The sequence below is a fragment of the Melopsittacus undulatus genome, chromosome Z (genome assembly GCF_012275295.1).
Source record: "Melopsittacus undulatus isolate bMelUnd1 chromosome Z, bMelUnd1.mat.Z, whole genome shotgun sequence".
NCBI classification, from domain to species: Eukaryota; Metazoa; Chordata; class Aves; order Psittaciformes; family Psittaculidae; genus Melopsittacus; species Melopsittacus undulatus.
The window spans coordinates 1,975,656-2,542,390 of NC_047557.1; the positions used below are offsets into that span (position 1 = coordinate 1,975,656).

The 566,735-nt window shown below is 44.9% G+C and overlaps 6 protein-coding genes and 3 non-coding genes across 15 annotated transcripts; 7 read left to right on the forward strand and 2 right to left on the reverse strand.

Annotated features, from left to right (window-relative positions):
- Positions 1-20,081: 20,081 nt before the first annotated feature.
- On the reverse strand, positions 20,082-30,063 carry LIPG (lipase G, endothelial type). Its single transcript, XM_005145402.3, has 10 exons — positions 29,903-30,063; positions 29,638-29,819; positions 28,660-28,839; positions 27,578-27,689; positions 26,237-26,461; positions 25,540-25,782; positions 24,929-25,049; positions 24,152-24,370; positions 23,171-23,263; positions 20,082-21,604 (listed from the first exon to the last, which is right to left on the reverse strand). Exons 1-10 carry the CDS (start codon positions 29,976-29,978, stop codon positions 21,583-21,585), a joined length of 1,473 nt encoding a protein of 490 aa, XP_005145459.1. The 5' UTR covers positions 29,979-30,063; the 3' UTR covers positions 20,082-21,582.
- A 16,080-nt stretch (positions 30,064-46,143) lies between these two features.
- On the forward strand, positions 46,144-49,740 carry RPL17 (ribosomal protein L17). The gene is made up of 7 exons (XM_005145376.4): positions 46,144-46,237; positions 46,600-46,652; positions 46,744-46,784; positions 47,723-47,857; positions 48,358-48,456; positions 48,967-49,158; positions 49,650-49,740. The coding sequence occupies exons 2-7, from the start codon at positions 46,613-46,615 to the stop codon at positions 49,695-49,697; spliced, it is 555 nt and encodes a 184-aa protein (XP_005145433.1). The 5' UTR covers positions 46,144-46,237; positions 46,600-46,612; the 3' UTR covers positions 49,698-49,740.
- On the forward strand, positions 46,450-46,519 carry LOC115945892 (small nucleolar RNA SNORD58). The gene has a single exon (XR_004080081.2). It is a non-coding gene; the product is annotated as a small nucleolar RNA SNORD58 (small nucleolar RNA).
- On the forward strand, positions 48,618-48,691 carry LOC115945891 (small nucleolar RNA SNORD58). Its single transcript, XR_004080080.1, has one exon. It is a non-coding gene; the product is annotated as a small nucleolar RNA SNORD58 (small nucleolar RNA).
- On the forward strand, positions 49,232-49,305 carry LOC115945893 (small nucleolar RNA SNORD58). Its single transcript, XR_004080082.2, has one exon. It is a non-coding gene; the product is annotated as a small nucleolar RNA SNORD58 (small nucleolar RNA).
- Positions 49,741-50,042: 302 nt separating the features above from the next.
- On the forward strand, positions 50,043-53,899 carry CZH18orf32 (chromosome Z C18orf32 homolog). Its single transcript, XM_005145375.3, has 4 exons — positions 50,043-50,114; positions 50,706-50,808; positions 52,214-52,465; positions 53,096-53,899. Exons 3-4 carry the CDS (start codon positions 52,238-52,240, stop codon positions 53,168-53,170), a joined length of 303 nt encoding a protein of 100 aa, XP_005145432.1. The 5' UTR covers positions 50,043-50,114; positions 50,706-50,808; positions 52,214-52,237; the 3' UTR covers positions 53,171-53,899.
- A 4,516-nt stretch (positions 53,900-58,415) lies between these two features.
- DYM (dymeclin) lies at positions 58,416-283,775 on the forward strand. The gene is made up of 18 exons (XM_031045692.2): positions 58,416-58,436; positions 61,968-62,081; positions 70,811-70,991; positions 83,503-83,555; positions 84,195-84,288; positions 85,574-85,707; positions 93,781-93,853; positions 107,267-107,392; positions 109,023-109,165; positions 149,813-149,995; positions 154,246-154,424; positions 160,299-160,424; positions 171,555-171,668; positions 172,975-173,069; positions 217,831-217,933; positions 241,734-241,916; positions 252,242-252,355; positions 282,093-283,775. Exons 3-18 carry the CDS (start codon positions 70,852-70,854, stop codon positions 282,240-282,242), a joined length of 2,010 nt encoding a protein of 669 aa, XP_030901552.2. The 5' UTR covers positions 58,416-58,436; positions 61,968-62,081; positions 70,811-70,851; the 3' UTR covers positions 282,243-283,775.
- A 43,483-nt stretch (positions 283,776-327,258) lies between these two features.
- On the forward strand, positions 327,259-353,505 carry SMAD7 (SMAD family member 7). Its single transcript, XM_031045697.2, has 4 exons — positions 327,259-327,981; positions 328,551-328,604; positions 333,298-333,369; positions 351,631-353,505. The coding sequence occupies exons 1-4, from the start codon at positions 327,486-327,488 to the stop codon at positions 352,167-352,169; spliced, it is 1,161 nt and encodes a 386-aa protein (XP_030901557.1). The 5' UTR covers positions 327,259-327,485; the 3' UTR covers positions 352,170-353,505.
- A 22,681-nt stretch (positions 353,506-376,186) lies between these two features.
- CTIF (cap binding complex dependent translation initiation factor) lies at positions 376,187-527,979 on the reverse strand. 7 transcript variants are annotated; one of them, XM_034072858.1, is made up of 12 exons: positions 527,877-527,979; positions 498,784-498,996; positions 492,934-493,017; positions 477,422-477,495; positions 476,428-476,532; positions 473,161-473,236; positions 444,029-444,105; positions 418,545-418,986; positions 416,476-416,775; positions 396,814-396,969; positions 382,492-382,545; positions 376,187-380,733 (listed from the first exon to the last, which is right to left on the reverse strand). In XM_034072858.1, the coding sequence occupies exons 2-12, from the start codon at positions 498,961-498,963 to the stop codon at positions 380,518-380,520; spliced, it is 1,764 nt and encodes a 587-aa protein (XP_033928749.1). In that variant the 5' UTR covers positions 498,964-498,996; positions 527,877-527,979; the 3' UTR covers positions 376,187-380,517. The 7 variants fall into 7 exon arrangements, with proteins under 7 accessions (XP_033928749.1, XP_033928748.1, XP_030901540.2 ...); XM_034072857.1 differs by having other exon boundaries at positions 416,476-416,805; XM_031045680.2 differs by lacking the exon at positions 527,877-527,979 and adding an exon at positions 522,787-522,890 and having other exon boundaries at positions 416,476-416,805.
- Between the last annotated feature and the right edge of the window lie 38,756 nt (positions 527,980-566,735).

The window sequence follows — 566,735 nt, forward strand, 5'->3', positions numbered from 1 at the left end:
CCTTTGTTTCACCTCTGTTGGTAGCTGTAAAAGTGTAATGGAGATGTAGAGAGGGCAAAGATCTTGTCAGTCTCCTAATCTCTCTGATCCTTGTATGATCCAGTTCTCTTGCTGAAGCAAGAGATCAAGACTCATGCATTGTTTCATCACAATGTCTGTGCCGTATGGAAAATCCATGTCATGTAAAGACCAGTGACTCCTCAGTACATGAGAGGGGCTTGGGAGCTATTCCTTACACAACCCTCTTACCTGCAAGTATTGGTATTGTTAATTCACAAAATACATGGGGAATATATTGTTACTCATAACTAGAGCATGATGAACTGTGGAGTCCTGCCAACCTTAGGTGTGTGCAGTTGGCAAGGATTCTCTATGGTGCAAAATGGAATGTGCAAGATTTTCCAGGGAATGTCTGGGAAGTGATTGGAGGTTTGACTAAGGCTGCATGCACCTGAGGTCCCCTTGCATCTGCTTAGAGTGAGTCATTCCAGCCTTACAGACCCAGAGAAGAATTTCACCAAGTTCCTTCAGATGAACTCACCCCCTGCAGTGAGACTTTTATCCTGGATAAATGGGAAGTGAATCTCCATATCATGCCCGAATTTTGAAACTGAAAAAGGTACCAACTTGTTCTTGTCTGACTTCCTTGGCACTTCTGCTCTGCTTCAGAAAACAAAACTTCTGGACTGCCTGGTTAAATTTTGTCTTGTATTGAACAATAAAAATGCTGTACTTTAACATTCTGAATACTTGCTTTTTGTGTTGTTTGTCTGGAAGCACTTTCAGAATGGGAAATTTGTTGCACTTGGTGTACATAGATTTTTTCTTTAAAGAACTGATTTAGAGATCCAGATTTGGCACAGTGTTCCAGAGCTGACTAAAATGGACTGTATTTGGGGAAATTCCTATATACAGTGAATGGACTGACAACTTCATTCTGCACACATTCTGACTGGTTAAATGTCCATCTGCTGAAATGTAAAGGTCACCCTCTGGCTTCACATGGGCCATCATGTCCTTCTACAGGACACTTGCCAAAAGCACATATACCCATTCTGGCCAATTTCGATGCTGAAGCTTGAAGAAGCACCTTTAAGAAAAAGCTTTAGGCCTTAAAGTGATTAAAACCAACAATTAATTGCCATCTTTCTATGAAACTGGTACTCTGTTGGGGATGAGGAGGATTAACAGCTCTACAGTGAACCTCCTTTTCTCCTGCTCTTTGATCTCAGCCTCAGTGCATTTCTGAAGGTTATTCTTTGGACAAATGTAAGGTTTTGGCCCTGGTACAGGATGATTCGATGGCTGGGTCTTTCCAGAGCAGCCTCCAAAGTGTATGCACTTCAGCTGCATGTTTGGATGTCATCCACTATAGCAGTAACAGCCATACACAGAGATCTGCTCTAAGTTTAAACTTTCTGATAGCATTCAGAGGATTTCACAGGGATTCTCAGTTGGGGGTTGAAGTACAGGGATAAAATACACACATGAGCTCTGCAGCCAGATGAATAGGATCCTAGCAGGGAATGCCCATCATGATATAAACACATATGCTCCTTAGCATCTAGAAGCTCACTGGGGCTCTTTATGTCTGCTTCATCATTTATGCAATCCCTAAAACATTCTGGAAAAGCAAGAGCTGTGAAGCAGAGATGCCTGGTGAACCTGGCTCAACATTGCCTGCAGTAGTCTCAGAAAGCTAAGAATTTGGTGAAAGAGAGAGGCTTTCAGATGATGGAGGATGGATGGAGGAGGATCTGTTACCATTGCTCTGATGCAGTGAGGACTAACAGAAGTTACTGCTCCTGTTTATGTATGTACTTCATGTGTATAATTTAAACCCATAACTCTCCACAAGTTAATTTTTTTACATTTGTCTTGAGTGTTTTGACTGTTTCTAGATGGTCAAAACACAGTTCCTTAGGGATGAGTCTTTGTTGTTATTGCCTGTAGAGAACTCGATGCTCAGTCCTGCTGGGCCAATTCCAACGTACACCAAAAAGAGAGTCTCTGTCCCAGATGACTTGCAGTCTGAGCACAAGGAAAAGAAAACAGACATATTGGAAGCGCTAAAAAAGTGAAGATCAACTTCCAGCCACAACAATAATGAGGAATCCACATCTGCCAATTCCTAAATTTCATTTAGCAAAGTTTTCTGCTTAGCAGCTGTATCTGAAAATTTTATCAATCCAAGTTCTTTCCCTTCCTCTCATGGAAACATAATGATTTTATCTCTTTTGTGTCCTGAAGTTTTACTGACTTTTTTTCTCCTGCTCTTTTGATAGTTACTATTTTGGTTGTTCTTCCTTCTGCTCCCAGCCCATTTTTCCCCAATGTTTTGAGTATCCAGATTGCAACTTCTTAAACTACAGAGATGGCCAGATGAAAAGACGAGCTCCCACCACTAATTCCTCAGAGTCTTGTGTAATCTGAGTCCCCAGGGCAGATCCTGGATAACAAATGCTTTGAGGTGATGCTGTCTGACTCAGGCATCACCCATGTCAGCATAGCAAGTGTTTTAGCTGACCTGTAAGTAATGGCAGCACACACACTGGATGATAATTACAATAATCAGTGAGGATGTGCATATTCCAGTTAGTGTTTACTGAACTCCTAGGCTGTATAGAGACTGTATTTTGCAGTATGGACCCATTCCAAGCAGAATCAGAGAATACCAGTGGCACACAGAGCGAGGCTCTGCTCTTGCCCAGTTTTGCAGGTTCATGACATTTGGAGCACACAGGGTCTCAGATGCTGATCCAGCCCATAAGACACAGTCACTGTGGGGTGCATTCAGGCAATGTTTTTCGCATGTTGAGAATATACAATGAGGGCCAGACTTAGAAGAAGCTCACGTTGCATTTAAGAAGTCGGATAAATCTAAGCAGCTCCTTTTAGGGTGAATGAGTTGCAGAATTGGATGTTCCACCATATGAGAAGGGGTTTTATTTCCCCAGGGTTTGAGCTACCAAAGGGTAACAGCTATTGATATATCACCCCAACCAGTGCAGTGTTGACCTGAAAGAAGCAGCTAGACATGGGAAACCTGTGTCTCTATGCCAGAAGGACCAGATGGATATTAAACAGCCAGACTCCCCCAACCATGTGTAACTGATAATGTTCCAAATTCTTGTTCCAGGTAGAAAGTCCACAAGCAAACAGACCATTTAATTAATTTATGGGGTTTTTAAGTTCAGGCAAGTGGTCTCTGTGCATGATGTGCTGCTGGCTGGGCTCTGGGACTGGATATATCAGGTTCCTGCCTGTGCATTTGCACATGGGTTTAGATTTAGGAGGAGAAGCCCTTCCTCCTGTAACATAGCTGCAGCCTGTGCTGGACTTTCAGCTGCCCAAGCACTGCATGCTGGAATGGATTTTAAAAAGCATGGGTCACGTTTAGACTGCTAAGCAAAGGCAAATTCAGTTTTGATCCTTGTGGCCAGTTTTTATGAACCCCTTGGTGTTGTATTCCTTCAAGATTGAAGACTTCCCTTTGGTGGGATGCTTACTTAACTTTCTTTGCAGCTGAATTTCATATCAGAGGTCATTTTTCCAAGTGCCTGCAGATCTGATGATTCAATGACTCTCCTTCTCCAGTATCTATCTCTAATTTCAGTCATTTGTCATCCAAAACAACTGCTTTGTGTTTCCACGTGTTGAGGGTTCACCCTGTTGAACTGACCTTCCTGGCTGTTTGGCTGAGCTTGACTCGTTTCCATCACCCAGGAGACTGGTGCAAGGACAGATCTGAGTCAGCATAAATATGTTTAGGAAGCTGATCAAGCTTTATTTTGAAACGCTCTCACTCCCTCCCTTGTTACATTCCCCGTTAGTGCTGAGGTTTTCCATGCGTGTCAATCACATCCAGCGTCTGCCCTTGTCCTCAATCAACCCCTCTTTTCTGGTAACCTCGGGTCACGTCTTGCTGGCACTGTTTTATTGCCCTATTTGATCACTTTCCCCCTGGTCAGCTCCTGGAGGCTGAGGCTGGTGGTGTTTCTGAACCAAGACTCAAAACACCCTGGCTCCTACCACATGCTGGCTTCCTTCTGTGTTTGTTTTTTGACATTTACATCTGTTCTAGCCTTTTCTGACTATCTTTTTGGCAGGGAGTTTAGCCCTCTTTCTTAGAGTGTCGCTTTGCCTCTTCTGCTCCACCTTGGCTTCTCCAGGCCTTGCTCTTCTTTACCTTCACCAAGTTAATGAGGCCATCAGTGCCAGTGCAAAAAGCCTCTTGGCTTCAAATTAAGTTGTTTTTTTTCCTCCTTTTTGTCTGCTGGTTAGCATGTTTCAGTGCATGTGGTTACCACAAACCGCATCACATTTGAAAATGAATTAAACATCCCTGAAGGTATTTAAAAGGCATGATGCTCAGGGATATGGTTTAGTGGTGGACTTGGAAGTGCTGGGTTAACAGTTGGACTTGATGATCTTTTAAAGGTCTTTTCCAACCTGGTTGATTCTGTGATTAAAGGAGCTTGCAGCATTACTGTAGGTGCCTTTGGATGGGGAACCAAAATCCTCGTCCTTACACAGGTGGTACCAGAAGAGTAGTCACGTATTGATGAGAGGCTCTATGTCCCTGGGAAGGGGACCACCATCTTTTCCCTAAGTTCAAAATGTCTCTTCTCAGTAGGACACCTGCAGTTTGTACACACAGAAGTTACAAGCCTAAAAATACAAGGTTAATCTTTCATTCTCAGCTGCTTTTCAGTTGCAGTCCTTGCTTTCCTGCTGAACCCCAATGGTTTCTTTCACCCAGCAGACCTGGCATTGGTTTTGTGACAATCCTTCACACACACACATTCTTGGTAAGCTTATTGTCATATCTTCACGAGCTTTTGTTGCTTTGTGTGACTTGGTGACTGAGAGTTTGGGCATGTAAGTTGCAGACACGCTGAAGTTGCTATTTCTCCAGCCAAAGAAACCATGCAACACTGATTATAGTTTAAAAATCTCTAGAGAAGACATCATATACAGCATGTGGTCTGTGCTAGAAGAACAAGAATACTGTAGCAGGTACATATTGCGTACATTACATCTAAGATTGCAAGCATAAGGACAGTGATCTTCCCAGTATTTGTTCCAGCTTTCAAAATTGGCCAACATAATGAGTATTTTACAGTTGTTCCTGGGGTAAGAACTCTGATTTTTTAACTTTGTTAAAGTACTTAATAATAGGTGAAGAGTAAGTGAGTTCAAGACCTACCCAGGTTGTTAGTTGGTCCATGTTCTGGTCAAGTAAGTAGAAGAAAATCACAGAATCCTAGAATGGTTTTGATTGGAATGGACCTTAAAACTCATCCAGTTCCAACCCCTGCCATGAGCAGGGACACCTTCCAATAGAGCAGCTTGCTCCAAGCCCCTGTGTCCAGCCTGGCCTTGAACACTGCCAGGGATGGGGCAGCCACAGATTTGCTATCATACACTTTTTGTCTCAGCTGTGTTTGGGGTAGCTACAGAGAAACTGAGAAACAGGGACTATGTGTTTTAGACAACAAGGGCGTAACTAATGCCAAAAGATCAAGGTCAGACCTGAGAGCTGCATGCTCACTCAGAAGCAGCTGATCCTCTTGTGACCTGTAGCACAACCACTCTCTAGAAGCACAAAAGCATGTGGGCACCCAGCTGCCCATACTTAGAGATGAGCAAGCTCCTGTATAAATAGCATATTTACTTTGACAGAGTGTTATCTTAAAAAATGCCAAAACTGCTCAAGAAAGTCTTCAGCTTTAGAGAAGATAACCAGGCTCTCAGGGTGGGAAGTCCTAAGGAGCCCATGCTTCCACGCAAGCCTGCAGCCACTGTCTTTCCATGTGGCCTCTGAAACTGAGGGCACGCAGGGCTGATGTCCTCAGAGATGCTGGTGAATATGGAGCTGCCAGTGTGTGCCAAATCCTGCGGTAAATAAAGCTGAACTGCCCCTCTGCTAAGCCATGCATCAAGTAAACCTCCTGGGAATGGGATCAGCGACTCGCTTCACATGCAAATCACCATTCATGCCTGGCAGAAGCACGGATTCACATGCACACACCACCATTCTTCCAGCCCTGGAAGCCAAACAAGACTTAAATGAGTAATAAAGCACCTAATTGGACTTTGACCGCCAGCTGCAGTGAGTGTGGACATGTACACGTGTGTGTACGTGTGTCTTGCCCTCCTCGGCCGGGTTCTTCCCTTGGGTAGCTGTGCTGTCTAAATGGTGTGGGTCTGTCTGACACCATCTGCTGCCTCTTGGCTGGGTTCCACCTGGCAGCCTTTTGGCTAAGCCTTTCAAACAGAATAGCTCCTCTGTAGGCTCTTTCTTACTTTGGGGCTGGGAGCAGCCAGCGAGGACCTTGGGACCACAGTGCTACAGCAGCAGTGAGAGCAGGAGTGGTTTGCATCATCACACATGGGGCGTTGTGAGCATGGGGCTATCTCATTGCAGTTCTCTGACAACATGCAGCCCTTGTCATGAGAAAAAGGCATTTGGAGGCATAGTGAATCCCATAGATGGACATACTTTGGTTAAGAAATACCTTGATTCATCTAGGAAGAGAAGTAAATTGGGTTAGAGATGGCACCAGTGCTGGATTGTTTCTGAAGTTGGGTTTTTTGTTGATTTTTGTTTGGTTTTTGGGTGGTTGGTTTGTGTGTGTGTGTGTGGTTTTCTTGGGGTTATTTTTGTTTGTTTGTTTGTTTGTTTTTCTTAGGGTAAGAAACTTTTTTTTTGTTTACAAAAATTCTGTATCAATTTTCACATAGTACAAAAAGACCTTTCCAAAGTCAGTCTTACATTGATACATTGCCCTCACCTAACAATACCATAATCTTCCCAATGAATAAATAAGGTTGTTTTGATAACATCTGCCACATGGAGCAGGGAGCCCACCATGCACTGTATGTTGTCTAAAAACCCATAGAGATCTGGGGAAAGCAAGTTCTCATCAAATGCATTCCTCCTGTTATCCATCCATCCATTGGAGAGACATCTGAAAGAAAGATGGCACCATCTCTGCCCCTTCAGGTGAAAGCAGATGTTGGCAGATGTTCAACCTCTGCAGACCCCAATGTTTCAGACACACCAGAAACCTGTTTGTAAGCAGAGCAGCATGAAGAACTGCATGTTTCATGCATAGTGTTTATCGCCTGATCTCTGCAGCAAGTACTGCATGCCATTAAGGCATAAGGACGAGGCTGATTTGGTGCTTCGAACTGAAAGGAGGTTCTCCTAATAATTTATAATATTTCTAAGGAATATTGTGTCCTGAACAGCAGCCCTGTGTGGGATTTTACTCTTGAGCAGACCTCAAGCTTTTAAGAGCTGGGAGGGCATGGGAGGAAGACCACACTTTCCTGGGGACATAATTTAACCTGTGCTTGTGTGCATAGGTATTTAGTAGGTACCAAAGGGGGCAGAGAGCTATTTATGAGGGCTGTGAGCTGGTGGAGTCACCTCACTTTTTCTGTGCCTTAATTTCATAGAACCACAGAGTGGATTGGATTGGAAGGGACCTTAAAGCTCATCCAGCTCCAACCCCTGACACAGGCAGGGACCCCTTCCATTGGAGCAGCTGCTCCAAGCCCCTGTGTCCAACCTGGCCTTGAACACTGACACCAATGGGGCAGCCACAGCTTCTCTGGGCACCCTGTGCCAGTGCCTCAGCACCCTCACAGGGAGCAGCTTCTGCCTCAGAGCTCAGCTCAGTCTCCCCTGTTCTGGCAGGTTCAAGCCATTCCCCTTGGCCTGTCCCTACAGGCCCTTGTCCCAAGCCCCTCTCCAGCTTTCCTGCAGCCCCTTTAGGCACTGGAGCTGCTCTCAGGTCTCCCCTTCAGGAGCCTTCTCTTGTCCAGGCTGCCCCAGCCCAGCTCTCTCAGCCTGGCTCCAGAGCAGAGCTGCTCCAGCCCTTGCAGGATCTCCATGGACTTCGTTGAGCAGGTTCACGTTCCTCTTGTACTGGGAGCCCCAGTTTTCCATCCCACACTTCATATTGCTTCTTTATCAATGTGACCCCTGAGGAGCTGACTCTTTATTTAATGTTTACCTGCAAAGAACCTGGAAAAATGTGATTTTGATCCATTTTGAGGCCTCCAAGATCTACTGTCTTTCCCATACCAACGTAATTCCCTGAAAAATGTTCTGCTTTATTATATAAGGTAGTTTACAGCCATCTCTTTATCTTCTCTTTAGGCTGAGCAGCACAGCTAAAGAAAAACAGAGGGAAAACAAATAAGCCCTGCTAGAGCCAAAGGGACTTCATATGGAGTTAATTCTTGTTTTGCTGTTGCACGCACTGCAGTGATTTTTGCCCTCCTTTAATTCATCTCTCTCCCAACCAGCACAGGCTTGCACAGATGCAGCTGAAAGTGGAATGAGGCCCATGGTCCATAAACACTTCAGCCAAGATTAAAGGTACTCCATAAATGCAGTGTATGTTGTTATAAGGTGTTTCCAGATGAGAGAAAAAGGGATTATCCTTCAACTCAGTCAAGAAAAATATCGTATTGCAGAGCCAGCCCCTGGAAACCTGGTTTGAAATAAAGCAAAACTGGCTTATGAGAGACAAGGAAAAAATATGTTATCTTCTTCTCCTTGGTAGCAAATAGTGTTCAGATGCTACAGTGTCTGACACAATTACTTCAAGTTTTCTTCTCTTTTTTTCTTACCATCTAGTAGTGATGATTTTACTAGCTAATTCCTTGTTTGCTTCCCTTCTGTTTTAAATACGGAAAAGCAGTAGTTTTCTTCCCAATCCCAGTGTTTTGCCAGCGTAGACCCCTTCACCTGCTTAGTGAAGGGCTGATCATATCCACAGGTGACAAATCACCAGCAAACAGCAGTGGGTAAACTGGCTAAGTAAAGATAACAGACAACAGAGCCTTTGGGAAAGTTTCCTGTGTTAAAATGCAGAGCAAGGATTTGGCACTATTAAAGGGTGGGTTCCTCACTTCATGTAGCAGACTTTTGTCAAAACAACCCTATTTATTCCTCGGGGAGATTATGGTTTCGGTAGGTAAGGGCAATATATCGATATAAGACTGACTTTGGAAAGGAGCTTTTGTACTATGTAGAAACTGACAGTTTCAGTGCTGTTCTCATTACTCATAAAGAAGATTTTTAAGTGGGATGTAATCTGGGTGTGATGGAGGAGCCTTGATTAAATTCCAGAAAGACAGCGTTACATCCTCCTCTTGTGTTTAAGTTGGACCTAAAATTTTACCTTAGGCGTTTAAGTTGGATCTAAAATTTTGCTGTTGTAACAGCTGAAGAGTTAAACTGATTTTTTTTTAATTTTTTGATGAAAAAAGACCTCAATATAGAATTTGCAGCAGAGTTACCAGGGGTAACAATTTTTTTATCATTGTGTATATCAACAGCTAGATGGATATTTCACCTCCACAGACCAGACTCCACAGGATACAGGCACACACCTTTTCCCCTTCTTTCATCCTGGGACCTGAGCAAACATGACCCACGCAGCCTTCAAAACTCATCCCAACATGTGCTGCTGTCTCTCTTTTATTCTTCCAGCCTGGTTTGTGTACCTGTCAGTGGGGTCTAAGGGCAAGAAAGAGAGAATATGTGTTTCTTTAAGTAGTTTTTGGTTGGTTGGGTAGCTCCTTCAGGCATTTATGGTCTGTCCTATGCCTAGAGAGAGCTCTGGCCAAGGGCAGGACCCCTTTGTGGTGGGAGGATGACAAGTATGTGGTAGGAAGCACTCCCCACCTTATGAGGCCCTTGGAACAAAAAGCAGGGTTTTAATAATCTGAACTTGATGATTTTCACATCAAAGGCAGGGCTCCCAGGAGTTTGAGATCAGCTCCGGTGTCCTCTCACTTTACGTGGGCCAGTAAGGAGGTACAACAGTGAGGTCAAGGAAGGGTTGATATAGTCCAGGCCCTGTGCAGCAGGTCAGCCTAGACATGAGGATTTATCTACAGATCTAGAAATGTGGGGTGCTCCAAGACTGAAATTCCTGCCTGTGTAGAAACTCCTGTGCAAAACCTGTGTTTCTGGTCTCTTGACAAGTGAAAGCATCACCATTGAGTCCATAAAATGCCAGGTTCTGGCAGGAGCACTTGCAAACATGCTGGAGAACTGGTCTGGGGCCTTGGGTTTAGGTATGGTATGGTGTGGTCTTCCCTGCTGTAGGGCTGTTTTTGCAGGGAACATTACCACCTTAGACTCAGTATATGAGTGTTCTGAAGAGCAGGGGACACGATAACAGCAGATGGTGAACACAAAGGGGAGGTCAGCAAGGGACAGGCATCTAGGCTGCATCCTCTGCATGCTTAGGTGCATCCTTTGAATACTGCCCTTCAGAAGAGCCTGCTCTGCTCCTATCTGCTTTCATTGGCATCTGAGCACCTTAGAAATATTCAGCTGGGTTATTTTAGGACTCTGAACTGGAGGCCAACATGGCTAAGACCAGATGAGCTGTAACAGGCAGATAAAAGTGCGTTATCCGTGGTCCAACAGCATAAGTTCTTCTTTCAGGTTTGTGTGTGTGTGTGCCTTTGTCCTCTCTGGACTCTCTGCGTGGTAATAAAGTGGTTGAGCAGGAAAAAAAGATTAAATCCATTTTCCTAACTCTTCCTCACTTGCTTTGCAATGCCAGCTCTAGTCAGAGGGCAGCCCAGGAGTGGTCTATAGAAAGTTACTCCATCCCTAATCAGAGTATCACCTCTTCAGCTTAGGCTTGCAACCTAACAGCAAATGGTCCCTCCAGTTTGATGTCCCCCCATCCTGAACACCCTCAAAGTGGAGGTCCTTGGGGAACACATCCCTTGGCTGTTACCCAACAGGTCTGATCATGGATGAGTGGATTAAGTTGGTTTTATTCCTGTAAGTGGTAGGAGGTTGTCCTACAGCATTACAGTATTAACAACGGAGCTCAGCAGCAACGTTGTCTGCTCATTTGGTCACCCAACATCAGCAACTATTCTACAGAATTCAATTAGGTAGGAGCTCTGATAACATTCTCCTACTGTTTAACAGGCTGTAGTTGCCAAAACAAGCGTGTCCTTTGTTTCACCCTTGGTCAGCATTGGTCCTTGACGTCATGCATGGGGTTGAGAGGGACTGTGTCTTTCTGCTTATTCTAACCTGTGCTTACACAGAGCTGTGTACAGGATTGCCACATGGATAGCAGGGGTCACACTTGGCACGTCGTAAGACGTCCCTTGGTAGTCTTCATACCCACTGCAACATAGTCTTGCTTTTGCTGTGCATCTGCAATGCCAGTGTCTTAAGCCATCAGACTCTCAGAAAGAAACCACAAGCTCAAGACAAGGCCAGCATAAATGTTTGTCTTAAAAGATTTCACCCTTGAAAATCACCCTCAACTGGGCTGGGCTGCTGGCAATGTCTTTTCGCACCTCTCAAGCCTCTACAAGTAGCTCATGTCTAGACCTCAAGCAGCTTCACCTGTAAGTGTGGAGTGTGTTAAAAACAATGAGTTATGGGCATGTTGTTGAGGGATTTCTGGGCTCAAGACCCTGATACCTGCATAGGCTTCAAGCATCGTCCAAGAACTGAGACCAGCAAACTCACAGTCTGTTTTCAGCAGTTTGGCAAGGGTTTTGTATCATATTTGGGATGTCTGGGCTAGTCTGTGACCTTGAGGTTGTCCTTAAGGATCAGTGTTGATGACCAACCTTGGATCTACTTAGCTGTTCTGTATAACCAGAGACCCTTTCTGTGGTCAGCCAGCCAGTCAAAATATAACTGTGATTGCTTCAGCATCATCTCCAGAGACTCTGGATAGTCAGTCCAGTAGCAAGGAGGGAGATGCGTGGTGTGCATTTTGCAATAGGTCAGCTCTAGTTCCAATGGGTACAGAGACCATCTGTGTTTAACAAGTGCTGTGAGATTTTTGTTGGTTCCTGTGACCTTCCCTGAACCTTTTTGCCACGGGGTGATGGATCCATTCACAGCAAAATTCAAGTTAACAACTCCTAAAATCTGCAGCCTGCTGGGCCCCAAATGCTCCATGTTAACATTTATCATTATTATTATTTTCCCCAAAAGCAGGATGAAAAGGCAGGATGAAACATCAGTATCTGCCCAAGCCCACACTCAGTCCTTTGCTTTGTTTCTTAAGCTCAGCCCTATTAAAGCTATGGGATGAGATGTCCTAAGCAGAGCAGTTTGGGTAAGCTGGCACAAACAGCCTCCTGGCTTGCTGGAGCGACAAAATGCTGTTGAAGCTGGGTAAGGAGGTAACTCAGTGGGATTAGGAAAACAGATTTTGCTTTTTTCTTAAATGCAAATGTTTTTTAAATGGGAGTTAAAAACTGAATCAGCAAAACTGGAAGAAAACAACACAGCGGGAATATAAGAACAGTTTCTGTTTGTCAGCCGGGGCAGAACAATGGGCATCTTTGTTTGAAGCATGGATTATGCAGGAATAAAATAATAAAAGGCCTGCTGAATGGGGCTGACATAGCATGCTTTCTGAGGGATACTGAATTAATAAGAGGAATAAATCATCCTCTGTTTACAAACAAATGCGCCTGCTCGTGTGCCCATCTCCTAAGGTGTAAATCAGCCCAGGCTTGCCCCTGAGAGCCAGCAGCTGTCTCAGTTCCCTGGGCCAGGATTGGAGCTGCTGTAAAGCAGGTGCTGCAGGTGGCTTAGTCCTGGTTTAAAAAACAATAGTAATGAAATTGGTAGAGTGAGCAGAGAGCAAAGCTCTGCTGTTGCACAATCACCATGGGTCAGACAGGAGGGAGGACACGGTCCTTTCACTTGAATTTCCAAACTGTCCACAAATCTAGGTAAGGAAGGTCTGGATATGATAGTATGATCATCAGCTGGTGATAACTTAAATGCACATGGGAGGAGAGTTCTCATCCCATACATCCTCCCTAGTTGTTGCTGAGAACAAAGCGCAGGAGCAAGTTTATCCCAGGGAGTTCCCAGGAAAGGCTGGTCTTGCTGTGAATAGTAGCTGTTTCTTCTGGATGCTCAAGCCAGGATCCATAAAGATATCAAGGAGGAAGTTTTTGACCTTTGGGGTGTGCTGTTTGGCTCCTGTAGCATCTTCCAGCAAGGAGAGGCTGAGATGTGGCAAACAGGCTTGTCCTTTGGTAGCCTCCACCATGGCTGGGTGCACCACGACTGCTGCTGTTATCACAGCTCATGGTGGGTACTGGAATTGGCTTTACAAGGTGGCCAAAGTGGCCAGAAGCAGCATGACTCAGACAAGAGGGATGGGGCCCAACAATGCATGTGTGGCTTCCACCTCTCTGCAGAAGCCTGGCAGAGTTTTGCCTTTATAAGATACAGGAGAGGAGGGGCTCCTGGTTGGGCATCCCCTAAGAAGCCCTAGGTCCTCTCCTAGGTTGAGGTTCCTGCATGTTAAGGAAACCTAGCTCCAAGTGCCTCTGCACAAGCACAGCTGAGGGCTGCATCTCTTCCAGCCTCTCCAGCGCCCAAAGGGTTATGGCAGGGAGCAAGTGGTGACCTGGCTGGGACAAACTCTCCTCTATCCCTGTTTATGGACAAACCTCATACAATCACTTCCTTGATCTCAGCTGCTTTGATGCGTGGCTCTTGGAGGGACAGGAGAACACTGTCTGCTTACTAAGGCAATATCATTGCTCATCTTACCCTGCGTGTTACTGGGACCATGAGTGGGGTTTCTGCTCCAGGGTGGGAGCAACATATCCTCAGGTACTTCAAGGCTTGCCCCCGATACTCTTCTATACCTTGCCATTTCTCAGCTAAGGAAGAGTATAGTGCTCGAAGTCTTCCAGGAGCCATTTCTTGGAAGGCTGAGCACATAGGAGGAAGATGAGGAGAAGCTCAAAATGTTGTCTGAGCTTCAGAGAGTGTTGAAATGTAGGTTGAGGCTGAGCTCTGTGCTGTGAGGTTGTATCTCAGGAGTGGTGGTGGGAAGAACCTCCTGGGTAATGACATGTCAGTGGATGGGGTGGAAATGATGTGCTGAGGCAGATGGATGGAGCAGAACTTCATGGGAGAGAGGAGTTAGCAGTGGGTAAGTAATGGGAAGAGGAGAAGGTGGAAGGAGAAGATTGAGAAAGAGGTAGTGTTGGAGGTTGGAGGAGGAGATGTCCTCTGCTAAAGCACTGCTGGTGGGATTGCACCATCAGTCCTGGGTTTTTTACTTCTAACATTTGGGTGTAGATACTGAGCCTTTGGAAGACAATCATGGGTTTACTATTTCTCCAAATATAGTCAGGGGTAGAAGGGACCAATTTCTCTAAGGCTTGGCAGAAAAAGCACGAAGGAACATGGATATGAATCTACTGGAATGAGACAGTGGTTCGAGGGTGGGAGCCTACCCCAGAATGTAGCTGCAAAAACACGGGTGCAGGTTGGCTTTCACATGCTGCAAGGTGAGAGGAGTTGTGATTTTGCAGAATTAACTAGAACAGTTGCCTTCTTATGGCTTCTGGAAACTAACGATGAACAGCAGAGATTGACTTTAGCTCCAGTGGCCTGTAGAGGATGTGATTTGAGTTAACATCGTCTTTATCAAAATGTTGTTGGCTTTTAATTTTGGGGGTTTTCACTCACAATTTTAGTGTAAGTGGAAGAGTGGAAAAAAAATTCTAGTTACTTTTTCCTGTTCCAGTTATTTCCAATATTAGTGATTATTATCTTAAGGAGATAGTATCTATTTAAATAAGTCTGTTTGATTTTGTCCGCAGCTCCCCAGCCCACTACTTAATAACTTGGAATAAGACTAGAAGAAAAGTAAACACTTGTGGATTGGAGTTTTTACTCATTTTTTTTTTCCTTTTTCTTTTCCATAATCACTTGACAGCATTCCATTTATACAATCAGGTTCTTTGCTTATCCTGTGCAGCTGGCAGGTTTTCTTTACTTGTTTCTCAAGGTCTTCTAGTTAGGAAGGGGAAACAACTTTTAAGAACACTGAAATCCTGTTACACAGCAGCAAAAGCTGATTGAGGGTCTTTGGATCAAAATGAAAAACTGGAGCTTCTTTTGGCTCATCTTTGTAAAGATACACTAGATATAAAGTTCATTGTGTCCTGTTAATATGCAGTTGGTCAGAATGCAGAGTGGTGAAGGTCAGGGCTTTGATGTTGTTACTGGAGCTGGCTTGGAGGCAGCGTGTTGCCTGGACTTCAGACAGGAATTCAGGTCAGTTACTGAGGATGATGGGAAGAAGAAACAGGACAAAACTGTGTATGAAGCTTATTTTTCATTAAATTCATGCCTTTGGTATCCAAAATTGAAAAGCACAGAGCATGCTCCTCACCTGGGCATTCAGCACTGGGTCAGCTTCCACCACTGTCCTGGACCAGCATCTCTCCATGGGCTAAAACCCAAGAAAGCTCTATTGAATTCTGAGAAACACTGCAGATTTCAAAGGGAACCCAGCAGGAAAACTCTTGCATGTGCTTGTTTGTGCTCTCTGTGCATGTCCTATGGAGCAGTGCCCCAGCGGGTCAATCTGAGCTTGTGTGGGAGCAGCTGGTCAAAGCTCTTCAGATGAGGACTGTGGAGCAACTTACTTCTTAGGCAGGAAGAAGCTTCACAGACTGGCCTCACAGAAAAGCCAACCTGCCCTGCTTTTGCAGCTCTGGCTTTGCTTACAGAAATCATTAAGGCAAGTATGTGTAGTGTGTAAACGTGCTGCTTCTGTCCTGAGATGACCTACCATAGTAGCCCCTTGGAGTGTCCTTCTCTCCCTTTAGATTTGTGCTTTCATACACCTTAATCATGGAATCCCAGACTGGTCTGGGTTGGAAGGGAGCTTGGAGCTCATCCAGCTCCAACCCCTGCCATGGGCAGGGACACCTTCCACTGGAGCAGCTGCTCCAAGCCCCTGTGTCCAACCTGGCCTTGAACACTGACACCAATGGGGCAGCCACAGCTTCTCTGGGCACCCTGTGCCAGCGCCTCAGCACCCTCCCAGGGAAGAGCTTCTGCCTCAGAGCTCAGCTCAGTCTCCCCTGTTCTGTCAGGTTCAAGCCATTCCCCTTGGCCTGTCCCTACAGGCCCTTATCCCAAGCCCCTCTCCAGCTTTCCTGCAGCCCCTTTAGGTCTCCCCTTCAGGAGCCTTCTGGTATATTATATGAAAATGGGGATGTAGATCATATTAGGCAATTCCGAACAAGTAGAAGAAAAGTTCAGTAAGCAAAAGAAAATCTTCATCTGTTTTTCTGTGCATGAAAACTGCTTGGAAGAGAACCCTGCAGCCTTTTGGTGCAGTGCTGAGCAGTTATCCAAGGTCAAGCCATCTGGGCTTTGTCCCTGTCACTGACTTGTGGAGCATATTTAAAGCAGACCTGCTAATCTTCTTGTGTTATTGGTTGATTTTGTTGTGTTTGCAGGGATTCATGTCCCTCAACAATAAAATCAATGCTAATAAACTCTTTGTAGAGAGAGCAGCAAGCATTTATTAACCTTAATCATCTGTAAACCAGCCAGATCCGCTGTTCTGAGGTTTAGAGAAAATCTCAAGCTTGCTTATCGAACTGATGATTTGAGATCTGTCATTGGAAGTTCCCTCTGTTTCAATGCATGAATAATATAGAATCTAGCTTTTCCATGGATGTTTCTTTAATGTGTTATTCAAAGAACTGACAGATTTGGCTGTTTCAAAGATCTGCAGTGCAATAATCTTCTCATTAACATCTGAAGATTTTATGGCATGGGAGTAAGATTGTTTCTGTACTCTTCCTTAGCAGCAGCTAAGCTGAATGTGGCCTTTCTCTTCATAATTTGGTAGGATACATCTGTTTTCAGCCCAAAACAGGATATGGAAAGCCATATGGAAAGGAGGAGACAAAAAACCAATCAGATTTGCCTTAAGCTTTGGTCCAAGTCTTGTGTCATTTCTTACTTTGTCTGAGCTGGTTTGCCTGTTAGCAGTAATAGGGACAGCCGGCCAGGAGAGGTGAAACAGCACGGCCCAGAAAACCTTATTTTATCAGTCTCTTTTCCTCAGTTTTTGATCTTATTAGAAGTCAGGTCTGAAGAAAAGGATTCTGAACATTTGCACATTGTGTCTTCTTCATAGGGCTTGTCATAAACATCCTAAACTTTGTGAAACAGCTGCAAAACCACCTTGGGCAGAGATAGGAAAAAACAGTAATCGAGTAATAAAAAGCGATCTGATTTTCAGTTTTACACCTGGGTCAGCTCTGGGTCAAGCTGCTTTACCCATCCCTCTGGGCAGCGTGAGGTCTCCCCATGCTTTTGCATGGCTGTGCAGAAGTTGCCAGATCCTTTGTGTTTGCTGCTGGGCTGGACAGGATTGCTGGGAAGGCAATGAGCTGTATAATTTATGTTGGAATGTCAGCATCTGAACAGGCGTAAAATTACACCTTGTTATCACGGGCTGAGGGGCAAGATCTTGGGTTTCTTGGACGGTCGTGGTCGTCTTTCAGTGAGGCTGCTCTTGGGGACACCTGGAAAGCTTTACCTGGTGGAATGGGGCTGTTATTTCAACACAAGAAGCCAGCAAGGAATGTGCTGTCCTTGCTGTCCTTGTTCCCAAAAGGACTGGCTAGTCTTTCACTTCCTAAACACAGCTGTTGTGTTGGATTTATTCTGCCCATCTTGGAAACTGTCTGTGTGAGACAGCCAGCACTTCTCATGACAGGGAATTCGGCTGATCCATCTTCCAGCTCCAGCTGAAGGGATGGTGTTACACTGGGAAACGGGGGAGAAACAATTCCAGGCAGACTTTGTGTTCAACTGCCCTTCAAAAGCAGGGATGTACTTGGTGAAACAGCACCCAATTGCTGCTGCTTATGGTAGCTGGTGCTCACACTGGGATGCGGGAGCTGGTGCTGGGATGCAGGAGCTGGTGTTGGGATGCAGGAGCCAGTGCTGGGATGCAGGATCTTGTGCTTGCACTGGGATGTGGGAGCTGGTGATTGCACTGGGATGCAGGAGCTCGTGCTGGGATGTAGGATATGGTGCTCACACTGGGATGTGGGAGCTGGTGCTGGGATGCCGGAGCCTGCAGTCAGATGCTGGAGCAGGACAGCCCCATGTGGGGGTGTGGAGGGTTGTAAAGCATTCACTTTGCTGGGCACATTGTTCCTCTGGAGGCACAGCCTGACCTTTGCTGGGACCCACCTCGGGGGGCTGAATGGAGTGGCTGTGAAATAGCATCCAAATTAAAACTGGGAGAGGGGGAATGATACCAAGGGTCTGCAGGCACAGGGGTCAGGCCCACAGCAGGTCCATCCTGCAGCCTCAGCCCTGCCTGGCACACGTTTGGGATGCGCCTGCTGTGCTGATCCTAGATTCATTGGAGACTGTAAATAAACCTGTTCCACCCCCTTTGTCTAATGCACATCCAAATTCCTAACTAGGGGAGCTGTGCAGAGATGCATGTTGATGTGCCAGGAGGTGTGGAGTTAGCTTCAACATGTGCAGTGTGATGCATTTGGGAGCGTACATTTGCTATAGATGCCCACAGGGGATGCCCATGGATCCTGTTCCTCCTGTTGTGTGAGCTTATATTCTTTCCACTTTTCCATATAGAGAGTAGCTGGATGTGAAAACATCACCATTTTTCTTGTATAGGGAAAGGGACCAGACCCTGCTTGTCTTTGCAGGAGAATCACCCTGCAAGAGGCACCAGCCCTTGTGCTGCAGTCATATCCAAGGGGCAAAAATGAGTCCCAGATATCTGGAATGACTTCTGGGATTAGAGTTCTCCCTCCTTTGCACTGGGTGAAGGTAAACCCACAGGAACACATCAGAAGAAACCTCCAGCTCTGGGGTGCAGAATAACTGGGGGTCCTACAGGTATCAAACAGCCTCCCCCTCGCTCTGCCATATCTACAAAGGTTGTTTTCCTCACTGTGACCCATTGCTGGGCTAACTAAATAATTTCATGTAAATCTTGCACAGCTTGGAGGTATTTACTTTGTTTGCAAAGTCCTTCTGTTGCTGCTGGATTTGTGCCACCAGTTTATGTCAGGCATAGGCAGAGCACTGTGAGAGGTTTCCTTAAATTTAATGGTGTGGCTCCTAGAAAAAGCAAGGAAAACCCAGTTAGTGATGAGATTTGGGTAAGTTTTCTTTAAAGTATTCACCAGTGGGCTGGCTACTGAAGCCAGGCAAAGGAGAAGCATTTCAGGGTGGGAAAAATGACATATGATAAAGCAGGAAGGGGAAGCATTGACGCAGGAAATCGACAAAGGAGGAGTTTGTCCCTGCTTGCCCTGGCTGGCCTGCCACAGCAGCAATGGTCTTTGCAGAGTCCCTTATGTTCCCTGCAGCAGCCATAGAGTGTAAGTAAGGCAACATCTCATTTTCCCCCAGCCAAAAGCAGCAGTGGTATTGCTGTGGCTGAAAGGAAACAGGGTGGGAAGGAATGGTTAACACCTTTAGTAGACTTCCCCTGCTGAACATGTCTTACAGGCATGGTGTGGAAGGGGCAAACAGAATCCCAGACTGGACTGGGTTGGAAGGGACCTTAAAGCTCCTCCAGCTCCAACCCCTGCCACGGGCAGGGACCCCTTCCACTGGAGCAGCTGCTCCAAGCCCCTGTGTCCAACCTGGCCTTGAGCACTGCCAGGGATGGGGCAGCCACAGCTTCTCTGGGCACCCTGTGCCAGCACCTCAGCACCCTCACAGGGAAGAGCTTCTGCCTCAGAGCTCAGCTCAGCATCCTTAGAAAGCCCTTGTGATGCTACCCAGGGAGGGATTTTTATCTTGTGACATTCCCTACGCCAAAAAACAGATGACACCTGGGGCACTGGTGAAATCATGTCCTTGCTACTAGGCTAAAGCTCAAAGTAAACCTCCAATGTTGTATGACGGACAGCTCAGGAGCTACAGACAACATGGGAGTAGGTATGTAGTGACTTCACTCCTGAAGGCACATTGTAGTGTATGGATGGAGGGAACAAGCCTACTTTGGCCACACATCCTGGAGAGGATGTGGAAGGAGAGTGCTGGATAAGGGCACGTACTTGCCAGCACCTACCTGGCTGTTGCTCTGCCATTGAGTTCTCATTCCTGCAGGAGAGGGACAAGGTGGCCAGGGGCTCTTGTTCTGGCAAGGCATATGTAAGCTTGTGGTAGATCAATAATGATATTTCACAGATTTTTATGAAGCCCTTTATTTTTTGTCTTAAGGCTTAATAAAAACTGTTACTCGAAACTAAAACTTTACATATATACAATAAAAGAAATAAATTATGTTTTAAGTCATACAAAAACCACAATATACAAACAGGGCTTTAAAATCATTCTAAACATGGCACGGTGACAAGTCACAGATACCAAAGGCTTCAGTTATCGAAGCCTTTGCACAATATCATGGAAAAAAAAAACAAAACCCACGAAGAAAAACAAAACCAAAACAAAAAAAAAAAAACAAAACAAAACAACCCAATCAACCAAAAAAAAAATGGAAAAGAAAAAGAAAGAAACAGAAAAAGAAATATCTCCAATGTGCTTGCTTTGGTTGGATTGAAGCTCTACAAAATCTTGGAGAATTGCAGGCCTCAGAAGGACTTGTTAAGTCTTCGGAACTCAGCGCACCATCTGGCAACACCACTCTTTGCATTTCTGCACACCGAAATTCAAGAGTCTTTACACCGAGTCTCCTTCCCAAAAGCAGATAACAATGTAGTTCACCTCTGACAAGGTCCACTCTGCTGCAGCAAGCAGGACAGCTTCAGTCTGTCCAGCTCAGAGCAAAGCCGAGTTCACCTGGCACCAGGGAATCCAACTGGGATTTGCCATTAGGCAATGGGGATAGGATGTTGTCTGGTTGGTTCACTTGAGTAATTCCGCAAACGATAAGGTCTTAACTGTGCACTGGTACCAGAGCAGCACCAGGACAGAGGTGAAGGCATTCTCAGTAGTTAAAGGGACTGGTGCAAAGCTCTTCTGAAGCTATCACGGTTCATTACCTTCCTCCTCCCTCACAGTCAGTGGTGAGGCAGCTGCTTTTTGCCTCTTACAAAGAGATCAACATGTGGGACTGGGCAGTCTCACAGCAGACACTGACCCAGAGCAAGGAGCAGCTGCCAACACCATCATCTGCCATCTGCAACGTGTTCTGCCCTAGGTACTGTGAGGACGGAGTACCACCTTCTGATAAGGTAAAATACAGAGATTTAAATATCAGCCAGACAGAGAACAGATTATTTTTAAGGCAAGCAAAGGACAAATTGTAAGTGGCATTGTGCTTATCCCCATATTCCTCCCCTGAATATCCCCAAACACTTGACCTGTGCTGATCTCATCTTTCCGTAACCCACAGTGCTATTGGACCCACATTAACTTCTATGCTAGATCCTAATCTGTTTCTGACAGCTCTGTTGCCAACAGCGTGATGGGCAGTTAGCACTGTTATCTTCTCAACTCCACTGGTTGGCAGCCCAGTAGATCATTGCTGAGCTCTAGATTTGTGAAGATCTCATCCATAGTTCTAGTTAATGGGAAATGCAGGGCAGGAAATGCAGTGTGTAACAGGCCAGGGCAAGGTTAAATGCACAAACCAGGCTTCTTGGGGAAGGCAGAACATCAGTTTAGTTATTCTAGATCCAAGCCAGAGTTTTGCCAGAGGATCTTGCCATCTCTGTAGCCATCTAGGTTGCCCAGCAGTGTCTTTAAAGAAGTCTTCAGAGCACATTTGAGACAGATCTAGGATAAGGAGAGAGGGAAAAAAATGCAGTTAAATGCAGAATATAGGAGGAGTAATAAAGAATTTCTAAGAAACTCTGGGACACTAAGAACAGGTTTGGACAGTACAGGTTGGTATTTTACTCTGACAAAGTAGCACTTTGCCCAGTAGCTGCTCAATGAGAGCCTGAAGCAGACATAATGCACACAAGTAGGCTGCAAAGAGAAATTACAGGTCTTGATGCTAGACTCTGCCTGTTCAGATCCATCCAGGGTGAACAGATGTGTGCAGACGCAGTCACCAAGTAGGGAACTATAATCATGCAGTGACTTGGCAGGAATGGAGAGCAAAGAGCAAGTAACTGCTCGTGATCTCTGGGAAGGACCATTTCCTAGAAAACACAATGTATTGGAGCTCTTATCTGCCTCATATAAAAGCTGTACTCCACGAGGAAGCAGGAAGGGCACATCTGCCATCAATTCTGCTTTATGGGGGTTACTGAGAGGCGTATCAAACCAGCCTTTTATTGTACCTGCAGGAATGTTTACTTGATCTTTCACAGCTCTGTGGCAGAGCAACAAGTTTTTGCACAGAGGCTTCATTCGCAGAATTGCTTGTTACTGTACGTAGCACAGCTTGATGGGTTTTGCCAAACCTGGAACCAGTTTGCTTTCCTGAGCTGAGCTCTGTTGCCTGAGAGGGCTGTGCAAAGCATGACTTCCACAGTGCTTTGCTAGCCCTAACATGCACTTTATCTCTGGATTAGAAGTGACAAAGCTTTAAGTTTACAAATTGGAATGTAAAAGAGAGCAAAAGGCTGAGTTTCATCTGAAGGAGACTAACGTTTGGTTAAGTGAGCAGGGATTCATTCAGAACATGACTAGTAGCAGTCTGAAGCAATCAAGCTATACTGCTAGGACCAGATTTACTATTAGTCAAGCTCTGAGGACTGATCCTAAGTGTCTGAAAAGTCCCCCAGAGGTTAAGCAGGGCTGAGATGCTCTGTCGGTGGCTGAGTTTGCACTCTTCCAAACCAGAAGAGACTAGCACAGACGGAGATGAAGCAGTAAAAGTCATTACTGTAATGCCAGAACAAGACCTCAGCTGTGTCTTGCTCATGCAGTTGAGTTCAAACTTTAATCAAAGAGATTTCTTGGCAGCTCAAGGTCTTCTACTATGCTGAAAAGATCTGTGGGGCAATGCTCTGCACTCCCACCTTTCTTCTGTTTTACAGGATAGTTAATACATGCTCCTAATTAGCTCTGCACTATTGCAAGTGGTAGCACCTCATTTTGAACATCTATCATAACAGCAAGCAGATGGGTTCTCTGGGCCTAAGGATTGTGTTATACTCACTTGGTGGTAAGCATGTAAAGGTACAAGAATATCACCTAGTTAGTGATAGTTGAAGGCACAAATTGAAGTTAACTCTAATAGCTGTGAATCTTGGGATCAAATTGATTAACTTTCTTCTGAAAGAAGAAGTTCCAGGAATCTAAACCCAGAAAACCCTAAAAATCTGGCTCCACTCATCCAGCACAGCCACATACACAAGACAGGAGTTCTCTTAGCTCATTTTTTCCTACCTTTTTTGCCATTCTTCTGTGCACTTCACAAACCAGAGCTCCTTACCAGGAGTTATACTGGTTAGCTGGGCATCCTCCACACAGAAAGCAAACCTAAGAGGCAGAATCAGAAGTCAAGAAAAGGTACCTTTTGTCTCCATGATTAGCAAATAATATGTAATGTGGATTGCAGCTAATTTTAGGACAAGTTGTTTGATCTGACATTCTTCCTGTGGAGCATCCTGATACACCATTAGCCTGTTGAACGGCTGTTTTATTTCCTACTTTATTTTTTATTTGAGGATCCTTGCTTCTACTACCCCTATGTTTCATAAACTGTAGAAACTGGGATGCAGAAATACCTTACAGATGATAGATGTTTTAGAAAGCTTTGAGAAATGTGGAAAATTGTCAGTATCAACTGCTGTTCTTTGATAGATCTGGATTACCTTGAGAACAATATTAACATGAGATTTGGGACTGCAGGCTACATGCTTGGCAGCTTTTTGTTGGCTGTTCAGGTAGCTTTCCAGTTATAGACATCTCGGAAACACTAAGGAGTTGTTGCAGATTTAGATCTGGTTTGTGCCAAATCAGCACATTATGGGTGTAAATAATAACCATGCCTATCTATGTTTCAGTATTTTTGGTGCTGTCCCATTTTTTTGTGCTTTAACCCTTTTGGTATGACCTAAACCATCTTAAAGTAGGCTAACTTAGCCCCAGAGGGCAGGCACGACAGCGTCCTAAATAAAGCAAAAGAATATCCCAGATCTGACATACGGTGACTAGTTTGGCTTAAAGCCTAGTTTGCAACCTCATGCTGGAAAGTAACCTACTCTCCTACACCATGAGGGAGCATTACCTTGTATACTGAAAACAAAAGACAGTTCATAATACCAACCAAGTTCAAACCCCCAACTTTTCCTGCTAGATTATGAGCATTTCTCCTTTGAATCAAGGTTTCCAGTCAAATCCCATGCAGTCTAACACAGTCATTACCTCTGTTGCGTCTCCCCAGATTTCACACGGATACGTCGGATATGCAGCTCCTGGGAAAGCTTTGCTGGCCGATACCAGTAGCTCTTCAGCTCTTTCCATAGGTCATACCATGACTGAGATGTTCCCTCCCAGGTGAGCTTTATTTTCAGAAGTTCACCCATGTCCTTTTCAGTGTACACCAGGAAGGTGTTAGTAGCGTTTAGACCAATTTGATCAAGCCTGAAAGATAAGCAGGGACTTGACATCTCTTCCTTATGGAAGCATGCAAGACGCTTATTCATTCCATGCAAGCAGTTAAACAGAGCCCTCTGAAGCTTATCAAGTGCTCCACGTTCCACTGTCACCAGTTAATCACTGATTACACTAAAGAAAGTAAGCTTAGATACCTGGCTCAATATAATGCAACATGCATTTGGCTCAGCCATCCTTCCGTAGCTTAAAGGTGAAATTTATGCCTTGTGTTTCTTCTGGGAGAGGCTAAAGGAGATCAACAGTGCCTCCAGATATCTGGGTGATTTCAGAGTCCATCCAAATGGTAGGGGGAAAAGCAAAACAAAGTACCTCAACAATGAGCCATAAAGGCTAATATGTAGAGGACTGGGCACATCACAGCAATAAGTTATAATTAAATTACTGAATAAAAAGTGTTTTGAATGGTGATGAAGCGTGGTTGCCAGGCTCAGATGCAAGGTTAATGTTACCTGAGGGAAAAGAATAATGCCACCTTGCCTACTCCCACTACATCCTTAGCTAAACACCACAGGCCAGCTTACTTACATTTCTAAAGAGAGAGGTTCAGAGTCTCCATTGGTGCCATAAAGGGTGACAGAGAAAGTGGGATCAGCCTCTCCCAAGCCCTGGTAGCTGAAGACATGCATTTTCATCTGATAATGATAGACTGGAAAGAAACAAGGAGAGCACAGATGGAACCAACTTTAAGAGACAACATTGCTCAGCATCACTCTTCGTGAAATAGTGTTGGCTGGCAAAGGCTAGACCCTTTCTTTATCATCAGTTGCTTTTTCTTGCCCTTACTGTTTACAGAGTTGATATTTACACCACAACAGCAGCAGGTCCACCCTGGGGAAAGCTCCCTAAACCTTACAGTGCTCTAAGGCTGGGGTGGTCTTGCAACCATGACACGTGCAAACTGCAAAGAGCAGTTCAGCTCTTTTGAGCATCCTCATGGCCAGAGTCCTGTTGATTTTCCATGGAGGAAGGATCACTGTAATGCCACAGGACAGCAATGCAGCCAGGTAACAGCAAAAGACTAACACCTGGTGCTGTGCTGCTTTAAGGTGATGCTACTCTTCCACATCTTTCCCAACATTGACTTTAGAGCCTGCTCTTAGAGAGGAGACTGTGCTCTTTCTAAGAAGGAAGCACACCTTTGAAGGGCATGTCAGCTCTTGTTTTCAAGTACATCTTGCTGTTCCTTTTGTTCCGTGTTTTCCTGGCATTGTAGCCAATGCCGTTGCAGCGGTTCTTCCGGCAGCTCAGGCAGATGCCCTTCTTGAAGCGGCTGGAGTCGGTGCATTGGAATGCAAAGCTCTGTTTGTCCTGGTTCACGAGGGAGTCCACAAAGAGGTGCACAGACCGCTCATGCTCACATTTAACCACTTCACCGATTGCTATAGAGGCAGAGTTGCAAGGGAAACATTTTGTTTAGGCACTTGCCACCCCAGAAGCTGGTAAGGTACAGTGAGCTATGCATTTTGTAGCCCAACATGAGCTGAACGTTGCCAAATGTGAACATTAGTCAAACAGCAGCAATTCAAGAGGTTAGCGGGAGACACATGAAGAAGACCATTCATTTTGTCTCTACTATGAAGAAAGCTTTAAATAGGATTTTAGACCCAGCATAAAATGACCATAGCTCATGATCAAGTGTTAGAGTCAGAACATGCTACTTCAGAATTAAAAGCAGGTCTAGTTTCTAGCAACTACCTCCAGCAGTACAGGCAGTTTAGAAGGAAAAATTAGTTTTCTGTGCTCTTGTAAACCAGATCATCCCCCAGCATCAACCCAAGTCTATTTGTGAGGAGTCTGCACTGACCAGAGGCAAAGTAAGTAATGATAACTTACTCCCATAGGCAATTGCTCCCAAGACGTCACTTAAACCACAGCCAGGCTGGAAGTCTCCCCCATTGGGGTAGATGTCAACATGGCCTACAGGCATCTGGATCCCAATGCTAACACCTAGTGTTTCCCTTGTGTAGGTGTGAAGGACATCCACAAAGTTAGCATCATCAGGGGAGAGGCGCTTGCTAGGGTCCACTCCTTCAAACATAGGGCCAGCAGGATCCAAACCTGGTGTTAGAGACAGTATACAAGATGCCAGGTAAGAAATTGGGTTATTTCATACAGAAAACAGCCAGGAGCCTGCTGCTAGCAGTCCTGCTAACACAGACAGTCCCTGCCTCATAGCTGATGCTGTCCCCCAAGATCTCTTCACCATGGGCTCACTGAGGGAACAAACGAAGATGTCCCATGCCACTTTTGGTGCAGTCTGCTCTACAGCAGTGGTTTCAGAATGCCTGTCAGAAGCAACAAGTTTTCACTAGGTCACAGTGAAGAACACCAGAAGAGGTCTAGCACCACACAGAGACCAGTAGTAGCCAAAGCTGCCTTGGCTTTGTCTATTTTCAGACTGGACATATCGAGTGACTAAAACCCATTTAAGCAGCAGCCAGGTAATCCCTGCGTTTGACATCCCATGAAGGGTTTGGGAGGTTCTGTCAACCTCTGAGCCTCACTGCCACCTGAAGCTGTGCTCCTGAGCCATTCCAAAACTTGATTGTTCAGTGATTTTTCTTTTCATCTACTTAACTAAATACATGTATTTATTGCTAGGTTCTGAGGAATTCTCACTGCCAGTGTTGCATCTGAGTGCTTAATGCAACCTCTTGTACCATGCTTTAAGTTCTCTCATGTTGAAATCAGCTTTCCTCTGGGGTCAGAAGCATTCTCTTCAAGATATTGTCAGAATGAGGGGTTGGGGTTGGTGATTTTGGGGTTTTTTTGACCAAACATCCCACAGGACAAACAGCACCCAATAGTTCTCACTTCCACTAGTTTTGAGCTATGATTATAAAACCCAGTAACACTTAGAGGCTTAGGATTTGGACAGTAAGAGTTTGATTTGGACTTATTTGAAGTATATTTGAAGTTAAATGAGGGTTCACGATCAGGTTATGCTCTGCAAGGTTTTTCATTGACCCCACACACACACATTTCAGGGTTCAAAATGAAGACACTTTCTCATGTGAAAGGACCCGTGCTCCCCACTGCTGCCACAGGTAGGAAACTTGTCATTTCTGAATGTGCAAGCCCAAAACAGCATCACAGCAACACAGGAAATGAGCCTCTTCGGGGAAACACAGTGCTGCTAAGGGAAGGTAAGAGGCCGCTTAAAAAGGCACTTGCCTGTAATCCTGCCTATAGTCCCATGGACATGGTTACCAGCAAAGCCAGCGACGTGAGCACCCAGGCTGTACCCAATCAGGTGGACATTCTCGAGCTGGAAGAGCGGGTTCTCCTGCGTGGAAAAAGAGGTGTGATAGTTTTCTCCCCTGTCTTTCAGGGCATATGCAGGACTACAAAGTCCAGTTCTAAGAAGTGATTGGAGGGAGGGTGAAGACAAGCATGCTTCATTCTTATTCCATCAAGACACACTGAAGGATTTAGATGGCATTTGTCATTTGCCCCCAGCCACAGTACCCAGCTTCCAACCCCAATTAGGATACTCTTTCTTTGAGCAGCAGACCTCTGTACTGGCCACAGAATCCATGGTGCTACACCATGGGCCTTTTCCCTTTTCCAACCTCTTGCCAAGCCAAGGTTGACTTTGAATGCTCAACTCCTGACTTGCTCAAACAGGACTCCCAAATGGAACTGCTGGAGCAAGCACAGAGGAGGCAATGAGAAAGATCAGGGCCTGAAGCACCTCTCAACAGGCTGAGAACATTGGGGCTGTTCAAGCTGGAGAAGAGGAGGATGCGTGGAGACCTCAGAGCAGCTTTCCAGTATCTGAAGGGGGCTACAACAATAATGGAGAGAGACCTTCACCGGGGACTGTAGTGACAGGACAAGTGGTGTTGGGCTCAAACTGAGACTGGGGAAGTTCAGAATAGATATAAGGAAGATGTTCTTCCCTGTGAGGGTGCTGAGGCGCTGGCACAGGGTGCCCAGAGAAGCTGTGACTGCCCCATCCCTGGCAGTGCTCAAGGCCAGGTCGGACACAGGGGCTTGCAACAAGCTGCTCTAGGGGAAGGTATCTTTCCTGTGGAAGTCCCCCTCAACACCACCAATCCAAGTGCGCCAGAAGGCAGCGTCTCCAGGAACGCACAGGGCTGAGCACACACCTCAGCTCTGAGCCATGGCCCTGCCAAGCCTCGGGGTTGGGATTACACCAGCTCGTGAGCGCTGGAGCTGGTGAATGCTCCGTTCCCTTGTGCAACATTCCCCCATAGAGCATTACAACAGAGGCTGTTCTTAACTTGCGTTACCTGTAACCAGTCAAGCAGCCTTGCTATGCTTTTTCCAACAATCTGCGTGTTGTTCACGGCATCGGTGTAGAGCTGGTGGGCGAGGGAAAGCCAATCCACCACCACCACGTTGGCATCCTTCTCCCTGTTCTGGAGAGCGGATACCAAGTTGCCCAGCCAGGTTTCGAACATGCCACTCATCTAGAAGGAGATCCAGGTGTTAGTTTCCATCTCACAGGACCCAGATTACATATTCACAGTTGGGTTATTTGCACACTGTTTACATATCCTGCTCTAGCTGCATGCTGGTCCTCTGCAAACCCCACTACTTCTCAGCATTGCACTAATGGTATAAGAAAAACAGGTTTTGAGAGATTCTGGGTCTTGCTGGTTAAGGCAGGAGTGAGAGGCATGTGTTACATGCCACCTTATCTCCCTTTTTCCCAAGGGTTTCAGAAGTTCTGATGGATTGCAAAACGATTTTCCAGCCCTGGCACTGTATAAGCTCTGGCAGAGTTAAGTCCCCTCGTGCCACATGCTCAGCCACATTAAGTTCGGAAGAAGAAAGCTTGGTAAAGTCTATCAGCCCTCTGTTTCTTTACCAAGGAGACCTGGGAGCTGAAGTCAAGGCTGCAGACTGACAGCTACAATTACAGAAAGGCTACACATGTGTGTCGAGACATGTGCCACCTGCACAGGGGTCGATTAGTTGGGTTTTAGGGAAAAAAAATCTCAAAGCTCCCTTTACCATGTTCATGTTATACAGGTATGACGTGGTCTTAGCAGTTGTAAGTTGGGTGATTTCACAGAGCTATCGAATGCAACTTAAATTAAATGATCCAGGGACCTCGGGAGCAGACACTGAGACCAGAGTGCTTAAAACACGAAAAGCTGTCCCAAATCCCACAGATTCTGGAGCCCCAGAGCAATTACAGCACATTTCACACTCTGTAAGCAGACAGACTGAGGACTGAGCATCCCGCGATGCTCCGTACTTACGGTCCACCCGTGTATGATGAAGAAGGTCGTGGCTGTCACGTTAAACCTGCAGTCCTCCAGGCACTTGCTCTGCCCGACGGCGATCGCGCAACCCTCCTCCTCGGCGTGCGACGCGGAGCGGAGCAAGAACTTCACCCGCGGCTTGGCTGCCGTCGGCGCAGGCTGCTCGGCGACGGTGGCATCTGCAAACCGGAACGGAGCAAGGGGTCATGCCGGGGAGAGAGAGGGACCCGTGCTCCGCAGGGAAGGGATCGCGTTCACCCACCTCGGGCCGGCAGCGCAGACGGCGCCGCGGTGCAGCAGATGACGGCGGCGCAGAGCAGGAGGGCGACCCCCTGCATGGCTCGGGATGGATGGAGGGATGGATGGATGGAGGGATGGATGGATGGAGGGATGAATGAACGGACGGACGGACGCACCGACCGACGGACAGGCAGCAGCAGCGCTGCTCCGCTGGCGGCGGGGCCCTTTAAGGCCCCGCGTGGGGCGGTGCTCGTGGCACGATGGGCGGTCCCTGCCGGAGCCGGCCCGCAGCGGCGCTCTCATTGGTCACGCCCTCCGTGACGTAGCGGGGAATTATGAATGAAGGGCCGCGCGCCGTCGGGGGGAGGTGGTCACGTGTGGGGAGCCCAGTGTGAGGGGGACACGGGAAACTGGGGAAGAGGGATTGTGTTTATATGTATATGTGTGTGTACATGTGCGTGTATATGTATGTGTACATAGAGGTACGTACCTAAGTATGTGTGTGTACATGTGCGTGTATATGTATGTGTACATAGAGGTACGTACCTATGTATGTGTGTGTACATGTGCGTGTATATGTATGTGTACATAGAGGTACGTGCCTATGTATGTGTGTGTACATGTGCGTGTATATGTATGTGTACATAGAGGTACGTACCTATGTATGTGTGTGTACATGTGCGTGTATATGTATGTATACATAGAGGTACGTACCTATGTATGTGTGTGTACATGTGCGTGTATATGTATGTATACATAGAGGTACATACCTATGTATGTGTGTGTACATGTGCGTGTATATGTATGTATACATAGAGGTACGTACCTATGTATGTGTGTGTACATGTGCGTGTATATGTGTGTGTACATGTGCGTGTATATGTATGTGTACATAGAGGTACGTGCCTATGTATGTGTGTGTACATGTGCGTGTATATGTATGTGTGCATACAGGTACGTGCCTATGTATGTGTGTGTACATGTGCGTGTATATGTATGTGTGCATACAGGTACGTGCCTATGTGTGTGTACATGTGCGTGTATATGTATGTGTGCATACAGGTACGTGCCTATGTATGTGTTTTTACATGTGCATGTATATGTACATACAGCATGTGTACATGTATGTGTGTGTACATGTGTGCGTGTGTATGCATGTGTACATACAGGTACGTCCCTATGTATGTGTGTGTACACGTACATACATATAAACATAGAATCATAGAACCAACTCAGTTGGAAAAGACGTTCAAGATCACCAAGTCCAACCATTCCCCAGCACTGCCATGGCCACCACTAACCCATGGCACTGAGGGCCTGATCTATGCCGGTTGTGAACACTCAGAGGGACAGTGACTCCACCACCGTTACCCCAGGAGGCAGTGGGGACAGGCAGCTCCTCCACATCTGGTTTCTCTGATGAGTAAAGCAAAGCACCACAAAGGGCTGTGTGAGCCATCAACACGCCTGTGTTGCGCCCACTGCCCACCCCAGGTGCTAGCATGGGTCTGAGGCTTTCAGATCCACATGCAATCATGTACACTCTGGATTCTATAGACCCAACAGGTATCAGATGCTCCCCATGGGGCAACCCCACTTGGCTGTCTACCGGCTTCCAGAGTTGGGTTAGTGATGCCATAAATAGCTTTGAACACTCTGTTGTGAAAAGCTCTTTATTCCCATTTTTTATTGTCTGATCTATAAGCTAATGATCTATAAGATCACATTTTATTTTCTGCTGCTGTCTCATTGCACAAAGTGTAAGAAGGAGATGCCCTAGGACATGATCCCTTTCCTTTTCCTCCAAACCCACAACAGAAGGCAAGGAAGAGGCTCTAGGGTCTGAGGTGTATGAACCCAGCAAGGCAGAGGCAGGGGAGAGGTGCAGCAAATGATGGGCAGAGATGAGGATGAAGAGATGGAGGCCTAAACCCAGTCAATAGCAAGGGAACTATGGGAAATCAGACACAGGAATTGCTTCAGCCCTCACTGGTAGGTATCAATGGCAGAACTGATCTGATTTTCCAGCAGTGTTTTCATGGAGAGCTGAGTTCATATGCTGCAGGCCTGCGAGCATTGTTCAGCCCAGCTGCCTCCTGACTCCACATGGGCTGGCAGTTGGTCTAGGTGACCATCAGAGGCCCAACTGAAATATTCCATTCTATATCCAAGGTTGGATGGGGCTTGGAGCAACCTGCTCTAGTGGAAGGTGTCCCTGAGCATGGCAGGTGGCTGAAACTGGATGAGCTTTAAGACCCCTTCCAACACAAACCAGTCTGGGATTCTTTGGTCTTCGTAATAATAAATCACAGACGCCATGAAGTTGGAAATGACCTTTAAGATAATCAAGTCCAACCTCTAGCCCAGCACTTCCAAGGCCACCACTAGATACTGTGATTTATTTTGTGTTCCAGTTAGTTCACTGATGGACAGAAATTACATCTCTTACACCAGGAAATTTCTGCAGTTTTAGGGATGTGACAAAATGTGGCAGAGGATTGGAGCTGGATGATCTTTATGATCCCTTCCAACCCTAACTACCCTAAGAGCCTATTCTAGTCTAGTCTAGTCTATCCTATCCTTCGCTTCTATTTTATTCTATTTTATGCTATTTTATTTTATTTTATTCTGTTCTGTTCTCTGTTCTACTCTGTTCTTCTCTGTTCTGTTCCGTCCTGTCCTGTTCTGTTCTGTCCTGTCCTGTTCTGTCCTGTCCTGTCCTGTCCTGTTCTGTTCTGTCCTGTCCTGTTCTGTTTTCTATTCTGTTCCATTCCATTCCTAAAGGTTTCCTCCTAGCTTTTGTACAGCAGGTTGTGGCAGGGGACTGCTGCTCTTCTCCTTTTGGGGATCATTCCTGAACCTCTTCATTTCTGACTTGCCAGAGTGAATACACATTCTGGGAGCTATTTGAGCACCTCCTGTTTCAGGAGGCTGCAGATGACGCTAACTGCATCTCCCTAGGGAGCATGGCTTTGAGCTGCCTCTCCCACAGCTGTGTGGTCCATGGAGGATCAGCATCCCCACAGCGGTGGCCTAAAAAAGAAAGGACAGAGGTTTCTCAGCTTCTGGCCCACAACCGGCCTTACTCCTGCAGGAAATGAATCAACTAAGCCTCATCACCAAACGCTTCATCATTTAAAGACATTCCTGGTGCCAACAAAGCCCTGCCAGACCATCGGCCACTCTGACGTCTTCTCATTCTTCCTTCTGTGCTTTTGCATTCAGCTGCTGCCTCTTGCCATTGTAAAGCTGTGATGGGTGGAGACGTGTCCTCCTTTTGTCTGTGCAGTGTCCTGCTCTTTGCCTCCGGCTTCCACAAATGACAGTAGGAGTGAGAATAACTTAGCAACAGTGAGGAAGAAGCACATCAAATAATTCCTGGCTGCTTCAGCCAAAAGGTCCAGGGAGATGCTCAGGAACTGTTGTGATGGGCATCGTGTCAATGCAAAGAGTATGGCTCTGTACTGACCTCTCTGTAACCCCAATGGCCTTGGGGGTAAAAGGCTCCCACCCAGAGCTGCCTGGAAAATAACAGTTCATTAAGCACAATAATTTTAAGGAGAAATTCCTAGGTTTGATTAGTTTTTCACTGGGGGAGATTTCATGGTTCCCAGATGGAATTCCTGGATATTGTAATAAGTAATAAATAATAAACCAGGGTAAAATGGATAATAATCCACTTTAAAGGAGCTGGAAGCTCAGTATTTGCAGCAGTTGTAGGGATGTTGGAGGCTTTATCCCAGCAGCTGCTGTGAGCTGGGCAATGCCTGGGGAGATGGTGGCTGTCCTTGGAGGCGTCTTTCTGGCTCCCTTCTCTCTTCCCAGCTCCATTCCCACTGTGATCTCCTGGAGACCTAAGTTCAGGGAAAGATAAAATGCATTTTTCAGCAGCATTCAATTTGGAAGGTTTCCATGTCCATGCATCCATCAGTGAGATCCCTTCAATGTTGTTTCCACGTGAGCAGAACATCTCTGTCCTGCTTTACGATCAGTGTCTTCTGCAGGAGCTCTGCATCTCGATAGAACGTGTCTGTCACCGTCCTGCTCAAGGAGACTGACATCAGGAGCCTTTTGCAAAATAATGGTCTTTAACACTTCTATCTCTCTGTCTTTAAAATCAGTCAAAAACCTCTTTTCCTTGCAGAAATCACAGCAAGAAATGTAAATGCACTGCATCATCAAAGACCCAAGCATTAAGGAGAGAGGGAAAACCATTCAGCATCACACAACCTCTTTAAAGACTTGCAGAGGCAGAGTAATTCTGGTGTGAGCAGTTCTGGAGATCACAAGGAGAACAAACAGCAACCTCTTGTATGAATGGGGCTAGCAATACTGCATCTCTCATTCTCTCAGGGATGTCCTGCCACCGAAAGAGCAGTGGTGAGAATGTTTAGCTGCCCAGGACAAGGTATGATCACCTCAGTGAGTGGCTGCAGGATGGATTTGCATGGTACTCCAATGGCTAAGATTGCATCCCATCACATTCACATCACCAGGAAGGTGAAAATGGAGCAGTTGTCTCAAGTGACCCCTCTTGATGGAAAAAAACAGTGGCTCTTGGATTCGTGGATGCTTGTTACTGAAAGCAATGGCACATCAACAAGAGACAAAGATGTTGCTAATAAGGATTGCTCATTTGCACAAGCCAAAGATTAATTTAATTGCCTTAGGTCAGATTCTCGGCATGAGGGAGTGATTATTCCTATTCTTCAAATTTTTAATTCCACATTTAGAAAACTGTGAATGTTTTACACACCCTCCATTCTTCCTGCCTGGATTTTCTCTATTTTCATTCTTTCTCTCCAGTGGAAGAGGAAGTAGGGTTTTAGTATTTTCAGGATCGGAGAAGGAGGGGAGAGAAAGGGATTGTTCTTTTTCTTTTTTTTTGTTATAAAACAGTTTTTCTTTTCAATTATAAAACACAGTCCAAGCAATAGAATTTAATGGGATTGGTGCTAGCTCCTCTCTTGGCTCCATCTGCCTAATTTGTTGCTGAGATGATGGGGATAAGGGGTAGAGATGGGGCTGCATAAGAAACTGAGGAGGGAAGTGCTGTTTGGGCAGCTTTGCGGTGCACTGAGCTGGGGCCATGGAGGAACCCCCATCAGAGAGGTATGCAGAGCTGATAGCACCTCAAAGGGTCTGTGGTCCTGGAGAGGCAGCTCTGTGGTGAAATAACACCCTGGGTTAATCCTTGCATCACCCTGTGCCTGCTCAGCCCAGGTCCTCTTGGTTTGTCATCATCCCATCATGCCACTAATTCTTTATAATGAGTGCTTACTGCAGAGGGGGGAGATAAGACTTACGTGGCACAGTTTCTGCCGTCAGTATTTTTGCTCTGTGAGCATCAAACTGAGGTGAAAAAAAGGCCATGGTGTCTTTGTTTCACATCCATTCCCCAACCCACAAAGTCTCTCCTCCTCTCCTCAGCCTTTCCTATACACCCCGTCTATGAACATGCTTATACCCCTTGATAGCTTGCTTACAGAGAAGGCTAATCTCCATTAGGTTATGAAATCAGCTCACATGCTTCAGTGGCATTACCCACTATTGATATCCCCATTCGATCCCTGTTGAGCTTTCTTTGTTGGAGGTAACCCCTTCTCCTCCTTCTTAGCTGATTTCTTAGGCCACATCATTCAAGTCCCACATCCCCATGGTATTTAGATGTAGTAAAAATGACTGATGGGGAAAATAAATGGCAACTAAACTGTCTGACTATTAATGGTCCCGTTAGTTGCAAATTTACTTTACCACAAAGCCCCCAGCATGTAATCCTTAGATGAATGCCTTTGATTGTGAGGGAATATTTACAGCTGACCCTGCTGGCAGTCTGCAAACCTGCAATGGGCCTCCTGTCCCACATTAAATCCGCTAGCATCTGTTCCTGGGTTCTTACCAAGCACATGCTCTGTCGGTGCAGTGTTCGGGCTGCAGCACTGGCGGATACAGTGGGCCTTGAAGAATAAATCCCTGCATTCCTGAGAAATGCTAATTCTTGTGAACGTTGTCACACAGGGAGGAACGTTACAGTTTGTACCTGCCTCCGGGCATCCCCATCCACAGGGAGGGTCTCAGAAGGCTTTGATCCCTGCTGGCTGCCCTCTTCCCATAGCAGCACCCTGGTCCTGCTGCTGGACCACCCTTCACCAAGGACAAGCTTCTTCCCGGCCACTCTTTGTTGTGCCATTTTCCCAGACATGCCTAAGCAACGTGAAGTGATTTTTAGGGCGATTTTAATCTCTTTGCACCCCTGCCCATGCCTTGAAGTAGTTGCCAGGTTGCTCTGACTGAGAGTGTGCTGCTCTTGGAGAGACCCGCAGGTGATCTCACACCACCCTGGGACACAGCAGAGCTGTGCAGAGGCACAGCCTGGATGCCAGTGAGAGCTCAGTGCGTCCTGATGCCTATTCCCTGTGTCCAAGCAGACAAGTGCTAATTCAGTGCCTTGTCATTCCCAGCACGTGCCGAGGTACGTGAGATGGATCCAGACCGCTTGGCTGCTTTGTGTCAGACAGAAGACCCAGTGGTGGGTGGTGAGCCTGCTCCATCCACTCTGATGACAAGGATGCCTTTAGGTCTGTGCCGAGGAATGACACCTATTTTCTCTCTTTCTACACATATGCCCAAACCCCACTCTTTTCTATCCAAGCTGTATGAACGCTGAGCATGTTTGGACTTGAACAGGGACTTGGAGCCAAGCCCATTGGCAGTGCACAAGTGCTGTGGGTACCCGGGGGATGTTTGTCTCTCCTCTTTTCTGTCCTAAGTGGGGGACTGGAGAAGCATCACAGTTCATGACCACTTGACTCTTCATATTGTGGTGGATGGTGAGCTCCCAGCAGCTCTCCTGCTTTAACTCTCCTGCATCCAGCAAAGGGAAAGGTTAAAAAAAAACAACAAAAGACTAACACTGGTCCCCTGCCTTTTCTGTAAGTGGGGGCTGGAGCTGTTAGAAAGTCCAGAGAAGAATTTGGAGGCAGTTGTTTGGTTTAAGGAGTTTTTTAGAGCACATATCCTTATCCGCATGTTTTTCTTCAGATCTGCAGAAATACCTGTCCCAAGTCTGGATGTGGTAGCAACATCAGTGTGATGTATTTGACACTCAGGACTGCAGCTTAAGGGGAGACCATAAGAGCTGTCAGAGCAGGCAGCAGCTCTCCTGTGTGCTTAGCTCAGTCTGTCAGATCAGGTCACAGGCTCTGTCTTTGGGCTCATTTCTAAAAGATATTGCAAGATGGCATTTGGGGAGAATAATCGGTAAGCTGACATCTCCTCCTTTTCCAAAAACTTCCCAGACTAAACCCAAAAGCAACCATCTAAATCATCATTTTCAGCACTCTTAAATCCACTCTAAATTGATCTCAGTGGCACTCAGGCTTTCAAAATGGATCCCATAAATCTTGATGGACACAAAAATAAGGAAACTCTGAGCATGCCACTCAACATCCCAGTGCCTACAGAAAAGAAAAAGTGGTATTTATTAAAACCAATGAATTTGTTACTTACAAAGCAAAGCCCTATAAAGAAATGTAATGTTTGTTCTCTCCATTATTGCTAATTTGCACCTAAGGTTTATGGTTGCAAATCTCAGATTATTCTTTATTCAGCTGTTGCTGGGTCAGACAGCTAATGCATGTTCTTCCTCTCTTCATGGTACCTACTGCTGATCTGGTTGGTGTTTAGGAGATCCTTCAGCAGTATTTGATTCTGATTCTCATTACAGGAGAATGGCATTTTAAACCACACGTTTTCTGGGGTTTTGTCAGAAAAATGTGGCAAACACTTTAGGGCACAGAAATAAGCAGCACAAGATCGTGTTGTGTACCATCAAAGTTAATATTGTTTGTACTCCAGCACCCTGTTTTTAATTTCCTCTCTTCTTTTAATCTTTGTCCTTCACAAATCGCAGCAGGGTGTAGCCTGGGATCTGCTGGAGACAGGGGAAAGCCTTGAGCCATCCTTGGAGATAAGTAGTCTTCTGCTTTCCTCAGATGTTGGCTTTAATTAATAATATATAGCAATGAAATAAATTTATTATTGTTTATAATATAGAAATATATTATATATAACATTATAAACATTAATGTATAACTATATTGTTATGTTAATAATATTAACCAACAATATTAGTAATTGAATTTTTCACCAGCTTGCACATGTTGCTTTGAGAACCTGACTATTATCTCCTGCCTACATCCAGGCTCAATCCTCACTGTCTCAATGAAAGGACATCGAGCACATTCATTTACAGCATATGCAGTATGACAATGAGGAAGAACAAGATGTCCCTGAGGATGCTGCTTACATGCTCTGCTTCACCTTCTGAGCACTTATTCCTAATTGCCTACCTTCTCATATTTATTGTGTGTGTTGAGTGTGCAGATATTATTAGGAACAGGCAATGGCTCTAATTAATTAAGAAAAGCATAGGACACTTCTTGGTACTTTGTACTCATGTTTCTGCCTGTAATGTACAGACACTGCTGATGTTCATCACAGGAACTGCCAGTACAAGGACAAGCAGGCCAACTAAGATCATGTCACAGGAAAAACAGAACTTTTCTGTACAGTCACTCAAATCAGAGACTGCACCCCAGAGCGTGAGCAGCAGGTTGAGAGAGGTGATCCTGCCCCTCTGCTGTGCTCTGGGGAGACCCCCTCCTGCAGCCCTGATCCAGCTCTGGGGCAGCAGCACAAGAGGGACCTGGAGCTGTTGGAGTGAGGCCAGAGGAGGCCATGGAGCTGCTGTGAGGGCTGGTGCAGCTCTGCTCTGGAGCCAGGCTGAGAGAGCTGGGCTGGGGCAGCCTGGACAAGAGAAGGCTCCTCAAGGGGACACCTGAGAGCAGCTCCAGTGCCTAAAGGGGCTGCAGGAAAGCTGGAGAGGGGCTGGGGACAAGGGCCTGTAGGGACAGGCCAAGGGGAATGGCTTGAACCTGCCAGAACAGGGGAGACTGAGCTGAGCTCTTAGGCAGAAGCTGTTCCCTGTGAGGGTGCTGAGGCGCTGGTACAGGGTGCCCAGAGAAGCTGTGGCTGCCCCATCCCTGGCAGTGCTCAAGGCCAGGTTGGACACAGGGGCTTGGAGCAACACCCCATGGCAGGGGTGTTGGACTAGATGACCTTTAAGGGTCTCTTACAACCCAGATCCTTTGAAGGTTCTATTCTATGATTCTATGATATGCTGTAGAGAGCAAGGGTGGTATTTTCTAAGCAGACAGCAATGTAGGAAGTGTGATCAAGAGTCCTGCCAGGCAGGCAGGTCAGGGGAGCAATATCAGCAGACCTGCCCAGTATGAGCCATTGGTGCAGGACTCAGCCTGCCAACCACCTCCTGTGTGATGCTCCTTCCTTGCATCTGCAGTGCAGTTCCACACCTTCAGCTCCCATCCATGCCCAGCACCGTGTTTCTGCACACTGCAGGTCCAGCATCTGATGGAGTCATGGGGTAGCAGTGGCCATGGGAAGGGAGCTGGAGGTGTGCTACCCACCGGGGCCCCACGTTCAGCAGATGCCTGCCGCAGCCTTGCCCAGTGGTCCCTAGTCATCATATGACTTCCTGAGCAATGGCATGTGATGGGACCATGCATGCTGGAAAACAGTGGAGAGGAGAGGCTGGAGAGGGGGAGGGCAGCTCTAATAGGGGATTAGTAAGCATGGACAGATAAGGAAGGCTTTGAAAGAGGGGGCTTGTGTCAGAGATGTTGTAATAGCAAAGGAGGACGTAGCTGGATGGCTGGGAAAGGGAGGGGAGAGCCAGGAGGGAGGGATGACCTCAGAGGTGACATTTGGGATCAAAGCAGGGAAGTCATTGTCTTATAGAGAGGACGATGCTGTAATCAACACAGCAGGGGACAGCAGGAACTTGGGGAAATCTCTGATGATAGGAATAGGAAAGAATGAACACAAAACCCACACATTAAGGTGATCAATGAAGATGCTGGAAATGTCGCTGCAGAGATGAAGTTTAGATGAGCAGACACTCAGGGCTGAAGCTTCTTGCCATGCCTTGAACAGAACCCTGTCTGCTGGCTGGAATCTTTGCACTGGTTGTGTTAATAGGCATCATCCAACTTCACTTCCAAGGCTCACCGTGGATCTCTGCCTTCTTCCTTGCTCAAGTCTCTGTGTTGTGCCTACTAGCAGTGAGCTGCAGGTGCAGAAGCTCCTAGAAGAACAGGTTTGTTTGTGCTTTATCCGCTGATTCTGAGTAGCTCTTCATCAGACCAGATGAAGATGCAGATGTGCCAGGCACAGAAAAAAACGTTGAAGCCTCTTCATCTCATAGAGGAGAGGAAATGGCTTCAACCATCCCCAGAGGAAAACAAAAAATATTTTATATTTAAACAGAATTCCCCATATTTTAATCTGTTGCTAAACTGTGGATGCAAACTGTGGGCAATATCCCCAATTCCAGGGATATTTTTGGTTTCATTAACCAAAAGCATATTTAAAGCAGTACTTCTTGGTTATGAGCTATACAGATTAGAGCAAACAAGAGCCCAGGATTTCATTTAGCTCAAATAGAATTTATGATCAGGCACTTACATGATATTTTTATTTACTGCCTTACTTATCAAGTCGATTGGCTGGTCCATTTCTGGCAATGAAATCCACAAACGAGCAGTGACAGAGCTGCAGAAGTTATGTAAATAGTTTGCTGGCTGAAATACACTGAATAAACACAAGCCCCAGCCACAGGGTTATTTGATCACACGTGAGATGCATTCCACTGGTGATTCCCTCATAGGTGGGCGTGCAGGGGGCGGGTGAACTCACAGCTCTAGGATAGTATGTCAAAAATGCTGAGTATTGAGACACTATCAACAATTGCTGTGGTTTCTTGTTTTGACAATGTTGCTGGCTGGCTGGACACCAGCAGCATGGAGGAGCTGTGTCTACTGCGTCATGCTTCAGCAGTGGTGACGGTAAGAACAGAAAGATGGATGTCATGACTCTAAGCTCCCTTGGGTGTTTCCCTAACCCTGAACTGAGTACAGTATATATAACAGAAACAGACTGTGTAGCTAACCTCTTCTTGTAAAGAACTGCCTGTGGCTTAGGAGGATTCACAAGGAATCAAAAGCGTCCTGGTTGTTCACATATTTTAGATGACACGCTTGTGATGACTTATATGCGTACACATATATACAGATACATACATATAAAGATATGAATATCAATAACTTTGTTATATATCTGCTTAAGTAAGGAACTTTTGAGCCCCTATGGAACCATGTCTTCTTAAAAATTACAAAGAGGAATATAGAACATAATCGAGCTCTTCAAGTGACCAACACTGATGCAGAGCAAAACTCCTATAGTGTCTCATTTTGCTGGTGTTAGTCAGTCTACCTTATCAAATAATAGAATCCCAGACTGGTTTCGGTTGGAAGGGACCTTAGAGCTCATCCCATTCCAATCCCTGCCATGGGAAGGGACACCTTCCACTGGAGCAGCTTGCTCCAAGCCCCTGTGTCCAACCTGGCCTTGAGCACTGCCAGAGATGGGGCAGCCACAGCTTCTCTGGGCACCCTGTGCCAGCGCCTCAGCACCTTCACAGCGAAGAGCTTCTGCCTAAGAGCTCAGCTCAGTCTCCCCTGTTCTGGCAGGTTCAAGTCATTCCCCTTGGCCTGTCCCTACAGGCCCTTGTCCCAAAGCCCCTCTCCAGCTTTCTTGCAGCCCCTTTAGGCACTGGAGCTGCTCTCAGGTCTCCCCTTCAGGAGCCTTCTCTTGTCCAGGCTGCCCCAGCCCAGCCCTCTCAGCCTGGCTCCAGAGCAGAGCTGCTCCAGCCCTTGCAGGATCTCTGTGGCCTCCTCTGGACTCACTCCAACAGCTTCATGACCTTCTTATGTTGGGTAACTTATGCTGAGGAAATGCATCTTCTGGAGATGCATTTTCTCGTTTTCCAAGCCAACAGGTCTTCCTCTGGGAGTTGCTGGCTGGGTCAGTGCATTTTAGGACACTGTTGTGGAGAGTGGCTTAGCTGGAGAATTCACCCCATGTACACATGCTGTTGGAGGAAAAGAGAAACAATGGAAGCAAAGTGCTCCTCTGGAGAAGCCCCACATCTGGGAGGAGGAGTGCAGGATTCCGTAGGCTGGTCAGGAGAGACGATTTCAGGGAAAGGAGGTGCAGGCAGCTGTCTGAAGGCTGGAAAACTTCAGTGTTTCAGCATTCAAGCTGGTTTCAATTTAAAGCATCTTTTCCTTCAAAATTTTCTGCTTAAGCATTAGGACAAGCAACCCATTTGTATATAATTTTGTGAATGACAGTTAATATCCCTACATAACCCTTGGACTCCAAAAACCATATAAGATAAATGCCAAGAAATCTACAAAAATGCTTGAGGAATTGGCTTTCATCCCCGTGCAAGGAACAGGTCAACCCCCCTTCTACAGTGCAGGGAATACATGATGTGTTTTAGCAAGGCAGAGTTAAGCTTGGTCAATCAGGCCCGTTGGATCTGTCACAGGGATTTTAGTATGGACCCTCCTGTTGCTCTACCTGCCCCTCTGTTAGCAATTACTGCCTCCAAGCAAGAGCAGAGGCAGATATGTGTCTGAGCTCACAGTCAGACACTTGAGCTGCAATGGAGTAGGTGATAAAGTATTGCCTTCTGGCAAGTACCAGAAGAGGTTTGCTTCTGCCACATCTGCTGTGGCACTGGTGGAACTGCAGAGCTGTGGGAATGTCCTGCAGATGGAAGTGAGCTCTCTTAGATCCAGACCTGCTGTGAAAACCCCTAACTAGTTTCAGAACTCACCTCTCCCTCCCCTAAGGGATGATGGCTATGCAGGGTGTTGACCGACTGACACTTAGAGTGACATTTGGCTTGGCAACTACAGCAGGACCGATAACGCTGCTTGTTTACTCACTGTGCATTCACAAAAGGACTTGTGTGATGCAGCATTCCTGCACCAGTACACTTCACTCCACCTGCTGGGCTCTTCCAGGGCAGGTTAATGGGTGCAGCTCCCTTTCAGCCCACAGAGCATATCGAGAGGTGTGAAGCTAATGCACTGCAGACTTCTCATCAGAAAATCTGCATTAGGCAGGATGGGAGCATCTCTGCCACAGAACAGCCTCTGTCCTTGTGGTTAGGATGTGGCTTTGAAACTGCTCAAGGAAAGAAAACTGAAAGTGGGTCTTCCACGCTGCTGGGTCAAGATGGGCACTATCCCATTCTGCAGGTTTCTGTCTCAGGAGATGGTAGAAACCTTTGCTGCCCTTGTGATGAGCCCTTCATGGGAGGATGCTTCCAGCAGGAGCTTCCAGAGCAGAGGAATGGTTCAGGTATGAGCACAGTTGGATCTTTGCTTTCAGTGCCTGACAAGAGTGTGAGCTCTTCCTGGACATGCATGGCACAATCACCAGGGCTAGGTGGTGTGGACAGGGGAGCTGAGAGGGACGGCACCAGGGTAGTTTAAGGTAAAGTCCTGCAGAGATTCCAGTAGGACTAGGAGGCAGTTGCCTCCTATGCAGGAGTCTTCAGGAGCATGATTTGGGACTTCGGTGCCTAAATTTTCTGCTTAGGATCCAAAAGCTCTTTTCAAGTCAGCTCATGCAAGCTAAAATATCCATGGTAGCTGGTGCACTGGGGGAATAATCTGCATAAGTCTCAACAGGGCACATGCTCAACTGCTTCAGCCCTGATCTCAGCTTCAGTTCTGTGTTAGGCCGCCTCTGAGAGCAGCTGTTAACCTCCCAACAAGGATGAGAACATGCATCTCATTTCCTGACACTATCCGCAGAAGCCCTTACCTCTACACTTGCACCACTGCAAGCCTTCAGCAGCTGATGATAAACACTTCCACATGTGGGGAAACATAAAACATAAGTAACAGAAAACATGCCTTCTTTGTTTCAGATGTGATGAACACAACGACCAGATGATAATGCCCACCATGTGTCAACTGCTTATATTTCACACCTCTCTTCCACATTTCTCTGAACATCTTGCTGCTCCTGTTCTTTGCTGCTAAGAAGCAGCTGTATGTGAAGGTGCTTCCCATGGAAAGGCCATTTTCCTTCACTGGCAATACATGGAGGCATGTGCCAAGGGCACAATGACAGAGGAGAGTTGCATTCACACACACTGTGAGAGGAGATCCCACAGGATGGTGGAGAAGGCTTTGGAAGTGTTTGAGTACCTCAGCTTTTGCTAGCTTTAGTTTACTGCATCTGGAAAGTTAACACTCTTGGAATACTGTTCTTGTTCCGTAGGAAGGAGAACTGAAACACTAAGAAAGCGCTGGGAGTCATCACTGAGATCTCTTTTTACATATTTACTGTTTCCTTGAAGCTGTGGGACCCCAGAGGGGACACCTTTTTTATGTTTCTTTCGTAATGCTTCACTTACAAAGGCTATTGTGCATGTGTTTTGGCAGTGCTGATCCTTCTTCACATTACCACTGCTCTGAGATGGTTGTGTGCACTGAGGTGCTCAGTGGCTTCTAATCCCACAGACAATGGCGGAAGTGCTAAATGGTGAAAATACACCTTAATTATCCCAAAATAAGGATTTCTGACTGAAAGGTAGTGTGCGTTCTTGTATGTGCCCCTGATTTTCTTTCTTTTTCACAAAAAAAAGTATATAAAAAGAAGAAATAATACTTGCCCACATCCCAGCAGGTTTTCCTGCATTGAGATCAGTGCTTCGAAGTTACCTGGAGAATTTGCAGAAAGCTTCCCCTTGGAAAGCAAACTAGAAGTCAGATTTTAGGCAGGGAAAAGGAAAGCTGCAGCCACATTTAGCACTCTACAAGTTTCCAGCCATGTAAATATTTGTGATAATTTAAACATTTTCCTCTTTCCATCTGGGTGAAATCCAACTTTCAAAGCTTTGGGCTGAAGGTTTATCCTAAACAAGAGATCTGAAAATAGCCTCCTGGTCAGAGCATTTACACGGACAGTGTGTTCTTGCTCTCATTGTTTCTAAATGCAGAGTTGAATAGGACTCGCTCATGGCAGGGAGGTGACACCAGACTAATGGCTGCTCTAGAAGATGGTTTGATTTTTACCCACTGTGTCAAATTGTTCTTGATGAGCCTTTTGCTGGAGATGGGTATAACTGTCAGGAAATGTTTTGGTTTAATTGAACTGCTGCTTTGTCACATTTCCCAAGCAGTTCTAGCTGCAAACACTCCTAAATTGAAAAAAAAAAATCTTTTCTTTTAAGGAGCAATTATAATTTTTTATAATGATTAAATAAATAACAGTTGCTAATTATAAACTTGACTCTCTTTGGTCTCATCTCTTGTATATTGTTAGATATAAAATATTATATATAGATGTGGATAATAAATGGATGTAAAGTATTCTTGGATACTGTGGAGCTGTTGGAGCAAGGCCAGAGGAGGCCATGGAGCTGCTGCGAGGGCTGGAGCAGCTCTGCTCTGGAGCCAGGCTGAGAGAGCTGGGCTGGGGCAGCCTGGACAAGAGAAGGCTCCTCAAGGGGACACCTGAGAGCAGCTCCAGTGCCTAAAGGGGCTGCAGGAAAGCTGGAGAGGGGCTTGGGACAAGGGCCTGTAGGGACAGGCCAGGGGGAATGGCTTGAACCTGCCAGAACAGGGGAGACTGAGATGAGCTCTTAGGCAGAAGCTGTTCCCTGTGAGGGTGCTGAGGCGTTGGCACAGAGTGCCCAGAGAAGCTGTGGCTGCCCCATTGGTGTCAGTGTTCAAGGCCAGGTTGGACACAGGGGCTTGGAGCAGATGCTCCAGTGGAAGGTGTCCCTGCCCATGGCAGGGGCTGGAACTGGAGGAGCTTTAACTTCGCTTTAACCCCATCCCCTCTGTGACTGTAATTCCATGACGCCTCTGTTAAGCGAGGCGCTCCTCTATTCTCATCCTGAACTGCCATCTAGCGGCATCCCTCCGCCTTGCTCCTCGGCCTGGGGTAAGCAGCCCTGCCCGAGCTCACGCTTACCAACACCTCGCCTTGGCTCCACTGAGACCTTTCCCGATAGAAGCGCTCTGCTCCCCGGCCAGCGAGGGCTCTGGAGGCAGCTCCTGAGGCACGGACCCGCTGCCATCTTGCGGGGTTAGACCTGGTGCTGTGGGGAGCAAGACACAGGCGGGACTCAGCTCTCGCATTCCTGCACATGGACACAAAGTCACTGGCTGCTGTCCCCACATTCCAGAGCTTAGGATCAACAGCGGGGATGTGCCGGAACGTCCTCTCGCTCCCATCCGCTGCCGTGCATTTATCGACCATCCCTCAGCGCCCTTCACCCCGCGCTGGCAACGCACCTCAGCGACGCTCCGTGGCCGAGATCGCGCCCGACCTCTCGCGAGAGCTTGCGCGTCTTCCCGGCTCCCGGCGGCCTCTGCGCTTCCTCTTTCCCGGCCGCAGCCTTGAGGTAAGGGAGTCATGGCGGCCGCGGAGCGCCCTCAATCCGGTCCCATCGTGGGCCCATCCGTCCCGGGGAGCCCCGGGGAGGCCATGGGGGCACACGGGGTCTGTGTTCCTCGTCGGATGGCCGCGGTATTTGCGGGGAGGGGCGGATGGAGGTGGCGGAGCCGGGGGGTGTCTGATGGCGAAATGTAAGCAGGCCTATGGGGGAGGCCGCAGCTGCGGTGATGATTTTCTTAGGACACCTTCTGACTTAACTGTGAAGAGTTAAGCGTAGTTCCTGAGCAGCTCTTTGGCATAAGGGGAACATTCTGCATATCTGCGTTATAAGCTTAATACGGGTTATTTATAATTATTACTGTTTTGCAGTTGAGCAGCAAAGATGGTGCGCTACTCTCTGGACCCGGAAAACCCCACGAAATGTGAGTTGTTGAGGTTTTGTGAATGTTTGCGGGGGGCCTTACTGAATCCATTAAGGTTTTAATTACAAACAATGGTTTTATTTCTCCGCAGCATGCAAATCACGGGGGTCCAACCTGCGAGTGCATTTCAAGGTAGGCAGCATTCGCATAGTAAAAAATGCAATGTTTGAGGGGTGTTTTTTTTGGTCATTTTGTCGTTTGTTTTTTTTTTAAGTACATGTCTTTTACTCTCTTATATCTTTATGTGGTTACGTAGGGGTGGTAGCATAGGTTAGGGCCTGTGTTTGGTTTGACTGCGTGTAATGCTCTTCATCTGTAGGATCGAATGTAAGATGGTATGCCCTAAATAGCTTTGGATCTTATAGATAAAACACAGTAGGGACACATCTGCAGGGAATTTAGCAGGAGAAATTGGGCTACTGAAACGTCCAAGTTAAGCTCAAAACTGGAGCTGAGTAGATGCTTTTCTACTTAGTGTTACACAGGAGGAAATGGATTTTGCTCTTCTGGTACTACCAAGTGGGAGTGTAGCTACTTTCTGATGGTCTTATTCAGTGCTCTCTGAAGCACTGATGCTTTGACTTGATTTTTCTTTCTGGACCTTCTCTCCTTTTAATAATCCTCTACACAGACAACTGTGTAATTTGGTGTTTCTTTGCATAGTTTGTCATCACATCCCTGAGGTGTCCTGTTTGATATTTTAATATCCTTCTGGTGCTTTCTTTACTTTTGGGGATTAGTGGGAAAAGAGTAGTTAAGAAAAGCATAAATACTAAAACTCTGTTTTTTTCTTCTTGGAAAGATGGAGGTACAGGGTAAAAACCAATAAAGATGTCTCCAGAGCTGTAAGTTCAGAAGTGAAACTCATAACAAGGGGTAGCAGAGCAGGTAGCAAAAATAGTAAATATAGTGTTGTTGGTTATTTTACGTTAATTTGTATGTGCTTGGTGCTTTTAAACTGTGATTGTAGCAAAAATAAGATCTGGGAAGAAGTTAAGGAGTGCTTTTACTCACTTTCTAACTTGGAAAGATGGCATTAAAGTGAAGTTTGCTGTGCTTTGTGTTGTCAGAACACTCGTGAGACAGCCCAGGCCATTAAGGGCATGCACATCCGCAAGGCCACCAAGTACCTGAAAGATGTCACCCTGAAGAAGCAGTGCGTTCCTTTCCGCCGCTACAACGGGGGTGTCGGTAGATGCGCCCAGGTGAGAGGTTGGGTGAAACCAGAGGAGGACGTGGTGGCTTGATGGGAGGGAAAGACAGTGTGAGGAGCAGTGTGGTGGTGTTAGTGGTGGTGGTTGTATTAAAATACAAAGTAGCTTAATTACGTTGGTTGATGGTACCTCAAAGCTTACCCAGTTTCAGCCCCCTGGCATGGGCCGGGACACTTTCACTAGCCCATGTTGCTCAAGAGAGAAAGATTCACTCATTTACTTACTTCTAGTACAGTAAGTGTTGCACGTACTTGCAGTGTCAAGTAATTGATGAAATTTAATTATTTTGGTATCCCTTTAAGGCAATGTAATGGTAAGTTAACAGTGCATAAAGGGCAGGTAGTCTTGTACTGGGACGAAGGTCCTGCCCCTTTCATCTTCCCCCTCCTCCCCCTTACTCTTCCTTTTTCCCTCCTTATTCCCCCCCTCCTTTTTTTTCCGTTTTTTTTCTCCTTCTCTGTTTCCCTTTCTTACTCTTCCTTTTCCTCCAGGCCAAGCAGTGGGGCTGGACTCAGGGTCGCTGGCCAAAGAAAAGCGCAGAGTTCTTGCTGCACATGCTCAAAAACGCAGAGAGCAACGCTGAGCTCAAGGTGGGTGTTACAGATACATAACACTTGTGTCAGGCCTTGTGGCTGTGCTCCCCAACAAGGTGGCTCTGGAGCGAGTGTGGTTTAGTGCTCCTATAAACTGCAAACCAAAGCAAAATCTTGGGGCAGTTTGTACCTTTCTGACATTAATTTGGGAAGTTTGATGGCGGTGATGACGTATCTTAGGACACCTTTGGAGTACCTGTGAAAAAATGCTAAGTTTTTTTTTCTGAGCCATCAGCATATTTTTTTTAGATGTTCCATATCTCTGTATTTGTTTTCTGGTTATATTTGTGTGTATTCTCTCCTAAATCTGTTGCGGCACATGGTAATGCAGTCTGGTTTTCTGACTTAGTTTGTGCTTCTTTAGCAAACAACCAGTATTGTGGCATTACCAGGTTCATTTGCCAGCATCAACATGCATGGAGGGGTGGTTATTTCCATTTTTCATGCAGAGATGATGGTTGTGAAGAGGAAAACCCAGTGACAGATTTAATTTCTTCCTCTGCCCAGGGTCTTGATGTGGATTCTCTGGTCATCGAGCACATCCAAGTCAACAAGGCCCCCAAGATGCGCCGGCGCACCTACAGAGCGCATGGCAGGATCAACCCCTACATGAGCTCCCCCTGCCACATTGAGATGATCCTCACTGAGAAGGAGCAGATTGTCCCCAAGCCGGAGGAGGAGGTTGCTCAAAAGAAAAAGGTACCAAGCATCATATCCTTGTCACCATCCAGGGATGGGAGGGTTGGTGCACTGTCACTTGCAGCGGAAGGGGTTGCTGTGATGATGATCTTAGGACACCTTTTGAACAACTATGAAAAGAAAAACTCCATGCCAATTCTGAGTGACCTCACTGCTTACTGTAAACACAATGCTGAGAAGGAAGGAGATGGCTTTGCTGAGGTCTCTATTACAGGAATGGTTTGTGCTACTTTGCTGGAGCAGTGTGGTGGTGAAATTGTAAGTTGACATTGTCTAGGCAAATTAGTACTTGTCAGGACACTTATTTAACAGTATGCTAAATACTGTTAAACATGACTGCAGGTATGATAATGGGTGATTTTGTGAACAGGGGAAGGAATCTCTTGCAACTCCAAAAACTGTGCAAGGGGTGGCTGTGAGCTCACAGGGTATTTGAGAGGGGAACTGTAGGCTCCTATGCTCACTGTCTCCGTTCCCTCTTTGTTTTCCAGATCTCCCAGAAGAAGCTGAAGAAGCAGAAGCTCATGGCTCGGGAGTAAGCGTGCTGCTGCAGATGTACAGGAATAAATACTATAAACTCCAGTGCTTTGGCTCTGTGTGTCTCAGCCTTTGTGGGGCAGGGTGTGGGGGGGTGCTGCCTGTCTGCCGTGGGAGCGTCCCTTAGCCCTGCCCTTATCGTATTCCTTCAGCCGGGAAGATGATGGTGCCGTGCAGGCGTTATTCACCCATAAACCGAGTTAATTAACCGGGATAATTAACGGGGAAAGCGTGCATCCGATTATACCGCTATCAGTGTGCAGCGCAGCGCGCATGCGCTTCTCACAGGCAGGGAGGGCACCATGTGACGTAACGCCGCCACCTCCCATTGGCTGTTGCGTCAGCCGGAAGCGAGGGGGCCGATTCCGGTGCGGCGGCGGAGGCTGAGGCGGGCGGTAGCGGTGCTCGGGTCCGCTGAGGTGAGTGCGGGCCCTACCGGACACCGCCGGGGCTGCGGCCGCTGCCCCGCTGGGGCCTTCGTGCTGTGCCTCCCTCCACACACAGCGAAAGGGGGTTCGCTGCTCCTCTGCGTTAACCGGGTGTTTCCCGGCATGCCCAGCTCTCGGTGAGGTGTGCAGCGCTTCGGTCTGAACGCTCGCCTGAGGGGCTTCACCGGGTTGGGAAGGCCCCGGTCTCCAGGCGTTACATGAACGGGGATGGGGGGAAGCTACTGCACGGAGCGGGAGGGCTGAGCTGGCCGCCGGGGCTGCAGAACCGGAACGTGTTGTGTGAATCGGCCCTTCTGGACAGCTCATCTGTGGAAAAAGGACAAACACGACCTTTTGTCTGTGCACCCTTGCGTTGTTTCCATAATAGTTAATTAACAACCGAGTTAAACATGCAAAACAAAGACCGTTTGAATTTGCCATGTCACGCATGTTCTTTCTGCTGATCCTAATGTGTATTTGTGGTGCAAAAGCTTGTATCACAAAGAAATAAGCCAGCTATTAAAATGTGACCATTTGCCTATTATTCTTTTTTTTTCCCCCTAAAAATTGCCTGCTAACCAGGCCACAGAGCACCACTAAACCGCAGAAGAACCTCATGAACGGAACTGTGCTATCTTAGGACCAGTGTTACACTTCCAGAGGCTTCCTTTTCCATCTGGCACAGGTATGATGTACTTTTCAGCTGGTATCTTGACATGAAGTGGCTCCACAGAAGCTTGCTGTTGCCTCGAGTGCAGGCTGAGGTGTTCCCTACAGGCATATTTGTCAGCTGGTGGATATACCTGCAATACCCTGCTGGAAATTTGGTATCTGGCACAAGGAGTAGCTGAAATGTCTTTCTTAATGGCTTTAATGGATGAGTTCATCCACATTGTTTTGTATTCCTGGTTTTGGGAGAGGGAGAATGATTTATTGTCTGATAGTTCATCTGATGGTACAGAACTAGTGTGGGATAAAAGGGATTCCACCAAGTGCAAGGTCCTGCCCCTGGGTTGAGGCAGTCCCAAGCACAATCACAGGCTGGGGAAGACTGGATGGAGCAGCCCTGAGAAACACTTGGAGATGTTGGGTGAGCAGAAGCTCCCCATGACCTGACGTCATTGAGTGCTTGAGCCCAGAACCCCTCCATGTGCTGGGCTGCACCCCCAGAGTGTGAGCAGCAGCTCAGGGAGGGGATCCTGCCCCTCTGCTGTGCTCTGGGGAGACCCCCCCTGCAGCCCTGATCCAGCTCTGGGGCAGCAGCACAGAGAGCTGGGCTGGGGCAGCCTGGAGGAGAGAAGGCTCCTGAAGGGGAGACCTTAAAGGAGCTCCAGTGCCTAAAGGGGCTGCAGGAAAGCTGGAGAGGGGCTTGGGACAAGGGCCTGTAGGGACAGGCCAAGGGGAATGGCTTGAACCTGACACAACAGGGGAGACTGAGATGAGCTCTTAGGCAGAAGCTGTTCCCTGTGAGGGTGCTGAGGCGCTGGCACAGGGTGCCCAGAGAAGCTGTGGCTGCCCCATCCCTGGCAGTGTTCAAGGCCAGGTTGGACACAGGGGCTTGGAGCAGCTGCTCCAGTGGAAGGGGTCCCTGCCCGTTGTAGGGGTTGGAGCTGGAGGAGCTTTAAGGTCCCTTCTGACCCAAAAGATTCCATGATTCTATGATACCGTCCTTTTCTCAAGTCCTGACTAGGATCCTGTTGCAGTTTCCCACCCATCTGTCCTTCAGTAGCAGCACACTGTTTGATGGACCAGATTCCTGCCATTTAATTTCACCTTTGGTTTTGTGTGGTTTAAGCAAAAGCTTTTATTTTCTGTATTTTTTTTCTAAGTTCCTGCTATGGGACTGATGAATTAATAACGAGCTTTTATTTTTCGTAATGCTGAGAATGTCTTGTTCAGAACTTTATAACATTGTAACACACAGCATTTTTGAATCCAGAACAATAATTAAATAAGGTTAAACAATTCTATATCTAAAGTGTCTTTCATACATTAATATCAGCTACAGTCTTTATTCTTTAAAGACTATTTTCTTATCTCACAGCATACAGCCTTGTCATCCTAAGTTGTTTTTCTTTTCCCCTCTCCAGCTTTGTCACAAACAAGAGGAAGCCATGGTGTGCATTCCCTGTATTGTCATTCCTGTTCTCCTCTGGGTCTACAAGAAATTCCTTGAGCCCTATATCTATCCTGTCATCGCACCGTTCGTGAAGCGTGTATGGCCCAAGAAAGCTGTGCAAGAAACAACAGCCACAAAAGAAGGTCAAGGAGGCAGCACTGGGAATCCAAGGGCACCTTCAGCCATGAAAAGAGATCAGGAGGATGACTCTGGAATTTATAAAGTAAGATTAATGCATTCAGCTAGCTGGGGATTAAAAGTGCCTGGCGATAGTTCAGGGTGGGCACCATGGAAGGGTAAATGGTTGTTGTTTAAGTGTTTTTATGGCTAGTTTCTTAGCAAAGGGAGGTAGTGGCAGGAATACAGCTAGGAATAGTTGCTTCAGCTATTTGGTAGGTCTTGAAAGGACAGGAAATGCACCTGTTTTGTGAAACAGCTTAGTTAGTTTATTACTATTTTAAATGACTGACTATTCTTTGAGCGAAGGAGGAAGTCAAATAACAAGTACATCACACCAGATACATGAAGCAGAACTAAAAAAACCCTCCTCAGCCAGCTCTTTTACTTGCAATATGGGAAAATGTTTGGTGTGTGTAAATTGTGCATTTATTATTTATCTTCTCTAACAAAATGCAAAGATTTGCATCTGTTACTTCTGCCTTTTTTCCTCCCTCCTGAAGCAGTAATGATATGTAAATCTAAAGAGAAACCTCTGTTCCAGTTCTTGCTGCAGATTTCTTCAGGATCTCCTCTGCCCTTGCTCCTGAAAGCCATTTCCATTACCAGCTGTTACTGTTCCAGGTGCAAAGTCCCTTTTTGACATCCCATTAATGATGCTTTCTTTTATTTGCAGTTTGAAAGTAATGGCGTTGCAAATGGAATCGCTGCAAAAAGATCCACAGAAGTTTCCGACAAGAAAGCGGATTAGAGGAATTAATTCATAATTTATTCGCTTGTGTCCAATATGAACTGGTAATATTGCTCCCACTTTGAGACATTTTTCTTTGCACGTTTTAGCTGAATAAACTTCCCTTAGCACTCACAGAAGATCTCTTTCGCCACTCAAATGGCAGCTAGCACATTTCTTAACTGAAAACGTTTAAAAACTGAAGTTCTTTGTTTTCCTTGCTGGAACTACTTTTTATCTATAATTGATTTGGTGTGATTAGAGTTTAGATTCAGTAACTTATGACTAAGTCAAGCTTGGAAGATAAATTTATCGTAACATCTTAGTTTCTTTCACTGCTAGTGCAGTACTTAAGGCTTTCACCTTGAAAAGTAGACCTGCTCTTGCTTGCTAAAGAGCCATGAATTGCATTGTGGCAGAAGCATCATCTTTAATCAGAGTTCAGATTTTTCATGTTAAATCTGTGGATGAGCTAAAGGAATTATGCTACACGCAGAGTTTACTTAGCTTGCTAAAAGCAGAAAGTCTTGATTTCATACTTCCATTAATTGTTTTCCTTGAAACAGTGTGCCTTTCTTTCCTGAAGGGGATCAGCAGGGGCATGATGAAGGAAGTTGTGGCATTGTATTCTGTTGCAGTGGTTTAAAATGGTGCAGTTCTATCTTAAAAGAACCTAAACAAGCAAACATCCAATTAAAATCTCTTCAGTGTGCTTGTGGAAGTTGAATGATAATAAACCAGGATTGTATTTGAAAGTAGGTTACTTCACACAGTTGTTCTTAGGCTTCTGAGCTACAAATATCTAAAGTGGTAGCAAAATCTTCGAAAACTTGGAGACAGGCTGCAGGCTGAAGGAGATCATAAAACTACTGACTTTGGGATAGAGAAAGTGAACTAGCGAGGTCCAGCTTTGCCTCTTCCTGGGAAGATGTGTTTTGTAACAGACCTGCCTCCCAGCATGGTACTGTAGCTGTGAAGTGGTTTAGATGCCCCTGTGCTCAGTAAGGAAATGATAGTTCTTGCTTTGTCCTCTCTGCTAAACCAGAGCATTCCCTGGAATCATAGAATCATAGAATAGTTAGGGTTGGAAAGGACCTCAAGATCATCCCGTTCCAATTTCCCTGCCATGGGCAGGGACACCTCACACTAAACCGTATCACCCAAGGCTTCATCCAACCTGGTCTTGAACACTGCTAGGGATGGAGCATTCACTACCTCCCTGGGCAACCCATTCCAGTACCTCTCCACCCTAACAGTAAAGAATTTCTTCCTTATATCCACTCTAAACCTCTGCTGTTTAAGTTTCAACCCGTTACCCCTTGTCCTGTCACTACAGTCCCTAATGAACAGTCCCTCACCAGCATCCCTGTAGGCACCTACAAAACCATTTTGGCCATTCTGGTTTTACCATTTTCCCAAAAGTATGTTTAAAAAGGCATATATGTAATCTTTGAACTGTCCCTGAGGTCAGGTCTTGTTCTTGTGACCACATTTCCTCCTAGAAGATAATTATTCTGAAGACTCACTTGATGCCAGCCAAATGCCTGTATTGTGTCCTGATGGTACCTGGTTTTGTCAGGTCTTTGGGCCCCTGTTGTTACACCATTAATCGTGTAATGAGATGAATTGCAGAAACCTAGTAAGCTGTTGCCTAATAACTGTTTGCTGTCTCTTAATGAGCTAGTCTTAGGAAGTGAATTTGGTATTGCTGTTTAACGAGCTTTTGCAGCATCCTTGGAACGTTACCCCCATGTGATCAGCTACAGCTTTCTCCTAGACTGGTGAAGTTCCTGCTCTTTGTGGTATGGAAACCTGGTTTTATTATCGTCAGTATGCACAGATGGTGTAAATCATACAATAAAAGATACCAATACTAAATGTACACTCCAGTAACTTCTCATGGGTGTTGTTATGTGGATTGTGTAGTAGAAATGACAGGGATTGGAAAGTGGAAGTCAGGGAATTGTGCCTGTTTCCAGTTGTTTTTTGTGCTCTGTGTTTGAATATTTCACTCATATTGTTGCAATGAATCATAACCATATCCATCCAGCCATCCCAACCCTATCCATCATAATTTCACCTGGTAAAGTGTGGATGTAATTTCTGCTGTGGTGGATTGGGTTTTCTAAACAAATCAACCACCTCCTCACCGCAAACAATAAATTCCTCTGTCAAAACTCATGCTCTAAATCTGAAAACTTGGAACTTCTATCTTAAATCACCTTGTGATGAGAAAGGTGTAAACTGCCTGAGAAAGGCACTCCAGAGCTGAGGTCAGGCACAGCACCTTTCAAAGGGCTGGAGAAGTGAGTCCTTGCAGCTGAACTTGAGTTCTTGCATTGCCGAGATTGTCCCTTGTGCAGTGTTTCTTGTCCCAGGGCAGGTAACCTTAGCCACTGTTGTGAAATGCTGGGCACCTCATAAACAGGCCCAAGTTTTGGGGTAATAAATTCACCTCTAGCAGCTGCGAACACAACAGAAAGTAGAACAAGAGCTGTGGTGGGACTCTTTGTCAGTGTATGCGGTTGATTATGAAGTGTGCATAATTAATTATTTGGGTTATGATTATACAAGGAAGTGCTTCAGACAGTAACAGGGAAAATAAACTGTATGGTAAATCAGACTGCAGGCTGATTGAGGCTTCTAGTTTTGTGCTATTTGAACACCAGTTTCACCACTACTGGAGAGACTGCATAAAGCAAAATGGGCAGATAATGCAAGTAAAATTGCACAATTTGTGCTTTCTGAGGTGGTGTTTTGGTGCTTCTGTTAGCTGCAGTTTAACACTCACAGGAGTAATCTACATCACAAAACCTTCCAGAATGAGGCACTTCACTGGGAGTGTGTCAGGAGATTTGTGCAGCAACTCTTCTGTTCCTGTAATTTTCCAAGAACAGGTCCATAATCCTGTTGTGTGTTGTGAATAGTAAAAAGCAGAGGAACTTGCCGAGCCTGGGAAGGGTGCAGGAGATCATCTGCTGGGAGACAAAGAAGTGCACAAAGCCTTGAGAAAAGTAAGTAGGCAGAGATTAAGGAAATCCTCACACAAGAGAACAATATAAAGTAAAATGTAATTTAACTGAGAAAAACTGCATATATTCATTACTAAAAGCAAGGTTTACAAAAGGGCCTAGGCACCTAATGATGGCAGTGGACATCTACTAAGATTTATGAGACTGGGGAACAGCTTCATTTATGCCAAAGACCTTTAGGGAATGGCAGTGTAGGAATCTTTAGGTACTAGAGTTCTGCAGATCTAGTCCTAAGGTCTTCAGCATTAAAGCTGTCTGGTCTTATCTGAATACTATGGACGACGAAACAATACTATTTGAAAATATTTGAAAAATTATTCAAATCAACTAATTTAGAATACTGTTTTTCTTCATAGGAAGGTCTAGATGTGATATGATAACTTCTATGTGCTGGTTTGTATAGATAGCTGACTGCCAGAGACATGGATTTTATTGAAGTACACCTTAAAAAATCCAGCAAGTATATGTAAAAAATTCTTAAATAGAACTTGAGAAACTTTTATGTTGCTGATTATTTTGATGGGCCTGATTTCTGCAAGCAAAGGAAATTCTGGCAGGTTGAATTGAATGGGATCAGCCTCCAAGGATGTCTAAGCTGACAACCAGTTCTGTGGAAAATGATCTTTATTCAGATGTGCTCACAGAACACAGTTAAGTTCTATCTGCAAAGCTGATCTAATGACAGGAGCACAATATGCTGTCATTACCCGAATGCAGCAATCACGCCCCAGCCCTGTGGGAGCTGCTGGGCATGCTGCTGAGTTTAAGTCCTTGGAGTCGTTCCTCCTTGATTTCTGCACAATGCGGAACATGATTGCTGACAGAGCAGTCTTTTCAGAGGCTGCAGGTAAAGGAAATGACAAGAAACTCAATTTACACTTTAGATTAACTAAATCTGCCTTCAATGAGAACTAATTGTTTCATTAAACTGAATGACATGAAAGAAGAGATTATCTTCCCTGTGCAGTTTTCTGATTGTTGGAACATGCTCACTGAACCAAACTGTGTTTTGTGTTTCACAGCCTGTCATTACTTCTGCTTTGCACTGAACCTGACTGCAGCAGTTTAATTGAAATGGCCTAGAACACTGTGCCTCTCTTGCTTTAGAAGTGGTTTTCAATCATATTGCTCCATCTTTCATTGTATTTGAAACATCACTTGAAATGTTGTGGAGTGTTTACATGTAGGCAGATGTAGCAATACTTGTATTTCAACTCCTTTGTGCACACAGTCCTACCTGTTCTGTAGCCACTCTGTTGGCTCTGCATGGTTTTTATTACTGTGGCAGTCTGATAAAACACCATATGAACATGAGTGCAAACACTGCGCCAAGATATTTGCTTTACGTGGCAATGTGTATGCAGTACTTGCGCCCCACCTTTGCATATATGCTGTTGGCTCACACAGCCCAGTTACAGGTGTGTGTAAGAACTGGGCTGCATATTTAGCATCCCTCCCCATGATAATGGGATTATCCTCTGGGCTGGTCATACTGGGAAAGGTTTCCCATTTGAAAGAGCCATTGGGCATTTATAGAACCAGCACAAAAACCACTTTGGAGATCATTGCACCACTGAGTGCTTGGTGTTGAAGGGACCTTAAAGCCCATCCAGTTCCAACCCCTGCCACGGTCAGGGACACCTTCCACTGGAGCAGCTGCTCCAAGCCCCTGTGTCCAACCTGGCCTTGAGCACTGCCAGGGATGGGGCAGCCACAGCTTCTCTGGGCACCCTGTGCCAGCGCCTCAGCACCCTCACAGGGAACAGCTTCTGCCTAAGAGCTCAGCTCAGTCTCCCCTGTTCTGTCAGGTTCAAGCCATTCCCCTTGGCCTGTCCCTACAGGCCCTTGTCCCAAGCCCCTCTCCAGCTTTCCTGCAGCCCCTTTAGGCACTGGAGCTGCTCTCAGGTGTCCCCTTCAGGAGCCTTCTCTTGTCCAGGCTGCCCCAGCCCAGCTCTCTCAGCCTGGCTCCAGAGCAGAGCTGCTCCAGCCCTCGCAGCAGCTCCATGGCCTCCTCTGTCCAGAGGCAGCAGCGCTGGCTGGCACAGGGTGCCCAGAGCAGCTGTGGCTGCCCCATCCCTGGCAGTGTTCAAGGCCAGGTTGGACACAGGGGCTTGGAGCAGCTGCTCCAGTGCCGTGCTCCCCACACGGGACTACACTTCCCGGCATGCCCTGCGCAGCATCGTTTCACTCTCCCTGCCGACCACTGCGCATGCGCGGCGCTGCGCGTTGGCGACGTGGAAGGCCGGGCGCGGACGGTGGGTACGGGCAACGGCAGCGGCGGGGGGCGCGCGGGGCCCTGAGGGGAGCGGAGCGGGGCCGGGGGACGCGCGGAGGCCGCAGTCGGTACCGGGCCGGGCCCGCGGTACCGGCCGCCTCCTGCCCTGCGGTGCGAGCGGACGGGGTAAGCGGGGCCTCGGCGGTGCCTCCGGGCCCGGCCCGCGGCATGGGGTGGGTGCCGGTGGGTGAGGAGGAAGGTGCCAGCCGTCCTCAGGGTGCCGGTTGTCCCTTGTCGCGGCTCCCACCGCTCCCTGTGGCGGTGGAGGGGCTGCGGCGATGCGGGAGCGCTCAGCACTGAATTCACGGCGCTGCCGGTGTCCGCTCATGGGCAGCGGCCACGCTGTTTCCCCCCTACCCTCCTTGGTCTCCGGAGGTCCCTCAGGGCTGCGACTGTCGCCTCAGTGCAGGCGTCAGAGCGGGTAGGGGAGCGTGCTCCCCGCATTGCTGGTGTTGCGCTCTTCACGACGCTTATTATTCATGAAAACAGTGTAAAATGTCGTGTTTTCCATTCTTATTTTCGGAGCCGGAGGGTTGCAGTGTCCAGGGGTTGTTTCTGCAGTGTAACGGGTCTGCTCAGGCGCCCTGTGCCTCGTGGTCATTCATGGCTGTTTGTTTTCATTCCTCCCAGGGGCAATAATTAGCAAGAGTGGGGAATGGCTTAGCTGAAAAGAGTGTTTTTACCTTAACAGGTACCAGGGTTTGTCTCGTATGCTGTCACACCAGGCAATTAATAATTGGTAATTAACTCTACCTGGACCAAATTGACCTCAAGCAGGAGCTGGTAGCAAGAACTGTTATAATTCTATATATAAATGCCCCATCCCTGGCAGTGTTCAAGGGCAGGTTGGACAGTGCTTGGAGCAACTTGCTCTAGTGGAAAGTGTTCCGGCCCATGGCAGGAGTTGGAACTGGGTGACCTTTGAGGTCCCTTCCAACCCAAACCTCTCTCTAATTCTATGTTCCTATGATTCTAGAATTGTTATTATTAGTGTTTAATCTTTCGCACCAAGTGTAGCAAGGCTGTAATCTCATTTCTTCTATTGCATGCACTGAGGGATAATATGCTGGGCTGCAGTTACAATCATTTGAGGTATTTATCCAAGTAAGTAGGTTGTTAATATTTCCCCTGATGGGCACTTTCTCAGTGCGGGGGAGCAGAAAGGAGCTCCTGGGTGATCGGTTCTGGTTTCCTAACACAGGCTGCTGGGTTGTGCAATCCCCCATTTAGTCCATTCCCAACTAAAAGCCGTTGAAGCTGGGCTGATGTGATTCTGGGCAACCTGGTCTAGATGAAGACGTCCCTGCTCATTGCAGGGTGCTTGGACTGGATGAGCTTTGAGAGTTCCTTCCATCCCAAGCTAATCTGTGATTCTATGAACTTGCTCCATTTGGTGTGAGTTAAAATGTGCCCTTCCTCCTTAAATTGCCAGGAGCTCAGGGAGGCCACATTCCATCCTCTCCTTGGGTTGTTTTCTCTTTTCATGTTGCTGCTGCATCAGCAGAAGCCCATGGACAGCTCTCTCATCTGGCTGAAGCAACCATCAGCTCCTTCTCTTCTTATCCTGTGCTGTCTTTTAGTAGCACTGCTTCTAATGCTTAATATTTTATGATATGTTCAGTAGGAAAGTATTTATAGCAAATTCATAACAAATTTAGGTGGCTCTGATGCTTCCAGCAATTTTTATCAGGTGAATAGGAAGATCCCAGCACATTTTTAACATGCCGAAGACTGACAGAAGATATTAGAAAGTAAGAAATTGTGTTGGGTGGCTGGTGAGCTGATATCAAAGTGCATGGTTAAAGGTGATAATGATATTTCTTCTAAGTGTATTCTGTAGAGTGGAAAACCCACTGCACCTTGTGATAATTGCACACTTTGGCAAATGTAATTTTATTTGCAGCAGACTCTGGAGATAGGTGAGATAAATCATGATGTGTCGTATCATGTAAAATTATGTATACATGCAAAACAGATTTGGCCTTCTGTATAATGTGCTTTTTGTGCTCTAGGTAGATTTTTATCTGTGAGAGACAGTTAAAGCAGAGACAAATAGCTCTGTTGGAAAAATATGCATAATGCCCAATTGTGGGAAGAATACAGATGCCAAAATAATTGTGTAAGCTTTGAAATACAGCAAAATCTACCAGTATAAAAAAAATGCAGACTTTTTAATGAACTTCTAAGCATCTTTTTGAAGCTTAAAAAGAGTTTGGTTTATTTTTCCTTTTTAAACATCATTTTGGCCATTACACAAGTTTTATTTATGTCTGAGAGTGAAATAGGGAGAAAATCTTAAGTACCTGTAACAGTAATTTTGCCATCCCTTCCATAAAAAGATAACTGTACCAAACCACTAGCTATGTAGATTTATTAAATCTTGTTAAGTTTAGCATGACTTGTGTCATATCCAACCCAGCTGCCCATTTTAATTATGTTAGTAAATTAATGAATTACTAGAGGTTCTTTTTTTTAAGTATATTTAGTGATTATTAAAAAATAAAGTGGGGGCAAATTCTTCGATAATCGTAAAACATTTTCATAACAAACAAAATTTTCAGCACTAAAATCCAGAATAGATTATGTAGTCTGCGTAAAACTGCTTTTAAAAACCATTGCTATATATATGGTAACAAAAGTGTTAACTTTATACGATAACTTTATAGTTAACTTTATATAACAAAAGTTAACTTTATAGTTCCAGTACAGCAGCAGGAATGTCACTGGTGAGGGCAAATGAAGCCTTTAAAGAAATACCTGGCTACTACAAAGAGCAGGATTAGTGTTTGAATTTACACTGCTTGAAACTCTTGAAAATTATAGTATGTACCTGTAGTAGTTGTTTAACAGGTGGAGAAAAGTGGAGCCTTTTACACAGTGCTTGCCCAGCCTTCCTCCCTTCTAATGGCGCTTTGCTAATCAAATTAAAGAAATTATCTCTGCATGTCTTCCAGAAAACACTTGCTGTGTTCGAGTTCTGACATTTACTTGGCATGTAAGAGTGAGGATAGAGGTAATTTTATTTCTTTAATTGCCCCCACACCACCTCTCCATCCCGCTATGACAGGATGTGTTTCTGAAACTGGTGCTGTCATTTCACTCTCAAATTGATAGGCTGGGAGCAGTAATTTAATAAAATGCTATGACTGGAATTATGTAGGAGGTCAGGAAAAGGATCTTTACAGTTTTTTGCAGGTTAAAATTTTTGTTAGTTCCTGACAAATTTTAGAGGCTTTTGAAGCTTCAGGGAGGTTTAGCCACAGGTGTTGTGTTTTAGTGTGGGAGTGTAATTAGCAGCATTAGAAATGGTCAAAATTAAGAGTCCCTAACAGATCTTGTGGAATTTTATATTGAACTTTATAATGAATTCATAAATTGTATATTTCATTTCATGATGAACTAAAGATGTGTTTTGTTGAATGTGTGTAAATTAGACAAAGGAGTACTTAAATGCTATAAATGCTTATTTACTTGTAAAAGTTAAATAAAGGCTCTCTGAACTTCCTAACAGGTGTCTGTGGGATTTGCATCCTGTCTGGAAAAGCTTCTTCAGGAGGTTTGGTACATTTCTGCTGTCTTGCCTCTGACAAAGCATTGTGAGTGAGGGGAGAGAGGTAAATAAGAGGTAAATCAATTGTGTGACTTAATGGATTTCTACCCCACTTAATGGGTATGTGTTAATATAAGGGCTGATACATGGTGGGTGGAAAGACCACAGTTTTGGGGTTTAGGTCTTCAAAACAAGATTATTATTTACCAGACAGATTTCCTTATTGGTGACCAGTGCCATAATGTAACATTTTCATGTTTTTTACAGCGGTGTGCTTCAGATGTTTTTGTTCTCAGGCAAAAGGTTGAAGCAGTAAGAAGGAATGGTATTTTTTGGTCAAGTGTTTTTTGATCTTGTATAACTTTAGAGAGAGGCAGTTTGGGCAAGGTTTTGATGGTGTTTTTCCCCTGTGAGTCAGTAGTTCCATTTGGGGACAAGACTCTGAAGGTAACCAGTGATGGTGGCAATAGTACATCTGAAATAAGCTATTTTGAGATTAGTAAACAGGCATTTCCTTAGTGATCGAAATCAGGAGATTTGATCACCACAACAGTAACCTGTTACTTAGTGATTATATGGAAAATATGTATTAGGCTCTTGGGATGGCACTGGGAAAATACATAAGGTATACATCTTAGTCTCATTTGTAGAATTTAGGTTTTCATTTTTCTGTCACCTCCTTTCCAGAACACTTTCTGTCAAACTCTGAGATTACCATTGGGTGAACTGGCAAAGACACAGGTGATTTATAGCATCTGTTGTTGAGCAGTTTGGTCAGCAACCACAAGATCCAATTTCTCCTGCTCATATACCATATCACATTTCTTCTGCTTGACATACATCTAACCAAAAAGGTCTTGAAAAATCCCTTCTTCAGCTGTGAGCAGAACAACTGTCCTGTAGGTGGGATATGAAGTGAGCAGATTGTGCTCTTCAGAATTAGGCTTTTATTGACGACTGACTCCTACATAAAATTGTGTGGGAAAGGAACTGGAGCAGAAAACACAGGATCATCACTGGTTTTTGCAGCTGCTGTTCGTCTTCCCTATGAGTGGCCTTCTTTGCCTGCAGTAATTCTATCAAGATTAATCACTTCTGCTATGTGCAGGACTCTTTAGGCTTCAGTGGAACATGTAAGGACCACACTAATGTCACTGCAGTGCTGCTCTTGCTGCAGAAGAGGAAGGCACTAGAACAAGTTACAGGAGGATGAAAAAAGATGCTGTGTTTGTTCATCCAGCAGACTAAAGAGTGGTCAAGTCAAATGATTTTTATTGGGAGCTAAAGACCTGAAGATGGCATTTTCTTTATTTTTCTTGTACTTAAGCATTTAGTGGACCACTTCATAATTGTGTTGTATTTATTAACTGCTGATCAAAAGTACATCTATCCTCAGGTATTGAGCTTTACAGAAACACACTTTGGTACCTGGTGAATGGTTAGTGTCCTGTGATGCAGAAAAATGTAATTTAAAAGATTGTAGACATAATGGAGACTTTAATGACCTCAGACAGAAACTATCAAACTTGACAGAGTGTGAAAAATAGTGGGTAGAGGAAAAATAAAGATATTTCTAGATAGTCTTTAAATAGACAACTTGAACAATATCTTGAAAGGTATAAAAGATGGTATTTACCTCCAGGTGGCAAAACCAGGTTCCCTTATGGTCAACCAGGTTCTCTTAAAAGAGGAGTTATGTTGTATTTTTCACAAAAATAGCTTGTCTCCTGCACAAAACCATTTATTTTTTCTCTTTTTTGGGGGGTCACCGTATGTGCCTGAACACTTTCAGTCTGGAAGATTAAGGAGTATGGGTAGAGGGAACTGGAGAAAGGAGTGGCTGCCAAACACGCATCAGAAAAGGGGAGGAAAATTACAAGTCAGTGCAGTGAAAAGTAAAATAAGCACAGTCTTTCCTGCAATAGTCATTAACTTAAAATCAGTAGGAAGCATTTTTAATTTGTAGTCATGAAGGATGCATTAATTGTGCTCTGAAGTCTCCCAAGCTGCTTGGTTGTAAGTGGCTGGCATATAAAAGAATGTGAATTCTCAGTAGTGGATTGACTGCAATTGATGATTGCCAGGCATTAAGTTTTAGCTCAAATATTTTGACTCATTAACATGCTTTAAAAGCAGAGATTGTTTCAGTGCTTTTCTTTGATTCAAAAAGGCAAAATTTCCTAAATTCTGAGGCTTGTGAAGATTTTTCCTTCCCCCCTCAAGTTCCTGTTACAGGCACAAATTCTTATTGCTGTGTATTTCTGCATCATCACTTTTCTTTAGAAAAATGTTACCAATTTAATTGGTAAACCCTAAATTCATATGCTTTTGTACCTCATTTTGGGGTATGAATGATCTCTTGCTGTGAGTGAAATATAGGTATGACTGCTTTTTATCTATGAAGAAGGATCAAGTCACATCTCTTGTGTGTTCTTTTGCCTCAGCCTCACTAACAACACCAAAACAATTCCCCAAGCATGTACAGTGGAATAAACACTTTGTATGCAGGGAAAGCTACAAAGCCATCCTTTTTAAGGGAGGGAGCAGTGTCACTTTGCTTTTCAGATACCTACCTGCATGGTTCAGTGATTTAACTGCAATTTAAATTATGGGGTCTGTTGACTGTTGCCTTCTTTTCTGGAAGTTGGCAGGAAGCAACTACAGATGATTTAGGGAAGAGAAACTCTAGTCTAGCTGCTGATATCAAATCTCTTTGGTTTTCCAGTATCAGTGCTTATTTAATAGGAGCTTTTGGAGCAAGTCCAGAGGAGGCCACGGAGATGCTGCTAAGGCTGGAGAAGCTCCGCTCTGGAGGCAGGCTGAGAGAGCTGGGCTGGGGCAGCCTGGACAAGAGAAGGCTCCAGGGACACTATGGAGAAGCTTCCAGGCATTAGGCAGAAGCTGTTCCCTGTGAGGGTTCTGAGGCACTGGCACAGGGTGCCCAGAGAAGCTGTGGCTGCCCCATCCATGGCAGTGTTCAAGGCCAAGTTGGACACAGGGGCTTGGAGCAGCTGCTCTAGTGGAAGGTGTCCCTGCCCATGATGGGGCTGGAACTGGATGAGCTCTAAGGTCCCTTCCAACCCAAACCAGTCTGGGATTCTGTGATCCTGTGATTTCTATCCCAGAGGGTTGTGTTGCTTCACTGATGGACAGAAATAACACCTCTTTCGTCAGAAAGTTTCTGCAGTCTTTGGGATGTGAAGAAACGTGGCATAGGATTGGCAAAGCCGAGGTGCAGAGGGGTGAGGATTAAAACAGTGGGTGCAGGTGCTTGCTGAGATCAGCTTGGAGTTATCCAATCTCCTGTCTTCAGTTTGATTCCCTCTCTTTCATTGGGCCTGGAGATGTTTTGAGAGATTTTGTGTCTTGCCTGGAAAATGGCAATATTTTAATCGGAATAAATCTATCATTTGGGAATACAGAAATGGGCTAGTGAGTTGCAATAGCTGGTTTGCTGGGTTTGAGGATGTTAATAAAGGCATCAAAAGAAGCAGGGCTTCTGGTTTACTGCAGCTTTCCCTGTCCTAGTAAAGCAGGATAAAATAAATTAAACAGATGCTTCCTGTGAACAAACGTGAGGGCTGCACAGCTACTGTAGACTGCTGACTGATCCTGCACGTGAATATACATCTGCAAGATGTAACTTAGGTTTTGTCAGACTGTTCTTTATCTTATGATGCTGTATGCGTTTATGAGTTGTGTAGGTGTGTGTTGTGTGTGATACTTAGCCCACAAAGCATTTGATCCTTAGGTATTGCCCTAGGTTCAGGTATAAATATTATTGTCATATAAATGAATAGACAGAATTGAAATACATTGTGTGGACTGTAAAATTCAAATATTGGAGCTGAATAATACCTATTGTTAATGTAACTTCTGTTATGTGGAGAGCAGTATATATATATATATATTGCAGTGATCTTATAACTGTGGGGGAAGTTTTATGTTAGGATTTTGTGGGATGTTTTAATGTCTTATGGGTGAAAGATGATCTGAAACCTGAAGTTCTTGGAAGCAAATAGGGATCTGCCAAAAGCCTCAGTGCAGCAGCTTTGGTAATACTTGAATAAGCAGCATTACATCTCAAGTGTTCTCATCTTTACAGTGGCATTGACTGCTTTGCTGGAAAGGAGAACAATTTCCATTAATTTTAGTTTATAAAGCAGCAAACTATGAAGGTAACCAAGTGCTGTTATGTATGGAAATTAAACTTTTTAGGTTTTCAAACGTATAATAGCATCACTTAATTTATTTTAATATGGTTGTGTTAAAGACCCAACCTACAAAGCAGATCTCAGATGGTGAAGTCATCTGCATGACTGCTTACACTTTAAAGTACTAACTTAAACCAAACCACAAAAACCAAACCAACCAAACATAAAACCCCCAAACCCCTAAACAACAAACCGCAGCTGTATATAATCTTCATTATTCAGGTTGTCTGCAGACTCAGCCCCATGACTGCGGTGAGGATAGCTATGGAAGGGTGACCTGGCTATACTGGACAGATTAGGAAAATGTCAACATCAGGAGTTAAGTTGTGAGACCAGTAGGAGATCTATTACCTGGTGGAGCCATAATTACTTACCTAAAATTATTTAATTAGAAGGTTTAGAGAGCGTGACAAGTTTTTTTCCAGGTTCAGCAGTACACATGCTGTACCTTGAGTCATGGGCTCAAACACAGCATGTGTGTACTGCTGAACTGCTTTCAACTTGAAGGGGGAAAAATGATGTTCTCGTAAACACTGTTAATAATCGATATTAAAATCTTTTAGAAGGAACAGTAAACTCAGGATTTCTATCTACCCACAGCTATTTGAGTTTGGGATGAGTCCTCGTGCAAAACAAACTTCCTTGTGTTTACTCTGAAGGGTCTGCTGGTACATCATGAAGCCATGTTCTAGGACTAAAAAGGTGTTGTGTTTAATAAAGCATGTCAGTTGTAGACAAAGCTATGATTCTTTGGGGGTGTTTCCAGTTTATTTAGAAAGAAACAGTTGTTTTTTTTTTTATGAACCACACTTCCCCCCCCCCCCCAGTATATTTCCAGAAAAAAATAGATTTCATTGGTAATTTACTTCTAGGTTTGGACCTGACTTCTTTTGGAGCGAATGGGTGTTGTAGTTTAAGCACCAGCTACTAAGAAGGAGAAAAATAACTGTTACAGCTGAATTCAGGACAATGTGGATTTCCTGTTATTTGGTGTTTAGTGTGGTTGTCTTGCTTCAGCACATGACTAAGCAGAAGCTGTTCAATGTGGTCTTCTGAAGCGGCTTTGGGCCCCCTTGACTTGCCTTGCTGTGTGATGGGGCCTTGATTCTATGAAAATCACGGGTAAGTGAGGATTAGGTACATTTTCAAAAATACCATGGCAGTTGTGTTCCAAATTGACTGACCTTTTATGTCATCTAAAGATTGGAACCTTTGCTCCCTTAACCAACATACAGCTAGATGGATGGGAATAGAAAGGAGCACATCACTTAACAGAGGTGTCATGGGGTTACCGAATCCCAGACGGGTTTGTGTTGGAAGCTCCTCCAGCTCCAACCCCTGCCATGGACAGGGCACTTTCCACTGGAGCAGGTTCCTCCAAGCCCCTGTGTCCAACCTGGCCTTGAGCACTGCCAGGGATGGGGCAGCCACAGCTTCTCTGGGCACCCTGTGCCAGCGCCTCAGCACCCTCACAGGGAACAGCTTCTGCCTAAGAGCTCAGCTCAGTCTCCCCTGTTCTGGCAGGTTCAAGCCACTCCCCTTGGCCTGTCCCTACAGGCCCTTGTCCCAAGCCACTCTCCAGCTTTCCTGCAGCCCCTTTAGGCACTGGAGCTGCTCTCAGGTCTCCCCAGACCTTTAAATCATTCAGAGGTGCTGAGAACGGACTTGAGACAAAGTATGGGTCCAGGGCCACTGTCATAGAATCATAGAATCATAGAACAGTTAGGGTTGGAAAGGACCTTAAGATCATCCAGTTCCAACCCCCCTGCCATGGGCAGGGACACCTCACATTAAACCATGCCACCCAAGGCTTCATCCAACCTGGCCTTGGACACTGCCAGGGATGGAGCATTCACAACCTCCCTGGGCAACCCATTCCAGTACCTCACCACCCTTATAGTAAAGAATTTCTTCCTTATATGCAATCTAAACCTCTGCTGTTTAAGTTTCAACCCATTACCCCTTGTCCTATTACTACAGTCCCTAATGAAGAATCCATCCCCAGCTGGATGTAGGCCCCCATGTAGGCCCCCTTCAAATACTGGAAGGCTGCTATGAGGTCTCCACGCAGCCTTATCTTCTCCAGGCTCAACAGACCCAGCTTTCTCAGCCTTGTCTTGATACAGGAGGTGCTCCAGTCCCCTGATCATCCTTGTGGCCTCCTCTGGACTTGTTCCAACAGTTCCATGTCCTTTTTATGTTGAGGACACCAGAACTGCACACAATGCTCCCAAGTGAGATCTCATGAGAGCAGAGTAGAGGAGCAGGATCACCTCCTTCGACCTGCTGGTCATGCTCCTTTGGTGTTTGCTTCTGCAGTGGCTGGACATGTGCAAATCAGGGGCTGCAGAACTGATATGCCCATGTACAAGCTGAACCTTGATTCTGCTTCTAAGTGATGATCCAGTATTCCCTGATACTATTCAATATTTCGTTCCTCCTCTTTATTCTGTTGCTTCAGTATGGATTGGTTTTGTTTCAAAGGTAGTGTACACTGAGTGTTAGTCTTTTATCCTTGAAACAGCAAAACTTGTGTGTAGGTAAGATGCATTCGGTCTGTTGTGTAAGTAAGCATTCAACCAGAGTTCTGGAAATCCTCTTAAACTAATTACGTTTTATAGTCCGTTATTGCTTCTCCACAGAATTCCCTGGCACCAACTTCCTTGTTTACTCCTAGGCTGCTTTTATATTTCTCTTCCTGTGGGTAGTCTCCATGGCAAAAATGACCTCTGCAAATGCTGTAGACAGTGTTGTCTGAGTTTTTTGCTATATGAGACATATATAAGGTTATAAGGTCATTGTATCTCTCTCTCCTTTGGTCAGATATGAAGGGAAGTGGTAGAAAATAACTGTGTTATAAAACTGAAGCTCCCTGAGTGAATGATAACAGAGTTACAGCAGTGGAGTTGGAATAAGAACAGATATACTGATTCAGTGTAAAGTTTTATCTCAGTGTCTGCTAGAGCAGTGAACAGTGATAGTGGAGGATGGAGCCTTAGAATGAAGGAGAAGGAGTGTGGAGTGGTATTTTCATAGCCTATAGTGTCCTCTGCAAACAAAATTTAGGAAATAATAAACATTTTCCTCATTTTTGTGGGGTGTCAGCTTTTAAAGACCTCTTTATTACTTAATAGTATTAAGTATTCTGTATTCTACTCTCCATCTGTGCTGGTGCTTTCTTGTTTCTGAAATACTTGGGTACTGTGCGTTCCCTCTAAATCTTGATATAAGTTCTTCAGGTAGCCTTTCTGATGGCTGCAGACATCTCATCTAGTTGAAGATGTCCCTACTCATTGCAGGGGATTTGGACCAAATGACCTTTGAATGCCTCTTCCAAACCAAACTATTCTATGAATTCTATGATTGCAGCTTTTCATGGCATCTCAGTTTCTTTATAGTAAGTTCTCTTCATTTTTGTACTGATCTATATTAATATAAACTGCTACTAGAATGCTCTTTTCTAGCAGTAATTGCTTCTGCACATACAGGTCTAAGGGAATCAGTACTGGAGTAATTCTTGGAACAAATCCTGTTGAGACCAAGGGAGGTGTTGCTGCTTCTGATACAGCTGTCTCTGTTCTTCTGTCTTATGCCAGCTGAGGAGTGAATATTTAGGTTTCACAGTAATATGTTGCACAGCAATTTTATCTTGATGGGGGTGCTTTTTTAAATACAAACTTCTAAAGCTATTGGTCATGGTTATTTCCCCTCAAAAGGTGGGAGATTATTAAAGCTGATGTCCTGGAAAGGTTTAAGATGCTTAGGAGCATCCCTGGCACATAGTTAATTGCAGCGTGGTGGTTTTATTTTCTTTAATTAAATTGTTTATGAAGTGCTGATAAGCAGCATGAAGAATTGAAATCTTTTCATTCTTCACACAGATCCAGTGCACCACAGCAAGTAATGAAAAGATGTCTGGAGCACATCCCTGCCAATTTGTTCAGTGTTGTTTCAAAAAGCCGTTGTTTCTGATGTGTTCATTTTTTAGCTTTCCTCCATTGAAGTAGTTGGCTGGAACCAACCATGTTATTTTACAAATATCAAGAGGTTCAGTAGTACCTTTCCTCACTTAATTCAAATTAACCATGCAGCATGGTAACACTGTGCTTGCTCTGGCAAGGCGGCTGATTTCAAGGTGTGGATCATTGATGGCACGCAGAAATCAGCTGCATGATGGACTCCCATTCTTGACAACAGGAGTAATTCTCTATGTATATTCAGTTGGAAAATACATTTTTTGAACAGTTAGTTGACTTGACACCTCTGTTTAAATTGTGAATTCCTTGAGTTTTTCCCCACTGGTAGCAGCCTTGGTATTGATACAAGTGTGACACTGTTACTGCCATGTGATTTATGAAAATCCAAGTGAGAGGATGACTGAAGTATATAGCAAAGTAACTTTTCGTTTCCTTGGCTGGAGGTGTTATTGTCCCAAGTTCTTTGAAAAAAAATCTTTTTAATAATATCTTCCTGTATGCCTATTTTCTACATTTCAGTAATTGTTCAACATTGTGAACTAAACCTTTACTGATCTGTATATTCTGTATTTGTACAGAACACTTTAAATGTTTCTCTCATTTTTTTTTCTAGAAGAAATGAAGATTTAGAAACCTATTTGCCAAACAAAGAAGATGGGAGCAAATAGCAGCAGCATCAGTGATCTTCCAGAAAATGAGTACTTAAAAAAGTTATCAGGAGCAGAGCCCATCTCTGAGAATGACCCGTTCTGGAATCAGCTGCTGTCTTTTAGCTTTACCACTCCAACAAACAGGTATGAGGGTGCTTGTTGAGGAACTGAACTTTGATAATATGTTTATAGAAGTGAGAAGTCTCAAAGCAAATGAGTGGGTTATGTTAATTATTCCTGCCTATAAATGCCTAGATAAAACGGACTGTTGTTTCTAACTCTTTCCACCACCTCTTACATTCCTGTGGGTGCCTTTCTTTGTAATAGCTGTAATTGCTGTTCATGCTTTTGGTAGCTGGGAAAGATCAGAAGTAGGGGCAGCTTTTTTCTTTTGATTGGTTATTTTTGGTTTTTTTTTTTGGGGGGGGTCCTCAGTTTTATCTTTGAGGAATTCTCTGGAGTTAATGAAGATTCCAATGTGTGATGTTTCCTCTCAACTTACAGTGAATTCTACATCTTGCATGTCTTAGCTGTATATTAGCTCTTAGATTTTTTAGTCTGCATGTCTTTTTTTCCCCCTTCTCTCTTACATTTTAAAAAGAAACTTGGAACTTGTCTCCAAGTCTTTTGTATTTTCTAAATATTTGAAATTCAAGTTCTGCATGTCTTTTCACTCTAGCAAGTGGTGTAGGTATAAACAGAACTACTATTTTTTGAGAGGATCCATAGCATATCTCCAGAAATGCAGAACATAAGTCCCTGTGATTTATGTTAACCCAAGTCCATGGCTAAATTCATTGACCTGGTGGGTGATTATCAGTCTCACAAGGACAATCTGGTATTACTTAATACTTCTAAATAGTACCTAAACTGTTCGTTAGTTTACAATATCATCTGACACTTTTCTATCAAGTGAATGTCTTGTTTACCCTGTTTTATTAGCAGTATTTCCTTGCAAAGGACCTACCTTTTTCATAGAGTCACAGCAGACGATAGCTAAGCCCATTTGTGTAGTAGGCTTAAATAGGCCACAATGTGTGAGTGCTAAACTGGGGAACACTTTCAGTCCTTAAGAAATTTGACATACGTTTGAGAGCTGTTTGGCAAATTGTCATCTTTTGTTTATTATTTATGATTCTGTGATTATTTTTGGTATTAAACAGAGCTCTTGTGAAAATGCCAAAGGTTGGTTTGTTTAGGGTTTTTTTTATATTCAGAAAGTGAAAAACTAGTGCAGATTCATGAGGTCTCAAAGCTTGAACACAAATTAATGACTGAATGGGATACAATTTCTAGTGAGGTATAGCTTACATGTTATCTGACTTGCCTCTGTGCTCTATCTTTTGCAAAGTATCTTTTGAAAGTCAAAGAAAGAACCACATTTATCTTTCTGACACAGATCTGGTAGATAATCCATTGTCTTCTTCTGAGTGCCTGTGAATAAGAGAAAGTTCACACAACTGGGAAGGAAAACGGTTAAGGTAAACAGCTGGGAGGCACGTACTAGGTGTTATTTTTGTAAAGACTGAGGAGGAGGAAGGATTTTTGACTTCTCCATGGAGAGAATAGCAAGACATCAGCAGGAAGGTGCAGTGTTGTGATGCTGGTAGGGTGCAGTATGTAACTGTTGGTGTGTGAGGGGGCGGTTGTTCTCCAGGATCCCTGAAGACATAAGAACTAATTACAGCATACCCATAATGAGCAAAATTTACTATGAGGGTGCTGAGGCGCTGGCACAGGGAGCCCAGAGAAGCTGTGGCTGCTCCATCCCTGGCAGTGTTCATGACAGGCTTTGGAGCAACATGACGTGGTGGAAGGTATCCCTCCTGTGGCAGAGGGTTGGAACTGGATGAGCAGTAAGATCTCTTCCAACCCAAACCATTCTAGGACAATATGATGATTCTGTGAAGATGGAAAATATTTGAAGAAGCCATATAGTACTATATAGTTTTGTTTTCAGGGGGAAATAGTTATATATAAACACCCAGCAGTTCATTTCAGTTGTTCTGCTCTTCTCTCACCCACCAAAGTAATTTTTCCTACCTTGCTTTTTTTGTGCTTACCTCATGGAGTCAGATACAATGCAGAGTAGTTTGGCTTAAAAAAAAAAACAAAACCCCAAAACAGTCCCATCACCCCCCAAAAATACCCACCAATACCAAAAACCCCAAAGCAAACGAAAAACAGGATCCAAAAGCATGTTGACTGTTTAATTGTGTGACCACCAGATGGTGCTCTTACCTAGCAGTTGAAAGAATTACTTGGCGAGGCATCCTTTGTGCAGCTTAATTGGAAGGAAACAGAAATTTTCCATTAAGTTGCATCTACCTGAAAGAACCATTTGACAAATGATGCCGGGTGATGTTGGCTGCACAGTGCCCTCAGCCATTGTTTAAATCAGCTAACCTTGCCTGCAGCGACAGAACAATAGAGGTCAATGTTCATTTTTGAGATTGATATTTCACAAGATTTCATTTTAATTCTGTTTTTTTTATTGAAGGCTTGAGTGCAGGTCACTCTTCTGACTGCAGCAAGGTGGCAGTTTGTGACTGTTGTGGAAAGGAGCTGGTGCTCACCATCAAACAGGACAGATTTGTAAAGTTTCATTCTGTTTTCAAACTACAGGTTTTTTTAGTTGTGTGTTGCAAAATTAGGGACTGTTGGCAAATGTTATTGTGAATCTTATAAATGTTGTGTGTCGTTTTCCTGGAGGTAATTGGTGGTACTCAAGAGTGAAAGATCTATCCGGCTTCCTCAGAGTTTTGCAAAGAGGGGACTGATTGGATCCCCAGGGAGAAGAGGCTCATATTCTCTGGATGCTGTTTTGGACATACTTCTGTTCTATGTATGGCAGTACTATAGGGAAAGAGGAGGAGGAAAACATACTCAGAGCAGCCTTCCAGTATCTGAAGGGGGCCTACAAGGATGCCAGAGGGGGACTTTTCATCAGGGACTGTAGTGATAGGACAAGGGGAAATGGGTTTAAATTGAAACAGGGCAAGTTCAGGTTAGATATAAGGAAGAAGTTCCTTACTGTGGGGGTGGTGAGGCAATGGAACAGGCTGGCCAAAGAAGTAGTAAATGCCCCATCCCTGGCAGTGTTCAAGGGCAGATTGGACAGAACCTTGGGTGTCATGGTTTAGTATGAGCTGTCCCTGCCCATGGCAGGGGGGTTGGAACTGGATGATCCTAAGGTCCTTTCCAATCCAAACTATTCTAGGATTCTATGAGAAGGTAGTAGGAACATGCACAGTAGCAGAGAGAGCAACCAGCAACAAAAAACCCCATTGAAAACTCAGTAATATTTGGGAGGTGGTGGGGCCAGGGTAAATTGCATCCTTTCAGCAACTGATGCCCAATAGATTCACCTTGCTGTCAGGTAACCTTGCCTATGGCAAGGAATTGATATCTGCAATGAAAGTGAAAGGGTACTTGTACATTGAGGAGAAGCCTGAATCAGTGTGTAAGTAAGTGTAAAGTGATCAGTGTGAATCAGTGTAAGATTTTTAACACTCTCCAGTGCATACTTTCTTCCTTTTGGACATGTGGATAGTTCTTTGCTTTACGGAAGCTGTTCTGAATTAGTCCAGGTACAGCTGCCAAAGGAAGATATTTTGGGCTGCCAGACTGAGTTGGATCTTCTGAGGAACAATAGTCTTTTAATCCCCAAAATCAGAAGCCCAGGGCTTTGGTTTGGTAGTTGGTGAATTACTGGTTTTCTAATGTGAGAAGGATGAAAGTGTGATAACTTATCTGATGGCATTTTTAATGGCACTGCTTTCCTTGCTCTAATGGCTGTGCTAATTTTTATGCTTTGCTTTTCTCAGTCCTTCATACTCTGTTCTTTCTTTGTCATTATTTTGCTTTTATCACTTTCACCTTCCAGTTTGGTTCATCTCTACCTATCCATTTCTCATCAGCCTGGTTTTCTCTCTCTTTGCTTTGTCTCTCCATCCATACCTGATCATATGTGTTAATCTCTGTGGTTCTAAGTATAGTTCTTAAGTATTACTCATTTACTCAGACACATCTTCTTTACTAGACTTTTTTCAGTCCAGTTAGCTTTTTCATCTGTTTCTGTGAAGAACACAGGGTAGTTTGCAGGAGGGAATGGAGTTTGCCAAATACCAGTGCTACTAACTGTGAAGTTGCTGTGTCTCTGTCAGCAGCACTGATTCAAGGCACTCCTGCCCTTTCACTGTCCCTTCCAGTATTTATTCAGGTCTACTGTGGGTTTAATAAGAAACTAATCTGTCTAAAAAACAACAGAGCAAAAAGAAGTGTATATTTTTTCAGCCAAGTTAATTCTCTAGAATGATTCATAGCATGGCACCACAAAACAATCCTGGCACAATGAGAGATTGATTTTTGGGGCACAGCAGACTGTTGGGTTAAAATGTGGGATTGTTTAAACCTGCTGTTCCATCCAAAAATGAACGTGAAAGTGCGTGATCAAAGCAGATCTGGCTGTTATATTCTGCTTTTCTGGGCTGTTTGTTCTTCCTCTCATAATGTTGATTTTCTTAGTAGTTAAGCACATAGTAAGACAGAATATTAAGTGGGTGTAGTTCTGGTCTGTGCATTCACAAACCCTTATGATGAATCAGCCATCAACAGTTAGAAGTGAGCTGACAGCGAATCCCTGCTCACTGCCTGTGACACCCCTTGCATGAGTGATGGTAACACCCAGAGCCAGTCTCTGGTGTTTGGCAGATAAAGCCACTTGCAGCCTTACACAATTTAGGAGTCATAAGAGATAAGTTATATGTATATATATATATATATATATATATATATATATATATATATGCATAAGTGATAGTATAAGGAAAAAGCTATCAGCAGTTCAGTTTTGAGTTGCCTGATACTTTTCATTGTAAAAGGCATATTGTGATACCCTGCTCTGTAAAGCAGGTTGTGGATGCCGAGAAGGTAAAACCCTCTTGGGCTGCAGATGTGTTTGCTGAGAAATTTCTGGTTTCATTCATTAGGAAGTACTTGGTGGCCTAAATTCACACTCCTGTGTGTCCTTTTTCTTTTCTTTATGGTTCTTTATTTGTTGCACAGAACAGATTCATGGGAACTGAATTAAAATTGTATAAGACCTCTTAAATCTGCCACTTCCTACACTTCAGGTGGCAGACTTATCAATCTGAGTAATGTTTGGATATTGGAAAAATAACAACAGCTTTTCTAGATGACTTTTTTGGTTCTTATGAGCAAAAGCTGTGAGGTTTACTTTGGAGTCTTAGCAATCCGTTTAGGCAGACCTTTTTGTTTGTCTGGCTCTCCAGTGAGTTGCTACCAAGAATCCACATCCTCCTTAGTGGTGGTGTTAGTTACAGTTCTTTCCTGGTGGAAAACTTAAACCAGCGTTAACTAACACGGAACTTGCTGAAAATCATGTGCTGTTATAATATTTACTATTCCACTTTGTTCCTTCTGTGGAGTTGTTAATGAGTTGCTGGTTTAAGAACAGTGGGCATAAGCCTTTAATGGGAAGACATAAAAATGAGCAACTTTTATGTTGCCTTAATATACAATTTTAAATTGGTTCAATAAATTATATGCAGCTTTATGTTATTTGACATCTTTCCTCCAACTAGTCCCTTAAAGTCAGAACTGCCATGGTATGGATTTACTGAATTGACTGATTCTTAAGTTTTATATTCAGTGGCAAAGAAAAAAGCTGTACTGAGAGGAAAAAAAACATTCCTTTTTCTTAATTTTATGGGGAATTATTCTTAAGTTTTGGGCTTTATTCTTACCATAATAAGGGTGGCATGGTTTACGTGTGTTTGTCATTTCAGTTTCTATGCAGAATACTTTCTCTTGCCATGTTGCGACACTCTAACAGTAGGTACCGACACTTTGAAACCTGTATGGTGATACCTTTAACATATGGAGCAGAGAAAGCCATGTTCTTCAAGGATGACCGCTGTGAGGAAGCATCTTTGCCTGTTATTTATGAGTTACAGGTTTGCTGAAGTCTGTAGAGTGATTAGTCTGCTGTTAATAAGCATAAAGTGAGGCAACTGAATTCAACCACTCTAACTCCACTGATTTTGTTTTTTTTTTATTTGTATTTTATTTTTCCCCTCTTCTTTTGGGAAGTTACAGTTTTTTTACATTATAAGCTGGAGTAGCTAACCACAGAATCAAGATTTCTGCTAGTGTGAAGCCATAAAAAAAATCTGTGGTCAGTCAGTGAAGAAGGTGATTTTTTTATATTTTTTTTGTGCAATAGACTGCTTACATTGCCTTTCCTCCTTACCTCTATTGAAAACTAAAATTGTGGTGAGGAAATGGATGTACTATGATCAGTACCTACAAATACAAAGTGATTAAATCCCAACAAAATTAAAAAGAAAAAAATTGCATAAGATCAATTATGAAATGATAGAAGAGCAATTTCAGCAAGACAGTCTAAATACTGTTCTAATATTACATTTTACTATGGTAATAATCACTGTCTGTACGTATGATAAATAACCCCAAATTTTCACTTGTCCTTATTGGACATGAAGAAAGGCTGAGAGACCTGGACTGGATCAGCGTGGAGAAGAGAAGGCTCCAGAAGGGGACACCTGAGAGCAGCTCCAGTGCCTAAAGGGGCTGCAGGAAAGCTGGAGAGGGGCTTGGGACTAGGGCCTGTAGGGACAGGGCAAGGGGAATGGCTTGAACCTGCCAGAACAGGGGAGACTGAGCTGAGCTCTGAGGCAGAAGCTGTTCCCTGGGAGGGTGCTGAGGCGCTGGCACAGGGTGCCCAGAGAAGCTGTGGCTGCCCCATCCCTGGCAGTGTTCAAGGCCAGGTTGGACACAGGGGCTTGGAGCAGCTGCTCCAGTGGAAGGGGTCCCTGACCGTGGCAGGGGGTTAGACTTGGAGGTCCCTTCCAACCCAAACCAGTCTGTGGTTCTATTAGTATAAAGAGGTGACTTTGGTTTCTGTTATTGTTCCCATATGTTTTGGTGGGGATGTGTGCATTGAGCTCCCAAATGGCATTTAAAGGGCAGTACAAGTTTGAGAGGTTGAACTTTTGTATCAGGAAAAAAGATGCTTCTAGTATCAAAGGGGCAGTATTTGAGCATGCAAGCTTGATCTTAATTGGAGTTCTCTGCCCTGCCTAGTACAGAGTCCTTACTATGTGACCTAAGTTCAGTGTTTTTGCTGTCCCCTTTCCTACAGAAGGTGGTTACTCTTGATTACTCTTTACTTCTGCAGCTGATGTGTGATATCTGATGTCACCTTGAAAATAAAACAAGGTAAAAATTTTCTTTGAAGAGATTCTGTGCTGTCAGGAAGCAAATTTTGCTATTAATTACTTTTGCTGAAGTCTGTGAGCCATAAAATAAAACCCCAAAATAATTTCTTGCTTTTTAAAAAGAATTTGGAAATGCTGGAAACCAGATCACAGGATGAGGCAGGAATTCTTAAGATTTTTTTCCTAAAATGTGTGAGCAGCAGACCTGCCCCTCACATGTTCGCTTGGATCTAAATAAGCCAGTCAAGTCTATGTGGTTAGGTATACTTTGAATCCTTCGTGTGTGTCCCCTGTGCTCACAATCTGTTTGAGTCCCCAAACAAGGTCATACTTTTTACTTGCGTCTCGGAAAATTATAGAACTGGTAAATATGATCAGGATATGTATTACTTGTCCCAGAGCAGGAAGGTGGTTTAGTTCAGGTTGTGCCAGCTGAAATATAGGATTACATGTACAAACTCACCCAGGTCACTGTGATCGCAGTATTAAACATTGGTAGCGTGAAGCTGGTGTTTGCTGCCACGTGTCCTGTTCAGTGGCAGGGCTTACTGGATGTTTCTGAGGTGCGTGGGTTTCTCCCAGTGGTGCTCAGCAGCGCTGCAACACAGCAGGAACGGTTTACTTGCCTTGCTGCTTGTTAATGCTAGAAACTGATAATCTTGTTCTTCTTGAGAATATGCTACCAGTTCTCATAGACCAGGGGATATTTTGTGCCCCCATCCATAACACATCTCTCTTCTACCTTTACATGTTACAGGAAATCTTTCAGAAGCTTTCAGTTCTGAAAAGGTGTGATTTTGGCTTTCCCTGTTCCTGGTGGGTAAAATTGCAGAATAGAACATGTGTGGGATTTTTTCCTTTTTTTCTTTCTGAAAGGTTGTTTTCTCCTGGATCCCCCCATAGGTGTGTTGTTACGGTTAAATATAATATCAGTTTAGCTGTATTTGAGACTTTCTTTCTCCCTATCCCAGATAGCAAGCTCCTAGAATATGTATCTATGTATATGCATACACATATATTTGGCAACAAGGCAGTTTGTGTTCTTTGGGTAAAGGTTTTCAGAGAGGATTGGAACCTTTATCTGTGATCAGTGCAGTGAAGGAGCTTCAGTCTATCAGGGCTTGCTCTTGTCAGTACTGAAAAATAGTTTGAATACTACCAGTGCTGCTCTGTGGATTAATGAAAATGTGGAAGTTTTAGTGTTAAGTTTCCATTCTTACATTCATTAACCAAATGTCATCTCCACAGGGATTGTAGAGCAAAGTCAGTACTGTACCTGGTCATCACATTTCTTTTGTGCTAGCTTTATGAGTCTTGCCCTAGCGTTTTCTGCCTGAGTGTTAATGCAATGTGTCTCCTGTCCTCACAGCACAACAAAACCATGCAGACACCATTTTGCATGTCCTTCACTTCCCTTTCCTACCCAAGTGAAGGCAAGAAAGCTACAGCCAAGCTTTGCCCTCGGTAGCTAGGAATGGGCTAGTTATTGTGTTTCCCACTATATCCATTAGTCCATCCTTGGGGATGTAGCAGGAGTATAACTACTATTGAGTGTGCATGTGTTGGGTGGTGTTCTGCTGTAGTTCTTCCTCACTAGGTGTTTCCATTGGACAAACTGAAGTTTTGCAGATGATGTTGCCTAGTTTTGAGTATGGCAAAACTCAATTTTGTGTCCTTGTTTTAGGAATAAGAGGGAATGGGCTGATATACTTTGTTTTTTGGTAAGCAATCAGCTTCTTTTTTTGTTAGGAAAAAGAATGACTCAAGTGTTAAAAGCTTCGCTGAAGATCTGAAGGTCTTGCTTGGCTTACCACTGTTTTTGATCCTGGCAACTTGTAGAAATGGGTCAACTCTGGAATTTGTTTGAGGACTTTGTGTAGCTTTTAACAAAGGGAAGAAAAAAAGCCTTGTAAGAATGCTTTATGTTAAAACCTGACTGCTTAGAAATCAGGGCAAAATGAATGAACTGTAATTAAAAACTGAATGTCTGCATTTAATGTTTAAATCCTAGAGGAATTACAGTAATCAATCAGGCTATATTACAGAAGTCCCCAGCATCTTTGGGTAGCAGGGTGTGGGTCACGTTGTGTTGGATTACAACTATTCAGTACCTAAGAGCTCTCTTCTGAGTTGGTGCCCAGTGTAACATTCACCCTGCCTCTCAGCTCTTAGGAAGGAATACATACTGATGACAAGCAGCCAAACAGACAAATATAAAAGTATTTTAAGAAGTGCAGAAACTCCTTGTTTCCCATGGGCTTAGAAAACTGTGTTGTCTGTAGTTGCTGGCAAGGTGTTTCAGCTTTATGCCATTTGTTTTTTATTACCTTGCATGTGTTTAGCACTGAAACAAGAGACCACCTTTGAGAGCAAGTCCAGTGTTTTTCAAGTGTATATGAAAGTGTAAGTTTGTGCTTTCTGAAACTTGGGCTTAAAAGCAATTTTATAAGAGAGAAACAAATTCTGATATTTGATATATATAAAAAAAACCCAGTCTCCATACTCTAAAGTTGTCTAAGGGTATTCAGCTGTAGATGAAGAGCTGTCCCTGCTGTCAGCTCACTACACAGAAAATGAGCCTGACACAAGGGAAAATTTGCAGGCATCTTAAAACTTAATTTATTTCATGTCTCCATCTCGAAGCATTTCCTTTCGAAAAGGTTTGAAATAATTCTTTTGGCTGCTATTTCTACCAATATCCTTACCTCTTTCAGTTCTCAGGAGCTCAGGCACACCTCAAACTCAACAGCTTCTCAGAGCACAGCTCCACATGGGTTTTCAGCAGTGGAGCTGGCTTACGGGCTTCCCACACAGCACCACAGTTAATCTCAGCTTGATGCCACAGTTCTTAGGACTGTGCTGTAAACTGGATTATCATCTAAATTTAAAAGCAGAAAGAAGGGGGACTGCTTCCCCCACCATTGCCTTTTAGAAATCACTGGCAGAGCTGTAGGGAGTTGTTGAGACAGGGTTTTGAGCATGTGGGACAGAGAGTGCATGCAGGACCGTTCCTTTTTGCCTTCAGCCTCTGCTATTTTTATATAAACCAGGTTACTCGTCAGAAATCTTAATGCTTGGGAACAACAGCAACTTTGGCAATCTAATTATGGCAGTATTAAGCTCTGCAATATTTTTGTACGAGGAGAACTTGAATGGAGGCCACACCACTGACTTTTATAGGCTTAGTTACTTATTCAGGTTTCATTACATTGCCACTTTCCTATTTATTCCGAGATGGTGATTTTCATACCTTTAATTACAAGGATGTAGCTACGTGTGCTCCGAAATCATTCACCTTATGTTACGTACTGTGTTATATTTGCAAGCATCAAACTGTTTAGGGGTTTTTGACTGTCTTTTGATTTGGGGAACCACAGAAGGACTGCAGTTCCTGTAGGTCAGACTGCATGTTAATTGAGTCTGTGTAGGAGCTGTATGGTCTTCTCTGATACTCTGAACTGTAGGGCCTATAGCAATAGGACAAGGGGTGATGGTTTTAAACTAGAAGAGGGGAGATTCAGAATGGATTTTTTTGTGATGAGGGTGGTGAAACAGTGGAAAAAATTGCCCTTTAGGTGTTAATGTTGGGACACCTTTGTACTGCTTAATGTGGCATTGGACACAATATCTTATTATTTGTCTTTTTTACCCACCTGTTACAGAATAATATATTTCCCATATATTATTCTGTTTTGTATTTAAAGATCAGTTACTCTATTCTGATAGGTTTGTAGTGATGGAAGTATATAAATGTCTTTTTATGTGTTTGACACTGCTGGTATTTACATTCAATGGTGGTTGGCAGGTTCTGTTTTAGTGCTTTATTGTTCTTTTCAGCAGATGGTTTTCACTGGGGCGTACCAACAGGCAGGTAATGGAGTTATGAAAACTTTGGTGTATCGGATGTGATTGTTGCATTAGTGAATTAACATTAATTACAGGAAAATGGTGCTTTTCTTGAGGTGAAACGCCAAGTTGAAGATTCTTTAATTTATTCTTCTTTAAAAGATGTTATTTCATATGATAATTCTTGTAAAAATTCAGTTCTGTCTGTAGGTTGCCATTTGATGTGTAGGTTCAGTGGCATCAAACTAAGCATGTCATTGTAGAATCATAGAATGGTTTGGGTTGGAAAGGACCATAAGATCATTCAGTTCCACCCCCCCCGTCATGGCCAGTAACACCTCATACTAAACTGTGTTGTCCAAAGCTCTGTCCAGCCTGGCCTTGAACACTACCAGGGATGGAGCATTTACCACCTCTTTGGGCACCCTATGTCAGCTCCTCACCACCATCACAGTAAAGAACTTCTTCCTTTTATCTAGCCTGAGCTTGCCCTGTTTCAGTTTGAATTCATAACCCTTTGTCCTATTGCTGAAGTCCCTAATGAACAGTCCCTCCCCAGCATCACTATAGGCCCCCTTCAGATACTTGAAGGCTGCTCTGAGGTCTCCACGCAGCCTTCTCTTCTCCAGGCTGAACAGCCCCAACTTTCTCAGCCTGGCTCCATACAGGAGGTGCTCCAGTCCCTGATCATCCTCGTGGCCTCCTCTGGACTTGCTCCAGCAGCTCCATGTCCTTTTTATGCTGAGGACACCAGAACTGCACACAGTGCTGCAAGTGGGGTCCCATCAGTGCAGAGGGGCAGAATCCCCTCCCTAAGCTGCTGCTCACACTTTGGGGGTGCAGCCCAGCACACAGTGGGGGTTCTCAGCTGAGAGCACACACTGAAGCCTGCTGATGTTCATTTTCTCATCAAGCAGCACCTCCATGTCCTTTTCTGCAGGGCTGCTCTGAATCTCTTCTCTGCCCAGCCTGTCACATTGAAGCCACAAAGATGATAGCAACATGAAGCGTGTAGTGCCATCACTTCACTTTGACAAACAATTCACGTTTGGGTATTAGTTTCCTGTATTATAGTCACTGTACTTGAAATGCTTCTCATGCTGCCTATTACTAGGATGACTGAGCACAGGAATGGCTTCCCCAGAGAGATTATGGAGTAACTCAGAAGCTACCTGGTTGTGTTCCTGGGCAACCACCCTTAGGTGGCCCTGGTTGAACAGGGAGATTGGGCAAGATAACAGACCTCCGGAGATCCCTTCTCACCTGAACCACTCTGCGACTCTGTGATATCTATGTAAACCACCTCATCATAGAATCAGAATGGTTGAAGGGACCTTAAAGCTCATCCACCACCCTCACAGGGAAGAACTTCTGCCTAAGATCTAACCTGAATATTCCCTGCTCAAGTTTAAACCTATTACCCCTTGTCCTATTGCTAATGGAACAGTAAAACTAGGTGCTTCATAGAAATATATGAATTTTCACTTCAAATGCAGGAACCCAGTTGCTTGTGTAACCATGTTTATTTTCTTTTTCCTCTCTCCTAGTGCTGACTTAAAGCTCTTGGAAGAAGCCACAATCTCAGTCTGCAAGTCTTTAGGTGAGAATTTGTGACATCTTTTTTTCCATGTGCTTAATCAGAAAAATTAAGAAACATCATTCATGTGCACATCCATGTCTTTAATGTACCTAACCTTCTTTCCATGTGTAGTAGTGTAAAGAATGTGTTTTGTATATATATATCCCTGACTTTTAGAAGCTTCCATTGTCAGTTGTTTTGTAGAGCTTGAAATAACTGAAAGATATAAAACAAATAATTCCATCTCTAATATGTGTGTGTACTCTACCCTCTAAGTTGACCAGTAAAGGATAAAGGGTAAAAGGAAGGGATAGTTTAAATGTGATCAGTGATGTTTCAAGAAGGTAAAAACTAGTTATGAAAATCTGCCCACATCTCTGACAGGAGACTGTTGTGCTATAGATAAGTCTTGAAGTGAAAGCAGTAGGAGCTCTACATTTGGGCTATTTTAAATCTAGGCTGAAAAGTATGTTTAGAGAACAGTTATGAAGTAGTAAAGCATGTACTGGAGAATCTTAAAAGAGCATCAACAGTTGTGCAGAAAAACTGGATATACTGTGCTTTAAGACTTTGAGATTTGGTTTCATTCTGTGTATTTTTTGAACTAAGTAGTGTCAATTAGAAGTGCTATATAATCATATCTTATTTTTCCTCATTTAGTTGAGAAGAATCCTCGAACAGGAAACCTTGGGTCATTGATTAAAGTCTTTCTTTCTAGAACCAAAGAGTTAAAAATTTCAGCAGAATGTCAGAAGTAAGTGCCCAAGGAGAAAAGCTTTTTGTGCCATTTCACTTCTTAAATGTTGCTTTTGTTGCTAGCTCTTGAGTTTTTTACTTCACTAATAAGCATGCTCACAGACCAAAACTTAGAATTCTCTTAAGTTGTTATCTGAAAAGGAACAAGTATCTAGTGATTTTCCAAACACAGATTAAGTGTAATAGGTAAGTACATCACTGGGGGAAAAAGACATGTTTGTGTTCATCCTGCATTACACAAATACATTTGTGTACAGGTGGTGTAACTTCTGGTTACTACTGGTTTAGAGCTGTTTAAACACCTGACCTGTTTAGCTAAATTTTAATATGTGAACCAGTGTTGATAAAAATATGGAAATATTTTAAATTGGATTGGATTTGAACACAAACTTCTGCACAAAGACTTTGCTTTCAAATCATATTGTGCAACTGCCATTGGTTTTGCTTGCTGCTTCCAGCAGTAGTAATGAACTCCAAGGGTTGTGTGTAGCACTGTATAGTTTTTGCATGAAGCTTTCTGTAATTGTTCCTCCACACCCGTAGACAAATGTCCAAGTCTCATCAGATCTGGGACTTCAAAAAGGAAGATTTTCGCTTAATGCCCCTTTGTACCAGGACTGTCCTCAGCCTGGATAGCTCCTGCTATCTTAGTCCAAAACATACCGTGAAAGTACGGGTTCAAGCAAGAGCTTGACTATGTGATGTTATATGGGCTTCCCAGCAGATGTTTACTGGGACTCAAGAAAACATAAAGAAGCTATAATGCCCTTGCATTCGGAAAGCTTGGAAAATACTTGTATGTTGCATAGAAAGATCTTGCTGTATTGTGCTCCTGAAGTCCATAAATGCCTATGGTCACCTCATGGCTGTTTTGACTGGGAAGAGTGCTCAGGGAGACAGAATAGTTTCTCTGTCTGAAACTGATGAAAATTTGCAAATACCTTGGTGGCTTGAGTCCATAGAATGTAGAAACCTGTACAAGTATGCTGAGCTACCTGTTGAGCTCTTCAAAGAGTGGTGCTTCTGGCAACTGTGGTGTATTTTAACACAACAAATTTACCAATAAAGTTGTATTCTCTTGGGGGAAGAAAAAAAGTACTGCTTTTGAAACCATTTCCAGTTTACTGTATCATCAACTGAAGACTCCATGCTTGAGCACTTTGGCTTTTCCTTGCCTTAACTGTAGGAACCCCTTTGTCTCTGGCATATATTAACTTGTGGCTTTTGATGCAGGTTAGCAGGTTAAGCATTATTGATTCTTCTTTGTTTCTGCTCTTTCCTAGTCACCTCTTTATTTGGCAGGCTCACAATGCACTGTTTATTATTTGCTGTTTGCTGAAAGTATTCATCAGTCGAATGTCAGAGGAGGAGCTGCAACTTCATTTTACTTACGAAGACAAAGCACCGGGCTCATACGGTAGGTATACAATAGTGCTAGTGAAGCATATATCCCACAAGAGACTAAAAAGTTCTTTGTCAGTGTTGGTCGACATGGCATTCAGGAGCATGATTTAGTGATGGCCTTGTTAGTGTTAGGTTAATGGTTGGGCTTGATGATCTTAACTGCCTTTTCCAGCCTAGGTAATTCTGTGATTCTGTGTTTTGTTTAGGCTAAGAATCCCAAATACTGCTTTAAAACTGTAAATGAAGTACTCATGAGGTTCCTTACAACATGCTTACAATCTGGGGGAACGTGTGAGGTTGAAAGTAGGTAGTAGTAAAATGGAGTTAGTTCCTTTGGGGTCTGAATTTTGTGTAAACCATCTTCCTTTGTGTCATACATATGAAGGAGAACACCTTCAGAATGTGATGAGAGCTTTTAGTTACACATTAGCTGTTGTCATCTCCGAGAATTAAATCTTTGTTAACAAGCTGTTACAGGTTCTTACAGCAAAATAGACTTCTAGAGTAGGTTTAGGGTTGTTTGGTTTATTTTTTCTTTAAAGATTTGTATTAAGTTTAACATGGCCATTTCTTTACAAACTTATTTTGACATTTATTTTAAACAGTTGTTCAGAAGTGATGCTGTAGACCTACCTTAGCTTTAGTCATTTTCATACAGTTTGAAAGGTGCTAACAGTCCTCTTCAGAAAATCAGAACAGAGTTGGGATAAAGCTGACCATGTATTACTATAGGAACAATTATGTTGCAATTATTTAGTGTTTCTTTTCACATATGTTTCATAAACCAGCAGCAGCCAGGGGTTGGAATTGATGCAATTTTCAGGAATCTAGAGAGGGAAAATAACAGTACTGTGGTTAGAACTGACTCATTGAAAAGGCAACTGCTGAAATTTAATTAGTGGGCAGTAGTTTATGCAAGAGTACAGGAAATCTCAAAGAATTTAGGCAGAATGTTCAAAACCAAGTGCATCTCCAGGAAATGGTTCACATATTAGAATCATAGAATAGATAGTACTGGAAAGGACCTCAAGATCATCCAGTTCCAACCCCCACTGTCATGGGCAGGGTTATTTCACACTACACCATGACACCCAAGGCTCTGTCCAACCTGCCCTTGAACACTGCCAGGGATGGAGCATTCACAACCTCCCTGGGCAACCCATTCCAGCACCTCACCACCCTTACAGTAAAGAACTTCTTCCTTACACTGGACCTGAACATCCCCTGTTTCAGTCTAAACCCATTACCCCTTGTCCTATCACTACAGTCCCTAATGAATAGTCCCTTCTCCAGCATCCCTGTAGGCCCCTTCAGATACTGGAAGGCTACTATGAGGTCTCCATGCAGCCTTCTCTTCTCCAGACTGAACAGCCCCAACTTTCTCAGCTTGTCTTCATACAGGAGGTGCTCCAGTCCCTGATGATCCTCGTGGCCTCCTCTGGACTTGCTCCAACAACTCCTTGTCTTTCTTACGTATTACACCATGCTAAAGGTGACAGGGAAGGTGTTCAAGTAATCTAGCTATTCTGTTTCTGCTATCACATCATTCTGAATGAATGAATGATGTGAATGCGTTCAAAATCAGTTTGATTACCGCAAAAAGAATGTTGTAACACTGTCTGCTGCAAATCTTTGTTAGTCCTGTATCAAGACACTCTACAGAACACATGATAGCTAATGCTGGCATAGGAGCCTTGATTGCTTTTGGTTTGTTGTAAAGATACTGTTGAGCTTGTAATTGCATGTTGTTTGTTGCATAAAGCCAAAAATGGTCTTGCAAGAAGAACTGGTATGACAATGGTAATATGGTGTGAGTGGAGTATGGAAGAACAACTAAAGCATCTGACTCTGGATTTCACTAAACAGTCAGTCCAGCAAGGGTACGTGTCGGGAACACCTTATAGCTGCTTGCTCATTGAGTAGGGAAAACTGTTCATTAAAATCTGTTCTCTTCCTTGGCACCTGCCTTTGCTCTGGGGAAAGCAGACTTCTGGTGCCAAAAGATTAACTGCTACATGCTGAAATGGTTTAACGTATTTAAACGGTGCTGAGTGATCTCCAAGAATGAAGTCACCTACCTGATGTGTTAGAAGGGAACACCTACTTATAGAATCATGGAATAATTCAGGTTGGAAGGGACCTTAAAGCTCATCCAGCTCCAACCCCTGCCATGGGCAGGGACCCCTTCCACTGGAGCAGCTGCTCCAAACCCCTGTGTCCAACCTGGCCTTGAACACTGCCAGGGATGGGGCAGCCACAGCTCCTCTGGACACCCTGTGCCAGCGCCTCAGCACCCTCACAGGGAACAGCTTCTGCCTCAGAGCTCAGCTCAGTCTCCCCTGTTCTGGCAGGTTCAAGCCATTCCCCTTGTCCAGTCCCTACAGGCCCTTGTCCCAAGCCCCTCTCCAGCTTTCCTGCAGCCCCTGTATGCACTGGGAGCTGCTCTAAGTTCATCACGGACTGCCTATGTGTGTATACTTACATTAAAGAACATTGCCCACCTCTTGCTTCAGTGGTATAGTGCAGCAGGTGGAAAAGCTGATATGTTTTGTTAGCTTGCCCCTGTAATCTTTATTCCTTATGCTGGGGGTTCCTCGCAGCATGGTACGAAAGTGATTCTTGTCACTGGGGTAGATCCATGTTTATACCATGTCTAGTAGCACTTGACTGTAATTCACAGTGACATTTATTAGCGATAATTTTGTGCATATTGATGGCAAATGTACTTAGCAATTAACTTTGAGCAGATTGCTCGCTGGATGTTCTTGATTAGGAAGGTAATTGTGTGTGGTCTGCTGGTGAGAGCAGGGGATGAAGGCAGGAAGCAAGGAGCTTCTCTTCGGCTCATGTGGCTCCAGTCTGCGGCTGCTTTTGACTGGTTTCCAGTTGGAGATGGTTCCTGTGACCTTCCTCAAGATGTTGAGGTTCATAATGTGTTGTATTTTCAATAGTTACTGGTTTTGGTCCCTAGCAGATCTTTACATAGGTTTTTTGAAGTATTTATAGAGCGTGGTAATAAGGTGAATGCCCTCCTATAGCTTTTGGCTTACATATAGGGAAAGTGATATATCATGAATGGAGTATAATAAACTACTGTTGTGTTAAAGCCTATTGAAGTGTGCAGAAAAATAATGAAATGTGGTTTTGTTAGTATTTTTATAATTAAATCAAGTGTATCTTTATTTTAACTTTGGCAGTTAAAGCGTGACTTGTTATTGTGAAGTTTATACAGATTTATTAGTGCTTTTACTTAAGTTTAATGTATTTAATGCTGTCTTTGGTGAATATGCTTTTTAAAAAATTCAAGCTTTTCTGTATTGTCCTTGCTGTCTCTACATTCACCAGAGCTTGATGATATATTGCAGTTCTTCAGTTGTGAGCATGATAAAACAAACCTTAGAAAATACATAATTCTATGAACTATATAAGGTAAATAAAATATGCATATAGATAAAAGCTTTCACAGAGTGCCTGAACTTTGAAGTACTGTTTGCTTATTTTCTTACTGGCTGGTGAGTAGTTACTGGAAAGAACAGTGCAACTAATCAATAACACAACCAACCTCTCCTGTTATCCATGTTTTAATGCCTTGTTCAATCTCACAGCCTTCTAAAGAGAGGTAACAATTCTTTTCAGGATCATGTTAAAATCTGGGAATCACTGTGGTTGTGTGTTTGAACCAAGAGCATCCCTTTTTTCCTTCTTGGTGAAGCTTATGTCCAAGTACTGTGTTCTCTGGGTTTAAAAGTAGCATACTCAGAAGTACATAAATGCAGTGTCAGCACATCAGGCTGCTCACACTGCAGTTGGTCAGAGCCTCAGCATCTGCTGTGTGATATTTGGTATGACAGGCACAAGTGTGTAGTGTATGGTAGTAATGATGAATGGAAAATGTCCTGGCATTGGCTATTCAGGAATATACCTTGTATTTTGGAAGATTATATATGACATAGCCACAATTGTTTAGTTAGTAGTTTTTAATAACTCTCTTATCTTGAAGATTTCTCCTCCTGGATTTGCAATTTATGCGCTTTTGCTTTTTCTGAACGTCCAATTTGTGCTTTTCCCAACTAGACTGTGTTTTAAGCTCAGAAGAAAGCTGAGCAATTGTGCTTTGTGTCATGAAATGTGATTATTAAGGTTTTTCATTTTCAAGTTTGAGTCCATAGGTATGTTGTAGCCTATCATTATAAAGTTGTAGTGAAGAAATTGTACGTGATTAGTCCCTGCTAACAGTGTTGTTTATTGAATTCCTTCAAGAATCATCTGACCATTAGTAGAAACTTGTTCCTTTTGACAGTTTTCAGAAGGTTCTTTAGTCCAGGAAGAGCAACTTTTGCCTTTTCATCCACAATTGGAAATTTGCTTATAGCTTTGGAGGATTTTTGTTTTGAGGATATATTTGGGCAGGTTCAGCCTAGAGAAGAGAAGGCTCCTTAAGGGAGCTCCTCTGGGAGAAGCTCCAGTGCCTAAAGGGGCTGAAGGAAAGCTGGAGAGGGGCTTGGGACAAGGGCCTGTAGGGACAGGCCAAGGGGAATGGCTTGAACCTGCCAGAACAGGGGAGACTGAGCTGAGCTCTTAGGCAGAAGCTGTTCCCTGTGAGGGTGCTGAGGCGCTGGCACAGGGTGCCCAGAGAAGCTGTGGCTGCCCCATCCCTGGCAGTGTTCAAGGCCAGGTTGGACACAGGGGCTTGGAGCAGCTGCTCCAGTGGAAGGTGTCCCTGCCCATGGCAGGGGTTGGAACTGGGTGAGCTGTAAGGTCCCTTCCAACCCAGACCAGTCTGTGATTCTGTGATGTGACGTTGAAGATTGTTGATGGTAGGAAAATCCTCATAGAGATTTCAGCCGTATTCTTTAACATTCAGCAAAAAATCTGGATATTAATAAATCCTAAACTGGACTCAGCATATGCAGATCTAAGGCTGGAGTTAGTCTGGTTGACACAAATCATTCATCTTTCAGTGAGGCTTCCTCTGTCTGTATCCCATAATTTTGGCACAGTCTTTTACTATTGTGATTCAGAGGTGTAAGAGAGCACATGCTGTTTATTATATTCTGGATCAGACCATCAATGCATTTAACCTATTTTTGACCTGCAGTAAGAGACTTTGTACTCTGTAGAGAAATTTCTATCACTCAGGTGCTAAGGGCAGTGTTTGTTCTATTACAGCAAATCTGAGGACACAGAAGAGGGAATAAATAACAATACATTTACTTCAATCCTCAAATGCTTTCATGAGTGCTCAGCTGTCATATAAAAGGAATGAGGGATGGTAGTTTATGTACTTGTTATTAACACTTGTAAGTGAAAGTTGGGAGCTTTGGAGAGCCCACAGAGCTGGAGATAAACCACAAAACCCAAAGAAGCTTTAAGTCCACCAGTTGTGGAACGCATTGAATGGATGGGGTTTAGTTACTGTTTGCAAGTAAGAGTTTATCTCCTTATTGGTGCCTGGGTTCTATCCTGTCTATAGGAGCAATAGGGAAGAAAAAGAACCTTGCTCTGCCTGAACATCTTATTAAGAAGCACATCCAGCTGCTGCAGCAACCTAGATCAGGTTTTGATACACCAGCAGTTAGGTTCTTGAGAGGAAAGACTGTTTTATTGTGGATGTTAAACCCTGCTTCATGGCCAAGGATGGAGCTGGGGTTGTTTCAGTAGAAATGGAGTCTCTTGGCATGTGTATTGTCCTCTGGGTAAGCTGTTTTGCTTGTGTAGTGCTAATCCAGTGTCTGTAATGTGTATAGCTTTGAAAAAGGTTAAAAAAATCCCAAATTATGTAAAAAAATGCCTAAGAAATCTAACCCAAACAAACCCCACCAAAAAGAAAACCCACAGTGCAAGTAATGCACATGTTTGAGGACTTAAATATATTGGTAAAAGATGGTACTTCAGCATAACAGCACATTTGAAAGCTGTGTGTGTTTGCAGTTACTTCTGCATGCAGCAGACTTTAGAGGATGCACCTATGATTCCTCTCTGTGCAGGTCTGCTCTAATCTTATCTGGACAGATTCACCCTTTACTTATTTTCCCCAAGGCTTTACCACGTGTCTTTGATCCAAGTATGTGATCTATTAATGTGAATGAGTGTTGTGTGTATTGTCTCTATCCTGCTATTGAAAAGGGCATTGTTTATGAAAACACATAGTGTTCTGCGTTTATAGCTCTCTCTCACGTTATAGATTTGGCATGAGTTCGCCTCATTGTCTTGGCAAGACAAGGATTAAACAAGAATGCATGTGTCCCAATAGGGAAAAGGATACATTAGTTATTGTAGCTGAATGACATTGATTACAGCAATTAAGCCTTTTTTTTTATTTTTAAAGAAAAAATAGTTTGAGAGCAGAGCAGGGAAAGCTAACATCTTCCATTCTATGTGATTGTACTAACTCAATATTTTTGTACTTTATTTTGATTAGACTTTGGGGAAAAAAGCCCTCTTTCCTATTGAGATAACATTAATCTGTCTTCAGATGGGTTGTGTATAACATGGTGGGAGAAATTATATTCTTAAAATGCACTCACTTTACTTTTTTCATCCTTTTTCCTCCTTTCCCTCAGTTGTTAAGAAAATGAGGCACTTTTTGGGAAGTAGTCTTGCTCTATAAGCGTTTTCTAGATTCAGAAAACCTTAGAAAACTGTCACGTTCCAGTTACTTATAGAATACATTATCTGGGCTTCATTATTGGCTGTGGTTCTGTCTAAGGTTAAATACTCCTAGCAGTTCTCCTTTTTTTTTTACTAACAGGAGCTACATTGTGTTACTCATGGGGGATTCTATATAAAGGAAACCACGTTTCCGTGATAAAAACCTGATTTCCTTTAGAATGTGCAGTTCACTAGGTGACAATTTTTAATGTGTTTTTAATAAACTGATTGTGGAAAGAAATAATTTTGCTTTATTGTGAATATTCCCTCTAGTGTGCTTCTTAAAATTGAGTCCTGGCTTCAAGAACAAACTTGGGTTAAACAGAGTAACACTGCCATAACCTGGCTGTAATGTTGTGTTTATTGCAGGACGTATTTATTTGAAAATACAAAATAAACAAGCTTTTGGGTAATCATTGAGTTGTAATGCAGAGGGGAAAAACTGTGCATGCTTTTAGGCCATTCAGCACTATAAAACCCTACACTTCTTTGTGCTGTAGGTTTCTCTTTATAATTTTATTTTGAAAGCAGAAAAAGATTTCTTTTTTCTCTAGTTTTATGTGACATCTTCAAATTGTTTAATAAGCTTTTTCCTCAGTAAGTCTTGCAAGTTTTCATTACAGTTGCTTTTAAAAAGTGTAAAATACCACCAGTTTTATTGCTTAGAATAGTTGAATTTTTTAAATAATTATGCATTTTTAAAATAATCTCATGCATTTTGTCACATTGTGTGTGAGTAGAGAATAATTTCTGCTCACTTGAAATGCGATTTTAGAAATTCACAAATCCTTATTGTAAAAATGTGTGAAACCTCTTCAATAAATAAAAATGTATTCATGAAAAAGTAGTGTGTACATTTGATAGTGTAAGAGCAACAGTGATGCCTACAGCAGGCTGCATTCGTTTGAAGGATCACAGTTTAGAATATTGTTCAGTGTATGTTAGGCAAATGGAACAGTTTTCTGCTGTCTCTACTTATTCTTTGCTTGGGATTAGAAAAAAGTGGGAAGATAGGTGAAGTACAGGGAATTCTGAGATGAGACTTTGAACTGTAGAACTGAGAAAAAGTCAGTAGTGATTAGTTCAACTGTTAGTAGTAATGCCATTCAGTATGACCCTAGATAAGTAGGAAAGTAAGGCTCAATGTGCTTAATATTAGCATATTTTTGCAGTACCAACATCTCATTTTCCAATTGTTATTAGTTATATATATATGTTATATATTATGTATAAAAGGGTAAGCATCACTGTTACCCAGTGATAATCCCAAGTGCTTTCTCTTTCAGGAAAGAATGCCATCTACTAACCCAGACAGAATTTATCTTCTGATGCCCATTCCTTATTTAAAATACTGATTGTCTGGATCTAGGTGTATAAATCTTTGCTTCCTTTTGGTATTTGAAAATCCAGAAAACCTTTGTATGCTTCTTTTCAGGAATAGAGTGTGAAGACCTCATAGAAGAATTGCTGTGTTGCCTTGTCCAGCTCATTGTTGAAATTCCTCTCTTGTAAGTTGGCTTTTTCCTTTATCTTTTTCTTGCCTCCTTGTATAAACTGAGCATTTGAGAGAATATAAAACTTAGAGTGATGGGGCTCTAATGTTTAAATACTTGTGTTTGAATGCTCCATGGTCAGTACTGATAATGATAACCTGCTGCCAGTACCAGCCCTGAATCTTCTGTTGGAAGAAGTACTTGGGCATCTCACACACGCTTCAATTCAACAAGAGAAGTTATCCTGTTTATTTTGTAGTAGCTTTGACATTTGTTTGAGGAACCTCTGTGGGCACGCAGGCAGTTGCTGGTAACTTATGGCTGGAAATGGTTGTGCTGACTGTACATGGAGGGGTGCATTGGGGTGTTGCTTCATCTTTCAGGGATGCAGCAAGGTGCAAACTGAAGTTTGTCTTACACAGTTACATGGCTTTTGAACTGCATGTGCATTAAAGAAGTGTTATCAGTGAATTGAAATATCAATCTGGAGAAAAGACCAATGAGTAAGTGGGATGTTTCTGTAGATCTCCAGATCTGCTTACCTAGTTTTTTTCATGCATCTGCTGTATTTGAGGTATGTTGACCCCACATCTCATTGGGATATGTGTCATGAGACATACTGCAGTATTACATGAAGGAGAACTGATTTTGTTCTTGGGAAATAAAAATCGTTTTACACACCTGTCCTGATAAGTTTTAACCTCTTTTTTTTCTGGAAATAAACTTTATCAAAGATAGTGTTAGCAGTATTAGATGGTACTGTGCCTAAAACGTGGTGCCCCAATTAAAGGATCACAGCTTTAATTAACAAGAGTTTCAGATTATCCCTTACAGTGTAGTGTAAAGCTCTGCTGATGATTTAGTTTTTGTACTTCAGATTGTGCTTTAAGTTGGAAAGCTGACAAAGATGCAGTGGGTTCTGAAACACTGCCCTCATTAAATACAACTCTGTCACCATTACATGAGGTTTTTGTGTTGGTAGTATGTAATGAATTAGTGATATGATTTAGAGCGTCATTCTGCAGAGCTTGTCAGGACTTCCTGGAACAGATACACTTTTTGTTTGGAGCAGATTAAAGGAAGTATGAAGGGTGAAAGGACTGCGATATATGGGCAAGTTCATAAATCCTGCAGGGTTTTATTTTTCTTTCTTCTAAGCCCCAATGTGTGCATGGGGTCCAATATTACTTACTTTGTCTTTCTGGCAGAAAAAAATCTGCGGGCATTATTGTTCTTAACCCTTTTGAACAACTCAACCTGTCAGCATCTCTGTTTCTTTGTGAATGCTGTTGCTGGGAATGAAAGTAGCTGTTGAAAGCACTTAGTTTACTGAATAATATAGTGATAATAGTGGTTTATATAAAAAAAATGACAAAGCCTGTCTATAATCTTAAATGTTCAGCTTAGAACATATTCACTTTCCATAAGTGAAAGTTGTGGAAAGTTTGCGTTTTGGTTTGTTGTTTTTTTTTCAAATAGGTTTCCTTAGCTATTTTTTTTCTTGAAATGGGATGCTACTGAACTGTTAGAAGGATACTAAAACTTAGAAAAGTGATTTATTGTCTTGTTCACCAGTATAACATTCGTCACAATGTGATAATGCCTTAACTAACAATTTTATCCCTAAATCATCAAAGGGGGAGTAGGGTGGGGGAAAGGAGATATGAAAAATCTTGCTTTCTGTAATACACAATCCAGCTCTTCATAAAGATGTTATAAACCTGAGGTTTTTGTTTGCTGCAATTTTATTTGCTGGAGGATGATTAAGATTATTTCAGTAGTGAGTTTACTTTTTACTTCCCTCCTTTTCCTTGGTCAGATTTACGCTGTAAATTCTTTCCCTACTTTGTATCAAAGGAATAGTTATTTTCTGTCTTTTGGGTGGAATAAATCAAGAAAAACATAAGCTACTATGTGAATTTTGGGAAGGAATATATTATATGTAATACATGAAGTATTCAAACCTTGGGATCATTTGCGAGAGGATAGGCAGCCCTGGCAGCATACCGTGGCACTGCTAACAGGGAATCTGTAAAGCTGCTATTAAAGATGAATTTCTGTTGTGACAGACCATTAAAATAGCCATGCTGAGCCTGTCTTTGAAGTGTCATTCAGAATAGCAAAGTTTTTGTTAGGACCACTCAATAGCCTGAACTGTGGATTGTCACAATTTGTGTGTCCCTTGGGTTCTGTGGATGCAGTTTCATGAAGGAGTGGATACAGCTGGCAGCTGCTGTCTAAATATATTGCTTCTCTACACCCTGGTTTAAGCTGCTGTTTTTCCTCCTTCACTGAAATACTAAGATTATTTTTAAACCATCAAAGACCATCTCAGTGTCTGACATGCAGAAGCAGAGGTACCTGTACAGCAGTCCTGTGCTCTTTGCTTTTGGAATGGTTCTAAATGTCACATGGAAATGGCTTTAACCTGCTAGAGGGGAGACTGAGCTGAGCTCTTAGGCAGAAGCTGTTCTCTGTGAGGGTGCTGAGGCACTGGCACAGGGTGCCCAGAGAAGCTGTGGCTGCCCCATCCCTGGCAGTGCTCAAGGCCAGGTTGGACACAGGGGCTTGGAGCAGCTGCTCCAGTGGAAGGGATCCTTGCCTGTGGCAGGGGTTGGAGCTGGATGGGCTTTAAAGTCCCTTCAAACACAAACCATTCTATAGTTTGGTATGACTAAAACCAAGTGTAAGAGTTTGGGCTTGGTGGGGATGCTGAGTTCATGAATGCTTGAGTCTTTATGGAGTGTGGGCAGATCTTGCTCACCTTTGAGCTTGCTCTGCAAGAAGCTTTATTAGAACAAGCTCATGTGTACCTAGAAAATAACCTACAGAGAGATTTTGACAGTGCAGGTGGGCAGTCTAGCTCAGACTGAATAAAGAAGGTGTGAGATGGGGAAGAAGTCAAATGGCAAATCTGTATCTCACTACTCCATATCCCTTACTATGAAATGTACCTGAAGAACCAGAATGTGTTGTCATTGGGAAAGGCTGCAGAGGTATGCAGCAAAGCATATCTAGGGGTGTCTCAGAATTGTGTATGGTGAATATAAGACTGCTTCTCAAAGTTAGTTTGTACTGGGAAAGGTAAATGCTTTAAGGCAGTTCGACTTGGCATAGCTAAACCAGGTTGTAGGAGAGACCGTGGGGCTCTGCAGCATTGTGGCTCTGTACCTGAGGCTTATTAAAAGTATCTTGAATTATCGCTTTGAAAAACAGGCCCTGCTGCATTGTACAGAATGCCAAGGAAGAAGGTTTCATGTTTAATTTTAAGACATTTTATAGAAACTACAGTATTATTGCTTTTCAAGAATTAGACTTTTGCAGTCCCTTATAACATTTGTGTTATGGTATGTTGGTGTTTGATTTATGGCTCCCTTGGGTATGTTATGGATACTCAGCTTTTTCTTTGGTTTTGTTAATGTTAGCACTCAAGAGTGTACATTAATGGTTAAAAGTGCATAATCAGCAAAAATATGCCACTTCAGTATTTAATTGTATGACTTTAATGTAGAAACTATTGCTAACGTTATGTTGCAAGATAGAGCTCCCAAAGTTAAATTATAAAGGCTTCTTTCAGCAGCTTGTTAAGAACTGGTATACATAACTGAACATCTGGTTGTTATCAGTAGGTTTTCACTTCATTAAAATCTATAAATGCATATGGAGGAAAAATGAAATACCATGATTTAGTTGTGTCACTATTGAGTAGCACCCTGTGGTGCCAGTAGAAGTTAGTTGATATTTCTAATACATTCCATTGTTTCCTGTAGTTACGATTGGCTTAGGTTGTAATCTCAGTTATTTCCGACTGTAAACATTAACAATGTTTTGTTGTATTTAAGGATGTTTCACTGCATTTCCTGGGAGCTTAGAAGTTGAACATAGGAGGGAAAAGGGCAATATAACTGAGTATAAATCTCTACAGAGTCCTTGCAGTGTAGAGTGCCGTGTTGAGAAGTGTTTAGGCTTTTTTTTCCTGGAAATTGTGAGCACTGAAGAGGTTAAGAACTGTTTTCTCTCCTATTTCATGGCTGTCATATTTTTATTATTTGTTACTCTTGGAAAAAAAGGCCAGAATAGCGCTTCTTGAAAAAAGGAGCTTTAATCAAGATTGTAGTAGCTCCAGTATTTGAAGAGCTATGGACTTCAGCATTTTTGGCAGTTTTGTCTAATCATCAAAGGGAAACTTCCATCTGTTGAAACTTAGGTTGAAGCAAGCGAAAATACCCAAACTGCGAGAGATTTGTGTTCCTTCACTTTGAAGATCCTCAAAGTTTAGGACTCCTCTGTGTAGGAGGGGTCTGGTGAATATAGAGTTTTATTTACTGCTGAACCTTGTGGTGGTGCATCAAATAAAAAATATTGATTTATATGGAAGTTTTTCTTCATCACTCTCACATCCTTTTTTCAGCTGGCAGATGTGTGGCCTCTTAAGTGAGTAAAGGTCTTAAGCAGCAGAACCTTTATCTGTATCATGTATTTTTCTTCCTGTTCTAATTATATTCTAATTTAGTTTTATTTCAAACTTAGATAATAATTTCTCCATGACCTGTCTTTTCACTAGGCAAGGTTTAACTGACATGCAACTTGTAACAACCTTTGTAATCCCAGAGCATATTATTAGTGGTGTATGGTATCTATCATACATTGGGCTGTATGTTCAGGCTCCTAATAATCTGCTTTCTGTTATTTTGGTTTTCAGTCCTGTTTTCACAAAAGACATTGGATGCATCTTGAAACATATGCCTGCTAGTATTTGGGGTTTGTCTCTGATCTGGACAGCAAAGATAGCTAGGCACTGAGGTCAAGTACATCTCTTTTTGGCATCTTAAAAGTTTGAAGACTCCTTCAAATCAATGACAGTGACCCCATTGACAGCCCTAAGCCTTTTTTCTCCATTGCCTATACAACTATGAGACCCAAGGATATTATTGCTGTCACTACATCAAAATGGCTGTCTTGGAACCACAGTGGTGTCTTGAACACTGCCAGGGATGGGGCAGCCACAGCTTCTCTGGGCACCCTGTGCCAGCGCCTCAGCACCCTCCCAGGGAAGAGCTTCTGCCTCAGAGCTCAGCTCAGTCTCCCCTGTTCTGGCAGGTTCAAGCCATTCCCCTTGGCCTGTCCCTACAGGCCCTTGTCCCAAGCCCCTCTCCAGCTTTCCTGCAGCCCCTTTAGGCACTGGAGCTGCTCTCAGGTGTCCCCTTCAGGAGCCTTCTCTTGTCCAGGCTGCCCCAGCCCAGCTCTCTCAGCCTGGCTCCAGAGCAGAGCTGCTCCAGCCCTCGCAGCATCTCCATGGCCTCCTCTATATGAATTCTCCATGTCCATCTTCTCTGTAGCTGTCTTTTCCCTGGATGTTGAAAGCTACACAAGTCCGGTCACTGGAGCTGTCCATTTTGAACTACTCTCTTGTGTTCTGTTGTTCAAAAAAGTGAGGTCTTCCATTTAGATTTAGTGTCTACTGCAAACAAGACTTGTTGATATGAAAGGTACATGCAAAAGAACATAGATATTAGGAAGAGTCGAGGAGTTCTAAACCAGCAGAGGAAGGAATGCTGGTTAGGTGAAAATGCACACAGCCACATAGTTTCAGATGGCTTAGGAACAGGTCTGGGAATAAGCAGTCTTGAATCCAACTGTCATTTTCATCCTTCAGATACTCCTTTTGGTGTATTTCGACCTGTTTTATTTTCCCACTCTCATTCTGTCTCTCAGTTAAGAATACCCACTGCGAGGGAGATGCAGGAGGAAATGTCAGAGATGCTCTCAGCTTCCAGTTGGTGTTTCTTGAATGCCCCTTTGGGACATCTCCCCAAATGTTTGGAGTCGGCTATAATGAGCACAGTGCATTATCAGCTGCCACGGTGCGTATGTGCCATCAGTGGGTGTAAAATCAGGAGTGCTTCCAAGAGAAAAGATTATGTTCACTTTGAGTTGTTGTACTTTATCCTGACACTGATAACCAGATACTCCACTTGCTTTTCAGTAAAACTGATCCTATTCACTGTGGTGACTCCTCTTTCACCTTTCTGGTGGGCCCTCAGGAAGCAGGGAAATGAAACCTGGTTCCTGTATGATTTGAGAGTTTTTGTATGAATCAGCCCTTTTGGCAACTCTCCTAAATTAGAAAATTAGTTACCTTTTAACCTTTTAATACTTGGAGTAGACAGCGTTGGCTGGGTGAAAGTTCAGGAAAATATTTAAACAGGGAGGGGGCTTGCTCTGGTGGTGTGAGGTGAAATTCGGAGTTTTGTTCCTGACTGTTGAGGCTGTTTGCTATGTAGGTGTGAAGTCATTTATGAGCTCTCAGCCTCTGTGTGCTAAGATATAGAAATAGCTGCGTTTCATTGAGTAATTAAAGTGTTTACAACACTTTGGAGTTGTAACTGGAGTTCCTTAGCTGAGATTTTCCTGTATATTGCCTCTACATCTTGGTTCCTCTATCACAGACCTTCCTCTCATAGGCAGGGAACGAAGCTGGATGATGGGATGAGCATCAATGCAGTTGTGAGCGGTGCTTGGCGCTGGAGAGAAGCCAGCAGCAGCAGGATGTTTGTTGACAGATAGGTAGATTGTTGAGGTTCTTGGTGGGTGATGCTGATAGAAGGTCATCCACATTGTTCTGAATGGGAAAAGCAGATGCCAGGATACTGGGAAGCTGAGGTTTTGTCAGGACCATAGTTCTTGTTCTGGCATGGGATGATTGCATCATTTGGAAGCAGTAGTTATGATAATACCTCTTCCCTTACCAACTTAGATATATAAGCTGAAGGTAGCATCGGACTCCTGCAGATTGCTCCTGTTGTTCTTATTTGAGTCTGCAAGAGCAGACAAGCATATTTTAGGGGTTTTTTTTGTATTTTCCTATAGGATACAATTAATAAATGACCTTGCTATTGTGATCTCCCTGTTTTGGTCTGCTTTTGACTCTAGAGTTTTCTCTGTAGATCAGAAGAAATCTGCTTCAAAACCTAGTGGTGTGGTGTCTGTTTGTTGTGTAGTACCATTTAGTGTGAGCACTTGTCTGTGGGTGCATGTAAGTCATGGCAGGTGTTCAAGCCAGTGCAACTGGAATCACAGAACCAATCAGGCTGGAAAAACCCTTTAAGCTCATCCAGTCCAACCATTCCCAAGCACTGCCAAGGCCACCACTAACCCATGACACTGAGTGCTTTGCCTACGTGGTATGTGAACACTTGCAGGGGACAGTGACTGCAGCCCTGCCCTGGGCAGCCTGTTCCAATGCCTGAGCACCCTCTGGGGCAGGAATTGTTCCTCAGCTCCATCTAAACCTGCCCTGGTGCAGCTTGAGGCCGGTTCCTCTTGTCCCATCCCTTGTTCCCTGGGAGCAGAGCCCAGACCCTCTTGGCTTCATCCTCCTGTCAGGCACTTGTAGGGAGCCATCAGGTCCCCCCTGAGCCTTCTCTTCTCCATCTGAACCCCCCAGGTCCCTCAGCCGTTCCCCATCTCTCTTGTGCTCCAGGCCCTGCTCCAGCTCCTTTGCCCTTCTGTGGCCCCGCTCCAGCCCCTCAAGGTCTCTCTTGCAGTGAGGGGCCCAGAGTTGAACACAGGATTCGAGGTGCAGCCTCACCAGTGCCCAGGGCAGGGGCACAATCCCTGCCCTGGCCCTGCTGCTGCACTGGTGCTGATTCAGGCCAGGATGCTGGGGGCTTCTTGGCTGCCTGGGCACAAGCTGCTCATGGTCAGCTCTGTCAATCATCACCCCCAGGTCCTTTCCCATGAGCAGTTTCCAGCCACTGTTCCCCAAGCCTGGCGCATTGCATGGGGCTGTTGTGGCTCAAATGCAGGACCCAGCACTTTGCCTTATTAAAGATACTTAAAGGAGATACTGCTCAGCCAGGTTTCTTAACTGACAGCTTGTATGTGCTCTTTTCCTATTTCTACCACAAAGAAAGTATTTTGTTTTTGTTAAGTATTACTGTTTTGACCATAGATCTGTTTTTCAGACATTTGGAGCTTTTAGAGTGCAGTATCAGCATTGTGATACACTTGAAATAAGTGTCTGTAAAAGGGCAAGGTGGAATCTTGGTCCAGTTCAAGCAGGCTTCCTGTGAGAGTGTGAGATGCAAGTAGATGGTCTGGTGCAGTTCTCCAGCCCTGAATGCCCGAAGGTTGATAGCTCTGATGGAATTTACAGGTCTGCCACCACAATTAATAAATAAAGTAAATCAGTGAAAATATATGTCCTTAATGGAAGAACTTCCTGACCAGAAGAAAAGTAATACCCTTTCCAGTTTGTATCATAGAAGAATTACTCTACTAGTTTCTTCTAAAGCACTACTACATTTAAGTCTAAATGCAGAGCTGCTTTAAAGCAGTACCTAAGGGCCCTTGGGGTCTCAGAGGACCTTAAGATCTCTGCCTCCTACCTGACAAAAGGGATTAAGATGGAAGGTGTTGCTGAATTATGAGATTTTTTTTTGTCATTTGATTTTAATGAGTCATTGTCCAAAGATCGCTATTGTTAAATAAAATTCTTGGCCCTGGGTTTCCCACAGCAGAGCCTCAGACATCAGTTCTTAGAAAATAAATTAGTGATTGAGTGGCATAGGAGTAGGAGTAGCTCAAGCTGGTGCCGCCAGGGAGGGACCCAGAACAAAGGAATTCCTGGTGTTTCATATACCCTTACATTCCATTCACCCAACCATCACACGCTGTTCATGTGCCTTGCACATGCCTCTTGATCTGGTGGTGAATTCTGGTTTGGGGTCTCCTCATCCCTTATTGGGTTCTTTCCTTATCTTGAGGCCAGCTGTAAATTCCTTGTTATCTCTTTCTTGTTTCTTGCTCCTTGCTAACGGGATGCAATGCCTTTATCTTCCAATTTGCACTGGTCTCCAGGTGTTTGTTTGCATAACTAAGCGCAGGTTGTAAATTAAGTTCAGCTTTATCTAAGTGGGAGTTAGTTGCCTGTGGCCTAAGGCTGCAGCAACTTCACCTTCCCATGCTTAGCCACTTCTTGTGCTAGTTACTTCAGTTAAAGGAGTTCACCTAGCTAAACTTAGTTCACAACAACTATAATACAGATTACATGGTTGTTAAATTTAAAAGCATTCGCTGCTTTTGGAAGGAATCCAGTGACCTATGACTGTTTCTCATTGAAATATAGATATTAAAGTGTTCATTAAATAGATGCACACATTTATCTTATGCTAGCATCTAGAAATCTTGCACTTTGGAGCTCAGAGCCATCACTCTCTGAAGAATTCATAATTTAAGATAATCATAGATGCATGTGATAGGTCTTTGCTTTAGAGATGAAATGTGTGTATATATATATATATATATATATATATACATATACATACATATGCATATATATATATAGGGTTTGTTGCCAGAAATCAGTTTTAACGTGGGTGTCACAGGAAAGAACCTGGACCTATTCCATCTGCTTGAAGAAGAGGTGCTTGCTTTGTGTTACTATGTAAGAAACGTGATACCAAGGAGGACAGCTACTGTAGTAAGGAAAAACCCAAATGCAGGAGAGAAACTTGCTTTAGAGTTCACCATATACCAGATTGTTCCCTCATGAAAGAAGTACATCTGAAGATGGACAAAAGAATAATATCTGTTATCTTGTCTGCCTAGTATGGGAAAAATATGCTCCTGTGGGAGGGAGAGAAAATAAAGAGGAAAAAAGTTAAGTGAGAATAACTATTGAGATCTCCAAGAGAGAGAATTCAGGAGAAAAGTCAAAAAAAGACCTTTGCATGCCTTGGTGCACTCAATTTATCTGAGTTCTGTGGAATTTTTTTGTAAGACACTTGGGAAGAAAAAGGAAAACCCACAGAAACTCAAAACATTGTGCAGTTCTTCTGCTTTTCTGAAATAAATATCTAAGTAATTCTGACATGTAATTGATACATGAGTTCATTATTTCTGGTTTCCTCCTTATCTGCAAGCAAACAGTTTTCAGAGGAAGCTGGGGGTCAGCATAAATTCATGTAAAGTCATTCTGTATGACTGATAGCTTTGAATAAAAAAAGTGAAATTCAGAACCAGATCCCCTCACACACACACCCCCCATCCTATAGTCTCTCAATATAAATAAACACTATTTTCTTTGAAGCTAGAAGAGGTTCCTGGTATTTCTTGTCACCCTTCAGAAATGCTTGAGTTTCAGAAACTGCATTTGACCCTCAGTGGAGAAAATAACTTTTCTCTGAAGCTTTATACTTTATGCTGATAAATGAAGGGTGACTGTAGCTGAGGGGTTACCCCAGGTATCAGGCCTCTGTTTGTGTTTATGTCAGAGCAGATTTAGTTTGAACAGATTCTACAGGTTGAGTGGAATGTTTCTGCAGTTAAATGTGCCTTAACTGGGTTTTGGGTAGAAAGAACATGAGAACAAATCAGTAACTGAACTGCATGAATTTAGCTTGCTTTCTATTTTTGTTTCTCTTACAGTTACATAAAAGTATTGAGAGCAGATTCCCTTCTCTTCCCCCCCAAAAAAAGAATATTCTGAATACATTACAATAATCTCTTTATTTATTTCTTTACATGGAATCATATAAGAATAGAGAAGAGTTTTTTAATGTCTCCTCAAACTTGCTATTCCTCCTGTATGGTTTGTCAAAAACAATAAATGAATGATTGAAATGGACGAAAAGCACAGTAGACTTTAGAATCTGTTTCCTCTGAGCAGAGTGACCCAGTGCGTGTTGTACTGTGTCATGAAGTTAGCTTTTTCATTAATCAGCTGAAGGTTGGAGGCATTATTCTCCTATTCTCAACCCTGGTAGTTAGAAGCTTCTGATTTTTATTTTTTTGTTTTCCATATCTAAAAATAATTTTCAACCTATTATTTTGTTTTTGAAAGAAAATGGTTCTGTTTTGATAAAAAAACCTCTATTTTGATAGAAAAACATCCTGTTTTGATAGAGGAACATTTCTTTCTTTTTTATTTTTCCCTAGCTTAACCTCTAATAATCAATATTTGTAAGTCTTCCTTGCTTTGCCTGTGAGGAAGGTGGGTAAAGGGTTGCAAAGCATCACTGGTTTGGAGAGGGAGTGGGAGCTGTTCCTAGCTCAGCCTTGCTTCTGGCTGAGATGGATTTGTAGTGGAACCACATCACAGTGTAACCTCTGGCCTGATCTAATTATCAGCATTTACTAACTTCCTCAGTAGTGGGCAAAAAGTCAGGTAACTGACAAAACCTAAAAGTAATTAAAATGTACTTCATGATTTAAGGAAGAATGTTATTCAAGCAGTATGTCTCCTCCTGACCTGTAACTAGAAGTGTCACAGATTAAAATACTTGAGTCATGTGGAAGAAGATAAAAACAGTGAGTTTGCATAACCTTCTCTTTCAAAAACATTTTTGTATCAGAGGTAGCGTGGGTTTGCAATCCAGGAAATTGTGATTCCAGTTTGCTATTGCTTTGAGCAAATAGCTAATAGTCTCTTTGCTCAGAACTCTGGCTTAGAGCTTAGTTTAGCTGTGATGCATGAGACTCTTCTTCTCATGCTTTACAGTAATGCACGTTACTTGCAGCCCAGAATAGGATGATCAGGGACTGGAGCACCTCCTGTATGAATGGAGGCTGAGAAAGTTGGGGCTGTTCAGCCTGGAGAAGAGGATGCATGGGGACCTCAGAGCAGCCTTCCAGTATCTGAAGGGGGGTATAGGGCTGCTGGTGAGGGACTCTTCATTAGGGACTGTAGTGATAGGACAAGGGGTAACGGGTTAAAACTTAAATAGGGGAAGTTTAGATTGGATCTAAGGAGGAAGTTCTTTACTGTTAGGGTGGTGAGGCACTGAAATGGGCTGCCCTGGGAGGTTGTGAATGCTCCATCCCTGGCAGTGCTCAAGGCCAGGTTGGATGAAGCCTTGGGTGATATGGTTTAGTGTGAGGTGTCCCTGCCCATGGCAGGGGGCTTGGAACTGAATGATCTTGAGGTCTTTTCCAACCCTGACTGTTCTATGATTCTATGATTTCTAGCAACACACTTGAGGATATTAAAGTATCTGAGTGTGCCAAAAGTCAGACTGATTTCTTCTAAATGAAATCCAGTTCATTTTGGTAAGGACCACACCAGTTCTGATCTGAGACTAATGGAGCCAGTTTTACACCAGCCTGTCTTTTCTGTGGTTAATTTATTATGCTTCAAGAGAGATTGCACTGTAGTTGTTAAGTAATCTTTATATGAAAGAGCACTTAGTTTTATGTTTATACTTGTTTCAACTGTTAAGAATGAAATTTTTGGAACGTGACATTGTAAGAAAGAAAAATCTTGACATCACTGCTTGAACACACTGTGATGCTGACATTTCTTTAATTTTATTTTAAATAGAGACACTATAAAATATTAATTTGAGAATTATAAATAGATTTTGAATTTCCAGTAGATTGCAGGGTCAAAAAAACCTTGATAAGTGAAGCTGGGCACATGTTGTAACTTAGTGATATTGGACTGTGAATTGTAGTGTGTAAATTAAACAGTGGGGAAAGCATTAGAAGTACTTAATAACAATCTTTCTAATGGATTACTGGATGATACTGTTGCAGCAATTGAAGTACCTCCTTACTTTTAGAGGAGGTGAAAAGAGTCTTCGATTGAAAGGAAGAGTAATACTAGTTCATGTCAAAGTTGCATCAATGTGTTTTAAAAGGTTTAATTCTGCAATTTATTACTGATTAAGGAGGCAAAGGCCATTTTTCTCCCCCTTTTAAAAACAAAAAACAAAGTCCTTGTTAGGCAGAGGTGGGAGCAGAAATCATAAGATATCCCAAATCTCTGTCATCCGTTTTGCCACACAGGCTTTCCCAATTAACTTAATGAGCTTTGCTAAACTAATAGGCATCTGTATTTAAGCATCACAGCACATTCTTTAGAATTGTCTGAAACATCTTGAAACTTTATACTTTTACCTCAAAAATACCATTTAAAACTGAATGGCTGTATGTAGTATCATGATATCGTGAGCATTTCTTACACTTAAACTAGCATTTGTGTATTACATTTCTTTCTTAGGGATCTGGTTTTCCTGGCAGATGGATCTGTGTTTGGCTAGCTGGATGTTTCCCTGGCTTAGCAGGATGGTTTTGTGACAATTTTATTTAATGGGACAAAGGACACACTTTTGAGATACATTATTTTATTTTTAGGATGAAGTGTGGTCTGAAAATTGCATCTGGAATGTTCTGGGCAGTATCTCAGTGTTTTCACATTGTCTTGGCATGCGAATAAAAAGGTGCTTATATCTAAGAAAAACAACCCATTATTGGTCTGAAGTGATTCTGGGTTTTTTGAATGTGGTGTTTACGTGTTCCTAGTTGAAACTGGCTGTGGTACACAGTGTATAACCTCAGGTGAAGCTTCCAAGTGTTCTTGGAAGTCAGTTTGTAAACAAACCCAGTAGATTAACCTGTATAAATCTCCCCTTTTTTTTCCTGCAGAGATATTACATACAGCATTTCTTTGGAAGCTGTGACAACTCTCATCGTCTTCCTCTCCTGCCAGTTATTCCGCAAAGAAATCCTGCGGGAGAGCATCATCCACAAATACCTGATGCATGGTCGATGGTACGTCGTGTTCAGGGGTGGTTCCTAACGGCAAAGCAAATGTCTCTGATCGCTTGTAGACAGTTTGTACCTGAAAACAAATACAGTTTAACACAGTTTGATAGAAAGCTTGTTCTGCTCTGAAGAGAACAGAACACAAAAGAAAGCAGAACACAAAAGAAAGCGGAACACAAAAGAAAATGGAACACAAAACAGAACACAAAAGCAAACATTTGTACAGGCTGGTTCCAGGGCTACATCTCACAGCCCAGACTTCAGTAAAACTCCTTTGGAAGCCATTTTCGTTTTTTTGAGGGTTATTTCATTAGCTTAAAACAGCTTTTACTTTTCAGGATGGATATTTTTGATTCACTGTGGCTGTTTTCCTCTAACACTACAGTCTATAGAACGTCAGAATTGCTAATGGGCCTTTTTGTGGTACAAATACATAACCCCTCAAAAGACAGCAAATATGTGCTACTCAGTTGTGAGCTATAATAGTGCAAATACTTGGCAGGTAGTAAACTTGGTTGTGTGAGTAATACCACTTGTTCTGGTGAGTCAGTTGTTCTGTTTAAATACATTGTCATGATGACTTACATGCATCATCCTCTTTCAACTTTAAATACCACACAGGCAGACTTTTAGTAACTATATCTATTGTCTAGTGTTCTGGAATATCTCCTAGATGTAAGAGAGGAGAACTGCTATGGGATGATGTGTAGGGAAAAGAGGAAGGGTCAGCTTTGAGTCTGTGGGCAGACTTCAGCCTGAAGTAGCAGCAGGGCAGAGGTAGAGCCTCAGTATGCATGGAGTTTGGTGGTCCTTCAATCTCCAACTAATGGAATTGAAGGTTTGGGGCAAAAAGTGGAATATTTGGGAGAATATTGTCTAAAGGGTCTAGGTTGGGAGTAGCAGGTACTTGGCATCTGGAGAGAGGGGTGGAAATTTGATGTCTGGGAAACTAAGGCAACACCAAGAATTGGAGGGCTACTAGGTAGAGGGGATTGGAGTTCATCATTGCACATCGTTACAATTCTATCATCATGACTGTCTGTTCACCTCTAAATTGTATGTGAACAGGAACCAACTGTTTGCTTCTGTAGAAATCCTTCTCTGTTTTGGAAACAGTGTAACATTTTGTTTAAATCAAACAATTCTCATATGCATTTCTCAAAATCACTGATACGAGGTCAGATGTCATGTTGGTCTTTGCAAATGGACCACAGCTTCACAAACAAACACAAATATTGGGGTAGGAAAGTGCTCTTGTTACCTGTTCTATGTAACCAAAGCATAGAGCAAAACCTAAACCAATATAATGTTTCTCTCCCTTGCACAAATATTTTTACAGTCATGTTTCGAGGTAAAAGAATACACTTCTTCCACAAACTGATTGATTTAAAAGTACTATTGAAAAAAAGAAACCAAAAAATAGTGCTGTTAAAGGTGCCCCTTCAGCCTTCTCAAGCTGGTGCAGCTTTGCATGGGCAAGGCCTTGGCATTCTTTTCCTTTCCAGTCTGCTCAGCAGTGGGAGAGCTACTGTCTGTTTTTAATGGCAAACACCAGCCTTTGCACCCTGCCTGGGCTTTGTTGTGCCAGATTTTGCAAGTTGTGAGTCAACTAAAGCTGTTTTCTTTTTCTTTTCAGTCTCCCATATACCAGCAGACTTGTGAAAACTTTGCTGTATAATTTCATTAGACAAGAAAGAAGCCCTCCTCCGGGGACCCATGTCTTTCAGCAGCAAAGTGATGGAGGAGGACTGCTTTATGGAATTGCATCTGGGGTGGCAAGTGAGTCTTATTTTCTATAAATCATGCTTCAAACCTTGTGAAGTAACATCTTCTGTGTGACATCTCTTACAAGATCACCTGTAGCCCATTTCTTTTCTAGCATTTCAGTTACATCAGTGTGCATGCTCAGTATAGAAAAGGTGTCCAGATCATAATCATACACATTTTATCTTGACATGTGTTAGAACCTGAAGCAATTGTACCTGCAGGACAGCATGTGATAGAAGTGGCACATAGACCCTATTCTTCTTTTATTGAGATGTAAAAAAAAAACCCTGAACAAACAAGTAGTGCCCCGTTTGATAAATCACAACCTTCAAGTTGCTTAAAATATTGTAAGAAATACTTTTATGTGCGTATTTTGTAATTACTCAGTGGCCATGGTGACCTGCTCTGTGGCTCTGCTTGAGCAGAAGGTTGGGCTAGGTGGTCTTAAGAGGTGCCGTCCAGTCTTATGGATTGTGTGATGTAAGGGAGTGACCTAGACAGGAATATTTGTAACACATTGTAGTGTGTGCCTTTCCCGGTAGGTTGACTAATGTTTTTCCTGAATAGTATGACTAGATTCTGACCTTTTGTGGGTGGCCTGTTTGTTATAGACCAATATCGCCTGAACAGCGTGAAAGACTTGATGCTAGTTTTGCTAAGAAAATGGGGTTCTCGTGTTTGTTACACCATGTTTTGGTTGGTGGTTGCTCTCTTCCCCATACCAAATGTGTTTTATTGGTGTGTGTATTACATAGAAAAATTCTTCCTAAGGGTTTTTCATTTTCCATATAAGAATGAAAAAAAACGTATATTGCTAACACTAGAGGTTTATGTTACTTTCTTTTTTCTGTGATAAACTAAGTAACACTTTTCAAGTCAGTTGCTGTTAAAACTGATGCTGTTTATTTTGAGTTTTTGTGAAATCCATTCACTGGCAGCATCCCTAGGGGATATTAAAGTTCAAGCTGAGAGTGGTCTGCCAGAAAGTGTTTCACAGTCTGTGTCAGTGCATGTGGATCTCCTCACGGAGGCAGTAAAAGAGCATGTGTCTGTGACTTGGCACAGTTTAGTCTAGATACATCCCTGCTTCTGTGTAAGAGGAGGTTACACACAGCTCAGTGTGCTGCTGGAACATGCATCTTCTCTCATTTCCACTTTACGTGCTCAAGAGTTAGACCACTGTGGTTTGCATTGTGCCTGCAGTGTAAATGCTTCAGAAAGCAGTTGCTTGGTTTGCAGTTTATTTAAATGTTGAGTTGTGGTCAATGGTTCAATGTCCGTCTGGAGACCAGTAACGAGTAGTGTCCCTCAGGGATCAGTGTTGGGACCGGTCTTGTTTAACATCTTTGTCACTGACATGGACAGTGGGATTGAGTGTGCCCTCAGCAAGTTTGCCGATGACACCAAGCTGTGTGGTTCGGTTGATACGCTGGAGGGAAGGAATGCCATCCAGAGGGACCTTGACACGCTTGTGAGGTGAGCTGATGCCAACCTCATGAAGTTTAACCATGCCAAGTGCAAGGTCCTACACCTGGGTCGGAGCAATCCCAGGCACAGCTCCAGGTTGGGCAGAGAAGAGATTCAGAGCAGCCCTGCGGAGAAGGACTTGGGGGTGTTGGTCAATGAGGAAATGAACATGAGCCGGCTTCAGTGTGCGCTTACAGCCCAGAAAGCAACCGTATCCTGGTCTGCATCAAAAGGAGCGTGACCAGCAGGTCGAAGGAGGTGATCCTGCCCCTCTACTCTGCTCTCATGAGACCTCACCTGGAGTATTCTGTGCAGTTCTGTTGTCCTCAACGTAAAAAGGACATGGAACTGTTGGAACAAGTCCAGAGGAGGCCACAAGGATGATCAGGGACTGGAGCACCTCCTGTATGAAGACAGGCTGAGAAAGTTGTGTCTGTTCAGCCTGGAGAAGAGAAGGCTGCGTGGAGACCTCATAGCAGCCTTCCAGTATCTGAAGGGGCCTACAGGGATGCTGGGGATGGGCTGTTCATTAGGGACTGTAGTGATAGGACAAGGGGTAATGGGTTCCAACTGAAACAGGGGAAATTTAGATTGGATCTAAGGAAGAAATTCTTTCCTGTGAGGGTGCTGAGGCACTGGAATGGATTGCCCAGGGAGGCAGTGAATGCTCCATCCCTGGCAGTGTTCAAGGCCAGATTGGATGAAGCCTTGGGTGATATGGTTTAGTGTGAGGTGTCCCTGCCCATGGCAGGGGGTTTGGAACTGCATGATCTTGAGGTCCCATCCAACCCTGACTGTTCTGTGATTCTATGAAACAGAGAGGAAATTAATTAAATGTTTCCCTTCAAAATTTTTATTCCAGAGTCCCAACAGGTACATTCTTTCCAATTGCTAGGGAAAATTGCTATTCAAATGGTTTTGTGACGCAGTTTCAGAATGTGGTTTGTAATTTTGCTTGTGGTCAAAGAGTGGTTCTCTCTGCATATTCTCATACTGCACTCACCTTGCTTCTGATCTGTCTAGTTGCATTTTAGTGTCCTTCTACCTTAGCCACAGAGAAAATAGCTGTTTCCTCCCAGTCCTCTCCTTATTTGATTTGTAGAGTCCATCCAATTGCCACCACCCCTGCCTTCCTCTAGTGCCTCCAGTATTACGTGCACTTCTTTCATACTGGGTTTGCTTCTCTAAGTGCAAACTCCAAAGGTTTCAGCCTACGTCTGTTCTTGTCTCTTCCTACACTTCCACCCCTTCACTCCTCTGGAACCATTCTCTTAATGTCTCCCTTGGTGTACTCCTACGCTTATTTTCTTGCTCCTTTCATGAGTACCTGAAGTACCATCTCTTCTCCCAGTGAACTGAAGATTTTCATTTAAAGCTTTAAGTAAAAGAACCTGTCTAGAGAGTTTTCTAGCAATGTGCCTGGGAATGTGGAGAAAATAAGTACCTCATCCTGTTAGGAAATAGAAGTATTTTTTCTGTTTGGGCCCAAACAGTTGATTAATGATTTAATGTATCTATTTCCCTGTAAATGATGTTGGACTATAAAGGACTCCATAAGATTTCTACTGTAAATAGCATATTTGTCCATGTGTAAAGTCTTAAAATTAACCCTTTGCAGTCCTTTGTTTTATATGGCATCTGGTACGTTGGTAGAGTGCTGTACAGATTAGAAGATGGTAGCACAAACTGAGAGTCTTATTTCTGGAACAGAAGCAAGTTTAAAGCAATGAAAAAACACTTAGACATGATATCTGTGTTGTGGGTTTAGTTTTGTTATGGGGTTTTTTTTGTATTTTGTAATCTTTACAATAGAAGAGTTCAAAGAACAGAAGAATTGGAAACTCACTTTTATGTTGCTCAGACTTTTAAATATCACATAATGCTTAAAATAATTTTACTGAAATAGTCTAAATATAATCTACTTCAGATGAAAGGAGGTAGAAGCCTGGTTTTTAAAATAATTTATTTTTCATATTGAGTTCCAAGGTCTAAAATAATAAGTGTATTTGTCAGTTTGAAATTATGATTCTATGTCATACACATTACTAAGTATTACATTTCACACATTCTGTAGTTACTTGTACTGGAGCAGTAGATCAACAAACTCTTATGAGCATTGTACTTTAAATCCATCCCCCCCTTTCCTTCCTTGTGATTCAGCATTTTACCCTTTCCCACAGTTAACCGTCTCCTGCTTCTCATCCTTCATATCTTATTTTTTTTCCTCTTATAAGCCTCCTTAACCCAGAAACTATGCATCCAACATACTTGCCTCAATTATGCCTCCCTAGTTCGGCCTTTGACTGTATGCACGCTATCTACATGCAAGTTTCTCCAACCTACATACCTTGATTAGAATTGAATTGCAAATTATGTTGTTCTTCTGTAGTTAAATAAACAATTGTGGGTTCAGAAAGAGGGAGGGAAATGATAGTTTAGTTCTGTAACTTCATAAAGGTTGTTCTTCTGTACTGAGTCAACTTTGTCTTTGCAGTCCTTCTGTGGGTATGCAAGATAATTGTGCTGCTAGGTCTGGTACTATGTTGTTGATGTGAAGGTATAAATGACACCAGTATGCATGGTGATAGAAACGAGACTTCATATATGGGAAATTCAGTTTTCTTTGTTCACAAGTTACATTGAAATAACTTAACCTCAAAAAATGGTTTGGGGCTATTTTTGCTTTAAATCCCCTCCTCTTTGTTTTAGGAGTACCCTTATCATTTCCAGTTCATGGTCCACAGTTAACCAAGTTGAGAGAACTTTTTGTGGGCAAGCAAGATTTTTTTAATTAGCCATTTTTATATCTTGCACAATGAAATTGATGTTACAGTGAGGAGTTGCCAAACAGATGATATGCTAAGAAAAGAGAATGTTTGTGCTACTCAATACTGTTGAAAAATAAGTCATTTCAAATGGTTTCATTTGAAATTGTTGATCCAGTTTGTACTTTGCTGTTAAAAAGACTGAAACACTTTAATGCAACTTGTAGTAGTTAGGAGTAACTGCAACAGTAAGACGTAATTGACTTAATTTGTGCTATTTAGATGATTATGGATGTAATGGGTACGATGTTGTACCTGTAAGAAACTAATGAAAAGGCAGTAGCTGGATTCATCTTCATTAATCACCTAAGCAACCATCATCACTAATTTGGCCCACAAATGTACTGTCGTGGTATTCATCTAAATTGCAGAATTCAGTGTGTAGTGGTCAATTATGACTTGTTTTCTCATGTCTGTACTCTTTGGTTGGAACCAGACAAACATCTCTGGCCATTAATGACTTTCTATCATGTAAGTATGTACTTCACTCTTCATTATGTCATTCAGCATTAGTGCACTTGAAGGCATTGGATGACCTCTTTTGTACATCTGTGAGTTATATGTATTGCAGTTTATTCCTTTTATTTTCCGGTGCTATACATTGTTTAGTAGGAGTACTTGCATGTTTATCTTCAACTTTACAAGAAAACTGTTTATGAATATTTGGTGTTTTGTGTTTATCTTTTTTCTCTTCAGTCTTACAGAGTCTGATTAGTAATGTTTAGATTAAAACATGTCAAAGTAGAGAGACACAGAAAGCTGCTAATGATGTGTCTATTGTTTCTTATGATTCCATCAGGCTTTTTTTCTGCTAACAAATACTTCAGGCTGGTTGTTTTTACCTTCCACAGTCTTTTCATGATGTGTCACAGATCTGGTGTATGATCTGCTACATTACTACAACCTTGTCTATCTCCCTTGTGCTTAGTCAATGTTTAATTGCCTGTTCATGTTCACCATAATGAAAGTGTAGATCTGAGACTTCTTTCCCAGTTCTGTCTGTTCATCTTGCTTACAGTCTGTAGCAGCATCACCCTCTTGTCTTGTAATTGTGGTGCTTTAACCTGACTGCATGTGAAGATTTAGGTAATGAATAGACCTTTAAACTTTCTCTTAGTTTCTCTAAAGATGCATCCGAACTGGAGCACACCGTGTGTTTGTAGTTCAAGGACACATTCTCTGAAGCTAAGTAGTCGAGTATTAATAGTAGTGTAGCTGTGGCAGGCTCCGTCTACAAAAGCTGCTTGGCAAGTTGGGGTCTGAGCAGCTTCATCCTGACTGAAATCTGTGCTGTGAGGACCACAGGACCTGGTTTGAAGTTTGATTGAGCTACTGCCAGAGGGGGACCTAAATGCCCTCTTTGGGAGTCTTCGTTCTCTTTTCATGAGATAAAACTCATCTTCTATATTCTGTAGGACAGAAAAACGTTGCCTCTGGCATAAATCTCTGAAGGCCAGTAATGTATTTACCATCAAGGTCTTACACACTTCCTTTGACATACACTGTGTTGTGGTTTTTGTTTCTCTTGAAAGCTAATTTATCTTTGTGCTTCTTGAATGATGTGAGAGCATAGAACAGTTACACAACAACAGCGCTTTAGGTAGCATGCCTTGGTCCCAGGTCCACCAAAGGCTTGGGACTTTCAGCCACAAGGATCTGAAACTGGAAGAGTTGAGTATAACCCTTTAAGAAACTCTTGATCAGTCTTACAAGCTTCACCAACCTGTTTTTGATAAGTTGACCACCAGTGATTTGGAACTAGCTGGACAGGTGGCATAGGTTTTGCTCTGTCCCTCAGTCACAGCAACTGATGGCAATGATAGCAAAGCATCCTTTCCCAAAAGAGAAATTTATACTCTAGGATCTTGGGGTTGATAGTTTTAGGAAGTCTTCCGCAGTCTGGTTAGACTTACATACTTGCAGTCCCAACTGCACCTTGCACTAGAGCAGGTTGGTCCAAGCCCTGTCCAGCCTGGGACTGAAAAAGAATTTCATACTAAGCATTCACAAGGCTTGTACTTTTTAAAGTCTTCTGTAAAGCTCTTTTCTGTGCTAACAGACACAGTCTAAGCACATCGTGGGCTGTGAGCTGTGCTACTATGCTGACTAATGCTGCCTCTTCTCCAAGCCTCTCTCTGCGTTAATCCATCTCGTCTCTTTACCTATATCTATCTTGTAAGCTGTTTAGGTTAGGGACCATGGAGAGTATGTACAATAGATAGTATAGCCAGGCTGTGGTTCATGACTACAGCTTCTGATTTCTGTGGTTGTTCAAATCATAATTGTAACCATATGCTCCAGCTTGTTTACTGAGAGTGCTGCAGCAAGTTTCACGAGGTGTGCTGGTGATTTATCTCCCTGACATTTATCCTGATATTCCAAAACCTGAGCCGCTTCAAATAAACCATTATAAAAGAAAAAAAGAAAACCTATTGGCTCAGAAATGAATTTTCTTCTTTAATTCTTCAGGGGAAATTGCTTGTTAAAGGAAACCAAGAATCAAGCTGATGTATTATAACAACAAAAGTTTTAAAATCTGATATCTTGCAATGACTAGGGCTAGGAAAAGGAATTTCATGTAGGAGAAAAGGAGGCATTTCATGCTTTCCAAATGCTTTTTAGCTCTAGAGAATTACATACACTGAAATTTATACAAAGATAATTTTTATAATTACAAAATTTCACTAATCTGTTGTTTTTAAAAATACACTAAACACAAAATCTGTTATACTCGAGTTTTTCGTAAAGTCCTGTAACTTTCAACTAGGGGATGGTAAGAAATCCATACCTCTTCACATTACAATCCAGTGTCAGCAAGAGTGTTCATCTCCTACATAGAATTTATTTGTCAAGAAATGTGAACATGCTGTGAAAAGATTGTAAACACCCTTATTTCCACTTCATTTTTGAACATATTGCAAATGAAAAAGAGGCTTGGCCACACCATCTAGGAAATGGACCAAAATCTGGGAATTAAATTCTTCAGGTTCAGTGCCTTCTTCCAGTAGGCCACAGTGCTTCTCAGAAAGTATTAACAGATGTTAAACTTTTTGATGATCATTCTTCTGGGTGGTAGGTACAGGTATATAGTATTAATATGTGACTGGAAGGGTAGGGTTCTTTATACTAATATGGCATATTGAAGTGAGTCATAACTCCATAAGGCCTTTATTCTTCGGAACTTTGAAAATGCCTGCAGTGAACTGCTCAGGTTGTTCTGTTCTGCACTTTTTCTGACAAAAATGGCTTGGTATTTCAGGAAAAAGGACAGTTTATTTGGCTTCAGATGCACGGATTGACACTTATTATGAATGGGTTTCCACCTGATCTCTGATTAGTGTCAGCAACCCTGGAGGGTTGGAAGTAGAATGAGCTGCATTTCAGGTCAGGGTGAACTTCCTTCCCCAGGATAGGTGACCATAGATTTTCATTTTCAGTGCATCCGAAATGAAAATCTGCATTTTAACCCTTTCTTCAAATAACTCCTGAAGTCTGGTAGGTTTTTAACATATCCAAGATGAAAGAAGAAAAGCTTATTTGTATGATATTTATTATGCTGGGTATGGAATGGGCTACTGATAGGAGCAGCAGTTTTGAAACAGTTTTATTTGCCTTACCAACAGTCCTGTTAGGGAAGGGGACAAATTATTACAAAGCTTAATATAAATTAAAACAGTCTTTGCCTTGGAAAGCAAGTGGAATTTAACTAAAGATTACATTTTCATAGTGAGGGACGTAATTATACGTAGCTGGGAGATGAGGGAGGCAACATCTGTCACTTAGGTGGACAAGAGGAACAGTGAGTTTGCATACCTGTTAATTGCATTAAATCCTTAAATTAATGCAGCAGAACTTCCCAAGCACACATCTTGCAGATACAGCAGAACTTTGGTTTTTCCAATTATCAGTAGACATTTTAATTTACATAACAGATCAGATCTAATATATGAATTTGGTATGAATATAGCGTTATTCTGTGATGTCAGTTTACTCAACTGCAAGGTTTAGATATAAAGAGTAGTTTACATAAGGAGCCTGCAGATGAACTCTTACTTAATGCTGGTACTTAGTAGACAAGAATGTTCCTAGCAGAAGAAAGTGGTGGCTGTCTTGCCAATGCCTGTCCAGGAGGAGGTGGATAATTAGCTACATTGTTAACTAAGTCATTAATGCAAGTAGAAAGATGTTGCTCTAGCTGTTGAATATACATGGTACAAAGGAACACTGTGCTGTTAGGATATGACAGCTGTGGTAGGTTTTGCAGGGGCTCTAAGGGAAATGAAGCAAAACGTAAGTGTATTACAAAAGCAACGCTTTCAGTGGTGCCAAAACTTAAAATCAGATGAACACTTGAATCTGATTAATCTGTAATGAAAATATTCGTGTGCATGAGGACATCTGTAGTTCAAAATTGCAGTTTTGAAGATGCGTGCAGAAGCTTTCAGCCTTGGATCATAAATCTGTAACTTTTATTTTCCTAAGCAGCATTGTTCTCAGTTCTGTTGTGTAGTGTGTTTTTCCAGTTGTGGTCATTATGCAAAGAATACACTGAGTTTGCATAGCACAAGGCGAAAATATTTTGGGGGATAAGTGGACATGCCATGAAAATCTTGGCTGTAATGAATTTGGTAATGCTGAGGCAGCGTGAGCTTGCTAGAGCCACACTCCATCTGGATGTGGCTCATAATGTGTTTTCTCTTGAGCCTCGTTAGGTACATACTGAAGAGCACATATTTACTATGTGCATATATGGACTGAAGTGCTTGATTTTGAGGGTGGACTTCACAAATAATTTCATTTCCACAGTTTCTAATGAGTAATTTTTGTTTGAGAGGGAAAATGTTCTTCTTTACGTTAGAGCATCAAAAAGCTTGGAAGTCTTTCCATCTTTCTTTTATTTCTACGGATTATGGCCGTACTTCCTTGTTTTTGTAGACCAGTGGAGGAACTAAGCTTTGCAAAGAGTGATCTAAGATTTAATGAGACCTTTGACTAAAATCTTTGTCTTAAACCAACAAAGACAAACCCTTAATGCGATTATAGCATAGCTATTTTTTACCTAATGTTCTAGAAGAGCCAATGGTAATTAAATGTGTTCTGCCAAACTGTAGTTTCCAACACAAGTATGAGATTTTTACATAACCTGATAAATGACTATTTTTCCTTTTGAACAAGCCATCAAAAACATTTTCCGTCTTTCTGCGAAAGACTTCCCAGCCAAATCAGAGCAAAGCCAAATAGATCATGTGCTTAGCAATGTATTAGTAGAAACTATTTTAACAGTTGCAGATTTAAGTTTTATTTCCTTGTCCTGAAGCCAGTTACTATTGTTGAGTAATTTGGAGCTTTTCTCCTGTGATTGAAGTTTAAGTTATTGGTATGTAGTGGTTGTAGTATAGAGCAGTGAACATCCATTTTCATGACAGTTGGGTTTGTTTGTCAATTTTTCTCTTTCAAGTGAGTGGCATTTTCCACAGTGACTCACTTTGGGGAAAGAAAAATACTATTAACAAGAAAAGAATGTGGCACCTAGGAACAGACATCCTGGTGAAAAGAATGGATTTCCATTATTGAAAAATAAATTTCTGTATGACATGGAAATTCAATTATAATCCTTATAGGAAAGTGTGAATTTTTTCTTGCTTCTCAGTAATTTGATTTTTATTTGGATGTCGAATTTGTAGCAAGTCCAGAGCCGAGCTGCTGCCAGCCTGTCAGTCCGTGTCTGGCTGATGTCTGTGTCACGAGTAAGGGACATGGCTCAGACCTAAGTGATGAGCTGATGCTCAGCTGCTGACTGGGAGGGCACAGCCACGTTAGGAGAGGCTCAACACAAAGCTTCACCCTGATCATTCTGCACCTCCCTTATTGTGGGTGAAAAGCTGGAGCAAGTGGGAAGAAGTGTCATTTTGCTGGTGTCTGCAGTGCTAAGGATGCTTTGCTGATGGCAGTGCAATGTGGTGGCATTCCTGAAGGTGTGCACAAGAGAAGGTCTTTGAGTCTTAGAAGAACAGCATTGAAGTTCTAGTGGTGTTATAGCACTGGTGGTCTGTGAAGGGCAGGTTTGTAGAAAGGCAATATTTTCATTAGACCAGTTACAGCAGTTGGAATAGCACAGAGTTGTATGTGCAGTGTAACACCATACCTGTGCTGCTGAAACCATCTTCAGATGGCATAGCTTCTAAGAAATTAAGCTTAGGAGAAGGTTAAAAGCCTTTGATGTTTGCACCCGAAAGATTTCTCTAATCGTTTTACTGGGAACATTACAGGGAGCCTGAATGTAAATTCTGTTACCAGCACCATCGGTGCAATACAGTTTTATTAATCTCATCTTTCATCAACAAATATGTTTACTAAAACTAAGCGTTTTAAACTCAGAGCTGTATCTCTTTCACCATGGAATGCAAGGGAAGAACTAGATAGATGAGAGGCTGGAGAGGAAAGCACAGAAATACATCCCTTCTTGCATGAGTTTCCTATATTGTCTTTTGGTCTTTTCCATCTTCTGTTTCTGTCCTGTGAGACAGAAAGAATGGGCATGGTGTGGAGCTGGGAAGGCAGAATAGATGTAGGGAGGAAGATAACTCCCTGGTATCTCTAACTCAGATATGATTTGGCTGGCTGATGTGAAAGCTCTTGCCAACATGTAGGTAACTGTTGTGGACATAAAAACATTCTTGATATGAACATATGTGTAAGAAGTTGATGATAAACAAGCTTCCTTTGTTAGAGTATCTTTAGGGGCTTGCTTATGCAAAATAGAGAGCATGTTGGGCTGACAAGCTCTTGCACATTGCTTGTATTTAATATGTTAAGCAAGTGCTTTCATGTTTGGCCTTTCTAGATCAGTCCCTGGATAGTCTTTCTTACTTTGTGCCAAGCATCGCCCTTTTTCCCCGCTCATTTTGGAGCATTTAGTGAGGTTTGGAGTAGTCTGTTATCAGGGGAACTGCTGCAGTTCAGCAGACAGATTTTCCTTGGCCAAGATCCAAACCTTGCCTTCCTTTTGTGGATATTAGTAATGACAGAGTTGTCACTCTTCTGCTGAGCAGTGTGGGTAATAAATTGGAAACTAGGTTTTCATAAGAGAATTGTGGTCAGGAGCAGGACAAGGTTTTCTGTCTAAATGAAAAATTTCAGATGATTCTAACTCTGGAACAGGTCCTTATGATTATTAAAAGACTGATTTTTTTTTTTGCATTCCTGCTAATATTTTGCATTTTTGCTCAGCATTATGAGAACCTGTAGCTGATAAATGTGCAGACCTGTATTCTCTGACTGAACTAAGAACTACTTTCCCACTGGTCTCAGTTCACACAAACCCCTTGCATTATTGAGCTGATGTTATGCTGCAGCTGACATTCAAGATCAGTTTAAGCCCATTTCTTTCTGCCATGCACATACATGAGTCTTCTGTATTAAGCAGTTATTGCAGGACTTCAAGTTTCAACATGTTTCTGGGGCAATGTATAAGTCTTTAGGGTGCTTGAGGGTGAAAGGCTTTTATCACTAGGTTTCTCAGGTCACATTTAGCTGGCCATTAGTAATAAGGCTTCAGTAAGGTGTTGAAGGTTGGCTTCCCAGACTTGTTTTGCACTTCACATCTTGTGAAGAAAATACTTAAAATGTGCATATGTTCGTTGGAAACCCTGCTCATAGAACACATGGTGATTATAATGGGATACACAGGGCTGTCAAGAGGACGTCCTGCATCAGGTCTTTATTCTTTCCACCTGTAATTGCTGTCCTGTGTCATTCCTGTCTACGGCTGCCTGTCTACACCTGTGAGATACCCTAATCGCTGCTCACAGTTAGTGCTGTGGCTGATGGGTTTTAGGAAGAGGCAGGAGGTCTGTCTTATGTATTGGTGTGCTTTTGATTTTCTTTGGGGGTTTTATTTTCTTTCCCTCCTCTCTCTTCTTTTAATGAGGTTTTACATTAGAGAAATCCAACCATTAGAAACCCTGAGATGTCTGTCATATACCTAGGTATGAAACCATGGGATAAGGTGAATCTATAAATTCTTCTGAGCCCTTCAGAATGTCTAGTTTTCAGCAGATCTGAATTAGGGCTTAAATAAGCTAGGACTATACAGACAAGAAGTAGCTCTTTTGCAACTGGTTCTTACTGTACCAGTCATGTAATATCTGTCTAAATACATTGTTTTGTGAATTGAAATTAGAAGTGGGGAAAAGGATTAGACAGTAGGATGCAAGAGAAGTGAATCATTTGCTGAGAACCATCTTGGCTATTTTTTCCTCAGTGTTCTCAAGGAAAACCCTGTATTATAGTTATCAGCCTTACAGACTTTTATTTTGGACTGGCAAAGGAACATGTCATTTCTTTAAAGAGAAATTTAACTAAAGGCTGCCTGCCTGGAGGCTTGTCTTTTCTCCAACTGCATAAGCTGGTCTTACATTACTCTTTGAATACTTTGCTTTTGAAGTTTTTGTGTAAACATATTGGAAGCTGTGCAGTTCTTTTCAAGAAAGAGAACAGACCCTGAGGATTGCCATTAAACATAAATGACAATGGCAAATTACAGGGTGTGTGGTATAAAAGCCTTCCTATTGCTCTGCGTGGAAGAGCATGGAAGAGTACGAGTATTTATGGCTTTAAAAATGGGTATGATGCTAGTTGTGGGGTGTGTTTATGCACTAAGACATCGTGTGCTCATGCAGCATCCTAGTAGCTTCAGTGGAAATGAGCCTAAGCTTTCAACTCTGTAGCTGTAGCAAAGGTACTGAATACTTGTAGGGAAAAAGGGACACTTCTTGACGATGCTCTGTGATTTATAGTGATGGAGGAAATATGGGAGCATTTCATTTTTCCCAGTATATCAGTTGGAATATATATATTTTTAAAAAGCAATTATGTTGAAAATAATCAGAAAACCACCATTAGAACAAATGCAAAATCACAGTATTTAAGCATTTGAAGAAAGAAGGTGGTGCAGCTTGCAGTCAGAAACCAGGTATGTCGTGTGGTACAGCGTGCATGGAGCACCTTGATATCTGGTAGGAACACTGATAAATGTCTCCAGCCACCTGTGTTCCTGAGACTGTACATCTTTCAGAGAAGAGCTTAGAGCTTAAGATACAGATTCAGAATCTCTTGATATCTGGATATGTAAATAATAGTATGAAGAACTTGTATTTCTGTAGTCAACTGTGAGCATTTAGGTCTTTTGTGTTAAGTGTTGTTTCTTACAGAGAAGAGTGGGAAAGGGAACAAAATAAGTTTGAAGAAAACAGTTTCGCTAAAAAGGTGTAATTATTTTATTTTCCAAATACATTGTTCGGAACACCACTGGATATCTGTAGTGCAAGGCCAAACAAGGTGCGATGACGTGCGTGACAAATTGCCTATACAGGAAACTGTTCTTTTAGAATTTTAGAGGTTCTAAAATACAATAACTGCTTTAAAAACATGGCTGGGAAGTAGAACAGTAATAGGCAATTTTTGAAACGTAATGAGTTAACACCAAATTGCTTAAAGGGTACTTGCTAGGATACATTAGTGGGCTATTTGTGGTCTTGTGGTGGGTGGCAATCAGGCTTAGCAGCTGGAATGCCTGTGACAGCCTCTGATCAACAGGATTTATCATCCTGCTTTTGAGACCTAATGCCTACCTCAAAAATGATTTGTACAGTCTAATCAGAAACAACGCTTGTGCTAAGTAATGGAATAAAGATTCCTTTGGGTTGGAAGGTCTCTCTCTGGAGAAAAAGTAGTTGTTGTAAATCTAAAAGTAAAGTGCTAAAACCACATATATTCTCTTCATCCATAGAATTCACTAGGAAGCTGTATGTCCTGGTGTGGAATATATACTAAGTTTTGGCAGGAGGGATTGTTCCCACACATGCCTTTCAAACAGCTGATAAGTGGAAGTGAAGCAGCTGCTTGCAAATTTATCACCTCAGTCTCCTGGAGGAAAAAGTAAATACAAATATTTCTGTTCTGGGAATAGAAACAGAGCCGTTGCTGCTCATGGTGAGCCACTGTGAGTGTTGGTGCGTGCACAGGAAGGGCTTGATTCAAACGTGCATCTCCATACAGTAAAATACGTTATCTCTGTATTTCCACAATGATCTGGTTGTTGAGCCTCAAGAAAATGAATTAACAGCATCAAATCTGGAGCATCTTAATTGAGATTAAAAAAAAACCCCAAAACCAAACAGGTTCGTTACGAGAATAATGGCAAATCAGAGCACTACTCTAAGCAGGCACAGTCCCATCCTTAACTAAATAGTGGACTCCATTGCTATAAAGGCTGACCTTAATTGAGATTTTCCATGAGTTTTCCTGTTGCCAAATATTTAGTAGAATGAGTCAAATGATTGAAGTCTACTTGCTATGGGGACAACTTTTGCAAGCAGGATAATTTAAAGAAGGTGAACAACCAAGAAGGGAGTGGAGGCAAAGGATTCTTCCACTGACATTGTCAGAAGCAGCATTGGTCTTCCAGGGTCTCTCTCAAACAATCCAGAGCATCTGCTCCTGCAATCAAACCCAACATCTGTACAGCAACTTAACAGCAACTTACCGAGGTAGGCCTGCTGTTTTAACTAGCCTCAGTAGTAGACTGGTGGTCATTAAGAGGAGTTTGTCAACATGTTTAAACATGATCTCACGTTGTTATGGAGAAAGCTTGATTGATTTCAGGCTTTTTCACCCCCCCCTCCTCTCGACTTTCTCTTCTGTTATTCATTTTGGGGATTTTGTGTGCTGTTATTTCTATTAAAAATTAAATTAGGGATTTGCTGTACAACACAGCGGTGTTTGTTACTTCTAGGACAGGGTCACTGCAACCTGGGAGATGGACAGAAGCTATAGAGCCTCTGATTTTGTAACAGTTGTCCTTGGACAGGACTGACATGTAATCTAGGTTAGAGAACTGCTTATTATGTAAAGGTTTTATGCAACTGAAAGTGCAGCATTTTACATTTTTGCAATTAAGTTGTCCTGAAATACTCTTAGCATAGATGGAAAATGTGCTCATTAGCCATGTTGCTATTCTTGCCCAATGTTCTGTTTGATTTGTCTGTAAACTTTTAACTTGCAGTGGCTGCTGTCACTATGTTTTTTTGTTAAAATTACTGTATTGGTAAGAATTGCTTATTAATGAAGATTTGTATAAATTTCCCCTTTTTTGAAATGTATTTATTTTCCTATCCTGACTCCTAAAACACTGTTAAGCTTTGCAAAAGTTGTTGTACTGTTTCCCAAACAATTTTTAGCTGCTGTACCAGTCACAAAACAAAGTTTTGGTGACAGCTCTTGCTGCAATCAAGTGATTTAATTGCAGCATTAAAATGAGCAAATGCAGGGGAAAAACTACTGAGTGTGGCTGGTCTGAGTGCATTTGCCATTTATGCTAGTGCTGTTTCATGAATTGAAAATACATTATGTTTAATCTGGGCTCTCCTGGGACTGTGTAAGCTTACTAAATAAGTGCATCAAGTACTGTGAAAAAAAGCAAATTGTAGACTGTAATAGTGGAAGACTCTTCTTCCACTGTTTTTCTGTTCCCTTAGTGCATTCCGTCTGTTTATAAAAGTCTCTCAGATACGAAGGTTTAGGTAAACTTACTCTGAACAACATATAGAGACTAAAATTTAATAATTACTTTCTGGATCAGTCGTCTGAAACGTTTTAAACATAGTCCCATGTAGCTTGTCTAGTCAGGTTAGTGATTTGTCACATAATTTGTAGCTACTTGTGGAATTTTTGTTCCTGCTAAATAGAAAACGTTTATCTTTGCCATTTGGCTTCTTAATGTTTTCAGTGGAAGAAGAAAAAATAACCTTGTGCGCTTTTGCAGTCTGTGTATTGGAAAATAATGTGTTCCCAATCACTGTTGCAGTGTTTCTTTTCCTGTCTTTTTAATAGCATCTTCCCTCCCCCAGCTCTATGTTTTTCACTCTCGCTCCCTACCGCAGCCACCACGAGTCTCTTAAAACTCATGGCATGCTCTGAAATTTGAAGTCACTTTTTAAGTCATTTCAGCCTCTTACTGGTATGTCAAGAACTGACATATTCGCAATTTGCCGTAGTCAGTTCACGAAGCATAGAAGCTGTGTAAAAGTTTGCTTCATCATATATATAGAGTTCTCCAGTTAATTAATTTTAAATTAAATTTTCACTGTGGTTTGGCACATACTTGAAACAAGCAGAAGGCAACTACTAAAGATGGAAACCTGAAATTCTTGCGATTATTGCACCTTATGTACCAATTAATCCCCTTGTTATGTAGAACTGACATTTTCCCTGTCACTTCTGCCTCCCTAGGAGGCAGACTTTGAAAAGAAATAAATTAGAATTTATAGTTCAGTCTGGTTAGTGTGGGTGTCATGCTAGACATAATTCCTTACGAAGTGTGGTGTCCGTTATGGAAATTGTCATTGTATCCTTTCTCAAGCGTAGGAAGGGATCTTATAATTTCCCAGAATGCCAAATGCTTTTAACTAGAATTGAATGTGGTCCACTATCCATAAATTATAATCGTGCATGCGTGTGGGTGTCTTATCATTAAAGTCTTATGTCTGTGTGAGAAGTGTGGGAGGTAATAAAAGCCTGGGATGTAATAGGTGATATATTGTACATTTTCTTCTTAAAATTTGTTCTGAATGTATTTCAGGGTCCTTTAATTTACATTTTCCTCAAAGAAATTGATGCTGTGTTTGCTTAAAGGGATATTAATTAAGCAGTACTGTGTTTTGTTGTTTTCTTTTTCTTTTGGGCTTGTACCAAATGGTGATTAAAAACAAGTTAATGAGGTCCATAGACTCTGCTTGAGTATGCAAGGCATGTTTATGCAGTTTCGTACTGGTTGTAAGCATCTGACGTGGAACTTGAGGGTCTGAAAGCATTAACTACATCAGGACATTCCTTATTGGGGAGGCAGGTGTCTCTGTAGCTACTTATGCTTTTCTTCAATGCATAAACTCAAGCAAGAGAAGCTTGGCTTAGCCTCTGTGTATCACAGTACCACAGCCTGGTTTGGAAGGGACCTTAAAGCTCACCCAGCTCCAACCCCTGCCACAGGCAGGGACCCCTTCCACTGGAGCAGCTGCTCCAAGCCCCTGTGTCCAACCTGGCCTTGAGCACTGACACCAATGGGGCAGCCACAGCTTCTCTGGGCACCCTGTACCAGCGCCTCAGCACCCTCACAGGGAACAGCTTCTGCCTCAGAGCTCAGCTCAGTCTCCTCTGTTCTGGCAGGTTCAAGCCATTCCCCTTGGCCTGTCCCTACAGGCCCTTGTCCCAAGCCCCTCTCCAGCTTTCCTGCAGCCCCTTTAGGCACTGGAGCTGCTCTCAGGTCTCCCCAGAGCACAGCAGAGGAACAGGATCCCCTCCCTGAGCTGCTGCTCATGCTCTGGGGTGCAGCTATATTGTAGGGCTATATTATACAGCTATTATACAGGGCTATATGACAGCTGCGGTGAGGATTCCTAGGCATGAAATTAATATGAACAGTAGAAAGTAAGTATGTGCATCATTTCAGTTCCACAGCTGAAGCTCTGTATTCCAGATACAGACAACTGCTGACAATCAGGGCTTGATGTGCATATTAAGTCTTGTGGGACAATCTGAAAATGCAGCATGCCTTAAAAATGAAATTATATCATTCTGAATCTTTGTCTGGCGTGCTATTGTGGCAGTGCTAGCCAGCTGTAGAAGTGGTGCTGGTTTAGCTACAGCACTCAGATGGCTGGAGAAAAAATAAGTTGTGCTTGGCCAACCGCGTTGCCTTGGCAATGGTAAAATGACCATTGTAGGTTAGGTGAGAGCAGCTGTTGACAGTCTCCCATAGCACCTTTGAATGGGTATTATGGTCTAGGTAGGTGGACTACTATATAGGTGGTGAGTCAGTGGCCTAACAAGTGGTGGTTTTTGCCCCCTCCAGCACTCTCAGTTAAGTTTCTGCCTCCCACTGTGAGAAAAGCTAATGCTTTCAGGGTTTTCACTTTGACCAACCCCAAACCAAAGGCGTGGGAGAAAGGAAATCCTTCCTTTTGTGAGACTGTAAGATTTGAGCTGACACTTAAGGGGGATATCCATATTGGTTCTGTTGTTTCCTTTTTGAATGTAAATAGCTAATTTAAATCTTGCTGTGGTGTTTAGCTTGGGTTTCTTAGCCTGTCTAGTGTATATATGTCCCAAAAGGCATGTTTGTCCCTCAGTAGTTAGTTGGCATTCCATCATGAGGTTATTTTGTGACTGTTAGTCACTTTAGATTTGATGTTCTGCATTATATGTTTTCTATCTTCAGATTTTAACCCCTGAATGCTTTGCTGGTTTCCAAGATGTGTATGGAAAATCAGAGGTGTTACTGTCCAAGTCAGCTGTACAGTAGCTGGGGTAGTAGTCTAGAGATAATTCATTACTCAGACTGACCACTTACTCCTTTATTTAGTCCCTGTTAAATTTTATGTATGCTTTTCTTATTCTTTCAGAAGCTTTGCTTTTTCTTTTAATAAAGCCTAGTAGAAATCCAGTTGTAGTGGGTCCAATTCCACATTCACTTTTGATCCAACAGAAGTATGAGTATGTTGAAAGAAGCTCAAACCACATGCTACCGGTTTTGCCTGCATGTTTCTGCCTTCCCATTTTCTGCTCATATTTGCATCTGTGTGGCCACATGGGTGAGTTGTTGCAGAGAACTGAGCTAGCTCAACATTGTCCTTTCCCCTAACTTGGCTAAAGAAATTAATTTTCCTCTGTGGCTATGCAAATATTTGAGGGTTTGTTTCTTTTCAGAAGGGTACAGAAAGTGGGAAGAGATGTGCAAAGGGAAGGGGCTGCATTTTGGTGGAAGTTGTGTTAAAATCTCAACTGACATGCGCTCTGTACCAACTAGATTGCTCCTACTCCTGTTTCTTGACTCCTTCAAGAAGTTTGAAAGGTTTGTGAGATAAACATATGGAAATGTTAAGCAAATGGGAAGGGTTGGTGCAGCTTTTTTAATAGATTTGACTTACCTATGTAAGATCCTGATCTAAATCTTCTCTAACAATCATAAGAAGGGGAAAATGGATGACCTGGGGAATTACAGACCAGTCAGTCTCACCTCTGTGCCTGGCAAAATCTGGGAGCAGATTCTCCTGCAAGGCATGCTAAGGCACATGAAAAACAACAAGGTGCTTGGTGACAGCCAGCAGGGCTTCACTAAGGGGAAATCCTGCCTGACCAATTTGGTGGCCTTCTATGATGGGGCTACAGAACTGATGGACAGGGCTGGAGCAGTTGATGTCATCTACCTGGACTTGTTCAAAGCATTTGACACTGTCCCAAGCAACATCCTTGTCTCTAAATTGGAGTGTCATCAATTTGATAGGTGGAGCACTCGGTGGATAAAGAACTGGCTGGATGGTCGCACTCAAAGAGTTGTGGTCAACGGTTCAATGTCTGGCTGGAGACCAGTAACGAGTGGTATCCCTCAGGGATCGGTGTTGGGACCGGTCTTGTTCAACATCTTTGTCACTGACATGGACAGTGGGATTGAGTGTGCCCTCAGCAAGTTTGCCGATGACACCAAGCTGTGTGGTTCTTACACTGGAGGGAAGGAATGCCATCCAGAGGGACCTTGACACACTTGTGAGGTGGGCTGATGCCAACCTCATGAAGTTTAGCCATGACAAGTGCAAGGTCCTACACCTGGGTCGGAGCAATCCCAGGTACAGCTACAGGTTGGGCAGAGAAGAGATTCAGAGCAGCCCAAGGAGAAGGACCTGGGGGTGTTGGTCAATGAGAAAATGAACATGAGCCAGCTTCAGTGTGCGCTTACAGCCCAGAAACCAACCGTGTCCTGGTCTGCATCAAAAGGAGGGTGACCAGCAGGTCGAAGGAGGTGATCCTGCCCCTCTACTCTGCTCTCGTGAGACCTCACCTGGAGTATTCTGTGCAGTTCTGTTGTCCTCAACATAAAAAGGACATGGAACTGTTGGAACAAGTCCAGAGGAGGCCACGAGGATGATCAGGGACTGGAGCACCTCCTGTATGAAGAGAGGCTGAGAAAGTTGTGGCTGTTCAGCCTGGAGAAGAGAAGGCTGCATGGAGACCTCATAGCAGCCTTCCAGTATCTGGAGGGGGCCTGCAGGGATGCTGGAGAGGGACTGTTCATTAGGGACTGAAGTGATAGGACAAGGGGTGATGGGTTGAAACTGAAACAGGGGAAGTTTAGATTGGATATAAGGAAGAAGTTCTTTCCTGTGAGAGTGCTGAGGCACTGGAATGGGTTGCCCAGGGAGGTAGTGAATGCTCCATCCCTGGCAGTGCTCAAGGCAGGGTTGGACAGAGCCTTGGGTGATATGGTTTAGTGTGAGGTGTCCCTGCCCATGGCAGGGGGGGGTTGGAACTAGATGATGTTGACGTCCTTTCCAAACCGAACTATTCTATGATTGTGTTCTATGATTCTGTAGTTTATCCATGTGTCTCCTGCTTGTCACTGCTCTGCTTATACGTTGCCTACAGTGAATGGTACAGGGATGTTGTTACGTGCATCCATTGGATGCTCTTCACAGATTGACCTTGCTGGTGCCAGTTTATGGTTCTTTATTAACAGACTCTATTTGAGGGTTTAATGGCAAGAGTTTACTTTAGCACTACCAGATGAGCACCTTGGCCTTGATGATTTGTGGCTAGTCTGAATTTCTTTCTCAGTCTTCTCCTGACTCTACATTACAAGACTATTTCTCCAGAGGCAGCTTCCTGGTGAGTCTCAGCCTGATCGAAGATGACCTGTTGCTGAAAGAGGCTGAGCGTGGATGCCACAGCACTTGCTCATTCCACAAGTCTTGCGTCAGACCTGCTGATGGTGTATGCAGAGTGTATTAAAAAATGAACCCGACATACTTAATTTGGCTCATCTGCTACAGCCTGTCTGTGTTGGAGTGTTCCTTTCATGCCTCCATTGCTTTTAGGCCTCTCTGTGGAGCTGTCTACTTCAGATTGTTCAAAAAAGCTTTTACTGTTAATTTTTATACCTTTAGCAAGCTGTTCCTAAGTTATTTTTGGCTTGACTCAATATGGTTTAGCACTGAACTTGCCAAAGCTGATGTACCTTTTTCTTTCCTGATTTGGAAAAGACTTAATCTTTTTTTTTTCATTTAATAGTCTCCTTCCTCTGCAGTTGAGTCATGGTGCTTTTTAGTTATGTTCAGGGCCTCTAATATCTGATATACATCCTCTCTGAGCCTTTAATGCGGTGACTTTAAATTGTCTTACTGCCATCGACAAGCAGTTCATAAGCTGAGTCTGTTTTCTTACCTCTTTCTTAATCTTTTCAGCAAGTGCTGTGTCAACACTGACCTTGTTAACTAGGAAGATTAATTCCACTTTGACAAGATACTTGGGATTGGAAGAATCCTCTGAATGTTTTACAGTTAACAGACTTCAATTAAGAATTAAGAAAATCAGATCATGACCTTGAGCAAAGATTTTCCTTGTCTGCAAGAGAAGGGCAAATGAAAATGTGGGAGGTTTCAGCGGAGTTTACTCCCAGCTGGAAGGGAAGTCTGGGTCAAATTGAATGTGAGATGTTTTTAGGGCACCACAGCAGTTGACACTAGTTCTGTCTGTGTATGTATATGATGGAAAAATTAAATCGTACATATATAATGTAGGGACATAAATACATTTTTATAATATAGACGTGTATGATCTAGTATACTATATCAATATATGCTTAGTGTGTATATATATATATCAATATACGTCTTGAAGGTATCAAAATGCCTAGAGAGGTAATAATTAAAATCTGCATAGAGAGATAATAATTAAAATCTGCATAAATTTTATATAAGAATAATTTGTTACATTAATGTAAACAAGAATTTTGTCTATAAATGTAAATTATATGAAAATATGTTAAATATATATATTAGATGTAGGTAATAAAATGTTTTAGCTTGCATAACTTCAACTTTGGCTTGAGGTTTATCCATGTGACACACTGCTGATTTCTGAATTAAGCCTCAATTCGGAAACTGAGCCTTCAATAGTTTTTATCTATGGAACTGCTCTCACCAGTCGGCATTCTCAGAACGTCAGTTGAAGATCTATCTGTCTTTCTGTATATTTATATGTGATATCTATATGATTATATAATTGCATGTATGTATACATACACATATATGTACACAATGTGTATGTCATCTATTCCAATGTATATGTAATCTATTCTGACTCTTCAGTAAGCTGGATATCTCTGAGGCGATGGGGACATTAGCTCAGGATTTCATGCTGCAGCCATCGGTCCCGTCCCTGACTTACACCAGCCCAGTGTTCGTTTAATTTTCCAAAGCCCTTATCGGGAATCTGATTAGTTTACTGCTTGCTAATAATTGTTCTTTGCTCCAGATTAATGAATCACCTCTCAACTAAGGATTTTTCCAAAAGTATTATTTCACTACTTGCATCCTTGGAAAACTGTAATGATGAGAGTAGTTTTGGTAAACCCAGTGTAGTTCTTCCTGTGTTCAAGTACCTTGTTGAGCTCCGATGTTGGGGAGATGACAAATGGATATCATCCAGCCTTAACGAGAACAAACAGCTCATGTTCGGGCCAAGGGCATTGAGATGTAAATGCCCTTACTAAGTAGAAAAAACCTCATTTTTACAGATAGGGGAAACAGAGGAAATAACATTCTTGCAGCTTGACTAAAATTATACAAGAAATTGACATTGCAACTACGAATCAAATTCCAGTGTTCTGATCTTTACCCTCGTGATTTAACTGCTAGGCCTTGCTTCAAGGTTAGGAAAACATGCTGCTTGCATGTGATAGCTTGCGGAAGATCCCCATTTAACTAACGATTTCAGATGATTTTATAAGATGCATATACATGTGTCTCTTTGTCTGGCCCTGCTAATTATAATTCTTCGTTTTGCTAAATGGAGTTTAGGACGTAGGCAGTCAACATCCATTTTTCCATGGATTTTCCTCATGTGTTCCACAACACAAGGAAGCATGTTGTCAGTATTCCTGAAAAACCTCCACGAAAGGGTAACTAATGTGAAACACAGTTACCAACTGCAATTTGAATAGACACAAAGGCACTTGAATATTCTTGCACACAAGTATTTAAATTCACAGAGCTTGAAATTGTGTGTTAAAAGTGACAGTATCATCAACCAGCCTTGGTAATAGAGGTAACATCTGAATTACCTACCCAAAACCAGGATTACAGTGCACAAGTGGCGGCTGCAGAGACTGTATACAAGGTAGGGCTGTCTTGGGCTAGGTAGGGCTTGCCAGCAGTTTCTGTTTCCCATTTGGGCTAGGTAGAGAGAGCTACATGAAAATCTGGAGCACTGTTCAAAAGTGTGTGCAGTAACCATGGGGGTTGTGGTGCTTTTGAGTGCAGTCTTACTGCACAAATTGCCTTTTCTTAACACCGAGGTTAGTCTTGTACAGAATGAGAATTGCATTGTAGGTTATATTAAAAAGTTAACCTCTTTCTCAAGCATGGGCATAGGACCTATTGTAGATGGTTGCAGAGAAGGCAGTCATGGATAGACCTCAGTATTTCCTAATTGCACTCCCAGAGAGCAAACGCTTTATTCTTAATGGCTTGGCACTATTGCAAAATCCTTATGAACAGGAAAGAGCCTACAGGAATCCCTTGCCCTGTGGTAAAACATTTTTGGGTACTAAAGATGAAACATTTTGGAAGTGAATATGCATGTTAGAGACAAAGTGCCTCTAAATGTAACTTCTAATACTAGTATAAGTGCAAATCTTTATGTAATTAATGCCATAAGGTAGGTTAATAACAACTGGCAAATCAGGATTTGGAACCAAAAATTTCTTAATACATGATATGTAATTTCAGTCTGTAATAGTGAAGTTGATGAGTGTTAGCACATGTTTCTATATAATTTCAATGTTAACTATCAATTTTTGCTGGAAAAAAAAATATCTTTATAAAAAAGCTTGTATATACAGACAGAGTCAGTAATACTTAGTCAGCCTTTTTCTCCCCCCATAGCGTTGTATTTTTGTAGTCAGCAAATCCAATACATGAAAACCTTTTCCAACAGCATTCCCTCCACACTGGCCATCTACCCAAAAGACAAGCAACTTAATGGGTATTAGAGGCGTAAGAGGACTTCAAATAGGATATCATGTATTGCGGCTCCATTTTGTTGGTTTGAATCCAACCATGGTGTCTAGTGACAAAAACTTGTTACTAACTGATGCCTCTGGAGTTGATTTCAGTTCAGAGACTGAAGCCAAAGGGCAGGTGCTAACATAAAACAGCTCATCAACATTGGCAGCAATTTATGTCCTGCTTTGAACAGCGAGCAGGGGGAGCAGATTCTTTCAGCTAAGGAGTCATTTTCTGCTAGTCAAGATAATGACAAATCTCACTTTGCTTTGCCCGTGATATGCTTTTTCAAGGGGCAGGACTTCATTTGTCAGGACCGCTATTTTTCTCAATGCTTTATCATTGGAAGTACTGTTTTAATAACGTTCATATGTCCGAAGCTATTATTGATGCCTGTAGATTAGCTTATATAGCACTTTCTGTAGTGAAATCCAATTATCAATTGCTCTTTTTTTTTCTTCTTCAAATCTCAGTTGTTTGTGATGAAACTTTTCATGCTGAGTGTCTTCCTTAGGCTGATTTTTTTTTCAGTATTTTTATTTTACTGGCACTGCTTTAATTGAAAACAGTTCTTCTGTTTCTGAGAATGAGGTTAGGGAAAAATGTTACTTAACCAATGCTGGATTCTTACATCTGTTTTATTGAGGAGTTTTAGAGCCTTTACGCCTTGGAACAGGCTCTTGAGATTTGGGAAGGGGGTCTTAAGGGAGTGAAACTGTGGACAGAGATGTGCCATTTGCAATCCTGCCTGAAGTTTACTAGATCTGATGAAGTTACAAGGTCTTGAAACTTACTGTTTGCATATGTTGAGCAGAAACTTGGTGAAAATCTGTCAGCAAAGTCTCTGAATCTTGAGTTTTCATCAGGTGTGTTAACACAGAGCATTGTGCCAGTGGGGTTTGGGAGGACTGTGTGCAGTTCTGGTGTCCCCAGTATAAGAAGGACATGGAGCTGTTGGGGCGAGTCCAGAGGAGACCATGAGGATGATCGAGTCTGGAGCAGCTCCTGTATGGAGACAGGCTGAGAAAGCTGTGGCTGTTCAGCCTGGAGAAGAGAAGGCTGCATGGAGACCTCATAGCAGCCTTCCAGTATCTGAAGGGGGCCTACAGAGATGCTGGTGAGGGACTCTTCATTAGGGACTGCAGTGATAGGACAAGGGGTGATGGGCTTAAACTTAAGCAGAAGAGATTCAGGTAGGATATAATGAAGAAACTCTTCTCTGCGACGGTGTTGAGGCGCTGGCACAGGGTGCCCAGAGAAGCTGTGGCTGCCCCATCCCTGGCAGTGTTCAAGGCCAGGTTGGACACAGGGGCTTGGAGCAAGCTGCATCCCTGCCCATGGCAGTGGTTGGGACCAGATGAGCTCGAAGGTCCCTCCCACCACAAACCATTCCATGATTCTGTGTGGCACCCTTCGTGGAGTCTGCTAGTTCCAAAATGTGGAGGAGAATTTCCTTGCAGTTGCTTCATTCAGTAGCTGGTGGACCAGGTTTCAAGCAAAGGAATTAACACTTTGGGTCTTCCTCTTCCTTGGTACGGCTGCTAGAGTAGAGGAGGAAGTTATCTCTGCATTGTAAAATGTTATGGCTTAGAGCAAAAATAGGGAAAGGCTGGAGCAGATGAAAACCAATGTACCCACTGCATGTGTGTGCTGGGGAGAGGTGCTGGCGTCCAAGGACTGTGAGCAAATCTCAGGAATATGGGTGGCAGCCAGAGCTCTCCCAGACTGTATAGAACCAAGTTTCCCAACTGTACTTGTATTTGGAGTTGTATTTAGTTGCTTTTACATGCTCTCTTGATGGCTCTGGTGGAGAAGCTGGTTGGAGCTGCTGTAGGTACCAGTGCCTGGGGATGCTTCACAAGTTTGGAGGAGTGTAACTTAGGCCTAGCAGGGAAGCAGCAGATCTGCAGTGACTTTGCTGTGTTAGCTATTCCTTAGTTTTTTCAGTGCAGAAACTGGAGATTGGGATCTTTACCTGGCATATGAGGAAAGGAGCATGCAGACATCTATTTTGGTAGCAGGAACGGCATGAAGAGGTGGGGGAAGAAGCTGAGGTTTAGCTGAAGAAGTATAATTCAGTGATTGGAGGGAAGAAAGAGAACTGGGACCAGGAGGAGAGGGACATCATCATAGAGCCATGTCCAGCAGGTCTGTTAAGCAATCTGGTTGTGATACAGGCAATGAATTCACCCCTTACCTCATGCAGCTCCATCACAATTGCTTAGTTCTTGACTGGTTAAACACAGATAGAAGCTGACTTCTCCATGGTGAAGCTGACCCTTGATTCCTGAATACTGGACTTGAACTAAGTCTGTATTTGACCCCTTGAGTGGTGTCAAGAATGAGCTGTGAAGCCCTTCAACAAGGCAGATGTGGTATCATGGAATTTGGGTATGTCTTGTTGCGATGGAAATGGGTATGTCTTGCCATGGCAACTCAGCTGCATACCTTTAACAAGGAAGGGAACAGAAAGATGAAAATTACCTTGTGTTTTAGACAGCTGAGTCCAGAAAAAAATAATTCTCCCTTGTCACTTACCATTTTATTATTAATTTCTTTTTTTGGACATATGGCAAATAATTTTTAAGGGAGACTCCCAGGAGCCACTTTCTCATGTTCCTCATGTTCTCATGTCTCACTTAAGAAATAGGTTCATTTTGCACTGAGTGCCTGCAGTCACAACAGGTCAAAAGGAGCAGTGTGTTAAACTTGCAAAGTGATATAAAGTTATAACTGCTCTGGAAAAGTCAGTGGTTGGATGCCAGAATCTGTCTAGAAATGTAACAGGTCACTTCTGCCCATGGCAGTCTGAATTTCACCTCCCTTCTTCCCCATCTGTGCATGGATGAAGTTCTTCTGAGGGTCCTGCTTCAGAATCATTAGTTAATATGGACATCCTAACTAGCACTATTTAAAAGTAATACAGGAATCCAAGAAATAAAGGTTAATGACAAAAGGAGAATTTGAGTGCTGTATGACAGCACTCAATATAATGGGATCGTATGGAAAATATGGGTTCCTTCAAGTGTTCTGGTGTCATCTGCATAAACAAGAGAACAGAACTCAGGTGGAGCGTGGACAACCATGAGTTTTGCAGTTGCTTCAGACTCTGAACATGTGTGTGCCATGTGTATCTCGTGGCCCATGATTGGAACAGATTGTCATTGCAGTAGGAGAAGCATGAGAAGGTGTTAAAAACTTTTATTGCCACTTGTTTGAGTAACTGAACACCACATCTTTAAGTTAGGTCTTACATTGTGTTTGAAGTGCAGCGGAGCCTGGTGCATGGAACACCAGGAAGTTGTGAGACCCCACCTGGAATACTGGAGCTGAGGTACAGCTCTGGGGCAGCAGCACAAGAGGGACCTGGAGCTGTTGGAGCGAGGCCAGAGGAGGCCATGGAGCTGCTGCGAGGGCTGGAGCAGCTCTGCTCTGGAGCCAGGCTGAGAGAGCTGGGCTGGGGCAGCCTGGACAAGAGAAGGCTCCTGAAGGGGAGACCTGAGAGCAGCTCCAGTGCCTAAAGGGGCTGCAGGAAAGCTGGAGAGGGGCTTGGGACAAGGGCCTGTAGGGACAGGCCAAGGGGAATGGCTTGAACCTGCCAGAACAGGGGAGACTGAGCTGAGCTCTGAGGCAGAAGCTGTTCCCTGTGAGGGTGCTGAGGCACTGGCACAGGGTGCCCAGAGAAGCTGTGGCTGCCCCATTGCTGGCAGTGCTCAAGGCCAGGTTGGACAGAGGGGCTTGGAGCAGCTGCTCCAGTGGAAGGGGTCCCTTCCATGGCAGGGGTTGGAGCTGGATGAGCTTTAAGGTCCCTTCCAAGACAAACCAGGCTGGGGTTCTATTAAATTGCCTATAGGGGATGCCATGTTACTTGGAGGAAATTCACACTTAATGCATGTGTTATGAATGTGTATTTATACATGATGGCTACTTCATGATTCTGTCTTCTTCATGTGTTCGTAGTTGGTATATAGTTGATAATGTCAATAAACCGATTATATTTTGTAATTTATTAAAATATTATTATATATAATATAATTTTCATATACTTACATAAAGCCCAAAATGAACCTATCTACAGTAAAAATATTAGAGTAATATTTGGTCTCGTTGCTACATAGAAGAATTTATGCTAGCAGTCTTGTTCTTCTCTTCCTTCTGTCCTAAAAGGAGGTTAATCAAGATGTGCATAACTTTGTGACTACAAATTCTTGCTATTTTCTGAGCCTTCAGTAAACAACAAAAATTCAAGGACCAGGTTATCAGGAAAAATTGTGAGTTTTCTGCAGTATGCTCTGAGCTATCTAAAATTTTTTGTCTATGACTCCAGTAAACAGCAATCAGACTTTCAAGATGTTTGTCAGCCTGCATCTCCTGTTTTTCTTATGGTTGATGCTTCGTGTTTTACCAAGTTCATGACCTGAAGTTCTAAAACCTCTTCTGCAGTGCGTGAATGGGAAATGTCGGAATGTGGTGTGTGGAGCACTTTTGGACACCTTGAAACCTGATAAAGACCCTTGAATGTCTTCTCACATTTAGTTTTCCAGAGTTTTGTAAAATTCAGGATACTGTCTTACTATTACATCATCTCCAAACTCACTACACTGATCCCTTCTCCTGCTGAATAATTTCTCTGCCCACCATTGCTGTGGCTGCATAGGCATTATTGTCTAAGGCAGCATGAGTGCGATTGTTGTGGATTTTTTCCAGGAATAATCATACATTCCTCTGACTGCTGTCTTTGTCAAAATACATAGAGCAGTGCCATAAATTCACCTTGATGGATTACATTGTTCCTTAATCGTTCCTAACTATTATATAGTATACTAAATGTAATTGCTGCCTTCATCTATTTTGTTCTGTGTACCTTTCTTTCAGGGCTTATATTCTTTCCTCTATTTTCTGTAATAAACTCTTTAAAACAGATGTGTGGTTTCCCTAGGTGCATACTACAATGGCTTGAGCAGAGGTAGGTGTAGCTCAGATTGCTGATAAGTACCTACTGACTTTGTTATGAAAGAGGTAATGACTGGCAACTACAGCTGCCAAGTGTTTGACTTGCTGGTTTTGTAAAAGTAACTTTGGTAAGTAAAGCTAGTATTTTGTTTGTTTTTTAAATGCTTGCATGTGCCAGCACTAGGTTTAAAGGTATTCTTTAATTCAAAATGCCTCCTCTTTGAGCATGTACACATCTTAAAATCGTTTCCCCAACAGCCCCGTGCACCCAACTTTAAAGAGGGAGGAATGAATGTGAAATCATGAGATCTGATATCAGTGTCGATAAATCTGATTTTTCTTCTTGGAAAGTTTATTTTCTACTTCTGAATTTTTTTTTGTTGCTTGTCTTTCTTCTCTCTTAATCCTGTTTTAAACATGCAGGATTGGAAAGGGATTTATTTTTTTTCCATTTTATAAATGAAGAATTATTTTTAAGAGAAATTAAGAGTTTCTGGAATCCTATGGAAATATTTATGTGTGAGGACCATGAGGACAGTTGAGCCGTGGAGCAGGCTGCCCAGGAAGGTTGTGCCATCTCCATCCTTGGAAGTTTCCAAGGCTCAGCTGGATGAAACCCTGAGCAACCTGGTGTGACCCCATAGCTGCCCCTGCTTGAAGCAGGAGGTTGGGCCAGGGACCTGTTGAGGTCCCTTCCAGCCTGAATCATTCTGTGATCCTATGCTCTGAAAAATGATTTCTTCCTTTCTACTCAGCTTCTAAAACTTCTCTGTCTTTTCCATCTTCTTCGTCTGGTTTCTTTGAGCCATCGGTTTGGTCTTGGTAATGTTTTTCTTCAGTGGATTAGTGTGATCATTTTGTTGTCAGAATCGATGCTGTGGATGAATGTGGCTCTCACCTTGCCAAGATATCTTTTGAACATGCTTCCATGTTTGTTTCTGTCCCCAGTTATTTTGTCTGATTGTGTTGGCAAAGAATGTTACTGAAGAAAACCACCACCACCATCAGTGTGGTTATACGTGTTCACTGTGCTCCCTTCCATTCTGACCACAACAATGAAGGACCAGGACAGTGCTCTGGGCAAAACACAAAGGAGTTTTCTACCTGAAAAAACACCCAAACAAATCCAAAATGCAAACACACAAACAAGCCCAGAAAACCCATCACCAGGTTTAAAATAGTCATAATACTTACATAGTATCATAAAACCTTTATTATCTTTATGGTCACATTTGCGGTTTCTGTTATACTGGACAGTCTTCATATATGAAGGAGAAATATTGTTTCATCTCAGAAATTGTATTGCTTATATCCAAAGGAGTTGCAATGGACGTTTTCATCAAAAGGCCTTGTGTGGAGCTAGTAAAAATGTGAGGATTTCCTTTCTTGTTTAAGATGTGTCCATGCTATAAGGTTTTTTTCTCTGTTTCTTGACGTGAATTGATGGCTTATTAGAGTTATTTCTAGCTTTATTTGGCATCTTTATGGCCTTTTGATTCAGGAATGTGATAATGTAATTTGCTTTACTTAATTCTTCAAGGCGTCTGTCACGAGATACGTATGCTATTAAGATTCATGTTACAGATACTAAAAATGTCTTCAGAGGGTTCCAGCTAACAAAAGCTATCCCATTCTACAGCACCTGTGTGCACGTAAGAGTTGTTCATAAATGTTTTTGTAGTTTTTCAGACAGAATAATTGGGGGAGAGGGGAATGCCTTTATACATTTCTGATACAGCTGTGGCGTCAAAAGCTTTAATGGGAGTGCAAGTCTCTGACTTCATGCTCCTGGGAGAAGGTGATCTCCTATTTTGAAGTTCAAAGCAGAAAGGGTAAGGTAATTTGAAGGCACAGATATGGCTCTAGCTCTGAAAAAAGCCTGTATCAGTTTAGATGCCAAAGTAAAGAACTCCTGAGATCCAGTGGTAAAAAAGAGGATGAATGGTTTAAAATAGATAAACAATATTTTTTGCAGTGAATTGAAGAATAAGCTTGTTTATGATATTAGACCTATGCAGTTTAGTGTTTGTAATCTTTCTCAGTGCAGTGACATTTGAGAGGTCGTGCGAAGTGTTGGAGCTGGGATTAATCGCTTGAAGCAAAATGGAAAAGACTTTCAAAGAAAGGAAAGAAAAATCTGTGTATATAATTTGGCTAGGCAACAAAGGAGGCATGACTGTGCCTTTTATTTAAAGGCTGTAAACACTGAAGTGGAGGAGAAAGGTTTTATGGTATTACATAGAACCACTTATAGGAATAAGTAGACAAAGTCGAACAAAGTAATGCTTAGGCTGAATATTAGGAAAACAATCTTAATGCTGAGGTTTATTAGATTATGGAACACTCTTCCCAAAGGAAGTGGTTCAAGCTCCATTACTAGTCCCTTAAAATTAGACTGGATAGAATAACAAAATGTACTGGAGGGAACACTGGTGCATGGGTAGGGGATGAACACAGTTACCTAATGCATCTTCACTTTTCACTTACTTCCATGATTCATTTCCTGAAAAACTGCTTCCAGAATGTGTTAATGACATCACAGCCCCAGCCTTCCCGGGCACCGTGGTGCTTCTCATGCTACAGCTTTAGGACAGTTTATTTGTAGATTGCTGGGCTTTCCCTTTTTTCCGGTGCCTCCTATAGCGCTGCCGTTCCCTGCAGCTTTCCTGTTCTGCTGCAGCAGTGCCTGGAGCAATGGGGATGGCTGAAAATCAGGTGCTTGGGTTGCATTTTGGAAACACAGATATAAACACACACAAGACCTGGGCTGTGACTGGTCAGGACTGGGGCAGGCAGCATGTTTTGTGTTGCAGGGCTTGGCTTCACAGAAATGACTACCTTCTGCTGTTCTTGGCAAGTGGGATGAAATACTCGTCTCCTTTACTATAATATTATTAGGTGTGAAAAGCCTCAAACAAATAAGTTGCATTCACTCATATATTGCAATGAGCCAGCCTTAGTGGCTCTGTTGCTCTGGTTTGATGAGAAGAAAATAACTTGTTTTTAAAATATGTCTTCTGTAATTTATTCCTTAAACATTCAAAAATGTCATCTGAAACATGTGCTTAATTGTTCTAGAGCTTTGCAGTTACTTTTTCTGTAATAATTAGGAATTAAATACTGAAAATAAATAAATTCCTGATTACAATAATAATTACTTGAACTACAGCCCATGGCAGTCCATTACGTACATTGTTGAGAAGTGTGACTTTGACATCGCACAGCACTTTGCACCAAGGACTAAGTGATAGCTTGGTCAGATTTTAAGCCAAGATGTGTTGTTTCAACTGGTGATGCGTTTACTCTGATATACATCCCGTATTGTTCTTATGTTCCAAACAATAAATAGAATCAAGATGTTTTAAGCTGTTGTTTCAAAATGCTTACAGCACTGCCCACAAGCTTTTAAATCCAGTATCTCCCACGTGTGAATACTTCCTGCAGCCTGCTGATGACTTAGAAACCAGCTAGCCTACTAGTATTTAAAATGTGGATTTATTTTACTAGACTGTGTGTTGCCCAGAAACTATTCATTTATAGCTGTTTTTACAGCATCTTTCCTTCTGTGTCTTAAGCTATCTTGGGCTAATTCTTTTTGCCCAATGCCAGACAGTGGAGAGCATGAAAATACTGCTGAAAATTAAAAGAAATAATTACTTTGTCATTTGTATTACCATGTCAATGTAATGTTGCAAAAATCTGTCATTAATAAGGACTTGTGTCAGCTGAAGCAGTTACTGCAAACACAATCACTGCAATATTTAGGACAGCCATTTTTATGCTTCTCACTTTTAGAAATTCCCTCCCTAAAATAATCCATGCTGCAATCAGATGCACTTTTTCACTCAGGGGCTGTAGTTTGTGTGTGCATTGGTGTGTTTATGCTCCTTATGAGTCTATTGTTGCTTGAGGATGGAATACTTAACACGCAGGTTCACTAACCACATAGAAATTATTCCATATTTCCTGTACTTCAGCTTTGCTTGTTTCTTGCTGTAATAAATCTTCCAAAAACTTGCAATGGGACTTTCCTGAAATTAATGTAGCTGCTATTTTTATAGCATTTTAAGCAAGTATACCCGGAGCTTCTCACAATTAGCAGTTTGAAGCTGCTTTAGTAAAGACCGGAGATGTTAAGGATGTGCTTATAAAGCGTAAGACAACTTTATGTGAACTGCATCTTGATGCAGCAGTTGCCTCGCTGATCCAGCCTCTCCCGTTTATGATTCCATGGGCCACTTTTTCCTCTCCCATTCATTATCACATAACATCCCCGTGGCAACTTGAGAAATTGCTTACATGGAAAAGTAATCGTAGGAAAGTATTTATGTATTTTTAGCTTTCTTCTAACACAATGTAGCAGCTGGAAACAAGGACAAGAGCCAGCACAACGTGAACTACCAGCTCTCCATGGGCCACCAGAAAGTGTTCATCAGACCACAATGTGAGAACTATTGAATTGACTTAAGAAATGTGACACACATAATAAGCACTAAATAAAATAAGAAAAAACCCAAAAACAACAAAAAACCACCCAATCCTCAAGTTCCCAAAGCTGCTGCTTGAACGTAGTAAGAATGAACTGGTAATTGTAATGTTTTTGAATAACACGTTATTCACTGGTTTTGGTGGAGGAAGTCCGTGATGGTATCAATTAGATGCAATGAAAATCACTTTTGCTTTGGTTCTTCATAGTCTATATTTACTTCTGTCTTAGATGTTGTTGCATGATTGAACAATCTTCTGGGTGCTGAGAGATTCATAAATAGGAAGGCAGGGTGTGGGGCTAGGACTTGATTTGAACAGATATTGAAACATGAGTTACATGAGTTTGGTGGGGGTTTTTGTGGTTCTTTCTCGTATTTAACACTTTTTAAACTGTCTTCTCTAGCCTCATCTATTTGTGTTCTTCCCATTTTTGCAGTAAGGGAAGAGAATTTCCATTTTGGAAATGTTAAAATGACAGGAAGTGATCAAGAAGATCTTTTGAAGATCTCCATGTCTACTAAAACTCTTCTTCCTTTTTAGTCTTGAAAGCAGCACAGGGCTGCACCTTGATCTGGTACACCCTGCAATATAGTACCAAAAGTAATAAAACTCACTGGGAGGATGCTTTGAGCAACATGGTCTAGTGGAAGGTGTCCCTGCCTATGGCAGCAGGGTTGGAACTGGGTGAGCTTTGAGATTGGTTCCAACCTCTAACCATTCTGAGTCTATGAGATGCTAATGATTTGTGACAGGACTTGGGCTGTATATATGGGGAGGGGAATGAGGGAAGGACCTGTTCTGTTACCATGCTCCAGTGAGGAGAGAAATCGCAGAATCCTGGACTGGGAGGGACCTCAAGAATCCCCTTGTTCAACCTGTCTAGGCACAGCATGACCTAGACTAGATGTCCCAGCACCCTGTCAGCCGGATGTTAACAGTGTCCTGTGTTGGGGAACCCCACCACTTCCCTGGGGAGGTTATTCCCATGGCTGGTTGTTCTCATTGCAACAGATTTCCGTCTAGTGTCCAACTGGAATCTCCCCGGGAGTGACTTGTGCCCATCGCCCTCATCTTTCCCATAGGACTCCTCATCAACAGGGAGTCTCCATTTTCTTTGTAGGCACACTTTAAATACTGGAACACGGTGACAGGGTCTCCTCTGAGGCTCTCAGCCTTTCCTCACATGCTGCCCAATCCTTAGATCATCTTTGTGGCCCTTCTCTGTACCCTCTCCATCCATCCACATCTATTTTGTACAGCAAGGGACTGAAACTGAACCCAGTGTTCTAGGGGTAGCCTGACCAGTGGTGAGCAGAGTGCAGAGTGGGACAGCGATATCTTTGTCTCTGCTGATGGGCATAGGCAAATGGGTATGCCAGCATTAACTGAAATTGAATGCCTCCATTTAAACTTAGTGAAGATTAGGTTGTTCAAAGGAAAACTTGAAGTTCAGTTATTACTGTGATTGCATTTTGCAACTGCTATTAAGTAAAAAAACCCTAAATATCTCATTTTCCCAGAAAAATATTGTGACAAAAGTAACAGCAGTTTCTTGTGCTCTAATGCTCTGTCCAGGGAGAGAGCTCAGAAGGGTTTATCTTCTTCCAAGACTTTACATTGGAAGGCGCATAAGATGCATTTCGTTTACTACTAGTTTCATAAATATCCCCCAAAAGCTCACAAATTGATTATAGCTCACAGTTTGTTGATACACTCACTTGAAATAACAGCATGCAGTACTAGAAGTTCAGTTGACCATAAATTTCAATGCTTTATAATGAGTAAATTTTTTACCCTCTGCATTTCCACCAATCCATTGGTTTTAAAATATCTTTAAAATACAGCTCAGAAAATGTTGCTTTGTTGCATGAAACTATAAAATGCATTTAAACTTTCCTCCACATAGGTACAAACGTGAACCTAATTGGTATCTTTTTATTGCGTAACAGAGACCAGGACATTAGGCTGAGCATTCTGCAGAATTGTGTTTACATTAAATAACAGTATGATGGAAAAAACTCTTTTTTGACAAATGTGTCATAACTTCATTTTGCCATCAAGCGTTGTTCCACAGACTCTGAGACTAGATTAAGGTCCTGGTCTTGTTTTCATGGCTATGAACACTGTTTCTAGCCATCTTACAGGAGACCTCAGATTCTCTATTGCAAAACCCCCCCATGTATTGCTCTTAATCTAAGACTGGCTTTCCTTGCCATGCCTTACTCGTAATTATATGAATTTGGGAAAAAAACCCCAAAGCTTCCATGTGTGGTTTTGTGGAGGAGAAAAATGCATCTCCCAATTTTGTTTTAAAGGTAAAAGCAGACTGTTTCTTCTCAAAGTGTCTGTGTACTTGCCAGAAATAATTGTCAAAATGTTACTTGAATGTTAAATATTAATCAACAAAAAATCTGTTAGTGTGGTTCTGAGTCAAGAAATAAATTGATATTAGAGAATGACAATTAAAAGTAGTTTTTACAGAAACAGTAAATTACATAGATGAAATAAATGATCGAAATACATAAATGTTTGTACTGGTTTTGGCTGGGATACAGTTAATTTTCTGTAGTGCTGTGTTTTGGATTTAGGATGGTAAATAATGCTGATAATGTTGTTATCTCAATGTTTCAGCTCTCCATTGCGTACAGTAAGTCAAGGTCTTGTCAGCTTTGCATACCAGTGAGGAGGCTGGGAGGCACAAGAAGCTGGGAGGGGGGACACAGCCAGGATGGGTGACCCCAAGTCCCCAAAGGAATATTCCATGCTGTATGGTGCATTCCATACCCTATAATGTCATGCTGAGCAAAAAAGAAATGGGGGCCAGAGGGTTGTGGATGCTGCTTGGGGTCTGGCTTGGCATCAGTTAGCGGGTAGTGAGCAATGGCATTGTGCTTCACTTATTTGGTGTATTCTTTTACCCTTATTATTGTTCTCCGTTCCTTTTCTGTCCTATTAAACTGTCTTTATCACAACCCACAAATTTTACCTTTTTTCCTGCAATTCGAACCCCAGTCCCACTCAGTGGAGAGCAAGTGAGTGGCTGTATAGTGTTCAGCTGCCTTATACCACAACAGTGCTGAAGAGACTCTTTTAGAATTACGGGTAATTAACTTCATCAGGCTTGTAATTAGCACCAAAAAGGTAACATTAGGTAATGCAGAACCTTTCCAAGAGTTTCTAGACCTTTAGTAGTACTTTGGGTCTTGATGCTATTGCAGGTAGGTCACCCCCTTCATCCTTTTCACTTCTCCAGTTTAGTTTTGGGTCGTAGCTCAGAGACATAGAAAGCTTTAAGAAAACTTTTGTAATTTACATTTCCCTTGGGATATGTCTTAAAATGACAAGAGAATAGGAAATTGAAAGTGAAATTTAAATGTGAAGGAAAATCAAGCACTAAGTGTTGAAGTGTCTGAGCAAATTTCATTCCATGCTTTTAATGATGCTAGGCAGCACTAGTACAGTCACAGCTACCCATGGCTTAAACAGGGATTTCAAACACTGCATTTTCTTCCTTGTATTCCAGGGTGGGATTTTTTGAGATTTTATTTATTTGTTTATTTGTTTGGTTTTTGTTTTGCTGCTTGAGAACATCACAGGATGTTCCCAGGAAGCAGAATCTGAAATGTGATGCTGGATACTTGTTTTGTATCAGTGTATATTCTTCATACGTTTTCTGTTAACCCTAATATCAGATCTGAAAAGAATATAATGAGGAGAACTTCTGAGGGGTTGCAGCATAAATTATTTTTGGTTTGCTTCCTAAATCCTCTGAAATACAGCTTAGTAATACTGAAATATACATAAATATAAAACCACATGTAGGAAACTGAGACTTAAAATATTATAAACATGTAGAATACAGCCAGAGCACAGAATTCTTGTCTTGCTGTCCTCTCAAGCTCTTTAGCTATTTAGTTAAATAGCATTTGAAGCTGCTGTTAATGATGAGAAATGATATTTTCCTTAGGAATTTCTCAACTTGAGTAAGTTGGGAGCACCAACTGATAGGTACCACCTAACATGACATCGCATTTTGGAACTGAAAGGATTATTACAAACATGTTAGCGTGGGATTGCTTTTCTGCAGGAATACATTTGCCAGCAAGAGATGGAACTTCAGGAGATTACTTGGGTCATATATCAATGTGAAGATTTCTTTTGGACATAATTACCTCATTCTCCCTACTGGAAGATTGAACTTAACTCACCAGGATTTTGGCCATATCTGTCTTTTCCTAGCTGTTGAGGAAAGGTGTAGTAATGGCAGATGCCAGCCTCAGAAGGGTGGGGTGGTGGAAAAATTAAAAATGAGAAGTACACTAAACTTTAAGAAAGCAAATGTGCCAAATTTGAATTAATTTAACACATGATGATAAATATATGTATGAATAATTTCTTTCCATGTTACCTATCTGGATAACTCATGTGGGTCTAAAAGCTAACTTCATGGTTGTATTCTTTATTCAGCTTCTTTCCGATTTAAGGACACTGGATCAAAACCACAGTGATATGGGATTGTTAATGTAACATGATTTTTTTGCTAGGAAGGCTGTAATTATAGTGCTTTTTATTATAAGAACTCCTTCAAGCTGCTTAGTACTGAATGGCATTAGTTCCCCTGCCCTTGACATGGCAGTAATTGCCTTGCAATTGTGATGATGGAGTGTTGGTTTATTACTAAATCTGACTATATGTAATTATGTTTGAAGAAAAATACTCTTTGCCTGGCTTTCATTGTGCAGGACTAGAAGTACTTCAAGTTCTTTTAATTGGTTATACTGTGCTTAGCTTTTGCATTCAAATAGCTTACAGATTTTTATCCTTTGTGTCTTGAATCTAGCAGACTAGATTTCAGACAGAAGACTGAAAACTAAACTTTAATTTTTCTGTCTCCATTAAAAAGTGTTATAATTAATTTTTCATTTAGATAATGTTGAAAAAAGGGAACGGGAATTTTGTTTTGTTTTTCAGCTGAGATTGTTTCTTTTTTGTGCTGTATAATTCAAGACTTTGACCTATTACATGGATAATTCAATGAAATGCTCCGTCTCTGGAATGAAATATCAAGATACATTCAGAAATAACCCCTTCTAAGCAGGCATTTGGGGGTCAATGTCATCAAGAGGGGTTGTTTCTTATCACCTTGGAATGTATCAGGAGTCCAGATGTGATAAGGGTAGATGTGCAGTGGAATTGAACTTACCATGTATCACCATGGTAATGGGGGGGGGGGGGAAAATTCATCCTTTGACCTGACTTTTTCCCCAGAATCTGCAGCATCTCCGCTTTAGTATTTTGGCATGTAACCGGTCAGCTTGGTTCATCAACACTGCTGTAATTAGGAACAGGATTTCCAAATACGGTAGCTTAGTATTGGACTTATTTTTTCCTAATGTTTTAAGAATTAAATATGAAAATTACTGCATTTCAGGCTCAAACATCAAAGTTCAAGTAGTATGATAATGGAAGTTTTAACAAGCAGCCTTCAGGAGCTTTTTACTGGCATTATGCCTTAATACTGTATATCCACCATGTGTATACACCTAGAAAGAGGGGAGGGTATGCTAACATGCATTCTTATTGTAGACCATGAGCAAAGAACTGTGAGTCGCTGTGGAGTGATGATCTATTTACATTTATGTACCTAATAAATTTTGAGGGTTTAAAATTAATTAAGTTTTTGTACTTTGTCACTTGTGTATTTTCGAAGCAGTTTTTAGAGACAACAGGAGCTTGCTTACCCAAGAGGAATCAGAATTTTTTTTTGACTGTTTGGGTTTTTCTTTTTGACAAATAGTGATTTACCACTTCAGACTTTTATTTCTTGTTAACTAGACTTTCAAATTATTGTAAACCCTTTTTACATCCATACCTTAACATCTTACATGAAATGTCTTCAAAAGGAATTTCTGAGCAGTATAAGTACTTCTGACTGGAGTGCTTTTTCAAGTTGTTTCATCTTCTGTAGGAATGCAAAAATACGAGGCTGAGTTTAATAATACCTTAAAATATAAATTTAAATTACTGTTGATCCTGTCTTCTTTTCCAGAAGGTTTATTACTTGCTATTAAGTTGTCTACCCACAATAATGAGCAATAATGATGATCTCTATAGGACTCTCATTCTGGAGATTCCGGTTTAAGCAGTATTACCTTTTGTTACCATGTTTTACCTAAAATATGTTGAGTTTATTAAAAATAGAATGCTGTATTATGGACCGAGTTGGTTTTATTAAATTGTGACATACAAGCTTCTTTTCCTCTCTTACTATGTTAGCATTATTAGGATTGCTACATGCATCCTTTGGCTGGTATCTGCCCTGTGTTTAAGGTTTTCCCCTTCAAAAATGCACTTTTGTTTCACCTCTCCTGATTTCCTTTTATATCACTGAATGCCAGACTGGTTTGAGTTGGAAGGGACCTTAAAGCTCATCCAGTCCCATGGGCAGGGACCCCTTCCACTGGAGCAGCTGCTCCAAGCCCCTGTGTCCAACCTGGCCTTGAGCACTGCCAGGGATGGGGCAGCCACAGCTTCTCTGGGCACCCTGTGCCAGCGCCTCAGCACCCTCACAGGGAACAGCTTACTTGAATTCCCAGTGATCTGGAAATTCCCATTTCTCTGTGCCCACTGCTGTGTTACTCCTGAAACTTTCATGTTGAGAAACCAGTCAGAGGTGTCAGCTCATTGTGCAGGGGTGAATTGTTTATCCTCTCCTCTCTCTACCTGTGTGTCAAGGTGCCATCCTTTCCTCTAAAGGAGCCTTGTTCATTACAGTCTGAACTAACGTCGTCTTCTCTGCCTTTTCTCTGCAGCTGGCCTGTGGACAGTCTTCACACTCGGTGGTGTGGGCAGCAAACCAGCACCACAGCTGGAGCAGTGCTCCCCTCTGGCTAACCAGAGCCTACTGCTGCTGCTGGTCTTGGCCAATCTCACCGATGCTCCAGATACGCCGAATCCCTACAGGCAAGCTATTATGTCCTTCAAGAACACCCAAGGTTTGTATCTGTTCCTGCTTCTAACCATGAACTGATGAAAATGAGGTGTTAAATTGCTGCAATGGCTTACAGGGTCTTTTTCCAAAGCTTTTTTTCCCTTCCCCCAGCCCATGGAAAAGCAGAAATTATACATTATTGTTTTTCTGGGAGTTTTGAGGTGGAGTTCCTCAGCTGCTGGAACAGGGCAGAGAAGGATGCCCCTTTCTTCAGACTTGAAAAGTCTTAGAAAGCTTCATCATTTCAAAAAATACAAATAAAACTGGCTTACAAATAGGTTGGTTATCCAAAAGTCTGCAGGAGTTGCCTGAAACTTTATAGCCCTTGGGGAAATACTGTTTAGTTGGTCATGTTCCTTAGAGCTAAGATAAGCAGTTGAATTGCTGATGGAGCTGATTTGCTGACTGTATTCTTGCATTGCAAGTGTGAGGAGAAACTAGATAGTATACATGCTTTCATGGTATATATGGAAAGTTTCAGAGTTGTTGCAGCACTTGCCTGGTTTTTGTGGCAGCTTCCAATCCATATATTGGGTCACTGGAGGTGTATTGCTTACTGACTCACAGTGCCCTGCTGCAGAGTGTCTTGCTTTTGGGACGCAGTAATGCCATAACACAGTTTGGACTACCTAGATAGCTCAGCTTGCAGGCATTTTGCTGCTTTCCATATATACCTTACCCACGCACTTAAATCTCTTCAAGTTTTAGCCATGGTGTTTTACCTTTCCATGGCTTTATGCAGGTTGACAGCATGCACAGAGCTACTTGGCACAGCTCAGGTGCTGTGGAACCACACTAGTACCTCTGAGTTACTCACTTTATTTTAGGGGAGTTTTTATATTGCTTTAATCATTAAGTTTTTAGCAGGGTGAGCTCTACATTCATTCACCTTTACCTCTTTAAATGTTCTGGGGTTATGAGGATGGAGGGTTGTTATCATAAGAAGAATTCTTAGTCCTGAAGGGCCCCTTTGCTTTATTAGATCCTGTTTACTAATTTCAGGCATATTGGATAATGTTTACTCATTTCAAACATTTCAGATGAAATACATGATATGATTTTGGTTTGTTCTGTTTTTTTAAACTGCTGACTTCTGTGAATAGTTTATTTTGATTGACTTTGTTTCATCTCATCAGTAACTAGAAATGTTATGCACTGTTATACGTGTATCATTATAAACTGTTATAACTGTATACATGTATCATAAAATCTTAAAAGAACTTTATGTCAAAAGCAGCGTGAAAAGCCGTATTTTCTCTAGATGTGTACATTTATAAAATGATTTATTGTTTCCCATAAACTTGTTTCCACTAGCAATACTCATATAAATGAGCTTAAATTTGATTCTTATGAGCATTCTGAGGGATTGGTAAGAGGAGAATGATACGAGAAAGGAAGGCTGGTTACTGTCAGAGTGATCTATGGTATGTGACTATAAAATGAAAACTGGCTTTTTTTGTGAAGTAGTTTATATATAACTTAACTGGGACAAAACTAATAAAATTCAGGATAGTTTTTGTTATTCTACATGAATGGAATAATTAATATATACAATAATTCTAAAGTAACATATAGAATCATTCTAGAATATATCTAGAATAATTATTTCTTCTGTTGGTCAGTTTAATGTTCTGTAGAATAATACAGGATGTGCTGCTGTTGCTCCTGAGTTTCTTTAACACTGCTAAGGGTTTCTTTCTTAGTTTTTTAACTATCCTTTAATAAATTAGAGAGTGAAGAGCTGTAATTGTAAGTGGCACAGTTTAACCATCCACAGAAGTGAAGCCTGATAGTCAACACTCTAGCTAACGAACCATGGCATCAAGTTGCTGCTTAAGAGAGCCCATTGACTTGATCTGATATTGCTGTCTACGTACAGATTTTCCCTAGAAAAGGGAAATACTTGCCTGAAGTGGGATGTTTGTAAACCGATTGGTCCACAGTCACCATGAGTGATTGAAGGGGCTGTGGTGACAGGAGCGGTAGCTCAGAACACAAGGTTTGGTGTCTCCTCTGCCTCACTGGTACATCGCTATGGGGCAGGGTTCCATCACTGATGCGCTGCGTCTCAGCTCTGTGTGTGTGGCAGTGCCTCCCAGCTCCTGCAGAAAGGAGGAGGGTTTGCTCCAGAGCCTCCTGCTGAGTGCAGCTGAATGGCTGGAGCTGTCACCCCTCATCCAGGCCAAGAGAAGCTGTGGCTCCCTGGCATGCTGTCTCCAAGGGCCCCAGAAACCCGGAGCGAGCCAAGGCTCCTGTGGGGCTCCTGCAGGTCTTCCAACACTCCTTCCTTCCAAAGAGAGTGGAGATGCTCAAAACAAGGGACAGCTACCACAGCCTTGCCTGCTGAAAGCCATTAGAAACCTTTAGTCCACTAAAGAAAAAGGCAAAAGCAAGACACCCACATCTCAGTGAGTGTGGGGAGTGTTTGTGTGATCACTCCCCTACAAGTATAGATATTTCTGCAGGAGAATATAAAGGTTTGGTAAGAAACCATGGAAGTATTCATTTAAGAGCCAAATTTGTGATGGCTCACAGTTGCTCCCATGGGCACACGTGTGGTGACACTGTTCTCACTGTTATCTGTGGTGATACACTCTGTAACATCTGAGAAATCCTTCAGGATTTGAGGAAAATAGCAGATTTGGATGAAAAACAAGTGCTGTTGCCTATTATGTTGGCTGTCATAATATTGTTGGCTGTAAAATAGCTTGTAAAAATGCTGCTTTTTAAATTTGCATTGTTGTTTTCCTTTATTCATCTGAGTCTTTCCTTCCTCTCCTTAAGATCCCTTCTGTCCACAAATAGCGATGCAAGAGGAAGAGGAGTATTGTCACACTTCCCTAAGTTTATGCACTTCCCTAAATTAATGCACTTTTAATAAATGATAATTCAGAAATCTGTAGTCTGTTACAGTGGGAACTAAGGAATTTTAGTTAAATTCTTCAACTTTGAAAGTTGCTCATAGTAATGCAGAAATTTTTAGGTCTACATCTTCAGTATACTTGAAAATCCCCACTATTGTTCCCAGAATATCATCTTGCCATGAAATTGCTGTAAATTTGTGCTATGCACAGCGTATTTGTATACTCAGAAAAGATAGCCTCGTATTCAGTTGCCAGGATGCTGAAATAAATCATCCCAAAAGGGCATAAATGTCCTACTTCATATATCATCTCAGACAATGCATGTTTTGGTTGGATGTTTCTTAAACAAGCTGGAGAGGAACAATCCTTTCTATAAATGTCTGTGAAGCTTTTTGAGAGGTGAGAAATGTACCTGCTCTGCACTGGAGCAAAACCTTGTACTCTCAAAGGTTTGGGTGGGTGTTTTTCTGTTTTATTAGGAAAGCAAAGGCAATATTTCTGACTGGGGAGGATTGGGAGGCTGAATGAGGACAGGAGCCTGGCTTTCTGACATGAGTGCATCTACTGTTATTCTAGCTTTTTCCATTTCCCCTGGAAATTGCTGGATGTTAGGGTTCTGTGCTGATGGACATTTTTACTGAAATGGGTAAAGCTTCCTGTGAAAGGCTTCTGTGAACAGAAATATGTTTTATTCTCATTTCCGGCTCTGGCACAGATTACATTGTGAACATGAACAAACTGCTGTTACTTTGAGGGGTGTTAGACTGTGTGTTGTGGTGTTTTAAATCACTTAACCCACGACTTCCCATCACACACGCTTCTTTGGTGTCCTGACAATACCTGTGTTTCACTGACTAGATACTGATAGTCTTGACCTGTGTACATCTGCCCTTCATGCCAAGACATGGCGAGGAGATACTCCACCTCGGTATTACTGAGCTTGGGGTACAGGGTTTGAATCAGCATCAGGGTGCTGGGACACTGGCACAGGGTGCCCAGAGAAGCTGTGGCTGCCCCATCCCTGGCAGTGTTCAAGGCCAGGTTGGATGGGGCTTGGAGCAACCTGCTCTAGTGGATCAGTCCATTGATCCCAGAGAAGACACTGTGGCTGCCCTTGAGGCAGCTCTTGGGATTGTCTTCCTCTCTAACAGAGGAAGCCATTTGGAAGAACAGAGTTGCTTTATGAAAGATGAGTCTCTTGCGCAGATAAAGGGGTCTTAATGGAGCTCATATGGGAGAGCAAGTTCAGCATTTTGGCATAAATGGAGCTTCATGAGACCCTATTAGTGTGTCTGTATAAAATATTTCACCAAGAGGTTTTTGTAAGTCAGACAGCCCAATGGTAAATGTATTTGTTAAAGATTGTTTTTTCTTTATTTCTTTATTTCAGATAGCACTGCTTTTTCATCATCAAATCCACACGCTTTCCAGATTAATTTTAACAGTTTATACACAGCTTTGTGTGATCAGCAGAAATCCGATCAAGCGACTCTTCTTTTATACATGCTTCTGCATCAGAATGGCAATGTACGGACATACGTGTTGGCACGAACGGACATAGAAAATCTTGTAAGTATTGTTTTGCCTACCTTGTGCTCATCAGGGGGGATTTGTCCTGGCAGCTAGTGTGTCACAGCTGCCAGTGTCCCCTGTTCTGTGGTGAGGACAGTAGGTTCTGCTTCACTGACTCTCCAGTTCTAGCTCACTCATTCCTTTTGTTTATGTCATCTCAGGAGCAGGATGCTAAACATGTCACTGCAGTAAAAGACAGTACTGGTAGCGCTACCAAGATGTCTTTGGGTCCTTTCTGTCTTTCTCAGTGCTTTCTCACTGTCTTTCTCAGTCTGATCCACGTCAAACCTGCTGACCTCTGGGCATGGTGTGACAGAAGTGGTAGCAGATATCATTCTACTCGTTATTTAATCGTTCTTTTTCAGATGTTCAGGCCAAAAAGTTACACGAGCTTACTGTGTGCATATAGGGATCATAGTCAACAAAATGAGCTGTAACTTGGCTAACATGCCAAATGTCTTACAGGGTTGACCTGCGGCTGGAGCTCCTCAAGGAGCAGCTGACAGATTTTATAGAAGCGCAACTGTAGTGAGTTTTTAGCTGCTTTAAATAGGATTGTGGTTAATGGCCAATATTACAGACACCTGGTACAGTTTTTGCAGGTTATAAATTAGCTTCTGCTCCCCACTTCAGTAATGTCACAAACCACTTTAACAAATCTTACTTATTAAAAAGCATTCCTTTAATAAGATAATGGCTGTCTAGGGGAATGGGTAACGGAATAGAGAACCCTTTCCATTTTAATATTTGAAATCTTGCCAGATAATTAGATCCCTTGCCTGCTTGATGGCAATATGGAATGGGTTTGGTTTCAGTCCAAGTCCCAGCAGATGTATTGCTAAAATCGGAGTTGATAGACACCACTGTTGGCAAACTCGAGTGAGATGGTTGATGCTGAATTGATTCAAGACTGAACTCCTGTGTAGTCTGCTGCAGATTATCTAGGTGAGAGCTGGGTCATTTTGCATGAACACTGTAATTAAATGGTCATACTTAATTTTCTGGGCTGTTAGTATGTGATATAACAAGTTTCACAGCTGCTAACCAGATCAATTTACTTTATAGAAATAAAGGTTAGGTGTATACATTGTTTTATAATTTGATGTCAGATACCTTGTAAAACTTGCAGTAAAAGCATGATGTGCGTGTGTCAAAACAATTCCAGATGCAGGTACACAGATGCACTGCAATGTGGGATATTTTTATGTATTACCATCTATCTTTACTCTCCTTCAGAAAATAATCAGAAAATCACAGAATCATGGAAATAATTGGCAATTTTAAACAGCTTTTGGGAAAAGCTGAGAAAATTTGGGAAAGCATGACTGAGAAGTTTAACAGTATTTAGTCTTTTAATACCAAAGTTTGAAACTCTCTGCTCTCCAACAGCATACGGTTACTTCTTCTGATCCCTGCTGACCTATTACTGACATCTTTGTCCAGTGCTCTCATTTGTATTGGGTAGTAGGTAAGAATAAGCAGCAGCTGACAGAGAAGAGCAGTTTTAATTGCTCAGTAGTGCAGGCTGAGACAGACACAATAAGGATTGGGGGGTGGGAGGGTTAATGGAGACAGATCATGATCTCTCAATTACAACCCTGTGGTGAAAAGGCTAATTCAGTTTTGGGCTTTTAAATGAGAAGAAGGGGCAGGAGCAGTGAAGCTGGTTATTTCCTTCCCTATATGGCAAACAGCAAGAGCAGTGCTAACACACTGTGTACTGTGCTGGTGGTGAACTACCATACTTCATAAAGTATTTACAGGCTATTGAAAAATGGGGAGAGTGTAGAGAAACTTTTTTTTGCTCTTTAAAATTAACAATAAAACTGACAATGAAAGCTGACTTGGCTCAGTTGGTCAGAAAGGAGCTTGAGAAGCATCAGGATGTGTACGTGCTGCATCAGGATGTGTATGTGCCTTTATGAGGGGAAAGCCTTGAACAGAAAGGATTCTTCACTTGCAGAGAGGTGTGGTGAGAGCTACAGCTTTGGGGTTGAATCCCACAACTTAGATGGGAAGAAAACAGTCAAGGTAATGAATTCAGAGCCAAACCTGTGCTCACTATGGGTATCTTTGAATGAGGGTGCATGGCTGTCTGGAGGAGTGTGGCGTTAAGTCAGTGGCCTCTTCATACAGAGGCAGGTGGGAGAAGTGTAAGAGCCCACAGCATCTGAGAGATCACATCAGCAGTCAGCTGAGTGCTCATCTTACACTTTCAGGGGTTTTGTGGGTTGTTCCAGCACCACATTTGTTGTGTTTTCCCCTGTTTTAATTTTTCTCAGTTTTGGTGCCCAGGGAGCATCGCTAGCAGATGTTCTGTGACATTTCCTAGGGGGTTTTGAAATACGTCTTTGCTCTTTGGTAACTTCAGTTTAATCTGTAAATGGAATCAGCATGTTTTTTCTGTTACGCTAGATGGGCTCAGCTTACCTCCTACTTCGTATATGAACCTGCCTCTGTCAGTTGTAAATAAAGAACTGACGCAGGTAGATCCTGTTGTGCTTTATGATGCTTTGTCATTAGTAAGCCAGTGCATCTTTTTTGCTCTTTAATGTCAAATGAATAGGATGGGTTTGTGTCTCCCATAGCTTACAGCATGTCAGTTTGTATAATTTCATAAAATAACTCAGTTAAATATCTGTTAGGGATGTTCACATCTGGAATTTGGTTGTCTTATTGAAAGTACTTACAGGGATTCTCCAGGAAATGGTGAGACTGGTGAAATAGGGGCAAGCTAGCAGATATTTTCATAACTGTCTCTCATGGTCTGTGGATGGGAGAGTTTTGTGCCCATGTCTGTTTGGAAGAGCAGTTAATACCCATATTGCAGGTAAAAATACCAATGAGATGCCTGCTTATAGAAATAAGCTTTTTCTATTGAAGGTGTTTGCTTTGGCTGCTGAGTTGGCATTTCATTGCTGCTCAGTGACTGGACAGAAATAATGTATATGCTGATGTATTTATATCAACCCATGGTACAGCAGTAGTTTTTCCTGTGGTATTATTTGGCTTAAGCAGGGTTACTCTTGTGGCTATGTGGTCTTGTATTTTGTTGTATACTAAAGACAAGTTATTTTAAAACACTTTGCTTGGGAAACTGTTCTTGACCTTGGACCACATATAGCACCTGCAATTTTCAGTGTCTGTTTTTACCTCCTTTTACCATTTTTTTTGGTCTGTGTTTACCTGTTTTTACCATTTTTTCAATGGTGGCTGTGTCTTGCCAAATAAAAGCTGCTCCTGATGGAGGAGTATTAGAAGTAGTCCAGTAATGAGAGTTTAATGACTATGAATAAAAGGGCCAGCACCACCAAAAGAAGTGGTGGTTGTTTTCTCAGTACATGGCTGGACAATGCTGTTGCATAAGATGGCATATAAAAGTTTTAATGTGTGTGCTTAACATAAAGTGTAGAAATGTATTTTGGTTAAAATTCTAGATAGTCTTTCATATAAATATAATTTTAACCTTATATCCTTATTCTCACTTAAGTGTTGGCTTCTGAATTAATTTTTGTTTATAGAGAACAGTAGTACTTGTCCTAAATATGTGTGACCTCAGCAATCAGTATGCAAAGAAGAGCTGTTTGAAGGAGTAAAGGTTATTGTCACTGTGTGAATTGATACTGTTTTCATCTGGAAATGGCAGGTATAGAGAGTTAAGATGCCATTTGCCTTCTTCAGTTTGGTCTGGTGTGTACATGAAGTCTGGAAGAGGAGCAGAAAGGAAACTGGCCAGGGGAGTGGAGGAAGGAAGAAGAGGTTTTGGAAGCTTTCAAGGTGTTTTTGGGGCAGGAACACTGAATGGGGATATCTGGAGAGCCAGATCCCTCTTTAGAGTGGGAGTGATTTCAGTAGCTAGCATGAAATTGTAGTAAGAGTATTTCAACATTATTGGCTCATGTGGAAATGTCTGTAATGTCTCAATGTCAGAATCAGGTACCCGTTTTTAATGTCATTGTAGCAACACACTTCTAGGGCTTGGAGCACTTGAGGAACATGAATGCAGGTTTTCAGTTTAGTTTGACCTGATACTAATGTGCATAGACAGACACGTTGGGCTGTTCTGAAGGAATATGTTTCTCCAGAGTTCTTCGGATAGTATTATTTAGCCTTAACCACACTGGATCATAGTTATGTTGAAGGAGTGCAAGCCATGTACTTTGTAAGGCAGCATATTCAATTCTGAGTAGCTGTAAAAATTAACAAACCTGGCCATTTGAAAGCTGTCTTGAGAACTAAGAGCTTGTTCCACTGGTTACCTTCAGAAAGGCTTTTGTTTTTCTCATTGCAAAGTCAAGTTATAAGTGAGTGCAGTTCTTTGGCAGTTTCTATTGTTTCCTGCTGTATGCTGCCTATCATAGTGCTCGGACTTAGAAATGAGTTTGAGCTTATGCAGTGCAAAGCTATGTGCAGTACAAATATTGGAGATGGAAATCATTTGAAGAGTGGCTTAATGCAGTGATGTTTGTCTCCTTTTTCCCCTATCCATGAAAAAGGACAAATGTTTTTTGCTATATATGCTAAGTAGATATTCCAGGGAAAACATCTTTACTTTAAAGACATATATTCACAAAATACAAAGACATCAACTCTGGTTTCATCTGGAGAGAGAACTTTGTGAAGGATCCTTTGAAATGGAAGGATGATTGCAATGTGTAAATACTTCTTTCCCTCTGCTTTTGTTGTGGTATTGTGTTGACCCTGGCCAAAGCATCTGTCAAAAGATTTTGTGGCCTGCAGCATTTAGATCAATCTCATTGGTTTTAATATAAGCTGTTGTGTGTTTTAATATGTTCCAACTGTTTGAGGACTGGTTGATTGTAAGAGAACATTCTGGTATGTTCAGAGGCTTGTGAAGGACTTGGTGTCCTGGCTACTCACCAGAATAGGTTTAACATGATTCACCCTGCTCTACTCGGCCTGTTTTGAGAAACAGCAAGTCTTTAGGTGTCTGGAAGCTTTTTGGAACACATTCTACATCTCATCCGCTATCTTGGAATTGAGAGTTTTCTCCAGTTCCTTTTCCCAGGGTGTTTTGTGATTTAGGCCTATTTGTACAGCACAGGGAAGCAGAATTGTACAAAGCCAGAGGAAAGCTGATTTTCAGTTGGTAGAGAAGACAGTATTTGCATCTGGATTAACTTTAGACTAACATTCAGGTATGCTTGCTGTTGCAATGAAATCTCATTTTTGTTATTATTGCGAGTCTTTGGCTTAAGCTGTTCATCCTGGTGGAAATGTTGCAAGACCTTGGGCTGAACTCACATCATAGTGTCAGTTCTCTTTGGCTGCGTATTATCTAGAATTAGAAAAACAGGCCTTTTCTAGTCTTAATCCAACCCAAACTAGTTCTTTTCTGGGATTATCTCCACACACCAAAGTGGGTTTTGAGTTTCAGGTCTCAGAATGCCTCTGTGCACCTTAGCTCCATTATGCTTGGCAGTATTTGATGAGGGGGGTCTTCAGACCAGGCTTGTTCGAGCACAGATGGTTAGAAACAATTGTTTTCCTCCTTCAACTGGTAGAAATCTTGTTTAATAATTTTTGTTTTCCACATGGTCTACAGGGGAACTAAAGCTTTCAGAACCCATGGTAACTGGTATGGCTGGAAATCTCATTTATTAGGAATTGAAATTCCATGTCTGACCACAAGAAAGAATTTGTTTAGACTCTTTTGTGGAGACAGAATGAAACAGATGGAAGGTGTTTGAACATTGTACGTCACTATTTAGGGGTGGTTATTTCAAGAAGGAGGAATTGCTATGATGTTGTTAAGGGCAGGGTAATACACGGGAGGTTTAGAGTCTCCTCTTTTTATTGTATGAGGTATTTGAAGACTAAACTAATACACACATTTTTTCTTCCATAAAGGTTCTGCCAATTCTTGAAATTCTCTATCATGTTGAAGAAAGGAATTCACACCATGTTTACATGGCTCTTATCATTCTGCTGATCCTTACAGAGGATGATGGCTTCAACCGATCCATCCATGAAGTGGTGAGTTGTTCTTTTGGTAAATTGTTCTTCAGCTGTAAAAATGGTTTAAATCCTCATTTTTATAAAGATATATTGGTATTATCTGTTTCCTCAGCAGAGGCTGTGTGTGTTCATCCAAATTTGATGACATATACATATTTCTTTCATGAGCACTAACCCGAAGTTAGAAGAATCATTTCAAAACTTTCCAGATGAACAAACGCATTCCCTCTTGTAGAGGAGGTGCTGCATGTACCTCTTTTTCTGTCTTTTCCTGTGCTTCCTGTTACAAATTAATGTAATAATAGTCAGACAAGTGTCTCAAAGATGTCGAGTCTTTGCCATGAAAGTGGAGGGGCTAAATGAGAATAAAAAACACAGAAAACCTTTCTTAGTTCTCTTGAAAAACTTTGCTTAACCAGTTTGCTGCAGCTGAGAGGAGCTTTTAGTTGGAGTTCTATTTTCCACACTGAAGGTTACTTCCTTACTTGGCATTTCTTTTTCTGTCTTTCTGCTCGATTAATATCTATTCTATGTTGAACATACAAAATTACCCAGATTTTACTAGTTTTGATGGGCCTCAACCATCTGTGCTTGGACAATGACGTTCTAGTTTCCCAGCTTCTAAAACTATGATAATGCTGAAGGTGTCTGCACTGATTTTTATTTGATTTTTTGACTGGGACATGGAAATTCTTGAATGGGGTTATGTGATATTAACGAAATACAAAAAGCTGGAAGCAGGTTTCAAGGTATCTGAACAGAACTCTTCTCTCAGGTAAATTTCCAGCCTGTTTTAGAGGGAGCTGGCATTTACAATGTTTACTTTCAGTATTTACTCTCAGAAATTTCAGATTATTTCCTATAGCTTTGTATGGAGAAAGCAAGAAGAGGTGATGTTTATATTTAATTTCCTGGGAGTACCTTTTAGGAAGCAGTTTTTAGGAAGAGCACCTGTAGTAACCATGCAGATAACTGAAATAGCGTTTTCCTGGAGCTTTCGTGTGTCTTGAATCTGTACATCCACCTGTACATGTGTGCTGTGTATTTTGGGGTTTTTTGTCACTAAGTCATTTAACTTCCTTTGTAAATTGAGCTTGTTGAGCATTAGAGTCCAGCAGGCACACTGCCTCAGTCCCTTCATTCTTCATTTCTTTTAAAGGCTCCACACATGGTCTTTCAATAAATTCCTTACTGGATAAGTAGAAGTGGAAGATTTCCCTGAAATTTGTTAATGAGAATCCAGATGTTGAATGAAAACATAAATCCAGTTTTCCCCAGTTTGTGCATGCTTTTGCAGCTAACCCTGCCAATATTTGTAGCATTTTCTGTGCCATGTGGGTATTAGTTTACTATTTCTATTTTAAATAAAAACAAAACCAAACCCCACCTTGTTCCTTTTCCTGTGCACTGTTTTTGGTGGGTTTTGGGGTTTTTTTTCAGTCCTGCCTTTGCTTCTTTCAGTTTTTCTCAATTTAATCTTAGATTTTACTTCAGATTTTACTAATTGCTTCTTTCTTTTATTCTGTGTTTGTGTTTTCCCACTCCATAGTATCTGGTGAGAAGCATCCATTCAATAATACCATTAATATAGCCAGAGTTTTGCTGGTTCTGCTTCTTAAGTAGGTGAAAGGTGGGTGTGAAGTGATGGGCCTTCAGGATTGTCTATGTGAACATCTCCTGTCAGCCCTACTGCAGAAAATAGCTGTGAAAACAGACATGTGCATGGATGGAGAGCTATGATGCTGCAGAGGATAGATGTAGCATAACCTTAATTCTTCTTCCTGCCTTCTTCTGTTTGTGCTATTCTTCCTCTTAGACTTTTCTCCATTATCTGAAATGCCTTCATGCCAAAGGAGAGAACAAACTTGGAGGCAAAGCAGTTTACTTTTCCATCCTTGCAATGCTTCTCTTACTGAACTTGAAGGCTTTTTCTTGCTCCATGTTCTTATTTGTTGTCATGCAGGTGGATTGGATGCAGTGAAGGAGAAAGAGACCTCCCATTGTTCAGATCTCAAACTGAAAGTCACCTAATAAACTATGATAGAGAAGAGTTGATGACTGTGATACCAACTCCTAAGTATTCCTTATAGAAAGGATTCCGTATTTACAGGAAAAAAACCACATAAAAATGAAATGAAGTTACCTTCCTGATCTCTGTATCTACACCATTCCTGAACTTTACAGAAGGATGTGGATATCAAAATACAAATGTTTGTAGATTTCAAACTGTTGGGGAATAGCTATATGAGTAGTGAGTTCCTACATATGAGGTACGAGGCCCCATGATGGGGAGTAAGTGTAGTTAGTGCCTTACACTGAGGGAAAAGGATTAAAAATCATACTGATAAATCACTTCCTGTCACCAGTCTTTTTGGATTACTTCAATGTTTCCAGGACTGAATGACCAAGTTACTATTCAAAAAGGACAGTATAAAGAAAGAAATCAGTCTCATACTCTCTTAAATATTAACTCCACATCTTATAAAGGCTGAGAGCATGTTATAGGGCAGCAAAATTAAGGGAGTTGGGAAGACTGTGCAGTTATTTCTGTAAAATGTGACTGTTTAGCATCAGTGAGAAAACTGGAATGAAACTCTTGCTCCCAGCAAATATTTATCACATTTTAGCAATTACAGCAGGATTTATTTTTCTCCCCATCACTTGAGTAAACTGTGAAGAAAAAAAGGCTTGATGTATTTTAGATCAACCTGTTTTTCTCTCTGCTGCTGTGTATCCTGCATACTGTTCTTATGAGAAGCATGACTGTACAGTCCGTTTATGGGCTATTTTCCTTTGTGGCATTTAACCCACATTTATTTATTGATTTAAAGATTAATTTTAGTAAGCACAGTTTTATAAATCTTGTGATTATACTGATTGGTAAAGAGCTCAGGAAACCACAGGAACTCCTTCTGTCTGCTGAAGCATTTTTTTTTCCTTAACTGCCTGGAAAATACAACCAGAACCATAGGTCCCATTCCTGCAGTTGGCTTAGTGCAGTTAAGTCCCTGTAACCATACAGAGCTCAATTTCATTCACTAATAATAATAATAACAGCAGAGTAAATGAGTAAATGCAAGAATTCCCAAAAGGGAAGGATTATTGCTGATTTGTCTTCTCTGATTCATGAAACTAAATAAAATTAAATCGGATGTCAAAATAACATCATATTTTATGTAGCAGTGACCTATAATACGTACCACTATAGTACTTTTTGCTGTAGTAAACAGTGTTAGATTGTAAGTCACAATTTAACTGTGTTTTGATTGTGTTAAGAAACATCCCACAAGCAAAATTATAGGAAACTGAGAATCTCAGTGCTCAGTATATATAGAACTGAGTTCCTGTTCTTTGCACCTGCAGTTCTGACGCCCTCAGTTGTAGATGTCCAAGAGCCTGGTGTTAAAAAGAGTAATTAAGCAAAACATTTTCATTTTAGTTTTCAATTATTGCAAGACTGCCCCAGGTCTGGATTTGTTTTAGTTTTTTTCCCTTGCTAATATTGTAAGCAAACTGATGAGGTTGTTCATTTGGGGCACTGAGTTCACGCAGATGATTCTGAAATTCAAGATCATCTTTGTTTTGTGCTTCTGCAACCTGCGCCCATGGGAGCATTGGTGGTGGGTGCTGTTGTTTGTTTAAATAGGCATTTCATTGCCTGCCTGCTGTGGTTGTGTTCTTCAGTAAGGGGGAGAGGAGAGTCAAGGGGATAGGGACTGGTAGATGACCTTTTAGCTTTGACGTTTGGTTGTTGTTGTGGTTTGGAGTGGACTGTTACAAGGTATGGTTGTTTCAGTGAATATAATTTTCCAGGATTGGTGTTTTTAAAGTTCAGGTGTGAACCATTGGCCATTTATGGAGTTAGACCAGGACATGGACATGCTTGTCCATGGTTAAAGATATCAGAATGTCCTTTTACAGGCTCTGATAACTTCATGTTTTTCATTAGGCATTTGAAATGTGACAAGTGGCCTTTGTGCTAGAGCTCTGCTGCCGATAATCTGACTAAACTTGGCCAAATTATAAACCTCTGTTTTTAAGCAGTCTGTTTCCATCTGTGCAGCAGATGCATAGTCAGAGGTGGCCTGATGTCTGTTGTGATTGAATATTCTCATTTTCCTGCTTCCAGAGCCAGGTGGGCTATTTGCATCCTCCCCTGTCCAGTGATCATATGTCAGTTGAGGTGCGTAGGGACAAGCTGAAGCTTCTGTAGATGCTGCTTCCAGCTCCTGTGGGATTGGCCTGTGCTCCCAGTGATGCTTCTGTTGCCGTCTGGCAATAGTTGAAACCTCATAGAATCATTTATGATGGAAAAGACCCTTAAGATTGAGTCCAGCTGTAAATCTAATGCTGCCAAGTCCACCACTAAACCATGTTCCTAAGCACCACATCTGCATCTCTGAAGAATAAAGTGTGAAGGAACAGGACCCCTGACATGGATCCCAGACTGGTTTGGGTTGGAAGGGACCTTAAAGTTCATCCAGTTCCAACCCCTTGCCATGGGCAGGGACACCTTCCACTAGAGCAGCTTGCTCAAGGGCCTGTCCAACATGGCATTGACATGACCGTGGTTGGGAGAAATAGGAAGGAGGCTATGGCTGGCTGCACAAGGAACATGAGATGGGTCGAGAGGGGGAGAGAAAGATAAAATAAACAAGAAACAGGTGAGAATTGGGATTGAGAAAAGAGGCAGGATAGGAACAAAGTCAAAATGCTGGAAAAGGTGAAGTCAGACTTGTTTATGAGGAGAGACTGGAATGGCAAGTTGACTGAGGGAAGCAGGAGCTGGGAAGAGAAATTGCTGAGAGGAATGTGGTGTGGGAGGGCAAGGAGCTGGGAATGAGCCACAGGGAGTTAAAACAGAAAGGGTAACAGCTTGTGCATAGCACAGGAGCCATAGATGTATGACAAAGATATGACTGGAGGTTATCTAACTTGTTCCAGTCCCATTCTTCTTTTCTTGTGGAGACACCCCTTGTGAGAGAGCACATGTTGGGACCTGAGGCTCCTGAGTTCCATCACAGTGTGAATCAAGGACCTTCCACTTTGGTTGGTGAAGCACAGGGATGTGCCCCACAAAATAGCACCAAAAGGGGTAGAAAGAAATATGGGCCTCAGTTTATCTGTGCGAGAAGCTCGTTTGCTATTTCACTTGCAAATGAGAGACTCCTAAGAAAAGGCATATTAGAGATTTAATCAGTAAGTTGATCTTTTTTGTTGGGGTAAGCATATTTTGTCTCAGACAGGGAGAAAATACCCACTCTTTGGGTATTGTTTTAGAGCAAATTGAGTGAAAATCTTTCTTTTCAATAAGCATTTGGAAATATGTGCCTTTATGTGGCAATGGTTTGGATTTACATTGTGCATCGTGTCAAAACAAATAGTATTCTATGCTACCCATTTTCATGTTTATATTTTGTTTTAAAGAGTATATTACATTTTCAATAACGTAAGTGTTCAGAAGTTTCAGGATATGAAATATGCAGTCACAGCTTATCCTGTTAATATTTATGTATTACAGAGTACAAACATTCAAAGAACAGTGTATTTTTCTTCTGGAAGGTTCAGGTGCTCAGCTTGGACGCTTTGTTGTCAAAATGGTTCATTTATTTCCTTATATAAAGTCTTCTCTTGAAAACAGATATAATCACATAATCATAATGTCACATAAACTGTTTTTAAGAAATCACAATTAATTGCAACTGAAGTGACTGTCTACACTTCATTTAGCATTTTGCAGTTGTGAAATAACCCACTAACTTGCTATATGTGATCATGTGTTTATGTTTAGTAGCCTCAGGATGATTAAGTTCTCCTCTAGCAGAGTATCTTCTTGCAGTGCATTTCATGTGTATAATCCATTAATTACTCAACTAACAGCTTTTTAACTTTTCTTTGTCTCTTTTGTGAGAATACAGATAGATTTTTCTGTCTTTCAGGCTGTTCCTGTTTATCGTCTGTGCTGTCCATCCTGACTAGATGTCCTTGTTTACTAAAACTCCTTGGATAACTTGCTTTCATTTAGACCATCACCACTTTGTCTTAAAATAGTATTAGCAACTTGTTACAACCAGAAATTATACTTGTGTCCACATCCACTCATAGCCTGCTATATGTGGAAACCTCTCATGCAGTGATTTCATGTTTCCTATTTGTTCCTCAGCTTTAACCATTCTTCCTTAAATACCTCTCAAGTCTTTCCCTTTTTCCCATATTCTGATTTTTCTATCCTTTTAGCAAAAGGTGTTTACCAGAAATTGTCACATTTGAGCCTGTTGCTGGGGATGTTTGTCACCTTAGCTAGCTACTTCACTACTATTAAATGTTGGTTTTTACATACTGTAGGTCAGTCACTGGCTTCACTTTAGCTGCTTGTGGGAAACAGGAAGGTGCTGACAGAAAGTCAGTGGATGATGGAGATGCTTTTTTCATGTTTTATTTTAATGATCTGAACTTGTATTTTGTCTCTTTGTATATGGTACAGAAAGGATTTCAGATCTCAAACTGCATCAGCTTGCCTACTAACATGAATTTCCTGAGCCTACCAAGTATGTCTTAAGTGGCTGTGTCTTCTTTTGTCGTTGTAGAGTATCTAGTGTATAATGATATTTGGGATGTACATCTTGTTGCGTCACCCTTTGTATGCATGATTTCCCAAAGCATAAATGGGTAAGAATCCTTTTAGGAGGTTCCTCCTTTTTAGGAGGTTCATCAAAAAAGATCTTTCAGCACAGACAAATGAAATCTTCCCTGAAATACTTAATTAAAGAGAGGCTTTCAGGTATGCTAGGAATAAAGTGAGGGAGGAGAGAGTTTGATGAATCATAATTGGGATGCTATTTCAGATGTCTCTTGTACTGTGAAAGTACAAGACACACAGTGAAGGTAAAAGTGAGGGTGGGAGGTAAAGAAAAGAAATATATATGCATGTGGAATATGCAGAGCATGGAAGGTTAAACAATGTTTTTAATAAAAACCAAACCACCACCCAAAAAAGGCAGTACTTATAAAGTATTACCCTTGTCTGGAATAAACTTCATAAGATTCTATTGACTAAGAGTTTTGATAGAATGTACATGTCATTATGTCTTGAGTAGTAAGTACTCCTTGCAGTAGGATCCTACACGATACTAAGGGAAATATAATATCCCCCAAAGCCTTGTGTTAAATAATACCCTGATTTTTGCCAGCAGTACTGCTATCAGAAGTGCTGGGAACAGCCATGGTCCTGTTGCAAAGCACAGCTTGGAACACTGCCGTGGAGTAATTGAGAAGCAAATGCCTTGATGTGTGTCCTGGGCAGCATCAGCAGCAGCTGAGGGGGGAAACAAGAAAACCAGTGATGTGAAGGCAGTGGCTGCTTGAAGGAGGAGTCCTGTGAGAAGGACTCCTTCATGTGAAAAAAAGAAGTATTTTTTCATTTCAATTTGCTGATCTGAATCTTTCTGATTAATCATGAATAGGTCTGTCAGGAGCACACAGTTTGCTGAGAAGAAGAACTGCCTCTTCTAATATATATGACAGAAGAGTCTGTCTTATATTACTTTGATTGGACAGGTCTGTCTTTGGTTTGTGTTTGGAGCTGATAAAAATGCTTTTGAAGTCACAAGTGGGAATATAGTGTGTAAGAGAGGGAGGACTTGATCCCAACTGATAATGAAAAGAAACCCTTAAAGCATAGAGACCTATAACGTACATGTTTGGGATTTAAGGGCAAAAGTTGATGAACAGAATGAAGCAGAATTATATGTAGGTTACAGGGTGCTTTGGCTATGTGTTTCAGAGCACTTGACATCAAACAGTTGTAGTCTAACCTCTGCATTCTCAACACGAATACAATTTGCATTACGGTGATTTGTGAGTAACTATTGGGGGTTCCTCAGAACAGCATAGTATTTAAGATCGTTGATGCTTCACAGATTGTAATATTAATAATTTGCTTAGTTCACATGCTTTTGTGGGAGGCATGTACTTGTGCATGTGTCTTAAACTTACTGCAGGAATGAAGGCTGCTGAGTAGAAAAGAAATTCAGCAAGAGGCGCATTGTAAAATACTCCAGACTGCCTTATTGCATCTCGTATTTGGAAGGATTGGTCAGCAGCGGTCTGTTGGCTGATTCTGTTGGTGATATTCCAAACCCAACTATGGGGAGCATGGGGAAAATTGAAAATGAAAGCAGACTGATGGAAGAGAAACAAAGATCAGGAAGATAATTGGAAAGGGAACTTCCTACTTGAAGTGTTCTTTTTATAATACAACTTCTAATTTTCTCTCCGAAGAAATGTGTTCTATTTAAAAACAAGTTGTCATCTGCAGTGACAGTCATGCTGTTAATATTCTTATGGGACTCTTACATAGCCTACTTGTATTCCACTGTATGAGAAGCATCCTGGCCTGTATCAGCACCAGTGCGGCAGCAGGGTCAGGGCAGGGATTGTGCCCCTGCCCTGGGCACTGGTGAGGCTGCACCTCAAATACTGTGTTCAACTCTGGGCCCCTCATCACAAGAGAGACCTTGAGGGGCTGGAGCAGGGCCAGAGAAGGGCAATGGAGCTGGTGCAGGGCCTGGAGCACAAGAGAGATGGGAAACCTGGGCTGTTCAGATGGAGAAGAGAAGGCTCAGGGGGGACCTGATGGCTCCCTCCAAGTGCCTGACAGGAGGATGGAGCCAGGAGGGGCTGGGCTCTGCTCCCAAGGAACAAGGGATGGGACAAGAGGAACCGGCCTCAAGCTGCACCAGGGCAGGTTTAGATGGAGCTGAGGAACAATTCCTGCCCCAGAGGGTGCTCAGGCATTGGAACAGGCTGCCCATGGCAGGGCTGCAGTCACTGTCCCTGGAGATATTTGAAAGATGTGTAGATGTGGCATTAAGGTTGTGGTTGAGCAATAGGACTCAATAATTTTAAGGGACTTTTCCAACCTAAACAATATTGTGATTCTGTAATTCAGAAAGGTTTGCACGGGTCCATGCTCTGGGCTGAATGGAAGAAGTTGTGGTAGCAAAATAGCTCTTGGTCTCCCGTTTCCTTCTTCAATATATGCAACGAAAAAAAGATTGCTTAACATACTGGCTTTAATGAGCTTTAGTGAACAGTGTGCATGACTATCGTTAATAATCTCTTAAATACAGAAAATAAATAATTTCAAATTAAAAAATTAATATTTTGGAAAATGCAGATACGGTGTGGCCTTGTTGGATTCCAGATCTGTGCTGGTTTTGTGGTTAGCAATCAAGTGGCCAGATGGTCTAAAAACGTGACATATAATTGTGTGTAAACACATGATTATTAGAGAAACAAAGCAACCCTTTGCCATTACCAGTAATGAGACAAGTTGGTGTTTTGCCCTATTAACACATAAATAACAAGATCTAAATGCCCATGGCAGGGGGGTTGGAACTGGATGATCTTAAGGTCCTTTCCAACCGTAACTATTCTATGATTCTGTGATTCTATATGTTGATTGTCCATTTCTCCAGGTCACATAAATGTGTAAGTACAACCTGTGCTTTTGCTTTCAGATGTGGAGTCATTTCTCTTTGACACTGTTGAGTTCAAGGGGAAGTGTCTGACCTACCAAATGAAGGGATGATGCTACAACACTTCAAAATGAGAGCTGCTTAAACTATGGGCCCACATTTTGCCATAGATTTTGCAGAATCTAATACTATATTCCTTCAGAAGCCTGTGTAGACACCATTGCATAGATATTTTTTAATTCCTTTTTTTAGGTTGCTGTATGAGGCTTTAGATTCTAAAAGTTCTCTTTTTAAAGTAATTCAGAATATCGCCAAATTAATACATTTTAATTTTGCTTTCCAGATAACTCTTCTTTTTCACAAATACAATTGTGATTCTTCCCATCACAGTTTATATGACTGTGTATGTCTTAGAAGGAGTAAATAGTATAAAATCAGCAGCAACTTGAAGTAGTTCCTAGCATTGCCTTTCCCTTTGGCCTTCTGCAAATCATTCAGCATCCAGCTCTTCATCTCTTCGGTTACTACTTCTCCATCCTCTCTATAAAAGAGGTTTTGCATGAGAGCTTGTTAGTGGGAGGAAGAGAGAATTCTAGAAGCAGAAATTATATAAATTGAAGGGCAACAATTTTTTTACTCATCCAAAGGAGAAGTGTCAAGAAGGGGTATGGTCAGAAGTGTTTTCATGTAACTTTTTAGGAGTTAATAATGGGTTTAATGAAGTTAATTTTAAATATGTCTGTATTATTTTCTTTGAATGTGAAGTTTCAATGAAACACACTTTTAATATATCAAAAATTGAGTTATATGGAGTTATAGCTTCATGTTAAATAGTCCTTGTTAAGCAAATTTTTGTTTTGACCCAGAATAAACCTGACATTATAGAGGATCTCCACTAGTTCAATTCCTTTTGACTCGTTTTTACCAGTTCTTTAAGGCAAGGATTTTTTTGCTCTATCACTGTGGGTTGATTGGATGAGTATTCTTATAGGAGAGAGTGGATTGATTCTCATTCCGCAGTAAACTCAGATATGGTGGCAAACTTCATCTACCCTGATGGTGGAGAGCACTGAAAGATACACAGGTCTTAACCTAGCTGATGACTTTCACTAACCTGTTAAGCGAAGAGACATCACATCTGGCAAGAGAAAGACTTCAGTGTGAAGTCCACAGTTAACCTGTTGATCTGCCCCGTGACCTTCTGCATGTGTGTTCTTGACGATCAGTCAGGGGTCGTACGTGCTGCCTCTTCCCTCTTGTAATGAGGGAAAACAGGAAGGAATTGGCAATGTTATTCAGGTGTCTGGGGTGGAACTGGAGACTTTATAAAGTGTGAAGGGTAAGATCAAAAAGAACACGGACGTGTGGTGGCACAGGGCATAGAAATTAGGGAAATGCCAAGTTGAATCATGTTTCTACATATAGTTTGTTTCCACTTCACTAATGATAAAGTTGATGAGATCTGTGAGGTGATAGTACTGCAGAAGTCTGTCTTTTTTGTTCTTTTTCTTTATTGCTATTTTTCTAATCATGCTTTAGAAGACAATAGATTTTGTCATGTTTGAGTCTGGAAGCTAATTTACCTATCATAAGGAATATGAGAGTACAAACAGCTTTTGGTGTTCTTATTCAGACCTGCGTGATGAAGAATTTTGTTCTTGTTTTTCAGATATTGAAAAATATCACCTGGTATGCTGAGCGTGTTTTAACAGAGATCTCACTTGGGAGTCTCCTGATATTAGTCGTGATAAGAACCATCCAATACAACATGACACGGACAAGGGTAAGAGTTGTGTGTAGCACTTACGCACATCGTGTGCGTTTCTAACTTCAACAGCATCAATTCATTTTCAAACAGGGTGTGGGATTTTCTTCATTCTCTTGCAACCAGTTGGCATTTGAATTTACAGGAGGGAAGGAAATATTAACTAAGAACAATGTTAAGTGGTTCTGAACTTGTAACATCATTTCTGTATCATCATCACGTTCAGTGAGTAGGATTCTCTAAAGACCGTAATTCAGGCACTGCACTTATCTTCAGATGAGAAGAAAAGTTCCTTAGTTTTATGAGAATAAATGATTCCTATAGGTTGTTTGCCTCTCAAGCTACTCAGAAGGTAGGAAGTTCAGCTCTACTTGTTGTTAGTGTTCTATGAAGTAGGACACTGACTGGGCTGTAAAAGTTTTTTAAGCTGTAGAAAACAAAACTGTTTCAACTTTATAGCCTCATATCAGATTGCTTTTGTGCATTTTTCAAGTATTTGATTCTATAACTTATCTCAAACATATAGCATGGTATCCTACACTTCTGAGTATATTTAGCAATTGAAGGCATGGAATTTTTTACATTGAAAAGTAGCAAAAATGTTTAAATATATTTTAAATTGGAAAACTTCAGGATCAAAACTTAAAATCAAAAGAAACTTCGAGAAACAATGCCATTCTTGACATACATTTGTAGGATTTGGAATCGGTCGTGTTATGTAAATGTATATTTTAGATTTGTGTAGGGAAATAAACCCCTATTGGATTGCATAAGTGAAAAGTTTGGTTCTCTGTAAACCCTTGACTTCACTAGGGCCAACATTTAAATGCTTATCTGGACAAATGGTTTCAGGGATGCTAACAAGGCCACCAGATCTCTGAAGTATCATATAGTTATAGTTGTTGGATAGATAGAATGCTTTGAAAGAGTTAATAGGGAGATGAGCTGTGAAGCAGAAAATTTTAGGACAAGCCTACAGAAGGGAGAGAGAGGAAGGGAGAGGATGAGAATGTTCTCATTATTTGTTGTGTCTATGATGTCATTGTAAGTAACATTGCTCACGAAATGTATATGTATATCCATATGGACATACATATTCCAAAATCTGAATGAAACAATCATTCTTCTGTAAGCCTTACAATTTAAGACACCATTTAAAACATCACCAAGTATATGCATTTTGCATTTCTGCTGGATGCTTTTGACTGTGTCCTCTAAAGCAACATGTATTACTTAGTCTTTTGAATGATTCCTGCAATAGGTGTCAGTGTGTATTAAAAGAATAGTTTAATGTAGGTTCTTCCTTTACTCTTCTTTCTGACAGGACAAATACCTTCATACAAATTGTCTGGCAGCCTTAGCAAATATGTCAGCACAGTTCCGCTCACTTCATCAGTATGCGGCTCAGAGGATCATCAGGTAAATATAAAGACTCTCTAAACTCATCTTTGAAACTCAGGTGTAGAGGAACTTGAATTCTGTATTCCGTAATAGATACCAATGAAGTAAATAGATGAAATGCTAACTGAATTACTAAACAATCCCAGAATAAACCAATTTGCTCTATACTTGAATCTATTCTGAATGCACAAAAGATACTTGTTGCTCTGTCTGAGGAACTTCTATTATCAAATACTGTACAGACTGGATTTTCAACTTGCTTTGTTTCTTCCTCCATGTTTGGCAATAGATCTATTTGTTAAATCAGACATAACACAATGACCATTTTGTGATGATACAGGCAATCAAACACATGCTTTTCAACGGATAAAGTATATTAGCCTTTGTAGTCATAAGTAGTCAATATCTGCTCTGGTTCTAAAACAGGGCCATAACTTTAAAGAAGCAGATACTGAAGGTGCAGACCACTTTGTAAAGGCAGGTAATTATGTGTCCAGCATCCTTCTCATCTTGGCAGCCAGCCCCTCTCCGAGCTCCAGGGGAAACCAGGAAGGTCCGTGTTAATGCGATCTGGAATAAACTGTTAACAGTGCTTGTCAAATACAGACAGTGTGCCAAAAATAAGTAAATGATAATTGCATGCCTGTACACTTCGTAAAGGGCTGGATTAACAAGGCATTGTTCTTAAGCCATTGCTCTTCAGGGTTTAATTCTCTCTTGAGTTCCTTCTCTTTTGGAAATGGTTGATTGTAGAAGTATGGACAGCAAACCAGGATGAAAGAGTTCTGCCTTTACCTTTTCCCTTCCGATGCTTGCTCTCTTTTCATACCTTTTGCAGTGACAGTGGTTGTTCGTAATTTGAATTGCAGCTATTTTCCTGTTACCTATTACAGAGATAGTCTGAAATACTTGTTTGCTTCATTTCACAAGTCATAGACACAGAGTCTGAGTTTTCCAAACTTCTGCAAATGTCACACTCTGAAATCATAGATCCTGGTGTGGTGTGAGATGCTCTACCTTGAGGCTCAAACACTTGGTCTGTTTTTGTTGTGTGGCACTTCGCCACTTCAGAGCTTTTTCCAGTGTTCCCAGTTTCTGATTTTGTTCCATTTTATTTTGCTGCTGTTTTCTGCAGACCAAAGTGACATATGTTCCTCTGGTAGCTGGAGCAGGAAGAGGTTGCCTTGCTAGTAATGTTACAGCCAGCCCAACACTGCTCAGTAGTTTTGAGTCCTCTAGACTAACTGTATGTGTATTTCTGAGTGGCTTGGCTTTTGTCAAAATGCTCTGAGTTTATGGACATCTACTCTTCAAAGTAAGTTTAGCTGAATTGCTTAGATTTAATTGGGTTACAAAATGGCTAAGCATGTGGTCTGCCGGACTATAGTCCAAAGATACTCCATTGCTGTTAATTTTAAGCTTCTCCCTTGTTGCCAGATGCTCCGTAGTAGTATTATTATTATTGTGGAAATAGTGGAGGTGATATTAAATTTGAAAAAGAAACAGGGAAACAGGAGGAAGGTTAGGGAAGGAAGATCTTATTCTGCAGTTAAAAACTAGTACATTTGGAAAATAGGCAAAAATGGCCACCAAGTTTGGGATTTAATTTGTCACCAAGATCATGATTGCATGCAAATCAAAAGACCCACCTATAAAACCATGTTTAACTCTGTTGTAAAATGCCCTGTGGTGCTAGAAGATGAGCAGGCTGGAAGGCAGAGTCAGTTGAAGGGGCAGCTTGTCTCCTGTATGATTTTACCACGAGTATGGTAGCATTTTCTTCTCAGGAGCTTTACAACTTTGGATTCCCTGTCAGGCTTAAGCACCATAAAGGAAGTATTTTAACTCAATTTCCTCTCAGAATCCACAGGTTTGTTCTAAGTTTCAGTTACTAAAACCAGCAATAGGAATACATGTTTCATAGGAGATTGATGTTTTGAGGCGTACGTTGTCCTTCCTTTTCCTACCCTATGAAGCCTGTTAGCCACTATTAAACTTAGGCAGAGCTGATGGACCCAGCTTTGTCCAGGATGCCAAAGCAGAATATTTATATTTAAATTCCTATTCTGATTCTGCCATCGGAGTGCAAGCATCTCTGAGAGAAGAAACCACAGTATCCATAATGAAAAAGTAGTTTCAGTAAAGGAAGAGCCTAAAAAGAAGATGGTATTTCATATTACATGAAGTATTTTAGGGTATAGGGTTTTTAAATTAAGTAGCTATGAAACACTTAACTTAAAATCTCCTTAGCAATATAACTGAACAGTTATAATTGAAGCTTTACCAGATGCTCTAATGAGCCCTTCCTTAATGTGAGAAGTAATTCCATTTCCATGCAGGCTTTTTCCTAATCCTATTCTGAGCATAGACTGCCAATTGTTTTAAATTCTGAAGACTATTTTCTCTGAAAGAATTAGCTGGGAATATTCAATGTAGTGTACTTAAGATCTCAGCAAAATACAGCTTCATAATATTGGGTAATTTGTGTCACAGAAAGCATGAAAATTGATAGATTTGTATAAATCTATCACAAGCAGCTGCTAGGAGTAAAAATAAATGTAATAGATGTTTTATAGTAAGATCCAACGCACTGTTCACTTAATGTTGGATGTCTTCTATTGTAGATTACCCTGACTTCACAATCCTTCCCTTCTCTATCCACTGTTAGAACTGGTTTGTTTCTAATTACACAGAGCTATTTTATCACAATAGTGCCAAGGGTGATGCTGCACTGCACTGTGTCTCTGTCATATTTGTGGAGTGATGACATTTGTAGTATCTTTAAATTATATTGGTAGACTTCTTATAAGCAAATAAAATGTGTGTTGATGTCATTATTGTCACAAATGACTACCAGAAGCGGCTGTATAGTCCCTAAGCAGTAAAGCACAACCAGGTGGACTGTTACTTACCTGCAGTGAGTGTAGGTTTTTCCTTTGCTTGGTTTCCATTCTACAAGTCCAATTACCAAAAAGTGAAGCCATAATTGCAATGTAAGGGCAGGTATTCAATTTGTCTCTTAATACTTCAGTTAGTTGGCATTAATTCCTGTAACCTATTTGGAAACAGCTTTCAGGATCTTTGACTTTTCTACTGCTAGCCTACCTACTCCAGTATGCGACACACTTTGAAATGGAGAGTATGAACAGCTACATTCTGACATCTCATCACCATGTCAATCAGTGACAAGAAAATTACTGATTACTTAAGGCAGACACTTTTCCTGTAGGTTCATGTGTTGGAATGTTTGTGGTTTTCTGAGCAGGCATATACCACTATAGTTTCCCGTACACCTTGCTAATTAGACATGCACATTTAATGTTAAATGACTTTAAGAGACTAGAAATACCATCCAGTTTTCTTTTCAATACGCTATCACCACAGCTGTTCACACGCAGGGCTGTGTGCGCCGCTAAGAACACTTTATCGATTGCGTTTCTCCCTGTTAGGTGACATAAGTGACTTGAATATCAAAAGATGGCACATAATTATATAAGTGTCAGATCTTGTAAGACGTCTTTGGCTATCATAGCGAGTTCGGTGGGGTTCACAGCATGACATGAAGAAAGAGGTTTGTCAGCTGTGGCTACCCCATCCCTGGCAGTGTTCAAGGCCAGGTTGAACACAGGGGCTTGAAGCAAGCTGCTCTAGTGGAAGGTGTCCCTGCCCATGGCAGGGATTGGAGCTGGATGAGCTTTAAAGTCCCTTCTGACCCAAACCATTCTGCAGTTCTATGATTCTCTGATCCTCCTGATGCTCACAGGAGTCAGGTGGAATCAGGAAAAAAGGTGTACTTAAATGGAATACAGGTTGGAGACTTGGGCATGCTGTGGGATGCAGTATGTGGTGCTTGAGCGTCATTGGAGACCTGCTGTACCTGTTAGGAGAACAAAACACGACACCTGCAGCCGGCCGTGCCTAATCTATGTCTGACTTGAAGAAGCAGAGGTAGCAACCCTACTTCTCACTGGTTGGTCAGCCGGGTAGTTGTATGATACCCTGAAGCATAGTGCTGAGCACTAGATTTGCTCAATGTTGGGTTTGTCTTCTCTGTTTTAAATACAGCTGTAAGTATTGTGCTTAAATATCCATGCTTGTAAAGGGAGACTGCATCACTGTGGATCCCCAAGTCTGCCTTCTCTCATCTGGGAGGAGGATGAAGCCTTTCTTTTCCTTTGTGATCTTCAGCAAAATCTGCATCAATTTTTAGAGTCAATTACGCTTCTTTAGCTACTAAGAAAAATTCCCATCCATTTTGACAGGTGCTGCTGTATTTGAGAAGTTTCACCTCGCCAACAAAACTGTTTTCTTTTTGCAGTTTCCTAATTTAGTAATTTAATTTCTCTGATACATTTTCCTCTTATAGAAGTCTGTCAGGATTTTCTTGAGTGAAGATAATTATGGAGGTTCTTTAAGAACAAGAATACATGATGTTGATTTAAACTGCACTTTTTAAACTCAGTTTAAGATTATGTTGGGTTGAAACCTGTGTTTAAGTTGTAATGTATGAGCTTGTAGAAGTGTTGTATTGCTGCTGCAATGTATTTATTAAGTGCGTACCAGCTGCAAGTGTCTTTGATCAGCAAATTTCATGCTGGATGAGAAAAAGGCTTACTATCATTAGTGCTGCAGAGAGTAAAAAATACATACGGCATAAGGAGAAAATGCATTTCTCATAAGTGGTCATTTAACTTGATTTTTTTGGAGGGAAGTCTCTGAATTTTCATAATAGATGCATTTAGCTCTGTGTTTTATATTCCTGCATATGAAACCACATAGCTAGTTTTTAGAAGTATAGAATCACAGAATAGTTAGGGTTGGAAAGGACCTTAAGATCATCCAGTTCCAACCCCCCTGCCATGGGCAGGGACACCTCACACTAAACCATATCACCCAAGGCTTCATCCAACCTGGTCTTGAACACTGCCAGGGACGGAGCATTCACAACCTCCCTGGGCAACCCATTCCAGTACCTCACCACCCTCACAGGAAAGAATTTCTTCCTTATATCCAATCCCATTGTCCATGTCAGTGACAAAGATGTTAAACAAGACCGGTCCTAACACCGATCCCTGAGGGACACCACTCGTTACTATTCTCCAGCTGGACATTGAACCGTTGACCACAACTCTTTGAGTGCGACCATCCAGCCAGTTCTTTATCCACAGAGTGGTCCACCTGTCAAACTGATGTCTCTCCAATTTAGAGACAAGGAAGTCCTGTGGTATAGTGTCAGACACATGGAATAGTGTCCATCCAGATTTCATTGTTTTCAAGTTGTTTCAATTTTTCAATGATTACTAGTTTATCAGCCATTTATTTAATGATGGCTTTGCTTGCTCTGAGTAAAATAGAGTAGTGTAAAACATTTGTGATCCAAGCAGTAACTCTAGGTTAAAACGTGAATTATTAAAATATGTTGTGAATTATTAAATTTTTTATATATTAGCACACAATTTTTAATCATTTAGATGTGTGCTTTATTCTTGGATACTGGTATAATTCTTGAGTGCTTTGGTTTGCGAAATGAAAAGTCGTTTGCAGAAGTTCACTGCTTTTCCAAGAATGAGTTTTGCTTACAATGTAAGCAAATCTGTTGGGTTTGTGAATGTGAATTTTGGTTATTTCATAGTTCCCCTTAATAACATAGCTACGTTTTTCTTGCAGTGTTTTTGTTTTACAATCATCTTTACAGAATTACACATCTTTGTAATATCCCTTGTGTTATTTGATAGAGTGCGTCACATACTGTATTTCCTGCCTAGCATTTATAGGCTGTAAGTAATCAGATTAGTTGTTATTATTGTCAATTTTCATATTGTATTGTCTTTAAAAGAAGAAACCACATTACTTCCCTCTGCTTTCTCCTACATTATGTCAGTTGTTGCTTTTATAAATTGGGGATAAGGAGGAAACAGATCCATTTTTTCACATGTTGCTGTGTTTGTGATGATGACTCTGTGATGCATGTGTTAATTACATCTGATACCATGGCTTTTTTTTGCCGCCATACGAGTATTTATTGAAAATATTTTTATTTTATATTTGCATATATATATAGGTGAAGTGCTTTTTAAACCTACAGTTTCTTCAGCAAGGACCTCTGTGTATAGAAAACATCTTGATTTTGCTAGGAGTTTGATTATTCAAATAGTTCAGTGTGTGTGTGTGTTCAGCAAAGAGGAAAAACATTTATGCAGCAGATACTTGTGATCTGACCTGTTATTAGGGGCTATGTTCGACTGAAAAATCTGAAGTTGTTGGGGTGTGAATGTGATAAAATAAGAACTTAACCAATTGCTTAATAAATTTGTTAGCAGTGTCAATAATGAGATGTAGTTGCTGGCTCGAAACTCATTAGGCTTGTTTATCTTCACATAGGAAGATAAAGTTCTCTCCCATGTGGCTTTGCACACTGTGAACATCCTGGTTTTCCTGTCTATTTTACTTTGATGTCCATGGTGCTTTTGGGAAGCTCTTTAACATACAGCTTCCTCTTTTGCTGGAGGAGAGCAATGGGACAGTTGGTGCAGAAAACTAGTGAAATGGAGTTACCCAAATCAGAGGCAGAAGAACATGGAATAAAACCCCAAGTTGCTGCATGAATGCTTCAAAGGTGTTTGATTTATAATTTAAATCTCATTTGAAAAGTATAGGAACAAAAGAATTGCTTCTTATACAGGAATTATGATTTTTAAATGGTGAAATGTTCGCTTAACATTTTTAACTTTATATGAGATATGTAAATGGAGCAAAAGAAATTAAGTGAATACGGTATGCAGTACTTCTATGAAACTCAACTTGCTGGCTTCTTTCTTAGAGCAGAGGAGTGAATGGTGTTAAATTAGAGCTATTTTTCAGATAGAGAATTTCCTAAAATCGTTCCAAATTTAGGGGTTGGAACCCTTTGATCCTATGAAGCATTATTTTGGAAAAAAATCTAATTTCAGAAATGTCAGCTTTCAGTTTTCATTAAAAAAAGAAAAATATGTATAGCAGAATAGCCAGCCTATACCTTTATTAACACAAACCATGAATACTAGTTCCTCCGTCTTTTATTACTGTTGTAATAAGGCATTTCTGTTGCTTAGAACTGTGTGGCTCCAAGGATGCTTTGAAACATACAGGTTTGCATCATACCATGCACACTGAGAGCCCAGACTGTAATGGCTTTAATGCCACTGTAGGAGCGATTAGTAGACAAGTCTTTTATATTCTGGGTTCAAATCTTAATTGGACCATTAAATTAAATCTCAGTTTACTGATCTCTTAATCGTAATAGAGCGTTCATAGTAGCGCACCCTAGAGAAAAGAGGCTGCTTCTGCTCTCACACCAGTGTAGATCAAGAAACTTCACAAGTCAAGTTATACAACAATAGAAGATTAAGCTTTAAAAGGGGTGCTTGGAATTAATATCCTGTGGCCAGAGCTGTTAAATACTGAACCGTCTGAGCATCAGCTGTCCTCTTCTTTTTTATAACAAAAAAAAAAGTAAAAAGAAAGGGATTGATGTTAATGAACAGTTTCACTAAACCATTGAGATCTGCCTCTGAAGATACTGAGAGAGGCGTATTCACAAATCCATGGTTTCTGATTGTAAAATGTAAATATCTCTCGTCTGAGCTGTTCAGGAAAAATAGGTGATTTTTTTCTTCTCTTTTGCATCACCTGTGGATTGTGGCTGTGCTAGAAGGAAATTACCTTCATGGAAGTTGTCTCAACACTATGACTATTTCCTAAGTTTTTTAAATGAAGATTTCTTTAATGTTGGGTGTATGTTGGATTTTGGTGGCAGTGCTCACGGTGCAGGGTATGAGTGTGCAGTATGCCCTGCAGCCCTGGACTTGGATTCAGTACTGGGGAGGAAAACAATGACTTTCAGTAATTCCTGTCCCGGAATATTTTCATGCCGACATCATGTCACTGAAATAAACAGGAAGCATCTTTCTGTGGTTACAGCTTCAAGTGATATATCTGCCTCTCAATGAGCGTGTTTGATTTTCAGTGTTGGTTGTAAAGCAGTAGCAAGTGACCTGTTCATCCCGACAAACTTTCATTGCCAAATAGTACTCTGCTTGATGAATTTGTTACCTAGAAATATTTGTGTTGATTTACCCCCCTTCTGCTTGTCCTTCACTTTGCTGTCATTTACCTTGTGCTGTAAGACTTAGATTTCAGCAATAAATTCTCCTCACTATAGAAGGCCATAGAACTGACTGGTTGACATTGCCTCAGAAATAAGAATTAAAAACCTCAAGGACATTTTAGTGCTGCTTAACTTTGAAAATAGTTTTGTAGCATTTTAGTTTAGAGGAGAAGGCATTTATTATCTAACCTGGATATAAAATGATTCTTTCTTAATGAGAAGCTGCTTTATAGTAATATTTTTTCTTATCCCCCATGCAGTACAGTTGCAAAAGTGGTAATCCCATTTTTATTAGCTGTTTCAACAACTAATAAAGTAGAGTGAAAGCTAACAGCTTCTCAGAAGAAGGGCTTTCATGGTATTCTCATGTTCAGGCCATGTTTGAAAGAGGACATTATGCAAGCAGATCATCCAACAGCTCTGTTGTAGACTGAGTAGTGCTTTTACTCTGTGGACTGTCAGTAGTAGAAGTTGTAAGCACAGCAGGATAACTGGAGAGATTTTTACACCAACTGGTCAACCTGGGGTAGCTTTGGATTGCTTTTTAACAAGCTGTTTGCAGACACAGGCACGCTAGTCTGTTTGCAGGTGGTTTTTATGCCCTTCATCCTCCATTCTGCCACTTTTCTTATTTACACATACAGAGGTTCCCGAATCTGTGGTGTGGCTTTTGTTGGGAGACAGAAGCAATCTATAAAGATCTGAATAGAGTTAAATAAAAGAAACATATGCTGGCCTTGTTAGTAGCATGTTGACCTAGATTAGCTGTGGGGAAGCTTATAAGCTGATCAGCCATTTCAAAATTGGGAGGTGTCATTGCAATTAGTAGGAAATGCTGTGACAAAAGGGGAGACAACGATTAATGAGATATGGGAAATGAGAATATTAGTAACAAATGTCACCTTGTTGATACGACTTAGCAATGCAAATATAATGGGGTTAATATTTAAAGGGAGTGAAGCATCCTTTGTTACCATGCATTGAGTGTCGTCACGTTCAAGCAGCGTTAAAGTACTGATTCAGATGTTCATACAGAAAGAGGAGTACTCCATGTGGGCTTGCCTGTGTTTGCCTGTGTGTAACATATGGAGGTGAGGTTTTAGGCTGATATCAGCTGTTTCCAACATGGAAATATCATTGAACTTGGTTTAAGCCTGGTTGAACCTGCTGGGGATTCTGAGTGGGCACCTGATGGGACAGTAATACCCTCGATCCCATCTGGTGTGAGCAGTTGAGTGCCCTGCATGCCATTCGAAGTGTTCAGAGCCAAGGACCCCCAAGCTCAGGGGTTATGGAAAATTCCCAGATACACAGGCTCATAGCTTTATTTTGAGATAGATTGGAATGGTGTGAACCACAGAGTAGTCTTGGGCACATGATAACTTCTTTCTGTCTTGGGGTCTTTTAACGTGGAGCAGATTGATTGAACTGTTATTCTCTGCTTTGCATGTCATGGCATAGGACTCCTTACAAATACCATTGGTTATTGCTCATCTGGCCTAAAAAGGTTTTTAGTACCTAAATATGTGCCACCCTACAAAACTCAGCCTCAGACAAGGTAGTTTGCTCTTCCCTTGACCACTTGCTGTGCTTCTGCTGACTGGTAAGACATAGCCATCCTGGTAGCACTGTTGTTTCCTGGGGGGAAGTCATTACTAGAACTCATTGTTCTTCTGCCACCCAGGAAATTGTACAGTCCTCTTTGTCTTACACTGTAGAAATGAAGTTTATTGAAGTTTTGATACTTGTCTCAGGGAATCTTGAGCATTACACAGATCCTTGCATTCATCAGAGTGGCAGTATGGAGGTAAAAAGTCCTGTTGTCTCATCTTCAATTTTTAGGAATGCCCCATTAATAGTTGTCATGCCACGTAAGTTCTTTGAAGACAGCACAGTTTGATAGTAGTCTTAAAATTGGGGATTTAAACTTTTTTAATGGAACCTTACAGCTTCTTAAACTGATGATCTTGCAAATGTGTTACAATGGAGGGGAAGAAATACTTGAGGAAACCTGTACAGAAATAACTTTTTTGTGATACACTTCCACTGTTGTTTTACAGATGAATTTGCAGAGTAGACTGAGGTTCCCAGTTATATCACTTCAGTTTTCTACATGTTTAATAGGGAAAGAAAGCAAAAATAAGAAAGCCAGTAGCATTATTCCAGTCTAGCTAGTGCAATTTGGTTTCTTTTACCTGGCCTGGAAGAAGAGGTTAAGGCCACTGAAACGATTATTGGGTTGTATACCACTGTGTCATCTGGGATTTGGTTGTCTAAGGTACGGTACCCTGAAGATGTGAATCTTATAGTCTGGTTTTATAGCAATAAATTGTCCTGCATACAATTTTCTGAGATTAAAGAAACCCGAGGGTGTTCTCATTGTCTCTTGGAAACTATTATTTGCTATTATAGTAGAATCCTAGAAGCTGTGACCTTGTCTTCTCAGTATGCTTTGAATGGAACGTACTTACAGGTGACTTGAGATAATGACTTGAGTGAACCTGTCTTTTGTCTTCACTTGCAGGGTATTGGGCTCATTATCTGCTTTATTCAGACACAATGTGTTTTCCTTCCTTTTTAGAAATTATCTCTTTGGAAAAAAACTGTGGGCTGTGATCTAAAGAATTGAATGAGTGATGAGCTTACATGGATTTATCTGACAATTAAAATAGTGTTATGGCTGTAAGTAAGCATTAGTATGAAACAAAAAGTATTGATTATAAAATCATTTTTTCTTTCTTGTCAGGCTGATGCTTATTTTTCATTAAACTCTTGTCATTATATATGTCTAATGTTCTTCCAGCATTGCAGTTCAGTAAACTAATTTTACTTTCCAAGTACCTGAAGCTGAGGTAGGTATGAGTGGGTGCAAGGAAGGAATCAGAGCAGTTACTAATTACCCTCAAATTAAGTGTGTTGGTGCCCTCCAAATTGCTCCTGAAAACCTTCCTTTCTGCCACACATGGAAATTTTCTGGCTCATTCAGACCCCACCTTAGGAGACGTTTTTCCAACTGGCTTTTTAACTCATTTTAGGAATAGGTGATAACAGTTCATGAAATTTTTGAGTCTGTTAAGCACTCGAGCCAAGATTGTACTCCTTGAATCAAAGCCAGAAGTGCATCCAGCTCTGGAGCAACAGCACAAGAGAGACATGGAGCTGCTGGAGAGAGGCCAGAGGAGGCCATGGAGCTGCTGTGAGGGCTGGAGCAGCTCTGCTCTGGAGCCAGGCTGAGAGAGCTGGGCTGGGGCAGCCTGGACAAGAGAAGGCTCCTGAAGGGGACACCTGAGAGCAGCTCCAGTGCCTAAAGGGGCTGCAGGAAAGCTGGAGAGGGGCTGGGGACAAGGGCCTGTAGGGACAGGCCAAGGGGAATGGCTTGAACCTGCCAGAACAGGGGAGACTGAGCTGAGCTCTGAGGCAGAAGCTGTTCCCTGTGAGGGTGCTGAGGCGCTGGCACAGGGTGCCCAGAGAATCTGTGGCTGCCCCATCCCTGGCAGTGTTCAAGGCCAGGTTGGACACAGGGGCTTGGAGCAGCTGCTCCAGTGGAAGGGGTCCCTGCCTGTGGCAGGAGTTGGAGCTGGATGGGCTTTAAGTTCCAACCCAAGCCATTCCATGATTCCTACCACCATACACTTTCACGTAGCTTGTGTGGCTCGCAAAGAGAATATTGCACTTTGAAACATCTGACACTTTTAAATGGAGGGTGAAACTATAGGTAGGGAAGAAAGAGTGGAGATTTAACAACTTTAATGTGCATCAGTTCTTTACAACTGTTGAATGACTCATTCTTTTTAATGGTAATGGCCTTCAGCAAGTTTAGGAAAGAACAGGTTTTTAGGTAAAATAAATACACTTAGTTCTGCAATGAATAAATAAGTTTGCTGTGAAGTTGTGTAGAGACATGTTTCTGTAGCTCATTAATTGTGCTCTTGGGTCCACCAGGAAGTCTCTCTGCACATGCTGCAATTTACATGGGCTCAGATGGGTGAATGCTGCAGCAGAACAGGGCGAGGGCTCAGAGAAGTGGTGCCCTCTCTTGTGATGCTGTGTCCATTGTCTCCCAATGGAGGATTTTCAGGTTCATGCAGACTTAGATGAAAATGTCTGTGTTAATGCGGGTGTTGTAGGCAGCTCCTGTAATCCCGTGCAGAGCCTGTGAATTATCACAAGTGTCTAGCCAAAGGATAAAAGCGCAGGAGGTTTCAAAAGCAACATTCCCATAGTAGCATCTCTTAAGCTGCCGGGGATGTGTGCCTTCCAAGTAACTGGTGCATCTGGGTGATTAAAGCCTTTGCTCTTTGTCTGAAACATCAGTGCTGAATAGATGCTTCCTCTGAGCTCTTTCATATCCTTTTTTTGTTACGGGTCATCAGTTGCTTGTGTCTGCTTCTAATATACAAATTCTTTTGTTCTCTTTATAGAACTTCATCTGTACAGGGCTAATTTGGCCTTTCCATAGCAGAATCTCATATATTTATAATTTTATTTTCAGTCTATCAAACATCTCCAGAACTTGTTTGGTTTTCATTTCCTTGCCTTCCTTCACTATAAATACTTTCATGCAGAAAGATAATATTCCTCTCAGAAGCCTGTTGTATACATTTGGCCAGTACTGTGAGAGTGCTGCTTCAGGGCATGGGAACTTAACGTCTCTGACACATTATCACAAATAATCACTTCTTAAGTATTTAAATAATTTTCATGCTTCTCTCTTCCGTGTTGTTACAGCACCTTTAACCCTATGACGACCCCTCACCCCCAGACTGCTGTTTTGCAGTAATGTAATTTAAAATCCTGTCATCACTCTACGCTATAAGATATAAATTTAGTGATACTTGTATCCCAAAAGCAGGCCTGCAAGACTGAAGTATTTTTAGAGGAGTCACCCTGTTACTTAGGTTAGGAAGTTAGATGAGGATGAAGGAGGAAGGAAAGTACTAGGGATTACTTGGAAACTGACACATACACACCTATGGGGATCTGATAAAACACATCTGGGACTCTTGCCATTGCAAGACCACTGGCTGCCTGTTGGATCACATCTGGAGAGCTGCAGCCAGGTTTTGGGCCCCTGGACATAGGAAAGGTGTTTCTGAACTGGGGCAAGTTCCATGGAAGACTTCCCCAGTGGCTTGGGGTCTGGAGAACTTTCTGTAAAATGGGAAGATGGGCTTGAGGGATTTAAGCTTTTTTAGCTTGGACAAAAGGTGTCAAGGCATGGCTATGGCCTGGAGTTTCAGAGGAAGGGTTAGCAGCATTGCTACACTCATAGGAGTGGATTACTGAGAAGACAGAACCAAGTTCTTTATAGACGTGTGTAGCAGGAAGATGAGAATGAATGGTCATGAACTGAAGTCAGGAGGTTCCAGCGTGATGGAAGACAAGAATTTGTCGTGGTCACGGAAGCATTGACAAGCAACTTGAAGAAATCGTAGAGTCTCTGTCCTGGTGACTTTCAAGACCTAACTGGACAAACCTCTGGATTCAGTGTTAACCCTGCTTTGACCACAAGGTCAGGCTAGAGACCTCCTAGGGTCCTTTTCAACCTTAATTAGGACTCTTAAGGTAAGAACAGTTAAATAGTTAAAATTCTGGCTGAAAAAAGAGAAATTAAGTGTTCTAATATGGTGATGGCCAATGCAATCTCCTGCATCTCCAGTGCTGAATTTTATTGTACCTTTAAGCAGCTTAATTGTGCTAATACCACATTGACAGAAAATCACCCCAAAGAACCCCAGACCACGTTTCCGTGGGCATATGCATGTCAGGCTTTCATAACAGTCTTGTTACTGAAAACCACATACATAGTATTCTTTCTGCTGTGGTTCATCAGCATCACAGTTAGTCATGTCATCAGTGGCAGAGTGCTACACTTAAAACTTCAATCTGAAATTCTAATTTCAGATGAAGTCTACAATCTATTTTACCTTTGGCAAGAAGGAAGATAGGCTTTTGATGGTTTACCTTTCCAGTGTTTACACTGTATGAAATAACATTAATAGGTGATATTTTAGGCAGAGCATAAATAAACCATTCTCACAGAGTGAGTGATCTAATGAATTGCTGTCATCATCTGTGTAGTATTTGAGTACAAGAATGTGTTTTGTTTGGGTTTGGTATGGGAACGTAAGAGAAAGGGCTAATAGGACTTCCTAGAACACAAGTTACCCAGCATGAACAATAGTAGAACGTCCACAGCACATCACAACATTCTCCCCACATGTGCATAGGTATTTTGGGGTGCTGACTAACATGTACTAGCTTAATTAGCTTCTACTTGCATTGTTTCTTTTTTAAAGTAAGCTTTCACATTGGCTTTCCCATAAAGTCATGTTGTAGCATAACTTGCCTGTGGAAAAGACAGCGATTAAGTCTTCAAACTCCACAAAAGATGTTATTTGCTGTGCATTTTTCAAATTCTGCTGCAGAAACAATATGACCTAAATATTTAATCAGGCTTAGCAGAATTGGCTTTTTTTACTGCAGCAGATTAATCTAGTTTCTCTGAGCTGATACATGTGGCACGTATGTCTTCAAGACCTTATGTTTTCTCAATAACATTAAAGATTTACATCCTTCATAAAATCTGGCATGCACCAAGAGGAAGACTATGAATTACAATTACTTAAACATTAGCGCTGGGAATTCTTCTTTTGAATCCTCTAGATGCTGTTTGAGACTAGGTTGTACTCATAGGGGCATTAGTGAGTACTGGCTTTCTACTGCTTTTCTATACCCTGCCCAATTTACTTCATTTCTGTGTTGTCAAAAAGATGTTAGCCTAGTGGTGCTGTTTGTGCTTCTGTCCTTGATATATTTATTTTAAAATTGCAGTTGACTTCAGTAGGGAAAAGACCAGCTTTCTGGTTTAAATAAATAAGGATGTAAGTGGCTTTGCATGTTTTGCTTAGTGCTGTTGTTTCGTTCAAGTCGGTTCTTGAAGTTATGGGTGAAAAAAATTAATATGAGCATATCCATGGACTTTTTTAGGTCTTATTTTTTCTGAATAGTCTTATTTTTTAGGTTTACTTTGTGGCTGTAGTCTTGTGAACACCTCTTGTATTGCATGGAGTTTGAGCTAAAAACTGGAAGTGATATGGTCAGCTAAACCAAACCAATCGCAATGGCTATTTGAGACATTGACAAACATAGGAACAGCAGGTTTGAAAGAATGTTTACTAAAGTCTCGTTTGTTTGTTGGTTGGATGATCTGCATGTTTCACACACACACTCATCAGAGAGCTTCCAGATGATCAGGGAGACTCAGTAAAGCTGCAGAAAGCCACAGCATCCATTCATGCCAAGAGGGCAAACCGCATCCTGGGGTGCATCAAACATAGTAAAACCAGCCAGTGAGAAAAGTGATGGTCCTGCTGAATTCAGCTTTGGTGGCCTCTCTTGAGTTCTATGTGCAGTGCTGGGGCTCATCATTTAAAAAGGGCATGAAGATCCTTCAGTGTGTCTGAATGTGTCCAGAGGAGAACAACAAAGCTGGTGAGAGGTCTCAAAGGGATGTCCGATGAGGGGCAGCTGAGGAATTCAGGCTTATCTAGTTTGGAGAGAAGATGGCTGATGACCAACCTCAGCTCTATACACCTTCCTGAGGAAGGGGTGTGGAAAGGGAGGTGCTGAGCTTCTCTCATTGGAATCCAGTGATAGGATGCTTGGAGATGGTTCAAACCTGCATCAGGGAAGGTTAGTCTGGACATTAGGAAGCATTTCTGTACAGGGAGAGTGGTCAAAGCCTTGAACAGGCTTCCTAGGTAGTCAGTGCCTCATGTTCAAGAGGCATTTGGACAATGCCCTTAAAAACATGCTTGAACTTGGTCAGCCTTGAGTTGGTCAGAAAGTTGGATTAGATGATTGTTGTAGGTCTCTTCCAACTGAAAATACTCTATGCAGGTGGGATGTGACTCTGCCATCACACAAGTGTTGTTCAGCTCATTGCTAATCTCCACCTTTAGCTAACATCGACGTCAGACTCCCATTGATCTGGAGTGCTTCTTTGATGCCCTTCTTTGGGATTGTCCAGACTCTATGGAAAGGAAACTTTGTTTGCCTTCATCAAATCTGCTCTAAGTTGCAAATAGATATAGATATATCGGGTTAATTTTTATACAGATATAAAAATTACATGTTTCCCCTATATGTGTGTGGGTAGCAGACAGTGAAGAGTGTGTACAGCAAAGGTCTCTGCCCTGTCTGGGGTCAGAGTGACAATGAGAGCATTCATTTTAACAACTGTTGGTTCAGACAAATCTAAAATGCTCTGAGGAAGAGGACAGGAGATTGACATGAGGGTAAGAGTATCCTCACTGTACATTTTTTGTTCAAAACCACACACTATTCATGGTTAGCAAATGAGCCTTTTTGTGTTGGTTTTGGTGTTCTATTCAATTTTTGTTTCTCCCTTTCAATTCCCCACCAGCTCTGTGTAGTAGAAAAAGTAGAAAAACAAGAAACCCACAAAAAACACCAATGGAAGTAAACCCTTGGAGACTTCAAATGCCACTTTCTGACTTCTTCAGGATTGAATTTGATGCTTTGACTTGATGCCTGTCAGTTTGGAGCAGCTTCACTTGGAGCATCTGCATTTATTTTAAAGATGATGTTGGGTTTCTATGTTCCTGTTCATTTCTTATCCACTTTTTGTTCTGGAATAACATAGCTGATCCGATGTGAGAGATGGATGACAACCAGATAGAAAAGGATCCTCTCACTTTAGTCTGTAAAGTATTGATGCTAACCTCTTTTGGTTTAGATCTGAAAATCTGAGGGTTCTGTGGCTTTAATAGCCATGGCTATTAAAGAAAAGCATGTGAAGAACTTAATGTTTAATGGAGCATATTGAATATATATACTTCTAGTTGTGATAGCTGTAGTCCACTCTGGTTTCCTAGACCTATGTAATCAGACACTACTTCTTTGCTACTGGCCCTTGACACTGTAGTGTTTTGTTATCAGAAGTCAAAGGGTGAACCAGATAGCTTTTACTTTTTATAAGAGAGAATTACTTCTGGTATGGGATTTTAGTACAGTACGAACTGTAGTTTTGTCCTTCGGGCAAACAGAATGCATGAACAATACATGCACACACACCCCATCAGTCAAATAGGATGTTCAGTTTCAGCAATACTTTTTAATAGTTTTCAGTACTGTATTGTAGTTAAAGATTGCCTTTTGTTGTAAAGTGAAAGCAGTGTGCCCCATAAAGCATACAGGAAGCAAAAATATCAGTAACTTGTAACTGTAGGTGCAGTGGCTACGGGAAGACTGGTTTCTGGTGGCTCAACTACGTGAGTTCAAACTCAGCATCCTCAATTAGTCAGTGGAAGTTGGATGAGAAATTTTCTTAATGTACATATCTATTAAGGGATATAAGCCTTGATTTAACACAGGTTTAGGTTAGCATTTAAATAATGGAGATGTTTAGTCTTTGCTATGATTTAAGGTATGTTGGTCATAGTGGCTGTTACAAGTTATAAAATGCAGGTTTATGGGATTGCTTTGCTTTTGGTTATGAGTTAAAAATCACACCTTTTGATAAATAAATTCATTTTTGCAAACAGAAACTGCCTTACCCTTATTGTCTGAAAAGGAGGGACCAAGGAATTGCACGGGCTGTACTCTATGAATACCCAAGAGGGCAGGTGACACTTGAAGGTTTGGTTTCCAAAGGCTGACATGTGAGCCAGCAGCTCCACCAACATCCAAAGCTGGCTCTGAGAGCTGCCTGCCCACAGGAATGATCCCTCCTGTGCTCAGTCCTATCCATGCTGAGGCAGGAGGATGTGATGGCACCAAAGCTGTCAGTGAAGGGAGGGCAGTGCTGCTGTCCCTGTCTCACACTGTGTCTGTTCCAACAGGGCATGAAACCCCTGGGTGAAGTTTCTGGGTAGTTTCTCCTCCTCCCATTACATGCCACGTTCTCATCCAGTTTGTCCCTTTGCAGTAGTGACAGCACCGGTGAATGGGCATGGGTTAACGGATCTGTCTGTCCTTTGAAACTATGTTGTTCTATGTCAGACTGCTCCATTGCTTTCTTGGCATCATCCATTGACTCTTGGCACAAAAACCAAGGGACGTTAAACCATGAATTAGCTTTCTTAAAGGAAAATACCTCTTTTTTCTGTTTTTTCTCCCTTTACCCTTGTCTTTCAGTTATACCTGCCGCCACTTGCGGAGATATGTGTATGTCTTGGACAAACTGTATTTCCCCCACTCTCACTGCTCCACGCTGCAGCATTGCTTCTCGACCCTCAGTGACAATGGAGAGGAACTCTTGTCTTTAACTTGTTCTCACATTCTCAGATCCTATGCTTCCAGGTTATTAACCTCTGCTCTCCATTTACTGCATGCTGCATGCTCTGTGACTGATCTGTGCATGTTTTCAGTAAACTGATAAATGGAATAACGTTAATTTATAAGGGGATGTTTTGTGTCTTTGTGGCATCCTTGATATAGGTCCTAAAAATGTTGTAGAAATGAATGTCTGATAACATTTTTGTTTCTTTTTTATTATATATATATAATGTGTGGCCTTTGGAAGTTTTTAATGTATTTTTCATGTATTTTAATCCTTTTCCCAAAACTATGACATAACAACATAAGCTGTGATTCATGAAGCTTCTATACAATTATGTAGTTTGTTTGGAATTAGTGGGGAGATGTAAGTCGTCTTACATGTAAGTGTCTAATACTTCATTGACGCCCATTGTCTATATAAATTGCTTTTCAAGAATAGGAATGATGAGAATCCACCAGCCCAAAATGACAACGTAAAATCCTTGTTCATGGTGCAGAATTATATGTGCTCTACAGAAACTGTGAAATAGCAAGAATTTGAGAATAAATTCAACTTGCTATACCCAAATGTTTTCTCTAAGCTGTTTACTCCAAGTAAAAATTCAAGTTTTACTGTTTCACTGTTGACGCTGCGGATAATAAAATATATTAACCAAAATGCCAGAAGCTTTAGGGGAAAAAAGGCAAAAATTGCATGACAAAATTGATCAGAACATGGAAAACATCCAGGGTGGAAATGCAGCTTCCCAGCTAAGCCGGCGTACAATAGCAGTAGACCACACAGTAAACATAAGTAAAACCAGCTTTGATTTGTCAAGGGAAGAAAATATGGCATGCAAGCTGAAATAACTCTTTTTGTACAAAAGAAATTTTATAGTGGTACATAATGATGGAGAGTCACACTGAAGGATCTCAACAGGAGATGAAAATCTAGCTGTCCCAGGGGTGTTCTCCACATTAATTTGGAACAGGGCTACGGTATTAAAGTAGGCAAACCCCTAAGATTTCAAAGGCATTATTTAAAAATGAATAATAATAATCAGCACAGTGTACAGCAAAATCTTGTTTATGATGGAATGTTTTACACGTAGGAGTGATATCTTGAAAACATTAAAGAAATAGCTTAATTATTCCAGCTTGTTTCACTGAAATTTTGGCAATTCTGTACAATGGCAGTGCTACAACTTTAAGTTGGCAGAATCGTGCTTGGGAGACTAAGTATTACTCCATGGATATTGCATCTCTCAGGTGGCTTTATGGATGATAATAAGCAGTGATAACACTATATGCAGTTTTATATATCACGCTTCTGAAGTTTTTAGAGCAAAAGGTTCGTTTAGTTAGTCTCCATACTGAAACTGATGGAGAAATAGTTTGCTGGTATTACTTTCTGAAATGGGAGTTACGCATCAGTTGAGATATATTAGAATATATCAGCCAGGGAGATTGTAAAATCTGAGGTTTTCATTACAGGCTATCCTTTTATGAGACAGAAGGAGGATGGAGTATTTGAAATAGAAAATGGTGCTAAAAAATATATAGGTAGCAGGTTTTAGTGGCTAATTCTTGGTTGTTGTTCTGGTGATATATGGCTAGAAAAGTGTGTGCTCAGGAAACTTGCCCGTGGAAGTCCATAAATAACATTAAATACAGTGGCATAAATGGAGGTGTCAAAAGTGTGTTTCGTGGGAATCTGTGCATCCATCCTATAGTAAGTACTGCAATATTTTATCCCGCTTAGAGAAGAGATGGGATGCATAAATTACAGCAGAGAATTATTTATCATGGTGATTTATAAATTATGACCCTCCCACCCAGGCTTCTTTGCAGTGCTCCTGGTAAATAATATAAAACTTGGCCTTGACTAATGGCTGGTCTCTAGCGCTCTCCTGATACCCTCAGATGATGTTGCCTGTCTTTAGACATCCCATAGAATTAAAGTTGTTACTATGATTTCAGTGCGTCTTGTGTGCAAATGTGAATATGTACACGAAAAGTTGTACCTTTAATTTGGAGGTGAGGAGAGGGAATTAATTTGTTTTACTGTATTTTACTTTGTCTTACTTAAAGTAGGAAATATGAAGGCAGTTTTAGAGTGACAGCACTGACTAATTAGTACTTAATAACTACTGTTTTCCATTAAACAGAAAGGCTGTTTATGCTGCTCTATGATCAATGTTCAAAATGCCACTGATTTGTGTGAGATACTGGCAGTGACCTGTCAAATCTATAAGCACACTGTATCCCACACTCACAGAAGAGCTAACCCTGGTTAAAGTGAGGGAGAGGGGAAGGAAAATAGTATATATCTACACTATGTATGTAGCACATATTCCGGTATCCTGCAGGGAGGAAGCCCACAGCACCAGGACTCCAGGCATCTTTGACTGGGATTTAGTACCAGTGTTGCTTTTGGTGGCTTTTCTAAGCGATAAAAACAGAGGAGATACAATACCTATTTTATTATGCAATGCATTAGCATAGCATAAATATTGAGTTGGGGATTGTAATCTGTCTAATAATTCTGTTGTGGCTGTGCTGTTCATTGATTCTTGCAGTAACTGCTTCGTGATGTGAAATACATTCTCCCACCCTTACCATTATGGTTTCCTTTTGAATTGCGTGTTTGTCGTGTGATGTTTTTATGCTCGTGTGTGTTCCCTTTTTGTTTTAGACCTCTTCTGGTTGCAGTCAATCTCAGGAAAATTGTTTTTGAAAACGAAACTGGCTTAGTGCATGTACTAGCAAAAGGCAGTTAACAAGCAACGATTTGTTTTGGGATGCTGAACAAATTAAGGATGGTTTTATTTTCATAGCTAGCTTAACGTTGTGTGTGTGAAAGCAGGAAATATGGTTTTGCTGAGCCTTGTAAATTGAGTAAACATGTTCGTAAAGCAGTAGAGCAAAATGAAAAATTATATGGATTCTTTTGAATGGAGTGTTTTTGCCCAGAGTATAAAAAAGGACAAAGAAATATGATGTCAAATTTGCTGTTTAGCCATTTTACGTATCTTTTATTACTTAAGACTAGGTTAGTATGAACAGGAAAATGTATCTAATAAGATTTTAATACTCTCTTTCAGAAACGTTCTGGCACATTGTCTGAAGCCTGTAGAGGATAAGCTTTGCAGCTATACTCCTCCCCTGCCATCAGTGTTGATGGAATTATGCAATTGCATTAATTTAAGAATGTGCAGTCTTTGCAGGATCAGGGCCTTGGAAGTTAGCTTTGAAAAAATCTGCTAATTACCAGAAATGTTTCTGTTGCTGTAATGTGATGGTGAAGTAGTGCATAAAGCCAACTTGTATTCATTAACCAGCTGCCAGCTCCTTTTCCCTTGGAGTGTGTGTTGCGCTGGGGCATTGGGGCTAGATCCTGGGAATTCATAGAGTTATAGAACTAGAGATGGTTTGTGTTGGAAGGGACCTTAAAGCTCCTCCAGCTCCAACCCCTGCCACAGGCAGGGACCCCTTCCACTGGAGCAGCTGCTCCAAGCCCCTGTGTCCAACCTGGCCTTGAGCACTGCCAGGGATGGGGCAGCCACAGCTTCTCTGGGCACCCTGTGCCAGCGCCTCAGCACCCTCCCAGGGAACAGCTTCTGCCTCAGAGCTCAGCTCAGTCTCCCCTGTTCTGGCAGGTTCAAGCCATTCCCCTTGGCCTGTCCCTACAGGCCCTTGTCCCAAGCCCCTCTCCAGCTTTCCTGCAGCCCCTTTAGGCACTGGAGCTGCTCTCAGGTCTCCCCAGAGCACAGCAGAGGGGCAGGATCCCCTTCCTGAGCTGCTGCTCACACTCTGGGGGTGCATCCCAGCACATGGGGGGTTCTGGGCTCAAGCGCTCACTGAAGCCGGGTCATGGGGAGCTTCTCATTGACCAGCACCCCAAGTCCTTCTCATCAGGTCTGTTTTCAGTCCAGCTGTATGTTATAGACAGTCCTTTGCCAGGCTGTGGATACCTGGCCTGTTCTTCGGTATATACAGGACAGGAATCAGACTGTCATCCTCAAAACCTGCTAAAAACTTTTGCAAGTATTACATACTTTCTTTGGCTTTAATCTGCGAAGGGTACGTGGGGAGAAAAGCGGCAGATAACGTTTATTGTTGAACCTTAAGTGTTCTTTGCATGGTTTAATGCAATATGGAGAAGTACATAAATTAGTATTCTTTCAGATTAGTATTGACAGGTACAAATTCTTTTTCTCTGATTCTATAGATCGTTTTGAGCATTTTTTGCATTCAGTTTTAAGCAGTGAAGTTAAAAATTGCATCCTAAGTTATTGCAAGTAAAATAGTCAGTGCGTCAGCCTTGCAAGAGTACTCTCTGGATAAGAAATCTGGGTGTTCTCTTCCAGAGCCTCTTCAGCATTCTGAAGAATGGTCCTTTTCTATTTCCCTGCTATTTCCAGTTAAAGCACTTAGTTACTTATAACTTTTGAAAATAATTTATATCACTTCTGATACTTCTTAGTGTGATATTTTATATATGAAATAACAAATATTGATCCTTAGGAGCTTAACCCATAAGAGCTGATACTGAAAGTGGCCGTCATGCAAGGAGAATCAAAGCATTCTTGAGAAATAGTAGTGGTTATATTATAAACATCTAGTAGGTGGGATAACAGGTAAACACAGAAGTCAAGAAGATTAGCACTATTATTTTGACTTTAATAATCATATAAATGAGAAGGTCTCTATTTGCTGTCACACCTTGGTTGAACACGGTTGTCTGCAAGCCAGTCACCCAGAGTGAAGTCAGTGCAGGTAGGGTTCTACACAAAGTGGTGTGCAAAATGTCTTTGTAAATCGGTGTAGGCAGGTGACATTGGTTTAAGAATGAGTCAATTTCCAAAGGTGATAAAAAAAAGTTACTTCTGGAAGAAATTATGGTTGAGTCTTACCTTGTAAGGGGCCCCAGTCACAGCAACTATTGAAAGAGATTTTGGTAAATAACTTGATAAAAGCTGTGAGAGAAGGAAAATAATTTGTGAGTAATTGGACCTCATTGAAAAGGCTTTTTAAGTCTTTGTAAGGTTTGAACAGCAGCTTTTTCATCTCTTATGAATAACCCCCCTTACGTTGTAGGGTTAGAAATAAAATAATGAAAATTGCAGTATCTGGATCAATCATAAGAAACAGCTTCACTTCGTTTATCACTAAAGAAAACTCTTTTTGGAATGGTAGATAAATTAGTTTAAAAATTTATTTGGTTACAGTGTTGGTCTTTTTTAATATATATTTCTGCAATCTAAAGGTCAAAAAAATCTTGGTGGATTTAAGTACTTTTAAAGAATAAATTAGAATAAATGTAAGAATAAACTATTTTTTTGAAAATACTTCTTAAAAACTTTTTTTTTTCTGTTAGGTATTTTAGTAAGATTCTGCATCTTGCCTCCAAACCTGGCATCTGACCTACCGTCCGTGGGTCCGGTTCCTTTCCTTTTTCCTTTATGTTCCCACAAACCCTATTCCTCGTACTCCACTCAGCATTCTGCCAAGCCAGAAGGCTGATGAGAGCAGAACTGGTACCCATTCAGGGATCATGGTATCATTGGTTTAACATAGAGTATAATTATGGGTTAGTTGGGAGTTTTTTCTTCTTGTTGAGACATAGGTCATTATTCATCCAGAGTTGGAGATTGTGCATTTCAGTGCCATTTAACGAAGCTTTTCTCTTAGCATGATCATCTGTACACTGGCAGATTCCATCTGCTGTCTTTGCCAGTGTTTATCCTAAGGACTCAAAGATTGTATTAATATTAATTTTTTACTTTTCAATGCATAGCAGTTCTGTGGGTTGCTGGAATAATCATTGATTTCAGTAGTTATGCTAAGTGCATTTTAAATGTCTTAGGCTTTAAACATCCAACAATTTCATTAACTCACTTAAGTTGGTAAAAGTAAGAATAAGTAAAAATGAACAAAGAAGAAAAGATATTAACAAGCTACATTAATATTTCTTTGAGGATGCAGGCTGGTTTGTTAGGTTGCTGAGATTTCTACAGAGCAGCCAGTAACTTTTTATGGAAACTGTTCTCTGAACTTCCATGCAAAGTATTTTGTGTGGACTCAGTTATTGATCTCCATCACCAGCAGCAGATGAGGCTTCTTCTTTGGCCACTGGGTGGTGTGGAGCATTTCCCTGAAATCCAGCTTATTTCATCATTTTCCTTTGGGAAATAAGATAGAATTAAAACAAAATACGGTCAGAGGTCTGCTGAATGAATAATGTTTTATTGCTTTTTTATTGTGATTTTTAGTCAGCTGCTGATAATTTTATTGAAAGGTTGGGTTATTTTATTATGGAAGGATCACTTTACACTCAACATTGAGTGTCTTGGCAGTGGGGAATTGTTTATGAATAATTCTATTACAAATTCTTTGTCTTCATAGTGCACAGCAATATCGACCAAGAAACCAGTGAGATACCAAATCAATGCTGTGGATATTTGGTGGGTGAAAAATCCTGTAGGATTGAGTTCATAGGTCTCAACATTCTTTTTAACTGGATGCCCAACCATGGGGTGCACATCTAGTGGAAACCCTCATGCATTGGTTTAACTCCTAAGCTATTTGGAATAGCATATTGAGGATAGTTTTTAGGGAAGCTGTGATCAATAAAGGGGAAAGATAGCCAATATCAGAGAGTAACTGCCTAAGCCTGTTACAGGCGAAGTGTATTTTCACAGAGCTGGTGTAATTCCATTCATGTAGGGCAGACACTTGGGATAAGAGGTCTAGGTAGCATTGGTTTTAAAGGACTTGGAAGTACTCTAGGGCAGTTTTATGAGTACTCTGAAATTATTTGACAGATTAAGAGCAAATAAATCCTTTAATAAGGGGCCCTTTAGTACACAAAAGTATAATGCACTCCAATAGCTGGAAATGGAAGCAAACCCGATTGAGACTGGTTCATCCTTTTTTTACATGGCAGATGATTCATTAGAGTAGTTTAACAAGGGCTCTGGATTTCCCAAGATTGGAATTTTTAGATGAGATTGGCTGCTTTCCTAAAAGATATGTCCAAGTCCAACCACAGCTATTGGACTTGAAGGAGGAAGTAGCCGAGGGAATTCCAATGGCCTGTGTCAGATGAACTGATCAAAGTGGTTTCTTCTGGCATTAAAAATCGGAGTTACAGGCAGATTGCCATGCTGGATTTTGTCGTTTTGTTTGTCCTACAGATTTTTCTTTAAAAGGCTGCATTTTGAGTCAGAATTTTCCCATTATAAATGTTATCTTAGGTACTGTCCCCCAGGTGATGTGATCCAAAGAGTACAAAACAGCACTGTTTGCCAAAATCCTACACTCTCAGGAACCAAAAAAACCCAAGAAATTTAAAGGGAAAAACTGCAAGATCTGTGTTCTTTCTATAAAATAATCTTTATTCCTCCCACCCTGGTAAAAATTTATCACAGACATGATCTAGACGCATTCTACCACATTAGCATGTGAAACTAAAACACATCTCAATCAGACAGAATTATTTTTAATTGAATGCTTATGAGCCCACGTTCCCATGAGATGAAATTGGAACAAAATTACTTTCACACATTTCCATCGTAGCAGTATGTTCAGAGTTTGGGGGTTTTGCGCTCATACGTAATGTCTGGCAATTAATCAGGATTGTGGAGGGTGTCTTATTCTTTTGTAAGTATGTAAATAAGCTATTGTTTGGAAACTATAAAGAGAAATATTCTACAGCTTGCCTGAAGAGTTCAGGAGAACGCTAATAAAATGGATGTCAGACTGAAAATGATTTAATAGTTTTTAGCTGAAAGCAGAAAGAATTTATGCTCACATAAGCCAATCTTCTGTCAATCCAAAACCAAAAAGCCTTACTGAGGTTCAGCTTCTGTGTAGTGTCTGCTGTCTTTGGTAAGGTGTAGAACATCACCTCTACCTCTCCAGCAGCTTCAATAAGTCATTGTCACTGGCAACATGGACTGCAGCATGGATTATTCTCTGTTTTGTCCATTTGGTGATGCACTGTTGTCTGTTTTGGTTTCCCAGACAGCATTGCATGAACTTTGACTAGTGAAGGCAACTTGGTAAAATGTGTAATTATTGCCTAAATATAGAAAATTATTCACTTGGAAAATAACAAACATATGTTACTGATTCGAAACATCTTCCGATTTGTCAAATTAAAGCACAGATTCTCACCAAAGCTACATTTTGGCTTATGCAAAAGTCCTCTTTATCATGAGCTTTCGTTGCAGTCAACAGACTGTAGCTGTGAATCCAGCACTCCTTAGCTCTGATGGAACTAGTGGGAAGTACTGACTGTAGCTAGAATTACCACAGTTGGTAACTGTGATTAAGGTGCTCCAACCAGAATGACTATAGTTAAGCATCAGAATGTATACTTCAGGGGTTTTTTTTCCTTTTTAAGTATTTGCATCTTGCAATAAATTGAGAATTAAATGTTTAATCCATACAGGTGGACACCTAGAGAGACATCTGGGTGTCTACCTCAAACTGAGTAGTGCCATGAATACTAAAATATGCCAGAGAACTTTGCAGATATCTCTTGGAGACAAGTAAGTGACTAAGGGATTGAAATCATGCATATGAACAGTGGGGATGAATGAAATTTTGGCAAAGGACTCTGAAGAACAGAAGCAACAAGAGATTTGTGTTATCAATAGGAGACAAGCTTGGCTTTTAAGGTTGCATGCAAAGTATCCCAATCCATAAAATGTGTAAAATTTTAGTTTAGCAGTAGTTTTTAATCAATAAACACAACAATCAGTACTGCAGTTTAAAAACTACAAGTTAAAAAAGGAAACCTCACAACATACCCTTAATACTGTAGGTGGCTTTCACTTGAAATGTGATTTGGTTAGCAGGATATAGTGCATAAAATGTGTGGCTGAGTAAACTGGGCTGATTGTAGAAGTCCACCTGGTTGTTCTAGATGTACCAGCTGACTTCAGGATACATAATGGTATGTTAGTCTAAAAATGATGAGTCCAAGAGAGGAATCTGATTCACTAAAAATCTGTCTTTTTTCAGTAAGCCCAGGCTGTCTCAAAGCAAGTGGTTTTGAGATGTTCCACAGAGATGTTCAGCACAGGAGCCACAGGGTTGAGCCGCTTAGTGAAAATACCTGAGAGTTTCCATTTTCCTAATTAATTGCAGCTCCAAGGTGCATCAGTGTGAAAAAAGTTTGTTTTAAATAGTATTTTTATTTAATAATTTGTTAACATTGTGAGTGATTAGAAGCATCATAGAATCATAGAATAGGGTTGGAAAGGACCTTAAGATCATCCAGTCCCAACCCCCTGCCATGGGCAGGGACACCTCACACTAAACCATATCACCCAAGGCTTCATCCAACCTGGCCTTGAACACTGCCAGGGATGGAGCATTCACAACCTCCCTGGGCAACCCATTCCAGTACCTCACCACCCTAACGGTAAAGAATTTCTTCCTTATATCCTTTATCCTTATGGTTCTCCTTCTGGAGTAGCTCTGGGTGATCTCTCAGCTGTCCAGCCATTCAGCTTAAGTTAGTGATTCTCTGGCAAAGAGGCTTGTGCCGCAAGTGAAGTGTTGTAAGAACACTGCAATGAAGGCAGAGCCCCCGAGTTGGAGAGTCCTGCAGACCTGACCTGGCTCTGTAGGGGGACATGGGGCAGGATGGGAAGGAAAGAGAATGGACAGAGGGAACAGGGAACATTGAGACTTGATTGAGGTATAGCTGCTAAAGACTTGGCAACTGTCATCCAGATGCATTCGTACTGATCTCAGTTAGTGAGGACTATTTATCATGGAATCATGGAATAGTTTTTGTTGGAAAGGACCTTAAAGCTTATCCAGTTCCAACCCCCCTGCCATGGGCAGGGACACCTTCCACTAGAGCAGGTTGCTCCAAACCCCATCCAACCTGGCCTTAAACACTGCCAGGGCATCCAACTACACTAACTGTCATTTCTCCCCGCATTTTTGGTATTGGCATTCCTCACCACAGCCTAGTTGGCCAAGAAATGCAGCAGGAATGGGGGAGAAGTGGAGGAGGGGAATTAGTCAGCTTTTTATTCTAATCCTCCAAAGGATTAATTTAAGTTGTGTAAGGAGAGTTTGGATCCTCACTCTACAGCAGGATGTAGGGGTTGAGAGCTGTGAGCTATTCTTAAGTGTTTTTGTTCTTTCGTGTTTGTAAGCTGAACTTGTGAGAAAACATTGATGAGAATGCTCCCACTGCACCAGCCACAGATCAGAAAAAGCAGTGGGAGAGGAAAATAAGAACAACCACAACTGGTTTCCAAAGATGACTAATCCTGCAGCCCCAGTGTAACCTCCAGGACAGTGATTAGCACTTGGCTTTCCTTCTAAATGCTGGAAAAGCTTTATGGGGCGTCAGCCTAGTTGAAAACTAGTTCAATACGTGTACAGTAATGAAAGAAGATTTTCAAGTTTCCATATAATGTTCCTGCCTCACATACTTGAGCACTAGATACTTCTAGGTGTGTTACGTGCAGCATCGCATCTCATCTATGTTACTTAATAGTTATCAGAATATGTAATGAAAGAGGAAAACAGAATTTTGTAGGTGAGATAAGAAGGTTCCTCCAAGAAAATTGCTTGTCCTCAATAGTTTGATAGTTTTCTGGACTTCCAGTTGGTGAAAAATCAGCTCTTATTTGTAAGCTTGCATAGATTAAAGTGCAGTCCACAGTAGTGGTCTACTAAGAAGTGAGCCTCACAGAAACGTCAACTCTACTGGAGGTGAATATCAACCCTACTGGCTGTTAGACACCATGGAAGTTCTTGTTATGCGTTTGGTAGAGCATGTTCCCACAAAGAGTTGTACTTTCTTAATTTGGAGTTTTATTGTGAGCTCTGTTGTGATTGCTCCTCAGTTTTGCAGAGTAGTTTTAAGAGAATTCCATATAGATATTTTGCTTTCTTCCACAGCGCAAAAAGACAGAATTCCTTGTTTTCTCTGCAGCATTCTCCCAGCAGAATTTAAAAACTCGCAATTATAAAGAAATAAAATTGGATCTTTCTGGTGCTGAATTCTTCCAATTAATAACCAAGCCATCCCTTTGTTGCTACAGGATTTTACCCCAGAATAAAATTTCCGTATTTCCCAAAGTGTTTTGTAGTGCAGCTGTAGTTTTGCTTGGCTTCTACATTGATGTGGTGTTTGTTTCCAGCAGGCAGCATTGCCTGCATTTCATTGTTTGTCTCAACTGCGCTCATGGTGATTTCAAAGAGTCACCAAATTGGTTGGGAAGAGATTGTCATGACCATGCCCCTGCCCAACACACAGTCACCTAGAGCCAGTTACCCAAGGCTGTGTCCAGTTTTAATATCTCCAAGGATGGTGACTCCACAAACTGGGTAACTTGTTTGTTCTTTATTTTTTTTTCTTATGTTTAAATGCAATTTCCTGTATTTTAGTTTGTGTCCATTTCCTCTTGTCCTTTCTCGGGGCACCACTGAGTCTGGCTTCGTCATCTTTACACCTTCCCATCAGATATTTGTATCCACTGCAATCCCCTTGAGGCTTTTCTTCCCTAGGCTAATCAGTCCTAGGTCACACACTCCAATCACTTAATCATCTTTGTGGCTCTTTGCTGGACCCACTCCAGTATGTGCATGTCCGCACTGCTGGAGAGCCCAGTCCTCCAGATAAGGCTTCCCAGTGCTGAGCAGAGAGGAAGTGTCACCTCCCTTGATGAGTTGGCAACGTTCTGCCTAATGCAGCCCATGGTGCCGTTGACTTTCATTGCCATGAGGGTGCACTGCTGGTGTACGTTCAACTTGGTGTCCACAAGGACTCTTAGGTGCTTTTCTGCAAGGCTGCTTTCTAGCTAGTCAACATGCAGGATCTGATATTGTCCTTTGCTCAGCTTCATGAACTCTCTGTTGGCTGTTTCTCCAGCCTGCCCAGGTTCCTCTCAACAGCAGCATAACTGTGTGGTGCATCTTTTCCCCGTTAAACTACCTGCAGTCTTGGAAAGGATGAACTCTGCACCAGCAGCTGGGTCAACAGATGGATTGAGATGAGCTCTTGGGCATAAGCTCTTCCCTGTGAGGGTGCTGAGGTGCTGGCACAGGGTGCCCAGAGAAGCTGTGGCTACCCCATCCCTGCAGTGCTCAAGGCCAGGTTGGACACAGGGGCTTGGAGCAGCTGCTCCAGTGGAAGGGGTCCCTGCTGTGGCAGGGGTTGGAGCTGGAGGAGCTTTAAGGTCCCTTCCAACACAAACCATGATATTATTCTATGATTAATGAAGATGTGAAAGAGCACTGACCCCAGAATCTGTACATGGGATACACCACTCATGGCTCTCCTCCAGCTGGACTTTGTGCTGCTCATTCTATAAGCCCATCCATTCAGCCAGCTTTCTGTCCACTTATTGAGCCTTGACTTCATCAGTTTGTCACAACTTTGCTTAATTTGGGAATACTACAATTATCTTGATTTTTCATTTAAGCACCTTTATGTTGTTTGTATAGTTGACCACATTTACAAATTGCTTTAGTATACCGAATAGTTTTGGTATCAGATTAATCCAGATTACATCATTAGGGTTGTGAAAACTCATCTTTGTACACCTTTGCTTGTCAGCTGGATAAATTTCAATTCAGGAAGGTACTTGTATGGCACAACATGCCTAGAAACCCATGTTGTGTCTCTTCCATAATATCCCATTGAAATACAACTTTTATTTGTTCCCATGCTCTGGCTTTGTCTTCTGCTTCCCAAGGTGGAGGGGAATCAGCATCCCAAGCAATAAGGGTTGTACTTGCTTTTTCTACAGTATAGGATAGAATTTTGTTGGTGTTTGCTCTATCATCATACTAATTGAATTCTTGGAACTGTTTCCTTTGCTTTGGGAAAAACAAAATGACCTGGAACATCACAGAAATTTGCCTTTTTAAAAACACATTCTGGGGAGTTTGTTTTTTTTTAGGAATTTGGGAGGATTTTTGAATTGATAGAGGCAGAAAGTATTACACAGGGGGATAAGATGTATAAAACTGAGTGGGAGGTAAAGTGCAAAGCACAACCTCTTTTCTCTATGGGAAATGAGGTTAATTTTCGAATAAATTGAAGACAATCTAAATTTAATTACTGTGCATCTTGAGGGACTGGGACTTAAAAAAAATATATATCGTGTTGGTTTTTAAGATGGAAAAATATTGCACAACTGCAAGAATGCTGAAATGAATCATTAAATCAAATCTCTATCAGCTTTCCCACCAATCCTGGGACTTGAGTGCGTTTGTCTGAAGGCAATAAAATAACCTCTCTGTAAGAATGACAAATCCAGTAGTGAATAAGGTAATTTAGGATGACAGTGTATGTGGGAAATAACCTTTTTCTTACTGAAAATGTAACAAACAATAAATTTGAACTACTACTTAAAATCTGCTTTCTCTTACCTAAGGGCTCTTCATGCTCATGTAGTGTTTCCAAATCTTAGCCACAATGTCTGTAACACCTTTTTGACTGAAAAACAAAAATTAACAACCCTGACAGGCAGACTACAGGGAAGAAACACGATTACGTTTTAGCTCTGTCGAGGTCGGGTAATGATACATGGGTCAGACGCGATGTTTTGCTAAATATGGAAAGTATTTTTATAAGAGATGAAGGGCCGGTCACAAAGACAGAGCTCCTTCAGGATGCTGACAAGCCTTTTCCTGCTGTGAGCAGTGGTGATTTTGATCGCACGTGTTTGTCGTTTGGGAGAGCAGTACTGGTGATGGAGACAAAATCTGCGCGAATTCAGTACTCCAAACATTTTTCCTTCCTTAAAGGCTTCCAGATGATCTGTTCCGAATCTGTCATCTTCCTACAATGATGAGTAGTGTAGAGCATTTCAAACTGTCTCCAGTGTATTTCTAAAGATGTTCTGTAGACGAGGAAGACCACGGTGTGTTCTTTATACATACTCGGGAGTTGTGTCTGTGAGCATTACAGGTCCTTGCTCTACATTTGTATAGGTTATTTTACGGGTGTTTTTAAAGAGGTGTAGAACAAGGGGGAGAAAATCACTAAACTTCAAGTTTAGGGTGCAGTGTTAGGAAGGTCAGCTTTACTGTTTGTAATAAATATACACATAAAATGAAGCAGATGAAAGACCCTGGTGTTATTTCTAGCACATGGGCATGAATTCTGTACAAAGGCTCTAGTTACTAAGAAAAGAGAAATAAGGAAAATAAAGAAAAATGTTGAACAACAGGAATTAAGAAAATGCTGTGGGCTGGCTTCCCAGGACATTGGCACAGCACTTTGTACTGAACTGGGCAAGGGCAAGCTAGGGCTTCCTAAAGCCAAATTAACCTCCATGTGGATGATTAACTGTAGCTTTTTCCATAGTGAATTGTACTCTTACGAAATGCTGCATTATCCCTTGTTTTGTTCAGCATCCGCTGCTGTTAGGTTCTGACTGGATATTAACATCCCTAAAAAAAAATAAATAAAGAAAAGAAATAGTGCTCTTGATAAATGTTTCTTTCAGTGACGCAAATATTTTTCAGGATGAAAAGACCTATTTTTTTATTTCCTATCTATTTTGACGTGAATTTTCCTTTGGAAAGAGGTTTATTTATGACTGCCTACATTTTGCAGGTCTGTATCTAGGTACATGAATCCACAGAAATTCAACAAAGGGGATTGATGTTGATATTACGGTGAAGGATGTAGACAATTTTTGCTTGTGGTATTTAGTTTTAAAGTACAGAGCTGTTATGCTTTTACATGAAAGGTTTAGTAATAGAGATTAAACTTAATCTCAGTCTTGGTGTTGAAAAATATTTATATATTACATTATTTGACATTATCTGGCATTTTTTTTCCTTTTTTCCTTTTTTCTAAAAATTTTTAAGCATTTCAGTCACTTTCAAAGTTTGTATGCCTGCATATCAGTGCTATTTGCAGACAGAAATAGTATTTCCAACAAATACTTCTTTTGGAGGAAGTTGTGTGTATCTGTACCCATGTGCATACATGTATGTTAGACCAAATACTGTAATATGAATTTTGAGTTCATGATAAAGTACCATACACTTTTAATAGAAAGCACTCTCCTCCATTCCTTTCAATGTGTTTTCCTATCAATGTATTTCCTGTCCAACATGATTTATTGAGAAACGAAGGCATAAGTAAATTCTGAAAAGTTGAAATTCTGCATATTTTGGTTTGAATGAATACATGTGCCTTTGGAATTGCAGTTTGTGTATCAAGAAGGAACATGCTGAATTACTGCCTGGTGAAGTTGTAGGGGAATGAACAAGCTGCTGATCTGACTTTGGCTCTTTAGGAGTGCAGCTCAAACTATAAACTATTTCACATGCCTGGAAGTTAAAACTAGATTTTTTGAGCCAAAATCACTAATGCAGCTTGGATGGAGGTACTCTTCTGAATGATACACTCGATATATTGTGTTTTACCACTGCATTAAAAAAGAAAATTACTTGATCAAAATTTCACTTGAAGTTTAAGGAATAATGAATTAAGGTTATCTGTGAAGTTTTAATTCAGTATCTTTGTTTCAGAGCAAAACCAAAATCTTTAGTTAGGCATTTTTATGCATATTATGACTATGCATTGGGGTTTTGTTGTGAATGTAGTATTATTCACTACTTTGTTTTTCTACATTGTCTTTATTCCCTGTGTGGCCTCAGGGCACACTGAGCTCATGCCATCTAAACTCTGTCCGGAAGACAAAAAATACTCATTTCCTTAATTACTGATTTTTTTTTAGATTCCGTGGTACTCTTAACAGTTTCTCAGAGATTCACAAAGTAAAGAAAGTATGTATGTATTTGGATTTGAAAAAAATTACTATGAACTGTAAGCAGTTATGGAAGTTATCTACAGATACAAATGCATTAGCATTCAAATTTTTCTTATGAGGTTTTAGAGGTCTAGAATCAGAATTGTAGAATCATAGAATAGTTAGGGTTGGGAAGGACCTTAAGAACACTCAGTTCCAGCACCCCGGCCATGGAGGGGGACACCTCACACTAAACCATATCACCCAAGGCTCTGTCCACCCTGGCCTTGAACACTGCCAGGGATGGAGCATTCACAACCTCCCTGGGCAACCCATTCCAGTGCCTCAGCACCCTCACAGGAAAGAATTTCTTCCTTATATCCAATCTAAACTTCCCTTGTTTAAGTTTTAACCCATCACCCCTTGTCCGGTCCCTACAGTCCCTAATGAATAGTCCCTCCCCAGCATCCCTGCAGGCCCCCTTCAGATACTGGAAGGCTGCTATGAGGTCTCCACGCAGCCTTCTCTTCTCCAGGCTGAACAGCCCCAACTTTCTCAGCCTGTCTCCATACAGGAGGTGCTCCAGTCCCTGATCATCCTCATGGCCTCCTCTGGACTTGTTCCAACAGTTCCATGTCCTTTTTATGTTGAGGACACCAGAACTGCACACAATGCTCCAAGTGAGGTCTCACAGGAGCAGAGCAGAGGGGCAGGATCACCTCCTTTGACCTGCTGGTCACGCTCCTTTTGATGCAGCCCAGGATATGGTTGGTTTTCTGGGCTGTAAGCGCACACTGAAGCCTGCTCAAGTTTCTCCTTAAAATTACCTCACTGGTATGCAGGAGGCAGTCCTTACAACAAAGATTATATTTGGGACCATGTTTTTGCTTGTGATGCCTATGTCTGGTTTGAATTTCTGATCATATCTGTAAAGTCCTTATCAACAGCTTTACTGTAGAGTTGTGACAGGTCCCACTAATTTTATTTCCTCCAAAACCGTTTCTAGTGTGTAAAAATTTCAGAGAGTTTATGTTTATAGGGTAATTTAACTATAGTGATTAGCAAATGTCACATGGAGGCTTTCCATGACCATTAGCAGAGGATCACCATGGAGGGAGGAGGATTCTCCTAAGATCAGGAAAGACCTTACCAAAGAGAATGTTAGTCATAGAATCATAGAATGCCAGACTGGTTTGTGTTGGAAGACACCTTAAAACTCATCCAGTTTCTGCCCCCTGCCACGGGCCTGGACACCTTCCACTAGCACAGGTTGCTCCAAGCCCTGTCCAACCTTGCCTTGAGGAAAACAAACTCATTCCTTTGGAGCAAGAATGGCAAAGAGACATTTAGGGCTGGGCTTTGAAGAAAAGCAGTGGGGAAGGAAATTAAGGCGTTAAGGCAAAACAGCATGATAATGTGTCTTCCTGGCAGCTCATTTCTTGTTCTACTGCTTCAATACTGAAGCTCAGTTTTATGAAGTTAGGTCAAAGCCATGATATTATTTCCAAGGTTCTAAGGAGAATGCAAGGAACTGTTCATTTTAACCATGATGTGGCACTGAAAACCGCTGAGTGGGGTTGCTATAACGTCAGGGTTAGAGTGACATGCAATGCCAGAGATGAGGACTCTTGGCAACAGAAGTGTGGTTCAAGACTCATGTTTTGCCTGAGTCTTAGCCTAAAGAGGGCTGTTAACTATGCACATACCCTGTGATCTTCTGCATATCGAATGAGTCCATTAACTCTTAACATGGATCCCAGATTCATTCCTGTCAGAATGAGAACAGAGGGGAACAGCAATTTTCTTTGTGTCGCAATGACCCAAAATTGTATAAATACCAATGTACACGCACACCCAGTGTGTTTGAGCAAAGCCATGCTAAATGAAAGCTGTTTAAAGGATTAGAAGTTGGACCTTTGGTTGCATGGTAGTGATGTCCTTTTAATTTTCTTGTCATTTCATTGTTCAGAGTCCGTCTTTGGGTGGGAGTTTTGCTCAGGCTGCTTTCTCCAGCAATTTCCTCTGATTCTCACCCACAGAGTTGTGTCCTAATTCAAGACAAATGTCTTCTCCTAGCAGCTATGAAACACCCTGTTGAATTAAGAGCAAGTAGATGAAATGGAATTATTGTAGACTCTGCCCATTCAGTATTCTTGTAAATATTAACAGTACAAACACAGAGAACATGGAAAAGAATTATGTTCCTTCCTTCAGACATCTAGAGGAGATTCAGCGTTATTTAACTCAGAGTAAACCTTTTAATTAGTCTGAGCTTTACAAATATCTCTTCTGTTTTTACTGTACTATGTATGTCATCCCCCCCACCATAGCTTTCAGCCTTCCTGAATTTACTTTACCACTTGCTACACTCTGTTACAGGAAAATAGAACAAGCGTCCAATCAAAATAAGCATCTCCTATAGGATTTGCATGGGAGGTTTCAGCCTGTGGTAGATTGCAGGCTGGTTATTGGGTTTATACTTTAATACAGGCTGGTTATTGAGTTTATACTTTAATACAACGTGGAGTTAGGAAGATGTTTTTTCTAGGTGTTGCTCCTCATCCTTGCATGAGTCTGTCTTTTAAGTGGAATCACAAGCACATTTGGCATGCCATAAAAAAGGAATGAAATTGTCTTATACTGGGGAGGGATTTTACTGCTTTCTTGTTTTTTTACTTCTCTAGCAATAGGAGCATCGATTTCCCAACACTTGTTGGAAAGTGGCCATGAGCTGCCTAACAATTTACGCCTTCAGTTGAAAAATACATTTCTTTCTGCAAATTAAACTCTCAGCTTACTTTTATAAATATTTATTTCTGCCTCACCACATCAAATTCCTTGTTTCCATTTTTTATTCTAGTTTCTTTTGATTGTATTTTAGCAGAAAATCCTGTTTATTAATGCAAAGACTCCATTAATTGTTCTAGGTTGCTTCTGAATTTACGTATATACTTTTGCCACGCATGTTTGGTGACTGCGTGTTTTTCTACTTACTAATAAGCAAATTCCTTTAGAAGACAGTTTGGAATGTCTTTGTAGCACATGAATTATAGATACCTGCTCATATGTAAGCAGTGGCAGATAAAAGGATGCTCATTAATATTAATGAGAAGCTTTTGTCTTGAAGTAAATCTTTCTTGAAGTACTTAATTTATTGTGTTCAAGTTTAGGACTGTGGAATTAAAAGAATGGTGTTTAACACTTGCTGTTTAACAGGAGGATGGGATAGCAATCCTTTGTTTACCGAGGTTGGGTTAAAATAATTTGTGATGCTTTGGGATTTACCCTGAAATAGCAGGCAGCTGAGGCACACAGCCTGTTTCCAAGGGGACACAAACTCATGTGGCTGAGAAGGCAAAGTTGTAGACAATAAAAGTCAGAAGAAGTCTGATTACCAACCAGCAAAGTCAGAACATGGCATTACCAGGATAATGTGGACCTTTTACTACCTGGGAGAAGCTCTTTTCATTTCCTGATCCTTTAAATACACTTCTGGTGAATAAGTCCATCAGTGATGCCTATACAAACCATTTTATTTTCATGCATGACCTTTGTGAAGACTCAGCACAGTAAGTCTCTTGGTTTCACATCATCACCACAAGCCAGAAGGACCTAATAGTAAATACAGCAAAGCTTTGTTCAGCAGAAGCTATTCACACCTCACTTTACAAGATTAGATAGAAAGGTATAAAGTACGTTTCAGGGGTTTTATCTGTTAAGCATTTTGATATCTTAATTGGTTAGCTTCTCACTCCTGGAATCCCACATGTCTCCCAGGCATTAAAGTTGGGCTTAAATAAGTAAGAACAGTGTCCTTCCATGGAGCAAACTGCCCCACATAGCCCTTGGGAATTCTCCATGGCTATTGTCTCTTGTTATTTCTATTTATGTACTATTACAGCTTGGCTAATTCAAACACAAAATGCCTCAGGGGCTCTTCAGTAGACATGGGCATTTGGGGACTCTAATGATTTTTCTGCATTTATTCATGCTAAATGGATTTCTCCCCGGGCCTGGTTCCTTAAGTGCTTACAGAGCAATTCTCCGTCACCCATGGAAAAGCTGCTCAACTGCCCCTACTGCACTTGCTTGCAGCCAGTCCCCCCATCTAGGACTGTAGTACAACACATCTTCACATGAAACAACATAGTGCATTTGTTTCTATGTGGCTTCTTGTGTGATTCAGGTCCTCTGCTTGGAAATAAATGTCAGTGCAGACATCTTATCCAGTGCATGTGTAGGATTCTCGTGCCATAGTGGTCTCTTTTTTGCTGTAATACCTTAAAAAATAGGTCAAAACCAAGAAGCGTTCCTTACATGTACAGGAATTAAGGTATGGTTTCAACTTTTGTGTGTCAGCTTTCAAAACGAAGATATTTTTAGACCTTGCTATATAAAGGAGTTTTTTCTAATATGATGTGGCATTCATGGAGGCATTGTAAAACCCCTATTGTTTAAGGAGTATTTGCATAACATGGTTTCGGTGTTTAGGGCTTACATTTAATTCTTTAAAATTGAGAACAATAGTACATTTGGCATGTATATGAGAGCAGAGAGAAGGAACAGCACGGAGTATTGCAGAATTGTCTGAGAACATTCATCATCAAATTTTTTGATCCGTGGAACTGTTGTTTTCCATCACCAGATAGTGGTTTGTGTTTGTGTGCTGTTCAGTTTGTTTGTGGTATGCGTCTGAACAAGGACAGTGAGGATAAAAGGTTCAGAACAACTGAATTTCCAAGCTTCAAATCACAGAATCCCAGAATCCCAAGGGTTGGAAGGGACCTTGAAAGGTCATCTAGTCCAACCCCCCTGCAAGAGCAGGGTAACCTAGAGTACATCACACAGGAACTTGTCCAGGCAGGCCTTGAATATCTCCAACGTAGGAGACTCCACAACCTCCCTGGGCAACCTGTTCCAGTGCTCTGTCACTCTCACAGTAAAGAAGTTCTTCCTGATGTTCACATGGAACCTCCTATGCTCCAGTTTACACCCATTGCCCCTTGTCCTGTCACTGGATATCACTGGAAAAAACCTAGCTCCACCATCCTGACACCCACCCTTTACATATTTGTAAACACTGATGAGGTCACCCCTCAGTCTCCTCCAAACTAAAGAGACCCAGCTCCCTCAGCCTCTCCTCATAAGGGAGGTGTTCCACTCCCTTCATCATCTTTGTGGCTCTGCGCTGGACTCTTTCAAGCAATTCCCTGCCCTTCTTGAACTGAGGGGCCCAGAACTGGATGCAGTATTCCAGATGCGGCCTCACCAAGGCAGAGTAGAGGGGGAGGAGAACCTCTCTTGCCCTACTAACTACACCCTTTCTAATGCACCCCAGGATGCCATTGGCCTTGGCCACAAGGGCACATTGCTGGCTCATGGTCATCCTCCTATCCACCAGGACCCCCAGGTCCCTCTCCCCTTCACTCCTTTCCAGCAGGTCAACCCCCAACCTGTACTGGTACATGGGCTTGTTCTTCCCCAGATTCAAGACTCTACACTTGCCCTTGTTGAATTTCTAAATACCTAGATAATGGAAAATTTTCCTCCTTGAGAAGCTCACTAGTGATTGGGTTTTGAAGGAGTCCAGTCCTTATCTGACCTTTCTTGACCTGACTTTCCTCTGCTAAGGTGCTCAGTTTGTCTCCCACTCTGACAGTACCCCTTTCTTTTAGGCTTCCATCTCTTTCTTTGTGTCATAGCATCAGCCTAAGCTCAACTCATATGCTTGGTATTGAGATTTTCTTCTTTCCTCATAGATTTTCGTCTCCTCTGTGCCATTGCTGTGGCAGTGTAAATAGGAATTTTTTTGCACCTCAAGCCTGGTTTCAACCACCTCTCTAAGAGAGCTGTGCCCACGGAACCATTGCTTTAGTTTTTGTTTCAGTAACTCTTCTTCCAATAGCTTGAAAGGTTCTCTATGAAGAAGCTTCTCTCCATGTACCTTTTTTTGTATTTTATTCAAATCATCCATTCATCTTTTCTCAAATCCATTAAAAATTTCTTGAGCATATCATAGAGAGGTATGTTTTCTGGTTTAATAATTAATAACCCAATTCTTTTCTGACCATTCATGTGTTCAAGCCATCTTTGTGAAATCTGAACACAGGATGCATGTCTCATAAATGATGGTTAGAAGCCCATCACAACAGGGTTACTGTCATGCTTTATTTCATTTCTGGTTTCATTGAACTTGGGCTGATTGTGCTTGACAAGGTCTGTTTATCTGTGCCAGTGATACTGTCCCTTGAATGAGTCTCACAATCACTCTTCGATTGTTATGCTCAGGTTTAACTGGGATGTCATTAACTTGGGGCATCCTATTTAATTTCTTAAAGTGCACTAGTCCCTTCCTTTCTTGTGGACCAAGGCTTTTAGAAAGGTCTATTTTTTTGCAAATTCCAACTTTGTATTTACTTATTTTAATTCCCTTTTTTCCTAATTTTTAGTTACAAAAGTTCCATTCTATACATTATTTTTTTATGTGAGAAGTCTACTTACTGAGCTGCTTCAATTTGCTGTAAACCAGACTTTATGAAGAGCTTGCAGAACCCCTTTTTGTGTTGTTCATGATTCTTGGCTTGTGATTTTTGATGGATGAAGAAGAAATTAAGTTGTTAAATGAGTTCCCTTTATTGACTTTTTTTCTTTTTCTTTTTTTTTTCCCTGATCTACAGGCTTTCTCGAATTGGCTTTTTGAAAGCATTATGTTCATATATTACTGGTTTGAATTTTATTGTGTGTGCAAATAACACATAATCAAATCACTTGTATTTAAGCAACCATTACTGTTTAGTCTGTAATCATTTTCTTATTGATCGAAGTTCACCCTTGTGTTAAATTTAAAACGTCATCTGTGTAAAGGGAGTTAAGAAACTAGTGCTTTCTTCTTCCTAAAAATTGGAAACACAAGACCTTGAGACTGCTGTTCAGCCTTGAGTCTTCCGCGTTGGTTGAGCTCATCCGTGGTGTGATTCGATGATGTGTAATGGATGCCAGCTGTTAACTTCATCTTGACATTGTTCCAGCGTGTTATTTTCCTTGCTAAACACTGATCCATAAGTACTTCTGTGAGTGAGAGCTGGGTTGAGGTACCAAGAATTTTAAATTGTTCTGATCAGAACTTGTTATTGCTATAGAATGTCTATAATGGGTGAGATTGAAGGGCTGTGCAGGTCCATAGCCTGTCTGACAGTCAATGGAGAAGAATAGAAGAATAGAGGAAAAATATTCTGGTTGAAAAAACCATGTTCTTGTCAACCTGTGCAAGCTGCCCTCTGTGACCATGTACATATTATCTGTATCTTTACATTTGATCTCAACTTGATTTTTAGTGGGGCAGAAATGGAAGTGTGACTTAAGACATGAGAGGGGAATCTGGGAGAAAGGTTTAATTTCCACCTCTGCACAAACTAGCACTTGTCTCTTGTACCTCATTGTGGAAGGTGGATACAACCTTGCTGTAAAATATTGTTGCTTATTTTTAATCACATTGTTCATGCTTTAAAAGTCAAAATAAAGCCAAGAAACTCAGAGACACTGAGGAGGTAACTGCATCAAAATTAAGCATCTCTTTTGAAAGGCAACATTTAGTGATGATGAAAGATACTTATGAGCTAAATTTCATGCAAGTGCCTTTTGAGAGTTTTAACTAAATCAGATACCTTGAAAATGAAGTTGATGTATATCAAGGTGGGTTTCAGAAGCAGAGATAGAGGCAGAGTAAGAAGAGAATTGCTTGGTGGTGAAGTTTTGCAGCATTTTAGGAGGCAACACTGCTTCCTTCACAGCTCCAAATTCATCACTTAATCAACATTTGCTGTTTAGTTATAGTGTTTCTTCCGGGCTCTTTTTGAGTTTGCTCTTGGTGCAGTTCTCTACAGTTTTATTCTCAGTATGAAGAATCCCTGCCTATGTGTCCCTGCCATCATGCTCCTCTAAAGAGTGGTTCTTTGAGAAAGGTAGCCAGTTTATGAAGAAGTGAATTGTGTGAGGTTTTTTAACCTGAATATTGGTGTTCTGGGCAGCAGGAAAATATTTAAGGAAGCAGAAGTACGATATAAAGAAATAGTCTTAAGGCCTTTTCTCTTTCTTTTTCCCAGTTCTCTACGTTTCTGCCAGAGAAAATAAATTTGCTCTTTGCTACTCCAGTTCCATGTAGAATACCAGTGGATTTCCATTTTCTTCTTCACATGTATTGAATAAACACACTGTTCAAAATCCTGATCTCATGCCATTGTTTGTATTTAAATTTCCTTTATAGCCAAAATGTTGTATGTATTTTGGAGAATATTCTACTAGTTGGAAATCCTTTTTATTCCAAATTCTTCGTCTTTGTGAAATTCTGTATCTTCTGAAGCAGAGAGACACCAGATTTAATCTGTTCTTACTCTTCACACACCCCTAAGCATCACCAGTTTGGTTTTAACTGATTATTCTGTCTCCACAGCACTAGATGGTGCTGATGACAGTGTCTCTGCAATATGAGCCTTCAAGAATAACAGTGATGGGAGAGGTGGTGCTGCTGTTTCAAACCAAGGACTACTTCGCAAATCCAAATTTTGATTTGAACAGAGATTTCAGACCACAAACACAATAGCAGATTATCAGAGGGGAAAAGGTGGAAAGCCTGCTAATACATCTTCCCTTCTTGACAGGGAATGTTCTGCTAGCTTTGACCAACAGCTGTGAATGAGTGGGAGGTTGGCATTCAGAATGACATGTGTTGTCAAGGCTGTGTTAGATAGCCTGGAGATAAAAACAAGATTATGGTTTTCATGACATCAAATGTGTTGTGTTATCCTGAAAACACTTAATGTTCTGAACCTGTAGCCACCTCATAGGCCTTGCATTCTCATCTGATGTTCTTGCCGTATCAGTCCAGTTGAGATTATCATCACCCCAGCGATAGGGTTCTGGTCCAATCAGGAGTCTGGCAGCCATGGTATTGATGTTGTTTTGGCCATGACATCTCTAGGCTGTTCCTCATGCAGGCAGACTCTACCTGAACCTTGAACCTACTCAAAGCATGGATTAGTCAGATATCTTGAAACATAGCAGAGATTGTCCTTGAAAGTAAGTTGTTTATCTGTTCAAGAAATACCTGACTGAAGATGTGTTGGGAGGAAGTGGAATTTAGTGAGTTGGCTCTTGAGGGGTAAGACTTGGTCTTGAGAAGTGTTAACTAATTCCTTGTGGTGGTGAGGAGCTTTGGAAAAGCCTTTTCCTGGGCCCTTGACTAGCAATGAGGGGACGAGCGCTTATACTCCAAGCAAGCTACTACTGTCTGTGAAGGATGCAATATCAATGATCTTTTTTTTAAGTAAAAAAATAAAAATAAACCAAAATAAAATTAAGAGGACTTCTTCAAGTGCTCACCATCATTTCTTGAGGCAGGAAAACTTCCCAAGCATGTGCCTTCAAGCACTGAAGCTGTCCTTAATTCCAAGAAATATTAGGCTATCAGGAATATAACACTGAGGTAGTATTTTGCCAGTTCTTTTAATTACTAAACTGGCTTTAATATTTTGTGACTGAATCTGCTGAACAAGGAGTTGCCACTGCTCCTTAGCCAGCAACAAGTGTAACCAACTTCAAGAGCAGCATACTCAGGCATTGGTGAACTTTGTTGGTACTTATTTGTCAAGTCAACCTGATTACCCTCTAAGGACCAGCACAGTCATCCTTGGAAAAGCCTGACAGGAGTCTTGTCATGCTCCATTAAGACAAACACAGAAAGACTTAAAACATATAACGTATACCAAGATGGGGAGTGTTATCTCTGAGTTGAAACCTATGTTTGAGGTATTCAGTGGCTTTACAGAAGCATCTGACTCATTGAAGATGCTGAACACTAGCTGGTGACCTTTGTCCACTGCTTCATTACATCTTACATATTATCTCTCCTTCTACCGTTACAGTCAAGTTAAATTCTCCTTATATATCAAGATTATACCAACCTCTATTAGTGCTGTTGCCATGCTTGTTTTCAAAGTGCATGAAAAGCAGTTTTTTTCTCTGTATGCATGTGGGTCCCTGATTTCACAGACTATTTGTAAAGCTAAGGTAATGCTTTATTATTTATAAAGCTAAATAATGCCTTATTCCTTGACTTAAGCTAAAATAAATTTGAAAATAATATATGCTAGTAAAATGCAAAAAGTCAGCCTTCAAATACCCAAAGCTTCTGACATATACTGGATTCTTCCTGTACTAAGCAATTAGATTAATGAAGTTAATAAAACACAAGATGCTTAAGGATATATTGCATGAGGTACGGCACTTAAAAATTGCATTTTAGTGAACACATAGTAGTTACGAACTAAAATTGCATGTATGCTATTCCTTCTGTTACAGTTTGACTTTCAAGAATTTAACCATGAACTTATAATGTTATTCACATCATTTTTGTTTAGAATATTTCAAATTCAAATTCTGTTATTCTTTAGCACAGGTCTTAAATAAATAAATAAGTTGTTTATCTGTTGTGCGTTGCATTCTGAAAACCTTGGTTATATAATAAAACATTTCTTCTGACTGGACAGTCTAACTATTTCAGTTATTTTATAATTTTTTCCTTTTTTTTCCCCTCTAGTTTATTTTCTTTGTTGTCTAAAAAACACAACAAAGTGCTGGAACAAGCCACGCAGTCCTTGAGAGGTTCCGTTGGTTCAAATAACTCTCCACTTCCTGATTATGTGAGTATCAAACTTAATGTTTTAGTAGGTGCTTCAAAACAGAAGTGGTACATCACTAAATCTGCAAAGATTTATCAACATGTGTGACAGCTAAGCAACCAGAGACATCAAAATACAGGAACCTGTATGAATGATGTCATGTCTGAAATGTCTTTAAAAAAAAAAACATCCCAATTTTACACTTACAAATGGTAAAAGAAAACCACAACTTTTCATAGCTGAGAGACTTACTGTACCATGTCAACTTGCAATTTTCAAGCCATTTGGTTTTCAGGATATTTAAATCATACAGTTAAAAACGTGAGATTTAAGAACCAGGCTTTGGCATCCGCAGTATGTTAAAATGCCTGAAAGCGATTGAAAACAATTCCCAGTGGGTGTTTGGGGGAGTACTGCAGTCATGGGGCAGATTAGTGTGTTCTGAATACATGGATACACACAGTAGTTGTCAGTTGGCTGAGCCAATACCCACAAACGGACAACAATTTTGTAATTTAATTGCATGGCTTGGTGGAAAATCTCTAGTTTCGGTACAAAAGCAGACGTCTTCCAAGGACTTGAATAATATCTTTGTAGTACTGAAGTATCTTTGGTTTGTACTCATTTGAACTCATACTGCAATAGTGTGTAGGAAAAAAAAGGGGATGTTTTATCAGTTGAGGAGGAAAATCTAACAAGAGTTTTATTTTTAGTGTTATTACATGTTCCAGGACGTGCCTGCCCAAGATTTTACGTATCGTATTGCTCTAGCATTTAGTATAAGAATACCTAAAAAAGATAATTTGATATAATAGTTTAATGACTTCAATCTAATTTAACTAACCAGGTTTCTTAACCTGCACCTTTTAGCTGTTATTGCTGACATGTAGCATAGAAACTGGAGGCACTTTATTATTCAGAGGCTCGTGGGTTTATAAATCAAGTGAATCACAGGATTTCCCTGTGTATTCCTGCTGCCTTACCATGCCCTGATTCATGTGAAGCTCCTTAAAACACCTGTGGTTTTGGGGCTTCTCATTTCTCACTTCTCACCCAAAAGCTGCTGTCTGGCCTTTTATTTTTGGAACTGGAATCGTTGCAGCAAGAACCCCCTCATGTTATTCTGTGGTTAAAGAGCAGAAGATCCCCTTTCTGTTTGCCCGATAAGGCAATACACAAGCAGCATAAAACTCTCCCATCTGCACGGGCATGAACAACTGAAAGCCCCCAAGACTTCAGACACCTTGGAGAGAGCTTGGTGTCCCTTTCCCATGGGTTTGCTTCTCAAGGTTATGAATAGAGATTCATAGTGTAAGTAAGGACTTCCACAGCTGTGAAGACTGAATGCTTTGTGCGTTTTTTGATGTTGTGGTTGATAAGGCTCTTAGGCCTGTATTTCTGAGAGGTGATTAAGCTTGTCTTACCAGGTTCCAGCTTAAGCAGTTACACAGCTACTCATTCAAACTCTCCCTGTGGTCTCATGGCTCTTTATTGAGCTATCTGGAGAGCTATGGTGCTTCAGTTGGCTTCCAGGGCAAAGGGAGGCTGCTTTGGTGGAGGTGATGCCTTTTGGTACCTCAGATGCATTACACCGTATATCATATCACGAGATGATTCTGCAGCACATGTGGACTCACAGCCCAGAGGGGGAATTGATGCTAAGGGCTGTGTATTTTGAAACTAAGCTGCACTAACGTCATGGTCTCTTGGTTAAATAACTGTCTAGTATCTTCAGATGCCTAGAGGAGAGAGCTCAAGTTTTTAACCCTAACTTGTGTTAGGGTTATACAGGGTCCACCTTGTATACGGGGGCTGCTATTGTATGTGGCCAGTTGTCAGGAGTAGGGTATTGATTTTATTATGTTTTCTTCCCTACACAGACAAATTACCATCCCCACTGTTCGGAGGAAAGAAAGCAGGATAATACACACATGTGTTTGTGAAAGAGCACATATAAATAAGCATCTGTATGTGCATGCATTTATTTACAAAAATGTGAAGATTTGTATATGCATATTTTGAAGAATGTGTAAGAATTTGGTCCTTGAAAAACATTTTGTAGGTTTTGTACTTCTTTTTAACTTTCTGGATGTGAGTTAAGCTGCAGTTAAGGAAAGACCTAACATGCTCTCTGTACAAAGTTATCCCCTTACAGATGGAAACAGCTGAGAAATGCTGGAGGAGTACTGGGGAAGCACTCTGGAATACAGACCAGAGACTTAGTTTACTGAATTTCTGCCCTTTTATTGTTGGTATAATGTAGGGAGGGAGAGGAGGAGAGCAGCTGCAAATATTGTAGGGGAGAGTAAAATCACTGAAGTTTGTGGCTGGTATTCTGAAACAAGACTATATGTTTTTATGCATGACTTTTTGCCTTTTTTTGTTCCAAATTCCTGACGTTCCAGCTCAATCTGAGGCATAGTCAGTTGCCTAAATAGAAGTTGAGGCCAGATTTCATTACTTCAGAGTATTCTGCTTCTGAAAGCCCATGTTTGTGTTCTCCTTAAGAATAGTGAAGAATTTAGGAACTGAGATAATTTAAGTATCTGAAGTCCTGCCGCTCGTTCTACCATTGATCCCTTTCTTTAGCTCCATGCTGGGACAGATTCCAAGATTGCCTGCTCTACCCAGATTTATGTCTAGACAGGAGGAGGATTGCCGAGTAAGCTATTCTCCTCACAGGTTTCATTCAGACCAATCAAATATGTCTTTGAAAACTGTATTTCCCATGGATTTTTAATTCACTTTAATTTAGAAATCATTTTTTTCTTACTGTGTTCTGTAAGTTCAGAAGTGAATTTGTGTGAATCAAGAGTCACGAGGGTTAAATCACACATAAAATTCCAGGTTGCTTAAGGTCTTTTCTTGAGGTCTTTCTACTCATTTGTGAGTACTAGACATCAAAAAACAAGTCACGGTAAATAATGCATGTTCTTCTTAGGGTCAGGAAGGATTTGGGAAGGAAAAGGCAGCATCAGTGATCTTGAACTAAGTGCTGTCCATTGTGAACATTGTACAATAGAGAGGTTCTGTGATTTTGAGTGTGATTATGCAGTGTAAACAGACTATAACACACACATGCAAGGGCAACAAATGGAGAGTGGACAAGACGCATGTCTCAAGCAGTAGTAGTGTTTCTACTCAAAAACTCAGAGGTTTCTGACCTATTATTCAGTCCCTAAGCTGGTGATGGTTGATGGTGGTAAGAATATATACTGGGATCTTCCTTTACCATGTTTCCTATGGTCTTTTTTATCTACTGCAGACTACCATCATGTCTTTGGTGTGCCAACAAAGCTTCTGATACCTTGCTGTGAACTAGGATAAGGAACTAACCCAGTTGGCTTTTATATTGTTCTTATTGAGGTTTTATGGGCTTTAAAAAAGAAAAGAGCAAATTGTTTTAATTTATTAGGGCTAGACCAATTTCCTGATCCTTTCCTGATAAACCGCTGTCAATGGAGTGAGATTCAGGAGCAGGATGGAGAAGTCAGCAGGGAAGAGAGAAGAAACTCCATCATCAAATCATTACCTTGGAGGCAGGATCCTTGGTTAGCCTCATTCTCATGCTATTCCATGTACTAGATATTTCATAAGCTTTATTAGTAAGCATTATTTTCAGAGCAGCAATGACCCGTTTTGAAATACCACACTTGGGGCAAGTGGTCTTTGCCTGCAGGTATCTCCAGGCTTGAAGAAATGGGAAAAATCTAATTAGGTTTTTTATTACTTTCTTGCATTTAATGAAAGCACATTTTCCAAAACTTTTAACAAACCAGAAAACTTACACTGAAGTATTAAGAATTTTCCTTCTTTCAAATGAAAACAAATTATTAGTGAACATATCAGTGGATTTTTGGTTTTGTTTTTTTTTTTTTAATTTTATTAGCACCTAATGTAATTTGTTAAATCAGCATAACTGGAGGCATGCTAACTTGCCTTGGAAAGCACCATTTCAAACCTATTGTTGGAGCTACCAACTACCTGAACAGTTGCTTTTTAAGGATTTCATGGTATTGTGTTTTTTGAGCAGTTCAATGCTCATTATACTATAGCTGGTAATGAAGGATTCCCCCTAACTATTTCTAGGAAGGGAAGGGATGGAGAAGAGAGTAAATCTTGTATTTTGGAAAGCTTATGTCAGAGGTTCAGAATTCTCTTGTTGACGTAAGAAAGAAATTTTTTCTTCATGCAAAAGTTGAGGAAAATAAATATCAAATGTATGAATAGTTCTAGATTCAGATAGTTTGGCATGCATCACCACTTGAGTCTGTATTTGGAGACACAGCCTTTGAGTTGGTTTCTAAATTTATTTCAACATCATCTAATGCAATGCAGGGACAAGGGATTTTATGTCAGTGGGAGCCCAAACTCTTGTTTACTGGTGGTGGGTGTGAAGGCTTAGTAGTTAAATGAGAACTACTTGGAGCACAGTCTGAGAATCACTCAACACCCTGGGTAAGGGTCACATTTCTGAGCACCCCATGGTGTTGTCTGCTGGGAGTCCTTCTCTCTCTGCCATCCATGGGGGTTTTACCAACAGCCTCCAGTTGCTTTAATGGAATAATATTCACAGAAAATAGTGTAGGTAAGATGATCACTAACCACAAAGGAAAACAATAATTCACTTCAATTTAGCTTTATTTTTACCTTCTGAATTTTTGGCTGTAAGAAAATGCATTGTTCTATCCAGATGAAGCATAAATGTATTAGGAAAAATTCTAAAAATAATCCCACTTACTGCCAATATCTTGAATTATTTTATATAAAGGACTGTCACTTAAACAGCACTTTCATAGTGGAGGAATATTGTTGGTGATTAAAACAACATAATACAGTGTTGGACTTCTTGTGTTGCGTATGTGCTCCTGTGAATATATGAAGAATTATCCTTTAAAATCTGTTGTTTCCCTGTTAATTAAGGTATAAAAATAAATACATGTTGGAGATTCAAAGGGAAAAATGTAAAGATTATGAATGCAGTGAACCGTGTCTGTGTATATGTGTGTCTGTTTATATATATTTATAAAGTCTGCAGTAGCAAAGCCTGGTGGTACTGTGAGAGTTCCCGATCTCAGCTGACTTTTTCCTGGCTCCATACCAATCCAGTTAAATCTACCTGCTGTGCAGAGCTGGTGTGTTACATGGAGGCTTGGAATTCTGCTAGTGTCAATGAGCTTTTCTCTCGTCTTAATAACAAAAATAAAACTTTGCATTTGAGTAATGAGATTTCTATATTTTCTTTTTTCTTTTCCCTCTCAGTTTGTGCTGCATAATGGGCTAAATGAAGTCCAATATTTAGGTTCTTCTTTGATTTATCCTTGATTTATATGGTAAATAGAAAGCAGCTGCCTATTTAAGCATCTAATTCTTGAAACTCCTAGGCCCCTCAAGCGTCATCTGGAAATAATGTAGCTTGTAAAACAAAGCTAAGAAGAAAAAGCAATGTTTGTTTTATGTGGGATGAATGACTTCGGTTGGGGTCCTTCTAATTCGGCCATTATGAGGGTTATTAAAAAGCAGTATTACAAAAGTGGTTTCAACAAAAAGAATTTTTTTTTCTGTTTGTAACTTGTATCTTGTTATTGCAGTTGATTATGTTCAAAGCTGCAAGTACTTCATAAATAGTTCTTCATTTTAGTTTCTCCAACAGAGAATCAACCTAATCACCCTCGTATACATGGGTAGATGTTAAGAGGTTCCTCTGTTTCATTTAGGCCCTAGGATAAAATTGTCTTTTATAAGTAAGGGCGCTGTATTTATCTTAGAAATTTGGAGTTACTAAAGAACAGATAAAATAAGGTGTGAACCTGTCTTTTAAACATAATGAAACCAATCTAAAATCTATAAATTTTACGTTACAGTGGAGGAAAGATGATAATACCATATATTCAAAAAACTGATGTCAGCTCTATATTCAGTTTAGTTTTGGCCTTGCTAAACAATTAAAGCAAAATGAATAATCTAGAAATCTGTAATATTAACAGCTGTAGCTTAATTTTTTTTGTGCAATATATTTGTCTATCAGTATATAGTCATATAAATCTTCTTCTGTCCCTTTCATGGCACTGCTAGGGTTCTTTCATGTAATAGTTTGATATTTCAGGTGAGGTTGTGGGATCTTGTGATACAGACATAATTTTTATGAAGGACCCTGTGCAAATAAGTTAATTGTTTTAGTCTATATGACGTGTAGCAAACAAGCATTTCATTCACTCTCAGTGTGAACCTAACCCAGATCTAAATAAATGTTGTGATGCTTGGAGTCCTGGAATATGTTCTGTGATTCTATATCTAATGCTACATTAGGTATGCTGCAGCTCTCTGGTTTTTTCTGATTATCTGGTTTAATGCAGAACTCTGCCACCAGACATAAACACTTTCCTATAAATGCGTGCTATCCTGAAGAAATAGGAAGTCTTCCCTGCGATGATCTGATGACTCTAGTAATGATGCAGAAATGAAATTAAACCCACTTCCAAATAAACTGGTCTGCCGTAATAGAGTTAGTACGATTAACATTATGTAGCTGATAGTCTGTAAAACCACTGCTTAGTGGTGACTGCTGTGAATGTACAAAATGCATATTGCTTGTTTAGCTGTAGAACTGAATACACAATGGAAAACTCTGTATTCAGAATGAGAAGAATGGAAAAATTTTACCAGATTAAATCAAAGCTCACACTTGACCTGCATCCGTATTTATCAAATGAGAGAGGTTGGGGGAGCTAAGGGAGTTGATTCTGTCAAAATGTTTATTCAAAACTCAGAAACCACCTACTTTTAACCAAAAACACTGCCTGTGTCTCATTGGTGTTCTTTTTGTCTTTGTATTCTTCCATTTTTATATATCTCTAAGTAACTAAATGGGATTTTTTTATTTCATTAGCCATGCATTGTTAATAGTTTAAAAAAAAAAAAACAAACAACTTTTTTGTGCGTGTTTAAATTTTTATATCATTTTTTTTTGTCTTCTGAAACAAACTTAAAATATTATTATACAAGATTTTTTTAGGATGTTGTTTACTGAAAGTAGCATGAAGTGATATATAGTAAAGCAATCTAATAGTTCAATGGCATGTGTATGGTATGTGGGTTCTAGCAATTTAAGTTGCATTTAATAGGAGAATCATCTTGTTCTGCACTAAATTGCCTTCTCTTTGATTACTCTGAGTTGATCGCTTCTGAGCAGAAGTAACATCTTCAATTATTCTTGAGTATGCTTGTCTCCAGTACGATATTGAGCCAAAGGCCTATAAATATATTTCCTAAATATTAGTCATACCCTCCTTCTGATGAATTATATTTTAAAGAATATTACTCCTACCTAATCCCCCTATTTTTATATCATAAAAAAAAGCAATTTCAGAATAGACTGAAATAACCAACCTAACCCAAATCTAAAGCAAGTTTTTCTATTGAGTGATAGCCAAATTCTGCAGTTCTATCTGAATTCATAATCAGTTCTTTCCTTGACCTGAATTTGGAACGTCTCAGAGAAAATGCTCCTTATCAGGAATGACTATCCAAAATTCCTAAGATAAAGACGTTGGTGAAGGTCAGTTAACATTATGAAGGACTGAATTACTTGCAATTGGTGTTTGCATTATTTTGTGTTTAGTAATATGTTTGTGGTTGAAGGATTTGGGAATGAATACATTAAAGAGCATCAGAATGTTCTGCAAAAGTATGTTTTTCTTTCATCAGGAGCTCCACAGAAAGTCTGACTGGTGTCGGGTATTCATGTTATGTATATGGTGTGAAGCCTTATTTCACTTAGAAATTCTCAGTATTTTGGAAAATAATTTTATTTTAGAATTAAATTAATTAGAATTTAGAATTAAAGATTTTAAGAATTACAGAAATTAAAGAACATTGCTTTATTAAACAAAAAACAGACAAACCCAAACAAACAGAAGACAGTTAGTGTGGCAGCAGGATCTTATGCTCATCTGGCTGAAAATTTTCCATTCTTCAGAGTTAAGAGACATGAGAATAACTTGAAAGAAGTGGGAAGAATTTCTGACATTAGCAATACAAATGTCTACAGAAGTCTTTTAAAAAGCCTGTTATCTTGGTCATTACACATTTGAAGATAGCCAAGCATTAACACAGTATTTTTTAATTCTTTTGCCTCCTTTAATAGTTCTATAGGTTTATATATTAGTTTTTAGGGCATTACCATCATTTTGCAGTAAAGAGTATAACTATTGTCCTTTTTTTGCATTTTTATACTCAAAAGACATGTTTTTGTTAAGATCACTTAAACTAGTGCCCTTAAAAGCAAACTTGATTAACCTAAATAAGTAGTGAGAGCTTATTTCAGAGAAGGATGAGCACTATCTCAGTCCCTTCATCTCCTCCCAAATGAAGCCATATAATTTTGTATGCTGATCTTTCTACTGAGTATCTGTGTTGCATTTGGAAGAGCTGGAAGCCTGATACAATACTGGGTTTCAAGAAGGGCCTGAGGTATGATATGGCATAAGCTGTGAACTGAATATGTGATATCTTGCTAAGAGAAAGCGTTCGCAGTCCTTTCTGCAAATACTTTCTAACCTCATTCTTAGCCAACATGTACTCAGTCCGGTCTAATGATGAATTCTGAAGTGCTTGGATGAAAGAAGTAACAGTACTGATGTTGAAGCATCACTGGTTGCTCCCCATGACCCGGCTTCAGTGAGTGCTTGAGCCCAGAACCCCTCCGTGTGTGGGGCTGCACCCCCAGAGCGTGAGCAGCAGCTCAGGGAGGGGATCCTGCCCCTCTGCTGTGCTCTGGGGAGACCTGAGAGCAGCTCCAGTGCCTAAAGGGGCTGCAGGAAAGCTGGAGAGGGGCTTGGGACAAGGGCCTGTAGGGACAGGCCAAGGGGAATGGCTTGAACCTGCCAGAACAGGGGAGACTGAGCTGAGCTCTGAGGCAGAAGCTGTTCCCTGTGAGGGTGCTGAGGCGCTGGCACAGGGTGCCCAGAGAAGCTGTGGCTGCCCCATCCCTGGCAGTGTTCAAGGCCAGGTTGGACACAGGGGCTTGGAGCAGCTGCTCCAGTGGAAGGTGTCCCTGCCTGTGGCAGGGGTTGGAGCTGGATGAGATTTAAGGTCCCTTTTAAACCACAGCAGTCTGGGATTCTGTGATCTTTGCTGATTTGGTCATTAGATGCTTTCCCTGCTGCCTTATTCACATGAATGGGTTGTTCAGGGCTTTACAGGAGAGGCTGATTGCTCTGCATGGTTCATCTTTGTCAAACCTCCATAGACAAAAGAAACACCAATGCAGTAGCTCTCCAGGGAGCAGGATTTATTTTTGTAGCTGCTATGTATTTCAACAATGTAGTAAAACAAACTTCTAGTATTCCTAAAGCCAGGTTTTGTTTGAAAAATGTAGTGCTTAAAAACCAGAAGTATGTTACCATATGTTATAAACATCTCAGTTTATGATAACTGATTTACTTTTTTTAAACATGCAGCCATATAAAGTAAAGGAAGTGGATGCAGAAGGAAGTCCGTTCAGAACTTTTAGGCTGTTTGGTACTAAATGCTTAATTGGAGTTGGGATCTCTTTACACTGCTTTTCTATATGAGATATAGAAATATGGGTTATTGGTGAAACATGAGAAATTTCTGATGTTGCACCTCCTGTTTCCCAATACATCTCATTTGTATTTTACAAAGGATAACCAGTGATGTTTTGGAACTCTTTTAGTTGTTTAATAAAAAGAAAAAAAATCCATTTATATCTAAGAGTAGTAAATAGTCATTAAAAAATAGCATAACAGAGATATTTAGATTTCTTCACTGCAGATATTTGTGGTTTGGAATTGGATAGACAGACAGGGAAAGTAATAGAAATGAAGGTAAATCAAAACTTAGTGATTTTGAAAGAGATGATAAGAGGAAGATAGTGTGCTATAGACCATGGATAAAGTCATGCATGGAATTGTTCACCTGTCAAATTGCCTTTCAGATCTGTCTGAACTGGAACATGAAGAAGTTGTTAGAAACCATTTTTAACCTCTGCAGAGCCATGTTTATTCCAGCTGTGTCCAGGTTACAGAAGCATGGTCTTATCGACTTAAGAGTTTACCCTCTTGGACAGGTGTCCCTCTGAACAACATACTGCACTGTCTTGCTGAAGGCAATTCTGCCACTAATGGCTGTTGTTAATATTACCTATAATTATATCAGGCAACTGCTGTTAATTGGCAGTGTGGGTGGCCAGGGGACCGAATGATGGGATGAAGGAAAAGAGCATATTTTAATGGGAATGCATCAACTAAGGTTGAAAGACAGTATTGGCATGAAGTGGGAAAGGAAAAGGTTTGAAGAAGGAAAATAATTGATTTAGGCAGAAACTCAAAACCAGAATTACCCTGCCAGGGCTGGTTCCTCTCCTGCTGCTCATAAGAAGCATCACACTGAGCAAAATAAGCCACTTACTGAAAAGTGATTTCCTCATCACGCAGCCTGAAAAGCAGCGCTAAAGAAATGTGGAAGAGAGAATTCCAGTTTTGTTTATTCCTATTGACAATGGTGGATTCTTGTTCTCTGCGAAATAACTTTGTAGGAAATCTGTCAAAACACATGAAGAGTGTATTTAGAAGAGCTAGAAATATAAAAGAATCTCTGTTTTTCATGTTTATTAATTCTACAAAATCACCCTAATGTTTTTCACATTGGAAAGATAAACTTTTATTTCCCTATCATGTAACCAGTGATTTCTCTTAAGTTTCTAATTTCTTTTTAATTTAGGAACTAAGAGAGATAGAGGAATATCTTGCACATTCCATACACTAAATCCAGTTTTGTAAATGGAAATTCTTCCACACAACTGGTTAATTACAAAACAATAACCCAGATATTGGGCAAAAAGTACCAATTTTTAACATGCTATGTTTTATGTACAAACATGATGGTTAAAGGATTCTGTGTGATGATACTTAGAATTTTCAATTAAATTGTATCCTAACAGAAATACACTGGGATAAAGGACGCCTGTGCTTTGACTCTGGTTTTTGAGGGTTTAACCATGCAGTTTTAATTTTAAAGCAACAACAGGAGATTAATACATACATAAATTCTCTTTTTTGTCCCTTTGATTTATGCTAACATAAAATTTTCTGATGTTTTTGAAGGGGAAATAAATGATAAATAATAAATAAATAGATATAAAACGCACACAAAACAAAACAAAAAAAAGAAAAAAAGCTGATAGTCATATTCTGCATCTGTTTTCTGCCAGTGAAATACCAAACACAAAGCCATTTCAGGGAATTATCTTTTTAAAGATTCATAAAGAGAAAAGACTCTTAATATATTGCCATTATTTAATCCTCCTATATTCATATCCCCACTGCCGCTGGGAGATTGCCTACACTGCTCTGAAGCAAAGTTGAGACGAGTAAGATAAGTTTTTTATTGTCCTTCAGATACGTTACTGGAATGTGGTGGAGGTTTTCCAGAACTGCTCTCGCACATATTTAGGCTTGACCCCAAGTGGAGAGAGCTGTGGCCTGCTGTTGAAGTATATAACATCTTCTTCAAGGACACAGTGTTCTGCTTCGCTTCTCTTGGTACCCAGCTGATACAGCATGTACCAGGGCCATTCCCGCTCCAACATTTGCGTGTGTGCTAACCCAAACCCTTGATCTGAACGAAACTGTTTACCTATAAAAAAACCTAACCATCCTTTTCTAGGGAAAAGAAGATGGATTGTAACACCACAGGTTAGACTTCATCGTTTTCATTGCAATAGGAATCAAAATCTCTTCCCTCCAAGTAAACTGAAAAGAGAACAGATTTTGCAGTTCCTAAAGGCAAGTCTTCAAGCTACTCACCAGCAGCTTACCTGTTGCACTTGCAACAAAATCAGATTCTTGCTCACTGCAGGGAAAAAAGAAATCTGAACGAAAGATTAAAAGTTTTCCCATTCTCACACTAATCTTTTAGATTTTGATAAATGGAAATGATAGGAAGAGTCATGTCACATTTTTCTGAAATAGAATATTATTTTACCTTGTGGTGGGCTCTGTTAATAGAATTCATTAACAGAAAACTGTTAATTAGAATTCATTAGGTGAGCAGTCAGAATTGCTCAAAGGATTTTGGTGAGGAACAGTTGCCTGACTCCAGGATGGATGTACAACATATCCAAGTGCTTCTCTGTCCGTCAGACACAGTGATCTCTCATCCTGTCCCTGTCTTGTCACTACAGTGCTTTATGAACCAGGCTACATGAAATTAAGTTTCGTCCCAGAACAGATGATACTTCATAAATATTTCAGGCAGTTTATTTAACTGGATAATGCAGGTTTTTCATATATATATTATAAGAGGGTTTTGCTTCCAACAGTTGAGAAAATGTCATCTGTGGCTTATAGTTCATGCTAGAGCAGGTACCTCTGTACATAGGCTTCTAGAATTACTTCTGTATGCGTTGGGTTTTCAAATCTCAGTTAAAGGTTCATTCTTCAGTGTTCAGGCTGCGGCTGCGTCCATACCATGCGTCAGGAAGCATAGAAGTGGCCATCAACTTTTGTGTTTATTAGAACTGATGCAGTGTCCAGGGGAATGCACTTGAAAAATAAGACAGAATGTAGTAAAAAACACATTTAATTTGGAGGTTGCTCCATTTATTTGGCTTGCCTGCCATCATCTCTCAAAAGGCTGGTTTTCATCTGCTTCCTATTTGTGTTTTATTCCACTACAGAAAGCAGGTCTTGAAATTTGGGTTTTGAGCTTTTTTTAGGCCCATCTTAATGGAATAAATGATACTGCTACTGACAGTGACTAGTTCTGAAGAAGTGGTAAGACAAAAACAAATAAACCTACTTTATTGTATTTTAAATAGGCTTACCTATCCTTTAGACTGCAGACCTCCTCAGAGATCAATAATGCACTTTTTCCTTTTAATATAATAGATTTCTCATGTCTTTATTTATCCATCTCCTCTAATTTTCAAAATATTTAACATCATTAAAAGAAATAGTAAGGTACATATGCCAAGTGGTCTCATGAAGTTGTATTTCTGTATGACTTTTCTAACTGTGCAGCTGTATTTTAATATATCAGAAGAAATAAAAGGAGTCTCCGTTATTTATCTTCAGCTCAGGGGTAAAATGATGTCTGTAAATCAGCATATTCCTGCTCACAACAGTTTGAGAATCTTGTACCTTAATTCCTTATCAAGAGTCTCTTATCTACGACCTGACGGTTTTTATCATGCAATGTTACTATTTAAGGAGCTACAGCGTGAAAAGAATAACCACAGTCATCAAAAGTTTTCTGTGTGCATGCTGTCATCTTCTGTATGAACAGCAATGTATTAAATCAACCTATTTTTGTTATTCTTACTTTTAAACATGGCTATTATTGTCAGGAGGCAGTCTACAAGTGGTTTTTTTCTGGCTTGTGGAAACTATTAATGTCCTACTCAACCCAGTTTACCTTTGCAGTGATTTTCTTGTTTGAGCAAAGCAGGGCTCTTACATTGTCTAGGCATGGGAAGAATGCCTGGCGGCCTCAGCAGTAACACTGCTTCATTTGCCTCCTTGACATTCTCCAAATTGTGATGATGGAAACTCTGCTTTTCCAGCTCCTCCTGACTTTCTTACGTCTCCCGCAGAAATTTCAATAGCAGTTTTCACCCTAAGGGCAAGAATACAGTCTTTTGGCTGCTGAGCATGTAGGGAGTAGCACTAACTTTTCCCACTGACATCCTGTGCGTCATCAGGACCAGAAGATCTTCTGCTTGGGTAGTATGGAAATTATGGAAACCTAATGCAGTCTGTGTTCATTATTGAGGACTTGGATTCTGCAATCTTACTTAACGATGTTTCTTTTCTTGAACAGGGTCAAAATTACTCAGTGGTACTTTAGTGGAAGACGACTGTTATAGTTGCAAGGCAGTCTGTTTTGAAGTGTCACAGCAAAGATGCTGAACCACAGGATCTGATCAGTGAGGAACCAGCAGAGGCCTTCCAAACTGTGCAATTGGCAGCTTTAGTGAGGAATTGGTATTTATTCAGTTAGTTTTGATACCTTCTCAATTAAAATAGCTTAGACACGGAAGACAGGTCTGCAAAATCCGCAACACTGAATGATGTTCTTTAATAGCAGCAGCTGATTTATTAGAAATACGCTCTTAGATATACATATATTTTGCAACAAGTGTCATGGTTGTTACTGCCAAACATAATATTAAGGGTGGAGAAAATAGTTGATTATATGGAGATGATGCTGTAGCTATAAGGAAATGGTGGATAAATTATGTTCCTACAACTGTAGTGTACTTTATGGAGGAAAGTCTGGGAGGTGTGAAGGGAAAATGTTAAGAAAACTGTTTGGTTTAAATTGCTAATCGGTCTTTTTTTCTGTCTGTTGGCAAGATGCAATATTTTTCTGTCTCATTTTTCTTCATCATAGAAATAAGGGCTTCTATACTTCAGTTAAACAGCACACAGGATAAAAAGGATAAGAACCCATTCCAAAGAAGCATTAAAGAGGTGATAAGGATTCTTAAATCTGGACTAAAGTGCATACTGAAACACAAACATCAGTGTGTGCTAGCAGCTGTGCCCTCCTGCAAAACTGTGAAGTTTGTTTCTTTTTGGAGGACCTCTTGCTTCAAAAAGGTTCATCAGAAGTTGTTTTAAAGGAATAGGCTTTTAGGTCAAGAGATTTCATTAAGTAGCATTTACATATTAAATGCATAAATGTGAAACTTTATGTGAGCGTTATATAAGACCTGCTATGCAATTAAAGAAAAATAATTAGGAAGTGTGGAAATTTCAGTTCACGTAGCAGTAATTACTGCATAACACCTCCGAACAGTGTTCTGGTGACATTTTACAGCTAAGCTGTGTGTGTAGTGCTAGCATCAGAAACTTTTTCACTTGAGTAACATCTTTAAAGTCCTTCAACTCTACTCAAGGTAGATGTGTTCTGTTAATTAAAGCCTGTATCATGACGATCCATTTGCCATTGTATAGTAGAGATGGGTTTGCCTATGGAACTTGTCCTTTCCTGTTCTACTCATCAAACTAAACAAAATCTTCCTGTACCTCTGAGGAATACTGCTTAGTTTCAAGGAGAAATGGAGAATTCTTCATTTCCTTTCAACAGCATGATTTATTTCAAGCATGATTTGACAAAAACACAGACTCATTCTTTTAACTTCAGTTTTCTTAGTCATGAACATTGTCATTTTTAGAGCAGCAGTTGCTTCCCAGGCTTTGTGGGACCTTAGAAAATGATTTGGTTTAGTTCTACTAAATACTATGTGCATTTTGTTGTTATGGTTGCATGTGGTTTGGAAATACTGGTTCTTCCATGGACAGCATTGTAGTCCCTAGCTGTTGACTATCAAGTATTTTGGGCACTTTGGTGGGTCCCCTTATGCTGGACCTTATTGTTAGGCTTCAACTGAACTCTGAAACTCAACCTGGAACAGATGTCTTCCATAGTCATTTAGTTTTTCTAAGCCAGCTGGGGTGAAAATTATTTTAGTCAATCTGTATCTTAGAATGCCAGGTTGGAAGTGACCTACAGGTTCATCTGGTCCAACCTTTCTGTGCATGCATAACCTAGACTAGATTAGAGTCGTTATTTTTGTCATCATAGGAAATCACTGAAGGAGAAGATTGTCACCCTTTGGTTTTTCAGGGTGGAATTCAGCGCTTGAATTAGATGGGAAGTTCCCAAGACTGGAGTTTGGAAAAGCTGGGATGCTGGGATGAAATGCCAAAGAGGAGATAGAATCATAGAATAGTTAGGGTTGGAAAGCACCTTAAAATCATCCAGTTCCAATCCCTGTGCCATGGGCAGGGACACCTCACACTAAACCATATCACCCAAGGCTTTGTCCAACCTGGCCTTGAGCACTGCCAGGGACGGAGCATTCACTGCCTCCCTGGGCAACCCATTCCAGTACCTCACCACCCTAACAGGAAAGAATTTCTTCCCTATATCCAATCTAAATTTCCCTTGTTTAAGTTTGAATCTGGTACCCCTTTTACTGTCACTACAGTCCCTAATAAAGAGTCCCTCCCCAGCATCTCTATAGCCCCCCTTCAGATACTGAAAGGCTGCTATGAGGTCTCCACACAGCCTTCTCTTCTCCAGGCTGAACAGCCCCAACTTTCTCAGCCTGTCTTCATACAGGAGGTGCTCCAGTCCCTGATCATCCTCGTGGCCTCCTCTGGACTTGTTCCAACAGTTCCATGTCCTTTTATGTTGAGGACACCAGAACTGCACACAATACTCCAGGTGAGGTCTCACAAGAGCAGAGTAGAGGGGCAGGATCACCTCCTTCAACCTGCTGGTCATGCTCCTTTTGATGCAGCCCAGGATACGGTTGGTTTCTGGGCTATAAGTGCACACTGAATCTGGCTCATGTTCATTTTCTCATTAACCAACACCCCCAAGTCCTTCTCTGCAGGGCTGCTCTGAATCTCTTCTCTCCCCAACCTGTAGCTGTGCCTGGGATTGCTCCCACCCAGGTGTAGGACCTTGCCCTTCTCATGGTTAAACTTCATGAGGTTGGCATCCGCCCACCTCACAAGTGTGTCAAGGTCCCTCTGGATGGCATTCCTTCCCTCTAGCGTATCAACCGAACCACACAGCTTGGTGTCATCGGCAAACTAAATAGATCTATCTAAAGTCCTGTTCTCTGGAACTGAACACCTTCTGCAGTCGTGACGCTGAATCAGTCTCACAAAAATGCCAAAGCCTGCGTCTCTTCTGCACTTAAGTTCATCTCCATCCTTTTGGGTTTGGATGACAGCTCATGCTTTCCTTTTAAAGCAGAGGAGCAGATCTGTAGAAGAATTGAGTAGCTGTAACATCCCCCCAGAAAGTGAAACATTGATATGGGAGACTGAATGTCAGGTTAAAGCTATTCCCCTTGTCCTGTCCTTACAGGCTCTTGTCCAAAGCACCTCTCCAGCTTTCTTGTCGGCCTCTTTAGGTATTGGAAGACTGTTCCCCAGAGCCTTCTCTTCTCCAGGCTCATGGGACATTGCTGGAAACCTACTTTTCGACTTACTTAGTTGTTCATAATGGCAAGCGTCAGGACATTAGGTTTATTCAGTAAAGTGTTGGGCAGCAAGCTTCAGTCTGGTGTGACAGCTCTTCTTTCATTTCTGAGCAGTGATCAGAGATGACGGGGTTAGTTTTTGAGGCTATATCCACCATAAGCCCTGCAAATTTCCACTTAATACCCACTTACCCACAATTCAGCATCATGGACAAAAGTTATCTGGGTTTGACATAGAACAGCCAAAGAGTATGTGCCAGTAAAACAGATGAAGATAAGATTTCTGTTACCAGAGTCCTGGCTTTGAAGTTCATTTGCGTACTGAGTACAAGAGTAGCTTTCTTGGACGCTTCCTTCTTGCCCCTCTGCTCTTCCATTCCTTTGGCAGAGCATGTTTATTTTGTTGAAGGTTTTATTTTCTGCTGAAAATGCAGGAAATTCAGACAGCGCTCTTGGAAGCTTCCCAAAGCTAATACAAACAAGATACATATGCTTCTCTTAAAGTAACTAAAAATAAAGTAAATTATTTGAAACTATTTAACTGCAGAAATTCCCCTGTAAAGAGGAAAAGGAAGTTTACATCAGTGTAATTGTTGATGCTGTTATATTATCAAGGTGAAATTCCCTGGAGTGTCAGCTTGTCTACTCCACACAGAAGACTACATCACCCTGGAGTTTATAATGGTGTTCAGGCAGGCGTGGAAGAGCTGAAATGTCCAAAACCACCATCACTTGACATATTGCTTAGCATATAGCAAGCTAGCTGAAAAGAAGTGTAATGGAAAATGGACCAAAGCGGTCCATTCATCTAGACTTTTTGTGAATGCAGTTGATGGGTCTATAGCAGTTTACCAACTCTTTTCTCCTTCTTTCAACCTGGTAAAAAGAAGAATGTAAGGAGCTGTCAGTTTTGCGTTCATTTGGTGTTTAGTATTTTTGATGTGTGTAAGTGTATGGTCTGTGTATGTTTTTGTTTTCCATAGCTAACAAAATTGCCTTTAAAGCCATATCTGCATAATGAAGGAAGTAGTTGTTAACGGTTACAAGATTTTATGCTTGCATCTTGAGCTTCTTCAAGTAGCCTCTTTACAGTTTTTGCCTACTGTATGCCACAGAGGGTCTGCAGTGGCAGTAATTGTGAACTAAAGCCACCAAGCTTCACCATAAAGAAACTTGCACTTTGGAAAATTCAAATGTTGAAGCATCCTATTAGTGGCAGCAAGATACCACTCACTAAAAGCCATTCATTCCCATAACAGTAACTTCAGAACTGTGTTTGGACATGTTTCTTTGGGTCAGCCTGCATTTCTGTCATGTATTTGTTTTCCTGTTACAGGTGACATTGCCGCTTTATTTTATCAGGTTTCCTTGGATTAAGACTTCACTAGTGTTCTTTTCCTGATGGCTTGGGGCTTTTTTTCCACCCTGTTTACACTGTGTGGGTGTACTGTATTGCATTACCCATCCCTGCTCGGGTTTTGGGTTTTTAGGTAGATAAGGTTCTTTGTGTTCATTGTGCTAATTGTATAACTGCCTTTTTGAGAGCAATCATTGTGCTGTTTCAAGAGGCAGAAACCTCGAGGAGTTACTTACCTAAAGGTACCTGTGGGATGGAAAATTGCTGCAATGTAAATGCCCAGTGAGTAGTGGGGCTTTTTTGATGGTGGTAGTGTCCTGGTTGTATACATGTATTGTGTTTACTGCTCTGTTAGGTCTCTGTTTTATTAAAGCCTTGCAAAGTAGGCCTCTTTAGCCTTAAAATTACATTGCTTTGGGCTGCAGATTAATATACATCCAGATAAAAAGAAAAAAATACTGTTGCATTTAAGTGAGTGAATAGATAAATATATAATCCTATTATAACACATCTTGTGGAGATGATGTGAAACTTAAGTTTGTATGCTAGTGCTTTTTAGAATTATAGAATAGAATCACAAGTGGTTTGTGTTGGAAGGGACTTTAAAGCTCATCCAGTTCTAAGCAGCTGCCATGGGCAGAGACACCTTCCACTAGACCAGGTTGCATCCATGCTTTGCAATACCCCAGGTACCACTGGGCAGTGCTTGGCTTATAGCCTGTGCCTATGACTCCAGATCAACACATGAGCCAAGCTCAAGCAAGAGGCTTCTGCACGACTCTGAGCCAAAGCAGGGACAGGAGCACATGAGTCAGTTCTGCAGAGAGGACACATCTCATGTGGCATCCTGAGGCTGGCCCAAGTGAACATCAGGCTGCTGGGGTCACAGGCTGCAATCACAGAGGAAATGGCTTCAGCGAGGCTAACAGGATTCTTAAAGGTGTTCCTCTCTCTGAAACTTAACACAAAGCTAATCTCTTTGGGAAAGAGCCTCGTGTCCATCCTTGCTATAGATGTCTCTTCATAACAACACAAGTGACTGAAATTCTGGTTTTCAAATAACTATAATTTTCCATACAAATAGAATAGGAGGAAAGAAAACAGATTAATTTCGTCTGTTTTTTATTAGATAGTACAACCCCCGAGGGATGGTTAAGCAAAGTTAACCTTACTGACACATGGACACGCTTCCCTTTTTCTCCTAAGAATAGTCAACATTTAGAGGCTGGAGATCTTCATTCATTCATAATGGAACTTTTTTATCCAGTTCTTTATTATTACAAAAATCAAAATTAATGGCAAGTTTAAAGGGTGAGCAATCAGAATGTTCTGATGTAGGAACCAGGAGATGGCTACCATAAATTAAGCAGGTTTTTAGTGACACTGGATTCTTGTATCTTGGTATTTAGGCTGCTTGACTTCTGGTATTTTATAAGCCATATACTTTCAACTGTTTTTACACATAAGTGTCTTTACATCAGTATATCAGTACCGAATTTTCTGGAAGTCTTTTTCCAGAAGGATACCGTGCTAATTGTTAATTATATTGCAGTAAGGAAAGCAACAGCATTCCAAGATGGTCAGAGACAACATCCAGCTCTGCCCATAGTTTGCTTTGGCTTTGCACATTTGTGTGTTCCTTATTAGTGTTTATCAAACTCAAATTATTTTTCTCCAGATAATGTTCCCATTCTTGTGCTCGTTGTTTTTTCCTCTGCATCCTGTCAGCTTGGTTTCATTCTCTTTTCTCTGGCATTATCACTTGCTTGTTCCTTTTCCTTTCAACAAAAGAGACCCAGACTACCCACAACTGTACCTGGATCTCCTGTAGCTGTTGCTGCCTGCTTTGTTCTATATCAACTAGAACATGACCAAGCATCTGGCTTTTTGCCTTCAAAAGTAAAGTCTTTGCCAGAAAAGGTAGCACATTTAATTCTATTCCTGAGAAGAAACTGTGGGGTGGTTGCTAGGATTACCTGCAGTAATGCTAGTGCTGTGCCTACATCTCCATCCCCTTTGTAGTCATGAATTCAGTCTCAGAAAGTTGGTACCAAGCTTTAGCTTCCATGTTTCCTTTAATGATGGATATAATGATTTATATGGGCATAAACAAACGAAAACGAGGGGGAGGACTGGTACTCATCTGTCAACAGAGGCATTATCTAAGCTCTGTTTTGTAAAGGAACACTGTAATAATTCTAAATGTGAATGCCATGTTGAATTTACCAATTGTAAGCAATAGGAAAATGTCATTACTTTTAACTCCTCTCCCATTGAAATACATATTGAAACTTGTCTACCAGTTCCCCCCGAAAATCAATATGTGTCTTTTTTTGTCACAGGACAACTAATTCAGTCAAAGAAATAGCCTTACAAGATTGCAGTGGATGATGTGGTAGTCCTTGTCTTGGCCATACCTGTTGAGCATTTCAGCTGTGTTCAGTCTGAAAGCTAATATGCAGGGTAACAAACTTCTCTTCAGCAGCTGAAATGGTTCTGTAACACTATGTATATCTGTTGTTACACCATGTCTAGGTGCAGGGGGGCTATAGCTTGATACTGGTGAGCAATAAAAGCTCACGGCATTTCGTCAGCTATTACAGCAGTTCTCTATTGTCTCATCCCAATGCTGTCCTTCGCTTTATGCTTGTTTTTTCCTGTTTTGACAACTTTTAAGCCTTTACAAATGCTTTAATTGCTAATTATAGGAGCATAAAGCTCTCCAGGTAGCATATATGCAATACTGTGATTCAGTGCCACTTCTCTGTCTTTTATGGAGCTCAGTCTTCTTCTAAATGGTTTCTTTATATAGTCGCTTGTCAGTAATCTTCACTGTAGCTCCTGGGTTTTTCTTCATTAGGGTCCCAGATTCCTTACCTGGAATACAGTAGCTGAAAAATAGATGGTTGGTTCTGTCCATCAGCTTCTAATAGTTTTAAATGTATTTACTGAGCAATAACCTCTGCTAGGTTTTAATCATTTGAAGCTGACCTGTGGCAGAGTCTGCCTTTTCTTTGAATAACATGTTTGGAGATGGTTAGCAATGCTTTCTGATTAAACCCGTTGTGATGCCCAGGTTTTAAGTTAGGCATAACTTATAAAAAAACATTTATTTTTTGAAAACCAATTGTGTGGCTTGTTACCTTTCTGGTAACTGGATAGATCTCACTTGATCCTGAATCATAATGTTTCTGCAGAAGTGATGTATTCTGTATTTTAGGATAGTGTCTCAGTCACCAGATCATCCTATTGCACTAAGGAGAGAATTGCACCAATGCTTAGAGCTTTTTAAAAGCTACTATGATATACCATATTCTGACATAAATCCGAGTTGACAGGCAAGTACCACTCCCCAGATGAGTTAGCCAGGTCTGGATTGCTGGAGCAATTATTTCAGTTTTTGTCTAATAATTTGCATTAAATACATTTCACATCATCTAACAGGGATGCTGTTTTATAGCACTGTAAATAGGAAGCTACAGACAGAGGAGCCACCTGTGTTTTGAATGTAAAGATTTTTCTGTCATAGAAGAATGCGATAGTATTGACAGGCTAAGTAGTTGCAGTGATCAGCTGTGTAAGGGTTTCTGCCAACATGGTTAGCACACTGCAGCATGAATTACCACACTGCAGTGGTAATTTAGGTGACAGAGGCAAAGTCAATAAGGAAACAGGAGGAGATCCTCGCATTCAGAAAAAAATCTGTAACCTCCACAGTCAGGTATCATTGGTGAAGAGGGAGATTTAGTTGGAATGTATGCACCAAATACTGTTCTTTAGACCAGAATTATAGAATCATAGAATCACAGGTTGGTCTGCGTTGGAAGGGACCTGAAAGCTCACCCAGTTCCAACCTCAGCTATGGGCAGGGACACCTTCCACTAGAGCAGGGTGCTCCAAGCCCCTGTGTTCAACCTGGCCTTGGACACTGCCAGGGATGGGGCAGCCACAGCTTCTCTGAGCACCCTGTGCCAGTGTCTCAAGTTTCAGAATTCCAGATTTAAGAAGGTTTTCATCACTTAAATCTCCTTTGTCCATGCAGAAGTCAAGCAGTGTGGGTAACCAAATTGTAGTGCTGATGCGTTTCAGCATCCTCAGCACCATGGAAGACATGGGGGAGTAGGTTATGGGAATGATGCTGCCCTTGCTGGAAGAAACTTATCTTTGTGTTCCACTGAAAGTAGCCAGAGCAAAGTGGTACCAAAGAATTTTGCTCTTTAATTGAATCTAACCAGGATAATGACATGTTCCCGTGTTCTCTTCTGCCTTGCTAGGAGCATATATCTGACAAGTGACGATTCCTACAATGCTACCTTATAGAAGAAAATAACTACGTACAGATTGAATGACAGTCCAACAAAATGCTGTTGCAAGAACAGCCTCATTGTGAAGTATTTAAGTGCCTTATGATAACTCAGAAAACTAGTGCTTTGTAGGCAGTCGGCAAAAGGAAATGCCAGTGGTTTCAGTGTTCATACTAAACAGAAAAACTCAGGCCCGTTTGGTATGCTTCAAGTCCTTGCCAGACCTGTAAAGTCTCACAATCCAATGTTTGATGTGGTGGAGAGACCTAACAAAACAAACAAAGTAGGTTTGCCTTTTCTACGCTATCCCAAGGGAGGACAGAGAGCTCTCCGGTATGAACAGCTGTATTAGGTACATCCTGATGAGCAGCCCAAGGAGAGAAATCCAGGCAGCTAGCAAGGGTTCTCATGCCAGCTTGCTCAGTGTAGAAAGTTTGAATTTCACAATCATCAGGGATACTTTGCCACAGGCATTGACGTGATGAAAAGCTCTACAAGTTTATCTTGAGCGTTAAGGCTTAGCGCACTACAGAAGATGTCTTTTATCATTCATTACAAATACTCTTCTATGCTAAAAATACACACACAAAAAGGCCAGGATAAATTCTGGAGAACAGTGGCAGATGTTGAGGGGTCAGTGGGGTTTGATCCAGTCAGTTTTGTTCTACTGTCTTTGCTTTTCCCTTTCACCAGCCACTTTTAATTTTTATGATATTTTTTCCTCTCTTTTTCTCCCTATCCCTGTTCCCCAAGCAGGGGCTCACCAAGAAATGTATTGAATTAAATGTAACCTGAAATGCTTTTACTTAGCATAGGAAGGGTTGAAAAGATTTAAATTCACTTAACCCCTAGTGAATTCGGCTGATTGCAATATGTTAATGCTTTTTGGCATGAGAAGATGGCTGCTATTGAGAGAATCAAGCTATGAGGCTGAGTGCAGTGCATTTCAGTTAAGATTGTGGTTATTACAGGATAAAACAGATCTCTTTCCAGATAGATATGCCAGATTTGCTCACTGTGGAGACTTTAACCAGTTAATAGCTCCATTGGTAATAATTGCCTGTGCGCTATCTTACTACCTTATAGGTTTTACAATGGAAAAGGGCACACTAAACTTGTATTCCTTTCTTAAAGGCACAAGACCTGAATGTGATCGAGGAAGTGATCCGAATGATGTTGGAGATCATCAACTCCTGCCTGACAAATTCCCTTCATCACAACCCAAACTTGGTGTATGCACTGCTTTACAAGCGGGATCTCTTTGAGCAGTTCCGAACTCACCCTTCCTTCCAGGACATAATGCAAAATATAGATCTGGTGAGTGTTACATTATTTAGAGGATGCTTACACGTGGTTATCTGATCTTTTTATCCTCTTGAGAAGTGGAAAATACTCATCATATTATCAGTTTAGTTTAAAAAGTATTAAAATGTTGAGGTTTTCTTCCTTATTTTCTGGGCCTCCAGTGTGATTCTGGACAACATCTTTAACTTGGCAGAGCCAGAATTCTTCTGGCAAGAAATTCCCAAGATGCAATGCTGTTCAAGGCCAGGCTGGATGTGGTTCTGGGTAACCAGATCTAGTTGAAGATGTTCTTGCTTTATGCAGGAGGGTTATATTGGATGACCTTTGAAAGTCCATTCCAACCCAGACTGTTCTATGAATCTTTCACTCCCATAAGGAAGGACACCATCAGCTTCTGTTAGAAACCTGTCTTTTAGGGAAGAAAAAGCCAACTTTCACCACCAACCAATTTTTCTTTTCTCTCACTCCAATTACCAGCCAGTAAATTATTATATAGGGAATTACTTCTTTTTTAATAGCTAAGAACAGGAACTCAGCTGCCATATTCCCTGGGCTGTAGAGCCCTAGAATCCCAGATTGGTTTGTGTTGGAACGGACCTCAAACCTCATCCAGCTCCAACCCCTCCCACAGGCAGGGACCCCTTCCACTGGAGCAGCTGCTCCAAGCCCTGTGTCCACCCTGGCCTTGAGCACTGCCAGGGATGGGGCAGCCACAGCTTCTCTGGGCACCCTGTGCCAGCGCCTCAGCACCCTCATGGGGAAGATTTTTTTCCTAATATTTAACCTAAATCTCTCCTGTTTAAGTTTCAACCCATTACCACTTGTCCTGTGGTCCCTAATGAAGAGGGACTGCAGAGGGTCCCTAATGAAGAGGACTGTAGTCCCTAATGAAGAGTCCCTCTCCAGAATCCTTGTAGGTCCCCTTCAGGTACTGGAAGACCCCAGTTTTCTTTCTGTTTGTGAACGCTCTTGGCTTTCACCTGCAAAGTGTCTCTCCACAGCACTCCCTTTGGATAAGTAAACATATTAGAAGAAAACAAAATTAAATAGCTGTGGAGTAGAAGCTGTTACCAGTGTGGCTCTCCATGGAGTATGACTTTGGAAAACAGTTAGCTGTTAATTAATTACTGCTGCAGCTGATAGTGGCTTTAATGTTCATACTGAGAATCTGAGTAATGATTCCTGATAGAAAATAACAGATTTTAATTGCAATAAATGTATCTCTGTCCTCTACTCAGATTTGCAGAGCTAGGCAATGCCTGAAGTTACACTATGACCACTAGATGCAAAATACTGGAAGGAGATGCTGAACAGGGCACTAAATTTCATGCTGCAGTGAATAACACATTTATTCAGATGATTTAAAATTTGCTGAGGTTCTGTTTTGATCTGCTTTTATTTTAAAATATTACAGGAGATTGAAAGACTTCTGATGATCCATAAAGGAATGTGATCTTAAATATCGAGCTGAGATCCTGCTCTGTACCTCTCTCTTCCTCTTCTCTTCTTACTTCATATTTTTCTGGTCATGCAAGAGCTTATAGAGCAGAAGATTCAAATATCAAAACTCTACAAACTTAGGTAGCTGCAGACTACAGTTATAGCATGCTACTGCCTGGATTGTAAGGGCAGGATGTCTTTGAGCTGTGTAAAGAGAGAATATGGCACAGTAAAGATAAGTCTTCTTCATTCCTGACTTGAGATAAGGACCTCCTCTAGTTACTTGTCCAGATCCAGAAAAACTAGTGGTGGCCAGATCCTTCTGCATGACAGCCCTGTGCTTCCCACAGATAGCAGCACATCCTTTCCTTTGTAACACTTAAATGTAGGTTTTCCTCAACAATTTCAACAATTCCTCCCCAAAACTATTTAATATTGGGTTACAGAGTAATGCCAGTTACATTCAGAAACTATTTTAAAGCTTTCCAAGGGAGCATGTTGAATTTTTAAATAGCTCCTTTGTTAGAGAATTGAGGATGTCAGAAAAATAATATTTTTTTTATAAATGTACCTGTCACCAGCTGGCAAATGGTGAGAGCTGTCAGGCTTGCAGATCTGAATAAAAGATGAGATACAGCTGACTCCTCTGCTACCCTGTCATGTCCTCCACTGCATACACGGTATCGGCAGCACCGCTGTCCCGTACAGAACCCTGTGCTACAGCCAAAAGGTTTTAACTGGTCTTCATATCCCTTGAGAATGTGGCAAATCATGTTAGTTTTACTATACACACTGGGGGGATGTGGTCTGGGACCATGTGGGCTCTATCTGAGATGAACCAAATAGGTTTCTGGATCCCAAACTTTGCTCAGGCTTTTACTCTGCAACGATAGAGGTGGAAGCTCCATCCTCATGGCTACATAGAACGTTGTGAATGTCTGAAATGCAGCTGTGCTCAAAAAGGAGTCATAAAACTGGGGAGAAGAAAGATTCCACTCAGTAAATTCCTAAACTATATGTTGCTGGAAACTTGGAGGATATACTCACGGGGAGGATCTCCCTATAATTGTCCTGCTCTTACGTTCTTAAGCATCTATCGCAGCCTGCTGTCAGAGACAGAATAGTGAGCTGGCCAGCCTTTTCATGTGGCCAAGGCTGGTTATTCATAGCAGGATGGATCCATGAACTTAGTGTGTACCAAGAGCTCTGTTGGATTTTAGACTGCTCTACTCAATGTAATCTGGTGGCCCAAAGCATGTAAAGCATAGATGTGAACAGCAAATCTTGCAACTTTTGGTGATGGGATGGTGAGAAACACCTGCTATCTCTCTGAAGCTGCCAGAGCATGTCTGCAGAAGCTGTGTGGCATCCTGACTCCCTCCATTGGTACTTTTCCTAGTCATTACATAGCAAAGTATGTTTGGACTATCTCCCCCCATGCTACAGTGGCAGCATGAATCCCACAATCCCAGACTGGTTTCGGTTGAAGGGACACTAGAGCTCATCCAGCTCCAACCCCTGCCACGGGCAGGGACCCCTTCCACTGGAGCAGCTGCTCCAAGCCCCTGTGTCCAACCTGGCCTTGAACACTGCCAGGGATGGGGCAGCCACAGCTTCTCTGGGCACCCTGTGCCAGCACCTCAGCACCCTCACAGGGAACAGCTTCTGCCTAAGAGCTCATCTCAGTCTCCCCTGTTCTGGCAGGTTCAAGCCATTCCCCTTGTCCTGTCCCTACAGGCCCTTGTCCCAAGCCCCTCTCCAGCTTTCCTGCAGCCCCTTTAGGCACTGGAGCTGCTCTGGGGTCTCCCCTTCAGGAGCCTTCTCTTGTCCAGGCTGCTCCAGCCCAGCTCTCTCAGCCTGGCTCCACAGGAATAGGATACAGTGTCCGTCATCAGATGCCACTAGAGGTCTGCATGAGCAGTAGGTGTATTTTATACTATGGGTCACTCTGACATCCCTCTGTGCTTCAGCAAAATCCTTCATTACACTGGGTGTAGGATCCTTTGATCCTACACTATAGTCTGGTTTTGTATTTCATATAGATACAGATGTATAGAGATACTAACAGATAGCATAGCAATGTTCTATATTGAAAAAATCTGACCAAAATACAGAATATATACAAACTGAAGTGAGTTTGGGACACCAGAACACTTGCCAGGCTGCTTTGTCAAGAATCTATAAAATGGATATGACATATCTTGACTTTAATACTTATTATTTTTACTCTGTTGCACATAATGTTCTCATAAACCAAAATAGGAAGCACGGAAAGATTGAAACTGCTACAAATTGTATGCAAAATTAGTTGGAAAATACACTGAGAAGGTAGTAATTAATAGTTGATGGTGCAAATAGAAAGAGGTATTTGCTGCAGTCCTGTGGGGATATGCAAAAGGAGACTAGCACAGAGGTATCCTCTAAGCTTACTCATGCTAGCAACGTGTTAGCTACTTTACTCTGGGTTTAGAATCATAGAATAATGTAAGATGGAAAGGACCTTTAAGATGTAAACCCAGCACTGCCAAGTCTGCACTAAACCATGTCCCCAAGTGCCACATCTACACATTTTTAACATGTCCAGGGATGGTGCCTGCAGCCCTGCCCTGGGCAGCCTGTTCCAATGCCTGAGCACCCTCTGGGGCAGGAATTGTTCCTCAGCTCCATCTAAACCTGCCCTGGTGCAGCTTGAGGCCGGTTCCTCTTGTCCCATCCCTTGTTCCTTGGGAGCAGAGCCCAGCCCCTCCTGGCTCCATCCTCCTGCAGGCACTTGTAGGGAGCCATCAGGTCCCCCCTGAGCCTTCTCTTCTCCATCTGAACCCCCCAGGTCCCTCAGCCATTCCCCGTCTCTCTTGTGCTCCAGGCTCTGCACCAGCTCCATTGCCCTTCTCTGGCCCCATCCAGCACCTCAAGGTCTCTCCTGTAGTGAGGGGCCCAGAACTGAACACAGGTTTCAAGGTGCAGCCTCACCAGTGCCCAGGGCAGGGGCACAATCCCTGCCCTGACCCTGCACTGGTGCTGATCCAGGCCAGGATGCTGGGGGCTTCTTGGCTGCCTGGGCACAAGCTGCTCATGGTCAGCTATCACCATGAAAGAAATACTGGGGAGAAGCTAGAGCTATAGGAAACAAGACTTCTAAGTACAAATAGAATGGGTGCTGACTCGCCAAAGGAAGGCAAAAGGTGATGTGATATTTTTCAAGAGAAACGCTGCTGTGAAGGGAAAGGGAATAACGTTTTTCACATACTTGTGGATTCACAGGTCATAACAAAAGACTTTCTAATGGTCCTAATAATGAAGCACTGTGGTAGGTTTCCAGAGCCTTCAGCATCAGACTCCTCTGGATCGCAGACGTTTGGCAGGATGACACTGGAGCAGAAGATAGAGCAGAACATGTCTGTAGGCACATATGAATATGGGGATGGGTACATGGATGCAGTAATGCTCAGCTCCGCCTGCTCAGACCGGGGTGGCAATTGCTCAGATTAACAATAACTATGGACATTACAATTTGGACCATTTCTGGAGATAACACATAACCTGTGTGTGCTTAGCTGAGGCAAAAAGTGTGAATGTTTAAGGGTCATCAGCATATAGAATCATTTTATACTGAAAACTATTTATTTGCCTCTGGGATTTTATAAATAAGCTAAAAATCACCATTCCCAGCTGATTGGGAACATATGGGAACAGTTAATTCTGTACAGAAAAAAAAAGAACTCAAAATACCTTCTGTTTCCTATTAATTTACTTTTCATTTTAGAAAGTCATCTTAATAGGATATTGTGCATCTTGTTTAGCTAAATGGGATATTCTTCCTCTGGATGGTGAACAAAGAGGAATGCTATGGTTCCTGTTCTGGCCTCCTGCAGAAATGTTTCAGCTGTGAACTATCTATAATCCTCCACTTCAGAGGTGGTCTATAATTTGGCCAGCAAGCTCAGATGTCTCAGGAATTTGGTGGAATCTCTTTGCTAGGAATTCCTAAAGATGCGTTTGGTTCATGGCCATCATGAGAACTCACTGGCTTTCATTGTTTTCATATTTCCTATGAGCTAATGATAGATAGCGTGTGGTTGAACAGGTTTAACTAGGAGTTGCTAGAAGTTTGTTTGCAGAATAGTCTGATAGAAATCAGGAGGTCAGGAGCAATGATTTAATGGTGCAAAGGATCCGTTTGATGCAATTTTCTGCTAGGTATTTAATTCTCCGAAGACATTTCCCTGATGGATTTTAAAATCAGTTGTGTTGGCTTGGCTCTTGTACAGCAAAGCCTACTGCGACATCAGCAGGACTTGCGGTAGACTTGAGAACCAGCATTTTATGGTTTTCCTTAAAATGCCCATAGAAAAACCTTGATCCTGCTGATTACTAGAGCTTGGCTAGATTCTTTAAGTGTTTACTTTTGTCTTTTTGCTTTGTTTTCTCCCCACTCCTATCCACTTTCTATGCTAGGAGTGGGGAGATGAGAAGTACATTGAAAAGTTTGTATCTCTTTGAACATGCTCCTAGTTTCAAGGTGAATCTGAAGAACTTGATAATCCTTCTGTATTTCTCCTGATATTGAATCACCTGAAGCTATTTCATCCCTTCTTAAATCAGTGAGGGTTGGCGTTGCCTCAGTTTTCCTGCAGGATAGCAGGCTATGCCTGTTGCCTACTGAAAATTGCTGCCATTTATGTTTTCCTAAGGAAACTACTTAGCTGAAGTGCTAATTCTGTGGTACTTTACTACAAGAGGTTTGTTTTTTCCTTTTCTTCTTCTTTCAGTGTGCGTCAATACAGTCTGTTACTCTCCTGGTGTTGAACATGGCTGGACATATAAAATAGCCGATGTTGAAATGTGCGCCTTTCCAAAGGGAAAAACAAAGGAAAAAAGGGCAAAAAAAGGAATCAGAACTTTTCCATTTGGTGCCAAGTTTGAGGTTTTTTTGTCTTTTTTTTTAGAGTTAGCCTTGACACTCGCAGGCAGAGGAGGTAGCAGCAAATTCCGCTGTTATTTTAGCTGGAGGAGAAAGCAAGGAGCAGTAGTGTTAGTTAGGGAATGGGCTGGGGCCTTGCAGGACTTCAGCATCCCACAACAGAATCCAAGTGGAGAAAGCATCTTGCCCTTGAAAGCTCTGCTGATTTGTGTGTGCTATAATAAACAGAATTGTTTTTTACCTTCAGCCTTTCAGCCCTACTAAAAACAGTAGATGGGTGAAAGAACAGATGCTATGGTTATTCCTTCATAATATTTAAAAAAGCCCCGAAACCTAAAATGTTGGTTTTGAATAATACTAGCTTTCTTGTAGCACTTTTAATCTCTGAAATTGTTTTATTGTTTTGAAAACAAAAGGGATAAAGATGGGTCTTCCAGGGGAAATTGACCTCATAAATTGAAAAGCTTTATGAAAAGCTATTTTGGAAATCATTATAGAAAGCAGGTTTGTTTAGAGATCTCAAGTATATTAATAGTATAGGAATCAAAGCCTAGAAATCCCTAGAACTGGTGATGACCAAGCCGTGTCACTGCGTGCACAGTTGGGTAGCCTGCACAACCATCATTAGGCTCTGCACAGATCGAGGTGCTGTTGATACATCATTTCATCTGGATGCTGATAAGATATTCCTGATGAGGGGTTGTCTAATCCAGGATTAGACGTACCTTTTATTCTCTGTTAATGTGGAAGGCAGATTGCAGAGAGAGACCTTTTTAAAACAGGTTTTGTTCCTTGCATGGAGAGGGCCTCTCAGTGCAGAGCATGAATTGGATACGAGTAATTCACAGTGACTTGTTAAATCCCTTGTTATCTTCTGAAGCAGTGTTTGCTGTTATTTTCTATTTTCTTAGACCGCCTGCCCAAATAATTGATGAGAAAAATAATTTGCAGAATATCATAAAGTGGGTAGCATCTCTCAGCCTCATTCATTTGCCCTGAGATCTGGTTTTCTTCATACATTACATAAATATGCTGAGCACTGGGTTTCAAAGCATGTGCTAAAACTTGAAACTCATTTAATATTGTCCAACCAGTTTGATTTTCCTGGTTCATTTTTAAGTGGACAAGGAGTTGAAATCTGGTAATTTTCATGATTATTTAAATGCAGGTCTGTTACTATGTCTAGAAGATAATTAAAGCTCTTTCGAAGGAAAGGGCTACTGTTCCTTAATGTTGTATTAAGCTTTTATGTTTTTATATCTGCTATTTGATCGGATTACCAGGTAAAGGGTTAGACTTTCTGCTACAGAGGATGGAAGCTTGGGCAGTAGGGATGTAATGCTGGATGCAATGCTGGATGCTTTTTGGTTTATTACCAATCTAATGGCAATAAGAAAATGCCTCTTTTACAATAGTCTATGTATAATTCATCTTTTTTTCCCCCTTTTTTTTTCTTCCTTATTTCCATATTTCATTGAGGTACTGTACAATCAGTGCTAGAAAGATAATTACTCCAATTTCTATATTGTCTGTAGTAGTAAGGCAAATAACACTTAGAAAAGTATTATTATTAAGGTAGATATTTTTAATTTCAGTTGTCAAATGTGCACTAAAAAAAAAAAGTCATTCACAGTTCCATGAAATGCTGACATAGCCTAAAAATACTAGAATCCTATCTCACTTTTGTTTTTTGTGGAATGCAACTCAACCAAGATTAGTACCTTTACCACAAAAAGCATAAAAGTCTTCTATAAAAACATGTTGAGATTGGAGGCTTTGACTTCCCAAACTAGGGAAACACCAGAATTCGGGTAGTATCTGGGAGCTTCATTCAGGTTTTATATGCGTTTGCCTTAATAATTGTATTTTATCCTTTTGATTAAAAGCCGAATATTAAGCTTTGCTTTTGTTGTGGTTTAGCAGAACTCAAGCTAACAAGGCAGCACTAGTGGGATGGATTCTCTGCATGAGCCTGCCCTGGGCGAGGATAGGTTTCACCAGTGATTACTGACAACAGAAGAGTGTTGAAATGCAGGAAGATGTTTTTCTCTTTCGGAGTTTGTGGGCAACTTTCTCGTTCCTCTCCAAGCTGTGTATCCTCCACCAGCAATTTGTCCCAGACTCCATGCCAAAACCATGTCAGCCTCACTCCAAGGTCCTCACACTCTTTGCGCAAGCTGTTTCTTGCCATTCCCCTCTGTAATTCCTGGTTCCTCCCTCCAGCTCCTTTGCTTATGAACTCAGCACATCTCCCTACTCCTGTTTACTTTCAAGAATCAGAAATCACAGTGTCCTTATCTGTAAAAGTGTAAAACCTACCTGCAGCATCTGCCGGAGGCAGTGAAATTCTCCCTTCTATTTAAGTATGGAGATAATCATAAGGACAGAAGTTTAGACCTGACTTTTGACTATTTCCATGCATCTGTTGTTTAAAACACAACAAAGAAAACCACCAAATACCCTTAACACCCCCAAAAAGACAACGTGAGCAACTGTCATTTGTCTTTATCTCACTTGCTTGGTGTTTCAAGTTTCTAGAGAAAATTGCTGTACAGCCCAGCAAATCTTACCTGCTTAAAACAAGGACTAAGGTTTCAGGATGGCAAGAGAGGAACGACACATTTGAATCTCACAGTAATCAAGCCATCAGCTGTCTTTGTTTTATTAGCAGCAGCTGGGCTTGGAGGCATAATTAGGGTAATGGTTTCTGGCTCCAGCTGTGTCTCACTCCAGAACAAAGAGAGCTCAGCAGAGATTTTGTAGTATAATACACATTTCCCCCCCCCCCTTTTACTTGGGAGAATTAGCAAAAATCACTTGATATGCTGGAGGCTGTGATTCAGATACAAGTGGACATGAGTACTTTCCAGAACAGAGCATGTCCGAAGCCCAGCAGATGTTGAAGAACCTCCAACCTCCAGCCAAGGGGTAGCCTGGTGCTCACGTGTATTCAGGCTCTACTAAATGGTTCTGAACGTCTTGTGGTACTTTCAAAGGAAGCTAAATAGGTCCTAAATAGGAGCTGAAATTTTGCCCTCTACCTCTTTTGCATTGAGTTTCAGATCCTCTACATGACTGATGAGTTCCTCCAGGATAAGGGATGGGGCTTGCAGAGTGTGTTCTCTTCAGATGAAAGCAGCTATAGAAATGGAGGTTTTGTGATGTCCCACATGGAGAACTGCCGGTGGGACGTCTGCTTCTGGTGTGACCTACTGAGCTTGGAGAGGGATAAAAGTTAAAGCCTGACCTAACTGTGTTCTAACTAACAAGGACCAGCTGGGTCATAGAAAAGGGGGTGGGGAGGGAAATATGGTGAAAATCAGCTTGGCCTCACTAGGGAAACTGGTGAAGGATGAGAGCATTCAGAGGGAACTTAGAGGTCCTTGGGGCTGGAATCTGTGATGGAGAAAGTGATGGGGCTTTCTGGGTGTTTAGTTTAGGGAGAAGTGGAGCTTTGTGGGCTCCCCCCACAATTGCATGGCTTTGAATGCTACAAAAGCCCCAGGAAGTCACGTAAGTCCTTGTATCGAGATATGTAATACTTCTCTTAAGGCCTTCTCTCCAGAAGTAATTGAAACTATAAGGATTTTACTTCAAGGCTTGAAAATGAAAGCAAATTTCTAGCACAAACTGTACAAAGACTGGAAGGCCTTGAAAATCCTGATGTGCAGAAGTACTGACAGGTAGAAATATAAGCATATGTCAGTGCATGGCACTTGAAAATGTAAATTTATTAATTCAGCTCTGTGTGTTAAATTGTAAAATCATCTATCTGTTAAAAATGACTGCAGGAGGATACTGGTAATTGTGCTGGTTTGACATTAACAAAGTCTCCCTGGCACAAGTGATAACATGATTATTCTTTGAGAAGTACAGATACATTGATCCACAGAAAGAAGATGACAGCTTCGTGTGTAAATTGATACAAAGATCTCTTCTTTTCAATTTTCTTACGTGCTCTGATTTTTCATTCCAGGTGATCAGCTTTTTCAGCTCCCGATTAGAGCAAGCTGGAGCTGAGCTGTCAGTGGAGCGAGTTCTGGAAATCATCAAGCAAGGAGCTGTTGCTTTGCCCAAAGACAGGCTAAGAGTAAGTGCTCAAGACCTTGTCAATTAAAGTGTACTGTTCCAATCAATTACATACCCTTTATATCCGTAATGTCAAAACATCATTTCTCCTATCGATAGCAACTGATAAGGGTTTACATTGTGGGTTGCCATGTGAGTATGTTTTAATTTAAATTCCTCATTTGTACTAAATGTTTGGGTGAGTTTTCTTGATTAGTTATTAAATTGAAGTGTGTGGAGGAATTTCAATTTGCTGAGGCCAAGGTTTTCTTTGACAAAGAAAATGTCAAGGATGCAGTCTCACCTTTCCATCCGTTGTTTAGTTAAGCTGTAACTGAAGTTTGATCTTTCTCTTTGCTGTTGTTGTTAACTTAATCTTTTTTCTCTCATGTTCTGCTGCTCTGTTTGAGTCTGTATAAAATGCTACAAAGATAAGTTCTGGGGGCTTTAGTTAAGAATTAACCAATCTAGGAAAAATCATTTTGGGACCTGTAAGTCTGGTCAACATGATTATGAGCTTTTTGTGTAATCCTGAGCAGACCCCTCCGTTCCCTTCTGAGAATCTCTGAAGTCTTGTGAGGGATTTACCAACTTGACAGGTTTTGTGAGGCTAAAATCCATTAACAGCCGTGTGATGTTTAAATACTGCAATAATTAAATCTGTATGAGTAGGTAAGTCAGTAAATGGGAGTTATGTGTGTGTTTTAAACACACAACGAATTTTAGTTTTCCGTTATGCCAAGTGTATTTTAAATACTGCCTGCCTTCTGCAGAACCATTTTTGTTCCTACTCCATGATAAGGGAGCAAAAGTGTCGAGACCCATTTCTTTCATGGTAACTTTAGGAAAATATCATCTGATAAGGCACACTGAGTACACAGCCATTGGCGACGGCTGGTAATTTATTTATACCCTGGTAATTTTAAAACACCCAGTGGGAATTGTCTAGCTGGCTGCACATACTAATGTCTTTCCTACAGTTCCTTGTGTCCCTGAGATGGCACGTATTTAGCCGCTCGGGCCGAATTACTTCAGGAGAGATTGGCCTAGAGTCCGAGTCCTCAGTACAGGAATAGCCTAAGTAACACCAAGCGAAGTTGTTGTATCTAAATACAGCCCTTTGGGTTGTGTCCTTACTACACTTCAATCCTTTGAATACAAACACTGGACCTTTTGCTTTTTCTATAAGAATGTATTCTTGCATGCAGATAATTAAAAGCTGTTAAGATGCTACAGTGATTCCTTCTTGACACACAGCCATTGCTAAATAAGTTCACAGCTTACAAGAAAATGAGGGGTTTATCTGTTACTTAACGTGCCAGGTTGATTTGCATGTTGGGCCACAATTTAAAGAAATGTTGTTTCTGGAATGAAATCCCATCATGTTTAAATTTTCTGCATTAATGATATACAGCATTCACAATTACATGTTTATATTGCCACTTGAATCAAAGGATCAGAATTTTTTGATGAGTGCCGAGCTCTGTAAGTCCTCACCATGCAGTTGAGTACTTCCAGTTTTAAGGATGCTTACAGTGTGAGTCCGAGTGTGACTTACTATAAGCTCTGGAGCTTATAGTGTGATTTACTTCTCCTTCCAAGGATTTGCGTTTGGGGACAGGGGCAAAACCAGACACTTTTCACCTAATTCTTCTACACTGCCCATTCTGCCTACTGGGTTTTGTCATTGTTTTCAAAGTCCTTCTGCTGAGCAGCAGTTTGGTCAGAGCAGGTGAGAAAAGTTGGTGACACTGACCTTGGTATCTGTAATGTCATGCATTAATTTGTGAATGCAAATAACATCCTTTCTTTGCACAGATTAATGATGAGCAGCATGAGATTCCCTCCTGTAGAAATGACCTTGTGAGTCTCCTTGCCCTCCATCCTTGCAGGTCTCTCCTCAGAGTCTCACAGTTCCTCAGGTCTTCCCACTTCAGTCTCTGAGGTTTTCAGGGGAAGCTATTCTAACGCTCAACAAACTCATAGTAAGATCAGACTAAAGATATAGTTACACAATAACTCTGGCAACTCTGAGGAATTCCAGCAGCTAAATAAAGGAGAAAGCTTTAATCCACATGTCTTTAATGACACTCTCTGGGCATGTCTGGATGGGTGGGAGCAGCCCTACCTGCAATCACTTTGCCTGCACAATAGGCTCCCTGGCTGTTCGCATTGCTAAGCTCCTGACTGTGAGCTGCATAGACCAACTAATACTGCCTGCTGAAAGGACATGTTTTCTAACACACATGGACTAGGGCACAGCCAATTCAGAGAAGCAGCTTCTGCATAGGAGTTGGCTTGTGTCTGGCCAGCTTAGACAATGTGTGAAGGAATTATGGGTCTGTGTTATCTGGGTTGACATGATCTACATGTAATTGCAACATGCAAAGCTGTGGAGTTTAATCCTGAGAATTTATAGATCAGCTTTGCAGTTAATTGCTAATTAATTTTCAAGCCATCCTTGCCTTTTGCCATAACATACTGAAGTGTTCTCAAGTACAAGAGACCCTGCAGAGATATTACTCCTACCGCCTAGAAATTACCATCTTCAGCTGAAGCACTGTGAGGGAGGTGGCTGAAACACAAATAGGTTATGACTGGGAAGAATGAGGACTGAATCAGTGCTTTTACTAGCTCGCTTCCCTCTAGCTCAGACAATGGTGGGTTTTTTTCTTATGTGCAAGTACCTAATGTATGCACAGATAAATATAGTGAATGTTTTCAAGTTGCTTATCTTGGCCTTTGTCAAGGAAGTGAGCATTCAAGAGGCGTTACATGTATTCAGGTCTTGAGCCTGTTGCTTAGACCATAGTTCAAACATGAACAAACGTCAACTAAAAATAACAGCACTTAGAGCCACGATCCTGATCTGCATAATGGAGCTTATCAGTTTTGTAGCACACCCTGGTACTCCTGCTCCCTTTCACCGTGGGAAGCAACATTGGGATGCAAAGTTGGCATGTTAGGAGGAGGTCATATATATATATATATATAGGACAAGCAAATAAATATGTGTGTGTATATATATATGTATTTGCGTATTAGGAAATATATCCTGCATTTTCGTAGCAAATAGTTATTGGGAAATGGCAGCTCTAACTCAGATTTTCCTTCCAGTCCTGGAGCAATCTGACTGGAGACAAACAATATAATTAACATTATTTTAAGCATATGCTTTTAGCCATGTACTGTGGAAAGCAGGGAAAGTCCAAGCTGAGTAATTAGCCTTTTAGGAGACTTCTGCATAAACAGAGAGATAAAGGGCAGGTGCTGAAATCAAGAGCTGGTTATTTCTTCTTCAGTCTGTGGGAGAAGATAAATGAAGTTAATATGCCCAGGATGGAGGCAGAAGCCACGGCATGGAGATAGAGCTGTCTGCTTCGCAGACGAGCAGCCCACAATCCAGGCTCCCTGTTTTATTGCAGAAGCTTATTAAAGGCAATTTAGAGATCATAGTGATAGGTGAAAATTGGCCTCATTCTTTCTATATATATTTTTTTAAAGTTCTCAGGAGCTTTCTTCTTTTCTGCTTTTCTTGCCTTTGGTGAACCATCTATACTCTCAGGATCAGGAACGTGAGAGAAGTAGGACCGTGTCTGGAGTCAGGCAGTTATCTCAGGATTTCAAAGGGAGTTAACCAGCAGATAACCACTCTTTCACAATAAGTGGGAAAACTTGTTTCAAATACCAGCTAGTGACTAGAAGCTGACATTTGGGTTCATGGAATGATCACACTTGGGAGGCCACATTTAATGCTTTATAAAAGAAAAGTTCCCATTAGCTAAGCCGCTTAAGGGAGAGATTTCATTTTCATGAACGTACGCTGAGCTGCTTTTATTTTTCTCTTATTCCTTTTCTCTGTGTGTCAATGAGTATTTTGTCACCAGTGTGCATCCTGTCACACATTCTTTGTGTGTTATACAGACATGCCATTATGCCATCAACTCACGCTTTTTTGGCATGGTACAAAATTTAATATTTATTAATGTACATTCTAGTTTGGGCATTAAAATTTCACAGAATAGTAAAAGAAGCAGGGGTAAAAGCTTTCAGTCTCTTGGCAGAACATGTTCTTTAGGTGTTAAAAGCACTTCTCATAGGTTTCCCCTTTTATTAATGGTGTGCTTCCAACTTCCATTTGTTTCATTGGAGAAAGCCCCTAATCATGAAGGCATCAGAGCACAGGGGAAAAGAGCAGATAGTCATTGGAGTGATGGTAGGAACTGCCTGGCAGCTGGACCAGACCAGCTTTGTGTTCCCAGCACATCACCCCACTCCTGGGGAAGCATCACCGACACTAAAATGTCATAAAAATAACAGAAGTTTGACTGAGGTGGTGGTGAACTCAATGGGGGATGCCAGGCATTAGGGACTTCCAACTCTGGGAAGAAGATGGACCCGTAAAGTGCATGTGAAGTCCCCAAAACTGAGGGAGTATAAACAGTTTCTTGTTTTGGCTGCTGAGCACTCTAGGGAAGGGTTACCCTGTTTCTGCAGATGCTCCTTCTAGCAAGGGGGCGTCATCTGTTCAACAGTCACTTGTACCATCACACTGTGCAGAGGGGCAGGACATGGGTAGCACTTGTGCAGCATCCCAGGTTGCAAAGGAAACTAATGGCATTCTGTATATATGCATCCTACCTAACACGATGTTGATTGCAAGAGACCATCCATTGCCCTGTCTTCTATTCCAATTGCTCCTGTTACTCTGGTTGAGGGTTTTTTACAGAGTCCTTATGTCCTTAATCCTCAGTGGTTGTTATCTGGCCACAGCAAGATGCTGGTTTCAGAATCCGGACCAGTGGTTTTTAATGATCTAAATTAAACCTTGGGGCAGATCTGTAATTCTTAAGCTATGTACAGCTTTCTTGCATTTGTTTTAGTGCTGTAACAGTACCTCACTACCATGGGTTTCAGATAGAAGAATGCACAAATTAACTGTATGACACTGTAAAGAAGTAGGGGTAGAGGAGCTATGGAGACCAGCAGCTCTTTTCCAGAGCTCTAGGGTGTAGCACTAAGCAAGAGAGACAGAAAACTTCCTTTAAAAAAGAAATTAATCAAATTCTTCCTGATATATATGTTTTTCTGGCTGAAGGGTCAAAGATCTTATTATAGTGGAAGCTGATTGTGTCTAATACATCCTTAGGTCTGATGCTAGGCAGGCATCTATAGTGCAGGCTTCCTTTTCTGGCTCTCAACTGCTGTTAACCCTTAACCTGAAGAAGATCGGATTAGTAAAAGAAGTGTAAGAAACTTTTAAACAAAGTGCTTTTTGGGCTTTTCCAAAACACCAAACATATGCTAAGAAGAATAATATTTATGGATTGTATATTTCCTTCTGACAATTTATACCCTCAATTAAGATGTCAAACTTCCCTGCTTCCGTGAGCTGACCTGTAAGTGATGAACAGTAATTCACATTTCTTTTGAAGGCATTCGTTTTAGAGGTCAGATTCTCAGAGACCTTGGGTAGAGAAGAATATACTCCCCGTCCCTTGAGAAATATGATTTTGGGTAATCAAAATTCCAGGAAAAACAATCTTGAAAGTTTTGATGGGCTTTGTGGTCAGAAAATAACTTATCATCATGAAGCTGTGAGCAGGCAGTCAAAGACATGTCTGCACTCAGCTGACTCTGGCTAATCTTAAAGTGGGATTATAAACCTGTCTGTCTAAACCAGGGCAAACCCTTAACGCAGGTGCTCTTCTATTAATATAAGCCCAGCTACTTAAACTGTTGAGAGTGAGTTGAAACTAAACTGAATGACACCGCTTTATAATAAGTATGTCCAAGCAGGAGTTTATATCATCTAAATCTATTTAATTAAATGGTGCAAATCTGTGTGTAGGCAAGACGGAAAGCACGTGAAAAATATTATGGAAAAACTGTGGCTATTACAGTGCTTAAGGTTAGATACTTGCTGGCATTCTGAAGTGCATCATCCCAGAAGGGAACCAAAACTTCAGGGCTGTAGTTCAGAAGTAAATGCTGCTGTCACTTCTATACATAAATACGATAATTCACAGAAATGCATCCGTGGTAGGAGGTAGGCTGGAGCAGCCGGTTAGAATATATAGCATGGTAACAAAAGGCTTTTGCTTATATGTGCCTGGTTACTTTTTTAACAGTGAAGAAGCCAAGGGCCAATGTAAATTAGCTTTAGCACCTGTGGATTTAGTGTCTTTGAAATTTGGTGAGTCCTTTTGTTCCATGGTTAAAAGTAGAGTTCGGCAGGTTTTAGAGAGATTTGTATGTATAATGCAAATACAGTTGATGAGTTGGATTGAATGCTAACACTTCATTTTCAGAAGCATCCTTCAGGTAAGACAGGAGAAATTGGTTAACTTCGAAGCTTTATAGAAAATGAAATAAATTATACTGCAGACCTCTGAAATGTAGTTTTGACTGGAAACTAGTGATCTATAGAACTGGACTGTGGACTAGCACAGTGTGTTGGCATAGTCTGGTCGTGTTGACGAGTCACTTATAAAGCATATTTATTTATTTTTCAAGCTTTGTTTTGATATTTTTAAGTAAAAAACCAACCAGACCTCTTCCTACAGTTGCCATTTTGGCAGGTGTTTGCATGGATTTTAACTGTCGTTTATGTCAAGATTTGGTTTTCTTTGGAGTGGTGCAAGATGAGCCCTTTTGCACATAAGGTCTTAGTTACAGCTGAGTATGTATATTATCTGTTTGAACACTGCCAGCTCTAACAGCAGTGGTGTGTACTGTGGCATTCACAACCTCTCTTTGGCACTCCCAAAGAGAGTCAGCTAACACTGTAACTGATCACATATTTATACATTACTGTCAAGGCTATTTGAAAAGGGGATGTGCTCTCCACCTCTCCCCAGTTGTCTGTATGTGAAAATTAGACAGTTTTGCTTTTTTACATTATTTTCGTAGCATTATGGGGAAGGGTCCAAAACCACCCCACCCCTCTCATGGCTCCAGTAAAACTACATTTTTCAAATGGGAATGCTCTTGGGAACCTAAGCACGTTAAATTTGCTTTTACATAGCAGCTGTCAGTCAATTTTTGAATTAAACCCAGCTTTTTAACTTTAGTTTACTTCAGTGGTTATAAATTCTTCCATGGGGGTGGAGAAGAATAAACAGTAACTTTTGGCATTGTTGACTAGAACAAGAGGGGAAAAGAAAAAGCTATTTTATTTTGCTTGTTTGCCTAGCACACAGTTAAAACATATTAATGTTTTTGTGACACCTCCCTGTTGAAGAGTAATATAAACACCATTGCAGCATCAGCATAGGAAAGTATGCATTAGCAAACTCTTGAATCTCTGATCTTTAAACTGTTTCTCATGTAATATCAGTTTCTTGCTGTATAGGAGCCAAAATCTCTTTGAACAGAAAATAATAATCATGCTTTCAACTTGGAGAGAGCACTGTATAAAGCTTTAAAGTAAAAAATAAATGGAGAACTTCAACCTTGTTTTTTTCCTAGTTGCTGGAACATTCATTGCTATATCCTAACTCTTCAGAGTTCCATAGGAAAACTCCTGCTTTTGCTGGACAGTTTTGCTGTTGGCTTCAGCATTCTCAAGGTTTTCAAGCCGTATCTTCATGCTCATGAGATGCTACCAGGCATGATGTGAGAAGGACACTGGGCAGGTGCCTAGGACTTTGCAGATCTCATTGTGGGGAGTATGTGGCTCCTAGTGACTGGTGTTAATCAGAAGGAAAGAGGGACTATCCTTCATTTTTCTCTGTCCTCTCCTTCATTTTTGTGGCTGCTATTTTGAAGGAGTAACATTGATAGAGCAATAGTGCAGAAGATTGAGATGTCCTCTCTTTGATTGAGAAGATTGCCCTGGCTTTGCCTCTCCTATGTTGCTTTAAAGGACTGGGTTTTTTGTGTTGTATCACTATAGATGGAAGGAGACCAGCCTCATCACCTATATCTTCAGTAGTTCAATTCACTGCAAGGAAAGCTGTACATGCCTTTGCAGAGCAGTCATGCCCATGGTGGTCAGCAGTCTGGTGAGGATCTCGCACCATGAGATCTTTGTATTTCTTCCTATGTTGTATGTGAACAGAACAACAAAAAAGAGTCTGTGAGCTTCTGAGCTTCAACCAATTCAGTTGAAGTGGATTGAAAGAAGCAATTAAAGGAACGAAGATGGAGGTTAGCTGGTGAAGAATCAACTCAAAGGATCTAGGAGTGAGTCTTGGTTACCCACCCCGAATCCATGGACCTTTTGAAAGCTCTCCTGTTGACATGGAAGAGGGTAGATTTAGATTGAGCATTAGGAAGTTCTTCCCTGTGAGGGTGCTGAGGCGCTGGCACAGGGTGCCCAGAGAAGCTGTAGCTGCCCCATGCCTGGCAGTGCTCAAGGCCAGGTTGGACACAGGGGCTTGGAGCAGCTGCTCCAGTGGAAGGTGTCCCTGCCCATGGCAGGAGTTGGAACTGGATGAGCTTTGAGGTCCCTTTAATCCAAGCCAGTCTGGGATGCTATCAAAATGTCAATTGTTCAACAAGCCATTTCTCGTATACAGGTTATAATTGAAATAACACACTGATGTCTAAATCCCTTCAATGTGCTTTGGCTGCTCGTTGTAAAAGTAATAAATAAATACCAATATTATAGTGCCTGGTTCTACTTATACCAACCTGTCTGTGGTATACTATACCCTGCAGTATTATCATTTATTTTAATGCCATGCCTGAAGAGAGAAGAAAGTAGACTACTTGTTTCCCTGCTGTGCAGTGATGTGCAATAGTCAAGGCGATATTTGCTAAAAGCACATCAGTAGCCCAAAGAGTAGCAAGGACACTTTCAAATGCAGCAGTATCGTGAAATATCAAAATGCTCTGAAAGAATAACTGATCCTTTTGGATCTCTTTCAGGTATTTTCATTGCTCTTCTCATTTGGGGTCTAACAGGTGCATTAAATAACATAAGTAACATGGAAGAAGCAGCAGTGATGAGGTCCTGGAGTTGGTTTGCTCTAAGTGTAGATCTTAGTGGGTCTGGAGGAAAACCAGTCTGCTGTAGTATCCCCCCAAGGCCCCGTACCTGGTTTGTAAGCCTTGTTAGTTAACATAGAATACTGTCTTTCTGATGTTATTAGCTTGTGTTTCTCACAGTCAGAGATCCCAGCAAAGTAATGAGTAGTGTCCATGTTAATGTACAGAGTCAAGTGAGCATCATTTTCCTTGGGAGCAAGAAGGAATTTACCCCAGGCTTTCCAAAGAGCTAGAAGTTGCAATAAAACTGAACTCAGACACTTTAGTTGAGAACATATTTCTTTAGCTTCCACAGCCTCCTCTTTAGATATATTGTCTCTCTCTGAAACGATGTTCTGCTTCCCAGTAAGCTCTAGAACCAGCACTACTTTCCTCCTGTCACCGAAACATCTGGTTGTGTTGGGGTAGCTGATCAATTACAGACATCGTTGCTATTATAAGCCTGCAAGCCACTTGAAAAGTTACCCAGGATTTTGGTAATGAAGGGCCTGAAGTTATTATTCAAGCTATTTTTTTTCCCTTTTATCCTCCCTTCAGGGGTCATCAGATTGGCAATATTTATTTATTTATTTTCTGCAAGCGCAAACTTTAGACCTCTAAAAGTTCAAATCTCTCTGTGTGTCAGGCTACTTGAATTTCCTGTGAAAATACTGGAGTTGTGAATCAATTTGTAGTAACATGAAAGCAAACAAACACCCAGGTTACCTCCGCATGAAAAGATGGCACTCACGTAGATCGGCAGCGCACAGCTGAGCTGGTGTTGGGGGACATTTGTCATTTTGCAATTAGATCTGAATGTTACTGTTAACATTCAGCACGGCTATCATCAGTCACTTCTATGAGGTCAACTCTTCAAAAAGCCAATTTAGAGTTTAAAACTGAGAACAGTTTAAACCTGAGAGCGATGTTCAACTTTCCATGCAAAGCAGCATATAGCTCCTATTGAAAACTCCTCCTTTGCAGCCTCACTACTGCCAGGATCTATGCAATAATGAATGATTTATCCTTCTGTATTTGGCTTTTTCCTGTTGGAAGGGCGGGGAAGGGGGGAGACTCTAAGCTCCAGAAAACCAAGTCACTCCTAGCACTTGGCAGTAAAACACATCAACAGTGCAGTCACATCCCAACGCCTGTTCTATACAACCACTCGTTTTCAGCCCGGTTGCTTGAAGCCTAACGCAAGACGTGTGCTGGAGCTGGTTTATTTTTCCAGGGGATCCCGTGTGTTGATGAAGCACTATCACGTTGCAGCTCCGGCTCGAAATGGAGTCTGGCAGCGCCGGTGTTCGGATGGTGCCTTTTGGCTGGGCGGTGATAAGCAAAGAGACAGTCTGGCTCCTTCCAGGAGCCTCTCGGTCATGTCTGAGCTCTCGACAGTTCCCAAAGCCTCTGGCTGACTTTCCCCTGCGGACCGTTCATTTATCAGGAAATGAAATTGGTTACAGGATTTCGCACGTTGCCAAACCTCACTGACGAAACCGGGTTCGTTCCTGCTCTCAGAAGTAGGAAGAACGCGTTAACTCTTTGTGTTTGGTACTTGTTTTTATTGCTTTTGCTGGAAACCAGCCAGGTTCCTTCTGGCTTTTAAAGGTTTCTGGAAATCGCTGACATGCTTTCACGCTGTATGCATGTACAACCAATGCAGCGAGCTTGGTAATCTTGCCTCTTACACTTGCTCCTTCACATCGTAGTTGCCACTGTCTTTGTGCATATTTTAGGACTATTGAGCTATTTTAGGCCAGCTGAATTGTTTTAGGACCATCTAATTATTTTAATGTAGGATTTGCCTAATGAGTACAGTGTATTTGTGCTTGAAATATGTCATCCAAAGTAGAAGAAGGAAAATTAAGATTTACTGAAAAGATTACCAGTGCTTTGTGGCTTACAGGGAGGTTTTAAAGCAAGTCATATAATTTATAGAATCTCAGGGAGAATTGAATAGAAATATAACTTTAATTATGCAGATAGGATGACTGTGAAAAAGCCACGTGCAAACAGGATTCAGTTGTTTCTGAATGTATTGCTGTGTTTGCACATAGCTAGAAACCCAATTGTCTTGTAGCAACGCAACCACCACTTGTTTTAAATGCTGTTTGGATGTTATTATCTTCCATTATATATCGAGTTTTCAGCAAACTTCAAAAATCAAACACATTTTGAAAAGATCTCAGTGTTTTTCTGAGACCTTCCAAACGCCAGGTGATCTGAGTTCATTGTCATCACTTCTGCCTGAGCAAACTCGCAGTGTGGCAGATGGCAGAGAGAAATTGGAGATGTATTCTCATTACGTTTATCAATAGGTACACCAAGTGATTTTGCATTTATCCAGTGGTCAACATCTGCCTCTTTAAGACCCTATAATTCTTGTCCCTGAGCAGCTGAGGAAACTGCTGACATTCTCCTGCTGTAATAATGGGTTTATGTGTTTAAGAGGGGATGGAGAAATGACTGTTAGCAAGTTGTCCGCTGATGGGTGCAGATGGCAGTTTCTGTATCACTCGAATCATCTATTTTGTGCAACGATGTGTTGCAGTGGGAGCATTTCTGTTGTAACATATCAGTATATTTTAATGCAATCAAAAGTTGTAACCTCCTGTGTATGAAATTAGTAAGCCCAGAGGTAAAGCACAGTGCACATATGGTAATTATTATGTCTGGAAGTTGTTGCTGCATTAATTGATAGCAGTAGCAAGGAATACAGACTTACTTAATTCCATTGCTTCTTATATGAAGGTTCTGAAAACAGAATATTTGCACTTTATCAGAGCTCTTTCTTCTTTTTAATAAGATCAGAACCCTGTGAAAATACTTAGAGCTCTTTTGGCTCATTTAGCTTTGTTGTGGATCATAGAACCACAGACAGGTTTGTGTTGGAAGGGACCTTAAAGCTCATCCAGCTCCAACCCCTACCATGGGCAGGGACACCTTCCACTGGAGCAGCTGCTCCAAGCCCCTGTGTCCAACCTGGCCTTGAGCACTGCCAGGGATGGGGCAGCCACAGCTTCTCTGGGCACCCTGTGCCAGCGCCTCAGCACCCTCACAGGGAACAGCTTCTGCCTAAGAGCTCAGCTCAGTCTCCCCTGTTCTGGCAGGTTCAAGCCATTCCCCTTGGCCTGTCCCTACAGGCCCTTGTCCCAAGCCCCTCTCCAGCTTTCCTGCAGCCCCTTTAGGCACTGGAGCTGCTCTCAGGTGTCCCCTTCAGGAGCCTTCTCTTGTCCAGGCTGCCCCAGCCCAGCTCTCTCAGCCTGGCTCCAGAGCAGAGCTGCTCCAGCCCTCGCAGCATATTCCTGGCATCTTTGTCCATAAACAGAAAGTTGCTGAAAACAGCTTGTGTGAGACCTGAGAAGTTGCCACTTAAGTCTCATCTTCCATCCATTGATTCTTGGTGCTGCAGGATCAGTGTGTGGCTGAGCTAGTGAAGGGAACCCATCCACAGCCTCCATCCTGCAAGGCTAAGCCACTGCAGAAGAGGGTAGTCATGATTTGGCCTCATTGTTGACCTGAGATTCGTAAAAATCAGATGCTTTTAAAACTGTGTCTACAGATTAATTTAACTTAAAAATACTATAAATTTAGAAATCCTTGCTTTAAAAAAAAAATGTTGTTTAATACTATAAATATGATTTTCCTTTAAAAACCCAGACTTTTTAAAATTGTGTACATAGATGCTACTGAAAATATCAGAACTTTGGTCATTCCTGTCCCAAGCCAGGGAAGCCAGAAGATTGCTAAGGGCTGCTTCATGTCTGTTGACGAGAGACTGTTGATATCAAGGCCAAAGTGGCACTAACACTGAATTCCATGTTTGCTTTATATGTTGAACAATCAGTGAACTTGTCATGGTCCCAGAAAGACCATTTCTATCATCAGGGGAAGGTCCAAACACTTTAATCCAGTTTCAACACTTGCTAAGATTATTTTCTTTAGTACTCACAAGAGAGATGTCTGTCTAAAATTGGGCTAATTTGGAGTAATTGGTAATAACAATTGAATTGTATAAATGCAAATATAATATAGGGAAACTTTGCATGTAAGGATTTCAGAAGTATTGGCAAGGGTTTTGTTGGCTTCAGAATTATAATGGCAGTCGTGGTTTTAAAATCTGATCTTTTATGTGGTTTTATTATCTCCTTTACATCCTGTTCATAGTTTGAATCCCCTATGGGTTTTTTTACCTTGCTGGAATCCAGAGAAGCAAATTTCACCTTCCAGAGATGAAGGTAAGCAGCAAGAGCTGTGTATTGCACAAGACAAGGTAGCTTGGGAGGGTGGTGCCTTGGGTGAGTGACTCGAGTAACAGTGATTCTGCAGTTCAGGAATGAGGTGCATTGGCCAAGATGAGGATGAAGGGTGGGCTAGCTCAGGACACTCCTATTCCCAAGCTGTCATCCACATGGAGACTAATATTTACATGGAGGCTTAATGTCTGTCCTCTCCACCCCTGAAAACTCTTCCAGTTACCTTCTGGAAGCCTCATTCTGGATTCAGTCACTTCATTCCAGAGTAATTGCTTGCTTCACAAAGCTGAACAATTACACTGGAATGAAATCACCTTATTCTGGAGTTACCATAACTGCCTCAGAAGAGCGATTCAATAGTATCGCTATGCAGGTCAGCGTTTCACAGAAACTTGGACAGTTTTGGTTCTCCAAAACCACAGTTTTGAGAGTAAACGGAAATGTTCAGATGACAAGATCATGTCTACCCAGCCAGGAGACAGGTACTAGGTAATAACAGTTTAATTGTATAAATGCAAATATAATAATATTGTATTAATACAGTAATATTCTATTATTAGTGATTCTGAGACTAATTCTTCAAGAAAAATGTAAAAGAGAAAATAAACCCTTCTAGGAGCAGGGTGATGAGCAGTGCAAGAGTTAGGCTGTTCCACAGGGCTTCTCTCCTGCAGTTGTCTTCACTTTGCCATTGACTGGGTTTAGTCCCTTCACTGCTGCTCAGTGAACTGAACTCTGACTGCTATTACAGCCCCATACCCAGCCGACCTGATTAATGTCTCAGCCTTGCCTGTGGCAGCTTGTGGATTGTAATTAACTGCTTCCCATTAAGACAACAGATGAGGTTTCATGCAGTTACATGCAGAGGCTTTAGAAGATGGAATAGTGTCCTGTAACAACAGTTATTAAAGGGGTGCTTTTTTCCTTTCTGACCTAGGATTAGGCCATCAGGAAACTATCGATGTTGTAAAGTTAAGGAATTCCTTTGAACCTGAGCAGGAGCAGAGCTGGGGTCTGGGCAGAGCAGGAGAAGGTGGAGGGCTGGTTATCAGGGGATTTAAATGCATCATGTGGCCAGGTAATAATAATAAAATTGTTTATTCGTGTTTGTGATTAAAGTTCATAACAAAAAAACAAAGTAAAACGGGGTAAAAGAGCTGTTTGACAACTAGCCTGGGAAAGAGCAGCACTGACTTGGCTGTTCAGCATTTGCTAAGGGTTTAGTTAGCATCCTTTTGCCTCTGGGCATAAAAAGTAAGAAGGGAGTGTGAATGACAGTATAGCAAACAATAATGAAGAAGCAGCAGTGCACTCTCATGGAGGCTGGTTGCCTCTTAACTAACAGTTATCATTTGCCTTTTGTTTTGATGATCTTCTTCCTTGGATCAGAAGAGTCTGGTTGTGCTCTGCTGGTGACACAGCATGAGAAGGGCCCTTCAGCATCTTCATTTTGTGGCCAGTGAAAGATGCTCCAGTCAGACAGAGGCTGTTTTGCAGCAGTGAGCAGGACCCATCACTGTTAGGGATGTTGTTTTGGAGGAGCAAAAAGGTGGTTACGTGGTGGCATCTTCCTTCTGTCACCCAGGATGAGGAATGTTTTCCTTACTGCTGCTCTCCAGATGGCAGAGCATCCTTGCACAAGGCATTGGCAATAGTGATAAATAGGGGGCCTCATGTTAGGTTCTCTGCAAACTCTGTGGAAGGGAAGGGTCAGGAGATGACATACAACCTCCAGTCATTAAAAGGAGCATGAGTTGCCGAAAGAGATCAATCAGATACTGCTTTATGCACAACTGAAGTGTGGTCTTGGCCTCTCATTGCACTGTGAAACACCCAGTGAGACTGGAGGTGAGTGTAGCAGCAGCATCTGTTTTTCCCATGTGAGCTTTTGAGATGCTGAATTGCTCATCCGTGCATCTACTTTGATTTAATTGTGCTGTTAAAAAATAAAGACATATTCTCCACGTTTAATTCTTCTGTGGCACACAGAAAGATAGGGTCATTCTTTCACTTTGTTGGAAGGAAGGGCAAGTGTTGGGACGGAGCCAAAGAATTTAAACTGTACACAGATTCTAACAGGAATCTGTTTGTCTCTGTGTATCTGGTTGGTTGTTACCAGCTACATGAAATTGGTTGATTTCATTGCTTTAAGGAAGCTACTACAAGAAAGACATATAAAATATAAGGCAGGAAGAAAGCACTGGAGAAATGAGAGGATGGGAAAGCAGCGTGAGACTTTCCAAGTCTCTCCCCATAGTAACAGATCTCTGACACTGGTAAACAACGTTTTGCGTGTGTAGGTTTCGCAGAGCTACTGCCATTCTGCTAACCGCTTGCCTGCCACATCATTTGAACTCTGTTAACCTTCAGGGATGATCCCATTTGTTTGAAAGAGAGCACAGAGGAGCTTCCCTGCCCAGAGCTGCAGAGCTTTGCTGGCTCCGCAGCAGCTCGGCAGGAGCCCAGCGCTCATGAGCAGCCCATAACTCCCCATCCAGTACATCTTACAGCAGGGCTGCAAGCCAGAGCCCATCCCCTGTTAACTTCAGAGCTATACATTTGCTCGAGCTAAGTAACATTTCCCAAGTTTCCCTCCTTCATACCCTAGAAAGCCACCCCATCCTTTTTATTACATTTTTGGCTGTGACTAAATCTGCTTTGCATGTGTTGTGCAGCCTCCCCTTACTTAGTTGCATGTGTTGGGAGTCTAATGAATAGCCCAGTGCCAAATGCACTGCATGTGCATGACGTGTTGTTTCCAAATATCTTGCAACTTCGGGCAAAGTAAAATTACACTGAAATGCTCTTGACTTTATTTTTTATTTCTCCTCTATTGAGAGCTATTCCTAAACCCTTGTGTTCATTTTTTACTGCAAGGTCTCAGTATACACAAGGTAGCTGAAAAGGGAAAAAAGTTGATTTTACAATTATTTTACTACTTTTTTGATTAAAAAAAAACCAACTTACATTTTTCCTACTTCATTTAAAAGAAAGAACTCTTTAAAAAAAGTATAAAATAATGTGGCAGAGCCAAACAATTTTATGCCAGAAGGCGCAAGATTTGGTGAGTTACGAACAACTGAATACAAGATAAAGGGAGGGAAAAAAATCATGTAACCAGCTTCCAATTATAGTGGTCCAATTGCTCTTCCACTTTTAAGGTTTAGCTGTCTTTTCAGAATTAGTCTTTTAAATTAAGTTTCCATAATGTGGCAGATTGAGAAAAAAAAACAGTCCTTGGAAGATTTCTGCCCCAGTTGACAGATGAACTAGATAATGGAGTATAATCTTTTCCATTTTCATGATCTGACACATTTTCACTTCTGTGTGTATGTTTAAATCAATGAATCAAAATAAATTTGAGTACAGAATATAAATCCCAGGCAAAATTACAGCTTTCATTGCAGCATTGGGTTAAACGTAAACAGCATGAATGTTATAGATATCTTTTAATTAAATGCATAAATCAGAGAAATGTCTTGAATGTTTACAGCAACTACACCAAGAAGTGAGAATGAGGAAGAAATGTACTTTGTCAGCTGATGGCTGCCTCAACTGCATTCCCATACTGAGTTTAATTTTGTCACAACCTTTGGTACAAGTTGCAGTGCTTCTCTACAGTTGATTTACAGGCTGTTTGTTCCTGCTGAGGATGATTAGTGATGTAGATGGCTTTTTCCTGGCCAAGCAGGGGAATTCTCACGTATATCAGCATCACTGCTGTTGGGATTTAGAGGGCAGCTGGTTTAGGTCACCATGCCTTTCCTGTAGCTGTGTTTGTTATGAAGGATCAGATGATTGCATTGAATCTTGAATCCATGTGGGTTTAGGCTGGGTTTATGGTTCCTAAGGTTGTAACACTCAACCCATCTGTCGAGCTTACAAACCCTACTGTCTTCTTTCCAGCTTTCTTCCTAGCACTTAATGACTAGTACTGTAGGTAGGTGACAAGTGTTTCCAACCACTGTGTGCTCTTAGAGCATGGAAGATGAGTCAAAACAGGGAGTCCTGCAGGACGTACATTGCATTTGCTCCCTTCATGCCAGCTAGGTAATTTGTACTAGTTCTCTGTTACAAAAAGTGATTAATCTATGGGGAGAGCAGTCAAACTGTGGCTCATGAGCTAAGTTCAGCTTGAGGACAGATAAGTATGGCAGTGGGGTGAGATGATCCCAGCTTGATAATGCTGCGGCATCATCCCGCAGCTCCAGGAGGAAGGTTCCCCTTCCTTTGTGCTGCAAAAACCCCAGGAAGGATTGGGTTTTGCAGATAGGAAACCAGAGACTTATAATAGATAGCTTATGAAGGAAGGTCTGCTAGATGGTATGAGCAACTGGCAGCTCCAAAACAGAGCAGGAAATATTGTATCTATGGAGTAAAGTGGGAGAAGAGCACAGCCCTTAAATTTAAGTGTTGTCTTTAATGTGAGACCTGTGAGATTCAAGTGGTGCCTATAGCTCTGGGATTGGAGTCAGGCAGCAAAGCTTAATTTGAATTCCTTGTGCTTATCTATCCCATCAGGTTTTGCGCAGCTCCATTCTCCTGTGCTAAGACCAACAAAGACTGATTGTTGCTACTGGGGTAAACAACCTTGATCTGAATGCACAGGGAGGGAGGGGGCAGATATGTTCCATAACCAAGGGATATAATAGCATTAATGAGTAAATTACTTCTAAAATTCCTCTTCCTGAAGTGGGGAGCTTCACAGAACAGATTAATTTCATGTCTGAAAGACAGTTGTTATAAGTATAGCTGGTTTAATACAGTTAAGGTTAGTGAAGGCAAACAAATCTGAAAGTACTGCATCTAAAGCTTAGTAAAATGGAAAATACAAGTAATTTTCATGTATTATTAAAAGAGCAGCTCACTTGAGGACCTTTTTCTGATTGCGGTGATTGTTTGCATTAGAAAAAAGGCAGTCTCACTATAGAAGAATGCTGCTTTTTAAATCTGTGGGTTCGGGAGGACATCAGGCGTACAGATCCCTTTTTGGATGCAGTCAGCTCTTGACTCCCCATACTTAGCCAGCTAAAGAGATGCAATTGCCCATCATCCAGACTCGTAAAAATGTCCTCCACCATGTAGGAATCCTTGTCTTATTCATTAATAGCTATCCCTTTCTCCCTCCTACACGCTATTTGCCTCTATCATGATAAAGGCTTGCTTCCAGTAGCTAATATGAACATGCCTATTGCAACCTTCATGTCCTTCATCACTAGAATATAGAATATTGAATATAGAATATAGAATATCAAATATAGGACAGAATGAACAACCTAAAAATCCATTTAAAAAAGGCACCATGGTCATATGTTGAATTCAGCTTAAACTCCCCTGGCTTGGGTTTGTCTTTACAGAACAGTCAGCATGGGAGTGAATTAAAACAAAGCAATAAAAAAGAGCTGTGAAGTCCATATCCGCAAAAGAGAGAGTGTAAACCTCCACATTTGGCACTGATTCCTCATCTCATGAACCAAGCAGAGATAAGGCTGCAGTTTGGCACTGAGTGCTACGGCTGGAGAGGTTTTACTGTCATTCCACGTTTCACTCCTCAAGACAAATAAATTGGATTTCCTGCATTGTAGCAGGGCAACGCTGCTCATCTCACGGCACGATCTGTCTGTTTGCTGAGGCCTGAAATACTTAAGAAGGGAGTATGTCCGTCAGGGTGTACATTTTCCAGTTTGGGGAGATTAGAGAGCCAAAGGTCTGCAGTCTCAATAGGGGTGTTAGTCAGCATGTCCTGGACCTCAGTCAGATAAGGGTCCACTTCCTAGGCTGCCCTGATCTGAGAGTTAACAGTTGGTGACAGCGAGTCTGTCTCTGTTCTAAACTCATTGTTATCATTTTTTGTGATATTTACAGGCCTGGCTCCCTCAGATTAAGAAGCACAAAATCAAAAGGAGGTCTTCCTCCACGGGCGCTCGGGGAGGGGGGAAGGATGTTTGGGCTTGGCGTGCCGCCCCGCCGCCGTGCTGGGTGGGAGGGACTGGAGGAGGATGTCTGCTGGGGCTTCGTCTTTGTGGCTGCTGTTATGTGCAAGTCAAACCTCGTCAAAGGAGCTGCGAGGAAACGTGTTGTAAACGTCTTGTAAATGTCAGCCTCCGCGAGGCAAGTTGAAGGTGTTAAACCCAGCAGGGAAAGGGGTCTCCTTTCCCTGCTTGACGCACAAAGCCAGAGCCTAGGCAATGTTTTGGGACCCCTGTACAGTGATAACGGAGAGGAGCTTTGTCCCAGTTGTCCAAAGGAATGTTCTTTTTGGCTTGGTGGGATGTTTTGGATGCTGCTGCAGAGTTTCACCAATTTCCAGTGAAAGCATGTCTGGGACCTCGTCACTGGAAAAATATGCAAACTGAATCACTCTGCTCTTGTCCTGCCACCTTTGTGTTAGGAGAGTATGTTCCATGCAACTAAATGGGAAAACAAACTGTGACATTGTAGTAACTCTGAAATTTGGTGAAAGAAACCAGCAGGTGAAAGCAGTATTTTGATCTCTTGATGATCTGTGTTTGTGCTTCAATGGGATCATCCCAAGACTGTATTTGGACAATAGTGAGGGCTCATATAGGTAGTTTCCCAAAGGAAAAATCCTTTAACTATGGAGATCAGCACTAGAGACCTTGTGGTGGTGACCAGTTCCACCAGCAAGCACAAGGTGGGACTCAATCTGTAAAGACTTGAGTGAAATCTCCACTTCCTTTCCCAGGTGGGGGAAGAAAAATCTAACCAATTCCTATGAAAAAGTGAGAAAACTGCAGTCTTTACATGTTTGTGGGTCAGAATACGTGCATTACACAGACAGTGTTCCTGAGATGTATCCCTCCTGCTTGCTTCATTGTCTTACCTAAAAATGTGGATCGTGGTCTTAAAGCTTAATGGTTTCCTTCATTGCCGTGCTTGTAGCAAACACCCTGTGCTTATTTTGCATTGCTGACTGCATGTACACATCATGGCAAGACTTTTACTGGCACCAGTGCTGGGGTTTTTGTCGAGTAGAAGAAGTTGGGTAGCAGTGATAGGTTTATCTGGGGTTTTCCTTCAGGACGATGCGGTGGTGCCTTAGCCTCGGTATAGTAATTGTCGGTGATGGATCTGGAACACAAAGTCTTCCACAATAAACAGCATTCCTCATATTTTAGACTAGTCTGCTATCAAAACAGTCTGCTGTGACTTAAACAGTAGCAGTCACTGCTAGAAATTTAAAGTACATAGCTGGCTCTTAGATTTGTGTAGATTCGCCACATCTTTGAGTGTATAGCTACGCATTTTAGTATACATTCATTATTCAGCAGGATTATTTGCTCCAACCCTTCCATCGTTCATACACTTAAAAAGCCCTTTTAAGACTTTTGAGGTGAGGTTTTCTTTGCTGTTAAAGTTCAATAAATTATGTCAGTGAGATTAAAAGGATGCAACTCACTTTTCAGAAAGTAATTGGCAGATAGTTTTCTCTGATGTGACAACTGGAATAGTGGTTGTCATTTATAGCATTGTTTTGGGGTTTTATAAAATAAAAGGTTGATGAAGGGAACACATTTGTAACTTTTATCCAGTTGGAGCAGGCTTCATAGCCCAGGCACGAGTACTGAACCATAGAAAGCCCTTTTTGTTTTGTCTAAGGGCTTTCACATTGACCAGGTGATAATGGGGCTCTGAAGGCACCATGAGCTTTATTTGAAGGGATCAAACACCTCATCTTCTTGCAGATCTGCTGGTGGACTGCATAGCTTATCTTCCTCTGCCTCCTCTTGTTTGGTAAACTTAGCATGTATTTTGTCTGCGTTGATTGTCGGAGTGATCCAAACAGTGCATGTATGGATATTGGACAACTTAAGTTGTTGCTCAATTTGAGACCTTCAAAGAGTTTATTCCCCCTTCCTTTGATTTACACATGTAAAAGTAAGTGAGATGCTTCCAACTGAGTCATTAAAGCCAATTTTTTGTTGAAAGTTTACATTTTGCATACTTGAGAAGTGGCAGATTTTCAACTGTCTCATTCATAAAATTCTGGAAACAAAATTCAGCCTTGAATCTGCTTTGTCTCAGGGAAGAATGGTATTCTGTGGTTTGGAAAGCCTTTGTAAGTTTGCAGGGTTTAATTCTGTGACTTAGGAAATTCCTGGATGCCCAAGCCCTTCTTTGAGGGTACTGCTAAAGCATCATTGGCTTAACTGTGAGTTGTAGCAGAGTGAAGCACACAAAGTCTCCTCCAAATCGTGTATTTTTTTCTTAGCAACTATACAAACTTCTGTATGAAGTTGAATGAGTGATTTCTAAATGCATTCCAGTTTTAACAGAAACGTTTGCTTCAGGCATGCTGATGTTCACGTCTGTGCAAAGCTTTGCACATTACTCTAGAGAAGGATGGGTTGAGAGCTGATACACAGGAAGCCAGGGCTTAAATTCATTTGCATCTTCCTTAGCACTGGTAAAAATAGGGTCTGCTGTTATGAAATGTGCATTTGCTGTAAATCCCACAGTAAGAAGACTTACGCATCCACTTCATATCATTAAAAGTTTTCTGAGTTGATAGGTCCATCCCCATTTGTGCAGTGGCATCCCTTAATGCCAGTGAGAAATGTCCAGGGATTATTCTGGTTTTCAGGCTTTAATTCCCTAAATTCAAAAGCACACAAAGGATTTTACTTACTTATCTGAGTGGTTGGTGTGTGTGTACGTAACAGGATCATGAATGCTCAAGTGAGGTCAGGAACCAGCACTGAACTGAACCAGTACCTTTCCTCACCATATTTAAACCTTTTCTTGGTTAGTTTTGTTTCAATCTTAAAAACATTCCTCATTTTTACCAGCCATCATTTTGAGGTTGTTCATTTTTTGCTCAGATCCCACATCTGTGCTGTTTCTTCTCAAAGGCCTCTGTATTTTGAAAGATCTATTATTGTTTCATGTTAAGTCCTGAAGTGGATGAAAGTTGTTTTTTTGTTGATGGTACCTCATCTACACGTCATGCATTCATACTCGGGCTTAAAGCGTAATTGCATCAGTCTCTAGTCCCTTTTTTCTTACTCTCTGGCAAAGCCAGCATATACTATATTTTCTACAGTGTTCTGAACATCCCTGTAATGTTCCTGTTGCAGTTCCCTGTCTCTCTCTGGTCTGGCAGCAAGTCACAGCTCCTAGCTGTGGAGCTGTCAAATTGAAAATGCTCTGAAATTATGGGTATCCATCTAGACAACATCATATACAGAACATTCTTGGCATGGCAAGCAAATTGTAATGATAACTGTAAATCCTTGGATTGTGACGCTGTGTGTGTAGTGCATGCAGTGTTGTGTAGAGGTTAATGATGCTTATCAGTGCATAATATGTGAGTTCTGCTTTAGTCTTTAATCATCTTAATCCTTTCTTCCCATTCTGCAATTTCTCCACGTAAACACAGCATCCCTGAAGCTGAGCAGGGATCCCGTTGTTTCCTCAAACTAACTGCTTTAAGGGATTTTCTCTGGATCAGCTCTTCAGGTGGCACGTTTTCAGCCAGGTTTGCTATAGAAGCTGTTGACCAGGGGTCCAATTTATTTACTGTGCTGTCTGGAAGCAGCCCAAAGTAAGATGTTTCTGAGGTGGACCCAGGACCAGCTGAAGTGGGTGCCTGACTTCATCCTGAGCTCGAATTTGTACCTTTATATATACACATTTAGGCACCGCTGTTTGGTTGCTTTTCACAAAGCTGACCTGGCTTCTCAGTACTCTGTAAAGAACAATTGTAATTGCTGAACTCTGACCAGAGTCATGTCTGCTCCTCTGGTGGTCATTCACATCTAACAGTGCAAGTTCACTCCCTGTGCATTCATTTTCCCACAGCTGTGGTTACCAAACCTTTACTCTCAGGGATCTGAAAGCAGAAATCACATTATCAGTGATCCTAACTTGCTAAAACTGTTGTATCTCTATAGAAAAACTTCCATGTAGTCCAGGAAGATGGTATCCCAATAGATGAGTACGGGTTATCTGGCTTACTGGATTTTACTCCCTGGGAAAACACTCCTCCCTACTAACGGCTCATGTGATTGCTGAGATGGGGATGTTCAGTTCACTCATAGATTGTTTTGAACCTCTTCTTTATCATCTTAAGTTTTCTATTTCTTCCTCGAAGCCTCCTGACACGCTCCAAGCCGCTGTTTTCTTCTCTGTCTTTAAATTTGCACCTATTCCTTACACAGGTCTCTGAACATGCTGCTCATGCTTAGTCTAGCAGGTTTCCTGTTTGCTTCCTTCGTCTCCTCACCATCATCTTCTGGGCTATCTGTCTTTCAAGCCTGAGAAGGAGATGAAGATGGTATCGGGCAGGTGCAGTGTAGCCCATACAGATATTTCACCAAAGCCACAGAGACTCTCTGGCTGAAGTAACACAGTAGACACAAACAGAACCAGGGGAAGATAAAAGGGCATTATGTCCCCAGTGCAATTGGGTAGCTGCAGAAATTCAGCCTCTCGGTATCTTAGAACATGTACTGAGAATTTTTCTTCTGAAATGTTGCTCTATAAAACCACCTAAGTGCTTATATTTGCATAAAAATTAAATATATAAATGTTTATATGTGTACTTGCATATATATATACCATGAACAGTGTGCCAGGCAAGACTGTTGTTTTCATTAATTTAACTCTGATTTTGGGGTGGCATTGCAGATTTTGCAACCACTTAGAACTGTTATTTCTCGGCTCAAACTCTTTACCTGGTGCAAGGCAGGTTGTAGGGCTAACCTTGCTGGGGTAAATTTTTGCTGTGGTCTCTATAATGAAGATGTGGTAGGGTGCTGAATTTGAGCCAGTTTGGGGTTTTTTTTCTTTGCCAGTTGGTGTATTTTGCTAGTAAGGTCCAATCCTGCAGCTGCTCCAAAGACAGTACTGTTATATTTAGCTGAATCGATATGAAACATGTAATTTGCCAGCATGTCATAAGGTTACCAAGCACGACTCATGCTAAGCTTTTTCAAACACACACAAATCCTGTTTTCCTAAAGACTTTGAACCTGCAGATGGGTGGAAGGTTAATGTGAATTAGACTCTCAGATGAGGTCAGACTCCTTTGGAAATGGTACTTTTCTCTTAAACCAATCATGTGCTTTTGGAAATTGTAGAATCATAGAATGGTTTGGGTTAGAAGGGACCTTAAAACTCATCCAGCTCCAACTACCTGCCACAGGTGACAGGGACACCTTCCACTGGAGCAGCTGCTCCAAGCCCCTGTGTCCATCCTGGCCTTGAACACTGCCAGGGATGGGGCAGCCACAGCTTCTCTGGGCAACAAAAATTGCTTTGGATTGTTTCATAAAGCAGTGTTTCTAAGGGAGGTCTCAGGGCTGCTTTTCATCCAGTTAAACATCTACATAAGTGAAGAAGCAAAGACATAGCTCTGCTCCATCAATCTTAAACCAGCTCCATCTGCCCTTGCTTATGTTATCTGAGCAGAGATCATCCACTGACATGACACTGCAGCTGAACGGCAGCTCTGATGGCTCATTTGTGAAGGGAAGGGGACTTTATTTAATGTATGGCTCAAGTGCCCCTGAGTTGGCTGGAGCCATGCCAGGTGCTGTTGGCTGGCTGTGATGCTATCTTCCTAATCGTTAACTGCAAAAGCAACAACCAAAAACACCCCAGTGTTGTTGAACTCCTGCGGTAGGGGAGTTATTGCAGTTCAGTTCTGCATCTGTTCATCGGACTTCCTGTGGTTTTTCATCGAATCATATGATTGACAGCGCAGACAGTCTGCAAAGTTCTTGGTCTGTCTAGTTCATACCCTCGTCCCAACCACTAAAACTTGACTTCTGCTTTGTCTGGCAGAAGAAAACAAGACAGGGTGCTGTGGTAGGTTGATTCACCAGAGCTGGTAAGTGGTTTCTGTATTTAAATTCACATCCTCGTGTTAACTCCGGCTCTCATGTTCTCAGGTTGGTTTGTTTTAAACTAGTTGGGGTTGTCTCTCCTCTGGTAATAACTGTGGTTAAATGCAAATAATGGCTCCACTGGACCTATTTACTTCAGGGTAATGAGTTTAAGGACTTAAATAGCAAAGCGAACAGGTAACGAAGTGTTTTTACGTCTTTCAACACCATCCAGCTGAACAAATAGGGATGTGAAGGAAAAATAGGGATAATTTACTCCATGTCAAGACTTTAAAGTCTTATCATTTAAGATGCCTTAGAGTGGTCCCTCTTTTCAGCAAGTGCTAAGAATCACATTCATTTGGGTGTCACCAGCTAGGGAGCAAGTGTCTTTCTAGGATTAAGTTGGGCACAAGAGCAATAAAGGGAAAGAAAAGGGGTTTCTGCATTGCTGCAATGCTACGAAATTCCACTTTGGGTATTTTAACCATGGTAAAGCTCTCTCCAGTGCTGGCTGGGAGTGCCCCAAGACTCCTGTGACCTGGTTGCTTTACAGCTCTCCTGAAACATTCATTCGGTGTCATCTCCTGTCTGTCTGCAGCACATGGTGACGGCTCTGACCACTCATTTGGAAGCAGTGCATGCAGGAGATAAATAGCACAGAGCTGAATTTAAACATTCCTTAAACTCCCACCCATCAAAAGTCTTACAGCTTTATGGCATCAGTCAAGCTTTTTATGTGGTGTTTAACCCCTGCTGTCATAAATTGTTTTAAAGTCAGTCTGGCAAGTCAGAACCTTATTGAGGTGACTTAAATTTGATGATTTTTGAACAAATTCTGGTTACAGTGAACACCCTAAGAGTGAAACAGTATGGGTAGTGTTTTATCTTTACAGTGGATGATTGCCATGCTGGTAGATGTTGTAAGGTGCAGTTCTTTCCATGCTGAGCCTATAGGATTTCTCATTTTTAATAAATGAGAAGATATGGCCACCATGCAGCCATGGATCACTGCAGTCACCTAAAGAAGGCTGGGTTTGAATTACTGACCTGGAATTCAAATTCTCTGTGTCTCGTTAGCAATGCACTGAGCTATTCAGGGCCCACTGTTCAGGTGGACCATCAAGTATCCATCACTTCTGCCATTACTTATGTTGGTCCTGTAAAGATACACTTGAAATCGTGTGTATGTAATTGCATTGTGTGTTATACCTCTCCTTAAAAATCTTGTCTACATTCCTTGTCTACATTCCAAGATAAACGTGCAGACTGCTCAAGGCATATGTTGAGTGTGAGAGAGTCCAGGCTGATTGCAGTAAATTATAGTCTTTAATCTGAAATTGATTATTAAATTGCTACAGTACGATCACAATAGATGGCAACATTGATCAGTCTGAAGAAAGGGTTGATAATAAAATCAATGCAGGACTGTTACTGCCTGAAAATATGAATGCTATCTGATTTATTTTATGCTGTCCTTTCAGCTGAGAGATAATGGGATAGTAAGAGCTGAGCATCTCAGATGTAGCTATTGGAATTTCTAATGCAGTTTTACCTGCTGTTTTAAAGCTGAGGATGTTTGTTAAGCTGCTTGAGAGCCCAGAATGGTCCCAGACTTCTGCCATAAGTGCCTGCAAAACCAGCAGCTATAATCTGTGACCTTGAAGGTGAAAAATAGTTGTGTGTTTCATTCAACTCCAATGAGCATCTTTTAATCACTTTTTTATCTCCTTCCCTCCAGAAGGGCTACTACAGGCTGCAGTACTGGTGTGCAGCCGCCTTTGGGGTGAACAGTGGCAGCTGTGTAAGGGCTCTTCTCTGCTAGGAAATGTTGCAGTGGTTAGTCTTAAGGTTTAACCATTCATTCTGCTGATGCAATGCTGAACCGAACGTGTTCCTGTTTACACTGACCACGGGGCAGGAAGCATTTAGGAGGGAAGTGGGGAAGATTACACCGAGGATAAGCAGGGTAGAATATCAGTTGAAAATAGTAATAATAATTAAAATGTACATGAGGGCTTACTTGGAGAAAGGCTTAACCTACCAAAAGAGTCATGGGATGGTGTGGCAGAGGGGGAAGGCAGGCACAGCTTGAGGGCTTGGAGCCAAGGTGAAAGGGGATAGAGGATGTTAATGGAAAGGAGGCTCTCACAAGGCTGATGAGCAAAAAGAGAACTTGGGCAAGTGCAAGATTTGCTAAAGAGACCTGTAAAGATGGCAACTGGAGATGAGAGAAGGCCAGGAGACAGAAAATGAGAGATGGGGATGAGTATGGGTGCAAGGTATCTTAGAGTGAGGAAACAAGATGGTGCAGAAGATTAAACAGGCTGATCAAAACAGATCTGGGGAAGAGAGGTTGTAGACAGGTATTAGAAAATGGTTTAGGTGCACAAAAGGGCCGTGAGAGAGCTTCTCTACCACAGACTGCATGACTGATGCAGGAAACGAAACTTGCTGATGTACCTTTGAGGTTCTGGTCTTCGAACGCAACAGGAGTTAGATGCAGAAGTGCCTTAAACAACCTTAACTTTTAGCTGCCTTAGTTCCTTAAATAGAGATAGTAGTGCTAGAAACAATACTGTCCTTCTTCCATCCTGGATTGTTATTAAGGATGAGCTTAAGGATGAAGTTATCCAGTACTGTAAAGACAGCCACACCAATGGCCAAAATGGTTCCTCCCAGGCTAAATATTAGCATCCAGCTAAATAGACCTGTGGTGAAGGGCCTCAACATAAGCCAAACAGCAGCAGCTCCAGGACATTAGAGCATACTGGAAGGTGACACCAACATCCTCATCAGTGGAGGTGATGGGACGTCATCACCCAAGGCTGTGGTTGAGTGAAGCTGAAAAGGCTGTCCGTGGAGACATGTAGGAGCTGGCACATTGTCGCCTGTGGTTGAATGAAGATGCCCATGGAGACATCTACATAATGCAGGTGGCACCTTTGTGGCTTGGTGTAACTGTATGCTGTGTTTGCGCCAGACTGCTCCAGTAACAACAGCAACACAAGGAAGGAGTAGAGCAGTTTCCATGCTTTCTGACTCCGAGAATACAAATAATGTGGGTGTCTAAAAGTTAAATAAACAACCCTGAAAGGCAAGTGGCTGAGAAGTGCCCCTTCAAAGGAGTCTGTTCCAGCCAGAAGGGTCTTGTACCCTAACACAAGGAAACAGGACACTTTGAGCTCAAGAAAGATGATAGGGTATCCCTTCATTATTAATGGGCAAAGAGGCTTCTTAGCCATCTCTGTGCTTGTTCTGATCGTGTCACACCATAGAGTTTATTCTTAGTCTCAGCCACAGCCTTATAAATAATAAAATGGGTCATGTTTTATCTTACCCTAGTGATCATTGTAATGTGGCTTTTATCTGAGACTCTGCCAAGCTCTTGACATAGGCAACATTTAGAAATAGATAAAATGATTGAAGAGCACAGTACAAAAGTAGGCTCAGCTCTTCCCCAAAACACACACTTACTGAGAGTGAATGCAGTGGGTTTGCAGTGTATGCGCTGCTTTGGGAGGGAAGAAATGAGAACACTGGAAAACGGAGGATGCAGCATGTCTATCCAGTTAGGATGGGCTGGGGTAGTACATCTGATGTGTGCTGATTCTTAAAGCTGTGTGCTTTGCTTAAAGCTGGTACTGAAAAATAGAGCTTTTGTTGAAATTATTGTTGTCTAGCCTGTAAGTCTTGGGTAGCATGGTTTAGTGTGAGGTGGGCAGGGGGGTTGGATCGGGATGATCTTAAGGTCCTCTCTAACCCCAACTGTTCTATGATTCTAAGTTCCAGGAGGGGGAGATACGTGAGTGGATGGGCAATGAGGTCTATGTGTACAGGTCTTGTAGTTACAGCCTCAAGGGGCTGAAGTGGGATAGACACGTGATGTGTTGCAGTTGAGGAGCTTGCAGGGTCTTGCACTCTTAATTAATTAGCATGCTCCTAAGCCATGGGAAAGCCAAGGCACAGAGACAGTGACCTACCCGAAAGTGCAGGAGAACCCGTAGCAAAACTGAAAGTGGCCTCCTGGACACTGTGAGCTCACCCATGGAACCTACACGTGCTTCCCACCATGCTTCCTGGAGGAAGAGCAGTTCTCTCCTGGAAACTTCCATATCATAGAATCACAGAACAGTAAGGGTTGGAAAGGACCTTAAGATCATCCAGTCCCAACCCCCAATACATTAAGTCTTTCAGAACAGATGGAAAAAAAACAGTTTGCCAGAACACTGGAAACTTATCACAAGATATGTTTATTCTCACAGCATTTCCAAAGAATTGTCCTGCTGAGATGCTGAGTACAATTAATAGCAAAATGCTTTGTAGGGAAAACTGCAATAAACAGGTCTGTACATGCACAATGCAAGAAGGTTTTTGTGCGGCTGCTAAAAATGATTTTTCCTTTAGATTTTTGTGTTTTGCAAAGGTTTCACATGTTTGGTCTTTGTTAACAGGCAGATTGAGTATGAGTTGAATACAGTATGCTCACATAGCCTTCAGCTCAGAGAAGACATCATAAATGATCTCTTCATCCCATAAATATTTTCATTCAGGTCTAATGGTTCAGTTCTTTCCATGACTTCCTTCACCAGACCTCGGTGTTTACGTGGGCTGTGTGTTTGCAAACACACACACTTGCAAACCTTCCCTCAGTAGGCTTTGGTTTCTCTCACTGCAGAAGTTCCCCGAGCTGAAGTTCAAGTACGTGGAGGAGGAGCAGCCCGAGGAGTTCTTCATCCCCTACGTTTGGTCCTTGGTCTACAACTCCGCCGTGGCCCTGTACTGGAACCCGCATGACATCCAGCTCTTCACCATGGACTCTGGCTGAAGGAGACGCCGCAGCCAAGCCAACTCAGCTCCCTTGTCTTAGAGAAAACAGAACTCTGCACCGCGTGTTAATACGTGACCCCCTCCAGCGTGCACCCTCTGACCCCACAGCTTTGGAGAATGAAGCTTGCCGCTAGTGCACAGTCCAGTGTCAACGTCTTGGAAGCAAACTGCCACCAACACGCTGGCAACAGACTGTGGTGTAAGGAACTGACGGCTTGTAGGCAAACCTTGCATTTATAGTCCTGTAACCTAGAGCTTGTTTGATGAAAACGTGGCCTTACACATGGGGTATGATGTTACTACCAACCACAAACCTGATTGTTCTTGTAACTTAACGGGATGAATAAGGAAAGCGATTGCAGGCTTTGTTTTGGAAGCAGCATCTGTATTCTTGTTTCTTTCAAGTGAGGGAGGTTTGTTGGGTCAAGCTTTCTGTGGTCTGTTGGATTCTGCCACGGGTTGCTCGTCACCTAATCCTGTGCTTTCACTCACAGCCCTTCACTTTGGTGGCACTCTCAAGGCTGTAGGCATTAAATTGGTGTCTGCGCCATCAACCAAATGAACTAAGCAAGCAGCATATTAATGAGATTAGCTCCCAGCCTGATTTAAAACACTTGATTTAGCTGTCAAAATGTTTGTGGGAGGATTTTCAATAGAAAGTCTTTTTTGCTGTTGTTTTTTGACTGGCAAACACTCGATAGAGGGCTACAAACAGCATCTCTCAGAGTCAGGTCCCTTGCAAGCTTGTTTTACTGCGTGTCTGAGCTAAAGTTGTTCCTGGAAATTGAATGTGTATGTGGGAAAACAAGCAAAAAACTCTCCAAAGAAAATAGTTGTAAGATTGTACAATGGAACAGTGTCCTGTTAAAATGGTGTGAGATGGTGACAGTGTCAGGGGGATCCTTGGCTAAGTTTTGTATTGAAAATGCCATTTGCTATTACAAGGTTTATGGCAGAAGTATAAATTTACCTGAATGTAGAATACTTCTCTTTTGTTGATGTTGTTGTTTTTAAGTGTCCTTTCCTGATACACCTGTTTATGCAGTTGGGAGAACAAAAGAAATGGCTTGACCTGATTTTGACCGAATATCTCATTTTTCGAGGTGAGGATCATTTCCTCTCTGGGGAGGCGCCTGATGGTGCCTGTGGCACGTGCATGCAGACACTCTCCTAATCCCACATGTGTGGACTGCCACCAGTGCATCGCATGCCAAAACATAAAAACCAAGGAATTAGCTCCTAAAGATACATGGCAATGCCGTGTATCCACTGCCTGCTCCAGCATGTTCTGTTTATTGACCTGAAGAATTGGGTGCATTTGCTTTCAGACAGTTCTTTGAGTGGCTTTTAATAGAATTTCTTGCACCCTTCCTTTACTTTTCTTTCCCTGAAGGATGAGCTAGGATTGTACTTTCCTTTAACCTGCTTATTTAGAAGTGGGAGTCCATTTAAGTCCTACCCAAATGGAAATGCTGGCTTAAAGAAAACCAAAAGGCAAAAAAGCTTTCCAAATTTATTTAAGCATAGCTACAAAGTGCAAATGCAGGAGCATTTAGGGCTTTAAAATGACAGAAGCTGTTTTAAAAAGGCAATAGTTAAGACTGGGGATGCAATTTTTCTTAGCAAAATAGGTGGAATGAGTGAACCATGACGGAGCGCACAGAGGTTTGTGCTGGTTTTTGGGTTTTTTTTGGTCTGTTTTCTTTCGTCTTTGAGCAGCAAACGTCAAAAGGGGATAACTCTTCTTGGTTATTGTAGTGATTTGTAATTTCATCTTTATGACAAAACACAGAGTGTTTGTGAGTCAGCAGGGCTGCCCGGCTGTTGGAAGGGTCAGTCTGAAGGTGCACTTTTAAGCTGTGGGTTCTGAAGGTACTGGATGGCTCATGTCAAATCTGATTCAAAGTGCCCATGAGCACTTGAATCTGAGGTGAGCACCCTTCTCCCCACTGCCTGCAGCAGAAGTGAGCACTTCACAAACATGGCCCAGCAGAGGTGATGCGTTTCAGGCAGGTGTTAAGCTGGAAAGAACCTGATTCTTCTCTTTTAAAGGCCTTTTCATAAAGAGAAAGGTATATAGAGCAGTAATCTGATAGAATAGGTCAAACCAGCTGCTGAGTCAATGAGGGAGTCACACAGTCAATTATTTCTCACTGTCCTCTTGTTGCAATGACCTCCAGTTGAAGTGCAGAAGGAACAGGTTTGTTCCCATCACATAATTTCCTTGTGCATTCAGTTCCTATTTAGTGCTCCTAGGGCCTGGCTGGTTTGGAATAGCTGGAGTTACAATCCAAAGCCCAAACAGCAGAGACAGACCAAGGTTTATGCTGAAATCCAAGCTAGCCCCATTGGCTCTTCCAAGAGTTTGAGCATTGTGTGGGTCTGGCAGCATCCTGATGTCTGCAGTCTGGCACGGTCACAAATACTCTGTTTTCCTTCAGATCTGTAAAGTACCACGTTGGGGATCCTTTTCATGACTTTGTGTGAAAGATTTATTATGCATAATAATAATAAAAAAATAATTAAAACAGTAAATACAGGGTGTAGTTGTATTTGTTTTATGTGATAGCTGCTATGCGTTGCCATGTGGGCAGTGAGTCTTGGTGTGGCCATCAGACCTAACGTGCACACAGGTTTATAATGTTCTCCATGATGAGCAAAGGGAAGAACATCATTGTATTTGTTGTATTGACTAGGAAGTCGTTTAAATCTGTGCCTGGTGGAAGAAGAGACGTGCTGCAATGTCATGCTGAATCTATACATGAACTTCTATAGTTGCAATGGGTACAATCCCAACAAGGCCCTGGGAACATGCGGTCATAGGGAGGAGCAGAGGAGGGATGGAATTGTCCCCTTCAGACCAGACCACTGGTGGCTCTTTCCCCTTGTTCTGGCCACACCATTTAAGCACGTGGCGTGACTCTGGTTTTTGGGGTGTGGGGTGAGTGTTGCACCAGGACCTTAGCATTATCATGCTCATATCCTAGCTCCAAGTGCTGATCACCATCTGCTTAAGGTCCTTGAGTAGCATTGAAGAGGGAAATCCATTGCCACAGGGCTGGGGAGGGGAAGGGAAGTCTGCTCCATCCTCACCCAGAGAACCATACGGTCCAGAAGACCAAGTTGTCAGTGAGGAGGTTGTGCATGTGAAGTCCTGACTCGTGTGCCCCTGATGAGGAAGAAATTGTCCTGCCCCATTTAATTGAGAGCAACTCTGATCTCGCTACAAAAACAAAGTGGTGGGTTGGAAGCTACGGATGAGTTGTGCATCATTCACTTTGGCAAAAGCAGCCCAAAACCTTGCACATTTCATGGCGTTTCTTGACTCTACTAGCCCAGAACTGAAGAGTTTTAAGCAAGTTAAAGGAAAAAAACCCAAACTGTTTTCTGTGTGCCTGTTAGGTTGTTATCTACCAGTTAAACAGGAAAGGAAGAAGCAAACAAGCCCCTCACTTTGCAAATTCTAAAGCTTTTGTACAACCTTTCCTACTGGGCAACTTGATTTTATTCTTGTGTGTGTTAATTCAGCCAATTCAAGGTCAAGCCAAATCGATCAGGTTCTCTCCTGATCGATTGGGCTCAGTCTGTGAAACCACCGGCTTCTGTGCTTGAAGACCAGCAGTTTTCTATACAATTACACTTCTGTAATTGCCCAGCCACCATGAATCCTTGGCCATCCTCACCCATTGGCAGGACTTCAGCCACCTTACCCAGGTAGCTGTAGAAAACTGTACCAGTCATACCCCTAACACTGTAAAATTCAGGGTCCCAACTGCTTTTGTGTTTAGTTTGCTGTTAATGTGGTTGGGGGGGTTACTATTATAATTGCTATTATTATATCAGACTCTATTAACTCACCAGGAGCAGTGTTTAAGGTAGCAGCTACACATCTGATAGCGACAACCTCAATGGAGTTTACTCAGTACAATCCTGTCCATGGTTCTGGTCTCTTCCCTTCCACCCCAAGCCCAGATTGGGGTGCTAAGAGCTGGCTCAAGGCATTGATCTTACTACAACCACTCCGTTTGGGGAGCTTCTGCTTGTACTGAAAGTTGCATGAAGGTTTTTAACCTTTGAGGTCTCTGCAGCCAACATTATAATTCAGTGTCAAGTGTATGTGGGCACCTGAAAGGTTCAAGGAGAGCACTTTTCCCTTCAATTACACAACAGATAAAATCATCTTCAGCACCATGACACAGACCCGATCATTGCTATAACATTGCTGGCAGTCAAATGTCAGTTGTCATTTAAAGAGGAGGACAATATCTACCTGCTCTCTCGGCAAGCTGCAGTCAGCCGGTTGGACAGGAGCAACATCCTCCCTGGCTCCACCACGACGGCCTCTGGATCCATCTGCTGAATCCACCCAGAATGAGAACCTCAGATTGGTCTGGGTTGGAAGGGACCTTAAATCCCATCCAGCTCCAACCCTTGCCATGGGGTTGTCTCAGCCTGGCTCCATAGGGAAGAGCTGGCTGGGGGCAGCCGGTTGGGTTTGCTGCCAAATAGCTCTTTAAGGATATTTACTCAGGGCATCCCAAGAACCTGGATGATGAAGCATCAGCTCCTGGACACCATCCAGCAGAAGCCGTGGTGTCCATCAGCTCTCAGTGCAGATGCCCCTCGAGACTAAACTCTGCAGGTCAGGATGTCCCTGATATCACAAGGTTGGTTGTCTGGGTTATGCTGGGCTTGGCCAGAAAGCTGATTTTTAACTCTTTCAGCATTATTCATTGATGGTGCCTTTGCAGAGCTCATTCACAACATTCCACTTCAGCAGCAGTGCTGTGGGGGCAGCAGCACGAGCCTGTGTTTGGGGAAAACATCATGAAATCAAGGAGTTTGCCTGGTTTTATCCTTTCAGGAAAGGAGATATTGGCAGGACATCCCCAGGCTGCTGTGTCATCACCCAGGCACTGCCAAGTGCTCCAATGTGGTCCTCCTTGTACATGAGACGTCAGCGTATGCCATTCATTATGCTGATAACAGGTCTGTTGTCGGAAGGTAATGATATTTCAAAGACAAGAAGCAACTCTTACACCCTCAGTTACCAGGACAGCAGAGCTGTAATTCCTGACCTTGGGTACGACTCATTAGGAGCAGGGCATGGAGGTGCTACCAGCCATGGCGGCAATGAGTTAGGGTAATCATGGAAGTGGCTGCATGACTGCATGAGCTTTGGGCTCAAAAGCAGCAACATGCGAGCTACATCCCTCCTTCACATGTCCCCAGTGACAGGTTTTGGCATCCCTTCACTGGGAAGACCTGGGACCACTCTGGAGTAAAGTGTTGTAAATGCTTTGCTCTTTGGGAGGAGTTAACCCTGAGCTGCAAAGCTCCAGCTGAGATTACAGCACGAGAAGCTTGTAAGCATTTAATCATAGATGCTGGGTTATTGCTGGATGGATGCTTTTCATATGCGAGGGCCATGCTGCGCTCTTGCAAGCCAATTACTGCAAGTAGCCATGTTTAATACTGAAGGCACTGCTACCACCCATGGGTCGCGCCAGCACTTACATCACTCTGTGCAGATGAATTAAAATGTCACTATCGGTGAACCCCTCCAAATCACAAATCACATACGCTGCTGAGCTGCCAAACTGCGACAATTGGAATGAGAGATGTAGAGAAGAGGGAGATTTTGTGATTATAGTTTCATGCTGCGGGAGCGCGCAGCACAATTAATCCAAAATGAACATGTCTTGGCAGACGTGATGAAGTTTTCAGCTGCACATAATGGTTTTGCCAGCTGTCTTGGCACACTAAATGGCAGACTTCAGTCCTCCTTACAGCCACTTTGTACTGCTGAAAGCCCTGAATCCGATGGCACAAGCAGAAAAGTCTTTGAGTATTCGGAGAGGAGTGGTGACAAACCCGGTGACGTCCCTGGTGATGCCATCCAGGCCCCTCCTATTTATGGAACAATGAAACAAATGCTTTCCAAAGAGCAAAACAGCTTGTTAGAAACTGGCAATTGAGACTAGGAATGGCTGTCGTCACCCTGCTGCTTCCATTTCTGTGCCTGCAGTCATTGTCAGGGTCCATCCTGGTTCATCACCCAGCACAGATCCTGCATCCCAAGCTGCAGTGTCCACACCATGAGTCCTGCCCAGGGTACAGGTGGCATGGGATGCTCAGCCCCATCAGAGATGGCTGTCCCTGTTTAAGGGCTTTATCAACCATGAAATAATGGGAATAAACCAGGCAGGGACAAAACCAGACCTGGATATTTAAGGTGTCTTCCAAACCAAGTGCTTGAGGACCACTAATTGGATGGCCTCTTCAGATGGGGTCTGGGCCAGCAAAACCAGTGTGGAAAGAGGGGCTGCATCCAGGAGGGTATCCCTGGGTGCCAGCATGGCAATGGCACCGCACTGTTGGGAATGGGGAAAAAAATAGTGGGCAAAGGTCATCAAGAATTGCCTAAAATGTGGGGTTTTCTCTAATCCAGCTCTGTGTGTTGTTTTCTTGTTCAGGCTGTTCCTACAGGGGGAAAACCAACCTTTGTTCCTTGATGCAGGATATTCAGCATCCAGTGTACTTGGCTGAGCTTCCAACTAAATGTTCTGCTTAGTGCCTCATGTCTTGTACATGTGTCTGCAGTGCTGAGCACTGGCACAAGGGAAGCAGCAGAGCCATTTCCACCTGGAACAAAGCTGTTTGTGATGGCTCCAGGAAAACTCCTCAACCTCCTCCCTAGAAAAGCATCTTTGGCGTCTACAATCTTGTGAGTTTCTCCTCACTGAAATACGAAGTGAAAATTGAATTTAAATTCTTTTATTTCTCCTAAATCAAATCTCCCAGGCGCCAATTGCCCTTTAAAAGGTCAACCTTTTAGCCCACAAAATACATAATCAATACATTATTGACCTGAACAATAGCCATAAACTTCAGGCTGCCTTTATCTCCTCACTTGGCTTCTCCCCCTTCCTGACAGACCACTTTTGGGCTGGGAAAGTGGCAGCTCCTGGTGACGGTGGCATAGAGAGAGCTCATAAGACCCCGTGTCCACAGCGATCCCAGAGGAACACGAGCATCACCAATGCCACACAAGGTAGGATTGCCTCTTTTCTTCCTTTCTTTGTCTTTCCTGCTTGCTTTGGTTTCCTGGAGGACACGTTTGTGATGTGTCAGAGGCCACTTGCCCCTCCTACAGAACCATTGCTGTAGGACCAAAGAAATCAAGTTTAACAAGTGTTCTCCCAGAGTCTGGCCAGTTTTGGAGTGGAAACCATTTCTGGTGGAGCAGTCAGTGTGGTCAGAGGTGGATTTGCAGCATGTCCATCCGTAACATAGACACAGAAGATGTTTGCTATTTGCACATCTTCCACTCATCACAGCATCGTGTTTCTCTGGTGTTACATGGTAGGTGTGTTACATGGGATGTACGGCCACACCAGAGCCACACCAGCACACATCAGCAGCAAGACCAAGGGCCCATGACAAGGTCACCATGGCCAACAGGACTAAGAGTGGCCTTGAGAAGGATGTAGGTGATGCTCTCCTGGAAGAAGGTAGGAGTCTGGAGCACGAGGACAGATGCATTGATGCCACATTGGAGTGTACCAACTTCCCCACTCGTGTGTCTTGGAGACAGATGGCAGATGCCCTTCTTGACTATCTGGGGAAGAAACAGCCATTTTCAAGCAATACCTTCCTGCTTGTTGTCACTGACTCTGTGCAGCCAAGTGAAAGTCCAGAGGGTACAAGAAAGAGTTAGAGAATAAACCAGAAACCATGGTCCAGACCCAAAATACTAATAATGAGGAAGAAAATAGAGTGGTTAGGAAGGGATCGAGACTAGACAAGCAACTTAGATGCAGGTGTGTATATATATATATGGTATGTACATGTCAAAATGGCTATCATTATTCATGGAATCATAGAACCACAGACTGGTTTGTGTTGGAAAGGACCTTAAAGCTCCTCCAGTCCCAACCCCTGCCATGGGCAGGGACCTCTTTCACTGGAGCAGCTGCTCCAAGCCCCTGTGTCCAACCTGGCCTTGAACACTGCCAGGGATGGGGCAGCCACAGCTTCTCATTGTTCTATTCTTATTATTATTCTATAATTATCTATGAAACATCTCCCTTTCATGGTACTACCCTACCTACTAAAGGGCCATCAGTGGCGGCACACTGCAGGTTAGGTTTGGGCAGGTGCCCTATATAGTACACTATAAAGGGGCAGTGGGCGAGTAGTGACTACACCTCAGCTGCATTTTGGGCTGGACTTTGAGGGATCACAAGGCTTTTCCCAGGCTGGTTTAATCCACCCCAAAGCTGGAGCTTTGGGAGCATGGCAGTGGGGAGCAGGAGCTGAGGCAGCGAGCCCCATGTAATGAGGCTGGTGATGATGGATTTACCTCGTCTATTACCTTGTGTGGCACGTATGTTTATGTTCTGGCTACCAGCATTAAACGAGGGCAGATTAGTTGTGTTTGTGCAGCTGCCAAGCTCGCTGTTGTGACATTTCCATCTGCTTTGCTGTTGTATAACCCTCTGCTCACGCTGAAATTAAGAGTAGGAAAGAAAACCTCTCCTTCCCTGCTCCTGCACAGGGACTGGCAGGACAAGCTTATCCCCCAGCCCTTGGCATCAAGTCCCAAAGCTTTCCCTCCAACATAGACCTGAAGTCCCATGTCTTGCCCCATGGCCAACAGAGAGCAAAACCCCTGTTGGCAGTGATTGTCTTTCAGCATCACGACTGGCTCTGATAAGCTTTGAGGGCTGACAATCACCTCCAGGTCAACACAATTCAGGACCTGGTCTTTGTAAGCCCTTATTTGCACCTCCCTGGTGTCAACTAGCAATAGCCATCAGCAAAGGCAGAGCTGTTTCTGACATGGCAGACCCTTACCCTACCTCATCTCCCCAAAAGGTGGGGTAGGATGGAGAGCATCTCTGAAGCATCCCAAGTGACAACCTGCAGATACCTGCTGGCAGCAGCTGGTGGAACCAGTGCTTCTTCCTCAGGTCTCCATGGTCTGGAGCTTGGGTCTGCAGATCATGGTCTGGCCTGCTGCACCGCATCCCAGGCAGTGCCCCCAGCCCTCCATTGACCACAAGGACCAGAGGTTGGCCAGTGAATCACAGAATCATAGAATAGTTAGGGTTGGATAGGGCTTTAATCCCATCCAGTTCCAAACGCTGCCATGGGCAGGGACACCTCACACTAAACCATGGCACCCAAGGCTCTGTCCAGCCTGGCCTTGAACACTGCCAGGGATCCTCCTGATTGAAGAGACTTGGAAGAGGATTTGGCACCCTGCCTTCCCAATGTAAGGCCAGATGGAGAGGGGTTAGGCTTAGAACAGTCACATAGGAGTTAGGATTCTTACTTATGCTGTTGTAGCTCTGCCCATTCAAGTGTATCCTCACTTCCTAGCTTTCTCTTACCTCCACCGTAACCTTTGGGATGGCAAGCTGGTGGGATGAGTGTGGGAGATGGTGAAAGATGGGGAGGTGAAGGAACTTGTACTGAACATACTGTTGGCTCTTGGCCTGAAATGCTGGGCCTGCTGAAGGCCTTGCCAAGATCATTTTTGCTGGGAGGATACACTGATGATGACAGCCAAGTATTTCTTTGATGCAATTCTGTATATTAATAGGGAAAGTATGTAAAGTCCTGTTTCCTTGAACACCGCAGGACCAAGTAGGCTGCACAGCCTGGAGCCCAAGCCCCAGCCTGCCTGCAGCCACTCCTGCATTGCATCTCCCCAGCTCCCTTTCTGGTACCTCCCTGGCACTTTGCTGGCTTCCTCTTTGCTTTCTCATCCCTCTGACATCGATTAAAATATACACACACACCCTCTATGTAAGCAGATGCAACCCAACCAAAGCCCTGGGAGAAAGAGAAGCCTCTCCTCCATCCTTTACAGGGATTCCCAAGGAAATGTCTCGTTTTCCAGCACAGCTTTGCCATGGTGGTTTGTGGCCTGCGTGTGAGTTTCTCCCATTTTGGTTTTCACCAAACAATGGTGAGAAACTCTTCTTTCCTTTAGTCCCAAGGCAATATAGCAAATTGGCCAATGTGATGCTCATCTTCAGCAGAACATGCCCCTCAATCAAGGTAAGGACTGATGGCTGCTCAACTGCATTCTCTTGGAGAAAGAGAGATGCTCTGCAACATGCCTGTTGTCCTGCCCCATGGAAAGGGTCATGGGGCCCCTATGACCATCGTTGTACCTCAGAAAGCTGCCCCAGGGGATGCTCAGCCTACACTGTCTGGGTACCATCACCTTGGGCATGGAGCAGGAGTCAAAGAGGGGTTACCTGTGGGTCAGCCATTGCTTGTGATAGAAAAATACCATCTTGGGCTAGAAAGGAAACCCCAAGGAGATGATTGCAAAGACCAGTGTTCCCAGAGGCTGCCCAGGACTGGAAATGACAGGAGTATGAATAAGCCATGCCTGGACATAGAACCATAGAATCATGGCATGGTTTGTATTGAAGGGACCTTAAAGCTCATCCAGCTCCAACCCCTGCCACGGGCAGGGACCCCTTCCACTGGAGCAGCTGCTCCAAGCCCCTGTGTCCAACCTGGCCTTGAGCACTGCCAGGGATGGGGCAGCCACAGCTTCTCTGGGCACCCTGTGCCAGCGCCTCAGCACCCTCACAGGGAAGAACTTTTTCCTTTTATCTAATCTAAACTTCCTCTGTTTAAGTTTCAACCCGTTACCCCTTGTCCTATCACTACAGTCCCTAATGAACAGTCCCTCCCCAGCATCCCTATAGCCCCTCTTCAGGCACTGGAAGGCTGCTATGAGGTCTCCACGCAGCCTTCTCTTCTCCAGGCTGAACAGACCCAACTTTCTCAGCCTGTCTTCATACAGGAGGTGCTCCAGCTCCTGATCATCCTCGTAGCATCCTCTGCACTTGTTCCAACAGTTCCATGTCCTTCTTGCACTGGGGACACCAGAAGTGTACACAGTGCTGCAAGTGTGGTCTCATTTCTCTGGATGGATGCTCAGAGGGATACAGGAACCAACAAATGCAGCAGCAGGGCCTTGGAGAAAAAGCAATTTCTTGGGGAGGAAAAAGGTACTGAATCTGTGGGTCTGCATCCACCAACACAGATCCATGCATGGGACATCCCGAGACAGAGGAAACCAGGGGAGCTGGGGGTGTTGAAGTAACCCAGATTCCCAACGCGTGTTTAGAGTGAGATGGTTTTTCTGGGAAAAACAGAAAACAAAACCAAACTTCTGCAGCATTCATGAGTGTGGCGCACGCACGGCACAGCGTAAGGAGGGAATGGGCTCTGTGCTTGGGACAGAATGTCTCAGGGCTTCTGACGAATCACAAATGAAAGACAAACGTCATGGGGCTGCCGCTGCTGCGCATCACCCCATTGCAACCAAGGCATGAGCTGGGAATCGTGACCATATTCCCACACAAGCCAGCACGATGGAGATCCATGTGTTTTATTTCCTTTCTGCATGACGGATGCCTATAGCTTCTTTACAGGGCACTGAACCATCGAACACTCAGCACACCCGAATGTGCTGCACACAAGAGCAGAACATCTGGATGTGCTGTACAATAAACAAGACGTGGGCAAGTCACACCCCTCCAGATAATCCATTGTTCAAAGTGAAAGCTCCCCACAGAAATTTGGGAAGGGGGTGGGGAGAAGAGGGGCAGGACTCTTATTATGCTTGGAAACTATTTAAATATGTCAATATTAAGGGAGCATAATTACCACTCAAGCAATTCCAGCAAACAAGTCAGTAACAGTGCCTGCTTTACGGGAAGTGCATTTCCTCTTGGCAATCTCTGGCTGGGAATTATCGAGTACGCTGTGCTCCTGCTTCCTTCCATCAGCTTCATTGCCAGCACCAGAGGGACCAGCATCTTTCAGCCAAGCCAGGCCTTGGAGAGATGTGTGCTGGGGTGCATGTAGTGCACATGTAGGACCATGCTGCTCAACATAACCCACTTGGAAGTGATGCCCTAACCCCTGAGCAAGGTCTCCTGCAGGTCTGAGGGCATTGAGCAGCACCAGGCTGCTGAGGAGCCCTATCCCATGCTCTTCTTGGGGTCAGTGCCAACTGTGGTCAGGGTAACCAGGAGCATCTCAGTGCTACTCTTCTTCCCAGAGCATTCCTTGTAGTCATGAAGAGTCAGAGGAAGGAGAGGCCTGTGGTTAAGGGACCCTACTCAATACCCAGATCTCCTGAGTCAGCTCACAGCATCACCACTGACATCCCATGTCACGCCGGTTGAGTGACCTCACCCCTGGTGATGCCAGCTTCTGCATTATAAAGCCCTCCTGAGGTCAGCTGTGTGGCAATGCAGAGTTAAGCTCCGGCCTGGGGAAGTTACTAACGGTCTTTGACATCTTCTGTTTTGAAAACACTGAACCCAAAAGTGAGGTTCCTAGAACCATTAGTCATGGAAGGAAACGGCACCTTACCAGGGCTGCTGAGAGAGGACAACCTCCCTGTCCCTACTGGAGATGGTTGGGGTGCATCTGGGCTGGTACATGGTCCAAGGAGACAGTGAAACCAGACAATTCTGATGAACAAAACCCATCTCATGGGAAATCTACCCTGTAGAGTAGCCACTCTGCATCTGTTCTCTCCAGGATCACCCATGGGTGCTGCTGACCCCTCAGGTACCTAGTGCCATTTACGCAAGAAACCACTGAGGACACCAAAATATAATCAATCACCAAAGCAGTAGCAATTAAACCTCATAATTCCTTATCTAGAGTCTGTATATAATCCTTACAATTGATCCTATGTGTTTTCCAACATCCCGGTATGTTCTGGAAGCGCTTCCAATCTCCTCCTTGCAGACAGTGAACCAAGACTGAACCCAGAACACTAACCCATCTCCACCAAGATGCTGGACCACTCTCCACTCTGTTGGGTCCCAACACGGGGCAACAGTAGTGCCCACAACCTGTCCTTCATCAAAGACCAGTCCCAAAGTCCATGTAGGGCAAAGTGATGCTCAGATGACGTTCTGCAGGCATTTGGGTTTGGTCATTCAGACCCATATGGAATTCTTCAGGAATGTGAAGCATCCAAATGGCCAGTTGTCAGCAGTTTGACTAGTTTTGAAGTGCATTGACTCAGCATTGACCAGGATATTCTCACAAGCCTGATGTGTGTGAGTTCTCATTATAACACACAGACCATGGTATGGACCCTTTTAAATTCATTAAAAGTGCTTGAGTATTTTTAATTGATTTTTTTTCCCCAATATCCACCCAGTTTGAGTCCTAATCCCATCTAACAACTGCAGAGGAGCTGTAACAGAAGATTAGCTCATGTTTAATGTCTGGCTAGTGCCTGAAAGGCATCTTGAAAATGTAAAATGCCACAGAAATGCTGAATAATCTTATTTCTGCTGTCAACACTCCCCTTTGAGCAATGCCCTTATGCCTGATGAATGCTCACTGCAAACGGAGCGAACATCCTCTCATTATACTTGAACAATCAGATCTCAAGCCCTGACGTACAGAAAGCCCACCACGGTGGTGCCTGCCTAGCTGGGGACATTATTTTTGCTGGGCGGCCCTGGTTTTGAGTCACCCCAGAGTTTTTCATTGCAAAGCTCAAATTCCTGCCTGTTGCTCAGCCCCTGCCTGCAGTAGATACTGCTGAGTGAGGTCCATCCTCCAGTGCTCCAGCAGAAGGGTAATGGATGGGCTCTCCCATCCACGTCTTAAGGGGGAGCCTGAGCTAAGCTGCTTCATTCTCCTGTGTTTCACCCTTCATGAAGAGTGCTGGCAAATGTGCTAAATCCTCATGAAAAGCCACCACTGGGACAACAAGTATTTTTAAAGCATATTTTTTTCCACTACATCTTACCTATTGAGGAGGGGATAGCCCCATTCCCTGCACCCAGAAGACACTCCACTCTGTATCCATTGATTTCTTTCTTGCATCCCTCAGATCACACCAACTCATCCCATCACTCTTCTCCAAAACCATCCCTAGCTCATGGCATTTGGGAGTTGGTCTAGATGACCTTTGAAGGTCCCTTCCAACCCAAACTATTCCATGCTTCCATGCTTTGGGGGAGCCGCGTCTGCCTGCGGCCGCAAGCTCCACACCACATTGATCATCACAGTAATTCCTCCAGCGGCATGGGGCACGCTGTGCATTAATCTGCTCCTGTTAGCTGTAATTTGATAACATTAATGCTTGGAGCCCAGCCTGCAGGAGCATATGGATGGCTTCCCAGTTGCGACGGGCTCCTGCTCTTTCTCACAACACGCTGTGACGCAGGGATGAGCGCTGTAATGTGTGCGGTTTGGTGGGGGGGAAAGCCTCTTAATGTAGGTAATGCACTCAGGAAGTCAGTTGTGGAGAGAAAGGTCAACAAAACCTTAGAAGAGGCAACGGGGAAAGGCCCTTTCCATCGCCCATTGGAGTCCATTGATGTGCTGCTGCAGGGTTAGAGTGATGATGTGCCCTCACAGCATCACAGTGTCAGGTTTGTGTTGCTTATGGTGAGTCCTGGAGTTGACGTGACCAATAACTCAGTGCAAGAAAGACATGGATCTGTTGGAGTGGGTTCAGAGGAGGCCACAAAAATGGTCTGAGGGCTGAAGCACGTCTGCTATGATGACAGGCTGGGAAAGCTGGGCTTGTTCAGCCTGGAGAAGGCTCTGGGGAGACCTTATTGCAGCCTTTCAGTACTTGAAGGGGCTTAGAATGAAGATGGGGACAGATATTTTAGTCAGGCCTGGAGGGGTAGGACACGGGGTGATGGCTTTAAGCTAAAGGAGGGGAGAGTTAAACTAGATAGAAGGAAGATATATTTTACAATGAGGGTGCTGAGGCGCTGGCACAGGGTGCCCAGAGAAGCTGTGGCTGCCCCATCCCTGGCAGTGTTCAAGGCCAGGTTGGACACAGGGGCTTGGAGCAAGCTGCTCCAGTGGAAGGGGTCCCTGCCTGTGGCAGGGGTTGGAGCTGGATGAGCTTTAAGGTCCCTTCAATACAAACCATGCCATGATTCTATTAAATAACAATGCTGCAGATAGACGCAGTAATGCAAACATTGCCCCAGTCAGGTGGAAGGTCTCGGGCATACAGAGGAGCTGCTCAGTGAAATGAAGACAAATGTGCTGATGGCAATGCCAAGGCAGGGACCTTGCTCCCAGGCAGGATGGCAGGAGGGATGCTGATGTTCTACAGCATGGACCAAACCATTCTGATTGGTCTCCTCTCTCCATTGCAATGTCTGAATATTTCCTCATCACTGCAAATGAGGTGGCAGAGGCAGTAAAGCACAGCCACATCTGCACCAGTGTGATGGGCTGTCTATGGGCTCTCTGCATCCACAATAGGTGCAGGGATGCTGTGAGTTTGACTCACTGGGAATCCTAGCTTCTGGAAGGTGAGGGACTATCAGGCTCCCACTGCCTGGGGATCCTGCATGGCTCTTCCCTCAGCAGTACAAATTGCGGTCTTGGATTCAATGGCCAAGGCTATGCTGGCCTTGTCCCCACTATAATTAAGGTATTAGCAATTGCTCTAGTTTTGGTGGCTTAGTTTTTTGACAGCTAAAAGTAGGAGAGATGAATCTTGGCCAAAATGTTAAACTTTTGCCCCTATAGGATAATATTATGTATATGTGTCCCACCATGCCATCCTCAGAAGAGAGACTGGTCCACAATGGTTGCTCCATCTCCATCAGTATGAGTGGCCACAGTGGACATGGACACAGAAAATTTGGGTTACTCACCCTTTGGCTGGATGACAGCACCTTGGAGCCAGAGCTGCTTTCTCGTCTTCTCCTGGAGAGACACATGGCTCAGTAAGAATGGATTTTCTCAATGTAGGACAACAGTATTTGGTGCCTGAAATCAAGTAAGTTCTTTTAAATTTGAGGTCTGCTAGGAACAGTCCAGCCAAAACCTAATGTAGACGGAAATACAGGAGCTGGAAGCTTGAATCCTTTGAGATCAATGATAAAACTGCTGTTGTCTTCGGTAGGGCCTGAGCACAAAGAAAAACCCAGCTGTGTTACAGGGAGTAATCGTTCTCCTAAAGCAGTGGGTCACGAGAAAGAGTGATTTCTGGCTGTAATCCCAGCAGTATTATGCTCAGAAAGAGGACTGAGACATTAATACAGAGGAAGCTCAATACTTTGTGTCTGGTTTATTTGTTTGATGAAAAAATTATCAAGAAATGAATGGGAAAAGTAGTTATTTTCTCTACTACATAAATGCTATCCCAGAAAATAATTTCTCTTCCCCGTAATAAATCTTGGGGTGGAACTTCTCTGACGGGCATTTCATCCTGGCTGTCAGCTGAGATAGATGTATGGGAAGATATAGAAATAAAATAAGGATATTTTAAAATAATCTGGATTCCATTTCTCTATCAGACATAATTTAAAGCAAGCCTAACCATCCATGTTTCACTGCCTGAAGACAAAACAAGGTGTAACATATATCCCTTCAGAAGCCCCTGAGATGATTAAAAGAAAAGCTTTCATAGAGCAGATTTCCCTGAATAAACAACAGCTCTCCTTCCCTGTGTCAGCACCAAGTACCCCTCCTTAGCAACCTCAGCATCTCAAAACATGAATTTCGGGTGGAAAAAAGAAACTAGGGGTGCAAAATGCGCCATGGAAAGAACATCATCTCCTTAGGCAACACATGGTCTCCAGGGAGACCCAGGGCCAGCCTGGTTTTCAATCAAATATTTAATATCCACCTCTGTATGGCCTCAGAAACCCTTAGCCTGAAAAGCCCTGCTGAGGCAGAACATCCTGCTCATGTCATGCTTTCATATGGATGCAAGCCTGGATTTTAACCAAAGCGCCCTAATGGAGATTAAACAACTCCACAAGCAGCTGCTCTGTGGTGATATTAAGTGGAGACTGGATAAAGTTATCAATTTAGATTGAACCGGGGAAGTTCTGATAATGCACTTGAACAAGAAAGGTGCACAGATGGCAACTGAAATGCTTAGGAAACTTCTTAAGAAAATTCCAGCTGAGCCTTATAAACAAATGTCCTTTGTACAGCAAGTGAGGGAGATTGTCTGAACTACTTTAATTAATTTTGCCTTTTTTTTTCCAACAGGGACCTGCCTGAAGTGTGAGATGTTTGAACTATCAGTACCATTCCAACATCCACATGGCTGCAGGGAAGGCAAGAATTTACACATGACCCATCAGTGCTTGTTAAGGAAACAGCAATTTTGGTTCTTCAAAAGCAGGAAAAAAATAAAGAAACCAGCTTTATACAATTCTTTTCCTGCTTGTTTCTGTGGGGCAGGGGTGTTTCTGAGTGCAGCACCTTGCATCCATTCACAGAGGTCTTTGAAGCTGCCCAAACACAAAACATCAGGGCTGAAGACCCGGTGGAGGTTGCCTGGCTTGACACGCATGCAACTAGCAGCAGAAGAAGGCGACGCAGCTTAGCTGATGGCTTTGAACTTGTGCATATGCCTTCCAATTATTTAGATGGCCTGGTTAGATAAACATCAGCACCAGGGATTGCCATTAATATGCACAAGAACAAATGTTCCTGATGTTTAGCCAGTAACTTATTCAAACCAGTTGGTAGGGAACAGGGCTGTTGCACTCATGTTGCCTCCCGCCCCGAAGCCTTACAGGCAAGGGACTTGTTTGAACCCATTCACCTGTCCATGTCCCCTTACATTCAAACTGGGGCCGAGTGATCTTGGGTTTGAAAGGTCTTCAAGTGTGCTTCAATGTCAAAAGAGCTTTTCCTCTGTGAGAGGTCATGAGCAGATGACAGGGTGTTTGAATTTTGCTGGGGAGTTGAGCAGGCTGCATTATCAGCATGTTTCCATTGCTGCTCCCCTCAAAGGATGGATCTGCTCACCTCCAGTTGGTTTCAGTGCCAGCTGGTTTCACCTCCATATATTTCAGTGCCAGGTTGCCCCAGCAGTACCAGGAGTCTGGTGCCTGCTGTCATGTCACCTTGTCCAAGTCCCTCCTTTGACTGTACAAAGAACTAAGGGTAACCAGGCTCCCCATGGGGTGCTGTGGGTCTTGCTGTCCACGGCAGGACTTGAGATCAAAGTGGTACCCAAGACATCAATGTAATTAAGTATAATTCAGCTCCTGATCCTTGGCTCACCAGAACATCCACAGGTGGTCTACAAACTGACCACCATTCCCAATTCTACCATCAGGTAGAATTAGCAATATGTCTCATTAGAAGTTCCTGCCAGGTGATGGTGTCCTGAAAAGCAGCACACATATCCCAGTGTGACACGCAGGAGCCCAGGCTGAGCCTGCCTTTGGCAGCCATCCCCTCTCAAGCATCATGGTAAACCACCATCTCCATTCACTTGATGGCTGTGTCAGGCTTTGTGCAGCTTGTCGTTGAAAGCTCGAGCCCTACCCTGGAACCTTTGCCCATCAGCAAGGTCGTTCTCCACCATTCAGCATTACTGCCATGTCTCATCCTGATCAAACTTCCCACAGACCACATAAACCACTATGGAAGGGAAGCCTGCACAAGGACTCCCCCAGAGCAGGGATGGTTGCGGTTGAGCATTGGCAGCACCCCAGCTCTTTTAAGATGACCACCAGCAAGGAGGAGCTCTGAGCTTTCCCAGACACTGGTAAGAAATGTTCTGCAGCAGAGGACAATGCCCATTCATTGCTACCAACTAAACCAAGGCAGAGAAAAAGTGGGAAAAGAAAGTGTTAGCTACCACAAATGAGAGACACAATAGGAAAATAAATAAACCAATGAGCAGACAGCACTTCCAGATCACTAGTTTTCCAAGTACTACCTGATTCTGTTTTAGCTAATTTTACCCTTGGTCTGCATAGGAAGGTGAGTTCATCCTACATGCCTGAAGTGCAGCACCTTGATACAGATATAAGCCAGATTTACAGAGCTATTGGATGTGGTTTGTACGTCTGTAAGTTCTACTAGGTCTAAGCTGTGGTATAACCTGGGCTTCCTGGGGCATGAGACCTTCATTTGGTGGAGACTGATGGAGGGAGAAGAAAGTGAAATGTGGATTCAGCCAAGACAAGAGGAAGAGTTTGCTGTTCCAGTTATGGGTTACCAGACTTAAATTACTCTTTATGTAATGGTATTACTTACCTTTGCAAATCCAGCTGGTTGAGGAGAAAAACAAGAATACACTGACAGGCTCTTTAAAAGGAGATTTTGCTATATATTGAAAAGATAAGAGCCAACGGCAGAGATGTGCACTGACATTTCTGAAAGCCAAATGATGTACATTGTATGTGAACTGGGGTCAGTGGTTTCAGTTCTGATGGGCTGAGTCTGTATCTTCCTTGCCTAGCCACAACCTGCCACATGCAGACAATAGGGACATTCTTGTCTTTGGAAGCACAGCAAAATCATTCCCATGGTGGAAGAGGGTGCTAGACGGAGGAGTTATCCCATAATGATAAAAATGACAATACAGGGCAGTCAACTTCCCTTCAAAAACAAGCCCACCATGTGCCTTATTCCCTGGCATCCAATTCTAAAAGTATTTCCCATTTCCTTTTTGAACCTGGACAGTAAATGCTGTGATGTTAAGGGATTTTCACTGCAAAGTAAACCTTTCTTTTAGATCACAGACAGCCATGGGTAGCAGACACCTATTATCTCAAAACCTTCTTCAATAAAGGATTCCAAATCTTCCCAGTTTCTCTGTAGCCACGTAAGTAGTGCCCTGGGAATTCCTGTAAACTGTTGCTATTTAGATGAGATGCACTTCATAGAGTAGATGGAGACTTATTTTCTCCCACCAAAAATAACTACATATTGATGCTCAGCTTTATTCATGCTTACAAACACATACTAATGTACTGAATGCAACATAATGGCCATGTGCTGAAAACCTTGGCCCAGAAGAGGACATCCTGAAGTCCACAATGCTGCTCACTTGAGCAAAGACCACTTGCAACAAGAGCTTGGGCTGTGCAGGCACCAGTGATTAACCAGAAACACAAATGGTTGAGATCAAAACTTTTCAGAAACCCATTAAAGAAAAAGCTGGTGCCAAACCCGTACAAACACTCTTTGCAAGACCAATTAGCTGATGTATGAAACAGAAAAGAGTGAATCGTACAATCACCTTTCCTGGACTCATTTCTGGCACAGCCTAACTGCATTCCATAACTGTCTACCTGGATGCCTCATTCACAAGCATATATATTTCCATATTATCACATACTGGTAGAGAGGTTGCACTTGATCTTTAAAATGCTCTTTATATTAGGAAAAGGAGGAATTTCTTCTTGTATCTTCACAGTATTATAGAATAGCAGACTGGTCTGGGTTGGAAGGGACACTAGAGCTCATCCAGTTCCAACCCCTTCCACTGGAGCAGCTGCTCCAAGCCCCTGTGTCCAACCTGGCCTTGAACACTGCCAGGGATGGGGCAGCCACAGCTGCTCTGGGCACCCTGTGCCAGCGCCTCAGCACCCTCACAGGGAACAGCTTCTGCCTAAGAGCTCAGCTCAGTCTCCCCTGTTCTGGCAGGTTCAAGCCATTCCCCTTGGCCTGTCCCTACAGGCCCTTGTCCCAAGCCCCTCTCCAGCTTTCCTGCAGCCCCTTTAGGCCCTGGAGCTGCTCTCAGGTCTCCCCTTGAGGAGCCTTCTCTTGTCCAGGCTGCCCCAGCCCAGCTCTCTCAGCCTGGCTCCAGAGCAGAGCTGCTCCAGCCCTCGCAGCAGCTCCATGGCCTCCTCTGGCCTCGCTCCAACAGCTCCATGTCCCTCTTGTGCTGCTGCCCCAGAGCTTGATGCATCTTGGCTGCAGATCTTGATGTATCTTGGTTGCAGCAGCCTTCTGTGTTTCATAGAAAGTATTTTCAGAGCAAGCCAGGGTGATGCAACTTCCTTGTGTTCCCCACACCTTGTGCAGGGCTATACCCAGCACCTCTGATGCATCATTGTGCATCAGGTCCCTGCTGGCAAAGAGTGACAGGAGTTTGCTTGTACTCTGAAGACACCAAAATGGCCTTGATCTGCTAAAGTTTTTGTAAACCTGTGCTTGAACAGCAAGAGGTGGGGATCCCCAACACCCCAACAGGGCTGACATCCTCTCTGCCCCCAAGTAAGAGTGCAATGACAACAGGAGACTGGGAGGAGATTGGGTTTGTACTTGTGGGTACCCAAAATGTTACTCCATGGAAATGGACTCAGTATTTTTAACACAGGGCTGTTTCTCCAGCTGCATACAGTCACATATAAATTCTTTCTGCTTCTTTGCTTGGAGAGCTAATCCAGAAGCTAATTCATACGGTATTTAGTGCAAATCAATGCTGACAATAGTAACTCATTGCCTTTTGTGTTATCCAGTATGAACCAGATATCAAGAGCCCTACTCTTGCTCTGAAATTGCAATTTTGAAAAGGCTGTGCAGCTTTTAGTAATACACATTAGTTGACTTGATCTTACCTGTCAGCCATTAGAAACAAAAGCTGTGTATGATATTTTGTTGTGTAATTATGAGGTCCATTTCAGTACTCCATCTGCTGTTCTTGTTCACTGATGCTTATGTTATAACGTATGTTGAATAATACCTTGACATTTTATCATCTGATAAAGCAGACAGATGTACTGGTCAAACCAGGACAGCAAAGTCGTCCTCCGGCTCAGGGCACCAGTACCCAGTTTCTTCTTACCTGTGGTCCAGGAGAGCAGTGACCCTACTCACAGAGGGGCTTCCTGAGCTGCTGAGAAGCCATCCAGATTTTCTCTCGGGAAGGGGGCTCTGAGTACATGGGTGTATCTTCTGCAAGGGTCCATATTCCCATTCCTGGCAGTGTTCAAGGCCAAGCTGGACAGGGCTTGGAGCAGCTGCTCTAGTGGAAGGTGTCCCTGCCATGGCAGGGATTGGAACTGGATGAGCTTTAAGGTCCGTTCCAACCCAAACCAGTCTGGGATCCTATGATCTTATGAAACCTGCCCTAGGTGTGCAGGAGCCTTGAATGTCTTCTGATGATGGCACACTGCCTGTGTGGGGATTGCACCTGTTGTGCTTTAATAAGAAAGCTCAACAAAGCAGCAGCCACTGTTACTTGTGGCATACTGCAGCATCCCACTGCCAGGGATGGGGCAGCCACAGCTTCTCTGGGCACCCTGTGCCAGCGCCTCAGCACCCTCACAGGGAACAGCTTCTGCCTAAGAGCTCAGCTCAGTCTCCCCTGTTCTGGCAGGTTCAAGCCATTCCCCTTGGCCTGTCCCTACAGGCCCTTGTCCCAAGCCCCTCTCCAGCTTTCCTGCAGCCCCTTTAGTGGGGTTTCAAGTAAAATGAGTGAACCCTAGAGATGCAGCAATAGAAGTAATAATCCAGTCCTGCATTTGATAAATGGACAAGGGTTTATATCCAGAAACAGGGTGGAGGCACGATGGGCTGATGCACCCAGCAGGCAGCCAGGACTGCCTTTTCTCTGAGAGAATGGGACTGTTTGCCCTGGTTGCTTTCCAGATTCATTCTGATGCCTCGGAGGTGAAAGGATTCCAAGGAAACATTTGAGATGCTCATTTGGTGACATCCAAACCTTTTTTATAGCATGGCTCAGCAAAATGATTTGGTTTTTCACATGGGAAGGCTGCAGGGTGCATCAGCAGTGGGAAGTGTTGGAGCCAGAGCAATGCCACATGGACACTGCTTAGTCCATTGGGCATCTGGAGTGGTCAAAGGCCAACAAGATTTTCCAGTCTCCTCAGTGGTGGTAGAAGGAAAACTATGAAAAGTCTTTTGGGTGCAATATGGGCTGATTAAATGAAAAACAAAACAAAAACACTGATTAACTGTGCTATTAGAGGTCCATCCACTTCGCTGGAGGAAAGAGCAACATCTCCTAGGATGGATGCTTGCTAATAAATCAGGAGGGCTTTGTTCATCTGCCAGCTCCCCCACAGGCTGGCTGGGTGGTCTTGCTGTGAGTTAAATCTCTTTAACCTCAGTTTCTATATCTACAAGATGGGGGGGATGGAACTATGTATTCCCTGCTCCCCTTTATTGAAGGCTGAACTCCCAAAAAACCTTTTAAAACTTAGGAAGTGCTGTAGGTATCTGAGGTGAGGAGCCCCTTTCACCCTGTGCAACCACAGAGGGTTTTTAAGATAGAGGATCCAAGATAGGAGATAAATCAGCTTCTCCCTAAAGAAAGATATGGGCAAACATTGCTAAATTATGAACAGGACCCCTTCTAAATTGGAGGAATTGCCAGGAGCCTTCCATCAGCACACTGATAATCTGCTGCCTAGAAAGGTAGCTGGCAGGAACTGTCTCAAAACATCTGATACCCCTTTGGGTCTGGCAGGGTTTCCCACAGGAATGCCATGACCCCCTTCCCATGAGGAAGAGGATGACATATGGAAATTAAAAGGCCATCATGACTCTAGCTCTGCTGCTGAGGGGTGCTGCAAGACATGGGGAGGTGGATGGGGTTCACAAGCTTGGCAGGAGGAAGGAGAGATGTGGGCTGCAGCAAGTCCTCCTGCTCAGCTCTGCCTCACCAAGTGAGACAGGAGAGGGGAAGAGCTGGTGGAAGCAGCATAGGAAGAGCATGAAGACAGATGGGGTTAAACCTAATGGATCACACCCAGCTCCTTGCAGGAACAATGGTCAGATATCAGGATGTTCATTAAGCCAGATCTGGTTTCCCCATGCTCCCTAAATCAGGGCTCATTCAGTTACACTTTATTAGCTTTATAGTTTTTCCTAATCCAGTCTGTTTTTTAATTAATTGATTTTTACCTTGGATTACCTTGTTGTATAACAGCCCTTGCTGAGATAAAAAGTGTAATAAATGGAGACTGGGTCCTGCAATCTGGTTATTGGTGGCCCTAAGAGTGTGGTCAAGAACACTGTGAAAAAGATAAATCTGAACATGCATGGGGTCTGCCAAGTCAAAGAGCTGCAACTCAGACATGAAAACAACCATCCAGAGGGAACGGGATTTTGCTTTTCAAGGTAGCCACTCGAGATATAATTTTACCATCTTATACTTTTCTGTTCTCCTGTTTCCTTCTTAATTGTCCTTTGGGGAAAATTTTGAGACTGCATTTCATTATTTTCTACCATCAGTTCCACAATTTGCTAATGCACATAGCAAGATGTTAGCAAACAGGAGGAACAGTAAAAACCACTCTGCTCACTTTGCTGCTGTTGAGATAGCGTAGGTATAATGTATCTATTTACTGAATTATTGAATTACAGAATTACAGAAAATTGCTTTCCTCCTGCAGATGAGTGTTGGCAAAATTGGTCATTTAATTCTGAAAGACTGGGATAAAGGTAGCAGTAATTACATCAATGTCATGGCAACACACGCCAGCGCTGTGAGGATCATAGCATCTCCTCGCTGCAGTCCTCCCTTCGAAAAGAAGTTGTATTTTTGGCAGCACTTTAGCTCTGAGTTTTCCTGGGACCATCTCTCCTGGGGAAGCATTCTCCATTGTACCAGGTCTAATGGATTTGGGGGAGCATCTTCAGCCAGCACCATTCCAAGCACCCTTCAGGCAGCTACTTTTGCTCTCTCCAACTGAGAGCCACCAGCAGGCATCTGACAGCACCTTCCTGCCTGCTATACAAATCCTCCCCAAAGCATGCATAGAGTTCTCCAGCAGAGCAACCTCTGCAAGAGCACAGGGCCAACATTTCATGCTGTCTTTGCAGCCTTCTCACACAATCAAGCAGTTTAAGGGTCTTCGCTGAGCAGTGTGATAATGGCTGGTGTGGGTGTGGGGGCTCAGGTTTTTGGCTTCTCCATGTGACAGTAAATGTAAATTATCTTGCTATCCAAGCTAATCATATGGGAATAAAATCCTTACAGGCTATAAATTACTCTGAGTCTCCAGGATCTACAACTCACCCTCCCAAAAATCATCTCTCTTGCCTTCAGCCAGGGCTCAGTTGACTGTATGGGTGGAGTATGGGTGGGTTCCCAATGATATCATGGAAGGATGTGGGTTTGCCTGCAAATTCCTGTGTCTTCTCCTGAGCTAATTTCACTCTTTGTTTACTCTTATCAGGAACTCTGCAGCCAAGAATTAATTAGAAGCACTGCTTTAGTACATTGGGGTCCTATCAGTTCAAGGCATTGTATGCACACAAAGCCAAGAAGATCTGCACAGCTCAAAACACATTTTTAAAGGAAACCATTACTAAGCATTATTACTAGTAAAAAAACAAGCTAATTACACCGGCAAAATAAACACTTGAGTGGGGAACATCTCTCCAGTTTCACTGCATAAAGCAAGCAGGGCTATTGGGTAGGAAGAACATGTTTTAGTAAGGACTTTGGCAAACTTTCTGGGTTGATGAAGAGGTTTTCTATTGCCTTCCACCAGGCCTGGTACCTGGATAAACCAGGTCAGAGAGGCTCAGTTGTTTGTTGCATTGTCTGGGGCTATAGATTTTTGCTTTTGTGACTGGTTTTGGGGTTTTTTTAAGGATAAAAATCATCCTATACAGAGTAATACTGTATCACGCAGCATTAATGCAGCTACTTGAAGTGAGACATGCAGAGGTTATTTACTTCCTCTGTTTGCTAACATAAATAAATCCTGTGTAGATTAAGTGCTATGCAATGAATGCAGCATTGTGCACCATGGTCCCCAGCAGACGTTTACATCTCCTAGATAAGATGCATGGCAGCGAAGGCTGATGAACTACAGACTTTCATATAAAACTTACTACTAACTACTACTACTAAAAATATCACCTACCTATACCTTGCTAAAATAAACATTTATATGCACAGATAATCCCCAAGCTTCAATGTATAAACCAGCTGGTGTTAGTTAACCGTTAGAAAAAGCTATGCCAGTAAATGCATTGCTGCAATTTGCCTGTTATAGGCTCTCTTCTGGCATCATGGCCAAACTATTGACAGGAGCTGGGACACATTGGCAAGTGGAATCAAATCCAGGCTGCGTGTCCCAAAACAAACAACAAAAAACCCCCTGAGAGATGTGATCTATTTTTTTATTGGTTTTAATTTGAAGAAAATCATTAGTAAATATTTTCACTTCATCATCTTCGTGCCGATGAGAGCATCGGACCAAAATAATAGGAGTCTCATTTCCTCTTAGGAAACTAAATGAAAAATGAGGCTTGGAAAGCAGCTCATGAAATCAGCTAATCTGTTGCACAGCTCCAGGAGAGGATTACCCACAGCAAACAGAGATTTAGGACCCCTCTTCTTCACTGACACTGTCCTAGGAAGCTCTCCATAAGCAAACCCTGGGATAAACCACCCCCATCCTCATGTTGCTTCCACCTCCATGCATCTCCCCTTGAGAGTAAGTAAGTCCATATTCCATGTCTGGCAAGTAGACAGCCTTAGCCATAAAAAGGTTTGCGACCTACAGGAGGCATTTATTTGTTTTTCTGTTGTGTAGGAAGACAGGTCACTAAGTAGTCATTTGCCAGACAAAATCAACTCCAGAATTCAAAACCTTCTACCATGGCAGACCAAAAGCCAGATGAGAAACTTATTTAAGTATTCTTGTGAAACGTTTCTGCTCAGTGAAGATTATGTCTATGGTTTCATCTGAATGTTTTGCAAGTGCACATGAAGTAATAACGTTACTAAAGTTACCCTTTATAACACTGATGTTGTTATTTTTTTTCCCTAGGATGGACTGAATTTTGCCATTAATACAATTCTAGGTTCAAGCAAGATGATCTAAAACACCTTGGAAGCATCACCGAAGTGCCCCAATGAACACCCTGTTGTTGATGCCCCAAGACTGGACCATCTCAGGCAAGGTGGAGACAGGTATATTGCTCGGTTCATTCTTTTGGATAAATACTGTAGCAGCAACCTGTTATTTTAGGCAAATCAGACCAAATGCAGCTATCAGTTCTCTTAAACTGCTTTTGACCCTGCTTATTTTTGCATGCCTGGGATGGGAATACTGCATGTGAGGCAGCATCATGGCCTTGGGATAAAACAGCGTGGCTCCAGAGCCATGAGAGAAGTAGCTGTCACAAGGAAGAGTTTGTCAGGTAAATCTCAATGCAAAAAGTAGTGACATACATGCCAAAATCATGTACTGGGGCTCAGTACATACAAATCCCAGAATAAAGATAAGCCAGTCTAACCATCTGGATACATATGTCATACAACAATCTATGCAATTTGGATTTTAAAAAAAAAGAAAGAAAGAAAGAAAAATCAAGTTAACTCTAAACAGGTTTTTTCTACCACGAACATCTAAATTGGAAACTCTCTGAGCAAGCTGTTCCTTTTCTATTCCAAATCTTAAAACAAAAAAATCACCCAAAACAGGAACAATGAAATTCTGCCACAGAAATCAATGCAGACAAGCCCCCTTTCAGTGTTAGATGTTTGTTTTCCTCTATTAAGTGTTCCTAGTAGACACATGAAAGAAAATATCTCAATTTTCACCTTTCACAATGTGATTTCTAAGAAGCATTTTTTCAGTGCCAAGAAAGATCAGTCACGTTATTGCTGGCAGTAAGTAGCACTCCCACAAGCTGTTAAATTCTTTACCTGCAGACAAGTGGCTCTTGAATAGGTTAAAAAAACTATTTCCTGCCTTTTGAAAGGAACCCAAAAGGATTATGAAATCGCTGTAACTGATAACCTTCAGACAGCAGCTTTATCAAAAGGCGAGGATAAATGACGAAATTCATCCAACATCCAACTGTTTAAAGTCAGTAAGTTCAAACTGGAGATGAATTGCCTTCAGCAAAGCCAGGGTCTACAAGGTGTTGTGTTAATGAGTACAGTGAAAGAACAGCACATACTATGGTTGACAGTGGTAGTATATATATATGTGTGTATATACATACAAAAATATGTGTGTGTGTATATATATATATAAAAATCTAGAAATGGAATACAACACATTTGAGGAATGAAACCACAGATCTGGGGTAAAATTAACAAAGGTGCCAGCATGACAGAATCATAGAATCATAGAATAGAATCACAGAATAGTTAGGGTTGGAAAGGACCTTAAGGTCATCCAGTTCCAACCCCCCTGCCATGGGCAGGGACACCTCACACTAAACCATATCACCCAAGGCTTCATCCAACCTGGCCTTGAACACTGCCAGGGATGGAGCATTCACAACCTCCCTGGGCAACCCATTCCAGTGCCTCACCACCCTCACAGGAAAGAATTTCTTCCTTATATCCAATCTAAACCTCTGCTGTTTAAGTTTCAACCCATTACCCCTTGTCCTATCACTACAGTCCCTAATGAAGAGTCCCTCCCCAGCATCCCTGTAGGCCCCCTTCAGATACTGGAAGGCTGCTATGAGGTCTCCACACAGCCTTCTCTTCTCCAGGCTGAACAGCCCCAACTTTCTCAGCCGGTCTTCATACAGGAGGTGCTCCAGTCCCTGATCATCCTCGTGGCCTCCTCTGGACTTGTTCCAACAGTTCCATGTCCTTTTGATGTTGAGGACACCAGAACTGCACACAATGCTCCAAGTGAGGTCTCAGGAGAGCAGAGCAGAGGGGCAGGATCACCTCCTTCAACCTGCTGGTCATGCTCCTTTTGATGCAGCCCAGAATACAGTTGGTTTCTGGGCTGTGAGCACACACTGCAGCCGGCTCAAGTTCATTTTCTCATTGACCAACACCCCCAAGTCCTTCTCTGAGGGCTGCTCTGAATTTCCTTTTTGCCCAACCTGTAGCTGTTTCCCAGTTTAAAAGAAAAAAATCCTGCAGTCTAGACTGGGAGTCTGGAGCCAAGAAACTCCTGCGGTCACTTTGTCCAGGAGAGGAGACAAGCTCCCCCACAGCATGTCACTGTAAGAGCTCAGAAAGGGTCTGTTCATTGTGCATACCCTACAATCACATATGACCAGGCCGCCACCTGAAAAGGTTTTTGATGGGTTACTCTCTTATTAAAACTGTAAGTCCAAGACCTATGCATGCTGTGAGCACTGGGACTGGAACTGGGCTGTAGACCCTCCTTCCTAGGACCTTTGATTCATTTGATTTATGGCTGGCCGATTATTACCCATCTGACAGTAATGTCAATATCAGAAAAACAAGGTCCATGACACCATGCGATATTCATGGTGGAATACAGACCAAACCCAGCTTTCCAGGCAGAGACAGCTTTATCTTTAAAAGCATTATCCTCCCAGCAACAGCTGTAAATACTTTCAAGCTCTCCCTGATACCAGTAGTAATTGAGGATGCTCTACTTCCCCTGGGAACAAGCTTTGTTTCCAGACATATTAAAAGTACTTTAAGTTATTCTGGCATCTTACCTGAAATAATCCCATTGGATTCATGCTTTGACTGTGTTGTTTAGATTCGTCCTGCGTTTCACAAAGCACAGGACTATGGTATGAGGACAAAGTAACTCAGTCCTCTGCATCTGTGCTGCCTTCCTCTCACTCATGTTTTAAAAATTCACAAGCAAACCATAACTGGTATTATTTGTTATCTGTCAGTGTTAGCACCCTCACAGTCCTGGAGGGTCTCTTCATGCTGAAGAGAATCCTGCTCCATGAATGGCTTAGCATTCAGCTGGATGGGTAAGTCAACAGAGGGCCATGAACCACCTTGGAAATGAGAAGAAAGGAAGTAGGTTGTTGATAAGGCTTGAGGATTTATTGGCAGAGGTAATGTGTATCAGCAGAAATACCCTTCCAGTAGTGTAAACTTTGATTATCAGCACAGACAGCTCCACCTGCTCTTCTAGCTCATGCCACCTGGGAGATGAGGCTAAGCTACACAAGAGGAAGAGTTTTCAAGTCAGTATGAGATGTATTTCCTGAGCAATACCACTGCTGTCTGGTTGCAGTGGTACAATTCTGCTGCTAACTCCTGTGAGCATAGGCAAGTTCCTGGATTACCCATCCTGACCTGGAGGGTTAAATATGCTGAATAAGTATTAATTCAGAATATTCACCTACAACCACACCTGATGGGTGCTTGTACCAACATTCAAGCCAGGAAAAGGGCAGAACAGACACTCTATGAGCACACCATGAGCAAAGCTACTGGGGTTACTGAAAGACATGATGATGACCACTACATTTTCCTATGTCCTTTGATCCCAGTCCAGATGCTTTTTTCTCTGTACCATCCACATCCCTCTATGAACAAGCTCTGGTTGAGTGAAGCTGTGCAAAGGGTGGCCTGTGCTTGGGTTCACAGAGTATGAAGCATCTACCAGGAGGTAAAAGCAAGTCAGGAATTTAAGATTAACATTCTGGTAGATAACATTTTGTCCATCATACATGATAGGGGACTTGTAGACAAACCTCTCACCTGCAAAGACAACCGAACTCATGTTTGAAGCTATGTTTCCCTTGAATTCCTCCCTTTATACCATAGACTGCTGCCACTTTCTGGACATCTCTCGAGCCAACCCTATCAGAACGACTGGATTTAATATTATATCACAAAGTGACAGGAAGTGTTAGTGATATGTGTCACCTCTACATGCCATTTCCCACGAGGCCTAGAAAAGATCATCATACTTTATTTTATGATCAGCAAGTCATTCATCTATATCTGCTTTGAAGCCACAGTAGACTTTTTGCCAATCACTAATAGAAACTAAATAAACACAGCCAAACAGTGTCATCTATCAGTGTGGTGAGTAATTATGAGGGATTCCTCTTTAAATAGATGCTTAAGTAAATATAGAAATATCATTTTACAAACTCTGGCTCAATAAATATGTTGGGGAATTACAAAGAAGGGGCACCTCCATATGCACATATATAAATGCAAATGAGACCCTACACAGTTATCAAGAACATAGCAAAGTAATTTGTTTTGGCTCTTACGTGTGTGCTTTCTGCAATGCACTGTGCGCAAGATGGAAAAGTACTTTTCTATTTCCAAAGCTTCATTCATAAAATGACCTTTTAATTGAATTGTTTTCATGCTAGTGTACTATGCTATTTATTTCCCAAGGAGGTTATTGGGGGACTATTTCATATAATACATTATGAGTCCGTGCAATACGATGGAGGGTTATAGCCAGCTGTATGATCTGTACCTTACACAGATATATATATACCTGTTTATTAATGACTCAGTAGCACTGACCCCAAAGTATTTACTGTTCTGGCGGTTGTGAGTTATTTTTCTCTGCCCACTTCAATCCTCCCTCTGTGTCACTGGAATGCAGTTTTCAGCCTCATCTCTGCTCCTGCAATGTCAGGCAGGGCTGTGGGTTGAGAGGTGGATGTTTCTCAGTTGTCCAGCAGAGCTGTTTGCTACCCATAATGAAGAGATTTAAACATTAAGGATGGGTTAGCTTGGGAAGTTCAGCTCTCGGTGTGCAAAACTCAATTAACTATGGGAAGAGGGAAGCAGAAATCAGTAAGAGGAAGCAATGGGGAAGCAAAAAGGATTTCAAATGCCTCTGTAATCATCTGGAGATCAGACAAGTGGCTGCTGACTCCCATTGACGCCTGCCAACATAACACCATGATGGTTCACCCGGCCAGCTGAGTTCAACTCCCAGACATATAATGGAGATAGTGCTATAGAGGGAGCAGGCAGACATGCAAGAGAGAATGGGGTGCAGAGAACCACTGCCAGGCAGGAAACCAGGGCACCTGTCTGGAGACAGAGGGAACAGGTCCCTGTCACTGGCAAGTGAATGGTTGCACTTAGACCATCTGGGCTTTGAGCACTGCCATTCCACATCTCAGTCCCTTCACCTCCACACACTCACTGCCTCCCCTATTCCTACTGATAGCCAGAAAGGAAGAAAACCGCAGATCTTCTGCAGTATCAGTGCCTTTGCATGAAAACAGGTTTGCAGGGAGTCAGGATTCCCCACAGCCATGCAGAGAGAGGCAGCAACAGGACATAGGCTCTTGCAAGAGGATGTCCCCACTTCAGTGCTCAGCTGGCTCCGAGCTCAGCAGGATTACCTGGCAGAATGCCGTATAATTGTTTGCCTTCCACCAAACGGGGCCTTGCTATCACTTCTTTAAGGAGAAATTCCAGCTTACAGCCTGCAGCTCCTCAGCAGCAGCCGGGAATGGGCACACAGGCTCGGTACAGCCGGATAGCAGGGCATGGAGGGGATCCTGCCCCTCTGCTGTGCTCTGTGAGACCCCCCCTGCAGCCCTGATCCAGCTCTGGGGCAGCAGCACAAGAGGGACCTGGAGCTGTTGGAGCGAGGCCAGAGGAGGCCATGGAGCTGCTGCGAGGGCTGGAGCAGCTCTGCTCTGGAGCCAGGCTGAGAGAGCTGGGCTGGGGCAGCCTGGACAAGAGAAGGCTCCTGAAGGGGAGACCTGAGAGCAGCTCCAGTGCCTAAAGGGGCTGCAGGAAAGCTGGAGAGGGGCTTGGGACAAGGGCCTGTAGGGACAGGCCAAGGGGAATGGCTTGAACCTGCCAGAACAGGGGAGACTGAGCTGAGCTCTTAGGCAGAAGCTGTTCCCTGTGAGGGTGCTGAGGCGCTGGCACAGGGTGCCCAGAGAAGCTGTGGCTGCCCCATCCCTGGCAGTGTTCAAGGCCAGGTTGGACACAGGGGCTTGGAGCAGCTGCTCCAGTGGAAGGGGTCCCTGCCCATGGCAGGGGTTGGAACTGGAGGAGCTTTAAGGTCCCTTCCAACCCAAACCAGTCTGGGATTCCATGGAACAGCTGCTCCCAGCTGGCCAGTGGCAGCATCTCCCCTGCTGCTGCAGACCTCCCTGCATGCAAGCGTTCACTGGGTGCACAGCAGTGGTCCCTGAACCAACCCTTGCTGAGCTGCAGTGCATCATGCACCTGCACTAATCCTGCTGTCTCACCTGAACCTGGTGCAGGCAGGGTCCCATCAAGGGTGTCTCACCCTTACTGCGGTGGGTGTTGAGGAGAAGGGAGAGGAACTGATGTCTGAGGGGTCTGTGTCCTGTCAGTGACCATAAAGGGACTGTGGACAATGTCAGACCACAAGTGTAACTTTCCTCTTGATAAATTTAGGCAAGGTGGACACCATCTTATAAAAGTTGAGGTAAATGCCAATAAGTGACCAATATTTCATCAATAGCGAAATAATTGATTCAATCAATGTCTAACAGTCTCTGTGTTCATGCTTTCATATCCAGCATGGAGAACAGAGGTGAAGTGGCTTGGAAGATGCTGGAACAGAAATACATACTTCCCTCAGGGGCACATATAACGGCATGGGATTTCTGTACGTTACAGCATTCCTTCAAAACCATGTCATCTAATGACAGACCTTCTTTTTGGGTTGAGAGAAACCATCTTTGCTTCATGATTTCCTCCCTCTTAGCTGTTTCTCCTGGTTCTTGGAGGGATGCACACCATAGAAGACATGTTCACTGTGAATAGCAGAAAAACTCATGTTTTGCTATGTAGTGCATGTGTTTTGATTAATTGTGCTTTTATATACTGCACATAGTTCATATGACTTGGAGTAATGAGGTGAGGAACCTGTCAGAGCTGGTAAACTGAGGCAGGGGGCAGAGCAGTGATTAAAGCAGGGATGCCATGCACTTGATGAAAACCTATATGAGAGTAAAACCTCCACGCAGATTGTGTTATTTAATGAAAAATGTTGTGTTTTCAATCTGAAATTCCCTGTGTTTTGGTTTTACTATCTCCCTGCGGCCCACTCAGGCCCACACAGGCCCACTCAGGCCCACAGAGGCCCGTACAGCCCCACGCAGCCCCCGGACCCTCGCCCGCAGCCCCGGACCCTTGCCCGCAGCGGGGCCGGGAGCAGCCGCAGCCGCCGCCTGAGTCACGGCCGCTCCGGGATGTGGCAACGCGGAGCGGCGGCGGCGTCGGGCGGGGCCGGCGGAGGGCGAAGGGCGGCGGGAGGGAATCCCCACGCCCGAGGCGGTGGCTGCGCTGCCCGGGGCCCATGGCGGCGGGGCCCAGCCGGGCAGGGACCCGGTGCGGGGCCGAGCGGAGCACGAACGGGTTCGGTTCGTGTTGGATATAGAACCTAATGGTGTGGTTATGGGTTTGTATTCATTGTTTTTATTACGTGATAGTCATTATTTTTATTTATTTGTATTTATTTCCTCAGCTTTGATCAAAGGCGGCTCAGGGGAGTCCTTATTATTCCAGTATTTAAAGGCCAGCTACAGAGACTCCCTTTTGACAAGGGGTCCTATGGAAAATAATAGGATGATGGGCACAGGTTACTCCTGGAGGAATTCCTACTGGACACAAGGGGAAAATCTTTCCCAGTGAGAACATCCAGCCATGGGAATAATGTCCCCAGGAAACAGTGGGTTCCCCAATGCTGGACACTGTTAAGATTCCACTGGGCAGGGTGCTGGACATCCAGTTTAGGTCATGGTTGCCTAGAAGGGTTGGACCAAATAATCCAACCTGTGATTCCATGTTTTTATCTGAGCAGAACATTTCACACTGCTGCAACTGGAAGATGCTCTGGAGCTCATCTCTTTTATCCCAGGACGTTATCCCAGCGGGTGCTGTGTGAGAGCCTCCGGGGAGTGTCGTCAGCAAGACTTCAGTGTGCAGGGAGGTAGTGCTTAAAATAGTTCAGATGTATAGAAAACACGTCCTTGCTCCTGAGACACTGAGCAGTCTTGTGTTCACGGTAAGTCAAAGCAATTAAGAGGGCTTTCTGGCTTTACTTAATCTAATTTACCACATTTTTCTGTAATGAATATGTTGCAAAATAGTTTAACTAGTCCAAACTAAACGAACCTTCAAATCAGTGCCAATTTACCCGACCTGCTGTTCTGCAGGCTGACGAGCTCACCATTGAGACGGAGGAAGACAATGCACTTAGACACTCACCTTGCGACTCACCAGCGGTATCAGGACAACATGTCATGATGTTTCTAGCTTTAAACAGAGAAGCTGAGACCTTGCTGTCCCTTCTTTCTCCTTCCATTCAAGTTTTGCATTGAATTTATAGATCCTGTGACTGGAGCAGAGCAAGAAAAGCTTGAGTTTGCAAACATAAATAGCCAACTGTATGCTTGCTTGCCATATATATGGGTCAATTCTGTGATCAGGATAATGTAACCCATCTTATCAGTTAAGCACATGTTGGAATTAGTGCCGCTATCTAGCAAAACTACCTCCCTAAGTAGTTACCTCGCAGGGGAGCAAGTGTTTGTGGATGCCCTGAGAGCTCTCAGCTCCCATTGACGCCCTTCGGAGGTGAGGCTTCTCCTCGTAGGAGTCAGTTTGGTCTTGAGAAACCTGAGCTGCAGACTTCCTAGCACATCACTATAAACAAAGAGAGTAATAGTAATAATAATACTTAGCACGTAAGGACAAAAGCTGCTAGGCTGTGAATGGGATGGTTCTTGCAAACCTCTCTTTATGGTGCCGGTGATATCACTCAGTCTGGCAGGAGGTCTGCAGCTCGGATTTCTTAAGGCCTTTAGGAGGTGGTAATTGTCTCACTTTTGCTTTAAACACAGTGTTAATTACATTTTTAAACAATGGCTATAAAGCCGTCCTTTAATTCTTTGTGAAGTGCTCTTGCCTGTCTATGATTTTGGAAGGGTGAGTGTTGGAAGGTGCTGGGGAAAGTCACAGTTAAATACCATCACAAGGGCTTATAAAACGAAAAGAAAAAACAAATTGGCTCAGTGTAGTTGATACCCTTTAATCTCAAAGTTGTGTCTGTCTTTGAACTTGAAGGCACAGTTAGCATAGGATCCATTACAGTGCACTTTCCCTTTTTGCTTCTAATCAGTTCTCCTTTCCATAGGTGGTGGTGGGTGGTTCAACTTTGTGTCATTAAACTATGCCAGCAACCCCCTCCAAATAATAAAAAAGTAAAATAAAAAAGCATGCTTGTAATATCCCTTGGATATTTAAGATCCAAAGGTTACTTTTATGTTTTTTTAAAAACCAAATATTAATATATTTGGGAAATGGTGGGCCATGTTCTGCAGTCCCCAGGACACCCATCCAGCAGCCCACAGGTATCTCAGCCAGTAAGGCTGCTTTTACCTTCTCACAGAATATGTAATTTTTCCTCTTAAATGAGGAGAACAAGTCTGGGCCTCCTTTGGATTAATCACTGCTATCAGATGTCATGCCTTCTTCCCTCCAGATGAAATGAATGTGCAGGTTTGGGTAACGTGCTTTTGAAAATCCAATCTTCAAATTACACTTTACTATTAATTCTTCTTCTTTTTTTTTTTTCTCTTCAGTTTATGCAATTTGGATTATGAAATCAGGGCACTCAGTTCCTGTCCAATATTATATTTCTTGTTTACCTGAAACTCCCTTATTTCAGGTTCAAAGGAAGTTTCTTATCCTGGAGGTAGCGACTATGAGATAGGGTCCCAATTTAATTTCAGTGCCACTCTTCAGTTCTCAAGCAATTTCCATCACTTGGATATTTCAGAGAAAAACTCAGTTCTGAGCAGGTTGTTTTCCCTGGAACTGAGCCATGTGGAAGACTTGTCATGAAAGCATTTCTGTTGGGTTTAATATTTGTAAAAAGCTATTAAAAAATCCCAACCCTGCATTTAGACAAATGAGGACTTTTCAATTATCTGTTTTAATACACTGGCTCTACTAATTCATAAATTATCGGGTTCGAACGGCTATTCCTACTGTCTAGACTACCCACCTGAGTAACTCCTTGCATTCATGCAGGTTTAAACCAGCTGGAGCTCATCTTCTGAATACCACCAAAACCTCACCTCAGAGTTATTATTGACAGAGCATTCACCACAACCAGTGCTTAATTACTCTACCTGGATCATTACTATTGAAAAACGATGCTTCATTTTTCCTTTGTATTTTCTAAGCAGAACGACTAGGTTTGGGCTGATCCTGTATTGTTGAGAGACTGAAGAAACAGTTATCAAAACTGTTTTTTTCACTCATGCAGGTGTTTCACGACTAAGTCATTGTGGACTTACAGATAAAAGACATTATCTGTGTGCAGCTGTCCTGAGCATCTTTTAATTGTTTACATCTTCTCCATTCCTTCTTAAGCACAGCATGGCTTTCACCTGCCAGAACAGGGAAGACTGAGCTGAGCTCTTAGGCAGAAGCTCTTCCCTGTGAGGGTGCTGAGGCGCTGGCACAGGGTGCCCAGAGAAGCTGTGGCTGCCCCATCCCTGGCAGTGTTCAAAGCCAGGCTGGACAGGGCTTGGAGCAACCTGCTCTAGTGGAAGGTATCCCTGCCCATGGCAGGGAGTGGAACTAAATGGTCTTTGAAGTCCCATCCAACACAAACCATTCTGAGATGATCATAGAGAGCCAAAAATACTTATTAGAGATATAATGCTTCCATAGAAATGGAATATAAAGAAGCATTTGAGAATTTGTTAATTTAAATAATAACTTGTATTTGAGGACAAGAAAGCTAAACCGTGTTCTTTCAGGCAGACTGTTGCAGAATCTTAACTGGAATACTCAACACTTAAAATGTCAGTGCTTTATAAAGGGCTTGTCTCACAGATGTCTGATCATTGACTTACTCTTTTATGTCAACCTGTAGGTCAGTATGAGGAATGCTGCTCCCGAACAACCCATCATAAACATGAGAATTTTCTTTTTACAACAGCCTGATCTCACTCTCTGGACAAAATTCCCATTACAGTCAGTGGGAATTTTCCCTGGAAAAGACTGTGAAAAGCACAGGCTGGTATCTCACCACACATGACGACATGGCTAATATATCTGCTCCACACTGCATCTGGCTGGGCCACTGCAATAAATACAGAAAGACACATAAATGATGGTAAGGTTATGACCTGTCCCATTAAAAAGGAAGGAACTCCAAAATTACACCCCTACCTGATAGCAATAGGAAATAGAGAAGCTGGTGATTTTCCTCTTGCTTTGCCTGCTGCTCTCCTATCCCTTTTACAGCTATTTCCTTCTGCCAAAAAAGAGTTTGGCCAGGTTTGTTTGACTTTTAAAGAAGGAATAGTTCTTCCTGCTGGTAAACTGAACTGTATGGCAGTAGCACCTCAGCCCCCTCTTCTGGGTAAGCAGCTGATGCTGAGGAAGGGCACATCCCTGCACTGTTTGCCATCCGAGTAGCCCAACTTTCAGGACCTGATAAATCCCCCCTAAGGCTTGATACCTCCCACCAGAAGCCAGGAATTAGCCTGATAACATTAGGATTGAAATGCTGCTTTTAAGTTGATGGACACCCCACTTTTCCCCAGTCCCCCTTGGCACAGGTGTTGTAATGTCATATATACCATATATCCAGCATCCATGAGGCAGTGGATCCACGTGTGGGATGTATCCTGGGCTCTACAGGCAAACCAGGACCATGGTTGAATCCAGAAAGCAGCTGTCTCCATCCCCACTCTGGACTTCAGAGGTTTCAAGAGGAGGGTAACAGGGTAACAGACACCCCTGTTTCCAGCAACAGCCCCAGCTCTTTCCATATACCCCATTATCTGGTCCAGAGCTTGCCTGGACCAGATAGGTAGCTACAAGCGTAGGTAACTACAGATGAAACATTGCAGCTTATATATCTGGCAAATGCACTTATTTGAGATGAAGATTTTTATTTACACCATTATTTTATTTACACATTAAAATGCTGAAAGTAGACTACCAGCAGTTATAGCCATTCTTGCAAAGCCATTTTGCTGTTTTCTGATAGAAAAAAAGAAACACCTTTTTTGAGCGCTTACCTACCAAAACAAGTCTCAAAACAGAAAATTACTATTTTAGACATCTGAAACACAGAAGTACAAGGAAAATACAAATGAAGGAGTTGCACATAAAGCGATGCATTAACATTGAGTGTTCTATATGAATCTTGAGCCTCCCACTCTGCAAGATCTTAAGGAACTCCACTTAAGAGTACACACAGATCCCACAGGCATTGGGATCTCTGAGCTGGACTGCTGAAGGAAGAAGCCAGTCTCTTTCTCAGCATAGTAGGTCCCAGCAAAAGGGATTTGCAGGCTTTCCTTTATCTGTAAAGTCAAATATTCCACCTGCTTCTGAGCCTGCCTTTTACATTTTCCCCTCAACAGCGTCATCTCTGTCTGGCCAGTGGCTCCCAAATGGCATCACGTTCCCTTGTGCTGCAATCCCCAGCCCACAGGTCATCCCCTCCCAGACAGCCTGACCTAAATCCCTTTCCTTTCACGTCCAGGTCACAAATCCCACCAGTGACGTTCAGCCATAGCTGGACTGAACCTTGTGTCCCCACTAGTGACACTGCACTGCCATCACTGGTTATCAGGGGATAGTGGTGTGACACGGGAAAAGATGCAGGTTTGACATGGATTAATGGATGCTGCGCGGCTGGAGATGACACCAAGGGCAGGCTCTGCTCCTCCCGCCCACCTCGGCTTGCATCATGGTTGTGGGACACCAGGTGCTCTTCTGCAGCACCTCCTGCCCTCTGACACTGCCCATGTTCATTCTTCCCTTTCCTGTAGCACTCTTGGTCTGGCCTGATCCCTGCACTGTGTATGTTCCCCTCTGACAGGCAGTGTTATGCCAGCATCTTGCGTTCAAATCAGCAAATTCTACTAGAATTAGGGAGCAGTTATATACATCTAATATTTATGTATCTATAACGTCCTTTATGTTCGCATAAGTAATCCAGGTAAGGAGACAGCCTTATGTTTAACCCCTCTCTAGCTACAAAACCTAACCAGCACATTTATTTTGTGGTTGAACTGTAAAACTAACAAAAAATCAGCTAGAAAACACACATTTAAAGTCAGCTGTGTGAGAGTGCTTTGATAATCAAAGTATCTCCATGACTGAGTCCCCCAGAGCCAGCACCAGTGCCTGCCACAACTGATGATGGACCACTTGATTTGCATGGACTACTTCCCAGGGCTGGAAAATGAAGTGTTTTGCCCCGTGCCTGACAAGCAAAGGTGAGGGTCCATCTCACCAGCCTTTTTTAGCTTGTTTATCCTACCCACTTGTAGTGAACCTCTTTCCAACAGACGCAGTCTTGGAGTGCACCAGCGCTGAAATAATGGTTTTCTGCTTAAAATACTGCATGATTAGTGAGCATGAGGTCTGTGTCTCTGTGTGTCCGGACACTCAGCACTTAGCAAGCTTGTCCGGAGAACAGTTTTCTTTGGGGACCTGGGGTTTTGTAGCTTGGATTTGCTGCATCGATAGAGAGGAAGGAGACCTCGTGCGCAGCCAAAATGGCACCGTAACCCAGACTTTGAACATTGTTCGAGAGCTCTGCTCTGAAAATAAGGCGTAAAAATAGCAGCCGGGCCACAAGCTCAGCTATTCCCAGTGTGCACAAAAGGATGGGAGAGTGCCAGGAGCCTGCCTGCGCTGCCTCTGCCCTGCCTTCAGCCTGTCTTGTTCTCTCCTACCTCCCCTGAATGGCTTTTCACTGCTGTTAAAAAGAGAGACATACCCCCAAAAGAGCAAAGTGTGTTTGTTCTTGACCCTAGCCTCGAAAGTGTATGAAGAGGGATCAGCTCTGTTTGTTTGTACCCGGTAATGATGTCAGGAAAAGGTTTTTTTCCCAAGTCTGGTTTTATCCCCTTTGTTGGAAGTGCCTTTGGTGAGTCTCACACCCTGGTGCTGTTAGCACAACAATTAGGTTAACAGTGCCTTGGCTCCAACTGTCTGTCAAAGGCTGAATTGCAATGCAAATTAACTCGGCTTTAGCTCTTCAAAGACAGATGGGTTCGGAAAAGGTCCCCAGAAACCTCCATGAGAATTGAGGGCGAGGGATGGGGAGTGTGGGCTCGATGGGATTTTACACGCAGGACCTAATGCGTTTCGCACGAGGGAAGCCATACATTACACATATATTAGAAGAATGCAGTGCATTACAAATACACGATAGAAATGTGCTGCATTATACACATCCTTCCAGTACTTAAAGGGGGTTTAGAAGAAAGATGGGGACAGAGCATTTAGTCGGGCCTGTGGTGATAGGGCAAGGGGTGATAGTTTTAAACTAAAAGAGGGGAGATTTGGATTTAACATAAAGAAGAGATTCTTTATGAAGTAGGTGATGAAACACTGGCAGAAGTTGCCTAGAAAGGTGGTAAATAATGGATGCCCCATCCCTGGAAACATTCAAAGTCAGGTTGATGAGGCTTTGAGCAATCTGATCTAGTGGAAGGTGTCTTTACCCATGGCAGGGGAGCTGCACTATGTGGTCTTTAAAGGACACTTCCAAGCCTGCCCTGTGATTGTAGGACAGGTTTCTTATCCAGGCTGACATTTTCCTGCCCAGGACCAATGCAGCCCACAGGTGGTGGGTACCACCCCTCCTTCTACAGCATCTCCCCAGCCCAGGTACCAAGCCCATTTTTATCTGCTTCATTATACTTACTTGTGTATTTTCCATATGGGCACATACATATGGCCTGTTTAAACAAGTTCTCAGGGTTAATTAGAAAGTAGTTCTTTATCGGTTATTTAATATTTAGCACTTCTGGAGTAATTTTCACCTGCAGAAATCACAAAGACAGGCAAGGCTGGTGGTCCAGCTCTACCGATGGGCAAACAGAGGTTCCAAAGCCCTGGTCCCTACTCACAGGGAACAGGGATGTGCCAAGGTCTCCTAGAGTACCCATAGCAGGGCCCCCTGAAATACATTATCAACTCCTGGACCCCATTCCTGTGCTCCATCCCTTCACAGCATACACCCTGTTATATTTTCTGTCACTCTGTTCATGACAATAAAGCAATCAGCTGTCAAGTCATTGAGACAAGAGGAAGTGCAAAGGGAGGGAAAACTCACTCTAAAGATGTCAATCTCATTTATAGCATCATGGAAAGTTTAAACATCCTTAGAAGTACACTGCACGTGTTAATGGGCAGTGTGTCTTTCACCGGCAGATACAGGAATGAGAAATACCTTCTTGTTGGTGGTTTTCTTTTTCCCTATCAATTCCCCATATGCATCAGAGCAGAAAAGGGGTTGAGGTTCTCTAAAGAAGCAAGGAAATTGGCCTCACTGTGCATGAGCTCACTCTGGAGGCTGGTGAACAAGATGCTAAACGGAAAAAACACTGCCAAATTTCCACTTTTCAGGGCGCAGAAGTGACTGTTTTAAAAGCAATGCGATTTTCTTGCAAGTGAGGATGCAGACACTGATGCTGGCACCTCCTCTATCACCCCGGGTGATGCTGTGAGCACCCTGCAGCTCACACAGCTTCTGCAATGGCTCTGGCTGTGGCATCAGTGACTGCAGAATTTGGTGGGACATTTCACAGGCAGGTTCTACTTGTGCCATTCATCTGGAGGGGAAGTGAGGAGTCCATCCCCTTCCCCACACTCTGGCTCCATAACAAACCTTCCTAAGTTATTATTTAAGATGCTGGCAAATAATGTTCTTCCTCTATTAACTCCTATTTATCACAAAGCAGATTTTGAGCAGATTTTGGGCCTGGGTGCTTGGAGTCTTATTAACATTTAAATGAAGCTGCCCCAAATGTAGCCCCTTTCTAACTAATTTAGACATGTGTTCAGCAAATACTGCCTGTGATTCCAGGCCCATTAGGACTCTCCCTGACCTGCTCATGTGAATATTTGCAAGACTGGGCTCTAAACTTATCCCTGCCTGTACCAAAGGCAGGCATCCAGGACAGACAATCCTGGGAACACCCTGCATGCACCGCACGTTGTTTTGTATCCCCCATCCCCTGTGTTTTACAGCTGGTGTCCTGTTTAGCTGGGGGCAGTTGTTTGAGACTTGTTTATAGCAGGTGTGCGTTGAGAGCTGTGTCTTCTGTTTCCAATCCGGTGACCGATATATCAACGAATGAAGAAGTCTTATATGATAAAATAGCTTCTCATCCGTGGGAGAGCTGGTAGGATGGGTGCTGCTCCAGCTGTGCGAGCCTGGGTCCTGGGAAATCTATCCAGACGTTCTGGCTCCAGTGCAGACCGCAGTATACACTGCCCCTTGGTGGCTCAGTTTCCCCATCCTCTGCAGGTTATTCCTGATAGAATTGGAATAGAGGGGATCGATGGAGTATCCGGGGTGCCAGATTACTACTTCTAGTAGTACCCACAACGGAAACAGTCACGGTGCTATGTGCTGGTGATTTCTGCTTCTTATTTTGTGAAAATGGGCTTATACTCAACGACTTGTTTTCCCTTCCCTTGGTGACAAGTGCTAAGTGCAAAGTATTGTCAGCATTATTGGTTTTTGTGCCTTGATGCCCAGAATCATTATATCTCTGTATCTATATATCTATATAGCTGTGTGGCAACAACACAAGAGGGATGTGGGGCTGTTGCAGTGAGCCCAGAGGGGATGCTATGGGGGCTGGAGCTCCCAGTGCCTAAAAGGGCTACAGGAAACCTGGAAAAGGGCTTTGGAGAAGGGGCTTTAGGGACAGGACAACGGGAATGGCTTTAACCTGACAGAACAGGGGAGACTGAGCTGAGCTCTTAGGCAGAAGCTGTTCCCTGTGAGGGTGCTGAGGGTTAGGGTTAGGGACAGCTGAGGCTGCCCCATCCCCAACAGTGTTCAAGGCCAGGTTGGACACGGGCTTGGAGCAACTTTGTGTAGTGGAAAGCGTCCCTGCCCGTGGCAGGTTGGAACTGGATGAGCTTTATGGTCCCTTCTCATGCAAACCAGTCTGGGATTCTATGACATATACTGATGTATTTTTCTATAAAATGTATTTTTATACATTTAAAAAATACTAATGTATTTTTCAGTAAAATGTATTATTTTATTAACCCCAATCCTAACCCTAATACTTTTATGGCAGGATTTGCATTTAATCCTTTACCATTTACAGCCTCCCCAATACACGCGTGCTTGAGGGGGGGACTCCCTACACTGATGGGTGCCGACCGGTGGGGCTGGGGACCTGCCGCTCGGCACCCGCGCAAGGTATGGGTTAGGGTTAGGGTTGGGGGGGGGGGGGCGAGAGGTGCTCAGCACCTTTGGGCAACCCGATCCGCCGCTTGCGCAAAGCGATTCGATATATATATAATACATATATATATATATGTGTGTGTGTATATATATATATATATAGTTATTTATTTATTTTCCCGGAGCGACACGGTGTCTAGACACTCACGTGACGGGGCCGGGCCGCGGCGCTGCGCACTGCGCGCAGCCTCCGCCGGCACCGGGAGGGACCGGGGCTGTGTTGGGGGGGGGGGGGGGGGGGGGGGGCGGCACCGAGCCCCGGCTGCGGTCGGTGGTGCGGCTGCCCCGCATGCACAGAGGCGAAGGCAGTGGTGCGGGTCGGGAGCGGAGTTATAGCGGGCGGCGGAGAGAGGAGGGGATAAACCCGAGAGGAGGAGGAGGAGGAGGAGGAGAAAGGGGAGGAGGAGGAGGAAGAGGAGAGAAGAAAAGCAGGAAGGAGACGAGCCGGAGGCAAGAAGGGGAAAGAAGCACCAAGAGAGACGCTTCGGAAGCACGGAGAAGGGTGGCCGGCTGGCGGGTCCCCGCACTCATGTAAGTGTGGCCGCGGAGGGACGCGGAGCGGGCGGCGGAGAACGAAAGGCACAGCCCCACTTCATTTATTGCTCTATTTATTCTCTTTCTTTCCGTAGCAGCCGGACCAAGACTCTGGTTTGTGTGTGTGTGTGTGTGGATTGAAATCCTTCGGGAAGAAGGAGGGGGAAAAAATAATTATCACGCAAACCCCCGCATCAGGACGAGCTGGGCTTTCAGAAGGGATACAACACTCTGGATGCGCTGCTGCTGCTCTTTTGTGACAGATGCCTAAACCGATTCCGACGCCCGCACCTTAGGGTCGGTGGTTATTTTTTTGGGGGGGGTCCTTACATTTTTATTCCATTTTTTGTGTAAATAGGCATCTTTTTGGCTCTCTTTTCACATTTTAACCTCCCGATCGCTCCCGGCTACGCCTCCCATCCTTTTTCCTCCCCCTTTTCGCCCCCCTTCCCGACACTGGCGGGTTGATGGGAGCCGCGGCCGCCGGGAGCCTGAGGATCCCCCGCGGCTCCAGCCGCGCTCCGCAGCCGCGCAGGGCTGCGCGGCGCCGGCAGCAGCGCGCCTCCCCCCCCGCGATGCGCCGCAGGCTCTAAACCGGATTTATTCCTTTATTTTTTATTTTTTACCCCTTTTTTATTATTTTTATTCTCTTTTTCGGGCAAAAAACCAGGGCGAGGAGCGGCGCTCTCCTCCCCCCCCCACTTTTCCCCCCCATCCCCCTCCCGGTTTAATTCCCCCCCCCTTTTAATTCTTGTATTACTACCGGTTTGATTTCGCCCCCCTCGGCCCGCAGGGGCTCGGGCCGGCGCAGCCCCCCCGCCGGAGGCGGCGGGACCCGCAGCGCGGAGCCTGGCGCATGCCACAGCCCGTCTCGGGTCCTCCGCCGCTGCCCTCCGCCGCCGCGCACTGGTTCCCGGCCCCTTCATGCGCGGCGGACGCTATGCCCGTTTTGTAGCCGGGGGCCCCTCCTCTCGTCCCGCATGTTCAGGACCAAACGCTCGGTGCTCGTTCGGCGGCTCTGGCGGAGCCGTGCGCCCGGCGGTGAGGAGGAGGAGGAGGAGGAGGCGGCGGCGGCGGCCGAGGCCCGGGCGCATGCCTGCGGCGAGGGGCGCGGGTGCTGCCCGGGCAAAGCGGGCCGCGGGTGCGGAGCGTCCGCCGGTGCGGAATCGGAACTGAAGGCGCTGACCCACACCGTGCTGAAGCGGCTGAAGGAGCGGCAGCTGGAGGGGCTGCTGCACGCCGTCGAGTCCCGCGGTGGGGCTCGGACCCCCTGCCTGCAGCTGCCTGCCAAGGCCGACTCCCGGCTCGGCCAGCACTCGTACCCGCTGCCGGTGCTGCTCTGCAAGGTGTTCCGCTGGCCAGACCTCCGGCACTGCTCCGAAGTGAAGCGGTTATGTTGCTGTGAATCCTACGGCAAGGCTCACGCCGAGCTCGTCTGCTGCAACCCGTACCACCTCAGCCGGCTCTGCGAGCTAGGTAGGGCTGCGGGGTGCGTGTGTGTGTGTGTGTGTGTGTGTGCGTGTGTGTGTGCAGGGGGGTCCGGTGTGTGCAACCCGCTCATCCCCCTCCTCACCAAACTATAAACAATTCCCCCCCAAAAAACCACCCCCGAACCCCCTTTTATTGCCGTGATTTATGCGCTTTTATTGCTATTATCATTAATTCGGGGGGTGGGCGAACGTATCCCCCCGTCCCCCCCGTCCCGCAGCCCCGTCCCCACTCGGTGCCGGGGGATTAGGGGCGCCTGGCGCGGGCGGGCGGCCGCGGCTCCGCCGAGCCAAGGAGGCCCCGATCAGACAGCCCGAGCGGCAGATAGCAGCGAGACTGGCGCCAGACGGCCCCTTTTGTTTATCTGACAGCTAAATATCAAGGCAATCACCGCCTCGCTGCCCTGCCTCCAACCCCCAGAGCTAAGACAAACAGTTTTGCTAAAAGAATGCCACTGTTATCATAAGTTCCTATCTTTTTTCTCTCTCTCTCTCTTTTTTTTTCCTTTCCTTTCTCATGGCTCTGCCTTTATTTTCTCTGTACTTTTCTAATTCCAGAGTCTCCCCCTCCACCCTACTCCAGATATCCAATGGATTTTCTCAAACCAACTGGTAAGTCGACTTTTTTCAATGCAGACTGCAGATAACAAGCGAAATAAAAGGTGGTTGGGGAGGGAGGAAGGACACAGACCCTTTCCCAGCCCATTTCTCAATCTCTTTCTCTGGGGAGCCCATCTCCTGCCTGCTTTTATCATGCTGTGATGCGTTTTACTGTTGGTCTGGCTCTTGCGCTTCTGTGCCCCCCTGGAAGATTTAACATCTGATTTACCTAAGGCATCCTGTGGGGTTTTAAGAACCCCTTAAGTCGGGTTTTAGATCTCTGGCAGGGAGGGATTGCAGTGCAGCACAGGCCTCCCTTTGCTGCTGGAGCCACTCGGAAAGCCAGGAAAACCTACTTGTAAACCCAGTTGTAAACCGCGGCGCTCCTGCACCCCTGGGTGAACGAGTGGGATTTAGGTTGGGATCCAGCGCAGCATCTCCCTGCCGGCTGGGAATCCCAGGGAGCTGGTAGAAATCCTCCTGTCTTTTAAAGGAGCCTAACTCCTGGCCAGGCTGGAAAATAGAACTGGGAAAATGGGTTGAAAAGTTACTTATTTTACCTGTTTCACTCTTTTTTAGCAGCACTCTGCATGCCTGTTGCTTGTAATTGAATGTCAGGGTGCCAGGGGAGAAGCCCATTTGAGGCTGGCACCAGCTCTTTTGCGGTTGTCTGCATAAACTCCTGGTTGGCAGCGAGCTTGCCGGCTGCGAGATAAATCAGGCTGGGAGAAGGAGGAGAGGTGGGAAAAGTCGGAAACGGGGAGGGAGAGAGCGTGGGGAGGAGCAGCTCCCGGCTCCCAGTCAGGATTAGTGGATGTGGAGCTCTGGATATGGAGCACGGTGGTCGCTGTGGTCGTGCCCCTTGGTCGCAGCAGGCAGGGGGGGCACGGCGCTGCAGGGAGGCAGGGATAGATGTGTTTGTGAAGAGCGGTCTCAGGTCATTTGTTTGGTTTGGTTTTTGTTCGGTTTGTTTGGTTTTTGTTCTGTTTTTTTGACCAAAACAGCAGTTTTCTGTAAAATTGCTGCTCTGCATTTCCTCGGGTTTAAAAGAAACCCCAAACTGGAGGTTGCTGCAGACACACGGGGCACCGTTATGGGGTCCCAGCCTTTCCCTGTTGGAGACTGGACTGTTGTTTCCCCCTGTCTGCAAACTCTTAAGAAAGACTAATAAGGCTTTTTATGGCTTGTGGCAATAAGCAGAGCTGTTGAACAGATAGCTGCAAAGCTGGTAATGTTTTGCTTTGGTGAGAAAGAAACGAGATAAAGGCTGATGCATGAAAGAAGAATATTGGGATTAGGTTCAACATCCTGGGATGCAGGAGGGTTGTTCTGTAACAGGCTGAGAGTGCTGGATCATGAAGTTTTGTGGGTTTGGGTGAAATTGGTGTAATTCTGACTGCATTTGTGCAGTTTTCACCAAAAAGTTTGTATTTCTGCCTCTGTTGCCTGCCTTTCCACCCAGCAGTGATGCTGGCATGGGATGCCAGGGGGTTCAGAGCTGTGGGAGACAAGGGTTAAAGCTTGCCTTTGGTTTTCTGTGAAGATGCTAGGGTAAATCTATTAGCAGGGTTTAAACATCCCATCTGCCTCTGCCAGGACCTCATTTTCAGTTAGCCGAGTGATATATTTATTCATTAGCAAGTGTTGACATAAGGTAGCAAAATGTGTGTAAACAGAAAAGCCGCAGAACATGAATGTGCCATTTCGAAAGGAAAAGTTATTCCTATCGGCCAATAGGAAGTGATTAAGGCTGCCCATCGGAAACGCAGAAACAACTGGGTTACTCACCAAAAAGTGCTCCTTTTTTCCCTTTTTGAAAGAAAAACCCATTTGGCAGCTGAACTCTGACTAACAGGGCAGCGACAAGCGGAGCCTGGAAGTCTGTTGTTGCAGGTGGGTTTTGCAAGCTCAGGGTTTCTCAGTGTTTCCTCTGCGGAGGTTTCCCGTCCCAGCATCAGTGCCATCTCCTGTGGCAGCTTCCCAGCCATAGGTTGGGATTGAGAGAGGGACAATAGATGACAGTGGTGAGGAGTAAAGCCTTTTACCTGGGTGATGCACATGAGACATCTTCTCCCTTTGGGATCTTGTTTGGGAGCAGTCCCTCCATTTAGACTTGGGCAGCTGCAGAAAGGAGTGTGCATCAAGCAGGAAACTCCTGCTTTTCCATCAAGCATGATGGGATAATAAAAATACTTAAACATTTAGTGCTGCATCTTGTAAGTGCTTCATATGGACAGACAGACAGGAGTACCTGGGCCAGTATGGGCCTTGGCAGTGGTTGTTAGTGCTTATGGTTATAGGACCATCAAATGGTTTGGGTAGAAGGGACCTTATAAAGCTCATCCAGCTCCAACCCCTGCCATGGGCAGGGACCCCTTCCACTGGAGCAGCTGCTCCAAGCCCCTGTGTCCAACCTGGCCTTGAGCACTGCCAGGGATGGGGCAGCCACAGCTTCTCTGGGCACCCTGTGCCAGCGCCTCAGCACCCTCATGGTAAAAATTCTCCCTTCTGTCTAACCTAAATCTCCCCTGTTTTAGTTTAAAACAGTGTGATGTGGATTACATTTGTTTTTGGAGGTGAGGGAGGCTGTGCTGGGGCAAAGCAGGGATGGTGGACAGGGAGCTGGGGATCTGCTGCAGGCAGAGGCTGTGTTGATGGGACAGATGTAGTGTGTTTGTGCTTGCCATAGAGCAGAAAGACCTGCCCTTGGCAGCTGGGTTACCTGCAGGAAGGCTGTAGGTCCAGGCTGCCTTGGTCATTTATCAAGGAGAGGACATTCCCTCTTCCTTACACAGGATGTTTGCAGGGATGTGTGCTGGTGGCTTGCATGGGGCAGGCTCACCTTGTCATCCTGGAGCCATGTGGGTGCTCAGCATCCCTGGTGTCCCTGCAGAAGCTGCTGTTTGCAGCTGTATTGGAAGTGAGACACATAGGAGTGTCTCCAAATAATGCAAGCAGATATCCTGACCCATCGTTAGATGGGGCAAGGGGCTGCAGGAGCTTGTGTCCTTCATGCTCCTGGATGGCATGGTGAGAGTGCAGGAAACCCACTGAGATGTGGATGTAAAGCTGAATGCCTTCCTCTGGCATTGACTTTCAGGGGAGCTGGAGGTTTGGCAGCTTCTAGGAACTATTCAGCACCTTGCAGGGTCAGGCTGGTGGCCACCGGGAATGTCTCCATGATGGTTTTATATTGCAGGAAGGCAGTTTTGGGAGGGGAGTCCCATGAAGTAGGCTTGGGTGAACCTCTGATCCTGTGACAACTGTGTCCTATAAGGAGATTTCGGAGGGTAATTAATTACTGAAGGGGACTGGCTGTTGGGTAATGGGACGCAGGGAGAGACCTGATAGCTCTAAAGAAGTCATGAAAACACATCACCCCATTGCTAATGTAATGCATTTAATGCCAGGATAGGATTCTCTCCTGCTATCCTGTCCCATGTGCTAGCAGAGGACGTGGTCACTTATGATACTCAGAGCAAGACCACACAGAAAAGCACATATTATGTCCTTTATCCTGCAAGGACTCATCATGGAGCTGTAACTGGGGGCAGAGGGAGCCCAGTGCAGGGCAAGGTGGTCCAGCCTGTGTTCAGAAAGCATCTATATCCCAAGCAGTTGAAGGCATCTTAGGGAAGGGGCTGGGGGAATCTTCTGTATGGACTAGAAAGGGTTAAAAACAAAGAAAAACCATATTCCTTTAAAGCATAGAAAGCACGACAAGGCATTTAGAGAGTGTATCATATACAGCATTTCACAAGTAAGTCCATTTCCTGTCTCCCCTATTGTTTTCGGTTTGATTAAGTATATCCTGTTAAACTGTATATTCCTGTTAGGGCTTCTACTTTACTCTGATAAAACAAGGTTGTGCAGGCAGGAATTTCTTATTCACTGGGATTTCAGGGATGAAATCTGGGAAAACTTAGCAGCAGGGAGAAAACTACCTGTGCTCTCCTGGTGGTGGCCCTTGCTTTGAGATAGAGCCATGAACACCATGATGTCATTAAGGATGAAACCCTGTCCTGGGTTCAGTTTGCCTTTAGGACCAGGGGATCAGTGTTGGCTTCTGGCTGTTGTCACCTAGGGGAGCAAGCTTGGGGTGGGAAGCTCCAAACCTTGAGCTTGAACACCTCCAGTGGGGCACCAAATCTAACCCTGCCCTTGCCCATTGGTGGTGCATGGAGGAGTAACTGCAGTTGCCCACCTGCCCCAGGAGGTGACAGTGGGGTGTCAGATCTGCCACCAGTAAACCGAGTGGGGGAACTCAAACAGAGACCGTTTGCCACGGACAGGGTGTCAATGAGATGGTTCCTTTCGGTTCCCATTTCAGTGAGTTACAGGTGTTGCCTAAATTGGGTGTGCAAAGCCACGATTTAAGCATTTTTGGGAGCTTGCTTACATCAGAATGGCAGCAGCCCTGATCTCATTACCCGGTGACTGGGCCAGAGAGGTGGCAGCCAGTCTGTAATTTCTGCTGGTCTATAATCAGTGTTGGCTGGTGATGAAGCACAACGCGCAGCCTTGATTGAGGCAGCGAGTTAGGGTGGATGCTCCTTGATGAACTACCGTCTCTGTGAGGACAATTAGTAATCGCTTCCTGCTAAACCCTTTGGAATGTGTGTTCTGCTTGCGGCAATGCTGGGAGCCTGCACAGAACTGCTGTGTACTTACTGATGGGGTTTTGTCTTCTCCTCTGCTCCCGCAGATTGTCCAGACTCTGTGCCTTCCTCCACTGAAACAGGGGGAGCTAATTGCCTAGCCCCTGCGGGGCCTTCAGGTAAGACACCTCTTGTTGCACTTGGTTTTGACCGTGGGTTGTGTTGATCAAGGGTCCTGATGGAAGAAAAAGGGATGTTGGATTGCTCTGGGGATGTGCGTCGTTGAGGAAGGCATGCTCAAAGGGGAATTGGGTTTTGTTTCAGTAGGAGCCATGTACCTCATGCAGAGGAAATACGTGCTCTGTCCCCAAAAACCCGTATTTCCTTTGAATTTCAACCTTATGCTCCATTAGTTTTTGGACTTGGGGTGAGTGATGTTGGCCACCCATTCATATGGATGCATTCATTATCAGAGCAGGTGCGGTCATGCCTTACAGAAGGGTTTGGTGTCAAGCTCTCCTTGACTTGGTGGTGCCACCTCTTGTCTCTGGGACAAGAGCTGTGATTGGGCTTTGCTCTTGGTAGTGTAACCAGGACCCCAGATCCAGTATGTGAGGCTCGTGGTGCCTGGGGAGGAAAGGTGACCCCGTTTTTCTAGAGGATATTGCAGAGGGAGTTGGACTCAGTGATCTCAAGGGTCCCTTCCAACTTGATATACCCTATGATTTCCCTCATTATCCCATTTGCCATATCCTTCGGCCTCTAGGTGCCTTAATGGAATGGGGTTTATTCCCCACCCTTCTTGAGCTGTTCATATAAAGGCTGGTTTGGGTTGGAAAGGACCTTTAGAGGCCATCCAGTCCAACTCCCAACACCTTTTCCAAGGTGTGATGTCTCCAACACCTCATCTCTCACCCCAGACCGGCCAACTCTGTGGCTGGGCTCTGTCTCTACCAGGATTAAAGTGTCTGAAGCCGTGTACCTGCATGTACTTGCAGATGATTGAAGGTGTTCCCTTTGTGGGAATGTCTCCCTGATTTATGATTTATTCATTGCCCTGAAACTGGAATTTCAGAAATAGGTCGGCGGCGGCCGCACGCGCGTGTGCATCTGCCCCTGCCTCTCTCCAGGAACTGCGTTTGGTGTGGATGTCTTTAAGTGAGCCTTGTTTGTTTTTCTTTGGGTGTAATATATACCCTGTCTGTTATTTGAGAGGGGAGCATATTGTTTGTTCAAAGGCCCTAATGAGAATTAATCAGAGGGGGAGAGGGAACAGAGAAACTTGTCGCTGTTTTGATTTTTTAATGCAGAAGATTTTTGGGGTTTTCTTTATTTCGTTGCTATTGGAGCCTGTAGCTTTAGGGAAGGGATAAAAAAAAAGGGACTGTAAAAAGAAAAAAGACAAGAAGCAAAACAACACAATAAGGATGTTGTTAGATCTTTTTCTTTTTTCCTTTTTCCTCCTGAAATACACCCGTTGGAGGGGAGGAGAGAGTTCAGTTCCACAGGATACCACATGAAATAAGCAGAGGAAGTACTCGCTTTTAAAAGGGGGCTTTCTGTAAGGTTCAGCCTATTGATAACATCTCGTCTGGCTGCTCTGCTCCCGAAGGGAAGGCGGGAGGTGGGGGCTTGGGCTGCAGGAAATAACACGGCTCGTTCCTGGTGCCTCCCAAAGGGCTGCGGGAAGGGGACCCCCAGCTCCTTGATAAAGCCTCCTCCCCAAAACAAAGCACATTTCCCTCTGGAAATGCATTTTTTAACTTATTTTATTATACTTCTGTTATTCCATTGGATCAAATTGGGTTTTTGTCTTCCTTATCAAAGGTTTCCCCCCCCACCAAAGCCTGGAAACAGAACCTTTTACGATCATTAACCGCTCTTTTTTCCTCCCCAAATGTAATTGTAGCCATTTAGTTTAATGAGGAGCTGATAGGAGAGTTGACTCATGAAGGGATACGGTTAGCTACCCAAGCCCTGAAACAAAGCTGAATGCCTCCACATGAAAGAGCATTTGTTTTGAATTTGCTCTGATTTACTGGCATCTCCCTTCCGCGCGCAGAAGTGCAGCGCTGAAAATTCCCAACTGGAGAGACCCAGTCCAGAAAGGAAAATAAACGCACTTCGCAGCAATCCTCCAAAGCTCACTTTCTCCTCCTTTTTTCTACCCGCCTCCTGCATATTTTAGTTAGCAGAAGAGTGCATTCGAAGAGGGCTTTAACAAGTTATTGGCAGGGTACATGGGGAGCACTTTGGCTTGGTTTTATCTGTGTTCGGGCAGGTGGGAATGGGGGATGCTGGGTGGGGAATCCAGCATCCCCTCTAGACCAGGGCTGCACATGCGGGATTTGCAGCAATTTGGTGGAAAGATGGCTTTAAGAAAGGCAAAACTACACTGGTTTTGGTAGGTTTGGAAACTGGAGCAGGGGACTGAGGTAGAAGATGTCATGGGTGAATGGTGGTGATAGGTCCCTATAGCACCGTAAGCTTTGGCCACCATTGATGAGCAGTGGATGCTGATGTAATAGCAATGTTCACAGTGAGTAGACCTGCCCTAAAGTCTTGATGCTGGAAGGGCAGGATGTTGTGGGGCAGGCGGCTCTCAGCATCAACAATTCGGGAATGGGGCCAGCCTGGGGTTCACAGCCACTGGCAGGAAAACTTTATGGGGGATGGAGAGGATGATGGTAAGAGAAGCATGGAAAAAGGGAGCCCTTGCAGCTTCCCTTGAGGATCCTTTGATGATGAGGAGTCTCAGGTCCAGCCACTGCCGGGATTGCAGTCTCCTTACGGAAGCTGAAGGCAGTTTCATTGATGGATACCAGAGGCACTGGAGGATGTGGGAGGGGGAGCGGTGTGATTGAGGGTGATGTATGGGGAGTGTTTCCCCCTTCGATAACTATCTGGGCTGCTCTCCCTTCCTGTGCTTGCTTTTTCCCTTCCTGGGCCAGGAATGCAGTATTGGTTAGTCCTTTATGCCATGCTGGTGTGCTCTTCTCATGCCATCTGTGCTGTCTCTTCCCCGCCATCCTGTTCTCTGGCTCATGTACCCCTTGTTCCCCAAGGCACTGCCTCTCACTTCCATATTCTTGCCCTTATTTGTTTTCTTACATGTTTATTTTTATCAGTGGTCACTCTGTGGGTAGGTCAGGACTCCTGGCTCTTGGTGTCTCCCACCGACATGGTTGTGCTCAGGTATTACTACTCCAGATCCTTTCAGCGTGGTTAAAGAGAGCAGAAATAGCTCATTGGAGATAAAAATAATTCCCGTAAATAAGAGACAGAGGGTGGTTTTTCCTGTATTTTGAGCTTCTCAGCAGATGTGTTTGCTTGTGACTCTTCATTCAAACAGGCAAAGCTGTGCCTGGAGAGCATGGAGGTGGCCAGCCCATGGCCCAGTGACATCTGATGGGTGTGAGCCAAGTTCCCATATGAGCCATGGAGAAACTGTGCTCTAAGGGTAGAAGTGAGCTGATGGTGCTTGATGGTGTTGGTATCCATGGGATGCTCTTCACCCAGCCCTGGACATCTCCCTCTTGACCTGTGTATGGTGTGGGATTGATGGCTCTTGGCTGGTGTAGGGTTGTGGTGTGCCTGAAAAGGTGGTTTTCCTGCAGGACAGATCTGTGGAACAGTGCTGGTTCTGCTGGCAAAATGAAGCTCTCCAAGAAACTCAGAGCTGGCCATCACAGAGCTGGCTTGCGGCCTCGCCACCTCCACTGGGTTTTATTTATAGAGCCTATTCATAACATACCAAACCCAAGAGTTTACCCAGATTTCAGCCCGATCCTGTTGACTTGCCCTGACTCTGGGACCGCCCCATGGTCTCTGGAGCCAGTGGGCATTGAATGGTGATGCTTGGTGGGTGCTGAACCGAGGTTCCCCATGAGACTCTTAGGCAGCCTCAGTTTCTCCCTCCCAACTCCTCTGCACCAAAGAGATGGGGGAATAACCTCCGGAGGCTGGAGAAGCATCAGGATTGCTCCTTGCTCCGCCTCGGACCTTGTCAGGTTTAAGGGACCGCTGGGCTGAATGACATTTCATTCCAGGATTGCGGGCGGGCTGGGAATGTTTCACTATGTCTTTGATCCCTGCTGGTATCTGCTCGCTGGGGAACAAGCACCTTGTCCAAATCCGGAGCTATTCGCCCCTGAAGCGTCTCTCCATCGCTCCATGTAAACAGGATCCCGCACGGTCTCTCCGGCACAGTCCCGCCTGTGTTTTCCCATTCCCCCCTCCTTCTCATACAGAGTTTATAACCTCCTGTGAAAGCTTTTATTTACAAATTGGCATCCTATTATAATCTGAAATTGAGACATCTTCCTGTGGAACCAGGATTGTATATTTGTCCCAGGCATAAACAATTGCTTGGGATTTTTTTTTCTCAAAGTCACTTATTCTTGGTTTATTTTTGAGCATACGTCCTTCTAATACTGTTTTATTCGCTCTGAGCACCCTTTCTTCCCCAGCCTCACTGGGGACGCGATTCCCCACCCGGCGCTTACCTAAAAACCACCATCCTGTCCTGGAAAGGACAAGGTTATCAGGGGTTAACGCCAGGATGACAGCACTGGAGCCTCTGGAGCAAAGCAGGCTGCCTGCCAGACTAGGAGCCTCCCGGCTCGCCTCACACATCATCTGACCCTGGCCGGCAGGGAGGAGGGAGCCGGCGCTTGGCACCGGCCCTGCGGCTCTTGGCTTGGCCACCAGCTCCGGCTCCTTCGGCCCCGTGGGTTGGGTTTTGCTTTTAAGGGGGATCTCATCCTGCGGGAACCCCCTGGGATACATGTGGGATAGCCCCTGTGCTGCTGTGGGGATGCTGAGGGCATCCTTCCCATGGCTATTGGCCGGTCAGAACCCCCCCCAGCAAACAGGACCTGTTTCATAATTACTTTAAAGTGCTTTAGAGCCCTTAGAGCTTTTCCTAGATACTCTTCTAGGATGGGTTTTAAAAGGAACCCTGATGGCAGGAGTGCTCTTCCCATTGAATGCTGGGTGTTTCAATCCATCCCCATACAGCTCCATTAAATCCATTTTTCCGGGTGCCCGGTGAGTTTTCCCAACCAAGTGTTGCCTTGAGAGCAGCTTATGATACAAAGCAGAAGACCCCACCAATAGGGAGTCCTTCAATGGGGACCACTCAGGTTTTATCCCACTTGTGCTTTTTAGGGAGAAATGAGGACAAAAAGGTGAATTTTGGAAGCTGGGTTTCGGTTCAAACCGTGCCCTGCTCGCATCAGACGTCCCGATGAGCAACTTGATCGTTGGGGACATTTAAAACTCGATGGGACAAAAACACTCGTAGAGGAGCAGCCCCAGGCTGGCAGGGATGCGGGCTGCATCGTTTCCATCCCCACTGTCTGCCAGCGGGTATCGCTTACACTGGAGGAACCAGTAACATTAACCACATGCATTTCCCCGCCGACAGCATGGGGGGATGCCTATTTCTAACCGCGGCGGCCAAGACCGTAAACCTCGATGCTGGGTTAACATGGGATACACCCCATTTTAGGGTGCACAGGGGGAAATGGGATGTGCGGAGATAACCGGGTGCTTTAGGGGAGCGATGTGCTGGGTGGTGGGTGCTGGCCGGGGTCTGGTGTGATGGGTGCCAACCCCAACCACTGTCCCTGGCCGGCTTGAATGACCCACGCCGCAGCCTGGCTGCCTGCCTACTGTCACAAAGGAGCTTCCTTTCCAGTTTATTTTCAGCACTGAGATATTATTAACCGCTGAGGCACGGTCTCTGTTCTAACCACCCTTGCTTTTTGCCTAAATCTCTTTGTTTTCACCCCGTTGGCGTGCCGGGGCTGTGGTCTTGGCTCTGGTGCTATGGGGCAATGGCTGTGTTGGGGCTGCTGTTGAGGAACAGGAGGGCACTGGGGAGTGCTGCAGCCTGGTCCTGCATGGGGCTGAATGTGGGGAGGGAAGGAGCTCAGTGTCACACAGGGTTTGTACCCAGTAGCTGTGGATTACCCCTTGGGTTTGGTTTTGGGGTTCTTTTCTGTTTTCCCTCCTCTCCTCCCCAGTTTTTCATTTATTTAAGTAAAAGCATCTTGGATGCTGCCAGTTTTGCCAGCTGCTTCTTTCTCTGCTTTTTTATTATTTTTATTTATTTTTATTATTTTATTTTTATTTTATTTTTCTCTTTTTGTTTTCTTGTTGTTATTCTTTTTACCTTTTACCTTCCCCTTTATTTTGTCTACTTTTCTTTAATACATTACCTTTTTTAACCTCTTTCTTTATTCCTTTTACCCTTTTCCCTCCTTATTTCGCTTTTTCTTCTATTTTTCCCTTTTTCTTTTTTTCTCTCCCCCTCCCCCCCCCTTTTCCCCCTTCTTTTTATTCTTTAAAACTTCTTTAATACAAGAAAAGATGTTTTCTTGCCAGGGATTTCCCATCCTGATCCAGGAAAGGGTGGGCACACACATCCCCTGTGCTTGGACCCACTGTGGGTACCACTGTGGGGCTGGGGGCCATATCTTTGGTGATGGGCTCAAGACATCAGGTCCGGTGTGGTGTTTCCATAGGGTTTTGTGCTCCTTGGGATGTGCTGTGCTGCTTGCTGACGGACGGCCCTTCCCTCCCCTCTCTGTTTTACTTTCTTTTCTTGTTTTCCCCTTGTTTTTTTCCCCTCCCCTCTTTCGGGTAGCCATTTAAATGGGTGATGATAACTTTCACCCTGTTAATTAACAGGAAGCATTGGGACAAGACAGGAAATTACATCAGTCTTTTATGAGGAAAGAGCCAAGAGGGAAGAAAAAAAACCCCTACAAGAAAACATAGTTATTAGTGAAAGGAAAGAAAGTGCCGGGGGAGGAGGAGAGAGAAAAGGAGAAGAAAGGAGGCAAAAAAACCCCATCCCATGGGCTCTGTTTTTCCAAGGGAGGCTGCTCCAACACTTGATTTTCTTATTATGCTTAAACATATTTGACTATCAGGGTCACCTTTGCTTGAGTGCGACGCTCCAGCTTCCCAAGGAACCTTTTCCCCCCCCCTTCATGCCTTTTCTCAGCTTCCTTCCCCAAACTGTGAGGCCTAGGAAGCTCTTGGCCGGGAGACTAATTTTGGTTTGGCTGCTCAGCCCTTCAAATTGGTCCCCACCCAGTGTCATTATCTTGGTTTTAACTTGCAAGAGGAGAAAAAAAACACCCTGTAAGAGCTGGCTCAGCCCTTCTCTACCCTTTTAACCTCGCTGCATGGAAAAACTCCCTGGTTGGGTTGTGCCGGCAGTGCCGAAGCACTGCGGGGTGGTTGCAGGAGGTCCTGGTGATGCTCCTCCATGGCTCATGGTGGGTACGTAGCCTTGTGGTCCTTCCTCTGGGTTGATGTAGGGTGCTGGTGGGGTGGTTGTGGAGGTCTTGGTGATGCTTGTCCTCCATGTGTGATGGTGGGTACCCGGCTATGTGGTCCCTCCTCATCCTCCCCAGGGATGAAGTAAGATGCCCAATGGGGTGCTGGGTTTTGGAAAGCCATCTTTGGGGTGAAGTCCTGGCTTCTGTGGGTTTTCCTGGCTTTTAAATACCTGGTGGAAAGGCAGATTTTACCATTTCAATGAGTAATTCAGAGCTGCTCAGGCTGTTAAGCCTTGTTGTAAATATGTACCTGTATGTGTATGTAATTAGTGAGGCTATGGATGGTTAGAAATTCCATGAAAATGTGTTCAACCTGTATGTATATGTAGAGGTTGAATATATGTGTATGGAATGTATCAAATGTATGTGCTGTATTACATGCCTAATTATACATAATATATAAGTTATATTCAATATGTAATGTATATATCTTACATAGGGGATTCTATATTATATATAGGTTGAATATCCTAGTTATGTAGTGAATATAGTCTCTCTCTCTTGAATTATATATAATATATATATTGAATATATTCTATATATAGTGAATATAGTATTTCCCAATACAGAATTATGCATAATATACATACAGGTTGAATAGATTTTGTTTGTAGAGATATGAAAACCGCATCAGTAAGAGCTTGCTTTGCATTGGAGAAACTTGGGTGATGGGAATATGCTGGAAGTTCCAACATTCTTCACCTTTACATCACCAAGTTGGCTCTGGATTTGGTGGGTTTTGGTGATGGAAACCAATGGATTGATTCTATAGGTGCTACAAATTGCCAGGCATCACCACGGAGCAGCACGTCCCTCCCCATAGTAGTGGCAGAGGGGCTGTGTGTTTGCACACTGGTGTGCAAGGTGATGTTTTTTTGAGTAGAAAAACAGGGGAAATAGCAAAATAGTAGAGAAATTAAACCGTGAGATGGGTACTGCTTGGCCACGTGGGGTGGCTGTCAGTGACCCTGTGGCTGGGCTCTGGCTGCACCTTCCCAGGCAGAGCGGATAGAGTAAATAACTCCATATAATCATCCTTCGAGCAGGAATCAAATAACAGGAGTTTTATTTGGAAAAGGAGTTGGGAGCCTGAAGTTACATCACTGCATTTGAACTGATGAATTCATTTACTTTGGAAGCCAGGCTGAGACTTTTTAGCTCATGATAAGGAACAAACTCATAAATCTTCTTGTGTAGAGGCCTGTAGTTTTCCTGTTCTTTGTCACAGCCAAGTATGGAAAATGTGTCTTGGGTGTCAAGAGCGCAAAGCCTTGACACACCTGAGATGTTGCACCGAGGTTTGTTTGCAGAGCAGTCAGCATGGTGCTGGCTTTGCCAAGCGGTGGGTTTGCCAAGTTGGGTTTGTCAGACTTGGCAAACCAAGTCCCTGGGCTTTGTCCCCATGGGAAGATGCTGTTGGCTCTTGATGATGCCTCAGATCCTTTGGGTTTTATCTGCATGGGAGGATGCTGCCGGGTCCTGGTGGTACCCAGGTGCTGTGGGCTTCATCCTGATGGGAGGATGCTGCTGGGTCTCGGTGATGCCATCCGCTCTATGGTGTGGTCCACAGCTGGTGGGATGAGCACAAGGAGCTTTTTGGGGTTCTGTGTCTTCTGTTAATCCGGGTGCTGCCGACCTGCCCTGTTCCATAGCCTGGGGCAAACCTCTGCCGGCCTCCGTCTGCGAAAGGGGGTGCCAGCTCCGCCGGAGCGCCGGGAGGGTTAATTACTTAATGAATGTAATATTCAGTATAATTGCTAAGCATTATTAATCCAGAGCAAAGTGAGAGGGCAAGGGGAGGGGTGTGTGCGTGGCCAGGCTTGTGAACTCCCATCCGAACGCCGTCTGTCCATCCATCCATCCATCCATCCATCCCCCTTACCCAGGTTGGGGCCGATGCTGTGTGTCCGTCCGTCTGTCCGTCCCTGGGCGGCGACCCTGCCTGTACGCCAGCGTGCTTCGCCGCCTGCTCTTAGGAATCGGCGTGATTAGATTATGAAGGCAGACAGAAGTAATGATTAACTTTTTCAGTCTGCATGCTGTCTCCAGTCTGGCGCTGGGTGTTTTTTTTTCCCCCTAAGTAGGCCCTGGCCCCGCGTCGACAGGGTATTAGGTTGTAAAGAAAGCCAGGAGGAATGAAGGCAAGGGAGGGAGGGGAAAGGGAGCAGGGGGGAGCCTTTTCCATCAGATCCGGGACTGGAATTTATTGGCAGGAATGCAGTAAATGCTCCAAATGCCAGCCCAGCTAAACAGTTTTCATAATTGTTACAGAGCGGGGCACGACGAGCGTGAAAAGGACTTTTGTTCCAATGCTGCTTTTTCCATGGGTTTACATCCCTATGAGGGATGCTGCTCTGGAAAAGGGGGGTGGGATGGGGGGTCTTTCTTTTTTAGGGACACACACACATGTAATTACGTCTGTTTTCAGTGTTTGGGGAGAATTGCAGGTCAGTGTGGTGCAGGGAGAGGCTTTTCTTCGGGTCAGGATTGAAATGAGAGCGGCAGCGATGCCGTGTGTGTGTGCATGGAATGCAGTTAGGGAGGGAAAAAGGAATCCTAGCACACATCTGTGTATTAGGTATCCGTTTGGAAATCCTAGACTGCTCTGCTTCAGTTTTTATTAAGGTCTTTACAAGGGTTTTAGCGTGTAACCCACATAGCTACATGTTGTCAGTGGAGAGCTGTGGCTTTCCTGGGGGCTGTATCCCTGCCCTCCCTGGGGCATCCCTGGGTACCAGGCGACCTCCCCACCTCCTTGTGACAGCAGAGCTTTGTTTCTAAGTGTCAAAGCATTTTAAGGTCCTTATCCTCTAAAATGGAGTGTAGTGGCCTGGCCTGGTTGGTGGACCCTGGTGGCTCCGGCATCCCTGTCAATGATATATCCCATTGGAAAGGTGATGGGCAGGATGCTGCCATGGGAGCCTCCAGCGCAACCCAAGCCATAAGAGGTACTTCAGCAGGCTCATCATCGGGGCTGACTGGTGTTGTTGTAAGTCAGGAGCCCTTTGTGTGCTGGTTTCTCTGTCTCAGAGGTTTCTGGTTGAGGCCTGGGATGGGTATGGGTGGAGAAGAGGTGTGTCCTGGTAGCTGCTGAGGTTAAAGCATGGAGGTGTTTCTTTGTCTCGGGGAGCTGGGGCTGGTCCCAGCCTCAAGTCGCTTGGTGGTCTCATGGCAGCATCTCATGAATCCTGGCCTGGGCTTCCTGCGTTTTCCAGAGGAGCCTCTTGGCTGATTGTCATTAAGATAGGATTATTCCAGGTTGCTGTCGAGGCAGGGGAGGGGAGGATACGTGGGATCATCCTGCAACACCTCCCGAGCCAGCAAGTCTTACCAGGATATCCCCAGCAGCACAGCAGAGCAGGAACAGGGACACATGGAGCAAAAATAGGATTTTGGGGGCTTTTTCCATACGGATCTGCACACTTCCGTGTCTGTCCGGGTGGGACAGGGGTCTTAAACCCCCTGTGGATGTTGGCAGCACCTCTCTGTAAGGGTCTCCCCTCTTGAAGCACCCATTCATCCCACCCAGCAGCTGGGTTGGAGCTTGGGGAAGGGATTCCCGTCCTACTGCTTTTCTGAAACAAGGGAAAAGTTTTCCCACACCTTTGAGGGGTGCAGGAGGAGAGGCAGATAAAGAAGGCTCTTTAAATTAAAACTTCAAAAATAATTAGACTGACTGTATACTAAACAACAGCAAAGAGGCCCATTTACTGTAAATATTATGAATGGATTTGGCTGGCTTCTTCATCCCCACCCTTCCTCTAAGGCTTTTCTCTGAGCTGAGTCGAAATTCGGCCTTCAGACAGCACGGTACTCTATAATTTGCATGGCTGATGAGGCCCGAAGCCTGGTACGGAGGAAACTGGAGTCAGCTGGCTCCTCTCTAACCGCTGGAGACAGGCAGACAGGCATTTTTGGTGTGTGCCTGCGTATTTCCCGGCCTGACCCCCCCTTGTAGCTGCAGCCTTGCTTGGCTTTTAAAGAAAATGGGCACAAAAAAGGTTCTTCTCTTCCCGAGTCGTTTTTAGCCGTGGTAATTGATTAATCACCGTAATTAGACAGTAGCAGTGACTAATAGGATGTTTATGAATCAAATTTCTGGTTTGGTGGACTCCATGAACTCAGCAGTTTTACTTAGGTTCTTTCTTCACTGTCCTTTGATGCCCGGGACATGGGGGAGCTTGGGTTCTTTCTCATGCATGTATTGATCACCCTATATTTTCCAAGCTTGGACATCCCTCCTGGGCCAGTCTTGGCCTTACTGGTGCTCACCCTTGAGGTTTTGTAGTATGTTTATAGGGACCCTTTATTGAGGGGCTTCTATGTCCAATCCCTGAATTACCCCCCCAGGGCCAGGGCTGGGTTCCAGACAGGGAGAAGGTTGACTCAAGGTGCCACCAAGTCGTGTTTCCCAGCCATGGTGAAGGTGATGGAAGCTCTTGGTTGTGTCACCATGGGACCGAGCAGAGCATTCCCAAGCTCATACGTTGCCAGTAACGTGGAGTTTGAACTAAAACCCTCGTTACAACTATCAGGAAATTCCAGACTCCTTCCCCGATGGCTTCTGCCAAATTTTACTCTGTGTTCCCATCATACTCGCAAGGTTTCAGATCTGTTGGCAACATCTCAGCTTCTGGATACCAGCCCTTAGGAAACTGCAGCAAACTGAAGTCTTGAAGGGAAACTAAGGTGGACCTTTATTTCCATGCAAGGGTGACTTACTTTGCTAGGAGCAAGAAGCCATTTAAGTGATTGGGTGGACAACTTGTTAATAAATTACATAAATAATCTTAAGTCTCTTTAGTCTGAATGACTACTGTATATGTTGAGTAATAAGAGCTGCCTAATTAGACATAGACACAAATTTATGGTCTAGCCTGTCAATCCGCGGATTAAGGACTCCATAAGTACCTACTGACACAATGGGCTGTAATGGCTCCTAAAGAGATGTTATGGTCTATCGTGTCAATAATCCACAGATTAAAGGCTCCCTAAGTATGTGTTGACGTGACCGACTGTCCCAGCTCTTTGGGGGCTCTTGTGTTGGCGCAGTGGAGGGACCCCATGAGCCTGCAGGGATGCGGTGGCATCCTTGCAGTGGGTGAGGGTGTATTTTCTCTGCAAACAACAGGAGCTTAACTCATGACCATCCTCTAAATTAGCCTCTCAGAAACCATCCCCACCATCAAAAGCAAGGTGGGGTGAGGAGGCTGAAGCTGTCCAGCCCTTGTGTGCATGGGGATATATAAAAGGTTGGGGGCAAACATAGCTATGGGTGGTGTCTGTAGGCTGCCCACAAGCTCCGTTCAAGGCACAAAGACCCTTTTCTGCAGCAGGTTATATCCTTTAATTTGGATTCTTTTTCTTTCCTTTGCTTTCACAAAGCATACCTGGAAATCTGTCTTTTGAGGATTTTTTGTGGGTTTTTATTTGTTCCCCCACCCAGCTAGTCTGTAAATTACTCAAGAGACTAGAAAGGAAATAAAATTTCCCCTTTTGGTGCCCGTTTCTCTTTGCTTTGGTGAGCTGTGTGCTTGCACATCATGCTCAGTGTTCTCCTCACCTCCATGTAACGCCTGCTGGCTTCCCGAGTAGGAGTTCAAGGATGCTTTTTTCCTGACATCCTGTAAAACCAGCACTTCCCAGTGACACCAGGGCCGAAACACAGACCTGCCCTGGGGACCCTCAAGAAGAGCACCCAAACCCTACTAAAAGCTCCAGGGTTCGTGTCTCCATCTCTTCCACCTCGATGAGCAGGAGAAGACAGGACATGGCTTTGTCCCGGGCTCACAAATGCAGCTTAAGGTCAGCCAAGAGAGATTACCGGGTGCGAGACACGCTGAGCTTGGTCTGAGCCTTGGCCCTGGCCAGACAACACGTTGTGCTGACACCAGCCCAGCCAGGTTTTTTTAAGCACAGATGCCCTCCACGTGTGCTGACGGATAAAGGAGGAAGGACCATAGGTTCTGCTTGTTTTGCAGCAGAAAGCTGCCCCCTGAGAAGCCAGGCAGGGATCTTGCCATCCCTCCAGGTCTCCTTGATGCCCCAGGAGCTTGTATTGGGTCCTGGTCCTTCTGGGCAGGGTCCATAAGACCTGTCTCCTTTTGGTGCTGTGATTTCTGGGTGGATGTCTACATTAATTTATCTGCTGCCTTTACCCATTTGTGCTGGGTTATTGGTCGTGAGTGCCATGTCACCTCTGCATGGCCCAGGGGAGGGTACCACAGACCTGAGCAGCCTGGTCTGGTTAGAGATGCCCATGCTCATTGCAGGTGGTTGGAACTGAATGAGCTTTAAAGGTCCCTTCCAACCCAAACCAGTGAAAATGAGGAGCCTTCTGTTCACAATTCAGGGGGGATGATACCCTCATGAATACTGTGTCAGGGCTGATGTTTGATGGGAGATCCATCCGCAGGGATCACAGAGGAATGAGGGAGAGGAGGGGGTGAGGTGGGTGAAGAAGAGCATGCTGTGGGTCAGAGCATGGTTTGAGCAATCTGCTATAGTGGAAGGTGTCCCTGTCCATAGCAGGGGGCTGGAACTGGATGAGCTTTAAGGTCCCTTCAACACAAACTATTTGATGATTTTATAATTCTATGAAAGCAGTAAAAAAAATAAATCTATCTGTATATAAAAGTATAAATACATAGGTTGAAACTCTCCTACAGTTGGACAATTTAATTTGCATCTAATCCTGATATATTGAGGAAAAACCCATTTATAGGTATTTAAAAACCTAATCAGGAACACAGTTGTATTCCCATGTTGGGCGAGGGAGTTGTTATTATCACAGATCCATCAGTGACAGTTTAGATAGCTCTTGACTTGATCAGATGGGAGTAGTCCCGGCGGGTGAGATAGCTCAGTGTGTGCTAAACTTGCTGTTTTCTTTAGGGGTCGGTTGATTACAGGAAAACCTTTAGCTATGTCAAAACAAAACAAAGCAAAACAAAAGATCCCTGCTCACCTCCCCTCTACGTTCATGAACTTGGCACTCGGACAGGGCTGCGATCCGAACGCTGGCCAGGAACTGCTTTGGTTTTGTTTGTATTATATTTATTTATTTATATATTTATATATTTATTAAATTCAGTTTTGCTGAAATGTTTTGGTTCTTCCTGAGTGAAAAAAGAACGTTTTCTTCCCAAACTACTCATAAAACTGACAGGACTTGGAAGGGAAAAGTACAGATTACAGCGTTTCATCATCTTAAAAGTGTCCATGTGTCGAGGAGGAAAAGCCACACCAGAATCCTTCTGCCATTCCCAAGGGATGGAGGTGTGAGTCTTCCTGCTGCAGCTTGGGAGAAGCAAGTGTGGGGCCATTGTGCAGTGTTTCCATGGTGTGGATCTTCTGTACCCACCTTCATCTGGACCACCTTGGCTTCACCTTAGGTTGATTATTGCTCCCATGTCCCTTCAGGATTTCCCTATGGAAATAGCATTCTTTTCAGCTTTCCTCCCATGCTCCAACACGTGCACACTCAGAGCTAGGGAAATCCTGGCTGTGGCTGTTTATTGAGGAGTTTGGGGCAGGATTTGATGTTTGTGATGGTCAATGCAGGCAGTGGGAAACCTCACAGCCTCTCATGCTGGTTGGTGTGTTGGGAAGTGGCTGGGATGGTGCTTTTGGGGAGGACTCCTTTCTCACTGAGGGATGCATCAGTAAGTTGGAGCAGCTTAGGAAAACACAGGAGTGTGTAAAAATATGGGGAAAAGATCAGTTTTCCAGTGGGAATGTGATACTGAGCAATGTGGTTGTGCTGGGGTATCCCTGGTGATGAACCATCTGCACCAAATTCCTTAAAGTGTTAACCCAAAGACTTTGGGGTATCGAGTTAATGCATTCATTTCCCCCCTGCATGCAGAACTGTGCTCTGCTTTGGATCCATTTCTCCCTAGACCCGGCTATGAGTGATCAATACAACTAATTCTCTGCATTCCTGAGGGCAGACTCGCTTTATTATTTGTTTTATTTATTTATTACATACTTTTTTTCACAATAAGCTTGCACAATGCATTGGGGGGAGCGTGGTGGAGCCCCTGGGCAGGCTGTAATGCAAACCATGGAAAATACTAATAAACCAGTGATAGCAGCAAATGGAGGGATGCTTAATAACGAAATAATAGCGCGGATGTTTATAGCACTAAACATTATCATTGTTTGCTGGAATATGGGAACGCTCCCAGTTTGCTGGGAGTTTTCCAGGCATTTAGAAGGGGATATGTTTGCTCTGAGGAGCTCATAAAAATGATGCTTTTAACTGAAAACAAGAATCCCAAAGCATTTTTGAGCCATCTCTGGGCTGTCGCACACAAGGATGAGTTGAGGGTGATGTGGCTGCCAGTTTCCAGGGATCTGGGGTTTTGGGTGTATTTGCTGCTGCAGATCCCAATGGAGATGGGAGTTGGATGGTGAGGCCCTGCCATGACCCCAGGTTGCACTGGATGAGCCCAGTGGGGTGTTTTGGAGCAGAATCCATCTGTGTGCTTCATTTGCCAGTCATCACCACCAGAAAAGCCTTTTGGGGAAAGAAATGCCCATCACTGTAGGAAGCATCAGTGTCATCATATTTCCCTCTTCCCTTGCAGCTTTGTCCTTCCTCTGCTGCCTGAGTGATGCCATCAGCTTTTCCCACCCCTTTTCCCTGTGGATGCCAGAATAAGGGATGCAGGTGGGAGTGGGGAGGCTCTGCTGGGGTCCCAACAACCATGAAAAGCAGCTTTGGTGGTGGCTGGCAGGGAGGCCTGATCCTGTTTATCCGAGCTCAGCCCTTATATTCCCATGGCTTTTTGACTAGACATCCAGTCAACATTCCGAAGCCCGCAAGCGGAAGAGGCTCTGGCATATTTATACTGTGTCCTGGCATTGGTTCCTTAAGGAAAAATACATCCCAGATTACCTAAGACTTGTCCTTGAGGTCTGGTCACCCCATGTCATTGAAAACCTAGTGGGATTCATTCATGAACTTCCAGCCCTCCATAAAGGTCTGTTCATTCATAGCCAAGGCAGTTTTCCTTATTTAGGGCTTTTTTTCTAATGAGCTGGCAATTAAATAACTCTTTGTAAGCAGCAATGAGCTGCTTGTTAATTGCTCTTCACTAATGCAGGCACAAATGTCAGGTGAAGAAGTCTTTCTCCCCCATCCTGAAGAGGGGTGCTCTTATGTTCAAATAGGTAGAATCCTATAGGAATTACAGAGGGGGTCAGTGGCAGTTCACCCCAAATCCCCTCAACTGCTGTAAAACAAAACCCAAGAAGCTCTGAGTGTCACTGGCAGGCAATCAATGGGATGGATGCAGCAGAGGGGGTTGTTGAAATGGGGGTGGATCCAGGAGCATCCCCCCAAATCCTTCTATCTCCAGGGCATCCCTCCCCCTTTCCCAAATTCCTTTGTCTCTGGGTGGGTGGGGAAGCACCATCCATGGGGTACTTCTTGCCCTGCTGGGTGCACCTTTGGGTCGGGGGCACCCCATTTGCGTTAGGGTAGAGGGAACCCCAAGCCATTCCCTCCCTCTATCCCTTATGCAGTGCCAGCTTTCAGCAGGATTTGTTGTTATCCACAACAAAGTCTTGGGAGGCACCAAAAAGGGAAGGGGGGTGGAGGTTGGGATGCTTGGAAGGACAAACCAGGGCATGGATATTGTCCCAGGGAATGCCCCCTTCCAGAACCCCCATCCCCAGTTCCACCCCATAGCGAGGGTCCCTCTTTTGGGGCTTTCAGAGCCAGGCCCATTTTTAGTCAGTGCCTCCAGCGACTGCAGAAGTATTTTCCTCGCTGGCATAGAAATGAGGAAATTAAAAGTGTGTGGCTGGGTTTGCTTTTTTTTCCCTTTTTTAAAAGCACAGAGCAGGGCTTGAAGCACAAATCGGAGGCGGGGGAAGAGACGCCTGCGCCGGGGAAACGGGCTTATTAATAGCCAAAAAACTATAGAAAGCAGGGCAGCCAGCATTCCACTGCCATTGCTCATGCTGGAGGGGTTGGGGGAGCTGTTCAAGTGGTGCAGGGGGAGCGTTTGGGTGCTGGGTGCCCTCATGTCCCATAGCTGCTCCTGTGTGCAGGGGGTTATTCTGGTGCTCACTAATACGCATTCCCAGCTTGATTTCTTTGTCTTTTTTCCTGTTAATATATTATTTTTGTTTAAATGCAATTACAGAGATGAATAGTTCCCAGGTCTTGACATGCCTACTGAGGCTGGAAGGAATTACCCACTGCGCAGCGCCAGGCTCCTAGGGATCCTCTGTTAGGAAAAGGGGCTTTTTCATGTTTCCCAGCTTCCCCCCTCCGTGCTTTTTCCTCCTATGCATATCCTTGCTGCTTGCATAGGGTACCTACAGGCAAAGGGGTTGAAACAAGGGCTACAGGAACGTATTTTGGGGGGGGGGGGTTGCATGTTTTTTAGCTGTTTTTATTAAGAGCAGTATTACTGGTCCCCACCATGCCACCATCTGATGGTGCTTCCTGTGCCTTGGGGTATCAACTGATGTCTCCATCTTCTCCATCACCCATGCTCTGCCTATGGGCAAAGAGGAGCCCCATGGGCTAGAGCAGGCGAGTCCTTGTCCTCCCTGGTCCCATGGGGTGACCTTCAATGCGCTTTTCATAGCAGCACCTCATTTGTTTTGGTGTGTGTGCACAGTAGCTATTTATGGAAATGGATCCATTGTCTGGTGGATGAAAGGGAAGCAGGGGGTTTAGGATGTTGGTCTTGATGAATGCAGCTGCTGGAGCATCTCATGTCTCCTGTTGGCACTGAAGGTGGTCCTGGTGATGGTTTGGGTGAGGGATAGCTCCACTGTGGGTGCTACTGATGGGGTCTCAAGCCACTTCTGAAGGGTGGACCTGGTGATTTAGAACCTGTAACTCCATATATAGGCACAGGAATCCGCCAAACATGGGTCATCTTAAATGGTCTTAATAGTGGGCTTGACACAAGGCTTTTGGAAATGGTGTTAGTGTGTGCACGGAGAATACCATGAGGACATGGGCAGGCAAAGACCTGCCAGCATTGTATTGTTCTGGGTGATATTATAACCCTGGTGCTTAATTTCTCCCTTCCTTCCTCTCTTTCTCCTGCTCTGCAGATTCTCAAGTACTTCAGGAGCCGGGGGATCGTTCACACTGGTGCGTGGTAGCATACTGGGAAGAGAAGACACGTGTGGGTCGGCTGTACTCTGTCCAAGAGCCCTCCCTGGATATCTTCTATGATCTACCTCAGGGGAATGGTTTCTGCCTCGGACAGCTCAACTCTGACAACAAAAGCCAGCTGGTTCAGAAGGTCCGCAGCAAGATTGGCTATGGCATCCAGCTCACCAAGGAAGTGGACGGCGTGTGGGTATACAACCGCAGCAGTTACCCCATCTTCATCAAGTCGGCCACACTGGACAACCCTGACTCCAGGACGTTGCTGGTTCACAAAGTGTTCCCAGGATTTTCCATCAAGGCTTTTGACTACGAGAAGGCATACACCTTGCAGAGACCCAACGACCACGAGTTCACGCAGCAGCCATGGACTGGATTTACCGTTCAGATCAGCTTTGTGAAAGGCTGGGGCCAGTGCTACACTAGACAGTTCATCAGCAGTTGCCCATGCTGGTTGGAGGTTATCTTTAATAACCGGTGACTCGAGACAAAGTGGGCTTATGACATCTATTCTACTTTGCTGCTATCGTTTCCTTCTGAGTGCTTGCTTTTCATGCGAACTCTTTGTGTTTCGTTTTGTTTGTTACCCTTCCTGCCCGTGTTGAGAAATAGCTTCTGAAAAGACATTTGTTTTTGTTTTGTTTTGTTTTGTTTTTGCCTTGGGTATTTTGATAAATATATCTATTTTTTAAAAGTGTGAATGACCAATACTCAGAAGGGCGAGAGAAGGGTTCTTGGGGATAGATTGCATACGGTAATTATTTCACGCCTCTGAAAGGGTTACCTATGTGATCAACAGATTTGGAAGCCACTTCCTATATGTTACAGCTCCTTCTCTTGGATAAAACAACAAGATACCTGTACTTCTTATGCACCACCTTCCCCTTGCCGCCAGCCAACCCTGGTGATGGTGATACAGAGACCCCTTCCCCAGTGGTGCTAACCTGATGTTGCCACCGAAGGATGGTGCAAAACCTTCCAAACCAGGTCTTTACCCAATCTTTTGATTTTTTATTGTATTGTTGCTGGGTTCACGTCTTGTCACTGTGTTCATCTTTCCACTGCTTTGTTTTTTTAACTTATGGTCATGCATTGATGAAAGGGGGAGAAGACAAGAGCGGAGAAACTTTGTGCATGACCCATGCTTTATAATTTGAACTGAGATGTGAAGAGACCGAAGTTTAAACCTAAAAAACCAACTCCCGAACCAACAAAAACAAATGAGAAAAAGACAAGAAAAGGTGTCCACAATAGTTGGTGTGTTGTAACCAGCCTAGATCAGGTTATCCCGGTACCATCCAATCTGGAAATAAAGTTGTGCTTTCATTTCTTGAATTCATACACGAGTATGATACTTTTACACTGTTCTTGGCTCAATGAGCATGTTTAGACCATAACATAAGCTATTTTTCTAAATAAAAAGGTTTAAATGAATAAAAGAGCATTCTCATTGGCATTTTGGCATTACAGTGCTTTGAAATTAAAACACAGGTTAAAAAAAAAAGACTCCTTAAAAACCCCTTGAGATTTATTAAAGAAAAAAAATTGTATTTTATGTTATATAAATATATTATTACCTGTAAATATAAAGACGTTTTATAAGCATCGTTATTTATGTATTGTGCAATGTGTATAAACGAGAAAAAGTAAGAAAGATGCACTTTGCTTTAATATAAATGCAAATAACATGCCAAATTAAAAAAAAACAAAAAAACACGAGATAGATTGGTGATCTTTTCTATGGGTGTTGTCATCCAGATGAATGTTTTTTTCTAAAGGAGTTTATGTTCCATTAAGAAATAAAGATGTACACTTCATCCCAGGCTGTGCCGAGTGGATTCTTTAGTGACAGAGATGGAGATGAGCCCTTAAGCAGAAGCTGTTCCCTGTGAGGGTGCTGAGGTGCTGGTACAGGGTGCCCAGAGCTGTGGTTGGGTGTTGGAGCTGGATGAGCTCTGAGGTCCCTTCCACCACAAACCATTCCATGATGGGTTCTGCATGGGGTCTGTGGTGGGGGCACCCACCCCAGCCCTGTGTGGGACCACTCTGCTGGTGGGCAGCACCCAGATAGGGTCAGTCCAGAGCTCTGGGCTCTGCTGGGCTGATTCAGTGCATGTGGCTGTGTGCTCACTGATGGCACCCATCAGCCCAGGTCTGGAGGGGCTGTCTGGGGGTGCCTGTCTCACTGTCCAGAACTTGCTGTGTTTTTCTGTTATTCCTGGTTTCCATGATTTGGACTTAAAAGGGTCCCTGTGCTAAGGACCCATCTCCCATCTGACCGTCCCAGTCCCTGAATTACCACGGGAAGCCACGCTTTGTGCTGGGCATGGATGTCATCAGGCAAGGAGGAAAACCAGGGGAGCTGGTTCTTGCCTATTGTGGGGAGGCACTTGGAGTGGAAACCACCAGAGTCCTGGGGTCTGCAGGGTTTGGGGAGGTCAGAGGTCCAGATGGGTTTGTAAGGTCCCTGGCAGTGTGACCAGCCCCTGCTGCCCTTCATGTGGTTGATGGCCATAGCAGTAGGTCAGGCTTTGTGCCCATCTGGACCAGGTTCACTCGGTACTGTGCCTTCCTGTTCAACAGAGACATGCCAACCCAGGGCACTCATTGGGATACAGTATTTGGTTTGTTCTGAATGTCCTATGCTTTCATTTGGGTTCATGTCACTTAGGCCCATGAACCAGCTTCAAAATGGCTTTTCATCTAGTGCAAGGTTTGCATGGGAATTTCCAGTATCCTGTCTCTCATCCTTCAGGTGGGATTCAGCAATGAAGGCTGAGGGCGTGATGGATGCACCCACTGTCTTGCTTGTACACACTAAGGGACAATTGAAAGGGCAGATGTTGGGGTCAGTACCACCTACACTACAATCTAGCTCATTTCCTTTCCATTCTGCACCACCAAGACTTGAAATACCCAATAATTGCATCATCCCTTGAGGCCCAGCAGCCAAGCTGGCAGTGATGGCTTGCATCAGAAACACAAAGAACAGCACTCCCACCCTTGTCCTTAACACCCACTCAGGCAATGAGCCATTGAATGATCATTAAAGGACAATGGGAATGGCTTGAACCTGCCCGAGGGGAGACTGAGATGAGCTCTTAGGCTGGGCTGTTCTATCACCTGCAAGATGCACCAAGGGTCTGCTGAGTCTGGAGCATCTTCCAAACCCCCCATTCTACACCTTATCCTGTGTGAGTAGTCATGGCCATGGATGCAGACATCATGCACTGGCTTGGACCTTGTGCTGAACACGGCTTTCCAGACCAAATGTTACAGTGGTTGTCTGGAAAATGAGCTCAAACACCTCATGGAACCCTTTAATTTATGGGATCTTTACTTACATTCATCTGTCAAAATAAAGGACCATGTAATGCTGTTCTCAGTGAGAAAGCTGGGAAATAATCGGTAAAAACTATGGCTGCTCAATACTACAACAGCTTTAGCTAAAATGTTCCAGTCTTCACCTCCTGCTGAGCTAATCTTAGCCCTCATTCAGTGCAAGAAAAGAAAGAGGAACGCAACAGAAGGACGCTGAGCACCAGCTCATCTGTGTCCCCATTCACCCAGAGCCTGTTCAGCTCCAGGGCTGGTAGATGCACGGTAGATGGAAGTAGTCTGAAGCTTAAAATAGGGATCTGAGTTTAAAGGGAGGAAGCATTTCCCTTTGCCTGGGGTTTGCCGATGCTGTAAATCCATCTTCAGGGCTCAGCAAAGCTGCAGCTGCATAAAGCAAAGTGCTGACCTGGTATAAACCTGGTCTGATGGAGCTGCATTGTCTGCACCAAGGCTTGGTCTGGTTGTACCGCGCTCAGGTCACAGGAGTCCCAGGCTTTAACACATGTGCTTAACAAACCCTGAGTTCTGGAAGTAGTCTGGGAGAAATGCAGTTATGTGGCTGCTCTTGATCGGGTCAAATTTGGATGATCCAGTAATGCCCGGAATAAGGAGCAGAACCATTAGGTTCTGCATTAGGTACAGCCCTGACCTGCCCTTGGATGGAGGAGCTGTGGCTGAGGCCAGAGCCATCTCCTTCCCAAGTGGAAACACTGATGTCCACCCTCCAGGTCAATCCTGACCAGACAATGTGATGTCCTCCTTGCTTCATGCACCTGAATTCAGGCACTTCCCACCCCTCGAGCTGCATGGACACCCAACATTGCAGTGGTGACCCTGGGACCTCATGTATCATTGTACTCTGGGGGCTTAGCAGTGGTTTCCACTCTTTCCTCCTTGGAAATCACCTTACAGAAATCTCATTCACTTAAGAGGCTCAGACATTAGCTGGTTGAGACAGTCTGAAGTCCTGATTTCACAGTCTCCCTTCTCTCGTAAAAGGATTTCTCTGGGAATTCGGGATGTCTGAAATCAGCCTGTTGTAGTTAACTGTACCCTCCCTTTGGACCACCAGCATCATCAGTGCTAAATCTTCTAATGATATACTGCAATCAGTAAATTACAGCATGGGTGGGTCTCTTTTCCCCAGTGTTGCTGAGTGGCAGTTGAGGAGTGCAACAAAGATGGGCCAAATGATGTAATTTTTGATGCTAAATATGCTCCAAGTGTCAACTGATGATAAAAGATAATGACTGATGTACTGCAAGGGAAGGAGGTAAAACTGCCGTCTCGAGATCATGGTTTTCCACATAGGAAATCCATCTGCAAATAGTTTTCCACTGGGATCCTAGTGCACAGCCATGATCCCAGCCTCACTTAGGTGATGCTCAGCATCTGATTTGCTCTCCATTGTCCCCAAGGCATTGGTGGGCTCTTGCAGGTTGTTTGTGAATGGATGCTTCTGTCCATACAACCCTCAGGACAATGTGGTGGTTGTGGTGTGGTAGCTCCAGACAACCCAGAATAAGTCATTGGAAAAGTATTCGTTTTATGCTGGTTGTACTTTGCTCTTACTATTTACTGGTATAAAGTTGTCCCATTGAAGCTTAACTTAGTCTGCAAATGGTAACTCGGGTTTATGTGTATATATGCATGTCCTGGTCTGCAAGGACTTCTGGAGGCAGAGTGGTGAAGAACTGGGTTAAGATGAATTAGTGAAACCCACGCATACATAGAACCAGCATTTTCTTAGTGCTGTTGACACGTGTTTAAAAACACATCCTGGTTTACTGGGCACATGGTGGAAGACAAGATGTCAATGTGGGGATACATCCGTGATGGTTTCAGTGAGGAGAATGAATGTGTGGTGGGACAACCGATCGGGAGACATGTTCAGAGCAAGAAGTGATGGATGGAGTTTCTCCTGTGCCATTTGTACATCAGAATGGACTCACATGAGACCCTGAGCTGGCTTTTTGGGCCAGGTGTTAGAAACACCCAAGCATCCTATGAGCAATCAGCAATAGGAAGGGCTGTGCTGGGGATGGCAGCAAGGCCAGGCTTGGACCTGAACCCTCATCACTGTCTGGAGACATCTATCCCCTGTGTCACCAGGCTATGGCAGGAGAACATCCCTGCCCAGCCTTTGCACTTTGGCACAGCAGAGCCAGAGGGATGTCCCTGGACACTCCAGTGAGTCATTGTACAAGCTTCTGTGTGGCTTAAAGATGAACTGAAACACAAACTGAAACACTTGAGAGGCTCAGGTAGCTGTTGTGGTTAATGGGGAAGTCAGTGCTTTGTCACGTTTACCAGCCAAGGTCCCTGTCATCAGCTTCAGTGGAAGGCCTGGGACATTCCCTTTTCGTCATGCTGGCTGGACCAGCATCCTGAATGGTCAGATTACTGCTGGTGATGAATCTGACCTCCTCTTTGCTTTGTTTAAACAGTCTGGTTTGAGAGAGCCAAGAGGCTCCAATGCTCACACGTCCACCTGGATGTCAGCTGCACCACAACTAACTCCTGAACACTGTGGTGATGTCCACCAGACCTGAAAGGTGATGGAAATCTGAGGGTGGATTCTGTTCCTGCTTTCAGGAATGAGAAAGGTTGGGTGGAAGGAGAAGTCCTGTCCTGGAGCAGAGGTTGGTTGTGCTGTTACACCATTGCTTGTCCTCCTTGAAGGACCCTGGCATAAGAACAAAGATGTGTTTTGATGCCCAGGCTGGAGCAATGGTCCTTTGGTGGCCACATCTTGAGATGCTCATTGTGAGCAAGGAAAACAGGACTGAGAGAAGCAGGACTCAGCTTCTGTGGTTAAGACACCTTGTGCAGAGATTGATGTCCCCATCCCAGCCTTGGCATGTGCCTGTTGCCATACGTGATAGTGAGATATTAATTGCAGAGGATGGGAAGCCCGTGTGTTCTCTCTGTAAATGCACACCCAACTGAGCTGAAACAAGAGGGGGGTTCTCCTTACACCACCCACCCAACCTCTCACAGCTCATTCTGCAGGCACCAGTGTGAGGTGGAAGCTCTGATCTCTATCAGACAGGAGTCATTCCACCCCTTCCAGCCTGATGCTGTGGGCAGATGCTCAAACTTGTTGGTTCCATCACTTGCATCTCTGCTGGGTTAAGGACTGAAGGGAGTTTGAGGCCCACTAGGTGTTAGAGCAGCTCTGAGAGTGAGATCTGGCAGGTTTCATTAGCTCTCAGGGGTGGTGAAGGGTTCCCAGTCTTTCTTTGTGCCAGGCAGACACAAAGCAGTGTAAGTCAGACAAGGGTACGGGTGCTGTTGGTTACCAGGGTTACAACATGCATGGGAAGAAGGAAAAACATCATCTATATATCGCAAGGAACTAAGTATTAATGTTGATGTAGTGGTGATACTTGGGACTGGTGTTACCATGGATGTATTTGTACCCTCTGTCCTGTAGAAAATGAGTAAGTTATTCCTGGGAACATGTGTACCTGGAGTTAAAGCTGGGCCATGAGACCTCTGTGGGGTTGTTGTGCGAGAGCAGAGGGAGTCCCCTGTTATCCTTTACAGCTGCTCAGATGGGAATGGCAACCTGAACATGCTTATAATTAGTTAAAAATCAGGTTCTAACCCCAAAGGTATCATCTTTTGCACAGGGCAACATGCAAATAAATGGGTAGGACAGCCTGGGGTTCCAGCACTCAGCCAGTGAAGGGACGTAACTGGCACCCAGTATCACACCTCCTGAAGCTGGTTAGCTCAGTTTAGAGCTAACAGGTCAGAGAACAAGCTTTGCATCCCATCAGCAAGGCAAGGCAAGGCTGGGAGCTTGCAAGAGGGTTAGGGTTAGGCTTAGGGTTAGGGTTAGGGTTAGGGAGGTAAGGAGAAGAGGAAGCTGGTGTAGAAGGGGTGCCATGAAAGAAAGCAGAACCCAGGTGTCAAGGCATCTGATAGCACCTGGTGGAGGTGAAGGAACAGCACATCCTGATCCTGATGGAGCCGGGACAGTGGTGGGATCCCCCACAGCACTGGGAGGGCAGGGTGCTCACTGGGATGCCTGTGGGAGATCACTGGCCAAGGGGAAACACTGGTGCCAACAACACAACCCCCTGCAGATGCCCCTGCATCCCAAACCACCCCATTGGAAGCTGCATTTACGCCTTCCCCTGGAAGCACAGCCCCTGTGGTTTGGTTTTCCAGCCCGGAACACCATGGGGAAGCTGGGATGCATTTCATGGCTGGGGAATACTCTGGCTTTAATAACTGATCAAGAGTGAGCAGTGGGACAGAAAGGCCTCGTGCAGTGACACAGTGCTCGCGGTGCTCCCAATTCCAATGGGGAGATGAGGCTGAGCAGGGCTGGAGGCAGGGCATTGCCTCTGCAGAATGGGCCATTAAGGGCTTAGTGCCTCCACAGCCAGGCAGAGGAGATTGCTTTCATCTTCCTGCCTTGCAACATCTGGAGCCTGGACTCGTAAAACTTTCATTGTTGCTTTAACCCTTCAGGGCCCTTCTGTTTCTAAGGGGTTTTCTGGGATGTGAGGCTGCAGATGGTGGAGCATGAAACCCATGCAGCAGCATCACTGGTTGGAAATGCTGCCAGCTCCGTCTGCTGCCCGCGGAGAGAGGGACAAGGGGGCCTCAACCCATGGATGGGATCAATCCCTTAGGGGAGGCTGGTGTCACCCATCACTGCTGCTTCAGTGGGTGTCCTAAAACAGCAGCACTAAGGAGAAGGACTTGGGGTGTTGGGTGAGGAGAAGCTCCCCATGACCCAGCTTCAGTGAGTGCTTGAGCCCAGAACCCCTCCGTGTGCTGGGCTGCACCCCCAGAGTGTGAGCAGCAGCTCAGGGAGGGGATCCTGCCCCTCTGCTGTGCTCTGGGGAGACCTGAGAGCAGCTCCAGTGCCTAAAGGGGCTCCAGGAAAGCTGGAGAGGGGCTTGGGACAAGGGCCTGTAGGGACAGGCCAAGGGGAATGGCTTGAACCTGCCAGAACAGGGGAGACTGAGCTGAGCTCTTAGGCAGAAGCTCTTCCCTATGAGGGTGCTGAGGCACCGGCACAGGGTGCCCAGAGAAGCTGTGGCTGCCTCATCCCTGGCAGTGCTCAAGGCCAGGTTGGACACAGGGGCTTGGAGCAGCTGTTCCAGTGGAAGGTGTCCCTGCCCGTGGCAGGGGTTGGAGCTGGATGAGCTTTCATGTCCCTTCCAACCCAAACCAGTCGGGGGTTCCATAAAACCAACATTTCTTGGGGTTTTAAAGGTCTTTCCAGGCAGTCATCACTGCTCATGTCAGTGTGGCTGAGGTCGGGTTGATTTCCAGCACAAGTCACCCCTGATGCTCCTCATCCAAAGCCTTTCAGCTTGTGGAGGTCACTCCGAGTTCAGGAAGCAAACTTCTCACCTGGGGCATATATTTTGTTGCAGGAAGGCAGATCTCCAGATAGGACCTGCTTTGTTACAGGAAACCGATCTCCAGACACAGACCTGCTCATCGCTGGGGAACTCCAGGATGATGGAGATGGGCGATTCTGGTGTTCAGAGCCCAGAAGCTTCAAACACATCCACCTCCTTCCAGTGGAGATGGGCAGCCCAATAGAACAACCTCAGCTGAAGCCATCAGGGACACAGGATCATGATAAGGCAGAATTCAAGGGATGCTTAAGACGGGCCTGGAAATGGAGATGGTCAATGTGAAGGGAAGGACACAACAGCAGATCTTGGTTGGATGTTTCTGCCCCAAGGTTCTCACCCATGGGCTCTTCTTGGTGGTTTCTGGGTGCCTACCACAGGCTCACAAGCACCTGGGGGCTGCAGGAGCTGTGTGGGCATCAATAGAATCATAGGATAGAATCATAGAATAGTTAGGATTGGAAAGGACCTTAAGATCACCCAGTTCCAACCCCCCTGCCATGGGCAGGAGCACCTCACACTAAACCATATCACCCAAGGCTTCATCCAACCTGGAATCAATAGCTGAGAGCACACAGAGTTCTCCACTTCAACTGGAGGAGAAAGGGTAAAAGTGCAGGCTCAGAGGCTGGATGGGTGAGGGAAGGAGAGGACTGTTAGGAGCTATTCTGGCTTGAAGAGGATGGAGGTGATTTCCTCTTATTGAAATGGTTGGGTTGGCAGAGCTTGGCTGGGCTCAGGGATTCCCGATGGGAGGAGCAGGGTCACATCCCCAGGCTTGACAAGCCCAGGGCTATGTGAAATCTCCTCAATCAGACATTGAAACCTGCTAACCTGAATGGTGTGAGGTGTTTATCTTGTCCAAGTGAGCTGCACTGGGCTGAGGGATGGAGAAGGAGGAAGAATGGGAGACCTTAACAGAGACACACTGGATATGGATAGATCTGGATATGGATATATCCTTCCCTATCCATCATCTCCTGAAGCAACAAACTTCTCCCCCTCTGTGGTTTTGCTTTAAGTGGTTGTACATCAGGGTCTGCCCCAGCTCCCTAAATCCTGGACTTTAAGCCTGGCTTTTGGTATCTGGACTATCAGTGTGATCTCTCCTTCACATCCCAGTTATCCAGTGGTCCATGATAGCCCCACTCTGCCAGTTCCTCCCACTGCTGCAGGCTTTCTGAAGCATCCCTAACCTTGTCACATTGCAGGAACTCCCTGAACAAGCTCAGGCAAGCTGCTTCTGCCTCAGTTTCCCCTTCATCCCAGTTATCTATCCCTGTGCCTTTGACAGCATATGGGATAACTTCCTTCCACCCCCAAAAGCTGCTTATTTTAAAGCCTGGTTATGGCATCTCCTTATCCTTATACACCCATTGCCCAGTGCAGTGCTGCAGATGAAAGCTGCATGGCTTCCTGAAGGAGAAGATGGGAAGGGAAGGTTGCAGCAGGTACATTAGTGCTGCTGCCGGTGGTTGTAGAACCTCCACACCAGCAGACATCAAAGAGGGGATGGCACCCTGGGCTTGCAGGCAGTGGGGAGGTGAAATGCCCTTCGAGTTCAGGCAGGCCCTGCAGTTTGCTAGAAAAACCCACTTCTTATTAATCTGTGATTGAAACTGTAATTATGTCATCGCTCTGAACAGCCTCATCGGCAAGTTCAGGCATGGGGAGAGCCTGAACCACTGAGGCTGGTGTGCTGCTTGTGTGCACAGCCCAGCCTGGCCCCCTATCCTGTGCTCAGGGTTATTCAGGCTGGCAAACCCCACTGTGGTCCATGGTGTCCTTTCCAGTGGTGACAAAAGGGTGCTTGGTGGCAAAGATGCTCATGGGAGGTGTGATGGACTCAGGTGGGATGTGGTCACTGTCCCCCCACAACACTGATAGTGTCCACCATCACTGAGGTTGGCCCCTCTGTTTCATGCCTGAATTGGGCCCCCTTTGCAAATGCAGACCCCAACTGCTTCTGCAGTGTGCTTAAACCAGACAGCAGACACTGAACACAGCCAGTGCCTTAACTGAGGGTTCCTGTGTCCCAAAAGGGCCTTGCTTTCTGATGCTGCCGATCTTCAACCTCCCTAAATGCCACCTTGTGTGGCTGATGCTGCCCCTACAATGGGCACAGGCACACAGGGGCCATCTCCCATCCCAGGGATGCTCAGCCCTTCCTCCACCTGGGGCTGTGTGACCCAGCAATCCCCCATAGCCACATCTCTGATCCTTCCTGTCCCCAGGAGCTCCCAGCGCTCCATGTGCCTTCATCCGATGGGAATCCAACCCTGCTCCCCCAGCCCCACACTTGCTCCTGCTCTGGTTTCAGCTTTCATTGCTCTCAGATGTTTTTGGACCTTATTAAGTAACATTGCAAATGCTGATGTTAATTAAAATTCCTCCTAACCGCTCACTGCTCACCCTTGTCTTGAAACCCCTCCTTAAACCCTCATTAATTCCTGGGACCTTCCCAAGCCAAGCCTCTCCAGACCCAGTTCATTTGCTGTGTTCTCCATGCCACATTCCCTCCTCCATTAAAACCTCCAGGATGTAAAGCGTTGTCTGCTTTCTCTTCATCACCATCTTACTGTTGTTTGTCCTCGGAGCTTAGGCCTGAGGAACATCAAAGGGGTTTATTGTGCTTAAGCTGGTCTTTTATCTGTGCCAGGAACACTATCTACAGATATATGACATCTAATGGAACAAGTCTTTGTCTCCCACATTCAGGGTTGGTACAGGGGGCATCTCTTCAAAAGATGGCATTTTAGTAACTGAGATCCCATATGTTTGTGATTGGACATGTATATCTGGAATAATGTCTACTAAATCTATAGGGTTTGCTGTTAATAATGTCTGACCCACAGGTTTTTGGCATCCTATGTGTCCTTTGGAGATTTGCTAGGAGATGTCTTCCCTGAAAAACACTCAAGTGAGAAAAATCCTTCAATTCCAAAATGCACACAACCAAGGAGCAAAAATGAGCTGAATAATAGAAAATGGGGCTGGAAAAGAGCACTGGAAAGCAGCTAACCCACCACTCAAACCAAGGGCAATTCAGGTGTCCTTAAGTCACTTTTGATCTATGTTTTTCAGCCTGTTCTTACAAACGTTAAATGCAGCTCCACTGTTTTTTTCAGGCAGCTTTTCCAGGCCTTAATTGTCCCCTCTGCAAGCAAACTGCCCTCTGTTACCCAGGCTGCATCTTCCTTCCTGCAGGTTAAGCCCATGGCTTCTTAGCCCTTCCTCTGCTATTATGAAGAGTTTATTTCCTTTCTCTCAGCAGCTATATTTTACAATTCACTATGTCCCTTTGCTGTTTTTCTTCTCTAAACTAAACAACCCCAGGTCCTTCACGCTTCCTTTTTGGGATATCTTTTAATTTTCTAAGCATTTTACATGCTCTCCTTCAGACAATCTCTATTCACCACCTTTATTACTAAAGCATTATCTAGCATTCATTAAACATTACTTATTCAGGTAAATGCTATTTATTACAGCATCTCTATTCTTCTCGTTATTACAGAGAATTTGTATAATAGCTGTTGTCCAGCCATCTGCCAGCTCTTTATTGATTCACAGAGGTGAGGGATGTGTGTGTTAGGAGCATTTATTCTCTGCACCAAATTGCAGTGAGACCATAGGGAGACTGGGGGGGGTTAATGAGAACCAGCTCAGTGGTTCCAGCTTCCCAAGCATCACTCATATGTGCATCAGGATCCCATTTCCAAAGAGGTGTGAAACACACGACAGATATTTGTGGTTCCTCTGTGGCCTACATGGTTTTGGGGAACCCCTGGATGGGCCCAGTATTAACTTGCAGGGTCCCATGGAGAATCAAGGTGAAGTCCCTTTGTCTGTGCTGGGCATGGAGTAGCACAGCAGCCCGATGCTGATACGAAAGCAAGGACAAAAAACACCTTTAATCCATTTCCAAAAGATGATTTTTCTCCACAAAGACATTTTGATAAGAAAACATATTTTGACTTATTGCAATTAGTTTTGAGTATACAATTGTCTCCACTGAAGATAAGGACCCTTAGATGACGGGAACAGCATCAAAGGTGAGATACGCAACGGCCATCAGTACACAGCGGGTTTCTCCTTCAGACAGCGGACACCAGACCCCCTGCTAGAATAAACACATCCAGCCCTACCCAAACACACCAAGATAGACAGAAATATTTTCCTACTGGAAAACCTGGCCCAGGATCAGTAAGATAAAGCAGCAAACTGTGTGCGTGCCCTTCGTGTGTGCTAAGGGTGTTTTTAATGCGATGTTTTGGTAGAGATGCCTGGACACATTGCAGAGATGTTGGGCAAAAGGCTCCATTTACTCCCCTGCAGATATTGATTCAGGCTGTTTGAGACTAAAATACCTCTAACTGCTTCTTCACACAAAGAAACCTGGAGAGGGGCTTGGGACAAGGGCCTGTAGGGACAGGACAAGGGGAATGGCTTGAACCTGACAGAGCAGGGGAGACTGAGCTGAGCTCTTAGGCAGAAGCTGTTCCCTATGAAGGTGCTGAGGCGCTGGCACAGGGTGCCCAGAGGATCCTTAAGGTCCCTCCAACCCAACCCATTCCAGGATTCCATGATTCAGCAGCATTCAGTGGTGTCAGCTCCACCAAGGGTGATGATCCTGAACCCCCTGAGGCTCAGTTTCAAGCCCAGCATCAGTTAAAGAAGAGGGAGCAGATGAGATGCCCATAGAGTGGACATCATCCTGGAGTTGAGGCATCTCCACTAATGATGGGCAATGAACCATCCCCACCACCCCCCTTCTGGATCAAACATGTTGGATGTGGGAAGGGGTAGCTCCCAGAGCAGTTTGCACATCCAAGGTGTTCAGTTGTGTCCATTACTTGAGACAAAATGCCCTGGCATTAGGGAAACAGAGGGGGAATGTGGGGAGCAGAGGGCCAGGAAGGAGGTGTGAATTTTACTGTGGGATCCTGGTGGCTTTTTGCCTCCTTGCTTCACCTTCCTCCTCTTTGTTTCCCCTCTTCCTCCTTCCCTCAGGCCAGGACAAGCTCTTTTGTAACTTCCAGGTCCCTTTGTGAAGTGACCCTTAGTCCAGGTCCTTTTAGGTGAGCAAAGCCCCTGCCAGCCACTGCTGATTAATCATTACTCCCATCCTCCTGCTTCTCAGCCTTGGAAAACTGCTCTCTTACTTTGTTTACAAATGGAAAACAGTCAAAATAAGACTTTAAAAAACCCATTTCCTACCAAAAACTGCAATTTGGGGACAATAAACCCTTTTGGAAAGGGGCTATGGATAGAGGGGTGTCCTCCTTCAGAGGTGCAGGTTAATCTGCACCAGGGCAGCAGTATCTGGAAACACGGTTTCATGGTGACATTGGTGTCCTGTAAAGGGACATGGCAGAGGCTGTCTGTTACAACACCGAGCACTACAGCCCTCGGCATGATTTCCATTGGCACCTGCACTTGGAAGCCAAGCGGGGGACCTTTGCTCAGCTTCCTATTAACCATTTAGCTTTAGTTAAAGGAATTCACCAGTGAGCTGTCACTGGCTAAAGGAATGATCCCTGATCATCATGTCCACCTATTGTTTTTGTCACTTATCTGTCCGTTTTGGTACTTAAGAGGAAGGGAGGATATGGGTGCAAAGGGAAAAGAGGTGCGAGGTTGTGCTGGAGCTTTTGGGGATGAAAACCCTTACACTGCAACACGCACAGGGATGAAGGACTGAGCGATGCTGAAACCCCCATAGTCCAGCCTGAACTTGAACCCTCTCCCTGTATATGATTGTGAATGGGCAGTTTTGGGTGTGCACCAAAGGAGGTGTGAATGCATCACCCAAGTGCTTTGGTCCTGGTGCCACCCCACTGTCCCAAAGCAGCAGGGGCTGCCCGTGCTGTGCAAGTACCACTCCAGCTGTGTCCGTGTGTCCTTCCCACGCTGACATCTGTCCCTTGTGAGTCAGGGGGACAGCAGCAGTGACCAGGCTGCCGTCCAGCCCTTATCTCCTTCCTCTTCCTTATCTGCTTCCAGTAGAAATTGGATTGGGAACGGGTGCCCCGGGAGCGATGTGGGGAGCTCGAAATGGAGCAGCCGATGGGGGTGGCTGATAACGGCGTTTCCTGGAGACGGAGCACTTGGGCAAGGACTCCTAGAAACAGCTCATAGGGGCTGAGATGGGGGAGATCAAAGAACCCCTCTGCAGGGCTGGATTCCTCATCTGCCAGCACTGAGACCCTGTCTGACACCTCGGAGGGGAAACAAACCTGCAAGGGACCCTGAGGACCTCACCAGGATGCCCCATCCCTGGCAGTGCTCAAGGCCAGGTTGGACACAGGGGCTTGGAGCAGCTGCTCCAGTGGAAGGGGGCCCTGCCCATGGTTGGAACTGGACGAGCTTTAAGGTGCCTTCCAACACAAACCAGTCTGGGATTCTATGGCCTGGGGTGACCCTGTGATGCTGCAGAGGATGGACAAACTGCACCTCTCATGAACTGGGAATGAAAAGGGCAGCTCATTTCAAGACCAGGTTGGATGAAGCCTTGGGTGATATGGTTTAGTGTGAGGTGTCCCTGCCCATGGCAGGGGGGTTGGAACTGGATGATCTTAAGGTCCTTTCCAATCCTAACTAATCTATGATTCTATGCACTTGAAGCAGTGCAGGGAAGTGGGTCATGGCTGGAGATGAAGACCTGTGCTGTGAAACACCCCAAGGCAGCAAGGTCAGGCTGCCAGTGGGTGAGTGATGTGAGTCAAGCACAGGTATTGTAGTGAAGCACAGGTATGGTCCCTTGGTACAGCGAGGGATTAGCACCAAGGCAACTCACCCCCACGTGCCCTCATCCCATCCATAGGTGGTCCTAGATGGTAAATACCCCAGTGAGACCTCAGACTGACGTGGGGCTGGGGTTTGCACACACACACACAGGGGTGACAGTAAGGGACAGAGGCCACCGGCTGTCCTCCGGAGACCTCCGTAGTGCCCTGGGTGGAAAGCGCGATGGTGCCCTGCGGTCTGGGCTCCCTTCCAGGCTCGTCATGGGACTCCCAGCAAATCCCCCATGGCAATCCGATCTCCGGGGCCGGGCACCTATCCCTGCCTCCGGCACGCCGGGTTTTCCACGCTCTCAGGTGCCAAAGTCCATTGACAGTCGTGGTGTGACGGGCACACCCGAGGGCAGCCTGTGTCACCCGGCACAGGACAATGCAGGTCACCCAGCGGGGAGGAAAGGAAGCAAAGGGTGAGAGGGATGAAGCCACTTCACACCAGTGTGTGAGACCTCGGAGAGAAGGCATCAATCACCCCTGTGACACATCCAAACACCCGAGGTTACACCGCTGCTCCTAGATGCTAGCCGGTTTTATTTCATGGAGCAGTCAGACTTGATGATGAAACTGTCTGAAGCTTCATGGAGACAAATGACACATGTTTCCCAGTAGTCCTTGAATGGCTATCAAATGTGTCATAGTTAGGAGCCAGCCTGGAGGGACTTTTTCTCCAGTAGATCCTATTCCAGGAAATGAGTCTGCCCTGTGCATTCCCTACATTTGCCAGTGATTTGGGAGGCTTATTAGTTAAAATTAGAAGGTCCATTTTGGTGAAGTTTCTACTAAATTGTTGAATAACTGAGGAGGTGAAATAACCATGTGGTAAATATCCCTGTTCTTGGAAGAGATGGTCGGCTCATCAGGAAGCACAGCTCCCCCAGGACTGATGCAGTGCCATTCCTCCTCTGCTGGGGTCCAATGTGGAACCTCCATAACCATGTCCTTGTGCTGCTGCTCATGGCCCAGAGAGGTCCTTCCTCACCCCTATGGATGCGCACAGCCCTGTACGTGCTCTCTGCACCATCCACACACCTCTGCATGGATGCCAGCAGCTTGCACAACCCATGGGGATGGGGTCAGGGACATGGAGCACAGCACTGGCTCCCGGTCCCATGGCGTGTGGCCAGGCAAGCAAATTCATCTTCACTATGGGGTGGCCACTTGGAAACTGAGGGTGCTGAGGCACTGGCACAGGGTGCCCAGAGGAGCTGTGGCTGCCCCATCCCTGGCAGTGCTCAAGGCCAGGTTGGACACAGGGGCTTGGAGCAGCTGCTCCAGTGGAAGGGGTCCCTGCCCGTGGCAGGGGTTGGAGCTGGAGGAGCTTTAAGGTCCCTTTAACCCAAACCATTTGATGGTTCTATGATTTGGAGCAGTGTCAGGTCCATATGAACCCTTTGGTGATGTTGGAATGTTGCCTCGAAGCAAAACCAGTTGGCATGGTACAAAACTGTGCCAAAAAGCCCTCAAAGCATCCCCAGGGTAGGGAACTGTGATCCTTTCACACAGTGTGGTACCCACCAAAACTGCTCCTATCCTGGACTGCGCTGAGCCAGACCCAGTGCTAACCTATGTGTGGCACAGGGTCAGCCTGCACTACCCCAACCCCAAGTACCTGACATGAAACAAGTGACTGAGGCAGTATCTGAGCCACCACATCACCATCTCCAACAGGGAATAACTGCAAGAAGAGCCTCTCCAGGGCAGCCAAACTCCATCAAAACCACAGACAGAGCAAAAAGGATCCAGTGCCCCCCCCATTTATGTCCCTCCCCATGAACTGTTTTAAACTCAGAAAAGCCAAACCAGGGCTGAGTTCAGCCTCAGTTCAAGTAATAGGTAAAGTTCAACCTAATTCTAATTGTATCCCGAAATTTCCCACCAGAAAATAGGCTCTGGTACATGTGGATAATCCAGCTCTGACCATCAGCGCCCCTGGGTGTCCCCAAACCACCAGGTGGGATGAAACACAAGTACACGTGTCCCAGCCATCCCATGAGAGCATCTCTTGGATGCAGGATCATGGTGCATTGCCATCCCATAGGGCTGGCCAGGTCTCCACATCACAGCTGCTTGGACTTACCTTTCCTCAGGGCTCTTCTGGGTATCCCTATGTCATTGCTTCCCTTAGGATCCAGTGCCATAGGGGGCAATTAAGTGGAGGAGAATGTAATTAGGGGAGGAACTGGGCTGTTCATAGAAAGGCAAGAGGAGCAGAGGGACATGGGGCTCCCTGCAACCTCCTCACACCATTTCCATGAGTGACACTGGTGCTCATGGATGGTGGCGATTGAAGGTGGGATTTTGGGATGTGAACCCAGAAAACCCCAGTCAAAGTGCATACAGCAGCAGAAAACCCTTGTGCAAGGTGGTGGGATCTGAATGGGAATTCCAGGGAACAGGATGATCACCTGCATCCAAAGAGGTGACTGTAGATGGGGACAGGCACAAGGAGAACTTGTTATCCCTGGGAAGCAGACATCCATGGCTGTGGAAAGGGAGAAGAGGTGGCCAAATGTGAGAGCACGGAGCTGGAAAGGGAAGGAGCCCTGTCTGCAAACATAAAACAAAGGGACATTAAGGTTACAGGACAGAGACCAAATAGGGCAAAAACCGGGTAAATTGGGCCACAAATCAGACCCCATGCAGCAGAGCTGGGCTATTTGGGCACTGGGAGAGCAGTGAGCCCCTGCAGCACTACTTCTAAGTGCTCACACGAGCAACAGGAGGGCAATTCTATATGAAGGATACACACGAGGATGTGTCCACGCAGTGATGCAAAAACCACCTGCAGCCTCCACATGCAACACAATCCCTCTCCAAAACCCTTCATCACCCCCATCCCCAGATAAAGACTGCTTTTATCTTCAGGAAACCAGCCCAAACCCTTGTTTTCAAGCAGGCACGCTGCATTTTTGTGCTTCAGAAGAGCAGGGCTGCGAATGGGGTTTGGTTTCTGTAACACCAGTTGTAAAACACAGCCCTGGGGACAGCAGTTACCTTCGCTGTAAAACAATCCAGGACTGGATTTCACAACCGCTGTCTCTTCCTCTCCCCAAGCAGTATTTTACAGCGTTTGCCCTCAAACCAGTTCTTCACCAGACGATGTGTGATTGCCACCAGACAGGTTTGTGCTAACCCACCTCCTGATGCAGTTTGTCCTCCCACTCTCATGCTGCTGTAGTCTCTGATTTACTGAATTTGGCCTCTTTCAGACTTGCTTTGAAAGGTGAATTTGAGCAGTTTTGGAGCTTAAAACTTAAAAATATCAAAAAATGTTGTTTCAAAATGGATCTCTGAGTTTGGAGGTGTCACCCAGTGTGCTGGTGGCATCAACTACTGGGACAGTGAAAGGACAAGGGGAATGAATGGCTTGAACCTGCCAGAACAGGGGAGACTGAGCTGAGCTCTTAGGCAGAAGCTGTTCCCTGTGAGGGTGCTGAGGTGCTGGCACAGGGTGCCCAGAGAAGCTGTGGCTGCCCCATCCCTGGCAGTGCTCAAGGCCAGGTTGGACACAGGGGCTTGGAGCAGCTGCTCCAGTGGAAGGGGTCCCTGCCCATGGCAGGGGTTGGAGCTGGAGGAGCTCTAAGGTCATAGAATAGAGTAGAATAGAATCATAGAATGGTTTGGGTTGGAAAGGACCTCAAGATCATCCAGTTCCAACCCCCCTGCCATGAGCAGGGACACCTCACACTAAACCATATCACCCAAGGCTTCATCCAACCTGGTCTTGAACACTGCCAGGGATGGAGCATTCACTACCTCCCTGGGCAACCCATTCCAGTACCTCACCACCCTAACAGTAAGGAACTTCTTCTTTATATCCAATCTAAACCTCTGCTGTTTAAGTTTCAACCCGTTACCCCTTGTCCTATCACTGCAGTCCCTAATGAAGAGTCCCTCACCAGCATCCCTGTAGCCCCCCTTCAGATACTGGAAGGCTGCTCTGAGGTCTCCACGCAGCCTTCTCTTCTCCAGGCTGAACAGCCCCAACTTTCTCAGCCTGTCTTCATACCCTTAAACACAAACTATTAAACCCAAACCAGTCTGGGATTCTGTTATTCTATTATTGGTTCTATGGGTCTATGTGGTATCATGTCTCTGTCCCTGGGGCTGATGGATGAGGAGAAATACCTGGAGACATCTGAAGGATTAAGGGCTGGGCTGGGGGTTTCTGAGAGGGCCAAGCTAAGGTCCCTGATTGCTCACTGGGGTTTGGAGAGGGGATGGTAGGTGAAGAGGATGGTCCTGCAAGGCCACTGGAAGGGATGATCCTGCAGGATACTGGACCCATCCCATTGCTATGGGCCCTTCTTCAAGGTATTAAAGCACAAAGTTCCCCTTGGTGTAAGTCCTGAGACCTGTCTGGGACATACTTACCTGCAGCAAGGAGATCTGTATCCCTGGGGCATGGCTGGACAGCACAGTGGAGGGTTTCTCCCTACCCATGGTGGTCCAAGCTATGAGAGAACCACCATGGGTCAGGAGATGTTATCATGGGAGCAGTAAATGCCCATCGGGATTTTATTCAGGTTTCATGCCATGGACAAGGAGGTGCCAGTGACAGACACTTGGCTGTGGTTGACATATGGGACCTGGGGAACCCTCAGCTCAGCCAATGCCTGACCATGGCACATCACTCTGATGCTGCTCACATGTACATGGCGCCCTGGCTCTGGGTCCAGCCATAGGGAATTGCACACCTGATGCTAGGGCATGGGGCTGTGTGCCCAGAAAGCCCAGGCTCCTGCAGACCTCACTGTCATTGTTTTAAAGGTAAGAGAGAGCTGCTTGTTCCCATCTCCACTCACAGACAACAGTCACAGGGAACTCCTGTCTGGTGCAGGCATGAAGCAAGAGCTGATGGGATTTGTCTTTGGACCAGGAAGCCTGGGGATGGCACCGGTACCTCTGAGCATCCCCCAGGTAAAACCCAGGGCTGCCTATAGGATGGTTCCTATAACCACCCATTTAGGCCTTGCACAGGTTATAGATGCCCAGGAACCCCATGGGCTGCTCTCTCCACCTCTCATGCATGTTCAGATGCTCACTGCAGCCCAGTTCCACCACCAGACACATCTCTACCAGTTGCAAAGGCACTGATGTGCTCCAGGCCCTGGTAGCTTCTCACAGCTCCATCATCAGTGACTGGTGTGGGGTCACCAGCAGCATCAACAGGGTCTGTGCAGCTCCCTACCCATCTTGGCAGTGAATCTACACATTCATACTATGTATTTGGGAATGACACATGGGGATGGACTTTAAATGCTGATGCATTTCCTCTGGAGGGACTGGAAGAAGGTGCAGAGGTTGAAGAAGCCCCAGCACAGTGCAGTGCAGAGTGGAGGTGACTGCTGCTCCCATCAGGACATTGCCACCTCCCAGCATCTCTTTAATAAGTGGGAACTCTTGATGGGAAAGCTCTATGGGAAGTTATTGAAAAGGTCTGTGCTAATAAAGTCCACTTTGTTTAAATGTTATTGCTACAGCAACATAACATACATTGAAACAAAACGCTTTGTTTGGTGAAAGACTCGGGCGATTTAGGACAGAATGGTATTTTGAAATCTCGGCTTTTCTCTTGAGAGGGATGTTTGCATTTTTCCCCATTAACTCTGTGGCATGGCTATGACTGGTGGGAAATGGTTAGCCAGCGTTGATCCAGCACGGGATGAGGCATCGGTTTAGCATTCAATCCACCATGACTTAGCTCTTTGCAGCCACTAACCCCCCTTGAAGGCTGCAGCTCCGAGGGGAGCGATGCCATTTCATGGGGCAGAGGAACCTAAACCTCCCTAAGGCAGCTATGTTTTGGTGGCCTGCCTTGGGATCATCCATCCTTGAGACCCCATGCTCATCTTAACAACGAGGATAACCAGAGCAACATTCCAGGAGTCACGGGCATCCCTGGAAATCAAATCATTACATTACAGCACAAGGATGGGGTATGTTCTGCAGGAATCCGGATCTAGGAATTAATTCAGAGAAGTCCTGAGGAAGGGGATGGAAAAAACCAGGCTCAGCAGTCACATTTATGTGGCCACATGAGACTTCAGCTTTATAATTAGACATCATAATGTAGGATCCGAAAGGAAGAGTTCATATAATAGAAGGCTCAGGGGAAACCTTATCACTGTTCCCAGTATTTAAAGGGTAGCTACAATGGAGACTCCCATGGAAAAGATGGGGGGTGATGGGCACAGGTTACTCCTGGGGACATTCCAGTTGGACACAAGGGGAAGATTTTCCCAATGAGAACAACCAGACATGGGAATAATCTCTCCAGGGAAGTGGTGGATTACCCAGCATTGGATACTGGTAAGACTGGGCTGAACTGGGTACTGGGATATCTGGTGTAGGTCATGCTGTGCATAGAAAGGTTGGACCAAATGACTCTTGAGGTCTCTTCCAACCTGGTACGACTCTATGATTCTCTATAGTTTTATAATGTGCATTATTGGTTTAATATTGTTGCTCGTTCTGCACCACAGGCAATAATTACTTCAGCTACAGATCAACTTGCAAAACACAGCAGCAATGCTGCTGCATTGAGTGGGAATGTGCTTTGTCACTTAGGGTTTATCTTTGTTACCCACTTTGCCAACAGCACGAGCATTTAAGAACTCCTTTTAGTATCCAGTGTTAGAAATGGAGCTGCTGGAAGAGGAGAACCACCTCTATCTGCAGGTTTGCTGTGCTTTAGGAAGGCCAAGGAAATGATTCATGGGGTTGCTTTATTTGCTGTTGTCTGGGGTTTTGGCAGCCACGAGGAACTCACAGGAATGCTCCTGCCTCTTGAAAGCTTCAGATCCAAGCAGTTCCCATCCATCTGCTCCAGAACCTTGTGTTCACTGCACACTGAGTTCTCATTTAACATCTCAGTGGTCCTAGGGAATGTCCCCTCTCTTGGCTGCTCCAATCCCAACTCCACTGTTGATAAGCTCTGTCTGAAGCTGGTCCAGATGCCTTGATGGAACAAACCCAACTCCAGTCCCAACACACCCTGGAGCTGTAGGGCCTTGTGTCTGATGGGGACATCTAGAGATGGATCCTTGGAAAGGGTGACTTTGGAGGAGATAAGGATGGATTCATCCCTCATTTACCAGCAGTGATTTGTCTCCCTTGCTGCAAAACTTTCTCCCACCCATTTGATGCAGCAACAGGAACCATGGGAAGGACACAGGAGAGTCATCAGAAGCACCATGATAAACCCAGCTCCTACTGGGTCAGCTTCTCAGTGGCAGATGGCATGGACCAGCTCTTTGTTTTTCCCTGTGCTACCATCAAAACAACCCAAAGCAACATCTGGTGATTGCCCAAAGGGCTGAACAGGGGGTTTACAGCCCATGCAAATATCCAGGAATGCGCCCGTGGTCCATCACAAGGCAATTTGGGAAGGCAATGGGAAATCTGCCCTCCATCACTGTATGTTTTATGATCAGGCTGGACAAACTCCCTCAGGACGGGTGCTGGTGTGTTTGGTCCTGCTGTGGGGCAGAAGGATGGAGCAGATGGAGCCCCACATCACGACTAATGCTGCCTGGTATATCATGTCATTGACCTTCTGTGTCAGCACTGAGACAAGGTGTGGGGCACTGCTGTCCCATGTGTGAGACCCAGTCTGGGTGTGGGGCTTTGGGGGCAAGTAAAGCACAAGGGGTTGTGAGAAAGGGAAGCAAACATCATGGATCAGCTTGGCTCCATGAAGGCCATGGGTCACTCTCCACCACCTGACCTTGGCTATGTCTAATGTACTAGTGTGGATGTTGCCTGTGATGCCTGAGGCCTTAAATGCAGGCAAAAGGGTGGAAAAAAAAAGAGCTCTTTGGGAAATTGAGTTAAACTCATGTAAAATGCTTTGCATGGACTGCAAGGTTTGTAAGTAGCTTCTAGGAGATGCAAGAGGAGACAATCCTGAAAGCCAGCAGCACAAGTCGGGAAGCACTTTATAAACCCAAGGCTCTCTCCATAAGCAGATATTGGGTTGCCGGGATCACTGGGTCACTTGCACTGCCTCCCATTGATTTACCCATGGGCTCATAGTGATGAGTGGAGCCCACAGCCAGAAGCAGGGATTCCCTCTGCCTCAGCCCCACCTTCTCCCACCTCCTGTTAGTGTTCACACTGCAGGTTGGCCGTGCTGCAGTGGGGTCCCAGCACACACATGGTCACGTACAGTGTTTCACAGCAGCGTTTCTCCAAACCCAGGAACCATTTCACCTCCAATCCACTGGCCACAGACCAGTGACACAGGGCACAACGCTCACCTCCCGTGACCCGTGCGGCTTCCTGAGCCAATGCTTGCATTCCAGTTAGCCAAAAATGAGTTGGCTCAGCTTAGAGAAGGGTTTTCCAGAGCTGACTTCTATGAAAAACTGCTTTCCCAAACATACATTGCAAAAGGTTGGATGCTCCATCCCTGGCAGTGCTCAAGGCCAGGTTGGACACAGGGGCTTGGAGCAGCTGCTCCAGTGGAAGGGGTCCCTGCCCGTGGCAGGGGTTGGGACTGGATGAGCTTTAAGGTCCCTTCCAACCCAAACCAGTCTGGGATCCTGTGACTGTGGTAGAAGCAGAAGTGGTTTGTGAGCCCTGGCTGCCGCTCTGTGCTGCAGCAGTGGGTGAAGTGGATGTGGTAAGTGTGGGGTCCTCCACCAGACCCCCAGGTCCAGCTGAGGTTGGACACAAATCACCTAAGGACTTCTGAGCCCTCTGCACCACTCCCATTAGCTTCATGCTCACCGCATAAGAAATGGGGAGAGGGATAAACCCAACCAGAGCCACACCAGTGCGCAGGATCCAGCCTGGCACCAGGAGAGAAGGATCAGTCCCGTTGCCACATTTCCAAGCAGACAGTGGGATGTTTTGTTAGGGATGGTTTTCCCCTCCATATTTTCCCTTTCTTCCATCCCAAACAAAAGGGAAGTGTCTCCCAGAGCAGCACAAGCAATAGCGCGCACCCACAAAGAGATGGGAAGATGTCAAGCTTTAAACATTTATTACTTGATGATCCATTTTATAGCATACAGTGGGTCTGGATGTTCTATAAACAAAGACTGAATTGCCACAAAGAATTATTAGCTCCCTTGTTGTAACAGTCTCCGGAATCTGAAAACAACAACTTTGTGTTTTCTCTAGTATGAATACCTAGCCTTTATTCTCCCCAAAACAGTTTTTTTTTCATCTTTTTGTTTTCTTAAAAGCGCTCAGTTTAACAAATAGGATTAAATTAAAAATGTTGCTTTTTCAAATGCAAATAAATACATTTAAAAAATAATAATAATGAACTGCTAGCATTAACTCCGTGTTCTGCAGGGCACCGCAGCTCCCTTGGTTATCCACAGTGGACTTTGCAACCCTTAGTGTCGTTCCTCCTGAAAACATACTGAAAGTGTCACTGGGCCTGGCTAATACCTAACACCAAGAAGAGCAAAATTAGTGTAAAGCCATAAAATACCTAGAAATAAAGTAAAATAAATTCATATTTAAGATTTTGGGAGGCTTCCAAGTGAGGGATGTTATAAAAATAAGCATGAAAATAAATCATAAGTTATTCTGACAAGTTTTCCTTCAAAGCCATCAATCATGACAAGAATAGATACTCATTAATCTCCATCAGGGGAAAAGTGGAACCAAGCAAATTGCCTAGTTTTCCTTTTTTCCCCCCATTTTCATTTCACCTCCATAGACATGAGACTTCTCCAAGCAGGGGTGAAACCCCCTCATGGGAGAGAACGGAGCAAGTCACTTTGTGGGTAGCAAAAACCTTCAGTTTGGAAATGATTTCACTGGGAATGAGGTGAATTGGATGCTGTGGAGTCTGGCAGGGAGCTGGCAATGCTGCTCTGCATCTGAGGGGGACCAGCACGGTGGTGGCGCAGAGCATCGCTCCTCTGCAGATGCTTCAGACACTCACCTTTACACTAGCCCGAGGTTTGGCCACACACATATTTGGCCTGAGGAGGTTATTTCCCCCTTTGCTGATGTGGCCATATGGGGACAACACATTAAATCCCCATATGGACACTCCTATTGAGCAGTGAAGATCAAACCTGGCTAATTCAGGGAGCCATAGCCAGTGGCTTTGTACCTTCACAATCTGGTCTAGTGGAAGGTACCTCTGCCCATGGCAGGGGTTTAGAACTTTAAGGTCCCTTCCAACACAAACCAGTGTGGGATTCAGTGAAACACACTCTTTGGTGACTGTTTCTGAAGAAAGCCAAAAAAGAGAAGTAAATACTCAATGACATCACCAGGAATCCCATAACTTCCCAGTGCTGCTCCCCATCCTGCCCTATCAAAGGAACTTGTGGCACCTCTTTTCCCAGCATGGTTCTGTGGTTAATGATGCCACGTGCCTGCCAGCTCCCTCCTAATGGACTTCAGCAAGGTAACATTGGCAGCACATAATTCTGGGAAGAAAAACCCAACATTCTGGTCAACATTTTGACTCTCACACATCAACAGAGTGACCGATGTACCAAAGCAGTTAATGGCTGCATGAATGTACGTTAATAGCAGAGATAAATGGCAAGACATTAAAAAACAACGCATTTCACATAGAAGTTCTTCAGTGGGAGAAACCCCATTGTTGGAGGGGAAAGCCTTGGGCAAGCCTGGTTATTGGGGGTTGCAGGATTGCACCCCAATGGGAAAAGTGAATAAACCTTCACAGCTGGTAGGGGTAGGGTAATGCTTAAGCAGAAATACGACCATGTGGCTTACACTTTGCGGCTGAATGCCTCCTGCTGCGCTGATGGGTGAAAATACAAGTTTTTCGAAGCAAAATCCCCAATTGTCCAGGAAAGGGATAAGTGGCAGGGGCCAGAGCAGTGACCTGGATCACTGTAGGGAGGATCCCTGGCACCCCAACTCATCAGGCTGTCCCCTGGTTCAGGGACTTTCTGTTCTTTAAAAACAACAAGAAGACAGAAGTGGCTTTCAGGTCTTCTCCCAGAAGACCAGTGCTGTGCCTGGGTGCGCTGCGATGGGTTTTATATCCCCTTCACATCTGCTCCCCGAGAAACCAAGGAGCAGGAAAAGCCAAAAGCAATGGGAGCAACCCTGAGCCTTATAATACTGACGGGCTTTGCTGCCTTAATCAGCTGCTCATTAACACTATCAAACCCCATTGCTAATAACAAAGTTGACCCAACGCGAGGCGCCATCACCATGTGAAGATCCCAGGCTTGAATCCACGAAGTAGAAATCAGTTTTTCCAGACAGTTCCAGGGCATTCCAGCAGTCATTTTGCTGCTTTCTGGGTAGACTGGAGAACTGAATCTGCTGTTTCCAGCTCGTTCCTCTTGCTGCATATGCGGATTTGAAACCGCATCTGCAGACAAACAGATGAATATTCAAATAATATTGAACTACAGCAGCAGGTCTCTTGCCTCCTGCAATGTTTTGTCTGCTGGAAATTTCTGCCCTTTAAATGTTGCAGCGAAAGCTTCCTCCCCATCACAGACAGACCAACACATTCATAAGGCACCCGAGAACATACTGCACATCCAGAGAGGTCAGGGTGAAATCTCTCTTCTCTACAAACCATCAGGAATTCAACATCTTGCTGAAAAAAGGGGTTTGAGCTGCTGAGTTCAGACCCAGGCTGCCTGGTCCAGGGTCCATGTGTGCTGGCGTGGTGGCGTAAATTCTCTTCTTATCACCAAGAAAGGAAAGGAAAGGAAATAGTGAGAAGAAAACAGGATGGGCTGCCAACATCATGTCTTCTCCAGCTCCCATTCCACTGCGCAGATGGGATGGTGCAGCTCACATCCCCTTTAGGCTTCACCAAAATAAGCACCTGAAGTGATTTGGTAAGTCAAAACATTACTAGACAAGCAAACAAGGAGACCACCAAGTCTTGTTCATGCTCTGGGGTGTGATGCAACTGTGTGATGTTCCTCCCTACCAGCCTCCTTGCCCTCTGGGCATTTCCACACCAAGGCAGCATCTCTTCATCACCCCCTACAGCTGCCCTCTCTCTCAGGATGCTCCAGCATGGAGCAACACAGGGATCCCAGAGCAAACTCTCCCTCTCCAAATACATCACCCAACCCTCAATGACATGGTGCTACTTACACTAAACACAGGACAGAGCCACTCCTGTACACCGCACACCTAGAAACACTGGATAGCAAATTCAGCTAGTTAGAAGCCAGCCTCAAAACCTCTATTTTTGGCTTTTCCTATGTTTTCCTTTTCCTTTTTTCCTTCTTTTTTGCCATACGCTGCTTGTCTTCTCTATGCAGTCTCCAAAAGAACATCAAACCTTCATTTCTCCCTCGCCCTGTACATTACTAGGCCCGACTATAACAGGCCTGGATTTAAATGTATAATTACAACCATAACAGTAATTACAATAAAGCACTCCTTCAATGGAAACAAAAAAAGTTACTACAGAAAAAAAGAAGGGTTATAGTGGCTGAGGGATAATGGCGACTTGAGCAGCAAGAGCCGCGGAATCCCCTGTGTCCCAGAGCTCACAGCTCAAGGGACACGTTTCTCAATCCATTGAGGAGGTTACTGGCAAGATGATGGTGGGTACGTAACTTCTGATCCCTTTAAAACACTCGTTTTGCCTCAGCATCTTCAGGTAACCCGTCCTTCAGCTCACGGGAAGGTGCTGCTTTTCCTCACCCCCGAGCTGCTCGCAACTGTCTGTGCGACGATACAGTGAAATAAGAGGGAAATACAAACACTTGAGAGAAAGAAAACCCAGTGCAAATGAGAAAGTCATCCCGCTCTCTGATCCGCTTTTGAAGGGGTGGCGAGTGGAGGGGACACACACAAACACACACAGAAAGTCAAAGACAAGAGAAGGGGGGGAGAGAAAACCTAATGCAAGCCCCACTCGACAAAAGCCATCAATTATGAGCGTCTGGTGTAGTGTGTGTCTGGCTTTGTCCTCCCGAGACATCTGCTGCCTGCTGTCTCCTGCCAGTTGGCGGGGCAAGGCAGGAGGACGGCGTGAAAACAATACTAGCCCCCACTTGGATTCATTTTTTCCCCTTCAAATTCTCTGTCTTCTTTCGAAAGCCAAACAATAACCCGGCGGGATGCGCTGCTGCTGCTTGAGCAATGAGTTCAGGAAAAGAAACCCCTAAAACAAAACCACGGCGGGGAAGAGGGGTGGCACTTGGCGACACAGCCAGAAAAGAAACATGCTTCTCCCTCCCCACCCCACAAACGTATTCTCGAGCATGCTGGGGTTTGGTCTGCTGGGGGATTTAAATCGGAAAAGCTCTGGACACATCCCGTCGAGGTGCACGTCTTCTTCTCGTCCCTTCCCACCCCATCTTGCCCTCTCCCCTCAAGCCGTCAGTTTTTGGATGGTCTTGTTGTAGTACTGCGTGATGGTGGGAGTCAGCGGGTTCCAGTTGTTGGCATGCAGCTCAATGACCTCCAGCAGCAGGGACCGCGTCAGCATGGACTCGGAGGGACACAGCATCTTGTCACGAGCTATCGCCAACAGCTCCGTCATCATCTCGGGCAGCTGCTCCTCCAGCAGACGGCCACTGCTCTGCAGCTGTCAGGAGAAGAAGGGGTCAACCATGGCGTAGTGATCCTTAGGGGTCCCTTCCACATAGAGATGCTCTATGATTCTATCGTATTAAAGCACCCCACCAGCTTCTACAGGCGCCCTCCATCCCTCCAATTCTCCCCTGCTCGGTGAGGCAGGGCAAACAGGCAAGGTTAAAGGCATCATGGCTTTTGAAAACCAAAACCACCCGTCAGCAGGCTCCAAGAGCTGAACATGAAGGGTGAGGTTTTCAAAAGCATCCTTGCCGGGCTGCTGGAGGAGTGAATGGCTCAGCTCCCACTGACTTCAAAGGCAGCAACACGGGATTACCTTTGGAAAGAAAGAAATCCCACCTAAAAATCACGCTATTGTCAAAACAAAGTGCAGGCTGTGATGTGGTATTCCTGCCTTTTACCTGGCCCTTCATTTACACGCTGATTCACAGCTGTCAGTGACTCCCAGTCATTAATCGGAATAAGCAGAGCCCTCCTGTATGCATAACAAATCCTGCCCTGCAAGATCTGCATTTATACCTGTCATGCTGCTTCTCTGAGGGCTTTTTAAGACAATTACTCCTTGGAGAGCCTCTATGGAGCAGCACAAGCTCTAGGTGGTCCCACAGAGAAGAAGGTCCAAGGATGGTGTGGACAGCAATGAGTCCACCATCATGAAAGGCTTATGAGGTTTGTATGCATTGCTCCCCAAAGCCCTGACATCAAATAAACTAACTCTCCTCCCTGGTTGCCTGTTGCTTTGCTGAATTTCAACCATTCAGACTGCAATTTAACCACTTTTGCTAGGAAAGCATCCATCCCCATGGATCAATCACTTCCCAAAAGTAAAACTAATGAATCTCAGCTATATTTGTAGCAGCATCTCCCTGCAAAGCTGCTGCTGAGCACAACAAACCTCTCCATGTGACCAGGTTTTGCTCAAATACAAGTCTTTTTGTGCTTAAAAAAAATAAATGGGGGGTGAGATATGAAGGAATGAGGACAATGCAATTTTGTGATGAGACCCCAGCTACCAAACTTTTTTGCATCCATTTACATGCATCAGAAGTCCAGTAACACAGCCTCAAGGGCCTTCCTTATCTCATGGTGATATCTCTTATCTGCTCTGATGAGACCTCCCTGCAGTCTTGCATCCAGCTCTGAAGCCCTCAGCAGAGGAAAGACATGGACCTCTTGGAGTGAGGCCAGAGGAGGCCATGGAGCTGCTGTGAGGGCTGGAGCAGCTCTGCTCTGGAGCCAGGCTGAGAGAGCTGGGCTGGGGCAGCCTGGACAAGACTCCAGGCTGACCTTATTGTGGCCTTTCAATACTTAAAGGGGGCTTAGAAGAAAGACGGGGCAGAGCTTTTAGTAGGGTCTGTAGTGACAGGACAAAGGGTGATGGTTTTAAACTAAAGGAGGGGAGATTCAGATTAGGTAGCAGGAAGAAATGTTTAACAGTAAGGGCAGTGAGGCACTGGCACAGGGTGCCCAGAGAAGCTGTGGCTGCCCCATCCCTGGCAGTGCTCAAGGCCAGGTTGGACACAGGGGCTTGGAGCAGCTGCTCCAGTGGAAGGGGTCCCTGCCTGTGGCAGGGGTTGGAGCTGGATGGGCTTTAAGGTCCCTTCAACACAAACCAGTCTGGGATTCTATAAGGCAAAGTGGCAACATGGGCTGTTCGGGTTTGGAAACATGCTGCTTGATATGTGCATAGCCAAGGACAGAAGGGCCAAAGCAGTGACGGCCAGAGCTGGTAGTGCAGATGCTTGCCTACCTCCATGGAGCAGCAAAGCACAGCATCTTCCTTCACATCCTGAGACTGCAACAACTGCAAAAGAGAGGAGAAAGAGGCGGTGAGAAATGCATGACCTCCTGCTCCCTCTCCCTTATGACCTTCCTTCCATCTCTTCGTCCAGTTTGGCTTTTGCTACTTCCAGGAGGAAAGGACAGAAAATCAGAAAGAGGGGAGGAAAGATATTATCAACACAGTAAGATAAACAGTGACAAAATGCAGGGTGAAGGGTTATCACCTGAGCATCCACTGCTGAGAGTGGCCAAGTGGGGCAGAACAGAGGGAATTTGGATGAACAACTTCCAAAATAAATTTTATTTAGGTTACACTGCTTTTTTTATCCCATGCAGGCGATGAGAAAATGCACTTGTTTCACATACACAGTGACTAAATACAACCATCAGACGGCAACACTCGAGCTGCACAGCCCTGTTTGGAAGGGAAGGGCTCTGCCCAAAAGGCAGCCACCCACCACCGAACCTCTCCATTCCCTTAGGGACACTTCCAACAGCCACAAAATTACCTGATGGGAAAGCATGACATCCAATGCACCGTAATTAATACGTCTCCTTCCAGACTGATTATATAGTGGTGCAAGTGCAATGGGTTGCAGTGAAACTATGGTGTCTTAGGTGCACCAAGTCAAACCCTGCTCTGCTCCCTATGAACTTTCCATTACAAACATCAGCTTGTATTCAAGCAGCTTTTAGGAGAGACCCAAAATGCTTCTGTGCATGGAAAGGCTAATGCTTACCCCTCTTTGTTCAGACTCAGGGTATTCAGTGAGGGTCAATGGCTCTACCAGGCAATGGCAAAGTGCAGGAAATCAGCATGTCTCACCCCAGAAATACTGGAACCATGGTAAGGGCCCACAAAACTGTGTCAAATATACATGTTTTTTTCTTTGTTTTCAACTTTATGACTGTGTCATTCACACACAAAACTGCTACAGCAAGTATTTTGCTAAAAATATGAGAAACCTCCACTGTTCGTTTTTCAAGCAGACAAAATACTGATATTCTCTATCAGCCAACGAAGTGAGATGGAGCGTTATGAAAACACTATACCATGACATGGCTGATAAAATTCCAAGTGTTGTCAACATCTGAAGCTATAGCCACGTCCATTCCATCACTCTGGGCTGAATAATCCCTGCTGGCCCTGAACTAACCCTTGTGTGCAGTGGAGAGCTGAATGCATGCACTAAACACAGAGAAAAAGGAGAAAAATGGTGAACGCTGGCTTCATCAGTACCTGAAATTCATCAGGGCAAAGCAAACTCTGGAAAAGTGGTTGAATTAATTGAAACTGCCCATATAAAAATTGCTCAAATGTGCTCCACATCCTTCAGTTAAAATCACAATTCCGACTCTCAGCCTCATCTCCATTTGTTCGTGTTTCGTTTCCTTTACAAATAAACGCCTATTTGTTTACCAGCTCCGTAACTGCTGGAAAACAGCAAGGGGAAAAAAGAGGTAATTCTAGGAATTATCTTTGATCTCAGAGTTTTCTCTTCACCCTCCTCTGTTTCCAGCAGAAAGCGGTGTGTTTGCTTAGAAGATGATGTTTACACCACAGCGATGAACATGCAGTCCATTGTTTTTTATCTCGCGCTAGCCAAAGGTTCAGCCAGTGTTTTGAAAATGCAACAGCTCTGCCCCTCAGCCCCCTCCAGTTTATCTTTCTGCTGAATCGTTTGGAAAATATTAGTTAAGCACATGCTCTGAGATAAGTTCTCACAAAGAGTCCTTGTTAGGAAGGACTGACTCCACTGTTAGGCGGCCTGACTCCAGCCTTTCCTCTGCCGTGGTCCCCTTGATGCCATGCTGGGGATATGTGCCAGGGGAAGGCTGCAGCTTCACTTGAGCTTTCCTTGCCCCAGCTTCCCACCTGCACTGCTGGGACACACTTCCCTACCTCAGAAGGTGTTTTTGAGGATGAATATATCACTGTCAAGTGCTTGGGTATTTGGCTAATGAGGAACAGTCAATGAAATAGAGATCATACCCTACCCCCAGAGTTGGGCAGGCACCCTCTACCTTCACACTGCCCTCCTGGACCTCATCTGATGTGTCCTGGCTGAACAAGGAGAATGCATGTGTTCCATCTTGTCTATCAGGGCACCACATAATTCACCTAATCCATCCAAGCACTATGTGTCCCATTTCATCCATCCAAGCACTATGTGCTCCACTGCTCCATCAAGGCACCAAGAGGTACCAGTCCCAAAGGCCACAGTTCAACCTCTACCTAATACTAACCCTAACCCACAGCCTGCTCACCAAACCCAGGCACAGCCCTGTGCAACAAAGCAGGGCCCAACAGATGGATCTGCTGGTGCTCTAGGAATCAGAGCCCCAACTTCAAGCCTACATGAACATTCATATTCCTGATCATAACTGTGTTTCTAGCATGCTGGAGGGGGGCTCTGGAGCTTCCAAAGGGTGTAGGCACCATCCATCTGCTGCTGACCCCTGCATGCTGGGACAGAAGGAGATGGAGGAGCCCAGTTTGCCCTCCCTAGCCTGGCGTGTGCACTGCTGAAGGCAGATAGCAAGGGCTGCACTGCAAGGACTGTGCTGCATGGGGTCCTGCCACCAACATCCTCAACCACCAATGATGTTTTGCATGGATTTCTCAAAGGATGCTTCATCCCTATCCACAGCTGCCCTATATGAGCACCAGGCACCCCAAAGTGTGGGGTGGTTGTTTCAGCAAGAGCACAGTGTTCCCCAAAGCTCTTTGACCCCCATGTCAGCCCTGATGACACTCCAAGAAAAAATCAGTCACAGAATCCCAGACTGGTTTGGGTTGGAAGGGACCTTAAAGCTCATCCACTTCCAACCCCTGCAATGGGCAGGGACATCTCACACTAGACCATGTTGCCCAGGGCTCTGTCCAGCCTGGCTTGAACACTGCCAGGGATGGGGCAGCCACAGCTTCTCTGGGCACCCTGTGCCAGTGCCTCAGCACCCTCATAGGGAAGAGCTTCTTCCTTATATCCAACCTGAAAAATGGTGCAAACACTTCTAGACCTCCAGGGAAATCACAATCCTGAAGTGTGTGACCATAAACCTGAACTCAAGCAATTGCATCCATCCTTTGCAATCTAATTCATATTTACTTAAAATGGTTTTAACGTAAACATGCTATACCCATTCTACATCAGCACTCCCACACTGGAATTAGTATTTAACTATTTATAACTCCCTGCTGAGCGCATCTACCCAAATCCCACCATCCCAACCCTCTCCACCAGCTTCCCACACGGTCCAACCTGGCTGATGGAGGTGGACGAGGGAGCATGAGGCAGACAGCAGGGCAGGTGAGCTGAGACTCACACGCTTCTTGGTTTAACCTGTAATCATCCCCTGGGGCTGTCTGCGAGAAAAACTTCCCTTTGCTCTCCAGCCGGTTTCCCCCGTATCGGGCGAAGCCGGGCAATGAAAGCAGCAGTTCCTGCTGGAAAGCAGACAAAGAGTCTGCTTGATTTCCTAAGAGAGGAGGCTGCATGCCAGAATCTGCCCGGCCAGTCATATAATACCCAGCCTCGGTTGCGAAAGGCTTCTCACTTTTGTTTCTAGTGCTGGACTAGCAGCTTTGCACACTGGAGGTGGAAGATACCGGGCTCCTCTTCCAAACTTCTGTGTCCTGCTAAGAGATGGAGCACTGGCCGAGGTCAACTGCCTATGTGGGCTCTGGGTGCTAAGTATTTTCATAACCAGCCCAAAATAAATGGTAGGTTCTGCTCTTGGATGTGCTGCGTGTGGTGGGGCAGCTGCAGTGCCCTGCAAGGAGGCTCCTGAGTGCAACTGGTTTCTGTGGGATGCTACTGGGAGCAGTCTTCCCTGGCCTCCCAAAACCTGCTCTTCGCATCTTTTCAGAGGTAAGCATCGTAAGCCCCATGGGGTGGGCATGCAACAGAGGCTGAGGGGGCAAAGAAGCCCCAAAAGTACATCTGTGCTTCATTGTGGAGAGAACCAGCTTGGTCCTCTTGAACAGCAATGGAAGCACATGCCCTTGGTGGAGCCCTCCATGAGAAAATCAGAGAGCTAAGCTGATAGGATGCACATACCAATGAAAATTTGGGTTTATTATCTGCTTTCTGAGATCATATGGGATGCTGAGCAGCAAAAGTGCTTACTTGGTACTCTCAGAGGCGTTCGCACCATGAGCAGGACCTGAGAACCTGCCCCACCGTCCCTTATCACCAAACCACGCAGGTTTAATTGTATTCTTCAGCAATTCTCCCCAGGAGATGGAGTGGGAGCAGCCCAGCGCATACATTACCCTTTCCAGCTGCAATGATATCTCTCCTGCGAGGCACAATACTAATTATTGTGTATGATATCGCTTGCAAAACGACATATAGGCAATGCTTGCCACAAACTACCTCTTAGCATGCAGTGTTTTCTGATGCTTTGGTGATGACGCTGGTGTGAAAGCACAGAAAGCTTGAAAACATCCACCCAGAGCCATGGAGAGGTCGGGATGTCTTTTGAGACATGGTGAAAGCTGGACTGACCACAGCCCACGTGCCGCTTGCCCCGGCTCCCCGACGGGCATCTCAGGTTCATCCATCCAGATGGCAACATGCATGGACATCCAGACAGCCTCGGGCAGGAAGCTCCAGCCTCACAACCACTCTGTGGTCCCTGCCCACAAGTATGCTTTTCATCTAACGTGGAGGTCATGAGGAGGTGCCTGCTGGTGCTCACCATGGGGAGCGTGGAACACAACCGCAGAGCAACCGACGTGTTGCGAACGCATCATCCAGGTGTAGCAACCACTGGTGTAAAATGAGGTAACGGGTGAAAATGGAGACATATTTTGATTAGGAAGAAGGATAAATATCAGCTACTTTGTGCCACCTGGAGCTCAAGCAGAATGAATGTGCTGTACTTGAAAGGGTGCAGCAGAGATGGTGCTTCCCAGACCTGTTTTTAACCAGAGGAGCCCATGGGAAGTGCTATGGTGGACTTTGTCATCAATAAGTTGACCCTGCTCCAGCTCTGTGGTTGGGGGCATCATGGAGACCCCATATAAGGGGGTGTGTAAGAAAGACGGGGACAGTTTTTAGTCAGGCCTGTAGTGACAGGACAAGGCATGATGGTTTTAAAGTAAAGGAAGGGGGATTCAGACTAGGTAGAAGGAAGAAATACTCTACAATGAGGGTGCTGAGGCGCTGGCACGGGGTGCCCAGAGGAGCTGTGGCTGCCCCATCCCTGGCAGTGTTCAAGGCCAGGTTGGACAGAGGGGTCCCTGCCCGTGGCAGGGGTTGGAACTGGATGAGCTTTAAGGTCCCTTCCAACCCAACCCAGTCTGGGATTCCATGATTCTATGATCATCCCCTACAACCACAAGCGCTTCCTGCTGACATAGCTCTGCAGGCACTCTTGGTGGACTAATAGACCACAGTTGGGGAACTCCTGCCCCAAAAACCTCCTGGAAGCCCTGTGGTCTGCTAGATGAGTCCTCCCAGGAGCACAAGCCAGTTCTGCTGCACTCCACAGGCGTTCTGCAGAAAAACATCAATAGCCATTTTCTGCTCTTCCAGTGGCCTCTTATCGAGCGGCTGTCACGAGTCTTTAAGGAAGATGCTTTGGATAAGATCCATGGGACTGCTCGGCTCCCCTGCATGGGGACAGTCATGCACTTCTATGAGCTACAGGCCATTGCTACAGCTCCACTTCTCCTATTGTCACAAGGCATGGTGTGGTGAAAAAAGCCAGACTGGGGAAAACGTGAAGTACAAACGAGGGTGTGTGGGATGAGTAATTACAAAGCACTGCACCAGTAGGGCCAGTTTCTGGATTTCTACAATCTGCTCCTATTATAAGAATCAGCTCCTCAAACCAGGACAACAGGAGGTCAGCATGGCTGATCCTGCAACCACCAACAAGGTGTGACAGTGATACCTCTTCTAAAAGGGTGCTGAGCTCCTCTCTGGGCATACCCTGTGAGGCAGGGAGCTCAGGTGAGACCTTTCCATAGAGAAGAACCAAGTGAGCACTTGGAAACAGAAGGCCTTTAGAAGCCCATAGGCATAAGTGGCATCTTCTCTGCTCATCCATTTGATGCTGAGGTTGCCCAAACACAAAGTTTTGAGGAAAACCTTTTCCTCTGGGGAAAGCATAAAGCACAGGCTCTGCTCCAAAACCTTATCTGTTGGGGTCAAAAAATGCAGCTGAGCTGGGAGAGGCAGTCTGTGTTGGCCTGTATCCATTAGCAGTGGTGTTTCTCTCTGCACCACCTTCTGCTCATGCTTTCAAGCCCACTGAAGATGCACAAGGTGCCACAAGCCCATGCACCTCATGGAGGGGTCCCTGACCCAGTTGGCCTGGTTGAGAACATGCTGACAGCAACTCAAGCTGCTCTATTATGAAGAGGCCACCAGCATGGGTCACTGCTGGTCCCACAGGCAGCTGCCCAGAGGAGGTGGCACAAGAGGGAGGGAGCTCTGGGTTGGAGTTACTTGCAGTAGCATCACTGCATCAAGAGCTATGTCCATAGGAGACGCTTTCCCCCAAGTATGTCCCACAACTTGAAGGAATTTGTTTGGTGGCACCTACTCCTTTTACAATGATGTGCTGGTCTCAGCTGAGGAGGAGACTTCTGTTTCCCTATTACCCAACCAGGGCTCCCTGGGAGGATGGCAAGAAGAGATTAGCTTGTTTATTGCATCTAGCAAACCAAAATACTGGTTATCCTCCTTGTCAGACTTCTGAGGAACTCAGAGACACTTAACAGCAAATTGAATTAAGGCCAGAGGAACAAAACCCTGTACCCAGTCATGGGAAACTCCTCCTACTCCTTTCCATTGTAGACAAGGAAAACCATGAAACATGACTCTCCCCAGATCTGGAACAGCAGAAAGGATTCCTGCAAAGATGGAAACCATTAAGAGGCAATTACTGCAGACAATGATGAAGAAAATCTGGTCACTCATCAACCCAGACACTGCAACCCTGCAGTAGCCTGGTGGTTACACATCCCCTGGCTGGAGGTGGACCTTCAGGACCTGAAGGTGGGTGAGACAGACGGACACAGCCACCCAGTCTGTGTACACAGGGAGGCCGAGCCACCCAGACGGCCGGCTTCATCCTGCCCCGGCCGAAGACATAATAACCCTGGGAGAGGAGGATGTGATCTCATCCCAAGGGTCCCGGGGAAACACAAAACATGGAAAGAAGCAGTGACGGGACCATCGCGCTTGATTGCGGCAGGCTCCACCCTGGCTCGCCGGACGCTCCCGGCTTTCCTGGCTCTGCCGAGGGCGAAAGCCTATGGCGGCGGACGCAAATAGTTGTGTTTACATCCCATTGAAAGGGGTTTTGGGAAGTAACAATGCCTGGTTCGGAGGGCGAAGGGGAAAAACAAAGCCACGCGAGGAGGAGGGACCATCCTGTGCGATGGTATCTAGCTGTGTTTCTTTATCTGCACTCATTGCTTCCTCTGCCTTCTCCATGGGTCCCAGGGAAATAAGGGTGGCATTTCTCCTCCCCTATTTAAAATATGCCGAATGAGTCCTGTAGCTTTCCAAGATTACAAGTTCCTGCACACAGAATACTCAGTAGAGCAGCTGGGCTCAAAGGCATCACGCAGCTCTCCTCGATTTGGTCTGTCCTCATGTGCTTGCAAATAATACCCTATCTTCCTCCACCTTAACTCTGCCCTTTGACCAAATCAATGCCAATTAAAGGGAATTACCCTTTTTCCATACAAGCTGTGTTTGCAGGAGGGGTTTTACCAGTACAGCTATGGGGGAGGGGGTCTGCCTATGTGGAGCTTTTTGCACAGCTATTTATTTATGTATTGCACAGCTATTTATTTATTCATTGCACGGAAGGCACAGAGGCACTGGGACATCCCTCCCTGCTGGGAGCATGCTCCTACAGACGGACATGGACCTGTCCCTGCTCCTTGCAGACTCCTGCATGCTCCCTCCTGCCATGGATCTGAATGTCCACATCACCCCACTTTCTCCCCCTCCCAGACCTTTCCCCCAGCTCTTCTGGATTCCTGTGACATTCCCACTTGTTTGCTCTCCCCATTTCTCACTCCTTTCTGTGTCCCTCCGTCTCCTCTTTCTCCCTTCTTCTCCGGCATCCCTTCCCTCACACGCCCACATCCCTCATCCCTCCTCGTTCTTTTCCCTTACAAACCACTTCCCAGTTTGTCCCAGTCCTGCCATACTGGAGACCGAAGCACTGATATTTGCAGAACCAGATGGGGGGAACCAGAAGGGACCTTTTATGAGGAAGTAAGTCCTCTTCTTCATAAAGGAGTTATTTCCTCCGGTCAGATCTGGCCTCATGGAGCTACCTGGGTAGAAGGGTGGCACAGGGTCAGGATCCTGCCCCCTTCCTGCTTATTCAATACAGGAAAAAATCAGTCTCATTCTCTGACTTGAACAATCTCAAAAATCCTAGTATCTCATTTTAGTGTCAATCCCACCCCCTTTATTTCTTTTTTTTGACTCAAGAAGCTGATGCTTTTTTAAAATGAAAGTAATAAAAAAAGCAGCACCCCACGTTAAAAGATAGAATTTTCTTTTCCAAACAGCACCACCCTCCTCGCTCATCCGACTGGAAGGTTTTCCTCTCTCTTCCTCTGAAGGAGACAGTGAAAAGGCAGTGCCCTCTTGAAGTTCAGACGTTAATTACCGTGTTAGAATATTTTGCTAAATTACACAGCATGGCCCCAGGAGATAACAGGCACTAAGAGAAGGGAGGGGAGTGGATACCCGTCTACACGCTGCACCGCAGACTCAGACGTAGGGGGAAGGCAATTAGACAGGGAGTATTTATCCTCCCTGCACCACCACCCCGAGGCTTTCAGTTAGCAGCGTTTACCAAGGCAGGGAAGCGATGGGAGCGTGCCAAGATTTTAAACGATGCTGAAATGGGACTGTCTCTGCCAACCAGACTGGAGGTAGGAGACAACTCCTGCAGAGCAGCAACTGTCCTGCCTGCTGCCAGCCTGCTGGGCCTGCTCCCTGCTGCCTCTGTGGGGCTGATTCACCGCTCCCAGGCGCTGCCCTCCATCCCCAGGGATGTTAATGAGACCATAAAAGCATCTGTCTTATGTCAGGTCAATGCCCACATCTCCCTCATGGGAGGTGATGCTCAGGGTGATACCCCCTGGGTACCAGCCTAGCCCCAGCAGCAGTAACCCCTTATGGTGGAGGGATCTCTGTGAATGGATCCCGCAGCCAATCGCACAAAGGGGTTTTGCAGTTTAATCAGTCTCTCTGTGATGAAATGCTTCCTGGGTTTGCTTCGAACCTGCCTTAAAAGCCTTGTCCTATCCACCCATGGGAGCTCAGACTGGGATAGTGCCACAGCAATGCTACTCCTTGCCATCCCTGTAATCCAGTCACTTGCATCCAAGATAGGATGTCATGGGTGGAAAGCCAGATGGGTAAAAACAATGGTTGGATGGTTGGGTTTAGAGGCTTGTAGCTACTCCACCTGGAGGCCAGTGGAGTACTGAGGCATCTATCCCAGGACCTGCCCCATCCTTATCCATGACGTGGAGGAGGCGGGACCAGATGTGAAGTAGATGACACCAAGCTGGGGGGATCACTGAATGTGCTCAAGGAGCTGCCATCCAGAGGGACCTCCATGGGCTGGAGGAAAGAGTCAAGAGGAACCTTGAACATTCAACAGGAAACAAGCCCTGCACAAGAGAAGAGCACAGGGGCATGGGTAAGGGGTGGGATAGGGTTATTATGGGGGGTGAGAGGGGGCAGAGCCCACGCTGTGCTGCTTGCCCTTGTGGGACCCCAACTGGCGAGGTGCCCTAAGGGGACCACAGTGACAATGCCACATGGCATCTTCTCCAGCTCTAGGTCCCACAAGCCTGTTTTTCCACCTCCTCGCTGTGCTGCCGCAGGCAACTGCTCAGGTTACCTGGCTGTAAAGCCGGGTCTGACTGCTGAATGGTGTCATCAAAGTAAACAGATGCATCCAAAGCAGCACTCGACACCAACCACCTCGGCTGGAAGTGGCTCCTCCTGGCACAAGGCTGGCAGGAAGGTGGCAGCTCCCAGGCCCAGAGGCACCTCCTGGCTTGGCATCCCAACAACATCCGCTCAGGATGAGATCGAGACGCAAGAGGAGCCAAATCTCCTGACACCACTCATCTGTTGTGGCTTCTGCAGAGCACAGCCATGGACCCAAGCTGGATATGACCCTTCCTTCCCTGCAGACTTCAGCTATAGCCAAGAGCTGGGCTAGGTCCTTCAGGACCCAGTCATAATGCTCCTCCTCACCAGCAGCATAAGGGGATGAAGCAGGGAGGGCAGTGAGCTGGGCTGGCCCATACTAACGCTGTTGAGAAACACAGATCCATGAGCAGCACAGAGCTGGATGAAGAACAACCAGCTCCAACCACGGTTAGGAAATGGCTACGAAAGGCAAAAGTGGTGACAACCAATGAACAATAGATGGGAAACAATATTTATTATCTCTGTGTCTTAGGAGCCATGAGGCACTTGCTGCACCAGGCACAGGGCTCTTAGATGGCTCAAATGACATTCGCTGGTCCCTGGTTTTCACCCATTTTCTCCATTGTGCTGACTGCTGAAGGCCACAGAAAAGAATAAGTGTGGCCAGACTGCAAGAACCAAAGTCCCTTGGCTGTTCTCCTTGGGTTTTAGTTGATTTTGGGGGACATACAATGCGAAGTATTGTTGGAACAGTGCTGAGTGTGGTCCTCTGTTTGGGCACGGGGCAGAGGTTTTGAGGCAGAAGGATGTCAGCACGTTCACTCCCCACCATCCTGGAGGGGCAGAAGGAGATGTACAGGGACAAATTTGGCATGGTCTTGTGACATAAAGTGAGGCCAGAGTTGAAAGCACATTGGCTTTAGGGCTGGGAGAAGACAGTGGGACATCCCTCTTACTTAGACCATCACGAGCAGGAGCCAGGACTGCTTCCTAAAACTGCTGAAAGTGCTTTCATTGAGCCAGATAAGAGACTAATGGAGGAATGTGGTCCTGAAGGATGCCACCACTGTCCCATGTGAGGAAGGCTGGAAGCAGGCAAGTGCCAAGCTCGTGGTTCCCTGGCTGCAGCACAGCTATCCCCAGGGAAGCCTTTCCCTGGGAACAACGCCCTCTTCCAGCTCGCCCTCCATTCCCCGAAGCACCGAGGGAAGAATAGGAGGAAAGCTCTTTCTTTTATTTCTATTTAACTTCTCTGCTTTGTTATTCTTTTCCCAGGCTCCCCAGATTTGATGGCTGCAATAGTCCTCTTGTTCTCATCTGCGAACGCCTCTCCTCTGGTTGCCACAAAAATCCCTCCTTTTCCCCAGCTGTCTTCAACCCTGATCATTGGGCTGAGCTTGGGTATCCATTTCCCTTCTCCAACCTAAACAACGTGCTATTCCAAGCAGAAAAACATGTTTTGATCCAAACCACCATCCAAACTCACCGTGCTCCATCAAACCATTTTAACGAGACCTGGACCCACCTTTTACTTCCCTTGGCAAACCATCTCTTTGCCTAAAATCCCAACGTTGACCCCAATAGACCTTGTTGTGAAGACACTCTCTGCCTACACAATCTCACCCCAAACCCTCAGGATGCTTCTCGAGATTGAACCTTTTGATTCAGCAGACAGCAGACGCAGTCACCATGCTGGATGAGGTGGGAGACCCTTCCTTCTCCTCCCACCCTGTTTTCCAGCCCAGGTGATGGGCCCAGAGGAGGATGCGGCAGAGCCCTGTGGGATGGGGCCTTGATGTGGACCACGTTTGTGCCAATGGGCACAGCCACTCCCTTGGCTCCAGAAATGCTGCCCAGGCAAGGGAGCAGCTCTGACCCAAATTTCCTTTGCTGTGATTAAACTGTTGCCGTGGCTGACATAAAGATCCAGAGGTCTGCCCACTTCCCTGAGGACGGTGATGAATGCTGCTTCCATTACCCAGCAAACCCCAGCATGTATCATCCCAGCCTCACCTGAAATGAACTGCAATTGTGATTTTTGATTTGCCTTTCCCAGCCCACAAAACCAACCCATCCAATAAATAACACTGGCATAGCCACCCAATGTCCCAGCCATGTCCCCTCCGCCATCCTCGCTTCCTCTCACCTGGCCCAGCTCCACAACTAATGATGGTGTTAATAAGCTTTTATTCTGGGGGGAAAGGAGCTGGAGAGAGGAAGCTTTGCAGGGGTAAGGCAAGAGACATTCCTGCCTCAGTCATCAGGCAACTTTCCCCTTCCTCTTGCTTGCTCCCTCGCTGACCTTTGGCTGAGCCTGCCCAAGCTATAAAGGAAAAGGGAAAAAGAAAAAAGAGACAGAGAAGCTAAAAAGCCAGAGGAGCTGAAAGGACAGGCAGAGGGAGAGATGTTATCTCACCTCTGCTAATGATTTATCATCAAAGGAAGGTGGATGGAGGCAGAGGGAGCTATTTATGACTGTGGGCAGCACAGAGGGGCTTTGCTGCAGGATGCCCAAGGGGGATGAGTGAGGGGTGAGGAGCTGAGACTGAACATGGGGATGTACGTGCTGATTGGCAGGGAGGGGAAAAGCCCCATAATGCTGCAGGTTATGAACCACAATGTACTTTAAGAACCTGTCCATCATCTCACAGAACACTCTGCAGGGACAGCCTGTGTAAGTGTCCCTGTCCTCTCCTGGGTGCAGGTGGAAGAGCTCACCAACACCACTTTGGCTGTACCTACAGCTTGGCTCTGGCAATCATCTCAGAGCCTGGCACCTATCACTGCTCATGAATAGGTGATCCTGTTTTCCTGGCTTGGCCCCACATGTCAGAGTTAGCTGACAGTGGCAAAAACCCCATCCCAGAGCCATGGAAGAGGAACGGCAAGAGTCAAGGTCACAACCCTGTGGAGTGAGCAACCACAGGTTAACCACTGTGACGGCTGATCAAAGACTCAGGCTCACCCATGTCAGGTAAGGGAAGAGTCTCCTGTGACAAATGACACCACAGAGACAGAGCTGTCCTGCTAAGGAACAGAGCTGACCTTAAACAAGCAAAATTTATGCATGACGCCTTGATATAATTAGTAAAAGCTTTTTATGGAGCTGGCCTGTAGCAAAAAATATCCCTTACATGTGAAGTTTATGTCCTTCTGCACACCTTTAGGCCACCACCATGCCCCACATACAAGCAAGGTGACAAGAGGTGGCATGGTGAGGGCAGACAGGAAAAATCCTGGCAGAATCTGTGTCATGGCTGTGATGGGAAGCGGATGGGAATGGGGACTTTGCTAGACGCCAAGATCTTCCCCATAAGGTGACACATATCCCTGTGGGCAGAGATTTTGGGGAAGTTGGGCTATTCTTAGTATCCCTTTCCCACCTCCTCCTGTGGATATGTGTGCCTCATCACGATGCCCGGACTCTTTCTCACTGCTACAGTCACCGTCTGTGAACCCTACCCACAATATTACTGTGAAGACAAAATGTTTATGATGTGTTTGCATTCAGAGGAAACTTCCCATGCGTGTAAAAAAGTCATCGCTGGCAGTTTCTTTATCCTTCCCTTGCCCAGGGTCTAGCGGAGAACTGATTTTACAGCAAGTTATTTATGGCCCAACAGAAGCACTGCTGACAACTTGAGATTCACAGCTCCAACCCTGGGCAACCAGGCAGGTTTTCCTGAGAAAGCCTTCTACAGACAGCAGCAGGAGACAGAACCATCTTTAGAACAGGATGGGGGAAAGCCCTCTCCTGCTCTGCTGAACATTAACGCTTCAGTTGCCTGTTCTGTTTGCCCTCACCGAGGTTTTCTGCTACCACCCCAAACTATGGGGAGCTCAGGGTCTGAAATGAACTCATCAGGAGCTCAGGTTCTGCCATCCTGGTGGCAGGGCTGGGTTTCTGCTGCTCTGCATTGGGAGTAAGGACACATGGGATCTCACCTCTCCCCCTCTTTCCTCCCCTCGGGTCTGTCTCATCTGTTCAGGTGGCTTCACCTGCTTTTAAGAAGCTTTTTAAGCCTTTTAAGCCTCTTATTGGGGATTTTCACAATGTTGGGATTTGCAAACTCCAGCGTGGAGTTTGCAAATCCCAGCTGTTGGGCTTTGCAAACCCGTGGACAAAGGGGTCTTGCTTGGAGGACATGCTTTTAACTAGCAAAAAATACAATATGCAGGAAAAGCCACACATCCCTGCGGATGTAGGTACTTTTGGGGTGAGAAGTGTTGATGCTGGCAAAGCAAACCTCTAGGAACCATAAAGCAAACATCTATGAATCATGGGCTCCTCACTACTGCAACACAACAGCGTGGCCCGCAGGTGGATAAAGACAAACTGTGAAGGCATTTACCTCCCTGAGGCAGGTATAAATGGGGCAGACAAGGACTCGGAAGGGCTCTCCGGTGCTGCTCCTCATGGTGCCGAAGACCTCGCAGAGGAAGGTGATGAACCCCAGCCAGCGCTCCACATCCCGCTGCTGCAACTCCTCCCGCATGGTGAAATCCTTCTGCAGGAGGGACAGAGACAACAGGCTGCATCAGCACAACCGCATCACCCCGGAGAGGCAACGGCTGTCTAGAGAGAGAATTAGGAGGAAACTGAAACTCAGGGTGGTGGGGAGGAAGACAGACAGACTGACTCTTTAGTAACAGCAGGGAGGTTACTCAATGCATGCGGAGCGGCTGCAATTTCAACACAAGCAAAGTCACCAGAAAGCAGGTACTGTAGAAATGTCACCAACCCCTGCAATAACTGTCATGGCTTGCACTAGGGACAGTGTCCCCTGTGCCCTGCCCTTCCCCTCAGATAGACACAGGGACTTTCCTCCATATGCACAACCAATGTTGAATGAAAGCAGCAACAAAGAGGTTGAATGATAGACAAGGGGAAATGCAATGGATGCTGGTGGCCAAGGGAGGGTGGTCAAGGTGGACCTGCCTACCCTGTTGATTCCAGTAACTTCCATAGACCTGGTGTCTGGCCAGGGACATCCTAATGGACTGGCTGTTCCCTGGGGTCTCATGAAATTAAGGTAGAGACTGGCTCCCTGCCTGAACAGAAGAACATCAGGGCATCCTGGGCTTGGCATTAAAAGGTCACCCTTCCCGGGAGCTGACGGTTGCCATGGCCAAGGATTATCCGAATGACGTGATTTATGGAACAACATCAGGAGGAAGCATGCAGGGAGGTAGCTGCCTCCCCATCAGTCCTCCAGCTGGGGAGAAAAACAAGGGCTTTGCCTGAAGGCAGACTACAAAAAGGGGTAAGTGTGTGTTGGGATTGTGTGGCAAAGAGACTGTGCTTTTAAAGGGGGAACACAGAGAAGCAAATGAGAACCCTTCTAGAGGACACAAGAGAGTGTGCATCACACTCAGAGCCAAGAGGGCTTCCCTGGGCTCTCAGCAATGCTGCACAGCTTCCTGCGAGATGTCCCACATGAATTAGCTTGTCCATCACTGTAGTGACTTCTGTGTCACTGTGACCTCTCTGTGTCGAGTGACCTGTCCTCGGCATTAAAAATTAGTAGACATTGAGTACAGGGAAATTAAAGAACAGGACAAGTTTGTTCTCAACACCATGTGTTCCCAGGGCGGGTTGCACAATGCTTGAAATCCAGCGACTAAATAAATCATCTTACTTCTTTTTCATCTCCGTTTTATTCCTACTGCCTGAGACAAAAGGGTTTGCTGCTGCGAATGCTCCAACCTGCAGCTGCACTCTGCAGAGGCAGGGAGATATAAAAGCCACCACACCAAAGTTGTCTCTCATGCCCCGGACAACACACGGGAGATACTTCTTTTGAAACAAAGGTAAGTAAAGCAGCTGCTAAAACAAGCCAGGCAAAGGCATGATGATTGCTTTCATGACACAACCGTATGCATAGAAGATCCAAGACAAGAGCTATTTATATGTTTCATTACAAAAGAGGGAAAAAAATACATTTGCATATGCAGGAAAAAGACTTGTAAAATAACCAAGGCACTCATTAACCAAGCAGTGATGACTAATTCCTCTCTACACCCATTTCTATAAGGCAATTGCCCAACTGTGTCTGCGACTCTGAAGTCAACCTGCAGCCAAACCTTGTTGGGTCTTTGTGGGCTCTCTGGGGGAGTCTGAAGGGTTCGTCCTTTCAGTATCCAGCCAGTCCCAGGGTAGTGATGGAGCAGCAGAATGGACATTTGCCAGCTCAGGTTATCACCCCCGGGTTACCAAATTACTTGCTCTGGAGTTTTTGCTTCAATAAATTGTTAAATTTATTATTAATAAAACATTACAATAAATTTAAATATTATTAAATAAATAGTATTAAATAAATAATTAAAATAAAAAAGCAAAGATAGACAAACTCCTACCTATTGAGAAATAAGAGTGCAAATGAGAGCATCCCATGCCCTTTGTCTGCACTGGACAGGGACCTCCAGCTTTGCCCACCATAATGCAACCCACTGGTGACTTCGACCCTGGGACAAAAAGCTCCCTTTGAACCCTGGAGCTCTTCTGTGATGCCCTGAGACCTCTAAGCTGTGTCCTGCATCTCACACTGCATCCTACCTGGCTCCAGCCTCATATCCATCCTGCTCCCCCCCAGCATGGATGCCTTCCAGTAGCCCCCATGTCCTGCCTGGGATAGTCCAACACTGATGTGTCCGGGGAGCCAGGCATATTTTGGGATCCTTAGGGAATGCTGGGAAATTCCTTGCAGGTCGGGATAACCGCACAAGCTCTGTGGTCCCAGATTACTGGGAAAGATAAAAACCACTGCAGGAAGCTCTCCTCCTTCCTGTTCCTGCTTCAAACACATTGCCCTGCTCTGCAGCCTTGCAAGGGAGAAAACCATCTCTTCAGCGTTTTATCTTTAAAAACACTTCTTTTCTCTAAAAAACACCCACAAAAACAAGCAACCAAACACAAAAAGTCTGTAAAACAACCACCAAACCAAGTCAAATTCATCATGGGGGCTGGGCAGGAAGGGATGACACCACTCGGCACCCTCTTTTCCTCATCCTATGGCACCCAGTGGGTGATGCCACCCAGCAGGGACATCAATGGACATTCTGCCAAGCCTGAAGAAAACCCTTGCAGAATAAAAAGGGACTGGGGTCCTCTTGGACCCACCCAGGTCCACTACAAAGCTTGTGCAGGCTTTGATGGAGCCCATGAACAAGGGAAGAGGGGGGTGGAATGTGGGATGGATGCAGAGGTCACTGAGCATTTTCACCCAGAATGTGATACTGTGGTGGGAATAATTCTGTTCCATTTGCAGCCTCAGAATTGGCCCAAATGATGCAAAAGGGAATTTTTTGCATGCACTCTGCAAATGGGTGAGATACTGATTCCTTTGACCAAGCAGGAAAAGGAACTGCACTTTTTTGGGACAACGATTGCCTATAGACAAAGTTGGGCTTGCCAGAAGTGAATCTCCATAGTAGCTGGACTTGTACTGCCAAGGCTCTCCTGAAGCATCCTGAGATACCCATTCCCTCCAGCCTCACATGGAGGTGCTACACCAGTGTTATGGTGCACATGATGAAGATGATCTGGGGTCCATTTGTCCTTAAATTTGGCCTTCAGACAGCAGGTTTGACCACTACCATGGCACACGCAAACAGGCAACCCAACATGAACTCTGTGCAGAAGTATCCAACCTCCCTGGGGGAGTCTATGTACGAAGAGATCACTGCTCTCCTCCATCAATGAACTTGTATGTCTGATTGACCTGGTTGCACATTGGCTGTGCTCCCAGAAGGACTCACAGCCCATCATGCCGGGCATGGAGAATGTGGAGACCACCTCAATGTCTTCTCCAAAGGATGAGCCAGACCAACAGCATGGGAGAGGTGAAGAGCTGGCCAGCAGCAAAGAGCGGCTCAGCACAGAACAAACCCACGTCCCATGTGCCCGGGGCACATCCGATGGAGCCGTGCCCGGACCCATACACCTCCATACCAGCAATGGGAAGCCTTGAGGAGGTTGAAGAGTGCTGAAACCACACGGCCGGGTCACTGCCCTGCCCAGTGACCTTCATTTGCTCTGGAAATGCCTCATGGAGCTATATAAAAATAACCAGTGGATTGGCTTGCCCCATGCTTAGGTGGTGATGTCAGCGCAGTAAGCAAATTATCTTTCATCAGTTTGGCTGTATTTTTAAACATGAATTGTATTACTAATTTGGGGGTGCCCTGGCCCGTAGATAATCTGGGCGCGTTTACTGGATGACCTTCCTTCAGTGCCTATTGCTTAAAATAAAATGTATTTATACCAGGTAGCAGGGTTGACTTCCCTTCTCTGCCTGGTTTGGGAGAAGAGTTCATTGGGAAACCATGTGGCAAGTGGAAGGGTGCCAAGGGGACCTCTGAAGAGGTCTTATACAGGACAAGTTTGGGGCACAAACCTGAAAGCTAAGCATGTTCATCATGCTGGGCCTCACCATGTGTGATGGGTAGGTCAGGGCTTAGCCTACCATTCGATATCCGTTGTTGGACTCTTTCTAAGCTTGGCTGAAGTTACTGCCAGCAATGGAAATAGAAATGCCTTTACCTTGGGGCTCTCCACTCTTGTGCCCAAGTGAAAACCCACTCGTAGATGGGCCTCGTAGATGCAGCTCATGCAATACTATCCTTCCTTGGACCAGACATAAGACCTCTCCAAGACCACAACGAAGTTAGAAGAGCCGAGTGGATTTGCCACTTCATGGGATAGGAGGAAAACCCACTTTAGGTGGTCAGCAGAGTGAAGTGGGATGAGAAGCAGCGTTTTGCCATCAGATCCAAGCCCTTGCTCTAGCACAGACAGCTGCAGCCGAAAATTCACCCCTTGGGACTTTGCCACACTGTTTTAAGACGAGTCCCAAATAACTCTTCCCTAACCGTGGGCCCACCGCCTCATGGGTGACTCTGTCAGCACCAACTCGGAGGGCAAAAGTTGAGCGTGGGATAAAAATGAGGGTTAATTTAAGCATCGCCACCTTCTGATGGAAAAAAAAAGGACAGATTTAGGCTTGTTGCTCTGTAAACACAGGGCTCTTCCTCTGGCAGTTCTGCTGTTTACTCAGTCATTGTCAAGGAGGCAGGAAATACTGAGTCAGAAATACTGTGCAAAGAAGAAATGTATAATGCTTAGATATCAGCGCTAGGCGCTATATAAAAAGCTGAGAGAGGCTGTGCTAAATACTTGATCTTTCTGGCAATGTGCTCCAACAAAAGGCTGGAGCCTTAAATGGCTCTTCGGAAAAGGCTTTGAGACAAATAAAACAGGTTGGAGGAGGGAGCTGGTAGGTAGAAGGTGAGACAGTATCTGTCTCTTGTTGCTGTCCTGCAGAAGCACAACCTCCACCTGCTCCCTCTCCAAACACTCCTAGAAAGGGCTCCAGTAAAGGATGTTTTCCACACTTAACAATGATGCATTATTCCCTGTTTGTAATTTCAGTATTACCTGTATTTAGGTCCAGGTTTGGAGGAGGCTCTGAGTGCAGCTTTGCTTTCTGGGGAGTATAACCCAGTGAGATGAGTGGTTTATAGCACTGGCATTCAGAAGGAGGTCCTGGAGAAAGCTCTGTCAGCACTCAGGAGTGATTGAACACCTCCATCCATGGATGCTCACGGGCTCAGTGAGTGCCTCTGAAGCAGAGCTATCTCCCACATCTCACCCCACATGGACACGAGCTCCTCTGCTGTACAACCCACTGGAGGTGGTGGGACATGAAGTGGGACCATCAGCTCTTCCATGGGCTCTGCTTTCCTCAGCAGCCTGCATCACGCTGACACTCCACAAGGACTGAATCATACCTAGGTCCTACCACATTATCCCTGCCCTTGACAGTGCCAGCACAGGGACACTAAGACAAAGCAGAATAGGATGACAGCAAACCTGCTACAGCTTCCACACAAGGCTGGGAACCAGCAGCACAAAAGACAGCTTTATTTCCAGTTCTGTGTGGACTCCCATCACCTCTGTACCCTGATTTCACAGCTGGAAAATGGGTATTATTTGCTCATCTTCCTCTGCAAAGCGCTTTGGGTGTGTGACTGAGACATGCAAATCAGGACAATTATTATTACTCCAACAAAGGAGCTATTGTCATTTAAAGCAGATAAACCTTTAGATTATAGATGACACCCTGTGCCCAGCCTCACAAAGGTTCCAGCTTCACCCAGCCATGAAGCATTCCACTCCCACAGACTTTCATCACTTCATTTCCTCTGGATCTGCACCAGAGGAACATGCACTGGCTTCTTCTTGGGGTGTTCTGGTCACTGTGGGAAGAGTGGCAAATCCTAGTGGTGACCTTCAATATGGACCTGGTTTCATGATGGCCACAGCTCTGTGAACATTTCTGATCACAGAGGTTTCCCAAATGCACTGTGAGGTGCAGGTCCAGGTTACCAGACAGTGGCCACCACCCTATGGGCACCTACCACCCACAGACCAGCCACCAGATAACACATAACTTGCATCAAATGACTGATCCTACAAGAACATCTCAGCAAAGATCCTGCAGCCATCAGACAGACACAAGCAGTGCTTATTCCTCTCAAAAAGATTTGGGTAGGAAGGGAAATAAGGTCAAACCCCCCTTGTTCTTCTAAAGGAGATGCTGAGCAACCTCCCAGCATTAAGGACACCCCTGAATTTGGAATCCCTCAGGTTTGGGTAACCTGTATTACCCAAATCCATGTCCCAAACACCCTGGGGTGACCCAGTGAGTGGTCACTTGAACCTCCTGCCCCCTGGCCTCACCCTGACCTCCCTGTCTGGCTCCAAATCTGGGATCATCAGCAATTACCCACCCAGTGTGGGTGTCTCACAGCTTGAGCTAGGGACACCTCTGAGGTCCCTGGGAGCTGCAAGCAGTTAATGATTGATGTAGGTGAGGTTTAAAGCACCCAGGTGGGAACGTAATGATGGATGTGCCAACAGGAAGGTGTTGCTATTGACCCAGCGGTTGCTAGAGATCTTGGAGCACTGTCTGAGTGGAAGCTCTAACATCATAGAATCACAGAATGGTTTAGGTTGGAAGGCACTTTAAAGCAGTTCCAGCCCCCTGCCACGGGCAGGGACACCTTCCACTAGAGCAGCTGCTCCAAGCCCTGTCCTCCAACACTCCCAGGGATGACCACGAGCAGTTACCATGGCTTATACCATGTTATCACAGGACTATTTCTCCTAATGATTATCAAGTGGGACAATGCACAGAGCAGAAGAGAGTGGGATGCTCTGGGAGCTGTGGTTGCTTCACCACAGGATGTTTGCCAGCACCTCCTGCAGCAGTACCCAGGTGACAGAGTTGTCTTCCTCATTACTTAATTTTTATTGCAGCCCTTCCTATCTAGCACCTTTCTGGATTCCCAAACACGTGCCAGCATGTCCGCTCAGCTGGATAACAGCAGTTTATCACCACTTTAAAGCCCTGTTATCCCATGAACCCAGACACAATCACACAGCAAAACGTCACTGCCTTCCCCAGCCAGACCCTACAGCAAGCAGAGGGAAGCAGACAGACAGCAGCACACGTGGGTATAGAGAACTAATGGTATCTTTGAGAGCCAGAACTCAACCTCTCAGTCCTGTGGAGAGTGATTGGTAGGGAGACAAGGGACCATGATGAAATACAGATTGATTTCCTTGCTGGGTGCCTCTCTGACCCACACTGAAAAAACCCCATAGCTGTAACTGCCCCATCCCTGGCAGTGCTCAAGGCCAGGTTGGACACAGGGGCTTGGAGCAGCTGCTCCAGTGGAAGGTGTCCCTGCCTGTGGCAGGGGTTGGAGCTGGATGGGATTTAAGGTCCCTTCAGCCCAAAGCATTCAGTGATTCTGTGAGCCCAAGAGCATCCAGTCCCTGGACCAGCAGTCCCCTGCCTGTTACATGGAGGTGGTAGAAGAAAGAGATCAAGCACAGTGGATCCCTGCTCACAGCAGGATCTGCAGCAGTGCTAGCACCCCCACTGCATGGAAAAACCTATTAGTGTAAATCTCCCAGCCCACGGACTGCATTCCCCAAAGCATGAGCTCAGTGTAAAACCATGCTGGTTTGAAGAAATCCCCTAACCAAGTGTATAGGGGCTGTTTTATATGTGTAAGGATGGTCTGATGGGCAGCTTTCAAGCCCTTCCTGCCTCGGGACAAGGTCTGAGCCCCAGCACCATCCCCAGCTATCTGCTCAGAGGCCACTTCTGTGCCTGAAAAATGCCAATCCCACGGCCAATGATAACTTGGGGTGATGACAGGGACTCCTACAGAGGCTGATGGATGGATCCTGCTTGCAGATGCCTCAGCTGGAGATGCTCAGCCTTGCATCCCAGAGGGAATGCATCAGGAACTGGATTTTGCCAGCAGGCTGCTCTCTTATTTTAAGCTCTGCCCATGCAATGCTTCCTCTTTGTAAGGGGGGTCAGAGAGGATGGGCTAAGTTTGCATAAGAGGAGGAAAAGTGTCTGTGGAAGCAGGTGTTGCTTCGTCCAGGCTCAATGGCTGTAGAGATCCTGCTTGCATTCAAAATGAAGCTGTGCACATTGAAATGCCAGCCTGCCTGTGGATGAATGAGAACGGGAAGGGAAAGAGAGCAGGCAGCTAATCCTGTCTGCCACTGGGAGTTATGCAAGGGTGCTCCTGGTTTAGGGCTCGGGTTAGAGCTGGACAGCTCAGTCCAAGGGGGGATTTTCCTGCGTACCTGGATGCTTTCCCTGTGGGATGCAAAGATTTTCCTAGAGTATATCCTGGGTGGTGTTTCACCATGGGGTGGGACCATCAGTCTGGCTGCAGAGTGCAGGACACACAGGCTTGACCTCTGCTTCTCCACACGCCAGGAATGATGGATGAATGAAGCCTCAGTGGCTACCCCAAAACCTGCCCCTGAATAGGAAGCTGCTGAGCTGGGTGGCACTGGGAAGTGGATGGACCTCAGTGTACACGTGGCTACAGACAGGTTGAAGAGTATCAGGCACTATAGAATCATGGAGGTTTGGGTTGGAAGGGACCTTAAAGCTCATCCAGTTCCAGCCCCTGCCACGGGCAGGGACCCCTTCCACTGCAGCAGCTGCTCCAAGCCCCTGTGTCCAACCTGGCCTTGAGCACTGCAGGGATGGGGCAGCCACAGCTTCTCTGGGCACCCTGTGCCAGCACCTCAGCACCCTCCCAGGGAACAGCTTCTGCCTAAGAGCTCAGCTCAGTCTCCCCTGTTCTGGCAGGTTCAAGCCATTCCCCTTGTCCTGTCCCTACAGGCCCTTGTCCCAAGCCCCTCTCCAGCTTTCCTGCAGCCCCTTTAGGCACTGGAGCTGCTCTCAGGTGTCCCCTTCAGGAGCCTTCTCTTGTCCAGGCTGCCCCAGCCCAGCTCTCTCAGCCTGGCTCCAGAGCAGAGCTGCTCCAGCCCTCGCAGCAGCTCCATGGCCTCCTCTGAACCTGCTCCAAAAGGTCCACATACTTCCTACACTGTGGGCCCCAGAGCTCTATTACAGCCAGAGATCTTGTCTTTCTCCTTTAAAAGGAAGCAGGAAACCCAGAACGATGGATGCATGGAAACGTTTCGGGTGGCAGAGCACGGGGGTCGTGCAGGCAGATTCATCATGGGATAAGATTGTCCTCCATCAGCCCAGGGACTGAACTGCATGGGTGAGCAGGGAACCATAGGAGTTAACAGACTCCAGCCAGAGATATTCGTGGCACCCAGAGTTCATGCAAAGCTTCATACCGGGACCCTTTTCTACATTCTTTTGGTCATGGGAGAAAACATTGCAACTGTTTAGTCTGCAGGGAGGTGGTGGCTCTGGCCCAGCACTCGACATCGCTGAGCAAACATGCCGGAAAGCAAAGGGGCTGACAACCCTCTTATCTCCTCTGTCTGCTTTCCACCCTGTCTCCCCTGCTGCCGTTGGCCAACTATCTGATGGGCACTGGGTGCTGAAGCTCCCCGCTGGAAGCGCAGCTCTGTGGTCCCTCGGATGGGAGATAAGTGGGCACTGAAAGATAGGACTGGAAGTACCACTCTGCTAAAAGACATTATTTACACAAAAGAGCTTTGAAAATCTTCCTCGGGGGCTAATATTTACCAATCCCATGAAGCCAGACAGCTTCTGCTATAGCAAACGTTGTCCTTGGCTGTTTGCTTTTAAATAATGTAAAAGATGCATTGATCTTTCCTGCTCATCCCCTGGAGCGTGCAGGCACCGAGCACCTTACAATGCCTCTAAAGCTGCCCATCCATGCTGGAAAAGCTGAGATGACAGAAAAGAACTGCAGAAAACAACATTAACCTGCAAACCCCCTCGAACCCTCCAAACCTTCTATGTCTAAATGGATGCTCATGATTACTGTGACATATTTTGAAGCATATGCCCCATCACTAGCAAGGCCAGGCTGGACTGAGCTTGGGGCAACCTGGTCTAGTGGATGAGCTTTAAGCTCCCTTCCAACCCAAACCACTGTGTGATTCTATAATTCTGTACTGGCAACGGAGCTGACTGTGAGCATCACAGCGTAAGACCACCGGATACCATGGCTAGAATATTAAAAGAGATGCAAAGTAACACAACTTAATCTTAATGAAGCAGAAATCAAAAGGTTTTGCTTGTCCAACCTCACACTATTTCCTTAGCTGGTTCATTTGCTGCTCTCACTGCCATTGCTTTCAATTCTTGCTGCTCCTGCACTGGAGGGGATGTCACTGGATTTGGGTTCCCTGAGCTGCCAGAGACGATCCTTCCATCCCCTCTTCATTAAAATACAAACAGTATGTAGAGCAATAGTAATTTAATAAAAAACACAACAAAACAACAAAAAACGTGGAATTAATCCCTGGGAGGGGAAAAGGAAGAAGTGGCTTTGGATGCTAATCAAGGGGGGGAGAGCATGGGGGGCTCCATGGGTGGCAGGACCACTGATGGGGTGGCACCATCCAGCCACACATCATTTGCTCCTGTCCTCAGGACCCAGATGCTGTGTTTCACACTGGTATCAGCCCTGGCCAGGCATGGGACAGGGATCTGAAGCAGTTCTCATGTGTCCCCTTCCTCATGTGCCACGTATCCTCTGGCTCCTGCACCCCAAGGGCTTGTCCCACTTTAGTGGCCACCATGGCTTTAGCCACCATTGTTTTGCATTTGCTTGTTTAAATGTCAAAGGCATTAAAAAGATGAGGTTGTGCAATACAACACCCACGGGGAGGTAAAGGTCCATGGCAGCAGTGCTCCTCCAAATCCAGGTTTGACAGGTAGGTACATACTGAAACGTCCAGCAGTGGAAAAAACCCTGAGCCTAATCCTGCCTGTGGGTGACCGTGCTGTGACACTGAGGCTTCAGGTCTTACATGTCCCTCCGGGGGCCACTGCAGCAGGCCAGCTATAAAAAACAGCCAATTATGTACTAAGGGCAGCTTGTGCTCGAGTGTATCAATCAGCCCACTCAGATGGAAACTGAATTTGGTACAAATTCTTGTGGCTCAGATAGTCCTTCAAAGAGAAGAGATTTCCTGTGGGTCGGTACAAGAACATCCTCTGTATCTTGTGTGCTCATGGACCAGTGATGCCAGGCATGGGTAATGCACAAGCTACCCCATCATTCCCCCTTCCCAGGAAGGAACAAGAGATGCTGCCCTCTCTTCTACCCAAATCCCAGCTCTGTGCTGACCCTAGTGCCTGCATCTGCTCTGGCCTTGGCTCAGGAGGTGAAGTCCTGCTTATCCAGCATACTTCCCCTTATAGAAGGATGCTTCATCCCATATCAGAATGACTGGGGGGTGTAGGGGTTTGCAACTGGGTCCCAGTCAGAGTGATGCACTGTAGAGTCCCAGTGAGCCTTGTTAAATCCTGTCCTCAGGTGAGGTGAAGGGAACCAGCTGGGAGAAGGGCTGTGGATGGCAGGGTGACTGTGGGTACCTGCAGCATGGAGCTGCCAACCCCACAGCATCCCGAAATCCTCACCCTGAGCCGGATTTATGCAGGAGCAGATGGTCTGTCAGGAGGGTGCCTTAGGCCGGCTGAGTCCCTGGGCTGGCAGGAATGTGCTCCTGCATCCTGGGGCTGGATTTGAGCCTTCCAGGAGAAAACAGAGCTGGAGCCGATGCTGGTCAGCCTGGTCTGAGGGGATCTCAACATTACAGTACCTGCCCTGCCTCCAGCACAGCAGGTAGGGGTGGGGGTCCTGAGGCATTTCCTCACCTCTCAGTCAAGGGATAAATGGACCTGGAGGCTTTTTGCTCTGTTGCCTTTCCTACCACAGCCTCAGTGGGACCTGAGCATCCTCCCCATACCAAGCAATGGCTGGAAGCAGGTAGGAGCCCACCACACGGGTATCTTGGTGCCTGGATCCATCCCAGAGCTGCAGCAGGCTGCAGGCAGGCTGCACAGGCTGCAGTCTCCACCTAGAGCCCAGCAGAGCTCCTGCTCCGTGTTGCCAGCACACTGCAGCCCATGCACAAGGTGTGCACAGGTCCCATAGCCCCTGCTCTGAACGGGACTGTGCCTGCAGCAGGCAGCCAGGGATGCTCATCGCCAGCCTGCAGGACCACGAGGAGCCTCTGCTAAGTCCAACCACCATGGGGAGATGCCCAGAGAAGGCATCCATGGGTCAATGGAGATGGTGGGACAGGAAGTACCACCACTGAGGACACCACACACTGGAGCAGAGGCTGATCCCCACCATGGCCTTGCAGCCCCAGTCTCTCCAGGGGGAAAGGAGCCATGAGATAACACACAGAGCAAAGGTGATGGCTGCTTTTCCACAACACACCTGAGCCTTGCAATATCAAAGCTTACCAGCACACTGAATTCAAGTAAAATATGTCATTCTTTAAACTTCAAGGCTTTTCTTTCCTTACGACTTACTCCTGCTTCCCATCAATCTCCCAATTGCACAATGCCCTGCTGCTCAACACTAAACACCTTCTCTATGCAGATCCATCAGCATAGCTGCATTGGATGGACTCCAGACCCCTGCTACGAGCAGGGGCACTGGCCCTATGGCCACCTCCAGATGCAACTCAAATGCTTGAGGGGCTGCAAGCCCCAGGACTGGGCTGAAGACTGACGTGCAATGCAACCCCACAGCTGATTTAATCTGGGACTTGGCTCCTGCTGCTCGGGGGGCACAGCCCCTGTCTCCATGCCCTCCTTCCTATCAGTGGGGAATTGTTGCCTTTTCTTTGCACTTCATTAAAAGCCCCGATCTTGGGTTAAACACGTTTGTGCTCCATTAGAACCCCAGATCTCGGGTAAAACCCCCTTTTTGCACTCCACTAACCCCCCCTTAACCTCACCATCACCCTCCACGGAGGTGATACCCACATTGCCGCCGCATTCCCACGTCATGGAAAGGCTCTGAAGGAGCCAGACGGCTCCGCTTGGGAAGAGCGGCAAGTTTAAAGCACGCAGCCCGATATTCAATCCGGGGCTCTCCGATAGCTCACAGACCCGCATGGGACCTTGTCTGCCAGCGGCTCCCGTATCCTCAACCAAGTGCTGTCACTGTGGGCAGACAGCAACGGCTTGGCCAGACCCATAGGTAACATGGGTCAGGCTCCAATTGATGCCTGGCTCTGCTCTTTACCTGCTGGCACATGCCCCTGGCTCCCTCTCCTGCTCGATGCCAACACTTGCATGGGTTACAATTGGCTCCGATGGCTATGCAACGTTATAATAAAAGCCATAATAACACATAAAAATACAGAACAATGAAATATAGATAAAATTATCAAAATATAATCATAATAATAAAATAGTAACTCTTCTGTTACAGAATTACAGAGCATCTTCAGAGACACAATTAGGGCAAACAAGAGGGGATGTGTCTCCTTCCCATTCCTCCTTTTCTCTATGCTTGAGAACAGGCAGCTGGTGATGCTCCTCAGAGCTATGCCTGGGCTCCCCATCCTCCTCCCCATATACACACTATGTATATAGGTGTGTGCAAGGATTAGAATTGCCTGTGAACCCCCTGGGTGTATACAAAATAAATCCCCTGTTTCACAGTGAGTCCCTCAGTGGTTTACAAAACCAGGACAGTGCTGTCAGCATCAGTGCAGCAATGTAAGGAAGAAGGGTTTCCAAGCTCTACAGGTTCCTGCAAACCCCAGATGAAGGTGTTTCAACACGGGCAGCATCATTTGCTATTCCTCTGCCTGTGATGGGCTCCTGTGGGGCTGGCAGATGTGGCCCATGCACACATCAGCTCTGAGGTTCAGCACCAAGATGTCCCTCATGCCCCCATTAGAGATGCAGGGAGCAGTCTGAGCTGGGGAAGCCTTCCCCAGTGAATCCTGGTACAGAAACCAAAGACAGTGAAGTTGGGCTTGTGCACAGATTGAAGAGATAGATGTGGAGCTGAAAGTGCAAACCCTCACTGCTGTGGCATTAGAGACATGCACCTTTACAGCTTTAGGGTTTGATCCAGGGACCTTGGGACCTTGGGACCTTTTTTCCCTGCCTTTCAGTGACACAACCTTACTGATGTCTCCTGGCAATGGTTTTCCATAGGCAAGTGGTATCCCCTGTCTTGTGTGCACACAGTCTGGACCATTTGCAGTTAAATTGATTAAAACCAGCCATGGAATGAGGGCTGATGTGCTGGACACAGTGTACAGTCAGATGCTCTCCAGCCGCACTCATTCTCCTGCCTCCACCTCTGTCAGACCATAATCCATGCCCCACTGAAGACCCAGACCTTCATCATGTTCAAGTCTGTCCTTTAGCATTAACCATGTGTATTACCTCCACATCCCAATTCCTGCAGCATCCCCTTGGTGTCTGTATCCTCACAACCCCTGTGATGCAGAAAGGGCTATCACTGGGAGGCTGTTTGCTCAGATAAAGAGGAAGCCTATGGGAAAGGAGGGATTTCAGCTGTTTCCCCCTAAAGCTTCATGCTCAGCATGGTAAACACAGGATTTGCACCCTGATTTACTGAAGGGAATCTACCAATCCTCTAGTACCTTATGCCACAGTATCTAAATCCCAGGAGGAATTCAACCTAAATTATCCTTCACCTGGGCTACAAGAACATAATTTTGGCCACATTCCTGGTTAAGCCCCTCCAGAAGTGGTTACAGTGACCATATAACACCCAGAGGAATCCACTGAACCCAAGCACAACCTCTACCAAACCCCACAGGATTCAACTCAGGCTTCTACAACCAGAGCAAAGCCCAGCACTGAACCAAGGAAGAGCCATTTCTGGGGCAACAAGAGATTAAACTAAGACAATGAAGAAAGGGGGAAGGGACCTTAAAGCTCCCCCAGCTCCAACCCCTGCCACGGGCAGGGACCCCTTCCACTGGAGCAGCTGCTCCAAGCCCCTGTGTCCAACCTGGCCTTGAACACTGCCAGGGATGGGGCAGCCACAGCTGCTCTGGGCACCCTGTGCCAGCGCCTCAGCACCCTCACAGGGAACAGCTTCTGCCTAAGAGCTCAGCTCAGTCTCCCCTGTTCTGTCCGGTTCAAGCCATTCCCCTTGGCCTGTCCCTACAGGCCCTTGTCCCAAGCCCCTCTCCAGGTTTCCTGCAGCCCCTTTAGGCACTGGAGCTGCTCTCAGGTCTCCCCTTCAGGAGCCTTCTCTTGTCCAGGCTGCCCCAGCCCAGCTCTCTCAGCCTGGCTCCAGAGCAGAGCTGCTCCAGCCCTCGCAGCAGCTCCATGGCCTCCTCTGGCCTCGCTCCAACAGCTCCAGGTCCCTCTTGTGCTGCTGCCCCAGAGCTGGATCAGGGCTGCAGGGGGGGGTCTCACAGAGCACAGCAGAGGGGCAGGATCCCCTCCCTGAGCTGCTGCTCACGCTCTGGGGGTGCAGACCAGCACGGGGGGGGGTTCCTGGATGTAAGAGAATGCTGCTGGGTCATGTATGCATTAGGGTGTGCATTAGGATATGCCATAGAGTATTGAGTATGCATTAGGGTACACTGCAGGGTATCCAACAGGATATGCAACAGGGTATGCAACAGAAATAGCCTTCCTCCACTGGCACCAAGGCATTTCCAAGCGCAGGGATGTACCAAGCACTGGCTCTGGCTGCAGGCCAGCCTGTGCTCTGCAGCAGGCTCTGCTGTGTCGAGATGTTCATGTCGTGGTGGTGTTGGCTTTATTTCTTTATTAAAAGAAGGTATCAGCCTTCTGTTTGATGTGCTGTTGGCCGCGGTTGCTAAGGGGAGCAGTGTACAATTACAGCCCCAGTGATGTCCACTCTAATAATACACTTGGCTCTGCATAGCTCAGATGCAGACACAGTTCTGCTATAAAGAGCACGGCCATTTCAACAGAGGAATACTCCAACTTATGTTACATGTGAAGGGTTTGTGGCACGTTGCTTAACCGAAAGGAAGAAACACAAGCACCACAGCCTGGGCATGCCAGTGAGTGAAACTATGACAAGCAAAAACCTCTCGCAGGAGACTCACTTTCAATTTATTAGTTAAGAAGGTATTTCTATGTGTCCAACAAGATGTTCTCCCATGCCCCCATCTGCCCAAGCTCACCAGGCCCAATTCGGCCAGGTCCACCCTAAGGGCTCACATAGCTCAATGTTGCTCTTTGTACCAAACACCAACCCCAATGAGCAGCTAATCAAACACAAGTAAATGAGCATCCCTCAGTGCCAAGCTCCTGCATGGCAGCATCTCCCCAAGTTCATCCCATGACTCCCATTTCCATGTCTCCCCACAGTATCCTGGAGAGTTCTCAGCACCCAAATCCAAGCTCAGCACATGATTTGGGACCAAAACAGAGTGAGAGACAAATTCAAACCAGAGTTTTCCTGATAGATCCCCTTAGAGCCTGAAATGGTGCAGTGCTGGCCAGGGGGATGCTCTTTTGGCCGGGAGGGGGATGACATGATAGCATTCCCATCCTGTGGCACTGGCATCTGTTTTGGGATCAAAACAAGCCCCCTGAGATAAGCTGTGAACATGTGCAGCCCCTGAGCACGAGCACCTTGTCAACAGCTGAAGACACAGGAGAGGCCAGGTTAAAAAGGCAGTTTCTTGCCTGTTCCACTGGAAAACCCCTTGCTGCTTGCTTTAAGGGCTGGTGGGGTTATAGGGATGCTGTCTATAGGTACCGACATTCTAGCAGGGAGCCTCAATGGTTTAATGCACTGATTTATGTGATTCCCTGGTGCTGTTGCTGTCGCAGCCCCAAGAGAAAGGGACAAACAAGCCCCTACAAAACAGGAGCATCTGCCAGGAGCAGATGTGGGGGGGGCGAGCGATCCAGCCCCAGGCGCCAGCAGCACAGGGCAGGATCACGTTGATCCCGATTTATCACACCCCGGCAGAGTAATTCCCCAGCTCGCCGGTGCCCGGCGAGCCGAGCTCCTTACGTCCGGGGATCAGATTAGTCTGAAAGGTGCTAGAGAGACATAAATCCTGCTCTGGAGCAAGCGTTTTATTAAAGGCTTTTTGCTTTGTTCAGTTTGTTTTCATTTATTAATGGTAAATTATCCAGAAATGGCTGATGGAAAACATCTGATGGTAGAGAGGCCAGGACTGGAGCTGGGTAATGTTGTATTATCAACCCTATATCAACATGTCATATTGATATAAATATATATGTATATCAATATATCATATTGATATTGACCTATCAACATCATATCATCAAACATACCTCAGTGTATCATATTGATATATTAATATGGTATCCACATTGCTCCACAATATCCATATATTACCCAGTATACCATATGGATAATGTATCATATATCAGTACCATCAACTCCCTGATCAAGGCAACTGTGATGAATCACTTGTGCTCCATACCTGGGTCTGTTTCCAGCCAGGCTATCAAGCCTGAATACATCCCAAAAATTCCCAGTTTAGAGCTTGACCAGAGTATTTAATGAATCTGTGTGAATACATCCGATTGTTTTGGTTGGAAAAAGAAACTGTGCCTGGAGAAAGTCAAATCCTTTACTATGAGAAAGGAAATGTTAAATTATTTAATCTCACATAGCACTTTGCTTTTGACCTGTAGTGATCTGCCACCTTTTGCCCCATCAAGACGTGTTCTAAGATGTTCAGTTTGGGGCTGAGCAATTCCCTTTTGTGCATTTTAATATGCTCCAGCACATGAACTTGGTCACCAGCACTCCCTGCTTGCTCTTTGCATTTCACTTCTTCCCACCTTTCCACAATGGATGTCATTCTCCCATCACACTGAGACTGGCTACATGTTTCTGGGAAGCACTTTGGGACTCTCTGGAGATACAAGATATATTATTTATCCTAAGTTCATGCTATGAAAAGATGAATATGAAGCAAGTTATTATTGAACATGACACTGCGGGTAAGTCAGTCCATTGGGTCTGTTGGTAGGGGTGGAAACGCTGGGGGAGGAAAGCAAGTTAGAAAAGATGATGGAATAGAACTGCCATCATTCCCAGTTTTTGGATGACACCCCGCTCCTTCCTGGCCATTGCTCCTGGACTCTATTTTGGATTTATTAGCATTGCTCAAACAAATGGGAAAAGGCACAAGAATGAGTTGTCATGGGAAAAGCAGGATGTATGAAGGGTTTAGAGCCCCCTCCAGCCCCTTGCTTCTAAATCTGGGACTGATTCTGACAGCAGTTTGTCTCCTGCTTTATAATCACCTTGGAAATGAATTGAATGGGCAGATGTGTGTGCATGCCAAGGGAAAAGTAGAGAAGGGGTGGTGGGCACGGGGAAAGATGCTGGGTTTGATATATACCCAGACCAATGAGAGAAGCAGATCAGGACCACTGACTTTGCAGAATGATCCTAGGTTATGCTAAATATGGATTTTTATAGTTTTATTTTGCTCCTTATTTCCCTGCTTGCTGTGTTGCCCAGAAGGCAATTCAGCCAGCACAAGGCAGAGGCAGCCAGGCACAGCATCCAAAGTATGATGTCCAACAAGGGCAAGGCAGGATAAGATGATGTGCCAATAACTGAAGCAGTGCTGGGCACTGAACGTGTGCAGCAGAGTAGAGAAATGGAACAAGAGCTTTGTACATGCCACAGATGACATGTGTGTGTGAGGGAATGGCTAAATGGAAATGCATATGAAATGAAAGATGGAAATTAATGGTTTCAGCTCCAAAAGTCCTGTTTGAGAGACACTAAAAGGTCCGTATGAAACCTTCCCCAGAAAGCAACCCCCCTTTGATGGTGGCACTGCTCCACCAGCAGACCATGGGCAGTTGAGGACAGTTATGTTTCCCCATTATCCACCACTATCATGGACCAGTTATCAGAGCCACTGCTTTCCATCCCCCTGCCCCCTGGCTCAAACTTTGCTGTCATTCACAGTTTTGGAGCAGAACAATCAACTAGCACTGCATGAACCAAGTCATCCAATAATCAACAAATACCCAAATTATTATAGTCTGGGTTGCAAACAGAAACCAGCAGTGAGCTCTTCATCCAGGTGATGCAGCCAACAACCTACTCAGGGACCACGGAACCATAGCACCACAGCCTGGTTTGTGTTGGAAGGGACCTTAAGGCTCATCCAGCCCCAACCCCTGCCATGGGCAGGGACCCCTTCCACTGGAGCAGCTGCTCCAAGCCCCTGTGTCCAACCTGGCCTTGAGCACTGCCAGGGATGGGGCAGCCACAGCTTCTCTGGGCACCCTGTGCCAGCGCCTCAGCACCCTCACAGGGAACAGCTTCTGCCTAAGAGCTCATCTACAATACCATGACTTGGAACCTCCAGACTTCAGCCAAAAAGAGCAGTAAAGACCCTCCACTGTAAGAACCTCCAAGCTCACTTCTCTTTCTGCCATGGAGGTGCTGCCACAAGCAAACCACTCATTTCACAGATGGGCCCTGGTGTGAGGTACCAGAATTCCATGTAAGCTCATGAAATGTGTATGAAGAGCAACTTGACATTGCCCTCAATGCCATGTTATCTATGACAACCACTAAATGTGTGCATAGACAAAACTGCAGGTACCCTTCTGTTCTCATCAACTGCCTTCAAAAGGAATTTGGTAATGGCTCAGCTCCTGCCCAAGCACATGGTAAGACCAGGCAGGGTGAAGCTGGAGGCATATAACCAATTGATTTTATCTCTTTACCTGCAACATGTTGAGGAGCAGACTCCGGAATTTGGTTCCTTCCACCATGAAAAGGGCCATTTTGTCACACAGCTTGGCTGCTGTGGAAGCAAAGCTGCGGTCCGTCACCGCTTTCTGGTAGATGGTCTTGACTATCTCCCCCAGCATCTCCTCAGAATTGGTGGAGTTCTGAGCCTCCTCCATGAAGGTGGTGAGCTTGGAGTCAACGTCGCTGCTGTTGTTCCTCATGCTGTTGAGGATTTCAATTAATTTGTCCATTTTGTTCTTTTCAGGGTCGGTGGTTTCCACCGTGACTTCGTCCTGGTCCGTGAAAAGGGAAAGACAAGGCGTCTGTTACACAAGGAAAAAACAGACATATCAGCCCATGTCCTTCCACAAACTGCAAAGGGGAAAGGGGATTGGGAAGACATAAAAACAGACATAGAAAAAGCAAAGCATCTTTTAGATCAATATCATCTCCGCATTGAAAGACAGAAGTGAATGAATCCAGCCACAGAAATATTCAATTTCTCCATTTCCCACAGCACTCAACCCCGGAGTCCACCCCCTAGCCTCAGGTAGAAGATGTGCCCAAGGGTCCTGAGCTGACATACTGAGGTCTGACCACCCCTGATTGCCTTTGGCATCGTGGACCAGTTTCTGTCAGCAACACAGTGATAAAGGACATATTTTTTGTCTCTATCTGAAAGCACACTGACGTTTGCAATATGCTCAGATAACAACCCTACAAAAACGTCTTTTTAATATATATTTAATAATCTAAACTGAGATCAAATGACGCATGATCCCAGCATTAGAAACACTCTTTAACTTCTCCATCTCTTGGCTGTTACACTTTTCACTTCACATCATTACCACAGAATTCATTGCTTCTCTTCAACATTTAATTATGCATTTGCCCTTTTCCCCCAGTGTCAGGCATGCATCCTGCTCCGTTTGTGTTGCTCCCTTCCATTCTTAAGATGTGCTATACAAGACACACCTGTAGCAATTCTTGGACAACCCCAATGTCAACCAGCAATTGGAGTTGTCCAAAACTCTCATCAGGAGGCTAGTTGTGTTGAGAGCACCCACCCAAGAGTGGTTGCTTATGAGATGTGTTTCTTACAAGACTATAATTCACGAGGAGAACATTAAAAGTAATATTCTGAAAGTCTCTACTATACTCCCATTGCTTTAAAGAACATAAAAATAACTAAAATAATCTTTTCCTCCCACTCATGCCACACACATAAATAGTAAAGGCACATGCATTCAAAGGTATACATTTCCAACATGCACTCCCATGGAACTGTATATGTTCAGGTTATTTTTGCTATGTATTTTGGAAATCTCATTGGAGATACCCCACAGATGCATTTTCCAGTCTGAAAAAAAGAGTCTCAGGAGAAACAGTCTGAGTTTCACAGGGGCAAATGGATATATCATCTCCGAATTCCTCAGAAATCTGAGGCTGAATATTGTTTCCAAAAAGGATTTCTCCTCCGTCACTTGCATGCAATAGTTTTGTTATTGTTGGTTTGTTGGAAGGAAGAGGGAAAGATAAGGGCATTTCAATTCATTGCTGAGATAAATAGATATCAACTTCTAAGTAGCTGACTACCTATTCAGCACTCAAAAGTTGATGCTTGAGATCTAGTTCTGTAACTGTGGATAGACATATTGCCTTTTCAGACCTCTTTGCAAAGGGGTCTGAATGATGAGCTCTGCAGACTGGGAGGCAGACAGCTGGGATCAGCCTTCAGGGAAAGGGCTCCCAAACTGCAGCTCACATGTGCACTAGCCTTCCCCAGTGCTCCCTGTGTGGGTAAGGAAAGAGTTCCCAGTCCTTCAAGAATGAAAGTTGGTAGCAACCTCAACCAAGAAGTCAAGCTAAGAGCTTTAGTGCTGTGTTAATAAAAGGCCTCCTGAAGAAGCACAAAAACACTTCAAGAGATGTGTTGACACTGGGAGGTTGTTGGGTGCATTCATGGGAAGGTCCCTTGAGCCCACCACCCTCTGTATGGAGAATGGCCAACAGAAAAATTGCTGGAAAAAGGGAAATTCAACATTTCTCTAAGATATAATACCTTTTCTTTTAGCCTCCTCCGCAGCCTGTCTTTGGAGGACTGAAGCAAATTGATCTTGGGTCTTTCCCCAATGCGCTCATGAACACTGTCTTTCCTCTTGGTCTCTGACTCCTGGTTGTACTGCTGAGACTGCTTCTCCACAGCCTCTGGGCCTCGGTGTGTCTCCACAGGGATATGCACGGTGCAGACGGAGGTGTCCTCGATTTTCAAATTCTCAGTCTCTTTGGCGTTTCTGTGCGTTTCTTTGTCGTTGGGTGAGTGTTTCTGGTTGTGGTGCCATCTCCGGTTCTGGCTGTAGCCATGGTGGCCCGTCCTGCCTGAGGAGTGAGGGGCCTGGCCTCCTTGGTAGAGTTTCTGGTGGTCCCTGTTGTGTTTGGTTCCACCTTGCTGATGATCTGCGTGCTGCTGAGACTTGTTCCCACCAGGAAGTCTCTGCTGCCGCCTGGAAAGACAAAGAAAGTAATTAGTTCACCCTTTCCTTCATGGTCCCGTTTGGTCAACACATCTGTTCCACCAAGCAGCCTGGGCTTTGGTGGGTTCATCCCTGGAAACGTTCACAAACCGTGCAGATGAGGCCCTCAGTGACATGGGTTAGTGGTGGCTTTGGAAGTGCTGGGGAATGGTTGGACTTGATGATCTTAGAGGGCTTTTCCAACTGAGTTGATTATGTGATTCTGTGGGTGGGCTCTGTGAGTTCCCTGCCACAAAGGGGAGCCAATTTCTTGGCATCTAACACAACCTAGTACCAACTCACACCTCTAAATCTCGTTCAGGAACAAGCATATTTCAGCTGAAAGTTTTCATGAACAGTTAGATAACATGATTTTGGTTTCCAGGAAAATCTCCCCCAGATTTCTATGTTTTCTGTGTTGCTTCCACACTAAACCAGGGAAGACCTAGACAGTGCCAGCTGAGCAGCAGGAAGTCAGGCAGGCAAGAAATAGCAGGTGATATTTTTTCCTGAAGACCTAAGGAGCTCCTGATACACCTGGCTTACAGCATCACTTGTTCCTCTCGCTGCCACCTCTGCTGTACCAACATATCGTACTGTTTCACTGGTTTGCAGTGAACCATTAGAAGTGTATCAATAATTTCAAAGTGGGAAAAAAAGAGCTAAAAAGCAAATTATTGAGTAAAAGAAGTGCCCACACCAATGGTTTTGTTTGGCCTTTCTTTATGCATGCTCTTCATCTTTGCTATGGTGGGACAGGATGCGCTCACGGACAAGCTTGGCTCTGACAGTATTGGGAGCCAGGACCATTACCTATGTGCTATGTGAATGCAGCTCCAAATGGATAACACAGCAGCCACAAAGAGGAGGAATTGCCTGCAAATGGTTTTCTGAAGTGACTACAATAGCTCAGAAGGGATGAGAAAGCCCTCATATGCTGGCTGTAACCAAAAGCTGAGATGGCAGGTCCCCAAAAAAACGGTGATTGAATGGAAGAAATGCTTTGGCAATCTTGAACATTTCTTATTTCCACATGGGCTGCAGCATGGCTTTCCCAGGTGGACAAGGCAGAACTGGAATGCCATCATTAAGGATGAAGTTAAGATGGAGATGGTCCTGGCATCAGCTGCCTTCACTAAGGACAGCACAGGGCTGACCCTAAGTACAGTGGCCACTCCATGCATGCCTGCTGCCCTTTTAACACTCATTATTTGCTCTGAGAACACATGGGATGTCTTCCTTAATGCCCAGCTCCTTACAAGGCTGCTGGGAACAGAACTGGAGGCTGACATGGGACATGGAAACATAGAATGGTTTGGGTTGGAAAAGACCACCCAGTTCCAACCCCCTGCCCATGCACAGGGACACCTCACACTAGACCATGTTGCCCAATGCTCTGTCCAACCTAGCCTTGAACACTGAAAAGGATGGAGCATTTACCACGTCTTTGGGAAACATCTCCCCAGCATCACCCCCCAAAATGGAGATACAACTGTGAGTGCTGTGGTGACCACACCGATCTGCATCTGCACTTACAATTACAACTGTTATAACCCCCCTGCTCAGCCTCATCCCTTACTCCAAATCCCTGTCTCCACTACGATAAATGGCAGCATTTATTTTAAACCCATCGCAGAGCAATCAATTTTGTTTTCATCATTTGCAGCACTCAGGGGTGCTTGAATGAAGGAAGTGGCCATTCACAAATACATTTCAATGGTCAGTGGCTAAACAGTCTCCAATCCTGCCTGCCAAAGCAATCTCACCATCAAATTTGTATTCCTTGGCATCTCCAGGAGTTAAAACCTATTTTCCAAGGCCAACTGGCTCTTAACCATAAAGAGAAAGGGCTCATGTTTGGTGAACGCAGGACGAAGAGGCTTGTTCCTTGTGGCAGTGGAAGGAATTTGTGTTTAGTCTCAGACCACCAGATCCAGCTTTCTGAGATATTCAATGTGGGTTTCTTTCCTCTTTTTTTGCAAGCTGAATGGCAGGGAATTAAAAAAAACAACAACAACAACAAAAAAAAAAGGACCTCGGGGAAGCTTTCCTGTTTTCTGGAGCTTACAAGCATTTTATGAGTACAGATTCTCCACATCAAGTTTTCCTGGCATTTCTTTGTTTCCTCTCAGTAACGCAATCACATAAACCGCTTTGTAAAGGGCAACGCTTATTAAAAGGGGAATGTCAAAATAAAAGTTAGTTAAAGCCCTTATCTAGCGCTAAGCCCTCACATGCTTAAGTGTGCAAGAGTTTTGCTGATACAATTCAGCGTTTGCTTTCTGTGGTTTCACTCTTCTCTCCTCTCAAACATCAGTGTTTAACTGTTTGGGTGCGCTTGCAGCCATGGTTTATAAGCCACACAGGCGGCTACTGTATTTAAGTTGCAAATATTGCACAAAAATTATAAAAGTTTCACACAGACACAGCTTTAGTTTAAGGCAAAATGCCTGGAAATGAGCTGGGAACCAACCTCTGCTGTAAATTCCTGCAAGAAATGTGTGCAGGAACACTTTTTTTCCCCTAAAGACAATGGTATTATAAACCAACATTTCTGCTTAATGGCTGTGAGAGAAAAAAGGTTTAAGATCAAAAAAATACCCCAAACAGTTAAGCTGACGTGGAATGTGAGAAATTGTTCAGTTTGGGGCTTTTGCCATAGGCAGAAGACAAGCAGTTCCGTCCCTGTACAGGACAGCTAAAAGGTAATATCCCCATGGCAAGGGGCAGAGCAAACACAAACCAAAGCTCTGCAGTCACCAACCACAGGACGGAAAACACCAGAGTTAAACAAGTTAGGGGGGAAAAAATGCAAGAAATAAAAGGCAAAGGAAGGAGAATGGCAAACAAGGAGCAACGTCCGTGACTTGGCAGCAGGCAGGGGTCTAGACAATCATCCAGCATTCAGGCAAAGACTCGTTGTGTGCTTTTATCTTCCCAACACCCCAGCGAAGAAGAAAAGCCAAGAAGAAATAGGACTCTGCAGGGAGGAAGAGCCAAAGCAGGGAGAACAGGGCCCTTTCTTTGGATGCACAGCGCTGCAAAGCCTGGGAGGTTGGGATGATCCATCCTTGCTCTCAGGTATGACCAAGGTGCTGGGGACATAGAGAGCCCATGGAGGGGGTAAAATGGGGATGAGAGCACCCCACCACATGCACCCACAATGACTTGAGTTGATGGAAACAACCTTGTACTTCCTTAAGGGCAGGAGTGTAGATGCCACTACGGGAGCTTGAGGTGACTTGCCAAGCTTAGGGAACCAGACCATATAGGAACCCAAAGGCATTTTCCAACCCAGGCTTTTAAGTTTGCAATGCTGAAGGGAGGAACAGCCGAAGCTTGAATCACACACCAACACCTCCAAGAAAAGCAAGGATTCACCCCAGAAAAATGCCACAGTTAAGGGGAAATCCTCCTCCTGTCCCTCTGCTCATCCTTTGCTGTAAGAACATGCTGCCTTGCAGGGACCTGTACTTCAGCTACAAGAAACATGTCTAGGCAGCACAGTGGTCTCTTACCTCTGGACTCTATTAACATCAAATAACTATTTTCACTTTAAAGGCCAAATTCTGATTCAGCTCAAAACTCCCCCTTTGTCTTCAGAGGGACCAGGGATTTGGCCATCGGTCAATGTGGAAACTAAAGAGACATTCAGAGTCACAAAGAAACTCCAGAAGTACTAAAAACCAAGGGGAGACAGTCAGGGTTGCCAAGCTGGAAATAGGATGGTATCGCTTCTGCTATCGTTTCTCCACTGATTTTATTTAATTAACTAAACGAGATACCTTTCAACAGAATTTAGATGTGACAAATGTCTGCTCTGTCGGAGGAGCCTACACAAACAAATCTAAGGCTTCAGCTGTCTCGGTGATTACCAGCCTACGTGCTCAGAAATACAGGATTCCTGCAAGTTTTTACTACATGGTTTGCTCCCAAGGAAAGGGGCTGGAAGGCACAAGGCTGGGGAAAATAACTCCAGACACGTGGACAGCTGTGGTCTAAAACACAGTTGCTCCGTCCCGTCAGCCCTGCTCACATCCCCCTGAGCGAGACGAGTCCTCTGAGAGCCCCCACCATTTGTCTGGCATGCGGAGAGCCGGAGGACACCGCGGGGTTACATTCTGGTGGTTGCACGGGGATTTGGTTAGGCAATTCTTGCAAATAGTGAGAGGAACAGAGCTACAGCTCCAGCGGCACTCGAGACATTTACCCTGCGGTGCAGAGCATCCCATATGGCTGAATGGATCGTGATCCCATCTGCGGGATCAGGGACTGGGTGCTATGGATGTGCTTGGCTTTGAAGAACAACACTGGATGCCACTCTTGTCCTCAATCCCAGGCAACTTTCCCATGGTACAAACCCTCTGGAGCACGCTAAGCTCCTCACAGGGGAGGGATGCTGCTTCTGTCCTGCTTTTTTGCAGTGCCTGAAACCTCATGGACATGGATGTGGCCACCCAGCAATTCACAACTAATACAGACTGGCGGCCACTCAGGCAAGGGGTTGAGAATGAAGACTGGTGCCATGGCCAAGGTCAATCCTTCTGCATCCCCTTCATCATTCTGGTACTTGAATGGCAGCATTCCTCACTGCATTTTGCAGACAGAAGTTTCTCTCCACGCTTTCTTCTGCCCCAGCAGGACCTCACCTCTGTGCCAAGATCAGGCCAGGAATATAATGCTAAGTCTTGGGAGCATCTCATGATCATCTTTGCTATTAACATGCCTGTGATTAACTAGCAACTGCTGCTACAGGAGCCAGATTAAGACCTTCTGCAGAAATGGACTCTATGGGACCTTCCACTCCCATGAGGACTCCAGATCCCAGTTATCCTCAAACCTGAAGGAGCAGAGCACCCCCAAGGCATGCAGCAACTGCACCTCAAATGGAGGACTGGTGAGATGGCTCTATGGGATGAAGGGCCACCTCTCTCCATCTTCTTTCTGAAAATTCCCTACTATTGTCCATTGACGTAGGAAAATTAGCAACCCACATCTCTGAGTCACCACTGAAAGAGTTAAATTCAGAGACTGATAGCGACTATGTTCTTCCCAGAATACCCAGCCTGGAAAGGGAAAGGGCAGGAAGAAACAAAGCCCTCTGAAACATCCCCTGAACAAACCAATTTATCCAGGACCAGCCTTTCTGTACTAAGCATATTCCAGCCAGACCAGCTGCTTCACCTTGTGTGATGCAGACCCACACATAACCGGAATGGCACAGGCGTTGCTGGAGGGGTTTAGTCATGGCAGTGCTGCTGTGGTCAAAACACCCATCATAACTGGCTTTGGGCCTCAAAGGGACACTGTGGTCCAAACTACAGAGCCTGATGGATCCTAGTTAGGAGCTGGTGCAATTTTATAGGGTCTAAAACTGCTCCTGGATGTCTGGAGAATATTGCTATTAATCTAATGAGGAGAAAGGTCTGAATGTCTTTTCTAGAGGCCTGACTTCCTCCAAAATTGTTCTTCACCCATCCTACCTCCATGAAAGGTATTCTGGTGTTTTACGTGCTTATATAATGAGAACTCAGTGTTGCTGTGGTACAGGAAGCATCCAGTCATGGCCATTTTCTATCCTCACCATGACTGAGTGGGAAACACTCAAATAAGCTTGACAGTTCCACACAATTTAATCAAAAACCTCAAAACCCCACAGAAAACAACAACCACCAGCTCCGAGGGTGAAGAACACAGGACTTCTGTGTGTTTTCCCTTTGGCTTTCTCTCTCAAACTGATTTCGCTTGGCTCCAGTTTAATTTTTGTTTGCATTTTTGTCAGATGAGAAGGGAACAAGATGTCGTGTTCACTCCTGAGAACAAAAATGAAATTATTCACACTTCTATTATGCCTTTCTGTCAACAGGGTTAAAGTCTACCCCAATGACCAGACCCAGACCACACATCTGTACGGACACAGCATTTTGGAAGCATAGAAAATCCACTTGTCAGAATGGTGGTGATTAGGATCTAATATCATCTTCGTACAGTTTAGATATAACGCGTGCTTTAGATCTTGCATGTACGCACCCTTGGAAACATACAATGAACTCCAGAAGGCAAGCACAGCCAACAAAAACAACACTATGAGGGTAGAGATGTTTTTGATGAGGCTCACAGCATCTGGCTGCTGGGAAAAGCATTATGAAACCTTCAGATGAGCTGCATAGTCAGGCACAACTCCTCTTGTCACCACCTTGGTCTTGGGGTACAACTGCTGCTGACAACCCAAGGGAGAGTTGTCAACAAAATATCTGTCTTTGTTTGCTAGATATGAGTTAATTTGGCCTTTAAAACTTCACTAGGCTCACTATAAACCAACAGTGTTGACTTTTACAGTGAGGGTGCTGAGGCGCTGGCACAGGGTGCCCAGAGAAGCTGTGGCTGCCCCATCCCTGGCAGTGCTCAAGGCCAGGTTGGACACAGGGGCTTGGAGCAGCTGCTCCAGTGGAAGGGGTCCCTGCCCGTGGCAGGGGTTGGCATGAGCTTAAAAGGTCTCTTTCAATCCAAAATATTCTATGATTTTATGACAGAAGAGCTTCTCATAGAGACATCCACGGTGCTCACACATGGGTGTACGACTGACACAAAGTTTAGTTTATCTTGGGATGCACTATCTTATGTTATGAGATGCTAAAGGATTTGACTTTTCCAAATACAGAAATGGACCTGACTTCTCCCTGTGCCTTCCTGCAGCATCACTTCATACCATCAGCGTCCACTACTTCTCCCACCCCAGTAATGGACACGCCATTCACACAGAATCAAGAATCAACCTTTCTTAGGTTGGAAAAGACCTTTAAGATCATCAAGTCCAACCATTACCCAGGGCCACCAAGGCCACCACTAAACCGTATTGCTGAGGACCTCATCTACACACTTTTTAACATTTAGAGGACTTTTGAACACCTAAAACATTTATGGGACCACCAGACGAGTACGCACTCTGCAAGCTGTGCTGCAGGAACAGACAGAGCTGCTGGGATGAAAGGACATGGGACAAAGTCTATGGGAGCAGACTCAGCAAAGCATCGAGGAACAAACTCGTCTATTGCTGAAGTCCAGTGCAAGTCCTCACGTTCTGCAATGCCTGGCCGCACAGCCTGACTGAGTCAGCTATTTTCTCCTAAGCTTCATGGAAATGAATCTTCAGGAGGAATTTAAGTAGCTGTTTTGTAACACCAGCTTGGGAAAGACATCCCAAGTACAGATGGCATGTGAGATAGCTCCAAAACAGCTCTTTAAATGCTTTGCTGGATCTCCCCACAAATCATTAGGGATGTCCAGATGGGGGCCCTTGTTGCACAGAGCGGGCAACCAGCTAGGAAGACACCCCCCAGTCTTCAAGGCAGACTGCCCAGACTGGTGTAGAAATCACTGCAGTGATTCCATGTAGAAATTGCTTGGAAATCGCTCTCTCCATAAACTACATTACTTGGAATCATGTTTTTGGATTGTCAGTGTACTGTAAACATGATTGCAAAAAATTACATGAAAACCATAGGGAAATACAGCGACGAGAAACTGGATCCAGTTTAGATGGAATAGTTTAAACTTGAAAGACACATCCACAGCACACAAAGGTTCCCACAGTCTGCCGAGTGGATCCTGGTAAGAATGTGACTTGAATGAATACAGATCAATCTTTTACTACTTTGCAATAAAAGAGCTTACACCTCAGACTCCAGGCTGCCTCCTTTAAAAATACACCAGGGCTGATCAGTTATCTAGAGATCTGATAATCCTCCACGAGATCTAAACTTTAAACCCACGCCAAGATGCACAGACACAGCCCACCACCATCCCTCCATGGTCCTGTCCCTCAAGATACATCCTAAATAGTATGTACAGGCAACCACCTGCTGCCTTTTTGTTCAGCTGTCTTCCCTTAGACCTCTGTGACTCTTTGACCTGCAGTGAGGAGACGTCCTAGGTTTTTTCCATATCCTATTTATACCAGTGCTTTCTAGTGAAGAAAGAATTGTCTTTCCTGTAGAAGCTAAGGCAAGATTTGACAGGATCTCCTAACAGCTGTCCAGACATATGAGATGACCCAAAGTCAACGGCAAGCAATTACTTCCGACACAGGGATCTGGTAAAACACCAAACCAAGGAGCAGAGATGCTTTATACATAATGTGTGCCTGAATCCTTTACCAACACATTAAATAAATTGCTTTAAAACTGATGCAGCCTGCCACAGCTTAGTGTAGAGCTTTGAGAGCTACGATTCATCTGGATATTGACTCACTGCAACCCAGGGACAATCCTGTGCAGTTTCCCAAATGTTTACCTAAGTCCGTCCCGGTGTCAAAAGAGGAGTTGTGTCCTCTTGAACCCATTCCCACCTCTTCTCCCATGCTATCCCCAGCATTCGCATGGATGTACTGGGCTGATCTGCTCCCAGAATTAACTTTCTTCTGTCTGAGTTATCATCAGTTTGAATGGGAGCACACTGCCTGGGGGGGAGGCACAGAGCAGGGTCACTTTCTGCAGCTCCAGTGCCACGTGGCTGTTGGCCCTTGCTTTAATCATGGAATTGGGATGATCCATAGCATCTGCACAACGCTGGGAATGGACGGAGCAACGTTAGTTTAAATGAAAGAAAGAAGCCTGTTGTCCACTCGTGCCCCGGAGGCTGTCACGCTAAATAAAGACATTATCAGAGAAAGAGCAGAAACTCAGCGCCTTCATGCCTGTTAATGACCCCGGCACCTTCCCAATCAATCCAGGGACTCTCTTTCCCACAGATGGTCCCTTGGAGACAGACTGCTGTGGCTTTAGTAGGAATAAATGGAAACAAAACAGTTAACAAATACCCAAAAATAGAGCGTAGTTAACTTTTTTTTTTTTTAATATGGAGATGAAAAATCCCTGGGCGATTTACATGCCAGCAGAGATATTAGCTGCATATAATAGATGCAATATTTTTAATACTAATATTTTGGGCTGAGACAAGAGTGGGAATGGAAAGTATTTCCAGTGCCTTGACTTCTTTATTTTGCAAACATCAGTTGCTAACTGGGGTCAGACAGAAATATTGTTTCTGCAACAAGAGCCCAAACAACTCGAGCTGGCAACTTCTTCACACACTAACCATGCCAGGAGGCCCTGCAGAGCTTCAGCACTCTGCTCCCTCCCAGGTCTCCGGGGCCAACATCCCCATCTTGGGCTTGCAGGGAGAAGAAACGGCGTGGTAAATGCTCTCCTGCAGAGAGGGTGGCTACTTGCCATGGCCGAGAACTGGAAGTCACCACCCAAAGCATGCAGCCACACCACTGGAAGTGCTGCTGGGCTTCTTCAGATGGGCTGGGTCTTATAGGTAGACCTTGTGTGACACAGGGGATGCCATGGAACCTTTTTTTACCCATCAAAAGCATCAACCTCTGATTGCCCTCAGTTCAGCTGCCAGATAACTCTGGAGAACAACCTGGCAGCAGAAAGCCTTTGGTACTTGTTCCAAGAGCTCACCAGCAACAGCACATTTATATTTTCTAGTGAAGAAAGAATTGTCTATAGAGGAGGATTGAAAACAGGAGAAATAAACACATTATTTCACTTCATATTCACTCCAGCAAACAGCTGCTGACAACACCTCCATGAAAGCATGCTGAAAAACAAGGTGTAGATGGATAAATCCATTTCCAGTACTGAGGAGCCATGCCGGAAACACTCCACCAAAGAGAAAGCCATTTCAATAACAGATCGGTTTCCTAGTGCAGAGGAACCTGCCGCTATATTTCCTTCCCTCAATTCTGCCTGGCTGAAATAGCATCACGTAGACGGCTGTGTTTTGCACTCCACAACACTGAAAGAGCAGCCTTGAAGGACAGTCTCACGGGTGACAAGGTTTGCACATATGAGAATCTGGTGCCACGGGTTCACTGCAAGGTCTGCAGTGGTGGAAGGTCCACTCAATGGTCCCTTCCCTTCTTTCTGCCTTGTTTTCCTCGCAGGGAAAGAGGGGATGCTGAGAGAGCCCTCTGCCAATATGCACATTGAGGTTGATGGGCAACAAAACACCACAGGATTGTTTCATCTCTGGCTGTTTTTCCTGGAGACAGCTCTTGCATTGGTTCCCTGTGACTCTTCCTACAGCTGATTCTCCCAACACACATTGCCCATGCAATGCATACTTTCCTGACAGGTTGGTTAAAATTAAGTCATATCTTCAGCTACCAAAGCAACACCAATACAAGCAAGATAACCAAGGTGCCTTGGATGCAGGGCCATGGTGATGCTCCGAGGTCCAGAGTACCTTTCCAGGCTGGGAGACAGGCTGAGAGAGTTGGGATTGTTCAGCCTGGAGACCGCAGAATATTCCTTTAAGAGACCTTTAAATACAGGGAGACCAGGAAGGGAGACTTTCCAGTACTTAAAGAGGGCTTAGAAGAAAGATGGGGACAGAATTATCAGTAGGTCCTATAGGGACAGGACAATGGGTGGTGGTTTTAAACTAAAGGAGGGAAGATTCAGAATAGATATAAGGAAGAAAAGTTTTATGGTGAGGGTGGTGAGGCCCTGGCACAGGTTTCCCAGAGAGATAGTAGATGTCCCATCCCTGGAAATGTTCAAGCCCAGGTTGGATTGGACTTGGAGCAGCCACTGAATGGTTCTGCGATCCCAGAGCAGCCACTGCTGAATGCTTCTGTTGATGATCTTGCTCTCAAAATGGCAAACTACATTTTAAATGCTGACTCCCACTTTGCTGAACACAACTGAAAACCTAAAGTAGTGCTCAATAGGCACATAATTTGCAGGCACAGCCATGTGAGAACTTTACTTCTCATGACACGAAAAGAAGAATGGTTCAAAATAACCAAAAGGAGGTATTCACATAACGAACTATTAAAACCATTAAATTCACATAAAAAACCACTAAACCATCAAACTGTCAAGCTACACTATAGGGTGTGAGTTCCAGAAGTCTGCAAGGATTGAAAAAGCACACTGACAAAGTCGTGAAAGGAAAATCTATCAGGATGCACTGGATACAAAGGTGGCCAAATGTGGTCTCATAGATCCTCAAAGTGTAAATTCCTGGAGAATCATATATTTTAGTTGGAAAGGAACCTGAAAATCGTTGAGTCCAATTAAGAAGAGGACAGCACTGCTGGGAAGCAGCATTACATGCATACCTTGCTCTTTACATACTCCTCTTGGTGTCCATTTGCAGGTGATCAAGCCAGGTAGTTTGGTGTCACCCATCACAGCCCTCCTCCTGCTCTTACTGACCTCTCAACCAACTCCAGCACACTATTAGCCCCTCTAATTGCAAACTAAGAACTCCTGTTCTGTGTTGATGCAGCCTTCCAGTAACTGAAGGGGGCCTACATTGATGCTGGTGAGGGACTATTCATCAGGGACTGTAGTGATAGGACAAGGGGTAACGTGTTGAAACTTAAACAGCAGAGGTTTAGATTGGATATAAGGAAGAAATTCTTTACTGTAAGGGTGGTGAGGTACTGGAATGGGTTGCCTAGGGAGGTTGTGAATGCTCCATCCCTGGCAGTGTTCAAGACCAGGTTGGATGAAGCCTTGGGTGATATGGTTTAGTGTGAGGAGTCCCTGCCCATGGCAGGGGGGGGTTGGAACTGGATGATCTTAAGGTCCTTTCCAGCCCTAACTATTCTATGATTCTATGATGGCATGCCAATAAGATAAGGCGAGTTATCTCACAGCTGCGTACGGAGCTGCGGCACAAGGCTCTCTGCATGCACAGCCAGCGGCACGCTTGGGCAATTACTGCCGCCCGGCTCACGTGCTGTAATTCATTAAGCCACAGTAACGCAATCACCCAGCTGAGCCCTTTTAGGAACAAACCACTGAGACAATATTGTCCTCTGGGGACCTGCAGTTCGCAGAATTAATTCAGTGCAATAACTCCCAGCGATGCTGCGGACAATCAAACCGAAAGAAATGATGATCTGTCTCTAAACTGCCTGTAACCAACACCTCGGCTGATGCCCTGCTTGGGCAGGCAGGGCAAGTGCTGACTGTGAGCTTGGGATTTTCACTTAATCCTTGAGGAACCTCATAGTGAAGGACCAGCGCTCCAATAGAGACACAGAACCACAGAACTGTTATGGTTGGAAAGGACCATCTATCTCAAGGCAGGGGCCAGAGCAGGTCGCACAAGAACATGAGCAGGCTGGTTTGAATGTCTCCAGAGACTCCACATCCTCCCTAGGCAGCCTGCTCCAGGGCTCTGACACCCTCAATGTAAAGAAGTTTGTCCTCATGTTGAGTGAAACTTGCTGTGTTTTAGTTTATGGCCATTGCTTCTCATCCTGTCACTGGGCACCACTGGAGAGAGTCTGGCACCATCCTCCTGCCACCACCTTTGAGACATGTGTGAGTTGTTTTAATGTTTGTTGTTCTGATGTTTGAGACATTAGTGAGCTCTTCACCTTGTTCCACAGGATGCTTGGCTTCAGCGGGTGCAAATTATATGGTTTAGTTTTAGGAAGTCCTGCGAGGAGCAGGGAGTTGGATTCAGTGATCCTTATGGGATCCTTCCAACTTGAGAAGTTCTGTGATTTCTTTCTGAGATGCAACTTTAGTGCAGCTGTTCCTGAAAATGTGGCCTGTCCTTCACCATTGGTTCAAAGTTTCTAAGTCTTAAGTAGGACAGTGACTATTATTCTAACAGCACCTCTGCCTAGGTGCTGTCAGCTGCCTAGAAGAGTTTTTTGCATCACTGCACCCTACACATGATGATTTAGTTAGATGCTAATATTGCCACTCATCACTGCAGCCAAGTACACCACCAGAGACTTACCTTTGTCCTTAAAGAGAAGGAGCTTCTCTCTAGTTTGCTCAGGACAAGAGCTCTCCCAGAAACAGCAGCTTTTTACAGCCACCATCACACTGTCTCAGTTCTACTCTCTGCTCAGCATGGATGGCTGGTGACATCCTGGGTGGGTTTGCAATGTTCCGTCTGCATCACCAAAGAGAGTCTACATGGTGGCTCCAGAAACACTCACCAGCTCCCAGGAGAGCATGGAGAAGACAGGAGCATAAGGAAGAGGATGAAAACATGACTTCCAGATGCTGCTTCAGGGGTTCAGACCCAAACACCATTACACCTAATTAATTAATCCTACTGAGAAGGAAAAGAGTGTTTCAACCATTTCAGTTCCTTGCCTTTCTCCCTCTTTCTTCTTTTCCAACATCATGTGTTGAGTTTAGTAAATGCAAGGCAAATCATTTAGCTCAATGATAGCTTTCAGCAAGTACCCAGTCCATCTGAAACATTCCATTTTGTTCCAGCTAGGAACAGCACTTCAGCACTAAAATAACATCTTTATATTGTTGCTTTCTTTAATAAACATCCTCTCCTCTCACTGCAAAGCCTTCAGTAAATGGCCCTGGAAGAACAAAAGACATTTCTGTATTGTTTTAAGTTCTCTTCCTTTCTGAAAACCTCAATTAAAACGGTGAAAAAGCAAACGTGTCACTACTATACTCTGTAATTATGAACTCATTTCTATTCACTCGCCCAGCAGGAGAGGTTTGTCCTGGTGACCTCTGGGAATGGGTTTCTAAGGCTTTTCCAAAATTTCATGGTCTTAAAAACGACACGTTCATGTCAGCCGTAAAACACGTTCACCTTCCCCTTCACCCAAAATAACTTCCAATCTTAAAATCCAGGGTGAGGGCCATTCCTGTGCCTATTTTTATTTGTGAAAGGAGGCCTAGCGCTGGCCATGAATAGATCGGCATGGGAGCGGCTCTGGAAATAGTGCAACCCTTCAAGACAGCGTGAAAATCGCATGAATATGGGCTGCCAGCTTATTGTAGTGAGTTTTCAAACAAATACCTTGCATGGCACACTCCTGAGTAATAGTCAGGGTTCTCTCGGCCATCTTTCCAGAACAAAAACTACCTGGCTCAAAGAGGACACGTGCAAGTGGGATGCCAACCTGTTGCCAATGTGATGCTTGCAGGAACAAGTGGGTTTTCAGTTGTTAAAGTCCCTCTGAGAAAACATTTTGTGGGACAAAAATGCTGGTGCAACTTGGTTATATATGTATGCATATTGGTTAGATATGTGTGTGTCCACATGTATCTTGATATATATATATGTGAGAGTGAAAGATAAGGAGGGCAAATAAAAGGCAAGACCATTTTGTCACAAGAGTTTGCATAGCAGACAGGAAGATGATGTCTGAGAACTCAGAATCAGGTAATAACAAACATAGAACAGTAGATTTTCACATAAAATAATAAAGTAATATTGTCCTTTAAATAAAAGCTAGAAAATAGCTTTAAAATTGACACATAAACCACAAGCCACACTGCTTTAGGGTCCATTCCTGATTGTCCCATGATTTCATGTGCTCATGACACACCTAAGCAAATGCATGTCTTTTCTTTCAAAAGTTAAGACCAAATCCAAGGGAGCACACACATATATCCACAACACATCTTAGGTAGATCTGGGGACTCTACAGCTCACCAACCTATTTCCCAAATCCCATTAAGGATGTGGATCATCACATGTCTTCTCTGAAATTTAAGTACCAAAGGCATCATTGCTACGCACATCCTGAGATGCCACCATCTCCTCAGACTCCTTCGTTCAGTCAGCTCCTACCCTAGGATTCATTATTCGGGCATCCATCATTAGCTTCCTTCTGGAAGAAACCGTCTAGAAGAAGATGCAAATTGTTATCTGAAGTAAAAACAAGTTCAGGGTTGCAGAAGGAACTGGAAATGCTTTTAAGGGGCTCAGAGCTAAACCCTTCCACCTCTATTGGCAACAGCTCTGTTGACACCTGTGCATGAAAAACCAAGGGCAAAAAAGCCTACTACACACTTCACCCATGAAACACCAATGGCTTCCATCAACTTCTGCTCATTAGCAGCACCAAGCCACCTAAGCTGGTAGACCTTGGTATGGTCTACCTACCTGGGTAGGTAGCTACCAGCTGATCCATCTACCTACCTAACTATGCCGCTGATGGGTAAGAGGGGCTCCCTCTGGACAGTGAAGCCAGGCAGCCTCAACAAGGGGTTGAGCTAAACACAGATGAGGGATCTCATCAGCCTCAAGAAGTGCCAAGGCAGCATTCTCCCTGAGCATGAAAACATCTTAATGGAAGCCCTTGCTTTCCTTGGCTAAGAAGAGATTTCTCCTCCATGAGAGAACGGGATGCCCAGTCTCAGGTCTTTGTTCTTGCTGAAGAGAGACCAGAAACAAATCCCTATCCCAAGTGCTTCCTCTGGTGTGAGGCATTTTGGCTCAACTCCTCCCACAGCTCTTTGTTTTTCAGACTTCCTTGGTTCTGGTCAACATGGGAAGGCAAAATAAAGCAAGGAAACCTGTTCTCATAAGATGGCCAGATTCATTTTTATTATGTGAAGGCCAGAAGATCCCAGTGAGAACCTTTCCAGGGCTCTCCAAGAATCTCTGATTGCCACCTTTGGGAATCCTCACCTTGTCCCAGGAGAAGGGGATTCCTCCCTCCTCTCCATGCAGCACTGGATTATTGTAGGGTTGCTCACAAAGTTCAGTCTTGTGCAGGACAACTGTTCCCCACGTAACTTACAGCAGCAAGATGCATTTAAGGCATGGAGAACATAGGCATGGGGTAAGGGTAACACAGATGGTGGGTTCAATTTGCCTGATTATAGGTGTCTGCCATGTCAGAGGCCAAATATGAGGTGGGGATCTAAACTCCATGGCAGCCAAACCAGTTACAGGAGCTGTGGAAGGAGTCACCTGGAAAAATGCTGCTTCACACTGAGGTGAACCATCCTCCAAACTCCACTGACCATCTCTAAGTGTAACGGGAACTTTAGTACTGAATTCATATATGGTTAACATAGTTATGGACACATGTGGTGGGTGACACAGATGGTGGCATCACTGGAGGTGCTTTATGACATCTTGTCTGGCTCCCACCCCATTTTGGTGCAGGTTTCACAAGGCTCACTGTCTCTAGCTCCTTGCATGGTTTTCATGATATGTGAGGGCATCTGCAACAGCATCTGTGATCACAGAGGTGAAGCTCAGCAGTTCTGATATAGGTAAGAACCAAAATGAGGTCTTCCATGTACCCTCCAAGGCTGGATATACAAGAGCTGTTGCTTTGCTAACCTGCTCCTTAGCTTCAGAGCCACCATGAGCTCTTACTCCCTAACGCTCACAAGAATGGGCAGCAGCAGAAAAGGAGTGAACAGCTTTCAGTGTCAACAACTCACTGTAGGGACACCAGCCCCTACTGCACACACAGGAACAAGATACCTCATAAATACAGACTTTTGATGAAATTAGATGTCCTTCCACCACAGCCACACACTGAAGTTCTGGGTATTTTTGCTGGAGCAATTATTTTTCTTTCTGTGAAGTAGCATCGTAAGACCCTGACCTTATCCAACAGGACATTACATATCTATTGAGGTTTCATAATAGTAGCACGTTTTGCTAGTGGTACATAAAGTCTTTCAATCAGCTGCAGAGATGGAGAAAAACAACCTGCAAAAGCTTCCTGATGCCATGAAGTCTACTGGCAGCTTGGCAATTCAGATTAAATTTAGTCTACAGGACAGGGGTCACTTCAGTCGCCATGATCATAAAAAAAAGGGAATAAAAAGTCTTGTGTTGTAGAGTATTTATGTAATGACAAAGCTGCCCTCAATAGAGGTGGCAACCCTGCAGCTGGGAAACGCACCCAGCTCTCTCCTGCCACTGCCTCCTGGCATTAAAAATAAGGAACAATGAAAGGAAAGGATTAAGTCTGCTTAGATGAGTATCTTTTAACCCTTCTGCACCATGCCTTTAGCTAGGCACAGGAGGATACAGCAGATATGGAGAATGACAATGGATACACATCTCCTGGAGATCTGCTCATGTGGAGCATGTCCTGTTGAACTCATGCAGGTTTATCTTTCTCTTTACATTAGTCCTGAGCCCACAGAGCTCTGATAATTACAGAAGTATGTTTTCCCCACATTGCAAGAAGTGCAAAATCCTTTTAGTTGTTGCTGGCATGGGAAAGGAGCTGTAAATATGGAATTGCCTCTCGTGGTGTGTTTTGCCGGCAGGATGGCAGCCGCACCATCTGCCTTGAGGGTGACTCATGGCTGGGCATATTCTCACTGACACCCTCAAATGTGTAAGGGCTTAGCGCTGATCACAACGGCAGAAACAAGAGCAGCTGAGTGGAAAGCCTCTACTCACCCCGCCACAGCTTGAGGCATGGGCGACAGGCAAAACAAACACCCCAATGGGTGCTGAAGACCAACTGCTCCACCTTACTATTACTGGTATTTCACATGGACCACACAGATAATGGGAAGACCCTACAAGTGGTGCTGGGGCTGGCAAGTTGCCCTTAGATGAGCTAGTCCATCTCCGATGCTAGATTTAAAATTGGCTGAACTTCAGATGGCTTCTGCAGAGCTATTTGATCATCCATGCCCTGTAGGTAGCGGAGCTGGGATTACCGCACAGGGATGGTGTTGGACTACTACAGCCCCGTGCCAGGCTGTGTCCTGCTCACTGAGCCCAGAACAGGGTACAAAGGCAGCAAGGGGTCTTGATGGAGCCAAACCACCATGGAGCTGCCAGCTCCAAGAGGTCCCTCTTGTTGAGAAGCTGCAGTGCTGCCCAGCAGCTCCACCCGTGGCTGAGTCACCCCAACCGGATGCCCATGGCTCGTCAGGCGGCAGCTTTTTGATCACGGAAGGATTGCTCCTTCAACAGCAGCCTGGTACAGGCTTTGTTCTCAACAGCGCCATGACCCCTGGCAGAGCCTTCTCCTCGACGCCTGGAAGGAAGGGCAGTGGGGCTGGGTGATGCCAGCGCGTCTGGCCAGCCCGGCTCTGCGGGTCGAAGGGGCTCCTGCTTGATCCCTCTTGATATCATCTCTGCCCTGCTCCATCGCTGCCTTGTCCCAGGAGCAGCTGATGGAGTAACCACGTCCCGGTGACACCAGGTCTTGGTATGGACCTACCCAATAGCCTCATGAGAGGGTATGGGAGTAACTACAAACACAGGGAGGAAGGACCTTGTGCCACTGCAACCCCCTCCAGTTCCCTACGTCTATTACTCCCTTGGTGGCAATCAAGGCAGACCTTTCTCTCATTTCCAGGCTTAATTAAATGGCCAGTTTTATCTGCTTGCTGTTCACAGCAGGGTGTTTCTTCAGCAGAAATAGCCCTTCTCCCTTAGTGCCATCTAACCCCGGGTACCTCGAGAGCATCCGCATCCGCTCGCAGCCTCTGATGGGCAAGGCTGAGCCAGCCAACACGTGAGAAGCAGCATTTCCTTCTCTGAGCTTTCAAGTTTATTTTATCCTTCGCATCCCTGGGTGACCCTGGATCCTCACATTAACAAAGAGAAAAAGCCCAAAAACCAAAGGCAGAAAACTTTTGCTTTATATCTCACCTCAAATCTACCTTACTAATGGCTCCATCTCACTCCAGTTCCTGCACCTTCCACCTGACCACATACCTTCTCCCTGAATGAGGAGTTCTTGCCCTTGAAGGAACAAGCTGGGCAAAGCTGATCCCTGTGATGTTTTATGACAGGGTAAAGTGGTAGAGTGCCCTTTATGGTGTTTTGAAAGGAAATTGTACAGGAACAATGTCCTGAGCAGCGTGGCTATTGAAAACCCTTCACAAAAGGAGTTTGCCACAAGAGGAAAAGCAGCTTAATCAGTCAGACTAATCACTGTAGGTGGCTGAGTGTCCCCGAGGGTCTGTAAAATCAAATATAATGGGAAAAGAAATACATCACAGCTTGCCTATGCTCCTCAGCGGAGCCGCTGGTGGATCTGGGACATTCCCTGCCTGGCCCCGAGCCCACCGTGACCGTCCTTTGGGCTGTCCTTATGCAGGACCACACTTGCATAGGAGGAGGTGGGCTCTGGCTGGGCAGTCAGGATAGGGGTGCACTCACCCCAGCTAACCCGGCTCTCAGTGTGAGCAGGACGGGTCAGTGCTGCTTGCACGGCTCTCCTGCTTCAGGAAGAGGAAACTGTCCCTGACAGCCACTGGGGCTCTCCAGGGAAGGAGGATATTTCTGCCTCCCCCAGCTCTAAGTCTAATTAAAACCAGCAAACAACACAAAAATAATAACCCAGACTGTTTTTTCCTGATCATTTAAGTGTAAAGCCAAGTTAGCAGTAGGAAGCAAACTGGGACAACTTGGGGACGTTTCTGTAATCCTGCTGTTGAAAGGCATTAAATATTTGGGGCATGCTGAAGTGAGATGGGGAAAGGACACAGAATCACAGACTCGTTAGGGCTGGAAGGGACCTTTGAAGACCATCTAGTCCAACACTCCTGCCTATAGGAACCTCTTTGTTCCCATCCCTTCTTTCCACATGTGAGCCAGTCTCCTGCTCCAGCTCCTTACCCACATATAAGGGCTTTATATAGGATGGATTTCCCAGGAGCAGGAACACCTCTCTTACCCCCCATCCAACAGGAGATGAGGAGATGACACAAAGCTCAGGCACAGCTAAGGGTCCTTCACCCAATGCTGCCTGTAGTTCCCAACAGCACTGATGGGATAGGCAGAGTAGCCCCCTCTGTCTCTACTCATCCCAAAGCCTGAAGCTGCATCAGCTGCACATAGAGAAAGGACAAGGGATCCTTTTTCTACTGATGCCTTGTTTAATGAGGGGATTGATTGACACTTAGGCTTCTACTCCATCTTCTCCAAGACACGAGGCTGCCCTTCCTTGTCATCCTCATCTGTCCTTGCCCACAGACTGACCATGAAAAGCCCCCTGAGATTCAAGCCAACATCTATGTGACTACATGAAGACTTCTTTTTGGTAAGGTATTCAACCTGATTCAACTTTTGAAGCCAACAACAGATGGTGCTTACAACTTCTTAAGGTTTCCCTAGCAACATTTTCTTGGTCCTCAGTAAAACTGTCCCCTTCCTTAGGTGATGCAGAATGATTTCAGTACTGCTTTAACCAGAAGATTAAAGGAATGAGGAGTTCTTGCCCTTGAAGGAACAAGCTGGGCAAAGCTGATCCCTGTGATGTTTTATGACAGGGTAAAGTGGTAGAGTGCCCTTTATGGTGTTTTGAAAGGAAAATGTACAGGAACAATGTCCTGAGCAGCGTGGCTATTGAAAACCCTTCACAAAAGGAGTTTGCCACCAGAGGAACAAACTCACCTGTCTGAACCCACTGTGATTTTATGCATTCCTTGTAAATCCTATCTAATCCAGATGACATTTTTTACCACTCCTACAAGGCGGGTTCATGCATTTCCAGGCTATGGGTTTTGGGCAGCCGGACCCTCCATCCCAAAACACATCATATCAGGATGCCATGGGAACTGGAAAAACCCTGTGCAACACCAAACTGACCTGTAGCTCTTTGACAGATACTTAAGAAATGGCGTTTTGGGCAAGTTCCTGAAAACACAAGGGGTCAAACTCAGAGCCCACCAGCCCAAGAAGACCCCGTCCCAGCACAGCCTGTGCTTGGCTAGCAGAGAAGCATCAGGCTGGGAAAGGCTGGAGGGAAGAACTTGAGAAACGGGTCCATTGTGCCCCATATCCAGAGTCTTTTTTCTCACTTGACCACTTGCAGGGGAGAAGGCCAGGAGAGGTCCTGCCACTGCCCAGGGAATGTTCTTCCTTCCCTAGAGGTGACTGCCTATGGGAGGTCAAACCAAGTCACCTTTGGGTCTTGTGTGGCAGCAAAGAGCGGATCAGTGTTTAGGTCAATCACAGAATCATAGGAGGGTTGGGCAAGAAGGACTTTAAAGCTCACCCAGTTCCAACCCCTGCCACGGGCAGGGACCCCTTCCACTGGAGCAGCTGCTCCAAGCCCCTGTGTCCAACCTGGCCTTGAGCACTGCCAGGGATGGGGCAGCCACAGCTTCTCTGGGCACCCTGTGCCAGCGCCTCAGCACCCTCACAGGGAACAGCTTCTGCCTCAGAGCTCAGCTCAGTCTCCCCTGTTCTGGCAGGTTCAAGCCATTCCCCTTGGCCTGTCCCTACAGGCCCTTGTCCCAAGCCCCTCTCCAGCTTTCCTGCAGCCCCTTTAGGCACTGGAGCTGCTCTCAGGTGTCCCCTTCAGGAGCCTTCTCTTGTCCAGGCTGCCCCAGCCCAGCTCTCTCAGCCTGGCTCCAGAGCAGAATTGCTCCAACCCTCTGAAAAACCCTCACTGGTGTTTAACACTGGGACACATGGACACCTATGAAAAACCTTTCTCTGCTGCTGTCCTTCAATGATCCCATCAAGCTGTGATGCTCTCCATCACCCTCATCAGGAGGTGGCTGTTACACCTCAAGTGTCAAACCAACAGAGAAAACGCTGGCTGTGGGATCTCTGCTGAGTGAGGTGGGAAGTGCAGTACTTCCACTAGGTCTCTGCTCTCATTATAAGCTCTTTGCAGCAAGAACTTCACCACCTCCTGTAGGCTTTTACACCACTCTGTGCAACCAAACCCTCCACCAGATGTGCCTCTGATGCTGGCCACTGTTACTAAACCATGTTCAACAGACCCACAGTGATCCTTAACTGGGAAGCACTGTTTGACGCCTGTTTTGATGATACCTCTAATTTGCTCTTCATATCTGCCTTACGCAACAAATGAAGCATGCATCCCATGGAAAAATGACTCGTGGGATGTAAACAGCTATTGTATATGCCAGGAGAGAGCTATGGCTGGATGCCCATAGGGCTGCTTCTCCTGAAGGCAGTGAAAGGTGCATGGCAGAGACCTCAGGGTAGGTGAGCCACTCTCCTTCACAACGCAGTGACAGCATTTCCCGAGGAAAGGTGACGGGAAGGAAGCGGGATGGGCACTATTTATAGCACAGCCGGACGTCAGCATCGCTTCGCATGAGAAACAAAAGGTGCTTCGCTAGCCCAAGATGTGGCCCCTTTGGAATGTCACTGTCAGGGAGCGGAGAGGAGCTGCATGCGGTCTGTGCAGGGAACCAACATCATCTAAGGCTGCATGGAAACAAAACAGGCAGATTTCTGGGTACCAATGTGCTCTATCAGCTTCTTTCTGCTAGCTGTTACATATGGCACCAGCCAACCTGAAGGTCAGCTATGAGGCAAGGGCAGCTGGACCTGTGCATCATGCATTGGCCAGCCTGGGTTGGCTCCTCAACCCAAGCTGGATGTGTACTTGTGAGGACAGACTCCTCCACATGGCAGGAGGATGCCCACCATGGTCACTCAGAATATGCCAGCATCCCTCTTGGATGAGGGGGATCCTGGGCTGGGAAGGCTGGTGCACCACGTACAGGGATTGCTCCTGAGATATGGGGCACAGCTTAGTGCCAAGTGCTCACCACTTTGGGAGAAGGGGGAAAGCTGCGTGATGAAAACCAGACCAGGGCTTCGGGGCCACATCTGCTTCTAACTGCTGGATCAGGAAAACCCTTTGATCTTGCAAATCCATTGCACGTCAACCCTACTCCCATCCCTGGCTGCTGCCAACTGCTTTCTGAGAAACCAGCTCTTCCTCCGTTGGGTCCAGGCATCCAGAGCTGCTTCCTAACCCTGCTCCCAACCCATGGACAACCAAACGGCTCTGCTTAGCCTTTCCCAAGCCTCACTGCTTCTGATGCCTCATCCACGGTCAATTTTGAGTCTCTCTGTATCCAGATGAGGTTTGTAACAAAAACCCTGTAACTCCCAACTCTTTTTCTGGCCATAAAATCTCAGTTTAAGGGATGTGTATACCACCTGTGTGGCTCTACCAGCTCCAAAATGAAGCTTTTCTTCCTCATAATGATGCCTGGGACATTAAGATAACAGCACTGCAATAAAGTGTGAAAAGCTTTGTAACCTGTTTGTGCTCCAATAAAGTACAGGGTTTGGGTTTTTTTCCTATTCCCTTTTTTCTCTTTATTTCTGATTTTTGTTCCCTATCTCTACCATATTTTTCTCATAAAATAACTATTCTGAGAGCTCTGATATACTGCTGGAATCAACTTTAAGGAGCAAGTGCTCTCTAGGGCTACCTCAAACAGCACTAGAAGGACTAAAATTCCCTTCCTAGACCCAGACACACTGCAGAGGGAAGGGGACCCTGAAAACCCCCAGCACCAAACCATGTGCTGTGCAGAGAAGGAGATGCTGAGGTCCACAGTGAAAGCTTAGGGGATGGGACTGTGCCTGTTCCACTTAAGAGGCTGTTGTTCCCCTCCAGCTCCTTCTATCTGAGCTTCTTAGCTTTTTGCAATTAAAATAAGTATGTTTTTCTGCCTAAGCTTTGACACCACCATGGATGTCTGTGAAGGATTTAAGCAGGACTGCATACCTTCTGCTCTCTCCATTTTATTGCATTCATGAGTGCTTAGGGTTGAAACAGCCTCATGTCTCCTGCTGCATGATGCCCTATCAACTGGGCTTTAAGGCTTCTGTACTTCCTCCTCGGATGTTATCCCAGTGCTACTTGGTCTGGTCCGTATCTCACCCAACCATCTCCCAACCCCAGCCCAAGGCAGTTTCTTTGCTATCAATCCTTGCCATCTGTGCAGGAGACAGGGATGCCCAGGGGAGCTGAATACTTCTGTCTGCTGATGGTTTATCTGAAGAGACCAGGAAGAAAAACAAATAGACGTACACGTCTGGTGTGGTCCCTTGGACCGGATGGTTTTTCAGGTGGGAGGGAAGAACCAACACACAATTCCATGGCTATGGTCCGGTGCAGCTTTGGGCATGGGTCTTCAGGCAGGAGACCCTTTGGGCTCCTTTCCCATAGCATTATGCACTCTTTAGATGGAGAAGGAAGACTAGGGTGAGCTGGAATGGGAGCGGGATGCTCCAACCTCCGCTGCCTTTGCTCAGGGAGCCCAGCGCAGCGTGTGAGGAAGCCCACCCAGCTCGCTCTTGCAACACAAGCAGACCTCATCCTGCTTTTAACCATGTTTTGGTGATCGCAGGGCTGCGACCCAGCTGAAACAAGACCTTTTTTTATTATTATTATTATTATTTCTAAATCACTAGACTAAATTGCCTTTTAAATTGCGCACAGGAAAAAGGAGGGAGCCCCAAAGAGGAGAGAAAACAGAGTCTGCTGCTGCTGCACTGCCCAGCCCACAAAAGAATGTTTCTAGGATGCCTGAGCAAACTCTTTTCAGCTGTTTTTCGGCTGCTTGGGTAGAACATTGGAAAGCCACGCACAGCGTTAACGGCATCACAAGTGTTCGTGGGTCAGGAAGTGATGGGGAGAATTGAGGACACCAAGTCCTATTACAGGTGCCCGAAAATCCCCCTGTGAGGAGGCACCACAGCTCAGACACAGATTTCAGCTCATTCTAGGAGAAAACATTGGCCACTTTTCCTCCTGTTCAACCACACTAACGTTGCAAACTCCTAGCTTTGGAAATGCTTTATTGCCGTGGTTGTGTTGTCTCAGCCACAGCAGAATCCGCTGACAAAAATAAAGCTGCATGTACAACTAACTCCCTTATTCCCTTTTTATCTTCTCATTTAACCACAGTCACAATTCCTATCAAGGACTCTAGATGCCCTCATATAATTAAATATGCAATTTACACAATTAAATACCCAATTGACCCAACTGAATTAACTCAATGGATTGAAATTGCCAATGCCACAGGAACTCAGCTGCCTATTTAACACATCCCCTCCTTTACAAAGAAGGCACCCAAGGCATACTGCAAAGCCTTCCCAACCGTATCACTTCGCAGGTGACCCTGAAAGTCAGCAAATTATGCTTTTCAATAGGAAGAGAGGAAGCATGTTGCAAGGACTCAGCTTTTATGGATAATACTGTGCCAGCTGCCTCTTCTAATACAAGTGGGGGCATCTGACTATGATGGAATAAGTGTAAGAGGAAGAGGAGGTCCTTAAGATAGTCCTGGAGCAATATAGGATGTACACCAGATTGAAAAGTCAAACCAGGGGGATGCACAGACCCTGCCTTTTCAGAAAGCTCCAATAAGGGTTTATGCATTAAACCAGAGCTGATAAACACCAGTATTGTACCAATGCACTCCAGAAGGCAGTGGGGGAAGATGTACAATAAAGAAGACTGAAAAAACCCCATCAGTGAGATTTCACCTACCTCCGGTCGTTTCTCCTCCTTCTGAACAGTTTTTTGGTGTGTGCGATTTCAGCTTCATGAGGCAATGGGTGGTAGCCCTGTAAAACAGAGGGGAAAGCAGTGATCAGCTCCAAGATACAGGAGGCATCAACATGGAAGGGCACAAAGTGAGACAGAGCTGTACACCCTGCTAGTGCCGATGGACCTAAACCATCCACTTTAACAGAAACACTGGTTTGGGTTGGAAGGGAACTTAAAGCTCATCCAGTCCCAACCCCTGCCATGGGCAGGGACACCTTCCACTGGAGCAGCTGCTCCAAGCCCCTGTGTCCAACCTGGCCTTGAGCACTGCCAGGGATGGGGCAGCCACAACTTCTCTGGGCACCCTGTGCCAGCGCCTCAGCACCCTCACAGGGAACAGCTTCTGCCTAAGAGCTCAGCTCAGTCTCCCCTGTTGTGTCAGGTTCAAGCCATTCCCCTTGGCCTGTCCCTACAGGCCCTTGTCCCCAGCCCCTCTCCAGCTTTCCTGTAGCCCCTTTAGGCACTGGAGCTGCTCTCAGGTGTCCCCTTCAGGAGCCTTCTCTTGTCCAGGCTGCCCCAGCCCAGCTCTCTCAGCCTGGCTCCAGAGCAGAGCTGCTCCAGCCCTCGCAGCAGCTCCATGGCCTCCTCTGGCCTCGCTCCAACAGCTCCAGGTCCCTCTTGTGCTGCTGCCCCAGAGCTGGATCAGGGCTGCAGGGGGGGTCTCACAGAGCACAGCAGAGGGGCAGGATCCCCTCCCTGAGCTGCTGCTCATGCTCTGGGGGTGCAGCCCAGCACATGGGGGGTTCTGGTCTCAAGCACTCACTGAAGCTGGGTCATGGGGAGCTTCTTCTCACCCAACACCCACAAGTCCTTCTCCTCAGGGCTGTTCTCCAGCCCGGGCTGTTTGCCTTTCACTGTGTTGTTTCCCTTGTGTTTATGTATTTATCTAAAACCCAGCTGTAAAAATATCGGTGAAGGGATGATGCTCAGCAGCATTTTGAGGATACTGGAGCAAGCCAACATGAGCCACAGCTTGCAGGTTGGTTGGGGCTGTGCCACAATGCCATTAGCAAGTCAATGACCACATCATGAGCACCTCATTGAGACTCTCCACTCCTGCTACCCCTGTGGACAGCACAGGTGGCATCCACCTTACCCGAAAGAGCTGAGATGACAAGGATGTTAAATGACTTGCCCAAGCAAAGCCATTTGAAGGACTCTGTGTAACTCGAACTTGTTGTCTCTCCACTGAAGGTGCCGACTTTGTGACTTGGTATGCTCATCTGATAAGGGGGATGCTGTATTTACCATCCTACTATGGGCATCGTGAGGCTTCATTAATGTGAGCAAAGAGCTCTGAGGTTCCTGGATGAAAGGCACTATGCGAGTGCAAAGTATTATTTATTTTCCAGGGACCACAGAGCTGTCATAACCATAATGAATTTTATTTATGCAGCTTTGTACTCTCCCGCCTGGCAATAAAAGCCCTGTAAAAGTCTCTCCTTTTATTTCCATCCCAATCTATCTTAGCTTCGGAGCTGCAGCCGCTGCTGGTGAATCACCACACATGAGGGGCCACGAGGGAGCAGCCTGAGCAAGGGCAAGGCAAGGTTCCCTGGGTGGGAACACATCTCATCGAGCAGCAGCTTTGTCACATTGGCATGACAACATAACACACCGAAGAGCCTTCAAAATGACTGTTAATTTTAGTAGCGGTTAGTGAGATAATAACAGTTTTAGTTGCTCTGGTTCAAGATCTAATGGAGGAGTTGCTGGGGGTGGTGATGAACTGAGGCTTGCAGACCACAGGAGGCATCCCCGAGTTCAAGACCAACAGGGTTTATTGTGACCATCCATGCTGGCCATCTACACAGAGCCTGGAGAGCCTGCAGTGACCCTACAGCTCCCACAGCAACTGGAGCCTTCCGCTTTGGAGATGTTCCCTCTTTCAGACTTCAAGCAATGCGGAACTCACCAAGCCCTTGGGTAAGTCCTGCTGCTGGCTTGCACATCCCCATGTACCCAGAGAAGCTGTGGCTGCCCCATCCCCGGCAGTGCTCAAGGCCAGGTTGGACACAGGGGCTTGGAGCAGCTGCTCCAGTGGAAGGGGTCCCTGCCCGTGGCAGGGGTTGGAACTGGATGAGCTTTAAGGTCCATTCCAACCCAAACCAGTCTGGGATCCTATGACTTGAACCTTGCTTTGGACATAGTCTTGAAGTGTTCTTCCTGAGAAGACAGTTTCTCTTCTAACTCTCTTCTTCACTTTTAACTTTTCCAGAGAAAACAAGATGCACCATGATCATACAGTCTAGCATAGACATCAGAAAGCATGTTCAAGAGTAGCACCCACTCTCAGTGGCCAAATTATCCTTCTCCCACTAAAACCACCTAACACCCAGAGGTGCCACACCAGCCACAGCATCCTACATAATCCCTCATAGCAAAGGTACAGGGGCCATTGCAACATTCAGCTGCAGATGTGGTCATCCAGCAAGGATCTGCTCAGTGATATGCATTGCTCTGTTACCCTCTGCTCACATCCTTGCACCCAGCAGCAGAAAGAGCTCTCCTCATGTTCCCTGTATCTCATCTCACTGCTCAAACACAGCCCATCTTTGACTAAGAGTTAGTCTGGGAGCAGGGAAAGCTGGCAACCTGCTCTCTGGTGGTTGGGTTCTCAACTAGTTAAGGTCTCACCAGGTCTGACTTGGCTCTCCTGCACCCAAAAAACTTGTGGCTCATTCTGTATGGCATCTTTGATGTCTAATAGCTTAGAATTATACTGAGTGTTCTCCATCACTGATGGGCTGTGGTTTGAGTCTTCCTCTTCCCTTATTTTCACTGACTGCATAGAAGGGGCTTAATCATAGAATCATAGAATCATAGAATAGTTAGGGTTGAAAAGGACCTTAAGATCATCCAGTTCCAACCCCCCGGCCATGGGCAGGGACACCTCACACTAAACCATATCACCCAAGGCCTCATCCAACCTGGCCATGAATACTGCCAGGGATGGAGCATTCACAACCTCCTTGGACAACCCATTCCAGTGCCTCAGCACCCTAACAGTAAAGAACTTCTTCCTTATATCTAGTCTAAACCTCTGCTGTTTCAGTTTGAACCCGTTACCCCTTGTCCTGTCACTACAGTCCCTAATGAACAGTCTGTCTCCAAGATCTGTGTTCCTCTGACAATTTACTTGAAAGCAGTCAACAGGTATCAAACCAAATGAGGAAAGGAAGGGAGGGAGCAGACACACACAGCCCAATCACAGCAGCCGAGATAGTTTAGGCAATCAGGTTAAACATAGTACAGCGCTCAGGAAGGCTGTTTGCAAACGTTGTACTACCACAGCAGGCTAAAGCTTGGGGTGTTCTTAAGAATTTAAGCTGCACTGCAGACATATGCAAATACAATTACCCTGGAAAATGAAACTATCTCTGCAGAACACAAGGACCTAAAGCACTGACTTCCTTAATGTGGAGCCTTCATTTGAGTCTCAGGAGCTGCTCTTTCCAACCAGAAACCATACATATGGTGGTGCTTTGCTGCATGTCCTCTTTGCAGAGCATCCCCATGCTTCCTCAGGCCTCTGTCCACCAGCAGTAGACAGCACTGGGATGACAGATGGATTAGTTACATGGGAATAAGCCTCCTAATCCAAGGAGAACCCCTGCACACTGCCTATGCCTAAGTAGCAGAGCACTTTGTGTCCCCGTTGAGAAACTCAAGCGTCTCCCTTCTCCAGCTGAGCAGTTCCCTTCCTTAGTCCCCGTCATGAGACAATGTTTTGGAAAAAGCCCGTCACCAATCCCTACTCTTGTCTATTTTGGTGCCTAAACAGAGCTAAATTTGGAAGGGAGAGAAGTCGACTCTTTTTGTGCAGCAAGCTGATGTAAAAGGAAATATCAGCAGCTTGCAAGAAGGGTGGAGTGGCTGGAGAAGACTGAGGGTGATGGGTGGATGGTGACAGGCCAGAGTCCCAGGGACATGATGACATGGCTCTTGGGTTCATGTGGAGGCTGCTCCCCACTGTGTGTCAATGCAGGACAACAATGGAAGTGCCTTCAATAAGGACAACATGGATCTGAAATGCAGCTCTTCCATTCTTCAGTGGACACATGCTTTATGATGCTGAAATGCCTCAACAGAGCCAAGGGGAAACGTCTTGCAATGCTGTGCTCCACAGCGGGTCTACAAGAAGCCCTATACAAGAGGGATGGGTTTTGCTCCTGCTTGGGCCTGAGGACACCATCAAGCCCAGGTGCTCATGGTTTTCATAGGCAGGTTTGCAGCTTCTCAGTGGGCAGTGAAATCACATTTGGTCTCTCTTACATGGGTTTCAGTTTGCTATTTATTCGTAGGTGGCTGGAGAAGAACGTGGCGAATCAACATCTCAGTGCTGCTGGTTCTGGAAGCAAGGGGTGTGGGAAAAGTGAAGAACAAGGAGCCCTTGGTCTGAGGACGGATTGCTAATAGGGGTAATTTTCAATTTTGGAGCTAAACACTCTGCAGTTTACACGGTGGGAAGCTTGGAGCAGAACCTGAGAAGCCCATGGGACCTCTAATGCGTGTACATGTAAGTCAAGTTTAAAGCATAAACATGCACGCTCTAACAGAAAAGGCTGATTGCTCTGGAAAACAAGGGGTGTTCAGGACTGGTCTGCTCTCTGGGCCAGCTCACTAGGGATCAAGTATGTTGTGATGTGCAGATTCATTTTCAGATGCTTTGGGTAAAGCAGCCCTTGGAGAAGAAGGGGTGTGATGCGTGGCAAGCTTAGGTCACTATTATATGGCCAACCAAGGGAAATCTGTCATCTACTGGAGCTGCTGCAGACAAGATGGCAGAGGGGAGTGGGTTTGATGCTATGTGCACTCTTCTGCGCTTTACCTTCCTAACAAAGGTGTCTGTCCAACCTCAACCCCTTCCATCTGCCTGTGGGAATCTGGAAAGCTGGCAGCTTTCTGGGCTGTCCCAGACCCATTTACATCAAAGTTTAATGAAAGAACAAGTAAAAAGCTTTCAAGATCTTGTTGGCAATATGCAGCAACCTAAAAGCCTCTGGTTCTCCCTTCACCTGCCTCTGGCCAGCAACATCCCTCTCCTGAGCCACTGCACCCCAAGTCTCAGCTCAGTAACCTGCAGGGTACTGGTGTGGCAGAGACATGAGGAAGAAGAGCAGGACCAGCCTGCTGCTATGAGCAGGAGCTTTACTATCCCTTTTCTCTTGCCTTCTCTGCAGCAGCATCAGCTGAAGAAAGGCACCAGATTTGCTTCTTTCACTTGTGATAGTAAATCACTAACAGATAAGCAGGCAGGGGCTCTTCTGCTGCTGCTCCTTCTGTGACCACCCTCAGATAGCAAACCCCAGGGACTCCTTCGGCATCTGACAAAAACTGCCTTACAAAAGGGATGGTCCTATTTGGGACCAACCTGTGCCCTCCTTCTTCTCCACTTCTGCACTTCTCAAGTGCAATTGTTGCCTGGGGTGGCCAAATTCATGGGTGTTTCACAAAGACTCTAGGGGCTATGAAAGGTTGGGGTCCATTGCTTCATCCCCATGATATTCATGCCTAATGCAGCCTGACTTTGAGATGTGAAACCTGACTCCACAAAGTGACTGTCTTCACTCATACCCACTCATTCAGCCTCCTCCACAGCCATTCCCCATAGAAACACTTCCAGTGCACAATGGTCAAGCAAAGATGCTTAAAGAGGAAACAGCAACACTGAAACCCTGAGAGTGAACAACAGGTTGAGAAAAGCCACTGGACCAATGGAAAATACCCCAATGAGAGAAAGAAAAGAAATGATCAGGCCATATCACAGGATCAGTCTGCATGAGCTTTATCTCAAGAGCCTCTTGTGCCCTTAAGAAACATCTCCACCCTTGCTTATCTTAAACAAATGGTTGCAGAAGGCCTGAACTGAACAAACAGGTTATTAGGCCTTTGGTAGGCACAGGGAGTTTCACTTGCCTTTATTGCACACAAAGTTCAGGGTGGGATTTACTTTCCATGGAGGTGGATGGGGTGAGGTGAGGGCAGCCCTGAGGATGCCCCATCTGCCTGCACAGAGGGAACAACAGAAGAACCTTAAAAGAAACAAACACATTGTGGTTCCAGAAATGATCCACAAAAACCAACCCAGTAACCTCCAGTACCCTGAGATAAAGCTTTCATCTGCCTATAGGATGGATTAGGGTTAGGGAAAGCCCGGGACAGCACAGACCTGCAGCTATATTTAACCTTTATTGTGCAGCTCCTGCACGTGCGGTGCTTATGGGGTTTAATGTGCCAACGCTCAGCATACCCATCCCATTGCACATCAAAAACATGGCAAAGGAGCTGCTACCTCCCCACTGGTATCATCCCCACCACCCAAGGCCAGCATTTATCTACACACATTAAGTCCTATGGGAACTCCCAGCAGAGCCATCTCCTTGGAGGCCACCTGCTGTTGCTGCTTCCCCTTCAAGGAATTCCACTGGTCCACTGGCCACTCTGCTCTCTTACACAAGGGGAATTCTTTACCTCTTGAAAGGAGAGGCACAAACCAAAGCCTTGACCTGCTTTGGAAGCCATGGAAGAACACAAAACGACGTCAGGAAGCTGCTTGGAAATGATTTCCTCTCTCTGTTAGAATTTAAGTGATAAATCTGTTCCTTCAAATTCCAAGCTATTCATTTTTTCCTGGAAGGTGCTTGTTACAATAGCTGCTTTTGAAAAAGGAATCACTCGGTGCTCAACATCAATGGAATAGGAAAAGTGCAACAACTTCACAAAATACTCCTCACCCAAGATAAAAGGCAGGTAAATCCTTACAGCACTTCCCTGTTGTGGCTCTCCCATTGCTCCTCACCCACAACACAGCACGCACAAAGCCTGGCAAACTCCAAGGCTTCAGTCATTGGAGCCAAGGCTAAATTAAACTACAGGGTTGGCAAACAGGACTTAGCTTCCAGCAACTCAGGAGCTGGAAAAGGAGCAAAACTCGCCTGGCTTTGCCACCACTGATCCGACAAGTCCCATGGTGGAGAAGGGATGCTCCGTGAGACCTTGACAGTAGGATGTGCTTGCCAGATGAATCACGGCATGGCGCAACATGCCTCAAAGAGGAGGCATAGGAAGTTGTTTCTTGGGAGATGTCCCGGTTTGGAGGATTTCCTGATTAACTGCATCTTTGAGGAGCACACCATAAATCAGACATCACCAGCAAAGGCTGAGCATGCAGCTGCAGCAGGCATGCCTTGGTGAGGAGCACCTCAAAGGAGACTCCTTCCAAAAGAAGAGGGGTGGAACAGAGGAGCAATAGGACTGTCCCAGCTGAACACCACTCCTTAGCTACCATTAAAATCACTGACTCTATTCTCTATAGGGCTTTGCTCTCCCGTGATGCTCTAAGGATGCAACCTACTGGATTCCCACTTGCTGAACATTAATACTGGACTATAGATATAGCTCCTCTCACGAAATGATGAGTGTTTTAATGACTCTATACTTGCAATCCCAGACCTGAAGAAGTATCATTTAGATCCTTATCTTCCCACTGCCTTTCTTTGGCATTTGTTATCAGCTCCCGCAAGAGAGTGGATACCCAGACAGAGGTAAAACAACATTTAAGATGGCATTAAATACTTGGTGGCAGCTAAGTTATCCCATCTCATCCCTCTGCATCCAGCTCTGGGATGAAACAAAAGACACACAGAATGGCAGAACAACCCAGTGTGAAACTCCCTGTGTGGGGTGAAGGATGCAAATGCAATTAAAGCTTTAGAATAATTAGGCAAAGGATCTCAAGTGAAACATACCCTGAACCTTCCTCAGTGCTCTGCTGATTACTGACAGAGAGTTTTCTGGGGTCTATTTTTATCTCCAGGCCCCTAAGCTCCTGAATTATACATAATTCAGAGATAATAAAACTTTAAAATCCAGGACAAAGTCTCCTAAGGAGGAACTGCTTCTGCAAACACACACACACAATCAATGCAACCAGAGTGGGCAGGAAGAAGAGCCCAACTGGTGCCACCAAGCCCCATGTAAGCCACCAAGATGGAGACAGCCTGGAAGCACTGCGCATTGAAACAGGGTGCTCCAGACACACCGACACGGACACACGGTGCCATAGGAAGAGTATAAATAACAGACAAAAGAAATCCCCTTTTGTTACAAGGATCCGCAAATCCAAAATCAGTTACAAGCTGACTTAGGAAACGGAGTTTTTTCCCATGTTATAGCAAAATGGGAACAATACTTTGTGAGTGGAAGTAACTCTAATTGTTTTAACTGATGTTATTTTAGTGTTGTTTAGGTTTATTGCTTATTTGTATGTATTTCCTTTACCCCGGTCAGGCTTAAAAACAAACCTTACTGTCAGCAGCAAAGCATCCCATCCATAAATAAATACATTTATCCAGTAAATATAGATATAGCCACACCATTGCTTGGAGTCCTCAAATCAGAACATTTAAGAATCATTAAAATAAATAGCTTTGGTGACCTGTGTTTGCTTTTCCCTAGAAAAGGGAGCCTTTTTCAGCTAATATTTGGGATAAATACCTCCCACATTACTTGTGACCAGGAGGCACCACACCTGGTATTTGGGTTGTGGCCTAAGCTCATCCTGAGAAAGGGCTGCACTGCTCTGAAGAGCTTTGCCTGCGTATTCATAGAATCAGAGAATGGTTTGGGTTGGAAGGGACTTTTAGGTTTACATTTAGGTTAGATATAAGGAAGAATTCTTCCCTGTGAGGGTGCTGAGGTGCTGGCACAGGGTGCCCAGAGAAGCTGTGGCTGCCCCATCCCTGGCAGTGTTCAAGGCCAGGTTGGACACAGGGGCTTGGAGCAGCTGCTCCAGTGGAAGGTGTCCCTGCCCATGGCAGGGGTTGGAGCTGGATGGGCTTCAAGGTCCCTTCCAACACAAACCATTCTATGGTTCTATGATTTGTGCCATCCCCCAGAACCAGGTCCCCACAGATTTCCTTCTCTTGGGTGCACCACAGTCTCAGCCCATAGCAGCTCCAGCTCATGCAAGCTCCCAGGAGCTGGGACAACCCAACAGTGATGAGACCTCTTATTTGCAGAGTGATAACTTCACAACATTACAAATAAGATGTGGCTTCTCCTTCCTTTCAGCGTGGGTAGATCCAGAAGCTCTTGGAGAACTTCATCACTGCTCAGCCCTTGGCACTTCCCATTGGAGGCCTTCTAAGTGCATGATGTTTTGCAACATCCTCAGATCGCAGGCAGCACTTAGTAAGTCAACGAGCATTTTTTGCCATGATCCATATCACTACACCACCGAAGCAAAAGGGGATTTTGCCATCAGCTTTAATAGGGTTATGGTGGTGACAGCCCCTCGTGGTCCAGCAGTGGACCCGTCCTGTAGACCTTCATGGCTAAAGCAAGCTGTGCAGTGTATCACTGTCCTTTCTGCCTCCAAGCTCCTCGTATTGTGCTGGAAATATATTCACACAACAGCTATTCCTGCTTGCAGTCAGCTGAAGACACAGCCAACCCTCTTTCCCCAGCACTATACCACAAAGAGATGTTTTCTCTCCTTTCTGAAGTCTCTGCTTAGTCTAGCTCAGCCCAAAAAGAGCAAGTGAGGATCCCATGTCACAGCCACCCCAGTCTGAAAAATACCCCAATGTGCAAACATCAGTTTAATCCTATAAAAGCCTCATTCTTCCCTTTGACAAGTCCCATGCCTTTGCAGGAGTGTGGGCTGTGCAACACAAGGGCTTGACTTTCTCCTTGCCAGGTTACTGGCAGTTTGTGCCTGGGTGGAAGAAACTGCTGCTTGAGTGTCCATCTGCTCCCTCCCAGGATTTTCCTTTTATGCATCGAGGACTAAGATTCCTCCTGCTGTAATGGGTTTTAATGCAGGGACAAGCACAGAAAACATGTGCACTTGCCACAGAGTATCAATCATATCACATCATATATTAATTACACTGATGCTCTGCAGACCTCTGGGAGCCATGGAATACTTTGAACAGTAAAACAAGGACAAGTAAGGAAAGCATGCTTGTAGCTCCCTTACAGCAGTCTCCAAATGTGACATTTGGAAAAAGATCTGTCATTTCCACCAAAAAATAATCCCGAAAAACTCGGTTTTTATCTAAAGCTGCTGCAGAACAGTCAGAAAAATGGGCATATATGCTCTCCTGTGTCTTGTAAATCTCAACCATGACAACTCCAAAGGCACTGGCATCATTCAAATATCAGCTTTCCTGCCTGTGAAAGCATGAGTTATGACTGCTTTTGTGATGACTGCCAGGAGCTGGGTGAAGCCCCTTCAATTCATTTCACGTTGGCCAGAGGAATGCACCTTCATGTATTCATCAGAACCAAGCAGGGACAAAGAAGATTAGATTTAGAATTCATATGAGGAAAACATTCGTCACTGGAAGGGTTGTCAAGCATTGGAACAGGCTGCACAGCAAAGTGGTGGAGTCACCATTCCTGGAAGTGTTTAAAAGACATATAGATGTGATGCTCTGGGACGTAGTTTAGTGGTGGACTTGGCAGTGCTGGGTTAACAGTCGGACTTGATGATCTTAAAGGTCTTTTCTAACCTAAATGATTCTATGATTCTATAAGAATCAGAACCAAAACTCAACAAACCAACCCAACTCTTGGGTATTTCCATATGCCACACAATTGTCACCAAAGACCTTGCTCACTGGGATGTCTCAGGCCATGTTGCCCCTCCAGAATAGGGTTTTTCAGCTGCTTCCTGCTTTCCTTGGTGCCCTGCTTGCTGGCAGGATTGTGTCCATGTGATGGGCTCAGTTCCAGAAGCTGGGAAGGGTCTGAGATAGCAGCCACTGAGAGTCGTGTGACCAACGAGCAGAAAGAGGCATGACAGGAAAACCACAGATGCACCGCACGATGAGCAACTTGGAAGTGGTCACCAAACCATTTGCTACCAAAAATGGGACTTCTGGCAACCAGCGCAGCCTTTGTGTCCATTCAATCGACCAGCAGGTCAAAGGAGGTGATCCTGCCCCTCTACTCTGCTCCTGTGAGACCTCACTTGGAGCATTGTGTGCAGTTCTGGTGTTCTGAACAGAAAAAGGACATGGAACTGTTGGAGCAAGTCCAGAGGAGGCCACGAGGATGATCAGGGACTGGAGCACCTCCTGTATGGAGACAGGCTGAGAAAGTTGGGGCTGTTCAGCTTGGAGAAGAGAAGCTGCGTGGAGACCTCAGAGCAGCATTCCAGTATCTGAAGGGGGCTACAGGGATGCTGGTGAGGGACTATTCATTAGGGACTGTAGTGATAGGACAAGGGGTAACGGGTTGAAACTTAAACAGCAGAGGTTTAGACTGGATATAAGGAAGAAATTCTTTCCTGTTAGGGTGGTGAGGCACTGGAATGGGTTGCCTAGGGAGGTAGTGAATGCTCCATGCCTGGCAGTGTTCAAGGCCAGGTTGAATGAAGCCTTGGGTGCCATGGTTTAGTGTGAGGTGTCCCTGCTCATGGCAGGGGGGTTGGAACTGGATGATCTTAAGGTCCTTTCCAACCCTAACTATTCTATGATTCTCTGCCTAGAACACCTGCCTGCCACCATCACTACTGCAGCCATAAGCATCCTACACATGCTATGTCTTCAGGGCCTTTGAGGATGGAGACAGGAGGTGCCTGGTCTCTTTTCCCAGTGATAGGACAAGAGCAAACGGCCTCAAGCTGCACCAGGGCAGGTTTAGATGGAGCTGAGGAACAATTCCTTCCCCACAGGGTGCTCAGGCATTGGAACAGGCTGCCCAGGGCAGGGCTGCAGTCACCGTCCCTGCAAGTGTTCACATACCATGGAGACGAGGCCTCAGTGCCATGGGTTAGGGGTGGCCTTGGCAGTGCTGGAGAATGGTTGGACTTGGTGATGGAATCAACCCAGTTGGAATCAAACCATGGATTCAACCCAGTTCATTACATGATTCTAAGGTGGCTCTGAAGTATGTCCCATGTTCACCTGGGTAGCCCTCCTATGGCTCTACCTAAATTACCCTCCTATGGCTCTACCTAAATTAGGTAGCCTTAAATTGGGTAGCCAAATACCACACCAAAAGCAGTTTTACACATCCTCACTGACATACTGCTCTTTGCACACTGTATATAGTTACTCCCATGTACAAGATGCTAAAAGCATGCGTGCTCCTTCCTCCCGTCTGCATCTCTGCTGGAATTAGAGACAACCCAGCGAGTCTGCATGGCTCAAGCCTGCCCTTCCCAAAACCAAGTCATCAGATGCCTGTGTCTCTGTGCTTGGCAGCCTCAGCCTTTCTCTTGTTATCACTGCCAAAACCCATTCATTTAACATCCATGGCCTTTTGCCAGCAAGAACGCCGCGCGAGGAGCAGAGCTGTCTCCTCCGCTAAACCCAAGCAACAAGAGCGAGGCTCTTCCTCGTGTTAAGAAAAGACTTAAAACAAATTCCCACCAGCTCAGAAAAACTGGAGGTTAATATAAATTCCATGGGTTTGGGGGGGAAACGGAGCCGCATTCAAAGACTCCATGGCTAACCACGCTTCCTTCGTCTGGCAACTGCCCGCTCCTCCAGCAGAGTTATTGAGGAAGTTAGATGAGCGCTGTATTTGTTCCAGCTGCAGATTTCCCTTAACCCCTGGTAGTGGTGTTTTCAGAAAACACAGACCTTGTTTTCCGAGGGTGGCTTTCCATTTTCGTGCCTGCCATGGCTCCAGTTATTAGCTTTAAGTGCTGTCATTCATAGGTTGAAAATAAAGAATAAAAATGCCTTTGCAATTCTAAGAAGTCCAGGCTGGATGAGCAAAAGGGGGATTAAAAGAAGGCTTTCAGGAATTAGCTTGGAACAGGAAAGAATAAGATAAAGCCATTATAAAAGCTTGTGCTAATACAGGAATCCTTTTTGTTGTAAGTGTTAATGCAGCCGCACAAATTCCTATGAAGATTTATTAGTCAGGTCATGCTCTCCTTCCTCTTCTGATGTTGTATCATCATCATTTTATGACGATAAAAGCGTGGCTATGTTTGTTCAATAACATGTTCCTCTCTCCAAATTCAGAGGAAAAAAATTGCATGTTTTTTCCCCAGACTGTGTTTGTGGTATACACAAGGCTAAAGGTGAGGCTGGTGCCTTCAGCACACTGAAATATAGACACTGAAAGTAAGGTGCCCATTTAGACACTACACTATTAGGCCACTCCCCATAAGGCAAGCACAGCCCCAGATCCATGGTACCAATGCAGAACAACCTGACAGGGCTGGACTACGTTGCACCATCCCCTTCCATCATCCCAGACCTGCTATAGCATCCACTGTCCCATGGGACTTCAGTCCACTAAAGCATTTACTTTATGTGAATCTGCTCCTAAGTCTACTATTTGCCTTGGCCCTCAGCCAGACGAGCACTTAGGCACATGCTTAAAGTTAAGCACAAGAGTAAACAGATTGAAGTCAGGGGGACTTAAAATTAAGCACATATTTCAAGGATTTGCTGGATAAGGGCCTTAACCCTGGTGTGCAGCGTTTAACTGGGATGATTCCCAGCTGATTAGCTCCCCCCTTTCCCCAACCTCCCCTCCATCAGACCAGGCAACAAACAGTTTCTGTTTTGCCACCACACTAAAAGCTTGGCTTTAAAGAAACCTTGTCTAGCCTCCAGGCAAAGCATGTCTTTCTTTAATTATACCTGCCTGTGAAATACCTTCCAGAAATCCCCACCCAAACAAAGCCTCAGGAAAGGAAATAACGGAAATTCTTGATGGTTTCCATGGGGGAAACGATCCTAACCAGTGAGACGAGGCGCACGTAAGATGAGGCTGATGACTGCTCCTACTGTACACAGCTCCTAACCCAGAGAGACTCCTACAGCCCCAGACACCACAGTCCTCACCTCTCAGGGCAGGAGCCTCCTTGCACCTTGACCCTGGATGGGGCTCTCTGCACATGTTAAGATCTGAACAGCCTTTTGGTGGACACACAGGAGAAGAAGAGACACGTGGCAACACAAACTCCATGAAACCACCATGCTCTCCCCCATAGCAAGTGCAGCAATCAACAGGGAATACTCCAAGAGGCCAAGCAGCTTCCAAAGGTCACCAGCACGACTGGTTTTTTGCTTTCCATGCCTTTTCATATGAGCTTTTTTACTTTACTTCAATTGCATCTATAAATGCTATGGACTTGGTGGCTATGGGCACATGTGCAGGTCTGGCATAGTGAAAGCCCTCTTGGCAGAGAGAGGCAACCACTGCAAACAAGCAACACAGGCAAGGCCTGGAACTTACAGACAAAACAGACGAGCAGAAGATTGGAAACATGGACACAGAAGATGAACATTTGCTGCTGATTTCTCTAGCTATAGGACTGCTCTCATGAAGGAGAATCAACTTGCCCAGATTTGACAGGGGCTTAATGGAGCATCACCAAGTCCCACTCCTATCCTTTACCCATCCCCATCTAATTCAACTTCTAACCATTCTCAGCTGCATTATCATATGGTCCTGAACTCAAGCCTGAAGTCCAGTCCTTCCCACCAGGGCATGATCATCTTATTTACCTGTTATCCATAGCAATAGCACTAAATAATCACCTATCTTTGGAAAAGCACTTGTGAAAGATGCCTGGAGTACTCCATCCAAACTGAAAACCACTGTAGACGACCACTACATCATCAGTTTTCACATGCAGAAAGACTTCTGCACTGCCAAAACACCTTCTGTTATGATCCAATCTCGTGTCAGGAAAGTTACCATAGACCTCCTAGAAGAAGGGCAAGGCCAACAGTCTTGCCCTTCCTGAACCACCAGCTCTCAGAAGCTGAGGACTGGCAGAATACATTCAAATCCTGTTTTGTATGCAAAAGTACGAAGCCAAACAAGGTGCTCTGCTTCCACTGCAGACAGGAACAGCAGGATGGTCAGTAGTCAATGAGCTCCACCTCTAATGCTCTAATTAGCTCCCCTTGGAGCTAATTGTGATATATTTTTGTGGCTTGCTGGCCTTGGGGAGGTGGGCACTATTTCTTCTTCTAGACGAGGAAGAGCAGCAAATGAGCTGTGTTTGAAAGCCAGTCACACTCCACCTGCCCTCCACCAAGGTCAACATAGCCGTGTAATTATAATTTATTACCTGAATAGCTATGCTGCTTGGAAACACCACCGAAATCCTGGAGCTAGATGCTCCAGTAGAAAGGAGTATAATACCAAGGCTGAAAGAACTTGCAGCTTGTCTGCTTTTTACCTTCAAACAAGGGCATTTGTGAATGAGTTTAAATAACAAATCTGTTTGCATAAGCATTTATACATTGAACTAAAACCAGTTTTCCTTTCAACTGAAGGACCCCGTACTTCTTGTAGTCCCAGCACCGTGGCACTGCAAGAGGCGTGGATGTGAGACCATGAAGTTCTCCCTGGCCATGAGTATTCCTACCATGTCCTTGGGAGAGCAGGCAAGACACGGGACAACGTCCCCACCTCCATTGCCAGTTTTCCATAACCAGGTTTGGTCTTGCAGAAGGGGAGCTCCCACCCTCCTGCACTGACAAAGCAGACGAGAGGAAAGAGGAGCCGCCGCCGTGCTCTTCGGATCATGTCAGGTCGCACGTACGTTTGAAGTTGGCCACCCAGTCCTGAGCAGCCAGGAGCAATCTTGTAACGTCTGCTTCCTCCAGCGCTCGCAGAGCTGATCTTCAGGAAAGCTCTGTAGTGCGAGGAAATCCTGACCATCGCCACCACAGCGTTATCGACACAGCGAGGAGATAATAACGACAGGAACTGCCTTACGGCAGAATCACCGTCATGATTCATGCGACTGCTCAGTGCCAAGGTCCAACGGGCTGGAACACAGCGAGAGGAGGTCACACTTGCTGTTAGCTGGTTGTTGTTGTGTAAAAAAAGAAAGGGAGAAAATAGAAAGAGGTGGGTTCCTACAAGCTGATGAGCATCGTCCAGTTTCCCTCTGGCAAATGAATCAGGTCTTCAGTGCACGATGTGGCTTACAGCATTGAATTGCCTCCTCATAGAAGGCCACAGGTCCCACCTCCTGCTGTGGGAAGGCAGGTGGTATCTAGCCCAGCAGATATCAAATGTCACCTGAAAAAGGTGTCATCATTCATGGTGGCAGACCCCTAGCATGGTCTGCATGCTTTGTGACTGCTCTGGACTCATAGGAACCACAGCAGCCGTCTGACTGTCTACAACCATCCCCACCAGAGATGCAGGCTGCCTTAATGATGGGCAGGACTGGGGGACACACTGCTGTGGGTCACACCACTACAGCACTTCTCCAAAGACCTGTTTGTCCAAGGATTGCTGTGTCGGAACTGCATGGTCTGTGATATGCATTTGAGGAGCAGCAGGCACATCATTAAAGGTGCCAGCTTGAGAACCCGGGTGCTGCCAGATGGTGGTCAATCCCTGGAGCAAGTACAACATGGCAAACGGCTGTGCCTCCTTCAACCCCATCCTCACTGGAGACCAGACACCACCAGCACACAGGAGACCAGCAGAAATTCCCCATCTTGGACAACCAGCGAAATGAAGGTTAAGGGCTGGTGAGACATCTGGTTCATCTGCTCTCTGTGGGGATTTGGCCACTTGTCGAGTAGACACTGTGGACGATGCAGCACTGTGGAGGAGCTCCTGTACATGGTCAGGGGACAGACTTCCCCTTACCATGAGAACCTCTCATTGGTACCTTCTCCATGTGCGATGCTACACCAGAAATAGAGCACCTCGGAGACTTCATTTTGTGTTTTCCTCCTTTTTTTCCCTTTCGCAGCTCGGGATTACTGAGTTCGCAGAGTCTCTCTTTAATGTCACATGTGCAGCTCAGGTCCCTCAGGCCCCAGCAGAAGCAGCCTTGGATATTTGCACAGACCCCTCACAATGGAAGGAAGAGGGTGTAGGAGGGAGGATCAGGCTGCTGACCCCTTTATTGTTCTTGGGCCAGAAGAAAGCTTCCTCCTGGCTTAAGAACCACGGCGCTGAAAACGTTTTCCAGCCAAAACGAGTCAGATGGAGTCACTGGGTGGTGGTTTTTTAGTTCTTATTTTTTTCTTTCTCCTTCCCCTGCCTCCCCCTTCGGCCGAGCGACAGGGAGTCACAGGGTTGTGCTCCATTCACAAAATACCTGCTGCATATCACGTAGTCCTTCCCCCCGACGGCGGGGAAAGGCGCTGTAACCCAAGCAAATGAAAATAAACCTTGGGTTTTTTTCACTTTTTTTTTTCCTTTCTCTGAAAAAAAAAGAAATATAAAAAAAAAACAAGAAAGGAAGAAAGGACCCTGCTCCCATCCTGATGCCTCCAGCAGGGAAGGGGTAGGCAGTGGGGAGAGGAGGGGAAACAAGACGATACCATACGATACAATACAAACCAAACCAACCCACCCCCCCCAGCAAATTCTGCTCCGAAAGGATTAAATGGAGGTTTTCCAAAAAAACACCCCGCCATTATATAATGAGGCTTAACTGGGAGTCACCGGGGTCACACGACGCAGCAGACTGGAAAAACCGAAGCGCAGCGCAGCCTTTCAATTGTGAAGCCAAGCATGAAAAATAAAGATAAAAAATGAGCAAAACGATATTGTGATGGCAGGATCGCACCCTAACGGTCACGGGGTATTATTTTCTCACCCCCTTTGCTCTTTCTGGCTGAAATAACCATTTCAATATGAGTTCAAACTCTCACCTTTCTGCCTATAGGGGTGGTGAGCTCTTTTTGCCAGGACACTGTTGGTGCTGGGTAGTGATGCCATAGGGAGAACATGGACTGCACCATCTTCCAAAGACTTAAGGCACTCAGGGCTGGTTTGCAGCAAAAGCAAAAGAGAGCACAATCTGAAACTCTACTGCAAAATCCAGGTATCAAGAGGTGTCACTGGGTCTCCAGATCCAAGTCTGCATGCAAGGTGATTTTTAGCACACTGGTTGCATCCGCAAGTTCAGCCACGATCTGCCTAGTCCTCAGGTTCTCCTGATTAAGTTTGAGTTGGTTGTTCAACCACAGGCAACCCCAAAGCACCTCCATCCTTGACGTCTTCCAGCACTGTCTATACCAGAGGTTCTAGCTACAGGACAACAAGCTCCACAGACATAGAATCATAGAATAGTTAGGGCTGGAAAGGACCTCAAGATCATCCAGTTCCAACCCCCCTGCCATGGGCAGGGACACCTCACACTAAACCATATCCCCCAAGGCTTCATCCAACCTGGCCTTGAACACTGCCAGGGATGGAGCATTCACAACCTCCCTGGGCAACCCATTCCAGTGCCTCACCACCCTTACAGTAAAGAATTTCTTCCTTAGATCCAATCTAAACCTCTGCTGTTTAAGTTTCAACCCATTACCCCTTGTCCTACCACTACAGTCCCTAATGAACAGTCCCTCATAGTGGTGTGGATGTGAACAACCCAAATGAGAAGAAAGCTTTAAAAAAGCCCACCCTAGCCCACTGCTTTTGGAAGAACAAGCTTTCATTGGCTGGAGCAGATCAGCCACCATCATCATGCTGTGGCTTGCCCAGGAGGTGCAGCAGCAGCAGTGAGACCTGCTGGTACCACCAAGCTGGAAATGTGGAGATTATCCTGGACTCAGGTTTTCTTTTAAATTGCAACAAATGAGAATTTGTGCTTCACAGCTGAGTATTAAAACCTGGCCTTGGTCCAGACTACCACTGCAAAGCAATCATAAAACAACAGGGATGGACTCTTCATTAGGGACTGTAGTGACAGGACAAGGGGTAACAGATTCAAACTTAAACAGGGGAAGTTTAGACTGGATATAAGGAGGAAGTTCTTTACTGTTAGGGTGGTGAGGCACTGGAATGGGTTGTCCAAGGAAGTTGTGAATGCTCCATCCCTGGCAGTGTTCAAGGCCAGGTTGGATGAAGCCTTGGGTGATATGGTTTAGCGTGAGGTGTCCCTGGCCATGGCAGGGGGTTGGGACTGGATGATCTTAAGGTCCTCTCCAACCTTGACTGTTCTATGATCTCTCCTGCTGCTGCTTCAAACCATGCCCATGCAACTAGCAACCCCAAAACCTTTTCATTGTCATCTAGAAAACACACAGCAACCAGAACTTGAGGAACACACATTTTTATGTTGTATTTATTCATAGCCCCAAGAGGAAGGATGTCCAAATGAAGGCATATAGAGCCCACCAGCTTTATGAAATGATATTGCTTGCAGGGACGTGAAGGAGTAAGTCTCAATGGCTCCCTCCCCAGGACCACCAAGCAGAAGCAAGCTGTATCTTATGCAATACCTGCTTATTTTGCCCAGCAAAGGGAAACAAACGGCCTCCTATAAGCATACATATTTCCCTTCCGTTCGGACAAGGCGTCTCAAAAGAATATACAATGAGAAATGAAATAATCAAGTGGGTCACAAAAGCAGGAAGAAATGAAGCTTTATCATTCTCCAGTGGTTTCTCTGCTCATACATTACAGGAATTAAACAAAATAATAGAAAGCAAGCCAACAATGAGGAGTTTCTCCACAGTGGTACCAGCAGGTGAAGGGCACAGCAGAAAAGCCTGGGGACACATGGGCACTAGGGCAGCATCATGTGGCTGAAGGCATAGATACCATGCTCCTCTCGCTATTTCTATTAGCCCTGATGAAAACCTTCAACCTCACCATCCAGCAAAGGCATTTTGGGAATGGCACAGAGTTTTCTTTCACTGACCAAGAGTACAGCCAAGCACTTGCCATTTTTGGAGCCAGTGAGGAAGTTTATGGAATTATCTTCCAAACCCCAAATAAACCCCAAAGATAATTTCAAAATCATAAAACGAAGGATAATATGGATGTGGGACTAGGAAGAACTTCTGTGTTACAGGACTTGGGCTGCTACTGCAAGCAAGGACATCAGTTAATTCCCTTTATAAACAGTATTTTCCCTGCGGAAGAGACATCCAGGCGTCTTGTGCAGCAATAAATTTCCCATTTAAACGACAATCTTTGACCAAACCACCTTGGATTGCAATAAACACTTATGCTGCCACTAAATACCTATATTTACACCCATAGCTGTATATACATCTCCCCAGGCTGGATGGGATTCACTTACCTGCTGCCTCCAGGCAGGAAACTCGCTTTTTAAGAACTTCTGGTCTCACTTATTGTATCAGTTTCTATTTCCATAACATGAGAGGAAAGGCAGCAGAAAAGGGGGAGGGAGGCACCTTCTGTTTAAGAAGAAATTGTTAAATGCAACAGGAAACATTAACCTCATATTTTGTCAGACGAGGGATGAGGACATCCCCCATTAGCAGGAGAGCAATGCATTTCTAGGGTCTGCAGGCCCCTGTGCCAACGGGGCCATACTCATGTCTCTGTTCCCTGGTCCTCTGGTGTATCTGCTTTTTTTCTTTAAGAGAGAAAATTCCTTCTTTCCCTCGATTTTATTAAAAATTCAGGTCTTTCCCAGGGAGCAGGGAAGGGGATTACGATGTGGAAATAACCAAGCCAGCAGAAATAGCTGCCTGACCAAAGAGACATTGAGTTTTTAGTCAGGATCTTTAGAAATACGGATTTTTCTTTTCTCTGCTACTTTTAATAACTTTTTATTTTTAATTTTTTAACTTAATCACTACTTCACAACCAGTTTCAGGTAAATATTCAGCAAATTCAAGTGAGTGCAGCAAAAGCCCTCTCATATTTCTGATGAATCCTCTGGGAAAACAAGGGGGAATGAGATGTAACACTATTGGGAAGTTAAAATTTTGGGAGGGAGTGTGCTACTGTCTATAGAAAGCACTGGGACAGAACCAAAATGAAACATTTCAGGCTTGCTTTGGATGTTATATAGCTGTGCAAAAGCAAACCCTTTTGAAAGGAAAGTCAGCTGTAAGGCTGAGAAGAGCCCATGTTCTCTGATGTGTTTTAGCCAGAGCAAAATAGGATGAGATTTTTGAGCCTCAAATAATAGATTAGGGTTGGAAAGGACCTTAAGATCATCAAGCTCTGACCCTCCCAACTCAGATGCCTGTTGAGTTGTTATTTACTCCCCAGTACAAGTCCCCATACCCAAACCAGTTAATTCCCCAGAAAACTCCACTTCTCAGGTCTAAACTTGTGAACTCCTTAAAAGGAAACCACAGGATCAACATCCTCCTTAAGAATGGACTTACCCACACAGTTCTCCCAATCTCTCCTCTCCTTGAGGTCCCTAACTGTGAACATAAACCCCATCTGTGGGCTAGGGTACAGAAGTGCTCCAGCAGTAGTCACCACCATGGTCTCCATCTCCCTCCTGCTGAGGCTGGCATGTCCTTCACAGTGGTGTGGGGAACACAAAATAGATGGGGGAAAGGAACACAGGGACAAATGGAAATGTGGGTGTTCAGAGGAACATCCTACATTTCATGGGGCAGCAGCGCCTTCTGAAGAAAGGAAGGACCCCTCAGCACATCTGGTACCGCTCCCTGGTGTGAAGAGCATCACTTGGGACTGAGCCCTGCCAGATCATCCCATAGGAAATACACAGAGTTGAATTACATCTGCAGAAGTGGGATTTCCAAGAGGAGTCAGGAAGGTGCTGCAAGGGAGACCTGGGCTGTGGGGCACAACTAACCCTGAGGCCCCCTTAGGGCTGCGGTGCTTGGACAAGGCAACACTATGGGAGTTCAGACACCTCCAGCTTCACTGCTCAGTGCCTCCAACTGCTTAGAAGCTCACAACAATGCACAATGATGATCAAACACAGTCCCGGGTGCAGAGAAACACCTTCCCCCTCTGTAAACCTGGGTCCAGGGGGCTGGCCAAGCACGCTGACCCCGAGGTGGACGCAGCCCATGGGGAGCATCAGGACCTGCTGCAGGACAATGCCAGACTCCACGCTGGCTCTCGGAATAAGCCTTTATGGGAAGGCTCCGGCTGTGGGGCCGCAGTGCCCTCTAGTGCTGCAGGGCTCGCCTCGGACACCAACACCCCGATGCTTCCCTTTCCCACCGACATCCCAAGCCTGCATCTCTCATCCCAGCGCCTCCCATCCTAGCAGGAGCTTGTTGCAGGACCGTACATCAGGGCAGCCTGGCCCCAGCCCTGCCCAGCTGACTGCTACCAGCCACAGGAACCACAATAAACAAGCATGGAGTCACAGAATTAGGGTTGGAAAGGACCTTAAGATCATCTAGTTCCAACCCCCCTGCCATGGGCATCTCTGTGCCCACCAGGTTGGGAAGGCACCCCCATGAATGAAGAGCCAACACTGAGGATCTGTGATTCTATGATGAGGTTTGTGACCATCTGAGGAGCCTGAACAGACAGAAGTTCGTGGGTCCTGATGAAATGTGGGGTAGAAAGGAGGACCCTGGGAACTACCAACCTGTCAGGTCTCCTCTGTGCTTGGGAAGATCATGGAACAGATCCTTCCAGGAGCCTGCTAAGGAACATGGATGATAGGGAAGTGATTTAAGACAACCAGCACGGCTTCTCCAAGGGCAGGTTCCTGCCTGACCAAATTAGGGGCCTTCTATGATGGAGTTACTGCATCAGGGGAGAAAGGAAGGGCTATGGATGCTGTCTATGTGACCTTCTGCAAACCCTTTAACAAAGGCCCCCACAACATCCTTCTCTCTAAACTGGAGAGATATGGGTTTAATGGGTTGACTGATGGGTGGATGAGGGATTGGTTGGATGATCGCATCCAGAAGGTAGTGGTCAATGGCTCAATGTCTGCATGCACACCAGTGACGAGCAGTACCCCTCAGGGGTCTATACTGGGACCAGTACTGTTTAGTATCTTCATCAGCAATACAGTGGGGTTGAGTGCACTGTCACAAGTGTGATGACACCAAGCTGAGTGGTGCAGTTGAGACACCTGAAGGACATGATGCCATCCAGCAGAACCTGGACAGGCTGCAGAGATGGAAACGTGCAAACACCATGAGGTTCAATGGGGCAAAGCACAGGGTGCACCCCCTGGGTCGGGCAACCCCTGGTGACAACACAGACTGAGGGATGGATGGAGAGTAGCCCTGAGGAGAAGGACTTAGGGGCTCTGGTGGATGAATGGTGGGGCATGACCTGGCTTCAGTGTGTGCTTGAGCCCAGAACCCCCCGTGTGCTGGGCTGCACCCCCAGAGCATGGGCAGCAGCTCAGGGAGGGGATCCTGCCCCTCTGCTGTGCTCTGTGAGACCCCCCCTGCAGCCCTGATCCAGCTCTGGGGCAGCAGCACAAGAGGGACCTGGAGCTGTTGGAGCGAGGCCAGAGGAGGCCATGGAGCTGCTGCGAGGGCTGGAGCAGCTCTGCTCTGGAGCCAGGCTGAGAGAGCTGGGCTGGGGCAGCCTGGACAAGAGAAGGCTCCTGAAGGGGAGACCTTATTGGGGCCTTTAAACACTTAAAAGGGGCCTATAAGAAAGATGGAGAGAGACTTTTTAGCAGGGCCTGTAGGGACAGGACGAGAGGTGATGGTTTTAAACTGAAAGAGGGGAAATTCAGGCTGGATGTGAAGAAAAAATTCTTTACAATGAGAGAGTGTAAAATACTGGTACAGTAACCGGCTGCCCAGAGAGGTGGTGGATGCACCATCCCTGGAGACATTCCAGGATGGAATGCCCAGTTCTGGGCAACCTGATGTCATTGAAGATGTCCCTGCTCATTGCAGGGGGGTGGGAGTAGATGAGCTTTGAAGATCCCTTCCAACCCAAACCCTTCTGTAATTGCTATGTCTGCTTGAACTGGGTGGCAGCCAGAGAAAATAACACCAGTCTTGAGAAGGGAGAGTCCATCTCTGTTGTTACACTCAGAAACCAGCTCTGAACAATGATGGTAATAATGAAAATAATGACAGCAGTAATAATGAGGGAAACACAAAAGCTCTCGGCCATTTCCCATGTGTTTCTTTGTGCAGTGAATAAATCTGTCATATGACATAGAGGACAACCATAATCCACTGGAAGATCTCTCCTTTTCTGCATGTCCAATAAATCCATGGGGTTTATAATGTGGTCCAGGGCTCACTACAACTGTGGCAAGTACCTTGCAAGAACCTGCAAGCTGGTGACCTGCATGGGACACGGGCCAGAAGTGGTCCAGACCTTTCCTCTATAGTGCTTTAGGAACAGTAAAGGTTTCATCTTGCCTTCCTTGGTCAGTGGTGGCCTTAACTGTAACACAGGAGCAATGCTGCAGGGGTTACAGATGACCATGCCAGTCTGCCCTTTCAGCCTAAGGGGATGGTTGCTGTCAGTTGGGTTAAATACAACAAAAAACAGGCCACAGAAAGACCATATCTTACTGTAAGTCACAGCAAAACAAAAGCTTTATACTCAGCAGTGCAGAACTGACTCCCAATACATTGTGACCTATACTCAAGTAAACCCTGGCTCGTTGACAGGGACTTTCCACTGTGGTTTTAGCAGTTACTGTATTGGAAAGACCCTTGGGATATGGGAAGCTGGCTTAGACTAGAAACCTTCTCTGAAAGCAATGACATGCCTACACACTGGATGCAATCCAGCAGGATCTGGGGCAGGGACAAGAAATCCCCCCAGTCTGGGGCACCTATGGAGCAACCCCAGCCTGTTCATAAGCGTCTGCTGGACACAAAAAGGATGTTTGGGTCAGACCTGGTGAGTGGCAGGAGGAACAGACAGCACATGGGGTGCACCACCAGGTCACTCCCAGTGGGATGGGATGCCAGACAGGGGGATGAGCCCAACCCAGGTCCAACAGTGCAGAACAGCCTACTCGGAGTCAGGTTGCTGTAGCCACAGCTCAGAAAGAGGAGGGATCTGGGCTGGCCAACAAGCTGGATAAAATGAGAACTACCCAGACATATAGTGCAGAAAGAACAGGCTTGAGAGGATGGGGAGAGGATGCATACTCTATGGTGATAATAAATAAATAACACCAGCCCACCAAAGAGCCATCCCTGAGCTCCAGAGAGACCTGTCCCATTGCCACCACCACCCTGCAGGGGTCAGCAGTCTGTAGGGTCTAGAATGAAGCACTCACACCAGTGCTGGACACTGACCTCCTCCCCTCACATGCAGAGTGACAGTGGACGAGATGCTTGCCCATGATCCACCCTTTTCACCCCCTTCTCCAGATAGACACTTAGGTTGGGTTCATATTCCTTAAGGAACCTACTATCTGAACAAATCCATGTGTGAGCTGGCCCCTCTGGGCTCCTTGCAGGGCTGACAGGGAAAGGACATGGGTATCCTCACATGGAAATCATCCAGCCTTCTCCAGACCTCTACACTGAGATACAGTAAGTCATGCCTTAACATGCCCTCCTATGGCAGGAACCCCAAGTGACCAGCCCATGCACAGGTCCCATCCCTACTCACACATTCTCTGCACTGAATTGTTAAGGTCTGACTTGAAAATACTCATCAATGAGGAGAGTGGGCAGAAACACCTATTAGGTGCCTAAATTCAGGTGGGATCCCAGCACAGTTGGGAGTCCCACCACTGTGAAGCCTGTTTGGCCAAAGTCAGGAATATGGTGCTAAGAGGAACATGAGCACCTTACAGACTGTGCCTAAGGAGCTGTTCCCTTGTTTCTCATCCAACAAGGAAGCTGGATGACAACTGCAGCCAGAAGAAAAACAAGCAGTTTATTGTAACTGTGAGAATATGACAAAAAGGGTCAAAAATCATTGAGGAAACAATGGAAGGAGATGAGCTGCAAGGCAACTAAGACGCCAAAACAAATAATGTCATTGCTGCCTCCCAAGTTTATCCTACAGCATCAGCTAAGCCCAGCTCACCTTTTCAAAGTGCCACATGATTTCTACCTCCTAAAACACAAGACAAGGAGCTGCTGGACAGTGGAGGCACAGCCACACCATGCAGGCCCATCTTGAAGGCACGACTCCAGCAAACTGAAAGCTAAAACCTGCAAGAAGCCAGTCCAGAAACCACTTGGGATGTGTCCCAAAACACTCTGATCGTGTCTAGCAGCATTCACAGCATGTCCCCATGACAGGCAGACTCCTCTATCCTTTGTGAGCTACAACAGCTTCACAGGGAGGATGAGGGATATCTTGTAGGACCTGACCCCTTGGGTTGTTTTCTGTCTTATGTGTAGGGCTTGCCAAAGGCTTCCAGTCTGAAGACTGTATCTATGACCAGGGCATTTGGCAGCGACGTATCCAAACCGGAAAGCCTTTCCAAGCATCTGCCAAAGGGAGTAAAAGCAAAATGCACTGACTCAGCCCTCGCAGTGATGTCTCCATGATGCCAAGATGATTACATGGTCTCCTCCACAAACCAGCTGAGGTGAAAACGAGGAGGATGATGAAGGCTGGCTCTGCATCAGAGCTGCGCCTTTGAAATACAGCAGACAACCGATCCTCCCTGGCATCCATCAAAACACAGATATTATGAATGGGGAACACTTATCTTCCACAGATTATTTTCTTCCAAAGTCACTTTTTGGCAGCACTCAGGTGAATCAGTGCCCAAATCCAACTGCAGACTCCTATGGGTAAGGAGAGATGAAGAGGTTACGGCTCCTGAGCTGAGCCAAAGCAATGACTTCAGGAGCTCCCAGCCACGGAGCTTTCAAAACAAAGCCTATTTACCGGTAGAAACAAGCACCCCAGGCAGCTTAGTTCAAACACCCGTTGTCCTGAAGGAATTGTGCCCAGAGAGGGATCCGATCCGGGTTCGCCTCCCCGTGTATGTCCACGAGATGGCAGAGCTCGCCGTGCTGAGAGCCGGCCAACAGCATCCTCGGGATGCAGGAATTCTCCCGTTTCAAAACAAAGGGCTGGCGACAAGCCCTGTTCCCTCAGACAGCGATGAGGAAAGAGGGTCTGGGGGGAGGTTGTCTTGGGTTTTGGTTGTTTTTTCACCTTATAATTGCCAAATAGTCCCAGGCGTTCCTTGCAATCTTTTGTTGAAATGCTATTGATAGATTCCAACAGCAAAACTCATGGATCTGTATTAACATCCAGATATACAGAATATTCTGCTTAACCCATTAGTGGTGTCACTGTGTTTCACTGTATATATATATATATGTATAGTCACTGTATACCACTGTATATATTTGCATACAGACCTCGCTGTATACTGGAATCTAGTTCTAAATTCATGTTCCATGCCTATCATTCCTTACTATCAAGAGAACTCGAATTTCCAAAGCAGCCTGCAATAAGACTCACTACCTCTCTCAAACTTGCTTGCTAAAGCTGCTGAAGCACATTCAGCAGCAAAACATTCTTCCATCTCAGCCATGCTGGAGGATGCTCGGACTGGCCCAGTTGTGCTGGAGTACCACAGAATCATGGAATGGTTTGGATTGGAAGGAACCTTAAAGCTCACCCAGTTCCAACCCCCGGCCATGGACAGGGACACCTTCCATAAAAGCAGTTTGCTCCAAGCCTCATTCATGACCAGACCAGCCCCTCCATCCATGCACAGCTGCTTTAAGCAGCCCATGGACTCTTAAACACAGACAGAACAAGAGTTTATGTATCTCCAAACTGAAAAGCACCTTCTTCAGGATATGACATGAACATAACTGCAGTGTGGAAAAGCCCCATGGAAGGTGAAGGATTTTTCTTCCACAGTCTCATATAACTATTTTCCCTTATGCCCTCATGCATTGTGCCTCACAGAGCCCTTTAAAATGAGAGATAAAGACCAGCAAAATCACAGTGGCACTGCCCGATCCCATTCAAATCCGGTTAACAATGACATGTCAGGATCAAACCAGCTGTCTGCAAGTATTTCACTTGCCAATGCTGCACAGGATAAATCCTCACCCAGAACTACCCAGCCTCTGATTCCCACAACACACGTACGACTGTATGTGCCTAGGTAAGTACATCTCCAAAATAAGGCAGCATTGCATGAGTCTGCCCAGAGGCACAAACAGAACACCAAATCCATCATTCCCAGTTCAGCTTAGAGATGTCACACTAACAATTAAGCTAGGTATTAAGGTATGTATTGGAATTAATCCACTGGAGTCATTGGACTCAACCAGGTGTTAGGACAGGATGAGATGACAAGGAGACCAGGAGGACCTGGCTTATTTAATAGCTGTTGATTAGAAAGTAAGTTAAACCCTAGGGAAGAGAGTCAGCTCCTCACACCAAAGATGGTTTGATTCCTTATTTCCCATTATTTCCCATGGAAAATAACCTTTTTTTGCAGAATTACTGGGTTCTGTATCAGCTGAACTTAATGTTTTCTCCCTGTGACCTAAAGTCCAGACATACCAAGCATAGAAGAGACTGAGCAGAAAGCAGCTGCAGGCAGCGCTCCTCCCTGCCAAAGTCAGCAGCACTTCTCCACTGGTTCGAGTATTTAGTGCCAGCTAGCTCACCCAAAAGAAACAGTGAGGCAGATCATCACATGGTTTGTAGAATGGCCAAAGCTCTTCCTCACATGATGCACAAACAAGAAGCTTGGTGATCTCTGCTCAGCACTGAAAAGGGTAACGCTACCACAGCATGAGATGTCCTTGTCCTCCCCTCTGGAGGCAAAGAGGGCACTAGAGCAGAAACACTCAGAAACTTGCCCATCCCACGACACCCAGCTCCTTTAAGGGCTCTGGAAACTGGAAGATTACATGATGCTGCAATACTGACCTATTCAATTGGACTGTTTAACTGAGGGTCTCACCCTGCCATTCCCCAGGACCGAGTGTCAAAAGTCATTTAACCAGAACTACTGAATCTGGGCTGTAAAAAGAGATGTGAAGAAGGAAGAGGCTGGAGAAAACATATGAGTGGATGAGCACTGCAAACAAACATATGCACACCCCACAGAGGAAACATCTGGGTCAGCACACTGTCACTTCTGGCTTCCTGGCAGCAATTTCTTTTGCAGCTGCCAGGAAGGTTGATGCTTTTCAGAATCTCCTAATATAAATGAGCCCCACGTACATATATACATATATATATATGTATATATATGTGTGTGTATACTGCCCTCAACTTTTCATCTGCCAACAAAGCCTACATGGTAACAGCCCTCGCTCAGCATTAAGGTTCACAGCAAGGCTTGCTGACACCACAGGCTTCATTCTCCATCATAAACCCTAAAGGACCATAGCTCAGCACATCCAGGCCATCAGCCTTCCCATTTCTGGGGAGGGTTTCCTAAGGAAAGGCACGGCAGGGAGCTGCTGGTCTCCACCACACCACAGGCAGGATATGTCCTCATCACCTACCTGCCACACTGGAAGGACTTTCTCTATGTCATTCAAGTTGATGCTGTCTCCATCCTCGTATTTTCCTTTTCCGAGCCTGGAGGAAGAAGAAAACAAACAAAACCATGTGAAACCTCACTGGAGCCAAAGCTAATTTCTATTAAGGCACATGGGGAAGATCAGTTCTCTCTGCAAAGGACCCTCATGTAAACAAAGAGGCTCTCTGAAGTATGTTGTGCCTCCCAAACACTCCCACATGGGCACAAAGCTGTTAATATAAAATTAAATGCTTTTCTCAGCCCTTTCCCCCTGCACCATCCACCATGGCACTCAAACGCTCTTGGTAACAGAATACCAAAGGCAGTCCAGAGCAGTAGCGTTGGGTGATTCGATTCCCACACCAAGCAAAACAGAAAGCACAGCCCACCTGGAAAAAAACAAGTAAGGACACAAATATGGAATGAAAAATGCTTCCTCCTGGGTGGGAGCTCCAGTTCCCCTGCTGAGAAAGGTGTCCTCAAACAAGCACAGACTCAAGACAGCAAACAGCAATCGTTATAAGTACAAACATACAATTTGAAAGGCAAAAGAAACTGGGGTGGGAAGCCAGACCAAATGTGTAGCTGGCAGCTGAAGGATGTTCTTGCAGCAAGAAAAGAAAAGGATCCATAGGTAATTAGTAGCTGGATGCAGAGTTTCTAATGACACAAAAGAAAAAAAGTGGTCAGTAAGTTCATTCCTTCTGCATTTATAAACAATTGAGGCGATCTCTATTTTGTAAGAATGATGATTTGGGTTTTTTTGTCTATTAGTGATGAGACATTGTTAAATAACATGTATTAGACAGAAATTCTGATAGAGGCAGACCCAGGTAATCATCGCCTGTGAGAGAACAATAGATCTTGGTGGAATTACAGCAAACAGTGAGGGGAAAGGGAGAATCCAGAAAAACAGCATGTGCTAAAGCACCCGGCTCAAAAACAAAGCAAGCTGGATGGAAACAATTTAATTAACATGCTAATTGATTGGTGGGAAATCAGAAGTGTTTGACAATTGACTTTCCCTCATAGGTGAAACACTGACTTTTATTTACAAAGGCAAACATATAGTGTGTGTTTATATATACATTAAAATACATTTATGTGAAAAAATAGGTACATTTATACTTGTATGAGGCAGGGGATGAGGAGACAAGGATCGGGGGGATGAAGGCAGCTTTCCTCTAGGAAAGCCTCAAGGACAGGACCACAGGCAGCTCTGGCAGTCATGTTTCAATGAGGTGGTAGAGAAACTAAAGTGATTCCAAGGCCAGGTTGGATGGTGTCTTAGGTGACATGGTCTAAGAGTGTAAAGTGTCCCTGCCCATGGCATGGGATTGGACCTGGATGATCTTAAGGTCCTTTCTAGCCCAAGTCATTCTATGATTCTACACACAAGCTTGTGATATACCTGGAATGAAGAGTGACAGCTACAAAAGGTTGTTTGAACTGGAAGAGTGAAAGCACAGCACGAGCGAACACTGGGATTTAAAGGCGGACAAATCCAGGTCAGAAATGAAGTACAGTTCCCTGGTTTTCCTTAAGCTCTCCACTTGGATTATTCAGCATACCACCAAACTCAGTATTTTCCAATAAAATCAGATGTCTTTCTGGAGGAAAACGCTTCAGCCAAGCAAAAGTCACTTGAGGTCAACCATCTGGATGCAACTACATGGCCCACCCTGGGCAAGCAACTGAACTAAGGAATAAAATGGTCCCTTCGGGACAGCATCTTTCCTCTTTCTTCTATTAGCTTTTCCATTGCACAGCTAGCTCATTAAAAACCCCACTTCTGCAAGAGGGAAATGCCTGGATACCAGGTGGAGATTCTTAGAGGTTCGGCAAGCTGAATCACACTCTGCACAGATTTGGAATGGAGAGCTGATGAATGCACAACACAGACAACTTGATAAAAATAAACCCAACTTCTGTTCTAGTGCAGGCTACCTGTATGATTTGCATCTTGAGAGATGCACTGATTGTGCTAACAGCATCCGTTTAACTTAAGCTGCATATACATTAATTCCTACTCCACTTTTACAGCTGTAGTATTTAGGAGTGATTAAAAATCTCGCCTCCATACTGCCTTCTCTACATGTTTGCACCCTGGGCATTCACAGTACACCAGGAACGCAGGCAGACGACAAAGCAGAGCCTGTTGCTTTCTCCCTGTACACAGCAGATGTCGCTGGTAGGATCATCTGGCAAGGGCCATCCCCACGGAGCACATCGTATCCTATTCTAGAGAGGGCGCTTCATCTCATTTTTCAAAACAATCTGTGGAAATGGGAATAAACATGAGCAAGGCACTTACCGACTCAGAAATATAGGGTCATATTGTTTGAAATAGTCTGAAAATGGCTGTTTATGTACCTGTGCAGGTATAGATGCTGGATCTGGGCTGGAGTGGGACTGCTAGCCTGGAGTTACTTTCACATGACTTGCACAAGACTTGCACATAGTGTTGGCCTATACTTTGGTAAAACCAGCTCTGAGAGAGGATTTCCATCCCTACATACAACATGGCAATGAGCTACCATTTGAAATCTTCTCAATTCCATCTTTTACACCTGTTCTGAGTTTTTTCCTTCCTCTTTGCCCTCATAAGGAGAGGAAACACAAACTATGACTGTTTCTTAATCTGCAGAGAAGCAGCAATGTCCATCTAAGCAACATCAGTGATCCACTTGGCTCCACTATGCATTTATTTGGCTTGACCAGCCAATAACCAAAGAGGAATCCAGCAATACTGCGTAAGCTCCTGGAGGCTGTCACCACCAAAAGGAGCTGTTTAATGCTTTCAGTTTTATGGCTAAAAGGAGCAGATGAAGGATGAACACTTCAATCTACACGGATCACATCAATGTTCTCTCCTTACCTGAAGTCTTGCTGGGGAGAACAGCAGAAGCCCTAACACTTGTGGGAACAGTAACCAGGATCAGCACTAAGCCAAAATCCTTCTTCCAATGTTCAGAAATGTTTAAATCTACAAGTCTTGGATCTAGAAGACTTGTATCCAGCATGGTAAAGAATAAATTCTACCAAGAAATGCGAAATAACTCTGCTCCAGCCCTGAACTGGATGATAGAAGAGATTAACACACTGATTGCAGCATCCTCAAACCCTGTACATGGTCCAGCACCTCTTCCCCATGTCCTCCACATGAGCCATGCCACCAAACCAGCGTTCCTACAGCAAAGGAGAAGTTAGACCTCGCTGGGGAGTATGGTATTGCACACATGGCACTCACCCTTCTCTGTCTATGTGAGGCAACGGGTGTTTGGAGGTGTTTCGCAGCTTCCTGTGAAATTGGGTGAAATCTAGTTTTTCAGGCTGCAAGTCCCACGTCGCACCACTAGGAGAGAAAAACGGGAAAAAACAAGGAAAGAAAGTCCACTACTAATCAAACACCACCAAGCTGAAGAGCAGAGGGCACATCGGAGCCTGGAAATGAGGAAAGCTGGTACTTCTGGAAGCACTGCTCCCTGTGCTGCACAGCACATGGATGCCTCCAACCTTCAGACTGCTGCATCATGTTTCTTTTCATATCTTCTGGGGTCTTTTTTGGAGATGCAGAGCTCATGTTGCTTGCATTAAACACCTAGTTTTGATGCATGATGCAGCATGATGCAGCACAGACCTTGCAGGCTATACTTGTTCTCTGTATCAAGGGGGTATCACAACAGGTAATGGTGTGGTCCATGCAATGGAGATGTTCTCTCTGGTCCTACACAACCTGTCTGCTCCACTGGCCTGAAGGAAGTCCTAGGTGGGAACTCAATCCCTGCAGACTCCTGCACTGCTCCAGGCACAGGCAGATGCATAAAACTGAACAGAGCACATATTTAACCACTTCCCCAGTGCTGAAGTGGCAGATGAAGAGCTCTTCCCAGCAGCTGTGATGCCAACGCACGATTGCACCTCCAGTTAATGGAAGAGTAAAATCCTAGAGTAGTAGCTCAGAGCTGCTTTCAAGTCTCAGATGATTACAACTAATCATATCAGTACCAGCTTCAGATGTTTGGACTGCAAACTCATCCAGCGGCCTCTCCTGAGCACGTAGGATGCTTTAAGTAGATTGACTGTGCTTAGTGCCATGGGCTAAATGGGGATGGGGAGGAGGAGCAGCAACATGAGTACCAGCAGTATTCTCACTGGTGCCTGGGTACTGGCAGGACAGACACGTGGGCAAAGGCTAAGAGAGGGCACAGTCCATCTCTCAAAGCATTTTAAAACCAGCTTACCTGAAGGAGTCAAAGGTGTTGGCAGCCCAGATGTCTGTGCCCAGCATGTCAAGGTTGCTGTCCTTGTTGCCATTCTAGGAGGAAGAGAAAGGTGGTTACTTGCCAGAAGGCACATGGTGTTAACCAGACCACAGGACAGTCTCTTCCACCGCCAGCCATGGAGGTGTCCTAGCTCGGCACGTGGGCTCCTCTGCCCCATGTGAATCCACACTCACTGCAATGCAAAGACCCTCTCCTACTGCAAAAGCACATCATGTGAGCAAGGTGTGACACAGCTTCAGCCTTAGGGACACAAAGCTGTGGACAACATGGAGCAGAGAACATGTAGGCTTAGCTCTAACTCCAGCCCTGGCCTCCTACCCACTGTCCACAGCCTCCAAGATGCACCAAGATCCAATGGGCAGCTGCCATCCCAGCCATGGAGATGCTCAGTTTCAGAGTCACAGACCAGTTAATGCAGGAAGGGACCTCTGAAGCTGATGTGGTCCAACCCTCCTGCTCAATCAGGTGGACAAGACCACATCCAGATGGCTTTTGAGTATCTCCAAGGATGAAGATGCTCTTCACTAGCAGCTACAGGGCCTGCTGTCACCAATAAGAATGGTGAAAGCTGTCTTACTTCTTCAAGGAGTCATGGTGGCATGACTTCTCCTTGGTCTAACAACACAAGGGGGATGTCAGAACCCTGCATTGTTCCACCTCCGCCATGCACACCAGCAAATGAGTTCACACGTACTAGAAGAACCATGTATTTAAGTACTAATACTTAAGGACTAATATTCCCACCAACACTAAGGTGACGATTCCTTACTCTTACATGAAACTAAAGCATCATGGTATAATAGAATCATAGAATAGTTAGGATTAGAAAGGACCTCAAGATCATCCAGTTCCAACCCCCCTGCCATGGGCAGGGACACCTCACACTAAACCATATTACCCAATTATGAGAAATCTCCAGCAAAACAAAAATCACCCTGAATTTACCTCTGCAGCTGCTTTTGACTAAAGTGGTGACCCAAAGCAAGAGCATCTAAAGCAAAAACCTAACACTCATCCTTCATAGCCTCTTTACATGTCCTTCCTACAGAAAGAAGGCTGCCCTCTCCACCCTTTACAGGCAAAGAAGTAAAGCAGGTTGGATTTTGCCTTTCAAACCATTCAAGAAATCAGACCTGACTCAGACTTTTACAGAATGGACACATAAATGCATTAATATAGGGAATCCCATATTACCAATTTCCTCTGACATTTCTTACACATATTCAGACTATTCATAATCTTGCACATTGAGATTATGTAAGTATTTCAGCCCAAATGGCCCCACTCCAATGAAACGTGCTGGAGAAGGTGGTTTCCATATATTACCCATCCCACTGTACTGGGTTCAGCTGTAATCTATTTTCCTCAGTGGCTGATGCAGTGCTGTGTTTTTGACTTCAGTCTAATTAGACAACACTGATAACACTGATGTTTTTAACTGTTGCTAAGTAATGCTTACCCTGAACAAGGACTTTTCAGTCTCATGCTCTGACAGTGAGGAGGGGCACGAGAAGCCAGGAGGAAGCAGAGATGGGACACCTGACCCAAACTAGCCAAGGGGGTATTCCAAACCACAGCACACCATGGCCAGTATAGAAACTGGGGGGAGTCACCCGGAAGGGCTGTTAAAAACTACACTGAGACCAATGGGTAGTGGGATTTTCAAACACTGGGATACACACTCAGCAAAAGCCACATGAGTGGTCATAGAATCATACAATCCTAAAACAGTTAGGGTTGGAAATGACCTTAAGATCATCGAGTTCCAACCCCCCTGCCATGCGCAGGGACACCTCACACTAAACCATGTCACCCAAGGTGCTGTCCAACCTGGCCTTGAACACTGCCAGGGATGAGGCAGCCACACTTCTCTGGGCAACTGCATTGTGCATCACTTGTGTTTATTGGTTTTTTCCTTTACTCTTTTAGTTTCCTATTCTCTCTCCTTATTATTTCCCTTATCACCATTACTGTTGGTAGCAGTAGTAGTATTGTGTTATACCTTAGTTACCGGATTGTTCTTGTCTCAACCCATGGGGTTTACATTCCTTCAGTTCTCTTCCCCACCCCTTCAGGAAGAGGGGGATAAAGTAGGGAAGTAAGAGAGCAGCTGCATTTAAGCCCCTTAAACTGGGCTTAAATCACGACATCTTCCCTTTTGTGACATTTTCAAGTATTATTAGTAACAACCAAGACACAAAAATTCATAAAGATTTGACCATTTCCTAATGAAGCCCCAGACCTCCATCTGCACGCAAAGTGATCAATCTCTTCCCAGTGAGCATCTTGGTGCCCAATACAGAGAGTCATGCTTTGCAGCCATTCCCATCACAACAACCACTTCAGACACCAGACACTCCAAACACGGTCACACTGCTCCCTCTTTTGTCTCCTTCATCAGGTCTCTATGGATTACAGTTTTAAGCTCCAGGGATCTGCAGGTCAACATGTGTCTGCACAGAAACTACCAGAAATACATAAAATTCTCAATTTTGGAAGCTGAGCTCATTATTTGAGGCAAAATTTTTCCTGCCTAGGAGAGAAATTAGTTTTCTAGATCTTTAGAAGCATCCTCATGCAGTATAATGAAAACACACATGTACAGGTCGTCACAGCTATCATTTAAATAAGAGATACCTCTTCCTGCAGACAAATCAATTTCTCTTTCCATTTCCTATGACATGGGATATTTATGTTCCTGTCAATGAGCCAGCTAAAACGGGATTTCCTAAGAGTAAAGTATTTGGGTTCAGGGAGGAAGTCTGTGAACACATAACCAGTTGCAATGAGGCTGACACAAATCAGCAATTACGATGCAAAACAGCAAACAAATTTAAGATAAGGTGGGTTCCTAATGCAAAAAGTTGCATCCTAAAATTGTTGCCCAAATCCATCTCGGTACAGGACTTCTGCAAAGCCTCTTCCTGAGCCCTGAGACAAAGCCTCAGGCAATTACCCTTTCATTCCCAGCCTGAAATCTGTTTGGATGTGATGGAGAGCCTTGACACCTCCTAATGGGTAGCAGAAGTGGATGCAGCACAAGCTGTCCCACCCAGCTCCCCCTCACCTCCTCATACATCAGCTCATCAGGGCTCTGCTGTGACCACAGGCAGGTCAGCCCCGGCACTGATCCCAGGAAATTGCAGATCCCAGGAAATTTGATCTATGACTGCAGTGATGATTCAGATGATGCAGGATGTCAGATGGATGTAAGCATCTAGGCAATGGTTAGATGCTCCTGCCCATACCTGGTCCTCCTACACGATGTCCCCATGACCTCTTGGAGGCAGTCCAGTCATTAGCCAGACTCCATAAAGACGGCACCATGGCCAAATGACAACACACCTTGTCATTAATTCATGAGTCACCACAGCCATCTCGAGTCATCCTTTCAGTCTTCCGATGGATGATCTGTCTTTATATCCAGTTTCTGTCTCGACTCACATGGCTGGAAGCATGCTTTCCACCCAAGTGAACCTGCGCTGCAGGGTGCTTGGTAAAGTGCTCACAGCATGGCAACAAGACTTAACAACTAAGACTTTAAAAAAGCCAATTCTCAATTCTGGGGACAAAAACATAATCCTAATTGCAGTATTTAAGAAAATAAGTGACTTGCTGACAGCTCCCCCAGGACTGCAATTATAACCATAAGAAGTTTAAACATGATGGTCCCAATGACCCAACCCTCAGCTTCAGATATCATTTTCACCACAAAGGGTTTAGTATAGCTGAAATATAATTAAGCCACTAGGAATGATGTTTGGGTGACGCACTGATAAGATCAGTGTCAGTACTCAGAGATCTGGTAAAGCAGATCCTACTCACGGTATGGTTTAAATGCACATCCATAATGTGGGTCCTCCAGCCCCTGTGAGCACGTCACCTTCACCCATCACCACTGAACCCGTACAAACAAAGGGATGCACCTCACTACCGTCCACGTGGACTCTGACTGTTCAGCCATGCATGCAGCTTCAGCACATTCCCCACAAAGTCAGCATTTGCATGTACACAGCAGCTTTCCAAAGCCCAGCTCCACACCCCACCGGTTCCTCTCTCCTCCTCATTATGATCCTCCAGCAAACCAGTACCAATACAGAATCATGCTCTTCATCACACTATTGCAACAGCGTTAGCTCATCACTGTGCTTGGTATTAACACAGAACTAGTCAAGTGGTCAGTGGTATAAATTCAGGCATTATCCTGTGTCATCTGTTAATTCTTCAGCATTTTTCAGTTCCATGTGTGAGGAGATTCCCTCACCTTCCTGCTCCTCAGCTGCCTACAACCCTTGGCTGCACTTCGGTAGAAAACCAAAAAGCTACTGAACCATCTGAAAAACTCCAATGGAAGGTTTTCTTGGTGAAAACTGCATGTTTTCATGAGAAAAATATATAGACATTTTAAGGAAGAGAGTACTGTCCCTGCTCAACGAAGGAATGGTAGGTTGAGTCTTGCTCCCAGCCACACAGACCATAGCTTCCCAGCAACAACGTCATTCTGCAGGTCCTTTTCCCACCAAAGCATGGCTCAGGAGGGAGCACAGGCTACTTCCTCAAGCACTCCAGGATGGGTAAGATGGGTGAATGGCCCAGGATGTCCCAGAGCCCATCTTGCACTTCTGGCACAACTTGTGCTCATGTGTGCAGAATCAGAGGAGGGCAGAGGCTGACTAAAACATGCATAAAGGTTCCTGGTCTGAGTTCAAGTAAAGGACCTAAAACCAAATCAAAGGCAAATCCTTATAGTGCTTTGCAGGGCAGGGAGGCAGCTCCCCATTTAGCCCTGCTGACGGCTCAAGGTCACCATCTAACACCGTCTATGTGGTGTCCACTCATGTATTAACTTCTAATGAAGACTTGCCAAAAATGTAATTACAGACACCTCTTAATTTCCCAAAATTAAAATACTCCAAGATTTTAAATAAAGAAAAACTAATTTTCTTTGCAGTGAAACAGCTGACTAGGGACTTCTTTCTCAATATTATGGCACTCAGCAATCCTCAGCTGCTTGAGGCTGAAGGACAGCTACGGCCCTCAGCAGAGAAGACACACATTATGCATGAATTAAATAGGTCTCTGAGGTGTCCTTCATAACTGACATGCACTCACACCCCAGATGCAGACACACACACAAAAGATGTTGTTAGAAGGATGCCTCCGATAAACAGCAAGCAAAAGACATGACTTCAGCACGCTGATACCAGGTATACCTTGTTTGATTGCCTGAACTGGCTGCTTCTCCTGCGGCTGCCAGACCTGGATCCAGATCCAGATCCAGACACCGGCTGGGACCCTGCTCTCCCAGTGCTGCTGCAATCCCACTCTTCCTGGAAACAATAAACAGTTTGCTTCAGTCAAGGGCAAGGCTGTCCTGCACCCACAAAACCACACTGACATGGTGAGCCAGGAGAGCTGCAGCTTGCAGAGCACACATGCAAGCGCCTCCAAAACCATGCCCATGCCTAACCCCCTGATGTGGGGGACTTCTCAGAGACCTTTAGCATATTCTATTTACATACTGCAAACCAATGACACTGTGGGAAGCTTCAACGAAGATAAGATTTGGCGCTAGTGCTCCCATCTACGCATGGGGAACACCACTTACCTCCTTTATCATTATGAGCATCACTTATGCATATTCAGTAACCCACATGCTCTAAAACTGCTTAACAGCATGCTTTAACTTTCAGTCAGCCCTGAATTGGTTAGCCAGCTGGTCTAGATGACCATTTTAAGTCCCTTCCAACTGAAATAGGTTCATTCTATTCTGTGCTGTTTGACGCTGTTCAGTTCTGTTCTATTCTGTTCTCTTCTCCTCTATCCTATTCTGTTTTCTTAATTTCACCCCTCAAGCCCAGATCAACTTCTCAGCCTGTTTTTTTCCCTCCTATTGAGCCCACTCTTGGGGCCCAGCCACTCGTACACCAGAAAACACACGGAGTTCACCAGGAGACACATCACACAAATAACTATTTTTCCCTCTTCAGGAGCTGTCCTTAATGTTCTCCTTTGTTCTCTTGACAACTTGTTCTGTTGTCAAGCAACCTGCAGGTTTCTTGTTCAGCCAGCAGCCCTTGGGGCAAGATGAGTCATCTGAAAACCAGAAGAACTCACCCAACCAGCCGCTTCTACCCAAACATCCCACAAGGTGTGTGGGGAGAAAGCTGGGTATTGTAAGGGTAATTTGCTCCAAAATCTTTGCTCAGAGGCTTGGGAAAAACTTTTAAAGTGACCAAAAATCATTAAAAATATGCAAAATCACAGAGTGCAGAATATTCAACTCTTCAAAGCACTCTGAAAATCTGGGATATACAAAGGGGAGCCTGTGTTTCAGGACTGGTGTGAGAGCTGATGGTCCAAGAGGGACTCTCAAGTCTCAGACATCCTCATAGGGGCTACATGAGTCTCTGTGGACACTGCCTTGGGCTACAAGGGCAGAGCCTCCTCGGCCTGTGAGAGCTAAAAGGATTCACCAGCAAAGCAAGGTGTAAACCCCTTTACACACAGTAGCCAAGTCCAGGTCACTGATTTGACAGCACAGATCCAGCCCCAGCTCCATCACTACCACATGGGTTGGATGGGGCAGTGAGACAGCTGCACAGCAGACCCTAAGCTACCTAAGGTGATGCTACCCAGTGGTCCAGCACTGACGTTAGTGAAACGTAAGTATTTACCCAACACTGGAAGCAAAACACATCAGTACTGGTTTCTGTGTTGCTCCAGCTGCGTGTTCTCTATCCTCAGACATAGCAAGTCTCTAGCAAGCTCAAATTCACTGTGGTTGCTAGTGACTAAAATCTGACTTCAAAAGAAGAAGTCAGCTGGTTTTCAAGTTTTATATAGATTAAATTTGAGAGGTTGTGGTTATTTCCACCATGTTACAAGAACAGCACAAAACACCTTCTTCCCTCCCCATCACAACGTGGCCTGAATCCCCTGATGGCTGAGAAATACCAACTATGGCACATAGTTAAGTGAGTTGTTATATTGTCATGGAGGTAACAAACAACTTGATCTATGCCACTTCTGACACACGGGCAGGTGGCCACTTTGGGAAGCCTCAGGGAAGAGCCAGCCTTGTGGGCATCCTGAGAAGTGAGAAATGTCTCATTTGATGTGGGAAAGACACACACCAACTGGAAAGGTGGCTGGGAGAAAAGAAGCTTCACCACCCAGATGTTTGGAGGATTAATCACCAGTTTACTGTACCTGCACACTGAACATCTTGTTCATCCGCATAGGAAGAATATCTGTGACATGCTGCAATGGGACATGGTCAGTGTGTGCACTTTTCGCTTTAAAAAACAAACTGAAAACAAACATTATATTGAGTTGATCCAAGTTCTGGTCACGGTTGCCTGCAGACAACCTGAGGTTATGCAAATTCCAGAAACATGGCTGGCCATAATAAAAACCTTGTGGGAAACAGGGAGAGTGGTACCACCATGAATCAACACCCAGATTCACTGAGACAATCTCCAATGGATACAGCATGAATCAGTTAGATAAAAATCACAGGCTCTCTTTCACCAAATCACTGCCTGGGCTCTTTACCCTGTTCAAATTCATTATCTTATAGGGGTTGTAACTAGATGATGTTATGGTCCTTTCCAACCTTAACCAGTCTATGACCCTAATTTTATTAAACCCTAACAATATTTATATTTAAAACCAATTTATTAAAAAATACAATTACTGAACTAAAATCTGATGAAACTTCTGTTAAGCTGAAACAGTTCAATCAAGTATGGCCTAAATACACCTGTATTCAAACTCACCAGCACAGCCAAGCTCAATATTTTACCTACATTTCTGACTAATTGCCAAACAGCTTTTTACTGCTACCTTGTCCTGAAGAGAAATAATGCCAAGCAGAAACTCTCCCAGACTTTTCTTGTGGCTCTTCTGTGCTAAATATGCCCTTTTGTGCTAAAATGAATGCTCTCTGTAGACCTTTCTGCACGTGCAGGGAAGCTCACTCCAACCCCATAGGTGATGCTGGAGGAGCAGGTGACAACATGCAGGTAAGGATAATTCCTTAAATACAGCCACCTGGTAACAAAACCCCTCCACCAGCACCATAAACGCCCCATCCCACAAAGGCAGCTGGACTCCAGCAGAAAGCAGAGGGAGGCTCCATGTTGGTGAGACATGGCACTGCTTGCCCTCCATCCTGCAGCATGGCCACCTACGTGTGTCCCACACAGTGCTCTTGCCAAGTTAGTTCAGCAGGAACAGGCTTGTCTGCAGCTCTGGCAAAAGCCAAAGAAATAGTTGCAGTAGAATTCCATTCCCTTGCCTCATGCCAACCCAATTCCCCATCATCCAACCCCGTTACTCTTAGCTGTGTCCTCAAAAGACCAGGACTCTCCTATCACTCCAACACCCCAAACAACCCTTGGACTCTTGTTCTTAGCTCTTATTTGGGCCCCTCCACCTACCACTCATGGTCTACACTCACCAACAGGAGATGGGACCTCTGAGTCACACGCTGGGGCTTGGAGGGAAGCATCATCACCTCCAGAGACTGATTCCCAGCTGCTGCTCTTATCCATGCCAATAAGCCTGGGTAAGCTCTGTACCCTCTTGGGAACAGCGAGGCTTGCATGCATTAACACCACCAGCCACCCGCCTTTGGAAACTACCTGTCAAATCTAACATTTGCATTTTAATTAGTGGTAATCATATGTTGCACTTACACTGCAATTTTCACCTTCACAGCTTGCTCTTTGAGGCATGAGCTAATTAATCCCATTCCCTTTCCAGCTCAAGAGTTAATACTTTCTGCTGCTCCAGTGAAAGTCTGAAAATCCTGACAGCAGAAAAAGGACACAATTTTCCTCAATGCACAGGCCATAAATGGAAACACAGTGACCACTTATGTGGCTCCTCACAGTTACATTAAGTATGGGTGAAGTTGGCTGCGCTGGTAGAGGTGTAGACCAACCATGGCAACCCCGTAAGCTTTCAGCGTCCCAAAGACATTGGTGGATTCCTGATGGGATTGATGTTTAACTGTATGTAAAGATCTCAATATTCAGTGTGCAGCATTCAAAGGCTAAAGTGGACCAAAGGAAAAGGAAAACCCACAGAAAGCTAGAGGACTTCTCAGGACACAAAGGCTCCTGTGATATCCTGCAGCATTAACAACGGTCTCACCATCGCAACAACACACAGCTCCCTAGATCAAGTTGTGGGGTGACCTTCAAATGACTCCCAAACTTTGAGCCTTAGTCCTGGTCAGAACAGAGGACAGTGATCAAGTAAGAGGTCCTTTCTGAGGGTTTTCTGGGTTTATGTTGTCACACACTCATTGTGTGCTGTAGCTGTATCTTCCAGTCATGCAGAAGTTTGACACCAGACTCCAAGCATCTCCCTGCTCTTCCAGACCTATTCAAGAACAACCACTACAAGTTTTCTAAGGAAACATAATGGTTTAACTACTGCAGTAATTTAAAAGGCAACTTTTAAGAAAATAAACCCAAAACTTACTCTAAACATCTTAGTAGTTACAAATTTCCAGCTTCTTTCTCCTCAATGTATTGCATAAAGCTGTAAGAAAGCCAGAAAATTTTACCATAGAATCACAGGTGGGTTTGTGTTGGAAGGTACTCAAAGCTCACCCAGATCCAAGCCCTGCCAGGGATGGGGCAGCCACAGCTTCTCTGGGCACCCTGTGCCAGCGCCTCAGCACCCTCACAGGGAACAGCTTCTGCCTAAGAGCTCAGCTCAGTCTCCCCTGTTCGGGCAGGTTCAAGCCATTCCCCTTGGCCTGTCCCTACAGGCCCTTGTCCCAAGCCCCTCTCCAGCTTTCCTGCAGCCCCTTTAGGCACTGGAGCTGCTCTCAGGTCTCCCTGAAGTCTTCTCTTTTCCTTATAAAAATATCATGCAGAGAAATCCAACTACTTAGGATCTGCTCCTTCCCTCCCTAGGTCCATGCTCACCTTCCCACAATACAGGACCAAAGGATCTCATGGGCTTAGAAGTAGGATATGAAGCCTATTAGACCTCTCTGGACTTCCCAGGAAAAGGGAAAGCCTGTCTGATCATATGTTTTCTGGACAACATTGGAAAAGATGTGTTAGCCAAGGATGTGCTACATACCTCGTTGTGTGTAGCACAAGGATGAAGATGAGAAAGAGCACTGAGAGTACTCAGAATAGCATCAAGAACTTCGTATGTGCCATGGAAACCCAGCAGCAAGCCCTTGCCCAGTCCCTGGAGGAAATGGCTCATGTCATCCCTTCCTTGCCAAGAACCTGGGCACTTGTTGAACTACTCAACCAAGTCTGGTAAAGGAATGGAGACCTCAGAGGTAACTCAGTTACATCAAGTTTCACATAAATAGTGTGGTAAGGTCTTCCTTCAGTGGGCAGCACAGCATCATCCTGCCCTCTCCACACAAATGGAAGCTGAGGGTGATGAGATGCCTTCCCACAAGTCACTAGTGACATCAGGCCTAAAAGACACCTTCCTCCATGCTGGGTAAGCACCAACAGTTCTCCTAAATCAGGCAGCAAAGCAGTGAAGCGTTGCACTCCCAGATCTTCAGGAACACAAGCAGCTGTCTGTTTCAGGTGTATCCTGAACAGAAGTCCCAGAGAAAGCAATACTTTTATATTACCCAAAGGACTTAATTTCTTTCTCAGTCCTCTCTGACTGTAATTGAAGAGGCTGGATTCCTACATGGAGAGAGCATCGCCCAGCAATTACAGGCAGAAAACCATTAAGTGACTGGTTTTCTCAGAGCTGCTCTTTGATCATGGGCAGGTCACCCCACTTGAAAGGTTTAATTTCTTCCTCTGTCAGGCAGGGCTACACCAACCTGCATTCACTGGCAACACCTCAAAGTAACTCCCTGTCCTTCACTTTCTCTTTTTCTCCTGGAAATGAGACAATGGTGACTGCAGCATTTCCCAACAGGTCTGCAGTGTGGTGGGCAACCTCAGCCAAATTCAGTGTGCAAGCTGGCCCTGGGCTATGGTACAAGCAGCTGGATGAGATGGAGAACCCCGAGAGACAATCCTCACACACAGCCCCAACCCTGCTATTGCCTTTGCTTTGGCAAAGTAGCAGCTCTTCCAGCCATGACCTCCTATAGTTGGAAGCTCAGTGCTCACATCAGAGCGGGTTTTGAGGTTCAGGTGGGACACTGGAAAGAGGGACCTGCAAGGTTTAAATGGGTCTGCTCTGCTCCCATCCCACAGCAAAGACATCTCACCACTTGCAGGCAGGTCAGATGTCCTCTGCCTACAGCCTAAGCTCACACGAAGTGAAGCATCTCCTGCCTGGAAATGGTTTGTCACTAGCACAGCACCATGGTTTTTTGAGTTAGAGACACCAGAGATAGTTTCATGTAATCCTACATTTGATTTTGTGGGAACTTCTCATGTTTTCCCTATCAGCAAGGCCTGGGCTTGAGTTCAGACATCCTTTGTCATGTGCCAGTGGCACACAGTCCCTGCAAACCCCTCTACATCTTCATGCCATCAAACAGCACAGGACACTCAACATCTTACACTGTTAACTTGACAGCACAGCCCTTGGGATGCTCTTGATCCACAACCAATTGATCTACAACCAATTGATCTACAACCAATGCCAGCTAACCAGCTGCCACAGTCATGCTGCTGTTTCTACTGTCCTAATGGGAAGGCAAACCAAGTCATCTCCTTCACCACCAGCTCCTGGGATGGTGAAGGAGAAGGCTGCTAGGAGCAGTGTTGGCCAATCCCTATGTGAACCACACAACCTGCCTGCTCCTTCACTGCCCTGCAGATAGGCAATAGGACCATCAACTGGAGAAGCCTCTGATGTCCCAAATAACACAACAAATCCATGCTGAACCTGGTGGGACATGGACATACGTGCAAGTAGGCAGTAAAATAAAATGCAGTCTCCTATATTGCCAGTTACACAGGCTTTTGCTTGGTGATGATGGGTGACAGCCAGCCACCAAGGGGGAAGGAATAGACTTGGCTAGGAAGAAGGATTTCAGCTCTGCCTCCCTCTCCCACTGCCTGGAGAAATGGGGCAAACCCGCAGAGTTGCTCTGGTTTTTGTTAATGCACTTTACATAAGGGAAGCCTGGGATGGAGCTGCTGCCAGACCTTTCATGTACCAAGAGCTCCTCTGGCTCTGTAAATACATACCATACCAGAAGCCTTTTACTTTATGAATTGCTCTCAGAAACGTATCAAAGAACTTCCTACTTGCAACAGCCCCGCAAGAGGAATGCAAATAAAGCATTACATAAAATCTTCCCACTGGATCTTTTTAGGAAAAAAAACCCATTTCCAAACATAAAAATACTTAAAATGATCCCATTAGCTAACCTTTCCTCATTTATGGAGGCAATATGCTGCTCAGATAGTACCTTGTGGTACCTCGATGGAGTGGTCTTCACCCCAGAGGTGCCAGCAGGCCTTCTGGGGTACTGCTAAAGTGCAGCAGGGTTTAGTGGAGCATGGCAATGCCATGCACAAATGAGAGCCTTCACAGTAGGAAACAAGGAGGATTATAGATGAGCTGAACATAATTGCTAGGCCAGGATTTTCTCAGCACAGCAGGACTTCACAAAATACATCTCATAAGATCTCCATGAGCGGAACATCTTCTCTTGGATGGAACATCGTCTTCCACCCAGAGAACTGGAAAGACCAGAAGAAAAGGTTTCCAGGGGGAATATTCCCATCATTAAGCCTTTGCTACTACTACAGGTAGCAGTCTATGGGTACTGGCCCCATTTAGTCTCCCACTGTTACTAACAGAAGTCTCACCAAGCAGTGCTAGAGCAGGGCAAGTATGGGGTGGTCTTTCCCAGAGACACCACATAATATCTGAAAACATCAATTTAGGAATATCCTGGACTGCAGTTTGTATCAAGATACCTTATTTTTACCCTTAAATTGCACATTATCCATGAATTGCTCTCAGCCCTGCACTTACACAGCATCCTGTGGATATATTTCTATTATATGTAAATGTCTATATAGATACATAATACACATACACACACACAATATCTTTCTTTTATTTGGCTTAACCTTGCTGGATTGTACAGACAAGACTTTTTAAGGCATCACATACTTAAGGGATGCAGAGGGGGATTTTTAGGCATGGGAAAGCCGGCTTCACCCTAGGCTCCCATGTAACCCTTAGGAAGCCAATTACTTCTGAAAATGTGGCCCTGGATTACTCTGTCTTTGCAGAAAGGGAACCAGATACTGAATATATATATCCAGGACTAACCTGGGTTTCCATATAAATGACCTTTCTGATCTCTGCATTAGAACTGTGTGAGGGATATCATGGTTACAGGTACATAATCCACATTTTCACAGTAGCTGAAGCCAGCAGAAATCTCACATCCAAGTGTTTTTCAACCAAGATGGTACATACTGCACAACGGGCAATGCAGAAATCCAGCTGCAATAAAATAGGGAAATCAGGAATTCTATTTTCCAACCAAACCCCTCAAAATCCATTTAAAAAGACATAACAAAAAAGCCTCTAACATCCCTCGGGAAATAATTAGCTAGGTTTTTCCTGGCAGGTTTAAAGAGTGATTGATCATTTACATTCAAGACAAACACCTTATTATTTGGGGTTTTTTTCAGCATTTAAAGCTACTAGTGAAAAATCCACAGCCAGAAATGGTAATAAACTGAACCTAATCCTCACTAGCAGCGCTTCACCCGTGTATCAGTAACAGCAAGAGAAATGCTTGCCTGGACAGAAGAACAATAGCTTGCAGCTCCTCTTTGGTGCCAAGGAAAATTTGTTACTCACTGTTAAAGGAAGCCCAACATGGAGAGAGATAATTGCTAGCTCTGCTGCAGGCTGGGAGAGAGCCCAAATGCAGAGCAAACAGCTTGGGCATCGACAAATGTTATTTGTACATAGAAAGCGAGCTCCCTGTTGGAGCAGATCACATAGGCTTAAATCCCAGGGGGAAAAAAAACACCAAAAACACCCCCAAAACCAAACCACAACAACAACAAAACCCCATAAGATGAAACAAAAGAGCACGGCAGCAGGAGGCAGGAAGATGTCAGGGCTGCACTGATTGGAAAGCATCACTCGCACGTGACTCCTGCATCCTCCTGTGGTACCCACCAGGGACTGGCACATCAGCTGAGCCACTGGGTGCAGAGCCAGGGACCTTCCTCCCCGGCCCTGCTAACACCCTGTGCCACCCAAGGAGGCTCCATGGAAAGGACCAGCCTCCCAGATGGATTTCAAGCTGAAATCCAAGCTGGCTGCAGCACTGGGAGCGGAGCCTGGGTAAGGTTTTGATGCTGTGTATTTCAGAGCAGATCAAAGCTATAACGAATTATATCCATGATTCTGTCTGGCAGCTTCCGAGCTTATCTGAAGCACCATCCCCTTATAGCATGCACCTTCCTACACAACAGGGTCTTGTCTTTGTTGTGTGCAGGTTGTTGTGTAGATGCTCCCAGCATCTCTGCATCCAGGCAGGGAGGGGATGTGTGAAACCCTATCCCACAGTCAAGCAGCTTCCAGCATGGCTTTGTGTGGGAAGAAACTGTGCCCAAACTGGGAACTGCAATACACACTGCTCAGAGTGACACGGCCTCTTGCACCACCCTGCGAGGGGTTCCCAGGCTTCTTCTCATACATCCCACATGTGGGACTGAAGCCTGGAGGGTGTCAAGCAGGGAAAAAGCAGCAAACCCACTATCCTGAAGCCCTGGGACATCCACCAGCCACAGAAACTGCAAATGCTGCTTCACTCCTTCCTGCAGCCAGCTCCAGTTCACATCTCAGGTCAGTGCTGGTCTTACACAGTTGATGCTTCTCATGGTAGCAGAGCAGATCCTCAACCACCCAACAATGGTCAAACCCATGCCTTCACCATTCCCAACCCGCTCCCACACTAGTGCTCACACAGAGGAGGGACAGCCACCTTCAGGGATGCCAGCAGCACTTGGTAAATACACTGATGCTCACACCAGGTACAACCACCAAAACCAGCTCACATCTGACTTCTGTCATTGCAAACCCAACACATGCTCTCAGCACACCCAATTTTACTTCTCTCAGTTCATTGAGACAGCTATTTAACCCTTTTCCCCTTCAATATTACCCTTGTGCTGCAGCACACAACCAGGCAGCACAGCTACACAAAGATCCCTCATCCCAGCTCCATCTCATACTTCCAAGTCAGCTCCAAGTAGGTTCTTCACACAGGTGGCAAAAAGAAGCTCTTCAGGAATAAACAGGACACTCTTTTTCCCCTTCCATCCACACATCCATCCACATAACCCATCCATCCACACATCAGGATGCTGCCCATCTCCCATGGGTTTGGTGGGAGTGAGCTTTTGGATGTCAAGCAGAGGGACACATCTCCCCTTCCACAGGAGAAGGAAAGCTGGGGCAGCATGGGCAGTACAGGAACAAAAGCAAAGCTCTGGTGAGGAACAGCTGAGCACAACCCCTACCTGACTGTGTTCGTGGGACGACGAGCCCTTCCCTCGGGATGGGGAACAGCTGCCATCAAGCTGCTCGTTACAATCTGCAGTCCACTGTAAAAGGGATAAAAACAGGGATTGTGTCAAATAATAGCCAGGCTGGGGGAAAACTGCTGTGTCAGTCCACAGAGCACAGTACACACCATCCAGCCACAGGCATCAATGCATGTGTGTGGCCCCCCACATGTTCCGAGGATGATTCCAAAGCTTTGGCTTGGAAACGCTCTATCCGATGACAGCGAGCAGAGGGAAGATGCAGGAACAATTGCAGGAAGGCACTTGAAATGATGCTTTGCAATAAAATCCATCCCCCCTATTTCCTTGCTGATTCCAACAGCGTCTGGTATCTCAGGCTTGTGGTACTTGAATTGATTACTCTTTTCCATGGAGTCTTCCATGGAAAATTGGGAAGTTTCTGCTTTTCCCAGCTGTGCTCACTTCCGGGACAGATATGACTCCTGGGCTGCCAAAACCCCATGGTTCTATTTTAAACAACACAGAAAACAGAGCTCAAAGCTGCATGTTTGGCCACTGCTGTATTCTGCAGCTGCAATGTGCAGCCTGGATGGCAGTGCTGTTGTCACACCAGCTTCATCCCATGGTGAAGAACATGGGTACCAGGTGACTTCCCGGCCACAGGGGACCATGAGCTGCTCAGACCAGCTTCCCCAAGGTTTGACAGCAAAGTACCACCACCAACATAATTCAATTTGGGGTCGTTTGGGGTTTTTTTTACCTCCCTCAAAGAAATCTGCATCATACTGGGGGTAAAATAATTAAAAAGCTCAGTTTTCACTAGACAAACATGAAAGATGGTGTTCAATCCTAAAGCGGTTTTTACACCCCTCAATAACATTGAGACTCCTGGTGAGCACCCCTATTTCTGAGGTCTTTCATCCTGGAAGCACACAGCTGCCATCACCAAAGCTGATGTACCAAGAAAATGAGAAGTCAATTCCATACAAACAGCAACTCCCTGAGAGCTTCTGGACAGGTCTAAGAGGAACACAAAATAAGAGCAAGAGCCACCACTACACTGCCATGATCACTGCACAGCTCTGCCTTGCTCAGAGAACCCATTCTAGCTCACCAGATGGGAGGTCCTCATCCATCTCTTTAATAAGCTCATTAAAGAGCTGCCCATCACTTTGCTGCTACCTCTGTCGATGAACCTGGAGATTCTCATGATGCTGTCATGCTTCAGAGCCTTATAGCAGACCTATGCCTTATCTCCTTTAACAATTTTGAGGGCAACCATGTGCCTGGAAAGGTCTCCCAAGGTACACTTCACTGACTATTACGTTCATAGCCAAAAGAAGATTGCATTTTTCCTCTGACTTTCCTCTTTTTTCTGGCTGGAGCAAGGCTGGAGACATCCCCACCATGGAATCCCCCACATTGGGATTCTCTGGACTGGGGATGGACACAGCTCCCCTGCGAGCAGTACGGAGGATGAAGCAGTGTGCAGTGTGCCTTTCCTTCCTTCCCTGTAGCAACAGGACAAGGGGTGATGGGTTTAAACCGAAAGAGGGGAGATTCAGGTTAGACATTAGGCAGAAGCTGTTCCCTGTGAGGGTGCTGAGGCGCTGGCACAGGGTGCCCAGAGAAGCTGTGGCTGCCCCATCCCTGGCAGTGCTCAAGGCCAGGTTGGACACAGGGGCTTGGAGCAGCTGCTCCAGTGGAAGGTGTCCCTGCCTGTGGCAGGGGTTGGAGCTGGAGGAGCTTTAAGGTCCCTTCAACCCAAACCAGTCTGGGATTCTATGATTCCCTAGGCACGGAGAGCAGTTATCCAGGGCTGTGGTAGCATCCAAGCACCTCATGTGTGGGTGAGTGGATTTATCCTCTCTCAGACAGAGTGAACATTATTACAGCCACAAGGAAATGAACCCAGACAGATTAAGTAACTTGCCCAACAGTAAAGATTGAGTTGCTGCAGAACCTTGCAATTAAAAGCAGTTTTCTTTGCCTCAGTCCACTGCCTCCCCCCTAAACTGCTCCTTCTTCATCCAGCTCTCATTAAGAGGGGATGTGCCACCTTCAATCAGTCTGGCTTCTACTAGGTTACACCAACAAGCTGCAGGATATATGCATGTTTATTCCTTGCTTTGATAAGTGATCAGAAAGAGAGAATCAGAAATAAGATTTCCTGACTATTTGGAAATGGGAATTTTCCTATGTGGGAAATGAGTATCACTGGAAAACAAGAGATAGTTACTTCTTAATGTTACCCTTAAGACTTGTCTTGATAAATCAGGTGACCTATGTAAAAGCCCATTTTTCGATTCTTGTCCCATATACAGCCCTAAAATTATGAATACTGGATTTTGCTGGAGTTTCACATAGAAATCCTAATTAAACTTTTACACCAGTGGTCTGGGGAACAACCACATTTAGCTGCTTAATTTAAGATGCTTCTAAATGTGGTTTAATTGAATTGTTCAGTGCTCAGATCTTTTACTATTATTCACTTTTCTTTCAAAATAAAACCTGACCATCTTTGAAGACGGCATTACCAGAACTGACATTAAAACCCAGCAGCTCCCTTCTTTCAGGGTAGGCAGGGGGAAAAGCTAAAATCATATTTTCACCTCTGGATGACACGATTCAGCTGCTGCAACCAAGTATCTTATGGATACTTGGACAGTACGATGGACAGTGGGATTGAGTGCGCCCTCAGAAAGTTTGCCAATGACACCAAGCTGTGTGGTTCGGTTGATACACTGGAGGGAAGGAATGCCATTCAGAGGGACCTTGACACACTTGTGAGGTGAGCTGATGCCAACCTCATGAAGTTTAACCATGAGAAGGGCAAGGTCCTACACCTGGGTCGGAGCAATCCCAGGCACAGCTACAGGTTGGGCAGAGAAAAGATTCAGAGCAGCCCAAGGAGAAGGACTTGGGGGTGGTGGTCCATGAGAAAATGAACATGAGCCGGTTTCAGTGTGCGCTTACAGCCCAGAAAGCAACCGTATCCTGGGCTGCATCAAAAGGAGCATGACCAGCAGGGCAAAGGAGGTGATCCTGCCCCTCTACTCTGCTCTTGTGAGACCTTGGAGCATTGTGTGCAGTTCTGGTGTCCTCAACATAAAAAGGACATGGAACTGTTAGAACAAGTCCAGAGGAGGCCACGAGGATGATCAGGGACTGGAGCACCTCCTGTATGAAGACAGGCTGAGAAAGTTGAGGCTGTTCAGCCTGGAGAAGAGAAAGCTGCGTGGAGACCTCAGAGCAGCCTTCCAGTATCTGAAGGGGGCCTGCAGGGATGCTGTTCATGCATTCATTAGGGACTGCAGTGATAGGACAAGGGGTAACGAGTTGAAACATAAACAGGGGAGGTTTAGATTGGATATAAAGAAGAAATTCTTTACTGTTAGGGTGCTGAGGCACTGGAATGGGTTGCCCAGGGAGGTAGTGAATGCTCCATCCCTGGCAGTGTTCAAGACCAGGTTGGATGAAGCCTTGGGTGATATGGTTTAGTGTGAGGTGTCCCTGCCCATGGCAGGGGGGTTGGAACTGGATGATCTTAAGGTCCTTTCCAACCCGAACTATTCTATGATTTCAATGCAAAACTTGTACATGGGCTACTACAGGAATTAGCAGGTTTTGTCCTTAAGATGCAGAGGGAGCCTGGACTTACAAGCAGAGCTGTGGACAGGCTTCAAGTGCTTGTAAAACTTTGACTATTAATTCTTTTCTAATTCAACAGTATTTCTAAGCTTGATACATTAAATAAAGCAGCACTTACCTGTTTAACCTGAAGCCCCTCTAAAGCACCACTTCAAACATAGGCTTTTTCCAGCCTTATGTTAAATTGCACTGTAAAGTACTTCAGAGCTCTTGATTTTTTAAAGTATTTTCTCTCAATAAGAGCTTTGATCCTCAATTTGTAAAAGGCCTTTTCAGCAAAATCTGTTTTTGAAAAGGGTACTTTGATTGGTAATCTCTTTACACCAAGCTAAGAAATAAAGGGTCCAAAGATCTGGATCAGATCCTCAGCTCTACAGATGTGCATAACTGAGATAAATCAGATAAACACTGCTGGTACCAGGTATGGATGGGATCCTGCATATGCAGAATGATGGAATGGTTTGTGTTGGAAGGGACCTTCAAGCTCCTCCAGCTCCAACCCTCCAACTGGAGCAGCTGTTCCAAGCCCCTGTGTCCAACCTGGCCTTGAGCACTGCCAGGGATGGGGCAGCCACAGCTTCTCTGGGCACCCTGTGCCAGCGCCTCAGCACCCTCACAGGGAACAGCTTCTGCCTAAGAGCTCATCTGAATCTCCCCTCTTTCAGTTTAAGGCCCAACTAAGGTGCAGGACCTTGTACTTGGCCTTGCTGAGCTTCATGAGGTTCACACCACCCCACTCCTGGGGTGCAAAGAAACCTCTGTGCTGGACTTGAGGACACTGGCTTCTGTGATCATGACCACCAGCACTTGGGGTGCACATGGCAGGGGACAGGAGAACCAGACACTGCTGGCAGGAGAGTTCCCTCCCCTCACTACCCCAACCGTTCCTCCCAAGTTAAAGCAAAATGAAGCCCTAGGAACCTCAGTAAGCAATTAACAGACCTGAGCAACAAAACTTCCCTGCATGCTGACAGAGGTCATGGTCCTGGACTAACCTGGACTCTGTCCTGGTCCCCATCACCATACCCCCAGCTTAGCTTTGCCAGGCAGTCTTGTTAGCTGTTAAACTAAAGATAAAGCTTCATGTGAAGTGGTGGGGGGATCTCTGCTCAAGATCAGTCTCCCTTGTACCTCATATGAAGAGACAAAGACCCAAGTAAGACCAGAAGACGTCTCCAGCAGCTAAAAAGCATCTCAGCTACCTAATGATGGCCATATCCTTACCCTTATGACCCTTCAGTCTTACTGTTTTTATTTCAGTCTCCTAAGTGGTCTCTAACCTAACTATTTTATCCTACCAGCAGCCTTGCAGGGCAGGAAAGCACCTCTATCACAGATGGAGGATCTCAGCAGCCTTACCAGCCCCAAGGCACAGACCAGAGCTCACTGCTCCCTGCACCATGGGCTCCTTCTTCAACAGTTCACATCTTCAGCACACATCTGGCACACTGTGGCACCAGAATACAAATTAATCCCTCTGAACAACAACAACAGTTCAGGAGGCTTCATTTCTCCTTCTGTTGGACCTAAAATGTCCATTTTAGGAACAAACCTAATTAGAAGTATGTCATCCTTAATGACAACACCAAACCACAAGTCCACTAAAACCACTCCTCTGTTTTCTGGGTATTCCCACACTCTGAAATACAGCAGTTTCCTTCCTTGGCATAACAACTATGAAATGAGCAAAAAGACTATTCCCACAAACCCCACATTTCTGGAGAGCATCTGGGGCTTATGATTGACCTTCTGTTCTTCGTTATTTCATGGACACTGCTGTACATAAAGACCAGAGCACATCTCGGTACTGAACATCCCCCCACTGCAGCCCTTGGTCTTCCCAATCCGCCTAGGACTTTTTCACCCTGGGAAACCAGTCTGGGATGGAGAGAGGCTTCCTCCATTTACAAATGAAAGGTCATTTCTTTGTAAACCCTGGAGGAGCCAAAAAGCTTCTGGGCACACACCTTGAGACCATTCAAGACCAAAAAGCCGGTTGGGCAGGAGACCTCTATGAACCAGTTAGAGATCTCATATATACACAGCCAAACAAGCAAGCAGCCCCAAATTCAGTGGTTTATTATGTCCTGCTTTACATCCCAACTGTGGAAAAGCAGCTTTGGCTGGATGTGCATCCCCAATACAAGACACCAGTATCCCATAGGCCCTCTTCCACCCAACACCTTTGCCTACCTGTGAGACGTGTGACTGTGTCTTCTCACTCTCGCCATCCGCCTCTGTTTTATCCGTCAGCAGCCCCTGGACCTGGTACTCCAGGACATAGCTGTCAATGAAACGCTCCAGCTCCTCGATCTCCTGAGAGCGACTGCTCCCTGCCTCCGAGGAGGCCGATGCCACCGATGAGTTCTCCATCCCTTTGGGAGAGATGCCAAGAACAGAGGGGGCCTGAGACAGCAAAACACAGAAAGGCAAGGAATGACTTCCCAGTTGTTGCAAAAAGCAGCTAAAACCTATCAGTTACCACAGACTGAATACCTATTGCTGTCCATCTGCATTTCCAATAGCGTTTATAATAATCCCACATGGTCGCAGAGTTTCCATGTATGCAAATAACAATCCCATTTCTGTAATATTCTGACATCTAAGGACAACAACAAACATTTTGCCAACCTCCTTCTTAAAACCCGAGCTAAAACCTCCAGAAACATGCACAATAAAAAAAACCACCCCAAATTAAAAAGCTTGATGTAAAAATCCCATGGCATTAGCTGTGCTGGATATGGGTGATAAGCAGGGCATGATGGACAAGGGTGTGAGGAAGAGGATGATCACTGAAAAGCTTCTCTACGACAGCAGCAGAAAATGATGCTGAGTCAACAGTAGGACTGTAAATGGTTCAGTGAGGAGGTTTGCACGTGGAGGTGAAACTGATATCACATCAGAATCTATTTTTAAAACCTCTCTCGCAGCAGGAGAATGGCTCTGTAGAAGATACAGGGGATTTTAATGCTGCCTTCCTCCTTATTTCTCCATGGCTGGATGCCAATCACACCTTATAGGACAGAAAACATCAGCTCCCGTATCTGTGCTGGGCATGTCTGCCCACAAATTAGGCTTCGGACGAGTGTCTCGTGGTGAAGACTCATATCCTTCCTTCCCTGAGGCTGTGAGGGAGGAGACACCAGAGCTCCCACCACACTGCAGGACAAGGCGACTTCATCCCTCACCCTCTCCTTCACCCGTATTTACAGTCGGCCCTGAGACAAGTATAAAATCACAAGCAAATTCGGAGTGAGTCACATGCCATCCGGAAGGGAAGGGGGAAAAATCTGTTCCCAGCTCAGGCAATTTCCAGCTTCTGAACTATTTCTCATCTGTCACTTCTGAACAATTGTGGCTTCATTTGGCAACTGCCAAGAACGAGCAGTTCTGGCCGAAGGACTTCATCTGCTCAAGGAATTATTCCCAATTGTGCCCCGACTGTCAAAAAGGCTCATTCTGTAGATCAATATCACACATTAGCTCCTGAAGAGGCATCATGTGGCATATTAAAAAGGAGAAAGGCAAAAAGAGTAGGCAAGGAATAAAAGGAGGCACTCCAGAGAGCACGGCGCCCTGGAGGAGAGCATACTACTCCCCTTTTAGCTAATTAGTGCCAATTACCAAATGGAAAGTACCAATTATTATATGAGCAGTGCTAAAGAAAAAGCTGGGGGAATAGGTGGCTGCAATGAGTCCTGGAGGGTATAATGGCAGGGGGAAGTGATCACAAGAGGTAGGGAACAGCTCATACAGGGGGCAACACTTGAGTATCCTACATCCCCTGGGGACACAAAACACAGTCCAAAAGGTGGGTTTTTTGCCTATTTTATATTTTTTGTTAAGATGGAACTGGAGGAAATTAAGCCCATCAGTGAATACACATGGTAAAGCATAAAGCAGAGCAAGGGCTAACATATGATTCAGCTTTTGGGGTGCTCACTGCTGTGCCCAATCAGCATTTTGCTGATTAGCAACAGGAGACAGTGAACTGAAAGGGAACAGGCTTGTCAGAAGTCACCAGGTCCAGCAAACACACACAATACATGTCTCTGACATATTTATGGATCTCTAGTAGGAAACCTTAAGACCAACCCATCTTGCAGCACCTTCACCTCTCCCTAAAGAAAAACCAGGACTTAGCATAAAGAAAACTCCTCTGTGTTTAAGGCTGATGAGTTACCACATACACCTGAGATAGGATCATCATTACAAAGATTAAGCACACAAAGATCCCTAGAGCAGATGTCCAAGCACTGGCAGTGAATTGGTTGACATCTAACCCTTATAATAAGATAAAAGATGAGCAAGTCACAGTCTGTAATCTTCTTTGGGGCTTGGAGCAACCTGCTCTAGTAGAAGATGTCCTTGCCTGTGGCAGGGGGTTGGTACTGGATAAACTTCAAGGTCTCTTCCAATCCAAACCATTCTATCCCTCTATGATTATATGCTTAGTCTGCACCAATTCGGTGTGAATCACATAATGACACAGAGACCAACATGACCATCCCAGTGTGCTGGCTGTGCTAATGTGCCACTGTCCACAACCCAGGGTGTCAATATAACAGGCTTGACAAGTAGAGGAACATCCTCATTCTGTGGCATCTCTTGGCACTCCCTGGCAATGACCAGCTCTGGGTTTCCTGAATTTGTCCTTTGGATTGCCCTTCCAACCACACTCCATTCCTATTACAGGGTTCATGGTTAGGACCACACATGCCTACATGATCACTGTGACAGGAAGATAATGTCTACACTTGATGCTCACCCTGCTTTGGGCAAGTGGCTGGACTAGAGACCTCCTGAAGGCTTCTCTAACCTGAATGGTATTATGACTCCATGAGGTGATGTTCAAGCACTTCATCACTCAAGAAAGCCTCCTCTGCTCTCTCAGCCCACTTTCCATATGTCTTTCTACTTTTCCCATACTTCATTCCATTCCAGATGTGTCTCTCCCAGTTCTGCATCTGCCTTCTCAAATTCCACCAGGGTGCCCAGAGATGTCCCAGCACTCAGATGAGGGTTTTGGTCACCATCCTCTAGAAGACTTTTCAAGGCAGGGCTTTTTCATCTGTTACCCATTGATTTCTGGGGCTCCACACCAATTCTACCATTTAAAACACACATAAAACTTTCCTGACAAAACAGACCCAAGATAATCACAGGTTTACAGAGGCCCATTTTCTAGGTCCTGCAAGAAAGTTCCTGGTCCAAGCAGGAACCTTGCATAAAGGACGGGTTTTGAGGCATAACTGGTGTCCCTTCCTCCTTGGCAGGAGGCATACTGAGAAGGGAAGCATCCACCTAAATCCAGGCCAATTCAAATCCACCCACAAAGGATTATTCTCCACACTAACACTAAAGGATCTCTCCATTTCCAAAATTAACCCTCTCCACCAGGCAGGTGGCACAGGCTGGATGAGCTCCTGCTTTTCTTAGTGCTGAATGTCAGGAAACCTCTGTGCCTGGAGCAGGTTTTCCATCTTGTCTTGCCCTCAAAACACGTACAAACAAGTAAAAACCTCAACCCCACATCTGAGCTTCAAAGCAGTTGATGCCTTCCCAAACTGAGCAAATACATACTCTTGAGAGCTCTTCAGGCAGTGGTGATCCTTTGGGTCTGTGATGCATAGTGTCTACCACCAAGGATTCCCAGACCCCAGACACATTCCTGAATGGTAATTAATAGATATCAATCTCAAATCTGTATTTTAATTCCTATTCCCCCTTTTCCCCTTACTTTGTCAAAGCACAAACCTTACCTGAGCAGCTTACGCCGTGCTCATTACTATGACCATAAAACAAGGAATCAGCAGCAGAAAACGTCCATAGATGTGCAAACTGCTTATTATAACTTAATAATTATCAGCATTACTGTAATGTATAATTATTATTAATAGTGGTTATTAAAAGTGATCTAAATGGGGTTCTTGCTCTAGCAAGATGATGCAGTTTATGGCAATTATACAGTTTTACCCTTAATCAGCAAATAAACTCAGTAAGAACAAGCACTCTTTATGACAGCTGATGCTCATTCCCCTTCTCCCAAAGGTGCTCCAGACTTGCTTAACTTGTGGAAGCAAATGGTGATTCTGATAGCTGAAGAGCAGCAATGGAGAAGAAACCCATTCTGGACAGGATGGGTGGGAGGCAAGAGCACAGGGGAACTTGGAACCAAAATGATATAGGAAAAGGTGAGTCCATGAGGAGAACACGACAAACATGCATGGACAGCAATGTACATCCACCAGCTCACCACTGGGTTAGAGGACCCCATATGTATATCCTCCCACAGGGAAGATGCTCCAGCCATCCTCTAGCACACCAAGACAAAGCTTCTCCAGAAACTGGCCTGCAGCAGCCCAGCCGTGCCAAAGCAGCATCTCATGGCAGTTTTCCCCTTCAAAGCATTTCTACCTGTGCCCCAAACATGCCATGGGACTGCAGCCCCATACAGACACCATTTCTGAAGCAAGGAGTGGAGATTTTAGTCCAAAACCATGCTGACGTGGCAACCTTGCCAGCAAGACTGCTGCCCATGAGGAGATCTTCCTAAGCCAATTCTTGCTCTGATTCAGTAAGGCAAACCAACACACCAACCTACCATTAAGCCAACAACTGCACAGCTTCCCACTCCTACCCAAGGTCCAACCTGGTTGGGCATTAGCAAAGGAAATAAAATAAAGAGGATGCTTTTGCTATTTTTTTCACTCCTATTGGATGGACACTGAAAACCTAAAATGCTTTCTCACCCATGACAAGTTTCTTTGAAGGATGGGGCCTTCAAAGACAAGAACATCAGGATTGCCACACTATCCAATGGAAGTTGGAAGTTGATTTACTCGATAACTACACTGCCAGGAGTTAATAGTGCTAACACCTAGGTAAGGTAACTGGAAAAGATCTCCATAATGCAGAGTCAGGTAGAACTGCTCAATGCAGTGCTTAGCATCAGGCTTCTCCACATTTAGACACGTGTCTCAAAAGGTCCAAGGACCACCAAACCCCAACAATTAGCAAGCACCCAGATCATCTTTAAAACCACATGTCCTCAGCTGTTTAGATGGGTTCAAATAACTCACTTAAGGCATCCCGGTTGGAAAAGTCTTTTCCTTACTTATCCTCCATCTAAAGGCTAAAAATGTTCCCATGCCAATCCTGTGCTCCTCCATGAGGAATGAAGTAATGCAGAGCAGCCTCACTCTGTAGATTTATTCCTCACGAATCCCATCGCAGGCTGGCCGTTGGAGACACATACTGTGACGGGCTCCAGACCTACCCTGACAGATCACTGAAAGCCTTTTTCTTGCCATATGGGATTTATCATCCCAGGTTTTTCTAGGAACAAGAGATGATTCCTATAAAAGGCAGCCACGGTGCAGATTCTTCACATACCAAAGCAGCCATGTCCTTTCAGAGTCTTCTGTGGTAGGATATTCTTCATGCATTTGCTTGCCCTGGTGAGTTTATAATTCTGCTGTTATCTAGCAGGTCCCTTCTGCTCTGAGACACCCAGGACATGAACCAAAATGCATCACAGCAGCCCAGAGATGTATTTATCAATGTATGAGATAACAGTAAAGCCAAACTGAAGAATCCCAGAGCAAGATCCAAGGATAAACTCCAACCCAGCCCCAGCCAGGAGAAACCATCTCCTGCCCCATCAGCAGCCAACATCAGTCTTTAAGTCTCTTGTCCAGCCTCCAGAAATCAACCCATTGCTGTCTGTTCCCTAAAGCGAAGACCTGTTGGTCATCACCTCTTAGTGAGATGATGCCCTCTTCTCCTTGGTGCCTCTCTGGGGCTGGGCAGAGAGGAACAACACATGGTCACTGGAACTGGATGATGCAAGGGGGGCTGGAACAAGGTAATTGTAAGGTCCCTTCCAACACAAGCCATTCTGTGACTGTGGCTGTGCCATCCCTTGCAGTGTAGGGATGGGGCAGGCTGGATGGGACTTGAGGCAATCTGGTCTGGTGACAGGGGGATGAAACCGGGTGAGCTTTAAGGTCCCTTCCAACCCAAACCATTCTGTGAGTCTATGATTCAATGATCAAACCCTCCACCATCACCTCCCTCACACTCCTGACCATTATCTTCTCCGAGCCAGGCTTTCCAGGCTGCTGAAGTGCATAATGTGAATGGGGAAGGAGGTCCCTTCAGCCCCAGGCCTGGGAAGTGAAGGATGCTTTGGCCACACAGAGCAGTGCAGAGCAGCTCATGCAGGACAACCCTCCAACTTCTTATCTGCTTCTTATCAGCAATTCCAGGTCGGTTGAAACCCTCCCTGAGCTTTGCCTTTGCAAACAACCATCCAACAGCTAACACTGGCAGCAGTACAGGCAGAAGGACCTTTGACCATCTGCGTTTGGGGCTTGAACTCCTGCCTATCAGTACGGTTACAGACGGCTCGCTTCCCACCATGAGCTCCTTCAGCAGCAATATTTTCTCTCTCCTAATCCAGCCCATTTCTAACAACAAGTAATTAGCAACGTGTCTTTCTAAGGCGCTGAGAGCATCTCGGAGCATGAAACGAGCAGTTTATTGCTGGCAGCCAGCTTCCATACCCAGCGAGCTGCAGGAACAGTTACTATGGAAAATGAAAGCAATCGAGATGAACCATGACTCCCCTCATCCAGGTATTGCTGCATCTCCACGAGCACAGATGAAGCATCGTGTGTCTGGTTTGGATTTGCTGCTCCAAAGCTGTTATCTTTACGGATGCCAAAACATCAAGCGTGGAAATGTAAATTATTATACCCTGGATCTCACCCTTTTCTAATTAAAATGTAAACATCTCTGGAAACCATAATGACTGAATGCCTTGCCTTTTCATATACTGATGCACCCATGGCTGGCTGAGCATTTAACATATTTCATCATCCCTCCAGTGTCAGGTCTGGATTCTGGTACCCTGTGATGCAGAAAAGCCCAAGTGACAGGACAGGAACCCAACAGCTGCCACGTTGCAGTGCCATCCATGAGCCTGGCATGCAACAGAGCAAGCGAATGCCACAGTGCTTCGAAACAGAGCCATTAGAATAAACACAGAAATAAATGGATTTGCAGAGAGAAGAGGGGAGCCAGGAGACAACCAAGTGCAAATAGCCACAGAATCCAACCCAAAACAGTTGCCTTGACAAAGTGAGACAGCAAGGGAGGAAGATAAATAACCAGAAAGCCAGAAATCTATTGTTCTCACCCAGACAGTAATTTATTATGTGGCTTGCTTCACTGCAGTAAGGATCTTTTTTGTCATTGGAAATTGGATTTGCTTTTTTCTTTTCGAACAAAACCAAAGCCCCATCCTTTAGGAACACAAAGTCTCTGAGTGTGCCAAGTCTGTGTACAAGGTTGAAGGGGTTTTACATGAGATGGAAGACAGGCTTCATTGTCTTGCAGAGGGAATGTGCTACCTTCAGCTTGTGATGGATGTTGCCAAGGAAAAGAAAGGAAAAAACAGCATACAACTAAGAAAACCACTGTCTGAACTTCAGGAGGTGAACAGAGGAGGGTTTATGGGCCATCTGATGGAGGCTGGTCCCACCCCATCGTGGGACACTCTACTAGATGGGATGCCAGGGCAAGGAGTCTACTGGAGCATCACTCTGGCTGCAGAACACCAAGGCATGCTCCCCATCCCCTGCTTTTTACATAAATTCAATATGTGCAAATAAAACAGCATTTCTAGAAATAAAACCTGAAACGGGTCTTATAAAACACATAACCATTAACCCCTGAATTAAGAGCAGCCTGAGTTTTATAACCTATTTCTACAGTGGCTGATGCTACGAGCTGTGACTTAAGTCAAACGTAATCCATTTTCACATTCCCCTGCTTTTAATAAAGGCTAATGGAACAAGAGCCCACGTTACACCTTATACTTCTTATTTTTCACCTTTGCAAAGCAAACATCAGCAATTAAAAGTATTTGAAGAAACAGCAAAAAAGTGCAAGTTTCACACATGCTCCACGATTTCCTCTTTGAAGCTCCACTGCTTCTCCTCTGAGAGAAAACAGCATTGCTGGGTAGGACATGATGGCTGCAGGCATTATCATAGAATCATAGCATCCCAGAGTGGTTTGTGTTGAAAGGACCTTAGAGCTCACCCAGTCCCAACCCCTGCCATGGGCAGGGACCCCTTCCACTGGAGCAGCTGCTCCAAGCCCCTGTGTCCAACCTGGCCTTGAGCACTGCCAGGGATGGGGCAGCCACAGCTTCTCTGGACACCCTGAATTATGCTAGAAGACAGGAACAAAGCATGTTCTCCTACCTTGAATGCTCATATACACTGTGCACATGCACTGTGATGTACAGCGCAGGCAGCAATCCTCAGGCAACCAACATGTATATTCTGCCCATCTCCTCTGCAATCCCAAGAGATGACCTGCGATCCCCTGGAAGCATCAGCCAGGAGCAAAACACCCAGTGCAGGCAGAGAGCAAAGCCCATGTCCTAATTAGAGTGCTATAATAACGAGCTGATCCACACACTATGCAACTGCACGTTCGACCACCTGCCTGCACGCTGGCCACCACATACTGGTCTTCTGCAAATAACCGAAGGGAAACCATTATCAGACAGTAAACCTTTTCTTTCTGGGCACCCAGGCAATATAATGGGCACTTGGGCTGTGAAAAGCCCTGTAATCCTAAAAGACACATCCCACTCCAAGTTGCGATGTCAACCTGCTGAAGTAATCCATCCCGCGGGCTGCTGTGGCATCCCCCGGTCAGCCGCAGGGCAGCCCTGGAGGGTGCTTAATCCTTATTAAACCATGCTCCTGGTTTGCTGGCAAAGAGCATTTTTGCACCCGTACGCTGGCTTTTAGCAGCATTCAGAGGATGCATATCTCGGCTGCCAGCCAAAATGCTGGAGCTGCCACTGCGGATGGATGGATGGATGGGATTTTATGCTAGGAGGAGCCAGCTATCCTCTGCTCTGGGAAATAACTGACTGGTTTGGGTTGGAAGGGACTTTAAAGCTCATCCAGGTTCAACCTCTGCCATGGGCAGGGACCCCTTCCACTGGAGCAGCTGCTCCAAGCCCCTGTGTCCAACCTGGCCTTGAGCACTGCCAGGGATGGAGCAGCCACAGCTTCTCCGGGCACCCTGTGCCAGCGCCTCAGCACCCTCATGGTAAAAAATCCCCTCCTTCTATCTAGTCTGAATCTCCCCTCTTTTAGTTTAAACCCATCTCCCCTTGTTCTGTTGCTGCAGGTTTCCCTCTTCAGTGGAAATGAAGCTCTTCTGTGCAACAAGGCAGAGGTAGGAGAGCTCAGGTACCTCCCACATTCCAGGTCTTTGAAAGATAAAATAGGAATGAGGATGCAAGATGCTTTTTCAAGCATCAGCCACCTTCTGTACCAGTGAGCAATGGAGAAAAGCAAGTCATCCTTAGGGTCCTGCTGCTCTCACCAAAGGGACCTATCCCTGCATTGGATCCAATGATGCTTAGGCTTGGGTTACATGGGCATAGCAAGGAGCAGGTTTCAAGGACAGACAATCCCCTATGCCCTAAATCTGGCTTGCGTCTAAGGGACCTCTGTGCATTCCACCAAACCTGAGCTGCTCACCTGGAACTGGAGAGGAAATTAGTCCAGTAAACTTGTGCCATTTTGCAGAGGGAAAGGAAAATAAACAGGTTACCATGCCCCTCTCTGAGCTAGTCAAACTCATCTGAAAAACCCCGTGCACAGATAAGTATATTCAGAGATTTTCTGAATCTTTAATTACCTTCAGTGCTAAAAAAATCCCTAAAAATCCCCACTCAGCAACACCCACAAACAAGGAAGATTTCCAAAACTCTGGATCCTGGACCCCCGCTCCTCCATTCGCATGTTCAAGTTATAAAACAAGCAGTGGATTGTCTTTTGCACCATGTCCACCCTGGGAGCATCAATCATGGACCGTTTCAGGTCCCATACAGGCAGCAGCCACAGCACCACCACCAGTGAGATGTTGTAAATACCCAAGTGGAAAAGAACAAGAATTTGGGAAATGGGCAATTCTGTAGATGCAGAAGGAAAACAAATTCCTTCCTGCATAACAGTGCTGGTTGAATAATAAATTAAGAGGTAGGGGATCAAATGAAGCCCTGGGGAAGCACAACGGGACAGGGAAACCTGTGGGGTTGGTGTTCAACACTGTGCAAGTAAGTCCACCACGACACGGAGCTGGCCAAGGAAGGAGCACATCAGTGACACGAGAGCTGAGCTTTCTGGCTCTCCTCTCCCTTCTTCTGGCTTCCTCCAGGTTTAAATATACCCATATAAGAGCTTCACCCACTTGGAAAGACAGGGAAAAAGCCATGAGCACCATTGCCTGTGTCCTATTTACTTGTTGAAGTTTCTGCTTGGGAAAGGACAGAACCAGAACACACACCCAGCAAGGTGTCTGACCCTTGCACATGTAAGAATAGGGTTTTGACTCAGAATTCAGCTGGTCACCAAAGCTTTCTCTTCACCTGGGACTTGACAGTGCCCCCTTAGCTCCTGCTCTTGGTCCCATGGACTGAATGTGGTCCAGACAGACAGGTTCCATCCAGCAAACCCACTGCATCATGGAGAAATGGTTCACATTCCAGAGGTACCATCTGAATTAAACCCAGCTCCCTGAGGCTGCTGTGGGCAAAAGGCATCACCCAAGACAGCTCTCACAGCTCGGGAAGATGCTCTTGCAGACCCAAAATCCATCTTTCAGCCTACAAGGATTTCCTGCATGTTCTCCCATGTAGTTTCCAATAGGAAGTATGAGAGCAAATGTGATATCCAAACAGAACCAGGTTTTGCATTGGGCTCCCAACAGCTGCGCTGGGAAGGGATAAGACCCAGCTCAGGCACCACAGGTCCCACCAAGCCAAGGAATGGCACCATACAGCAGGGATGGGCTCCAGCTCCCTGTGGCCCCAGCAGCAGGCAATGCTCAGACCTGGATGTGTGGAGGTCAGACCCTCCCCAGGCTTTGCTTTGCTCAAGCAGCATAGACCAAGCCCTGAGCTTTACCCTCCTTCTGAACCCATCCCCAGCTTTTATCTCCTCCCAGTGGCTCGTGACACAGCCTGAACCAATTCACTGGGATAACTCTTCCCTTACGGAACCAGTCCTGCAAATACCAAGCAAAGCACCTCCCCAGACAGGAATTTGCAGAGTTACTGGCAGCCACCAGCTCCTTTTGGAGGCATGGAACAGCTCCTTTCAGAGGCATGAAATGCATTTGTTTTCACAGTCAGTCCCACATCTGCTTTCTGCTTCATCTGATGTTCCGCAGCAGTGACACAGACACGTAGCTCCCCAAAAGCCCTTTCCAGGTGACCCTACTCCTCCTTTGGTCCTAAATCATAACAAGCAATAGGGATGGGAAGAACAGCCTGCCAAACTCCAGGGAGTAAAGATGCTTCAAGCGTTTGCGCAGCCACATCTATCACCCAGGGGACATCTGGATTTGATTAATAGGAGGTAAATGAAGTAGCTCTACTCGGCTGAGCACCAGCAGGCAGGAGGACGGGGGGGTTAACACAAAGCAAACAGAGACAGGTACTTCCAGGACACGATACCCAACCTATTTTGAGATGAACATGAGATCAAGCGAGCTTAGGGAGTGTCTATTTACCTCCAGCAGCAGCAGCGACAGTCTAGACGACTGGCCCAGATCAAGACAGCTCATGTTCAGCCTTGGCATCCACCAACTCTATGTCCTAAGATGCCCTGATGTCAGCATGCTTGACATCAGTCCCTTCTCCAACCCCCAGGTCCTGGATGTCCCACTGAGCCCCAGCATTGCAGCTATATGGGTATATTGGGACAAGAATCTCAAGCTCATCCCAAAATGCCCTTGAGCTGCTCCGTCAGTCCAAGTGGCTCATCCATCATGCACCCATGTGTGCCACACACTGCACGTGTGATTGGGATGTACTGCTCACTCCTCCATCGTGCCTCACTTCACTCTGTTGTAAAACACAACAAGTCTTATTAGGGCTTATATTAAAGGCTTGGCTTTCCATTCTAACTTGGAAAGGAGAAAAGAGGCCCTGGATCTTCAAGGTCCTACTGTAGGGAAGGCATCACAGATCTAGAGGGTCTTTGATGAACATCAGAAGTTTGGCTTTAGCTTTCAGAATGCCTCCAGGGTGATTGCACTGAGTAAATATCCAGCAGCTCAGGAAAAGCAGGCCAAGAAAGCACCAAGAGAAGCCTTTTCTCCACAAACACAGCCTGGCCAGGAGCAATGCCAGAAATACTGATTTTTGTGAGTTTTCCTCCTGGACCCAAAGGAAATGCTGTTCTTACAGAGCTGGATGATGACTGCAGGACCCAGGACTAACTGCAGACATCAAAGACCAACAGGACTCACTTTCAGGACAGCTTTGTCCATCACAAGACCCCACTTGCAGTGGAAAACCCACCCACCATGCCTAGGATTGATACCCTCCCATGACCAGAGGACCTGCAGGCATGATGACAACCCAGAAACACATCCACAAATGAGTTTTACACCATTTTACGTTCTTTTGTTGAAGGCTCCTTCATGTTCATCATGGCCTTCCCATGATGACCTCTATCATGTAGCAGCCCCACTGAATACAGCTGTGATAACCAGAAGAGCTCATGCCAAGCCATGTCAGCATCTGAAAGTCCCCTTCTGCACTGGCCAACCCCTGCTTACACCCAAGGCATTAACAGCCCCAAAGTAAATAATAATGAGAACATTGGGGGAGGGCTGTAACTGCAGCAAAGGGAAGCAGCATCAGCAGTTTCATCAGGACGCCTGCTATTCACATACCTTTAACCACAGAGAAGTAAATAAAGAGCCCAAACTGTTTAGCTTTGGATAAAAAAGGAAAGAGGAAAGGGAGAATTTGATTAATCAAATTCAAAGTGTAATGCTGCATATCCAGATGGTATCTCACTCACATTTAAAGGCTTGCAGGTGGAAGCCCATTATTGCTAGCTCTTGGATGCCTGTGCCGTGCAGGTCAGATGAGGGCATCTGAGACATCTTTATGACCCACCAATTAAGTAGCTGAGGTAACAAGAGGCTGGGAAAGGCACTTCTGGAATAAATTATCCAACATGAACGAACACTCTGCGCTAGCCCTGAGTTACTGCAAACACTTGGAGCCTGCAGAGGAAGATGGAATGAATGCCAGCACCACCAGAGAATGCTGGGGCTTGGGTTAGGCTTTCCTCACACCCACTATAGCTTTCTTCAAGGCTTTTCCTCCTCAGAGGGATGCTGAAGAACCTCTGTGCTCTCTGAGGTGTCCATAGGGACACCCTGCTCCTGGTGAGCATCCCCACATCACCACAAGGTCCAGAAGAAGTCCAATGCCTTCCAGCATCAAGAACCAGAAGTGACACCTGGCACTCAAGCCCCACGTGTCCTCTCCTCTGGTGTGGGATGAGGGTCTTGTTTCTCCCCAGCCCCATTCACCCAAGGAACTAAATCCACTTCTGCAGAAGCAGAAGCCTGACCCCATCACAAATAGATAAATAAGTTAATAATAACAAAATCATCATTTCTTTGCCAGCAACCCAGCTCTGGCTTGGTGAATCTTAAATAGTTTTGGTCAAGTCACTGTGGCCAAAACACTGGGAGAAAAATACTGGGAAAATTTATTTCATTTCCTTTTTTTTTTTTTTTAGGGTTTGGTATTTTTAAACAAAGGATTTTAACTTTTATTTCATGGTGACATACAGTAAATTTCCACAGCTCTCCATTATGGTGTAAAACACTTTAAAACAGATTTCATTTTGCAGTGAATTAAGCCTCTTTGACTAGCCATTATTTTGTTTCCTGTTTTAACAGAGGAAAAATACCTATTTTTATTGACACCAGCTATAAAGCCTCTTATCGCCCACAATTATCCTTGATAAAATGATCTTTTTACAGGCTAATTTACTGAAAAAAAACCCCAAATACAACTAGCATCAATTATTCGTTTTATGGGCTGATGTTGAGGAGTATTCAGAGTATATGAGGATAATTTGGGACGCTGACCCAAAGGGTGCAGCACTGCTCCAGGACAGAAAACATAATTCCAAGTGTTACTGTAATTCACATATATGTTAGAAAGCTGTAGGAACTTCACTAAAGTTCATATATATATACGAGAAGAAGGATATAAGGAAAATGGGAACCCACATCCCTTCAGAGAGGGAAGGATCTCCTGCAGGCCAGTTCTGCAGGCAATATGTGATGCCGGACACAACCCCAGTGCCAGCCCTTTCTGGCTTCATCCTCCCAGCAATGCCCTTGCTTTGGCTTGTTCCCACCTCCTCCACAGGCTGTTCTGCCCAAGAAGAAGATGTTTACTCTCTGGAGACATGGAGCACTGCACAGGATTAACAGCCAGGGCAGCAGAAACGTAAACAGAGATAAAGCCTCTCCGCAGCCCCACTGCATCCTCTTCCTGCTCCCTTTCAGGTCAAACTGGATCTTGTACATGGCAATGGAGTGAAAGAATAAACCCAAAAGCAGATAGATTTTCAGGATAATGCTGCTGATATGTTGTTTATTAAACCCTCTGCCACTGAGCCCCTGTGGTACTGCTCACCTCTGCTGATCCCATCAGGTGGTTTAACCAGGAAGCTTAGTGGTAAGCTCTGTCCATGCAAGGAGGCACCAAGTTACATCAGGTTATTCTCTGCTCGACAGGGACCACAGAGGCTTTTGGGTACCATAGGGGTAATCCCCATATTCAATTTACAGAAAGAAAACTGTGAATGGAGGGAACCCACCCCAAGATGCAATGTTTTGTTGTAGGGTTGACCTGGGTTTGGGGTTTTTTTTGTGTCCAGACTTTATGTTGAAGTAGATGTTAAATCCTGTTAACATGCTGCAAATCCGTCTTGTTGGAGAAAAAACCTGGCACCTTCAAAAGGTAACTGGCCTCTATCTGTACCCTTATGAACAGGAAAGTGGGAAGGTAGGGAAGGGAGAATCTGCAGCAGGAGAGGTCTGCAAGAAGGAAGAAAAAACAGGATAGGGAATAAGAACAAAATGGGATAGGGAACAACAACAAAATGGGATAGGGAACAACAACAAAATGGGATAGGGAATAACAATAAAATGGGATAGGAAACAACTACAAAATGGGATAGGATACAACAACAAAATGGGATAGGGAACAACAATAAAAAAGGGACAGAAATCAACTGTTCACCCACGAGGAGGGCACAAAGTGGCAGTGCACAGATTTCACCCATTAACCTCAGCAGACAGAGGATTTCCACAGTAAGGAGGCTGTAGTCAGGGCAGGAGGAAGAGGAGGGTACCACGTGAAGAGCAGGCTGCAAGCAGAGCGTGCAGGGGGGCTGCCTGTAAGGTTTGGCAGGCTGGAGCTACCAAACGCAGCAGGATGGCTATCAGAGCAGGAAAGGTAGTTCACAAGTCTGCACCATATCTGGCTACAAACCTTATTCCCTGGCTTCACCCAGGCTGAGTGAATGAATAATGCTATTAAAAGGGAGACGAGAAATCAACCATCAGCTTGGAGAAACCAGGGAAGCCTCCTGAGAGCCAAGGAAACCTGCACAATGAGGGAAGAGTGAGACTGTAATAATTAGGTCAGTTGGCGATAAGCCTCAGTGCACACAGGCACTGCTGCCTTGCTCAGAGTGGTGATGTCCCCAAGGAGCTGAGGAACTCAACAGTGAATGCCAGCGGCATGGAAAAGACTGGTAGCAGAAAGCCTTCTCCAGCAGCAAACCACAGCAGCTGCTCACATCAAGGTCTGAGGATCAGTAGCTGCAGCATGGCAAACTCCAGTGGGATGTCAGGGAATTACTGTAGTGTAAGCATGGTTTAGTACCCAAGAGGTGACCCAAGGGGATGTGCAGTCTCCATCCTTGGAAAGAGCATCAAGGTTCAGCTGGATGAGGCTATCAGCAGGAAGGTTTGATGTAGAAGCTGCCCCTGGGCTAAGCAGAGGGCTGGATCTCAGGACTTCCAGTGCTTGTCAATCCAGACTAATTGTGGATTTGCTAAGGGGATCTTTGCTTAGTCCAGACTTCCAGGACAAAGCACCAGCTCTTACTTCCAGCTTAATCAAAACAAGAAGAAACTTATTCCCAGCAGCAAGTGGCCTGGAATTCCAGGCTGACCTTTAGGAGAGGTAACTGAGGTTGACATGAAGCTCTAATACATGACGATCACCCACAGTAATCAAAACCTTCTACTCCAGGAGGCAAAGAGGACAGTCCCTGCAGCAACTGCTGTACAGGGTATGCATGCAGATTTCCCTGTGAAAAGGGATCCGATTTCTCTTACCCATGTCTTCCTGGATTGTCTGACATCAGCTCTGCCCATCTTGGCAGCCTCAGGGCTCAAGGACTTGGAAAAGCCCCAGCTGGAGCAGGAGCTGGGCTGTGTTCACATCCAGGTGTCTAACACCAGACCACGCAAACAGGAAAGGGATACCAAAGAGGAGGATGTGCTTGCTGCCCTGATGACTCCTCCTCTCTTCCTCCCTATCTGTACCACGCCAGAGCTATTATCTATCCCCAACTGTGCCATCCAACAGCAGGGCCCAAAGTCCAATCCACTAGTTACCTACTGCTAGGGCTTTAGGGTCTCCTTCCAGATGGTGACTTGAATGAAACCCTCACATTCCAGAACCCACTTACTTTTGTTAACCCTGAAGGCAGATGTTTCTTCACTGGTCTCTTCGAAATGCTTTCTAAGCTGCTGCTTTATGAACACCTCACCACTGCTCCCTCCTGCCCGTACAACCCACATCTTGTCCCTGGACAGCTCAGGACAACCCACAGTATGAGATGCTCTTGTGAAGCCTCACACTTTCAGACCATACAGATGACCTTCCAGCAAGCTGTGTTGATACCAGCATGCTTTTACAGCCAATTGCTGAGTACTCCACCAACACATTAAGTCCTTCAGGACATAAACACAGCACTGATTGACTGATCCAAGTTAAACCAAATCTTCACACAAAAAGAGCATCCTACAGACTCAAGCATCCAGTATGTGCCTCATGCAACCATGATGTTTCTGCAGTCAATACAGTTCATTAGCCAAAAAAACAGCAGCCCTTCTTAAATATACACATGTGTCTTTCCATACTCCTAGGTCATGCAGAAGGCTGCATGCATGTTGCTCATATTCAGCCTGCAAACTCCTCTCCTTAGCTTCCCCACTAATGCCCTAATTTGGTTATGGATCCAAACTCCCTCCAGCACATTAGAAATCAGTATCTACAGTTTGTCATGTACTTTGAATCAAAGTTCACTGCTTTTTTGTTAAAATTGGCTAATCAAAGCCATTCCAAGCTGACATTCCTCCTAATGCTGTAATCAATGGACAAGAGATGCTCCGAAGAGAGCTAATGTGGCCTCAGCTGAGTGTAGGTGCTGCAAGGACAAGGCTCTGGCTTTTCATCGGCATCAATGGATGATATGGAGGAGACCCAAGAAGAGACAATCTGAAAGCACAAGATGACTGTGTCTCCTGCAATAAAATGGATAAACAGAATTAAGGAAATAAGTGGGAAATTACAGTGTGAGGCCGTGGAGACGTTAGCCTATGGAGAGGAAGGTGTTACTGGCTGACACTTACCATCAAGCTCAGAATAATGCTTGTAGACGTGTGAAAAGGTCAGAAGTATTAAAAGACAGAGGGGAGGACTTGCTAATAGATCCACCTCTTGACACCCAGTCTGATGGACATGAGAGTAACACCACTGAATGCTTTACAACCACCACACTGGTTAACTAACGGCCTCTGACAGGCTCATGATTTGGCTGGGTTTCTTAACAGAAAAGAAGAAAAGATGAACACAAGGAAGCAAAACCCAAGCTGGGTTACTGAAGCACTTCTAGATGGCCAGCTTCAGACTTCCCAGTACACCCTACACCTCCAAACAAGAAACAGCTTAACCTCCAGCAGAGCCATCAGTGTACCACCACATTTGTCCCATTCCTGGAAATGCTGGGCCAGGTTGGACAGTGTTTGGAGCAAGCTGCTCTAGTGGAAGGTGTCCTTGCTCCTGGCAGGGGTTGGAACTGGATGAGCTTGACGGTCCCAGAAACCATCCTATCATTCTATTATTCATTTCAAAGGGCCTCCTTTGTCTTTCCAATCATCCTTTTTCCTTGTGCATTTATGGCTGGCACTGCAGGAGAGAGCCTTCTCCATGCACTCACAGAATCATAGCATAGTTAGGGTTGGAAAGGACCTCAAGATCATCCAGTTCCAACCCCCCTGCCATGGGCAGGGACACCTCACACTAAACCATATCACCCAAGGCTTCATCCAACCTGGCCTTGAACACTGCCAGGGATGGAGCATTCACAACCTCCCTGGGCAACCCATTCCAGTACCTCACCAATAAGAATTTCTTCCTTATATCCAGTCTAAACCTCTGCTGTTTAAGTTTCAACCCGTTACCCCTTGTCCTATCACTACAGTCCCTAATGACCAGTCTCTCCCCAGCATCCCTGTAGGTCCCCTTCAGATACTGGAAGGCTGCTCTGAGGTCTCCATGCAGCCTTCTCTTCTCCAGCCTCAACAGCCACAACTTTCTCAGCCTGTCTTCATACAGGAGGTGCTCCAGTCCCTGATCATCCTCGTGGCCTCCTCTGGACTTGTTCCAACAGTTCCATGTCCTTTTTATGTTGAGGACACCAGAACTGTACACTGTGCTCCAGGTGAGGTCTCAAACAGCTCCTTGAGAAGTAATGCAAGGGGGAGGTGAAATCCACCTCCTCCAAGGCTACCACACCTTCTCCAGAAACATCTGGCTGAACTGGACTGGTCTGATTCAACAGAGATCCCAACAGAGATTAGACATAACTTCCATGTCCTGGGCTCTGTGCTTACCCCAAGATTTTGGGCTAGTCAAGGCCCTATTCTGGGGCACTCCATGCAACACCTCTGCCACCAGCATACCGCATTAGCTACTCAATATGAGGACTCTCACACAGCCCCTATTCAGCTGGATGTACCTTAATGATGCTGCAGCCACACTGCAGAAGCTTGGTCTAGCCCTGCTGGGCAAGTCTAATATTACCAAGCTATTAGAAGCTCTGCTGTCACCAGTACTGTGACATGAGGCCACCATCCACTGCACCAAAAGGCCTTGATTTTCAGTTCTTCTCAAGCATGACAAGGTCAAGAGGAAGGTCTGTGTCAATGGCTACAATCCTTGATGCCAAATGAGGTATTAATATACAAACACAAAATAAATCTTGAATCTTGTAACCACCAGAGAAGTCTGCTCACAGCACATGAGCTTCAATAAGGCTACATCTGGAGTTACCAATACTGTACAAAAGGCTTGTGAAACCATAAAATGCACCAATTCAGCCATGTCAAAGGGGGATCAAACTTTGCTGCATGCACCACATGGATGAACAGTGAGTATAGACCTATTACCATAAGCTACCAATAAAACAGTGCCCAAACTTCTGCAGCACGTACAAGACAGTGCTCCCAGCCCGAGCCAACCCAGGAGCTAAGGGAGCACATGGGAGAAGGGGACAGCAAGGTCTCAGGACTGCTGCTGTGGAGGTAAGATCTGCCCAGCAAGGATTCCCTCACATATACCCTCAGCAACGACCCTGTCACATACATATATATACATACATAGTATACACGCACTCCTGAGAGTAATGACTTTAGAGAAGACAAAATTTGAGAGAAGAATAATTTGAGGCAAAGCTAATCCCTGCTCCAAAAACTTTTTACAACAAAGGATTAAGTGGCGCATGTTGGAATTCCCTGGGCAGATCAAAACTGCTTTCAGGACTTGAGTCTCTGGGCTTTGGAGGGGAAAGAAAAGGTTGGGCATTTCTTCTCCTTTCTATTTTCACTTCTCCCCTTTAAAAAGAAGCTGAAACTGCAAACTAATGCCATTGTTTTTCATATAGGACATGGCCTGGTTTCATTTAGAGTGGCAGACGACTTAGGGACTCCCTTGCTGAGCAGCAGCATCTGAAAGCCCTGTGGAAAGCAAGCGATGCTCTCACCCTGGTATTTAGCAGCTGGCTCAGCTCTGCCGTGAAAGGCAAGCTGGCAGCAGCCCTGCATGGAGCAAGCATCACCATCCATCCATCATCCACACAGACCTCAACCATCAGTGCCCGAGCAGCATGGCATCCTTCAGCACGACCGGAGTCACCTCCTCTCCCTGTGTCCTGGGTTCAGCTGTCACAGTTATTTTTCTGCCTAGCAGCTGGAACACTGCTGTGTTTGGGCTTTAGAGTGAGAACAATGCTGGTAACACACTGATGGTTTGGTTGTTGCTCAGTAGCACGTATCCTGGTGAAGGACTTTTCAGTCTCATGCTCTGCCAGTGAGGGGCGGCACAAGAAGCTGGGAAGGAGCAGAGACAGGACTGACCGGAACTAGCCAAAGGGGTATTCCATACTACAGTATGTCATGCCCAGTACAGAAACTGGGGGGAGTCACTCAAAGGGACCGATCCTACTTGGGTCAGGCTGGGTATCGGTTCGCGGGTGGTAAGCAATTGCATGGTGCATCAGTTGTGCTCCTGAGCTTTCATTTCTTATCTTCTTGTTTCCTGTTATTATTAGTGTTAGTATTCTTTCTATTATCACTTTATGGTACTTTACTTTAGCTATTGGACTGTTCTTATCTCAGCCTATGGGGTTTATACTCTTCCAATTCTCCTCCCCAGCCACCCTGAGAAGGGAAGCCGGGCCGGGGAGCAAACAGCAGCATGGTGCTGAGTTACTGGTTGGGGTCCATCCACAACACCTTGGTTAGTTCATGCCACCAACTTTCATCATTTTATACAACATCGCTAGGCCAGCTCCCCAGACTTCATTTGGCTGCACTCGCCTGCCTCTCTGCAGATGTCCATACTCATGGATGAGGAGCAGAGCAGGAGACCAGCACTGCCGCAGGCCTGGCAGCGTGTCCTGCTCACTGCATTACTATCCTCTTGGCACAGGCAAAGCTCCTGCCAATGGCTCATCCTCCCCCCCCACACACAGTGTCCTTCCCCACCAAAACGTGGGGTGGAGGCAGACAGGCTCCTGCTGAATGAGCAGAGTGTAACTGGAGGTGCTCAAGGGAAAACCTCAGCAAAGCCATCAAGGGATGACGGTGCAAACCGGAGCAGGGGAAAGGCTGAGTCACTTCCTCCCCCAGAACCCTAAATAGAGTGCAAGAAAATCCATTCCCCAAGCTGACAAAAAAGGAAGAGAATTCCCAGTTAAAAAAAAAAATAAATAAATAATCAAAGTGCACATAGTGACGGCAAAAACGGAAGGGACAGATAAGGAAGCCTCATGCTGCAGCTGGAATGGGAAGGGCTGTCAGGAGCAGAGGGGGCAGAGCATCATTCCCAGCACCTTTGGGAGCTGGGGTTCACTCATCACTTTAAACAGCAGCTCCGGCTCCAAGGCAAGTTCAGGGACAATGGACAATGCTGGAATGCCACTGTGCTTCTGCCTCTCCTCCAGGCGATGCTGCCAGCATCACCTGTGTCTCAATGGGAAACTGCAGCGAGCCTGGGCAGAGCCCAGAATAGCTTTTGGGGGCAGATTTTATTCACTCCTCAATGTCCAAATGCTCTACGAGAGCTTCTAGGTGGTACATGAAACATTACTACTAGAAGTAATAGTATAATAATACCTCATTATCCATCCCAGCAGGTAGGTGGCGAGGCTAAGCTCAAAGCTGGAAAACCCTTTTGAACTACTGTTACAGGCAGGAGACTCCAGAGATAAACCAGCCACCAGCTTGTCACTGCACCCTTGGTGGTCATGCACAAACACAGAACCCTGGGAACAGTGTGGGAACACAGAAGAGAGTAGTTTGGGTTGGAAGGGTCCTTTAAATGTCATTAGAATCATCCCATCACAGTGTCCCTGGAAGCACCCCTACTCCAGTTCTCTCCTTCCCCATGTTCAAGATGATTTGGATCATTTCTTTCAAGCAAATTTAGGGAATTACTAAAGGTATTTCTAGTAAACTGACCCATTTGCACCCAAACAGATGATATTTAAGCTCACGATTGCTGCAGCTTCTCATTGTAGGCACAGAGAAAAGAAAGAAGAAGAAATTGGATTTCTCTCTTCCACCCTCTTTCTTACAGCCTGTAAGTTCTTATCTTTGAGACCTGCAGTCCTCTGTCAAATCTGGCTGAAATGAAACCCTGGGTTAAAAAAGCTTCTGGAGGAATAATGAGTGACAGCCAGTCTGCACACATAAGCCTCATTTCTGTTAATTAAAAAAAACAACCCCAAACAAACAAAAAGGAAGCAGTGAAACACACAGGAGAAGCTTCAAAGCAGCTGTTTGAGTCAGTAAATAAACTGTTCACCCCATGTAATGAAAATACATTTAAAAAAAGGCTGAGTAAATACCCTTTCTTGGAGCTGACTCCGAGAAGGATGATGTGTGCTCTGCAGATGTTCCAAAACCCAGGAGGGAGGGACGGGGACCAGCACCCTGGGGTGAGTCTTTGTATTAAAAGCATCAAGGCAGGGAAGGATGCTGCTGTTCTGCTGACAATGAAGTGCTCCACAAGGCCATGGTGTCCTGCCCACCACCAATGCTGCTCCAAGCATCCACAAAGGCAGGAGAAAACACTCCTCTGCCTGCGCCAGGCTGGCACAAGGATGGACAGAGCAGGGATGCAGGAAGCGATGGAAAACTCAGTGTTCCCCAGCAGAGCTTTCCAGAAGTGTGTGTTTTCACTGCAGAGCTGCCGCCAGGATGTGAGAAACCGCTAGTCTCAAAATAAGGGGAAAAAGCTGTTGGAGAAAGACATCCATCACCTCATCACAGCTGGTCCCCTGCGGCTCTTCAGCCTCCCCATCCACATCCGTGACCTCCTCCACCTTTGGAAGCATCTCATTTAGAGGCTTCCTTTAGAGCTATAGTGGTGAGACCCCATGGACTCTCCATAACCCATCTATGAGCTTGCAATGATGAAATATGCACGTGGCAAGAAAAAGAAAATATATCATTTCCAAAAGCACCCCGAGCATCTTCCTGCTGCTGTTGTAAAGCCTCCAGCTGCAAAAAATATTGCTGCAAGCTTTAGATCGCCAGCCCAGCTTCCCTAGCTAGGAAAAATGTAATCAAGGATGCCTCCAAGCAAATCACCCTGCTGGGAAGAGACATATGGATCACCAATATACCCTGATTTATCCACCCCTGTCTCTTCTCACCATGCAAAACAAACACCACCTTAAACATAAAACACTTCTCTGTTATTAAACTCCACCTGACAACCACAGCACTACCACAGCCCTTCCTGATTTCTTTTCCTCTCTTGCCCAGACACCCATAATGGTTATTTTTGACAGCACTTTATTAAAATCCCCTCTGGCTTCACGGGAGCTGGACGCAGCATTCAGGAGCCCTCCAGCCCAGAGGCTTGCTTCTGGCTGGGTGATGCAGGGAGTACCCAGAAGCAAAACAGCATTTGCAGATCACTGCTTTGGGCTGGCTTGGCTGGATTCAGCCTACACCATAGTCCAAACAGTGACCAGAATGCACAATTCTTTGCCAGACAAAGAATCCTTTAAAATTCACCCCATGATTATTCCTGCAAGATCCCCCATTATCAAACACCAAAATATGTTTTCACAGACATGAACACCTTTCAAAGCCTGCTGCAGAAGCTGGTGGCCCCAAAATAACATCTTCATGGACCATATAGCAGAAGGGGCAGCTCACAGCCCTCTGTAAGCTCAGCTCTGCACCAGCCCAAATCCCACCCAAGGCTGTGCCACCCATGCTGGTTGGCAAACCTCTGCTTTCACAAAGATGCTCAATGCTTACGATGGCTGAGACACCTTAAACATCTGCAGTGCATTCTGTTGTAGCTCTGAAGTGTTCTGCTTGCAAAGACAGACTTGTGAGATTCAATTAAAGGATGCAAAACACTTGGGATCACACCTACTTACTTGCAGAAGACCTTCTCAGCACTGGCTTTGGGATGGACTGGGTGCCATCGCTGCTACATCACATAGCATAGAGATCCAGACTGCTGCAGTGTGCTGCACTGCAGACTCCCATGCTACTCTTCCCATGCCACCCCAGCCACTCACCTCCGGTGCCAGCTACCACCCAATGCAACCAGTGGCAAAGGGATGGTGACAGCTTGGTTGTAACAGCTTCTCCCAAGGTCCCAGTGAACACAAGCCAAGCTCCTCCAGTATTTCACGAGCTCACAAGCATGTTTCAGAATGAATTACGCACCCTGTTAATGGTTCCCCATCACAGAAGGAAGCTGGTGGCTGCTGCGTGTCTCCGTGTAGCTTCTGCTGCAGTGCCAGGCAGGCTCCAGTGGTGGTGAAGCCTTCTCAGCTTTCCTGGCTGTACAAACCAGTCCCAGCAAGCTGGGCCAGCTACAGAAGGAGGAGGAAGGTTGTTTGGGTCGGGTTTTTTTGCATTAAGGCCAATTAAAATCACTGGTGGGAAACAAGAAGCTTGTGGGCACTCAAGTGCATCCTCAGGTCACCCAGGTATGACGTGACACCAAGGGAGGGTGCATACCACATAGCCACACACCTTGCTCCTCATCTTGGGACATCACCACCACTGGCACGTCGTCCCACCCATAATCCTTTCCATCCTGCCACCTCAGGGCTACAGATGTCTTCCAACAGCACCCAGCAGCATGGCAGACATAAGCATGCCATGGAAGGAGGTGAAGCTGAGCTAATGCTGGTGGCCACAGAGGAGACGCCCTCGATAAACTGCTGCACGTTATGAAATCCTCCTGCAGCAGGCTCCTGGCTGACAGGCACAGCAGGATTTGGTCCTGCAGAGATAGCACAGACACAGGTTTAGTTGTGTCACCACAGCCTCTCCTGCCACCCAATAAACCAGGTTTTCCTTCTCCTGTAACACGGCTGCTACGTGCCTGGGGGACAGGGGAGGCAAAGGGTTACCTGTGTAGGAGAGGAGACAGGAGCTATGGCTCTTCTGAAGTAAGCATACTCCTGTCAACCTGTGGTCCTCAAAGCCTTAGAACTCCTTGAACCATCTCAAAGGAGTCTCCAAAAGCTAATTAAAACCAACAGATATCTCTAATACAATACAGAGACACCATCCCCAATCCTGGCCACTGTTGGGGTACCTCTATATCGCAAAAGAATGACAATGATGATGCAGAGTCCAGCAAACCAAAACCAACCATGGCACAGCCTGAGGCAGTCATGGAAGAACCAAAACCTCTCTCTTCAGCAGGAAAGTTGGTGGTTAAATACACAAAACTTTTAGAACATCCAATGTCATCCCCATTGCAGTCTGAACAGAGCAGGAAACGTTTCTTAGGATCACCAGCAGGGTATCTATGTTGTAAATTACTCTCTCTGTATATATAAGCATGTACAAACACATGTATAAATAAATTAAAACAAAACAGCCAGTCTCTCAAACAAACAGAAAATGATTGGTTAGCTGCACTAGTCCTTTACTTTGGATGACTCACTAATGTGCTAATTATACTCAGGTAGCAGAATTGCACCTTCTGAGAGTAGTTTCACATGGACATCCCAAAGCATTTATGGAGATTCCTCATCCAGAAGCCTCAACGCTTCCAGATGTTTGTGACGGGAACAGTGGTCCTTCCCCTGCCTGATGAAGACCATGACCTACCCCTACAGACTGCTAACTCTGAAACTTAACAATGGCATGTGTAATGTAAATGTCTTTATGCTTCTGCCAAGCTGAAGAATGAAATCATTAGCAGTATTTAACTGCTCCATTGAAACAGGCAATATGCTAAATGTACCCCAAACAGATGCTGACATAGCTCGTCTGCTACCCCAGCTTCCATAGAAACCACAGGGTCTTCCTATACTTTTAGGTATAGCTCCCCACAAACACATGAGGCCCCAAAGATTCAGTTGAGCAGCAAGAACTCAGGAAAATTAACTAAAGTCCAGGAGGATTTTCTTGCTGCTCTGCAAAGACCTGTAGGCGAAAACTCAACCAGTGATAACTACCACAATTTCACACAGCTCCTGACGGGAAGAGAACTAGCAGCAAGGATGGCTGCAAGGAAAAACAGGACAGAGAGACCCAAAATGAGGGGGAAGGGGAAAGTCACCATAGCAAAATTTGTCCTTACGAGCATACAAGGGTAGAGCACTTCACCCTAAAGTGAGGAGAAAAGAGAGAACAACACGAGTGTTTTTCTCACCCAAGACCAAGGGCTGAAGGAGGGACATGTGGAAATTAAGCTCAGCACCTTGTCATCTTCCCTTCCACAGTTTGGATCAAGGACTAACAGCTGTAACAGTCTGTTTTCATGCTTTGCACGTTATTTTTCATGGATCTCAGGAACCCTCCATAGATCATTCCCATCCTATTTGTGCATGAAGTTGACTCAGCTTCGAGAACAAAGGTGTCAAAGCCAGCAAAGCCCCCTGGGTAGCTCACTCCATTCCCAAATCACATTGCAAAGGCAGAGGTGGTGTTCATTTCACCTCCACAAATGGTTTCTCTGGTCTCCCATCAGCCAGAGAGCTCTTGGCACTGTGCTTTACCCTCCAGCTCACCTGAGACATGCTGCTTCCCTGCATCACCTTCACCTGCAGCATCCAACCACTGCTGTTCTGCTTTCCTTTAAAATCAACCTGAGATCTTATACATTACATGAAAAGAATGCTCTGTAAGAGCTGGGCAAGTCCTACCACACAACCTTACATTCACAGAGCCCTCTGGTGTGGTACCCACATCGCAGGGAGGGCTCAGACAGAGCTCAGAGGGAGATAAGCACAGCCTGAGCTTCCCAAAACAAGGCACCGCTCATCTCTCTGCCAAAACTAACACACTTAACGTGGGGAAACCACAGCCTACAGATTTCACTCAAGGCTCAAGGGAATAAAATCCAGCACAAGGGTTTGCTCTTCGACCTCAGGATCAGCAAGGGCAGAGCAAAGCCTTTATGGTCCTTAAAAGGAAAAATAACATGGATTGACACAATAAAATGGGGCTGTTTTCTGCTCACTGGAGAAAAAGTGTGAATATTTGCTTGTCAGGGTCACTTAAGACATAAGTGGAGCAGGATGCTTCGCTCCCCATCCTGCATGCTACCTCCCTGTCAGCATCTGGATATTCAGAGCATGTTCCACCATTAAAAAGCCCTTCTAGACTTTGGAGAGGAGGGACTGTTGAATCACCTGATCTTATTTTGGTGTCTCTGGATTGAGGGAAACAACCTGGAAGTTCAATGCATCTTCTGCTTCCTCCTGTCTGTTCTGTTTCTGTTAACAAGGCTGTGACTTCATGCTTCATCCTATACCTGCCTGAGTGCTGGAGGAAGAGAATGGATTACTGGTTCAGGAGAGAAGGTGGCACAGAGGGAGATGGGGAAATGGCCTGTTTCAGAGGAGGCACCAGGACTCCAGGGAGGCCCAGGGCACTCTAGCCCTCCTCATCATGCTAGGAAACAACACCTGCCCCTTTCCAATCTAATGGAATTGTTGCTCATCCAGTGTGGGGTCTTACTGGTGTGGGTTTCAGCCTTTCCAGAGAAGCCCTGAGTGGGTCCAGACAAGGCCATGAAGATGCTTCAAGGGCTAGAGCATCTCTGCTCTGAAGACAGCGGCTGGAAGTGGGGAGGACAAAGGAAGCCCTGGAGCTTTTCACTTAAAAAATAAGAATAAAAATAAAAGAATATGATTAAACCCAAACCATAAACAACAACCACGTTTCCCAGAATAATGACTATGGGGGAAAGCGCCAAAAACATTGTATAAGCTTCTGGAGTGTGGCAGGAGAACGGAGAGTCCTCACTGTTGGGGGGAGCGGGGGGATTGCAGCCCGGACAGAGGGATGCTCCAGGCAAGACAATGGGAAGGTTTCACATGGATTTAGCTGCCTGAGAACATCTTCAGGCACCTGGTTCTGGTCACTGCAAAGCCCCATTGTAGGAAAACTCAGAACCTTCAGATACAGTCTGGTTGTCCCTTTGCTGTGGTTTGGGGAAAACCCTGCAGTTCTGACCCAGCACAGGAGGGACCTGGAGCTGTTGGAGCGAGGCCAGAGGAGGCCATGGAGCTGCTGCGAGGGCTGGAGCAGCTCTGCTCTGGAGCCAGGCTGAGAGAGCTGGGCTGGGGCAGCCTGGACAAGAGAAGGCTCCTGAAGGGGAGACCTGAGAGCAGCTCCAGTGCCTAAAGGGGCTGCAGGAAAGCTGGAGAGGGGCTTGGGACAAGGGATGTAGGGACAGGCCAAGGGGAATGGCTTGAACCTGCCAGAACAGGGGAGACTGAGCTGAGCTCTTAGGCAGAAGCTGTTCCCTGTGAGGGTGCTGAGGCGCTGGCACAGGGTGCCCAGAGAAGCTGTGGCTGCCCCATCCCTGGCAGTGCTCAAGGCCAGGTTGGACACAGGGGCTTGGAGCAGCTGCTCCAGTGGAAGGGGTCCCTGCCCATGGCAGGGGTTGGAACTGGATGAGCTTTAAGGTCCCTTCCAACCCAACCCAGTCTGTGATTCTGTGATCCTGACACAAGCAGCAGCCGCAGGAGATGAATGTTAATGGAAACACAGCTCCAGTGACTGTGTTTTGAGGCGCTGGGAAGCCAAGGACGCCCCACAACGGCACCTCCGGACGTGCGGCACAGCCGGTGTCAGCTGCCGGCCGCTCGGTGCCACCGGCATCCCCCGTCCCTCAGTGTCACCCACGCTCCCCGACACCACGTGCAGCGGGAGTGACTCTGCAGGAAAGCAATAACCACCCAACAACAACAACACCTCGTTCACGGAGTCCTCCCTTCCTGCTCCCTTCCCATCCCCGTGCCATGTTCCCAATGGGCATCCCAATTGGGGATGTCCCCCCTCGCCGGGGGTCACCGCAGGTGGCACCGCTCGCTGGGTGCACAGCCGCCCTACAATGAACGCCACCAACCGCGGTAGGGACGGGCAGGATGGGTCCCCCCTTCTCCTTTCTCTCGCCACAGAGATGGAAGCAGAGCCCAGCCCTGCCCTCCATCAGGGCTCACCGAGCGCTCCGGGAAGCTTCCAGAGGCCGAGCAGCGGACACGAACCCAGCCCCGGCCCTGTGCTATGCGAGCCGAAGGCAACAGCGGCTCTGGAAGTGGGGGGGGCTCCACGTCCACACACCCGCTGCCAACACAGGCAGCGGAACCCACCGGGGCCGAGGCCGCTCAACGCCGCGCCGCCCCCGAGCCCCCGCCCCGGCTCCATCCGCCCCGCAGCGGGTCCATGGCTGCTGAGGGAGACAAAAGACGGGCGGTGACCCCCTCCCGTCACACACACATGGTCCGGTCCGGTCCGGTCCGGTCCCCCCCGCCCCGTGCTGTGTCATCCCGCAGCCTTACCGGGCCGCGCTGTCAGGGCCGCACCGGGAGCCGCATGGACGCCGCTCTGAGGTGAGGTGAAGGGGGGGCTGAGGCACGGACACAGCGCGGGGCCGCCGCCCGCCCGCCCCGGAGCGCACGCACCGGCTGCGGGGGAGCGACGGGACGGGGCGGGCCCCGGTGACGCGGTCGTAGTCCCCGCCCCGCTGAGGCCTCCCCCGGCACTGACGGGAGTTGTAGGCACAGCCCCGGGCCCGGCCGGGGCCGCAGGGCCGGGCTCGCAGCACGCGGTCGGTGTGGTAAGTGCCGTTCAATTCCCGTCCCCAGGGCGGCTTCCCAAAGGATTCAGGCCGGGAATGCGGCGTCAACAAACCCGCATCATGGGCAAGCGGTGACTGTCCAAGGGTGGGGGGTTTAAATGGGCTTAAGGGAAGGAAATGGAGAGTGTTTCCTTATAGAATCCCAGACTGGTTTGGGTTGGAAGAGACCTTAAAGCTCCTCCAGCTCCAACCCCTGCCACAGGCAGGGACACCTTCCACTGGAGCAGCTGCTCCAAGCCCCTGTGTCCAACCTGGCCTTGAGCACTGCCAGGGATGGGGCAGCCACAGCTCCTATGGGCACCCTGTGCCAGCGCCTCAGCACCCTCACAGGGAACAGCTTCTGCCTAAGAGCTCAGCTCAGTCTCCCCTCGGGCAGGTTAAAGCCATTCCCTGTTCCTACAGTCCCTGGTAAAGAGCCCCTCTCCAGCATTCTTGTAGGCCCCCTTTAGGCACTGGAATGCTCATTGATTGGAATCGAGTGTTTCCGTGTAAATCAAGCATTTCATGGAATCATAGAATACTTAGGGTTGGAAAGGACCTTAAGATCATCCAGTTCCAACCCCCCTGCCATGGTCAGGGACACCTCACACTAAACCATGGCACCCAAGGTTCTGTCCAGCCTGACCTTGAACACCACCAGGAATGGAGCATGCACAGCTTCTCTGGGAACCCTCACAGTAAATAATTTCTTCCTTATATCCAATCTAAACCTCTGCTGTTTAAGTTTCAACCCATTACCCCTTGTCCTGTCACTGCAGTCCCTAATGAACAGTCCTTCACCAGCATCCCTGTAGGCCCCCTTCAGATACTGGAAGGCTGCCATGAGGTCTCCACGCAGCCTTCTCTTCTCCAGGCTGAACAGCCCCAACTTTCTCAGCCTGTCTTCATACAGGAGGTGCTCCAGCCCCTGATCATCCTCGTGGCCTCCTCTGGACTTGTTCTGACAGTTCCATGTCCTTTTTATGTTGAGGACACCAGAACTGCACACAGTGCTCCAGGTGAGGTCTCAGGAGAGCAGAGTAGAGGGGCAGGATCACCTCCTTCGACCTGCTGTTTTCCATATAAATCCACAAAATTCTGAGTTGAGAAATGTGGAAAACCACAGAATTTAAACACCTTTTCAAACACCTATTAAACACCTTTCTAAGCAGCATCCATCCAGGCTTTAAGGAGTTGGTCTTAAGCTGTGCTTAAATGTGGGAAACTGCAAGTGTTCCCATATAAATCAAGGGTTTCCATTTAAATCCACAAAACGCTGAGTCAAGAAATGTAAAAAACCCTCAAATTTAAACATATTTGAAATACCTTTTAAATACCCTTGTAGCCAGCATCCACCCAGGTTTTTAAGGGGGTGGCCTTCAAGGAAATAGTGTTTCAATATAAATCAAGCCTTTCTATATAAAGTGTTTCCATATAAATCGAGTGTTTCCATGTAAATCAAGTGTTACCATATAAATACTCAAAAGTATGAGTCAAGAAATGTAAACAAACAGAATTTAAGCACCTTTTAAAGACCCCTGTAGCCAGCATCCAACCAGGATTTAAGGAGGTGGGTTGAAGCACAGCTTAAAGGAAGGAAAGGGTAAGTGTTTCTATATAAATCAAGTGTTTCCATATAAATAAAGTGTTTCCATGTAAATCCACTAAACTCTCTGAGTCAAGAAATGCAAAAAAAAGAGCCCTGTAGAATATGAACACATTTGAAACACTTTAAAATGCCCTTCTAGCCAGCATCCATCCAGGCTTTAAGGAGGTGGATTTTAGCAGAGCTTAAGGAGGAAATTGCAAGTGTTCCCTTATAAATCAGGTGTTTCCATATAAACACTCAATGTCTGAGTGAAGAAATGTAAAAAACTTGAAATTTAAACACCTTTTAAACACCTTCTAACAGCATCCATCCAGATTTCGAGGAGATGGGCTTTAAGCTGAGCTTAAAGGAAGGAAGTAGTGAGAGTTTCCATATAAATCCAGTGTTTTCATATAAATCCACAAAATGCTGAGAAATGCAAAAAAAAAAAAAACCCAAGTTTAAGCATACTTGAAACACCTTTTAAACCAACACCCTTCTAGCCAGCATCAGTCCACTTCAAGAAAGTGAGTTTAAGATGAGCTTAAAGGAAGGAAACTGCAAGTGTTTCTTTATAAATCAAGTGTTTCTATATAAATACAAAAAACTCTTGAGTTGAGAAATTTAAAAAAACCTGGAATTTCAACACCTTTTAAACACCCTTCTAGCCAGCATCCATCCAGGCTTTAAGGAGGTGGGCCTTAAGGAAATAGCAAGTGTTTCAATACAAATCAAGCATTTCCATATAAATCAAGTGTTTCTGTGTAAATCCAGAAAACTCTGATTTGGAAAATATAAAAACTCACCTAAATTTAAACACCTTTTTAACCAATGCTCTTATAACAGTATCCATCCTGGCTTTAAGGAGGTGGGTTTAAGCTGAGAAACACAGTAAAAAAGTGACTTTAAATACTTTCCTAGACAGTATCCATCCAGGTTTTGAGGAGGTGAGCTTTAAACTGAGCTTAAAAGAAGAAAATAACAAATGTTTCTGTATAAATCAAGTGTTTGCATATAAATCAAGCATTTCCATATAAATCCACCAAACTGAGTGAAGAAATGTAATAAACACATAATTTAAACACCTTTTAAACACTCTTCTATCCAGCTGGATCCTTTTTGCCCCTTTAGACCTGCATAAAGCCACTTGGAAATGTCCCTACAAGCGGTTTCAGCCACTTTCTCCTCACCCCACCAGGCTCTCAGAAACACCGAACTGCCTCATCATTCCCCTTTTCCTCATTGTTTGGGTTGTATCCAAGAGCTAACTTTATTTCTAGCCGTGGATTCCTTGTCACTCCCCACCTCACTTTGCCCTAACATTCATCAGGATAAATGGATCATGTTAATGAACATCAGTGGAAGAAACGCGGACATAAATTAACCCGGAGAAGGAACCTGATTCTTCTTTGACGGCAAAGAGGGATTCAAAAGCTCTTTCTCCCTGCTGTGCTTTATTTTTGGCCACATCCTTTGCTGGGCAGGTTGCCATGACAACCTTGTATTCACCGGAGGGTGGCTATAATTGGGAGAGCACATTGTTAATTTAGCTCCTGATTGTATTTATTTTTTTAATTTATTTTGTCGTATTTTAAGCAAAGGGAACCGCCTGGATTTTCTTATTTTTATCTATGATCCTACTACAGTTTAATTATTAATCCCAGCGCCCACAGCATCACTGAGCTGCCATGCAGAGCTCACTGGGGCAGACAATGGCTCTGCACGTCCTGTTTGCCTGTCTCATCCCTGGTACAGTCTAACACATCCCCTCCGGCCCCTGAGACCCTCAGCTGAGAGCCCCCAGGGCCAGTGTTTCCCAGGGATGCTCCTGATGCACAGGAGCAGGATTGGGGGGGAAAAAAAGGTAGGATCCACTTTTGCATCAGTGGTCATTTTTTTAAACGATAGTGGCAATTTTGATCTGATCATAATTCATCTCAGTTGGTTGTTCATAACAAATCATAGGATCCCAGACTGGTTTGTGTTGGAAGGGACCTTAAAGCTCATCCAGCTCCAGCCCCTGCCATGGACAGGGACCTCTTCCACTGGAGCAGCTGCTCCAAGCCCCTGTGTCCAACCTGGCCTTGAGCACTGCCAGGGATGGGGCAGCCACAGCTTCTCTGGGCACCCTGTGCCAGCGCCTCAGCACCCTCACAGGGAACAGCTTCTGCCTAAGAGCTCAGCTCAGTCTCCCCTGTTCTGGCAGGTTCAAGCCATTCCCCTTGGCCTGTCCCTACAGGCCCTTGTCCCAAGCCCCTCTCCAGGTTTCTTTTAGGCCCTCTTTGGAGTACACCAGCCTGTAGTACTAATAATGTGAACACATCGGCATAAGTCAAGTCTTGCTCCCAGGTGGGCACATCAGGTCCCATCAGGTGTATGGGGATTCTCTGTGCATCCCACTCCTGCCCCAACCTGTTCAAGGCATCCTTGGCCTGATCACGTTGCAAACTGGCACCAGGCATTCACCTCCCTCCTTGCTGGAAGCAGGATGTGGCAGGGTTTGGGATAGGGGGCTTCAGTTCAGGAGCCCACACAGGTGCTGAATCAAGGCACACAACTGAGATTATTTTGGAGGCAGAGATGACCCATCCCACAAAGTGCAGTGTCTGCAGGAGCTGGGGTCATTCCTCTAGTGGTGGGGATTTGGACTGGGATGATAGCAGGGTGGCTAAAAGTAAAACCAGGGTATATGGTACATGGGATGGGTGCCACCCAGCATCATCTGGGACTCAGGAAAACGTCCCATCTCACCCCCACACTCCCACCCTTGAGTGGGTTTGAAGCTCCATGACCATGCTGGTCTTGGTGTACATTATTAACATGTCCCAGCGGGAAGAAAGTGCAGCTTTACCATACCAGGGACTTCTCTTCAGGAAATGGCTCCAGGTTCAAAGAGGAAAGTGGAGCTGCTGATCCTGTCTCCATGAGGGTGCATCTCTGCTCCATCCTGCCTCATGGGCATGCTGAACAGCTTGGCATCCTTCTTTTATCCCTGCTTCAGGCTTAATCCCATCACAGCTTAGTAAGGAGGGAAATTGTGAAATGAGAGGGTTTGTGCTTAAAAGAAATAACAAGAAAGAGGAGTTGTGAAAAGCTGGGGATGGAGGCGGGAATGAAACATCCTCTTTCAAGGAAAAGATGCTGTGACTGCTGTTCTGGGTACCGTGTGCCAGGTAATGACACGAGATGACTCAGTGCTTGGGATATTAAATTGGCTCTTTATTAAAGCGTGTGTTTAGGAAGGTAGCGAGGCGTCAGGCGGGTTCCTCCATTGCCTTCGCAGGGGGAATTGAGGCAGGCTGCCTGGATCCTTGTGCTGCCAAGGGATCCACGCAGGCAGACCTGTATCCTGCCTCAGCATCCTCACAGGGCTGCTCCCTGTAAAGCGCTCTGGGAAGATGTTAAGAATCTCCCAAGCTCTCTCCTAATTCAGTGGGAACTCGTGGATCTCTGCCAGTGGGAAATGTTCCAGCCTCGAGATTTGTGTCCCAGGAAAATAGCAAAAGATGGAAAGAGCAGCTGAGGACAGGGAGATATCTGAGAACGCAAACTGCAACCAGAAAGATGCTGTGCCAAACTCTGCTCTCGTACTGGCAATACCTTTCAAGATGGCTCAGCAGTGATGGAACCTGCTGCTTCAAAGGGGAAATACAGAATATTAACAAAGTACTTTGCTCATAGCTGCAGTGTGCTGGTAGCTTGGTGCTCCCTCGCTAGCTTGAAGCAAAACTTGGCTTCAGAGAGTGTAGCTGAAGGCAAAATTCAACATACTGTGTTCTACTCAAGTTACACATCCCCTGCGTGGAAAGTTTCATTATACACACAGATAGGTACTGAAAAAATAAACTAAAGAAGGAGAGAAATCCTTTGTTCTTCCCAAAGTACTTCTGGTACTTGGGTGGGAGATTGGCAATATCTCCAAGGATGGAGAGACAGTGAGGCTTTCAGCAGGATTCTAAGAAGTGATCTACACTGTGACCATCAAGTGCTGTGACCATCGAGTGCTTGGGTGCTTCATCAGAGACTTCTGCAGGAAAGGAAACCCTTAAAAGAAGCTGGGTAAACGATCTTCCTGCTAGACTCAGAGAGATCATTATTCTGGCCAGGCTGCAGTTGAGTTGAAAGCAAATAGACCTCCTTTAAAAAGCCAAATAATAGCCCTACTGTAGAAGCAAGGACTGGAGACAGACAAGGTCTTTATTCCTGTCCCGACACAGCCTGAACAAGCGGCTCTACCCTCCTTCCTGAGCACGAAGATGTCTGTCAGTGCTTGGGGGGTGGTGGCATTGAATGTGGGGTTCCGGTGATTTCTCCTCCTCCAGATCTGATGGGTGAGATAGCCTGAATGCAAAGCCGGAGAGAAGATTAAATGATGGGATATGAATGTGGCCAGGCAGGTTGCGTATGGCAAAAGAGACAGCACAAATATCTATGTATATGTGAATTAAACTTCAGAGCAGGGTACTGATGGGTGAAGCAAGGCTTTGCTATGGCAAGAGGAGAAGCTGGTTTTGAAATGCTGATCATTCAAGTTCCTTCCCCCACTTCTCAGTTATTTTTAGAAGGGCACTTGTATCCAACACAGTGATCGGTGCCAAGGCTGTTTTCAAGTCAAGGCTAAATTCATGGTATTCAGCACAGGTCTGAAGAGCGATGGGTCTGCAGATGGGGTGGAATCCAGCCCTGATGCCACTCGCCATACTAAAGATGAGAAGCTGCAAATCGGAACATTTGGATTTTCTCCTTGACCTCCCACATCACTTAAAATAATAACCCTAATTTCCTGTATTTCACATAACTCAGCTGACTAATGAGGCTACCTGGACATAATTCATTATTCTCCTCCTCTGATTTAATTCACAGCTATATCTTTGGGTTAAAGAGACCTTACAAATGCAAAGTATGATTAGCCAGGTAAGAACAAATTACCAATTTAAAGGATTGCCACTATTCCAGCTGCAAGGAAGCACATGGGCTTTTGCAAAGGTCAGGCTGCTGGGGAGGCTGAGCTGAGGGCTGGCAGAGATGGGTGATGAAAGATCTCCTTGCACACCAGGCAAGGTGGGTCCTGTCTGATGCCTCTGCAGGCTGACAGAAAGCATCTCTGACAGGGACATCAATAACTCGGTCTGTGCTGGAGAATGAATTCAAATTAACCATTGACCAAGCGTGTTTTGCAGAGGCACAGCTGGCTGGGAAATATTCCAGTAACCCAGAAATATTTCTTTCTTCCTCTGGCTGCAAATGGGATTTTTTCCATAATCCCTTATGGTGGGTATTAATTGCATCAGAGGATTGTGATGCTGCTTATGGTGTGCAGGGGGAGGAAATGGCTAATCAGTGCAGTGGGAGAAGCAAGGGAATTTCACTGGCATTAGGGTGAAGGGTGTGAGAAATCCAGGGCACTGGATGGAGGTGACGGCAAGGCACTCTTCCTGTTTGTCTCTCCAGGGGGATCTTAATGTGGCCTTTCAATACTTAAAGAGAGCTTAGAGGGAGGATGGGGACAGAGTTTTTAGTTGGACCTGTAGCAATGGGACAAGGGGGAATGGCTTGAACCTGTCAGAGGGGAGACTGAGCTGAGCTCTTAGGCAGAAGCTGTTCCCTTTGAGGGTGCTGAGGCACTGGCACAGGGTGCCCAGAGAAGCTGTGGCTGCCCCATCCCTGGCAGTGTTCAAGGCCAGGTTGGACACAGGGGCTTGGAGCAGCTGCTCCAGTGGAAAGTGTCCCTACCTGTCGCAGGGGTTGGGACTGGATGAGCTTTAAGGTCCCTTCCAACCCAACCCAGTCTCTGGGATTCTATAACTTGGCCATTTCATCACATTCAAAACTTTCATCGCCTATCTGTGTTATATTCTGTACGCAGAGGTTTATTGACACAGTTGACTTTTAAGCAATCTGTAGCTCCAAAAAGCTACTTGAAATGAAGTATCATCAAGAAGGTGACTAAAACTTTGGAGGAAAGCCATGCTGGAGCACTAGCACTCTGGTCCTGCATGCACTGCTCATTAGAAACAAGGCTGAAAAGAGCAGGCTGGGCACCACACTGTGCTGTGATGGCTGCATGTTATAGAATCATAGAATAGTTAGGTTTGGAAAGGACCTTAAGATCATCCAGTTCCAACCCCTCTGCCATGGGCAGGGACACCTCACACTAAACCATGTCACCCAAGGCTTCATCCAACCTGGCCTTGAACACTGCCAGGGATGGAGCATTCACAGCTTCCATGGGCAACCCATTCCAGTACCTCACCACCCTAACAGTAAAGAATTTCTTCCTTTGATCCAATCTAAACTTCTGCTGTTTAAGTTTGAACCCATTACTCCTTGTCCTGTCACTACAGTCCCTAATGAAGAGTCCCTCACCAGCATCCCTTTAGGCCCCCTTCAGATACTGGAAGGCTGCTCTGAGGTCTCCATGCAGCCTTCTCTTCTCCAGGCTGAACAGCCCCAACTTTCTCAGCCTGTCTTCATACAGGAGGCTCTGCCCAGAACAAATTAGTAGTTTAAAGGATTGCCACTGTTCTAGCCCCAGGGAAGCACATGGGCATTTGCAAGGGTTCCTGGGCAGGAACCACTGTGGGGCTGGTAGCCCAACCCTTGGCTAGAGAGGGGTGGCAGGCAGCATGGCTCCATGGGCTTGGGTTTGGATGACACGGGCTCTGCCACTGATGAAGATGGATGAAAGCCTTCAGTTCTTCAGTTTCCTTCCTCTGAAACACACACAGCTCTGCTTGTCCTCCTGGTAATGTACTTTGTGAATCAGCTTTCACCAGGTGTAAATCACCACCACTGCCTGTGGAGCCGCCCTGGGTTAGCAAGGACAGAGAAGGACTCTTTGATCTCTCTGGTCCTCAGGACAAAGTCCTAGCAGAAAATCTTCCTCGTGGGGACAGTGAGAAGAGTCTCAGGGTTACAGTCCTGTACAATCCTGTGCTTCATCTCCTTCAGGATGGTGGCAGCTTCTTTGCTTGATCTTCTGTTACTCCAGGATCTGGTGGGCAAGAGCACGAAGCCCACCAAGGAGTCTTTCACCATATGCCTGCTCACACCAGAAGCCCAGCACCTTGCTTCTCCTGTTCCTGGGAGCCCACATCCTTCCTGCACCCTCTGTTACCTCCAACACATCTTTTAATGATGCCTTTCCTGTCCCTGACTCACCTGCAGATATGCAGAGCCTCATTTGCCCCCCAAATCCGATCTCATCTCCACCATCACAACCACCACAAACAGGAAGGGGATTGGCAGCAAACAGCACTCCAGCACCCAGCAAACATGGGGGAGATTGGAAAATACGTGTATATTTTATCAGATTAGTTTATGTATTACAGCAATGGAGAAATAATCAGGGTCACTCAGTCCCCATTCTTTCTAGGGGAAGGACTGACACACCAAGGAGATCTGATGTCCCAGAGCGCTCAAATCTTTCACCCTCTTTTCCCCACTGCGCATCTCCACGCTGTGAAATGATAGCACTTAACAATGTAATAAAACCTTACTGAGCAAGGCAACTTGTGGTTTGCACACATCAGCACGCCAGGCTGTGCCATGACAAGAGCCCAGGAGTTACCCTTGGTCGGCTAATAAAACAAACACGCTTATCTTCACGTGGGCTTTGCTTCTTATCATATTGCTTTGGTAAAAATACACCTGGCTGAAGTCCTCCCTCCCTTCCCTCAGCTGCCAAGGGCTCATATCCCAGTTTAGACCGCTTTGCCTTCCCAGTAAGGTGACTGGGGAGGAAAGGGAGATGGTTTCATTCCCTGCTTGCTGCAGAAGAAGTTAGGAGAAAAGGGCTTGACACACTCCTGCTTTTGATAGGGGAAAAAGGAGATAACAGTATCAAACCACAAGCACGCCAGTCATATAGTAGACATTTTATCACTCTGTGGCCTTCAGGAATCAGGGCAGGGCAGATTTATGGTAACTGTGCTGAGACAGGAATATATCATGGTACAGATAACCTCTTATACACACAGGATAGCTTTTACACATGAGATGGAAATTTGCAGCTGTGGAATAAACAGCGTGAAGTTACCTACTGACCTGCTCAACTAAAGTTAGTTATCCCCCCGGCACAGACACTGGTTAATAATTTATCTGTTTCAGAGCAAAAGTTCTGTTTATGTGCCCCAGAATACACAGTTTAGTCTGAAATGGCTTTAACCTGCCTGAGGGGAGACTGAGCTGAGCTCTTAGGCAGAAGCTGTTCCCTGTGAGGGTGCTGAGGCGCTGGCACAGGGTGCCCAGAGAAGCTGTGGCTGCCCCATCCCTGGCAGTGCTCAAGGCCAGGTTGGACACAGGGGCTTGGAGCAGCTGCTCCAGTGGAAGGTGTCCCTGCCCATGGCAGGGGTTGGAGCTGGATGAGCTTTTAAGGTCCCTTCAACACAAACCAGTCTGGGATTCTGTCATTCTATAATAACAGAAATAACCAAAGATCTTTTCACCCAGGTCCAATCAACACTTTCCTACCCCATAAGCTGAAATGTGTCCTGCAGCTCAGGGCACTGAAGCATCAGAGGGGCTGGGGGAACCTTCTGCCTCCCCACCAGCCCTGGGTGCTGCTGTCCACCCAGCCTTTCCTCCAGTGGCCTAGCATCACCCTGTCATCAGGCTAACTGGCACATCTGAATGTGTTTTCCAAGCAGAGCAACACTCCTTAGTTAACATCTTCCTTCGCCCCTTTGGCATCCCTCACTGCTCTCACCAGAGATACCTTACCTGTCACCTTTCTTTTTTCATAGCTCTTCCCCCAAAAGCCTCATTTAACCCCCCCACCATTACTAACATGTAGAAGGGTAACAGAGGCCATTGCAAAGCAGTTTATGGTGCTCCCTGCATCTCCAGGGGGGTGGGTAGCTTTTGCCCCAGAGCCTCAGCAGTTCGTAAACACATCCTACTGCACGCTGGGTATGTGGTTTAGCTAAATCAGGTTGTTTGACTTGAATCTCCTCAAACCAGCCCATTGTGCTGACTAGAAGAGACAAGAGGAGCTCTGTGCCTGGAGCATGTCTGCCAGGATGCTGGGATGGGACTTCCCAATGAGGATCATCAGGAGCCTTCATCTTCTGATATCCCTTCTACATCTCTTTCCCCCCATCAGTCAAGGACAGTGTATGAGACTCAGATTCCTGATGACAAATCCATCAATACCAAGGCTTTCACATCCTTGACATTCATGCCCAAGGAGGATGCACATGTTCCTCCTTCCCTCTCCTGCCTCCCCCTCCGTGACCAGCCCATCCAAGTTGCCTATTTCTTAGGTTTCTGATAAGAAAAAGACAGCTGAAGGACCATTGCTGTGAGAGAGCTGCAAATCAAATAGTATCCATGGCTGTCCTTAGGATGTTTGGACTCATGCAGTCACTGTGTATTTTATTGGGTTTCCCAGCTTAAGCAAGAAGCCAGATTCTATTTTCAGGGATGGGACATGTTTCTGCAGGATATCCCTCTTGGTGTGTGCACCCTGGTTTGCTACAGGATTTCATATTGCACATGCTTTTTCCTAAAAATCCTATGAAAATGAGTTAAACTTTTCCAGAGCTCTGGCTGTAAAATAAACTTGCTTTTCTAATGTGCCACTATTAGCATGATGGTGCTCTAATCCAGCTGGGAACCCACACAGGGATGATCCCACAGCACCTTGGCTTTCCTGTGTACCAGGACTCCACCATTTTCCCCAGGGATTGGACGCAAGGAGATGTTTTCCTGTGTTTCCTCCCTACATTGAGTATGGACATTTCCTTAGTTTCAAAAGGAACAGTGAAATCTGGGAAGATGCTGAGCCCATCTCTCATAGCTTTGCTCCTATGAATAAATGCTAGCAGGTCTTTGGAGCTAGACCAAGAAAGAACAGGCACAGCCATTCTGCCAGCAGTTATTCCAGTGTCCCCTCTTCTACTGCTAAAATAAGATGTTTAATGCAACTTAATTTTGAAATTATCCTAATTAAAAAGGGCCAGCAACACAATTCAGTGCACTCCACAGAGGGAAAGTGGTAGCTTGAAAGGGAAGTAATAATGAAAGACCTGCTTTTGGATTCAAGATAATATAATTTCCAGCAGATAATGTTTAATTCCTGTATAACAAACCCATGTTCCCCTGCTGGGCTTCATTCACATGGGCTGAAGTACAGACAGTTCTAGCAGTAGTAGACTGAAACCTTTGATAGCATCTTTTGGTGCTGATAAAACCCTTATTGACTAGAGGTCCATGGCACTTGGTCTAGCTTACTTGCAAGGCATTTGTAGCCATTTGGAGAAGCAGAGTATTGCAAAGTCAAGGACCCAAAATCCACAGCATCTTCTGTAAAACCATGAGATTTTGGGTTTTAGAATACTTCAATTGGAAAGGGCCTACAACAGTTATCTAGTCCACTCTTGCCCAAGTTCTGTTCATAAAGCTCTTAGCTATCTCACCAAGTAAAATCCTTTCTTAATGATATATTTGAATTCTTGATGATATATTTGAATCATATTTGAATCAAGTTGTAAGGAAAGGCACTAAATATCACTAGGGTCATGCTACGAGTCAAGGGAGATCAAGTTGATGGGAGATGATTTTCTCCAGTTCTGAAGAAAAACCCCAACCTGGACACCTCTCCCAAGTGACATATTCCCTTAGGGGGGATTAGACTTCAGAAAGGGCTGAACTTTGCTGCAAAGATAGCCCTGAATTAATCTCCTTCTATGTGTTCTCTCCAGGACACAGTGATTGTAATTGACAAGAAACTCAGGGATGCATGGCAGGACATGAAAGATGGACAAATTTAGTTGCAAGCATTTAACAGCAAAGGTAATTAAGGGCGTAGGACCTGCAGTCTTTAATCAAAGTAGTTTCTTTTTGTGTGTGTGCATTTAATAGAGGCTTCTAAAATAGTGTGCTAGGGCTTAAAGAAACCGGTGGGCATTGTATGGGGATTAATGGGTGAGGTTCTTTGGGCTGCATAATAGAGGGCATCAGAGGAGACTGTGCCTGCTGGCCTTGAGCTCAGCATGTCTGCTTCTGCTTACCTTGGGAAACATCCACTTGCAGACATCACCTTGGAAATCCTGGATGAATTATTTGGGTGTGCTTGGATGCAAAGAGAAGAGTTAAATCTTGGTGCATCCCTGGCTGTAACGGGGCTGTGACCACCCTGTGAAGGCACCAGCCAACCAAGGGCACCAGGGAGGAAATGCATAAAGAACAATATCTGCAAAAACAAGAGTTTTGTTATTTAATAGATTTGAGTTTGTGTGAGTTAAAGCAGGCTCTTTGCAAAGGATTTATCCACCAACCAGACCTCAGGTACTGGTAGCACCAACATCCCTGCAAGCCTAAAGATCAGGTAACATATCTAATAGCCCAAAGTAGCTAAGATACTTCCAGCATACGTAAGGTTTCTGTTTCCAATCTTCAGCCTGAAACTATTGTTCATGCATACTTTTGCTTTGTTCTGCCTGACTCCCAGGAAGTCACAGGGTTTGGAAGAGGTGTTGATAAACCACATCTATGTAAAATACAGGAGTATGTTCTCCTCAGTATGTTCTTCCCTAATATATGGGAATATATTATTTCCCCATAATAATGGGAATATGTAATTCCTAATAATATATGGGAATTACAGGGGGATATCTCAGAGCAGCAAAGTATCACTGGAGGCCCAATACCTTTACCAAGGACCAGACTGAGGAGGTCCTCTGTGTCTCACTGAACTCATTAGCTCAAGCACATCCTACATCCCCACAGCCCCATCCTTCCCCATCCCCTTCCAACATCTTTAATGTCACAACTCATTGGAGCCAGGAGCAGGGAAGTGACTGCCTCTCCTGCCCCAGCAGCACCACATCCCACACCGCATCCAGCAGCAGCTCCAGCTTTGAACCCTGGTGCACACAAAGCAGGAACCAGGCTTTTCACCTGCTGCCTTGGGCTCCTGGGTTGCAGTTCATGGCAGGTGAAATGTGGCAGCAAAGTTTACATAAACAGAGCTGTATTTCTGCCTCTGAGCCATCGACTGTGGCAGTTGATGTTTTGTTGGTTTCTCTAGGCTTCATGCAGAAGTTGGTCACATGAGGAACAAATTATGGGAGTGCTTGTGACCATGAAGGGAATAGGTTCTCACTACTGTCACCTTGGTCAGCAGTAAACCTATTTCCAGCCCTTTTCCCACATCACTGTGGCCAAAACCCAGACCAACCAGACTCAGGTACTGAACCAACCTGACTCAGGTACTGAACAAGCACTGAGAACAAAGGAGTTGTTCCTTCTCAGTTGTAGTGCACATCTTGTCCCAGCTTTGAATGTTTATTGCTCATGAGATGAGGATGCTTGCTAGCATTGTTCACTTTCTCACCTGAGAACACCCAGCTAGAAACACAATTCCCGATGTGTTCACCAGGACATTCAGAAAATTGACTTAGAGCCACAGTTCTACATGGATGCTGCTGAAAGACACAATTTCATGGAATCCCAGACTGGTTTGGGTTGGAAGGGACCTTAAAGCTCCTCCAGCTCCAACCCCTGCCACAGGAAAGGACCCCTTCCACTGGAGCAGCTGCTCCAAGCCCCTGTGTCCAACCTGGCCTTGAACACTGACACCAATGGGGCAGCCACAGCTTCTCTGGGCACCCTGTGCCAGCGCCTCAGCACCCTCACAGGGAACAGCTTCTGCCTAAGAGCTCAGCTCAGTCTCCCCTGTTCTGGCAGGTTCAAGCCATTCCCCTTGGCCTGTCCCTACAGGCCCTTGTCCCAAGCCCCTCTCCAGCTTTCCTGCAGCCCCTTTATGCACTGGAGCTGCTCTCAGGTGTCCCCTTGAGGAGCCTTCTCTTGTCCAGGCTGCCCCAGCCCAGCTCTCTCAGCCTGGCTCCAGAGCAGAGCTGCTCCAGGCCTCGCAGCATCTCCATGGCCTCCTCTGGCCTCGCTCCAGCAGCTCCACTTCTCTCTTGTGCTGCTGCCCCGGAGCTGGATCAGGAGTGCAGGGGAGTTCCCCAGAGCACAGCAGAGGAGAGTCACCACCATTTATCTTAGACCATTAGATCATATCTCTTAAAGAACCTCACCCTCGGCATCCATAGCCATGCCATCACTTGGAATTCCCCATCACTGCCTGATACCCTTTTCTCACCCAGATGTTGTTGCCGTCACTCCCATCTTCTGTCTAGTTGAAGTCACCAGCAGTGGTGACACGTGGAGTTGACACCAGGACATTTTTCTTTCACATTTGGGAGAGCAGGGAGAGAAATCACAATTTGGAGAAAAAAAAGAAAAGGGGAGTTCTTTTGTATTTAAACCTTTTCCTCCTACTCAGAGGAAGTCTGGTAGAACCCCCCTTTACTGAGTTGCTCTTTGGTTCAGCACATTCCCAAATATTCCTCTGTCTGCAGAATTGCTGTGCCAGTGTGAGTCCTGGGATGCTGGTTTCTATCCCGGATGGCATCAGCACCACAAATAGAAATTTTAGATATAGGAATACAAAATAGAAATTACTTAAGTGCACAAACATTTCTGGCTTATGGCAGCTGAGACACCCTAAGTGATCTGCATGGGCACATGGGTGACACAGGACCTCCAGCAGCCATCCACTAGAGCATCTCTGGTGGAGCTGGATACCTGCATCCTTGCAGCTCAACCAGCTCCAAAATACCTCAGTTTGTAAACCAAAATGAGATGGTATAGGCCCAAAACAGATGTTAGGAACACCATTAACTGAGGAAACATTGGAAAGTCCTGCTCAGTCTGTACTGAGGTGTGTGTTTTCTGTCTCCACTTCTGTATCCATAGATACTGCAGCACCCCTGGTTTTCCTTCTACCTCTACTGCTCATCCTTCCTGCATGCAGCAAAGGAGGGAGCAAAGATGTCTCAGTGCTGAAGGTCCCAGCTCCATCCCTGCACAACACAGCTTTGGGCAGGGCAATATACCCTGCTTAGGAAATGCCACAGCTCTAATTTAGGTGTCCTAAATCCATGCAGGGGTTGGTGGACAGGCGCTATCTCCTCCTTTGGTAGGAACAAGCCTCTTCCTGTGGAGGTCCTGGAGACAGTAAGACGCCTGTGAAGCTCCTCTGTTGTTTGCTCCCTGCCCCTTTGACCTCGTCAGGCTTTAGGATTTGAGACACACTAAGTCAGCTGAATCCTTTCACATCCCACATGCCCGGACCCCCTGACTATGTTAACAACAGCACTATTGCACATTTGTTTCCAAATGCTTTACAGTCAGATCAAGGTTAAAGCCCTGGTTTTGTTGTTTACCTATAAGTTAGGGGGATAGAAAATCAGGGAAGGGAAATAGAAAGAAACAAGGAGCGTGACCAGCAGGTCTAAGGAGGTGATCCTGCCCTTCTACTCTGCTCTCCTGAGACCTCACCTGGAGCACTGCGTGCAGTTCTGGTGTCCTCAACATAAAAAGGACATGGAACTGTTGGAACAAGTCCAGAGGAGGCCACGAGGATGATCAGGGACTGGAGCACCTCCCGAATGAAGACAAGCTGAGAAAGTTGGGGCTGTTCAGCCTGGAAAAGAGAAGGCTGTGTGGAGACCTCATAGCAGCCTTCCAGTATCTGAAGGGGGCCTACAGGGATGCTGGGGAGGGACTGTTCATTAGGGACTGTAGTGATAGAACAAGGGATAACGGGTTCAAACTTAAGCAGGGGATGTTTAGACTGGATATAAGGAAGAAATTCTTTACTGTTAGGTTGGTGAGGTACTGGAATGGGTTGCCCAGGGAAGCTCTGAATGTGCCATGCCTTGCGGTGTTCAAGGCCAGGTTGGATGAAGCCTTGGGTGATATGATTTAGTGTGAGGTGTCTCTGCCCATGGCAGAGGGGCTGGAACTGGATGATCTTAAGGTCCTTTCCAACCTGAACTATTCTATGATTCTATGATTCTGATATTCAGTTCTTAATTGTGAATACTTGAGAGCAGGGAAGAACATTCTTATTTGGAATGAGAAGTCCGTGTTTCTCTGTGAGTCTGTCCTTGAATAGAAATGGGATAAAAAATGCAATTAAATGTAAAATTAATATATCTATATATGAAATAATTTTTAATGGATATGCTAGATATAAGAAAGCAAACTCATATCTTCATGAGAGGTTACCAATGACTACTGCGCTGAATTGAACGCTCTCTTCTTTGAATGATCTTGAATGATCACATCTCTCAGGAGTTCAGAACAAGCAGATCTCATGCTCATCCCTCTCAGTCTTGAACTGAAAACTAATGTCGTGCTTCCCTGCCTTTTCAGCTCTCAGATTGCTTCCTGCTGACGGCAGGAACATGTTCTCTCTGTCGGCTAAAGAAGCCACTGCTGTCAGGCCTGTGTGCTTCAAACCCTGGGGCTGAGCCAACTCAGGTCCATTCTTTTGCACCAGTGTCTGCAGCAAACACACTCTGCTGTCACAACAGACACAATTAAAGGCAGACAAATTACATTAAGCTGAATACTCAACTCCCATTGAAATAGCTTTGTTTTAGGAATGATCCCTGCATGCTACTTAAACCAAAACATCTCCTATTTAACATTCAACACACCTGTATTTACAGTGCTTTTTTGCCATCTCAGTCCAGAATGTTATCCTGAAATCAGGGCACGGTTTGCTTCGTTTGCATATAGCAATTAAACCCATGGGGTTGCACCTGCCCCGTGTTCGCAACACAGAACCAACAGTGTGTCCCCATCTCCACCCATCCCTTCTTGTGCACTCTTTGTTCCCCCATGTTACCAAGACTTCCCTCTTGGCTTCTCCAGCACACATCATTTTACAAGGGCCTGTAGGGACAGGCCAAGGGGAATGGCTTGAACCTGCCAGAACAGGGGAGACTGAGCTGAGCTCTTAGGCAGAAGCTGTTCCCTGTGAGGGTGCTGAGGCGCTGGCACAGGGTGCCCAGAGAAGCTGTGGCTGCCCCATCCCTGGCAGTGCTCAAGGCCAGGTTGGACACAGGGGCTTGGAGCAACCTGCTCTAGTGGAAGGTGTCCCTGCCCATGGTTGGAACTGGACCTGGATGAGCTCTAAGGTCCCTTCCAACCCAAACCATTCTGCGAGTCTATGGTTCTATGAAAGACCAGAAAAGCAACTGTTATGTTGGTGTATTTGGTATTTGTACCCTCTGAGCAGGGCCTTTGGGTACCTCGCTGAGCACACATGCAGACAGGCACCTCATGGGCACCACCAGGTCTTCAGCACCACACCACAAACCCATCTCTGTGCCCTGCACCCGTTGTTCCACCTCCAGCCTTTACATATGGTTGGAAATGGGCTTGCCTCTAGTGCTTGTCCAGCCTGGGGCACCTCCACCTCCCTGCTCCTGCATCCGAGCAGTCCCTCCCCATCCTGATGTTCCCCATCCTGGTGCTCCTGCACCTCTGTAATCACCCTCCCGTGTTCCTGCATCCCAGTGTGCTTGCATCCCAGTACCTTCACCCATCCTGGTACCTACCCCGTCATGGTGTTTCCCATCCCAGTACAGTCCCCTTCTCCCCATCCAAGTCTTCCTGCATCCCAGTGCTCCTCAGCCTGGCACCTCCACCCAGGCACCTCAATTCTAGTATCTCTCCTGATACCCCTCCCATCCTTGTGTTCCCCATCCCAGTACCCTATCTGGTACCCATCTTTTCCTGGTGTTTCCTATCCCAGTACCCCTCACATCCTATACAACATCCCCCCTCCCTGATCCCAATATCCCATACTCTGGCATTCCCCATCCAGGTACCCCTCCCATTCCTGTACCCTTACCTTCTCCCTCGATCCCCATATCCCAAATCTCGGTGCTCCTCAGCCCGGCATGTCCATCCCAGTACCTCCGTCCTGATACCCCCGACGGGTACTCATTCCATCCCAGTGCTCCCCATCTTGATACCCTTCCTATCCTGACACATCATCTCCACCGCCCCTAATCCTGTTACCTTATATCCCGGTGTTCCCCATCCCAGTACCCTTCCTATTCTTGTACCCTCTCCTTTCCCCTCGATACCGACATGTACTTTATCCCGATATCCCACTTTCCTATACCCCACATCCCGATATCCCACGGTTCCCTCCGTCCCGCTGTCTCCAGCTCCCCGGTATCGGCAGCCGGTGACGCTGCGGCTCCCCCTGGCGGCGGCGGCTGCGCACTGCCGAGTTCCTCCCTCCCCCCGCCTCCCCCAGCGTGACCCCGAGTGACCCCGGCACCGACACAGGGGACTCGGTACCCACTGCGTTATCCGGTGTCCGCGGGCCCTGGGGCTCAGCCGCGCCCCTGCTGTCAAACTGGGGCATCCTAGGGCGGTTCGTGTTGGAGGGACCTTAGAGCTCATCCAGGTCCAACCCCTGCCATGGGCAGGGACCCCTTCCACTGGAGCAGCTGCTCCAAGCCCCTGTGTCCAACCTGGCCTTGAGCACTGCCAGGGATGGGGCAGCCACAGCTTCTCTGGGCACCCTGTGCCAGCGCCTCAGCACCCTCACAGGGAACAGCTTCTGCCTAAGAGCTCAGCTCAGTCTCCCCTGTTCTGGCAGGTTCAAGCCATTCCCCTTGTGCTGTCCCTACATCCCTTGTCCCAAGCCCCTCTCCAGCTTTCCTGCAGCCCCTTTAGGCACTGGAGCTGCTCTCAGGTGTCCCCTTCAGGAGCCTTCTCTTGTCCAGGCTGCCCCAGCCCAGCTCTCTCAGCCTGGCTCCAGAGCAGAGCTGCTCCAGCTCTCGCAGCATCTCCATGGCCTCCTCTGGCCTCGCTCCAACAGCTCCATGTCCCTCTTGAGCTGGGTCAGAACTGCAGGGTTTTCCCCAAAGCAGCAGCTCAGGGAGGGGATCCTGCCCCTCTGCTGTGCTCTGGGGAGACCCCCCCTGCAGCCCTGATCCAGCTCTGGGGCAGCAGCACAAGAGGGACCTGGAGCTGTTGGAGCGAGGCCAGAGGAGGCCATGGAGATGCTGCGAGAGCTGGAGCAGCTCTGCTCTGGAGCCAGGCTGAGAGAGCTGGGCTGGGGCAGCCTGGACAAGAGAAGGCTGCTTAAGGGGAGACCTGAGAGCAGCTGCAGTGTCTAAAGGGGCTGCAGGAAAGCTGGAGAGGGGCTTGGGACAAGGGCCTGTAGGGACAGGCCAAGGGGAATGGCTTGAACCTGTGCTGATGGCTCCAGACCTGCACACAGGACACCAACCTGCCATGCAGGGTCATCATTATAAGATCCCTCCAAGCATAACCATGATCAGACCCACTCCAGGTCTGGTGCTGGCCTGGCCAGAGCAGGTTGTGGAGCTCTGCCCTTGCCATGGGGACAGGTATCACCTCCTACAACCAGCCCTTTAGGATGGAGACTGTTGGGGAAATGCTGTTAGGAACAGCACAAGCAGTGACTTGGCTTCCAGCAGCCACGAGTTAAAGGTGTGAATTGGATGCAGCTCCCAACTCAATTTCTTCTAACAGCCTCTTCCTTTGGGAATACAGCTTAGGGACTTCCTGGAGCCAGAGTTAGAGATGAAAAGGCAGTGACAACCTGCAGTGGCAAGTCCCATAGCTGCATCTTTGCAAGAAGACACTTTAAAGTTTGTTTTAACTTGCTCCTTGACCCCCTTTGGATGCTGTCTTGTTCTTCGTCTAGAAGTAATGAGTTTTCTGTTCTCCAGAGGCCATCCCCACACCTCCATGTGGCTGTTTCTTCTCTGCTCTCAGATTTAAGACTTCACGGGCATGGCCTGGGGACCTCTTCCATTCCCTGAGCATCATTTGCACTGGGAAAAGTGCTGTGAGAGGTAATTGTGGCTGCACAATATGACAGTTTGAAAGTACAGTATTTTGCCAGCAAGCTAAGAACTGGATTCAGACATGGAGGTCTGGTGGGACACCAGGGTGTTCTTCCATGCACAAGAGAAAGACCTGGGCTATGTCTGTGCCCTTCTGGAGCTGGTTGTGTCCCAGTGACACATCTCTGTACTGGGAAGGATCTGGACCAGAACATCCCTCCTGGGTTCCTGCGCATCCATCCAGCAACACAATAGCATGAGGGCCTTTGCTTTTAAGATCAGGACCTTGCCTCCGCTCGTGATGGATGAAGCCTGCTCAGCCCTGGATGGAGGTCTGGGTGGTGCACAGGCTGCTCTGCTTGCCTAGGTGCCCTCTCAATGGCCAAAGTGCCACACGGAGGGTAGCATTTGGCATCGCTGAAGTGACACTGAGCCCACTACCATCTTCCAGATGCATCTAAGCCAGGCCTCTGGGACCTCCTTTAAGCCCTTGGGCTCTTTCCTACGCTCTCCACCACTTGGAGAAGAGCCCTTCCAGGCTGTTCTTGCTCCTGTCATCATCTGGAGGACATCCCACATGCATGACACCCACACACGGCACAGCCACATGCCCACCACGTCCCTGCACATGGCCCAGGATGGACCATTATGTGCAAAGGCCAACCTTGCCCTTGGCTACCTGTTCAGAGGCAAGAGGTCTGGATCCTGCTACCAATGCTGACACCTCAGCAAGGTGAGTGTAACCCCCCCTAGTGCTTCCCCACCTCTCCTGAGAGGCATGGAGAGGGGAAGGAAATGGGGTTGGGGAAAATCCAGCTTTCCTGAGCTCCCAAGGAATGGGAATTAAATTAGGGAGTAAGTTGGGGACCAAATGTAATGAGATGGACAGGTTATACAGCAGGGTAAGCTGAAGGCCAGATGAATGGGGGTGGAAGGAACTCACTGTTTCTCATGGCACCTCACTGGAGCACCATGATGGTGGCCTGGCCATGGGCAGATTGGGGTTTATTTTGGTTGGTTTTGGTTCCTCATCTGTTTTGCCAAATAATTAATTCGGGGGTCACACAATAGTGTTAAACCCAGCTAACAGTATCACTGCTGCACCATCTAGAGCATTTCAACACCAGCTTTCCACCATTTAGGTCAGATTACAGCTATCACCATAAACTCTGTGTAGATACAACTTATATCTCTACTGATAGCAGTGAATCAGGGTAAAAAAAGCTCATTTCCGTGCTCCCCTCTATCAGCTGTAGGAACAGAGCAGTCAGGATCACACCCTGTGTCCAGGCACTGAAACCCCAAAGCCTGGTCCCTTCATTAGCACTTTACTCCAGGTGCCCACATCCGTAAGGACCTCCTGGCCCTGCAGAGAGGACAGGAGGGCTCCCATCCTTCACAGGGTGTACTCCACAGACAGGATTCAGTCTCCTCTCGAGACTCTATAAGAATGCTGGGGTCTTCGCTAAGTGGTCCCCGGTGAAAGCTGCGGTGTCCCTCGGGCTGTGATTGTGCCAGTGGCCACACAGGGGTGCCAGAGACTGCCTGTCTGCAGCCATCGCGCATAGAACATCCTCTTCCAGCATCAACCATCGCACACAGCACCCTCTGCCAGCACCAAACCATCGCGCATAGAACATCCTCTGCCAGCATCAACCATCGCACACAGCACCCTCTGCCAGAACCAAACCATCACATACAGAACATCCTCTGCCAGCATCAACCATCGCACACAGCACCCTCTGCCAGCATCAAACCATCACACACAGAGCGTCTGCCGCCAGCACCAAACCATCACACACAGCACCCTCTGCCAGCACCAAACCATCACACACAGCACCCTCTGCCAGGACCAAACCATCACACAGAGAACATCCTTTGCCAGCACCAATCCGTTGCACACAACACCCTCTGCCAGCACCTGATCATCTCACACAGAACATCCTCTGCCAGCACCAAAAGACTGCACACAGTACCCTCTGCTAGCACCAAACCATCACACACAGCACCTCCCTGCTGCTCCAGCAGAATGGGGATGTCAGGGACCTGGTCCAGCACCTTGGATGCTGCAGACCCTTAAGATGCTGCAAGCTCTGACAGCTGAGTATGGAATGCTGCTTGAAACACCAGAGATATGGTCTGCTGAGAGTGTCACCTACTGTTTTAAGTGCAGAGCAGGATGGGGAGTACTGGGCAATGGCTCATGGTAGTTGCAAGTCAGCCCTTCAATAACCCAGGAACAAGGAAAGAATTATGCTGAATGGCTTTTACCCATGTTCTGTCCCTTTGGAGTAACATTTTCCTATTGGTTATCTGAAGGTAATGAATATTTGCAGGTAAAATCATAGAATCATTAAGGTTGGAAAATACCTTCAAGATCACCAAGTCCAACCATTCCCCAGCACTACCAAGGCCACCGCTAACCCATGGCACTGTGGGCCTTGTCTACAGAGAATGTGAACATGTGAGTCATGTAGGGCTCGGACATGTCATATGGAGCGACCCATGGTTTTGAGGAAATTCTCAGCCCCAGATGTGGTCTTCAGGGAGACTCAAGGAAGAACGGAACATTTTCTTTGTGCCTTCCCTAAGGAGTTACAAATCTCTCCCATCAAGTCCTATGAAAGAAGGATTAAGCATTCCCTGGGATAAAGCTGGTTTTAAAGTGTGCATTATAAACATAGGCTGGAGATTCCCCAGGACTGAGCATAGTGCAGCTGAGAGCTGCTGCAGTATTCAGTAGACTCATGCATTCTGCATCCAGGCAGATGCTCTTTCTTCAGTCAAAGAACTTGCTGGATGCTGCCCATGCTCTGCTCACTTTTCCTCCTGTCTGCCTCCTTTCCCCCGACTGCTGCAGGGGAAGAAAATGTTTCCTGGACTGCAACTATTAAAATACATCCATTTTAATGAGCATTTACGATGCCCGGTTGCTGCTGCAGTTATCGTGTAGCTGGCCAAAGGTGTGTTAGAGCAGAGGCATTGCATAAGGCACCTCTCAAAGGCAAAAGGAAGAGCAGAGTCAGCTGGAGCAGCTCAGGATAGGGGAGAACAGCTGTAACAGCTGGATGAGCAAGGAGGTTTGCTAGGAGGCAAAGGCAAGGGTGTTTTTATAAGCTAAATACTCATCCACAAATCACAGAACTCTTGCCAGTTCCTTGACCTCTTGTGTTAATGAGAAGGCAGGATCTGCAGGCAATTAAATCAGGAGTCAGACTGAAGCACTGCCAAATTTACCATAAATCACATAACAATGTTACTTAGGGCCCTGCTCCAGGGGTTAGAGCATCTCCTCTCCTTTGCCTGTAGGAACACCCCACCACAATCCAGAGAACAGTTAAGATCCTGGCCTTCTGAAAAGGCTGGGGAGAAGAAGAGCAGAGAAGCCTGGAAAATATGAACCAAGCTTAACCTCAAGCAAATCCAAAGAGGAAAGGAGACTTGGAAGAGTTGAGGAGGGGGCTGAGTCATGGTGTTTGAATGCCTGGGGTCAGCGGTGCTGCCTGTTCCAGACCAACTCATGAAATCCTGGAAGTTTTGCAAGACACTGTTGGATGGTTTCTAGACCAAAGCTATGCTCCGGTTTGGAGAGTCCAACCAGCCCAGTTCCAACTGTGACATCGACTTTTCAACCTCTGTCCAGGAATCCATGGAAGAATAACTGAATAGGATAACTGAGAGCTGACATCCCTGCCATTAATGTTGTCCTCCAGACAGGGAGATCTGGAGCATCATGCTGGAGTGTGGGTTTGGCACTGATTGTGAGTACGGTGGTGGTTCCAAAGGCCACGTGGTCATTTCAGACACAGTCTAACTTGGGGACGAATCCATATGAAGTTTGTGCCCCCTCCCCAGCACTTGTGGCACATTAATAACAACTAATTTCTTCACATGATGGAGGAAAGCCTATGGGTTTCACAAGGGCAAGAAGAGGTATGCTTCTGTGGCTGTATCTTCTGATACAGGCAGGGCAGGAGGGCAGGAGTAAGATGTAGACACCCCATTAGGGATGTGAACCTCTGTCCCAATGATCAGCCCTTATGCTCCCCTGCAAAGCCTTGGCCCAAGTCTAAGTTTATGCCAAGAACAGACCTTGAGCTCTAGGTTTGGAGATGCCCACTCTGTGAGGCTTGGACAGGGTACCACAGCCACTGCCTGGGAGCATCAGGAGTAGGTGGAGGCACCAGAGGGAACAAAGCGAGCTGAGGAAAAGGGAGAAATTAGTGAGTGCAAGCTAACTATCTGCATAGGGTCTGGCTCAGAGCCACAGATCAGATCTGGAGATGAAGGTGTCCTAATGCTACTGTCTGAGTAGCTGACCCAAGGCAGCTAAAAATAAAGGCAAGTAGACAAAACATTGCCTACTCCTCTGTCAAAGCACATTAGTAACTAAGGGTGGCTTTAGAGAACCAGATTAGTGGCACAGATGGATTCTCTGCAGCCTGCCTGATGCTCATCCTGCAGCCAAGGACTTCAGTAGCACTATTCTGCCTTGTCAGTGTTTCAGGGATGTCCGTGACAGCTTTCCCCTTCTTAGGGCACTGGGTAGTATTTCTCTTCTGCCTATCACCTTATTTCCACCTAAGGCATAAAGGTATCTTTGGGACTCCTAACCCTTTGCCAGCTTGAAATATATCTAATAGCTTCAGAGGGGGAGAAAGGCAGAAGTTTCTATTCTATGGCTCCATGATACCTGCAGTCCTGGTCCAACTCTGCAGCAACAGCACAAGAGGGACATGGAGCTGTTGCAGAGTCCAGAAGAGGAGATGCTGCGAGGGCTGGAGCAGCTCTGCTCTGGAGCCAGGCTGAGAGAGCTGGGCTGGGGCAGCCTGGACAAGAGAAGGCTCCTGAAGGGGAGACCCCAGAGCAGCTCCAGTGTCTAAAGGGGCTGCAGGAAAGCTGGAGAGGGGCTTGGGACAAGGGCCTGTAGGGACAGGCCAAGGGGAATGGCCTGAACCTGCCAGAACAGGGGAGACTGAGCTGAGCTCTTAGGCAGAAGCTGTTCCCTGTGAGGGTGCTGAGGTGCTGGCACAGGGTGCCCAGAGAAGCTGTGGCTGCCCCATCCCTGGCAGTGTTCAAGGCCAGGTTGGACACAGGGGCTTGGAGAAGCTGCTCCAGTGGAAGGTGTCTCTGCCCGTGGCAGGAGCTGGAACTGAATGAGCTTTGAGGTCCCTTCCAACCCAAACCAGTCTGGGATTCTATGTTTAAAGAGGTAAATCTAACCCCCACCTCACCTTCTGCTCATCACAAATGAATAATCATGGCAAAACACAACACTACAGAGCACTAGGATGCTCCCAGCTTCCTTTCCAACTCACATGTATCAGGGTGAAGTGAGACCCCAGCACAGCTCTTAGTCATAAGCCTAGAAAGATGGAGAGGTAATTTATACCAACCTACTCCCTCTCCCCACCAACTTTGCCCCTCACCTGCTTTCTGGGGAGCACAGGGCTTCCACTGACTCACTGCAGCATGGGGAAAGCTGCTCCAGCTTTAAGGGGCTCCTGAATGCCACTGAAAGCCTATAAGGTTAAAACTTTCTTCTGTTTTATTGCTGGGCTCTTACACTGGGCTCTGCTGAACCCTGTCCTCAGCCAGTGCAATCTGCTTCCTCCTGGCTGTCTCAGAATATGCATCTCTTCTTTATTCGTCTCTCTTTTTGCTCCTCCTGGGTCTCCTCCTCCAGTCCAGGGATGCAATTACAAGTCCATGTCTCTTCCGTTTCCCATGGAGAGAGTCACAGAGTCATCCCTGCCAGAGGGGGGATTTCAAACCTTCATCTCTGATGTGTCTCACCTCCAGTCCTTGGCCTTGCCTAAACGTTCCCAGCCCTTTCTTGTGGCTAGGAGGAGAGCTCTTTGCAGGATGCATCATCAAGAGACTTGGGTAAATCTGGAATGCGGGTGCTGTTTCCAGCAGTGTGTGTTTCCCTGGAGCATTTGGCTGCTTCCTAATGGGAAAATTGTCTGCTAGGATGAATCCAAGGGCCCAAAGCTCTGAGCTCTTTGAAGAACATTATGCCCAAGTGTACCGTTTGAGGCAGGTAAGTAACACGGTTTAGGGGTTTGTTTTGTAGAAAAATAACCAGAGGTACAAAGATCCTGAGTGCAAAACATACCCACAGCAAATTTTTAGGGATTTCCCAGGCTTCTTGTTGCCATCATCCTTCCCCGTTCCTTTCTATTGCACTGCAGAAGTGCTGGAATACAGCTCACATGAGAGATGCCGTGTCTAGCATCCTTGTGCTGCACACCAGCACTTGCCAATGTGACCTTGGTTAAAACTGGAAGCCATCCCAGATCCTTTCCCTCCACTAATATATTTAGAAGCCTTTGCTGAGCCTGGCAGAGCAGCACTAACCTGTGCACTCACAAGGTGTCAGAATAAATGTGCTGTGATATATCGCTTAGGAACTGCAAAGCAGCAGGCGTGGGATTGGGCTGGGAGTCAATGATGATCGAAGAGTCATCATCTGGACCTTGGGTAAAGGCTCATTGGGAAGCAGATGATAACACTGCCCATCCCAGAGGCTGTCCAGGGATGTGTGTGCTGGGTTTGAGGGAGGCTAATGTACTCTGCTGGTGGGAACTGCCTGGAGACACCTTTCTGAGCTGTGCATGCTGCTGCTCGGGTTTCTGAAGCCCTGCTGAGATGAATGTCAGGATCAGCCTCTCTCTGTGCACTTCCCAACTCTTCCTGCCACTCGAGTGAAATATCTTGGCAGGAGATGATTTCTCTTTCAGGAGCATGAGAGCTGGAAGCAGCGAGCAGGGAGGTTGCTGGGGGAGGTCTTCCCACCCCGGCTATTCTGGAAGTGCCTGATTGTAGTTATGAGTTATAACACTTCACATTATCAGGACTCTAGGGAAACCTTCAGGTGACAGGCACAAGGACTGTCACCACCTCCTACCAAGACAGATAAATCCGTGTATCGCCTTCCTAACCCGTGTTCAGTGAAATGCCATCTGAAAAGAGAGAGTTTCTTCCACCTAGTTCTCCATCCCTTTCTGGTGCCAACACCATTTAAACTGGAATAGACAGGTGGGATATACTGATACCTTCAGGGTAATAATGTTAAAGTAAGGAAGCTGAGAGTGCAGACAGAGCTAAATAGGAAAGCTCAGTGGTAGCCTACCACAGCTGAGTATCTATAACTTCTTAGTGCATGATCTAAGCCCACAGCAAGTGTCAGGTATTTAAACTTACTAACTACTGGTCACTAACCAGAGGGAACATATACATAGAAACCACAGCTCCAGTGGTGATTGGTCACTTGTGTATAGAAACATGGAATCAATTAGGTTGGAAAAGACCTTTAAGATCATCCAGTCCAACCATTCTCCAGCTCTGCCAAGGCCACCACTAACCCGTGGCACTGGGGGTCATCTTTCTCAATGTTAAAAAGTTTAAACAGATGTATGAGCTTAAAATCACTCATGGTGCTGTCTCCCGTAGAGCCTCACTGATGCCTGCGAAGAACTCTACATGAAGGCACTCGTTGGTATGATTACTGCTGGATAAGCTTGGAGGACTCCTCCATGAATAGAGTTTACCTGAGTGCTTGGGGATGTCTGAGTCAAACTAATTTCTAGCTCATATGAAGTAAGTTCACAAAGGACTTCTCGTACACAGTGATTTATTGGTGATGAGAGGTACCAGCCTGATCCAGGCTATATGGAGTTGTATTCGTTATGTCTACACGTAGTGTGTGTAGCAGCACAGAGCATATGTTTGAAGAACCACCTCAAAGCTCAAGGTGTTCACTGTCCATCTTGGCTTTGTCCCTTGGCCTTTCTCCCAGCAGCATTATCTCCAAACCTAAACCACTTGGCATGTTATTAGTCTACTTCTGTGTGCACTGAACCAGCCACCAAGCCCTCACAGGCAACTGGAAGTGGCACCCATGCACATCTGGTTGCTGCTTGATGGTTTTATCTGTTATTCTACTTACATCTTATCATCAACATCCAACATAGAACTTGCAGAGCTGTTTGTGCTGCCCTGGAAGATCCCTGCCTGAGATCTGCTTGCACTGAGGTAATGCTACATCCAGCTGCAGCGAAGTGGGACTGAGAAAGTGACACCAGTGATAATGTGCTTTACAATGAGTCATTAATAAAGAGAAAAGTGCTCAAAGGAGACAAAGTTCCTATTAAGCTTAACAGCATTAGGCCTGTTTAGTTAAGTTTAAGAGATAATTGCTATAGTGACACATTCACATTTCTAAAGTGCAAAAACAATAGTTCCTTTTTGCAAATGTTAAGACATTTCTCTTGGAAAAGAGAAGGGAGGAAGGAATGAATAAATATCAGCTTGAGGAAATGAAGGCACATGCATCACTGAAATAAAAAATAGAGTTCTAGCTTGGAGCTCATTTAAAAATAGAAAGAGAAGAAAAAAATCCAGAGATTCTCCCTGTGTAGGGCTGTGCTCCTGCAGGAGAAGAGGGCTGCCTGCTGTAGCCAGCCCTGATTGGGAGTGATTTGATATCTCTGCTGCAGGAATAGGTCTCCTGAGCATGTTATCAGATGTTGGAAACCTCCAAGGTCGCAACTTCCAGCCCAGGCACCCTGTTAATGCCAGGTAATGACCTTGAAGGACCTTCTCGTGGCAGTTTAAACTGGTGGAAAGGCTTGATGCTGTGCTGCCACCCTTGGCCATATGCCAGTCAGAGATGAGATGTCATGCAGTGTTGGAAGCTAAATTGGTCCAAAAAAAGAGAATTACTTAAAATATCACACATAATAGAATGGTTTGGGTTGAAGGGACCTTAATTCTCATCCAGTCTCAACCCCCTGCCACAGGCAGGGACACCTTCCGCTAGACCAGGTTGCTCCAAGCCCCATCTAACCTGGCTTTGAACACTGCCAGGGATGGGGCAGCCACAGCTTCCCCCTTGTCCTGTCACTACAGGCCCATGTCAAAAGTTCTTCTCACCTTTCCTGTAGACCACCTTTAAGTACTGGAAGGCCACTATAAGGACCCCTTAGAGTCAAGTGTCTGGTGGGTTGCTAAGCCAACCTGCTCTGTGCCTCCTTGGACATTTCATGCACCTCCTGGCTTCAGGCAGCCCAGGTATTTCCCTGGCCTGAAGAAAGGTTTGTGCGCCTTAGAGCTTGTCTAGTTCTTCTGACTCTACCAGTTGGCCCAATAAAAGATAGCATCTCTCCACACACACCACTGACTTCAAGGAGACCTTGCACGTAGCTGGTTCTGCCCAAGATAACTTGTCACTCCTCCGGCTCAGTGCTTATCTGTGGGAACAGGGTGTGTGCAACGGGAGCCTCTCTGTGTTTCCCTCCCTCTTCTGCACCTGAATGCACTCATTGTTTGTGCGTCTTTGTCTGTCGGAGGGGAAGAAGGAGGCCTGGAATGAATTGGGTCAAACAAGTTTTTCAGCTGCATGCAGGTTAGGAGAGGCCACAAGAGAAGAACCACAGCCCTTTGAAGTCAGGCTGCTCCTTCTCTTTTTCATGGGCTGTTTTTAATTCTGACAGTGAGTGATACTTTCTCAGATGGAGATCAATTCACCAAACACAGGAACAAAGGCTCTCTAAACACACCACTCACTGTCTAAGGACTTGCATGGCAATGACATGACATTGATGGAAGGCCAGAAGGCAGCTCCAGCTAAATCATGCTTGTAATAAGGGCAAAGCTTTCCTCTGGGGTCTTCCACACTAAAAACTGTAGGAACTGGGCAAAAATTAGGGTACATCTCCATTCCTAAAAAAATAATCTGTCACTAACAGATGTGAGCAATTAGGAAGAATCAACTCTTCCAACCAAGTCAGGCTGGTGTCAAGCCTTCTATTCCCCAGACATCCTTTTAGTTTTATCACTCAGATGTTAAGGTGGCAAGTACTTTCAAAATGCCTGGTCATGTTGATGACATTCAGTCCATGGACAGATTCAAGGCCCGAGGTCCACAATGAATTATGTGGTCTCCAGACATCAGTGATCCTTGGGCAGAGGAGGCCACTGTTGGCTTGGAAACTCCACACCTATCTCTCCTCATTAGTCTTGTTTTAACTTTCTGGTTACCTTTGGGTACAAAGAAGGTCTTTGGGCAGCGTCTGTAGAGTTACATGCAGTTTTGTGTTTATCTTAAACAGTCCTGAGAACAGGGACTAGGTCTTCCCTTTCTAGATGAATGCCTAGGCAATGAGCTGTTCTCTCTGTCTCACATGTTCTCTCTGTCTCTCTGTCTTCGCCAGTTAATTATTTTATACAAAACAGAGGAAGAAGCTAAACAAGCCCCACTCTGGAATAACTTGCCATGTAGCTCGTATCCTTGAAGCTGGGAAGGGGTCTTCAGCCTCAAGTACTTCCAGAGGTGTGCACTTACCCATGGGTTATTGAGTAAAAAGGCACAGCTTCCCCAGGGCATTATTTTGTAAGAAAGGATTAGCTTGTATGTTAATCTGGAGGAGATGGTCCAGCACAGACCCCTTGGAGTAAGACTGCACCTCCTTCATGTCTGCTCCCCATGGTCTCAACATCCTCATGGTCTCATAATCCCAAGGGTCTCATCGTATCCTTGCAGATGTCTAAGTCACCTCATGTGAGCAGCCCTCAGATTATGTGATCAGCTGAGCACACATCCAAAACTGGTCTCAGGGTTAGATCTGCCCACTGTCTTCACTGCTCAAGCTCAGACTAAGATGGCATTAGGCTGACCTCTGAAGCTCTTCCCTTTGTGACATAGATGTAGCCCAGCTTCACCCACATGGACCATCTCAGGGCTGAGGTTCTCCTATAAATGTGGTGCAGCAATGCTGAGCTCTCTTCTGAAGCATTTTCATGTATGCAAATGATGTTCTGCAGCTGTATTTTGACACAGGCTGAAGAGTTGGCATCACAAAACTAGGATTTCTTCCAAACCGCCACTGGGACTCCCTACGGACATTCTGGAAATGGCAGGACTCTTCCTTGGGGTTTTTGAAGAGCCTTTCTCGGATGAATAACAGAACCTGCAGAAAGGTTAGCATCAAAATAGCTGTGGAGCAAGAGCATCTGTAGGGGACACGTAGCCAGGGGTTCAGTGTCACCTGCTCTGTGCAGCTGTCCTACGGCTAATGCAAGAATCTGTGTTCTGAAAAGGTCAAAAAGGCAATTAAAGAGACAAAAGTCTAGCCCTTTCCAGAACTGAAGCAGATGTTCAGCCAAAACATTTGCCTGTAAGATTGTATTTCCTTAAGGTTTATTAACCATTAAGTGTTTTTAGGGACGGGATCTTAAAGATAATGAACTGAACAACAAGTATAGTCAGGATTCCTTCGCAAATTATTCCTGTTGGGTTAGACAAGAGTTTGAAAAGCAAAATGCTTTGTTATGATTTTACAGTGAGAGGAGACCCCGAGCTTGGCCCTGGCAGCTCATCTCTGCTTTAACTTGATGGTAGAGCCAGGTAACTGCTGAGTTAAGGGAGAGCCAAGCAGAGCAGTTGCATTGAACCAGCAGCAAAGTGGTCTACTGTGAGGGTGCTGAGGCGCTGGCACAGGGTGGCCAGAGAAGCTGTGGCTGCCCCATCCATGGCAGTGTTCAAGGCCAGGTTGGACACAGGGGCTTGGAGCAAGCTGCTCTAGTGGAAGGTGTCCCTGCTGTGGCAGGTTGTTGGAACTAGATGGATTTTATGGTCCTTTCCAACCCAAACCATTCTATGACTCTATGATTTGTAAGGACCTTGCAGCAATGCCAGCTTAAAGGAATTCTGCTCTCCCCACCCTGGCTGTGCACTACAGTACTATCACCTTGTACTCTTCAGTTGTCCCAGCACTAAAGTAGGCCAGTGAACTGATGAAGCCTAAAAATGAAGAGGGAGGGGATTTGAAGTGGGATCTGGTGCACAGAACTGTTTCAGTTCATTAAGTTTTCAAATGCAATCATGTTTGAAATCATTATTTTTCATCTTGTTTTGTGATAAGACTATATCCTTTTCCAAGAACATTCCCTAGTAACTATTAATATATGCTGATTTCCAGCTAAATATAACACTTTGCTAAATTTTGGGTTAGTAGATGGCTATGTGATCAAAGTGAAGGTTGTGGAATATCCATTACTGGAAATCATAATAACACACGAGATGAAGCTGTGCCAAAAATCACAGCTAACCTTGCCTTGGGTGGAAGGATGGATGAGCTGAACAGCCAAGCTCCCTCCCAGCTCTATTCTGCTGTGGCTCTAGGACAGAAACACATATTTAGGTCACCATATAAATGAATACCCAGTTTTCAGAATTTTAAACGTAGATGTTTTATACTATAGAACAATGGGTGTTTCACATCTATTTACTCATTTGTACCTAATCACAGAATTTAGTGGAATTCAACTATATTGCAATAGACAAACGAACTACTAATTAGTTTATTCAAATTCATTCTCATGGACCTGAGACCCATGCCTCAGCAGTTTGCAGGGGGCTGCTCTGATTTGAAGGATGAGAGAGTCAAACAGCATGGACATGAGTTGCTCCTGGCCAGAGCTATCTGAGATGAAGCCTGAATGTGTTGGATAAATAGAAAGGGAAATGTCAGCTTGTTTAAAACCAACGTAGAGGGTGAAAGTCCTGTTGTCAGTGACCTGACTTGACAGATGTATGTAGTGACCAGAAACAAGGTTTCTAGAACTAGTGGATTTTCACACTTCATGTTTTGTTATGCCCAGAGGATTAAAACACACCTTGTTGCTTATTTCAATTGCCAATTCTCTTCTGAGTCCTGGCTGAAGAAATTGTGGAGCTGAGCGAGGCAAACAAATGGAAATGAAGTGAATAGTCTCTCTGCATCTGCAGAAAAGTCAGCTTCTGTCAAAACATTCATTAGTTCCTCAAGAAACCAGAATTTTATGTGCTTTGCCTTGACTGTGACTGCTCCACTGAACTGGCAGCATTTGCAAGTTTGGTGATTAAGGAAATTTAATAGAGTGTTATAAGCCTAAGACTTTCAAGAAGCGGTAACCCTTTGTTTTTAAAGGTGTATGTAATTTAAATATAAAACCCTGCTCTAAGTGAAAACCATGAGAAGAGATTGTTTTTGGACTCAATCCAGCTGGCTTACTGCACCTCAAGTAGGAAATGGGGATGTCTCTTCTGAGTTCAGGGAAGGTCGAAGTACAGGGTGGGAAATGAGGTTTGTTCTGCTCCCTGAACCGAACCCTCTCATCTGCTCTGGTCCGGCTCTGGAGCCCTCTGGGAAACAGTGGCTGAGTATATCCACTACCTTCTCATGGTGCATGCATCCAGACAGCCTAGCTGAACAGGGAGCCCAAGAGCTGAGCAGCAGAAGTGGCATATCGCAGGACAACCTGTGTATGGAATGACCATCATGAGCTCAATTCAGTTGCCTAAAGGTAGGTCTCCACAGTCATGTGAGATGCTCTAGGTGCTGAGATAGAACCTGGTGGGCATGAAACAAGGCTCACAGGAGACATGTCATGGGGTGGTGGCTGAAAACAAGGACAAAGATGGCCTCAAACATCTCAGATAACACAGGAGACCCTTTTTAGGCAACCCAGAGGTCTATGAGTCTGAGCTACAGCCATGCTCCTCTCCAGTCAGGATGGGAGCCACATGGGTTAAGAGACTCTAGTTGTTGTGCCTGTTCCTATCCGCTTTTCCCACACTGCAGGGCAAACAGCCCTGAAATCTGAAGAACTCCTGGGCAAAGCAGCTGGATGGAGCCAAGAGAGAAGCCAACAGAGAACCCCTGAGGATGTCTCAGCTAGAGCAGACCTTGTTGGCTTCTGCCTCACCCACCACCCAGACCCAGGGGCACGGATGCATCCAGGGCAGCAGGGGCTGGACAGGGTGTAGTGCTAAGGCTCTTTGTACTATGATTATTCCCAGATACTGTGTGATGCATTAAAATACTTTTCATGGTGGGATATACCTGCTTGTGTTCACAAAGCTCAGAGCATGGAGAGAGTAATCATCCCAGTCTCTGCCTTCCTCTCCTCATTGGGGAGATGCCACTCACAACTCAGGCTACTTCATATAAGCAAGCTAAATCCACAGGCCCCTCCTGCTTCTCTACCTCTTTCTGCCCTCAGATCTGTATTTCTTGATTGTACCTGCTAACGGCAGCTTTTGCTACACCCAGGGAAGGCCAGAAACAAGCCCATCTGAGGAACTGGCAGCCGTCACTTGCATGGATGAGCTTAAGAGGGACTCTCAGCAGAGTTGTGCTAAGCTCTTTTTCTCCTGGAGGCAAAATCCTCATTCCCAAAGTACACTGCAGCCAATTTACCCTGGCCCAGAGCCTGGGAACAAGAGACTATTGCTAAACTCAGACAGCCTCTTGAACTAAGGATGCTGCTCCGTGCCATTTACCCCAAAGGCACTGGTGTCAACGCCTCCCTTCCTAACAATCTTGCCTCCACTGGATGGCAAAAGTGTGTTTTTGGCATCTGGTTTGCGGCATTATAAAGGAAGACAGTCTTCTTGCCAGGACAAGAGAGAGTCAGATGGTATCTACACTCGCGTCCACGGGGCATGCTGTGGGGCTGTGTCCAGACACACGGTGCAAGCTTTAGATGTCAGCAGCAGGGTGCCGTGAGGAGCAGCCCAGAGCTTCAGTCAGCCTGCCCTGCGTTTCTGCAATGGCAAACGCTGCGGGATCATGCAGCACATCTCCATCGCATGCCAGCCGAAAGTGCCCTAGACATGCCCCTGGGGTATCCTGTCTTTCCCACTGAAATCGCCTCTGGGATGACGGCACAGCAGCCAAGCTCTGAATCTCTCACTGCTGCCCCTGTAGCAACTATGAGAAGAAACTCTCCCTGCATGGGAAGGTTGCTTAGCTGGGGATGTGACCCAGTGTTGAGGGCACATACCCTTCTTGTTCCTGCCACCATGGGAGAGCATTTCTGGAGGAGCAGGGAGAGTGTGCCTGACTCTGCACCTTTCATGGGAACTTCTTCACCATTAACCGTCTTTTTAGGCCAGCTTATGGTATAACTTTCCTGAAGAGATCTCCAACAGCACCTACCCATTTCTGACCCCATCATAAAATCAGATACTGGTTTGTATTGGAAAGGGATCTTAAAGCTCATCCACTTCCAACACCTGCCATGGGCAGGGGAACCTTCCACTAGAGCATCTTGCTCCAAGCCCCTGTGTCCAACCTGGCCTTGAGCACTGCCATGGATGGGGCAGCCACAGCTTCTCTGGGCACCCTGTGCCAGCACCTCAGCACCCTCACAGGGAACAGCTTCTGCCTAAGAGCTCATCTCAGTCTCCCCTGTTCTGTCAGGTTAAAGCCATTCCCCTTGGCCTGCCCCTACAGGCCCTTGCCAAAAGTACCTCAACACCTCCCACACTCAACATAGAAATCCCTCTGCTCTCTCCACCTTTCCTCACTTTCTCAGCTCTTGTTTCCAGTGCTGGAAGCAGCCATTTCATGCTTCAGCCTTTGCAGCCCTGGGCTGGAGTGTGCCTGCTGCAGATAGTCCTCGGAGAACAGAGTTGTTAATCTGTGACTGGATCTGTCGAGCACATGCAAACCATGATTTGCAGAGCTTACAACTAATTCAAAATTAAACAAACTTTCCTGGAAGTGGCAAATGGCACTTTTTGACAGCAGGACCACATTTCATCCTCTTTCTTCAATGCATGGAGGCTTTTCTCTGTTATAATTGTTTCATGGAATTATTTATTTTCAAAATCTGGGCAAAACACTATGCTTTCCCCTCATTCTTGGAAATGGTCAAAATAGTTTGGTTGAAGCTTTCCAGAGAACTTTAGCCTAAGGCAGACATCTGGCATGGAAAACTTTTTGCCCAAACAATTACAGTTTGACGACACTGTAAGTTGAATTACCAGTGCCTTCAAGTGCTGGGCTTTGTCACGCTGGTAATTCTGGATATGCTGGGGACTTCCAGTGGCCTTGGGCATGCTTTGGCAATGAGATGAAGCTTTAGGGTCTTCTGCTTTAGGAAAAGGTAAGGGAGAGCATAGCCGTGGGATGGAGTGAAATCTCTTGTCCTCACCATGCAGCACAGCCCTGCTGCTCCTAACCACACCAACTCGCCAGCTATAAGCTCTGCTTCAGCTCTGGATGTGTTCTGGTGCAGGTTATGTGCGTGGTGAGTCTCACACAGTGAGAATGATGAAGAAAACAATGAAGCATCAGAGTCTGCTTGTGTCACATCTAACAGATGGCCCTGCCACCATGCCAGGCTAATTCAACATCAGGCATTTTGCTTCTGGAACCAAAACCAGTAGGTGAAAAAATTACAAGGATATTCAAAGAGGTTGTAGTGCTGGACTTCAGGAACTTGGATCTGCACACATGGATAGATCCTAAAGAGGAGATGGAGTATGGTATATCTGTCCCACCACCCTGCAGCACCAAAGAAGAAAGAAGAACAGGTCTCAATCTTAAATGGCCTCCTTATAGCTAGTGGCAGAGCTCAATCTTCAAAGATCCTGGGCTCCCTGAAGACACAATGGGCTAGCTCATGGGGATCAGATCTCACACCACAGTTCCCAATCCAACTACCTCCACATGAACTTGTCTTATTGTCCACATGGCTTGGTCTTATTTTTAAAGTGGCCAGCTCCATGAGGTCAGAACTACAAAGGACATTTTGCTCCACATGGGATATAGAGGAGATGGTGCAAGGGACCTATTTGCTTCCAAGTAACACTGCAATCACTATGAGCTCCAGGCATGTCTTATTCACTAAGGGCTTGCGGCAAATCTGAAACACGCCAAATGTGACCAAGTTACTCTACTATAACAAGTTATGGCCCATAAGCAGGGCTGCTAAATCTGTATGTTCATGGAAAATGTGTCAGCTGAATGCACCATGAATGTGGTGTAAACCACGTTTTACTTCATAATGGGAGCATGTTAAGAGCTTTCACAAGGTCAGCAGCTCCAGGATGGGTTAGTAACTTTGGCTGCTTGGGTAACCATCGATAGGAGAGGTGTGATCTGATGCACTTCTAGTCTGATGTCTTCTAGTTTACACCAGCACAGTCGCAGCAGCTCAGCTGAGGGGCAGCTAACCTATTCCCTCACCATATTTTAATTGCACCGGTTCAAGAACTTTATGCCACTGAGCCTTGACAGGCACTGATAGGGAAATTTTGCAGACGCTGGACTAGCCACAAGAGGGGGACCACAGTGAATGCAAAAGATGATGAAAAGTGTGGAAAACATGCAGGAGCCCCATACTTCAGAGCATGGTTCTCCCTACGTCTGGCTGCTTTATTTCCCATTCACAAACCAGTTTCCCTCACAAGTCCTGCTCTTTGCTTAGAATGATAGGTTGAGAATAACTGCACTTTGTCCACTGGAAAACCAAGAGCATCTCTTTGTACTATTTCACATACAGCCTTTCAAAAAATGTGTATGTTTATACTGGCCAAAGCACACATGTCTGTACCCAGGCTAATTCTCACATCTTAGAGTCAGTCCATAAAACAGGCTTTATTGTCCTACTCTGTGAGTTTTACTACTGACCTATAGTCAAACCCATGTATATCACATATGTGATCACACAGGGTTGCCAGGGACAGTGAGGAGGACAGGCTCCTAGGACTCCAATTTTCAAATAATCACCATTAGCTGTCACAGGCATAGGGGCATGCTGCACAGCCAAGCAAGATCTGTTTTTCTCCCTCTCAAAGGGGTGGCACACAGACACACTAGTCATGGCAACTGTCATCTTGGGTGCCATCAGCCAGGTTTTTAATTGGCTTGCAGATGTTGTGCCCTGGCCATATATATTATTTTCACTTAAGTTTGTGTCAGCAGGAGCAAGACTCTACTAAATTTATCCCCCGTGCTCAAGACTAACTGCACAGGCCTTGAAGGGTATTTTTAATAGGAGGTAAACCTCATCCACAAACAGTCTCTCATTTCAAGGCTACAAATGAGATATTTTCCAGTCCAGTTTAACTCCAACCCTGCCCCTTCCTTCCACAAGCCCCAAATGACTGTTTTCTCCTGATTCTTTGGTCATTGTGTAAGTGTGATATCCCTTGGCAGAGCCTACAAAAGAGCTGGGGAGGAACATGGTTCCTGCCTATTTGGCTCCTTTTAGGGTTAAAGCCAGGATGGGTTTTGTGCCTAAAGCAACATCCTTCACACAAATGCCAGTATAACGTAAATTGTGCCGGGCTCTAAGGAGAAGCAAATGTCAAAAATTAAGTTATTCTTCTGCTTGACTCACAAATCCAAGTAGCATGCAAATAAAGAGGAGCCATCTGTTCAGTCCCTGGGCCATTTCAAGTTAAGCATCCAGCTTCAGCTCCCAGTTACATCAGGTCTGCCCTGATGGCTGACTC

Coding starts and splice junctions, on each gene's coding strand:
- LIPG (XM_005145402.3), bottom strand. CDS start 29,978: ATGCAGGGGGTCGCCCTCCTGCTCTGCGCCGCCGTCATCTGCTGCACC. Junction 28,840..29,637: donor TCATCATACACGGGTGGACC/GTAAGTACGGAG, acceptor ATCTCCTTCTAG/ATGAGTGGCATGTTCGAAAC. Junction 24,371..24,928: donor GAACCTCTCTCTTTAGAAAT/GTAAGTAAGCTG, acceptor CTTATCTTTCAG/GCTTGATCAAATTGGTCTAA.
- RPL17 (XM_005145376.4), top strand. CDS start 46,613: ATGGTGCGCTACTCTCTGGACCCGGAAAACCCCACGAAAT. Junction 46,785..47,722: donor ACCTGCGAGTGCATTTCAAG/GTAGGCAGCATT, acceptor TTGTGTTGTCAG/AACACTCGTGAGACAGCCCA. Junction 48,457..48,966: donor AGAGCAACGCTGAGCTCAAG/GTGGGTGTTACA, acceptor TCCTCTGCCCAG/GGTCTTGATGTGGATTCTCT.
- DYM (XM_031045692.2), top strand. CDS start 70,852: ATGGGAGCAAATAGCAGCAGCATCAGTGATCTTCCAGAAAATGAGTAC. Junction 154,425..160,298: donor GAACGGACATAGAAAATCTT/GTAAGTATTGTT, acceptor TCTTCCATAAAG/GTTCTGCCAATTCTTGAAAT. Junction 252,356..282,092: donor TGCCCAAAGACAGGCTAAGA/GTAAGTGCTCAA, acceptor CTCTCACTGCAG/AAGTTCCCCGAGCTGAAGTT.
- CTIF (XM_031045685.2), bottom strand. CDS start 498,963: ATGGAGAACTCATCGGTGGCATCGGCCTCCTCGGAGGCAGGGAGCAGT. Junction 444,106..473,160: donor AAGTCCTTCCAGTGTGGCAG/GTAGGTGATGAG, acceptor TCTGTTTTACAG/GGCTACCACCCATTGCCTCA. Junction 380,734..382,491: donor TGCTTTGCTGCTCCATGGAG/GTAGGCAAGCAT, acceptor TTCTCCTGACAG/CTGCAGAGCAGTGGCCGTCT.
- SMAD7 (XM_031045697.2), top strand. CDS start 327,486: ATGTTCAGGACCAAACGCTCGGTGCTCGTTCGGCGGCTCTGGCGGAGC. Junction 327,982..328,550: donor CAGCCGGCTCTGCGAGCTAG/GTAGGGCTGCGG, acceptor TTCTAATTCCAG/AGTCTCCCCCTCCACCCTAC. Junction 328,605..333,297: donor GGATTTTCTCAAACCAACTG/GTAAGTCGACTT, acceptor CTGCTCCCGCAG/ATTGTCCAGACTCTGTGCCT.
- CZH18orf32 (XM_005145375.3), top strand. CDS start 52,238: ATGGTGTGCATTCCCTGTATTGTCATTCCTGTTCTCCTCTGGGTCTAC. Junction 52,466..53,095: donor ATGACTCTGGAATTTATAAA/GTAAGATTAATG, acceptor TTTTATTTGCAG/TTTGAAAGTAATGGCGTTGC.